At 50.8% G+C, this 476,582-nt stretch overlaps 13 protein-coding genes and 3 long non-coding RNA genes across 58 annotated transcripts; 7 read left to right on the top strand and 9 right to left on the bottom strand.

Annotated features, from left to right (window-relative positions):
• The first annotated feature begins 426 nt into the window (after window positions 1–426).
• On the top strand, window positions 427–10,648 carry CDK2AP1 (cyclin dependent kinase 2 associated protein 1). Of its 3 annotated transcripts, none has more exons than XM_004753120.3 (4): window positions 427–448; window positions 5,556–5,653; window positions 7,186–7,312; window positions 9,876–10,648. In XM_004753120.3, exons 2-4 carry the CDS (start codon window positions 5,585–5,587, stop codon window positions 9,941–9,943), a joined length of 264 nt encoding a protein of 87 aa, XP_004753177.1. In that variant the 5' UTR covers window positions 427–448; window positions 5,556–5,584; the 3' UTR covers window positions 9,944–10,648. The 3 variants fall into 3 exon arrangements, with proteins under 3 accessions (XP_004753177.1, XP_044929574.1, XP_004753176.1); XM_045073639.1 differs by lacking the exon at window positions 427–448 and adding an exon at window positions 733–1,087; XM_004753119.3 differs by lacking the exon at window positions 427–448 and adding an exon at window positions 4,578–4,692.
• Window positions 10,649–12,655: 2,007 nt separating this feature from the next.
• MTRFR (mitochondrial translation release factor in rescue) lies at window positions 12,656–26,063 on the bottom strand. The gene is made up of 3 exons (XM_013056441.2): window positions 25,948–26,063; window positions 15,484–15,795; window positions 12,656–13,679 (listed from the first exon to the last, which is right to left on the bottom strand). The coding sequence occupies exons 2-3, from the start codon at window positions 15,763–15,765 to the stop codon at window positions 13,461–13,463; spliced, it is 501 nt and encodes a 166-aa protein (XP_012911895.1). The 5' UTR covers window positions 15,766–15,795; window positions 25,948–26,063; the 3' UTR covers window positions 12,656–13,460.
• Window positions 26,064–26,240: 177 nt separating this feature from the next.
• MPHOSPH9 (M-phase phosphoprotein 9) lies at window positions 26,241–93,020 on the top strand. Of its 9 annotated transcripts, none has more exons than XR_006604760.1 (24): window positions 26,241–26,402; window positions 28,810–29,074; window positions 32,753–32,906; window positions 38,188–38,277; window positions 38,482–39,002; window positions 39,878–40,001; window positions 44,106–44,196; window positions 46,337–46,443; window positions 50,091–50,216; window positions 50,377–50,837; window positions 51,174–51,329; window positions 55,400–55,487; window positions 58,197–58,412; window positions 70,331–70,378; window positions 71,279–71,343; window positions 72,807–72,908; window positions 79,161–79,295; window positions 80,142–80,317; window positions 82,179–82,325; window positions 83,218–83,338; window positions 84,129–84,232; window positions 84,953–85,087; window positions 85,523–85,591; window positions 89,248–89,300. XR_006604760.1 is itself a non-coding variant. In XM_004753121.3 (24 exons), exons 2-24 carry the CDS (start codon window positions 28,968–28,970, stop codon window positions 89,347–89,349), a joined length of 3,558 nt encoding a protein of 1,185 aa, XP_004753178.1. In that variant the 5' UTR covers window positions 26,274–26,402; window positions 28,810–28,967; the 3' UTR covers window positions 89,350–93,020. The 9 variants fall into 9 exon arrangements, 8 of the variants coding, with proteins under 8 accessions (XP_004753181.1, XP_004753182.1, XP_004753186.1 ...); XM_004753121.3 differs by having other exon boundaries at window positions 26,274–26,402; window positions 84,953–85,200; window positions 89,248–93,020; XM_004753124.3 differs by lacking the exon at window positions 28,810–29,074 and having other exon boundaries at window positions 84,953–85,200; window positions 89,248–93,020.
• Window positions 93,021–94,349: 1,329 nt separating this feature from the next.
• PITPNM2 (phosphatidylinositol transfer protein membrane associated 2) lies at window positions 94,350–228,818 on the top strand. 16 transcript variants are annotated; one of them, XM_004753134.3, is made up of 28 exons: window positions 125,646–125,776; window positions 126,108–126,214; window positions 192,325–192,466; window positions 195,964–196,136; window positions 203,685–203,899; window positions 204,964–205,085; window positions 207,454–207,681; window positions 209,806–210,117; window positions 211,066–211,161; window positions 212,760–212,864; window positions 213,038–213,108; window positions 215,926–216,173; window positions 216,590–216,779; window positions 216,897–217,016; window positions 217,581–217,792; window positions 218,279–218,457; window positions 219,603–219,773; window positions 220,230–220,379; window positions 221,422–221,586; window positions 222,287–222,448; window positions 223,485–223,633; window positions 223,964–224,080; window positions 224,376–224,492; window positions 224,606–224,754; window positions 224,848–224,997; window positions 225,376–225,559; window positions 225,659–225,787; window positions 225,880–228,818. In XM_004753134.3, exons 4-28 carry the CDS (start codon window positions 196,059–196,061, stop codon window positions 226,201–226,203), a joined length of 4,143 nt encoding a protein of 1,380 aa, XP_004753191.1. In that variant the 5' UTR covers window positions 125,646–125,776; window positions 126,108–126,214; window positions 192,325–192,466; window positions 195,964–196,058; the 3' UTR covers window positions 226,204–228,818. The 16 variants fall into 16 exon arrangements, 15 of the variants coding, with proteins under 15 accessions (XP_044929448.1, XP_044929445.1, XP_012911897.1 ...); XM_045073510.1 differs by lacking the exons at window positions 125,646–125,776; window positions 192,325–192,466 and adding an exon at window positions 94,552–94,668; XM_004753133.3 differs by lacking the exons at window positions 125,646–125,776; window positions 192,325–192,466 and adding an exon at window positions 108,242–108,260.
• On the bottom strand, window positions 155,069–162,564 carry LOC123390138. The gene is made up of 3 exons (XR_006604757.1): window positions 162,459–162,564; window positions 157,169–157,409; window positions 155,069–156,986 (listed from the first exon to the last, which is right to left on the bottom strand). It is a non-coding gene; the product is annotated as an uncharacterized LOC123390138 (long non-coding RNA).
• Window positions 164,626–166,243, bottom strand: LOC106005840. The gene is made up of 3 exons (XR_001179522.2): window positions 165,951–166,243; window positions 165,651–165,765; window positions 164,626–165,270 (listed from the first exon to the last, which is right to left on the bottom strand). It is a non-coding gene; the product is annotated as an uncharacterized LOC106005840 (long non-coding RNA).
• A 606-nt stretch (window positions 228,819–229,424) lies between the features above and the next one.
• ARL6IP4 (ADP ribosylation factor like GTPase 6 interacting protein 4) lies at window positions 229,425–231,832 on the bottom strand. 2 transcript variants are annotated; one of them, XM_004753151.3, is made up of 6 exons: window positions 231,671–231,832; window positions 231,167–231,340; window positions 230,432–230,743; window positions 230,231–230,348; window positions 229,768–229,837; window positions 229,425–229,688 (listed from the first exon to the last, which is right to left on the bottom strand). In XM_004753151.3, the coding sequence occupies exons 2-6, from the start codon at window positions 231,327–231,329 to the stop codon at window positions 229,632–229,634; spliced, it is 720 nt and encodes a 239-aa protein (XP_004753208.2). In that variant the 5' UTR covers window positions 231,330–231,340; window positions 231,671–231,832; the 3' UTR covers window positions 229,425–229,631. The 2 variants fall into 2 exon arrangements, with proteins under 2 accessions (XP_004753208.2, XP_004753209.3); XM_004753152.3 differs by lacking the exon at window positions 231,671–231,832 and having other exon boundaries at window positions 230,432–230,719; window positions 231,167–231,434.
• Window positions 231,562–273,777, top strand: ABCB9 (ATP binding cassette subfamily B member 9). Of its 5 annotated transcripts, XM_004753145.3 has the most exons (15): window positions 231,562–231,639; window positions 233,843–233,895; window positions 242,510–242,644; window positions 242,755–242,836; window positions 250,884–251,568; window positions 255,995–256,109; window positions 256,667–256,797; window positions 257,651–257,856; window positions 260,424–260,621; window positions 261,832–261,960; window positions 264,310–264,498; window positions 264,977–265,150; window positions 267,476–267,635; window positions 270,254–270,390; window positions 272,508–273,777. In XM_004753145.3, exons 5-15 carry the CDS (start codon window positions 250,968–250,970, stop codon window positions 272,763–272,765), a joined length of 2,298 nt encoding a protein of 765 aa, XP_004753202.1. In that variant the 5' UTR covers window positions 231,562–231,639; window positions 233,843–233,895; window positions 242,510–242,644; window positions 242,755–242,836; window positions 250,884–250,967; the 3' UTR covers window positions 272,766–273,777. The 5 variants fall into 5 exon arrangements, with proteins under 5 accessions (XP_004753202.1, XP_004753203.1, XP_004753201.1 ...); XM_004753146.3 differs by lacking the exons at window positions 231,562–231,639; window positions 233,843–233,895 and adding an exon at window positions 239,966–240,126; XM_004753144.3 differs by lacking the exons at window positions 231,562–231,639; window positions 233,843–233,895; window positions 242,510–242,644; window positions 242,755–242,836 and adding an exon at window positions 245,542–245,751.
• Window positions 232,360–237,694, bottom strand: OGFOD2 (2-oxoglutarate and iron dependent oxygenase domain containing 2). 4 transcript variants are annotated; one of them, XM_004753147.3, is made up of 7 exons: window positions 236,951–237,694; window positions 236,533–236,589; window positions 235,706–235,819; window positions 235,517–235,616; window positions 233,935–234,062; window positions 233,448–233,705; window positions 232,360–233,373 (listed from the first exon to the last, which is right to left on the bottom strand). In XM_004753147.3, exons 1-7 carry the CDS (start codon window positions 237,080–237,082, stop codon window positions 233,110–233,112), a joined length of 1,053 nt encoding a protein of 350 aa, XP_004753204.1. In that variant the 5' UTR covers window positions 237,083–237,694; the 3' UTR covers window positions 232,360–233,109. The 4 variants fall into 4 exon arrangements, with proteins under 4 accessions (XP_004753204.1, XP_004753205.1, XP_012911907.1 ...); XM_004753148.3 differs by lacking the exon at window positions 235,706–235,819; XM_013056453.2 differs by lacking the exons at window positions 235,517–235,616; window positions 235,706–235,819; window positions 236,951–237,694 and having other exon boundaries at window positions 235,957–236,674.
• Window positions 273,093–286,887, bottom strand: LOC123390139. The gene is made up of 2 exons (XR_006604758.1): window positions 286,628–286,887; window positions 273,093–274,844 (listed from the first exon to the last, which is right to left on the bottom strand). It is a non-coding gene; the product is annotated as an uncharacterized LOC123390139 (long non-coding RNA).
• A 12,582-nt stretch (window positions 286,888–299,469) lies between these two features.
• VPS37B (VPS37B subunit of ESCRT-I) lies at window positions 299,470–325,576 on the top strand. The gene is made up of 4 exons (XM_004753153.3): window positions 299,470–299,651; window positions 321,255–321,426; window positions 322,776–322,858; window positions 323,702–325,576. Exons 1-4 carry the CDS (start codon window positions 299,541–299,543, stop codon window positions 324,203–324,205), a joined length of 870 nt encoding a protein of 289 aa, XP_004753210.1. The 5' UTR covers window positions 299,470–299,540; the 3' UTR covers window positions 324,206–325,576.
• Window positions 324,902–353,841, bottom strand: HIP1R (huntingtin interacting protein 1 related). 2 transcript variants are annotated; one of them, XM_045073515.1, is made up of 32 exons: window positions 353,626–353,841; window positions 340,603–340,666; window positions 339,968–340,110; window positions 339,681–339,737; window positions 338,478–338,558; window positions 338,012–338,088; window positions 337,711–337,772; window positions 335,824–335,964; window positions 335,130–335,187; window positions 334,957–335,032; window positions 334,653–334,793; window positions 334,492–334,553; window positions 334,345–334,417; window positions 334,079–334,262; window positions 333,906–333,994; window positions 333,697–333,813; window positions 333,506–333,607; window positions 333,106–333,300; window positions 332,179–332,326; window positions 331,951–332,037; window positions 331,489–331,596; window positions 331,237–331,373; window positions 330,907–331,017; window positions 330,522–330,580; window positions 330,248–330,278; window positions 330,102–330,164; window positions 329,635–329,735; window positions 329,409–329,514; window positions 329,185–329,308; window positions 329,040–329,101; window positions 328,742–328,948; window positions 324,902–328,493 (listed from the first exon to the last, which is right to left on the bottom strand). In XM_045073515.1, exons 1-32 carry the CDS (start codon window positions 353,716–353,718, stop codon window positions 328,464–328,466), a joined length of 3,189 nt encoding a protein of 1,062 aa, XP_044929450.1. In that variant the 5' UTR covers window positions 353,719–353,841; the 3' UTR covers window positions 324,902–328,463. The 2 variants fall into 2 exon arrangements, 1 of the variants encoding a protein (XP_044929450.1); XR_006604756.1 differs by lacking the exons at window positions 324,902–328,493; window positions 328,742–328,948 and having other exon boundaries at window positions 329,084–329,101; window positions 329,621–329,735.
• A 4,249-nt stretch (window positions 353,842–358,090) lies between these two features.
• CCDC62 (coiled-coil domain containing 62) lies at window positions 358,091–402,154 on the bottom strand. Of its 8 annotated transcripts, XM_045073624.1 has the most exons (14): window positions 401,926–402,152; window positions 401,248–401,407; window positions 399,264–399,522; window positions 396,350–396,516; window positions 393,841–393,942; window positions 390,947–391,118; window positions 387,396–387,497; window positions 381,897–381,985; window positions 381,447–381,562; window positions 379,000–379,722; window positions 376,616–376,772; window positions 371,664–371,789; window positions 359,614–359,707; window positions 358,091–358,150 (listed from the first exon to the last, which is right to left on the bottom strand). In XM_045073624.1, exons 3-13 carry the CDS (start codon window positions 399,418–399,420, stop codon window positions 359,654–359,656), a joined length of 1,965 nt encoding a protein of 654 aa, XP_044929559.1. In that variant the 5' UTR covers window positions 399,421–399,522; window positions 401,248–401,407; window positions 401,926–402,152; the 3' UTR covers window positions 358,091–358,150; window positions 359,614–359,653. The 8 variants fall into 8 exon arrangements, with proteins under 8 accessions (XP_044929559.1, XP_044929553.1, XP_044929551.1 ...); XM_045073618.1 differs by lacking the exon at window positions 401,248–401,407 and having other exon boundaries at window positions 381,897–381,982; window positions 401,926–402,153; XM_045073616.1 differs by lacking the exon at window positions 401,248–401,407 and having other exon boundaries at window positions 401,926–402,153.
• Window positions 402,155–405,170: 3,016 nt separating this feature from the next.
• Window positions 405,171–420,733, bottom strand: DENR (density regulated re-initiation and release factor). Of its 2 annotated transcripts, none has more exons than XM_004753159.3 (8): window positions 420,625–420,733; window positions 419,662–419,776; window positions 414,093–414,112; window positions 413,318–413,402; window positions 410,959–411,042; window positions 408,347–408,463; window positions 406,884–407,023; window positions 405,171–406,785 (listed from the first exon to the last, which is right to left on the bottom strand). In XM_004753159.3, the coding sequence occupies exons 2-8, from the start codon at window positions 419,765–419,767 to the stop codon at window positions 406,741–406,743; spliced, it is 597 nt and encodes a 198-aa protein (XP_004753216.1). In that variant the 5' UTR covers window positions 419,768–419,776; window positions 420,625–420,733; the 3' UTR covers window positions 405,171–406,740. The 2 variants fall into 2 exon arrangements, with proteins under 2 accessions (XP_004753216.1, XP_004753217.1); XM_004753160.3 differs by having other exon boundaries at window positions 420,581–420,733.
• An 18,925-nt stretch (window positions 420,734–439,658) lies between these two features.
• HCAR1 (hydroxycarboxylic acid receptor 1) lies at window positions 439,659–443,739 on the top strand. Its single transcript, XM_004828342.3, has one exon. It carries the CDS (start codon window positions 440,744–440,746, stop codon window positions 441,896–441,898), a length of 1,155 nt encoding a protein of 384 aa, XP_004828399.2. The 5' UTR covers window positions 439,659–440,743; the 3' UTR covers window positions 441,899–443,739.
• Window positions 443,740–454,313: 10,574 nt separating this feature from the next.
• HCAR2 (hydroxycarboxylic acid receptor 2) lies at window positions 454,314–456,427 on the top strand. The gene is given in 2 exon segments (XM_004828343.3): window positions 454,314–455,524; window positions 455,527–456,427. Coding segments are annotated over 2 exon segments (1,302 nt in total). The 5' UTR covers window positions 454,314–454,438; the 3' UTR covers window positions 455,743–456,427.
• The last annotated feature ends 20,155 nt before the right edge of the window (window positions 456,428–476,582 follow it).

Consider the following 476,582-nt stretch of genomic DNA (forward strand, 5'->3'; position numbering starts at 1 on the left):
CAATATACGCAATTGTTGCTACGTTTCGGTCAGACCTGAAGATGGGCTGGAGGGGTGGGGGTGGGAGGAGGGCGGAAAATTGTTACTCCAATAAAAAAATACTCCAGGAACGTAGAAATTTTGTCAAGTTCATTCTTGTATCCTCGGCGCCTGGACCGCTGCCAGGCACATAGTAGGCGCTTCTTAAACATCTGAAGGAGTTAAGATGTAGAGTTTATGTGGATGCAACAGTGAATTTTGCACGGAAGAGGCCTCTGGTTTTTATCAGTCTCCAAGGAGTCTCGTAGGCCCCCAGAAGGGTTAAAAACCACTTAATACTGACAGGGACACGACATTTATTTGAAATCAATGTCAAGAACTGGTTGTTCTTATTCTGGGGACTGGCCAGACTCCGGCGTCTGGAATGATCTCCGTGCTTAAAAATACCACTCGCCACCATTTTCTCCAGGTAATTTTCCATCCCTGCCCCCACATCCAAGGGGGGAAAAAGTAATTTTGAAATCCTACCTAGCTATTTAAAAAAAAAAAAAGGAAAAAAAAGAGGCGAAGCGGTAAAACAGCGAGTCTCCGGGCGCCGAGAGCCTCGCAGAAGAAAGGGACCCACGCGGGCCCCGGGCGCCGCCGGGACCCAGCCCCCCAAACTTTGCCAAGTTGCGGGCGCCCAGCGCGGCCGGAGGCGCGGGGCGCGGCCGCGGGCGGAGCCGCCCCCTGACGCCGGGCCGCGGCGCGCCGGGCCGCCCCCTCCCGGCCCGGGCCGGCCCCGCTGGCTCCGCTCAAAGTTTGCGGCCGCCCCTGCGCCCGCCCGCCCGATGTATGGGTGATATACTGCAGCGGGTGTCAGGGTGAGGGACGGCCATATTTGCCGGTGCGGCCCGAGCCGTCAACAACAAAAAGTGCGCGGGAGCTCGGCGGGCGCACGGACGGGCGCTCGGACGCCGGGCCCGCCTCGCCGCCGCCCGGCCTCGCCGCCGCCGCCGCCGCCCTCGCGGGCCTGGCCCCGCGGCGCCCCGGCGCGCCCCGCCGCTCGGGGGGATGTCTTACAAACCGAACTTGGCCGCGCACATGCCCGCCGCCTCCCTCAACGCCGGTGAGTGAGTGCGCCCCGCGGGCCGCGCGCGCCGCGCCCCAAGTGCCGCCAAGTTGGGGGCCGGCGCGCCCGGCCCCGGCCCCGGCTCCCGGGGGCCCGCGGTGGCCGGGGGCGCCGGGCACCGGGTCCCGGCCCGGGGCAGCGCGGCCGCCGCCGCCATGATTCCGGCGCCCGCGCCGCCAAAGTTCGCGGGGGCGCCCCGTGCCGCGGCGGGGCTCGGCCGGGGCCGGGGTCGGGGGCGCGGGCGGCCGCCGCGGTCCCCCCCACGCCGGCGGCCGAGGGATCGCGGGGAGCGCGGCGGGCGAGGGCGGGGGAGGCTTTTCTCTGCTCCTTTTTCCTCCGGCTTTTGGGCGGCTCGGCGAGGGCCCCTGCCGGCGGGAGTCGGGAGCGGCCGGGCCACGCCGGGAGCGGGGCGCGGGGCCCGGGTCGCCCTTGGGGAGCAGGGGGCGCGGGCCCGGGGCTGGGTGGGGAGCGGGCTGCAGGGGTGCAGGCGAGCCAGGCCAGGCCGTGCGTGGGCAGGGCGGGGGCGGCGAGCGTGCCCGGTGCGGGCTCCCCCTGAGCGCGCGGGGCCGCTGGGGTCACCGGCGGTGCGGGGGACTCGCTCCTCCGTGGGGGCTCGGTCCGGCGCGCCGGAGCTGGGGTGCCCGCAACGCGGCACGCCGGATGTCCCCTCAGCCGTGCGCGGAGTGACAGAAGTTGGAGAAGACCGGGGGCTTCTGAGTGCCTGCGGGCGGTGGGTGAGGGCGGCGTTCAGCCCAGACCCCCGCATCTCGGAGCCCCCAAGTCGGGGCTTCGAAGGCCCCTTCTGCGGAAGCCGGAGTGGAGGGGCGTCCTCCCCCTTCCCGGGGGCTGGAGCCCGGCGATCCCAGGAAACTCCTCCAGAAGTTGTCAGGCGGCTCCAGGCTGTGCCCCGGAGCTTGCCCCAGGGATCTAGGGAGGCCTGGGGTGAGGGAAGGAAGATGGTGAGGTTAGGGTGTGATCTGCTTTTCCCCTTGCTTGGGTCTTTCTCCTTTAGACACTTGGCAGCCGACTTCCAAAAAAGCAGGCGCGTTGGAGGGGGGAGGGGGCAGAGGCCTGGTGGGGGTGGGGATTGGCCTTGCTGGTCAGAAATGCCACGTTGGCAGTTGGCCGCGAGTTTTGGGCCTTGTCTCCAAACGGGTGACTCTGTAACTCCAAAAAGCTGAAGAGGGACCCAGGAAATCAGTCTGTCTGTCTATCTATCTATATGTATTTTAACTTACAGGACACAGATTTGGGGGTTGGAAAGGGTTAAGATTCAGGGTGCCAGTGGAGGCAAAGTTGAATTGGTTAAATTTGGGGTCTGCGTCCCAAGAGCCAACAGCCACTATTTTCTCAAATGTTCGCACCGCCTTTGGGGTCTGCAGACCTTACAGAGACAGGCTTTGTGGTCCAGATAGGATTTCTCTTTGCCTGCCTCATCTGTTTCTGGGGTATGCAGGCCGGAAGGTCTTGCTGCCAGCCTGGGCACCCTGGAAATCTCAGGCCTGGCCTCGGATACTTGAGGCAGGTGTCCTAAACTGACACCTTTGGGGATTGGGGTCCAGGGACAGGGGCATCCGCTCAGGACCCCTTCAGCCCTGTGCTGGGCTGGCTGGCACCTGTGCACAGGTTTTCCTCTGTGCTGATTGCCAGGAGGACTGCTGAGGTCCCCAGATATCTGGTGTTATGGTGGGGGGCTGTGCGCCTCCCCATGGACCCCTCAGAAAGCCCCAGCCTCCCCCTGCCATTTGCATCCAAGATGGACTCTCCGCTGCCGCTCCTCCGGCTTCCTTGTCATCATCCCTCACGCCCTCCAGCACTGCCTCCTGCTCGCGGGTTGCCAAGCCGCGGCCTGGCCGGCGGTGGCAGTGGCGGAGTTAGACAAAGCCCCCGCCTCCCCGCCGGAGAGCACATCCCACCCCCCCCCCCCAGGCGCCCCAAGTGGCGGGAAGGCCGCCAGCTCCCCAGGCCCAGGCCGCTCTTTGTCTGGCGTGGGGGCGGGGAGCTGCGCCTGGCCCCAGGAGCTGCTGGCCTCTGCCAATCCCTCCCTCAGCTCCGGGCCCTCCCTGGTCCCCGCACACTGCGTGCATTGTCTGTGATGCTCGGAGACTGCCGAGCTCACGCCCAGTCTGGTTTTCTCCCTGGCCTCCTGCAGCCCGCTGCACTGGCCCTCCCCGTGTCTGCCGGAAGGAGTGGGCATGAGTAGAACTCAGGGCCCTTCTGCCAACTCTCCCCAGGGCCTCACACAACCCCCCTCCTGTTCAGCAGAGTAAGAGACTGGCACTGACACACGATTGGGGTCACCTACCATATCACCTGGTGATGGGAAAGGCAAGCCCTCGGCTGTTGTCTGACCCCAGCCCCCCACCCAAACCAGGTGATTTCTCCTCCCTCTCTCTTAGCACCCACCCCCTCCACCTAACCCTAGACCCATGGAAGACTGGGGTTTTAGACATTCTGTTGGGAACCATTGCCTCAAACAGGTGGAGAAACTGAACCCCAGAGAGGGAAAGGTCTCTTCCAAGGTCACAGCCAGACCAAGTCCTGGTCCAGGCACTCGTCTGTAGGAAAGCGGATGGGACAGGAGACAGGGAGGTGAGAAACACGGGACCAGCAACAAGAGGTGAGGGCGGTCCAGGGAGTGAGCTCCCGAGTCTGGCTCATCTCCTGCCCACAACCCGGAATGTCCTGGATCCTGGGCTGCTCTGCAGGGGTGTGTACCCCCCCTGGGGTTGCACTTAGCGTCCTGGCCTTCCAGAGAGGTGTGATCTCTTGTGGCGGTCAGGGCTGGAACCCGGATCTGGGGTTGCAAAGACCACACTCACTGCCCACATCAGGAGGTTCGGGAAGTTGGCGTTTGCCTGCTGTGGTGAGGGGTCCTTGGGGGTGGGGGGGGCACCCACCCCGCCCTGTCCCTGTCTCCAGTCACTGCTCGTCTGTGGTTGCCTTGGATGGAGGTCGCAGTACTGCTGGTGGTTCGTCCCTTGTCTGGGCACTGTGGGCCCCGTAGCACAGGTGTCTCACCGTGCCTGCTTGAGAGGCGTGGCAGCTGGGGCCAGGACAGGCCCCGTGATGTGCCCTCTTACCAGCTGAGAGGCGGCAGGAACCATGTTCCCTGACTGGGCACCCCACATCCGAGCCTAAACCAGGGCCCCGGCTTGGGGTGGGAGAGGTAAAATCGGGGCAGGCCTGAGAGCGAGGAGGACATCTCGGGTGCAGAGCTGTTCCCAGCTCCTGGCCAGAAGGACCGAGGGACAGGGCTCGGGGTACCAGCCTGCCCTGTGGCGTGTGGCTCAGGAGAACGCCCACCCTCTCCGGACTGTGTGTCTCTTCCCGGTGCGGGCCTCCAGGGCTCCCCGAGGGCCCCTTGCACTCCGGCAGCCGGAGCTCCCGAGCGTCCTTCCTCCCTGTCCCCTCCCCTGCTCGCACCAGATGAGCAGCTGGTCGGTTGGGCCGGCCTGGCACCAGCTGTCCATCCCCGGGGCCAAGTCTGCGTAGTGCGCCGTGTGCTTGAGAGACCGTGTGGCTCTGGGGGCGGCAGGCAGAGGGGGAGCCGCTCCTCGGCTGGGCGTGGAGGCAGGCGGTCGGCTGCCGAGGAGGGCTAGGTAAATTCTCCATGGTTACCGCTGTTTGTAATTCTGCAGGACATCCTCTACCCGCTAATGGCCACTTGGCCGCCATTATGGGTCTGCACGCTTCCGGCTACCGAGCTGGAGCCGGAAAATTCCCCGCTGATGACTCCCCACCCCGCCCCCCCCCCAGCCCGGAGACTCCATTCCGAGCCGGGCCCTGTCCCCACGTGCTCCCTCGCGCCTGAGGGACGGGGTGTCTGAGGGCTGCCGTCCACAGACGGGGCCCTGTCCCTCCCCTCTTGCGGTGGGAGCCATCCAGCCGTGGGAGCGGACTGTCGCGGGTCCTGGCCCCTCTTTGGGGAGGGAACCACAGGGGCTCAGGCAGACGGAGGGCGACCGAGGACACGCACACCCACGGTGATAGGCTCCAGATTCCGGACCTGGGGTCCCCTGAGCCGGTCTCCCGCCTGGGGGAGGTCTCCGGCCCTCGGAGCCCTCCCTGTCTCCCTTAGCAGACGTGGGGGGGGGGGGGGTGGGCCGGGCACGCGCTGCGTGGACCAGCCCCAGTAGCAGGTGGGCCCCTGCGGCAGGGATTAGGGTTAGGGTAGCCGCCGATTTCATCTTCGCTTCCCATCCCGACCTGGCGGCCAGCAGCGAGCCCTGGTGGTTGGGGCGCGGCGGCCCCTGTGCTGGTGGGAATGAGGAGCGGCGACCTGCTCGCTGCATATTCTGTCGTCTGGGCTGAGCATCGGCCATCGTCGAACCAGGGGACGGGACGTCTGAGGACATAACACCGCTGTTTGGCATGGTCCTGGGGTAGGGGACTGTGGCAGGACCCAGAGTCTTTGCTTTGGGTACAGTTACACGATCGCTGACTCTTCTCTTGTCCCCCGTAGCTGGGAGCGTCCACCCGCCCTCCACCAGCATGGCGACATCCTCCCAGTACCGCCAGCTGCTGAGTGACTACGGGCCGCCGTCTCTCGGCTACACCCAGGTACGGCAGTGGGGGATGTGTGGCTGGCGGGAGGGGCCGTGGGGCTGGCCCGGGCACCCAGGGGACATGCTTCCCACCATCCGGGCAGGAGAGCGGCTGGGTCGGGAGGACGGGACATGACAGGATGGAATGGTCATCTGGACTTTCACCACGGCCCTGGCCCGCCTCCAGTCTCAAGCCTCGAGGCATCAGGGCGAGGGGTGGGATGTGTGTTTCACGGGGGTCCTGAGAGGTGGGCAGAGAGCCCGAGAAGGCCTGAGGGCAGCACACCCTGTTGGGGCCGCTGGCCACGTGTGTCCCTGTGGCAGGGGTCTCTGCACTGGAGTCCTGAGGAAGTGCGGCCTGACCTGGGCTCCGGATCTGCGCCTGGGCAGCAGAGAGCGGACCCTGTTCTCACTTCTCCCTTCAGGTCGTGGCCCCAGCAAAGAGGAGGGCGGGGCCCTGTCCTTCTGGAGCCCAGATGCGGATCATCGGGAATGGGGGTCCTTGAGCCGGGCCACGGGGGTTTCTCTGTGGTTCTGCCTGCTTGGCAGCCTTGTAGAGATCTGCTTCCTCACCGCCCAGCGGGGTCGATGCTGGCACTGGCCTCACTGGCTGTCGCTGGTGGACAGACCTGGCCAGGCCCCGCGCCTCGGTGCCCTTTGGCCATGGCTGCCGTCAGGTTCTCTGCCGTCACTGGAACGTGGCGGCATTCTAGGGTCGCCGCGGAGGCTGGCCCGGGGAGAGGGTGGCGGCTGGCCATGCCGCGCCAGGCCGTGTTGTCCCAGGAGCAGAGGCGGGACCCGGGCCGGGACCCCCTGAAAAAGCGGCGGAGGGAGGATGGCGGGGAGGACCGCCGGGCCAGGAGGCGATGCCCGGAGGGTGCTGGGGAGCTGAGCGAGGACGGGAGGAAGGCCCTGGAGGCAGGACACGGAGGCGGCAGAGGAGGAGGGAGGAGCAGACGAGGGCCTGGGCGGGCCCGCGGGGACCCCACCTCACTCATCGGGGTGCTTCCTGGGGCTGTGGGTGGGGTCTAGAGAAGAAGGGGTTTTGTGGGAGCGAACGAGTGAATGGAAACACGTTCTGTGTTCTGTCCGGATGGTCTTTGGCAATTCTTTGTAGTCCTGCTGACCCCAGGGTGTGGCCCCTGTCTCGCCCCATGCTCTGGACCGTCCTCTCCTGGGATGTACGTGCGCATCGACCTAGGTCCTGGGAAGTACCCATTGGTTGCGGAGACAAGCCGGTCCTTTTTTCTCATCTGAGATGTTAAAAGCCTTCTGGAGGCTGCTGGTGGTTTCATTCTCTCCAGGAGGACAGCAGAGAGGCCCAGCTCTCTCTGGTCTGCGGTTACCCCTCAGGGTGGACCAGTCTGGCCCCGGCACAGACGGCCGCTCCGGGAGACTAGGCCAGGCTACCCTGCCTCCAGGAGCCGCCTCAGGGCCAGGCCTCTCCCTGCCCTGTCCTCGCTGTGGCTGGCATATGGTGCAGTCCTGACTGTGGCCTTGGGGTGAGGTTAGGGTTCGGTCCATGTAAGCTCTTCCTTTTGATTCTAGGGAACAGGGAACAGCCAGGTACCCCAAAGCAAGTATGCTGAGCTGCTGGCCATCATCGAGGAGCTGGGGAAAGAGATCAGACCCACGTACGCCGGGAGTAAGAGTGCCATGGAGAGACTAAAACGGGGTAAGTAGTGGGACCCAGACTCCCCTGACGGGTGCCGTCTCCCTGTGGGGTGTGGGGAGGTCGCCTGTGCCCCAGGGGCTCTCAAATCATTAATCCGGTGTTGAAGCCTCCACAAGGCGGGGGTGGGCCGTGGGATGAAGGTGTTCTTGGGATCTGATGGGAAGGCCTCCTGTGCTTCCTGGGAGGGTCTGTATGCTTTAAAAAAGGAATCTTTATAGCCCAGATCCTGCTGTTTTGTCTGTTGCCTGGTCTGCCCATGGTGGCTGCTGCTGGGCCCAGGGAGCTGCAGGCGGCCAGATGTGCCAGGCTTCCTTCTCCAGGCGGGCCGGGGACACGGAGTGGTGAGGTCCTGGGTCCTGTGTTGCCCTCTGCTGTCCGCTCTTTGGAGCAGAGCCCGAGGGGGCGTCTGGGTCTGTGCTAGGCTGGCAGGGAGAGCAGGAACGCTCCGAAGTTCTTGGTGATTGCAGAGGGCGGGCAGGAGCATGATGTCACAGAAAACCGGTGACTCACGTGAAGACGTGACTGACCAGCTGATCGGAGCGGCTGGGAGGGGGCATGAAGTCGGCTGGCACCTCGCGAAGTCACCGGGGAGGAGGGGTGAAGAGCATTTCTGTTCTAGAAGGTGGCGGTGCAGAACAGCAGTGGCCTAGGTGCGAATTAATTTCGGGAGGGATCTGCTGTTTCTGAGGAGGGCTGCAGAGGCAAGTCTGGAGTGAATCTGGGGCATAAAGGGGGGCTTCTGCAGAGGCCAGGACTCCACAGTGGTGGGTGAGGCTGGCTGCGCACAGCAGTGGGCTTCCCTGCTGTTTATGAAGCCGTCGTGGACAGGGCTTGGGGGGGGGTGAACCCCGACCCACCCCAGGGGGCTGGGGCAGGTGAATATCACTCTGTGTCCAGAGGCAGGGGAGGCACTCTGTTTGGAGGCAGGGGAAGTAAGACAATTCTGACATCTGGAGTTCTGACCACCCGAGTGGAAATCCCTGGGAAGATGCTGGACCCCAGAGTCTTTTTTTTTTTTTTTTTTTTTTTGACAGAGATCACAAGTAGGCAGAGAGGCAGGCAGAGACAGAGAGAGAGGAAAGCAGGCTCCCCGCGGAGCAGAGAGCCCGATGCGGGGCTCGATCCCAGGACCCCGGGATCATGACCAGAGCCGAAGGCAGAGGCTTAACCCACTGAGCCACCCAGGCGCCCCTGGACCCCAGAGTCTTAATAGGTGGTGATCTGCAGTCACCCTAAAAAGCCAGCGGGTTTAGGCCAGGCGATGCATGTGCCTTGAGATGGCTCCAGGGCAAGTGCTGCGTGAACAGCTGGTCCCACGGTCACACCAGTAGCTGAGTCCAGGCTAGGCAGGTTCATGTCCGAGCAGGGTAAAGAAAGGTCATAAAGGGTATGGGGAAGTCGGGCGCACGGGTAGGTAGGTCAGCCAACTATAACCGATAGGCCAAGCATGTTAGTTTTTAATGGTGGGAGATGATTCTGTGGGGTGCCTGGGTGGCTCAGTCGTTAAGCGTCTGCCTTTGGCTCACGTCATGATCCCACAGTCCTTGGGTCGAGCCCCGTGTCCGCCTCCCTGCTAAGCAGGGGTCGTCTTCTCCCTCCCCCGCTCCCCCTGCTTGGGCTCGCTCCCTCACTGTGTCTCTGTCAAATAAATGACATCTTAAAAAAAAGAGAGAGAGATTCTGTGACACGTGAAACTGGTCTGCAGCTCAGAGTTCAGCGTTGGTAATAAAGGGTTATTGGAAGATGGCCACACCCATTGCTTCCCTAGTAGCTGCTTGAACGGTTGTGACAGAGCCTAGGTGGCCTGCAAAGCCCGAGATATTTACTCTTCTGGCCCTTTCTGGAAAAAGGTCTTCTGAAGCTCGGAGATAAGATACCTGCTGTGACTTGGGGCTGTCATTCACAATGCCCTCCGGCTGTCCCCTCTCTGAAGGAGTACATTCCTTGTGCCTTTTAAAACAAGATTAGTATCTCACCGTATTCACTAAAGGCAACGACAACAACAACAACAAAACCAACTCAACAACCAAATGGTAGCCAGCAAACCAGAGAGAGGAGACAGGCCGGAGAGTGATGGGGTGGAAGGTGTTCTTGGCACCCGGCGGGCAGCGTCACAGTGGACCAAGGTTGGACGTAGACGAGCCGTCTTGCATCCTAGCTGTGCAGGCTGGACACTGGACTAGGACTTAGAATATGAAGAAGCCAGAGAAAAATCACCATTGGAAGTCCTGGACTCTGCAGAGTGGGTCAGGCTTACTGAAAGCAGGTGGGGCCGCACCTTCTTCGGCACCGTCTTCGGCCCTCTGACGGCCTGACCTGCCAAGAGAGCTTGCTGGTTGTCTCCGGTGTGTGGGGAGGGATTGGTAGGAGTCATGAAGAGGAGTCGGGGCTAGGAGGGAAGGCCTTTGTGGTGGGGTGGTTCAAACCGCCAGAATTGCGGGGTGGTTTGGATGTGGGTCCCGAGGTCCCTTCCAGGGCGAGGGCTTTTCAGCTGGGTTGCACGGGGCCCTCTTCCTCTCCAGGAATGGGTTCTACTGGACCTCAGCCTCTGCTTCTCCTCCAGGCATCATTCACGCCAGAGGACTGGTTCGAGAGTGCTTGGCGGAAACGGAAAGGAATGCCCGATCCTAGCTGCCGATCAGTGCGGAAGGTTTTCCATCTTTGTCTAAGACCAGAAGTTACAGCTCATCTCCTATGTTCAGATGAAACTCTTGCTTTCAAAATGGTAACAGTTTGGTTTCTCCTTCCCATGTCCCTCCCATGGTTCACGAGGCTCTGAGATTGAGAAGTATTTTGCAGTGGACTAGGATTTACGTTTTCAATAGTTAGAAGTTACCCAGGGTTTTTTGTTTGTTTGTTTCTGTTTTTCTCCTAAGCATTGATTTAAAAGATGCACGTGAAAGATACCTATCTCACAGCAAAGCTCCCAGTTATGTTACCCAGATTGTTCTCTGTTCTTTTTCATAAGCTAATACAACTCTGAGGGTTTTTTTGGTTTGTTTTGTTTTTTGAGTGCATACGTTTGCCCCACGGTGTGTGTTCCGCTTAATATAACTTCTTTTGTGCTTAAGCATTTGCTTGCATGACTACGAGTGCTTTGAGGTCAATTTTAAAAAATGCACAAGTTATAAATACAGAAGAGAGAGCAACCCTACCGAACCTGACCTAACAAGAACCCCCTCACCCCCCCCAGTTTTCCTGCCAAGACTGTGTGTGAACGTCAGTTCTGCTTTTCCCATAAGGTGATCTAAACATCTGGAAGAAAAATGACTAAAACTGTTTGCATCTTTGTATGTATTTATTACTTGATGTAATAAAGCTTATTTTCATTAACAATTTGTATTAAGGTGTGGGTTCCTTGAATTCTTAAATGTTTTTGTGTGTATTTTCTTTTTTAAAGTGATATTTTAAAAAAATAGCTCCTTGGGGGCACCTGGCCGCCTCAGTCCCTAGAGGTGCAACTCTTGATCTGGGGCTTGTGAGTTTGAGCCCCACGTCGCGTGTGGCGGTGACTTAAAAATCTTTAAAACAAAACAAAACGATAAACAGCTCCTTCAATGAGAGAGAGATCCCTGCCCCAGAGGGTTTGCCCACCTGGTCCCAGAAACGTGTTGTGTGCTGATGGCCAAAACATCCTGGGCCGAGGAAGGCAGTTGTTTGCCTAAGTCCGAAGGTGGGGGTCAGGCAAAGCTGCATCCTGGTACATCGTGACTGCTGTGGACATGGGTGGCTGCCAGGGAAATGAGCAGGAACGTTAGTGGAGGGGGTCTTACTGACTCTCCCCACCGCCTGCCCACAGTGAGGCCGTTCTCAGCTTCCAGATGCTTGTCCTGTGAGCATTTCTGGGCTGCTCCAGGAGTCTAGTTCTCCTACAAGGTGGCCTCTGGACTCCCGTGAGCTTCCTCTGGTGGCCGGGGACAATCTGTCGCCCTGGTGCTCGGGAAGGCTGGCCTGCGCTGGTTGTGCTGAGACTGAGGGGTGAGCCCCAGCAGCACCCCCCAAAGGGATTTGGTGGTGATTTTTACTCCATTCCTGAGGTGCTAAGCCCCGGTCACCACCATCCGTGGTGTCCTGGAGACTGAGACAAAGGAGGGATGGGGTCAGTTTTGCAGGCAGGAGGGAAGGGCCCAGCCACAACGGGTCCAAAGGCAGGTAAAGGACTCAAGGGAGCGGGCATATCTATGTCTGTTTCATGCACAAATTCCAAAAGGTACAAGAGAGGAGACATTGAATCCTCTGTCTCTGCTGTCTCCACCTCCCAAATTTCTCTTTCTACTGTTACCGCTTGTCATGTACCCTTCCAGGCGCCTGGCTACCTTCTGAATGGAGGTCTGTATGGGGACGGGTCCTGGGTGCTGCGACCGGCCTCCAGAGCCTTCACACAATGCTTAAGCTTCCAGACCAGCTCGCTCTGAGGGGAGAAGAGCCGTACCCTCTCCCTTAAAGAATTTCTTTGGACACAGGTACTGGGCACGCGGTCTGTGCGAGCTGAATGGGCTGGTTTTGACTGCAGGTCCTGTCTGACGGTGGCCTTCTCCCGTCATGGTTTTTCCCCTACTTGTTTTTTTTTTTTTTTTTTTTAAGATTTTATTTATTTATTTGACAGAGATCACAAGTAGGCAGAGAGGCAGGTAGAGAGAGAGGAGGAAGCAGGCTCCCTGCTGAGCAGAGAGCCCGACGCGGGACTCGATCCCAGGACCCTGGGATCATGACCTGAGCCGAAGGCAGAGGCTTTAACCCACTGAGCCACCCAGGCACCCTCCCTTACTTGTTTTATGGGTGAACCCCAGATGTGTTCTGACAAGCCAAGCTATTACCTCTGCCTAAAAGACCCACATAATTGTGGGGTCAAATCCAGCTTGAGTGATGGCCTTGTGCAAATTCACAATCAGGTTTCTGGAAACTCCTCTCATAAATCCACTTGTAAACACATAGGGAATGTCATGTATTTTTTTTTTTTTTAAGAAAGCTCTACCCCCATTGTGGGTTTCAAACTCATGACCCTGAGATCAAAGAGTCCCATGCTCCAACAACTGAGCCAGCCAGGTGCCCCCAAAATGTCACTAATGTTTGACTCCCTTCCAGTTTTCCAAAAAAAAAAGGAACTTCCTGGGGGAGCCTGGGTGGCTCAGTCGTTAAGCATCTGCCTTTTGCCTTTGGCTTGGGTCAGGATCTCAGGGCCCTGGGATCGAGCCCTATATTAGGCTCCCTACTTAGCGGGGAGCCTGCTTCTCCCTCTCCAGCTCTCCTTGCTTGTGTTCCCTCTCTTGCTATCTGGGTCATAAATAAATAAAATCTTAAAAATAATTTTTTAATTAAAAGAATGGAACTTATTAATATTAATGCTTTTTTCAAAAAGTTTTATTTTTAACCTTTGATAATAAAACAAGACAATCACACAAATACGCAGTTTAAAAAAATACAGTGACATCTTTGTAACTACCCCCCCAAGGTCCAGAAAGAACTTTGTCAGCCATCCACAGCCCCTCTGGGTGTCCTATCATGATGACCCTTTCCGCCCCACAAAAAAAAATAGCCGCTGTCCTTTTACAGCAATGTCTTTTCTGTGTGTCTCTTTATAGTTTAACTCTCCAAATGTTGTGTCTTTATTTGTCACCGTTTAGTCCACCATTTAAAAAATTTTGATTTAAAAATATTAAGTGTGTCAGAAATACAGAAATCCTAGAGTAATGCTTGAGATGATGGATGGAACTCCCCACCATTATTCCTCAGAAACATCTGGCAGGTTCTTTTATTTTTTATTTTATTTTATTTTATTTTATTTAGTTTTTTAGAGAGACGGAGTGTGCAAGCATGAGCGGGGCGGGAGAGGGAGTGTGGGCACAGATGGAGACGGAGAGAGACTCTTAGCAGGTTCCCAGCCCAGCATGGAGCCCGATGCAGGGCTTGATCCCACGACCTTGAGATCATGACCTGAGCTTAGGTCAACAGTCGGATGCTTAAGTGATTGAGCAACCCAGATGCCCCCGCATCTGCAGGTTCTTTAGTTAGAATCTGTGATTTTTTTCAGGGGTACCTGAAGAGCGTGCGATTTGTTCTCGGGATCGGGGTTGTGAGTTCAAGTCCCACGCTGGATGGAAGTCTTAAGAACAAAAACAACCAACAGAAAAGCATCTTCGGTTCTTTCTCAGTGGACATTTCTACTTGCTTCCCAGAGTTCTTTCAGCAGCTTCTTTTTCTCTAGGGTTTCCTTTGCTCTTTTTTTCCTCTCTTGCTTTTTCCTCTCTGCCTCCTGTTTTTCCTTGTAAACAAGACTGTTTTCACCATTGTAGAAAATATCCAGTTTCTCTTGGAGGATTTTCCGAGCGAGCTTTCTGTTCTGATCGACCGATCTTGTCTGATGGCACTGTAAGAAATGATATTTTGTAATGTCAAAAAGTTTGTTCTGGGCGGGACCTCAGAAATTGTGGAATTCGACCTAGTCGCTCCACAGATGGGGATGGGCCCAAGAGGCAAGTCTACTCCGTCAAGAATCCCAGTGAGTCCATGGGCGCCTGGGTGGCTCAGTGGGTTAAAGCCTCTGCCTTCGGCTCAGGTCATGATCTCAGGGTCCTGGGACTGAGCCCTGCATCAGGCTCTCTGCTCAGCAGGGAGCCTGCTTCCTCCTCTCTCTCTCTCTGCCTGCCTGTCTGCCTGCTTGTGATCTTTCTCTATCAAATAAATAAAATCTTTAAAAAAATTAAAAAAAAAATCTCAGTGAGTCTGTGACAGAAGGAAGACCATACGCCTTCCTTCCTGCCTCTTCCTAGCCTTCACCTGTCCCGGCCGCTCAGCTGTATGTGACTTTCTTGGTGATGGTTTTATAATTAAGAGTGTTGCTTTGGGGCGCCTGGGTGGCTCAGTGGGTTAAGCCTCTGCCTTCCGCTCAGGTCATGATCTGAGGGTCCTGGGATTGAGCCCCGCATCGGGCTCTTTGCTCAGCAGGGAGCCTGCTTCCCCCCCTCTCTCTCTGCCTGCCTCTCTGCGTACTTGTGATCTCTGTCAAATAAATAAATAAAATCTTTAAAAAAAAAAAAAAAAGAAAAAAAGTGTTGATTTGGTCCAAAGCCGAGATAGCCTTCAGGTAACATAAAGTTCCCAGACAATTTTGAAAATATTAACTGATACGTCTAGCTTGTGGCCCAGGTAATAAGCCCTCTGCGCCATTTATAAACGTAAAATTCTGACTCAGGGAGGAAGACAGCATCTGTTATTAGTCAGCCATACTGTTGATCATGTCATCCCTGAGTTATTAAGGGCGAGTGCCTTTTGGAGAAAAGTACTGAAAGCAAATCTGCAGGGAGTTTATAAGAGTTACACAAAAATCCCATCAGGTTTCAGAATTCTCTGGGTTGCTCATGAATGACGCTTTTTCTCAAGGAGGAAGACAAAAGTGGTTGAGGTTTTAACTGATAGGCTCTTGGCTCAAAAAACTTGGCAGTGAAGAACAGTTGTCACGAGCACAGACTTTGGGCTTGGTCTGGGCTGAAGCCCGCAGCTGGAGGGTCTTGGGCAAGTGACTTAACCTCTCTGTGCCTGATTCCACAGCTGTACCTTGAGGAAGACAAGGCATGAGGGCTCAGGGAGGATGGCGACTGTGTGCGGAGCTGTGCCAACCACGGCCTACCCCGTCTCTGGTATGTGGAAAGCCCACCTTGCTGTCTCTTCTCGGGGCTCTCTGGCGACTCAGAACAGACTAGCAGTTAGTTGTACTGAGAGGCAGCGGGGGCCACTACTAATCAGGAGACGGGAGAGAGCATTCCAGTATTCCTAGGGGTCTGGGGTGTGTTGAGAGCTGGGTATACTCTGATCAGAGATTTTTTTTTTTTAAGATTTTATTTATTTATTTGACAGAGAGAGATCACAAGTAGGCAGAGAGGCAGGCAGAGAGAGAGGGGGAAGCAGACTCCCTGCTGAGCATAGTCTGATGCGGGGCTCGATCCCAGGACACTGAGACCAGACCTGGGCAAAAGGCAGAGGCTTAACCCACTGAGCCACCCATTTGCCCCTCAGAGATTGGTTTTGAGGTAAGGAAGGATGGCGCCTCCGGGCAGCCATGCGTCGCGTTTTTATCCTGAGGGCTGGACCTGCTCTGCCTGGGTTACCGCACTCCGGGAAGGACAGGAGTCATGGACGGTGACCAAAGAGGGGACCAAAGCGGGGATATCTACCTTGACGACGATGCCGGAGGGGACGTGCCTCAACACCACACAGTTGCTGGTTTTGTTGGTGGCCTGGCCCCCTGGGCCGTGCCCTTTCACGAACTGCTCTTCAAGGTCCCTCTCCTCCAGGGGAGGCAGAGCGGGGCGGTCCTTTTTGCCTGCCACCTGCACCACAGTGACTGCTGCTGTCGGCGCGAGCAGCGCCTGCTTCTCCCAAGGCCTGGGCCCCCCTGGCACTGGCCATATTCTGGCCAGGGCTGTGGCCCAGTGAAAGCAAGCCAAGGGCCTCATGCAGAGGGCTCTGCCTGCTCGCTGCCCGAGCTGGAGGAACAAAAACAGACAGCCTTTCAGGAAGATGCATTTGCTCCCAGGATTACCCTAAAGGTTCTAGGACAACCTTTCATCAACCAGCTCAAACGAGGACCACCCATCCATCCTGTGGGGTGTTTAGGAAGTTAGTGGAGATGGCAAGGCACAGCCTTCTGCAGCCTCGGACCATCTCCCGGGGTCCTCGCTGTATGTGCCCTCCCAGCTCATAAATTTTTTTTTTTTTTAAGATTTTATTATTTGACAGAAAGAGCACAAGCAGGGGGAGCAGCAGAGGGAGAGGGAGAAGCAGACTTCCTGCTGAGCAGGGAGCCTGACACAGGGACTCGATCCCAAGATCCCAGCATCGAGACCTGAGCCGAAGGCGGACCCTTAACTGACCGAGCCACCCGGGCGCCCCTGATAAATTTTTTCAAACTGAAAATATCTTGGAAGCCCCAGAGGCACTGCCTTCTCGGAAGGAGAGGTCTTGAGCGTGACATTCAAAAGAACGGGGATGTAATTCGATAAAGAAACACTGAACAGCGTATCAAGCAAGAATTAGGATCCAAGTTCAGCGACGTTATTTAGGCATTTGAGAATCTTTGAAATCCAAATGTAAAGACGACCGTATGCACGTCTGTCTTCTAGCTGAGCTGACGCGGTCTGACACAGTAAATATCACTATCAATCAATGTCATGATTGTTGTTTTCTCATGTTTCCAGTTTCGTGGATTTGAATGGGAACATCTGTTCCCTCCGACGCACTGCCAGTAACGTGATCCAAGTGGTACTCATCCCTGGAACGTTTGGATTTTTCAACTGATTTTTATGAGGGTGCCTGCGTGGTTCGACATGCCACGCGACACGAGTGACGCGAGGTGGGAGAGAGCGAGCCTCTGTCTTCATGGAGCTTAGAGTCTAGTCAGACAGAAGAGGCTAGAAGAGAAAGCAGGATTTAATCAGACTTAAACAGCGACTCCAGACGTAGCAGAAGGCTGGAATGTCTTCGCTGACAAGTGCATGGTGTAGAGAGTAATAGCTTCCAGGACACGGTGCATCCCATGGGCCTTTGCTTTCTTCCAGGGGAGGAAGGCAGAGCGGGCTGACAGGTGTGTTAGCTCTTTTCAAAGATGGGTCGCCTCCCCTTGCCAACAGGGACAAGTCACAGCGTGGGCCTGTCTTCTTACCGGGAAAATGGGTGAACAAGCCCTTTTCTGCCTGTCCTGCACAGGCTTAAGGATCAGAGGGGGGAAAAATAATCTGGAAAGAGCTTTTGTTGAATCCCTTTGAAGGCATAAGACTGATTTTTAGCAAATTCCTGTCGCTCGGGTGGACCACAGAATGAGGAACGTGCCACTTGCTTCCTGCTCCTTGATCCAGGATGATGCAGGCGCTAAAAACAGATGGACTGTCCTTTCTAACAAATGCTCCCTTTGAGGTTCTAAATAGCTGCTTTTACCATTTGAAACCTTGTAAGTTCTAGCTGAGGGCCAGGGGTCTCTAACCTAGGTAGGAAGTGGTGTATACCTGAGCCAGCGCCCTAAACCAAAAGTAGCTTAATCACACACCAAAGAATTTCAGCAGGTTTGCGCTAGGCTCATCCCTCCCGTCCCCCCGTCAGTTCTGGCTGCTAATGTCTGAGAGCCCATGCTGGTCTCTAACAAGGTTTGAGGATACTGACCGCAGACGCAGGCTAGTGGGCACTGCTGCCTTGTAAATATGTACATTTCTGTTATTTTATGGGTTATCTTTCCGAGTAATCAGTTCAGCTGGTCCTGAGAGGATCCTGGCCATCTTTAGAACGACAGTACCGTATTCTTAACCTCTCTCTATGGAAAATAAGTGTAATGAAATGTACTTTTCAAGCCTGATGCCAATACTAATTTTCAATCCTGTGACAAGGACGTGATGGTCTAAACTCGTAACTTCTCTCCGAAAAGTATGGCATTCAGGATGCGTGTCCGTCCTGGGGGTCAGGCAATTAATGTGGTGTCAGGAAGATGCTCGGCGGCGGCTGTGACGGGCTAGATTTTGAAACCGAGCATGCCAGGGAAAGGGGCACGTTAGAAAACTGGTTTTGTTTATTGTGTGAAGTCTTTCGGAAGTACGCTCAGGGAAAAGATAAATGATAAACACCAGCACTTTTCTGAAATCACTGCAACAAAGAATCCGCTCCCCTGTAAACGATTAAGTGAATGAGACCCGAGTCGATGTCCAAAATGTCCCTTCCCTTATTTCTGCTTTTCAATCCATACAACAAGATTTCTTTGTGTACCAGATAGCATCGAGTCCCTGGATCGGATTCATTATGGAACGCAAGCCGGGGGCCTCCCGTGGGGTTTCTCTTCCGCTAGTTAGTAAATCTGACCAGGCAGGACAGCACTGGAATAGAGTGCGGCCACAAAGAAAGGAAGTGAGTCTGAGACAGGCCAAACTCCCAGACAAAGGGCGGAGAGGAGAACGCTTTTATCAGCTGCTTTGTCCCTGGCCCGCTGTTTCAACTCTCTACCTTTCTGGCCTAGTTTGGGGCTGACACGCACCCTGGAAGGCCTCCCACCCAAATGGAGTTTAAGAAGGTCCCCGGTGTTCAGTTACTGGCTGCTTTGTTTAACAGCTAATTCCAACAGCCAATCGGGCGATTCGCTGTACTTTTTGTATCTCTGGGAGCTTTGGCTCTCCTCCAACGACTGCTAAAAATGACCAGCGCACCCATGGTTCCACTTCCCCAAAGCCCAGGGAACACAGACTGGGTTTCAGGTTTTGTGATACCCACAGAGCTAACTCAAAAGTCTTCGGGGGACAATAAAAGCAGCTCAAATCAGAGCTCATCGTGACATTAAAAAAAGAGCAACAGAAAAATGGTGGTAAGAGGTGCGGGTAAGGGGACACTGGGAGTCAAGACAGTGTGCCCCGTTTCCTGCCTGTTAAGCTTGCGCCTCGATTTGGTGCTGGCTCTGCACCCTCGCTTCCCCTCGGCCCTGCTTTTCCTCTGAGGACCCGTCTGTGCTCAACAGCCTGACTGCAGTTTGGCTTAAAACCTCTCATTGTCCCCCTTCCTTCCCATTGGGTCAAGTCAAAGATGATAGGGTGTTAGAATTTTCTAAAAGGGAATGCTGATTTGTTCAATCAGTATTTTCAACATCTGCTGTGTGCCAGGCCTGGGCCTCGGGGTGCCAAGGAGCCTGTGGCATAAAAATTAAAGATGACGCCAGGGGTGCCTGGGTGGCTCAGTGGGTTAAGCCTCTGTCTTCCGCTCAGGTCATGATCTCAGGGTCCTGGGATCAAGTCCCGCATCAGGCTCTCTGCTCAGCGGGGCACCTGCTTCCCGCTCTCTGCCTGCCTCTCTGCCTACTTGTGATCTTTGTCAAGTAAATAAAATCTTAAAGAAGAAAAAAAGATGCCCCCAAATATGTTCTATGCCAATAGCTGGGTTGGAGAACAGGCTACAGAGCAGTGGTTCTCCAACTTCCAAGGCCCCTAAGTCACTTGAAGGGCTCGTGCCCCCTTTCTGGAGTTGGAGCCAGCCACCACATGTTCCCTCCTCAGGCCCCCCGCCAGTCAGCCCATGCCTAGGAACACGCCTGGCTGCAGGGATCCCTGCATGCTGAGATCTGGAACGTGGCCCATGACTGCAGCAGACAGGTGTTAAAGTAGACCAGCAAGGTAAGGCTCCTTTCCCCAGCAGCTCTAACGCTCCCGAGATGGGGGAGGGGCTCAGTCATGGATCTCTGTGAGAGGGGAGGGTATCTCAATCTGTTTGCAGGAAGTCCTAGGATTTCAATCTCTGGACTCACCTTCTGGATGCCATGTGCCCCAAATTCACTGCTTAACTATTTTTTTTTTTTTTTTTTTGAGAAAGAGAGAGAGAGAGCTTCTCTGAGCCACTGCTTGCATGGTTAGCTCAGCCTTGTAGAAACTTCATCGAATCCCACCAAGGGAACAGATGTGGAGGTGAACTGAAATGGGGCTGCTTTAGGAAGATGGCTGGGGAAGCTCTCACTGAGCACATTTTCATGAGCAAACCCCCTGGGGGGCCCGTTCCAATGGGTGGGGCCGGAGACTCCGCATTCCTAACCGGCTCCTAGGTGAGGCTCCTGCCTCCAGGAGTGCCACAGCCAAAGGCTTTGAGCAAAAGGTGCTTGCCTCAATGGTGGCTCTTAGAACCACGGGACGACTGGATGGGAGCCCCTGAACAATGATGGCAAAGACGGAAGAAGGTGGGAAGAAAATTAATGGGAACAGCAAACATTCACAGGAAAGAATGGTACCAATACTGACCTGAGCTAACAGAAGGTGAAATGGTCACAAGGGGATTGAGAAATGAGGTCATCTGAAAAAAGAACACTGATAACGTTTCTGTTACATTAGTGTTCTAGAACAGCCCTGTCCGGTATGAACGTAATGTAGGCCATGTGTGAAATTCTAAATTTTCTAGCAGTCATCTTAAAAACAGTAAGAAGAGGGGTGGCTAGCTGGTTGGTGGAGCACGTGACTCTTGGATCTTGGGTGCAGATCAAGCCCCATGTGGGGTGCAGGGAAAAATAAAATCTTTAGGGGTGCGGGGTGGCTCAGTCGGTTAAATGTCTGACTCGATCTCAGCTCTGATCTTGATCTCAGGGTTGTGAGTTCAAGCCCAAGTTGGGCTCCACACTGGGTTTGGAAGGTACTTAAACAAAATTTAAAAATCTCTGAAAAATAAAACAGTAAAAAGAACCAATGATGGGGTGCCTGGGTGGCTCAGTTAGCTAAGCATCTGCCTTTGGCTCAGGTCATGATCCCAGGGTCCTGGGATCGAGTCTGGCATCAGGTTCTCTGCTCAGTGGGGAGCCCGCTTCTCCCTCTCCCCCTGCTGCTCCCCCTGCTTATGTTCTCTGTTAAGTGAATAAATAATCTTTAACAATAAATCAATAAATATTTAAAAATATTTTTAAGATTTTATTTATTTATTTGTCAGGGATAGAGGGAGAGAGAGCGAGCGAGCACAGGCAGACAGAGAGGAAGGCAGAGACAGAGGGAGAAGCAGGCTCCCTGCCGAGCAAGGAGCCCAATGTGGGACTCGATCCCACTGGGATCATGACCTGAGCCAAAGGCAGCTGCTTAACCAACTGAGACACACAGGCGTCCCTAAAAATATTTATTTTTAAATAAACTTATATAAATATATATTTATAAATAATAAAATATTCATTTTAATATATTAACCCAGTATATCCAAAATATTACTTCAACATGCATTTTATGAAAAGTATTGCATTTTATTTCTTACATGAAGTCTTCAAAATCTGGGGTGTCTTCAATGCTGCCGTATCAGACCATGTAGCCCCAGTATCTTGCTCCTCATTATGGTTCAGAGAGCAGCAGGAAGAGCCCCTCCTGGGAGCTCATGAGGAATGCACTCTCAGGCCTGACCCCAGACTGTCTACATGAGAGCCTGCCTTTTATGAGGATCCCCAAGTGACTCGGAGATGCATCCTGAAGTCTGAGAAACCTTGTCCTAGAATGTAGGAACTACTAGCAAGTTCTTCAGCTGCCGGGACAGACACTTTTAAAAGCTGTTGTTTCTTCTCTTTAAGGAGCTGAGGCCAGGGGCACCTGGGTGGCTCAGTCGGTTAAGCGTCTGCCTTCAGCTTAGGTCATGTCTCAGGGTCCTGGGATCGAGCCCCACATCGGGCTCCTCCTTTCCTTCTCCTTCGGCCTGCTGCTCTGATTACTTGTGCTCTCTCTCTGTTGAATAAATAAATAAAATCTTTAAAAAAAAAAAAAAAGAAGAAGCCGAGGCCAGAATTCTGGAGTGATTACCTGCTTGGTCTCGGTCCTGTTTTCCCTCCCACAATAGGAGAGAAAGGGACAGGTCTCAAAACAATGACCTCCTCAATGGGGCAGGACCAAACCCTGAACTCAAGACAGGCTGATGTGCACTGGTGCAGCTTGAAAAAAGACAAAATGGCCAGCTGATGGCACCAGAAGCTAAGTGGGAGAAAGATTTTCTGAGAAATGCTTAAGCATGATCCATATTTTTTTATTCATTTATTTTAAAATAAACACTTTTTTTAAAAAAGATTTTTTTTTAAATTTGAGAGTGAGTGAGCACATGCAGGGGGAGCAAGCTCCCTGCTGAAGAAGGAGCCTGATATGGGACTCGATCCCAGGACCCTGAGATGCTGACCTGAGCCGAAGGCAGATGCGTCACTGACCGACCCACCCAGATGCCCCCAGAATCCACGTTTCATAGTATGTTTTGGAGCTTGCCCCCTGCAAATTGGGAGTTAAGACAAAGCAGCCACTTCCTGGCTCCATGTAGCTCATCCTCCTGTTCTGGTTGGTCTGCAGTCCTCCTGGGGGCTCAAAGCACCCCTGAAAGGAACCCCCCAGGGGCTGTGGCTCAGGCCTGAAACTGACCAAGTGCCTTCCTGAGCATGGGGTTTTGCTCTGAAGATAAAGCACCTTTCACTCACAGGAACTTCTGGCAGAGAATTATTTCTCCGATCAGACAAACATCATAGATTGAGCAGGAAATGCCACACTGGAGACTGCTCTGGGTCTGCTCTCAATTTAACAGGCTCCCCGCTGCAGAGTTCAAGAGACAACTAATGAAGTAGATAAAGAAAAAAAGCTTTCTATTCATACAACACTAACACCCCATTCAGCGCTGCTTTTTTTTTTTTTTTAAATTCAGAAAACTCTGTACCCACAGAGAATTACACCTGTCCTATTTGTGTGCATTGCTGTGACTTTCTTCTATTTACGGCATCTAACAGGAACTTTATAATTTTATCAACTACACTGTTAAAATAAAACAGAAACACATAAAAAAGCAGCAGTAATAACAATCTACGTGTCCTTAACTTCTCGAATGCCTCTATTGTCATGAATGATACCTTACTTTTGTTTAGGACCCAAATGCTTCATATTTGACACAAATGAAGAAAAGGGATTATCTCAGGAAGTCTTGGAAGAATGTTAGATATTCTATTTTGGGGGGCCTGAGTTGCTCAGTGGGTTAAAGCCTCTGCCTTTGGTTCAGGTCATGATCTCAGGGTCCTGGGACCGAGAGCCCATCGGGCTCTCTGCTCTGCAGGGATCCTGCTTCCCCCTCTCTCTCTCTGCCTGCCTCTCTGCCTACTTGTGATCTCTGTCAAAAAAAAAAAAAAAAAAACAACAAAAAACTCGATACCTAGATATTCTATTTTTTATACTAACCTTATCCTTCTAGCTTTACCTTTCATAGTATCTCTAGATCTGTCCTTACCCACCTTCTTAAAAGTGTTAGCTCATTTTCCTCAACTTTCTCTTCTGGAATTTTTTTTTTTTTTTTTTTTGTCCCTGAAAGGCCACACTGCTCTGTAGTCACTGTCTTGGCTTCATGATGTATTCACTGTGCAACTCTGGCCACGTTTCCTCATCTGTAAAGTGGAGGTTAATACCACCCAGGGTGAGAAGAAAAACGTACATGTCTCCACAAACATAAAGCCCTGAGGGGAACTCTGAATCGCTAAACTATAAAGCTGAAGAGCCTTTGACTAACACACCACATAAATTGTGGCCTCATCCCATAAACATAATCTGAAACTGATTATGTCATAGGCTTTTAAATATATATATACATATTATTTTAAAAATTTTATTCATTTATTTGACACAGAGAAAGAGCACAAGTAGGCAGAGAGGCAGGCAGAGGGAGAGGGGGAAGCAGGCTCCCTGCTGAGCAGAGAGCCCGATGCAGGGCTGGATCCCAGGACCCTGGGACCACGAACTGAGCCAAAAGCGGAGGCTTAACCCACTGAGCCACCCAGACGCCCCAGGTAGGGTCCAATTTAAGAAGTACTTGAAAACCATGAAATTACCAAAGACGTGCTATTTGGTGAGGTCATAATTGTGGTCTATGAAATCAGGTCCCAAGGAGATAATTATGATGCCAAGAATACAGTTTGACTCTCCCAACAGGCTCACACCGAACAGTAAACCATGTCCAGGCAAGTCCTGTTTAAACATGGAGATCTTTAGGGTAAAGAATCTTTAAAGATCTTTAGAGTAAGAAAAATCATGAAGGACAAGAAAGATGACAATATTTATATTGTAATATACATCTGATGATTTCATGTTTAATGATTAAGCCATATATTTCAAGTTTTAGAGTTCCTGTTTTTTTTTTTTCCTCCCTGATGTGGAGAACTGGTCCCCCAAATGAAAAACAGTTCACCAAATGTGGCAAGCCATTATCAGTCATTATCACTGCCCCGTGTGGTCTTATTCCCATCAGTGTGAACGATCTCCACTCAAAAGTCAGTTTGAAGCCTTCAAGGTGAAAGAGATCTGTGAACAATTTAATTTATAATAAAGAAAACCATAGTAACCGTACCATCATAAAGACCATAAAATAGTGGTGTCAGTTTGCATACAAGTAGTGCAAAATCCCCAGGATGGAAGGTAGGTTTAGATTAGATGAACAGCTATTGTACTTAATACATTTACTGGAATTTCTGAAGCCTCCTACTTGTTTTCTATATTCAGAAATAACATCTATGGATTTTAAAAACTACCCTTTTAGCTGTTTATAAAGCTTTTTCTCTTTAGTCCAATGAGGCAAAGGCAATTTCCATTGATTTTTTTAAAATTATGACCCTTCCAAAGAGCTTAACCTAAGAAATAGGTAAGGTGTGAGCAACCTTACCAAAATACTTCACCACATCAGTTCATTAACAAGGTAACTTGGTTAGCCAGAATACCACTACTGAATACATTGGCTTATTAAGACATTAATAGATTAAAAAGTTCCCTAAAACCACACAAGAACAAAAACCCAGAAACCTACATGCTCAAACCGAACAGAACCCATCAGATTTTGTATGCAAAAGTGAACATCTTCTGCCAATTCCGTGGTTAGGAAATAATTGCTAGTACTCGATGTAGGGGATGTAGGGGTTAATATTCTTCTTGTAAGGAAACACAACTCTGTCTGCTTGACCATGTCTCAGTAATTCACACTTATCAGTTCTATGATGTCTCAAATAACAATTTTGTGACCAATTGAAATTAGTAATAAAAGTTTTTTTTTTTGTTGTTTTTTTTGTTTTTTTTTTGGTGGGCTTGAAACATGGTCAGTGAAATCAGAACCATGTACTTAAAATCTGTTTGATGTTGGTTAGGTATGAGCATACTACTGACTGATGGGACTCACACAATGGGGCGGGGTGTGGATTAAATTTAAGCTTGAAATCTTCCATACACAGATGAGGGTTTGGATATGGACTGAATTTTTACTGTTTGAGACCGAGTTGTTAGGAGGCTCAGAGGAGATGGAACGCCCCGCAGATCTGTCATTCTTGCCAATGTGGACCTGTCCACATGACAGGTCCAGTGAAATTCCTTTACTTTGAGCCCAGGACCCCTGGAGGGCAATCTAAGAGTTGGCTTTAAAGGTCAACTAGTCTTGGGGCGTCTGGGTGGCTCAGTGGGTTAAGGGTCTGCCTTCCGCTCAGGTCTTGATCCCAGAGTCCCGGGATAGAGCCCGGCATGGGGGCCAGGGGTGTGTGTGTGTGTGTCTGCTCAGCGGGGAGTCGGCTTCTCCCTCTGTCCCTCCCTCCCATCCTCTTTCTCACTCTCTCTCTCTAAGAAATAAATCTTTAAAAAAAGAAAGAAAAAGGTCAACTAGTCTTAAGAATGTGCAGCGAACCAACAGAATGAGATGGCCTGGGGCTCCCAGGGAGGGACACGAATTCTCTGCGGTCCTTCCAAAGGTCCGGCAAGAGCAGTGCTGACGCCTACCCTGTGCCGGCCTAAAACCGCCCGCTGCGTGCTGAGCGCTCCATAAAACTCTGCGGGAACAAAGTAAACGAAGATCGTCCATTTCTTCTTGGGACTCAGGGCAACTGGTTTCTCCAGGCCGCTGGGCTGTGCTCCGCACCCCCTCCCCCGCCCCATCCCAGTCCTTGAAGAACCCCAGGGCCGACCCCCAGCAGCCTAGGGTAAACCAGGCGCAGAGAAAACTTAGCCCGGCGTCTGGGCCGCTGCACCCCACCGCCCGCGGGCCATCAGGTCTATGGGCTGCACGGCTCAGGGTCGCAAGCTGGGATAGTCAGGCGTCCCAGCTCCCAGTCCTCTCTCCATAGTCTTTGACATCCGTGGGCAACCGCAGGGGCGACCGGCTTCTCCACGGACGCTTACCTGGCCTCAGGCTTGGCCTCCCACCCGCAGCGTTCTAGAGCAACCGAACCAAAGCAGAAGGTGGATCGCAGGCGCACTCTTAGGTTTGCGCACGCGCAGTACTCTCGTTGCGGCTTCCCTCTCCCGCCCCAGGCTCATTATTACCAACTGCGCATGCGATAAGCGGAGGCTTCTTTTCACGTGGCTTCTGTAGGATCCCAGAGAACCAATCAGACCAGAGGATTTGACAGAATCCCCGCCCCCTTCCAGTTCCCAGGCGTCTGACCTCCCTCTTTGGCGCGAGGGGCGGGTAGGAAAGGGGCGACCGAGGCGCGCGTCGGGGATCGGCCGTCTCCGCCCCCTTACAAACAGCCAATCGCGAGCAAGGTGCCGGGCGCGCGCACGCTCCCTCGAGTTTAACGGTCGCGAGAGGCCGCTCGTCCGACCCTGACATCGGCTGTGGGAGCAGCGGCCAGGTAAGCGGTCGCCCGCCTGCGGGGAGCCTTCGGCCGCGGGGGTATGGGTACGAGTTCTGAAAGACAAGGCCTTAGCAGAACCCCAAGTCTGGTGGTGGATTCAGGGCGGGGGAGGGCGACGACCAGACGACGCAACCCCCGCCGCGTCCCTCCGGTGTGTGGGGGCTTCGCCCGCGGCCGTGCGCCTTTTCTAGACTCAGTGCCCTTGAGTGACACCTGCGCGGCCCAATCGCAGAGCGCTTCTTCCCCAGGGGCGGGGGGCTTGTGGGCTTTTTCTTCTAATTCTCTCTCTTTTCTTTTCTTTTTTTTTTTTTTTGGAGATCTTCCTTACCTTCCTTGGTGTGCTTTGGGAATCGCGATGGTAGTTGCTGGAGTGGCGGGTTTTCTTTCCGCCTTTTGCTGCCTCCCGTTGCGGCGGCTGCGTTCGGTGGTTCTCCCTACCGGTCCCACTTTGACCCGAGAGCCGCCACCAGCAGCAGTTGAGGGCTGACTGCGAGGGCGAGGTGGTCGGGGTCTGGCCTCAAAACCTCGGGAATCCTCTCTTCCTTGCCCGCTCAGGCTCCCGGCAAAGCCCAGCGCCGGGTTAACTTTTATAGGATCAGCAGCCCCCGAGCTGGTCTTTTTTTTTTTTTTTCCCTTCCCCTCTTTCTTTTTTACTAGGGGTCTTGGGGACCAAGAGCGTGACATTTCGTTACCGGCAAATATAAACATGGCTCTGTGCTTATATCCATTGTCCTTCGAGTTTTGTTTTGTGTGTGTGTGTGTGTGTGTGTGTGTGTGTTTTATGTTTAATTTTGCATTCAGGTCGGGGGGTTCTCCCCGCCTTCCTTCATTCCCTCCCCTCACGCCCCCCCCCCCCCCCCCCGAGAAGCATCTTTGCATCCCAAGTGGTTTTTCATCTGCATCTTCTGCATCCGGGATTGCCTCGGCAGGCGGAGATACTGGATGGGGTTGCAGATCCCTATCCCTGGGGAGCTTGTATTTTCCCGGTAGAAGAGCAGGTGATTTGAATCCAGCTGTTTTCGTTGCCGGGTGGAAGGTGCAACCCCCGACTTTTTCAATACCCCGTTTGTGGTTGGCAATGGGCTGAGCCCCTGGGGAGAAATCCATTGAGGTAGTCCTGTTACCCTTGGCTTTCACATAACCTTTCTCCCGGTGGAAATGGTTCCTTTAAGAGCTGCTGTTTTTTCGGGTTCTGCTTTCTAAACCAGGCCTAGAAAGTGGGAACCTAGTGGAATCAATGGTAGATAATTTTCCTCCCTTTGCACTCCCTAGGCTTTCTGTCTTGTAAACAGCATAGATTTTTTTTTTTTTAAATTATTCTTCTCTTGCTCCTTCACTTAAAAAAAAAAAACCCCAAAAACAAAAACCGCACACAAGAACATGAATTCCCTAAGAAGGAAGCATGGTGTTTGATTCGTTATAGCTAATTTGTCTCTGGACACCTAGCATCGGTTAACCTGCATCACTTAAGCAGTTATTTTTAGTTGACCTGGCAAATAGTTTGTTTTTAAACAAGTAATAAATGCATAGAGTAGTAAAGGCTATGGTAGCTTAAAGTGCATTTCTACCACTCCTACCTTCTAGCCAGTGGAGAAACAACCATTGAATTGGCTGTGTTTAATCCCAAATTAAATACTAAGTACTTCCAATTTACCTGTTCAAAGTATAAATTAACAAGTATGGATCCTTTAGTAGAACTTATTAAACAAATGAACAAAGCATGTAAGTGTTCAATTGTTACATAGTAGAATTGTGTTTAGAATCTTATTAAACACATAAAATTCTGAAATACTACCTGCAAAAGAAGAATGCAACTTTTGCCAAATCACCCTTTTTTTGAGCGATAATTCACATAATATAAAATACATTCTTTTAAAGTGTACAAGTCACAGGTTTTTTGTATATTTACAGACAGGTTGTGCAACTATGTATTTCTGGAACTTTCCATCATTCCAAAAAGACACTCCATACCCATTTTTGGTCAGTACCATTGTCTCCTTCCCCCACCTTCTGGCAGTCATAAATCTACTTTCTGTCTCAAGAGATTTGCTCTTCTAGATTTTCCACATAAATGGAATCACCCACTAGGTGATCTTTTACTGAGCTTCTTTTACTTGAACCTAATACTTCAGTGTTTATCCACATTATAGTATGTATCAGTATTTTATACCTTTTTATGGCTGAGGAAGACTCCATTATGTGTATATATATATATATATATATATATAACATTTGTTTATTCATCAGTTGTTGGACACATCGGTCGTTTCTGCATTTTATTATAAATGCTGTTGCTGTTCTTAATGTAGACATGTATAAAAGGATCAAGGTTTCCAAAGTAGTGAAAAGACAGTTGCTAGGTTTAGTGGCTTTTTATAGTATTTTTTCCTCCATTCATTTTCAGACTCTCTTGGGAGCTTAGGATATTTCACAGTTCTGAATGTTAGCAACTGAAAATGCCTGTAGACGATGAAGCATCTGAAGATGACTCGGATTCAGTTTCTTCAAACACTGAAAGAACCTGCATTTTCAAATAAGAGAGTATAACGATTTCTGTACAATATGGAAGATTTTGATTTGGTGAAACCTTTACGAAAACCTTCATCTTCTGTAGAATCTGATATAAAAAGTTCTCCCCAGTCTTTTGGACTGAACTTAAATACTAATAGGTAAGAATGGGATAGATAGATTTAAAAAAAAAAAATGTAACAACAAATCAAAATAAGTTTATTTGCATAGTTTATCCAAGTAGTATCATATACTTATTTGTTCGCATTTAAATAACAATGACAGCCCTCTATCAGGAGCTGTTCAGGGATTAGTTAAGAATAGTTTCAGGGGGGCGCCTGGGTGGCTCAGTATCTTGATCAATTGTCTTCCTGAGTCAGGATCCTGGAGTGGCATCAGGCACCCTGCTCAGTGGGGTGTCTGCTTCTCCCTCTGAGCTTCCCCCTCTTATGCTCAACTCTCTCTCATTCTCTGTCAAATAAATAAACAAATAAAAACTTAAAAAAAATTTTATTTTTAAAAAAATTAAAAAAAATTTTTTTAAAAAGATTTTATTCATTTATTTGACGGAAGCAGAGTCACAAGTAGGCAGAAAGGCAGGCAGAGAGAGGAGGAAGCAGGCTCCCTGCTGAGCAGAGAGCCCTATGGGGGCTCGATCCCAGGACCCTGGGATCATGACCTGAGCCGAAGGCAGATGCTTTAACCCACTGAGCCACCCGGGCGCCCCAATAAATAAAATCTTTGAGAGGAAAAAGAAAAAAAAAGAATAGTTTCAGGGGCGTCTGGGTGGTTTAGTTGTTAAGTGTCTGCCTTCAGCTCAGGTCGGGATGGAGCTCTGCCTTGGGTTCCCTGCTCAGCTGGAAGCCTGCTTCTCCCTCTCCCACTCCCTCTGCTTGTGTTCCCTCTCCTGCTGTCTGTGTCAAATAAATAAATAAAATCTTTGGGGAAAAAAATAGTTTCAGCCCTCCCCTTTTATATCTTCCACAGATAATGTACTTTTGCATGGGGATCATTGTGGAAAAAATACTCGTTTTCCCTTTTTTGGGTAAGATTTTATTTATTAATTAGCGAGAGAGAAGGGTGCAAGCAGGGGGAGAGGGAGAAGCGGACTCTCTGCCAAGCAGGGGGCCCGATGTAGGGCTCTATACCAGGACCCTGAGATCATGAGCTGAAGGCAGACACTTAATGACTGAGCCACCCAGGTGCCCCAAAGCATAATTATTTTTATTTATTTGACTCAGAGAGAGAGATATCACAAGTAGGCAAAGCAGCAGGCAGAGAAAGGGGGAAGCAGGCTCCCCACCTAGCAGAGAGCCTGATACGGGGCTCGATCCCAGGACCCCGAGATCATGACCTGAGCCGAAGACAGAGGCTTAGCCCACTGAGCCACCCAGGCACCCCAAAGCATCATTTTTAAAAAAATATTTTATTTATTTATTTGACAGAGTATGAGCAGGGGGGAGGGGCAGAGGAAGAGGGGGAAGCAGGCTTCCCACCAAGCAGGGAGCCCTGTGCTGTATGTACTCAATCCCAGGACCCTGGGATCATGACCTGAGCTGAAGGTAGACACTTAATGACTGAGCCATCCAGGTGTCCCCTTTTACACTGTTTTAAAATTTCTGGTAGATTACAAGCATGTCTTTAAAATTTAGTTGCCTAAATATTGTTTTTCTACATTTTTAAAATAACAGTGCAAGTAATGTTTAATATTTCAGAACTACCTTACCAATCTGGGAAGTAGGAATTAAAATTGAATACTAGGAAGTAAGCAAAAAAAACAGACCCTGAGTGAGTGGACAAAAATAGATACTCTCCAACAATGCATTTCATGCATTTTCTTTTTAAACTTTCCAGTGTTTGGTTTGTTTTTAATCAGAGCCAGCTTGCTCTCATTTTGTAAATAATCTGACAAACGTGGTTATTTGATTTCTAAATTTCTAATAGCCTAAAAACAGCCAAGAGGCAAAGCCCACTAGAGAGGAGCCCAGCTATAACAAGCATGTACAATGAAGCAAAAACACGGCTATCTGGGGCCTATTGGTAAAGGGTCAAAGGTCTTCTAACACACGAGATCTTGAAGAGACTGTATAATAAATACACTAATTCTTTAAAAAGTTTGTTCATTCTCTGCCTTTCTTGGGAGGAATTTAAGGCAGCTTGTAAGAACATAGAAGATGAGAAAGCGAGGTGAAAGGCGGGGAATGTGTGTGGGAAATGGTCCGGGCAGATGGCTGTCTTCACAATTTGTACCCATGCACTGAAAGTTCGTTTCCTGCAGCACTTGGTGACCCCTAGGAAGAAATCCCTTTTAGAACATAATCTGCCTGGGGAAACCTACATGTGCCTTCCCCTTTCATTTTTTAAGATTTTATTTTAAAATTTTTTTTTTTAAAGATTTTATTTATTTATTTGACAGAGAGAAATCACAAGTAGTCGGAGAGGCAGGCAGAGAGAGAGAGAGAGGGAAGCAGGCTCCCTGCTGAGCAGAGAGCCCAATGCGGGACTCGATCCCAGGACCCTGAGATCATGACCTGAGCCGAAGGCAGCGGCCCAACCCACTGAGCCACCCAGGCGCCCCTATTTAAAATTTTTTAAAAAATGTTATCTCTACTCCCAACATGGGGCTCGAACTCACCACCCCAAGATCAAGAGTCACGTGCTCCACTGACAGAGCCAGCCCGGTACCCCCTAAATGTGCCCTTTTTTTTTTTTTTTTTAAGATTTTATTTATTTACTTAACAGAGATAGATCACAAGTAGGCAGAGAGGCAGGCAGAGAGAGAGAGGAGGAAGCAGGCTCCCCGCTGAGCAGAGAGCCTGATGCAGGGCTCGATCCCAGGACCCTGAGATCACGACCCGAGCCGAAGGCAGCGGCTTAGCCCACTGAGCCACCCAGGCGCCCCTAAATGTGCTCTTTTAATGAAGATTATGTAACTGACCTTGTCTCCCTTTTCATTATGACTAGCAGTTAAATCGGTCAAATTTAGACTTGATTACACAACCATGTAACCCCTTATGGACAACATGTATGTTCTTTCCCCGGAGTTTTTATTAGTCCTTGATTCTCCTTGTTACTGTTTTTCTGTTATTTTTGTCAGTGTTGTGGTGTGTGTGTGTGTTTTAATGAACTCTTTGTGAAACAATATAGGGTATCAATAAATAAATGAAAATGACCTCTTAGACTGGAATTTAAACATAGTTTATTGTCCTTAATTATGCTTTGTGTTTTTATAAAGCAAATCTGAAATAACTTCCTCTCAAGTTTGGGAAAGCAGTCCTCCTGGAAAGAATCAGTGGTATTTTACACAGTGAATAGGGCTAAATGAATGCTGAATATTTGCTGCTAATTTGCTTGGCACAACTTTTATTCAAAGATGGTGCAAAGATAAGCACCAGCTTATCACACCAAATTAGGGGGATCCAATTAACAAGACTTGACTGCAATTCTGGGCAGTGGAGAAAGAAACCCCACTACAGAAAAAGGGCTGTACTTACAGTAGAGGAAAATAATCCTCCGGAATGATTTAGATTGGAGAAAGCTGGACCTTTTTCTTATCGTACAGCAGAAACTTTTATTTTCTGCTGGTGCTTTGGAGTGTCCTCCCACTTCTGGAGATGGTCTTTCTGTTGGATTCTTTAAAAAAAAAAAAAAAAGTGCTTTCTCTTTACTGCTATTTTTCCTTTTGTGGACAAACGTGATCAGATTTTCAACAAACGAGGTGCCATTAAGAAGGATTAAATGTCAGTGGTTTTGTACTGCTCTGCTAAACTTGAACTGCTGAATTATTCAACACTTTGGTAGAATGAAGAAAACCATTTGAATTATTTATGTTTCAACAGAAGTAGTCCCCACCTTAGTACAAATGGGGTATCCTCTTTCTCAGGGAAGACCAGACCATCCGTAATTCAAGGTACAGTTGAAGTCCTAACCTCTTTAATGCAAGAGCTACAAAACACTGGAAGGACTGATTCGGAACTTTGGAAAAACTGTGAGGTATCTAGTTTTGTTTTATTTGTGGAATTTTAAAAAATATATTTGTAAATGTGCCTCTACTGAACTCTACATTATTAGAAATTTATATACTAAAGAGAGTGATTCTTACTGCTAGAGTGAAATGGTCAAATATAGGAATTGGGGAACAATATCAATCAATATGGAAAAGATGATCAAGAATATGTTTGAACAAATATTAGTGATTAGCCACACTAATTTATATTTTAAATGTCAGCTAAAATATTAGCTTTGTTCAGAGAAGTGAGAATTCCAAAATTATTACTATTGTTAATAATTCTAATGTTTTAAGTAAGTCATACAAAATTGTTACCATTTTGAAAAAAAAAGCCTAAATGCTCTTTGAAATATTTTGAATGCTCCACTCATAAATTAAGACTTCTTTTTAGTTATGCCTTATCACATTTAGTTGTGATATGTTGAATTATATTGATTTTTCAGAATTGATTGTTTCTTTGGCCCATAGGTTAAATTGTGATATGAAAATTTAGTTAAAAGAATACATATATATAAATTTTGTTTCACAGAATTATGCCCAGGTTAGATTTTTCACAGGCTGGATTTGGTAATGCTTTATAGAAATGTATAAAACATTTTTATTAAATTCTTTATTTAGGGAACAGTGGATTTTATTAAATGTATTTTTTATTAAATTTATTTAATTTTAAAAAATGTTTATCATACAAACTATTACTTGTGTTATTTTCAAAATGTATAATAAGTGGAATGAAAAAATACCTGGTTTAAGGATTCAGAAGCAGCCACCCTTAAGTAATTATTTGTATTCATTATCCATATTATAAAAATGACTATTATTGCAAACTTCAGGAAAAATTGAGCTTTAAGTTTTTGCAATTTTTGTTTTTTCCATATAATAGTCAGTATATGCTAATGCAAGAGACATGTAAAATGATACAATTAAAAAATGGAATATATTTTGAAATATTTACTTTAATATACTTATTCATTAGCTTATGAACCTGAGTTAACATGTTTTTTAAAAAAAATAAGGTATTGCTCTTCTGGCAAATTCATGTTTAACTAGAAATTATTACTTTTAATACTTTGAAATTGGCATCCTGGAATCAGAATGTATTTGTGAATTTAAGATACAGATTTTTATAAGGCAACATACCAACGTGCTACTTGACACCTTGGCATTTGAGCCAGTTTCTTTTCCTTTCCCCTTCATCTCTGATATAACATTATTTTATATTTAATATTAATTGGCTACTTAATTTTTATAATGTAGACATGTAATTGTTTAGTGAATCATTTCTTAAGATATTTCTTACTTTGGCAGAATATGAAGTATCCTTCTGGTCATTTCAGTAAAATCTCTCCAATTTATTAATGTGTTTTGTAGCATACAAAAACGCAATCCAGTGATATTTTAGTGTGTAGCATTTTAGGAAGAATGGGAGGGGTAAGGATTGTGCAAGTCTTATTCCTTATTCTTTCCCCTGAATTTCATATTTTCATCTTTTTTTGGAATAGTAACATTTGTCTGATTTCTACCATTGGTAAGGGATTCATCTATGTTATTAAAGCAAAACTTAAAACCTTCCATGGAGCTCAGAGCTCTGGAGGTCTAATTTCTTTAGAATTTCTTCCTAAAACCTCTTTTCTGGAATTCTGAGGTTTATCATTCCTTAAACTTGAGAAGATTATGTATTTTGATTAATGGAAAATAATGTTTAACACATTTACGTAGAATTACTTTAATATATTCTTAAATGCTTACTGTTGCTAATATTTCTCTGATGGTAAAATTTTAAAGCACATTATTAGCTAATTTGTCTTAAGTCATTATTTTTGCATTTTCACGATTTAGTGCTACTGATTATATATGTAAGAGTAATGGTTATATGATAATAGTTATTTTATTTTTTATTTTTTTTTTTAAAGATTTTATTTATTTGTCAGAGACAGAGGGAGAGAGAGCAAGTGAGCACAGGCAGACAGAGAGGCAGGCAGAGGCAGAGGGAGAAGCAGGATCCCTGCCGAGCAAGGATCCTGATGCGGGACTCGATCCCAGGACCCTGGGATCATGACCTGAGCCGAAGGCAGCTGCTTAACCAACTGAGCCACCCAGGCGTCCCTATGATAATAGTTATTTTAAGTACCATTTATTGAGTGTCTATTTGCCAAGCAGTATACTAGGTACCTTTTGTCCATAGCACTCAACCTTATTAGACCCAAAGCCCTTATTTTATAATTTTACCATTAATTTACTAGTTTACATTTTACATTTGACAGTTCACACTTGACAATTTTTAAAGTGACATCAACTTATATTATCCTGAAATGCATTTCACAGGTACATCTGCCTGTACCTACCGTAAAAACAGTCATCCTCTTAATCGTGATAAAGAGGAGGAATCAAAGTTACTTATAATTTGAAAACAGGTTTTTCAGTATGTAAGTGCCCAGCACACTCCCATCAGAAGATGTAGTGGAGCACAATCTGGGGTTGACACGTAGACTCACTGTGAAGCAGCAGTGATAGACACGGACTGATCCAACTGTGTTGTACTGATGACCCAGCACTTCATTTGGTGACATGATTTTCTTTTCTTTTTTTTTTTTTAAAGATTTTATTTATTTATTTGACAGAGAGAAATCACAAGTAGATGGAGAGGCAGGCAGAGAGAGAGAGGGAAGCAGGCTCCCTGCTGAGCAGAGAGCCTGATGCGGGACTCCATCCCAGGACCCTGAGATCATGACCTGAGCCGAAGGCAGCGGCTTAACCCACTGAGCCACCCAGGCGTCCCGGTGACATGATTTTCTGAAACGGTGACCAACTTCTGATCAAGTTCTGAAACGAACTTAACATCTTCATAGTGGCATTCCTGGACGATTTGTTGATTTGAGAGCTAAGCAAAATATTTGGTATTTTTATAATATAAAATGGACCCAGGACAGTTTTTCCTTGTTGGGGACCATCCTGTGATGTGTGTCCCTGGACCCACTGAGTGCTGGTAGCACCCTTACTATCTTTGTGACAGCCATGGCCTCACAGCTTTTCAAAATACAGTTCTTCCATTGAGATCACTGCTTCACATGCATCATATTTGAATTTAAAATTTAATTCTCCCAGCCACCTATGTGCTATTACTCTTCCCATTTTAGAAATTCATAAGAAGCACAAATGAAATTTACTTATTGAGGACCACTCAGGTTGTTAGTGGAGAGTTGGAAATTAGGCCTAGGATGTCAAAGTCATTGGGATATTTACAAGGCGAGACTATAGAAACCCCTTTCAGGCTAATAGCATCAAAAGCTTTGTGCAAGGGATAGTTTTAATTAGACGCCCATGTCCTCCAATGTGTGTAAAATGCAGGTCACATAAATAATTTTAGTTAGACATGAATCATAGTCCTAATAATATGTGAATAATATTATTTGCTGCATTTATAATGTTCTTAAATATGTTTATTGAAAATTTAAATATAAAATCTGACTAGGAAGAACAAAATCTCCACCAATTTATATCCTTAGTAAGCTCCATTCATTCATATCTTAAATAAGAAAATATTAATTAGGATGTGATTAACATTGTGTCACATAATATGAAGCCATTTTTTGTTTTTGTTTTTTTGTTATCGTTTTTATGTATGTAATTCTATCATTGTTGTAATTTAGTTCTGTGTGACTAATAACTTTGTCAGGTTAAAATAACTCCTGAAGTATTTAAGTTTGTATAACTTAATAAAAAAAGCTATTGCCTGATTTTTGTTTTGACTAAGATACTTCGTGTTGTAGATAAGTGGAGAAGATAAGGAACTGAATTTGATGTAACCTACCTTATCCTGAAGTTAGTTGATTTAGAATTAATACTTCCTATCAGTACCATTCTCTTTCTGTTCAAAAATTTCCTTTTCCAATCCTGCGAGTTTTTATTTCCTTTGCGTTAATACTGTTCTGTATCTTTCAATTTAATTCTGCTCTGTTGTGGTTACTGAACTGGCTTTAATCTGAAGGGCCTCTAGAATGTGTAGTCTGTAATACCAAAGAAAAATGAGCTTGAAATTCACATACATATTTTTTTTAAAGTAAACTCTACCCCAACGTGGGGCTCAAGCTCATGACTCTGAGATCAAGAGTTGCGTGTTCCACTGACTGAGCCAGCCAGGCGGCCCTGAAGTTCCCATTTTCATACACTCACTCAGACTGTATATCCGAGTGCCCACTCTTTCCTTGGCCCTGCGTCCTACGTGCTTAATGATGAGTTAACAGAGTGAACAGACGGGACGCTCTCTGTGCTAAAGGCTACGAAGGCAGTGCACAGGATGACATTTAGAAAGGAGCAACTCTGGGATGGTTTGGGCAACTGTCTTCGAGAAGTTAAGCTATAATTGCAAGAAGGGGCAGAAGCCGTGATAAGAGCTGGAGAGAGAGCTTTCCAGGTAGAGGGTGCAGTGAGGGCAAAGCTTTTGAGGTGGAAGACCGTTTTGGCAGGTTCAGGAAAAAGAGAGGCCAGTGAGGCTGGTAGGTACTGAGTGGGGGTAGAGAGGGGTGGGATGAAGTTGGGAGGTGCGCGGGGCCCGGATCTCTTGGCCCCGTAGGGAGTACAGCAAAGGAAAGATAATGGAATGGTTTGTAAGGGAAGCTCTTTTTCATGGTAGCTGCTTAGTGTGTATTATTGCCAAGAGTCTGTTACTGAAAGGATGCCAGCCTCGACACTGAATTTAGCCGCTGAACGTCTCCTTGCCCCCTTTCCTGCTTTTGCAATCTGGTTGTAAGAGCACTGACTCCTTGAGAGTCCGAGGGGTCAGGACCTGACAGTGACAGAAGGGAGGGCTAGGCCAGTTCTGTGGGTTTTCAGAGGGAGTTTCTCATTCCTCTCTCAGCTGTAGTGATGACACTTCAGTATCTGACTTGAAAAGCGTTCTTTTGTTTTTGTTTTACACTTAAATAACAAGTAAATTAGGGGTTTAAATCCCACTATACCAAATTATTTCTTGTCTTAAGGCGTGGGAATCAGAAATGAGAGCTGGTGACGTCAAATTAAGATGCCATGTGAAAAACAAGATTTACCCAGACCTTCAGATTTACCCAGACTGCAGGTTACATAAGAGAGGGGTGACCATGCCTGTGCCTTTCTATTTTTGCATTAAATCTAGCTTTATAGCTATTTAATCGAGCTTATACATTTTACATTAAAAATATATTTTAACAAGGTCCTTTCCCACTGGAAGAATTTTTCTGTGACTATTACATGAACAATTATTTTTAACTAAAATATTTTATAATTTAATAGACCAGGTGGTTACAGCTATTCAGTCTGGTGGAAAAACAATGCCAACAACAGATAGTTGCCCAGCAGGAACAGTTCCACAACCAAATTCAAGTAAGTTGTTATTTATATTGATTCTTTTTTTTTATATTGTAAGATTTGGAAGAGGAAGCAGTTAATACTTCTTACCAGTTTTGTTTTTTAACTAAAAGCAGATTCTCTTTAATATCTCTTATTTTTAAGCAATATTTTCAGAGTATTTACACAAAGGTAATGTTTAATATACTTTCTTACCCAGATCTATAATTTTATTTGCAGCGAATACAGGAGGAGATAAAAAACTTAGTCAAGTTACAGACCAGTAATTCTTCCTGGGCTTCCTCCGATAGTTTTTTAAGCAAACAATTCTCTTCAGAAAGTCAAATGGGTTTTTATTCTGAAAACAGTGAGAGAAATGAACCTATCATCAGTTATCCTAAGTCTACAGAACCCGAAATGCAGCAAGGAACAGCCACGTCCCAACCAGACGGCAGCATGGACAGTAGCTCAGTGAGCAGTGGGTATGGCACCTTTTGTGTGTCCGAATTAAATGCCTACAAATCTAAGGACCCGCCCGAGATCATGGAGCACCCAGAGGTTTCTGAAGGACAGTTTGGAGCGCCTTTGGGGCAGACGGAGTCACCTGTAGATGGTGTAAAAAACAAGAGTTTTCATATACATCCCACTGAAGAGTTCTGTGCATCTTTAAAGGAAGATAGTTCTATTTTTCCTGGTGAGTTTGAACACCACTTTCTTGGCGAAAATAAGATTTCAGAAGTATACAGTGGGAAAACAAATAGGTGAGTAGAATTTCTCCATCCTTTGAAGGGAGGTTTGCTTGTTTATTACATTTAGAATCTAGTAAAGCAAGCTCCTTTTTGAGTATAATAAAATGAGATGTCTTTGAACACTTAGGAGCTTTACCAAAGTCTTGTATTTATTGCCTGTGCCAAATGGAAATAAAGCATACGATATATTACCAATGTCTGACTTTCTTCCCGTTTGTGACTTTGTAAGACTACTGACCTCTTAGGTGGGAGCCTTGCTAGAATAATACCTTTTATATTTTCTGGTCACTGTAAACTTGCTGAAAATTAGAGTATGGAATTGTATCAACTGTGGAGTTTTGTCACATATGTGCCTGTAATTTGAAAGCAAACATCATACACAAGTATATTTAATGCTTTTTATATATAAGAGGAACTTTTGTAAGTTTAAGGACAACTGTGGCTGGATGTTTGTAAAGCAAATACTCATTTAAAATTACGTCATTTACAGTAAATGTTCAGTTTTATATCTCTAAAGTGTGTCCTCTAAGGTAAGTGTTCACCTATAACAACACAGATCTTGTGTACCTATTAGTAATCATTACTAGTCCTCGTAAATAAAGATTTTGCTTGAGAGAGACCTTGAGCACTTGAATGGGCCACTGTGATCGGTTTTGTTCTGTGGCTACAGCTATGTGTATTATTAATCACTGTTTGTTTGTTTTGTTCACTTTGCCTTTGGTAATAGAAAATTGTAAGAAGAAATTTAGGTGAATCAATAAAAATCCATCTGTTCCCTGCTATTAGAAAAACAACTCAAAACATTTTCCATTATCAACTAGTGTTTAGTTTTATGTGTGAAGGACAGCTTCTAAAGAGAATAACTTTGGTTTTCTTTTTTTGAATAGTAAATCGATAACATCATGGGCACAAAAGCTGAAGCAGAACCAACCAAAGAGAGCACTTACAGAAGAGGGGTGTTCAAAACCTATGCAAGGAAATGAGCTGGCCAAGAAGTCACCAATGGAGAAGGTGGGTGATAAGTCCCTTTACTCTGCCATGTTTCAGCCACTGATAATTAGGTGGAGTTTACTATATACTCATCAACATAAGTTTTCGGCCCTTTCTTCTATGGTATTAATTTGTACTATTGACCTATCTGCCTTCGGGTGTCTCAAAGGATTGGAAACAATAGTTTGCTCTAAGTACTGGTTCTTTAGTGGTCTGGAAATCAAAAATAAGGAGGGGTAAAGTACTATAAAAAGTGAGGGGAGCCTGGGTGGCTCAGTGGGTTAAAGCCTCTGCCTTCGGCTCAGGTCATGATCCCAGAGTCCTGGGATCGAGCCCTACATCGGGCTCTCTGCCCAGCAGGGAGCCTGCTTCCCCCTCTCTCTCTTTTTGCCTGCCTCTCTGCCTACTTGTAATCTCTCTTTCTGTCAAATAAAGAAAATCTTGAAAAAAAAAAAAGGGAAAATCATTTTGTAAGGGTCCTAATTTGCTTTGTACTGCAACTGTTTACATTTGGTCAGAGAGTGATCCACTTAACTTTTTTTTAAGCCCTCAAATAATTTGTATTACTATGAAGTTGTAAGAAGTAGTACTATGTGTGTGAATGCTTCAAGACAACTCTGAATTTATAACCCAAATTTTGAGAGATTACATGGTTAAATTCTGTGTGGCCGTTTTGCTAATCTAGCAGCTGTTTTTGTTGAAGAGTTACAGATATGAGTAAGTTTGAAGCCCTTTGAAGCCCTTTTGGCTTAAATTATCATAGAGTAACATTGTTTAGTATAACACATTGATATTGTAATATCTGATCTCTGCAAACTTGGTATCTTTAGAAATTGACCACTTCTTTTTTTTTTTTTAAAGATTTTATTTATTTATTTGACAGAGAGAAATCACAAGTAGATGGAGAGGCAGGCAGAGAGAGAGGGAGGGAAGCAGGCTCCCTGCTGAGCAGAGAGCCCAATGTGGGACTCGATCCCAGGACCCTGAGATCATGACCTGAGCCGAAGGCAGTGGCTTAACCCACTGAGCCACCCAGGCGCCCAAAATTGACCACTTCTTGATCATCATAAACATGGTCTTTGCATCATCCTGTGAAAAATAAGTAGAAGTCATAGGGAGACAGTCCCTCAGCCTTCCTAAGGCACTGTTCTTTTTTCTTTCAGTAAATTTTCATTTGCCAGCCAGTGATACTTAGGCTTCTTCATATCACAGTTCTTGAACGTATTCCGCTTTTGTGTTCAGGAGGGAAGTGAGGGTGCAGGAAGCTACAGGAGCTGCCGAGCCTCTGAGACCCGCCCTGTAGGACTGCCTTCATAGAACTGTTCTTTTGAACCCATGTGCCGTCAGCCATCAGGATGCTATATCCTTGTTTGGTGTGAGTGAGAGCATGATAGTATTTGGAGATGGGGGTGAAAGTTGCTTTTTTTTTTTTTTTTTTTTTTTTTTTTTTTTTTTTTTTTTTTTTTCAATAGTAAATCAGACTTTATTGGCATTTTTAAAAATCTACTGAAAAATAAACCATTATGAAAGGAAAAAAGCAAGCCATAGACTGAGACTAAATATCCAAAAAACATAACTGATCAAGTGTTGTCTGTGTCCAGAATATATTATGACCACCTGATTTTTTAAAAAATCAAGTAATGCATCTTTTTTTTTTTTTTAAAGATTTTATTCATTTATTTGACAGAGAGAGAGATCACAAGTAGGCAGAGAGGCAGGTAGAGAGAGAGAGAGGAGGAAGCAGGCTCCCTGCCGAGCAGAGAGCCCGACGCGGGACTCGATCCCAGGATCCTGAGATCATGACCTGAGCTGAAGGCAGCGGCTTAACCCACTGAGCCACCCAGGCTCCCAAGTAATGCATCTTTTAATATATGGGTGAAGGAGCTTTTTTTTTTTTTTATTTAATTTTATTTTTTTGACAGAGATCACAAGTAGGCAGAGAGAGAGAGAGAGAGGAGGAAGCAGGCTTCCTGCTGAGCGGAGAGCCCGATGCGGGGCTTGATCCCAGGACCCTGAGATCATGACCCGAGCTGAAGGCAGAGACTTAGCCCACTGAGCTGCCCAGGTGCCCCTGAAAGTTGCTTTTTTTATTGAATTAGGTTGGCAGAAAAAGACAACGTCTTCCTTCCTTCCTTCCTTCCTTCCTTCCTTCCTTCCTTCCTTCCTTCCCTTTTTTCTTTCTTGATTTAATTTATTTGAGAGAGAGAGAGCAGGGAGAGGGGAAGAAGCAGACTTCCTGCTGAGCAGGGAGCCCAGCATGGGGCTCTATCCTAGGACCCTGAGATCATGACTGGAGCTGAAGACTGATGCTTTTTCTTTTTTAAGATTTTATTTATTTATTTATTTGACAGAGACACAGCAAGAGAGGGGGAACACAAGCAGGGGGAGTGAGAGAGGGAGTAACAGGCTTCCCACCAAGCAGGGAGCCTGATGTGGGGCTCAATCCCAGGACCCTGGGATCTGACCTGAGCCGAAGGTAGACACTTAGCCTACTGAGCCACCTAGGTGCCATGAAGGCAGATGATTAACCAACTGAGTCACCCAGGCAACTCTCCCATTTATTATTTTAGAGAGCCAGAAAGAGCAAGTGCATGCACAGGCTCTTGAGCACTGGGGGAGGGGCGGGGGGAGAGGGAGAGAATCTCAAGAAGACTCTGCTCTTGAGTGTGGAGCCTGATGGGGAGCTTGATCCCAGGACTCTGAGATCTTGACCGCAGTCAAAACCAAGAGTCGGATACTCAACTGACTGAGCCACCCAGCTGCGCCTTCCGTTCCTTTTCTTTTTTTTAAAGATGAGTGGTATTTTTGGTAGGAAATCGTTATGGGAGATCAAGTTTCTTTTATTTGAGTTTTCGATGGCTTTCAGATACAGGTAGTTGATGAATCCGAGGTGCCACACCTGAAGTGAACACGTTTCTTACCCGCATAATCCTGAGTCAAATGTTGCGGATTTACCGCGTTGAAACTCTTTATTTCATCCTTCCTCTTCTCCTGTTTTTTCTAGTTTCAGTCTACGTCAGGGAATCCTTAGGGACAGAATCCTCTTGGCATCCAGTTTTCTCTTTCTACAATGGTAGTTTCTTTGGGTACTAGCTATTTTGAAGCCCATCTTGAAATAGCTGTTGTTTTAGCATAAGGAAGACACCCTCCTTGGTAGGCAGAGTGCTGTCACCTCTGTAGCCTTCTACTTTGGCTGTGGGTCCACACAAGATTGTGAGCAATACAACTTTAATACTTAACAAAAACAGGGGCGCCTGGGTGGCTCAGTGGGTTAAAGCCTCTGCCTTCAGCTCAGGTCATGATCCCAGGGTCCTGGGTTCGAGCCCCACATCAGGCTCTCTGTTCAGCGGGGAGCCTGCTTCCCCGCTCTCTCTGCCTGCCTCTCTGCCTGCTTGTGATCGCTGTCAAATAAATAAATAGAATCTTTAAGAAAAAAAAAAAAAGCTCCTTTCTAAAAAAATTAAAAAAAAATACTTCTTAACTAAAACTAAAAGTTCGATGATGGTGGAGCTGACGAGAAAAATACTGATAAAAATGCTCTTCTGTTAAATTTCTTGTGACAATGCCAGAGACACCGCAAGGAGTAGTTGGCTCAGTACTTTTATCAGAATCGGTGATAAGCAAGCATTTCGAGCCTTCTCTGTGGTTAGTAACCGGTTGCCTATACAAAGACATAGTTTACTACTTGAAGTTCATATAGATTACTGAAAGCAGTTTTTAGAGTTTGAATTATTGTACTTTTAATGATAAAAATGAATTATTAGGGCTTTCACATTAATTTTGACCCTAAATGACTTTAATTCCAGGCATTTTGAATTTGTTTTGGATGTTACTGGCAAATTATAAATACATTTTCTTCCTGAGCTCATTAAGTAGCTCCAATTGCCCGTGTTCTCCCAAATCAACTTTTGTAAACACACAGGAGAAGAAAATCCTTCACGGTTAGTTCCTATCATTGTGCATTTCTGTAATCGTGGGGAAACCCAGACTTTCCTCCTTCTTCGTGAACCCTCTGAGACTTTTCTCTAGGCCGGGGGTTGACACCTGGCTTTCATTTCTTGGGTCAGCAGTTTGTGCCTAATGATTTTCAGCTTTGAACTCACAGTTCTCTCTCTTGCCTTGTAGTCTAATTTCACTGCTGCTAAGCATCCTCATGCTTTTTACCTCAACAAACCAGATGAGAGTCCAAATTCTTGGATGTCTGATTCAGGAACAGGTATGAGAGTCATTTTTTTATAACAACTTCTAATAGGACGATGATGCTATACGGCGTAATGGAGCGGTTTCTGTAAATCTGTTCTATGTTGTGTTGTGCCTCTAAGTCTGACTTCCTTACTTGCATTGATTTGTGTTACACATTCTAGAAGGATAGAAGGAAAAAAATATTTTTACAGTTATTTAAACCCTTGCAGAAGGCATCTCAGCATTTTCCAGGTGCTCCAGAGTGAATTAAGAAATGCAAACCCTTGGGACGCCTGGGTGGCTCAGTGGGTTAAAGCCTCTGCCTTCGGCTCAGGTCATGATCTCAGGGTCCTGGGATCGAGTCCCGCATCGGGCTCTCTGCTCAGCAGGGAGCCTGCTTCCCTCTCTCTCTCTCTGCCTGCCTCTCCATCTACTTGTGATTTCTCTCTGTCAAATAAATAAATAAAATCTTAAAAAAAAAAAAAGAAATGCAAACCCTTTGTGAGCCGTTCCTTACTCTCCGTGGTAAGCTTATTTTAGCTTCAGTGATGTAACCTACTGATTTTCTCCCCCCCACAATCCCACATGCGGTTTGTCAGGATGAATTAGCCTTGCAGGATGAAAACTGCCGGAATTCAACCCCCGTCATGCTGCCCCCCCTCAGAGAGCTCCCATCACCTGTCCCCTGGGTTTCTGCCGCGTCCTGCCCAGCCTCCCTGCCCTCACCCTTGCACCCTTCCATCTGTGCAACAGCCTGTAGGGTCCTTCTTCTTCTTTTTTTTTTTTTTTAAAGAGAGAGAGTGAGACAAACCAAGAAACAGATTCTTTTTTTTTTTTTTTTAATTTTATTTACTTATTTGACAGAGATCGCAAGTAGACAGAGAGGCAGGCAGAGAGAGAGGAGGAAGCCGGCTCCCCGCTGAGCAGAGAGACCGATGCGGGGCTGGATCCCAGGACCCTGGGATCATGACCTGAGCTGAAGGCAGAGGCTTTAACCCACTGAGCCACCCAGGTGCCCCTGTAGGGTCCTTCTTAAAGAGGGGTCAGATCATGTGACTTCTCTGCTCAAAACCCCACTGTGCTCTTTCCCTCAGAAGAGCAGCCTGAGTCCTCGTCGGCACCCACAGGCCCCGCAAGGTCTAGCCTTGTTCTGTTTGACCTCATTTTCTGCGGCTCCTCCTCTCTGCTTCAGCAGCGAGGCTGTTGGCTTAAATGTGCCAGATATGGTCTCCTTTTAGGGTTTTGCTTTGCTGCTTCCTATATTTTAAATGTTCTCCCCACCTTTTACGTAGGGGACCTCCCTCAGGGCTAACATGCTTACTCTGTCTTGTTACCTTGCAAAGAGCCGACCCCGAGAACCCCTCCACACACACCCCACATATTTCCTTTTACCCGATTTTTAAATCTTAACCATTTGGGTGCTTACCGTCTTCTAACCTTCCGGGTATACCTTGTGACTTATTTACTGTTCATGTCTCACATTTCCTGCTCCCTGGCCTGGCATAGTAAACACTCTGAATGTGTATTTGAACCATTGAATTCTTTATATTGCATTTTCTGTACTGTTCCTAAAGAAATGGTCTTTTATGAAGTATATATATATTTTTTATTTTGTTTTATTTTTAAGATCTTATTTATTTATTTGACAGAGAGAGATCACAAGTAGGCAGAGAGGCAGGCAGAGAGAGAGGGGGAAGCAGGCTCCCCGCTGAGCAGAGAGTCCGATGCGGGGCTGGATCCCAGGACCCTGAGACCATGACCTGAGCCAAAGGCAGAGGCCACCCAGGTGCCCCAAAGTACATTTTAGATTGTACTAGTTTATCCTGACTTAAAAAAAAAAATTTTTTTTTTTTATAATCCTTGCACCCAACATGGGGCTTGAACTTACCACCCCGAGATCCAGAGTTATGTGCTCTCCTGCCTGAGCCAACCAGGTGCCCCATATTTTGCCTTGTAGTAGTACATTTCAGTTTTAAATATTTGGATCATTAAATTAGAACTCTTACATGGTAAGGCAATTAAGAGATTCTATGCCATCAAAATTCAACTTCCCATATAGCCTAAAACTAGTCACTCTCTGTATATAATTTTCTTTAAGTAGAAATAAGCTCTCCTAGAGAGCATTTTTATTCTCTTTCCTCAGTCTTCTATGTTGTCATATTTGTGTGCCATAGGACTGACTTACTGGAAGCTGGAGGAGAAGGACATGTATCACTCTTTGCCTGAAACTTTAGAGAAGACGTTTGCACCAGCCTCCTGCACAGATATGTCTCCCGGCCAGGTAATTTAAAAACACATTGTGGGTGGGTGTTCGCATTATACAGGTGTAGTTAAATATGCTGTTTCATTATAAATTTTGTGTTTTCCAATTTGATATATTAAAGAAAGCCTGGGCTGTAAATTATACCTGCTTTGAAATGGGGTCTCTCATTCATTGCCTTACGTGATCATAGGAAAGTTACTGAAGAGTAGAATTAGAAATGTCCAGTTACTGTGTTGTAAAATGAAATGAGATGATTTTGTGCCTACGATTCTAAATCCAGTAGGTCCGCAGGCAACTGCTTCTGCTGTTTCTACACCTGGCTTTGATTCTCCAACCTATTATGCCCTCCTTCTAATCCATTTGTACCATAATTTTGAGTATTTTAATTTGCCTAGTTAATTTTCTTTGAGAAATGTATTTTCTTCAGAATAATGAAATAAAACTATCCAGCTTGTGTATGTCCATGTTTTGGTCAGGTGGTGAGAAGGTAGTTTGGGAAAAGAAGGGATTACATTGAAGGTAACCAGGAGAGCTGTAAGCATGATTGACCAGCATTGGCGGGGCCGTGGGGGAACAACATACGTGTAGACATCAGAGTCCTACAATGGGGCGGAATCCAGCATCCCATCCTTCAGGAAAGGAGTGAAAAAGAGAGATAAACACAGAGGGAGGAAAGCTGAGGAATGAGACTGTGAGGGGCCGGAAGGCTCAGTGGGCTTTGTCATTGCAGGACTCACTGTGTGCATGATGTAATCTGCACCATCAGCAAATGGACACAGTATTTTGGTGATGCTAAGACACTGTTGCCTTTAAGACTTCCTGTTTTGTCTTCTCACTCCTCCCAAAATTACCAAGAGAGCACTGTTATAGTAGAATATGTATTTTATTCTTATTGAAAGAGCTTGTAGACCTAATTAAACATGGATTTTTATAAAAGAAATCTTAAACACACATAAAAAGGACAATATAAGTAATATAAGTTTGTTAAAACTTTTTCACCTATAGAGGCTTACACAGCTCTCTTCAACTCAGTGTGGGTTTCTGTTTTCCCATATACTGTTTTCCTTGAGCCATCGAGAGCTTTGAGGATGTAGCATTTCTTTAAAAAAGGAAGAAAGGTCTTGGTGCTGTTTTTATCTGGCTTTAGTGGTCATCTAGAACTGGCCTATGTTTGGCCCCCAGGTGGGGGAATATTGATAAACATACAGGATTCACCATCCCTCAAATACTGGTTCTCAGGGGTTCTGATGTAGTCTCTAGGATTTTCTTCCAGACTGCTGACACCTGTTTGGCCAATTTTGATGTCTTTGATACTTACTTTTGAGCAGGCAATGACAATTAGGTCGTGGTTGCTACTTGATCGCAAGCTGTGTAAGATGCCATTTATTACAAGAGGCATCCTCACTTCACAGATGTTAAAATATGAAAAGAAATCCTAGATGTGGAAAATGGTGAAAAATGGTTCTACTGTGAGCTCTCTATGGAGGAATTGCAACTGCTCACCCAAGCTCCTAGGGAGGGACTCCTCAGGCTCAAGGCCACAACCAGAGCACTGCTTGTTATAGGCTGAGAGTTTTGAAAGGGCCTTTGGGATGTTGGTATATAAAAAGTAAAATTCCAAAATAGCATTATGGAAATTATTAATTTTAAGGGTTTATAGTCAACAAATTAATTCCTTTAATGCACACTTAAAAAGATCTGTGTGTGTGTGTGTGTGTAAGATTTTTGTTTATTTGAGAGAGAGAGAGAGAGGGGCACGAGCAGGGGGAGGGACAGAGGGAGAGGGACAAGCAAACTCCCCGCTGAGCAGAGTCCCTGGGACTGTGGGGCTCCATCCCAGGACCCTGAGATCATGACCTGAGCTAAAGTCAGACCCTTCACTGACTGAGCCACCCAGGTGCCCCCATGCACATAAAAAATTAATCATCTTTGGGGCGCCTGGGTGGCTCAGTGGGTTAAAGCCTCTGACTTCGGCTCAGGTCATGATCTTGGGGTCCTGGGATCGAGCCCTGCATCGGGCTCTCTGCTCAGCGGGGAGCCTGCTTCTTTCTCTCTCTCTGCCTGCCTCTCTGCCTACTTGTGATCTCTCTGTCTGTCAAATAAATAAATAAAATCTAAAAAAAAAAAAAGAGGAACTCTGTCGTTCATTTAAAAAAAAATTAATCATCTTATTCACAAGCTAGTTAAAGGGCTTGTTTGAAAATATTAATTCAGGGGCTCCTGGGTGGCTTAGTGGGATAAAGCCTCCGCTTTTGGCTCAGGTCCTGATCCCAGTGTCCTGGCATCAAGACCCGTGTCTGCCTCTCTGCTCAGCGGGGAGCCTGCTTCCCCCTTTCTCTCTGCCTGCCTCTCTGCCTACTTGTGATCTCTGTCAAATAAATAAATAAAATATTAAAAAAAAAATAATTCATGGCATTCTGCAGGCTGTGTAGGGTCTGGAAATTGGACACAAACTTGAAGCCCCCTGTGAATGTATTCTTTCAATGCTTTCAGTGTACCTCTTGCTGAATCTGTAATCTCGTTTAAGAGAAAGTCCATGGTTTATATATGAGACCTGGGGTTAAATGATCCACTGCCACGCTCTGCAATAGCTCCCACCTGGAAATAATTTAAGGCTGAGATTTTAATGTTTGGAGCTTAGACCTCTTTGCACATTTCCAGCGTGGCAGAGCCCTGTCTTCAAGCTGTAATTAGGGTCATGCCTTCTTATTTTAAGAGTTTTTAAAAGGGTCTTATTTCCACTGGGTAACTTGTTTCTTAACACTTTTTTTTTTTTTTTGGTCTGCCAACTCTTAAAAATATAGGAAGGGGCTCCTGGGTAGCTCAGTCGGTTGAGCGTCCAACTTGTGATTTCCACTCAGGTTGTGATCTCAGGGTCCTGGGATTGAACCTGTGTGATGGGTGGGGCGGTCCTTCGCTCAGTGGGGAATCTGCTTGAGGATTCTGTCTTTCTCTCCCTCTCTTCCACTCCCCCTGCTTGTGTGTATGGGCTCAATCCTCTTCCTCCCTCTAAAATAAATCTTTAGGCATTGGGTGGCTCAGTGGGTTAAAACCTCTGCCTTCAGCTCAGGTCATGATCTCAGGGTCCTGGGATCGAGTCCTGCTTTGGGCTTTCTGCTTAGCAGGGAGCCTGCTCCCCCAACTCCCGCCTGCCTCTCTACCTACTTGTGATCTCTGTCAAATAAATAAATAAATAAAATCTTAAAAAAAAATCAATCTTTTAAAAAATAGGAAAATAACTATAAAGGTATCCCTATATCTGTCCCCTTGAGTCACATGATACTAATTTAGTCAGAACTCTTCTCATCCTGCTTTGGTTATGCATGATGAAGTCTTTTCTTACCTCAAAATTTGATTTTTTTATCTTGAGTCGGAGGGGCTACCAAAGTTTTTAATTCTTTAGAAGTATTCTTAGGCTACTAAAAAGTTGGGTTCAGATTACCACCTTAATATTTATTGTTAGGGGATATTAATTTTTTTCATTCTGAGGGAGACTCATAATTAACAGGTAATGACTTCTAAATTTGTTTTCTAAGTCCGATAGTATAGAGTCTCAGTTCATTTAAAATCTCTCCAGAATCTTTTTGTGGTGCTGATCTTGATACCAGTAAACTTTTTTCATCATTGATAATACCATTCAAATAATTTTGTTTCATATCTTTAAGTCTAATACTAGTAATGAGATGAAGCTACCATCACTGAAGGATATTTATCATAAAAAACAAAGGGAAAACAAGCAGTTACCTGAGAGGAATCTCACTTCTCCTTCCAACCCAAATCATCCACCAGAGGTAAATTGTCAACACTCTCTGACTGAAAATGAAAGCTGCTTCATGACTCTTAACTTTTATCTTAAGCTTTATTTTCCCTAGGAGATCTAAAGCCTACTCACTTAAAAACAAACACGGAGTACTGAGGGCAAAACCTTACTGTTGTCTGTCTTATTTCTAGGTACTAACTCTAGATCCGACGTTACACATGAAGCCAGATCAGCAGATTTCAGGGATTCAACCACAGGCCTTTTTGAATGCCCTTGATGACAGAATATCCTTTTCACCAGATGCTGTTCTAGAACCTACTATGTCTAGTCACTCTGACATAGACTCATTTTCACAAGCAAGTAATATTGCTTCTCAGTTATCTGGATTCCCAAAATATCCCTCAAATTCAAAAGCTTCACCAGTGGACTCTTGGAAAAATCATGGATTCCAAAATGAAAGTAGGACCAGTTCCACGTTTCCTTCAGTTTATACTGTTAATAGTAATGACATCTCGGTCAACACTGTAGATGAAGAAAACACTGTCATGGGAACCTCAGCCTCAGTCAGTCCGTCCCAGCTTCCAGGGACAGTCAGCAGTGTCCCAGAATGCGTTTCCTTGGCTTCCCTGGAAGATCCTGTGATACTGTCCAAGTATGTATTTCAGTGCATGGCTTCTAACGTTAGCCGATTTTGTATGACATCTGCTTGAATGATGGCAGCGGTTTTTATTGACTGTCCCTAACGTATAAAATCTTCGAGATACAGAATTTTTAAGGGAGAACATCTAAAGATTGATCCATGTGGTTGGTTTTTTTTTTTTGCTTAATTAGTTGTCAACATGTGTAATAATCTGTTATGTTTTCTGTGGGTGTGCAGAGGAAAAAGGCTGTACTTTTGATTACAAGAGATTGTGTTCTTGGTTTCTCTTATGGGATAGAGAGTGAGGAAATGCTCTCCTAAATTTTTTTTTTTTGCCCTCAACCACAGAATTAGGCAGAACCTGAAGGAAAAGCATGCCCGACACATAGCGGATCTTCGAGCTTATTATGAATCAGAAATAAATAGTTTGAAACAGAAACTGGAGGCAAAGGAAATTTCTGCAGTTGAAGATTGGAAGAAAACCAATCAAATTCTTGTAGACAGGTAAAATTTATAATTCAACTATAAAGTTACTGTTTCTCCAACTTGGAATATATTATTTTTTCTGCAGTATACTATATTGTGATGAAAGACTTTGAAAACATGTTTTAGATTTGAAAATTGTAACAGAGATAATATTTGCCGAAGTAATTGTTTTTATAGGTTTGAACCAACCTCATAAAGCAGAGTGGTAGCTGACATGAGGGCATTTGTTTCATATGGACAAAATACTGAAATATTTGAGCAGATTTTGTGTACTTAAAAGAATTTCATTTGTGGGGGATTAGTACTATGAAATCTAAGAAATCTCTGACTAACGTCCTCGAGCAGTTCTCAATCTTTTCTTTCTTTCTTTTTTTTTTAAAGATTTTATTTATTTATTTGACACAGATCACAAGTAGGGAGAAAGGGAGCCAGAGAGAGAGGGGGAAGCAGGCTCCCTGCTGAGCAGAGAGCCCGATTCGGGGCTTGATCCCAGGACCCTGAGATCATGACCTGAGCCATGGCTTAGGCATGAGGCATAACCCACTGAGGAAGAGTGCTTAACCCACTGAGCCATGCAGGCGCCCCCTCAATCTTTTCATAAACCCAGATTTCACATGCACCTGTGAAAGCCATTATCCTGTTCAAAAAAGAAACCAACATGACAACACAGGGGACGGTTATGTTAAGGATGGCCGGATACCTGTTTTAGAGAGAGAATCCTGAACAAAATTTGAAGCTCTAACTGGTATTAGTAACAGCATATTTACCACATATTTTACATTTAAATGGGACTTAAACAGATTGAAAACTGACGTTGATGTAGCAGCCAAGAATGGATCCTTAAGGCAGAAAAAAGACAAATCCCCTTGAAAAAAGATTAAGAAGGAGCTGAAATCATCTGGTGCAGTTAATAGTTTCACTTGCAGAATTCTAGGAAAACTAGCCTTGATACTAGCCTGTGGCTGCTGTGGTACCTGTTGTTTTATTCCCAAGAGTCACAGCAGCTTCCATTCTGCTTCTGGGGGTGGGGGTGGGGGTGAGGCCGGGACTGGGGGTGCAGTGGTCAAGAGCAGTAGTTTGACAAAAACCAGAACGAAACAAGCCAGGTTTAGGTTTTCTAGGATAAAAGGACAAGGGTAGATGGCAGGCTGGGGGAAGTTGGTTCTTGTTTTTTTGTTGTTTTCAAGAAGACAAAGAGGAGTAAAAAGAGGACTGTAGGTGCTTCCTGTGGAAAACGGAGGCATTACAGAGAGGCTGCTAGAGAAGGTGCCTAGTGAAGGATTGCTGAGTAAAGCACTATTTTTACCCCGAAGCTGCTAGAGCCATAGAGCGGTGAGGCGGTGTAGGTGGGCGGCCTAGAAGTTGGGGTTGAAGAAGTGGCTGTGGTAGAACTGCCACGGCCGCGGTGGGGGGCGCGGTAGGGAGGGGACAGAGAGCATGCAGGGGCACAGCAGTAGTCACTGTCACCTGGCACGAGAGAAAGGATTCGCCAGAAACAAAAACCAATTTTAAGTTGTCAGCATACACAGCAGGTTTTTTCTTTTTTCTTTTCTTTTGTTTTTAACTTCTTTTTTTAAAGATTTTATTTGTTTATTTGACAGAGATCACAAGTAGGCAGAGAGGCAGGCAGAGATATAGAGGAGGAAGCAGGCTCCCTGCTGAGCAGAAAGCCCGATGCCGGTTTCGATCCCAGGACCCTGAGACCATGACCTGAGCCGAAGGCAGAGGCTTTAACCCAGTGAGCCACCCAGGTGTCCCCACAGCAGTCTTTTTCAAACTTAAAATTGCAAGGGGGAGAACCCCTTCTGCCACTGCGAACGGGGCCCCTGACACATGGTGGGCCAGTCTGGTCTCCGATTGTTCTGTCACACAGTTTCCTACCACAGTCAGTGTGGTGGTTAAAATAGAAAAATAGAGTTAACATAACATAATTCCACTTGACTCCTTTGTGCTCTTTCCTTCATGTGTTGTTTTAGTTTCAAGATTTTATTTATTTATTTGACAGAGAGCGAGAGAGGGAACACAAGCAGGGGGAGTGGGAGAGGGAGAAGCAGGCTTCCCCCCAGAGCCGGATGCCCAGTGTGGGGCTCGATCCCAGGACCCAGAGATGATGACCTGATTGGAAGGCAGATGCTTAACAACTGAGCCACCCAGGCGCCCTCTTTCAAGAACAGTTTTATCCGTATTTGATTTCTGCACAGCATCAATACACAGTGGTTAGGAGTGTGAACCCCAGAGCCACACTGCCAGGTTTCAAATCCCAGTGATTGCTTTCAACCCAGAAGGAATGCAGCTTCTGTTTTCTCATCTGTAAAATGGTAATGATAGCAGTCCTCACTCATAGGATTGTGAGGGCGAACGTAAAGTGCTTAACATAGATTTGGCTTATAATCAGTGTCAAATAGATAATAGTTTTTATTCACAGTTCATTAACACCGAGTCAAAATGAAAATGGAATTCTTCTGTGTATTTTGTGATTTTGAGGTTCTGTGATGATTTACTTTAGGAAGGTCTTTAATTATAAGAATAATAGATCCAGGCTAATTTGGAAAAGTACAGAGGGATGTAACATGAGAGTTCTCCCTACCCAACCTCTACGGTTACATTCCAAAGTTAAGTTTTATATCCTAGAAATCATAGTGCACAGATCTATATATAGTTTTTTTTTTTTAAGATTTTATTTATTTGACAGAGAGAGAAAGATGCAGTGAGAAAGGCAACACAAGCATGGGGAGTGGGAGAGGGAGAAGCAGGCTTCCCACTGAGCAGGGAGCCCAGTGTACGGCTCCATCTTAGGATTCTGGGATCATGACCCGAGCTGAAGGCAGACGCTTATCAACTGAGCCACCTAGGAGCCCCTATAAGTTTTTTTCATAACAAAGATCAATTTTATGCATTCTTTATCCTGTATTTTTAAATATAATTTTTTAAAAGAATTGTATTTACTTATTTGACAGAGAATGGGCACAAGTAGGGGAAGTAGCAGCAGAGGGAGTGGGAGAAGCAGCTTCCCCCTGAGCAGGGAGCATGACGTGGGGCTTGATTCCAGGTCCCTGGGATCATGACCTGAGCCAAAGGCAGACGCCTGACTGTCACCCAGGCGGTGCACTAACTTTTTCATCTTGCAAACCTGACCCTGTCCCCATTAAGCAACACTCCTCCATTCCCTGCCCCCCAGCCTTTGGCACCCAGCATCCTACTTTTTTTTTTTTTTAAGATTTTATTTATTTATTTGACAGAGAGAGATCATAAGTAGGCAGAGAGGCAGGCAGAGAGAGAGGGGAAAGCAGGCTCCCTGATGAGCAGAGCGCCCGATGCGGGGCTTGATCCCAGAACCCTGAGATCCTGACCTGAGCCAAAGGCAGAGGCTTAACCCACTGAGCCACCCAGGCGCCCCAGCATCCTACTTTTTGTTTATGAATTTGACGCCTCATATGAGCTTGGGGACCTCGTATAAGTGGAATTGTACTTGTCCTTTTGCGTCTGGCCTATTTCACTTAGATAATGCCCTTAGGGTTCATCCATGTTATAGCAAGTGTTAGAATTTCCTTTTTTGTTTTTTTTTTAAAGAGGGAGAGAGAGAATCTCAAGCTGCCTCTGCGCCCAAGATAGTGCCCGATGAGAGGCTTGATCTCACCAACCTGAGATCATGACCTGAGCCGAAATTAAAAGTCTGATGCTTAACCAACTGAGCCACCCAGTCGCCCCTAGATTTTCATCCTTTTTAGGACTGAATACTACTCCATTGGATGGATAGACCACACTTTGTTTATCCATTCATCCTCTGGACACGTGGGTTGCTTCCATCTTCTGACTTGCGTGTGTTTTGCTGTTGTGAACATGGGTGTACAAATGTCTGTTCATATTTTGCTTTTTTCACTTAACTGTATTAGGGGTCTTTTCTGTTGTTACTTTCTTTGGAAAAGAGTATCATCAAATTTATTGGGATGTATTTATTAAAATGGCATCCTTAATGTTCACTATCATTGGAGAATTTATGTGGCATATTAGAGAATGAGATTCGTAGAATACTTTGAAGGGAAAGGATTTTATCTTGTAATTTTTTTGTTTCAATTTATGGTTTTTAGATGTGGCCATTTAGATAGTGCTCTGAATGAAGCTACCAGTCGTGTGAGAACACTTGAAAATAAGAATAACTTACTGGAAATAGAAGTCGTAAGTACTCTTTTGTTGTTTAGTGGCTTAATGTTAATGTTAAAAATGTTAATGTTAATGTTAAAAAGTTAAACTTAATGTTAAAAACTTAAACCTTTTTGTTAACTGAACGTTAGAGACAAATAGTTTTATGAAAACATTGGCTATGTGCTTTCTTTGTTGTTGTTAGGATGTCTTATTGTTTATATTTTGAATGCTGTTGGCGTCATATGATAGGATAAACTTTTACACTTTATTTATTTGTTTATTTTTTTTTAAAGATTTTATTTATTCATTTGAGAGAGAGCACAAGCAGGGGGAGCAGCAGCAGGCAGAGGGTGAGGAAGAAGCAGGATCCCCCCTGAGCTGGGAGCTTGACACAGGGCTCGATCCCAAGACTTGGAGATCATGACCTGAGCCAAAGGCAGAAGCTGAACTATTTGAGCCATCCAGGCGCCCCTACTTTGACACTTAAAAATTCTTTTTATTGGAATATTAATTTATATATCATAAAACTCTTCGGAAATGTGTAATTCTGTGGTTTTTAGTATATTTACAAACTTGCGCAACCATCCCCTACACTTCGTTTTAGAATATTTTCTCACTTAAGGAAACCCTGAACCCCTTAACCATCAGCCTTTCCCTCCTAACTCCAAAACTCCTTCTCCCCAACCCCTGGCAATCACTACTCTACTTTCTGTTCTTAGGATTTGCCTCTTCTGGACATTCATGTGAATGGAATCATATATATAACCTTTTGTGTCCGGCTTCTTTCACTTGGTGTGATTTTTCAAGGTTTATCCATGTTGTAGGATGAATCAGTATTTCACTATTTTTTGTGGCTAAGTAGCATTCTGTTGTGGGGATTGACTGTGTTTATCTATTCATCCGGGGATAGGTGTTTGGTTTTCATGTTCTGGGCATGATGAATGACAGTGCTATGAATGGTTATGTACAAGAGTTTATGTAGACTGCGTTTTTATTTTTTTATTTTCTGTTTTTTTACTTTTAAAGATTTAATTTATTTGACACAGAGACAGCGAAAGAGGGAACACAAGCAGGGGGAGTGAGAAGGGGAGAAGCAGGCTTCCCACCAAGCAGGGGGCCCAATCTGGGGCTCGGTCCCAGGATCCTGGGATCATGACTTGAGCTGAAGGCAGACGCTTAGCCACTGAACCACCCAGGCACCCCTGGACTTGGTTTTTTAATTTTCTTGGGTGTATAAATGGAATGATAAACTTAAAAAAATTTTTTTTTCGTGCATTACCAAGTTTTATTCTTCTGCATGTAACCTTATAAGTAACATTTTTGGAAGATGCCAGTTATGTTCTGTGCACTGTTTCTTTGCCTTCCTTTGATGTGTTTTTGGTTATCTTTGTCTCCTAACCTGAAAGCTTCTCGAGGTCGGGGACTTGTGTTTCTTGCTAATCTTATATTTCTGGCACTGTATTGCCCGACACCTAGTTTAATGTTTAAAATACTGAATGAGGGACGCCTGGGTGGCTCAGTTGGTTGGACGACTGCCTTCGGCTCAGGTCATGATCCTGGAGTCCCGGGATCAAGTCCCGCATCAGGCTCCCAGCTCCATGGGGAGTCTGCTTCTCTCTCTGACCTTCTCCTCATTAATGCTCTCTCTCACTGTCTCTCTCTCAAGTAAATAAATAAAATATTTTAAAAAAATTAAAATAAAAAAAAATAAAATACTGAATGAATACTAACATATCAGATGTATTTTGAATTTTCTCTTATATTTTCCTAGTAAGTGAGAGAATAGGGTAATAAAAGCTTTATTATTCTCTAAATATTAATGTGGGGCAACAGATTCTAGGTATGGTTTCAGAATCATTCTCCTGATAGCCATGGTCATTTTTTTCATTAAAGTGCCTATAGATGAGTCCAGCACCACAGTGTCTCAGACAGTGGTTTTGTGTCTATACTTGATGATAATGTCATGAAGCTGGTTTAAAAATGTGTATATATTGATTGATTGATTTGTTGTTATTTTTTTAGATTTTATTTATTTATTTGACAGAGAGTTAGCACAAGTAGGCAGAACAGCAGGTAGAGAGAGGGAGAAGCAGGCTCCCTGCTGAGCAAGGAGCCCTATGTGGGGCTCCATCCCAGAACCCTGGGATCATGACATGAGCTGAAGGCAGACACTTAACTGACTGAGCCACCCGGCACCCCTAAAAAACTTACTTATTTTAAAGATTTTATTTTTAAGTAAACTCTATACCCAGTGTGGGGCTCGAACATAAAACCCCAAGATCAAAAGTTGCATGCCTAGTGCCTGAGCCAGCCAGGAGCCCCTGAAGCTGTTATTTTAGTAGAGTAATCTTTTTCGTCTCCCATCGCAAGACATAGCAAAATATTAAATTTGTGGTTCCCATTTGTAGGTTTTATTGTATTTCTTTACTTATTTATTTTTAAAAAGATTTTATTTATTTATTTGTCAGAGAGAGGGTGCACAAGCAGGCAGAGAGGCAGGCAGAGGCAGAGAGAGCGGGCTCCCCACCGAGCAAGGAGCCTGATGCAGGACTTCATCCCAGGACCCTGGGATCATGACCTGAGCCGAAGGCAGTGGCTTAACTGACTGAGCCACCCAGGCATCCCTAGGTTTTATTTTATTATTATTTTTTTACAGTTTAATGCCCACAATTTGTTAAGTACTATTGAAACATATGTTTTTTTCTATTAAAATTTTTTGTTATTTTTGTTGTTATTTTGTAGAGTGATTTTAGAGAACGCTTCAATGCAGCCAGCAGTGCTTCCAAAGTTTTGCAGGAACGGATTGAGGAAATGAGAACAAGTAATAAAGAAAAAGACAATACCATCATTCGGCTAAAATCGCGTCTGCAGGATTTAGAAGAAGCATTTGAGAATGCTTACAAACTCTCAGATGATAAAGAAGCAAGACTGAAACAAGAAAACAAAATGTTTCAAGATGTAAGTGACAAATAATTGGAAACTAATGACAGGGGAGGCGAAAAGTAATTTTAGATGTTAGACTCTTACAGGCAATTTTGACTTTTTCCACCTTTATTTTTGTTTTATGTAACTTTGCTGTAGCTGCAAATACATACCCTCCTAACGAGTCAGTTGGGTCTTATCTTGAAGCAGGAAGTCAGCTTTTAGAGCTTGGTGTCACTCCCACGCCTTTCTGCCTCTAGCGGGTCAACTTTTGAGCTATCTTAAATCAACATCTGTGTGGCTGGATGGGTAAATTGAACCAGATTAGAATGGGTTTGATTGAACATTTTCACTTTGCCGTAATGTCATTTAAAATTTGGTTTTGTTATAATCTTGAGATGCATTGGGTTTGGGGTTGTGTATTTTTTCCTCAGGTTTTTCTTGATATCCTTCGTCATGCTGCATGAACAACTCTGAACGTATGTCAGCATTGAAGTTTCTTCCTGATAGCTTCAGATTATTGCTGCTTTGGTTTTTGTTGTTGTTTGATTTTTTTACATGTATTTCCATGAAGATAATACCTGTAAATGGTTTAAATAATCAAATTTCAAATGAAAAACCGCAGTCCTCTCCACCTTCACCCTACCTTTGGTGTCTCCTTACTGTCAGCTCTTACTGTCAGCTCTTTTAGCATTTTCTTCTAGCATTTTTCTCCTATGTTTCTATGGTAACAAATTTATATTGTTTTTTCTTTTTTTTCCCCATCAATTTCAGACATTATATATTGACCTCCTTCTGTGCAAGGAAGGTCACAGTTTCGGTTTTTTTTTTTAATGATTTTATTATTTATTTGACAGAGAGATCACAAGTAGGCAGAGAAGCAGGCAGAGAGAGAGAGGGAGGAGGAAGCAGGCTCCCTGCTGAGCAGAGAGCCCGATTCGGGACTTGATCCTAGGACCCTGAGATCAAGACCTGAGCCGAAGGCAGCGGCCCAACCCACTGAGCCACCCAGGCGCCCCACAGTTTAGTTTTTTTACACCATTTGCTCTCAATGCAAACACTTCTTTCTCTCTTTTCAGTGTGATTAATGTATTAAATTCATTCTAAGAAGCTAATCTTTTACATTTTAACAACTCTGAGAAATCGGTATACATCTTTACACCATGGTGTTATATTTTAATGGGTACATTTCTTTTCTCTTTTAGTAGTAAGTAATAGTAAATAAAGTCATGGTGTGATTTCTATTGAGTGAAGTCTTAGATTTGAAACAAGTTGGGTTATCATTTTCCGTTAAATCAGTTTTCAGTATTTCTTATTGTCTGTGTAGATATTCTTCAGAGCTAAGCTGCAGTGTCCAGTGACTATGTTTCCTTTCTCTAACAACTTAATATTTTTCCTGGAATTGATAATTGCCTTTTTTTATAACCTGCTTACTACTCTGCGTTTATTACTTCCTCTCACCTGCAAATACTTTTGCATCATTATGAGCTGGTTGCTCTTGAGGCCAGATACACAGATGTCTAGGACTTGACTTCACCATCATCCTGGGGATGGTCTTTGCTTGTTTCCTATATTGGATCTCTTTTTTATCATTTTTATTTATTTATTTTAGAGAGGGAGGCAGCGGGGGCAGGGGCAGAGAGAAGGACAAGCAGACTGTGCGCTGAGTTCAGAGCCTGAAGATGAGTGGTGTCATCCCAAGACTCTGAGATCATGACCTGAGTCAAAATGAAGAGCCGGGCACTCAGCCGACTGCACCACTCAGGCGCCCCATGGATCTCTTGTGTGCATCCTGTGTCTTCTTTCTTGGTTTAATTCTTTGTTTTGCTAGAGTATATCTCCTGAGAAAAAGAACACAAGGGAGATGAATTCCGAAGCCTTCCCTATCTGAAAACATTGGCATCACACTTTTAAAAAAGCACTTTATTTTTTAGAGCAGTTTTGGATTTACAGAAAAATTGAGAACATAGCACAGTGTTCCCACATACCCTGCACAGTCCACCTTTTGTTAATGTCTTATGTTAGGATGGCATGTTTGCAATAATTAATGAAGCAATATTGATATATAGTTACTAAATAAATTCTAGAGTTTATTTAGATTTCCTTTGCTTTTAACTAATGTCCTTCTGTTCCCGGATCCTGTATCCTTTAGGTATCTTGTCTCCTTAAGCCCTTTTTGGCTATGAAGAGTTTCTCACACTTTCCTTGTTTTTGATGACCTGGACAGATTTAAGGAGGACTGATCGGGGATTCTGCTGGATGTCCCTGGGATTTGTCTGTTGTTTTTCTCATGCTTAGACTGTAGTTACGGGATATTGGGAGGAAAGCCACAAATGTGAAGTATGGTTTTCAGCAAATCAGATCAACAAGACTTAATGGGTTTTTTTGTTCCTTACTGTCGTAAAGTCTCAGGAGACAGTGGGTAGAAATACTCTCTTCAGTATGTCATATTTGACTAGAAGTTCACCAGGTTTTCATTATTACTGTTCTCGTTCTCGTTCATGTGTACTAATAGTGTAGTTCTTGTGTGTGAATACCTGATGTAGTCTGATTTTTCAGACTTTTTTTTTTTTTTTAAGATTTTATGTATTTGAGAGAGAGTGAGTATGAGCAGGGTGAGGGACAGAGCAGACTTCCTGCAGAGCGAGGAGCCTGATGCCGGGCTCCATCCTAAGACCCTGAGATCATGACCTGAGGAGTCACATTCTTAACTGACTTTAACTGACTGAGCCACCCAGGAGCCCCTTGTATGTTTATTTTGACATAATACCAGAATTATAGAAAGTTGCGAAAATTATATAAAATTTTTCCATATACCTTTTTTTTTAAAATAAAGGTTTTATTTATTTGGCAGAGAGAGACACAGCGAGAGAGGGAACACAAGCAGGGGGAGTGGGAGAGGGAGAAGCAGGCTTCCTGCTGAGCAGGGAGCCTGATGTGGGGCTCAATCCCAGGACCCTACGATCGTGACCTGAGCAGAAGGCAGATGCTTAATGACTGAGCCAGCCAGGCACCGCCCCCCTTTTTTGTGTGTGAGATTTTATTTACTTATTTGAGACAGCAGAGTGAGAGAAGGAAAGAAAGCACAAACTGGGAGGAACAGCAGAGGGAGAGGGAGAAACATACTTTCTGTGCAGAGGACCGGATGTGGGACTTGATCCCCGGCCATGAGATCATGACCTGAGCCAAAGGCAGAGCCTTAATCAACTGAGCCATCCAGGTGCCCCATCATATACCTTTCATCTCAAGTCTTTAAGTGTTTTTCTTTCTTTCTTTCTTCTTCTTCTTCTTCTTTATTTTTTTTAAGATTTTATTTATTTGAGAGAGAGCATGAGTGGGGGGGAGAAGCAGAGGGAGAGGGACAGGCAGACTCCTGGCTAAGTGGGGAGGGAGCCTACTGCTGGGCTCTATCCCAGGACCCTGTGATCACGACCTGAGCCGAAGTTAGATGCTTAGCTGACTGAGCCACCCAGGCACCTCTTGATTCAAAGCCTTAACATTTAACAATATGTGCTTTATCGTTCTTTTGGTGGTTCCATGTGGTTGTGGCTGCCCTGCTGGGGAGTTAGGATAGAAAACTTCCAGTGTTGCAGAAGGTTCTGTTGGACAGCACTGCTATAGAATATTCTTCAGTTTGGGTTTGTGTTTTGCACAATTAGATTCAGGTTGTAGAACGAATGCGCAAGAATACTGCAAAAGGAAGCTGAACCCTTCTTATTTATTTGTTTATTTTTTAAAGAGATTTTATTTATTTATTTGACAGAGAGAGAGAGATCACAAGTAGGCAGAGAGAGGGGGGAAGCAGGTTCCCCGCTGAGCGGAGAGCCCGATGTGGAGCTCAATCCCAGGACCCTGAGATCATGACCTTAAGCCTAAGGCAGAGGTTCAACCCACTGAGCCACCCAGGCGCCCCAAGCTGAGCCCTTCTTAGCACATCTTATCAGGAGGCACATGTTAGTTTTGTGGTATTAATTGTGATCTCTTGGTTAAGGTGGTGTTTGCCAGGTATCTCCACTATAAAGTTCCATCTCCACATTTAGAATTAATAACTATTAAGGGGTGGAGATATATATATAAAACATATATATATTTAAACATTTTTTATTTTAAAGTAATTAGTATTTAAATGTCCACAATAGCTACACTATGGAAAGAGCCTAGATGTCCATTGGCAGATGAATGGATAAAGCGTATGTGGTGTGTGTGTGTGTGTGTGTGTGATGGAATACTATGCAGCCATCAGAATATGAAATCTTGCATTTGCAATGTCCTGGAACTAGAGGGTATTATGCTAAGCAAAATAACTCAACCAGAGAAAGACAATTATCATATGATCTCGCTGATCGGTGGAGTTTGAGAAACAAGGCAGAGGATCATGGGGGAAGAGAGGAGAAAATGTAAAGGGATGAAACCAGAGAGGGAGCCAGACTGTCAAGACTTTTAATCTCAGGAACCAAACTGAGGGTTGCAGGAGTGGAGGGGTGGGGAGGGGTGGGGTGGTTGTGTGATGGACATTGGGGAGGGTATGTGCTATAGTGAGCGATGTTAATTGTGTAAGACTGATGAATCACAGACCTGTACCCCTGAAACTAATAATACATTATATGTTAATAAAAATAAAGTAACAAAATTAGCATATAATGTATTATTGGTTTCAGAGGTATTTGTATATCATTTTTGGAGAAATGTCTGTTCAAGCCCTCTGTTCATTTTTTAATTGGGTTATTTGTTTATTTTTATTTTTTAATTTATATTTAATTGATTGACATAAAATGTATTACTGGTTTCAGAGGCAGAGGTCCGTGATTCATCAGCCTTCTATAACACCCAGTGCTTGTTATATCATGTGCTCTCCTTAATGTCCATCACCCAGTTACCCCATCCCCCTACCTGCTCCTCTCCAGCAACCCTCAGTTTGTTTCCTAGGATTAAGAGTCTCTTATGGTTTGTCTTCCTCTCTGGTTCTGTCTTGTTTTATTTTTTTCTCTCTTCCCCTATCAATCATCCTGTTTTGTTTCTTGAATTCCACATAGGAGTGAGATCATATGATAATTGTCTTTCTGTGATTGACTTATTTTGCTTAGCATAGTCCCCTCTAGTTCCATCTACGTCGTTGCGGATGGCAAGATTTTTTTTTTAAAGATTTTATTTATTTGGCAGACAGAGATGGCAAGAGAGGGAACACAAGCAGGGGAAGCGGGAGAGGGAGAAGCAGGCTTCCCACTGAGCAGGGAGCCCGATACAGGGCTCGATCCCAGGACCCTGGGAGCTGAAGGCAGACTCTTAACGAGTGAGCCATTCAGGTGCCTCAAGATTTCAGATTTTGATGACTGGGTAATATTCAATAGTGTGTGTGTGTGTGTGTGTGTGTGTGTCCGTGTGTGTGTGTGTGTGTCTACCACATCTTTATCCATTCATCTGCTGATGGACATCTGGGCTCTTTCCGTAGTTTGGCTGCTATGGACATTGGGGTGCAGGTGCCCCTTCGGATCACTACATTTGTATCTTTGGTGTAAATACCACTAGTGCAATTGCTGGGTCATAGGGTAGCTCTATTTTCAACCCTTTAAGGAACCTCCATGCTTTTCCATAGGGACTGCACCAGCTTGCATTCCTGCCAACTCTGTGGGAGGGCTCTATTAAGGGATATTTTAAGACTTTGTAAATCGGGCGCCTGGGTGGCTCAGTGGGTTAAAGCCTCTGCCTTCAGCTCAAGTTAGGATCTCAGGGTCCTGGGATCGAATCCCACATTGGGCTCTCTGCTCAGCGGGGAGCCTGCTTCCCCCTCTCTCTCTGCCTACCTCTCTGCCTATTTGTGATCTCTGTCTGTCAAATAAATAAAATCTTCAAAAATAAAATCTTTAAAATCTTTAAAAAAAATCTTTGTAAATCACCTTTTTCTCATCAAACTTTTACCCACTAGCTTTAGCATCCACTGAAGAGTCTTTCCTGAAACATGTAATTACTGTTGTGGTTGCCAAATGGTGGTTCCTCTGTTGTTACTCCTTCTGCATCTTACTGCGAGGAGGAGCTCTCTGCTCTCTGTTATTTATATTAGCGTGGACTGATGAATTCGTATTTTGTTCAGTGAATTACAGTTCTTTTTGTTGTTGTTACAGTTACCATTTTGATGCTTGCGTTGTCCTAGTTTTGGCCAGTAGGGTAAGTGTCAGGCGGGCTGACTCCTGTGTCCTTTGGACACGTTTGTGTCATCCTTCGACCCTCATCCAGTGAGATAGTCCAGGCTCATCTTGTACTTTCCCAGTCCCAGCCCTAAATCCATCATTTTCCCATGGAGCGCTGGTTTACTTAGGTGGAAAATGATATTTAGAAATGAAGATCTAGCACTAGGTACATTCCTTGCTAGTGGGATGCCATCATTTTTAATTATTTATAAGTTCACCGCAGTTATGTTGGAATAACAGGAAGCAGCACGGGATGGTTGGAATGTTGTTTTGAGCTGAAATTACATTAATGTTGCCAGTGATTACACAGTCCTCCTTTGCATTTATCATGTCAAGTATTTTAAGCATAGGGAAAAGAATACAGAGTAATATATAGAACATCCACATACCAGCTGTCTGTAAATACAACTGAAATACTTCTTTTCACCCTTTCTCTTCTAAACCTGCTCTGTTGAATATACCGTTGGTTTCCCCATGCATTTCTGCTTTTGCTCCACATACGTATTCTGTAAACAATATATAGTAAGGTTCGATGTGTCCTTAAACGAGATATGAATTGTGTTGTACCACATATACTTCCTGCAACCTGTTTTTTTTTTTCTTTTAAGTAGGTTCCACACCCAACATGGGGCTCAAACTCATGACCCCAAGATAAAGAGTCCCAGGCTCTAAGCAATGAGCCAGCAAGGTGCCCCTCCTGCAACCTGTTTTTTTGTAGCTTGGTGTTTGAGATTTACCATGTTGATACATGCAGCTTTTAATCATTTTTACTTAAACATATTTGAAGTTTTTTAGGTATATGAAAAGAATATTGCGTGTGGACCCACCACTCATCTTTAGATTTAAAATACAACAGATAATATAGTCGCAGTCCCCCTGCCGAGCCCCCGTGCACCCATTTCTGCTCACCCCGCCCTCCTGGGTGTGACTGGTCTGAACAGTGAATGTCTTCCCATGTCGGTGTCTCACACGTGCATGTGTGCATTAGTCAGTGTTGTTTGGCATATTGTAGAGCTTTTTACAATTGCTGTCACACTGTATTTACTAATCTTTTTTTTTTTTTTTAAGATTTATTTATTTATTTATTTATTTATTTATTTATTTATTTGACAGAGATCACAAATAGGCAGAGAGGCAGGCAGAGAGAGAGGGGGGAAGCAGGCTCCCTGCTGAGCAGAAAGCCAGATGCAGGGCTCGATCCCAGGACCCTGAGATCATGACCTGAGCCGAAGGCAGAGACTTTAACCCACTGAGCCACCCAGGGGCCCCTGTATTTACTAATCTTTTCTCGTCGCTAAGATTTGTTCAGGCAAATGCATTAGCACTAGCTCGTTTGTCCTCCGCTCACTCTAAATTTTCCACAATTACCTGTTTCCCTTTTGCCAGTTTCTTTTTCTTGCTCTTTAGAGCCTCAGGGCCATGAGCATTCCTAATCAGGTCTCCTTGCACAGACCTGTGCAACTGCCTCTCAAGTTAGGAACCAGAGTCTCAACACAGGTGACCCTGAACTGGATGTGGTCTGGGAACTTAGGCGGGCCATAGCGGGGACAGCTTGTTTCTGCTCTGCGACATCCAGGACTTCAGCTGGATTTTCAAAGCCTGGTGGCCGGTTGTTGATGATGGCCGTCAACTAAGGCTGCATCCCTCTACGTGGGCTGGTTGGGCTTCTCTGAAGCGTGACGACGGAATGCCACAGGCCAGCGTCCTGGAAGATTGCCCTGACAGCCAGTAGCCTTTTATGACCCAGCCCTGGAAATCCTTTGGCATCATTTCTGTCCCTTTCTATTTGTTAAATGACCGGAGCCGAAGGCAGACGCTTAACTGACTGCGCCACCCAGGCACCCCCAAGTTTTGTATTTTAGTGTCCAAAATACAGTCTTTTCATTTCTGGTTTGGAACTCTTTTTTATGTCTTGTTTACAAAATCTTTTCCTACTTAAGGATCGGAAAATTACTAACCTGTATATTGCCTTCTAAAATTATACAGCCTTTTGGGATGCCTGGGTGGCTCAGTTGGTTAAATGACTGCCTTTAGCTCAGGTCATGATCCCAGGGTCCTGGGATCGAGCCCCACATTGGGCTGCGTGCTCCGTGGGGAGCCTGCTTCTCCCTCTCCCTCTGCCTGGTGCTCTCCCTGCTGTGCTCTCTCTCTCTGTGTCAAATAAATAAATAAAATATTTAAAAATAAAATAAAATATAAAATTACATTAAATTAAGAGCCTTTCTTCATATATTTAGGCCTTTAATCTACACCAGATTGCCTCTTATATGTGGTGTGAGATAGGGATTGGACTTGATTGTTGTTTTCAAATGATTAACCGAGTATTACAGCACCATTTGTTCAGAAAGTTCATTTATTTTAAGCAATCTCTACGTCCAACAGGGAGCCTGAACTCATGACCCCAACATTGAGAGCCCACATGCTTCACTGATTGAGCCAGCAGCGCCCTTCATGGCACCATTTTTTAAGAGAATATCTTTTTCCTACTGACTTTTAATGCCACTTCTGTTGTATATTATGTTTCTTTCTTGGATGTGTCTGTTTTGAGGCTCCCTAGTCTGTTTCATTGGTTTATTTGTCCCTGGATGGAAACTACATCATCTTAATTACTAGCATTTTATAAGGAGCTTTGATTTTTGGTGTAATGCTTCCTTAACTTTCTTTTTTGTCTTCTAAAAATTATTTTTACCAGTTTTTCATCTTTTAAAAATTTTTTTAAATCAAAATAAATTTTTTATTGTGTTGTGTTATTCACCATACAATACATCATTAGTTCTTGATGCAGTGTTCCAAGGTTTATTGTTAGTTTTTTGCCATTTTGTTTCATGTGAATATTACTGTTGGCTTATCACATTAAAAACAAAACAAAAACTGTGTTTGGAGCTCCTGGCTGACTCAGTTGGTGGAGCACATGATTCTTGATCTTGGGGTCATGAGTTCAAGCCCCACCTTGGGTGAAAAGATTACATCGAAACAAAGCAGGGGTGCCTGGTTGTATGTTCTTCCAGCTGAGCCAGCCAGGTGCCCCTATATCTTGAATTTTTAACATTATCCGTAATTATCATGGATGAAGATTTAAGTCCTTCACATGTCATTTGGCTAAGAGTATAGAATTCTAGGGTATGTTTTCTTTCCGTCAGATTTTTAAGCATTTTGTTCCATTGTTTTTTGCTGCCTTGAGAATATACCTGATGATTGATTTCTCTTCCTCTCTTCCCCATCCCAGTCCTATGTCTTTTGTGTTTTCTCCTTTCCCCTCATCTTTCTTATTTTGAAAGCTTCAAGTCTACAGAAAAGTTGTACAGATGGTATGATGAAAACCTCTGTATATTCCTTGTCTAGTTCATCAGTTGTGAATATTTTATCACATTTGCTTTATGTCTTCACAGCATTATAGGCTTTTTTCCTTATGCTGAACAATTTGGGAGTCAATTACAGACACTGTGAGATTTCACTCCTGAATACTCCAACAGGTGTCTCCTGAGAATAAGGACATTCTCCTGCATAATCTCCACACAGTTCTCACACTCGGAGAATTTAATTTTGATGTAATGCTAGTTATCTAATATATAGTCTATATTCAACTTGACCCAGTTGTCTAAATAATGTCCTTTATAGATGTTTTGGATTTTGCTTTTTAGTTTACACTCCAATCAAGGACTGCACATTGTGTCTGTAAATGCGCTTCTCGTTCCTTATGACTGAGTTCAAAGCTCCTTCTGGAAGTGGTAGCATTTTTTTTTTTATCCTTGGTGTCCTTAAATTCCATAGCAGTGTGCCTTGAAACAGGTCTTTTCTCATTCATTGTCGGAGGCACAGATTCTTCCAATCTGGGAATGAATGTCCTTCAGTCCTATAGACTTGCTGATATTATTTCTCTCTTGATTTCCTTCCTGCCTTCTCTGTTCTCTTTCGCTGGAACTTTTGCCAGTAAATGTTGTATCGCATGGGTGGATTTTCTAAGATTCGTGGATCCTTTAGTTTCCATCATGGCCTCTCTGTTCTCTATCTCCTTGTCTTAGTATTACATTTATTTTCTCTCTCATTTTTAGTTTCTTTTTTTTTTTTTTTTTAAGATTTTATTTCTTTATTAGAGAGAGTGAGAGAGAACATGAGAAGGGGAAAAGGTCAGAGGGAGAAGCAGACTCCCCATGGAGCTGGGAGCCCGATGCAGGATTTGATCCTGGGACTCTGGGATCATACCTGAACCAAAGGCAGTTGCCCAACCAGCTGAGCCACCCAGGTGCCCCTCATTTTTAGTTTCTTTCTTTCTTTTTTTTAAAAAGATTTTATTTATTTATTTTACAGAGATCACAAGTAGGCGGAGAGGTAGGCAGAGAGAGAGAAGGAAGCAGGCTCTCTGCTGAGCCACCCGGCACCCCAAGAGCTGTTCTTGTTCTTCAGTTGCTAGTTTTTCATTGGTTTCTGGTCTTGTTTTATTATGAATAGAACACTGATTAAGATAGTACTAGCTTTCTTTTAATGCTTTCTTTAGTTTTGATTTATTACTTCTTTTGAGTTAAACTTTCATTTTGAAGTCTGCTTCATATTGAATATTTTTGCTTTTTTAAAAAAATGTTGGTTTTTATACTGTAGACTCACATTTAAGGGGGAGGCAGTCAGAAGCCATTAGGAGACTCTGCTGGCAGTAAGGAATGGGGAGCCAAGTTTTGTTTTAACTCTTCCTTGGTCATTATCTCCTTACCCTTTGCTTCCTCCATCTGTTAGGCTTGGCTTCTGGAATGCCATGTGTCTCTCATTCACATTTCCTGTGTCCTGTCGTCTGACTGGGCAGTCCACTGTGGTTCTAGGCTCTCGCCACTCAGTTTAAGGACTTTAAACCAGCTCCCTTTGGTCAGCCTGTGCTGGCACCCTGTCTGCTACTGAACCTGACATTCAGGTCCTGAGGCTCTCGGGATATGAAGACACTGGCCTGCTAACCGTTAGCGTCACATACACAGGCACTAAAGCTTATAGCCCGCTATGCCTTGTTACAGCCTCATTGAGATCTCTCCTTTGTTGCACTCACTCTTGATTTCTCTATAACTGCCACATTGTCACTTGAGTGGGCTCTTGGGATAAAAAGAAAATTCTTGGACTCTGTCTCACATAATACGTATTTTCAAAGAAATTACCTAATCGTATTAGACTTGGGATTGTGCCTTTACTCTGTGGAATTTATCCAAAAGAAGTATACAATTCAAAGAAGAAAGCAAATTTTAATCTTTTAAAATACTGCTTACCTGAAGGGTCTTGACTGATATTATATAATTTCTGTTTTTATTTTGAAACATTCAGATTAACAGAAAACTTGCAAGAATGTCCTGTTCCTTTTACTTAGGATCCCAGTTGTTAACAATTTGCTGTATTTGCTTTATCACCCCCCCATACGTACGTTTACATGCGCCTTTTTTTTCTTGAACCAATTGAGAGTAAGCGTAGATGTTATGCCCTTTTACCTCTCCCTTTTGATATGTATTTCATAAGAACAGGGATCTTCTGTACATAGTCACAGAACAAATCAAACTAATTAAATGTGCATTTGACATCTAAATTATTATTTTATGGCACTTTTGTCCCAGTTCAGGATCCAACCCTGAATCATACCTTATATTCACTCCTCTTATCTCTTTAGTCACCTTCAATCTGGAACAGAGTGTTAATTTTTCTATTCAAGACCATAGCATTTTTGAAGAGTACAGGGAGCTATTTTATAGACTATCTGAGTTGTTTAATTTTATGGTACGTTTGTTTGTTTTTTTCTTGTAGCTCTTAGGAGAGTACGAGTCCCTGGGAAAAGAACACGAACGAGTAAAGGTAATGGTTGGTGATTCATGTTCTGAGTTTGATGGGGGGCAGAAGTGCCGGGTTGGAAATGGAGAGGGCTGACCCTTTATCTCCCTCTGTTCTCCCCACCCTCCGCCCCCCTCTAGCTGCTTCAGGTAGGCCACTGACTTCATCTTCTCTGTCACTGTCCTTATTCTCAACTATTTGCCCACTTATGTCATAAAGGTTTGGATGTGTTAACAAATACTGAATGGCTGTCGCGTTTGAGATGAGATGGAATTTTTAGAAGTGTGTAAGGTATAATATAGATGTAAATAATTATTTCATAATATTAAATATTAAGTTTTTTAAAGCATTCACTTTTTATGGGGTTGTTTGAATTTATCAATGATGTTTGGTTTCTTAATGAAAGCTTTGGGAATGAGATATTTGAATTCCGTGAAATCCCACAGTGATACTCTAAGTGGGACCCCAAGCATTTCTGCTGCATGGACTACAGGATAGCGGCCATTCCAGGTTAGAGGAAGACAGGGAGGCATTCTGGAGGCTCAGGAGCCAGTCAGGACATCTGAAATCTCACCAGCACAGCTCTCTGTTTTGCCGTTTACTGAGGTTTTTAGGCAAGTTATGGCTAAAACATGTCCATTTTAACCTTGGATTGCTTGTAATCAAGCAGAGCATGATAAGCTGTACCTATTACTACATGGGCTATACGTATGGCTGTTGGTGTAAGCCAGTGTTTTGTTCTCTCAGTGTCTCCTTTGAATTACATGAACTGGCTCATGGTTGATGCTCCCTTTTTGCGGAGTATCCGCATGATTTTCTTTATAGCTCTCTGGCGTAGCCTTAGATTGGTTTTGTATTATGTATTTTAAAATAAAAACAATCTACCCTATTTCAGTTACTGAATTTTTTCCTTTATCTTCATAGGATACATTAAATACAACTGAGAACAAATTGCTGGATGCACACACTCAGATTTCTGATTTGAAAAGGTAAAATGTATTGTCTCACTAATAAGATAATTATGCCTCTGTTCTTTTAACATCTGACTATTAGTCTGTACTGAAAGCAGTGAAAGGAAGTTTTTCTTGAGGGTTCTTAGGCATTTTGAGATCAGGTTTTATCCTAATCTTCCCCTGACCTGGAAATACATTTGATTTTAGCCAAAGGAGATTTTTAAACTGTTAGAGTATATTGGTGGTTGGGCTTGAGGAGTGTATGTTTCCTGAACTATTATGTGTTTTGTCAGCATAGCAAAATCTAAATGATGCTAAACCTTTGGAAATCTGTCAAAAAAAAAAAAAAAAAAAAAGAAAAAGAAAAAGAAAAAATGAATTTTAACAAGCAGTCTAGTTCACTAAATATTATTTGTGTTCCCAAAAGAAAACAACATTCACCCCAACTTTATGAACATCCACTTTTTTTTTTTTTTTTTTTCTGAGCATCTACTTTCTTAAAAACCTGGTGTGGGGACTATATTCATGATCTGATTTGCCTAGTTAGGTAGAAACAGAGTCATAAATCGTCCCTATGCAAATGATTAGATATTTCTAATTGGCTTTGGAGCAGGTTTTTGTATTTGTATTTGGAGATGTGGCCCTTACTTGGAGATTTTACTGCTCTTCTCGGGACTTCCCACATGGGAGAATGTGAATGCTGTCTGGCCCTCTCATCTGCCCAGGTCTTTTCTGCGATGCATTCAGTTCTGCCAATAGCTTCCTTATCTCAGATTGCCATAAAGCGTCAGCCCGTTAGAGCTGTGCTTTCTCAAACCTTCCTTGCATCAGGGTAGGCAAGATTTCGAGCTTAAAAGATGAGACAAAGACATGCAAAGTTTAAAAGAACAGAAAGAATGCCAAGATAACCTCAAAACAATTAACTGGCCCGAGTCCTGACACTAACAGAAGTTAGTGAACTTGAAAATAGGCTTTTATTCTGAACATGGCACAGATGAGGTGAATTGCTTGTAGACAGAGAATTTGAGGGATTGTTTAGCCTCTGTATCTTTTAAAAACTAGGAAGTTCTTACTGGCTCTTTTATTGGATGTTAAACCTGCTTCCTTTTTCGTGAAAACATTATCTATCTATATTTTGTATGCGTGAATATATATGTTTAGAATTAAACATGTTAGAATTGCACTTTATTTGAGTACTTGAATTTATTTTATTTTTTAATTTAATTTATACCATGAGTTTTGATCTGTAGTCAGATTATAAATCTTTTTAACTTGTCTGTATAAAGTCCATTTGTGTTTCCATGTATAGTTTAATGTATTTGCCTTTCAGTTTTGCTCAGCTTTTTTAAGCTTATTGGTGACATTTTACTATGAAAACAGGCTTTAAGACCAGCAGTTCTTCTGTCACCATTTTTCTAGAAGTGTCTGTTAAATAAGTAATTTGTAGTTGAGCTATATTTTAAATGTGTACTTAATTTATCTTATTACTTTTGAATTAGAACAATTTCAAAACTTGAAGCTCAGGTCAAGCAAGTAGAGCATGAAAATATGTTAAGTCTTCGCCATAATTCGAAAACTCCCATGAGAGCCTCACGTGCCAAGTAAGTTATTTTGCTTAATCTCTGTAAAGCTAGAAATAGGTACACCCTCTTATTGAACCGAGAAGCTTATCTGTCTAAGTCATAAGGAAGTCAGAGTTCAATGTCATTATAGAACTTAGATGTGTAAAAACATCTAGTTACGGGGCACCTGGCTGGCTCAGTCAGTAGAGCATACGACTCGGGGTGGTGAGTTGGAGCTCCACATTGGACGCAGAGCTTGCTTAAAAAACAAAAAGGTAAAACCATCTAATTATTAGATATTATAAAACCTCTCATGTAGAGGCATGTGCCAAATGGAGAAAATAGAATCAGATTAGGTATAAAGAGACCTGGAATGTTTTGTTGACTCTTCCCAGCTGTGTGACCTTCAGCAAATCTCTTAGGTTTTTTTGGAGCTTGACTTCATTATCTCTGAAAACAAGGACATTGAGCTAGAACATCTCAAAAGGTCTTTTAACCCTAAAATTCCAGAAATTTTATTCCTATGTTAATGGGCAGACCTATGAAAATACATCTTCCTTAGGTTCTATGGATTTTTCTATTTAGTTTTTTTTAGTTATTCAAAATGAGCTTTGCTATAATCTCAGAGCATTATCTTCATGATACATTTACAGAGTAGTTTTTTTCATATGAGATTGGTTTTTATTATCATTTTGTAAAGAATATTAAATGAGTAGATCATAAGGTCGTGATATTGATGTGTATGAGAAAGATTGTTAAATTGTAAATTTTAACCTTTCTAAGTCATTGTCAAATGAGAAACTTTCTCTAGATCTTTGTTCATTGACCTTAAGTTAGAACATAGTGAATTATTTAAAGAAAATATTTTATAAGTTATTGAAATCGAACATTTGAGAGAGAATAAGAGTGGAATGAGAATTGGGGTCAAGGGAGGTCTTTCTGCGGAGGTGACCTTGTAAGCAGGGCGGTGAGGCCTGTGCTGAGTCGTTGGTGTGGGAGGCATGAGGGAGGGGCATGTTCACTCAGAGAAATGAGCTTTGCTACGTCTTGAGGTAGGAAAGAGCTTAACATGTTTAAAGAACCTGGATGAAGCTTGTGTGGCCTGAATATTGCTAGCGAGGGCTGGAGGAGGTGAAATCAGACTGTCACATGTCGCTTTCTAAGCCCTGGTCAAGAGTTTGGATTTTACTCTAAGTCTGTTGGGAAGACTTTGAGAGGTTTTATGTGGTAAAATTAGGTCATCTGATTTTTTTCCTCTTTTCTTTTCCATTTTCTTCTTTTCTTTTCTTTTCTCTCCTTCTCTCTTTCTCTCTTTCTTTTTTGAGAGAGCGAGCATGCCCAGGAAGGGGAGGGTGGAAGGGACAGAGGGAGAGGGGGAGAGAGAGAGAGAATCTTAAGCAGGATCCATGCTCGGTGTGGAGCCCATTGCGGGACACAGTCTCATGACCTGAACCAAAATCGAGTTGGACGCTTAACTGACTGAGCCATCCAAGTGCCCCTGATTTCTTTGTTTTTGTTTGTTTGTTTGTTTTTTAATAAAGATTTTATTTATTTGACAGAGGGACACATAGTGAGAGAGGGAACACAAGCAGGGGGAGTGGGAGAGGGAGAAGGAGGCTTCCTGCGGAGTAGGGAGCCCGAGGCAGGGCTTGATCCCAGGACCCCAGAATCATGACCTGAGCTGCAGGCCGCTGCCTTATGAGTGAACCACCCAGGGGCCCCCTGGTTTCCGTTTTTTTAATGCACCTGCCATGAGGAGAAGATGGAGAGGAAAAGTAGAAGCAGACACACTAATTAGGCAATTGTGGTATTAGGAGAGATGGTGTTCACTGGGTGGTGGCCATAGAAATGGACAGAAGAGAAGGGTCTGAGAGACCTAATGGAGGTAAAATCCACAGAACATGAGATGGCAAGGGGCGCCTGGGTGGCTCTGTTGCTAAGCATCTGCTTTCGGCTCAGGTCATGACCCTAATCTCCTGCGATTGAGCCCCGCATCAGGCTTCCTGCTCAGTGGGGAGCCTGCTTCTCCCTCTCCCACTCCCCCTGCTGTGTTCCCTTACTCGCTGTCTCACTCTGTCAAGTAAATAAATAAAAATATTTTTTTAAAAAAGAATGAGGAGACAAGAAAGGGAGGTGTCTGGTAACACCTTGGTTTCTGTCTGGAGCAACTCAGGTGCCACGTACTGCACTAGGGAAGAAATGGGAAGAGTAGACCATGGGGTCAGGATCAGAATTTCCATTTCAAATATTTTAGTTTGAGATTCATACGAATTCCAAGTGGGAATCCAGCAGGTGATTATAAATGTGCATTTGGAACTCTATAGAAATAAAGTCTTAGGCTAGAGATACAAATTTTAGAATTCGCATTCTGTAGTGCTTGATCCTGGGGTAGATGATGGGCGTGTGGTGGGGGTTTGGTGTAGGATGAAGCTCTGAGAAGCCCGATGTCTCGATGCTGGGGCCAGAGGAGTTGGCCCGAGAACCTGAGCACTGTCAGGGAGTTAGGGGGAACTCTGAAGTGGCCAGCGGTGTGGACGCCGCTTAGAGAGCATGTGAGGGGACTAGTGACCCTTAGGTGCGCCAGCCAGGCCTTGATGGCCTGGCGGGTGGTTGTGTGGAGGGACAGATGTGAACATCTGCTGGGCATGTTGTGCAGAGCGAGTGAAAGCAACCTGTATGTCTGACAGCTGGAACATTCATATACTGTGATATGCTTATGCAGGGGCTCTGCAGTGTGACGATGTGTACATTAGGTCAGTGACTGGCAAGCACAGCCCTCGCCCAAGTCCAGTCTGCTGCCCATGCTGGTAGGAATCATGAGCAAAGAGTGGCTTTTACGTTGTTAAATGTTTGAGAAGAAATCCAAAGAATAGTATTTCATACTTGTGAAAATGATATGAAATTCAAATTTCAGCATCCATAAATAAAGCTCATTCATTTACCTATTGTCTGGCTGCTTTACACGACAGTGGTAAATCTGAGTACTTGCAACAGAGACCATCTGGCCCATAAAACCTATTTATTAAAATGAAACAAAACAAAAACCTATTTATTCTCTGAGTCTCTGTAGGAAAAAATTTGCCAGCCACTTAAGTTGATTGCTAACATGGTTTAATCTTTTTTTTTTTTTTTTAAAGATTTATTTACTTATTGGAGAGAGAGGGGGAGAGAGCCCGAGTAGGAGGGGCAGAGGGAGGGAGAATCTCAGGCTGACTCCACGCTGAGTGTGGAGCCTGGTGCAGGGCTTGATCTCACAACCTTGAGATCACAACCTGAGCTGTAGCCAAGAGTTGGATGCTTAACTGACTGACTGCACCTCCCAGACACACCTAACATTGATTTAATTCTGAGAACATAATTTGGAACAACAAAAAACCAGTTGCAGAAGAAGTAGGGTACTATTTATATTGATTTGTCATTTACTACAACGTATCTTACAGGTTCATACAGAAGTAGTAAAAACATGATGTGTGTGGAATGTTGAATATGAATTTAGTGGAAGTGGTAGCCGAGCACTTACACTAAGGTTATGACATTGGAGGAACTATACTGGTGAGGTCCACAGGGGACTTGGGTCGTGTCTGTAGTGTTCCACGGTTCACACACATAGAGCAAACAGGGTTCGTAAGCAGATGGTTGTGCTGCAGGAGTATAATCTGTATGTCTGTGCACGCTTGAAATATTTTATATTTTAAGTGAACAGGAACCAATAAGAGATTAATATCTAGGATGTAAAGAACTATAAATCAATAAGAAAAATTCTCAGTGGAAAAATGATAAAAAAGTATGAACAGATGATTCACAGGAAAAAAAAAACCCTCTAAATGGCTGATAAAATTGAAAAGATGTTCATTTTGCTAGTAATCAGAAAAATGCAAATTAATAAATAAGTAGCATGGGCTACCCCTCACACCATCAGACAGGCCAGGCCAGACTCCAGGGCTAATCATTGCAAATTTTGCAAAGATGTGAAGGAACAGGAACTCTGCTGCTGCTGGTTAGACTGAAAATCGATAAGCTCGTCTGGAGTGTGATTTGACAATATCCAGTAAGACTGAAGATGTGTGCACCCCAGGTTCCACAGTTCTGGTTTTGGATATTTACCTCAGGAATTCCTACACGTGTTAATCACAGCATTGTGGAAAGATGATGCATCAGAAACTAAAATAACCACCGACAGGAGGAGGGATCTGTAAGGTGTGGTGTATTTGTACTGTAGGTAAATAGTTCAAATCACGCCCCTGTCTGTGTTAACATGGAGAAATCTGAAGCGTGTAGAGTAGAAACAGCAGCATCACAAGGACGTGTGCATTATGTGGACATTATTTAAAAAATATGTGGACATAATTTAAAAAATGACCTTTCATGCAGAATCTTCTGTCTTAATGTTGAAAACAAATATGTAAAGCATTTGTTAAAACTAAGTACAGGCGAGTGCTTACAGTAGTCTTTGTAATTTTCTAAGGACGTTTAGAATGTTTCTTAATTTAAAAATCGAGGGAAAGGGGTGCCTGGATGGCTCAGTGGGTTAAAGCCTCTGCCTTCGGCTCAGGTCGTGATCTCAGGGTCCTGGGATCGAGCCCCGCATCGGGATCTCTGCTCAGCAGGGAACCTGCTTCCCCCCTCTCTCTCTCTCTGCCTGTCTCTGCCTCCTTGTGATCTCTGTCAAATAAATAGATCTTAAAAAAAAAATAGAGGGAAAAAGGGAGTGACTGGGAGTTTAAATAAAAATGAGGAGGGAAGTTATAAGAGGTTTGGCTGTGGTAGGGAGCAGAGAGAGGAAGATACCTCTTGTCTCCTGGTTTCTTTTTTCCCTCCGAAGTGTGATGCGAGGCTATCAAGTGACTGGCAGGGCAGGGTGAGAGGTCGGAGGAGAGTGGAGAAGGTGTGAGGGAGAATCCTGGTGGGAGAATTGGAGCGCGCGGATTACGGAAAGGTATGTTGTCAGCCGTGTTGGGTGTCCATGAGATGGTAATAACCACTCTCTGGTGCTAGCCCAGGCCGTGCGGTTGGGTGGCTTGCTTTCCAGCAAAGCCTAAATGGAGGACTGTAGACACTCAGGAGCGAGACCACCGTGTTCCTCCAGGCTTAGGTCTCTGCTGCCAGTCGGGAGTGATGGAAGGGGAGTACAGAAAGGGGGTCAGAGCAGTGAGTAACCGTGCGCCCTGGAGTAGGTAGAGGGGAACTGGCGAAGCCAAGGGAGGGGTTGATCAGTTGAAAATGGTGAGGCCAGGGATCATAGGCCTTGGGGTCACAGAGCCTTGGTGATGCTTGAGCACCTTAGCCGGAAGAACCTTCAGAGTTGGGATTTTTTTTAAAAGATTTATTTATTTATTTATTTGACAGAGATCACAAGTAGGCAGAGAGGAAGGGAAGCAGGCTCCCCGCTGAGCAGAGAGGACCCTGGGATCATGACTTGAGCTGAAAGCAGAGGCTTTAACCCACTGAGCCCCGCAGGCGCTCCCAGAGTTGGGATTTCTCAAGGGAATGTGTTCTCTAGTGATAAAGAAGTCCAGTGAATGTTCTCCAGTGAGCGGAGGGGGACGAGTAAGCAGGAGTCCGAGTCTAGGCATTGCAGAGAGGTTCAGGCAGCTCCTCCTATGGACAGTGAAGCAGGAAGGCAGGAGCAGGTGTGGAGAAGGTGAGAGCGGTTCGGAAGTCTAGCTCAGGGCCGGTTAATGCACGATGGGTGAGCCTCCATTGGGTTAGGGTTTCCATAGGAGGGGAGGCCTGGCCCCCAGCTGCACGACTCAGTACAGTGGTGCTGGTCACCTTGTGTGGCTTGTTACATTTAAGGTCCTTAAGATGAAATAACATTTAAAGATTGGTTCTTCTCACGAGCCACGGGCTGCATGTGACTAGTGGCGGCTGTGCTGGGCTGTGCAGATAGAGGAGGTTTCTGTTTTCCCAGGTAATTCTTCCGGGCAGTGCTGGTCTGGGAGGAGCGTGAAGGGCCCTCTCACTCCACCTCCTGGGCCTGAGCTGTGGGTTGGGTGTGAAGCATAGAAAGTGTGGTAGGAAGTTGGTTGGTGTTCAGATCTGTGTGGACAGAATACCTTGACTGAGATGCAGAAATATTCCAAAGGAACAGAAACCTAAAATAAGACTTCGGTTGGCTCTGAAAACCATAAAATAAGAATTCGTGTATCTAAAATAAGGGGGCTTCTTGCAGTTTTGGAATTACTGTACAGATGTGTACGTACCATTTCAGAGCAGGGTGCTCTGTGTCTGTGTTCAGCGTGAACTGAAACATGAGCCCATCATGCCTCAGCTCGTTTCTCCCTGTCCTAGCACACTGGCCACCTCCGACGTCAGCAGGCGCAAGTGGCTGATCCCAGGGGCGGAGTACTCCATCTTTACCGGCCAGCCTTTGGACGCCCCGGATAACAGGATGGATGACCAGCTGGTGGAAACCTGTGCTTCTGGGTAGGTAGCTTTGTCAGAGGTCAGATTGAGGCTCGGTTACAGTTTCATAGATCTCAGTCGCCTTTAAATGTCTGGGAAGGTCTAAAAGAGCCTTCTCTTCGTGGCTTCAGTGTCTTACTTTTGAGGACCAGATTTTTATTTTACTTTGAAAAGCTAATGGATTTCAGATGCTTTCTGATCAAAGGGCGGGCAGAAGGTCCCCCACTGTGCCCCTGACAGGACAGTGTGCTGTGCACAGTCTCTCAGTTAGGCTAAGGTGTTCACCCTCTCACCTTTTGGACAGCGCATGCAACCAGATTACTCCAGGGCTCCACGAAAGTACCATACTTCTGTATGTGCCGGGGTGTGAAGAGGATTGGGAAGCACTGGTCTGTTACAGGTTCAGTTTCAGTGTATTTGTGTTGTAAAGCAGACATACTCTTTGTGGAGTGTAATTGTTAGCTCTCATGTCATTCCCCTAACAGGGCCAGGGACCTCTGTCTTAGCTCAGCCTGCTCTATGAAATCACCATAGACCCAGCAGCTTCAACAGGAAACACTTTTTCCTGCTGTTCTGGAGGCTGAGTCTGAGATTGGGGTGTCAGCGCAGTTGGGTTCATGGTGAGGGCCCTCTTCCAGGTTATTGGGTCTTGGTCTTTCCTCGCTGAATGTGTGCAGACATCTTTTTAGAAGGGCATTCATCCCAGCAAAGGACCCCCTGCTCTCATGATCTCATCCAAATCTAATCACCTCCCCAAGGCCTCATCTCCTAACACCATCCACTGAGGATTGGGGCTTCAATATACGAGTGTTTTGAGGCACAAATACTCCGTTCATAGCACTGTGTGTCTTACAATTATTATTTAAGGTACCATTCTCCTCCGGAAAAGGATTCTTCATCTGGAAGTTCACCAAGAAGCTTATCGATAACAAAACAAAGAGAGACTTCAGATACACCAGTCATGAAAGCTTTAAAAGAACTTGAGGAAGGAAAAATATTTAAAAATTGGGGCACACAGACAGAGAAAGAGGACACCTCGAATAGTAAGCATTTTTTCCTTGTTTGATATAGATAGATAATAGATTATAGATACCTTCCTCTTTGCCCGCAGTTGTATCACCTTCCTTAAATACTCTGGCTCCTAATTTATCACAGTCATGGCATAACTTGCTGCTTTTATACAAGGCAGACTACATGTTACACTTTTTTTTTTTAAGGATTTTATTTTATTTTTGTTTATTTTTTTAAAGATTTTATTTATTTATTTTTAAATATTTTGTTTATTTATTAGATCACAAGTAGGCAGAGAGGCAGGCAGAGAGAGAGGAAGGGAAGTAGGCTCCCTGCTGAGCAGAGAGCCCGATGTGGGGCTCAATCCCAAGACCCTGGGATCATGACCTGAGCCGAAGAGGCTTTAACCCACTGAGCCACCCAGGTGCCCCTTATTTTATTTTATTTTTTTGACAGAGACACAGCGAGAGAGGGAACAGAAGCAGGGGGAGTGGGAGAGGGAGAAGCAGGCCCCCTGCTGAGCAGGGAGCCCAACGCAGGGCTTGATCCCAGGACCCTGGGATCATGACCCGAGCTGAAGGCAGATGCCCAACGACCGAGCCACCCAGGTGCCCCAGATTTTATTTTTATTTTATTTGACAGAGCACAAGCAGGGGGAAAAACAGGCAAAGGGAGAGGGAGAAGCAGGCCTCCCTCTGAGCAGAGTGCCCAATGTGGGACTCGATCCCATGACCGTGGGATTATGACCGGAGCCAAAAGTAAACAAAGACTGAGCAACCCAGCGCCCTGTGTTCTAATTAGTAAAGATTTATGAACCATTCTTAAAGATATTTGGAAATTTTCTACATCAGTTTGTCATTGGAAAGTTATAATAGACATTTAGTATTCATAAAGTGAGGTGTAGTGTTTTTTACTCTCCCTTCTTGGTTACCGAGCATCTGTCAGGAAGACAAGAAGTGTGTTTTGTTTTGTTTTTTTAAGAATTTGTTTACTGGGGCGCCTGGGTGGCTCAGTGGGTTAAGCCGCTGCCTTCTGCTCAGGTCATGATCTCAGGTCCTGGGATCGAGCCCCGCATCGGGCTCTCTGCTCTGCGGGGAGCCTGCTTCCTCCTCTCTGCCTGCCTCTCTGCCTACTTGTGATCTCTGTCTGTCAATAAATAAAATCTTAAAAAAAAAAAAAAAGAATTTGTTTACTTATCTGACAGAGCGAGAGAGTACAAGCAGGGGGAACAGTAGAGGCAGAGGGAGAAGCAGGCTCTGTGCTGAGTAAGGAGCCCTATTGTGTGACTCAGTCCCAGGACTCCGGAATCATGACCAGAGCTGAAGGCAGACACTTACTTAACCATCTGAGCCCACCAGGTGCCTCCCCCACCTTTTCTAAGATAATTTTATTTTTTATTTTTAAGTAATCTCTACATCCGATGTGGGGTTCAAAATCACAACCCCAAGATCAAGAGTCACATGTTTTTCCAACTGAGCCCACCAACCACCCCAGGAAGTACCTTGCTCAACAGCTCACCAGTGCTTACATCTCTTTGTACTCACTCCAGTGCTTGCTTGATCGGGTCTGCTGATTCCATTGTCCAGTCTTGGGCATTGCATCTCCGAAGAAGTATCTGCTAGTAAATAAATCAGTAACTTCCTAAAAGTAATCTCTCTTGAAAAATCGCCGTGAATGGCAATTGTAAACAGGGAGCCAGAATGAATTCATTATAAACCCCCACATTTGTTCTTCATCAAGCATTTTTTAATCCTTACAATGTGTATTTGCAAATAATCATTCTAACCTGGATAGTGAGAATGGCTTGCTTGGCGTAATCATTTCTTAATAAAGGCACCGAACCGGCCCAGGTTTGTTTTGTTTGTTGACTTTTTAACAATTTGTCTGTTACAGAGTTAGCAAATCCTCGGCAAACGGAGACGTCAGTCAGTGCAGGTCGGTCCCCAGAGAAATGCGCCCAACAGAGACAGAAGAGATTTAACTCGGCTTCACAGAGATCGTCGTCTTTACCACCTTCAACTCGTAAATCAAGCACCCCAAGTAAGAGTTAGATGTAATATGTCTCCTGGGCTCAAAAGAGTGGCATCCGAGCTGTGCACACACGTCTGATGTTCTTTTTCCCTCCTGTTCTCTAGCACCTACTAGAATATTCTGAGAACAGAGTCCCTAAAAAGGGTCTTGCTCAGTAATACCATCTGACTGTATAGACACTGTGACGATAGGTGAAGAAATTATCACGGCATACTGTTTTGTGTGTGTCCAGCAGATTCCTTTTTGCAACTTAAGCCATTTCACAGTTTCTGAGAGCGTTGACAACTATCTAATTAAACATTAGTTCAAACAAATTAATTTAAACTAATTTAACCTGGAAAAGATGCTTCTTTGCATAAATAGTTACGTCTGGTTTCTTTAGTCAGTTACAGTTACGGTTCTAAAGGTTAGGCACTGGATTTCTGTTTTCTTGATTTTCATATTCAGAACAGCTAAAGATATTTCTGTGTCGTCCCCCCCCCACCCGTGTGATGGAGCGAGCGTGTGTGTCCCCATGTGATGGGAGCGGGAGCCAGCGTTTGTGTGTATCTGTGTGACTGGAGTGCACACCAGCGATTGTGTGTCCCCGTGTGATGGGAATGTGCACTGGGCACTGGTGTTTCCATCTTATTTCCAGTCGACTTCTAAAATCCTGAAAAACCAGTTTTGAGTCTGAGTGCTGACCCTGCAGTCGGATACACTAAAATGTTGACAGTGGTTCCCTCTAGGTGTTAGGATTATGAATTATTTTTAATTTTGTATGCTCTTACTTTCAGAAAGTTTTATAATAAAATTGTATTCCATTAAAGTTAGAAAAGAGTACTGAGAAAGGAAGTATGCTCTGCCAATATATGTATTGTATAGAAGGAAAAGTGAACTTCCTCTTCATTTTCTTCTGTAGCAAAAAGAGAGATTATGTTAACGCCAGTGACTGTGGCTTATAGTCCAAAGCGATCCCCAAAAGAAAATCTGTCCCCAGGATTTAGTCATCTACTGAGCAAAAATGAAAGCAGTCCAACTCGGTAAGTTCTCTAAAATAGTAGAATAAAATATTACTGATTTTTTTTTTTAAGTGTCAGCTTATAGCTATCACTAATTTTTCAGTTGCCAGTGGGAACCCTGTGGATTTAACTCACTTAAATGAATGTCATATTAAAAGTAAAAAAGTACTATAATCCGTGAAAACACTTTTTAACTATGGAAACTGGCTACTACTGAGTTTAAGTACTGCGTCAGAGTCCCTTCCAGCTTTTGGGTATAGAATGACAATTCTTTGTTTTCCTGAAAAGGTTTATGATACAGGGCAATTTTTGAACCATTTGTATAAGAGAGCAGGCTGTCCTGGGATGGCCCTGACATATGCGTAAGTTTCCCTGGGTGCTTGGGACAGTTGTCCTCTTTCTGAAGCAGCATGGCCACAGGGCGTGCTCCTGTGGGGAACTGTGGATCCCTACGCTGTAAGAGCTGGCCACCTGGCTCGGTCAGGCTCTTGAGAAATTCCTTAAGCACAGTGAACCTCAGTTTCCTCTTCTGTAAAACAGGAATAATAATACTTGGCCCGCATATATTAGAACTTGTTATAAAGATTGGAGGAGCTAATGTATGGGTAAATGCTTTAAGTCTCTAATACATGAATATAATTTTGTGTTAGAAAATATAAATTAAGCTTCAGTTTTAGAAAATTATATGACCAGCTTTCTTTTTAAAAAATACATGAATATGTGAGTTATCCGGACACCAGCTCAGCTTTCTAGTGGAGACAGGGAAAATCAATTAACATTTTTCTCACAAGTAACTTGCTTCATTCAATAGATTTGATATACTTTTGGATGATTTAGATACTGTTCCTGTGTCTGCTTTACAACGTACCAATCCAAGAAAACAACTCCAGTTTCTTCCTCTAGATGACTTGGAAGGTATCTTTTCCTAAAAAATTACTAGTTATGGTTTTAGTCATTCATTTTGTGAATTTCTGGTATCTTTTCAAGGTCCTAAATAGTGTAATATCCTGCACTTAAAAAATTTTTCTGCCCAAGGGCCTCTAAGAACATGCGTTGGTGCGGCTCATATAATGTGTCAGGGCTATTATCCTGATAGAAAAGTTGGGAAACTGAGGTACAGACATTGTTAATGCTTGCTTACTAGAGCCATACTGTTCCATTTCTCTTTTACATTCTGGCATTTCTGTGCAACTTGGGCGGCGGGTTATTTATTTTTTTCTTTTTTCTCATTTATCTTTGAAGTTTGGAATAAAGTACAAGATAATGCATATGAGTCACTTGGGCAGACCCGGTAAGATGCTGGCTCTGCACTGTTGGTTCGGGTTTGTGTCCGCTAAATGTGAGCTTAGCGCTTAACTTTTTTTTTTTTTTTTTGGCTTTAAGTTTTATTAAAGGTTCTTTTGAGCTCACAGAAAGTTTATATACCTTCTCTTAGGGACGTTGTACAGATTGTCCAACCGAGAGCAAAACTTTTAGAATTCTATGGAGGAAAAGCACTGACTAAATGTGATTATTGTGTTTCTTTTTGTTACTTTTTTTGGTATGTGGCAGCCTTTAGATAACATATATAGTTATGTATATGATCGATCAGGAAGATGGATATGAAATAAAAGAAAATCCCTTTCTCTCTGACAGAAAAAAAATACTCAGAAGCAGCCACCGACATCCATGCTAATCACAGCCCTTCTCCCGAACTGTTGCCAAATGAAGTGAAGAAAGTGTCTGTGAGATCAGCCTGGGAGAAGAATAAATCAGTTAGCTATGAACAGTGTAAGCCCGCGTCAGTAGCACCACATGGTAATGATTTTGAATATACAGCAAAAATTAGGACCCTAGCTGAAACGGAACGGTTTTTTGATGAACTTACAAAAGAAAAAGACCAGGTAAAAACAAACAAAAACTTTAAAACAAAAACAACAGAAAAAACCTTTTTCTGAACTTAATGCCTATGTCTGAGGAATAGTCAGAAGGGAGTTACGGAGTCAGACCGTGCCAGAAGCTTCTATGGCTTGCACAGCAAAGCCGCGCTGGGAGCCAGTTTGAGCTGAGCTGCCCTTGCTGACTGGGGCAGGGGGAGTGGCGGTGCAGGCCAGGCGGACAAGGAAGTACTAGGCCGAAGCCTGTCCTTTCCATTCTGTTACAGACGTCCCTGCCACTCATCAGAATTCTTCTGTTTTTATTTAAATTTTGTTTGTGTGTCAACAGATTGAGGCGGCACTAAGTCGAATGCCTTCTACTGGAGGACGAATCACTTTGCAGACAAGATTAAACCAGGTGAACCGTCTTAGCTTGAATCTGCATCAGCTGCGTGGTGCGGGCTGGTGCTCGTTTAGCCGAGAGGACGTGTTAGGCGTCCTGAAGCAACTGGGCCAGACTTATAGCCTTTTGGGAAGTGTTTGGTGATTATAGTATATTTTAGAACTGCACTGTGGTTTTCTGGAGTAAAAAGTGATTTTTCCTTTATACTTAATGAAAAAGATCTTCCTGCTACTATGCAATATGGCTTTGAACAGATCTTACATTAAGCGTCTCCCCTCAGCTCAGGTCATGATCCCGGGGGTCTTGGGATCCAGCACCCCCTGCTCAGCGGGAAGTCTGCTTCTCCCAGCTCTTGCTTGGGCTTGGGTGTACTCGCTCTCTCAAATAAATAAAATCGTCAAAAAAAAAAGAGAGATGTGATTCCATTATTGAGCAGGAGATGGTGCAGGCGAAGCAGCTCATGTGCATTTGTTTTAGCTGCTTTCCAGAGAGAAAAATGCATGAAGCCATGGGACGTTGAAAATCTCCTTTTTGTAACATTTTAAGCATAACAACAAGGATATGTCTCTTACATAACTGCATGTTTTGGCTTTTCAGTGCTTTAACTTCAGGAAAAAGTCATTTTCAGATTGATCTGTGATACCAGAAGGGAAAAAAGCAAAGAAAACAGCGGAGGTCTTTCCTTGGGCCTCTATGCCTAACTTCTCCTTAAGACTTTAAGTCTGTTACAGTTTTTGTTGGTCCCAAAGTCTTTAGTCAATAATTTATAAGACTCCACACATGAAACTCTTCTTCCTTGTTGGGAAGGCAGAAGGAAAACTTGTAGATACTCTTGATTCTAAACTTATCTGAAACATTTGTTTAATATATATATTTTTTAATTTATTTATTTGACAGAGATCACAAGTAGAGAGAGAGGCAGGCAGAGAGAGAGAGGAGGAAGCAGGCTCCCCGCTGAGCAGAGAGCCGGATGGATGTGAGGCTCCATCCCAGGACCTGGGATCCTGACCTGAGCTGAAGGCAGAGGCTTTAACCCACTGAGCCACTCAGGCGCCCCTAATATATTTTTATATAATGATTGTAAGCTTTTAAAGTAACTTAAAAGGGAGTAGATCCTGTTCATACATGTCAAAGCTGTTCGTCCAGTAAGGAGACCAGTGACAGTGAAAAGGGACTGAAGATGATTATATATGATTCGTAAATGAAAAGAGTAAAATTGGGCAAAAACAAAAAAAAATTCAGTCTCACCCATGAGTAAAAAACTACACATCTGAACAAAAGCTTTATTTTTTGAAAAGATTTTATTCATTAGAGAGACAGAAAGAGCGTAAGTTCAGGGAGAGGCAAAGGAAAAGGGAGAAAGAGACTCCCGCTGAGCAGGGCACCTGACGCGGGGCCTGTCCCAGGGCCACAGGATCATGACTTGAGCTGAAGGCAGATGCTTAACCAGCCATACAATTAACCAACTGAGCCATCCAGGTGCTCCAAAGCATAATTAAAAAAAAAAAAAATTATTTAGTTATTTTGAGAGAAAGTGTGCAGGCCCTGGTTAGAGGAGGGGCCAGAGGGAGAATCTCAAGCACACTCTCCCCATGATGCCTGGGGCCTGACACAGGCCTCGATCTCATGACCCATGAGATTATGACCTGAAACCAAGAGCCAGATGCTCCACCAAATAAGCCACCCAGGCAACCCAAAAAAGCATCATTTAAAAACAAAAACAAAAACCTTACATAGGCAGATATTTAAACATACCCCCTCCCTCCCCAAAAAAAAACCCAAAACAGTACACAGGGTCTAGAAAACCATGTTCTCATACATGGCAGGTAGAAGAGGAAATTGTCACAAACCTTTTGGAATTTAGTTTGACCTAGATCCAGAGCTTTAGATTTTTGTATTTTTTTCAGACCTAGCATTTTTCTCCTGGGAATGATTCCGAAGGCAATGCTTATAGATGTGTGCAAAGAAACCTTTTTAAGAATATTTATTGCAGGATTATTTAACATTAAAAGCAACCTAAATTTCTACTAAAAGATAGTTGGTTAGGGGCGCCTGGGTGGCTCAGTTGTTAAGCGTCTGCCTTCGACTCAAGGCATGATTCCCAGGGTCCTGGGATTGAGCCCTGCATCGGGCTCCCTGCTCAGTGGGAGGCCTGCTTCTCCCTCTCCCACTCCCCCTGCTTGTGTTCCCTCTCTAGTTGTGTCTCTCTGTCAAATCAATAAATAACATCTTTAAAAAAATAAAAGATTTTTGGTTAAATCTAATGGAATATTGCACACTAATTTAAAATGATATCATAGAAAGATATTTCATAACAAAAGTTCAGTTGAAAAATGTTTTGAAGTAGTGAATATGATTCTGTTTTTATTTTTCTTCTTAATGATGTGGGTATCTACACAAAAACCCCAGGAAAGAGGACCTGGTTATTTTTACTCCTCTGTCTTCTAAGTATTTTATCATGAATGTGTGATCCTTTTATTATTTTTTTATTTTAATTTTTTATAAAGATTTTATTTGAGAGCGAGCAGGCAAGAGAGAGCACAAGCCAGGGAGCCGATCTTGGGGCTCCATCCAGGCACCTGAGCTGAAGGCGGCCACTGAACTGACTGAGCCACCCAGGCTCCCCTCGGGTGATCCTTTTATTTTATTGTGAGAGATCACAAGTAGGCAGGGAGGCAGGCAGAGACAGAGGGGGAAGCAGGCTCCCTGCTGAGCAGAGACACCCCCCCCCCCCGCGATGTGGGGCTCCATCCCAGGACCCTGAGATCATGACCTGAGCTGAAGGCAGAGGTTTTAACCCACTGAGCCACCCAGGCACCCCGGGTGATCTTTTTATAATTAAAGTTGTTAAAGAGGAATTTTAAAGTTTTTATTTAAGGATACCATTGGAGTTAAGACTGAATAAAGTATCTAAAATGATAAATTTATATTCCAGGCGCTATTTATTTAATTGTAATACTGCTTATTTATTTATTTATTTGAAGATTTTATTTGACAGAGATCACAAGCAGGCAGGGGGGCTGGAAGCAGGGTCCCTGCTCAGCAGGGAGCCCAATGTAGGGCTCAATCCTAGGACCCGGAGATCATGACCTGAGCCAAAGGCAGAGACTTAACCCACTGAGCCCCCCAGGTGCCCCATGTACTGCTTATTTAAAAATAGCAGTTGTTACATTGATTCTTTGTGAAATCTCTGGTTTCTTGCAAGAAACTCCTCCAGTGTATTCCCTTCCTTTTTAACTTAGACATTCTTGTCAGAAGAAAGTTGCTTGACATACACCTAAGTGGGATAAGGCACCAACCCGTTTCTTCTGGTGACGCGTGTAAAGTGCCTCTGGGTTCCTCTTGGTCTGCTCTCAGTCCAGCAGAGGCTGAGAGTCGCCTTCTCCCGTCTGTCCTGTTGCCCTTGCTGAGATTTTCACACCCTGCAAGCAGCAGGGTACTGGGGCTGTTAGGGCACTGAGTGCAGCATTTATTCTGGATGGTTGAGACCCTGATTTGTGTTGTTTAAAGAGACGATATAAATAAGAGGAAGTGTGTAAAAAACACAACTCTGTAATTTGAATGTTTCTGCCTGCCCCTTTGCTAAAAGAAAGGTCAGTTTGGTGGTAATCAGAGAACCAGTGAACCTGATACAGAATTCTGACGCAACTTCTCCTGTGATTTCCCTTTAGGAAGCCTTGGAAGATCGTTTGGAAAGGATTAATCGAGAACTGGGCTCAGTTCGAATGACATTAAAGAAATTTCATGTGTTGCGCACCTCTGCAAATCTCTGAGATTTGTAGCCATTAAATTTTGAGACATTTTTGTTTGCACTAATGTATAATTATGCACTCAGAAAAGGCAAACTATTTTGTACTGTTTATAAGCCTTCAAATAGTAGTTTTACAATCATGCTATTCTTTACACTTGCTGTTTTATACTTCAAATGGCCACATATTTTCAAGATATTTTTGTTATGCTCAGGAATCTCTTGTATATTTTACTATTTAAAAAGTATTATTTTTAAATAGTATAAGTCTCCAGTTTATATCCATAGTAAGGAAATGTAAACAGGGGAGGCAGCTTGTTTCTAAACAAATAGTGTTAAACTTTTACAATTAACTTTGCACACTAATTTTATATACTTGTTCTACATTGTGAATATGATTCTTTTTTTAAAAAAATAAATGCTTAAGAGTAGCTTCCATAATAGACCAATACATGCTGAATCCAAAAAAAAAAAAAAAAGAATGCAGCATACCCTGAATTTTAGTTGTGTTGAGATTTTTTTTTTTCTTAATGGTAATGCAGTTCCTTTAGGAACAAGTCTTAGAGTGATTATTACAGTAGTAATAATGATGGAACTATTGGAAGTAATGGAATATTGGAAAGCTTTGGAAACTGTGAATAACTCATTTTGTTTCCCTTGAACTTTATTGTCTGTAAGGAAAGAGAAATGAGTGCTCTTATTCTCTAATGTTGTCACATATGTAGTACTTTCCAGAAAACGGTAAGCCGTTGGGGGAGCCGGGGCTTTCTGCCCAGCATTCCGAGTGAAACCATGTCCCTCCGGTGGCCATAAGGTGATGATGGATCAAGCTTTGATGAAAGACCACCACCACCCAGCAAGGGTTCAGAGTGGTCCTGGTTTCTGCCATCAGAGCCACCGAGCAGATGTTGTCAACCCCACTGCCTCCCACCACCCCCGCCAAAAAAAAAAACCCTCCAGCCATGGCAGGGGCTGTCAGGATGCTAGGTTTAGATTAGAGTCCCCTCCCCTTAATGTGCACAGGCAGGGAATGTGTGCGGATGGCGCGTGGGCCTTTCCTTGGGCCGTGCTGGGGACCTGCCGCTCATGGCCTTGGCAGCGGCACCCGGGCAGGAGGCTGTGCTCTGATCAGCAGCAACAGCAGGTGTATGTTCTGACCTCGGGTCAAGTCCGGGCTGCCCCACTGCCCATTTTTCGGGGGCTGGTTGGAATCCAGTGCCCACATATCTGTGTACATGTTCATAAATAGACTCATTCTAAACTTGCAGAATTGATTGCCACTGATGATGCTCAGGTTTTAAAGTTTGGTTTTCTTTTGAACTTTTTCTTCTTATGTGACTCTTAGCAGCTTGTAGTTATAATGAGCCAAGCCAAGCATCACTCCACTAGGGTCTGTGTATGCCTTTGAGCAGGGAATCTCAAACTGCACCCTTCACCAAAGCTTACCTGGCTGAGCTCTGGGCCCGTTGCCCCAGCGGGCTCCCTTCTCAGCTTCCTGGGTGGTCCTCCGTCAGGAGGGGCCATCTGACACCTGCCTCTTCTGTTCCTATTCGTGAATCGAACCTTTGCTCCCATCTCCTGCCAACAGTCGAAGACCTTGGGCTAATCACAATTATTCATCAACAGAATAAGTGCCTTTATTCATAGTACTTTTTTTTAACCTTTTTTTTTTTTAAGTCAACTAGTTAAAGAATATGTTAATTTTAATCAAGCTCCAGTACAGCTGTGTTAAGACCTAGTAAAGGGATCGACTTTACTGATGGTTATTAGTGTTCCTAGATGTGACATTAGAATATAACTTGAAAATTATTAGGATATTCCTTGTTGCTCCTTTTATCATCAAGTCCACTACCTTCTCAAGAATAGGAAATTGCCATTTCAGAAGTTTTATCTTGTGAACGAGTTACCTTCTTAGTAGTCTCTATTGGCTTATTCCAAGAAAGATCTGAAACCCCATCAAAACCTCTTCTGTGCCTATCAGAAAACATGTGCTTTGATTTTTTTAAATATATAATAAATTGTAAGTACCACTTATTTAAACATTTTTTTTAAAAAAAACCTTTTTCTTCATAGCTGTGAAGAGGAGAACCAAGGAAAATCCTTTCAGCCATCTTTCCCTTTTTCGTGCTTGATTTACAAACACAGAACACTCCACTTAAAAACAACTCAACCCCAGAAGTGGCGATGTTAGAAAGTTGTGGGTGTCCCTGGGAGGTGAATTGCTTGGCTCCTGGCTGGGGCTGAGCTGCTGGAGAGGAACAGCCTGAAAGCACCTTCCACTTCGGGGAAGTGCCTCTTTTAATGCAAGTAGAGTTTACTCTTTTGCCGGGGTTCTGTACTGGGAGAGCCAGGCAGACCTGGGTCACCACCTGGCTGGGCCTGCCCAGCTCAGCAGCAAGAGATAAGATGAAGCGATAAGCTTCCTTCCATTTTAAAGGAGATTAGGTAAAGTACCTGGTGCTTCCTAACTTTTCAACAAAAGTACACATTTCAGATTCATTTGGAGTTAATCAAGGCTTTGAAGTAGTGATTTAGGACGTTTTAAATAGGAAAGTAGGTTGTGCCCCCAGCAATTGATTTAAAAATTGCCTTGGGTTGGTTGACATTTCTGTTAGGTGGTCTAAGATGATCTCTCCACCTTTTTGCAAAAAACAAAACAAAACTCTTGGAATTCATATGATCTTCCTGGTGTGAGGTGTTTGTTTTTTGACTATTAAAACTGGTAACCTGTTGGGTTGAAGTTCAGAAGCATCTAAAATGGGGGATCTGGGGTTATTTGATGTAAACATAGGTTATTTTCCTTAAAAAAAAAAAAAAAAGGTTTTGTCCATGTAACCAAAATAATGGCTCCTTTGAATGTCCCATAATTAGAGGTCCAAGGTGGTGGCCTCTAAGGCAGGACCGCAGGAAGGCTGGTCTGCACTAGGCATCAGAAGGGCCATATGAACACGAGGGTTGTTTTTAGAGTTTGGTTCCCCTTCTTAACTCTGAAGACTCAGGCGCTTTGCTGAATGCTCTTTAAATTTGAATTCTGCCCTTACATATGTAGTAAAATTAGACATTTTTGTCATTTTAATTTTTATCTCAAGCAATTTTCATTACATTTTAATGTGTCACTAGTGCTGCGAGTCTTTAAGAAGCTTTAAAAAGTAAGTGCATACCTAGCACCCTTCATGAGTCCTACAGGTAAATCATGTTTACCCATCACGAGAGTGTGCGTGGTCATGAGATGTACAGGTCTGATTAAACCAATTATATTGCACACATTCTGCAGGAGATGATAATTTTTTGCCAAGAGTTCTGTGGCAGTATGATAATACGTTAAACTACACCAGTATCTTAGGACCTGTGTTGCAAAGCCTTCTTCTGACTTACATTTTATTTCAGTAGATGCCTCTCAAATAGGAGGAATCAAGCCATAAATTTGCATTTGCTGGACAGGACGTACCACGTCATCGCTGTGACTCCAGACTTCAAAGATAATCGCTTTATTCACAATTGCACTGTAACAGTGACCAAAACAATGTGAAACACTTGCTTCCTCCAGTGCTGCTGATGGTCAGGCAGAGACAAGTGCTTGCTGCAGTTTTTTTTTTAATCTAGGCAAGTACTGGAGTCATGGGATTGTAAGCTCTGTGAGAGCAGGGACCATCATGTCTTGCGTACAGGCACTCAATAAATACTTGTGGATATGAACTGCCTTGTGATATCAGTGTATTTATTCCTACCGGGTTATTGGGGGAGCTGCTTTTTGATGAAGGCCTCCCAAATTTTGAGTGCAATCATGGCAAGGTTGCAGTGGTATCGCCTAGGGGCTCAGCTCGGGGTGGCAGACAGGCAAAGAGCCTCCCTCTGGATATCTCTCTGCATGCGCCAGAAACCATTCTCAGTGGGACTTAAGGCACCTCTGGGTGGAGGGAAGAAGGTGAGGGTCTCGTATTTGTTGGGACACCTTCACTGGTCTCAGAGTGATCGCCCTAAGATGGTAAGACGGGTATTTTGAGAGATGTGTAATGATTGATGGCTTTCCTGGCCTCCTCTCCAATTCTAAGTCACCGCAGGGTCGAGTAGCCTCTGGTGGTTTTGCCCGGGCTTTATCGGAACAGTCTGGGGCTGCTTTAATTATAGCGCTTGCCCTTCCAGGGGAAAGCGCTCCTTTCGCCCACAGAAGGACAGGTAAGCTAGGTTTTAGGTGTGGCCCATTTGGTTCCATTACTTCAGCCCTTGGCAAAAAGGCCGTTCCGCTCAATCTAACTACATACTCAGCGATTCATTGTCAATTTTACCCTGTACCCTCTTGGCCGTCCTGTTCCTAACTGGAGAGTCCAGTCGGGAGGGAACATCAAGATGAATCTGTTTCTGATCCTCTTCCAGGTCCTTTTTGAGGTCGGGGACTAGAGCTTCACACATCCCTTCTGTTAACACCGCTCCCGCTACTTCTGATGACCAAGGGGCATTTTCATCTTTCGTGCCCAAAGCGAGCGTATTCGGTACTGGGGAGAGAACCCCCTGCCAGCCGCACACCTGGTCTCTGGCTTTTAGGTTTGGGCCTCATGAAGTCGTACGCGGTTTGTTCCCCTAGATCTGTCGGCTTACTCCCTAACTTCGTTTTTAAGAAAGCTACTTAAGTGACGATCGCCGCAAGCCTACTCGTCCCCTTCCGCGAGGGCACTTGGCGGCTCTAGCGCGGTTTCAAGGCCCGCGGGGTCCGAGGAGCCGAGCCCCCCGCCCCAACCGCCCCCCCCCCCCACGTCCCCCGGCCGGGGAAGCGCGAGCCCCGGCCGCGGAGGGGAGACAGCGAGCCGGCCCGAAGTTCGCCGGCGTTCTTCCGGCGGAGCCCAGCCCTCGGGGCGGGCGGGGGCGGCCCCTCGCCGGGACTCGCCGCCGCTCCCCGCGCGGCCTGACGGAGGCGCAGGCCCGCCGCCGAGTGGGGGAATGCGAGGCGGGCCCGGCGCGCACGGGCAGCAGCGGCCGCTGGGGCGCGCGGGGCACGGCGGCGGCGCGGCGTAGAGCTGTCCAGCCCGTCCGCGGGCGCGCCCGGCCCCGCGCCCCGCCGGCCGCCGCCTCCTCGTCCGCCTCGACCGCCGCGGCCCGGCGCGCAGCGCGCTCACCCGCGGGGCCGGCACGTGCGCGCCCGCCGCCCGCGCCGACGGCCGGGGAGCATGCCCGCGGGGGCCCGGCCGCTCGCCCGGGGCCAGCTGGCGGCGGCGGCGGCGGCGCGCGGAGCCGCGGGGCGCAGCCGGCCGGGTCGGGGCCGCGGGGCCCGCGCCTCCCCGGCGGCGTGAGGCGGCGGCGGCGGCCCAGCGCGGCCGAAGAGGACGGAGCCGCGGCCGCGCAGAGCGGGGTGAGTGTGTCCGCGGTCCCGGCCGGAAGGCGGCGCGGCCGGGACCCTCCCCGGGGCCGCCAGCGGACCCCGGAGAGCCGGGCGCGGGGCGGCGACCCCGGCCGGGCGGCGGCCTCGGAGGCCCCGGCTGCGCCGGCCCGCGCGCCCGGGAGGGAGGGAGGAAGGGCGGGGGGTGGGTGGGGGAAGTGGGAGCCCCGGGCCCGGCCGCCCCGCGCGGGGAGGAGGGTGTGGCGCGCGCCGGGACCCCCACCTCAGGAAGTCGCCCCGGAGCCCGCGCCCCCCGCCCCCGCGAGACCCACCGGCCCTCCGGAGTCGGGCCCCAAATGCTAATTTCCCAATTTCCGTCGGTGGCGGCCGGGGCGCGGAGGACTCCCCTCCCCCAGTGGCAAGTGTCACCGCGGTCAAGGGGCAGGTGTGTGTGCGGTGCCGGGCCTGTCCGGTCTGGCCCGCGCTCCGGAGGAAGGGCCCGGGAAGGGGCCGGGAGGAAGTGGTGGGCTCAGCCCTCTGTCCAGCCTTCTGCCGTTTCCCGCCTGCAGCCGGACATCCCTCTAGCTCTGGCCGTGGCTGGGTGGGTTGTCTGGGGCCTAAGCCTGGGGTGTGGCCCTCCGAGAGGGGCCAGAACTTAGAAGAAGGTGCTCCAGGTGCCCCTCGGGCTGGAGGAAAATCTGGCCCATCTCCATCCCGAGAGTCTCCCTTTGCTGTTGTAACCTGAGGCGCCGCTGTCTTAGGGCAGGCTGCTGCCCCTTCCCCCCTGCCCCTCATCCTTTCTTATCAGGGGCAGGGCTGATGGCTGTTTGGGGGCGAAGGGGGACACTTCCTCCTCCCCCATAATGTGCAAATACCATCCCCCCCAAGAAACCCCAAATCAACATTCTAAGTAAACAAGGTGCTTGCTAAGCAAATGTCATTTCAAGGCAAGTCCTCTGGCTTTGTCCCCTTTCAGCAGAGCTGCTGCCCCTATATAGAAATTCTAGATTCCTCATTCTACACTCTTCTCCCTACCTCTGACGCAGGGGCTGGGGCGCTTCTGCAAAGTCTCAGGCTTGCCCACGTCCCCCTCTCCAGAATCGGGATTCTCTAAAGGACACCTCGTTTGAGCATCTTTCTGGGTCCGCTACCAGCTCTCACCCCAGTCCTCATGTGGGAGTCACTGAAGCTGGTAGGACTGGGCCCTCCCCGTCCTTCCTCTGGACCTGAGCTAGCACCAAGGCCCCCAGTGCGACCGACTGTCTCTGCTCCAAAGTGTCACAGCACTTTAATGTCTCTCGTGTGGCTCTTACCGCTGTCTGCCTTATTTTACAGTTACTTTTTGTGCCTGCTTTTTATCTCCTCTGCTGGCTTGGGAGCTGCTGCAGGAGAGGCCTGGAGTTTAATTTGTCCCCAGTCCCCCGCCCTGGCTCAGCACCGTGGGCACAGTCCCCGGCTAGATGGAGTCAAAGCCCCCTCCCCAGCTTGCCTCTAGGGCCCCAGCTCCTCTGGCTCCTGGACTTTTGCAGTTAAATTGTCTTTCCTGTCTTCGGAGTCCGTGTGTCCTGATGGGAAGCGATTCCCCAGCCCTCTCGCTTTGGGTTAGGCAGCATTGTTTTTCTTGTAGGGAGTGACTTGCTAAATGACGAGGGCAGTGTATACTTTGCTGTTCTCCGGGTGCTGAGTGTGGAATGGCCCTTCTCTCTGACCTCCCACAGCTCTCGGTGTGTGGCAGGCAGCAGGGTAGAGAACTGGACTACCCAGGTGGAGGCTCCAGGCCTGGCTGCCCTTCCGTGTCTGCGTGCGCTTAACGAAGTCACTTGGTTTCTACTGGTCTGGGTTTGGTCCTTAATGAATCTGAGAGAAAATTCCTCTGCATGGTATAGGCCCCTCAGGATCTGGGCCCTGCCTCCTCTCCTCTCTTATCAACTTTCTATTATCAGAACCCAGGCTTGTCCCCACACGCCTTCCTCGAGAAGGTTGATCACCTTTACCCTTGTGCTACCCTAATGGGACGCACGCTGTGGAACAGCAGGCTCCTGTTTACAGGCGGCCCCCAGCCTCCTACTTAGGCTGGGCGTTGGGGGGAGTGGTGCTGGAGTGCTTTTCTCTGTATCCCCAAGGCCTGGCTCAGGGTGGGCTCTCAGGAGAATGTTGGGTGAATGGCGAGGGGTCAGCTCCGATGACGTCAAGGGTCCTCACCCCAAGTCGACTCTCGTACCTTCTCTCTCGGGGGATCCAACTTTCCTCCCTCTCTGAGGCCAATATTAAAACCAAGCAGACGTTCTCCTCGCCATGCCGTCTGGTTACGTCTTTCCAACTTGGTCTCTGAGAAGAACCAGTCATGGAGGATGTGCAGTGACACATAAAGATTAGAAGAGGAAACTTCTGGTCCTTCAAGATCGTTGCCTTGGTGCTTTTGAAAAAGATGTCGTGGGCCTTGTACTCTGGACGGAAGGACTCTGAGGATCTGGCTCCTGGGGCCTCCGTGCTGGGCAGGGGCCATGGTCAGAGTCTGCAGTCACGCGCTCGCTCGCCACTTCTCAGCCGTGCCAACAGGAGATGCGCTCCTTTGCAGACAGCCATTGGGAGGCCAGCTTCACCGGATCCCCTGCCGCCGGGCGCGGTCTTTGCGTCGCTTCTCCATAGCTCCTTCCCTTGATGTTGGTTCGGCTTTTACTGGGGACCCGGAGATGTTATTAAAGGGAGCTGTGGCCGATCTACGTTTGGTTTGCTCTGAAGCGGTTGCAGAGGGCATCACTCCCTCTGTTCAAGGCTTCCAACGGAGCGTCGCATGAAAAATTTCTCTTCCGGTTTAGGGCCAGGCATCCTTGGCCTTGCCTGCAGGAGACTAGGTCGCTGTACTTCCAACCATGAGAAGGAACAGGGAAAGAAAACCTGCACTGTGTGTCTACTCCGTGCACATGTTCTTCCCCTGTTTTCTCAGAGAAAGAAACTAAAACACAGGGAGATCCACGGATTTGCCCAAAGGCTCTCGATTTGTACCCCATTTTGCCCGAGTCTCCCCTTGCCGCTCGCACTTTCTGATTGATTATGGTTACCTTTTTTTTTTTTCCTAAAGATTTTATTTATTTATTTGACAGAGAGAAGCACAACAAGAGAGGGAACACAAGCAGGGGGAGTGGGAGAGGGAGACGCAGGCTTCCTACTGAGCAGAGAGCCTGATGGGCTGGATCCCAGGACCCTGAGATCATGACCCGAGCAGAAGGCAGACACTTAACGACTGAGCCTCCCAGGCGCCCCATGATTATGGTTACCTTTTCTTCTTGGCTTCTAGAATGCTTGATACACAATACAGTGTTCTGTTCAGTAACCATATTCACTGAGCCTTCTGGTCAGCATGTTTTTTTCCTATTTCCTTTGTGCGTGCTTTCGTGTGTGTGTGTGTGTGTGTGTGTGTGTGTGTGTGTAGATCCCTCTCTATTCTTTTTTTTAAAAATATTTATTTATTTTGTTTTAGAGAGATAGCATGCACAAATGATGGGAGTGTAGGAACGGAAGGAGAAGGGGAGAATCAATCTCAAGCCAGATGCGGGGCTCGATCTCATGACCCTGAGATCATGACCTGAGCTGAAACCAAGAGCTGGGCGCTTAACTGACTGAGCCACCCGAGTGCTCTTCTGTTTGTATTCTTTATAAGTCATCACAAAAGGCTTCTGGACATCAGGATAGATAAGTGAGTTAAATGCAATAAGTAACATTGTATGTAAAACTTAGGCCAGCTCACGGTGTGGTTAGGGAGAGGTACCTCCCAGTTAACACAGGTTGTGTGTGATAGGTGTCACCTAAACGGCAGGCACAGGGGCACCCGGCGGGCTCCTTCGGTATAGGATGCGACTCGATCTCACGGTTGTAGGTTTGAGGATCACGTTGGGTGTAGCGATTACTCAAAAATAAAATCTTAAAAAAAATTATTTAAGTGGCAGGCAGCATTCAGAGGAGGAGACGCCCTTTCTGGGTAAGGAAGTCAGGGCTGACTTCCTGGAAGAGGTGGAATTTGAACAGGCCTTGAAGAATGGGTTGAGTTTTAATGGCCACAGCACCTGTAAAGGTGTGTGGGGTTTATAGGGTCTAATCACAAAGGGCCCCACCAGAAAAGTTCTGGTGTGAAGGGAGGGGATTGGTCTGAAGGGGAAAGTGTGGGGTCTGATGATGCCTTTTCCCATTGTCTCCAGCCCTGGCAGAGTGCTTAAGAACATGGGAATTGGGAGGGTTGCACGGTGGTAAAGACTAGAAGCTGAGGCCTGTAGCAGAGAAGCGACTTGCCCAGGGCCCCGCTTTCAGCCTGGAAGCCAGGTCCCCGGTTACCAGTTCAGCGCTCGCTCTTGACGCCAGCAAGGAGAACCGCAGCAGCCTTGCGCGTCGGCCCGTTTCTCCCCTAAAACGGGTATAGGGGTACTGACTCCCTCACCCCCTTGCCCTGCAAACACCACGACAGACCCAGGCTCCAGCCTTATGGCCGACGATGTCAGGGGCGCTGTTGGAGAGGGGAGCTCGCGTGTGCTTTCATTACTCACATGAACAACTGCCCTTGCCAGAGGACGGCAAGAAAATGAACCAACAGGCTGGGTTCTGGCAACAGACACGTCAAAACCCCAAGCCATAGCCTCGGAGAGGAGCATAGAGAAAGCAATTTCCCATCTTCTCCTGCTGAAGTCCCTCACCCTTCGCAAAGCTTTCCTGTTGTGGGCAGGGGGTCAGGAGTCGGGGTGCAGGGGAGAGGCAGAGTCACCAAAACAGCAGCAGGGCTCGGGGGAGTCTCAGACCCTTGGGACAAGCAGGGTGTGGATGTGTCCCCTTGAGCCGTGGAGTGAGAGCCCTGCTGAGTAAAAGACCTCCAGGGAGGATATATGGTCCAGCACGTGCGCACACAGCCCAGGCTCCCTGGCCCCAGCCCTTCTGTCTCTGCAGTGCCACCAACACACCACATCAGCGAGCACAAAACCACCAGCCCAGGGGACGGACCGGCTCAGGTTCCTGCGCGCCTCTGCTCACACATTTGTTCCCCGATCAATACCTAACCCCGTTTTATGTTTCCGTTTGAAGATGCCATATTTCACAGATGCTGTTATCCATTAACACTGAACACAGCCGCCGCTGGCTGTCACTCACACCTGAACGAGGCTTATCTCGCTCAGGTATTTCCTCCAGGAGGCGCGGCACTGCTCAGAAACGGGAGCAAGCTCCGGCACTGGGCCTGGGGCCCCTTCCGAGGGTGAGGCGGCCGACACAAGAGGACAAACGTGGAAAATGCAGCATTGCACGGATCCCGAAAAGGATGCTTGTTTTTGGTCTGAGAGCTGAGAGCAGAAGGCAGAGCGTCTCCTTGTTCAGCCTCGATCACACGCGCTGGGGGGACTCAAAATTTGTCGCCACCCTGCACGTGTTGGCAAATGACCGCGTAAGCCCCATGAAGATTACTTGTAGCGAGTAAGGAGTTCGTAAATACGGAATCCACGGATAATGAGGACCAACTTGTATGGGCAAAGCATGTCCACGATGGCCTGTTTGAATGTGAGCGCCACGGCCTTCCTCAGAGATAAGGCCGGACTGTTGCCCAGATTTTACAGAGGGCAGAGTGGGGGGGCAGAGAGGTATCCTAACCCGCTCCTGCTTGCACAGGCCAAGGTTTGCACCCACCCCCACTTCGGCCCCCCGGCTTGGCTCTTCCTCATCTGTGGCTGTACTTGCAGTCAGATTCTTGTCCCCTCATGTCTCTCCCCATGCAGGGACCTCATGGGCTATCTCTATCATCGTGTCTGTCCCCGTGGTATCCCCGGCATTAGGACAGGGCCCCTCAGTGGTGTGCAGTACAGACAGGGGACTGGAAGCTGGGGCTGTGGAATCCGGGCTTTGCTGTCTCAGGTACCAGAGAAAGGAAGAGCCCTTGGCATCGGTCCCCTCCCTTGGCTCCCCTGTGCCCTCTTCCAGAAGGGCACCCACCTCACCTTGCCACAGCTCTGCTGGCCACACGCGTGTGCACACACACACACACACACACACAGAGGGGAGGTCAGCGAGCCCACGTGGGTCCCTATGACTGCTCTTTGCTGAGAGGAGCTGAGGGCAGTCCTTCACCCAAATGAACGACCCACTTAGGGAGGGGGTTCAGGCCAGCGTGGGGCTTCCTGTGGCCTCATATCCTGGCCTTCTTACTCCTGGCAACCTTTCCAAAAGCATTTTGCCCCGGTGCCCCGTGCAGAGCTGGAACGTAGGTAATTCAGATGCCCGCTCGTTCTCTCCGAGGCTCTGTTTCCCCTTGCAGAGGTGGTTCCTGGTGATGGACAGAATTTTCTCTTTTGGCAGCTGGGGTCCTTCCACTTCGGCCTCCGTAGGGTCTGGCTGACTCATCGGCGGGGCTGTGGAGCCCGGTGCCAGCTCTTTCCCCCACTGCTGGCCTGCCAGGACTGAGTCAGGCTCTGCAGCCTGCTGGCCTTACCTGGCCTCGTGCCGCCAAAGGATCCAGCCCCTGCTGGGGGGCTCACGGGGCAGCGGGGTGCTGTGTCAGGCCAGTGGAGGGGTGGAGGGCAGCTCTCTGGTCGGGGAGGGTACTCCCAGCTGTCCTCCCCGCCGGCCCCTGCTGTCTCTGCAGCCCTTTGAAACGCCATCTCTCACAGGGGGCATGCGGGTGGGAGTGTGTTGGCGCAGAATAAGGAGACCATTTTCCTTTTCGGTGGAGAACAGCTGCCCCCCGGGCACAGCCAAGAGGCGGGGCTTCCTGGCAGGTCTGAGAGCTCTGCTAAGGGCAGGTTAGCCCTAGAGAGTCCGGTCCCCTACTCTGTCCTACTGGAGGGCCCATTAATTGCTTTGCTTTTCTTGGCAATTTGTAAGAGCTGACTTTTCACTTGTGTTTTCATGAGAGGGGAAGGAAAAAAACACAACCCAAACATGTTCTGCAATGACAGTTTTTCCCTCTTGGGTAATCACAATGGAAAAAAGCATTTAAGGCCTTTGGAAACCACACATAAGTGCGGCTCAGCGAGGGAGGGGGTGGGGGGGCATTCATCAGGGACGGCCAGACATGGAGGCAATTCGGCGGCTCCCGTGTAGGGAAACCGTCGTTTCGCGTGTATTTTGGGTTCGCTGGCCACAGCATATTTCCATCAGTCCGCCAGTGTTGTGCATCTGACAGGCCAAACGTTTATTGTGGTTGAACCATCTGGGAGGTGGGAGGGCCGCAGCCTTCCCCAGTGGCAGCCCGTAACTACTCGTTTAAAGGAAATTTGTTTGATGTGTTCAAGAACCCACCGCTAAAACACCATTAATAACAGAAGCCTCAGGAGTTCTGAAAGCACACACGCTCCTTTAGCCATCCACCGGACGTGCCTCGCCCAAGACCTCATTTTTTCCTATGCGCGGGTGACATTTTCCAACACAGTGAAGCAAAGTTCTGAAGTGGCCCCTTTAATTGGTCCAGAGCCCGGTGTGTATGAACCCAGTGCGGAGAGGAGCTCATTAATTTGCAGCTGGACGCCGTGCCGCCTGTGTCTTTGCTGCGGGAGTAGCGTTGAACAGATCCCTGCATTAGTATGCAGCATGAGCGCCCGTCCTGCGCTGAGAGAGAGAACGCTAGCTTTATTTCAGTTTCCAGCCTTCGGTGACTCACTGTGGCATCGTGAGTCCGCGGGAACCACTGCTGACCCGCTCCGGCCGTCCTGCTCTGCGTGGGCACCACGGTTTACAGCCCGTTTTTCTTTCTTACCTCTGTGATTTCCCCTGGCTGAAGGTCTCTTTCCCAAGGAATGTTCTGCCTGACTCTCCAGCAGGGGGGAAACTAGGAATTCAGAATATTATGGATCGAGCCGGGCAAGCCGGAAAGAGCCCTGGAAAAAACCAAGTCCAAGGCTTTGACCTTTCCACGGGGAGGAATGACTTTCCATTTCCCTGAAACCTTAAGATCCTGGGGCTGGGCGTGGAGCACAGTAGAGACTCAAGGACACGGTGGTGAATGGAGTCTGGCTCATAAATTCTGGGCCATCCAGTTCCCTCACGTTTGTCCTGGCGATCTGGTTGCTGCAGGACTGGGGTTCAGAGGGTGTGGGCTAGTAACGGCACGTGTCTCATACCCAGCTCGGTTGGCCTTTCATTACAGGCTTTTCTAGATACCGAGATTCCTGCTCCAGGAGAAGGCGGCTCTTCCCTCTGGAAACCATAGGGGGAATCCCTGGTCTGGCCCAGCGGCTCCTCACGTGGAGGGATGGTGGCTTGTGTGCCTTCGAATCCCCAGTGCCCAGCACAGTGGCTGGTGATGACTCGGGGCCAGATGACCACGTTGGGAGAGGTCAGAGGTGAAGGGCCGTCTCTCATTTATCCACCTTTTTACAACACCCTCTGATACGCAGAGTGTTTCCGCCCGATGTGCTTCGTTTGATCTCTTGTAAATGCTGCTGTGCCCATTTTACAGGTGAGGAAACCGAGGCTCAGAAAGTCATGGTTTGGCACCCAGTGCTTTCTCCCGCCGTGTTTCGCACATGGGGTCACTGTAGCTCAGAGAGGTGGTGATTCGGGTCAACCGCAGAGGAAGCACCCTCTTGACCCTGCGTGGTCCTGACCCCTCACACTCGTGTTCAGTCCCGTCATCACATACCCGTGTGCTGGTGTTCTGTCCCATCGGCATTTCCTGATCCGGTTCAGGTTCAGCAGTGCTCGTATGATCCTTCTCAGTTTGGGTTTGTATGCATTTTTCTTGCTGCTTTTCTTTTTTTTTTTTCCTCCAGAGGGGAAAACAGAATTCCTTTCCTGTTGGTTCTGCAGCTTTTACTTTTCCAAGAGGCCAGAGGGCTCCCAAACTTAGAGCAGATTCCCCGAGACAGGGTTGTGTGCTCTGAGGTTGTGGCCATCTCTGGATGCGATGCTGCGGCCAGTTTCCGGCCCCGCTGTCCAGTCTGCCAGCTGTGCACCTGGGAGGCTCACGATCGGAGACACGAAGCGGGGCCTAGGGCCGCTGGCTGGGTCTGGGGCCTTTTATTCCCCCCTGAACTGGGTATAGCTTCCCTCCCAGTGGCGACTGATGGCCGGTCTGTCCCTGTGGGGAGGGAAGGGGGAAGGCAGCGTTCAGCCTGAGCCTCCAGAGCGAGCTGGTCCGGAACGGGGAGGCCTCGCTCGCCACCCACTCTGGGTTCTCATCTGGGGCTGGGTCTGCTTGGTCTGCAGCTGTCCCCTCCTCTGGCCTGACCTCCTTGGTGTCTCAGGGCTCCTGCGGGCAGGTGAGCTGAAGGCCTGTGGCCCTGGGCTGAGAGGAGCAGGTGGTGTAGGTGGGCCTCTGGCTCGGGTCAGGGTCCCTTCAGCAAGCGTTACAGGGTTGCTTTACCCAGAGGTCTAGAGGCGTATGTCCAGAGACGGGCTTGGGTCCTTGGTCCAGACAGAGATCCTCCCTGGAGCTCCTCACGCTGCATACGTCACCCCCTGGATGACTGTCACCGTGAGACGGCTCCCAGGCCAGGTGACGCAGCCACCAGTGGGGCTCTCAAGGGCAGGGACCAAGTCATCCCTCTTGGGCTTCCATAGAGTGCCTTTCCCTGTTGTGAACTTGGAGAAAGGGGTTCGCGAAACCTCTGAATGCAAGGAGACGTGGGGGAGGTGGCCGCTTGCCTGACTGTCCCGACTGGGGCTCGGGAGAACCCAGCAGGATTCCCAGCCTCTGGCTATGCTCAGGCCTGGCGCAGAGGGAGAAGGGGGGGTTCCAGCCTGTGCAGCCCCCGGGAGCCAGGGAGCAGGCGGGAAGAGCTGCTCGATGTCCTTCCCTTTCTGCAAATTGAAATGAAATTCACAGAACATAAAATGAACCGTTTTTGAAGTGGACAGTTCGGTATTGGATAATCCCTTCACAATGACATGTGAGCACCACCTCCGTCCACTTCCAGAACATTCTCATCACCCCAGAAGGAAACACCCGTCAGTAGCCACTCCCCACCCCTCCCCCAGCACCTGTCTGCCTCTCACCTACTTTCCGTCTCTATGGATTTTCCTATTCTGGGCGTCCCACAGAGAGGGAGTCGCACAACGTGCGGCCTTATACGTCCGGCTTCTTTCACAGAAACAGGACACTTTTGAGGTTCATCCACGCTGAAGCAGGGGTCCGGGCCTCATTCCTTTTTGTGTGGGCGGTGGCACACACACCATCAAATTCACCACCCGAGCCAGTTTTGAGTGTCCAGTTTGGTGGCGGGAAGCACTCACGCCGTCGTGTGACCCTGCCCCTGTCCGTCTCCGGAATGTGCTCAGCTCCTGCCAAGTGAGCCTCTGTCCCCATGAAACACGGACACCCTCTCCGCTGCCCCCAGCGCCCAGTGGCCACCCTGCCACTTCCCGTCTCTGTGAGCAGGGCTCTTCTGGGTGCCTCGTGTCCGTGGAATCCCAATGTTTGTCCTTCTGTGACCGACTGACTTCACTGAACATGATGCCCTAGAGGTCCAGCCCTGCTGTAGGTTGTAGTTTGTGACTGAACTGCATTGTGTTTTTTAAATTTATTCATTTGTGAGACAGAGAGAGACAGAGAACATGAGCAGAGGGAGGGGCAGAGGGAGAGGGAGAAGCAGGCTCCCCACCAAGCCGGCGGCCTGATGCGGGGCTCCATCCCAGGACCCCAGGATCATGACCTGAGCCGAGGGCAGACGCTTAACCCACTGAGCCACCCAGCAGCCCCTGCATTTTTTTTTTTTTCCCCTTTTGGCTGAATCCTACTCAGCTGTATGGTCGGGTTGTATTTTGCTTATCCATTCATCTGTCGATGGACGCTTGGGCTTTTTTTGGGCCAGTGAGTTGCTGACTGTGGATGGGACAGTGAAACAGCCAGGCTCAGAGGGCCTGGGGGTCCGGAGGCAGGAGCTGTACCCTTTCTGAGGGGCTTGGCCTTTGATGGTTGCCCCTTTCTGCGCATGGGTTGCTGTCTCCATCCAGTGGGGTGGAGGCGCTCCCGTGCAGAGAGGCTGTGGGGCTGCAGCGACTGGATGTGTATGTGTGTGTGTGGGGGGGGGTGGCACACTGAGTCGCCGTCTTCCGCCCAGGGATGTGAGGCCTGGTGGTACCTGGCCTTCTGCCCACCTGGGCTCCCCTGTGACACCCACTTGCTAGAAGTTTCTCTCCCTCATGAGGTTCCAATGCCAGCCCCAGGAGAAGGTGGTAGCCGTGTGTCCTGCCTCTTGGTGGCTTTCAGAGCACTTGTTGATGCCTGCTGATGGTAGTAGGAGACACACGGCCTCCTGAAGCACTGTCCCCTGGGTCCCTCCTTCAGTGCTCCAGGAAATCAAAGCCAGAGGGATGACATCGGCAGCCTCTTGGGGTGGCTGAGTCAGAGCAGAAAGCCAGCCTGGAATTCACTAAGTCACACTTGCCTTCATTAGGCTAATTAACTTTCGATGTGAATTAGCTTTATGAGCTGATTTCGGAAATGCATTACCATCCCGGGGCCAGCTTGGTGAGCAGAGGTGCCTCAGACGCTGTGCCGTACATTTCCATATCCACCAATTAGGCGTGCTTAATTATTAACCTAGGGCTGGGTGGCTAATGAGGGTTTGCAGTTCAGCATGCTTTGTTTGAGAATTCTAAGGCTTTTAAAAATTAACCATAATATAGTTAAAATCGTACTAGGAATCCTAGGTTGTGACCCAAGTTGCACATGACTTCGAATGTAAACTGAGGCAGGGGGTTGATTTGTGGAAGTTCATGTGGATGGAGAGTGGAGGGGGTGCGTTCCATGTGTACACTGCTGGCCGAGGGCTCATGGTGGGGGTTCACTGGCTAGGCCACCCACAGAATTACCGCCTCCCAGGTGCCCGGGTAACTGAGACCTCCAGGCACCTCTTCTGACAACCCTCGGCAGTTGGCCCCGCTGCACAGAGGAAAGCACAGGCCCAGAGGGGAACAGGACTGCCCCACGGACACGCAGCTCAGAGACTCAAAGCCGGGCGTTCTGGCCCTGAGACTCCGGGCTCAACTGCCCCTTGAGATGGTTTACCCCACCGCGGACATACTTGGGAGTTAAGTAGGCTTTTGAGAGTCCACCCGGGAGTCTAAGCGTTATGTAAACTTTCTTTTTTCTTTTTTTTTTTTTTTTTTTAAGTGGACGAGCTTGTCCCAGGGTGCACTTGCAGAAAAAACACTTCTGACTTCCCAGCCTTAAGTGGAACCTCCCAAGGCGGCGGTGGCAAGAGTCCTTGTTTGTGCCGGAACACTTGTGCCCGGGGGCGAGGCGCTCCTTGCTGGCCGGCTGGCTGGCTCTCAGCGCACGGAGCCCATGTGCCCGGGACCCTGTGGGTGACAGGCTTGGCCAGCTCTTCCAGGGGCATCTCGGACGGTGATCTGTGTCACCAGGGACCCGGCTCTGCTGTCCCCTGTCTTTACTGCCTTTCCTTGCTGCTTAGGTGTTGGTCACCGAGGGGCACCGAGCTTTGGCAGGCCCCCACGCAGCTGGAGCCAAACAGATGGGGGTTTCAGGAGGTGGAGGTTTTATTTTTAGCCCCACAGCCTCTGTCACTATGGAGATACCAAGCTGGGGACCCACGAGGCTTCATGCTTCTCCTGCCAGCGAGGGGAGAGGGTCCTTTAATCCTTCCTGGAACTTGGTTCCCTGGGCAGCCTCAGCTTCTCCAAGACCTCAGTCTGTGTGTGTATGTGTGTGCGCGCGCGCTTGTGTGTGTGTGTGTGTGTGTGTGTGTGTGTGTGAAAGAGACAGACAGACACGCAGACGCTGCTACTGCTGCTCAGGGAAGGATAAGAATGCGCTCTGGGGCCCACCCGGTGTGGGGGCCAGCGTCCACAGCCACCCGTGTTCGGGTGGATGGCAACAGGAGACCCGAGGCTCCACGTGCCCTGTGCTGTGTGACCTTGGGCAGGTTGCTCCCTCTCCCTGGGCTTTCTGCTTCCTCACCTGACAGGTTGGAAATCTGGTGACGTAATCGACTGGGGGCAAACTTTGTGGCTACAGTGAGGTTTGAATGCCATGAGTGTGTGAGTGTGTGTGTGAGCGTGTCCAGTCCGTGTGACGCCAAGGTCACCCTCCGTAGATCATCCAGCGTCTTTCCTGCTCCCTCATCTTGTTCCTTTTCCCTGTCCTTTGGCTTCTCCATTCGAAGGTGGAGAAAGAGGAGGTCGGAGGGAAAAAGCATTGGGTCCTTTCTGTACATTATCATAAAAGCTGTATCGAGGGAGCTTGAAACCTACCCCTCACCCACGAACGATGTGCCGTCCGCAGAGTTGATGAAAATACTCTCTTCTGTTCCGGGGCAAATATGCCGCCTTGCCTCCGGTGGAAAGGGGCACTTGTTGCCTTAGCTCCGTCGCTGTGGTGGTCGTAAGCGAGCCGCCGAGGGGCTGAAGCTTTTGTCCAGAGTCGCGCAGCGGGTGGCACTGGGGCTGAGACTAGTCTCTCTCGACTCTCCAAGTGGCACCCTCTCCGCGGCTCCACACGGGATCGCGGAGGTCAAGTGGGCACGTGCCCCGCTTTTCAGAATCCTCCTTCTCAGATCTCAGGCTTGGCTGTTATCCGAAAATCGGAAATTACGAGCGTGGATGAGGGTATGGGGAGATGCGAAGCCTTGTGCGCACTGGTCGGTGAGTGATGCGGGCAGCTGCTGCGGCCAACAGCCCCGGGGGTTCCTGAAACGGTGAGACAGTTGCCCCGGGACCCAGTGGTTCCAGCACTGAGGGCGGGGACCTGAGCAGGTGTTTGTACGCCATGTTCCTGGCCTCACTGTGCACAGCCAGAAGGTGGGAACACCCCAGCTGTCCATCAGCCGATGTGGGGACAAACGTGGATCTCCAGCCAGTGGAATGTCACTTGGCCATAAAAAAGGAGAGGAGGGTCCCCGGGGGGCTCAGTTGAGCAGCCACCTCCTGATTTCGGCTCAAGCCGTGATCTCAGGGTCGTGGGATCAGTCCCGCGTCGGCCTCCGCGCTCAGCCCAGAGTCTGTGTGAGATTCTCTCTCCCTCTGCTTTTTTGCTCTTTCAAGCAAATCAGTCTTTTAAAAAAAGATTTTATTTATTTGACAGAGAGAGGCACAGCAAGAGAGGGAACATAAGCAGGGGGAGTGGGAGAGGGAGAAGCAGGCTTTCCACTGAGCAGGGAGCCTGATGCGGGGCTCAATCCCAGGACCCTGGGATCATGACCTGAGCTGAAGGCAGACGCTTAACCGACTGAGCCACCCAGGCCCTCCTAAAGAGATCTTAAAAAAAAAAAAAAAAAGGAGGGTGTTTCTGACACACGGTACAATGTGGGTGAAGCTCAGAAGTATAAAGGTGGGTGAAAGGAACCCCACAAAAGAACAGTATTGTGTGGTTCTACTTGTACGCGGAGCCCAGAGTGGGAGCGTTTACAGAGACCGGAAGTCGAACGGTGGTGACCGGGGTCTAGAGGAGGAGCTAGTGTTCAGTGGTACAGAGCTTCTGTTTGTGGCGATGAAAATGTTCTGGAAATCGTGGTGGTGGTTACACACCACTGAATGTCCTGAGCGGCGCACTTAAAAATGATTAAAATGGCAGCGGGGGGAGAAAAAACCAAGAACAACCCTAATCAGGCTTGTCTTGGCATCTCAGGTGAGACTTGGGCTGGGTCCCACCTTGCTTTTACTTGCAGGGAGCACAGAGCTTCCCCCCAGCCGAGGCCTCCCAGCTCAGTGGCAAGACTGTGCACTGGTCCCCCTGCTCTCTGGGGAGGGTGTTCCTGGCAGTTAACGGCCAAGCCTGGTCCCCGTGTGTGCATGACATCCGTCTCTATGGAACACTTGTGCACCTGACGTCGGGCATGTCCTTTTATGGCTCTGCTTGCTCTCAATGTGAGTGGAAAGATAAATACCTTTTCAGAGAGCAGATGCCATCTGCCCAGGGTCCCTGGCGTCCACAGCTGCAGAGCGAGTGGGAGCCGGCTCTGCCGAGGGCAGGTGCAGCTGCAGCCCCCGGGGGAGTGAGGCGGGGGTGTGCGGAGGAATGGGGACCCCGCACAAGGCTGAGGCCCCGTGCAGACAGTGTGGGTGTGTGGCCCTGCCACGGACCTGCCGGGAGCACCAAGTGGGTCACCTGGTCTCACCCAGCTTCTGTTGGCTCACCTGCCTTTTGGGTGGTTGTGAGATTTCTAGGAGAATGTGTGCCTCGCACGGTGCCTGGTGCCTCAAGGAGCTTGGCGAGCCTGTGATTCACCCTTGCTGTGGCCTGCCGAGCTGCCGGGATCCTGGGTCTCTACCAGGGAGAGGTCACAGGCTTCCAGAGTTCGGGCGGCGCAGCAGAGGTGCGGCTGGCTGGGAGGGTGAGGCCTGTGCACTGGACAGAGGGCGATGTGCTTGGAGGCGGTCCAGGCCACACCAAGCTCCCCTTGTTCCTCTTGGAGCCTCCTGCTGTAGGCAAAGCCCAGGCTGCTTCTCTGTCGTTGTAGGTGATTCTTGGGGCTGCGTAAGGTGCACCGTGGGGCTTGAAACATGGAAACTTCTAGAGGTCAGAAGGCCACATGAAGGGTGTAGGCAGCATTGGCTCCTTCTGGAGGCCCTGGAGGAGAATCTGGTCCAGGCCTCGCTCCTAGCTGCTGGGGGTGGCCAGCCATCCTTGGTGTGGCTTGACTCGCAGACACATGACTCCCGTCTCCACCTCTGTCTCCATGTGGCTGTCCTCCCTCTCTGTGTGTATCTCTGGCTGTCTTCTTGTGAGGACACCAGGCATATTGGGTCAGGGCCCCCCTTGTCCAGTGTGACCTCATGTTAACTAAGGTATCTGTAAAGATCCGATTTCCAAATAAGGTCACATTTTGAGGTTCCAAGAAGAACATGAATTTTGGGGGGCACCCCTTCGGCCCAGGGTGTTCTCCATACCCGTTGAAGGAATGAGGAAATGACCAGGGACAGCCATTCAGGTGTGTCTGCTCAGGTGTGTTGGTCCAGAAGGTAGGGACATCCCTGTTGACCTGGGTGTGTGAGAGGGTGGCTCCAGGATCACCCCGTTCTCCCCAGCATACCCTCCGACCCTCTCCTCTACACCCTGAGTTGGGCACCCTGGCTGCCTCCTGACTCAGGCCCCCTCCTAGGTAGCAACAAGAAGAATGTTTATTATAGGGAAAGTCCTACACACCGGGGGTTCTCTGCTTTTTTCTGCCCAAGATCTCAAAGCTCGCTTTGTTTCTCTCCCCTCCCCTTGAAGCCAAGAAAGCCTGTAGGGGTGGCCTGTGGCCTTGGGCAAATCCGCTCACCTCTTTGAACCTGTTTCCCCCTGCAGTTGAAGGAGGCTGAGCTGGGTGGCTCTGAAGGGCTCTTGCGCTCTATGATCATTTCTGTTCTACTGCGGAGGAAATTCCGGGCTAGGAAGGCTCGCCTTTGGGCTCCCCAAGAGGCAGGACCCATTTGCAGATGTTCCTGAGTCTTCTCTGCCGCCTCCTGTAGGAAGCCCTCTGTGATTCATCCAATTCACATGTGGTTCCTGCAGTCCTCACTGTGCCCTGTGCGTGACACATGAAATCACAGACACTAGCTTGCTGTTCAGATGGTGTGCGTGCATATGCGCGTGTGTGTGTGCGTGTGTGCGCGTGTGCGTGCATATTATACTGGGTTATGGACCAGTCTCAGAAACGTAAGCTGAAGATTATTTACTAGGAAATGTGCTAAGAGCAGAAAGAGGGAAAGCCATACTATGTTGCTTTCAATAGAGTCCAGAAAAGCATTTGATAAAGTTCAACATCCCTTCCTCTTAATAACCTAGAGACTGAGGGGTAGACACGAGATCGCAGTGTGACAAAGGACATCTCCAATCCATAGCAACATACTCCTTAATAACGAAACACTGTGGCAGGATCTTGCAAAGTGTGTTCGAGGGGCACAGGACGCTATCGCAGACTGTGTCATGACAGTGTCTAGAAGCCGCCGCTGGGAGAGGCGTCCCTCTGAGACACGCTCACCCCCTGCCATCGGTATTGAATATCTCGGTAGACCGAAGCCAGGCCAACGGGCTGGGAAAAGGAAATGGAGCTCCTGGAACTCCTGGAAGGGAGCTTGGAGAATTAATGTTTTGAAATACATACAGTGTTCACCTTAAGTTTTCCATAGTGGACACACTGAAAGGAATTAGAAGTAGTGAGACAGCGTGGCGGCCAAGCCCCAGAGTAGGTGTGTAACTGCCATCACTTTCCTAGGTGCCAGAGGTCACAGATGGGAAGATTGATGGGAAGAAGCACTTTAGGCCCTGGCTTGGGTGTCCACACCCTGGTTAGAAAGACGAGTAACGGCCAGGCCGTCTCAGGCAGCTCCTGCCTCTGCTTTGCCTCCTTGGAGCCCAGAATCCCAGGGGGATTGTAGGGACAGTGATGCAGTGCAGAGCCTTCCAGATCCCTGCTGGGGTCAGGTCGAGGCTGTTCCATGGGGCTGAGCTTCCCATCCAGTGTTGGGGTGATGGAGGGTATGGCCTGGAGTCAGGACCCCGGGGTCCCAAGTCTGGTGTTCCCACTTTGTGCCTGGGGGGGGTTAGGCTGAGCTCCCTGGAGCTGAATTTCCCTGTTGGTGACAGAGGGACCCCAGCGCCATCCTCGCACACTTCTGGGGAATCTCTGAGAATGTCTTGAGCCCCTTTGCATGTCATCTGGCTCTTGTTACAAAGGCTAGAGGCCATTGTCTTAGGCTCAGCACTGATCCTGGGCTGGGGACGCAATGTGTGGAAAGAGGACCTCAATATGTTCTCAAAGATGGGCGCTTAGGGTCACCTGGTCACCTTGTCTCACATCCCCGCCTGGCCATCCCCAGGGTGGCTGGTGAGCAGAGTCTGGGTGCCGGAAGCCCTGTGAGAAGCCAGAGCACAGATGAGGCCACACGTGGTCATTCGGATGAGGTCACCTCATGAGCTTTGGGGCTGAGGTGGTCTTCCTATGGCCCGGTAATGCTCCTGCTCCTTCTCGAAGCCGCTTCTTGCCTCCCTTTGCTGAACGGGGGACATTAGGTATAATTCAGTCTCTGAGGGATGGCTGACTCGCTCTCAGGTCGGTCCCACGAGGATGCAGATGGAGCTTGGCCATAGGGGCAGGACTGCTCAGAGGGGTGGGCTGGGCCACGGCTCCCACCGGCTCCCACCAATTCCTTGTTAGGTAGCCTTCCCTTTTGCTGCCCTCTTTTCCTTTTCTCTCCTCGGTGTGGTTTTGCTGCTGTTAATTTTTTGCCTTAGTTTAGCCATGGTGGTTGTACGAGCCCCTGTGAGGCCAGTGTAACTTTCTAAGGACTGAAGTTCTTGGGTTCTGTGACAGCTTTGTCCTGGCAGCCCGGTGGCCTTGCGCTGCTGGTCAGCCAGCTTCTAAAAAAAAAAAAAGGGTCAAGGTTGCTGCCCGCTGGCAGACGGGGTCGTGGAGGTTAATAGGGCAAGAGCTCCCAAGCTGGGTTTGCACCAGTCCCTGGGGAGCTTTTAAAAAGTGTTATTGCCTCCCTGGAAACTGATGGCTTTTTGATCTACTTTCTGATTCTTTAATAGGAGTATGTGGTTCATGCAATTAAAAGGTAGACTGGAATATGGTCTTAAAAATATTTTTAAACCGTTTGGACCACCCGTTATTTTTTTTGCATTCTGCTATATCAAAAGAAATGATAAATGTTGGCTTTTAAAAAGATATATAGTTACTAAATTTTAAATTAAAAAAACTCTCATTTAATAAACTTCCCTTTAAAAACAAATTAGTTTAAGTCATCTCTACACAGTGTGGGGTTTGAACTCACAACCCTGAGATCAAGAGTCTCAAGCTCTTTCAAATGGGCCAGCCAGATGCCCCCCCCCTTTTTAAGATTTTATTTATTTATTCATGAGAGACAGGGAGAGAGAGAGAAACGGAGGTAGAGGGAGAAGCAGGATCTCTGCTGGGCGGGGAGTCCGCTGTAGGACTTGATCCCAGGACCCCAGGATTATGACCTGAGTTGAAGGCAGATGCTCCTGAGCCACCCAGGTGCCCATCAGATGCCCTCTTGTCCGGTAAACTTCTAACAGCAACTTAGCCGTGCTGTCCGTGGTGTGTATCTTCCTCTAATGAGTCTGCTTTTTCTACCAAGGTAATCAGTTATCAGCCATGGTGCCTCCACTCTCTTCCTTTCCTAACAACTCAAGACTCACAGCCTTCTAGTCTTCAAAGAACATTTATAATTTTTCAGATGCTTTTCTTCACTATTCTTTTACTTAATCATCTACTTATTTTTTCATTTATTAAAAAAATTACAAAACGCACACAAAAAATTGTATGTGACATTATGCCAGGCATTAGCCACGTTTTAAAAATAAATTGGGTAAGTTTTTGATTTATGAGAACTTAAAACTCATTGGTTATGGGGCGCCTGGGTGGCTCTGTGGGTCAAAGCCTCTGCCTTCAGCTCAGGTCATGATCTCAGGGTCCTGGGATCGAGCCCCGCATCGGGCTCTCTGCTCTGCAGGGAGCCTGCTTCTTCCTTTCTCTCTGCCTGCCTCTCTGCCTACTTGTGATCTCTGTCTGTCAAATAAATAAATAAAATCTTTAAAAAAAAAAACCCATTCATCGGTTACAATGAAATAGTAAAAGAGAGGACGGAACCGCTGGCCGGCTCAGTCAGTGAACTCAAGGTTGTGAGTTTGAGCCCCACATGGGGCGTGATGGTTAGTTAAAAATAAAAGTAAAACAAAATAGAGGATAAAGGCCATACTTGATATGAAAACCATTGTTTGGATTCACAAAGACCTTACACTTGGTACCAAGCTGACGTGTTTGTAGTCTGGTCCGCGATTTCCCTGTTCTGCTCCCCAGGGGTGACTCCCCTCGCTACGTCTTGTGCATGTGTGTACTCTTTTGGGAAGATTCTCTGCATAGACAAATATATGTTACTTCGGAAAAAGCCGCACACAGATGGCTGCCTACCGCTGGGCTCCTGCTGTTTGGACTTAACAATTGGTAAATCGTGGCGGTGGTCCTCTGTTGGCTCACTTAGCTTGCCCAGGCCTTTTTAACAATGGGCTTTGTGGAGGAATCGTGGTTAGTTACATCCGTTTCACGGAATTTTGTATTGTAATGGCAGGGGCGGCCGCAGCGAGTCTCCGAGCTGGTACGGAGGTATTCGCGCCAACACCCTCTCCTGTCCGTGCACCGCATTCCCAGAAGCCGAGCTGCGAGGTCGAGGAGTGTTTTCTTTGTTTCCCGTAGCTGCTGCTAGAGTGCTCTCCATAAGGGTGGCACCGATTTACACTCCCACTTACAGTGTGTAAGTGCGAGGCGGTGGTTTTTAACCTCAAAACCCCAGGCAAGGAAGAGCTTTTAAGTAAAATGAAAATCTGGAGAAAACCGTGTGAGAGCCTTTTCCACCGCAAAGGGCGGCTCCAGCAGAGTTCCTGGCACAGCCGGTTAAGGACGCCGGTTCCCATTAGGTGCCCACTTGTACACGGCAGGGGAGGGGGCCCTTGATTCCTCCGGGCAGGTGGGGCCTTCCCGGGGTGGGGGATCGCCCCCTCCTCTGTCAACTTGTCCATTACCAAGGATCTGAGAAGCACCAGATGCTTTAAAAATGACATGAGGGGGGTGCCTGGGTGGCTCAGTGGGTTAAAGCCTCTGCCTTCGGCTCAGGTCATGATCCCAGGGTCCTGGGATCGAGCCCCACATCGGGTTCTCTACTTCTCAGGGAGCCTGCTTCCCCTTCTCACTGTCTGCCTCTCTGCCTACTTGTGATCTCTGTCTGTCAAATAAATAAATAAAATCTTTAAAAAAGAAATGACACCAGAACCTGTAAAATTACAAAATAAGTAAGGACATTATTTTTTTTTTAAAAGATTTTATTTATTTATTTGACAGCGAAAGACACAGCGAGAGAGGGAACACAAGCAGGGGGAGTGGGAAGGGGAGAAGCAGGCTTCCCGCTGAGCAGGGAGCCTGATGCGGGGCTCGATCCCAGGACCCTGGGATTATGACTTGAGCCGAAGGCAGATGCTTAACGACTGGGCCACCCAGGTGCCACAGGACATTTTTAAAGAGCTATACGACCCACAGATGTTTTAAGGGGTACAGAGGATAACACATTTCTGCGAGGGATGGTGGTGATGTTTCCACAAATGGTTAAGATGTTAAATTTTGTGTCCTCTGTGATTAACCACATACACAGAAAAGCAAGCGTTCTATCTCGTGAAGAGGACACTAAAAAATAGGAAAGACCTAATCTAAGAATGAAAAGAGAATATATGGGACATTTTTAGGGGCGCCTGGGTGGCTCAGTGGGTTAAAGCCTCTGCCTTCAGCTCAGGTCATGATCCCCGGGTCCTGGGATCGAGCCCCGCATCGGGCTCTTTGCTCAGCAGGGAGCCTGCTTCCTCCTCTCTCTCTCTGCCTGCCTTTCTGCCTACTTGTGATCTCTGTCTGTCAAATAAATAAATAAAATCTTAAAAAAAAAATATATGGGGCTTTTTGAACAGTTTGCTTCATTAACCGTGTTCTCATGTCACCTTGAACTGGCAAGAGCTTGATGGTGGCCGGTGCTGACCTCCCACTGGGGTGTGAGAGCCAGTCTGGAGGGTGGGAGACAGAGACCTCGCTGGGGACAGAGCTCGGTGGGGCCCGTAAGGGCTCTGTGGTCCCTGAAAAGATCCCGTCTCTGACGTGAGGGCCTGAAGCTGATCTCCCCCATCTTGAGGTGAGGTGTTGTCTTGGAAATGATACAAGAAGCTTGTCCCTGGCCTGCTGCTGGGTGTTTTCTGAGCCTGGTATGAACGCCGCTGGCAAGCAGGGACTGGGTGCAATCTTTGTCACCATACTCTTGTGCCCCCAGTGGCTCCGATAACGTTTGCAAAAAGAGCATTGGCCTTGTCTCACCTAGAAGCTGGGGAGGGGAGTCGACGTCTGTCTGAGACCTCTTGGAGGCGCTGAGTAGGTGCTAGGGCTCCAGGGATCTGACCCGTGTGGAAGAGCATCCCGGAGAGGTCGCCTAGCTTTTTGCACTGTCCCCTTTTTGCACTGTCCCCAGCCTGAAGTGCTGGGGTGTGACCAGTCGAGCCTCTGCTATTAGAGGTTGTGCGCGAGCTGACTCATGCAGGCAACACTGCTTCGGTGGAAAATGGGCCTCGTGGTGTGTCTGGCGATGGCTCCTTGGTCCATGTGTGGGTCTCTGGTCCTCACCCTGCTTGCAGAGAGCGAAGCCCGCGTCCCAGGAAAGAGCAGGCCCCTGGGTTGGTTCTGAGACCACAGAGAGCCCCCTGATCGGGGCCAGCATGTCCTGGCCACCCTGGGACTGGGCGACCCATTCGCGGTCTTTTTGAGCCACAGTCTCAGCCACGTTGCACAGCTCAAACTCCGATTCCAGGAGGCGAGGAGGCTGCATGGCTATCCGGGCCCTGAACACCCTGTCTGGGGCGTTTTAAGTCTTAGAGGGTTAAAGAGCAGTGAAAGAGCCCAGAGCGCTGTGGGTTCATGGTTGACGGAAACACAGCCCCACCTTCTCTACAGTGCACCCATCTGAAAGCCTCTGTCACAGCTCGAAGCCACCACGGGAGGCCACCCAGACACCTGTGATGAGTTTCCATTTGACTCACGTTCGTCAGGAAGGTGACATGACCTCCAGATTCGCAGGCCACTGTGATCCCAGAGCTGACCCAGCTCCGCGGGTAGGCAGTGAGCGTACGCCTCCCGTCAAGAAAGTCGTTACTTCTGGGGCACCTGGGTGGCTCAGTGGGTTAGGCTGCTACCTTCAGCTCGGGTCATGATCTCAGGGTCCTGGGATCGAGCCCCGTATTGGGCTCTCTGCTCAGCGGGGAGCCTGCTTCCCTCTCTCTCTGCCTGCTTCTCCATCTACTTGTTATTTCTCTGTGTCGGATAAATAAATAAAATCTTTTAAAAAAAGAAAAAGAAAAAAGTCGTTACTTTTGAACTGACTCAAAACGTTACATTTTGCTTTTACTAAAATTGAGCCAATAATAATAAAACAGCCCACCTGATACCCTGTATTTCGTTGTTGTTTTTTTTTTTTTTTTAAGATTTTATTTGACACAGAGAGAGAGATCACAAGTAGGCAGAGAGGCAGGCAGAGAGAGAGAGAGGAGGAAGCAGGCTCTCTGCTGAGCAGAGAGTCCGATGTGGGGCTCCATCCCAGGACCCTGAGATCATGACCTGAGCCGAAGGCAGAGGCTTAACCAATGACCACCCAGGTGCCCCACCCCTGTATTTCTTTAAAAAAGGAAAACATTTAATGCCAACCCAGAAATTCAGCTTGGTATCACAATTCAGCAGAGCCCCATGGACAGAAGGAAGAAGTTCTCACTCAGGCAAGGTGCAGGCCACCATCCTCTGTCCTCCTGGAACCATGACCCCAGAGCCCTGTCCCTGTCCCACCACCCCTGAGGGTGACAAAGCTTCAGCAGAAGCAGCTTCAGACGCTGCTGCAGCCCCACGGGATCCTGGAGAAGCCCCCTCCTCCCCCACAAAAGTGGCTGCAGAGTTGAGTGGTCTTGCCGAGCGAAGTCTTGCCTGGAGCCCTCGAGGCCTGAAGGCATCCTTGATGAAGGGAAGGGAGACTTACTATCGGTGCTCAGTCCAGACACAGCAGAGTGTGGGAGTTTGAGAGCGCTGCGCCCAGCCTGCAGGGGCTGAGACTCGGGCTGTGGACCCCTCTCTTAGGTCCCCCCTTTGGTTGGGAGCGAGCCGGGCACGGGGCCGACGGATGAGCCTCCATCAGGACCAAGGCCGGGCACGTGTCTGACAATAGTTACTGCATCGCCTCAACAGCCCGTCGGTGGTAGGGTGGATAACTCGTTTCCACTGTCATCGTGTGCTGCTGTGGAGGAGGAATTACTCAGGAGCTCACCGCAACTGGGAGCCAGTGGGGCTACATCAGGAGGGGACGGCTCTCAGGGCAAGCTCGGCCTCCTCCTGCCTCCTCCTGCCCGAACACTGAGTCCTTTCCATGGAGACCGCCGGGAGCATTCCCTGAGAGCTCTTAGCAGGGAAACGCTGGTTTCTCAGCATGAGCCAGGATGTTTCTCACTGTTGGTGAGAGCTCCGGGGCCTGGTGGATTTCCCTCTTTGCTGTGCCTACCAGGAGGCACACAGCTGAAACTGTTACTCATTTGCTTATAGATTGTCCTCAGGAGTCTTAGGATAGGTTTTCTCCTTCCTTTTTGGCTTTTTTCTTTACTCGTCTAGTGCTGTGGGGAGGCGAACCTAGGTTGTAGGGTTGTTGGAAGCACGTGGTATGAGTGGAGCGTGGATCCTGAAGATGCCCTCATGGTGTGTGTTCTGCGCGTGATTGCTGGGTGCGGACCGGTGGGTATCTGACCTCTCTGAAATGCTAACTAGGTCGGTGACGCCGAGAGGGTCAAGATCAGGCCTGGGCCCGATTCTCTTGTGCGTCCTTCACGTGTTTGACCCATAGTAACGGTTTGGTGAATGTGTTAGTTAGCATAAGTAACGCTAGCTGCTATAACAAGCAGATATAATCATCTCAGGGGCTCATCCCAATAAAGGCTTGTTATCAGTCTTGCAGTTGACTTGAATGCTCTGGGGCATTTTAGGGGTCCATGCAGTGACTCGGGGGTCCAGCATCCTTTCCTGTGCTGTTTCTGCCACCCCCTGGGGTTCCCTTGGGGTCCTCCACTGGACCTGGCAGTCAGCTGGTGAGGGCATTGAGGATCACTTGGGCATTTTAGGGGTCTGGCTTGGAAGGAGTGTATGTTCCCCTACTCACAGAACTACTCTCCCAGTCCCAACTTGAATCTGGGGGCTATAGTTGTCATTTAGGTAGAGGAAAATGGACCAAGCCAGAGTGGCACAGGAAGCACTAGGGAAGGAATGAACCGTGAAGGACACAGAGCTGAGAGCAGGTTCTTGGGGCAGAGCTGGAGGAGTGTGTGTGCCTGCCTTGTCAATCTCAGTGTCGGCCCTCTGGCTTGTGTTCAGTGTTCTGGATTATGTTTCCACCCTCCCTCCTGCCAAAACTAGAAGGTTGCAGCATGTTGGGGCTGGATGGAGAAGCCCCTTAGAGGTCAGCCTCCTCACTGGACACATGATGAAAGGGATCCTGGAGGTGGGAACTGACCCAGCCAGAGTCATCCCAGCGAGAACTCTCAGCCCCACACCTGGGGTCACTCCCCCTGTGTGCACGCGGGGAGGTCTCTGTGCCCAGGGTACACACCCCTGCTCTGGACAGGACGGTCGAATCCATCAACAGAAGGCCTGGCTGCTCTGACAGATCGTTGGAGAGACCCCAGCCTTCACAGCCGCTGTTTGATTTCAGCATGTGTTCCGCTGGGATTGGGGAGGAGAAAAGGAGTCTCCTCCTGGGACTTACTCAGACGCTGTCTTGTCCTTGTGACCCACCTGTGAGCATGTGAAGGGCCTCCGTCCGTCTCACCTTAGGAACAGGCATTTCCTGCAAAGCCGTCAGAGATCCCGGCCACTGTGTCAGTCACCCCTCGCTGCGACACAGTGCCCCCCAACTTGGGGGCTTAAAATAGCAATCGTTTTATCTCCTTACCACATGGCAGTTTGGGCGGGGCTTGGTGGGGACAGCTCATCTCTGCTCCGCTGGTGTGAGCCCTGACAGCTTGCCTGGGGTGTGAGATCCACACCCGCGGTGCCCCCCCCACCCATGGCTCATCTGTCGGGGCTGCCACTTGGCTCTGCTGGCTGGAGCTCTTGGCTGGGTGGGCGGTTCCCCTCCTCATCACTGCTCCCCACGGCTGGCTTGGGCTCCTCACAGGGGATCTCCAGAGAGCTGGGCTTCCTCCATGGCGGCTGCTTCCCCCCCAGAGCACAAACGCAGATGTGCGCAGGCCTCTGCCGCCGCTGCCTCTTTTTAATTTAGTTTTTTTATTGTAGTAAAATACACGTAACGTAAAATTGACCACTGTAGCCACCTTTAAGTGTCCGATTGGTCCCATTAGGTGCCTTCGCCCACCCTACCCTGCCCCACCCTCGCCTCCAGAACTCAAAGTCTTGCAAGGCTGAGGCTCCTCTGTCCCTGCTGCACAACTCCTCGTCCCCCTCCTCCAGCCCCACCCACCCTTCCACTTTTTGTCCTTGCAAACGGGACTCCTCAGGGCACCTTAGGGAGGGGGAACCACGCAGTATTTATTCATCTGTGGCTGGCTTGTTTCCGCGCAGCGCAGTGTCCTCTGGGCTCATCCAGAAGGGCCTTCCTTTTGAAGACTGAGCACTACCCCACTGTGTAGGGAACACGCTTTGTTCCTCCATTCATCCGGGGATGCACCCTTTCTTGGGCTGTGCCCCCCATTTCCTACCGTGAACAGAGGTGTGCAGATATCTGTTGGAGCCTCTGTGCCTCCAGTTCTTAGCCAGCCCTTCCCCACCGCGTGGGCCCGAACCTGGCACCGCGCTACCTCCAGCCCGCTCTGTTGGTTGGAGCAGGTCTTGGGGCCAGATGAGGCTCAGGGGGCAGGGACTCTGCAAGGCAGCGGCTCCCTGGGGCCGGCGCGGTTACCACCCACCACAACGAGGCCCGGGACAGATCTCTGCAGCAGAGGCAGATGGGCCCGCCTGCACAGCCCCCTCAAGGCCCGGCTCCCCTCTACGACCCGTGGCCCAGGCGTGCAGAGGTGTGGTTCTGCTGGAGGAACTCCACGGCGGGAGGCGGTGGCAGCGGCGGGGACGCTCACTGTCTATTTTGTATCACTGATGGCTGGGCCTCCTATTATATAATCTGTTATTCTGCGCCGCACCAGGCCCTGGTTACTTGTCAGAAGTTTCTAGAAGCCAGCTGTATCAGCTCCAGGCAACTGGGGGTGCTGCCTGTCCCTCATAGTATTAGTCACTCTGTACTTAGCTAAATTTAACTTTTTATCATCCAAATGATATTTTTGTGGGCTTGGAATTTTACATAATGCTACCAACTGCTGCGGGCTAAGAATTTCTCCTTTTTGGTGTGTGTGTGTGTGTGTGTGCGCGTGCGCGTGCGCGCACGCTGGTTTTCTCCCCCGTGAACTTTTGCACGCCCAAGGAAGCATTGTTCCGTTTCTCCTCCCTGATCTGCCTTCCCAGGTCCGGGAAGATGCTTCCCTGGGCTCTGCTTTGCCTTTTGCCAGCTGGGAGGAAAATGGCTGCTAACAGGTTTCTGATGGGCCTGCTAAAGCCTCCTTCCTTGCTCGAAGGCTCTCAGCATTGAAGGCCCTTCAGGGTTTCCCTGCTGCCTCCACAGTCTGGGATTCAGAGAAGGGAGCTCAGCTCCGGAGTAGAGAGTCTGTTGAGAAAGCAGAGAGAAGGATCCGGAAGAAGGGTGTTGGGGGGTGGGGGAAGGGACAAGAAATAAGAAATCCAGTGACTGTGTCCGTCTCCCGGTGTGGGGTCCGAGAGGCCCGCACCTCCTTTGTGCCTGTGGGTGGGTGGGTGTGGGGAGCTCAGCTGCTCTCTCGCAGCCCGGGGAGAGGTCAGGGCCGCAGGCGTTGGAGCAGGGATATCTGGCATCTCCTCACACAGGGGCCTGGAGCCAGAGGCCAGGGCGCGGGGCCGCCGTGTAGGCAGCCTGACTTTCCTGAACGCCGGCCACTCTGAAATGGTAGCATGCTGGGGCCTTGCCCAGGGGTCTCGTGTGTTCCACACGGTATCTCTGCATAGGAGATGCCCACCCCCATTTCCCAGATGGGGAAACCGAGGATTGGGTCAGAGGAAGGAGCAGCAGTAGGAACACGGAGCACTTCCCGCAGGCCGGGCGCGGCGCCTAGTGCGGGTGCTCTGCCCGCTCCGCTGTTCTGTGATGTTGGTACCCATGTCTGCGCCCCTTTTACAGATAAGGAAGCTGAGTCCCAGGGAGGCTAAGCACACAGGTTAAGTTGCTTGAGGCCTCAGAGCTGAGAGAGGGCGGGGCCGCCACCCCCAGGCCTCCCCCCGGGCCCCCCCAGCCGCCTCAGCTCTTCTCTGCTTGGGGGGCCTCAGAGGGGATGTGCCCCGGCCCCGCTGCTCTTCCCAAAGTGTACGAGGCTGACTCCAGCCTCCCCTGGTTGCCTGTGTGCAACACACACCTGTGTGCATGTGCGTGCATGTGTGTGCGGGTGTGTGTGCTGCCTCTGGGGGAATCAACCCAGAATCCGTATCTCCTCTTGGGGAGAGGAGCTGGGACAAGAGGGACACTCAGGCTCACCTCGGACCCTTTCGTACCCGTATTGTTTGTCGTAGGTCGTTTTATGACTACGTTAGGAACCCCTGGGTGTAGACCCCAAAGAACCAAACACAGCTGCACGCAAAAGCTTGTCTGTGGAAGCTCACCGCCGCTCTGGCCCTGCAGCCCCACAGCGGGAGCAGCTCAGCGGCCGGGAGATCTTGTCTGGCGGGCTGTGATGTCGCCAGAGAAAGAAGGACATGCCGCCCTCTGCTGCGACACGGGGACCCTGGCAGACACCGTGCTCTGAAAGGAAGGCCGCGGGCACACGCCCGTTCCTATGGAATGCCCGGAGCAGGCGCACCCACAGACAGCAAAGCAGTTGGCCTTGGCCAGGGACGAGGGCGAGCGGGAGCGGAGAGTGTTGGTGCGGGTCTGCCTTTGGGGCCGAAGGAAGTGTCCTGGGGCCAGAGAGCGCGGGGCCGTCGCGTATCTTCACTAAACACACTGAATTATACACCTCGAAGGGGTGAACGTGGGGCCTATTGATTGTGTCTCAGTAAGACAGGAACCGAGGAGCAGTCCTCGGGATGGACGGAGAGGCTGCGGTGGCCCGGCCCCGGGCCGCCAGCCCACCCTCCGCATCTGTCCGTCTGTGCTCTCTCCTCTGCCACCTGCCTCCCCATCTCCATGTCAACGGGGGATGGAAGCCACAGTGTTTGACTTCAGTTATGCTACCCACTCGTTTGGAACTTCTGCTTTCAACCCGGGCCAGCCTGAGACATACAGACGTCTGGGCAAGCTAGTAATCTGGCACCCCATCAAACCGGTATTCTTTAAGTGTTTGTTTGACATTTATTTAGTGAGGATGAGAAGAGACCGATATCCTATTAATAGAAGTTGCACAGAGAAACAGATTCGCTTACTGATTCACGTCCACGGACTGCGACCAGTCAGGGATGCGCGAAGTTTTCAGGAAAGTGCTTCTGGCTCCTCTGAAAGGCGGGTTTTCTTTCTTTCTTTCTTTTTCTCCCCCTCCTCCCCCTGGCCGCCTTCCAGATGGTTCAAGAGGCGTGGTGAAGATTTAGGTTTGGAAAGGACCTGGCTAGGGTCAGGAGGCCGTACTGTGTCATCGAGATGCGTGTAGAGGATAGGACTCAAGTGTCCTCCCTCCTCCCCCGTCCCAAAAAGGGTGGCTCTGTGAGGTGACAGATGTGGTCGTCAAGGCGATGGTGGGAATCCTCCCCAGCGGGTCAAACATCACCGTTTCGTCGACTCTATCTCAATAAAACTGGGCGGTAAAACTTAAAGGCGTCACGTGTTTTCTTCTCATTCCTGATCATCAGCAACAAATGCAGCACCTCGCCTCAATGGGTTCCTGAACCCTCCACCCCCCACCCCCAGACCACAAGGACAGGTGCCTGCAGTAGCTCTCAGCCACGGCTTGTGTCTTACCGTGATTTCTCCCCTCCCCTAAGAGATGGGCTGATGGGCTTTTCGCCTCCCATGTGCGGGGTCCCAGGAGGAAACCTGCCTCACCTGGCAGTGTCTTCCAGTTTCATTCCAGCGACTTGTGCCCCACTCCCCACCCCCACCCTCCCCAGGCCCCTAGAGCGTCCCCCGGCAGCCTCCTCCCTCCTTGAGCGGAGCCTGCATTCCCTTTTCGGACTTGAAATGCTTTTTTTGGTCAGTAAAATGGTTTCCCCACGGTGCACCTCGCTGTAAGGAGTGCGCATTTTTCTCTCGCAGCCCCCGCCGATCTCATTCTGCTGGGCTGAGTCACAGTTGACCTTCTCACCCACCAGAGGCGTCACGGTGGAGTGGAGAGGGCCTGGCCTTCAGAAGCCAGCTTGCCGCTGACTGGCGTGTTACCATGGCGAACACCCTTCCTTCCCCGCGGGCTTCCTTACCTCTGAAACAGGGGGAGACGCACACTGACCTCACACTGGGTTTAGAGGTTTTGTGGTGGAAGCGAAGAAACAACGGAGAAACCACAGGGAGGGAGGCAGGGCAAGAGTGTGTGTGTGTGTGTGTGTGTGTGCGCGCGCGTATGTGTGTGTGTGTGTCAAGCTGGGGAATTCGCTGGACCATTGCGGGAGAGAAGCTGGAGTCCCCGTCTCCCCCCGCCTGCCCAGCTGGGGACCCGGGACCCCTGAGACATTTTGCACCGTTGCGGGGCCGAGCACGTATGTGGGGGTGCGGCGTGGACAGGAGGAGATGCAGCCTCCACTCCCGCAGGCCTGGCCTGAAGCGGACTTGGCAGAATCGGCCGTGGCTCCTCCGGGAGTGTGGGCCGGCACTGCGGAGGGTGGGCGTGTGAAAAGCTGGTCTCCACGGCTCGCAGCCACACCTCCCACTGCTGTGCCGTCCCCAGTTAGATTCTCTCCCTCCTCTGAACTCTCGCTCCCTGTGCCCTCATTCAGCACTTAACCAGTCGTGCTGTCCCAAGCCTGCACGGAATGCCCCTCGCTTTGCTTCTGCCTCTGTCAGGACGGCAGACAGCGACAGCCTTGCAGACCTGGGCGGGTGTCCCTGGAGCCGCCGGTGCCTGGCCTCAGCCCTTGGTGGGGGGTGGGGGGCTCTCTGGAGCTGAGAATTGGTTCCTAGAGAACCATGACTTCTACAGCCTCCGGTGCTGGCGGGGGGTGGGGTGGGGGTGGGGCTGCCTTCGGGTCACGGTCAGGGGAAAGCCTCCCCCCTTGCTGCTGCCAGCTACTTGGGCTCTGTGTGGGGTCAGGCAAGTGCGTCAGACAAATGAGAACTGTGTTGAGCTGCAGGTGTGGGCCCCGGTGGGAACCCCGGGTTGGGAGGCGGCTCCAGCCGTGCCTGTGAATTTGCTGATGTCTTGGAGGCTGATTGCACCCAGGACGCCCCAGAAATCCATTTCTCCACCTTTTCCGCCGTGTTGTGTTTGTCTCTGGCCTCCGGATATCTGGCAGAGGTGGGTCTCCAGTTACACGCCGCCCAGCTGCAGGGACTTGCATCGCCCCGTGACGCTGCTTATGTCCCCGCCCCGGGCATCAGGATGCTCCCGGCTGATGGCCAAGAGGTCTAGGCTGCTGTTCCCTGCTTCTCTTCCCTTGGCCACCCCCTCTGCAGCCTGGGGTCCTGCCGTCCCAGAGACTGATAGGTGAACAATACCGGGGTTGGGGCTGAGAGTTCTGGGCCGGGCAAGGTCCTGCACACTGGGGGTGTGGGTCCCGGTTCTCCTCTGAAGCAGAGGGAGCCCGGGGCAGCACTGGGTGCACCAGCCTCTGGGACCGCATTCTCGACCGGGTCCCTCTGCGGAGAGCGGACCCCTCCAGCCTCCCTGTCCTCCTCTCCCCTTGGCACAGCCAGATTTCTGGGTCTCTGGCATTGCTCAGGATGAAGCCAGGCCTTGTGGGTTTCCCGGCTGGGTTGCCCTGAGTGACTGGAGCAGCTGGTGTCTCACGTCCTCCTCCACCGGGTTCTCCCTGCAGGATGCTGGCACGTGTGTCCTGGTCGCCGACACCCTCCCGTGTGCCTAGCGAGTCATCCCTCCTGCTGCCACAGGACATCGAGGGAGCCTTCTCCCACGGACCCACAGGTAAGGACCGCCCACTGGCTTTGGGGTCTGGGGGTGCAGGGGCTCTCCTGCTGTTTCCTCTCCCTTAAGCATCTGACTTTATCTGATTAATGGGATAGATTGTACGAATCGATCCCCCTTCTTGCAAATATTGATTGTTCGTCACTAAGTTGGTAGGACCGATGTTCTGTCTGTGGTTCCTTTAGATTCCAGAAATGAAACACCCCATTTGGGAGGCCCTTGTGACTCTGCCGTACTGTGTGCCCTGAGGGACCTCTCTTCTCTTGGAGCCCCTGGCCCACCCTGGGGTCCCCACTCCTAGGAAACAGGGCTCCTAGGCCTTGGCCGAGGGCAGGGGCTGGGCACTGCCTCGCCGCCTTCCCCACAAGCGGTAGTCAGTGACACGGACTGGGTGAGAAACTGAGCAGCGGGCGGGCCGTGGAGTGTCTGAGGCCCTCCACGGAGTCAGCGGTGGCCTTGGCGGGTCTCCCAGTGCGAAGCTCTTCCCCTCCTGCCCGGGGTCCCTGTGTGCGTCCGTCCGTCCCATCCCATTCCCTGTCCCCGGGTTTCCGGCACAGGCCTCACCCTGTCCCCTTCTCGTCCTGCCAAGGCCTTTGGGGGGTAGAACAGGTAATGTGGTGTTGCCTTTTCTTGTTCTAAACCCCAAGGCACCCCCTCCCTGAGGGCTGATCAGCTAGTTGGAAATCTGGGGACAAGGAGAGCGGATGTCCCATCTGGAGAGACTAACCTGACAAGGTGAAGAGGCTTGGGGGGTAAAGCCAGTGTCCCTCCCTGAACACTGTGCGCACCCGCTCCACTAAGCCCACAGCATCCGTGAGGATCCCATGTCACACAAGGAAGCTGAGGCTCAGAGGTGGCAAGTGTCTGCTCCAAGGTCACACAGCTAGTCGGGGCGGACTTGGGACTGGACCCCAAGTCTAGACTCTAGAGCACACGGCATGGTTTTTCAAATGTGGCGGGGGTTCCCCGAAGGATGGGGTCCAGGCTCTACCCTTCCTCGCCTTCTGGCCCAGGTAAGCCCCCTCTGGGCCTCCCGTCCTTGCTGGGGAGCGGGGCACCGCAGACGAGGCCTCCGCCGAGCGCCCCCCTCGCTCCTGTGTTTCCATGTTGGCACCGTGGGCTGTGTGCGCTGTAATTGCTCATTCTTTTTAGCTGCTGTGAAAAGGCCTGCAAGTGCAAGAGGAGAGAGTCTTCTGTTGTCTTTGTGTTTTGTTGTCTTAATTCACTCTGGGAGAGTCTCAGAGCCTCAGCGGCTGGGGGTGGGGGGGGAGGGCTGGTGGGGACCGCAGGCCTGCTCCTGAGCCTCCCCGAGGGCGTCTGAGGGCAGCCTGGCCGAGGGGCCTCGTGAGCCCTGCTCTGCCCGCGACACCCAACTTCTGACGACAGCGCCTCGCTTCCTGTTTCCTCCCCCCCGAAGGCAGTTCTTTCCCTTCCGAGCAGCTGCATCCCCCAGTTCTGGGGCTTTAGAGATGGTGGCCTTGTGGCCATCTTCTCTGGGGGTCCCCTCTTCACCCCAAGTGTGCTCAGGAATTCCTCTGCTTTATTCATTTATCCCGCGAACATTTACCATGTCCTCAGGATAGGCCAGGTACTGTTTTGGGGTTCCAGGCATGCAGCTGAGAAAACAGACAGGACTCCCGCCCGCGTGACATCCTTCCCTGCCACGGTCTCCCCTCTGTGCTTGGCAGAGAGGAAGATTGCGGTTGCCCCCTATGTGCCTCTGAGCTCGCTGTGGGAGTCTATGGCTGTGCCAGGCCTCAGGACCCCCAGGCCCCGGCTGGGATGCGTTGGGAAGCGGGGAGGAGGCAGCCCCTCGCCAGCAGCTAAGAATATGAGGTCTCATCTCTGCAGGGGCAAAAGGAAGGAAAGGGCTTAAGGAGCAGGGTCTATTTTTGGAGGAGCTCCTTGCTGCAAAGCAACGGGAGCCCTTCCTTCCCGGAGGTGGGGGTGGGGTGGGCGCAGGCCAGGGGCCAGCCCGAGTGGTCTCGGTTCAGCCTGGCTGCGTTCCGCAGCGGCTTGGCCTGGACACAGGGCGGTCTGCAGAGCGGGTCTGCCTGACAGAGGGGTCCCGGCTGGGGAGCATCTGTGCCCTCCGACACCCACCCAGCCCGGGGAAGAAGACGAAGATGTTTGCCGTCCTGAGCTGGGGCTCAGAGCTTCTGCCATTTGATGTTTTCCTCTGTGGGGAGGGTCTGCGGGCCCAGGCCCTGGGTCATCACTTCCTTCCTGACTCCCCAGCTCTCGCAGGGAGGGGCGCTTCCTGCCATTGTCTCTGTGAGGCCTCAGCAAGGTCACTATCTCATAGAAGAGCGGATGCCTCCGACAGGACCTCAGCCCAGCAGCACCTACACACACTTCCGTCCCCCCACACTTGCTGGCCTCCCGGCCTCCCCGAAGCTCAGGACAGAGGCCCACGGCAGGGCAGAGGCTCCTCTCCTTCACCTGCAGAAGCTTCCTTAATCCTGCCCGCAGGTACCTGGGCCGCAGCAGCTCGGGGTTTAGGCCTGTGATGATCGGTGAATTCGGTGGCTGTAACCGGTGCGGGAGGCTGTGCCCACGTGCAGGGAGAGGCCGGAGCTTGCGGTCCGGAGCGGGTGCCTCCTGGACCCTGTGTTGTATCCTACACCCGGAATGCCGCTCGCTTCCTGCATTCTTTTGCTGTGGCCCTGCCGTGTTTGGGAGAGAGCTGGGTGCTCTCTGGGGGATGCGAGTTCCCCTCCCGTGCCCCGCCTGGCTTCCCTCGGCCATGTTTTTTTTTTCTCATGTGGGGCCCTTGCCACACGGCCAGTGCAGCCTGGGCCCAGGGCCAGCCCAGAGAGTGCCGTGGCCTCCCCGCCCGCGGACAGAACACCACACGGGATTCTGGCTCTCGGGCCTCTCTGTTCCTCTGCGTGCCAGGAGCCTCCAAGTGCCCACTCCCTGGCTTTGCCTCTTGACTCAGGTGCACTTTCCAAGCCCATACTTCCTTCTCACCCAGGTGGCAGGAGTGCACTCCTCTGGCTTTGTTTCTGGTCCTGGCTCCTGGTCACCTGTTGAAGTTTGCATAGGGACACCACGGCTCTCAGGGAGCTTGGCTTGAGTGCAGTCTGCTCACGCACTCCGGGATCGGCAGGGCCAGGGTGAGAAGATGCCTTAGTTTCCTTGAGGCCACGCGAGGCCAGTGGCTGCGTCTCACCCACCCTTATCCCAGCTGGGGCTCCGCCCAGGGGCACTGGCAGCCCCTCTCTAGCTGCCTCCTGCTCCCCCTTCCCCCACCTCGGCCTCCAGGCGCTGGAGTCTCTTGCACTTCCCCATGGCCGGGGGTGGTGGTGTGGGGTCCTGTGCCCTCACCGATGCCGTGTTGATAATCCCATCTTGCCTGGCAAGGAGGCACCTGGTGGCATTTCCTTATGAGCCGACCCTCAGCCCTCCCGGGACCAGGTCCGGACAGTGTTCTCTGGGTCATTTCCGTGCTTTGTTCCTGCACATGCTTCCTGAGCGGTAAACCTGCCTAGAGCAATCACTTTGATTCCTGGAGACAGTGTCCAGAGCTGGGGATTCTCAGGAACTCCTGAGATGATGCCATTCAAGCTGGAGGTTGTGTGGGCCCAGACTGTACGTTTTAGCAGCATGATCTGACCCGCAGGTGCTCAGAATGTGTTCATTCCCTGTATTGCAGTAAATGTATTCACTCAGCAGTTAGCAAGTACCCACTGTTCCGGGAGCTGGGTATAAAGGACTGATACAACACTGAAAATCCTGTCTCTCTTGGGTTCGTAGTCTAGTGTGGGTAGACACACAATAAACAAAGACTGTCAGATGGAGATTAATGCTAAATAAATAAGAAGGCCTCTCAAGTTGGGACACTTAAGCAAATGCCTGAAGGAAGCCAAGGAGAGAGCCAGGAGCTTATCCCGAGGAGTATTCAGGCAGGAGACAGCCTGTGCAAAGGCCCTGCAGCAGGAGCCTATCCAGGAAGTTCTAGAAACTGGAGGGAAGGAGGGAGAAGACGGGTAGCAGGGGAAGGGGCTGGAGAAGTAATGAAATCCCACACCCAGCAGGGCCCTGCAAGTCTTGTTGAGACTCTGACTTTGACCCCAGGTAGGAAGCGGTAATACGGGGGAGTTCAAGCAGAGGAGGGCCAGGATCCCACCGAGCTTTAGAAGGCTGGGTTCTGGCTACTATGCCGAGAATGGACTGGGTCGGGTGGAGGGAGGAAGCGGGGAGGCCAACGGGGAGGCCAACGGGGAGACCGTTGTCATGGCCTGAGGGGTTGGCCGCTGGGCCAGCGAGCGAGCGAAGCAGGCGGGGGCGGGGGGGAGGTGTGGGGTGTGGGGGAGTGAGGGAGGCGGGCTCCAGTCTTATAGGTCCTTTTTTTTAAAATTTTATTATTTTTTAAAGATTTTATTTTATTTTATTATTTTTTAAAGATTTTATTTATTTATTTGACAGACAGAGATCACAAGTCATCAGAGAGGCAGGCAGGGAGAGAGAGGAGGAAGCAGGCTCTCTGCAGAGCAGAGATCCCGATGTGGGGCTCGATCCCAGGACCCTGAGATCACGACCCGAGCCGAAGGCAGAGGCTTTAACCCACTGAGCCACCAAGGCTCCCCCAGTCTTATAGGTCTTAAACGTAGAGCCTAAAGGGATCGCTTAGGAACCAGGCGATCCCAGTTGTGTGGGCTTGTAGAGAACAGGTTCTCACAGACTTGGAAGGACTCAGGAGGTCAGCACTTTCACTTAACCTGTGGGAAGACTGAGCCCCGGTAAAGGAAGTAAGTTATTGTCCAAAGTCACACGGCAAATTCTTGTGACTCGGGCTTCCAGCCCCACGTCCAGTGTTTTGTAGCTGATCTGCCGGACGGCTCTGGGCAGGGGGCGTGCAGGCAAGAAGGGCTGGCCCAAGAGAGTACAGCTGAGTGCGGAGTCCTAGCAGACTCCACTGGTGGGCAGGAATTCGGGGCTTCCTAAGCGGATGGTTCTGGGCGCACTGAGCTACCTTCTGCGTTTTCTGGGCTGGCGTTTTGACTTCAGTTGGGCAGGGGTCTTGATGGCCTTGTTTGAGCTCTGGGGCAGGTCATCCAACGCTCCCATGCATTTTATTGAAGACCTTTTTGGGCTTTACCAAGTGCTAAACCAGAGCTAAAATGTCCTTCTCTTGAGGAGCTCATAGCTGGGGGGAGACAGACAAGTGGACCCAGAAGCCCCCGTGACGGTAGGGAGCTGTCCACGCACAGGGGATCCAAGGTCAGGCCCCGAGCAGCCTCTGCAACCTCCAAGATACCCTGGTGAACCCCAGCCAGAAGCCATCCGCACCCCATGGGGGTCTGGTTAAGTCCCCGATCCATCTCTTAGAACAAACGGGGCTGGGAGAGTGGGCGAGAGCTGGGATCTCATGGCCCACGGCTGTCACCTAGAACAGATTGTGCTTTAACTGTGAGGACCCAGCTGCACTTTGACCTTGGTTGTACTCACTGGGGGGCAACCTTGCACTTCATCACCGGGACTTCTGCGTGCGTGCTTCTTTGTGAGCAGGGAATGGGCTGCGAACCGTTTTTTTTTTTTTTTTAGTTTGCAATCCTGCTCTGATGACCAGCTTTAAGTCCCTTGTGACCTTCATGATACAGAAAAAGTCCTGTCAAGTTCCCAGCTCTGCATGGGACGATCTGGGTGTCATCTTTTTTTTTTTTTAATAAGATTTTATTTATTTATTAGGCAGAGAGAGAGCACAAGCACAGGCAGCCACAGAGGGAGAGGGAGAATCAGTCCCTCCGCCAAGCAGGGCGCCCGATGCGGGACTCCATCCCAGGACCCTGGGATTATGACCTGAGCCCAAGGCAGATGGTTATCGGACTGAGCCACCCAGGCACCCCTGGGTCTCGTCTTTAGATTCCTTAGCACAAAGGTTGCCTGGGGAAGGCGAAGAGAGATTTCCCTTTAGCTTTCTTTGGAGAATCTGAATCTATTAAGGCCTAAGAGGGGAGATCTAGTTCGATTTTTCTTTCCGCCTTTTCACTTGGCCTGTCCCCATCGTAATGAATCTACCAATGAGGAATGACAACTTGGAAATTGCTTCCTACAATTGATTTACGGCCGTCTCCAGCTACGGTTCTCACTGCCACAGGCTCCGGTCAGTGACCTGGGACCACAGATGACCGTGGGGCAGGGCTCACAAGAACACGGTGCCCAGAGGTGGGAGATCTGGCCGGACGCTGAAGAGAGGCACCAGGCCCCATGGGCTGGGTGTGCGGCAGCTTCTGTCCTTTTGGTGGCATCTTTCTTGGAGGCCAGAGGAGGGGCAGGACGGCGAGGAAACCCACGCACTTGCTCTCGAGTCCCTTCCTTCCCCGTCGTGGGCTGTGGCCCGACGTGGTATGCCAGGGGAGCTTCCCCGCAGTCCTGCTGTGCTTCCCACCATCGGACCCTTCTCCAGCACAGGTGGGGTTGGGTGCAGTTTCCACACATTGCTGGTGGGATTCAGGGTTCACGCCTCCTCTCTGGGCTCCGTCTCCCTGACGAAAGTGGGTTTGTTGGCCTGTTCTCACCCAGCAGCTTTCTAGGAGGTGGGTTCCCAGGTGGGAGGCGCAGCCTGAAGTTGGGCCATCACTTAACTAACATGTGTTAAGCACCTTCTGTATGCCTGAGCTGTGCTGTGCACCAGAGGTAAACATAAAGCCCCGTTGTGCTTCGAGGGGCTTGGAATGGCCACGCCTCCCCTCTTCCCCCCCCAGTGGGGCAGAGCCACCTTTGGGTCTCCTGCATGTTACAGATACTTTTGGGAGACACGGTACGCTCACTCCCCAGTCCTTTACTGTGAAGAGGCATATGGAAATGGAACCAAGCTGGGCATCTGAGCAGGAGGGACAGCTCTTCCATCGCAGGTCACCCCAGGGCCAGCCTGCCCCACGCTCCACTCCTGCCTCTAAGGGAATTCTGAGGTCAGGGGCAGGTTTTCTTTAACTACTAAGGCATCTCGCAGAGACGGCCTAGATGAGGGCGGACTGAGCAGAGGAGCGCAAGGGAGGAAGCCCGCGTGGAGCCTCTGGAGGTGCCTGGCACGCAGTAGGGGCCCAGGGAACGAGCACCCCTTGCCCAACCCAAGCAGTCAGAGCTGGCCACGGGTCCCAGGGCTTGTGGCTGCCTGGCAACAGCGGCTGGGCCCCATGGCGCCAGAGCTCTCTGAGCCACATCTGTGTCGGGCTCGGGGCTCGCCAGCGAATAGTTCCTTCTGTCTCTGAGGCCAGGAAAGGCTTCTGGAAGTGGGGACCCCGGAGCTATGGAGACAGAGTTTGAAGGGGAGTGTCTGAGGACGCACTTGTCCCAGGAGAGGTGGCCCGAGTCCTCCTCCTCCCTGGCCTGTGCTGTGCTGGCCCCCGAGTCCCATGTCTGACACAGTAAGCTGGGGACATGCCTTGCTTGGAGAAGTGGCCAGCTGGCGGAATGCCACTGCGTGGTGGACAGGGCTGCCCAGCCTGCCCCTCCCGTAGCCAGCCAGGACTCCCCCTGCTCCCTGTCCCCCAGTGCCCTGGGCTTGTACACCTCTGCTTTCGCCCAGCGTGCTGATTCTTTTTTTTTTTTTTTTAAAGATTTTATTTATTTATTTGACAGACAAGATCACGAGTAGGCAGAGAGGCAGGCAGAGAAAGAGAGAGAGGAGGAAGCAGGCTCCCTGCTGAGCAGAGAGCCCGATGCGGGGCTTGATCCCAGGACCCTGAGATCATGACCTGAGCTGAAGGCAGAGGCTTTAACCCACTGAGCCACCCCGGCACCCGCAGTGTGGTGATTCTTTAGCGACTGGTCTGACCCATAATTTATGTAGCGTACAACTCCCCCATTTGAAGTGTACAATTCAATGATACGTCCTGTCTTCCCAGACTTGTGCAACCGTCAGAAGACTTTAGAACATTTTTGTCCCTCCGAAAAGAAACCTATACCCCCTTTGCTGTCACTCCCCTCCCACACCTCCAGCAGCCCCTGACGTGCTTCCTGTCCCTGTGGATTCACCTGCTCTGGGTGTTTGCTGTCATGGGCTCAGACCCCGTGTGACCTTCAGTGACCGGCTGCTCCCACGCTGTCATGATTTTCGGGCTCGTGCAGGTTGGGGCCGGTGTCTGGGCTGTCACTGTTCTCTAGTGTCTGGATCAGCGTGTGTTGTTAGTTCACTCATCCGTCGAATAGACATCTAACTACTTTTCCTCCCACAGTTGGGGGTTTTTGGCGATCATGAATAAGGCCCCTGGGAACGTTCACGTACAGGTTTTTGTGTGGGCTTCTGTTTCATTCCTCCAGAGTATGTACCTACAAGTGGAATTGCTGGGTCCTAGGGTAAATCTTTCTGTCTCTAACATTTTGAGGAATTACCCGACTTTTCCAAAGTGGCTGTCCCATTTTACAGTGCACTTTTTTTTTTTTTTTTTTTTTTTTTTAAATAATGATAGACATGGAGAGTCGGGTAGTGTGGTGGTTAATGCAGACTCCAGAGTCAAAGGTTCAGCTCCCGGCTGGGAGACGGGGCAGGTCCCTTCACCTCTCTGAGACTCAGTTTTCCCATCTATAAGATGGGGACAGTATTAGGGCCCACTGCACGTGGCCATGGGAAGTTGACTAGTGACTTTGGTACAGTGCTCAGGAAGGGCTGTGTCTGTGTTAGCTGTTATTTTTCCCTAGATTGTGAGTGCTGGACACACAGTAGGTGCTGGGCACACAGTAGATGCTCTGTCTGGGATTTTTTAAAAGATATAGTATTTGCATTTCAGGGTACCTCCTTTTGTCTTCTGATCACCCCCTGGGGAAATCTCCCTTCGTCTGTCAGTGTCTTGTACCCTGGGGATCTTGTGTTTCTTCACCAGGAAAGGCTGGCATAGGACAGGTGGGCCCTGGAGGAGCTCCAGCTCCAAGAGGCATTCAGCCGTGGCACACAGGGAGCCCTTGGAGCCAGTACTGGAGATTCAGGAGTGCTTTGGGCAATTCAGAAGCTGCAGGGTTTGGGAGACTAGACTCAATCCCATGATGGTAGCCCTGCCCCGCTCTGCACCCTGTCTCCTGTTCTGTGATCAGCCACGAGGAAGGAGCCCAGATCTGCCCCAGGAGTCCCACAGAGAGCCAGCCCTATGCTTGGAGGCATCCTCAGAAACTTCCCCCGGCCCCCAGGCACAGAGACGGGTCTGCTCCCTCCCTTGGCTGGACCCTGGCAGGCAGAGTGGCGGCTCCCCAGCCTGGCAGCACCAGCCCAGCCCCTGCCCAGGCAGGAGGCAGAGTCAGAGACCACCTGGGCCTGTCTTGATTGCTTCAGGGAGTTCTGTTCTTTAGAAAGTTTTTTTGGGTGGTGGGGGGTGGGGGGGGAACAAAAGGGAACTAGGCCTTGCAGAAGTCCAGGCAGCCCAGAGTCAAGACAAAGCTTGGGTTTCAAGTCTGACTCTGTCACCAGCTGCGATGTTATCTTGAGCAGGGGCTTGGCTTCTGGGAGGCTTCATGTCCTCATCTGCGGAAGGGACAGCAGGTGACATCGACCTGGGCCACTGACAGCAGTTAAACGGACTCCTGTGTAGGGGCTCCAAGGAGAGCTCCTGGCTCTCTGGGATCACCCCACAAATGGAGTTTGTGGGAGGTGCTCCTGGGAAACGGGGCCCTGGGCTCCCCTGGAGAGACCAGAATGGGCCAGGGCTCCTGGGAAAGAGAGGAGGCAGTCAGACCGAAGTCAGAGCCAGGGGCTTAGGATCCAGCCAGGGAGGAGGTGTCCGGGACCGGCCGGTGTGTCTGCTGGAGGACACCCACTCAGGCCGCAGATAGAGCCAATGAGTGTGCTCAATCCCATGTGCTCGAAGGCTCTGCTCCTGAGATCTATGATGGGACCTAGCGCCCTGCTTGGCCTGACTCTATCTCACCACCCTGACCTTGCCCTCCTGTGCCTGGGACGTCTCGCCATTCCCCAGACATACCAGCACTTTGAGTACTAAAGCCGCTGGCTCTTGCTGTCCCCGTGTGCTAACATCTTTTCTCCTGGTAAACTCCTGAGCATCCTTCAAAGCTCAACCAAAATGCCCCCTCCTGTGAAATCCTCCCCGCCAGGCAGTCAGCTGCACCTTCTCTCTGCTCCAGCTGTACTCTGTGCCCTTCCTCTATTATGCCAGGTGCTCCAGTGAGTGCCTGTCCCCCATCCCATGGGGGACACTTCTTCCTAGACACTGAAGCTGAGGAGCAGGGGCGGCCCACCAGTTCCCCTCAGGTGCCCGCTTCTTCTTCCCCAATCAGCCAGATTGTCTTCAAGTCGTCCTCCCTTACAGGAGCGGGGCAGTTGGTCGGGCTTGTGGGAGACCCTGGGAGCCGTGCTCCAGTGTCCAAGTGAGGGTGGGGAGGGGAGGACCGGAAGGCGTGTCCTCGCAGCCTCCGTGTGTGGGTGACCTGCTTTTGGCAGCTTTTTGTGTCCAGGAACCAGCAGAGCCCACGGGCCCGCTCCCTTTGAGCCTCTGTTCTGTCTTGGAGCTGAGTAACGTGCTGACGTCCGTCAGGAGATCGCCTCACTTCTGGTCTCCCGGCAGCCCGGCAGCTGCGATGCCTTGCTTTGGACGTGTCTGTTGCACCGCGAGAGAGCGCCGGCCGGGAGCGAGGGCTGATGCCGTTCCCGGGAGCCTGGCTTCAGCTCCCTTGCCGGCCCATCCAGCTGTTCCCAGTTGCCCACTGCCAAGCAGCAGATGTGGGGGGCGAGGTCAGCCCGGGAGCTGGGGACCTGCCCGTCATCTTCACGTGAATGTCTTCGAGGCTATTTCTGGCCTCGCCATTATCCCAACGGCTCCGGGGGATAAATATAGCCACGGATTGAAAAGCCCCAGTGGCAGGCAGGCAGGCGGTGCATACTGGAGAGTGTGCGCACGGGGTGCTCGGCTATAAATAAGCCTGCTAGAACACCTCCCCAGCCACGCCGCCACCAGCCGTGCGTGGAACGGCAGGTTTCCTTGCCCACTCCCTCCCAGAGCCCACGTGTGCCTGGGGGCCCGGGCAGTAGGGGAGGGAGGGGGAGGGGTGCAGGGCTGTCCGGACGTTGCACAGAAGGGCTGGCTGCTGGAAGGAGCGAGCTCCTCGGTACCACTCCCTAGAGTAGCTTGTAAAGGGGAATGGCCAGTGGCCCCAGTGGGAATCCCGGGGACAGCCACACGGAGGGAGGGACTGTGTGCTGTGCTAAGAACCGTGGCCCAGTTCAACATCGTCAGCCCGCTCCATCTCCCTCCTCGAGGCCTGGTTCCCGTTGCAGAGCGGCCCTCGGATGAAGGCTGGGGCCCGGGCACCATGTGGCCTTCCCAAGCCTCATGCCTGCCTTCCCTTCTGCTTCCTCCCAGCCTGGATCCATCCTCCTGACCAGGGCACAGCTTGGTTTCTCCTCTGGTCCCCTGGTCCTCACCGCTCAGCGAAAGGAATGACGCTCCTCCAGGCTGGAGTTGCCCAGGGGGTGGGGGGCTGGGGAGTCCAGACGCTCCCTGTCCCCTTCCCGTCCGCGCTCCCACCTTCCCGCCCAGTTCCCAGAGCCTCCTCCTGCGCCAGGAGCAGGTCCCCGGGGCTGGCGTTGAGCGAGGAGCAGTCCTCGTGCTCAAGAGACACTTCTCATGGACAAGGATAGAATTGGGGAGGCTGGCAAGAGTCCTGTGAGCTCGCCGTGAATAAAATATTGTTTCTGTGCCGTCGCCAAGCCCAGGAAGCGGCTTCCTGGGAGCCCACTCTCTCCTGTGGCCTCGGTGAACAAAGGCCGAGAGCTGGAGCAGGCAGGGCCCACGCAGGGGGCGTACCCTTAGTGACACCGGGCTTGTCAATGCCACCCAGCGTGCATGCCGCCTGCAGATGAGCGGGCAGCTGCTGCGTGGGGGTGCTGCTGGTCCCGCGGCGGGGCGGGGGGTGGGCGGTGGCTGTGCCTCTGCCCCGTGGTTATTCTGGGGCGGGCGGCGGGCGGTTTGCGTGTGGATCCGTCTTGAACCCCGAGTGTGGGCTGGAGCGGAGACGAATCAAATCTGCACCCCCCCCCCCCCCGCCAGGAGCTCATCAGCTACTGCAGGGGACAGTCTGTGTGCGCTTGTGGTGTCCATGATACCTGCCTGTGGGGACAGCACGGGGAGACCAGGGAGGAAGGTCTCAGGGGCACTGGGACTTGAGTTCACCCACCAGCTGGGGCAGAATTGGCATCAGCAGGGAGGGTCTTCCCTGCAGAGGGAACAGCCTGCCGGAAGGCTTAGAGGCAGGAGGAGGCATCGTGGGTCCCACAGCGAGTTCAGTTGGCGGGGGCGGGCCAGGCGGCCCCCAGGCGGAGGGAAGGAGCAGGGTGCATGGGGGGCCGTGGACTGGCCGAGGAGCATGAATGTCCTCTTGAGAGCTGAGGGGAAGCACACAGCGGCTTCTGTCCCAGGAACGGCACGGCTCACTCTGGTATGGGGATTAGAAGAGCCTTCCTCAGGCTTCACGTGGATGACAGGTTGGAGGCGGGGGTGGGGGGCAGGCTTCTGGCAACGTCATGATGTCTTGCTGTGTCGAGTGCATACCTGAAAGATTGTGTGTGTGTGTGTGTGTGTGTATGTGTGTTTAACTGAGCCCTGAGAAACCAGGATCATGTGTGGGCGTGCATGCCCGAGAAAGTGGGATTTCTTGAGATGGCCCCGAGGAGTGACTTTGCAGCAGGCTTGGCCGCTGCCGGTAGCCTGGTCTGGAGCCAAGATGACAGACTCCCACAGGGGTCAGCGCATGACCTGGGGGTTCTCTCTGACCCCGAGTTGGCTGGCTGTGAGGAGAGGCTGGTGGGTGGCTCTCCGCACGCCCGCCCCCTGCCGGCGCCTCTTTCCTCCTCACCCTGGTGCGGGGGGAGTCCCAGCACCCCAAAAGAGAAGTGACTCTAAAAGTGTTGTTTGACAGAAAGATAAACATGTTTGCTTAAGGCGGCCACAGGCTCCAGACGTTAATCTGGGTGTGTAAATATTTTCATCTGTTTATGATTCTGCGGGTGTATATTGATAGAAGAAAGGAGAGGTTGCGAGGCCCTGATCTCACCTTTGGGGACAGGCTGTGATGTTTGCTACCAAGTGCGAGAGTCAGAATCCCCACGCTGCTCTGGCACCCCAGTGTCTGTGGGCCTGAGAAGATCAGAGCCAGGAGGCTCCCAAAGCCACTCAAGGCCCATTGTTCGTTTTTCTGACAGGGCATGGAAGGAACCTTCTCTACTCAGCAACACTTCTTCTTTTTTTAAAGATTTATTTATTTGAGAGAGAGAGAGAGACCGAGCCGTGGGAGGGGCAGGGGAGAGCGAATCTCCAGCAGGCTCCAAGCTGAGCGCAGGGCCCAATGCAGGGCTCTATCCCACAACCTGTGATCACAACCTGAGCCAAAACCAAGAGTCTGATGCCCAACCGACTGAGCCACCCAGGTGCCCTCAGCCACACTTCCGATACCACACGTGCGGGTTTTCTGCATCAAGCCATTCTCTGATTACCTGCGGACACCCATGGGTGTCCTGGATGTCCGTTTGGTTCTGACGCTCGCTGCCTGGAGCTGGCACAGACCCCACAGGGGAAGGGCTCAGTCCCATGACTGCCTTTCGTCTCAGGAGCTGTTCTCGAGGGCCAGGGGTTGGGTTCCCCAGGCTTCTGTCCAACACGGCTACGACGTTGGGGCTCCCACACATCCCTCCCCCTGCCTCGGGTTGGATCGATTTGCTAGAATGGTTTGCAGAACTCAGGAAGCGTTCGCTGGTGTTCGTTGGTTCATTGTTGTTATAATGGGCGCGATGAAGAATACAGAGGAACAGCCGGTGCAGAGGTGGGAGAGGTGAGGTCCGGAAGGTCCCCAAGTACAAGAGGGTCCGTCCCTGTGGGTGTTGGAGAGTGCCACCCTCCCGGATGCCTACGTCAGCCTGGAGGCTCTCTGAACCCTCCTGTTCAGGGTTCTTAATGCACAAATGATTAAATCATTGCCACTGAGACGAGTTCCACCTCCAGCCCCTTCTCCCCTCCTCTGCCTCTAGCTCATTAGCACCGAAGACACTCTTATCACTCAGGACATCACAAGGAGCTCTGTGCCTGGAAAAGGAAGCGAAGAGCAAATATGTATTTTTTAGGATATGGCAAGATGATGGGGAAACTGATCCCTGAGAAGGCTGGGGGAGGGGACATGGGTTCAGAGGCACCCAAGGACTCGGGCAGAGCCTGGTCTTCCCCAGGGCCACACCCAGATCTGCTGGGTCCCTTCTGGGGTCTGTCCTTCTAGAAAGTTGAGAGCACTTGCTTGGCCCTCAGGGATGCCCAAGGGTACTCCTGTACCCTCTCTGCCCTGCCTTGCCCCCGTCCTGCAGATGTCCAACCCTTGCTGGTGGACCTGGCTCAGCCTCTCTCCCTCACCTGCCTGCTGCTCCTCTGGCCTCCCGAGCCCAGCAGGACAGGCAGGCTGTGCCCGGCTTGCGTGGTCTGCAAGGCAGGCTGGTGCCAGGTGGAGGTCCTGAGCCCTAGAAGCAATGGACTTGGGTTCTGCCCAGTGCTGTCACCCTCTGAGCCTTGTGAGTCTGCCTCTGCAAAATGGGAATCATAAAGTGTCACCTCTTAGGGTTTGAGGGAGGATGAAATAAAATGAATGGAGGCTGGCCAGCTTACACATGTTATGGCCCTATGTGCCCCTTTCACTGCCCATCGAAGGAGATGCTGGCCATCCCTCCATGCCGATGCAGAAGCAAGGCTCGGGGACCCTGGGAGCGGCCTGACCAGCCCCTCTGTGCTCCTGGCCTCTACGTGCCCCTTCAGCTCCATTCTCCTGGCTGGTCACACGAGCCGAGGTTACCCCCTTGAAATGTATGGTCAGCCCAGTTGGCAAGGCCGAAATAAGACAAGAATTTCTAAAACTCCTGGCTGGGTAGAAAGCTTGCGACCCTATAATGCGGCAGAGGTGGCTGCCGGTGAGATCTGGCCTGACAGTTTCTGCTGTCCCCCTGACCCGACCTGACCTACACATCATCCCTGGGCCCCCTGAGGCCTTAGCCTCCAGCCTCTAGTGGCCTCCCGCTCTAGTCCCACGCTTTGTCCTCGACTTGCCGGGGTCCAGCTCGGCCTCTGCCCAATCCAGCTTCCTCACCGTGGACCCTGGTCTTTTCTGGCCACTGTCCCTGGGCTCATGGGATTCTTGAAACCCCAGTGCTGGCAGGGGTGGGGGCTGCTTGCCCAGGGTGCGTGGCCTCTGCCCAGAAGTAACACACAGTATTGGATGCTCTCGCATCAAGTGTTGTCATTGCTGTCCCGTGACTGCTCTTGTCTGAGCAGAGCTAAGAGCTTGAGGTGCCACCGTCTGTAGTCAGACCGTATCCAGCCACAAACCAGCTGGAAGTTGATGCGTTATTGCCTTTGGCCTGGGCTGGGTGCAGGCGATTGAGGATGTGGAGTAGCCCTTCTCTCCAGGGCCAACACCTGTCCTCTGGGTCCTAGGGGGTTGGGAAGAGCCGTGTTTTCCCTCCCAGCACTAGCCCTGGTGGGACCAGACCCTGAGCTATGGTTGCCCCCTGGAGGGGGCTGCAGAGTGGTGGACAGGGGGCCAGGCTCAGGGGCAGAGGGAGCCTCCCCTTCAGAGCCTTGACCGGTTGTTTACAAATAGTCTCACTTTGGGGGCGTCAAGGTGGCTCAGTCTGTTGAGTGTCTGACTCTTGACTTCAGTTCAATCATGATTTTGGGGTCGGGGGTTTGAGCCCCAGGTCGGGCTCTGAGCTCAGCAAGGGGTCTGCTTGAGATTCTCTCTCTCTCCCTTTGCCCCCTCCTCCCGCTCACGTGCTCTTTCTCAGATAAATAAATCTTAAAAAAAACAACAACACACACACACACACACACACACACACACACACACAAACCAGCAAAGCGTCTCATTCTTGCATAACAGCTTTATTGGGATTTCATTCCTATCCCATAGAGTTCATCCAGTCAAGTGTGAGACTCCGTGGTTTCCAGCACAGTTGGCCCTTGAACAACAGAGGTGTGAACTGTCCACTTATATGTCGATTTTTCTCATAAGTACAGGACAAGACTGTCCATGTACTTTTCTCTTTTGTTCTGATTTTCTTAATAATTTGTCTTTTCTCTGGCTTCCTTTATTGTAAGAATTCAGTATTTAATACATAGAACATGCCGAATGCCTGTTAATTGGCTTTCTGGTGCCGGTCAGGCTTCTGGCCCAGCCTGGCTGTTAGCAGTTACGTTTCTAGAGAGTCAAAAGTCACGCGTGGGTTTTTGACCTCTCCATGCGGGCAGCGCCCAGCTCTGTGGGTCAAGGGTCAAGTATATATTTGCAGGTATCTGTGACCTTTTCCCCCGTGAGTTTTATTTTATTTTAATTTTTTTAAAAAGATTTTATTTATTTGACAGACAGAGATCACAAGTAGGCAGAGAGGCAGGCAGAGAGAGGGGGAAGCAGGCTCCCTGCTGAGCAGAGAGCCCGATGTGGGGCTCGATCCCAGGACCCTGGGATCATGACCCGAGCCGAAGGCAGAGGCTTTAACCCACTGAGCCACTCAAGGCCCCTCCCCCGTGAGTTTTAGAACATTTTTGTCACTCCTAGACATCACTCCACGTTGGGGCTTACACCCCAGGCCCCGAAAATCACTCATCTGTCCTCTGTGTCCGCGGGTTTGCCCGTTCTGGATATTTCATATCGATGGACTCGTACACTTGTGTGGCCCCTTGTGACCAGCTTCTTTCACTCAGCACCATGTTTCCAAGTTCATTTACGTGGTGTTAGAGCTTCCTTCCTTCTTACAGCTGAATGATTAGCCATTGTGTGGATGGACCCCATTTTGTCCTTCCGCGCATCTGCTGGTGACGAGTGCGTGTTTGTTTCAGCTGGCTCCACGCCCAGCACGGAGCCCAACACGGGGCTTGAACTCACGACCCTGAGATCAAGACCTGAGCTGAGATCAAGAGTCAGACGCTCAGCTGACCGAGCCACCCAGGCTCCCCTGATGAGTGCATTTTTTTAAAAAGTGACATTTCTGATTCAAGCCCAGCTCTAGGCTGCTGAGGGGGTCAGGGGACAGTTGAGCAGAGAATGTGAACAGCATAAACCGTGGCTTCCGAGAGGGGCTTTGGAGGGCGAAGGGTGTTCTTTCTGGGAGCTGCTGCTGCGGAGGGAGAAGAAAGAGTTAGGAGACCAGGACGGGGAGGGTCCATGTCAGGTGTCCTGGCGATTTTTCTTTCCTCTTCATGTGAGACAGGGAGGTTCAAAGCCCGCCGTCGAGGAAGGCGCGGAGCCCCAGCCACGGCAGTGGTCTCTCTGAACGAGGCCTCGGTCCCGGGCGGGAGCTCTGCAGCGTGTATGTCCCGAGGCCCAGCTTTGAGGTGACATCTAAGGCCTCGGGGAGTCCCAAAGGAGCTCAGATGAGAGGCTGCCGGCCCGAGCACAACCCGGGGATGAGGGGAGGGCCCTTGAGCATGTGCTTAATCTCGCTCTAATTGTCTCTGCTTTTCAAACAGCCTGAGGAGTAACCCCCGGTAGGCTGTGGTGTGGCAGGGCTTTCTGGAGAGTCGAGTCCTGTGCTGACAGGCCGCACAGCTCCCAGCTCTCCGCAGGCCACACCTGAGCCGTGGCGGGTCCGTGGGTCCGGAGGGGGCAGGAGTGGGGGGATGTCGCGGGGAAGCTGCTGTGGCAGGTGCGGCCCGCCTCACCCGCCCCGGAGTGTGCGTGCAGGACCCCAGCCGGGGCATTTCTCCACCGAACCACTTCCCCGCAGGGACCCCGCAGGTTCCAGAATGGAGCAAGAGGGCACCAAGGCACAGAGAAACAGCTCCGCACCGGCTCCCAGTGGCACACGCCCCGCCGGAGGCTGGCACGCTTTATTTAATTTCACTCCCGTATCAGCCGTGCACGACAGGGGTGACAGATGAGGACCTGTCTCAGCGGGGAGGTCTCAGAGCTTGTGAGTGGAGGGCGGCCGCTGCTGCTCTCCAAGGCCAGAATCTTCCGTATACCCAGGGGGTGGGGGGCAGCCCCGGGAGGAGGCTGATCTCGCGGCGAGTTCAGAGAGTGGAGTTGGGGTCTCCAGGGCAGCACGGGGTGAGGCTTCCTGGGTTTGGTAGCCAGACTCCCGTAGGCTCTGCGTGACGGCCTGCCTGGGTGTGGTGATGTCACTGTCCTTGAAAATATGTCAGCAGAGCTGACCCTTGTCTGGTTTCGCAGTGGGCCTCAGACAGACGGTGACACTGGCTTCTGTCTCCCCCCTGCTGCCAGCTCACTCCCACCCAGGCCCGTGCAGGGGAAGGGGAACCAGTTTCGAGAACGATCGACCCCATGTGGAAAAGCTGGATTGACGGACGTAATAACTCCCCCCTGTTGGCAGTGGTGAGAACAAAACGGGCAGCACTTATCAGCCCCCGTCGGGTTTCACGGCAAGACAGAAGGTGGCTCTTGTGCTGTGTTTTTCACCTGTGTCCTCCCGGCCCCGGAGCGGCTGCTCCTGTGGTCACACCTCACGCAGGTGCTTCTGGAAGCCGGCCTCCTCCTGAAGTGGCTGCAGCAGGCAATCCTGCCGTGAAGTCAGGCACCTTGGAGCAGGCGAGGCGGCAGGACTGAGTGAGGAAACGCTCCTCGCTGTTTGTGCAAGGTGACCGGGGGCTGGTAGCCTGGCCCCCGTCCTCGAGGGGGTGACCGCGGGAGCAGCCCGGCCCTTTGCTGCTTCGATGAGCCTCCTCCCTCCTGGGTACCCACAGCCACATCCTTCGCGGCTAGTGGTCAGCCCGTCCTCCCCGCTCGGACGCGTGGGGCAGGTGTGCCTGCAGGAAGGTCGAGGCTGACCCAGGTTTGGTGACCTGTTAGAGCACACGCTGGCATTGACTGAGTGTGGCGGCCCCACCTGGGGGCCTATGCATGATGCTTCTCTCACATTATCTTATGTCCTCTTTGCAACACTCCCGTGAAGTCCGCACCGTTATTCGTCTCATTTCATAGACGCGGAAACACCGGGGGTGAGGGGCCGTGCCCAGGTGTCACCACCTGGCTTTGGACTTCCCTTTGGAGGTCACAGTGCCCAGCAAGGGCCGGCGGGGGTGTTGGGGTCTCTGGGCAAGACAGAGGGCCCGCCCGGGGTTCAGTTCTACATCTGTGGAATGAGGAAGGACTCACCAGCCTCCCATGCCTCCCTCTGCCGTTGAGGATAGAAGGAGCTGGGCTGGGACTCGGGTTTGGAGCCCCTGAGGTGGCCCCCACGCTCCTCCCTCCCGCAGTCACAGTCCCCGCGCCGCTCCCTCGGCCACACTCATGTCCCGGCAGGACTGACCTACGCGGCCCGTGGATGATGGGGAAGGGACGGAGTGTGATGGCCAGGACGCCACGTGGTTTATGCCGTTCTGTCTTGCGGGTCCCTCGCTCTGGGAAGCCAGCCGCTGTGTCACGAGGACTGGCCAGCGGCTCCCTAGAGAGGTCTGGAGACGTGGTGAAGAACGGAGCCCCTTGCCCCAACCAGCACTAACTTCTGGGTCCTGCAAGCGAGCTCCCTCAGAAGGGGCCTGATGTCACTGCAGCCCTGCTCAGCGTCGTGGCCGTGACCCTATGGGGGTCAGAGCCCCCCAGCTGAGCCTCTCAGATTCTTGATGCACAGACACGGGATGAAACTAGACACGTTTATTGTTTCGAACGGCGACGTTTGGGGGTAATCTGTTACACTCCATAGCCTAACACCGAGTGGCACCAAGGCTGTTTCCCTTCTGTCGTTCCTCTGAGTCATCTGTGTTCATGGGGCAGATCTCGTTGTCTTCCCCCGTTTGTTGGCTCTCCATCATAACTGCAGGTCTCCACGGCTGGCAGCAAGGCCTTTACCCAGAGCGCTATGGGTTGTCCCATCCAGAACCGAAAGGTCATGTCTGCTTTGGCGGAGGGTGGAGACTGCCATCTTTAGCCTGAGCTCGAGGGCGGGGAGGGAGGCGATGGCGAACTGGGAGGCGGAAGGACATGCAGCCTGGCCCATGCAGCAGTAGCTCATCCTGGGGTTTCTCTGGTTTTGTTTACATCGATGTTTTTGATGAGGGTGAGGCAGGGATGTTCCAGAACTTCTCTGTGTGAGGACAGGAAGAAAATGTGTGTCTTCTCTTTCTCCTCAACGATCTTTGTCTTTCTTCACGACCACCTGAGCCTAGAGGGACTCCCCTTTTCCTGGGTTGGTCTGCAGAGAGCAAGCGCTGGGCGCGATCGGAGAAATGAGGGCAGCCTCTGGTCTTCACAGGACAGGGCTTGGGACCGGCAGTGAGGATGGCCGAGGCTCCCTTAGGAAGCAGGCCAGGCACCGGCAGGCCAGGGCAAAGGCAGGGAAGGTGCAGACCAGGCCCGGGTGCAGTTGGTCTCCTTCACGGGAGCCAGACTGGCTGGCTGATCAGAAGAACTGCCCCCACCTGGTGGCAGCGTGCACTTAACAGCCTCTGTCAGTGATGTCCCCACTGCAGACACAGAAAACACACACACACTGACCTTGCCCGCCGGTTTCAACACAGTACGTTTCAGACCCATGACCTGATGTCTAGTGCCCCCAGGGGTGGGGTCGGTGGGAGTGGAGACAGTGTGACTACCTCGGGCCTGTCCAAGTTTGCACAAAGGGGGCCTCGCTGTTCCCTGCATGGTACCTCCCTGAAGTCCCGGTGACTGCCACATCTTGAAAGACTGTCCCTTACTTCTCAGTCTCCAGACTTTAGGTGGGACGAGGAGAGAGACCGCTGTGTTCAGCTTGCTTTGGTCTGCTCGGTCCTGCTGAGTCCGTATATGCCTTTAAGAAGCTCTTCTGCACACCTCTCATTGTCTAGTTAGTCCCCATCCATTCACTCAACAGAGCTTACTAAGGAGTGTAAAACTTTGTATTGAGGTGCAACAGACTTGCAGGAGAGGTACAGACACAAAGTAACAAAGCACACTGCAATGGCTCTCTACATTAGGCTCCTGAGCCAGGGATCAGGACATTCTCAGTGCCCGGATGCTCCTGCCACCTGTCCACCAGCCACCTTCGCTCCCAAAGTCATCAACAGTGATGGAGCTCCGCTCACATGCGGGGCATCGTGCTCAATACTGTTGATTCAGGGTGAACCCAGTGACATCCCTTCTTATGATATACTGTTCCTAACAACAACAACAAAAAGATACACTGTTTCTTGGTGCTCAGTGCCAGGAAGGGAAATTAAGGGACTAGAATAGAGAGAGAGGCTGAGGTGGTAGGGGTTTTAGATCGCATGATCAGAGAGGACCTTTAAACTTAGGAAACATGTCCTGTAATATCTTTTTTTTTTTTTTTTAAAGATTTTATTTATTTATTTGACAGAGAGAAATCACAAGTAGACGGAGAGGCAGGCAGAGAGAGAGAGGGAAGCAGGCTCCCTGCTGAGCAAAGAGCCCAATGCGGGACTCGATCCCAGGACCCTGAGATCATGACCTGAGCCGAAGGCAGCGGCTTAACCCACTGAGCCACCCAGGCGCCCCATGTCCTGTAATATCTGCGGAAGAGGGAATGACAGGTGCAAAGGCCCTGAGGTATAAGTGTGCCTGGCAAGTTTGAGGAACAATGGGGAAGCGAGGGGGACTGGAACTGAAGGAGAGAGAGGAGGTGCTAGGGGATAGAGAATCAGGGGCCCCGTCTTGGGGGACTTGGAGGTCATGGCAGAGACTCTGGTCTTGGTTTATAAGTGCAAAGGGAGTCATTGGAGGGTTTGAGGCAGAAGAGTGACCTATTCTTTTTACACTTTCCCGTTCTCGCTTTGGCTGCCCTGTGGAGCCCGGAGCAGCAGCGGGGAGACCAAATAGCAATTCAGTACTGCAGTCGCCTGGCCCAGCGGTCACTTGAGGTCTGCAGATAACACTTTCTTTTAGAAAGTGATGTAGGGATGGGGCACGTGGATGGCTTAGTCAGTTAAGCTCAGTCAGTTAATCTCAGCTCAGGTCTTATCTCAGGGTCGTGAGTTCAAGCTCTGCTTTGGGCTCCATGCCCAGGACCCCACTTAAAAAAAAAGAAAAGAAAAGAAAAGAGAGTGGTGTGGAGGGAAGTGACTCTCCCTTGAGAAGGAGCTGGAGACACCTCGCCCGTTAGCTGTGTGCAGGGCAGCCCCCACCACGGTGTGGGGGGTGGCGGGGGGCAGGTCCCTCTGGAAGGGCGAGGGCCTTCAGGCGTCCTGTGGGTCTCTGAGCTGCCTGGAGGCGTGGAGATATCCCTTTCCTCTCACTCCCCAGCCTGGGTCCGGAGGAAGTTACTGCATACTCGGGTGCTGACCAGCACAGCTGGCTGAGTAGAGCTAAGTATTCAGACCTTGGGCTTGACACAGAAGACCTTCGGGAGAAACCAGGCCGGTAACAGCCCTGCTGTGGGCTTCCCCCAGGGACCTGCTCTGAGAAATTTAGCGCCAGCTTCCAGGGACTCACGTGCGATCTGGATGTCAGAGCTGCGGAGCCCGGGGGAAGGGGGGATGGTTCTGCCGCTGTTTGCTTGAGGCTCCTCCCTGGGTCTCTTCTTCCCTCCTCTCCTCCCCCCCCCCTTCCCTGCTTCCTTTCTCGCCTCCTTCCTTCCATCCATTTCCAGAAACCTTTTCCTTCCCCAAACAGGAATTCTGTCCTCATTAAGCACTAACTCCCCATTCTCCCTGCCCCCACCACCGCCGTTCTACTTTCTTTCTCCACGAATCTGCCAATTCTAGGCATCTCCTATAAGCGGAATCATAAAGAGTTTGTCCTTTTGTGTCTGCCTACTTTCACTTAGCATAACGCTTTCAAGGTTCGCCCATGCTGTTGGGGGTGGCCTTTTTAGAAACAAGTGGGGTGTTAGCTCGGCATGCCTGCCCCTGTCCCAGGAACCGCAGAGGCACGATGGGGAAGAGCATCGTGGGTCCCAGATAAAGTGACTCGCGTGGCCACTATGCCCGAAGGCTGGGGCTCCTCGTCTCCTGGCTTCACCTGTCCGTGCCTTCCAGGTGGGCTCACCTTGCAACCAAGGCCCTCGTCGCACCTCTCGTCCTCCGTGGCGCCTGTGACAACTTGAGGTGCACCTTCGCCCCTGGGCTCTGTGCTCAGGTGCGTTCCATCTCCGGCTCGTTTCTCTCCCGCCTACTGATGGGTCTTGTGCCCTGACTCTCAAGTCACATTTGACACGATTCAGCTGGCTTCCCACAGCCCTGCCTGCACCTGACCCCGGCCTGGCGGGCTGACTAGGGGAAGGAGGAGGCGGCGGCTTGGTTCTTAGACTATGGCTTTTTTATTTATTAAAAATTAATTAAGGGACTTTGATGTATCAGGACTTAAGAGGGGTTGACAGGTCACATGGTTTCTGAAAGCACTGGGCTGGTAATCCACTTAAAAAAACATTTTCTTCTTCTTCTTTTTAATTTAATGGAGGAAATCATTAGCTGGGAAATTGGTAGAACTGATTTATTCCTGTTTTGGGGAGGGGGAATGGAAGAGAAAATCTGCTCTAATTGCCGCTTGTTCTAGAAATATGTCAGCGGAATATTCCCATTGGCTGGGCCTGGCCTGGGTGAGGGCAGAGCCTTGAGCTTTCTTCCCTTCCTTCAGATCCTACTCTAAGCAGGGCAGGGGGCCGCGTGGACCCGGGTGGGTGTCTGTGATGTCCGCGGTGACACATCTAAGAAGTCCCCACAGACCTGCCTTGGCCCTTGGGGCTAATCCTGCTGGGGGCCCTGTTGCTTGCGAGCCCTCATTCCCAGGGACACAGGACTAGGACCCCCGTCTGGGAAAAAGGACTACGTGCTTCTTGGGCTCCATCCGGTTCCAAGGGGAGGCAACTGGGTTCACCCTAAAAATAACCAAACATGCAAAGAGCTTCAACATGCAAATGTTTTTCATATCTGTGGGCCAAATAATTTAAAGGTACAGCTGTTTTTCCACTGTCCTGATCTGTTTGTTTTCCCTGAGTGGGGAGGAGCTCTGACATGGTCTGGGGCTCTTCTGGGGTCACTGTCTTCCAGCACAGTGACCTGGCTAGACCTGGCTGAGGTCTAGCGGGCGCTGAGGCCTGGCCGTGGGCCCCAGCAGCTGCCCTCTCCCAGACACCTCCCGCGCTGGGGCAGACCGAGTGTAGCAAGGGGTGTGCACCGCTCCCTGCGCCGTCCGTCACCCCTTCGGGCTTGCCGGTGCGTGGAGGGGTCCGCCTGGCTTCCATCCTGGCCCAGGATGTGGGTAAATGAGTTCTCAGAGAGTACGAGGCTATAAATAGGCAGGCAGGAGGCGGAGAAGGTGAAAGGCGAGGGACCGCCAAGGTGGTGAGCCCCAGGTGGACTCTAGGTCTCCCAGATCCCCGCCAGAGAGCTGCCCTGCTGGGTGCCGGCCCCCCTAGTCCGGCAGCACGGGGCGCCCCGGGTCCTTGCTCACCCCTGTCTGTCCCCACCACCGCCCATGGCGCTCGCCTCAGTGCACACTGCCAGAGCAAATCGTCATGTCTGCGGCAGGGCACTCTTTCTGTCCCTGTAATAATCCTCCTGTGGACGTGCTGTGTCCAGGGAAAAGGCCCATCGAGTGGGGGCGTCACCCCTAGGAAGGCTTGAGACTGCAGGGCGGGGGCGGGGGGGCCGCGCTCCCTGGGAGTTGGTCTGCAGGGTTGGGAGGGGCAGGCCCAGACTTGTGGGCGACCGCCCTCTGCAAAGTCCCCGTGCTTGCACGCATTCCTTCAGTGCCTGCGTCGTGCAGGGTGCTCTTAGAGATGCTGGGGGGACAGCATTGAGTACAACCAACCCCAGTGCCTGTCCTCACGCGGCCTCCACTCCAGGGCGAGAGACTGTCGTTTCTCTAGAAGCATGTGCTGCTGGACCATGCATGGGCTCGGAAGACGCAGCGAGTTAACGAAGCCGGGCTCGCAGGAATAGATACCGCGCACGTCCGTGCATATGAGACGCCCCAAGGAGGCACTGGGTGCCTGGGGAGGGGGCGTGCGAAGGTAGTGGTAGAAGGGGGCAGAGCCTCCGTCCTGCCCGATGAAAGAGTTCTGGAAGTGGACGGTGGTGAAGGCCGCACGAGAGCTTAAGTGCGCTTCGTGCCATGGAACCGGACACTTAAACGTGGTTAAGATGGGTGATTTGATGTTCCATATTTCAACACAATTTTAAAAATAAAAATAAAAAGAAGAAAGAAAGGTAGGTAGTGTCTTCCATAAGGATTAAAGCTGTGAGGTAAGTGAGAAAGGCCGGGGCGGGTTGGGGTGAAGGCGGAGGATGGCCTTAGTGTGAAGGGGAGGCAGCTCTGGGCGAAGGGAAGGCCGCCGTTGCCGGACAGCGTGGGGCTTAGGTTCGAAGGGGATCCCTCTGGCCATTCTGGTCGGGGAGGCCGGGGGCTCTTGGGAAGTGAGAGACTTTGCTGGGGTGGGGACAGGCTGGGGCTTCCTGTCATCAGTTCATGAGCTCATACCAGGAGCTGTGGTTCTCTGTGGCAGATTTTTCTGGAGTCCTCCCTGTCGGTCCCCAGATGTCACTTCTCCCTTCCCAGTGTGGGCGGGTTGGAGCAGGTCAGGGGCAGGAGTGGGCCAGCTTGGCCAGACTCTGGCTCCTCCTCTTCAAGCTTTGAAGCTGCACAACTCCTTGGAGCCGCACTGCCATCTCTGGGCCCCGGACCTGCCCCGGTGTGGGACCCCTCCCCTGCAGGACATTCCGGGGTTGCTCTAAGGAGGCCCGTGCAGACCAGGCAGTGCTGGGGGCTGGGCTGGAGCCCCCAGCTCTTCCTGCCTTGCCCATCCTCCTCCAGCTGAGTCTGGGTGTCTGCTTCTGCAGAGTGAGGAGGTCGGATGTGTTCTGGTCTGGATTCCAGTCCAGACTCTGTGCTGGCAGACGGAATCTTCGAAAGCTTCTGGATGCACGTGGGAGGGTCCCCCTGGGTGCCCAGCCCCACAGCCCAGCCTGGGACTGAGGACCTTCTGTGCATCTCCGCAGGGGTCCCTGCTGCCACTTTAGGGATGGGGGAGGGTCTGTTCCAATCCTGTAGCTCTGGCCCAGACATTCCAGGGATGACCTCAGGAGTTGCTGGGGGAAACGGCAGGAGATGGGGTTCTAGAATAGGGGTCTGGGGCCAGTAGGGACAGGAAGAGAGGTCAGTGGTTCGAAGATCCACGTCATTATGGAACCCACCGAGCCCACTCCCCAGCTGGTGCCTGCTTTGTTCCCTGAGAGCCCAACCCCCTGCCCTCTGTCCTTTTAGAGGGGCCCGGAGGGCCGGGCTGCAGACGGAAGTCTGCTCTACCACCAGACGGTGTGGGGTAAGTGGTGAGAGGGAGGACTGAAGGAGCAGGGCTGTGAGCTGGGTGCTGGGTCTGGGCACGTGTCCTGCCGTCCCGTCTCAGCAAGTCCTTGGGGCTGTCCAGGGCAGTCACCATGAGCTCCAAGCGACGACTCGATTTTCATTTTACGTTAAAGTGAGATAAAATCTAAAATTTCCTTTCCTGGTCACAGGAGCCCTACTCCAGGTGCTCACTAGCCACGCGTGGCTGGTGGTGGCCGTACCGGACAGTCTAGACGCAGAACGCTTCCATCGAGGAAAGTTCTTTGGGGCAGGGCCTGTCTCGTTCCTAGCATAACCCCACAATGGAGACTGTTGCCCCCATTTTATGGATGAAAAAGCTGAGGCTTAAAGCAGGGACTGACTTCCTGGTTGTGTAGCCCGTGGGCGCCAGAGAGTGCTCGAGCCCGGGGCCGGTGGGCCTCAGTGCGTGGGGGTGGGGCCGGTGTGCTCCCGTGTCCGTGTCCGGCTGCCCAGCTCGCTGGGGCCCACGGAGGTTGAGGATCATCTTCGGGCCACACACAGGCCCTGGGACCCCGCCTCCTGGCTCTGTTACCTGGTGGGGCGTAGTCTTCAACAAAAAGGCATATCAGGGTTTCTTATGCAGTTTGGAACCTCCTCAGCCTGATCCCTTCAGACCAAACCCCTCGGGAGGGGTTTCAGGAGGTGTTGCCGAGAAACTCTTCTTTAAAGTGAGAGGACCCTAGCCAAAACCCAGCTGCCCCCCAGAGCACGAGTGCATCTGGCTCTTCCTCCAGCGGGACTGTGATGCAGCCTCCGACGGGGAGGAAGTGCGGACACCTGCAACGGCCTGGGTGAGCCTTGCCAACGTGTTTCTGTGAAAAAAGCCGGACACTAGAAGCCACATAGTGTGTGGTTCCCCTGACAGGAGACGTCCAGAAGAGGTAAATCTTAGAGTTGGAGAGTAGACTGGTGCGTGCCAGGGGCTAGGAAGAGGGGGATGGGAAAGCGAGAGGCCGTCTGGTTTGGGGGACAATGAGAATGTTCTGGAACGGAAGAAGGTGGTTGCACGGTGAATGTGGCACAGGCCCCCGAGTCGTGTACTTCAGCGCGGTGGAAGTGGTCAGTTATGGGTTGTACGTGTTTTGCCGCACTGAGGAAGTGAGGCACAACGGCGGGATCTAGATGGCGCGGGTGTGGGTTTGCTGCGTAAAGGGTTTTGGACTTTACCATATGTTTGAGCATCTTCATGATAAAAGGGGGAGGGGAAAAGGCGAGAACAAGACTGTGGAGGAAGGGGTGTCTGGCTGGCTCAGGGTCCCGAGTTCAAGCCCCGTGTTGGGCCTACTTCCATACGTACATAAAAACTTTTAAAAATTAATAAATGAAAAAGATTGTAAAAGGAGAACGTTTGTAAGGCTGCGGCCTTCGGGCTGGACTCCCGTGTGGGCCGTCCTTGGGTCTGTCTGTGTTAGAGCTGCGAGCTGAGGTCTCTGTGACGGCTTCAGGCTGTGGAGAGCCTTCACCCCATTCGATCTCGGGGAGCAAGGAGAGGTGGGGTGTGGGGTGCTGTGCCTGCTATGGAGACGGGGTTCCCCAAGGTGGTGTGTTTTCTGGTGCCTGTGCCCCCTCACTGTTCCCAGCCATTTGGGTGTCCCAGGGCCTGGGGGTACAGACTCGGAGTGGGGGGCTTATCCTGCTTTGTCATGAGGAATGTTGGCCCAGAGACATGGCTGGGCCTGCCCCGTCACGTGATCTCCATGAGGAGATTCAGAGACCCCAAGCCAGGCCTCCCGGCTCTCTCCCCAGCCCCATTTCTGCTGCTCCAAGTGTGACTGAGCCAGTGGCAAAGGCCGCCCTGGAGCTGGGCTCTGTATGGAACTAGTGGGGCCACAGAGGGCAGGCAGGAGCAGGTGTCCTACAGGGTCCGCCGCCCTGCCCCCCACCCCCACCTTGCCCCTCCGCATGGATGGCTCTGGGCAAAGGAGTCCTCTGCTGGGGACACACTTGTTCCTGATGGTGGGAGATGTGGCTGACACTCATGAGGCCTGTGACTGGGGGTCCGGCCACTCTAATTTTTAGAAATGGGAAGGTGGGTGGAGGTCTCCAGTGCCTCCCCGGACACCAGGGCCCCAGGCTTTGCCCAGGCCGTCGGAGGGGCTCTGGTTCCAGCCCCTGTGGTTCCTGTGGTCTGGCCGGCAGCGCAACCTGAGATGAGGGCACAGCTCTGGGGGTGGGGGGGTGGGGGGGGAGCAAGGAGCCGGGTGAGGCCGTTTCTCCCACTGCCACCCGTGCAGAGCGGCTCCTTGCCCCAGGGGGCCGCCGCCGTGGGCCCGGCTTGGGCTGGGGGAGGCTGCGCGGGGAGAAGGTGGGGATTGGCTCTCCGCTGACGCCTTCCCGCTGGCATATGGCTCCTCCGCCCGCTGCAGGCTCTGCCAGCGGCTCCCCCTTCTCCATGGCAACTTAGCTCAGTGGTCCCAGTGGAGGAGAGAGAACCAATTCTCCCTCTTCCCTCCCTCCCTCCCTCTCCCCACCTCTTCCTCCTGCGTCCCTGCCGCCCCGGGCTCCTGCGTGTTGGCCGGCCGTCTGTCTGTCCGTCCCGGAACCTCCGCGCTCGGGGGCACCCCCCGGTCCAGGCCTGGGTTGCCAGCGGAGCTGCGAGCCGGGGGCGGCTCCCTGAGGCCGGCAGCATGGGGAGCCGGGCGGACCTCCGCAGACACGGGGGGGCTGCGGGACGAGCCCCGGCCCGGGGCGCTCCGGCTCTCACACTCTGTCCCCCCTCTTCCCCTTCCTTATATTTTCTTCCTGAAAGGTAATTTTCTGCGAAAACTGTCACAGCCTTAGGAGGGGTTTATTAGCAAGGAAGGCTCATTCTGGTCACGTGGGCTGCTGGTTTTCTCTGAGTAGCTGGGATGGAGGGAGCTGGGGAGGGAGAGGCATGGCCTTCTCGCCGGCTGGGAGGGGGCTTGGCGGCACTGGGGGGCGTGGGGTCCCCTGGGCGGCTCTGAGCAGCCTGGCTCCTGGCCCCTGCCCTTGGGCCCGCTGCTGTCTGTTACACTCCTGCTTTCCCATGTAATTGCCACACAGCATGGACAGTCTGCTTTCCTGGACCTGGTCTGGCCGGGGGAAGGGATGTGGCGAAGCACACACGTGCACCCCACATGGGGCAGGGCTCCCAGTGGCCCTCGCGTGTCTCTGCCTGGTTCACTCTCACCTGGAAATGGAGCGTGGTGGGGGAATGTGCTGTCCCTGTAACCAAGGATCTCCGGGAGGATAGAGGAAGCGAGGAGCAGCTGCTGGCTGGTTCCTGGCAGCTTGGCCATCTGTTTGGGACAGTCCCTCAGCAGAGTTTGGTTCAGACAGGACTTTAAGACCGCTGCCCAGTGGGTCGAATCCTATCTTGTCTTCCCCACTTCCGGCCGGCCGTGGGGCTCGGGATGGCTTTCCTGGTGGGAGCTGAAAGCATTCCTACAGGAAAAGCTGTAGGCTTTCCTGGTGGGCACTGTAGGTCCCGGGGCATTCTCCAGCTGTGCGCCCTGTTGGGGGGAGTGTGGGGGGTGGGCAGCCCCCCCCCCCCCCCCCGCACCTCCTGCGCAGCGGGGGGGGCGAGCCTCCCGTGGTCAGCTAGAACCTCTCTTATGTCGATGGAAAGTGAGGTGCAAAGGGGAGGGATTTAGCATCTCGTCCTTAGAAGCCCCGGGCTGAATGGTGTCTAAGAAGCCGTCTGTGATCTTTAAATAGAAAGCCAGCGAGCGCCAAGTGGCCCGTCTGACTCACAGGGAAGCTTCAAAGTTTGGTGCAGGTATGCGGGGAGACAGCTCAAGACTGAAGGGGGCGCCCGACGCCCCGGTGTGGGGGCGCCTGAAATGGCAGCTGTGTGTCCTGGAGTCAGGCTCCCGGGCTCTGGGGGGATTATATATTGTTTCGGGGTCTTCTCTGACAGATGCTCTAACAACAAATCAGCCTCGAAAGGCGGCCCGAGACAGGGCTCCCCGTCTGGTTCTGGGGTCGGGCCTCTCCCAGCTACATTTGCACATCCCCCAAAGCCCTGTTTCTCCCAAGCTGCACTCCACTCTGAGTTCCGGGTGCTTCCCCTTGATAATCAGGCGGGTTCCTGTCGGGCTGGACGGGAAGAATGCTTCTGTGTCTGCAGACGTCTGTGCTGTCCTGCTTTCCCTTCGCTTTGAGCCTGGAGTCTGTCACGGAGACCCTCCTGGCATCTGGGTGCTGTGCAGGCTTCTTAACGACATTACCCGCATCTGGACTCTCCTTGGTTTGCTGTAAATTCTGATAAGTTTACGAGTTGAATGACGGTTGGGGGGGCGGTGTGCTGGTTTTGTTCGGTTTGCTTTTGGCTTGCTGGCTCAAGGCGTTATCTGATGTGACCCGAAAGAGGTCTGCCCCATTGCGTGGCAGCAATCCGTGGATTGTGTGGCGGCAATCCGCTCCCATGTTTGCTGTCACCCTCCATGGGAAGCTGGCCCGCGGGCTGCAGCTAGGGTGACTCTGCCCCCACCCTCCGCCCGGGGTCTTTCCTGTGCATCTGGGGTGGGGGGTTGCTTTGGTGATGATACACGTGTGTGTTCAGTCATCCCAGCAAGCCCTAAAGTCAGAAGGACGGCAGAGCGCGGCTGGTGTTGGAGGAGGGAAGCTGTGCTCCAGCAACCCGCCTGCTTTCATCCGAAGTGAATCCCAAGTGCTCTGTGCCAGCCCCCCCACCCCGGGGCCCCCAGCACCAGGAGCCAGCCTCCTCCCTTAGTGTAATTTCACGTCGCAGTGACTTACTTGAAAGCTTCTGTAAAGAGCTAGAGAGGGTGTGAGAGCAGGTCGGAGAGGTGGGGGCCCGGGCTGCCGATGGCTCCAGCCGGAGAAAGTGTGGAAAGCTCATTCCAGGAAAAGTGGAATAATCACCCGTTGGCTGGCGTTCAGGCGGTGAGTGACTCTCTCCTCTTTAACTCCACGGGAGCACTGGGATCCAGGGAAGGGCTCGGTGGGAAGCCCGGTGGTTCGGGCAGCTCTCACGAGGCTGTGGGAGAGAGATCTGTTTTACTTTTTCCCCCGAGCGCTGGTGTCCAGCACCCAGGCTGTCCCAGGCGGGACGGCAGCGCTGCCTCTGCGTCCGGGATTCTGGGACTCGGGACTGTGTCCGCCCGGGAAGCCGAGCCGATGCCCTGGCCCAGCCCCGGGCCCAGCCTGCAGAAAGTCTGCTGGTGGTGGCTGCCGCTCTTTGTGCCACACACACGGCTTTAGAAAGTGAGCAGGAGAAAAGAAGCTCACGAGTGTTCGTAATCCCAAGCTGTCTTGTGATGTCCCTCTCTCACACACGTGCGTGCACACACCCACACACGCACGTGTGCAGTTACACGTGTGTTCACACCCTACACTCACACACACCCCTACTCTCTGCACACACATGCGGTCCCACATGCACACACACACTCTCACACATGCATGCACACCCGTACACACACTTACACACATGCACACTTGTACACACAGGTCCGTCGTCCCCTTCTGTCATCAGGGCGGCCCGGACCCCTGGGCATTCAGCTGTTGGCGGCATGATCTCCTATGCATGGCCCCTGGTGTTGGTGAGGTTGTGCGGCTCCCCTCTCATGCGCCGCTTTCCGGCCTGTGTCTCGTGTGTGAGACAGACCGTTCCCACCCCACTTCTCCCAGCGCCCCCTTTCCCGTGCCCCCAGGGCTGTGCTGTCGGATGCAACACAGACAGTGGCGTGCTGGTGTGTGCAGGGAAAGCCCCCAGTTGCCGGCTTTGCATCCCGGGCCCCTGAGCGTCTCAGGCCAAAAGGAAGGAGGTTGTCAGACTGCCGGACGGCAGATGCGCGCACGCGCACCCGCGCTCCGGAGTTTTCATGGTCAGGCTTGCTTGGCTTTGCATCCCGTGTTCTCCCCAGTTCTGGTTCGTTTCTCAGAGCACAGTCGCGGCAGACTCTGCACCCTGCCCCCTTGCCGGCACACATCTCAACCAAGCTAACCATCTGCAGACGCGTTAGAGAAGTGTTCGGTGTGGTCCCATTCTACAGAGGAGCACACTGAGTCTCAGAGGGCTTGAGTAACCCGCCTGGGGAAGTCAGAGCATGAACTCAGATCTCAGATTCAAATTCATTCATTCACTGGGCGCTGTGCCACTGGGCTTCGGGAGGGAGAGGAGTCCATCTGTCCCACTTGTCTGAGGAAGAACAGGGTCAAGTGGGGAGCAGGCTCTGAAGGAGGCCACAGCCCAGGGCCTGAGTGGAGACCCCCTCACTGCCTGCCTCCCAGCCCCCCACTCCTGCCTGAAACTTGGGAGCCAACACTGCCCCATCGGGAACCTCCGTCACCGGGTCTGGACCCGTTCTTCTGCTTTCTTTTAAAAATGTTTCTGGCATCATCCCTTCATGGGGAAGACAGTCTGCAGAGAGGGGTCTGTCTGCTTTATGCTGAGAGCTTGTGTGTGGTGGCTCAATGTAGTAGGAGGGGCACTGCACATCAGGAGACCGAGCCTCAGTTTCCCCGTCTTTCACATGCCTCAGCATAAAGGAGGGGCTGCGAGGGTGCCCGGCAGGGGGGATTGTGATCAGGCCCTAGGACTTCACAAAAGCATATGCCTGGACGGTTCCAAACAGACTGTAGGCGCGTTGATTGTGTGCAGAGACACACAGAGAGAGGGCTCACACGGTAATGCACTTGGATTAAACAGTTGTGCCGGTGAGAAAGTATATGAAAATTCTCACATTGTATTTGCAACTTCTCTGTACGTTAAAAATTACATGAAAGAAAAAAAGGACTTAGGCAATTTGAGGGCTTTCCCCAAAGATGGGCAGAATCAGGACTTAACCGAGGAGGGTTCGTACCTCAGAGACCCTCACAAGAAGCCACATGGATAAGCCCGATGGCCGTGGGGAGAGGTGGCCACTGGGGTGAGATTTTTTAGGCCACGGCAGTCTCTCCAGAGGCAGTGGTCCTGGGTGCAAGGGCTTCCGAGGTCAGGTTCCTCCCTGGGCTCCCTGACGGGGCACCAGGCTGGGATGCCTTCCCCACAACCACTGCCTGGTGGCCTGAGTCTTCTTCTGTAGGACCCAGCCTGCTGCCTGCCCCAGGCCCAGAGAATATTGTTTGTAACTCCTGATGGTTTCTTGCTGGGGTGCTGGTTTGTCCTGTGGTTGCGAATGCACGCATTAGGTCAGCCTTGTGGCCCCTGGCCGCCTGGGCTCCTGAGAGCTCCTCCAGGTGAATGGCCACCCTCCAGTCCTCAAGGCAGTCGCGGGGAGGGAACGCCAGACCAGTCCTGTCCCTGTTCCTTGCAACTTCCCCTGCCTCCATTATCCCCCTGACAAAGCCCTGCTTGCTGGAAGTGAATGAACCAGGCATCTGACATGCTCTGATCCGTTCCACCGAGCAGCAGCTGCCCAGCGTGTGCCTCAGTTTCCCTACCTTGTTGCCCTAGCTGGAGGCGCTGTCCTCCCCAGGTCCCTATCACTTCTCTGCAGGCAGCCCAGAGGGGAGCAGGGAGGACAGGAGGAGACACCCCGTAGGAGCGCTGGGGTGCTGGGCCACCTCTAGCCTGTCTCCCAGCCTCCAGTGCCCACCCAGCACTAGGGGAGAGCAGAGGGTAGAAGCGGGTCAGAAAACCCTGGAGAATTCCCTTGGCCTCTCCGAGCCTCGGTCCCTTGGTCTGTATAACAGAGTTCATGGCAGGTGCCCACTGGAGACCAGGAAGGACAAGAGGACGGCGTGTCGGGGGGCCACTCTTGGCTGCACCGGTGCCCTCACTTGGCCTATCGTTCTGAGCCCTTGTGTAAGCACTTCACAGCTTCCTAGGTGTGGGTACACATTATCGAGGCCTGTGGCTGTGACCGGGCTCCGGCAGGGCTGTGGCAGACTGCGCAGACAGGGACCTGGGGCACAGGCCACTCTAAGCTGCTCTTACCGCCTGGCTTCATTTGCCCGCCGGACCCCTGCTCACCTGCTTGGCTGAGGCCTTCCTGAGACTCTGGGCTCCCGGCATGGGCAGACCAGGAGGTAGGGGCAGACGTGGGGTGGCAGGAAAAGCAAGGCTCATCGGCCATGAGCTAGAGGGTGAGTCCTGGCTCTGTGACCTCCAGAAGCTCCAATCCTGGGAACCTTAGCTTCCCCCCATGCAGAACAGGGGTGCTGGGTGAGAACGTGAGACTGTGCTTGCCTGGCCTACAGGAGTAGGGTGACAGGGTGACCGTTTTATAGGGCTCTCCTCCAGTGCAGGACTTAAAAATGGATTGCTTTCAAACGGCCACTCCGTATCAAAGCCCATCCTCTTAGGATCAAGGCCAGGCCAGCTGCTGTTTTTCGTGCTCTCCAATGTTGGGCGGGCCGGGGCTGCTGGCAGCCAGGGGGACCTTCTGTCGGGAGGCGTGGTCACTGAGCTGCCCGGGGGCCTGGAAGATGAAGCCTGGGCTCTGCCAGTCCCCTGAGCACACATGGCACATGGGATTGCTGATGGGGAAACCTCGGTTTCCCCATCAGCTGGGTGTGTCCCAGCCGGAGCTGCTTGTGGCTCTAGTGCCCACAAAGAGAGCCAGGGCCAGAACTGATGCTCAGATCACCGCCTAGCTGTCTGCCTTCCCAGGCAGGGGTCGGCACACACACTGGGCTTCTGGGTCAGGCAGGGCCGATGGGGAGACCAGCAGAGACACAGAGCTTTCCCGAGTGACCCAGCCATGCTGGGTGGCTCCTGGAGGCAGGACAGAATCAAACCTCCCCCCTTCTCCTTCTGGCCCGTGCCCCACTGCTCCCCTTTTACAGCTGTGGGGGGGCCATGCTAGGGACATGGTGATGGCCCTTCTGAGCAGTGCTGGCCCAGCTCTTACTCTACCATCCACCCAGGTCAGGCTGATGCGTAAGGGGGTGTGTGGGTGCCGGGCTCTTAGGAGGGTCCCCTCCAACCCCTTGCAACTACCCCAGGCCAGGCTGAAGAACCAGGTGGTCCCTGTGAGGTCCGAGTGGCAGCCTTGCCTACAGCTTGAGGAAGAGGCTCTGCCTTGTGCCTTGGAGCAGAACCTTCCATCTGACAGGCAGCCCCACTCTGTGACCGCTTGGAGGTCGTGGGAACCACGAGTGGCAGCCAGCGGGAGGGGCTCCTGTCTCGGCCTGGCAAGTGTCATGTTCATCTGAGCTGCCCTGCCCGGGCGCTCCAGGAGCCTGTTTGTGAAGAGAGGGCTCTTGGGGAACAACCATCGAGCGCCTGCCAGTGGCGGGGGGGGGGGTCCCCCAGGGCACAGAGCCACTGCCACCGTGGGCCTCAGGCCCTTGGAAACGGTCTAGCTCAAGCCTTCCTTGCCCCTGGGAAACAGACCTGCAAACGCCAGGGTCCTCCCACAGCCCCAGAGGGTATGACCAGGGTAGGACTTATGCCCCCAAGAGCGGTGGACTGTGCTGGGGGGCAGGCAGGAAGCTGGCCGAGCCTCGGGGCTCCACCTGCCTGTCTCAGTGCGGCCCCTGGGCCCTCTCTGGCTTTCCTGTCCCCCTGTAGCATCTCCTGGCTGGCCTTGCTGCCCAGGGCTGCCCACTCCTCTCTAGTCGGTGGAAACGTGGTGGCCGTGTTACTGCTGGTGTGCAGGGCTCATGCTGGGACGCAGCTTCGCAGTTCCCAAAGCGTGTTGCCTCCAGGTTTATTCTTGAGGCTCACCGTGGCCTTGTGAAATGGTCAAGGCAGGGGACCAGAGTCTTTTCTATGGAGGGACAGAGAGGTAGAGGGAACTACCCAAGGTCAGCCAGCTGCTCTGGGGCAGAATTTGGACTCCATGTCATTTACCTAACAAATATTGGCTGGGCACCTGTTTTGGTCAAGAACTGCTCTGGCCAGGCCCCGGGAAGGCCACTGTGAGCGAGACACGGCCTGAGCTTGAAGGCAGAGCAGGCAGGGACATTGAAGTCTCAGAAGGGCCAAGCGGAGAGTCAGCACCAGGAGCCTGGGCAGCCAATGAGCCCTCAGGGATCCCTTACCTGAAAAAAGGGCTCTTTGAGCCTGAATCAGAGGGCTCAGTCATCTGACTGCAGACGCAGAGGGACACCTGGAACCTAGGCCACGTGTTCTCACCTCCGGTAGGCTTCCTGATGTCACTGGGGAAGGTGCGTTGAATGCAGGGTCTTGGTCTTCTCCTCCAGAGGTTCTGATTCTCGGGGGGAGGGCTGGCCATCTGCGTTTTGAACAAGCTCCCTCAGTGTTTCTAAAGCAGCTCATCCCTGTCTGTGATCTGAGAAATGCTGGGCTGGGCTTCTCAGAGCCCCTCGAGCTGGGATGGTCCTAACTTGTCCCTAGGCACAGTAGCAGCCACAGAGCTGCTGGCCTGCTGGGGCTTTCTAGATGCTGAATTGTCAGGGAAGCCTTGGCCGGCTTCTTACTGCAGTGAGAGGTTCCTCCAGGATAGAGACCAGTAGGAGATGCTGAGCCAAGATCAGGGTGGGGGTGGGGCACTTCTAGTCAGAGAAACCTGCAGTCCCTGGATTGGGGCCTCACCTGGGGTGGGGGGTGCTTCTGGCTGCTTGCTTAGGGTTGGTGCCCCTAGGGGCCTAGAAAAGGCTGTCCAGGTGCAGTATGGGGAAGCAGGGAAGAGAGAGGCCGGTTGGCTGCATGTCCAGTGGCCGCTTCCCCTGCGTGTCTGTATTGTGGATGCAGAAGGGCAGTATGGGGAAGCAGGGAAGAGAGAGGCCGGTTGGCTGCATGTCCAGTGGCCGCTTCCCCTGCGTGTCTGTATTGTGGATGCAGAAGGGTTACTCACTGGCCTTCAAGTACCCTTAGCTAGTTGGCTGCAGACCTGGTGGCAGCACAGTCACAGGCTTACTCCCTCCTGCCTGAGTGCTGGTGTGGCCTCCCCACCAGGACATCATGGGTTCTTCTCCTGCACATGTGCAAAGCAGGGGGACACTGGCTAACATCTGTGCGGTCGGTTTGGGCAGTGTCCTGCTTCCCAATGCCATAGATCCTGTGTCCCGTCCCCTGGGGCTGCCAGCACACCGGACTGCAGGCTGAGCTGAGAGCAACTGAACTTGATCATCTCATACTTCTGGAGGTCAGAAAGCTGAACTCCAGGTGTCTGCAGGCCCGTGTGCCCTCCAAAGGCTCTAGGGGTGAATCCTCCCTTCTTCCAGGTTCTGGTGGCCCCTGGTGTCCCTTGCCTTTTGACTGCATCACTCTGATTCTGCCTTGGTGCACCCATGGCCAGCCCCTCTGTCTCTCTTCCTCTTCTCCAGGGACCCCTGTCATTGGATTGGGGGCTCACCTTAAATCCGAGATGATCTCATCTCAAGATCCTTAACTAATCATACATGCAAAGACCCTGATTCCTTCTAAGGTCACAGTCTGAGATTCCAGCTAGACAGCAATTTTCACTCAGTAGCAGCGGGCTGGCAGCTGATCCCAGAAACTAGATCTAGGGCTTCTAGCAGTCTCTGGCTCTGTGGTCAGCTAGGGCAGCTTTGCCTCTGTTAGGGGACTCAGAGAGTCCAGAACAGGGGAGGTGGTGGCCGAGGGGTGTGCCATTTGGACACTTATTTTAAGGTGTCCTGGAGAAGAAAAGCAGAATGTAGACCTGAAGAGCCAACCAGGACCCTAGGTTGAGTCCCCAGGAGGCCAACTGCACAGCATAGGGACTTCCTGGCAGGACCTTGTAGGCAGTGAACAGCCGGTCCTGGGAGGTGGTCTAGCAGCCCTCCAGGGTAGGCATTGCCAAGAGCAGCCCTATCCCCGAGAGCTCTGAGCCTGTGCTTGTCTTGGGGATGGATGGCCCCATCCAAAAGCTCAGGGACCTCCCCAAGGGCAGCCAAGGTGATGTGGCAGAGCCAGCCCCAGACCCCCAGACCCTCTCTCTGGCTGGCTGGTGGGTTTGCAGGGTGGGGGCAAAGGGTACCCCCCAGGACCCAGGCCATCAGGCCCCTCCTGCTGTCCCCATAAAGCCCTCCACCTCTGCAGCTGGGTCGCCCCTCCCCTTCCTCTGTCTTCTGGCTCAGCATCCTGCTGGCCTCCCCCAGGAGCCTCCCCCAGAGTGCCTTTCCGGGGGAGCTACCTGGCTTACACCCAGGGGCTTTAAAGTTTTGTTTTGTTTGTAAGTTTCATATAACATAAATTAACCCTTTTATTTTTATATATTTTTTAAGATTTTATTTATTTATTTGGCAGAGAGAGAGAGAATGAGAACAGGAATGTGAGCAGGGGGAGAGGGTGAGGGAAGCAGGCTTTCTGCCGAGCAGGGAGCCTGATGAGGGGATCCATCCCAGGACCCTGAGATCATGTCCTGAGGCAAAGGTAGACGCTTAACGACTAAGCCACCCAGGCGCCCAAAATTCACTCTTAAAGTGAGCAATTCAGTAACATTTAGTACATTCACGATGGTGAGCAAGTAGCACCTCTGTGTAGTTCCAGAACATTTTCATCACCCTGAAAGGAGACCCTGTACCCAACTCTAGAGTTCCCCCCCACAACTGCAGTAAAATACGTGTAACAGAGTTTACCACCCTAACTACCTGTAAGTGTCCAGTTAAGTGGCCTCAGGCACGTTCCCCTTGGGCAGCTGTCCCCACCGTCATCTCTGCTTCTTGTTGCTGTCTCCACACTGACGCTCCGTCCCCATGAAACACTGACCCCTCCCTCCCCCAGCCCCTGGCGCCCCTGTGAACGTGCCTTGCGTATGTGTGTGGCGTCCCGCAGCACCTGTCCCTCCCGACTGGGTACTGTCACTCAGCACAGTGTCTTCCACGCGCATCCACGGTGCAGCAGGAAGCAGAGGCTCCTTCCCTGTGCAGGAGGAGTAACGTTCCGGCCCGTGGAGGGATCACATTCGCGTACTGGTTCATCTGTCAGCGCACGCTTGGCTCGCTTCCGCCTTCTGGCTATTGTGACTCCAACCTTGGGACTTTTAGAGAGTCGAGTGAGAACAAGTGCAGGGCCAGGAGTCAGACTGGGCTCGTCATATCTCCGGTACACATACCCCACCCCCTTAACCCGTAATCAGCTCGGGCCCCAAGGAAAGATTCCAGAATCCGCCCCCCCCCACACCTGTGTATTCCTCTCCGAGCCACACTCCTTTGCTGCCCATCAGCTCCCGTTTTTTTTCCTCCCGAAAGACCTGGTCACAGCATGCTGCAAACCTCAGCCCTCACTGGAGGCTGCTGGCCTCCTGAAATTCTGACTTTCCAGGTGACCTCGGGCATGTCTGTCCTCTGAGCCCTTGTGTCTCATCTGCAGGTGATCTGCGTGAAGGGACTCACATGGTGACTTGGGTCAGCTACTCACGAGGTGCTGGGCTCCTCAGAAATGCTGCCAGATGACTGTTCCCCTCCTTGGTCCTGCTGTCTCTACGGCCAGCCCCGCCCCTGGTGTACCCCATCCACAGGTGTTTGCTGAGCACCTGTTGTGGACAGAACGGGGGGCATGGGGGGCTGCCCAGCACAGGTGGCTTTAAGTAGCCCAGAGGGATGACCGGACATGTCAGGGAGGAGGGCAGGTGTCACCCTTCGTATACACATCCAGGGTCGCAGCGTTGTCTCGTGGGCGATCGGGTAACCTGAGGCCTGAAGGGGTCGAACGACTTACGTGAAGACGACGCTTGAACTGGAACTTAGGTCTGTCTGGTTCCGGAACTGGTCTCTCCCACTGCACCTTGCGGCTTCCAACTTGCCTCGTTTGCTTCCTGCCGCCGCCCCCGCCCCCAGGGTGGGAGGACTTTGCCCGTCCCCGCCCCCAGGGTGGGAGGCAAGCCCCCGCCGTCCTCCACCTCCTCCTCCCCCAGGCCTGCTGTTCCGCTCCGGGCTGTTCAGCGCCTCCTCACTTACCACCCTGTTGACACGGGCTGTTGCTGGGTTGGTTTTGTTTTTGACCTAGTCAGCCTGGCAGGGAAGTGGCGGGCTGTGTGCAGAGCTTCCCGAAATAGCCGCAGGCTCCCTGCCAGTGATAGAAGAGCCAGACTGTGTGCGGTCTTGGGCCAGTAGAGGCTGACTCCGTTTCCTTACCCAGCCACCCCGCCTTCTTCTTGGGCTCCCCTGCCTCGTGCCTCCCCCAGCCCAGGTCACTGAAGGCCACTTCCCACACTCCACCCCAGAGTGCCCGGAGGTCAGGTGTGGTTGGGATAGCCTGGGGCCTGGGATCAGGGACTCTCATTTCCTCCCCATGACTGACTTGCCTGATGACCTTGACCAAGTCCTGGGTACTCCCTTGGCTTTAGTCCTCCCTTTGGAGGCGGCGGGGAGGCACATCTGTACACCCCCCCTGGCCTTAACATGGGGGTGAGTGAGAGAGTGGGGGCAGGGCGCCCAAACAGGCAGTGGGAAGGTTTGTAATAACGATCTCAGTGAGTCACTTCTGAGCCCAACTGTTTGGAGCGTGAGGACACAGTTCAAAGGGAAGCGTTCCGTTAGCAGGTGGTTCCAAGGTGGTGTCGCGCCACAGCAATCACGGCAGCCGGGACCCTGTCTTGAGTGTTGGGTGCTGGGCATTTTATGTTTCACTGTCCCTTAGTCTGTGAGGGACAGACTCTCACTGTACCTCAACTGAGCGTACATGGCACCAGACCTGGTTTTATAAGCATGAGAACTAAGCGTCAGAGGGATGCCTTGGGGACACAGTCGGTTGAGTGTACAACTCATGGTTTTGGCTCAGGTCGTGATCGAAGGGTCATGAGATCGAGCCCTTCGTCAGGGTCTGGGCTCAGTGGGGAGTCTGCCTGAGGTTCTCTCTCTCCTTCTCTCTCTCTGCCCCCACTTCTAAAAATAAACAAGTCTTTAAAATGAAAAACAAAACAAAACAAACCTGAGAGGCAGAGTAACTTGCTAAGACCAGGTAAATGGGGAGCTGTGATAAGAGCCCTGTCCCGGCTTCAGAACCCATGTTCCATCCGATGTCATGCCCCCTCTTTCAGGGTAAACTTGTCCCTGCTCTAGGCTCTTCTCTCCTGACCCTGAGCCCTGTCCTGTGGGGATCCCCTCGGCAGCCAGAGCAGCCAGAAGGTTCTGTGTATATTTATATGGAAAACCTGATGCAGGGCAGAAATCCACAAGGGACTTACCTCAGAAGAGAGCCCTGGGGACATGGGGGCATCTCTGGGACTGAAAAGCTGCCCAGTTAGAGCAGCTCTTTTTATACTGGACATTGAGGCAACAGAAGAGTCACCAAGCATTTTGCAATCATGCACCATCATGCACCAAGCCCTTGGGGGCACCTGCATGTGCCCTCCAAAACCTGGGGAGGCCCCATTATTTAGACTTGGCAGATGAAGAAATGCAGCTCAGTGAGGAGGTCTGGCCACCCCTCTGAGGCCGCCAGCTCCCATGGCAGGACCAGGACTAGACCCCAGTCTGTCTGGTGCTGTCACTGCCCCTGCCGAATCCAGAGAATAGGAAGCCTGTGGCTCCTCCCCCTTGCCCCGTCCTCCTCTGGTCCAGGTGCAGGTCTGGACACACATGTGGCTCAGCAGTGTGGGCAGGGATTGGCCCGAGCAGGTGTCCCTGGCTGCCCAGGGCTGGGTTCCATCCCCAGAGTAGGGCTCCCGGCCCTGTTTGCTGGTGCGATTGTATTTACACACATTTCTCTGTGTGTTTATGTGTGAGCGCAAAGCTGTCTTTGGTTTGTGACTAATCCTGCACTGCGTGCCCCAGGGTCAGGGCCTGGCAAGTTTGGGGGGGCAGGGTGTCTGTGATGCGCATCGTCTGGACTGCATCGGCTGTGGGATGAACCAGGCCCAACACACAGTTGTTTCCTGGGGAAGAGACGCCGAAATGCAGAGCCATAATTCCCTAGCCTCGATTCCAGAATCCCGCAAGCTCAGAAAACCAATGCTTTTTCATAACTCATTTGGCAGCAAAATCCCGCCGGAACCGAGGTGAGGCTATTTATAGTCCAAGTGAGGCTATTTATAACCTCGGCGCAGTCTACGTCCACGAAGTCCCCTGCAGAAATGTCAGTGTATCTGATTATCGGGTCCCGCTGAGCGAAGCAGCGTCACCCATCGAAATGCGGGGAGCCCTGAATTCTGAACTACATCAGGCCCCGAGGGTAACCCCTCTCCTTTTAGCCTTCCGCAGATAGCCTCTGCTCCCAGGCGCTTCCCCTGGGATTCCTGGACCTGAGGGAGGGTGTCGCCCCAAGTGCCTGCAAGACCCCCGTAGCCCCCAGCCCCGCAGCCCCCGCCACGGGCCGCATCCAGCAGCTTGGTGCTCCTGGTATCGCCGTGAGGGACGGATTACATCTTCAACTGCCAGGCACAGCGTGGCGCGCCCTCCACACTGACGTCTGACTCCCTTGCTGGAGGTATTGCCCCCTCTCTTCACGGAGGAGCCCAGGGAGGCTCAGTCCTAAGTGTCACGTCTAAGGTCAGAGGTGAGGAGGGCAGGTGCGGGGCCTCCGTCTTGTCCTTCCACCCGGCTGCCTCTCCGCGAGGGAGTCTAGGCACGAACAGCGACATGTCTCCCTGGATTTGCAGCCAAAGCATGTTGAAATGGGGAGGGAGGAAGCAGATGGGGACCCAGGTGCCCGCGCAGGGTGGGTAGGCAGATGCGAGTCAGGCCCCCCCTTTGGTAGGGAGGAGGGCGGGGGAGAAGCGGGAGCCCCTCTGCTGCTGCAGGGCCTCCCACGGCCCCCCCCCGCCCACCTTCCGCTGTAATTCCTGCTTCTCAGACAGTCCCCTTTGTAAGAACACCTGTGCCGCCTCCCCACCTTGTCTGTTGCCGACAGCTGGCCACCGATGGCGCTGGGTCTGCTGCCACCCCTGGGTCTTGTCTGTAGTGCTCACAGAAACCCCGGGCACTCAGAGAGGGGGGTCACTTTGCCTAAATCCCTTCTGCCCACTGTTCTTGGGACCACCTCCCCCACAACTTTCAGGGACTCCCTTGTATCTGGTCTTTGGCGGGCTCTGAAGTCCCAAGGGGCCTGGCTTCCTGGCACGCAAGCTCTTTCCCGCTCGTCTCCTGTCAGTCATCCTGTGATGACCCAGGGCCCCCTAGCCACCTGCCGTGGAGTCCTGCCTCAGAGTCTTTGCTCCGCCTCTCAGCCACCGGAGTGCCTCCCCGGCTCCCACGGGAGGCACCCCTGCCTGCAGGGCCATGCTGCCGTGAGAGAGCACTGCTGATGGTCACAGGGCCCCACGAGGGCTGCAGTTTCCACATCGACAGTGAACAGGCCTTATTAGGGCAGGGGCCTGGTGTGGCCCTGCCAGTAGGGGCTTTCTTGCTGGCCTTTTCCCTTGCTGGCCGTTTCCCAGAGCTGCCATGGGCTTAAAAAAGACAGCTGAGGCTCACTGTAGAGACCTTTGGCTGGAGAGGACCAGGACTCTCCGCTCCAATTCCGGCTTTGCCCTCAGTCCCCGGAGGGAGGGGAGGGATGGATGGGTCCCTGGGTGCGCAGATGGACACGTGGATGCACGTGTGGACAGACGGATGCGTGGGTGTTGCATGGTCTCGGGCATGCGTGTGTGTACGCGTGGGTGCGTGGGCGGACAGAGGTGCTGGTGGATAGGTGCATGGACGGATAGATCAGTTCCATCGGTCCTGGCCTTCATTTCTCATCTGTTCGATGCTAACGTTGGGTTACAAGTTCTCCTTCAGTTTCTGGGTTCTGCAATTCGGTCTGCATCAGCCTAGCACCCTTAAGAACCCTGTTCCACCCCGGGCACCTCTAAAGAACTCCATACCTATGCCCGCGGACTTTGGAACCCTTTCTCAGCTGTGCTTTCTGCTTGCCCTGGGCGTTCCCTGGGCCTCGCAGCCCTAGCCTTCAACCTCTGCCCGTTGTGTGCTGTCTGGACACTGTGTCCACACAGCTCTCCAGCTGCAGGTGCGGCCGGGCTTTCCCCGACCTCTGGTTTTGACAGAGCCGTTTGTTTATCTGTGGGAGGGCTGGGTGTCTATTCGGAAGGAGCCCCCAAGGGACCGGGGCTTGGAAATGTGCTCCTTGTGGAAGGGAAGAGCGCCCCCTGAAGTTGGGCAGCCCTGTGGTGGCAGCAGGCCCTGGGGTCCACAGCAGACACGCAGCCCCGTCCCTCCAAGAGCTTGCAGCTTTGTGGGGTAACAGTGTGCACAGTAACACACCCCCTCCATGCACAGAGAGCCTGGCGGACAGGAGGGCAGCTGTGGCCAAGGAGGCTGTGGGCCAGGGACAGCTTTATCAACAAGGCAGATGTGGTTGGGGCTCGGCTCCCTAAGCAGAGTGTCCCTGCGGAGGTGGGGACCCAGATAGTGGCAGCAAGCACAGGCACCGAGACTGGCCAAGGAGCTCGATGCACGCAGTCGCCCGCCCTTCAGTTCCTGCAGGAGCTTCAGCTTCTGGATAAGGAGCCTGGGGGTTCTTTGGTGCATAAAGTTGAATTCTTGAAGGTCTTTAAGCAGAAAAGGGACCAGTCAGTTCTCCTTTCTTACAGTCTGTAAAGAAACAAAGGCTGAGTCAGAAAACTCCCCGACTGGCATGCTGGGCCCTCATGGCCTCGTGGTTGGGATAAGGAGCTGGCATGCCGGCTCACTGAAAAAGGGGCGGCTGCCAGGACACACTGGACAAAGAAGGGAAACTGATTAACTTGAAGTTTCGCCTGACTTTTCTTTTTTTTCCTGGGAAAAACATTTTTTTTTTTTTGAGATGTAATTCATATAACATAAAACTGTGTTAACAGTTCTGCCACATTTAGTTCATGCACAGTATATTAGACTGTGGTCATGTGACTGCCCCCTCTGTCTATTCCAGAACATTCTCCTCACCCCAAAAGAAACCCTGAAACCATTAGCAGTCACTCCCCATCTCCCCACGCCCAGGCCCTGGCGGGCGCCGATATTTCTTTCTCCGTGGATATGCCGGTTCCACATCATCACATCACGGGAGTCACACACCCCAAATGCCAGGGGCCTTTTGGGCTGACTTTGGTTCTGCTTTGCCCTCCCCCGACCCCATCCCTAAGCTCACCTGTACTTCGTGCTGTGCGGCCCCCAGGCCAGCCTGGTGTCCATACTGGCTGGAGCGCCTAGCCTTGCACCAGCCCGTGAGGGAAGCCCAGGCAGGTTCCATCAAGCCAGTCAGCAGGAAGCTGGAGAAGCAGGTCTTCTGCCCTCACGGGGCATGGATTCCATGGAGGGCTGTGATGCTGGGAGAGTAACCCCTACCCCCACCCGACCCAGCAGAGAGCACAGACCCAGCTCCGGAAGCCGCAGTGCTGCAGGTCACAGCCGGGACCCAGGCAGCTTCCCTCCTGGCCTGATCTGTGCCTACCACTCTGTCTGGTAGACCCTCTTCCAGGACTCAGGCTCAGTGGCCACCATGTAATGAACCACAGGGTAGGTGGCTCATTGACTGACCACACCCCCAGGACTGGTCCTTGGAAGATCCCCCAGAAATGACCCAAAGTACCTTCTCTCTGACCATTCGGAAACACCGGGGTTCTTTGTGCCCTGCCACGCACCTTGGCTGGTCTTCTCCCTCCCAGAATCCCTGACCCCCGCTTGCCAAGGGTTTCTAGAGGTCTACAGAGTGCCTCGTGGTATGTGTGCCCAGCACTGAGAGAGCAGAACGTGGGCCCTGCCCTTGTGCCTTGCGGTTTGGGCCCGGACAGTGGGAATGGTGTGGGAACAGAAGGTGAGGTGCTTGTCAGGGAAACCTTGGGCGCCCAGCTTCTCCTGGAGTGGTCGGGGGGCTCACAGAGCGGGAGCTGATTTGGCAAAGTCTTTCAGGACATTTTGGGGGGTTGCCACATAGACCAGGTGGGGAAGGGCTATTTTGACAGAAGGAGCAGCAAGTGTGAATCACAGCGAATGCTTTAGGTGACAGTGAGGGATCCCCCGCTGCACGCCAGACACTAGGGACCGGGTAGGAGATGTGAGCACTGCCCTTGAGGGCTTCAAAGCTGGGGTGCTGAGGCGTGCGGCGTGGAAGCTGCCTGTGACATGGCTTTCGGGAAGACAGGGAGAAGGGCAGATGGAGCTGGAGAGTCAGGCCGGCCAGGTGGGAGGGCCAGAGAGGTCATGGGCAGAGTACAAGGGCCTTGAGGGAGGTTCTGGGAGCAGGACCCCGGAGGGAGCTGTCAGATGTGGTCGGATACACTCTGACAGCTTCTAGGAGGATTTGGGGGGACCCAAAATGGAAGAGTGGGCAGCAGCTGGGCAGCTGTTCTGCCACCAAGGAGAACCAACAGGGTCGGAACGAAGGCCAAGGTAGAACAGGGACGGTGGGTGGGGTAGAGGGAGTCCCTGGTTCTGCGCGGTGACGTGAGACCCACGGGGAGGGCCCCAGGTGGTTCCTGGGGACCCGGTGCACTGCCGGCCTGGTCCTCAGCGGCTGTGAGGCCTTGGCTGAACGGCCTGATGTTGCCCAGCCCCGGTTCGGTCTTCTGCAAAATGCCCCAGAGGAGGGGACGGGGAGCTTCGGATCACTACTATAAAGAGAGCCAGCCAGGGAATGAGGCTGGATTGGGCTGTGCTTCCCGGACAGGAGGCCCCCCTGGGCTCAAGGCCCTGCTCCTGCGAACTCGGGATCCCCCGGGTCTAGTGCAAGGGTCCCAGTCCCCCTTCCCAATACTGGTTCCCACCTGGGCCCCCCGCATTGCCCACCCTCCTCCCCCAGTTAATAGTTCAGGACAAGCAGATGGCTCTGTTTTCTTTTCCTCCTGCTCTTGAACAGCCTCGCTCTGGGGGGACGTGGGGTGGGGGGAGCCCGGGGTCTCTCACTGCCAGTGACCACGGCCTCGATGGGCCCCCATGGGCCTCAGGGTGCCCCAGCTTCAGATCTGCCGGCCCCCAGCCCATGGAGGTGGGGAAGAGCCTTAGACCTGCTGGTCCCACCTTCCAGCCGCCCCTGACTTCATGTGGGGCCTGTCCAGGGCACGTGGCCGATAGTCACAGGATGAAGGGGCCAGTGGTGCCGCTTTCCCTGCGAGGAAGGGACTCACACACATGCTTCCCACTTTGGGGATCTGAGGCTTCAGAGCGCCTCAGCTGACCCAAGGCCAGCGTGCCTTCCGTCCGCACCTGCCGGCTCTCCGCTAAGGCCAAGGGCTGGACCTCAGGGGACAAGGACCTCCCTGCTGGCAAAGCCCTGCAGGGGAAGCTTTAGCACATGCTCCCCTCTCTGGTTGTTGGCCTCCTTCTTAATGAAATCCTGGGGGTGCAGCCAAGTGCATGTGACCCCCTAATTGGGCTGAATGTGGAGAGAGCCAGATCTCGAGGCCTACGTAGCAGGTGATTACCCTAGCTCCTGGCCTGAGGCCGAGGAGGGCTGGGACAAGGTCGAGGGCCCCACAGGATTGGGAGAGGGCGGAAGGACTTCCAGCTTTTGTCTGCTAATCCAGGAGGACTTGCTGGAAGAGGGGAGCAGGTCAGTTCAGTTCTTTCATGCTTGGCGTCTGGCAGGAGGCAGCAGCACCAAGAAGCCAACCAGGCCCCTCCAGGGCTCGGGGCCTCTGTGGCACAGTCCCTACGTCTATCGTCATGTGAAGCCTTCCCGGTGAGTAGTGGGCACAGAATGGTCCGGAGCAGCTCTGAATCGAGAGCTGGTCTCCCAGGCAATGTGAACGTGAGCCATCAGCCTGCACCCTCCACCTGCGCCCCCAGCACTGCCCGAGAGCTCCGGCAGAGTTCGGGTGCTAGCTCTCCTTCGCAGATGAGTCAGCCCAGGCCATATATAAGCGGCTGTGACATATACAAGCGGCGGAGCTCAGCCGGATACTCTTTCCTTTGAGGCTCAAGGACCGCCCAGACCTGAGGGCCAGGGCCAAGGTCAGTCCTCAGGGCCCCTCAGAGCTGACTCAAGGAAGTTTGATGGGGGTTGGGCTGACCAGTGGTGTTCCAGGAGCCAGGTGGACTTGGGGACAGAGGTGGCGGGAGCTTAACTCCGTAGGACAGAGCCCCTGGGGAACATGGGGGCCCCCACAATGGCTGGCGGAGGCCCCTTCCATGACTGACTTCTCTTCAACCCTTTCCTTCCTTCTCTCGTCCTGCTCTCTTGGACACCTCACAAGCGTGTTCGTTCAGATCTATCTTAAGATTGTCTTATTAGCGTATGCAGACACCATAGACAGGGCTTGTGGGGAGCTCCCCCTGCCCTGTGTGCCCCTGCAGGGGAGGGGAGAAAGGTGAGGGTGGCCCTCAGGGGTCGGGCAAGAAGGAGATTTTTCCATCTAGGATCTGTTGAAATGATGGGTCTGGCTTTGGGGATGATCAGAAGGTCCCGTAGCCTGATCTCCCCTCCAAGTGGTCCAGAAACATGTGGCTCCAAGCAAAGCCTACTGATGTGTGATTAATTTACAAATAGGCGTGCAGAGTGGGACATTGTGTACACAGGAGCCCGCTGTTCCTGCAAAGCTGTGTCAAGATGTCACCAAGCTTGGTTTTATTTTAGTACCAAGTTATTGTATCTGTTTAGCACCAAACCTGCGCACGCGCTAGGAGGCCGGGCTGGCGGCAATGTCTCCTCCGGAGGAGACAGACCTTTGAGGTCGTTCCAGGCCCCATGCAGGTAGGGGGCCCAGATTCGTGAGAAGCCCAGAGCAACTTCCCAGTTGCACAGAGAGTATCCATGTTTCGTGGATAAAGTCTCCCCACACAGAAGATCGGCGCACGCTGGGGACACTGGACGTCATGTCCTCCTACGTCCTCCCGCGCCTGCCCTCCACCCCAGCCAGCCGCGGCCGTCCCCTAACCAGATGACCTCCCCACGACTCACGTGGACTCAGAAGACAGAATGAGAGGTTTCAGAATGACCATACAAAGAAAAACACTTTAGCCGATCTGAAATTTTTAATCATTGTTTATTTTGACCTTGGGGTGAAATTTATCATAATGCCCTTTTGGAGGAGGAGGTTAACTCAGCAAGTGAGTAACTGTGCAGAAGGTCAAAGAGGCTGCATCACCCTCCGATTAGTCAGGACTTTTCTGGTGGTAAATAACAGAAGTCCAGTCTGCGTGAGCTCCAGCCACAGGGGGCCCTGCTGGGGATGCTCACATCCCTGGGGAGGGAAGACAGGGCGGCCCACAGTGGCAGCTGCATCCAGGTGCAGCCAGGGCTTGCACTCACGCCTAGCTCCACTGAGGCCCATGTGCCTGGTCCGTTGTCCTAGGCCGGCTGCACGGAGAGCTTGTACCTGCTGACACCTTCCTTCCTCTGCCACCAGGGAAAGGGCCAGCTCATGTTCTCTTTGACCCCAGGCTGAAAAATAGGTCCCTGGCATTTTAAGCAGAGGCAAGGTCACCATCTGCAGGTTGAGGGCATGCTGCTGCCTTCTCCTCCTGCTCCCCAAAGCCCATGATGTGATAGAACAAATATTATTAAATATCCATGTGGACAAAGAGATGCCTTTAGCGCATAAGAAACCACGAGGACTTAGCAAAAGATGGGGTGAAAATGGAATGAGACCGAGGAAGGAAACAATGGTCGAATCGTACTCAGGAGGGAGAGAGGATTCTAGGTGTGCTCCAAGCCTAGATGTGACATATGAGGGCCAGGAAGGGGTTCTCGGGTGACCTACATAGTTTGGTGCATAAATGAGGAAGTAGAATCAAGTTTCTTCTCTTGTTGGGGAAGGAGAGGTAGACCCTTATTAAATCTGGGCACTCTGGAGAAGTATATGTTTAGTGTGTGCATTTAAATATTTGAAGAGGACCCCTAGAGTGGGAGTCAGCAGACTGTGACCTGCAGGTCAGATCTGGCCCATGCTCCATTTGTGTAAATAAAGTTTTATTGGAACACAGCCACACCCATTTGTTAGTATATGTTTCTATGGCTGATTTCCTGCTATAGTGGCAGAGCTGAGAAGTTGTAACAGAGACTGCATAGCCCACAAAGCCTAAAATAATTACTATATGGCCCTTAATGGAAAAAGTTTGCAGATCCTGCTCTAGAAAAATAAAAATAACACAAAACGTCCAATGCAATATAGAAAAAAATATATATCTAAGAAAAAAAAAGAATCCAAAAAAAAAGCAAAGAAGATTGAAAGGAAATACATATTGTAAACAGAAAATGGCAAGAATTAGTCTAAATGTCAGTAACCACAATGATTGAGAACAGAGACATTCTCTCAATAAAGCTAAAAAAACTGTTTTGAAATGAGACCGAAAAGAGAAAAAGAAACCTAAGAAATCTGAAAATAAAAGGATGAGGAAAGAAATCCTTCTTATACAGAGCATAGAAAGCAAATGAGCCATGTTAATGTCAGCGAAAGAGAAGTAAAATGAGCATAGTTTAGGGATTGAGGAATTGCTTAATGCGGTAAAAGGAATATTCTGCTGGGAAGTCGAAGTTAAAATACACGAACTTTCTGTACTTGACCATGTAGCTTCAAATACAGTAAATAAAAAGTGATCTTATGAGGGAAGAAGAAGGACAAATATAGAGTAACAGTGTTGAGCTTCGAAAGTCTCCAAGACATCTACGTGGGTGGACACAGATGATAAAATTGTGTGGGGACGTAACACACACACACACACACACACAGCACACAGGCATGTAAGTACAAGGAGAACTGGGAAAATGTGATGAAAACCTGTAGATTTTCTTAGTGTCGGTGTCCTGCTTGTGATGTTATCACTCTGTAAAATGTTTCCTTGGCGGGAGACTGGAGAGCGTGCTCGCCATCTCCCTGCATTATTTCTTACAACTGCATGCGAGTTGACGAGGAAAGTCCTCCAGAGGAACACATCGGGTACAGAAAACTGAGTAACTCTTAGGTCAGATGAGGGAGTCGAGATGAAAATTTCAGACTGCAGGGTTTTTTTTTTTTTTTTTGAAGATTTTATCTATTTATTTGAGATGGAGTGAGAGCAAGCAGGGGAACACCGGTGGGCAGAGCAGCAGAGGGAGAGGGAGAAGCAGGCTCCTCGCTGAGCAGGGATGTGGGGCTGGATCCCAGGACCCTGAGATCATGACCTGAGCCAATGGCAGAGGCTTCACCAGCTGAGTCATCCTGGGGCCTCTGAACTCCGGGATTTTAAATGAAGAACAGTAAGAGCCCTGAATATACAAACCCACAGCATGAAGCCAAATCTATACTCAAAGGACAGGCTATAGCCCTACATCCATTTATTAAAAGGCAGATAAGACCCCAAATCATAAAAATTACTGAAGTCCGCTTTCAATTCAAGAAGTTAGAGAAATACATTCAGAGAAGGCGAAAAGATACTGTTACAAGTGCAGTCAGAAAATGGAGTAGATGTTATCAATAGTTCTAAGTGTATTCTTTGAAAGGGCTGGTCTGATTTCAAAATAAAAAGTGGAAGACACAAACAAAAAGAATATAACTACGGAGATTTTACTATTATATGTACCTTTATGCCAATTAATTAGAAAACGTAAGTGAAATGTAGAACTTTCTGAGAAAATAAATGCTTCCAAAATTGGCTTCTCAAGAAAATAAATTTGTCCCTTAAAATGGGGACAAAACTTCCTAAGCCTTCAAGAAATAGATTATCCTCACGTTACAGGAGCTGTTTCGGGACAGGAAAAGGCGTTCTGGGACAGGAAAAGGCGTTCTGGGTCCTCTTCCAAGGAGCTCTCTCTGGTATCAGAATCAGAGGGTAACTCAGCCAAACTGCCGGCCGGTGTCACTTCTGAACAGAAACCTACAATCTTCTGGGAGGGAAAAAAAAAAGCAAGTTTAATTCCGCCAGATATGGAAAGAATAATGCAAGCATGACCTAGTAGGATTTATCCCAAGAATGGAAGGAACATTTAATATTTAAAAAAAAAAAAAAAAAAAAGGTTTTCATCTAATTTATTATATTGACTGCTTGCTTTTTTTTTTTTAAGTAAGTTGTTCAAAATTAGGACTGTTCTCGTCATAGAACAGACCAAGGCATGCCTTCAGCTTGCTTTTGAGGGAATCCTGGGAGAACTCTGTCACACTGTCCTTTCTTGTATCCTGTCCCTGGGGAGCACAGGTGAGGCTGCAGGAGACCAGGTCATCCTTCTCAGGGTGACGGAAGGAAGGCAGTGTGCTGTAGTGAACAGAGCAAAAATTCTAAAGTCAGGCCAGGCTGAGAAGAAAATGGAGAGATTATACGATCTAAGCTGCTCCGAGAGGTTGCATACGGCCTGGAGTAAAGAGGTGTGGTTTGAATCGTGTCCCTGTCCCCGGCCCCACTGGTGGATCTGTGACCTTATGTAATCAAGGTAAGGTCCTACTGGAGTAGGGTGGGCATTATTATAAGAAGGCCACGTGAAGGGGCGCCTGGGTGGCTCAGTGGGTTAAGCCTCTGCCTTCAGCTCAGGTCATGATCCCAGGGTCCTGGGATCGAGCCCGGCATCGGACTCTCTGCTCAGCAAGGAGCCTGCTTCCTCCTCTCTCTGTCTGCCTCTCTGCCTACTTGTGATCTCTGTCTGTCAAATAAATAAATAAAATCTTTAAAAAGAAGGCCACGTGAAGACACAGGGACCCAGAGACACACAGAGAATTCCACGTGGCCTTGGACAGAGCCCCAAGCCAATGAATGCCAAGGATTGCTGGCAAATTCCAGAAGCTAAGAGAAAGCCATGGAGGAAGGGACCAACCTGACACCTTGATTTCAGACTCCTAGCCTCCAGAACCACGAGCAAGTCAGCGACTTCTTTAAAGTCACCCAGTTTGCAGTGTTTTGTGACAGCAGCCCCAGGAAACAAAGACACCTAGCCTGGAGGAGGAACAGAGCCAAAGGGCGACCAGACTGTGCCCAGACCTGTGGCTGGTTCAGCCCCGACTGTGCTCCGCTGTGGTGGAGGGTTCTGTCCCCAGGGCAGTAACGCAAGCGTTTGCTGAAGCAAACATCAGTTCTGTCTGAGAGCACAGACCCTCATCCCGAGTCTCAGAGGCTTTCTACACATAACTTCCACAGAAAATGAGCAGTTCAGAGTCAAAAATAACCAAGCCTAAGAAGAGAGAAGGCACTCTGAGCCAGAGCCAGAGCCAGCAGGAGCAAGTTACAGCAGAAACAGACCCTCAGGACCTTGGATCCTGCAGCATTTAGGCAGAGACAGGAAAATAACTATGTTCGATGCGTTTAAATAAATAGAAGGCACGGCTGAAACGCCGTGCAGGGAATACAGAGCCGTAAAAAAATGATGAAGCAGGTTTGGAAAAGAACCAAATAGAACTTTACCAGGAGAGTCATCATAGCTGAAGAAAGGGTTTCTAACTGGAAGCCAGACGTGAAGAAACCACCCGGAACACTAGAAGGAGGAAGGTGTAGGGAAGATAAGACACATGGAGCGGAGAAGGACACCTGACTTCCATCTAATTAGAGTTCCACAGAGAGAAGAGAAAAATAAGCTAGAGGCCACGTCTGGAGAGCTCATTGCTGAGAATTTTCCAGAACTGCTGAAAGACAGAGGTAGGAATGGGGAGTGCTTTGGCGAAAGGAAGGAGAATGCTGTAGAAGTCAGTGAGATTCAGCTCATAAAAGATGGCTAATTCTTCTCTCAAGTCCTGGGCTCGGAGCTAGTTCCAGCCCAGCCCCCAGAATGACTCGGCAGATGCCAGACCCTTCACCCTTCCTCCTCTCCAATCTAGATCAGTTCTTCTTACCCACTAGTTACTGAGGGGCAGCTCCTGAGAACTGAAAGGTCCTTGTGCTAGGACAAGGTGTCAGTGAGGAGTGAGCCTTGAGACTCTTGAAAACTTGGCCCCAAATCAAGCAGAGTCCTTTCCCGGGACTGCCAACTCGGGGGACTGCCAATCTTGTAGTCCATAAGAATGTCACTTAGAGTTGGGCAGTGCACAGCCCGTGCAGCTGAACTAGGCCACCCACCCTCCTCTGATGCCTTCTTTTCCCAAGTTATGTGCCCATGGGGTTTTCCAAGTTTAACCAGAGGCTTTTTTCCCCCTTTGTTTTCTTTCCTCCCTCCCTCCCATGATAGGATGGCATCCATCATTGCCGGGAGGATTTTATGAGGCAATGAAGGGAAGCTAATAGCTCTGCAAAGAAGAGCAGGGAAATTTTCCAGGCATATAGTGTTCCCTGGCAGCCCTGAGAAACTTGGCTGTAAAGGCCACACTACTTACTCAGTGAGACAGAGCAAGGCCTGGGCAGAGCTGTACAGACACGTGAATTTGCGTGTACACACATGCACGACTCCCCCTGGGAACACTGGCTGGGCCTTCTGGGCCAGGCTCCAACCAGGCCTGCTTGCTCCCTACTGAGTTGAGCATTTGGACCCAACTGTTGGTGGCCTAAGCTGCCCGGACCCATGCTTGCACAAGGGCACCGTAGATCAAGCCTGGATCACAGGCCAGGAGATACGGATTCGTCCGTCCTGCCCTTGACTCTCTGTGTGGCCCCATGAAATGACTCAGCCCCTCTGGGCTTTCCTCTTCCCACCTTTCCCTGGCGACTCACAAGCATCGACTTTCTAACGAGAACATGGCGGTCTTGGGTGATACCCTGTAGCCCTGGGCCCATCTGGGAGCGAAGGTGACTGGGGCCACCCAGTGTTGCCGGATCCCCCTCAGGGCCAAACACCCGCCTCCCCCACGGGAAGGGGGCTAAGATGGCTCCTGAGGCCCCCCATTCCCTCCGTGGAGAACAGCGTCCAGCCCTCTGTCTGTCTGAGGCTTCTGCCCCTGCACACAGCACTCTCTTGGGGGGAGGCAAGTCTGGCTCTGGGAACAGTCTGAGTCACAGACGCCGTCAAGAAACTGGGTTTGTTATTCCAGGGACGTGGCAGGGAATCGTGCGCTATTCTTGGAGGATCTTGTAGTCGCTCTGAGAACAGCTAACAGAGCAGTTTGTAATTAGCACTTTGGCTGCTTAGTGGCACTATCTGCCTGACGAGGGGTTTGGGGGAACATTCGCCGAGCGAACCTTCTTTGGTACCTGCTAGGTGCCAGACCCCCTGCTCCCCAGGATCAGAGACCGAAAAGGGGGAGTAGCACAGATGTGCTGTCATTTCTTCCGGCCGCGAGGGATGCAGGCGAGGTCCCTGGTGTGGGGTTGTCCGTGCTATCAAGGAGGGGGGCAGTGTACGAGTGAGTCCCCTCGCTCAGGAGTGTGGTGAGCCGTGGGGGTCCTCCACAGAGGGGGCGCGGCCTCTGGCCCAAGGCCCAGATCACCGCAGGGAGCCAGCCGGGCCAAGGCTGGGGTACAGGGGTTTAACAGGCAGGGCCGAGGCCGGAATCAGGAACTCGCTGGCTTATTCTAAGAGAAGGAAGCATGCTGGGTTCCTACAGTGGGAATCTCCTTCCTTTTTAAGGATGAGTAATATTCCCCAGCAGGTCTTCGATGACTCAGGGAGGTCTGTCTCCTCGTGTGGCCAAGAGGCTCCTCAGGGGTTCTGTCTTAGTCCCCTGGACCCCTAGCTCCTGGTATGGAGCCTGACATCGGGCCCCGGTCTAAGATCTCTTGCTGAGAGGGGATGCTGGAGGGTTTGTTGAGACAAGAATTTAAGGACCCTGTCTACCAGATGATGAGGTTGAGAATTTAACCTCAATAAATGGTCCAAATGGCCCTCCCTTGGCAATGCAGTGATTTGGGCTGGAACCAAGGAGTCTGTATTTTGAAAGAAATAGCAATCTTTATTTCCGAGATCAGTCAGAAACATTAAATTAAAACCAAGTAAATACTCTTGCATGGAGTTTACGTGGGTTTTCCCTTGGCTCCAAGGTTTGAATTTACTACAAAGTAACCCGAAAGAGAGAAAAAAAGTATTTTTCTAAATCATGCATCTTTGAGGGGCATGTGGGTGGCTCAGTCAGTGAAGCATCCGGCTCAGGTCGTGATCTCAGGGTCCTGGGATAGAGCCCCACGTCGCGGGTCTGCCTGGGCTTCTCTTCTCCGTCTGCCTCGCCCCCCCCCACCCGCTCCTGTTCTGTCTCTCAATAAGTAAATAAATAAAATCTTAAAAAAATAAAAACATGACATCTTTGTAAAAATGTATCAAAGCTGTCCTGTTTGCTCACATTGTATCCAGATTCTGACCACCAGGAATGCATCAATAATTACTTCTGACCTCGAACATAGCACTTACCCGTTTGGGTCCTTGCAAACATAGAGCATACCTGTGTGTTCCACCTTGTAGGGTTAATTTGAAAAAGCAAGAGCATGAAGCGAAAGCTTTTGTAAACCATAAAATGCTATTATTCATGCCAAGGGTATATATGTATGTACGCTGATGTCCCTTTCGATGACGGTTGTTCAATTCTTAGCTGTTTCTGTCTTGGCTGCACAGAGAGATGGACCGGACTCCAATACTTACTGAGTCACGGTGGAGACAAGGTCCCTTGATGACACGCAGCCTTGGCTTCCTCAGCTATAAAAATGGGGGTAATAGCCATGGAGTAGAATATCATTCTGGCCTAAGAAGGCAGGAGGTACTGCTCCGTGCCACGGTGTGGATGAACCTTGAAAACGTGATGCAAAGTGGAAGAAAGGCAGACACAAAAGGCCGCACGGGGCGCGAATCCATTTACGTGATGCGTCCAGAAAGGCAAGTCCGTGGAAACAGAAAGCGGACGAATGAGAGGCAGGAAGTTGGTGGGGGTGGGGGCAGAGGGCGAGGGCTCACGGGACCCAGGCTTCCTTTTGGGGTGAGGAAACGTTCTGGAGCCAGGTAGTGGTGATGCTACAGTCTGTAAATACACTCATCACCACCGAATCGGACACTTTGAAAAGCTGTATATCGTATGTGAATTACATCTCACTAAAACAGGGCACCCGGGTGGCTCAGTTGATTGGGCGACTGCCTTCGGCACAGGTCATGATCCTGGAGTCCTGGAATCAAGTCCCGCATCCAGCCCCCTGCTCAGCCGGGGGTCTGCTTCTCCCTCTGCCCCTCCTCCCCTCTCATGCTCTCTCTCTCTCTCTCAGATGAATAAATAGAAGTCTTTAAAGAAAAGAAATAAAACAGATAAGTGGGGGCAGTCCATCTGGTGTGAGGCAAGCGGGAGGGTTCCGTGACTCCTAATTTACTTGGGTTGCCAGACTGTGTGAATGGTCGGAGGGGTCTGTAAGCCAGGGAACCAATCAGAAGGTCTGGTTTGCTGTGCCCCGGAGTGTGGGTTGTGACGCGACCCTGGTAGGGCCTCCAGGAGCATTAGCGTTGGACAGACTGGACGTCCCCTACAGCGTCCTCCTCACGCTCTGTATGTGGGACTGCCCTGCAGGGAGGCACGGTGGGGTGGGGGGCTCAGGCTCTGACAACCCCCCACCCTTGCTCCTCAGTTGTATCTCTAAAGCACACTCCGTGTGGTCTCTAGGATCTGGCAAGTTTGGAAGCTGTGGTTGCGGGCAGTGCGGGGAGCCGTGGAGTGTCGGGATGTGGTGGGCTGAAGCGGGCAGGACTGGGGACACCGGCTCCTACACTCCAGCATGGGGCGTGCGCCCCTCCAGATGGGAGGTCAGCCCCACCCGGCTACTTGCAGCCTGCACGAGACCAGCTGTGTTTCTTTTGGAACAAAAAGCACATCATAATTTGCTGATGGCTGTTTTGCTTGGGGCCCCTGGAATGGTGCACAGAGGCGGCTCCGAGCAGAGGTTCATCGGTGGGTGTGTCAGCTGAGCAGAGAGAACCTCGTCCGGGCAGAAACCGAGGCAAGGGCAGTGCTCCCTGCCAGCCCCCGGCTTGTGCTCCATCACTGGGTGTTAAATGCAGGCGTTAGCGAAGGTCTGGAGGCGATGAGGACTGGCTCAGCCCCTCAGGGACCCCTGGCTCAGGTCAATGGCGGGCTGACCGGCACAGTTGCCGTGGGGTGGTGGGTTGGGAAAGAGCCTGGGAAGATGGAAATCCCAAGCACAGCTAAGCGTAGGAGGATTTTGCCAGAAGGGAGGAGTAGAGAGGGGGGTGGTACCAAGAAAGTGGGGTTGTGGGCCGTGGGATTTGGTTTTTGCAAACCTGGGAGCCGTTCCTTGCATGCTTGTGTGCTGACGGGGGCGGGGGTCCAGGAGAGCGACAGACTGACGGCAGGTGGGAATTGGAGGAGAGAGAGACGGGGATCAGAGAGAAGGTGCAGGATGGCCAGTGGGAGGCACAAGAGCTTGCCAGGCGGTGCCCCCCCCCACCCCCATCGAGGTGTCCGGTCAAAACCCGAGCCCAGGATGGCCCGGGAAGTAAGCCCCCAGCCCTGGTAGCTGCGATAGTCACTGATGTTCCACGAAAGTTGTTATCACACTGTCATCATGACAAGCGGTCGTCACCAGTGGTAGTGAAAATCCCAGCTCTGCCTCTGGGCACGCTGGGTGCCCCACAGCTTCTTTCCCCTGGCAGCAGGATTCGCGGAGGCCCTCCGGGGCAGCATCCACAGGGCACCCAATACCTGCCAATGCGCCAAGCTCCGTGCTGGACACTAGGGTCACCGAGCCTTACCCGCCCGGAGGTGCCCCCCACCTGCAAATATCTGGGGGTCCCCCCTTCTTCCCACCCCATAGCTTGGGGTTTCTTCCCTAGAGGGGAGCTCCTCTCCAAGGCCAGCATGCTCCAGATGCAGGACCTTAGGTGAGTGACGTGTTCTGGTGACATGGAATGATCTGGATGTTGCTGCTGCAGTGATAGCCTCTGGCAGAGGTGACGGAGCGGGGTGGGGGGCAGGAGGCCCGGGAGCACGCCCCAGAGGATGGGCTCGGCCCCCAGCCAGGCTGTCGGGTAGGGTCCCTCTGCGGTTGTTTCCCTTGTCACATCTCGGCCCCGGTGGCGTGCAGGCTTGTTTGAGCTGGCCTCTGTGCTCGCTATGGGGAGCACCCCCTGGAGGCCAGCGTGGTGATGGTCACAGCTACAGTGACCAGCAGAGCAGGGTCCCTGGAGCACGATGAGGAGAGATTAGGAGGGGAGCGCTGGCCGGGGGAGCTGGTCTCGGTTTTGACTTCCTCACCTGTAAATCTCCTCTCCCCTTTTCCCGAAAAGCGGGGGGTTTTGCAGGCCTGGCAGGAGGGTGGGAGACAGGAATTTGGAGTGCCAATCGCCCTTCTCTTGTGGCTGTCCCTGAGTGGGGCAGCCTACCTTCTCTGGACCTGCTTTGCTGTCTCCAGCACAGCGATGGAAAGCTCTCCGACTGATCTCACGGCTGCCTTTCAGGCTGGGGTGTTACAGAAGAAAAGCTACACTACCTTCCTTCAAGGATCTTCTAAGGGTTCCTAGCCCTGCAGAGCAGTGTGTGTCCTGCGGTGCCCGCTCTCTGTCCCGTGGCTTTGACAGTCCAGCCCTGCAGTGGCTTGGCCGCATTCCCCAGCCCGGCGCTCTGGGCACACAGCGATGATATTTACGGCCTTTCCCCGAAATATTGGTGCCTGCATGGGGGCCCAGGGCTTTGGGGGCTCCATGAGTCCTTGTTTCATTGCTCCGGCCAGGGCAGGGGGTAACGCTGGGTCTTCCAACCCACCACGCTTGCAAAATCCAGGTCTCAGTCTCACTTATAAGGTGACGGTTGGACTGGAGTGGGGGGTCTTTACCGTTGCCTCCAGAGAAGTCTTGGTGGAAGCCCCCCATCTCCAGCTACAGTTGGAGACTCTGGGGGCAGGGATGCGACCCGCTCCTCCCCCAGCTCCTTCCAGCTCACACTTTCCTGGGGGATGTGCCTGCCCCTGCTCTGACCCCCCAGGGGGCAGAGAGGCAGCTGTGGATGCAGACGTCGTGCACACACTCCCCCATCCCCGGAGGGGCTGGTCCCAGGCACACAAGGAATTGCTCCTTTCTTCTGCGCACCCCATTCATCTGGAGCCAACCATCCCTGGATGCAGAGGGTAGGGGCAGAGCTGCCCATGTGGGGGCAGGTGAAGTTCTGTTACCCGCTTCAGCCTCCGATGAGGGAGGGGCCCGCAGACCTGGGAAGCCGAGAGCAGAGGAAGGGGGCTTTCCTGGAGGATGTGGAAGAGAGACCCAAGAGAACCAGAGGGGATGTTACAGACACATCCCCTGGAGGCTGCCTCGGCCCCCGTCTCTCCCGCCAGCCACCCTCCACGCTGTCACAGATGTCTAGGCAGGCTCCGAGGGCCTGGCTCGAGTCGCTTCCAGACCTAATGGCCAGAATGCAGCCGAATTGCGTTTGGACGGATTCCATCCTCCGCTGTGTCTGCACAGCCACGCTCCTAAATTCCATCTGTGACGTCAAACCACAGCTAATCATGGAAAAGCAGATTAGGTTCAATAAACTCAATTTTCTTCTTCCCTTCCCAGTCCGGCGTCTCCCCACGGCCTTCGCTCAAAGAGGGGTCTTGCCCACCTGCTCGGTCACGCACCCTTTTGAGCCCAACCCCAGTGACCCGCCAGGCTCTACTAAAGTCCCTCCAGCCTGGCCACCCCAGCCCCTTCAGGGATGCCAGGGGGATCCCTGAAGCCTGGGGAGGCCCTAAGACATGTCCTGACCTTGACCCCTCAGGCAGAACCAGGGGTTCCTGGTCACCCACAGGCTCCTTTTGTCTTCCTCGTATGGGTCCTGATGGGACAGGCTGCCGGAGAGGAAGGGGATGACACCCTTCCTGCCAGGCCTCGTGCCTTGTCCAGGGCTGGGCTCAGCCCCGATGGCCTCCCTGATTACCACGCCAGCTGGCTCGGACTCTGACCTCTGGCCTCTCTGCTTCCTCTAACACACTGATGACCATGGGGGCCGGGGTCCTTCCTGAGGTCGTGAATTCAGGGCTTCCAGAAAGCCAGGGGCCCTATCAGAGGCCCATGGGAAGGTCTGTCCTGTCCCCCTGGAGAAAGCCTGGGGGGTTGTGCAGACAGGTGTGTCTTGGGCACGGCGGTCACTCGGACTCCTCGCCCAGCCTCCCTCGCAGAAGGGCCTCGGGAGACGCGTGCTTTTCTTCTTCCCTCTCACCGCACCAGGCACTGGGAGCGGCCCTGTTGTGAGTAGTAAAATATGATTCTGTCTAACCCATCACGACTCCTGCAGGGACAGAGATGAAATGTGTGTCTCGCACGCACCGAGGCAGCCGGAGTGGATGTAATGAGATTGCGAGTTCAGCTGCTGGCTGAAGGGGGCTCAGGGCACAGGCAGACACACCAGTCACACTACCTTCTCTCCTGAGCGGCCTGGGGTCCGCCTGCACACTCTTGCTTCAGGCTTAACCAGGGAGAAAGCAAGGGGACCCTGCCGTGCCTGTGTCTATGTCTATGTCTATGCGTGTGTCTATGAAATCAACCAGGCACCTGCCAAAAGGTCACCTGTCCTTTGGACGTCTGTGCCCTGGGTGCTAGGCTGTCCTTCCCTGATGGCGGTGGGCTTAGGGGCTGCACCTTAGGTAAGCAGCTCAGCCAGAAAGCTATCCGGGCTCAGGCACCAGCCTTCCTACCATGCTGAGCTCAGAAACACCACCTAACTGCACACTGAGTACTGGGTGGAAGTGGGTTAAGCATTTGATGTGCATTATGTCATTTAATGCTCAAGACAGTCCAATGGGGCAGGTGCTGTTCTCAACTACTATTTTGCTATTTTGTAGAAGATAAAATGAAAGATCAAAGACTTTAAGCAATTTGCCCATGATCACCGCTGGGAGGTAGCAGAAGGTCTGGCTGACTCAAAGTACATGGTTTTTAACAGCTACCTTGACTGTCCTTCTTTGGCTGGTACTCAGACTCCTGCTCAAATTCTGCTTGCTGCTGCCTTGTAAAAAGTCAACTAATAAAAGTACAAGGAAAAGTTGCACCCAATTCCGCTGATTTGAGATAACCCTCACCAGCCTTCAGCGAGCATCATTTCAAACTTTCCCACAAACAGACACATACAGAGTAGTGATGACAACAGCAACAAAATGGGTTTTAGCCATTTTTAGCAGTTTTAAAATGAAAAATCGAGTTTAATTTTCTTAAATTTAACTGAAGACAAATCCGTTTGCGTGTATTTGAAATGAAATGGGAGGAAATTGCTAAACTTCAGAACCACACTTCTTCCTCTTCAAGTGATAGTAGTTCCTAAAAGTTCCTTCAAGTTAATGTAGAGAAGAGAGAAAAAAATTTTCAAGGGAAAAACTTTTTTAAAAAAAGATTTTATTTATTTATTTGACAGAGATCCCAAGTAGGCAGAGAGAGAGGAGGAAGCAGCCTCCCTGCTGAGCAGAGAGCCCAATGCCGGGCTCGATCCCAGGACCCTGGAATCATGACCTGAGCCGGAGGCAAAGGCTTTAACCCACTGAGCCACCCAGGCGCCCCGAGAAAAACTTTATAAACAGCTTTATTGAGATATAATTCACATACCAGACAATTAATTCATTTCAAATGCACAACTCAGTGGGTTTTTGTATACTACATTTTTACTTTTGAAAAATTGTGGTAAATATATGACATAAGATTTGCCCTTGTAAACATGGTAAGTGTACGGTCCCGTGGCATTTAAGTACATTTATAATACTGTACCTCTACCTACCTTACTATTTCCTAAATGTTTTCATTCCCCAAATAGAAACTCTACAGTCAATGAATAATGCCACCCCAATTCCTACTTTCCCTAGCCTCTGGAAAGCTTTAGTCTACTTTCTGCAAGAAAAACTTTGAAGAGATTGGAATCATTTTTTTTAATGAACAAATTTTACTTTTCAAAGCCGTTTTAGGTTCACAGCAAAACTGAGAGCATAGTACAGAAAGTTCCCCTGTAGCCCTCTGCCCCACACATGCACAGCCACTCCCACTACCAACATCCCCCACCAGTGTGGGACATTTGTGACAATTGATAAACCTGTATTGGTACATCATTATCACTCAAAGCCCATGTTTGCATTAGGCTCACTCCTTGTGTTGCATGTTCTCTGAGTTTTGACAAACATACGACAATGTGTATCATCCAGGATAGTTCCACTTTCCTAAAAGTCCCTGTCCTCCAACTGTTCTTCCCTCAATTTTTTAATCTATATAATGAACCAGCATTCATGCCATCCACCTCTGTTTTCCCCACTTTCAATTTTAGTGGAAAATTTTAGTTATATTATTATTTGTGTCCATTGTCAAGGTTTTTATATTCTATTCAATAATGGCAAGTGCCGCAATCTCAAAAATACTCATTCAGTATTCACCGGGGTGTCTCCATTGATGAACTTATCTTCAGTTATTGGTTGGATTTTGGCATCAAGCAATTCTTTTATGACCGTGTTGATGTCTAAGCCTCTGAACTTGTGTTACAGAATGTCCATTAACTTTATACTCAAAGGACAGTTTTGCTGGGTATAAAATTCTGTGTCACAACTGCAGATAATGCTTCACTGGTTCTGAAATTGGGTTGCTGTGGAGAATTCTGAATCTCCTCAAATCACCTCCCTGGTGCCCTATTTATATGGTTCTTTCTTTATCCTTAAAGATCAGGAACCTTTTTATTTTATTTTTTATTTTTTTAAATTTATTTATTTGACAGACAAAGATCACAAGTAGGCAGAGAGGCAGGCAGAGAGAGAGAGGAAGGGAAGCAGGCTCCCTGCTGAGCAGAGAGGCTGATGTGGGGCTCGATCCCAGGACCCTGGGATCATGACCTGAGCCGAAGGCAGAGGCTTTAACCCAGTGAGCCACCCAGGCGCCCAATCAGTAACTTTTTTAAAGGTGTATTGTTTATTTAAGAGAGAGAGCATGTGCTGGCAGGAGGGAGGGCAGAGGGAGAGAGAGAAAGAGAATCTTAAGCAGGCTCCACTCTGAGTGCAGAGCCTTATGTGGGGCTCAACTTCGTGATCCTGAGATCAGAATCTGAGCCAAAACCATGAGTTAAGCGCTTAACTGACTTCACTATCCAGGCACTTCAAGATCAGTAACCTTTTAAGGATGTCTTGGTGTTAATCACACCATCAAGTTTTCCTGGGCCACAGAATGGCAGTTCATTTTTTGGTTTGTTTGTTGGTTGGTTGGTTGGTTGTTTTTTTAAATATTTTTATTTATTTATTTGACAGAGAGAGACAGAGAGAGAGGGAACACAAGCAGGGGGAGGGGGAGAGGGAGAAGCAAACTTCCTGCCGAGCAGGGAGCCTGATGTGGGGCTCGATCCCAGGACCCTGGGACCATGACCTGAGCCAAAGGCAGAGGCCTAACCACTGAGCCACCCAGGCGCCCCATGGCAGTTCATTTGTAGCCTCAATTTTGTTTTTGTTTTTTAAGTTCAGGGGATTTTTCCATTATATATTTGAATACTCTCCCCCTGTTCCGTTATTGTATTTTCTTCACCAATTATGTATGTGTTTGCTTTTCTTTTCCCTCCCATGTCTGTCATTGTTGTCTTATTGGTCTTCTCCACTTAATCTCGTATGATCTCTTGCAGCCGACCTTCAACACCTCTGGTCGTTCATGCTCTGCTTTGTCATTTTTTCATTGCTTATAATAGGGTTTTTAAACAATAGGTGATATATTCGTCTTTCTTTCTCATTTTCTCATGAACTCTGTTAACTCACTTTTCAGCCTTCATCTCTTTCTGCTCTCAAATAATTTCTTTTTAAAACTTCGGTGTCTCGTCTCTTATACCCATCTGCCCCTACCAGTTAAGCGAGTCTATCTGTAGTTTCTCTGGGTCTGTGACTCGTTTTTTTTCTGAAGTCTTTCTGTATTTCTCTGGATGATTCCTCATGCTGTGTTCTTCGTCTGCCCCCCATCCCGGCCATAATGCATAAGACCCATGCGAGTTCCTTTGGGATTATTACTCTTCAGCTACCTTCTAAACAGCAGCCTGTGAAAATGTGGAAAGTGGTCTGGAGTAGTCTGCAGCTCCATTACGGGCTGACTTACTATCCGGAAGGCTCTCTCTTCTCCCTGAGAGGTTATTCATCCTCTGCCTAGGGATTCTGTCTCTCTCAGGTTTCAGGGTTCATACATCATGATGGTTCTCGGCAAAGCTCTTTGCATCACTGGCTGGCTGTGTTCTGACCAGCCCCTCGCTGCCCCCTCTCTCTCCCCACCCTCACTTCATTCCCAGCCACACCCTTAAGGGAATGCAAGGTTCTGTTGTAGAACTGGCATGTGGGTGTGATTTCCCATCAGCTCCCACCCCATTTCCATTCCGCAGTGTAACATCCCCTCTCTGCGCGGACCCGGCTGTTCACAGCCGCTCTCCTCCCATGAGCCCCAGATTGGACATTACCCAAATGCCCATCAACAATGGAGGGGTTGATTCGATTACAGTACATCCACCCAATGAAAGACATAGTAGACAGCAGTGAGGACAAACAGTCTATAGTCACATGCAGTAATTTGGATGAATTCCGTGAACATGATGTCGGTCAAAAGAAGCCAAAATCGAAAGAGCACAAACAGTATGCTTCCATACAAAATCGCTCAAAGACAGTTGGGTGTTGGCAATCCATTGGCTTCAGTCTCTCTTAAAGTACAAATCAGGCAAATGGCGGGACAGTGGTTATCCATAGTTGAGGAGACGTGACTAGAAGGGGACACACGGGGGACTTCTGGGGCTGTTAATTTCCCGTTTCTTGATCCTTGCAGGATATGTGTCCTTGCAGGATACTTCCAATATGTGCCCTCCTTTGTATATGTGTAATACTTCAACTCAGAATTTTTCTTTGGACAAACCGAAGACAGGGGGGATGCCTCTCCCCACCTGGGGTGGTATCCACAGCCCAGGTTCCTCATTGCAGCAGGAGGATCATGGCCATGACTTTCAGGAAGTGATACTGACTTGGGGGCAGTCTAAGGAGGAGGTCCCCATAAGCTCTCAGCATGTTGCTTTCTTCAGTTCTGCCTTCATGGTGTCTGTGGTTTGGGGGTGTAGCAATTTCCTTGCTTCATCAGCTGCGGTGACTTCCCTGTGTCTCTTGTTGGTGTTTTCGAGGAAGGGCCATAGAACGGAAATGATCCTGAACTCCTCCATCTTCAACAGGAAGTTGAGTTGGATTCCTGAACCCACTGGCGTGGGTGTTGTCATAAAGAAACAGGCCTGACTCTCTTAGCTAAGGAAAACGCTGGTACTTGTTGAGACCCCTTTGGAGTGATCGTCTTGAAAGACAACACCCCAAGCGGCCAGGGCTCAGAGATCAATGGCCATCCCCCGTGTTTTGCTCCTCTCGGTGGAAATGCCTGATGTTTACAGTTTATGGTCAAGCCTCGTCTGAGGAGGGCGTCTCTTCTCCCCCAGAAGGAGAGCACTCCTGGAAGCAAGTGACAGCCTCTTGTCACCCTGCTCCTGCCGCACCCTGAACTTCATGGCTGCTCCGCTGCAGGGAACGGCCACATCTCAGCCTTGAACAGCATCCTCTCCCAGGACCAGTGGCTGCAAGGTACGGCCTCGGTGTGTTCACACCAGCCCAAACCCAGAATGCAGCACAACAGCACAGGAGGCCCACCAGGGGGAGGTCACCTTGATGGCGTGGCATATCAGTGCCTCAGGGCCTTTGCTTGGCTTGTACTGTTCCTTCTCCTGGAGCACAGTCTCCTTTCCTCTGCTCTTCCAGAGGTTCCAGGAAGCCCCGCTCACGTCCCTTTGAAGCTCCACCTTCCCTCAAGCCTTTCCTCCGTCCCCTCCGTACTGACAGAATGCCACCCCTGGCTGGTCCACTTTTCTCATCTCGGTGACACTGGTAACCCTGGAAAGCAGGCGGTCTCATCCCCATCCTCCGCACAGCGAGAGCCAGGCGCAGCAGGCCCAGCCACGTGTCTTGGGAGGCACACGGCTCACAAAGGCTTTGTTAGGTTTTGAAATCCGATTCTGGAGTGGAGCTCCCCCATGACGTCCCGTCATATGTGGTCACTCGTGGAGCTCTGGTTCCTCCCTCCTCGCCTAAGTCGCCATGCACAGAGCTCTAACTGTGCAGCACTCTGTTCTTTCCTTCTGTCTGTCTATCTGCTACCGTTGTAGCTCTCTGGTGACTTGCGGGCAGAAACACCGTCTCTCAACCCATGACAGATGGAGCTGCGTCCAGAGCGGGGTCTGAGTCTCGCGGCCACCATGGGGCTGGCGCTCTTGGCTTTGCCCCCGCTTCGCCTGGACACTTGGTCAGACTTGTGTGCAGGCGAGCGTGGGCAGGTCATGTTCCCGGGGGCCATTAAGACAGTGGAGGGCGGATTACTGAGACTCCTAGAGTTTCTCAGGAACTTTTAGGGATTGCATCTGACTTCTTTGTCATTGAGTCACCGAGGTGGCGATGGGACTTGGCCCAGGTCCCGGCGTTTCTCCTGCGCAGCAGAGGAGAACTCCTGAGGCCCCTGCAGACGTGGATGTGCCTGCTGCCCTGTCGTGCAGGGCGTGCTGCTTGACACGGCGCACCGGCTTCCTCTTCTGTGACAGGCCTCTGGGACCCTCCCGGCAGGGTGACCCTGAGGCTTCAGTGAGGACCACGCAGAAAAGCTTCAGAGGCACGACCTTCATGGAACCTGGTCCTTCCGTCTGTCTCCAGCACTCACTTCACCCCGCTCCCCCCAAGCCTGTGGTTCTCTCTTCTTTGCGGCAGGACGTTCCCTAAGCCCAGTGCCTGCCCGACCCTCTCTGGCCAGTGGGAAGCTCACCCCCATGGCAGTTCGGATGTCTTGCTGCCTGGCCGATCCTGGTGTCTCGTGGGAGGAGGCGATGCAGTCGGGGCTCTGGGCCATCTCCTCCGATCTGCTTCCAGCCAGGCTTGGGTGTCGGCCTGTGGGCCTCGGGCAGGCGGGTCTCAGAGCCGGGAGGGAGCAGCCCGAAGCCCCCGCTCTCTCCCGGGGCCCGAACCCACACGCCCTGTCAGCTGTGAGCTGGACCCACCTGCCTTGAGCGAGGGTTAGGGATGGTCTCTTGGCACTTGGGCTTGGCCTCTGGAGAGTTCAGCCCCTCCCCTTTGTGGAGAATTCAGAGGTTCGGGGTGACCAGAGAAGACACAGGACCAGGAGGGGCAGTAAGTGTTTGGTGGCATTGGAACAGCTCGCTGGTGAGGGAAAGTCCCTCCCGGCAAGGGGCCTTCGGTGATGTGCGACCACCACCCAAAAGGGGAGGGAGAGTCACATGGGGGCTTGCGTGAGTAGTGACATCACTCAGAAGCCTGATGGGCAGACTTGGGGTCTCAGAACTCTCTCATTTGGGGTCTCAGAACTTCCTCATTTGGGGTCTTCCTGTCACAGAAGAGGAAGCCGGTGCCCCGTGTCTCAGCTGTGGCTAGCCAATGTGGGGTTCAGGTTCATGGGTGATGTAAAGTAGATGAACACTAATTAGCTAATAAGGTGTTTACTTGGTGGGGGCGGTTCCTGGGGGGGGGTGCAATCGCTTGAGCATCCAACTTTTCATTTGGGCTCAGGTCATGATCTCGGGGTGTTGAGATGGAGCTCCACGTGGGGCTCCCTGCTCAGTGGGGCGTCTGCTGTGTCCCTTACCCTCTGCCCCCGTCCCCACTCAGGCACACTCTCTCTCCTGAAAATAAATCAATAAACCTTTAAAAAAATAAAAAAGAGATGTTTATTTGGATTGCATTTACAGCAACTGGATGTGTGAGAGCTTGAGTTTGGTGCTGGGGCATCAGGCTAACAGTCCTACCTGCTGTGCCGACATGAATAACACGGGAGTTGCTTGAGGCTGGTACCACGGCCCGTCTCTGGCTTATGCATATAGTATCCCCCAGCCCCCTGTCACTCTCCCTGGCTGGCTTATTAAAGAATTTCTTTCAGCCCTACATGGCCATTGTCCCAGAGTTTCGGTGTGTTCTTCTCCCTCAATCTCGTTAGATAGCCTTAGTGCCAGAGTGATGCCCAGACCTCAGACAGAAGGTGCCCCGGGGACGCCACCTGCCTGGCCGGACCCTCATTCTTACCACTTAGCCAGTGTCACCATGAATCTTCATTGACTGCTGTTCCCAGCGTGGTCTTTCTAAAATGCTATCCTAATTCTGCCACTGCCTATCTCGGAAGACTTCACTCACCTTCCAGTTAGCAGCATGGAGCCTCTCTGCGGGGAACCACGTATATTTACGGCAAAGCCCCCACCATCCGGGAGATGGGATTATGCTGGGTAATTCCATTTTCCAGATCACCGAGAGTATGTCTCCTTTGAGCCTTGCTTGCTTGTTTTTAAATCTGATTGCTTTCGGTGCAAATCTTCGTCCAATATATTCTTAGTCATCTTAAGTAGAAGCTTCTGTGAGTACATTGTGTATTTCCTCAGGGGCCATATTGAGATACAGTTCACGCTCTCTGCAGCCCGCCCACTGATCTTGTGTCTTCTACCCCCAAGACCGAGCCCAGTGTCACCAGCAGAGCAGGCGTTACAGATAGCTGCTGGATTGAGCTGGAGCCCCCGTACAGATCACCTCTCTTGGAGAAGTCAGGGTCTTCTGCCCAGAAGCAGTGGGGCCCCTCTGGGCCCGGTGACATGCCCGGGACCGATTGTCCCAGCACTGGAGGGTCCCAGGCTGCTGGTGTTTAATTTCTCACGTGGGTTTTTTGGACTTTTGTCGGTCCTCCCTTCCTTCCTGGGGCCAGCTGCGGTCACTGCAGCTGCCTCCAGCGATGCCAGAGCCCCAGGGGCCTGCCGCTGCGGCTTGCTGGAATGGCATAGAAACGAGTGCTGTGCTCTTTACTCTCAGGGATGGGATACCCTCCCATTCCTCTCTTTCCCTGTGGCCGATCAGGGTTCACATGGCTTCTATGAGATCGCGGAGCAAGCAGGGACAGTGAAGGCTGGGGATGTGAGAGACTTGTTCAAGGTCACGCCATGGGCTCGTGGCCGAGTCGAGACCAGGCCCTTCCTCTGTGCTGTTGTGCCCACCGGCCTCTCCGGAAGTGACTCTCCTGCCCTCTCTCTCTCTGTGTCTCTCAGGGGTCCTCAGTGAATTTTGTCATGGTTATTTAAGGAACCTCGCCTAGAAGTCCCCACACGCATTTCCCCATCGACGGGAAGGCTCGGACTCCAAGATGATTATAAAGGAATATCGGATTCCTCTGCCCATGACCGTGGAGGAGTACCGCATCGCCCAGCTGTACATGATCCAGGTGGGTCGTGGGGCGGGGTGGGACACGCGGAGCACACAGATGGCTCTCAGCACACTTGGCGGGGGGCAGGAGGCGGTGGGGAGCATCGCAGCCTTGACAGCACAGTGTCGGCCCAGTTGGCTCCTGACACACGTGTGAACTGCATGGCCTTCTGGCTTCCCGGCACGACGCTGGGAGCACAGCGGAGCGCTGGGGATATCCGTGGCATCGGGAGGTCTTGCCGAGGTCTCATTCACAGCGCTGACGGCACTAACACTGCGTCTAATACCTGACCTCTCACCAACGCAGATACTCTCCGTGTGTTTGGGCAGCATGAGCGGCTATAACAAGCAGCACACACTGGGGGCTTGGACAGGAGACGTTTATTTCTCTGAAGCTGGAAGTCCAAGGTGAAGGTGCTGACAGACTGGTGTCTGGTGCGGGCCCTCCTCCTGGCTTGCCCGGACGGCCACCTTCTCGCTGGGTTCTCGATGGCGGAAGGGGCGAGGGAGCTCTCTGGGGTTGCTTCTGGGAGGGCGCCGGTCCCGTGACCTCTTCATCTCCCAAAGCTTGACCTAGTGCCGTGACATGGAAGGTTGGGGGCTTTAACCTGTGAATTTGGAGGGACACATTAATTCAGGCCATTTGACAGATAGGAAGGCGGGAGCCAAGGACAGCAACCGACTTGCCTGGGAGCACCTGGCCTACTTTCCGGTTCCCGAAGATGCCTGCAAGACAGCGGGGTCCGCTGGGTGGCTGATTTAAAGTCACAGATGAGTCTGAGGATGACCGATTCCTGTGACAAGCCAGAGAATAGCATGCGTCTCCTCTCCATCGGCCACCGGTCTGGCCCTCCCGCCCAGACGCTGGGGGCCTCCCTGTTCAGAGCCTGGCCAACCCGGAGCACAGAGTGGGAAGACCTGAGATCGGGTTGCTCGTGGCCCAGATGTGACCATACTCCTATTAGCTGGGGTCCTGCCCCTGAGTGGGGGTCCCCCTCCCAGCTGCCCTGCCAGCACGGTGCTCGTCCTCAGAGCCCCCCTGGCCCGGCCCGGCAGCTTTCCTCCCAGTGGGGAGTCTGATTACGAGCCTGCTCTCACCTGGTGCTGCTCTTCTGGGCATACGGATGGCTCGGCGCGGCCCCGAGACCATGGTGTCACATGGGGCCCTCGGTGCAGGGAGAGCCCCGGCCGGAAGGGCTCTACCTCCACCCCTGGAACTGTTTGGTGGGTGCTCACCCACCGGCCCGGGTCTAGAGAGTGAGTAATGAGCTCCCTGCAGAGCCCAGTCCCCCAGTCCCTTCTGGAAGGAGCCCTGTGAAGCTCCGGGAGTTTGAACACCACCCCCTTCCACCCGGCACGAGAAGCTTGACTAAGAGGAGAGCGGAAAGTGAGCCAGACTCTCTGGGGAGCTGTTGGCTCTGAGCGCCTCAGAAGTGCCACTCAGTTCCCTCTTGAACCACTCACCCCGTGATTATTCCTGGAGAGTGGGGAGAAGAGAAGGGACTTACCTCGGCCCCCTAGCTCTGAGCTCTCTGGAAATCACTCCCCTTATTCAAGGACACTCTTCATCCTGTGGCTCCCCAAGTCCCACCCGAGCCAGGGTGCCCAGACCATGGCGGGCTTCCCGCCATGCCCTTGGGGGGGCATCAGGATCCAGGGACTCACTTTTCACTCCTAGGCTATCCCACGGCTTTTTGGAGCACGTGGTCACCTCTGACTGGGCTCCCCAGAAGCACCGCCATCCTCACCCCCTTTTTCTAGGGTATTTTGTTCTTTTCAGAATATCTATCCTTATGCTTCCAATTAATGTTCAATATCCCATAGTCCCCTACATAGTCACTCCTGTGGCCCGGGGCTGCCTGTGTGTGTTTGCTCATCCGAGCCCCACTGACACCTGTCTGTCACTCAGGGCCACCTCCCTCTGCTCCTGCTATGTCACCGTCTTACCTCCCGCTGGTCCCCGAGCTCCTGGGGGCTCCATCCACCGTGGTGGGTGACGGTTGAGTGTATTATTCCACTGTGTGACAGTTTCACGGGTGCAAACACGCGTCCAAGCTCACCAGCTGTATTTGTACATGTATGTGGTTGGTTGTGTGCCCATCGTATCTCAGTAAAGCTGTTAAAACACTGAGTCGAATGCACACTGTTCTGGGCCCAGCCAGGGCTGAGGGCCGAGTTACAGAGAAGAATGGAAAGGGTTTGCCGCTCTCCAAGGGGTGGTTGCATGTGCAGCTCACTGAATGTAGGTCGGGAGACAGCGTGGATGTTCTCGTGGGCCTCGGGCCAGTGCCCCCGGAGCACCTCTGCTGTGTGCTGCGCCTCACGCGGTAGACAGGCCTTCCGGGAGAGCAGCTGTGTTTCTGCGGAAAGAAGAGCGAGTGTGTTTCCATTGCTCTGGACCCCACTTACCAGCTGGGGTGGCAGCCAGCCGCGGGACTGCCTTCTGAACCCGCCGTCTCCTCCACGGGGCCGTGAGCCAGGTGGGGCGAGCTCGTGTGTCGAACTGCTTCGCGCCGTGCTGACCGACACTCGATATACGTGCTGCTCAAGACAACAACAGCAACCAAAAAAAAAGAAAGAATGAAAAAAGAAAACAAAGAAATTGGTCTAGCTGGGAGCCTCCCATCCCATCACCTGTAGAAGTGGAGGGAGTGACCGGAGGTGGCTTGGCCAGGACCCTGGACAGCTCTGAGACTGGAGCCCTTGGTGGGGCTGGGGGCATTCTTGCTCTTTGAGTCCTTCATGCCCACCCCTCATAGGGTCCCTACTTTTTCTATGCCAGGCCCTCGGTGCTCAGGCCCCTCCCTTGCAACCCCCAGATCCCACAGGATCAGCCTGTGTGGACAAGGGTCACGGGGCAGCCCCCTGGGCCCCGCACGTGTGTGCCCCTGGGGAGCTGGGCTTGTCTCTGCCCGCCTTCCGCAGTCTCCCCGGGAGGCTCCGCGGCGCAGCTTGGGAAATGGTTGGCAAGGCGGGGGTGGCTTCTGGTGTGGGCCGAGAAGGTCAGCACGGTTCAAGGAGGGCTTACTCCTGTGTGGCATGACCTAGAGCCTCAGTTGTGCAGGGGACGGGGCACTTCCGGAAGCTGTTGCCAGAGGAGATCTGAGGGTCAGCGCTTTGGGGCGTTAGCTCTATGGTTGGGGGAGGTGCCGGACTGGGAAGGCACCGGTGATGGTTGAAACCAGGATCCACTTGTTTGTTCAGCTCCTCTTTACTGTGGGGCGAACACAGTGCCCCGCAGGGAGTACGGACGCTCTCCCAGTCTGGGTCCCCGGGGCTGTGCCACTGCTAACTGTGGCCCCTGTGCCCCCGGACGGCCCTTGGCATCCGTTCCCCATGAGTGACTGTAAGCACTTTCTCAGCCGCTTGACTCGTGTCCCCAGAATCCATGTCCATCCAGAACCTTAGGCTGTGACCTTGTTTAGAAGCAGGGTCTTTACAGATGTAGTTAGTTAGGGATCTTGGGATGAGATCATCTGGGGTGGAGAGTGGGCCCTAAATCCAACGGCTGTTGTCCCCATAAGAAGAAGGGAAGACAGGGAGAGACCCGGCGAAGGTCATGTGGCGGTGGAGGCAGAGAGAGCAGAGTGATGTGGCCACAAGCCCAGGAACGCCAAGGGCCCCTGGAATCTGGGGGAGGCAAAGCAGGATCCTCCCCTCGAGCCTCAGGAGGGAGCTTCTGGGATGGACAGGCCGGCCGTTTCGGGCGAGGAGTCTGAGGACGACTGAGGCTCAGGTCACCCGAATGGCAGAGGCTTATGTGTAGCCCACAGAGGCCCAGGGGACCCTCCCCACCCCTGCTCCCTGGTTCCCATCTCTTCTGTGTTGGCTCCCCGGCAGGCCGGGCACCCCCCTACAGCCCTTGGAGACCCCAGGCACCCCTCGCTCCTCTGACCTGCATGTCCCCTTCTCACTGAGCCACCCTGAACCCCAGATATGTTTGTTTTCTGGGGCCGCCATAGTAAAGCATCCCAGACCGGAGGGCTTCAGGCCACAGAAATGTGCTCGCTAACGACAGTTCGTAAGGCCAGAAGTCCCAAACCAAGGTGTTCAGTGGGGCCGTGCTGCTCCCGCTGAAGGCTCTAGGGGGGGATCCTACGCTGCCTCTTCCAGCCTCTGGGGGCTGCCGGCTTCCTTGGCTGGCGGCTGCGTCCCTCCCGTCGGCGCTTCTGTCCCCACTTCTTCTAAAGACACAGCAGGACGCGGACTGGACGTAGGACCATAGATCGGATGTTGAATTTTGGAAACTGACACCAGAGAGAAGTGACTCCTCCAGGACAAGAGGGAGCCCCTTCAGCTCTGTTAGCCCGGGCCCTACCCACCTGCACCCCGGGACGGCAGCATACTGCACTTTCTCAAGGGGCTGCTGCCGTCACGAAAGAGAAAGTACGTGCAAAGAAAACACGTGGCGCAACCAGAAAGAACAAAGCTACCGCGAGAGGCAGGAGCTTCCAAAGTGTCGGGGGCACGGTCGCTGCTTTCATGATGGAATCTGGGCCACGTTCCAGGGGCTCTTTTAAAGTGTGCGTCCCCGCGGACTCCGTCTGTGACCTCCACAGGGGTCTTTCCTACTTTTTTTTTTTTTTTCTGACAGGGACTCAGGTGCTCTGGGCCACGGACATAGAGCATGTCTTTGTGCCCCAGGGGTAAGGCCATGCTCTCGGGAGTCCCTGTGTGTGTGTGCGCGTGGGCGAGTACACTTACGAGTGTGTGTGTGTGTGTGTGTGTGCGCGTGCACGCATGCGCACGCACGCACCTGCTGTTCAGGAAGCTGACCGAAGATGGCCTCGGCGATGCCGTCACGTCACTATGGAAACAGATGCTGGGCTTAAAGTCACCAGGACCTTGACCAAGAGGCTTCCTGCATAAGCAGAAACCTGAGCTTTTGGGCACTGGGAAGAACATCTGGGGCAGAGAGACACTTGGAGGTGACCCGGGCATCGTGTCTCCCAGGCAGCGGCACCGAGGCCCCTTCCTGCATTCCATGTTTGATCTCTCTGAGACCCTAATGAGTACAGACACAGGACTGGTTTCCTTGTGTTTGTTTTGTTTTATACCAGCTGGATGGAGATGTCAGTGGCGCCCCACAGAATTCACACATTTAAAGTGTACGGTTTAGGGGCTAAACTCACAGCTGTCAAACCGTCACCACGACTTCAGAGCACTGTCGTCACCCCAAGGAGAAGTCACTCTCCACCCCCCCACCACCCGCAGGCAGCCAGGAGTCTGCTTTCTGTCTCTTTAGGCTGGTCCGTTCTGGGGATTTCTTACCAGCGGGAATGCACGTGAGGTGGCCTTTTTACACGTTCTTACACGTGTTCCTAATGGGCTTCTGACACGTTGCTTTCACGGCTCATCCACATCGTGGCAGGTAGCCACGTGTCCCTCCTTTATGGCTGAATCCTCGTTCCTTGTGTGGGTACAACTCGTTCTCCTGTTCTTCAGATCACGGACGTTTGGGTTGTTTCCACTGCTCGGCTCCTGCGAATAGAGCCGCCGTGGACATTCGCGTACAGATTTCTGTGTGCACGTGGTTTCCTTTTCCTGGGTGTACACCTAGCACCAGCATTCCTGGGTCCTCTGGCAATTGTGTGTGGAGCTTTTCTGAAGAACCACCCAACTCTTTAACGCAGCGGCTGCACCGTTGCACGTCGCCACGAGCCGTGCCAGGCTGTGCCAGTTTCTCCACATCCTCGCCAGCACTCGGCATCCTTTGCTCTTTCAGCCGTCCTGCCGGCTCTGGACTGGTACCTTGTCGTAGTGTTGATGTTGAGCCTCTTTTCGGGTCCCTGTCGACCATTTATACACTTTGATGAAATGTCTGTTCGAGTCCTTCGGTGTTGGAATTGGGTTGTTTCTTTGTTGTTGAGTTGTAGTAGTTCTTAATATTTTAGAGTCATTATTATCACATACTACCAGATACTTACACGCATCTTATCCCATTCTGTGAGTTGTCCTTTTGCCTCGCTCCGTACCATCCTTTGATGCACAAAAAGTTTAAAACTTTTTATGATGTCCAACTTACCTGTTTTCACTTTGGTCACTCATACTTTGGGTACTGTATTTTAAAAAGCCATTGTCAAATCCAACATTGTGAAGATTTACTGCTATGTTTTCTTCTAGAAGTTGTAGAGTTTAAGCTCTTACATTTAGGTCTTTGATCCATTCTGGGTCCGGCTCTGTGTATGAAGTGAGGGAGGGGTCCAACCTCCCTGTTTTGCATGTGGATAGACTGGGACATGTTTAAAAGACTCCTTCCCCACATTGGATGATCTCAGCACTCTGGCTGGAAAATTTGGGTATATAGTATATAGATATGGGGGTTTATTTCTAGACTCTCGACCCTTTTCTTTGGATCTATCCTATGCCAGTACTACATTGTTTTGATCACTGTAATTTTGTAGCAAGATGTCACGTAGGATAGTGTAATTGCTCCAACTGTCCCTTGTTTTGTTTTCAAGATTGTTTTGGCTCTTTGAGTTCCTGCACTAATCCTTCCTGATTTTAGGATCAGTATCAGTTTTTCCATTTCTATCAAAAAGGCCCCTAGGAATTTTGACAGGGATTGCACTGGATCTGTAGATGGCTTTGAATGTTGGGGATTTGGGGAATATCGACATCTTCACAGTATTAAATCTTCCAGCTCATGAACTTGGATGTCTTTCCATTTATTTAGATCCTGATTTTCTTTTAGGGACGTTATATGATTCTAGCATGGAAGTGTTTCACCACCTTGTTAAATTTCCCCCTGGTATTTTGTTCTGTTGGATGCTCTTGTCCGTGGAAATGGTTTCTTTGTTTCCTTTCTGCACTGGTTACTTCTGTGTGTGGATTTTGTATCCTGCAGCTTCGCTGAATGCATTTACTAGGTCTGACCCGTTTGGGGGAATCCTTCAGGATTTCCCATATATGAGATGATGTCATTGGCAAATTGAGATGGTTTTAGTTATTCCTTTCCAATATGAGTGCCTCCTCATTTCTTTTTCTTGACTGATTTCTTTTTTTTTTTTAAGATTTTATTTATTTATTTGACAGAGAGAAATCATAAGTAGGCAGAGAGGCAGCCAGAGAGAGGGGGAAGCAGGCTCCCTGCTGAGCAGAGAGCCCAATGCAGGGCTCGATCCCAGGACTCTGGGATCATGACCTGAGCTGAAGGCAGAGGCTTTAACCCACTGAGCCACCCAGGCGCCCCTCTTGACTGATGGCTTGGGCTAGAACCTGCAGTACCATGAGGACTAGAAGGAAGAAAGGGGGCTTGGCTTCCTCACGTGTGTCTAATCTTGAGAACACGGTCAGTGCTGGGACCGGCAGGAGTCACGAGAGAGCACTGTGCCCGAGCAGTGCTGGTGCAGGAGGGAAACCACGGCCTGCTCGGTCTCCTGCAAGAGTGTCAGGGCATGTGGAGTCTGGGTCTGGATTTGGGGGTCCAGAAGTGACACCAGAGAAGTCAGCCCAGTTGGCCAGAGCCTCTCCTCCTCCCAGCACTCCTGGGTCTGGCCTGCTCAGCCCCTTCCCTTCTGCAGAGTGTTCTGTCCCCAGCCCCTCACAAGTGCTTCTGTTCCCGCAGAAGAAGAGCCGGAACGAGACATATGGCGAAGGCAGCGGCGTGGAGATCTTGGAGAACCGGCCGTACACGGACGGCCCTGGCGGCTCGGGGCAGTACACACACAAGGTGTACCACGTCGGCATGCACATCCCCAGCTGGTTCCGCTCCATCCTCCCCAAGGCAGCCCTCAGGGTGGTCGAGGAGTCCTGGAATGCCTACCCCTACACCCGAACCAGGTGGGGCTTTCCCCACACCCTGAGCTGTGGGGCAGGGAAGGAACCCTGGGCACGACCCCCTAGGCAGGCTCACCCTCCACACTCCGGGGAGCCCAGGCCCTGGGGGAGCTGAGCCTCTGTTCCTGGAGCCTCTGTCCTCAAGGATCGGCAGGAGAGGGGAGTGTCCACCGAGATACCTCACCCCCTGCCCCAGGGAGGCTGGGAAGGCGTGAGGCAAGCGAGGGCCACCCGAGACCCCATTGGCACCTGGGAGGGCTCAGGGAGTACAAACCCCTTCAGTGATCTCCTGACGGTGCGGGACGCTGACCAACCAGCTGGGAAGAACCAAGGGTAGACCAGATGGCCCATCCGGTCCCTCCCACCCTGTGGCCTCCAGCACCCGTGACACTGTTTGATCAGATTCTACTCTGAACGGGGCTTTCTCGGCTTCCCAGAGAAAGGAGGGTCTTCACTCCGTGCCCCATCCTCTCCCGCCCATGTAGCTGAGTAGAACAGATGGGGCTGCTCCAGCCCACAGCTCTGTAGGTGGGGGCCCCTGTGCGTCCCCTCAGGCTTCGTCTCCCCCCGCCTCCACCGCCACCGCCAGGTGAGGAGCTGGGGCTTGTCAGAGGATCTGCTGAGGTTAGTTCTCTTCCCAGAGGCACTTTCCTCCTCTGAGCTCATCTCCAGCCGACCGGGCTTGTCACCTTGTTGCCGGACCTGGTAGCTTGGGGGTGGGGACTTGGGCCTCGGCATGTCACAGAGTGCTGGGCTGGATCCACACCCACACTTGGGGCGTGTCTGTGTGTGCCTCTGTCCCTGCTGTGCCTTACACGTGGGATGATGGCTTCAGGGCTTCTGGCACCTTCCTGTGATGTCTCCCTCTTCCCCCTAAACACATCCCCACCCCTACAGCCTGGCCTTGGCGGTTCTGGGGACAATGGAAAGGTTCCCGAGGTGGACAGGACAGGCACATCTCAGCCACCCTTCCAGCCCCTTCTCCCTCTCCGGCCCAGTGACCCAGCCCTCCCACAGCCACCCCTGCAAGCTGCCACTCCTGACGTCGGCTTTCCGTCCACACGCAGGTTCACTTGCCCCTTTGTGGAGAAATTCTCCATCGACATCGAAACCTTTTATAAAACGGACGCTGGAGAAAACCCAAACGTGTTCAGCCTATCTGCTGTGGAGAAGAACCAGCTGACGATCGGTAACTACCCGAATTGCCCTCCCGGCCCCGGGGAGGACCTGAGCCCAGTAGGGCCACTTCCCAGCTCTTCCTGCCTGCGTGACCCTTTAGTTCTGCCCCTGGTCTCCAGGCCTGGCCAGCTGCAGACTGGCCCCTGTCCTGGGCGGGAGGTCAGAGTCCAGGCAGGCATGAGGGCACCGGGAGGGGGCCAGGACTAGCCTCCTTGGCCCCACGTTCCTGACGCACACCCCGAGGCTGGGGGCCTTTCCCACTCAAGCCCGTCCCCTCCGTCCCTCCAGGGGGGCATCTCGGGCTGAACGCCGAGCGTGAGTGCCGTGGGCACTGTGGGGGCTGTGTCCCCTCGATGGTAGACAGCCCCGTGTGTTCAGCCTTCTTTAAGAGAGGCCAGAAATCAGGATTTGCCTGTGAAATCTTCCAGTTCCGATATAAACGTATGCAGGCGGCACAAACCACACCTGTGGGCCCCCCGGCAGCTCCATAGCTGCTGCGTCCCAGAGAGTGAGCCCAGGGGGTGGGGGAGGGAATGCAGGCAGGTGCGGGACCCTCATGGGAAAGGTGGCTGCCAGCGCCCCAGGACCATGCTCTCAGACAGCCTCTGATGGGCACGAAGGCTTTTCCTGGGGAGCCCTCACTCCACCCCCTCCCCCCTGCTGGAGTTTTCGGGTTTGAGAGCTATAGGATTCTGCCTGGGCTGCTGCAACCAAGGACCAGACTGGGGACAGAACCCAGAAGCTCACGGTCTCACAGTCTGGAGGCCGGAAGTAGCAGCAGGGTGTCAGCAGCCTTGTCTCCTTCTGGGGTCACTGAGGCAGACTGTTCCGGGCCCTGCCCCTAGCTTCTGGCGGCTGCTGGCGATCTCTGGCGTTCCTTGCCTTGGAAACTCATCACCCCGATCTCTCCCTCATCTTCACGTGCAGTTCCCCCTGTGTGTGCTTGTCTAGGTCCGAAATTCCCATTTTTACAAGCACGTTAGTCATGGTAGAGGATGGCCTCCTACCCTAATGACCTCATTTTAATTTGATTACATCTTTAAAGGCTTTATCTCCAAATAAGGTCACAGTCTGAGGGACTGGGGGGTCAGGACTCCAACATATGTGTTGGGGGGGCAGGTGGGACCCATTCTACGCACAACAGGAGGGATGGACCCAGCATGACACAGGCCCTCCGCCAGCCCTGGTCCAGCCAGCCTCAGACACGGCCTGAGCTCCGTGGGCTCCCTCCAGAGCCCATCTGCCCTGGCTACTAAGTCTCTGAGATATGACTCATTCACACCCAGCTCTCCCCTTGGTGGCCTTTGCCTGCCCACACTGGCCGTGCATGTGATCTGCTCCTAGAAGGATCTCTGACCACCCCCCAAATGCTGCTGCCCTTGGGGGCGCTCTTGAGCCCTTGCTGGTTTCAGTAGAGCCCTCCTCTGTGTCTGCAAACCACCGCATAGATCCCAAGTGGGGGAGACGAGACAGCCAGAGCCTGGCCAGGGCCCGGCCCCCCAGGTGCCATCATCCCCACCCATCCGGGAAAGGGGCTTTCCAAGCCACAAACTCTGTGCTGGGATCTGTGTGCCCCAAGTATGTACCCAGCCCTGAGTAACCCACACACACCTTGGGAGGGACACAGCAGGAGGAAGAAGCATGTGACAAGAGGTGGCCCAGGTCCGTCCCAGAGTTGCTGCTGCTCCTCTGGGCCCCACACCCCACACCCAGCCAGGTTCCACGGGCCCCAAGTCCTCTTTCCCCAGCACCCAGCCCTGTGCTCTCCACTCCCTACTCAGAACCAGCTGAGGTCCGACACCTCTTTCTGACTGAAGAGCAGGGCAGCCTGCCTTAAGCCACGACGGAAATACAAGTTGAATATGGTGCCCCTTCCCCCCTCAGGGCGCAGTGGGGTGCCTGGCCTGGTGAGAGCAGCTTGCATCCCTGTCCCCCACCCCCGCACGCACACACACTCCGGCGGCTCCCCAGACTCTCCCATCCCGCGCTGTGGGGCCTCCCTGGCTTCTCTGCTCCGCTCCTGGAGCCGAAGTGCCACCTTTTCTGAGAAGCTCTTCCTGGCTTCCTTCACGTTTGCTGCCCCCCCCCACCGCGGTCCTAGCCCGTATCCCCTGCGGAGATTCATCTGTCCGTGCCTCCTCAGCTCATCGCCCGATTTATCTATGTAGAGGCAGAGGAGGACGCAGGCCCCGAGGTCAGGAGAGCCCAAGGTCCGAGTGGCCCGGAGCAGCAGCCCCCATCCCACGTCCGGCCCTACGGCATATGAGGCCCAAGGGCCTGGGAGGCTTTGGGGGAGGCAGGGACACAGGGAGGGGACCGAGCAGGGAGGGGTGGGTGGAGGAGGGGCAGAAGAGGCCACTGGCAGGCTCTCCCCACAGATTTCATCGACATCGTCAAGGACCCCGTCCCCCCCAACGAGTATAAGACGGAAGAGGACCCCAAGCTGTTCCACTCGATCAAGACGCAGCGGGGGCCCCTCTCCGACAACTGGATCGAGGAATACAAGCAGCAGGTGCTCCCCATCATGTGCGCCTACAAGCTCTGCAAGGTGGAGTTCCGCTACTGGGGCATGCAGTCCAAGATCGAGAGGTTCATCCACGACACCGGTGAGCCCGCCCGCGCCCTCCGCCCTTCGCGACTGGCCATGACTCGACGTTCCCCTCTTACTCCCGAAAGATGACCCAAAGCCCACGTGCAGCTTCCCTTGAGGTTTACATGGCCACCTGCCGAGTGCCTAGAGGTGACAGGCAGTGTACGTCGGTTGTCCCCTTAAGAAACCCCTAGGACCACCCCCCAGACGCTCTGGATAGGCTTGTGTTTGTGGCATCTAGTGCCAACCCCCTGGGCGGGGAGACCGGCTCCCTGATGCTGACCCGCCTACCCCGTGGGCTGGATGTCACAGGGGGACACCCAGGTGCCCTCACACCATGGAGCCGGGCCTGGAGCCGGGCCAGGGAACAGGTGGACCACTGGGCCCAACCTGGGCCTCCTCTCTCCCCAGTACCCTCAGCTCCCTACGTGCCCCCCGCCCCCTAGTCATGGCATGAGGTCCGTGCCAAGGGCCCAGCCCCCCCTAAGCCTCGTGAACTAGAAGTGGCATCTGGGCAGATACATTTTGACTACCAGAACCAGGGTTTTGGTTTCGATGTGAGGAAAGCCACACCCCTGAGAGTACGTGTCACGTGTGTCCTGTCAGCTCACAATGACTGGTGACGATAGTCCCGTAAGCCCTGCTGGCAGAGGAGGAAGCAGAGAAGCAGAGAGCCCCCTCACCCCCCCACCCCCGCTCCTGCAGCAGGGGGCAGGGGCGTGTCCTCAGATGGTCTCTTCCATGTGGGACCCACGGGTGCCATGCCTGAGGCCTTGGCCCAGGACTTGGGGGTCCGAGACAGTCCGGGCTGAAAGAGGGCGCCCTCCAGGGAGCACAGGGTGGAGGGATTTAGGAAGGACTGTGGGGGAGGCAGAGTGGCCTGAGCCAGGAGGAGGGTCACAGAGACCCTTGGAAAGCTGCTCCGCTTTCTCTAGGAAAGTGGAAGATCCATGCCCCGAGACCTGGTGACATCCCTCCCAGGTTTGCCCCCAAGAGAAACTCTTGTACACGTTCCAGAATGTTCAGAGCAGCAGATCTGTAAAAGCTAAAGTGGACAGACAGTGAAAGTGAGCCAAAGGCCCAAGGACAAAAGAAGGAATAAGCAAAATGGTGTTGCAAACAAGTAAATACCAGACAGCAGCAAACCTGAAACCCACCCAGAGAGAGCCCCACAGGTGTTAGGAAAAGACACGGCCACGTGACATGTCCACGTAAACATCAGCAACACTCACGACAGCCCAAAGTGCCATGTGGAAAATCACGTGTGGGCTGCAGGAGAGGAAAGTCAGTGACACACAGAAGTGAGGCTGGGTGGGGCGGGAGGCGAGGGCATCCAGGAGGGCCGTCCCAGGGCTCCCTGCCGCTGCTGGCGGCTGTTCCCTCCCGGGTCGGCGTGGGTAGGGATGATGCTCTTTTTCTTCTTAATGTTTTCCTAGCGAGCTTTATCGAGGCCTAATTTTGCATTACCATGCACTTCACCCCTTGCAAGAGGACAGTTCTTTAAGTGGCAGTGTATTCAGAGTCGTGCACACGGTTCTAGAACATTCCGTCCTCCCCAGTCTTTTGTTCATGTTCACAGTCACCCCCACGCCCACCCCCAGCCCCAGGCAACCCCCCTCTGCCTTCTGTCCCCAAAGTTCTTTTATTATCTTTTATACCTTGAAAGCAGTTTCATTTTCGTTATTTGGCTTGCCTGGCATAGTCTTCTATGTCTTACTTTGTCTTATTTTGTATCTTATTTTATATGTATATATGCTCTATTTGAGAGAAGAGACCAACCCAGTTTGCACTGGAACTTGATTTCCATGTGAAAATTCGATAGCAAAAGTGTACTAGACACTGACAGGAGACAGTGAGGGGGTCTTCCCTCCAGCGCCCCCGGGGCAGGAATCCCTCCAAAATTCATCTTGGCTTTTGAGCAGCCACATTCCCTCACGAGGCCCCTTTGCTCCAATTGTAGAACCTCATGAGGCCATCTGTGAGCCAGACCCCTCAGTGGCAGATGGGGAAACTGAGGCACAGGGCGGGGGACAGTGATTTGCCCACAATCCCACGCCCAGCCCTAGGACCTAACGCTGCCCCTCTCTCCTGTCCCTCCTGTCTCCCTACCCCCCGCCCCCCAACCGCCGCCTGGGGGCAGGCCTGCGGAAGGTGATGGTGAGGGCCCACAGGCAGGCCTGGTGCTGGCAGGACGAGTGGTACGGGCTGAACATGGAGAACATCCGGGAGCTGGAGAAGGAGGCGCAGCTCATGCTGTCCCGCAAGATGGCCCAGTTCAGCGAAGATGGCGAGGAGGCTGCAGAGCTGGCCGAGGACGAGGCCGGCCAGGCCCAGCTGCCCGGGGATGCCGCCCAGCCCAGCAGTGGCAGTGGCGGGGAGCCCCTGGCGGGCCGGGGCCTCAAGAAACAGTGGTCCACGTCCTCCAAGTCCTCACGGTCCTCCAAGCGGGGAGGTGAGCGCCCGGGGGCACATAGCGCCGCCTTTCTCCAGGCTGGGGGGGTGGGTCTCTCTGCCTTCCCCCAGTGTACCCCAGGGACAGCCCTCACCCCCGTCCGCGGCAGCCGGTTGCTGCCACTGCCAGGTAATTCTGACTCCGGACAGGGACTCTTGCTTCCCAACCTGTGGGCCACACCGGTGGGGAGTCAGAACCATTCCCTGCCCGCAGCGCCGCAGCTCAGAGTGCGCCCAGGCTGCCTCCCCCCCGCAGCAGGTGCCTCCAGACGCCCCTACAAGGGCTGCAAGGACTGACTGCAGCTCTGAGCAGCCGGTGTCCCCAGCAGGAGAGGGAGTCTGGGTGGGTTCCCCCAGCATGCCCAGGAGGGGTCTCTGCTCCTGGGGCAGCAGCCAGGCTGGAGAAGCCAAAAGAACCTTTAGAGCCTGAGAAAGACCTTTCCCGGGAGAACTTCGGCCGAAGTGCAGTGGCGGTTTGGAAAAACCAGGGTATCCTGTTTATAGCCAGGAGTCTCCACTCAAACCCAGCGTCCCCACACCGGGCTGGCCTGTGTGTGTGCCGAGGGGCTCTGTGGATGTCCCTACCATACCTTTTATGTCCCTCACCTCCTGGAGTGCCCCACAGCCTTACCGGCTCTGCTGCAGGAGGATTTCAGGGGCTCCCCCGCCCCGTGCAGAGGGCTGTTGAGAGCACGGGAGTGGCCCCAGGCCTGTGTGCCTGCAGGTCCCAGCCTTAACCCCAGTACACTCCCAGTTCCTGGTCCTCCCTGGGACATAACTGCTTTGTGCCAGGCGGGCTGGGAGGGACCTTCTTGAAAGTTCCAGGAGCTTCCCCCGCTCCCTTCTCCCTTCTCCCCTGAGCCCTCCTGGCCCTGCTCTGCCACCGGCTCCTCTGTCCCCCGCCCCCATTCGGCTGGCTGGCCGGTCAGCCTGCGGTTTTGCCTTCCAGCCAGCCCCTCCCGCCACAGCATCTCCGAGTGGAGAATGCAGAGTATTGCCCGGGACTCCGACGAGAGCTCAGACGACGAGTATTTCGACGCTCATGGTAGGTGGCTCTTCCCCGGGGGACCGGAGGGAAGAGCTGAGAGGGTCTGGGCAGAGGGAGAGAGGAAGCCGCCAGGAGGCGGGGCCACTGCCAGGCTGTAGGATGGACTGACGCAGACGGGGCTTTGTGCCACCTGTGAGTTTCTTTCCAGAAGCACGGCCTCTTAAGAGTTCCTAAATCTCTGTAACGACCTTGTTTTCTTCTTGGGTTAATGGACGTCCAGCTCCCGTAGAAACCTTATTAGCAAATGCAAACCAGCAGGAAATAGGCGAAATGGCCCATTTTCCCACCAATCCCCAAATAAACACGGTGACACACAGCCTCCTGAATCACCCACCTTTGCTGGGGAGACGGGGGTCCCATTGGCCCTCGAACAACACGGGTTTGCACACGGCACGGGTCCACATACACGTGGATTTTTTTTGGATAAGTACCATACCGTAAATGTATTTTCCTTTATGATTTTCTGAATGACGTTGTGTTTTCTCTAGCTTGTTTTGTTGTAAGAATACGGTGTATCACATACATGACATACAAAATCTGTGTTAATTGGCTCTTTATGTTATCGGTTCTGCTTCTGGTCAACATAGGCTATAAATAGTTAAGTTTCTGGGGAATCAAGTTTGATGTGGATTTTTGACTGGGGGCGGGGGCCGGGGCTAAGGGGCTAGCGCCCCAGCCCCTGTGTTGTTCAAGGGTCAACTTCACTAAAACACTCACTTGCTTCCCACCCTGGCCCTTCCTCTCCACTGGCAGACCGGTCTGTGGAGGAGACAGGTTTCCAGCTTGTCGTTTACAAAGCAAGACACAGGCTCGGAGGGGACAGGGACTTGTCCACAGACACTAAGCAGGACCGAGGCAGGCTGCAGGGCTGGGGGAGGGGGCCGGTGCCCACCGGGACAGCCACCTCCCACCCAGCAGTCCTCAGAGAAGCAGAAACAAGGCCGTCTGTGTAGATGTTGAAACAGTCAGGAATGTTAGCTGATGAGCGGCGAGACAAAACGCGGTCCGTCCTTGTAGGGAAATAGGATTCAGCCGTAGAACGGACTGAGCCACGGACCCCTGCCAGTCCGGGCAATATGGCAGTAAGAGCACGCGGGGAAAGAAGCCAAACACAAAAGACCCCACGTTGTATGATTCCCTTCTGTGGGATGTCCAGGACCGGCCCATCCTTAGAGACTGGAAGTGGCTCCGTGGTCACCAGCACCTGGGGAGGGGGACAGGGAGCGACTGCTGACGGGGGCAAGGTTTCCATTTGGGGAGCTGGAGATGCTCCGGAACCAGGCAGAGGTGGTGGTTGTACAGCACTGGGAACGAACGGAAGGCTGCCTTCAAGTGGTTAAGTGGTGAATTTTATGTTACGGGAACATTATCGCAGTTTTTAGAAAAGGTCAGGCCGAAGCCCCATGGGTGTCGGTCAGCTGTTCGTCCTGCTAAGGAAGGGGGGTGGAAGCGAGCTCGGAGGCATCCACAGGCCAGAGAGCCGCGGGAACGCCCGGAGTGGCCCCACGAGGCCCCGCACCTCCCAGCCAGGCCTCCTCGCGCCCCTCGGGCCCTGCCCTCCGGTGGGTGCCGAAGCCCTGCTCTCTCCTCCCCAGAGGACCTGTCCGACTCAGAGGAGATATTCCCCAAGGACATCACCAAGTGGAACTCCAATGATCTCATGGACAAGATCGAAAGCCCTGAGCCAGAGGATTCACAGGGTACCCGAGTGGGGGGCGGTGGGGTGCTTCAGTATCTGGGGAGCGGGCTGCGGGGACCAGGCCCCTCCTCTCCGACCCAGCTGCTGTGCGGTGCTGGGCATCCGAGGGTCCCGCTTGTCTGGGTCGCTGCATCTGTCCCGTGGGCTCACGGCTCCCCTACTTCCGTGTTGCAGATGGTCTCTACCGCCAGAGCGCCCCTGAATTCAGGGTGGCCTCCAGCGTGGAGCAGCTGAACATCATCGAGGTGGGTGCCTGGGCAGGGGCAGAGGTCCGGGGGGCTATGCTGCCCATGGCCCCCCGGGCTGCAGGGGGCGGGGGCTGAGCTCAAAGGACAGGTCCCATGGGGTGCAGAGGCAGACCTCGGCGCCCACCGCCTCACGTCCTCGTTGGCCTAGGCGCCATCACAGAGAGGCCTGGGGGCCCCTTTACTCCCTGCCCCGACGTCCCTGAGAACCAAGAAGGACTGCAGACAGCCCCCAAAGAAGGCCTTGACCCAGCTCCACCCATGGAGAGTGAAAGGAGAAACTGGCAAATTCCAGACCAAAAAAAAGATGTTCACCTTGTACCCAGCCTTTCTGCATTTGCTGAAGAATATAAGATGGAAGTGGGGCATGCAAAAGCCGTCTAGGCAGAACTGAGCGGCAGCCGCCCCGCAGGGGCCTCGGGGGGCCCTCAGCGTCCAATAAAGCTATCTTGGCAGAGCGCCTGTGTCCGCTTCGGGGGTTCTTTGCACAGGGCTCGGGCCCCTTCTCCTCCTCCAGCTGTGGGCGGTCAGAGCTGTTTGCACTGGGGCTGTCATGCTGTGGTCACCGCATGGCTCTCGCCCCACGCTGCCCAAGGTGGAAACAGCACCTCCAGGAACTCGGGACCCCTGGGGAGCTCGGACCAACTGCCAGGGAGGAGAAGTAGCGTCCACACCACCCTCCCCAACTTGGGGTTTTCTACTCTGGGGTCCAGGGTCAACGTGGGCTTTTCTAGAAGGCAAAGTGGGACGAGGGGAGTTGATTTCCAGTGGCCGGTTAATGGCAACATAAAGCATACTGAGCCCCCTCCCCACCTAGGGCGCACACAGCTCTGACGGCCCTCCGGAGGGGCAGAAGGGGCCTTGGGCTCTAGGTCTGGCTCGGGACGTGCGTGGGAACCCAGCACCGGTTCTGGGCACGGCCATCCAGAGTCAGATCCCTTTGCTTGCAATAGCCCCCAAACCGGAGCCTCCCCTACCCAGCCTTGGTGGGGGGGGGGTACGGCTTTATGGAGACACTGACGGGGACCCCCTGGCTCTCCAGAGCTGGCCCCGTGGCTCCCACGCCCACTGCTGCATTGTACCTCCCCCAGGGTCTGTTCCTACAGGGTTTGAGTCGAGTCTTGGGTGGGGTGTGCCCTAGGGTTAGGCACGTATGGGAGCAGAGCCGTGTCTCTAGTTGGCCTCCGGGAGTCCCCAAACAGTCCCAGCCTCCAGTGCTGGGTCGCAGGAGACAGGCACCGGCCTCTCACTGCCCACCCCTTGCCCGTCTTGGGTTTCTGAAGACCGCTGGACTCCACCTCCCTAAGTGGGTGATGGTGAGGCTGCCCTGAGACATTCCTTCCTTGAGCCCCTGGCCTGGCCTGTTGATAAGCCCTTGAGGCAATGTGGCAGCTCCTCCCGCGCTCCTCCCGGCCGCTGGTCCAGGGAGCTGGGGGCCCCACCCTGCCCTGCCCGGGCTGTGAATTCATTCCTGCCCAGGCCGGCCAGCCATGGTCAGCCTTCCTGTGCGGACAGGAATCATCGCCAGGCTCGGCCAGGTCTGTGATCCTGCCCAAACTCCCGTTGCCCACAACTGGCCAATGACTGGCCTCATCCCAATCTTGCCTTGGCTCCAGACCCTGTACTGCCCACCAGCCTCTCTCGTTCGCTGTTCCGTGGCTCCTGGACCGGCCCCGTTCCCTTGTGTTTCCCGGCAGCCTCACCAGCCCCTGGGTCCAGACCCCGTTCTGCCCACCCCCCACCTAAGCTCTGTGTTGGCACTTGGGGCTCATTGCTGCCCCTGCCTACACGCCATCCTATGGCCCAGTTCAGGGCCATTTGTCCTCACATGGACCTTCCAGATGGTTTTGGTCCCCTGCTTGTCCCCCACACGCCTGGACATAATAGGGACATGGCACATACTCTCCAGTGGCCTCTCCTGGGCCCTGGTCCTAGCTCCCGCAGGCACACAATGTAAGTTAAGGTGGAGAAAGGCCCCTGGGGATGCAGCTACAGCTGGGGTTGGCAGGATAACACTGAATCGGTGGCAGAAACTCTGGGTTCCGGGGCAGCTTGGCACTGATGTGCTGCGTGACATTGGACAAGTCTCTCAGTCTCTCTGGGCCACACCCACCTCAGCTGTAGATAGAATAGTTCCAACCCCGTGCAAATGTGTACAAGTCTCGGGTCTCACTGTGACCTCACATGCAGGCCTGACCAGCAGGAGGTAGGGTCCTTAACCCCTCCTGAATTAGGGTGGTTCAGGCAGGTGCACCTACATCCCCTCCCTGCTCTAAGATGCTTGGAGACCTTGGTCTTAGAGTCCGGGAATGGCAGCACCGGGAACAGAAGGGAAGCCCGGTATAGATGAGGGGTGAGCTCAGAGCTGCAGGCCCTGTGCCCAACATCACGGCCGGCCCAGGCTGAGGCTGCCCTGGGGCGCAGACACATGGAGGGCAGGCAGGCTCCAGAGCCTCACATAGAGCACCCCTGAATTCAGGGTGGCATCCGGTGGGAAACTGAACATCACCAAGGTGGGTGCTCAGGCGGGCAGAGGGCCCCTCGCCAAGGCTGGAAACTGCCACCTGGCCCCTGATGGAAAGTGGAAACTGAGGGGGGGTGGGCAGAGCTGCTCGTGGAGAGGGAGAGGAACCATCTTGGCCTCCCCAGGGGAAGGGGTTGAGGCTGCCCACACCAGGCCCTGTAGCTGAGGAACTGAACTGGGACTTCAGAGAGGGAGCATTGGGCCAGATCACCGCCCCCCCCCCGCCCCGGGGTGACACGGGCCCAGCAAGGAGCTGAGTCCCCGTGGAGTTGACGCCCTGCCAACCCGTGCAGGACGAGGTCAGCCCACCCCTGGCCGCGCCGGCCTCCAAGATCCACGTGCTGCTGCTGGTGCTGCACGGAGGCACTATCCTGGACACGGGCGCTGGGGACCCCAGCTCCAAGCAGGGCGACACCAACACCATCGCCACCGTGTTCGACACCGTCATGCGCGTGCACTACCCCAGCGCCCTGGGCCGCCTTGCCATCCGCCTGGTGCCCTGCCCACCCATCTGCTCAGATGCCTTTGCCCTCGTCTCCAAGTGAGTGCCTGGGACCCAGACCACCCATCCCAAAGCACCTGGCCCCTAGGGTCAGGCTGCTCCCCTAGCCTCAGGACCCCCATCTAGGTGTCCACACTTACCATCCAGCCCATTCTGTCCAGAGGCAACAAAACCTATGCAGATGGTTGGGCTTACAGAGGAGGGGCCCCAGGCCCAAGGCTGAGCCTCAGTTTCCCTATCTGAGGTGTGGGGCTGTTGACCTGCCCCTGAGATGCAAGGCTTTACTCCCCAGCTCTGTTACCCAGCCTTCCAGGGCCTGGCCCAGAAGCGACCCCATGAGGTTGGCCCTGTCACAGCTGAGGCTCTCCAGTGGCAGGCCTGCTGCCCTGTCAGGGAGGGGCCCCTGAGGCTAAGCTGAGCCACCTGCTCTCTCCTGACCGGGCCCCCTCCCCCAGCCTTAGCCCCTACAGCCACGATGAAGGCTGTCTGTCCAGTAGCCAGGACCACATCCCCCTGGCTGCCCTGCCCCTGCTGGCCACCTCCTCACCCCAGTACCAGGAGGCGATCGCCGCAGTGATCCAGCGGGCCAACCTTGCCTATGGGGACTTCATCAAGTCCCAGGAGGGCATGACCTTCAATGGGCAGGTGAGTGGTGGGGCGGGAGAAGGGCAGACGAGCCCCACGGGGTGGGGGGGATACCCCCCCAGTTGGGCCCCAGCAAGCGGGGCAGGCACTCAGCCTCCAGAGCCTCTCCGCCTCCAGGTCTGCTTGATTGGGGACTGCGTCGGGGGCATCTTGGCGTTCGACGCCTTGTGCCAGGGCAACCAGCCGGTGTCCGAGAGTCAGAGCAGCAGCCGCCGGGGCAGCGTGGCCAGTGTGCAGGTACCATGCCCATTGCCCCCAGAGTGGGGGCATCTTCAGCACCAACCTGCTAGCCCCACACCTCCCCCAGGCAAGGGAAAGGAAGGGCGGAGGTTGTCAGCGCAGGTACCCAGAGCCGACGGGGCGGGTGCACGGGGCCGGTGAGCTGCTACGGTGGGACCGAGCCTGGAGCCCATGAGGCTTCAGCGGGCGGTGGAGGAGGGTCTGCACCGTAGGGAGCAAGGATCTAGCCCTAAGAGGTGCAGCGGGCAGCCCCTCTGAGCGTCCCAGCAGGAGGGGATCTGAGATCCCTCTGCTGCCCAGCAGCACATGGCCTGGGGTCAGGGGGCTGTGCAAGACTGCGAGGTCGCTGAGAGGTCCCAAAGACTCGGGCGGCCCATTCAGGCAGGAATGGAGGCTGTTGGGACTCAGCCAGCGGGCTGGGGGGACAGGGCTTCCCCTCCCTGGCGTGGGTGAGAGGCCAGCTGGGCAGGGGGCAGTGGCCTTGGAGTCGGGAAGGAGAAGACCGAAGCCAAGCCCAGGTCGGTGGCCACCGGGCAGTGAACCCCCATGGGGCTGTTCCAGGACACTGACCTGCTGTCCCCCGGGACCCTGGCCAATGCGGCCCAGGGCGGCAGCGGCAGCCTGGAGAGCAGTCGGCACCTTAGCCGCAGCAACGTGGATCTCCCCCGAAGCAATGGTGTCGAAGACCCCAAGAGGCAGCTGCCCCGAAAGAGGAGCGACTCGTCCACCTACGAGCTGGACACCATCCAGCAGCACCAGGCCTTCCTGTCCAGGTGCTTGGGGCAAGCGGGGCCCCCAGGTCCGACCCTGAGGCCCATGGCCAGGGGACGGGGGAACCTTAAGAGAGAGGGATGCCTCAGAATTGGGAACATAAACCTCGAGGGCTGACGTGAGGGTAGTGGGATGCCCGGGCTGGGCCCACGGCTCTTTGGTCAGGAGAAGGTGGCCTGTTGGGTGCCGCTAGGATCTTGTACACACCGAGGGCCATCTTGAGCCCAAGGGAACAGCTGGTCCAGGATGGGGCAGAGTTGGGGGGCAGAACCCATCGGGGACATCTATTCTAAAGGCAGTGGCACCCCGAGAGAGGTTGGGACTGGCTGTCACCAGAGGTGTCCCAGCAGGTACTGGGCAGCCACATCTGCAGGACAGCTCAGGGGCTGAGCCTCGTGTGGGCCTGATGACCCCCGGGGGATGCTTCCTTTGGGAGGCTGAGAGCTAGCCAGGGGTATGGTGTGACCTCACGAGGCCCCCATCCGCAGCCTCCATGCCAGTGTGCTGAGGAACGAGCCCAGCTCCCGCCGTTCGAGCAGCTCCACCATGCTGGACGGCACAGGGGCTGTGGGGAAGTTCGACTTTGAGATTGCAGACCTTTTCCTCTTCGGGTGCCCGCTGGGGCTCGTCCTGGCCTTGAGGAAGACCGTCATCCCTGCCCTGGATGGTGAGAGCTCTGCGGGGGCAGGACAGGGCAGGGGGTATATGAACCGGGTAGAGGGTCTCAGTGGACCCTGACCACAAGGCCGTGGCCACATCCCAGGCCCCTTCCTGCATCAGCCTCACTTCTGCCCTCCCCAGACGGGCCCGCTGCTCTCTTTTGCTCCTATTCCCGCAGCTCAGACTGTGGCCCCGATCTCTGGGCTCCTGTTCTTCCGTTTCATCTTCCAAGCACCTCTGGGTGCTGAGGTCCAGAAGGGAAGGGCTGCTCTGGTATCAGACGGACATAGACCCAGTCTCCCGGGCCCGAAGTCTTCCCATAAGGAAGAGATGGAAGCCAGACACCCCCAAATCCTCCCAGGTGCCTGGCTTCCCAGTCCCAGAAGGGCTGTGGTCACGCTGCCTCAGAGACCCTCATCAAGGCCACAGGGACAGGGGGGTGTGACATGTCGCTGAGCAGCCTGTCAGAGCAGCAGTCCCTGCAAGGTGCCTCCCCAGATCAGCCAGTGTGGCCCAGAGAGCCCCAGTGTCCTTACAGGGGCCGTGCAGGGCCCATGTTACATCCCCAGGTTACAGAGCGAGAAACTAAGGCTTAGATTGGTGTGGACACTTGCCCAAGAGCAAGTCAGAGGTGGCTTGTACAGAAGCAGAGACTTAGGGACCGTGCTGTTTGGCAACATCATCTGTAATCATGAGACACCAGAACCGCTGTCAGCAGTCCGCAGAGAGCCGCTGGCTGGCTAAATCCCGGCCCGGCCCACCACGGAGGACACCCAGGGCCCAAGATGGGTCCGTGGGACTTGCAGGGCTGAAATGAAGGACACCCACATTTTTGTGTTCTTGGGGGAGGAGGGGAGATTCAGAAGTATGGCACCTGTTCCTACATGTGTGTTTAAAGGTGAGACATCTACTACTCCTCCTTACGCTTAGGGTCCCTGGTCCCCCAGCAACTGTGACCCGCTCAGAGAGCAGCCCCATCGCACAGCCTACGGCCCCACCCTGCTTGGTTTAAAACAAATTTGGTTAATAAAAAGACATATACCAAACCAGAGAGAGGAGCTTTCGGAGCCCCCCCTCCGCCCCCCCGCCCCATAGACCCGGCCTCCTCAGGGCTCTGCCATGCCCCTCCCTGCCCCCCGCCCCCACCCCCAGTCTTCCAGCTGCGGCCAGCCTGCCAGCAAGTCTACAACCTCTTCCACCCCGCCGACCCGTCCGCCTCCCGCCTGGAGCCGCTGCTGGAGCGGAGATTCCACGCCCTGCCCCCTTCCAGCATCCCTCGCTACCAGCGCTACCCGCTGGGGGACGGCTGCTCCACGCTGCTGGGTGAGAGGCCCTGGGGTGGGGCGCAGGGTTGGGGGGTGGCCTAGGGCCCCGGCCGGGCTGGAAGGGGCAGCCTGCACTGAGCTCCTCTGGGAAGCTGGGTGCCTGGTGTGGGTCCGGGATGCATCAGCCAAGGGGGTCAGGGCCTCACCCCAGGTGCGGGAGTGGGGGACAGACCGGGATGAGGACCCCCTCCCCGCTGTGAGGACCCATCACGACAGTGGGTGGCGACGGGGTTCAGAGCAGGGAACTTGTGTGGGGGCTGCTGCCCATCGCCCACTCTTGGCCCTTCCCGGGAAGCCCCCATCCACACCCCTGTCCTCGAGTGTGTCCTGGAGTCCTGTCACGTCCTGGTCCTCAAGGAACCCCCCCCCCACCGTGTCCGTGTCGGAGGAACGTGTCTGGACTGCCCATGCGAGTGTCTGTTCTTGTCCTCTGTTCTCTCCCGTCTGCCTCCAGTCGAGACAGTGCAGAGAAACCCCGAGCTGGTCCTGGAGGGTGGGCCCCTGGCCCCTCTCCCCGCAGGGGACGGCTTCCTGGAAACCAGTATCCCCGTTCCCGCGCTCACCTGGCAAGACGGGCCCCGTCCGAGCCCGGGCTGTGCTGAGTGTGTGTAACACCCCCGTTCGTGGTGGCGTCTGCTTCGCTGGCTGACCGCTGGTCCTCAGGGACTTCCCATGCCCTCCTTGGCCACTTGGAGTCTGTGGGACAGCGGTGTCCCATGGAGACCAGACAGGACAAGTCCTAGGGATCGGGCCTTCCGCACCTCCTCTCTGTGCACCGAGAGCCTGGGAGCTCAGAGGGCAGAGCGGCTGTCCTGGGGTCACCTAGCACGGGTGTGAGTCCAAAGGCTCTGTCTCCCATTTGTGAGGCTGGAGGGGACGGCTAGGAGAGGGGTGAGGCCCCAACCATCATCCCACCTGCTCTGCTAGAGAAGCTTCCAGTCCCGGTGAGGGGGTCATCCAGAGTCCCACTCCTTCCCTGCCTGAGGGGGTCCAGGCCCCTCATGTACCCACCAGCACGGGGTCCTGGAGCCGAGCCCCCACTCTCCCTGCTCTGCCCTGGCCCAGTCACACCCTCGGCACCTGCTTTGTCCCCAGACGCCCATTCGAAGCTGGTTCGGTATGGCCCGTGTGAGGGACAGGCAGGGAGGGGCTTGCCTCGCTCTTAGCATCCCCCAGAGACCGCTGCAGGCCCTCCTGTTAGCACCCCCAAACCCAGCTACAACGCCCTGCGGGTCAGGCCTGCTAGGCGGAGCCCAGGAGGCTGGGGGGGCTAGGAGATCAGGAGCTGTGAGCTGGGTCAGATGGGTGGCCAGGGGGGGCGTGAGCCTGGCCGCCTTGCCTCCCTGCCTACTGTGTCTGTGTTGGTCTGTCTGTCCGGCCCTGCCCCAGCCCTCCCTTCTCTCCCACCTCAGCTCCGTGCCCTGCCCTCTCGGCCCTGAGCAGGCAGACCCCGGGCATGCTTGGTCCCCCCCTCACTGCCAGCTGTGCTCCGATGCCACCGCTCGCCTGCAGGTGGAGGGGTCGGCCACGGCTCCAGCCCACCCTGCCCAGGGCACGCTGGGCCCTACCTCCTGCTGCTCAGGGGGCCGCGGGGCTGGGCTGGGGGCCTGCTCTTACCCAGGTCTCCGGTTCCTGTCCACCTGCAGCAGACGCACTCCAGACCCACAACACAGTCTTTCAAGAGCACGCGGCCCCCTCCTCGCCAGGCGCAGCACCCGCCCCCCGAGGCTTCCGCCGAGCCAGTGAGATCAGCATTGCCAGCCAGGTGTCGGGCATGGCCGAGAGCTACACAGCGTCCAGCATTGCCCAGAGTGAGTGCTGCGGTGGCCTGCCTGTCTGTCGTCGCAGGGGGTCTGCACTATGCACTACCCTCTCCGCCCCTCCCCCAGCCCTGCCAGCTTCCGGGGTGGTTGGCGGTGTCTGGAGACAGCTGGGGAAGGCATTACTGGCAAGAGGTGGCTAGTGACCGGGGTCTCCTCGACACCCACAACGGCTCCAAATGTCCAGAGAGGACCCTGGAGGGAGGGAGTGTTCGAAGGGGTGGCCCAGCAGGGCCAAGTCCAGGCAGGAGGCGATGGGCCTGGGAGGAGGGGTCCTAGCCCCCGCTCAGGGAAGGGGGGGGTAGTGGGGACATTCCCCCTGAGGAGGAAGCCGTGGGCTGTTTCTGGACAAGCAGCCCGACCCCGATGAGCCGGAGAGCAGCTGAGGGGAGCCAGGGAGGCAAGACCTCAGCATGGCCTCCGTCGCTGCTTGGCTTCTCCGAAGCTTCTCAGCAGCTACAAGCAGAGCCCAGGTCAGCCCCTTGCCGGGGCCCAGGGCCAGCTGCCCCCTCCGTCCTCCCAGACCACGTGACCGGCTGCCTCTGGCTGCACCTGAGCTGAGGCGGGCATGAGTATCCTTCCGTGGGGAAGGCCGGGGCGCCTGGCCCTCTCCCCAGCGCCCTTCCTGGCCTGTGGTGGCACGCCGGTGGTCCCAGCACGGCTGACCCCGCCCCGTTGTTTCGCTTCTCAGAGGCCCCGGTGTCGCTCAGCCATACCCCCAGCGTCCGGCGCCTGTCGCAGCTCGCCCTGCCCCACCCACCCCCCACTACCCCGGGGCCCCCCCTACAGGCCGGGCAGGCGAGCCCCAGCCTGGAGCGGGCGCCTCGCCTTCCTGACTTGGACACCAGAGAAGGTACCGGGTGTCACACGGCCTCCGTCCACACACGCTGTCCTCCCGTAATGAGGGTCCCTCACCATTTCCAGGCACATCTCACCATCACGCCCTGCCCGCTGAAGCCTAACCAGGGAGCTAGAGACTCGGGCTGGGAGGGTGCAGACCCGGGGAGGCGGCGGACAGGGTGGAGTTGGCTGGAGGTTGAGGACCACGGGATTGTGCAAGCAGGCCTTGGGCAGAAGCGGGGAGAGCCCTGGCCCCCACCAGACATCACTCAGAGCAGCTCCCGCGTGCGGCCATCAGAAAGGCACATTTTTTTTTTAAGATTTCTTATTTATTTATTTGACCGAGAGAGAGATCACAGGTGGGCAAAGAGGCAGGCAGAGAGAGAGGGGGAAGCAGACTCCTCGCTGAGCAGAGAGCCTGATGCGGGGCTTGATCCCAGGACCCTGGGATCATGACCTGAACCAAAGGCAGAGGCTTAACCCACTGAGCCACCCAGGCACCCCAGAAAGGCACTTTTGAACCCTTACCTGGAGCTAGGGTGGTTTCCCAGCCTGGAGTGGGAGCCTGGATTTGCACCCAGGCCTTGACACTTGGCCTGCAGGTGCTAAGGGGCCTTGCCTTGGGGTTCACCCCGACATAACCTGTCACCAGCCTGAGGCCTGCAGGGCAGATGGGGGGCAGGAGAGGTCTGGAGAGGATGTGACAGGGCTCAGGGCAGGGGATCAGGATCTGCCACAGAACCAGGGAGAAGCCTGCCTTCCAACAGGGATCGTGCCCTCTCCCTAACCACACCCTCCTTCCTCACAGCCTGCATGCTCTCCAGAGCCTCCCCACCCTCATCCCCAGGCCTGCTGGCTGCTTGCTCGCTCTCCTGGGGTCCTGGGCCTTCCCTGCTCCCTCCTGTCACCCGGCCAGGGAGGAGGCCTGCTTTGGCTGCAGCCCCTGTCCCCTGGTCAGAGGAGGGTCTAGCCTTTCGGCTGAGCAGAGCCTGAGGGGCCTGGTGCCCTCCGAGGGGCAGCTGGTCAAGCCCCCGCACCCACCCCGGCAGTTGCAGCAAAGTGGTGGGGCCAGAAGCGGATCGACTACGCCCTGTACTGCCCCGACGCGCTGACAGCCTTCCCCACGGTGGCTCTGCCGCACCTCTTCCACGCCAGCTACTGGGAGTCAACAGACGTGGTCTCCTTCCTGCTGAGACAGGTACCCAGGGGCCCACCACCCGCTGCCCCCAGGCCCCCACAGGGACCAGGTGATGACACTGCTGACAGGGCCCCTTTCGTAGCGAGGAGGGCAGTGGGGGTTCCCAGAGGGAGCAGCATGGGGGAGCCCGGGCAGTTGGGGGCAAATGCGCACATTCACGAGACATGTGACTTTGGGGGGGACCAGCGGGGGGGACCACAGTGGGTTGAAGAGTGTCCCCCGACCCCTCACAGGCTCCCGTTTCTGGCTCTGAGGGCCGCTGGCTTCCCCTTCCTAGCACAAGCAGCCCCAGGCTTGAGATGGCCCGTGACCCGCTTCTTGCCCTCACAGGTCATGAGGCACGACAATTCGAGCATCTTGGAGCTGGATGGCAAGGAGGTTTCGGTGTTCACCCCCTCCAAGCCAAGAGAGAAGTGGCAGCGCAAGAGGACCCATGTGAAACTGCGGGTGAGGGGGCCCCACAGCCACTGTCCTGCTGAGCCCTCACAAGACACCCTGCCACAGCCGAGGAGACCGAGTCACAGAGACACATGCTGTCTTACTCAACCCTCGGGCTGTGGGGTTGGAGCTAGTTCCCCTTCTCTAGACTGCGCGGGGCACCAAGGCCGGGTAGGTCACGTGGCTGAGCCGAACTTGAGCCTACGCCTTCCGACATCAAGCCTGTGCTCACCCACCAGGCCCAGGAGATCCTAGCTGTCCTTCCCTCCCCTCCCCTGACCCGCCTCGCTCCTCCTGTCCCCAGAACGTGACCGCCAACCACCGGATCAATGACGCAGTCGCCAACGAGGATGGCCCGCAGGTTCTCACGGGCCGGTTCATGTACGGGCCCCTGGACATGGTCACTCTGACGGGGGAGAAGGTGAGGACCCGGGGAGGTTGCAGAAGCCCCTGCCTGGCCTCCCACTGGCTGGGGAGTGCAGGCTCAGGAGGCCAGGGGCCCGCCCCTTCCTGACCAGCCCGCCTGGCTCCCAGGTGGACGTGCACATCATGACGCAGCCGCCCTCGGGCGAGTGGCTGTACCTGGACACTCTGGTGACCAACAGCAGCGGGCGGGTGTCCTACACCATCCCTGAGTCCCACCGGCTGGGTGTGGGCGTCTACCCCATCAAGATGGTGGTCAGGTGAGCGCCTCTGGGGAGGGAGCGGGCCAGGCCGGCCACCTCTAGAGTGGGAAGGAGTTGATCTGGTGGGTTCTAACACGCTCGCCTTCCCAGGGGAGACCACACGTTTGCGGACAGCTACATCACCGTGCTGCCCAAGGGCACGGAGTTCGTGGTCTTCAGTATTGACGGCTCCTTTGCTGCCAGTGTGTCCATCATGGGCAGCGACCCCAAAGTGCGGGCCGGGGCCGTGGATGTGGTGCGGTGAGTGACCCCGAAGGGCACGCTGGGCGGGCGTGGGGGTGGGAAGCTCCTGGGGACGGCTTTGGGACACTTGGCAGAGGCCCACGGAGTCAGCACTGCCACGAACTCACAGTATGACCCCTTGATGCGGATGCCTCTGCTCCTCACCCGAGCAGCGAGGCTCCTGAGGAGGCCGGTGACCGCTGCTGCAGAGGGCACCCACGGGGACCTGGCGGCCTGGCTGGCTGTCCTCACAGTGGCTGCTGCTTCTGCTGAGCCCAATCGGAGACACGCTCTCCGACGGCCCAAGTAGAAAGTGGCGGGGTTGGACAACGGGTGGCTCAGGAGAGAGGCCGGGGCGGCAGTGGGACAACCCAGGCCTCCCCCCCTCTCCCCCAGGCACTGGCAGGACCTGGGCTACCTCATCATCTATGTGACGGGCCGGCCTGACATGCAGAAGCAGCGGGTGGTGGCGTGGCTGGCCCAACACAACTTCCCCCATGGCGTGGTGTCCTTCTGCGACGGTCTGGTGCACGACCCACTGCGGCACAAGGCCAACTTCCTGAAGCTGCTTATCTCCGAGGTAGGTCCCCGGTGGGAGGGGGCAGGGCCGCGGGGCGGGGGTGGGGGCGGGCTGGGGGTGGGAGGGCCGTGCCCGTGCCCACGCCAGTCTCCCCCACAGCTGCACCTGCGCGTGCATGCAGCCTACGGCTCCACCAAGGACGTGGCGGTCTACAGCTCCATCAGCCTGTCCCCCATGCAGATCTACATCGTGGGCCGGCCCACCAAGAAGCTGCAGCAGCAGTGCCAGGTGAGCGGGCCGGGTGGGCCAGGCGGGGGCTGGGCGGGCGGCCCTGGAGCCACGGCCGTGACCGCCCCCTCCCTCCCCGCCCTGCCCCGCAGTTCATCACGGACGGCTACGCGGCTCACCTGGCCCAGCTCAAGTACAACCACCGGGCGCGGCCGGCCCGCAACGCCGCCACCCGCATGGCGCTGCGGAAGGGCAGCTTCGGCCTGCCGGGCCAGGGCGATTTCCTGCGCTCCCGGAACCACCTGCTCCGCACCATCTCGGCCCAGCCCAGCGGGCCCGGCCACCGGCACGATCGGACGCAGAGCCAGGCGGACAGCGAGCAGCGGGGCCAGCGCAGCATGAGCGTGGCGGCAGGCTGCTGGGGCCGCACCATGGCCGGCCGGCCGGAGCCCGGGGCTGCCGCGGGCCCCAAGTAGGACCCCGTGGGTGAGGCGCTGTGGTCTCCATGGTGCTAGGCCAGGGCGGCCGGCCCCGCCAGGAGGCCTGATGGGCACACAGTGTCGGCTGGAGACAAGCTTGTCCCAGGGCCTGGCGGAGGACATAGGCCGTGCCACACAGACCTCCCAGCCCTGCCTCATGTCCTAGGATCTGAGGGGTTCCAGCTTGCAGGAAGACCTGTCCCAGGATGACAGAGGGACCAGGACTCCCCACGCGGACTGGCCCGGAAGACACTCCTAGACACTCGTCCTGCATTGACCTCCCAGCATCCCGACGCCAGGCCTGGGCCCGGGCCCAGCCCGCCACCTCCCATCCACTAGCTCACCCTGACACCCAGGTCCTCTCCCACTCGGTCGCAGCTCCAGCGGGGGACAGCCTGCTTCTTGTTAACTCGAGTTACTCAACTGTTCAACCTCACTGGTTTTGCACTGGTTTTTGAGAGTGGAGATCCATTCCCATCTCCTGTGGCTACAGACATGCATGAAAAGCCAACCTTCGCCGGTCTGGGACCTGCTGCCACACAGAAGGCTCCAGGGCGGCAAACGCTTGTGCAAGCAGGAGAGAAAGGCCATATCTTCATTTCCGCAGCTCCGCCTGGCCCGCCAGCGCTGTGGCAGCCCCCGACCCCCGCCTACCTGTCCACCTGCCCCACCTGGAACCCAGTGCGCGCGAGGCTGCTGAGGCCCAGAGCCGGCTCCCCGGAAGCCACGCCTTGGGCTCCTGGGCCCGGCCGGACCAGCCTCCTCTTCCACACCTCGCCTGCCGTCGGTCAAGGCCGCGGCCTTGCTCTCCTGCGTTTCTACACCTTTCTACTTCTCCAATCTGATTTCTATGAGGTTTTTTTAAACGAGCAATCCTTGGCTGCTTCCTTTTCTTAACTCTTTCAGTACCAAGCGCAGCCCCTCCACGTGAGAACACCCAGCACTGTGACAGAGTCCAGCCTGGTTCTGGGTCCCGGGGCCCTGGCCCCCCGCCCACGCAGCTGGGCGTGGGGTCCCCGCCTCACCCAACCCCCATTAATTCCACTGAATTTCTACTCTGGGGTGAGTGGGGCACACACTTAGGTTTTTTTAATGCCAATTCCGTTTTGATGCCGAATCTAAGAAGCCACAACTTGCTTCGTTAGCTTAAGGGCAGGCAGCCACGACGCCATTCCCCACCTGGTAAGGACCGCGCTGTCCTGCAGGCCCGGGGCCGAGCATCGGCCCTTCCTCCCCAGAAGCGACCGCGATCTCGGCCGTGGCGCTCGGCCCCAGGCGGCCCTTCTGCGGCTTCCCTCCACCTTCTCTGTAAGGTGGGGGAGCCTGGCCAGGCCCCGACTCTGAGAAGCTGCTGCTGACCTGGATACAGCCTCGGCCTCATGGGCTGGGGCAGGGAGGCCCACGGATGGATGCTGACATTCTCCCGTGTGTAGATATGTACAGCCAAAGGGTCATGTAAATGTTCCGCGAAAGTGGGTCTACACAGAGTGAAAGCTATTTATTTTGTGCAGAGAAAAACTTCTGGAGGGTTAGGACCTTCAGGGTTTGTTCATATTTAAGATGTAGCTTTTTGTTTTTGTTCCAGGCGTTATGTATAAAGCAGCGATTATTTTATGGACCAAGTTTTAATGTAAGTGTTGCCATGGAAGTACAATACCTGACCCCCGTGCCCCCGGCGGGAAACCGCTCGGCCCGACAATCACAGCCCGGCGAGGGGCCCCTGCGGCCAGTGCCTCCTCCTCTGTCGGTCCCACCTCGCCCCATCTTGCCTACCGCCTCGGGGACCAGCCATCCGGAGACGCACCTGGAAGAGTCTCGGGCCCGCCTGCAATAAAGGCTGGGAGGCCTCCTGGCCCGGGGAGGCTGCGAGGGCAGTGGGCTCGGCCTCTCCCAGCCGGCAGCTGCCCCGAGCTCCGCGCTCCCCGCCCGCCTGCCCAGCTGCCAGCCATGCCAAGGACAACAGCAATAGTCCCCTGGGCCTCTCCCAGCGGCTCTCAGCCATAGATGGTGAGATGGGCAGCCCACCCTCCCCACTGACGTCTCTCTTCTATATCCAGGTCTGCTTCCTGCCTCCCTTAAGATTCCTTTTGGCACATTCTCTTCTTAAGGAAGCACCAGTTTTTCAGAAACTAAGAGAGGGAGGGCAGAGTCCTTTAAAAATACCAAAAATGTTTACAGTGTTGGGTGCTGAGCCGCAGGGCTCAGGCCTGACCAGTCGTAACCAAAGGGTGAGGCAGGCCTTGCTGACTGCCACCCCCACCCCAGGCCTGTTGGAGGAGAAGCCTTAGTCCCACTCCCAACCCCAGCCCCAGGACTGAGCCTCAGCCCACCACCCCACATCCAAGCACCTGCCTTCTCTTTGATTTCTAAAGAGGGATTCAGCAGAGACCCCACGCCCAAGTTTCCCAGCTCCGTCTGAGCTGCCCATCTGCCCGCCCGCCCGCCCTGTCGCCGTCGTCACGTCTCGGCCCCCTCCTGTCTCTGTCTGGGCCACGTGTGAGCAGCGTCCTGACTCGCCCCATCCGCCCTTGCTACCCCTGCACCTTCGGGCCTCAGTGTGCTCTGTATAGTGTCATTGTCTGTTACACCGATTAAAGAAGCAGGAAGGCTTCCTTCCGGGTCTCTTTACTGCACCAGCAAACACAGAACACCGGCTGGGGATGGGGATCCAAGACAGGGGCATAGCCTGTGCTGGAGCTAAAGCTGTGGCAGCGAGAGTACGTCTTTCCCAGTAAACAAGGCCCACTACGCTTGCCTTCATACAGACACGCTCACACAAGCCTCACCCTGCCCCGGGCCTCCTTCCAGCCCCTTCCTAGACACAAACTCCCGTTCATCCTCACAGCGACCAGTGAGGTGGGTGCGGAAAGCCTCTCTGCTTCACAGAGGCCGCAGCTTTTCACCTGGGCCAGGACCCCCACCCCGGCCGCCCGACCCCAGCACCAGCACCCTGAACAGGTGGCATCTGCAGGATAAAGGGCACAGGACGCAGTCTGCCCCCGAGTCCGAGGGCATCGGGCTCAAGAGCCAAGTCTGGGTTTAGGATGCAGCTGGGGCGAGTGCAGCGTCTGGTCGAGGCAGGCTAAGCTGGGGATGAGCAAGGCAAAGGTGGCCGGCGCGAGGGCACATCCCGCCTTTCCCCAAAAACCCCTGGAGCCCTTGTTTTACTTCTGGAGGCTGGAGGCCTCCCTTCAGCACAAAAACCAACATTAACAAAGTTTCCAGCCAGGGAACATTTAATATTTGGGAAGTTATGCTCTTTCGGGAGATGGGGGAACTGATTAGGCCAGTGACCCTGTCTTCTACCCCCGGGTCTGAGAGGAGGCCGGGCCAGAGGCCGGTCCACAGGAGGAAAGACAAGCACCCTGGTGCCCGCTCTGAAGCCAGCCTCCAGGCCAGGCCATCAAAATGAGCCAGCAGGGCCCTCAGGGTAGCAGCCCAGCTCGCATCTGGAAGGCCAGGCCATCCCCTCGGGTGGCTTGCTAGAGAAGAAAGCGCACAGAAGGGGACACATCAGAAACAGAGCTGGGCATGGACCCCGGGGAAAGGGGCGACACCAACCTTGTTGATCTCTCTGTGTCGTTCCTTCGTCACGATTTCCTCTAAGACCTCACCATCTCCCTTAATGAGCCTGGGGGAGGAGGGGAGAGGGGGCTGAGCCTCCAAGGCCAGAGCAACAGAACCAGACCCACCTGGCAAAGAGATGCCAGGCCTCAGGCCCCCACTCCCTTGAGCAGGGGGAACCTAGGCGCTCCCACTCCTCCCCATCTCCCGCCCTTGGGGCAGTGACAAAGGCAGCTGGGTAGGCTCTGCCATCAGACCGGCCAACCGGCTCTTTGAAGACACCGCTCATGGCCCTTGCAAACCCCGCAGTTGCTTGCTCTGGACGATAAAGAACAGCCTAGGGAGTCCCATAAATGAGTAACTACTCTTCTCTGGTCTCTGGCTTTTGAGCACAGCAGCCATCGGCCCTCCTCCTGAGTGTGCAGAGCGTGTGGGGCTGAGCTGCGCCAAGACTCCCCACCTGGTGCGTCCTGTCTCTGGGTCCACCACCTTCCGGATAATGCTCTGCCGGGCATCCCACTCCTCCTTGGTCATGGGCTTCATGGCCTGGATGCGGGACTTCTGTTCATCCGTCAGGACTGCAAGGAGAGATGGCAGGGAGTGGGCGGTTGGGTCTCGGGGAGGGGACCCTTCCCCTCCTGCACGCCGGACAGCAGCGTACCTGGCCCATCCTCTTCCTCCTCAGCCGATCTGTGCCACTGGTCGAGCGAGGGTCCCGGCAGAGCCTCGCCCTGCTGCAGCTTTACCTCCTCCTTGCTTTTCTTCTTCAACTTCTTCTTCCTTTTCTTCTTCTTCTTCTTCCTCTTCTTGTCCTTGTGCTTCCCCCGCTTCTTCCGGCCATCACTGGAGGAAGAGGAGGAGGACGAAGAGGAAGAAGAGCTAGAAGAACTGGAAGAAGAGGAGGAGGAGCTGGACCGTGGTCTCCTCCGGGCCTTGTGCTTGCTTCTCTCTGTGATGCAGGGAGAAGGTGAGGCTGGAAGGCCAGGAGGGGAAGAAGTAAACCTTTACCCCCTGGCTCTGGCCTGTGGCAGGCTTAGAGGGACGACGGAGGGTTGAGACCCTCCAGGGGTCTCTGCCTTCCAGAGCAGGGATCAGCACTCTCTGGAGAGGCGCCTTCTGGGCATCACCCAGCCACCCAGGAGCAGGGCAGCCAGCCCCCAGATCTCAGCTCCAGCTGCACAAAAAGCATCATTACGTGCTCCCTTCAATCCATACCCAAAGAGCCGGACCAGCCTCTGGAATCTGAGCGTCTTTCCCAGACATCCAGGTCCTGCGCTCTGCAAACCTCTACGGCTCACTGCGATGTCCCCACAGCCATCCCGGGAAGCCCGCCCAGCTGCCTGCGGCTTCCTCCCTCAAGTTCCCACACCCCTTTCCCGTTCCCTCCGGTCCTCACCCTCCACCCCAGAGGAGGTGTTGCTGGCCTTGTGGTCTTGGGATCTAGAAGCCGAGCAGCTCCGAGCAGCGTCCTTACTGCTCTTCTTCCTTCTCTTTTCCGACCCGCGGCCCCGGGACCGGCTTCGGCTCTTGGAGCGCTTGCGAGAGCTGACGTGAGCCATAGCGCCGCGGGCTGGAGACGGGGAGACACGCTCGAACTGGGGCTCACACAGCCGGCCCCCAGACTGCGCTCGGAGGGCGGCTCTTCTCGGGGGCCCAGTGCCCATCACCACCCAGGGCAGGGACCGAGGGGGTCCGCGGCCACCGCACGATCCGCCCCCAGCCCCGGGGACCCCAGACCCTGCGCAGACACCCGGGGCCTCGGCCCCTTTAAGGACCCGCCCCCGCCCGGCCGCTCCACGCCTGCGCACGGCCGCCCCAAGCCTGGACGCTCGGGCGCCCCTAGGAGCTGCCGCGGTCCTCAGCCGCCGGGTGCGTCCCGAGTCCTTCCCCGCGCTCCTACCCTCCACCCCCGCGCTCTCCGCGGCCTCGCCGCCCTAGGGAAGGTCCCCGCAGCCGCTCTGTCCCCTCCTCAACCGCCCATCTGGCGGGACCGTCGGGCCCGCACCACGCCTTCGCGTGAGGAAGCGGCGGCGAGGGGACTTCCGGCCGGGGCCGTGCTCGGAGAGGCCGTCCGGCTGGGAAGCGAGGCGCTGCCGCCTTTAGTCCTGAGGCCCCGGGTTCCGTTTCCAGGGCAGCCCGAGAAACGGAGGCTGGCTCTCCGACCTCCCGAAGAGGAGGCGCGTGCGAGGCGGCGCGTACTCCCCGGCCTCTGCCGCTGCCCTGTCCCGGTCTCCGACCGCCCTCCCTCGCGGCCGCAGCACCTGGGGGGCCTGCCCACCTGCCCCCCCCAGCGGGCTGCGAGCGCCCTGGTCCTTGCCGCGTTCCCACCTAGGGACAGAGCCAGGGCGGGACCCCTGCAGCCTGTGTCCCGAGTGGGCAGCTGACGCTCTGCTGCTGATTTTGCCCGTGTGGAACGGGGCCTGGTGTTCCACATCCTCCCTCCCCCCCAGGAAAGCCAGAGCTCTGATTTACAAACGAAACCCCCGGTGTGCAAACGTACAACCCGAACCGGGCACGGCTGCACTCTTCACCCAGGTTGGGGGCTGCCCGGTCGCAAATGTCTCATCAGTAATGACAGCAGACACGGAGGGCTGTTACAGAGGACTTTATGAACGTTAACTCATTTGACTCTCACAGTAGCTTTGGGCGAGAGGTTCTTTCCAGGGGAGGAAACTGAGGCACAAAGAGGTCACGTGGCTGTCCCACGTCACACCGTTGGAAGCGGCAGAATCAGAATTTGAGCCCAGGCAGGCTGGCTCGAGCACCTGCTCCTGACACCCCTCTGTGCTAAGCCCTCAGCACCAACTACAAGTTGCTGCTGGTGATTCTCCCAAATCCCCTTCAGAGCCAGATGTGCTCCACCCCCACTGTGGTGTCTGCGGATTCACATCTGTGCTCTTCTCTGGGAGGTTCCCTTGGCCACTGGGCGCCACCTTGCCGTGGAGATGGATGCCGCTTCCCCACCCGCCCAGCCCATCCTCCCCTAACTGATGCAGGCCGCCGGCTGCTAGTGTCAGGCTCCAGAGCACTCCGTGGGATTGGGCCGAGGCTGGATGCCCTTGGAAACCACCTCCTGGCCCAGCTCCTTCCTGCCCTGTCCTTCCCTCACGCCCTTCTCCTGAAGGTACTCAACAAACCACCCGCCCAGGAATCCCCACCTCAGGCGCTGGCTCTGACAGACCTGACCCAAGCCAGCCTGTCTGCTGAAAGAATGACGCAGAAGCTGGTGTGTCCTTTCCAACCAAGAAGGGCCTGAGGGAGGCAGGGAGTTTATTCTTGTCCCGCCCAACCCATGGAGGCAGAGCCCTCGCTGGCCGTGCTACCCCACCGCGGCCCCGCTCAAGTCAGCGCGCACACATCCACGGTGGTGGGCTCCTCGCGGGTGAAGCCGTCGCCGAAGCCCTCGTCGTCCACCAGGTCGGGTTTGCGGCAGCACATGGGGCACAGGCGGTTGCGCACAGCGGAGGCCCGGAGCCAGACGACAAGGTTCCAGCGCTCGCCCGTGCCCAGTGGCCGGGCCCCGTGCAGCTGGCCGCCCCGGTGCAGGATGCCCTGGCCCACCATGTGCTCCACCTCCAGGGGTCTGGTCAGGGCTGACGGTGCCTGCAGAAAGCGGGGCTCAGGCCTGGGCACTTCTGGCTGCCCCAGGCCCTGCCCCATGGGTCACACACACTCACCTGGAAGAGGCCCCCAAAGTACAAGGCGCCCCCTGTAAAGGCCTTGCCAAGGGCCACGTTGAGGGTGAGCTCCGCGTTATCATAGTGGCAGCCGAGCTCCCGGTCCTGGCCCGGGGCGTATTTGACCACGAAGGCCCGGTGGCTGTCGAGCCAGCCCCCGCCACAGTCTGGGTACAGCAGGGCCATCAGCGGCTGCAGGAAACGCTCCCGCAGTGGCGTCACCAGCGGCTCATCCAGGCCTAGCTCGTGCAGCAGCACCTGGGAGGGGGACCCCTCGGGTCAGCGGGGAAAGGGACGGGGCCTCACCTGGGGTCCCTGGGGGAGTCTCTTACCAAGGACAGTGTTATTTGCAGATATCAGCTCCATAATAATCCTACCATGATCTCATTTTCCAGATGGGGAGACCAAGACCCTACCAGGGCCCAACAGCTCTTCTCCAGCACCGCAGGTACGGCCCCCCAGCGCCCACTGTCCCGGCCTCACCCACCCCATAATTGTTCATGGTGTTGGGTCTTCCCTTGGGCATGTCTGACTGCTCGAAGTGCTCCAGCTCCTCCAGCAGGGCCTGGCAGAACGCCGCTGTGAACACCGGCACCCGGTAGATGCGCTTCTCCCCTGCGAAGGGAGGGACGTGGTTGGCTGGGAGCTCCAGTGTGGCTCTGCGTTCTCTGGAGCTGTGTGAGCCTGTGCATGCCTGGTCACCTCCCTCGGCCTCAGTTTCCTCACCTGTACAATGGGGAGGACGCGGGTACTCACCTCTCAGGGCTGTTGTGACCACTACAGACCTACTGTGTGGGCGGCAGGGAGGCCTCTTCCTGGGCCCCCTCATTGGTCCTGGAGCCTCTCCTCCTGCTTCCACAGACACCCACACATCTAGTCTCTAGACTCTGATGAGGCCCAGAGATGGGAAGAGATTAGCCCGGTGACCCCCCGCGGGCCAGTGATGGAGCCAAGCGGGGATCACAGAGCCGCCTCGGGCTTTCTCTGCATAGCCACCAACATTTGCACCCCAACTGAAGTGCCTTTTGGAGCCTCTGTTCCCCACACAGGAGGGGTGAGGGGGCCTGCTTCTTCTTGCTGGGCTCTGTTATGGAGAGGCCAAGCTGAGAACAGAAATACAAATATTTCTGGGCAGATGGACCAGTCCCCTGGGGTGCCGTGTTCGTATGGCCCGCACTTTCAGCCAGCTCACAGCCCAGCCCCCCACCCCAGACAACCCGCGCAGTCTTCACTGTCGGGATTCAATGGCAATGAGGAGGGTCCCTCCAGTCTAGGAGGGATGGCTTCATTCACATTCCAGCCTGTGCTTCACAAGAGAGTACAAGCATCATAAAGGGAGCAACACTGCACACCTATCTCCCCAGGGTACTCCCAGACCTAGGAATAACAGTAACCTTAAGATAAGGAAAACTTTCCTGAGCACCGTGCCCCCATCCGGCCATTCAGCACATTACCTCGCTTATTCACACTTAGGAGATGGGTATTACTAGCGTTCCCCATTTCACAGATGATGACACTGAGGCAGAGGGATTCAAGGAACTTGGAAGGGCTGGCACTTCCTGCTGGGTTTAGCCAGAGATCCCAGCAGGAGATCCAAAGCATTTTTGACGTTGGTTTGGCTTTGTGCCTCTGCTCAAGGTCACAGCAGTTACCTGGCCGCCCGTCTCCCACAACTCCAGGTCATGCAGGTTCAAGAAATTTCATTCTCGCCCACTTCTCCAGGTCTAGGGATAGAACTGTCTGCCTCCCAGACTGCTGTTAGCCCTGGGCTGGGGGGTTTGGGGTGGGTGCTTCACTGTCAGGCACACCTGTCTTGGTTGTCCCTTTGTGAAGTTCCTCAGTCCCCACCCCTCAAACCGAGTATGCCAACTGACTCACACCTGACACGGGCACTGAGTGTGTGCTGCACAAGTACGTAAGTGAATACTGACGCCCGGTCCCTGGCAGGTCAGTCCCACCAGCCCTTCTAGCTCTTGCTGGTTTGGATTTTGGAGGCAGACATGGTGGAGGAACCCCAGTGTCCCACCCCCCAGTCCTACTCCTACTAGGTGATGGGGCCAAGACCTCACCAGACACCGTCTCCAGCCGCTGGAGAAGGCCTTCAAAGTCTGCACCTGGTGATCTGCTGTACTCGGCTGCGGCCAAAAACTCGGGGGCCAGAGCCTCATCCTGGGGGCAGAGCACACTAGCTGTGAGGCAGACGGGCCCCAGGCCGGGACGCCTCCACCTCCTTCCAGTGACCTGGCCCTGCCGGGTACCTGCAGCGTGTTGTAGACATCAGGCCTCACTGGGAGGTAGGATTTCGAAATGAGGGCTTTCCTGGCAGCCGACTCCTGCCCCAGCCGCTGCCGGCGCTCCACCTCCTGCTCAAGCTGGGTGGCACAGGGCCCAGTTACCAAGATGGGGCCTCCCATCACCCCCCACCCCCAGGTCATTATACAGAGGAGGAAACTGAGGCTCAGGAAGGCCAGAGCAGGGCCTGGGTTGAGACCCAAGTCTGTCTACACACCTGACTCTCTCAGGGTAAACTGCAGGTGCCAAGCTGTTAGCTGAAGGCAGCTCCTTCTGGAAGGGGCCCATCCCGCTCTGGGCGGCACAGTTCAGAGCCTGACTGGGATGGGAACCCCTCGACATGCTCAACCAGCTGGGCTGCCGAGGGAGAGGAACGCAATCCCAGCCAGGTGGTGTGTTCCAGAGGCTGCAGGGGGCCTGCCCAGGAGGCTTCCCCTTACCCCCAGGCGAGGAAGGAGACAGAAGATGCCAGCAGCTCTGGCACCCACCAAAGTAGGGGTGGGTGAAGAGAGGAGGAGGCCGGAGCCCGGAGCCCGGCTGCCCTGGTGGGATCTCAGCTCCTCCTGCTGTGAAACCCTGGGCAAGTGTCTCAAGAGGGTGTGAGGCAGACAACTCGGCATTTCCCACTTTCTCTTTTTCTGGTGCCAGGCCCCAGGCGCTGCAGTGAGGGGGCACAGGAAGAGGGCAAGCCGAGGTCTAAGGAGCCCTTCAGGGACCTAGGCCCTCGAACTGCTGGCCCAGTCTGAAGAGGAAGGGCAGGGCTCGCTGTGGAGGGGCAGAGGCGGGCAGTTACCTCTCCTACGAGCTGCTGGAAGTCCTTGGGGCTGACACACCCGCGGCTGCGCAGGATCTGAGAGCAGAAAGTCCAGTGAGCAAGTCTCCTAACGTCTCTGGGCCTCAGTTTCCCCTCGTGGAGGTGGAGAGGAGCGCCCCGACCCGACGGGGTCATAGTGAGGAGGACAGTCGAGGAGCTCGCTCAGCGGACCGCGGGGCTCCCAGCTGCAGTTAGGAACCGCGCCGAGGGCCCCCCGCGCCGGCCCCTGCCCGAAGCACTTTACAAGGACGCTCAGTCATTCGTTGCTCACGACAGCCTCAGCGGGCGATACTGCTCTCCCCGCTGAAGGGGGAAACCGAGGCACCCAGATCGGAGCTCCCGAGCCCAGCGAACGCCTGCCGTCCGCTTCTCCGCAGAGCCAGTGCAAGCCACTCACCGGGCCGTAGTCCCGGCGCAGCTGCTGCTCGCCCCGGAAGCGCACGTGGAGCCCGTAGCGCGCCACGTACAGGTTCTCGGAGCAGAAGCAGGCGCAGCGGCAGAAGCGCCGCGGGGCCCCAGCCGTCGCCATGGCGAAGAGGCGCGCCCCGCCCCGCCGGCTTCCGTAGGAGCACTTCCGGCGCGCCCCCGGCGGGGCGGGGCGGGGCGGGGCGGCAAGACAGCGGCAAGGGTGCGTTCCAAGTTCCCAAGTGCAGAAAAGAACGAAGACGCCGCCGCAGGAAAGGGGTGCGGCGGACAGAGATGCTCCCAGGCCGGGGTGCGGCGGACGGACTCGGCTGCGAGCGCGTGGTCTTCTCGTGCCGCCTCACAGCTTCCCCATCCACAGGGAAGGGACTGGCCTCCCCACTCTACAGATAGGCAAACCGAGTCACACCTCCACGGGTCGGGGGCAAGTTGGGACTTGGAACCCCTCAAGGCCTTTGTTAAATGCCGCTTCCCTCTTCTGCTCGGACTTGGGAGGAGGCAGCCAACGGCAGGAGGGGAGTTAGCCCATGCCTGGGGTCCGAGCGCTCCTACGAGCCACTAGCCCGTTCTGTGCGTCTGAGCCTGGGTTTAGCAGCCTGCCCGGGCCCCTGTCCGGCGCTCCCCGAGCCTTCGCCGCGGTGTCGGGATTCGCCGCCGAGGCCCCGGGCCGCGTCCCCGCGAAGACGTTCCGTCCGGCGTGACTTCCGGTGGCGGGGCCGGAGGATTGGGGTGTGGGCGGGGAGCTGGGTGTGGTCTGTAGGCGGCCACGCCCCGCACCGCGCGGTCGGAGTTCTGCACAGCCGCAGTGTGAGAGGAGTGTGTTGCTTGTGGAGCGTGCACCCCTAGCTCAGGGGGACCCATCGTAGCTCCTAAGTCTCTTGCCCCGGGGATCCCCACCTTGGTCCGCCGTGCACCCTGCAGGCCCGGGTCTGCAAAGCCCCGGGAGGAAGCTTGGACCTCAGCCCTGTTGCTAAGATGGGGAAACTAAGGCTCGGAATAGGGGATGAAGCCCCTTTCTCGACCCTAGAGTTCCGTCCCTGTTCAGCTTGGTGCGAGGATGGGGGTGGGGAGGAAGACTCCAGCTCTTAGCCCGGGTGCACAGGTGACCACGAATGGTAACTCCTGTTGGCTGATCTCCCACCGTCTCTCCTTGCATCCGCACAGCAAAGCTTTGAGCGAGGTACTGTTACGTCACCCATGTTACAGATGGGCAAACAGAGGCTCAGAGAGGGGTGGCGATGCCTCAGCGTTCACAATAGGGTTTCTCAGAATGGTTGGATTATGAGGGCTTTCGGATTTCCTCTCTGTGCTTGTTGGGGTTTCTTTTCTTTTTTTTTTTTTTTTTTTTTTAAGATTTTATTTATTTATTTGACAGAGAGAAATCACAAGTAGATGGAGAGGCAGGCAGAGAGAGAGAGAGGGAAGCAGGCTCTCCGCTGAGCAGAGAGCCCGATGCGGGCCTCGATCCCAGGACTCTGAGATCATGACCTGAGCCGAAGGCAGCGGCTTAACCCACTGAGCCACCCAGGCGCCCTGGGGTTTATTTTCTTGATGCTTTCCTTTCCCCCCGGATGTATGCACAGGTTTACACTCACATCCGCAGTGAGACACTTAACACACTCAGACACACCCTTAATGTGCTCACACGCATTCACACACCATCACACCTGTGCTCATGCCATTGACACACTCACACCTAGTCATACACAGCACTTCACATACATAGCCGCACACTCATTCACACATGCGACACACTCATGCACACCGTCACACACCTATCACCCACACTCACACATCCAGCACAGCCCCTGGTTCCTCCCAGCTCTGTGGCAAATTGGGCCCCGAGGCTAAGGTCCCAGGGCCCCAAAGGGAGATGGGAGACCCTCACATCCTGTGCGACCAGGCCAGGCCGTCCTCTCCAGTTCATGGAGACATCCACGAACATGTCTGGGGGTCCAGATCTCCCGCCAGCACCTTGAGGGGCTGGGAGAAGGCCGATTTCTGCTCTCAGGGCAAAACCTTCACCAACAGCCTGATTGGTTTTCACCCTGGCTGGCCAAGGGCATCCTGAGTGTGGGAGGTGAGCATGTGGAAGTGCGTTTTGAGTGACAGATAAGCTCCCTGCGCTTCTAGTGCTCAGTCAAGGTGGGGAGACAGGAGTAAGCAAAGTACAAGGAGAAACAAGTAGACGATCAAGTTATTTTCATGCAGTCGTAAGTGCTGGGAAGACAAGCTAAGTGATGGGGTGGTGAGTGCCTGGAGGTGGCCACTTTAGACCGATGGCCAGAGAAAGCCTCCCAAAGAGTGACATTTCAGCCACGCTCCAACCGCTGCAGCAAAATCTGGCAGGAGAGGGTTCTAGGCAGGGGAGTTAAAAGTGCAAGCTAGGCATGCTTGAAGAACAGCAAGGCATACGAGAGGACAAGTCCTAGGGAATGAGGCCAGGGTGGTATTCCGGCCAAACCACTGGGCTTAGGAGACCACTGTTAACATTTTGGATTTTACTCTACACATGAAGGGAAGCTGCCTAATCCTCACAACAAACTGTATGAGGTAGGAATTATCCCCATTTTACAGAGGTGGAAAATGAAGGTCAGAGAGGTTGAATAGCCCACCCAGAGTCAGATGCCTCACAAGTAGTAGAGTCTGGAATAGAACAGGAGTCTGAGCCACGGGGATCCTGAGGCCCAGCCCAAGCCTCCTAAAGGTACCAGGCTTCCCCCAAGGGAGAGAATGACCCTCAGGGGCCGCTTCCTTCTCAAGGACCCAGCTCCTCAGCCCAAAACTGTGTGGTCTGAGAACGTGTTTAAATTTTCATGGGTGTCTTGATTGCCCAATGATAGTGAAGGGCCCTGCTCTCCAGGAAGGATCCATTTCCCCAGTTCTGTGTGCATTACCCCCATAACTGCTTTCCGCCCTCAGAGGCCCAGGGCAGGCCTGGCACATGCCTCCCCCCATCCCACCCCCCCACCCCCCGCCGGTGCATACTGTTTCTCCCTTTGCAGTAGTTAGCAAGATAAGCAGGTTCTGCTTATCTGTTTAGACGGGTTCTCCCAGTGGCCCCCTTCTCCTTGGAATCAGTGTCTCCACCCCTACCCCGCCCCAGTCTGGGTTCAATCACCAAACGGAACAACAGCAAGAATATTAATAGTAAGTACTGGGTCCATGTGTTCTCAACCAGCACTTATGTGTTTTTGTTGTGTGTGGGGGGAGGGTATTATAGATTTTTTGAGATTTTTTTTTAAGTAATCTCAATACTCAATGTGGGACTCGAACTCACAGCCTCGAGATCCAGGAGTTGCATGTTGTACGAACTGAGCCAGTCAGGCGGCGCCCCTGTGTGAGGTATTATTAAACCTATTTTACAGATGAGGCTCCGTGAAGTATAGGGGCCTGTCTAGGGTCATAAACCTAGTGAGTGGCAGGACCAGAATTACAGCACACACCCTTCTATCTGATTCCAGAGTGTATTGGTGGGGGAGGGGTATGCATGTATATGTACGGGAGTATATGGGTGTTGCATGTGTAAATATTTCTATATATGTATCTGTATACAGACGATTTTATATAGAGCACACTATTAAAAAAGGGCACGTCCCAGGAATAAAGCTGGTGAATCTTTACAAACGACACACCATGTAACTAGCATCCAGATCCCCCAAACAGAACATTCCAGCCCTCACCGCGTCCCTGCTCAGCCACTACCCACCTCCCAAGGCTAATCACTACCCGGACTCCTAAGAGCCAAGATTAGTCTTGCCTGTTGTTGAATTTGATACAGATAAAATCAGATACTATGTATTATTTTGCATACTGCTTCTTTCACTCAGCATTCTGTTGCTGAGATTCATGGCTGTTGTCCTGTGTAGTGGCAGCACTGTGCTTTTTTGTGGCTGCCTAGTGTTCCACCAGATGACCACTCCATCCCCTGAGCCATTCTGCTGATGAAGGCCACTTGTATTGTTTCCAGTTTGGAGAAGTCATGAATGAGCTGCTGGGAACACTGTAATTTATTTACCGCAATAAAATACACATAACATAAATCCATTTTAACCATTTTAAAAACAGACTTAACTTTTTTTTTTTTAAGATTTTACTTATTTATTTGACACAGAGAGAGCGATCACAAGTAGGCATAGGCAAAGAGGCAGACAGAGAGAGAGAGGGAGAAACAGGCTCCCCGCTGAACACAGAGCCCCATGCGGGGCTCGATCCCAGGACCCTGAGATCTTGACCTGAGCTGAAGGCAGAGGCTTAACCCACTGAGCCACTCAGGTGCCCCCAGACTTAACTTTGTTTAAAGATTTTATTTATTTGGGGGCACCTGGGTGGCTCAGTCATTGGGTGTCTGCCTTCAGCTCGGGTCATGGTCCCAGTGTCCTGGGATCAAGTCCCATATCAGCTCCCTGCTCAGCAAGGAACCTGCTTCTCCCTCTCCAACTCCCTCTGCTTGTGTTCCCTCTCTCACTCCCTCTGTCATAAATAAATAAAATATTTTTTAAAAATTTTATTGGGGTTCCTGGGTGGCTCAGTGGGTTAAAGCCTCTGCCTTCAGCTCAGGTCATGATCCCAGGGTCCCAGGATCAAGCTGAGCATCAGGACTTCTGCTCAGCAGGGAACCTGCTTCCCGCCACCACCCTCCCCCCAATGCCTGCCTCTCTGCCTTCTTGTGATCTCTGTCTGTCAAATTAATATAAATAATCTTTTTTTTAACAATTTTTATTCATTTGCTAGGGAGAGAGAGGGCACAAGCAGGGGGAGCAGCAGGCAGAGGGAGCAGCAGAAGCAGGCTTCCCCACTGAACAAGGAGCCTAATGCGGGGCTCAATCCCAGGACCCTGGGATCATGACCTGAGCCGAAGACAGACACCTAACTGAGCCACCCAGGTGCCCCTAGACTTTACTGCTTAGAGCAGTTTAAGGTTCACAGCAAAACTGAGTGGAAAGTACAAAGATTGATCATATGCCTCACCCCCACCCCCACTGTCCACATCCCTTCCCAGAGTGGTACATCTGTTACAACCCATTCCTTCACATCCACACATTATTACCCAGTGTACACTAGGCTTCCCTTTTGGAGTTGTATATTCTGTGGTTTTTTACAACGTAGAATGACACATCCCTACCATCACGGTCTCATACAGAATACAGAATAGTTTCACTGCCCTCAAAATCCTCTGCGCCCTCTCTTCATCCCTCCCCCATCCCTAACCCCGGCAACCATGGACCCTTTTACCACCTTCATGGTTTGTCTTTTCCAGATGTCATATAATCAGAATCATCCCATAGCCTTTTCAGATTGGCTTTTTTCACTTAGTAATTGACATTTATGTTTCGTCCATGTCTTTCAGTGGCTTGATCACTGAATAATAGTATATTGTCTGGATGGACCACATATAAGTAAGTGGCACTTACCACTACATGAAATGATTTTATGTATTTACCTGTTGGTTTCCTGTCTCCCCTACTCTGCAAAGGATGGGGTTTTTCTTTTTCTTTTTTTTTTTTTAATATTTTATGTATTTATTTGACAGAGATCAACTACAGTGGATCCATCCACCTACTAAAGGGCTTCTTGCCTGCTTCCAAGGTCCAGCAATTATGAAGAAAGCTTCGATAAACATCCGCTTGCAGGCTTTTATGTGGACATCAGTTTTCAGCTCATTTGGGTAAATAACCTAGGGGTGTGATTGCTGACTCATACAGTAAAAGTATGTTTAGTTTTATAAGAAACCACCAAATCCTCCAAAAGTAACTGTACTGTTTGCACTCCTACCAGCAGTGCATGAGAGTTCCTGTGGCTCCACGTCTTCCCCAGCATTTGGTGCTGTCGGTGTTTTGGATCTTAGCAATTCTATGAGGTTGGTAATGGTATCAGGTTGTTTTCATTTGCAATTTCCTAATAACGTGGCATGGAGCATCACTTCATATGTTTATTCATCACCTGTATATCTCGTTTGGTGAGGTGTCTGTTCAGGTCTTTGCCTCTTTTTAAAATTTGGCTGTTTTTTATTTTTTTATTGTTGAGTTTTGCATATTTTAGATAACAGACTTTATCAGATACAGGTTTTTGTGGATATTTTCATCCAGTCTGTGGTTTGTCGTCTCATTCTCTTGACCATATATTTGCAGAGCAGTTTTTTTTTTAAAGATTTTATTTATTTATTTGACAGAGAGAGATCACAAGTAGGCAGAGAGGCAGGCAGAGTGGAGCAGGGAGCAGGCTCCCTGCTGAGCAGAAAGCCCGATGTGGGACTCAATCCCAGGACCCTGAGATCACGACCTGAGCCAAAGGCAGGGGCTTAATCCACTGAGCCACCCAGGAGTCCCTGCAGAGCAGTTTTTAATTGTCATGAAGTTCAGCTTATCAGTTCTTTCATGAATCGTGCCTTTGATGTTGCCCCCAAAATCGTCTTCATATAGGGCGCCTGGGTGGCTCAGTGGGTTAAAGCCTCTGCCTTCGGCTCAGGTCATGATCTCAGTCAGGGTCCTGGATGGAGCCCTGTGTTGGGCTCTCTGCTTGGCAGGGAGCCTGCCCCCCCCCACCTACTTGTGATCTGTCTCTCTGTCAAATAAATAAATAAAATCTTTTTAAAAAAAAAATCGTCTTCATAGCCAAGAAAAATCCAGATTTTTTTTCCCTATCCTCTTAGAGTTTTATAGTTTTGCATTTTATATTTAGGTCTGTGGTCCATTTTATGTTAATTTTTGTGGAAGGTGTGAGGTCTGAGTCTAGATTTTTTTTTTTTAACATATGGATGTCCAGCTTTTCCAATACCATTTGTTGAAAAGATTGTGTTTGTTCCTTTGTACTGCCTTTGCTCCTCTGTCAGAGATCAGTTGACTGTATTTACATGGGTCTATTTCTGGACTCTCTATACTGTTCCATTGATCTGTGTGTCTATTCTTTCATCAAAACCACACTGACTTGATTACTGTAGCTTCATAGTAAGTCTGAAAGTCAGGCAGTGTCAGTCCTACAACATTGTTTTCCTCCTTCAATACTGTGTCGGCTGTTTTCACTCAGCAAAAATGACGGAGCCTGGATCTGGACCCAGCTCTGAGGCACTCTGACTTTTGGATAGCCCATCCAGGATACTTTCTTCACATACAATCATATATTTGCTTTTTGTGTTTGCATGAATGTTAGCCTGCTCCAACTTTATTCTGTCCCTTGGTTTTACCCAATCCATTTAGGAGGTCATTCCATACCTATACATAGCTTCTGTATGCAGACACATACAAACATACGTTGCTTTTTTTCCCTGCCGCACTTTTCTGTTGAGCCCCGCTCTGTAATGATTTGGCCAGTTCCCTATGGAAGGGTATTAAGGGTATTTTCAGAGTTTTGCTACTACAGTAACTATCTGCAAACTAGGATCTTTGCTCCCCTCGACCAGTCTTATCTATAGAAGAAAATCCTACTGGGCCAAAAAAAAAATGCTTTTTAAAATCTGAACTTTGCCAAATTCTCCTTGAAGGAGGCTGTCCCGTGTGAGTGGCAGAGGCTGTTTTAAATTCGGGGTGCTTTAAGCCTTTGACTGAAGGATAGAGGGGTGAGGGGATATGTTGCCCCACCTGCCACCGCCTCTGAGCCTTGACCTACTGTCCCAGGTTCTTGGTTCAGGCCGCACTGTTTGCCCAGAAGCCTGCTCACCTTGCACCTTTCCCAGAGACCCCTTCCCAGCTTGAGTGGCCCTGTGTTACTTTCCATGGCCGCACCCAGTTTTATTCCTTTATGGCACTTACCACTAAATGAAATGATCTCACGTACTTACCTGTTGGTTTCCTGTCTCCCCTACTCTGCAAAGGATGGGGTTTTTCCTTTTTTCTTTTTTAAAAGATTTTATTTACTTATTTGACAGAGAGAGAGACACAGGGAGGGAGGGAACACAAGCAGGCTTCCCCCCTGAGCAGGGAGCCCGACACAGGGCTTGATCCCAGGACCCTGAGCAGAAGGCAGACACCCAGGCGCCCCCGGGGGTCTTCCTTTTTTCACACTCAGCTGTATTCCTAGCACGCTGCCCCTAGCAGTCACTCAGTGGGTATTGCTGCTCCCCTCTCTCAATCCCTACAGTCCTGCCCTCCATTTCTCTCTAAAATATCTTCCCTTCCAACCAGATGTAATTGACTTATGCATCGTAGGTTTTGCCTGCCTCCCTCACTGGAGTGCCGGCTCCAGCAGGGCCCGGATTCTGTTTCTTCACTGTTGCCTCTCAACAGATTAGAATGACAGATGGCACATAGTAGGTGCTGCACAAATATTTGTTGGAAGAAAGAAAAGAGAGAACGACAAAGAGGAAGGAAGGAAGAAGGAAGGGGGGAAATGAAGGAAGGAAAAAGCAAAGATCGTAACTCCCACAGGGGCTGGCGGCTTGTCCCTCCAGAGGAAAAGACCCAGTAAAGAGCTAGCGCCCCCACCAGGTTGGGCCTGGGGCCTCCAGACCTGGAGCACAGAGCAGGAGGGCCGGGCTAGGCGGGAGGGGGCGGGGCCCGTCTCAGGTGGGGGGAGGGCTAGCTCTGGCCCCGCCCCAGATGCCCCGCCCCGTCCGGGCGCCCCGCCCCACCCGTCAGCTGGCCCGGGCGCCCGCCCCGCTCGGCTCCGACCTTGCCGCGGCGCAGCCCGGGTGGGAGGAGGGGAGGAGCGGCGGGAGGAGCGGAGCGAGTGCAGTGCCGGGCGCAGTTTCCAATGAGCCGCGCGGAACCTGCGCCCCTGACGACCCGAGCCCCCTGCGCCCTTTCCCTACGGCTCACCTGGTGCCAGGTAAGGTAACAGGTAAGAGCGCGGCGCCCGGGCCCACCGAACACGTCGTTCTCAGGCCGAGGTGCCAAGCCGGACACAGGCTGGGGGCGTCTGGGGCCCCCCTGCCTCCGAGGTGGAGTAGGCGGCAGCGTTGGAGGTGGCAGCCTTCCGGGAGCCTTCTCGCCCCCGCTCCTGTCCCCAGGCGTCCTCAGCTGCAGGTCCCAGCCCCCCATCCCTGCAGCAGCATCCTTTCCGCGCCCGCAGGACGAATGTTGCTTTTTTTTTTTTAACTCCTCACGCGCCGCTGCCTCTTGGAAAATGGTGGGGGTGGCTTTGGGGGAGGATCCTGCGATGGCTTTTCTCCCCCCGGGATCGGAATGGTGCGACTTCCCGTGGCTCCCCACGTTCTACAGCGGGCGCCTGCCCACGGGTCCTGAGCACCCTGGCTGTGGCAGAAGCCTGGGGGGCCCGACCTGGGCCTGCCTTAGCCCTCAGTTTCCCTCGCTGGTCAGTGGGCTGACGTTCCACACGCATCCACCCTGGCAGTAGGCCTGTGGGTTCCCAGGGGCTCCTCCCTTATTTCTGGATCTGTGTTAAAATAGGATGCCCCCTTCCCCCACCTGATGTCATTGAAAACAGCTTTAAGCTGGTCTGACAGGATTCACTGTCCTGCCCTCTGCCCCACCCCCTGGAGACAGGCTGGCCTCCATCCCTGCTTCAGAGGGCAGGTGGCAGGTGATCAGGGGAGGGTTGTAGAAGGGCCACCGTAGCTCCCCAGCCATGAGTTACCCGAAACAACTTTCCCAAGTCTCTGAGAGAGGGCAAGTCCCAGCATCAGATGCGGTGGCTTGAGTAAGGCTGGAGTCAGGATGGCACAAAGTGGACCCAGCCCCATCTGGCACTGCATCCAGAACACCCGCCTCCCTGGGACACAACCCTCTGTTAGCCAGTGTGCTGAGCAGTGAATGGGCCTTTCCGCTGCTGTGTGATGGGGTGAAAAGTTAGGAATGGACCAAGCTGCTTGGACCACCTAGGTCCGTGAGTAGCCTGGGCACGTGCCGTCCAGAAAGTCCAGCGTTGGGTTTCAGTCCTGCCTTTGCTTGTTCTCTGCATGCCACCTATCTTCTCCAGGACTCTGTTTCCCCATCTCTAAAGTGGGGGTGATCATACGAGGACCTCCCACAGTAGTGGCAAGGATGAACTCGAATGGGAGATGCTGGGCACTTAGCCCATTGTTAGGCAGTGAGTAGCACACCGTAAACAGTGGCTGTTACGGTTGTAATATTAGTTGTCATTTATTATTTCCTATGTGTTGCACTTTCCTTCTGTGCATCTGACAGTGGTAGGTGCCCTGACCACCATTTCTACTGAGACAAAGCCTTTGGCAGGACCCCCTATGGGGAGGGGTCAGTTGCTAACCCTGTGCCATTCCTTAGCTTCTGGGGGCAAGCCAAGACAGTTGCCCCTGTCTTCCCCAGGCTTTGTCACATCCTGGGCAGTGCCTGCTCTGGCCTCTGGCCACCACCTTGTCCTTGTCCCTCGGGCCACTCTCGTCACCCATGTGCTCACACTTAGCCCTCCAGCTCCACCTGGCTGAGCTCAGCTGCATCCTCCAGACAACGGAAGCTGGAGAGCGGGACTGGGCCTCCAAGCAGCCCGATGGTCCTCATCCTCCCCTCCTCACAGTCTTGCCTGGTGGTCTTGTCCCTTTCATCCTCCTGCTCAGTAACTTTAAAAATAACAGAGTAGCCTGTCCCCACTGAGGTCTGTAACCCGACCCGAGTTGGATTCTGCTCCATCAGAGCCTGGACTACAAGGACTCAGCACTTGGGAGTATGAGGCCTTGGTGCTATAGCTGCTCTGTGCTCAGCCTGCCGGGTGACCCTAGACAGCCTTCACCCCCTGCTTCCCTGTGCCTCAGTTTCCCCATCCATACGATGTGATTCAGATAGTCTGTGATGCTGGAGTGTGAAACTTTGCTTATTTTGGTGAAGGTAGACAGCTGGGGTGTTGGTGGCTGTCAAATGGGGTTGACGTCACCCTAAGTGGAGGGGTGTTGGGAAGGAACTCCCCCAGGGACTGGGAGTGGGAGCAGGAAGAGTGGGCCAAGTCCCTCAGCTGGTCTCGGGCAGATCTGCCTCCTCATCTGCTTCTGAACCCCAGCTCCCTTCCAGGGCCAAAGGACTCCTTGTGCCCACCAAGAGGTGAGCAACAGCCAAGGTGGCTGGCAGGGCCTGGGTAGCAGGCGGTGGCTTGGCCCGGAGGCCTGGTGCGGCACTGGGCCAGGATCATCCCTCCCTGGGCTCCGACTCACGCTCACCCACTCACTGGCTTCCCAAGGCCTCTGCATTGCAGCAGACGGAAGCCTTTGCTGGCAGCCCAGCTGGGGCTCGGGGTGGAGCAGGGAACTGGGCAGGGGGTATCTGTTCCCACCAGCCCTTGCCCTGCTCCCTCCCTTGCCCCTGGCCCCATTCAGTCCTGGCTTTCCTTGGAGCCCCAGATGCTGACAGGGGATCCTTCTCTAGCACTGACTTGAGTCTACCTGGAAATGCTAGGCTCTAGACGGGGCCCAGGCTCAGGGGCTGTTTCGCCCCTGGGTCCTTTCTACATCTCAGACTGCACCTCTCCCAGCATCATTAGGGGTCTTGCCTACCCCTGGAGAGGCTGTTTGAAGCATTAGGGCTTTGGAGCTGAGAGCACAGACTTCTGAACTCCACCGCCTGATTCACATCCCAGCTCTGCCACTTCCTAGCTGTGTGATCTAGGACAGCTCAATTAACCTCTCTGTGCCTCAGTCTTCTTGACTGTAAAATGGAGATAATAGATTCTATCTCACAGGGTTCTTGTGAAGATTCATGTATTCAAATCACATTCATGCATTCAAATCCTTAGACAAACACTCCCTATCAGCACTTGAATTGACAAGTGTTTTAGCTTCATAGTTTAGAGCCCAGATTCTGGAGCCAGATAGCTCCGGGTTCAAATCCCGCTCTGCTGCTCACCAGCTGTGTGATCTTGTACAAGTTCATAACTTCTCTGGGCTTCAATTTCTCCATCTGCTAAATGGGGTTGAGGATAGTACAAACCTCACAAGTTGTTTCAAGGGTTAAATAAGCAAACACATATAGTGCATGGCCTGTATAAAAGGCTGGGCCTGGGGCTTCTGGCTGGCTTACTCAGTAGAGCATGTGAGTCTTGATCTCAGGGTCATGAGTTCAAGTCCCATATTGGGCATGGAGCCTACTTAAAATATAAGATAAAGTTAAATGCTATTTAGAAAAAAAAAATTTTAATTCTATAAGGGACACCTGGGTGGCTCAGTCGGTTAAGCTGCTGCCTTCAGCTCAGGTCATGATCCCAGGGTCCTGGGACCGAGTCCCCCATCAGGCTCCTTTTCTAGCAGGGAGCCTGCTTCTGTCTCTGCCTCTGCCTGCCACTCTGCTTGCTTATGCTCTCTCTCTGACAAATAAATAAATAAAATCTTTAAAAAGTAAATAAATAAAAATAAAAATTCTATAAAAGACCAGGACCAGAGGAAGGGCTGTGTTACATAACTGTTTGCTTATACTTACTAGGCATCCGCTCTGCTGTACAGAGTTTGAGAGTTAGGTGCTGGGATGCTTTACATACTAGCCCAAGTCCTGCTGTGGGCCTCTGTTGGCAGAGTGATATGGGGCAAATGCTTTTGCCTCTCTGTGCCTCAGTTTCCCCCAACTACATATGGGAATGTGGAAGCAACTGCCTCATAGGGTTTGTGGGGTTTCTGTCACTCCAGAATGTGAGCCACTAGCCTTTGAGCACCAGAGCTGTAGGGGAAGGGGTCTCTCTAGCTGACCCCCATCCCAGTCACTACTCAGAGTGACCCCTGCTGGCGTTCCATGCCTTTCCTTTCTACGTGGGGACTCCAGAACTTTGCCCATTTTGCAGATCAGATGACAAATACCCCAGGAAGAAAACGGATGGACCCAAGTCAAGAGGTAGCATTCAGAGGCACACCCCTAGCCCAGTCCCCATCCTGCCCTGGATAGGTCTCACTTCCAAACACTGCCATCAGGCCTGCATCCTGCCATGTCCCCGCAGCTCCTCGGGTCTCCTAGGCACTTGGCTCAGCCCCAAAGGGCCCAGTGTTGGGGGGGTTGCTTTGGCCAAAGCAGACATCAAACTCCAGAAAGCCAATAGGGTCTAGGTGAGGGGGTAAAGGGCAACCTGGGCTGAAGGAAAATATTCTGGAAACTTCCAGACAGATGTGAAAGTCCCTGGGTTGCTCTAGGCCCTGTGGCCAACCACCCCATCCCCCGACTTCTTGGTCTAAGGCTGGAGTTGGGGAGAACAGGAAACAAACATTTACTGTGCACGCACTGTATACAGTGGTAACAATCAGCAGCAATGGGTATGTGCCAGGCACTGTGCCCAGAGCAGATGTTCATGCACCGAACCTCATGCTGTTTTAAAAATGAGGAAATGGGTTCAGAGAAGTTAGTAGTAGTGCAGTAGTAGTAATGTATAGTATTACTAGTAATGTCCTAGTAATGTATAATAGTACTAGTACTCCTACTAGTTACTACTAGTAAAAACAGCACTCTTTGCTTATCTCACTTGCATCCAGGTGCCGTCACCCTCACCTCCCTGACCCTGTGGGATCCCTCAAGCACGTCGGCACCCTCCTACCTCAGGGCCTTGGCACTGTCTGTCCTACCCGCAGATCCTTCCCCCAGATATCCGCGTGTCGGGCTCCCTAACCTCTTTTTAGTCTTGCTCGAGTGTGACCTTCACAGTAAGGTCTTCCCTGGAACCCTATTTACGACTGTTCTCCCCTCCCGATCGCCCCCCCATCCCCTGCGCCCCGTTCCCCCCCCCCCAGCTCTTAGCTCTTACCACACTGTATCATTTAGTTATTGTGTTGGTCTGTCTCTGACGTGGGTGTGTCATCTCCACAAAATCAGGGATCTTTGTGTGTGTTCATTGTTAAATCCTAACACACAGAACAGAGTCTGGCCCACCCAGTACCCACTGGTTCTCAGGAAGCACTCCTTGAATGAATGGGATGTTCCCACCAGTCCTATGACTTCGGTGCTCCCGTCACTGCCCTCCCACAGATGGGGGACACCGAGGCGCACAACCACCAAGGTGCAAACCTGAACCCCTTGCCCTGTTGCCCCCGGTAGGTCTGGCCTCGCCCCACGGACCATGGCCTTGCCCCCATGAGCTAGAGCCTGTTCCTCGGCACGCACCCACCGCCAGCCAGCAGGATGCAGCTGTGGAAGGCGGTGGTGGTGACCCTGGCCTTCATGAGCATGGACGTCGGCATGACCACGGCCATCTACATCCTCAGCCACCTGGACCGCAGCCTGCTGGAGGACATCCGCCATTTCAACATCTTTGACTCGGTGCTGGACCTCTGGGCGGCCTGCCTCTACCGCAGCTGCCTGCTGCTGGGAGCCACCATCGGTGTGGCCAAGAACAGTGCCCTGGGGCCCCGGCGGCTTCGGGCCTCCTGGACGGTCATCGCCCTCGTGTGCCTCTTTGTGGGCATCTACACCATGGTGAAGCTGCTGCTCTTCTCCGAGGTCCGCAAGCCGGTCCGGGACCCGTGGTTCTGGGCCCTCTTCGTGTGGACTTATATCTCGCTCGCCGCTTCCTTCATGCTCTGGTGGCTGCTGTCCACGGTGCGGCCGGACGCCAAGGCCCTGGAGCCCGGGGCTGAGGCCGAGGCTGACGGCTTCCCCGGGGAGCCCCGACCCCCTCGTGAGCAGGCATCGGGGGCCACGCTGCAAAAGCTGCTGTCCTACACCAAGCCTGACGTGGCCTTCCTCGTGGCGGCCTCCTTCTTCCTCATTGTGGCAGCTCTGGGTAAGTGAGGAGCCCGGGGGCCTGGCAGGCACCCCGGAAAGCAATTTGTGTGGGGGGAGTTATATAACCGCTGCGTCCTTCCTCTTAAATCTTTTGACATTTTGTTCACATGGTTCAACATCAAATTGATGTGAAGAGGTGAATACTGAGAGTTCCATTCCCAGTTCTGCCTCTGACGGCCCTGATCTCCCTGCCGAGGGCTAACTACCGGAAATGTTCTGGAAGCTTCCAAGTGGGTGCGAAACCACTTTTATTCATTTCTTGTATACATTCTCCCAGTGTTTCCTGATGAAAGCCAAACAAGCAAAAACGGACCTGTTACTCTCACCACCTCTCACACGTTACTTCGCGTCTTGCTTTTACCACTTAATGACATATTTTAGAAATTTCCAGTCAGTACCTCATTCCTTTATTTGGCTGCATAATAGTCCCCTGTGAGGCCAGTCCAGAGATCATTTAGTTGGTCTCCTTTTCTTGGCCCTTCGAGTTGTTTCGAGTCTTTTCTCTTACAGTAAATAACTTTGTTTGTATACATTCCATATAAATGTGGGTGTATTTGTAGGCTAAATTCCCAGAAGTGGGATCACTGGGTCAAACAAAGCATTTTTTGTAACAGAGCAGGCTATACTAGAGACCGTCAGAACACGGTGTCTGTGGTTAGCGTCAGTACTGTGTGGTGAAACTTTTATTTTAGGTACATGTGCCTGCGTGTGAAGTGAGTGTGTCCGGGTTTGTCGTGTAATATGTATTTGTTACTATTGGTTCTGGCCCAGTGTGAAAGCGCTTCTTCAGATAAGGCAGGTGGGAATGTGACATCTTAAGGTCAAAATTCCATGGGTTCTGAGAGCCACTCTGAGTTGTTACTAGTTGTCTAGCCGTTCTGAGTTGTTACACGTTTAACAGCATCTGGGAGTGGCCCCAAACCCAGACTGTTCTCAGAGAGGACAGGTAGGCCCAGAGCTGACCCCTGTCCTCTCACTATTGACCTTCTGCCTTCTCAGTCCCAAACCCTCTGCTGCTCTGTGATTTTATGCAAGTTACTTAACCTCTCTGGGTCTCGGTCTCCTCATCTGTTAAATGGGCATAATAGCAGTACCAGTCGTGATCGGGCTTATGAGGTTCAGCAAGCTAATATGGATAAGACACTGCGAACAGCTCCCGGAACCTAGAAGGCTCCCACTATATTTTAGTGCCTGTGAGTGTTGGGCTGACCCTTTTCCATTTAATCAGAGAGTTTTCCCTGCTCATGTCTCAAGGTCCCAATATCCCCTCCTCCAAGAAGCCTTCTTGGATTACAGTGACTGCGATTCTTTATCTGCACCTCAGCTGTAGCACTAGTGACATGAAAATCATGAGTCCACTGTCCTGCTTCCCCTACCAGGCTTTGAGCCCCTTTGGGCCGTTTTGGCCAGATCTGACTCACCCCGGGTCGTCCCCACCCCACCCCAGCCCACAACCCGGTACAGAGGCCGGCTCATGGAATGAATGAACACATAACCGCCCCGCTTGTGTAGCCAGATGTCACCCATGACCTCGTTTCCGCCCCCTGCTGGGGCCCTGTTGTCAGCTGCTATGTGCTCGGGGAATACAGATGTCCTAAAATACCGTGGAGCAGTCTGCCAGCCTGCAGGACTGAGTGGAGGTTAAGGGCTTGGACTCGAGACCAGGCCCCCAACTGCACTGGTCACCTGAGTCAAGGTTACAGAACCTGGCCAAGCCTCAGCTTCTCATCCCAAAAGTAGGGTTTTGCTGGGCTCTTATGAAAGTTGGGTAAGCTGGAACACGGTGCTGGCAAAAGTGAGTACTTCCCACAAGGTAGGGACTGTGACTACTGATAATTCTCAGTCAGCCAATGGAGCATCTCCTAGTACATGACAATTCTTTTCCAACCCAACTAGAAAACCTTGGGCAAATACCTTTGCCGTGATTTCCTCATCTGTAAAATGGGAAGAATCGTGATGCCACACCTATGAGATTATTGGGGGGCATATGGGATTTGAAAGAGATTTGGAAGCAGATATCCAGGGCAACAATGCTCTACACAGAGGAAACAGCCCGTGCAAAGGTCCTGAAGCAGGAAGGTGCCTGGCTGTGAAAGGAAAAGCGGAGGTCAGCGCAGCTGGGGTGGTGTGGGAAGGTAGACAGAAGGAGAGCAGAAGATGAAGTCAGGGCAGTAGCAGGGGCCTGGTCCTGTAGGGCACCACTGGCCACTGTCAGGGCTTTGATGTTTACCCTGAATGAGTTGGAAGCCTGAGGAGTGGCCAGGTCTGACTGGGTTTCCTAGGGCCCCACTGTGTACTTCGTGGAGAACAGGCTGCTGGGGACAAGGGTGGCAGCGGGAGAACCAGGAGATGGCTGAGAAAGTCCAGGTGAGGTCGGAGACTTGAACCCAGGTGGGAGCAGTAGGGGCAGTGGAAGAGGTTGGATCTGGAGGTACTGTTGACCTTGAACATGTGGGGCTGCTTGAAAACGCTGGTATGACTTTTGACTCCCCAAGAGTTTAACTACTAATAGCCTGCTGTTGCCCAGAAGCCTTGCTGGTCACATAAACAGGAGATTAGCACATCTGTTGTATGTCCTATGTATCATACACTGTATTCTTACAATCAAGTGAGCTATAGGAAAGACAGCATTGCTAAGAAAAGTCACAAGGAGGGGCGCCTGGGTGGCTCAGTGGGTTAAGCCTTTGCCTTCAGTTCAGGTCATGATCTCAGGGTCTTGGGATCGAGCCCCGCATTGGGCTCTCTGCTCAACGGGGAGCCTGCATCTCTCTCTCCTCTTGCTCCTGTTCTCTCTCTCTCTCTCTCTCTCTAAAAGAAAAAAAAAAAGAAGAAAGAAAAGTCATAAGGAAAATACATTTATAGTCCTGTACCGCGTTTATGGAAAAAACCTGTGTGTAAGCAGACCTGCACAACCTGTGTTGTTCAAGGGTCAGCTGTATTTTGAAGGTGGAGCCCCAGGATATGCCAGTGGATTGGAGAGTTTTGTGCGATGCTTGCACGGATTTTTTTTTTTTTAAGATTTTATTTATTTATTTGACAGAGCGAGATCACAAGCAGGCAGAGAAGCAGGCAGAGAGAGAGAGAGGGAAGCAGGCTCCCTGCTGAGCAGGGAGCCCGATGCGGGGCTTTATCGCGGGACCCTGAGGTCATGACTTGAGCCGAAGGCAGAGGCTTAACCCACTGAGCCACTCAGGTGCCCCATTCTTGTGTGGATTTAACAAGAGTTTGCGCACATGCTTGACGCAGTGCCTGCTACCCAGGAAGGGCCCCCAAGTGTCTGTTGTGCTTAATATTATGATTGGTGTTTGCTGGAGCTGCCCTTGGAGCTCGCTGATGCCCTTGTCTTCCCCTCGGGTGAACTGAGGCCGGACTTCAGCTCAGGTGGGCTCCACAGTGGTGGTGAGGGACCCCATCTAGCAGAGGACCATGGGGACCAAGGCCCTCAAGGCTGCCACCTTGTGGTCTCTATGCCAAGACCAGCAGAGGGCAGCAGAACCCCACAGAAGGCCTCCCTGTCTCCCACAGAGCTGGCCAAGTCTCCTTGGAGGACCCTTACTGAGCTTCTGCTGTATGCCGGGCTGCGCCCGTGGGAGGAGCAGTAGTGGCAGTGAGGACACGGCCTGGTCTGACCACCTGCAGTTCCGTGTCCGTCGTCCCCACAAGCTGAGAGCGGGCTTTCCGGGTTATTGGGAGGGAAGGGGCTAGGGAGGAGCCCCTCGATGGGAGGCCCGCTTGCATCTGAGTCCTGGCCTTTCCTCTTACCTGCCCTGTGCCGTGTGACCTCTGGTGTCCCAGGCAGAGCACTCCGCCTCTGAGTCTCCTCCCATTCACCTCTGTGAAATGGGGGTGAGTCCCGCTCGCCCCCTCTCCCCACCCCACCCGGCACGCTCTGAAGATACAGGAGGACAACGGGTGGGAAGTCCTGGCACAAGGCAAAGCGCTCCACCCAAAGGCGCTGGTGGTGGTTCCGGCAGTGCCCCGAACCAGGGTAGCCACGGCTTCTGACGTTCTAGAATGTGGACTCTGGGCCGTCCGCCAGCGAGAAGAAGGAAGTGAACTTTGGCCGTGTGGCCCAGTGGGCCTCATCTCATCTTTCAGCTCCACTGCCCTCGTCTGCAACACGCAGTGATAACAGGCCCGGCTGCCGTGTCTGTGCAGAGGGGCCGAAGTCCCATGGCTCCGCACGCTCAGGCCTGGTGGCTGTTATTAACAAGATCGCCCCCGTCTATATCTGTTCAATAACCCGTGTTTCCTGCTCTGAAAAGAGGGGGGCCTGAAGCTGTACGGGCCCTCACCCCACCTCCTGCCATGGCAAGAAGCAGGAGTTCTCCAGGACAGAGTACCTGGTCAGTGGAGCGAGTGGAGGCAGGGTACGGGCTCCCCTGGCTATAGACGCCCCCTGAGCCCACCTTGTCTCCTGGCAGGAGAGACCTTCCTTCCCTACTACACTGGCCGGGCCATTGATGGCATCGTCATCCAGAAGAGCATGGAGCAGTTCAGCACGGCCGTCATTGTCATGTGCCTGCTGGCCATCGGCAGGTAGCCTGCTCACGCCCCCACACCCCACCTCTCCAGGCCCACGGCGGCGGGGGGAGGGAGGTCGGGGAGCCCCTGGAGAGGGCCCTGGAGAGCCTGTCCCTCAGCCCTTCATCATGGTAACCAACAACCAAACAGGCTCAGAACCCGTATCCACAGATTGATCACTGCCCTTGAATCACACCCTCTTGTCCCTAAAATTGGCTTCAGGCCTCAAGGTTCCCCTTTCACCCTCCCTGGCTACTCTCCAAGCGGGAAACCAGGGACAGCCTCGTCTGTGCTGTTCTGGAAGGAAGAGGGGTCTGGCTGGCAGCCTGGGGTCCCTTGTCCCCAGTAAACACAGTCCCCTATCTACCCTCATCATGGGGACCCCAGCTGGGGAGCAAGGGAGGCTGCATGATGGTGCCAGCCCTGGAAGGGGGCCCAAGGTTGGGTCCCTCCCCGTGTCTGACCCGTGAGGGGCCCACACCCGCCAGCACCGGGAGGGGGCAGCCGGGGTGATGGCTGTGGGTTGCCACAAGGACGTCGTGCTCTGTGTAACATCTCTTATCTGCAATTAGCTCATTTGCCGCAGGTGTTCGGGGCGGCATTTTTACCCTCATATTTGCCAGACTGAACATTCGCCTTCGGAACCGTCTCTTCCGCTCACTGGTGTCCCAGGAGATGAGCTTCTTCGACGAGAATCGCACAGGTTGGTCCTCCAGCAGCCCAGCGTGGCCTCTGGCGGGGGGGGCGCGTCTCACGCTGGGGGTTTCCATGGCTGGCTTTTCCCGAGATCCTGTTTAGGATAGAGACACCCTAGGAGGCCCTGCTGGAGGCCTTCGGGAAGCTGGCCTGCTGGCTGAGGTTTGGGTATGAGCTGTGGCCACTGTAGCAGGACCTTGGCCAGGCCACCCGAGGTCCCTGCAGGAGCCAAGAACTTGCTTTCCACTGTTCTTTGGGAACCACAAAGGCCAGAACTGTCCAAGCCTGGGGCCGGAGAGGCTTAGCTCAAAGCGGGGGTGAGGGGTGGGGCTCAGGGCACTACAGTATCCGGCCAGGATCCCAGGCTCTCAGACAGACTGGCCCTGGTTCCAACACTCGCTAACTTAGCCCCTCTGAGCCTCTGTTTTCTCATCTTGAAAATGGGAACGATAGTAGGAGGCAAGTGCTGAAAGTTTCTCCTCCCCCCCAGCCCAGATGATTGCTTCTCCCTGAGGGCACAGGGGGTCACCCCCTCTGCCAGTGACAGGAAGGAGAGATGAGTTTGGTTCCGGCTCGGTCAGGGACAGGCCGTGTGGCAGCAGCTGAACCTTCCCTTGCTGATCCTCGGCTGCCTCCCCCATACCGTGGGATGTGACCTCGGAAGATGCTAGTGCCGAGGGCCAGGCTCAGAGCACCCCTCAAGGGGTGTCTGCTCTTCTCTCCCCTGCTCCCCTCCCCGCCCAGAAAGGAGGGGAGGCCCGAGCTCCCTGCTGCCTATCTCAGAAGCCCCTTCTTGTCTCCTTGCCCCCAGCCACGGTGGCCCCGTTGCCACAGTGGGAACTGAGCTGCCTGTGTTCCAGGGGACCTCATCTCCCGCCTCACCTCGGACACCACCATGGTCAGCGACTTGGTCTCCCAGAATATCAACATCTTCCTGCGGAACACGGTCAAGGTCACGGGCGTGGTGGTCTTCATGTTCAGCCTCTCGTGGCAGCTGTCATTGGTCACCTTCATGGGTTTCCCCATCATCATGATGGTGTCCGACATCTACGGCAAGTACTACAAGGTAGGCCCCCCAGGGTCCCTGCTGGGGTCTGCACGGGGCTCCGGAGTGAGGGAGGAGCCTCACGAGGGGTTCTGGGGCGGCCCTGGGGGCTACGGAAGGGCTCGTCCGCCCACCTGTGCGTTCCGTCATTCAGGGGATCCTTAAGAATCGTGTCCTAATCCCAGGCACCAGGATCCATCGGTGGAACAGAAAAGCTTCTGCCCTCAAGGGGCTCCTGTGCTAGTGCCAGAGGCAGACGGTAATTGACAGCAGGAATAGCAACAGCACAGAATGGGACGGAAGGCGGTGGGTGCTAGGGAGGAAAATACAGTGGGGCGGGGGGCATGGCAGGTGGCACCTGGGAAGGTGACATTTGAGCAAAGAGGGGGACATCTCCAGGGAAGCGTGTTCCAGGCGGAGGGTGGAACCAGTGCCAGGGCCTTGAGGTGGGAACGTGCCTGGTGTGTTTGAGGAGCCTCCGAGAGGCCAGTGGGGCTGGAGCGTGCGTGAGGGCGCGCGATAGGGATTGAGGGCCTGAAGGTGGCGAGGTCAGGCTGTAGGCCTTTGTGAGAACTTTGGTTTACACCGGGTGCAGAGCTCGCGGTCTTTCTGGAGAGTGTCGACGTGGGGGTGGCTCAGGCCCCAGGAGCGAGGCCCTCACCCATGAAGCAGCTAGGGGCAGGCTTCAGGCCCGTCTAGCTGCTCCTTGATGCTGCCTCTGCCAGGGAGGCGAGCCTGATGAGCGAGACCCCTGCCGCAGCCTCCTCCTGCTCCCCACCTTGGTGGGTGGTCCTGAGCCGCAAGTGACTGAGGCTGGGTTTAGACAGGTGCAGGCGGCTCCTTCCCCAGGGACCAGGCCTGAGGGGACAGGGTCCTCCTGGGCAGGAGTGACCCGCTCACTTAGAATCTTTGGTGCCCATGGCATGAGGCCAGCCCCCAAGTGCATCCATACCCCACAACCACTGTGGCGCCTTCTGGCAGAGCCCCGCACCCAGCAGGGCCCTCTCTCCCGTGATTCCGGGTCGCGGGCCTCTGTTTTCCTCCCTGAGTAGAAAATATATGAGTTGGAGCCATTTCCCTTCCTCTGCTCCCCATCCCCGCCCTTCCTGCCTTCCGGCGGCCCGAGGACAGGGCAGGAAACCCTAGAGCTTCCCCCCATTTACCCCGCCCTACACACCTCAGTCCCCGCCTTCAAGTTCAGTTGGGCGGGGCCTCAGCGAAGCTCTGGAGCTCTCCTGCCGGGACCTGCATGAATACAGCCACCAGCCCCCGAGTCATCGCCACAAGCCCCACACACACTGCCCTCGGCCAGACATGACTCAGGACACAGAATGGCTCCACCCGAGATGCCAGGACACGCTGCATGTTTCCGATGGCCTCAGCGAGCCTTGAAGGTCATGGGACGCGCCCTTGCATGATCCTGGCCTGGCCTCTCTGGCAACCTTCATCAAAGGTTTGAGAATCTGAGGATGTTAACTATTGCAAGGCCTGAACAGCTCTGCCCAGGGACCGCTTCAAGAGCTGTGGTGGGTGGCAGCCTTGTGGTCCGACACCTGGGACCATCTCTCAGCCATCTATACCCAGTCATACACACACAGTGCAGCCAGATTTCACAGCCCTCCACCACCATCTAGAATTGGCTAGGAGTTCTGGAATCTCTGTGCCAGTCTTCAGGCACTACCATAATTTAATATATATTGATAATGTCAATGGCACCCCCTTAATACTTAGTGTTTATTGTATTGTGTACAACCTGAACAACCATCCAGGGCATCATCCCCCTTTTTTTTAATTAACTTATAATGTATTATTAACCCCAGGGGTACAGGTCTGTGAATCGCCAGGTTTACACACTTTGCAGCACTCATCATGGCACATACCTTCCCCAGTGTCCATAACCCAACCACCCTCTCCCTACTCCCCTTCCCCGACAACCCTCAAGTTTGTTTTGTGAGATTAAGAGTCTCTTATGGTTTGTCTCCCTCCCAATCCCATCATGTTTCAATTTTTCCTTCCCTGCCCCCCAGGCTCCCCACTTTGCCTCTCCACTTCCTCATATCAGAAGATCATATGATAATTGTCTTTCTCTGATTGACTTATTTCACTCAGCCTAATACCCTCTAGTTCTATCCATGTCGTCGCAAATGGCAAAATTTCATTTCTTTTGATGGCTGCATAGTATTCCACTGTGTGTATATACCACATCTTCTTCAGGTCATCCCTGTCTTATACCAGCACAGGATCAGATGTCAAGTCTCCTTTTCTGAGAGAGTTACCAAAAGCTGTGTGTTTGTGAATAACCACCTTTAAGTACTGGAGAGGACTTCATGTTCAGTCCCCCATCCCTCAGGACCTGGGACCTCAGGAGCTCACCCAAAAACCCAGCTAGAGCCTATTCTCTGAGTCTGTCCCGTGAAGCTAGAAGGTGATGGGGGGCGTGGGGGGTGGTCTTATCCTTTTGTCCTTGGACTCTGTGCACAGAGAGCTGGCGCTAACTGAGGGTAGAAAAACCCAGAGAGACTGAGGGGCCATTGGATAGTGAGACTGTTTTGGGGTTTCCTCCCTCTTGTCCCTGCCCCTGGCCACAGAGGCTCTCCAAAGAGGTCCAGAATGCCCTGGCAAGGGCCAGCAGCACAGCCGAGGAGACCATCAGTGCCATGAAGACCGTGCGGAGCTTTGCCAACGAGGAGGAAGAGGCAGAGGTGTATTCCCGGAAGCTCCAGCAGGTGTACAAGCTGAACAGGAAGGAGGCTGCGGCCTACACCTACTACGTCTGGGGCAGCGGGGTATGTGCTCCTGGCCTGGGCAGGTCTGTTGGGGTCAGGACACAAAGATGGAGGGATACCCTGACCAGGACGTAAGCCTTGGTCCCTCCTGTCGGTGTCAGCCTGGTCACACTTGACCTTACTCTGCCCCTCTTTCTGCTTTTCAACGGGGGAATCTTTCTGGAAGGACTGCACTCTCCCAGTGAATGTCCTCGTGGGGCACCTCCTCTTTCCCTCTTACCTGGGCATGGGGTAGCCGGGGAAGCATCTCAGCTGGGGAAATGTCCTTGCCCCGGAAGGGAGTCACCCCAAGGCCAGCGAGACTCAACCTAGGCCGCCGTCTGGCAGGCCCTATGTCAAACCACACCCCCCCCATTAGAGTGTCTAGCTCACTCCCTGGGGGTGAGTCACAGCCCCTCCCTGGAGAACGGGGAGCGATTGGAGCCTGCTGCTGTCTGTTGGCCACATCTGGGAGGTGGGCACATCGGGCATAGCTGGGGTAGGTATGAGAAGGGTTAGTTTAGGAGGAGGAAAGAGTGGTGATCTACCAGGGGGCCAGGGGACAGGGCAAGCTGCCCCTCAAGAGGACCCAGCCAGAGAGGAGAAGGGGCCCGAAACCCAGCTCAGCTAGCCAAGCCTCTCAGCGGTCTGCCCACCTGCATGGGGACCTTTTGTCCCTGGCACAAAAGCACCACAGTCTAACCATCGACCTGGGTCTAACCCAGCCAGGAGAGGCAGTGGGAGGCAAAGGTGCCCTGGACACAGCCCCTCCTTCAGGGAACCCGGTGGGGACAAGAAGCAGACCCCATCGTCCCGCCCTGCCTGGCTTGCTGTGTGACCTTAGCCCAGGGACTGAACCTCCCTGAGCCTTGCTCTTTCCAGTGAGGAGGAAGACTAACAGCTCCCGCCTGGCCTGGCTGAGTGCTGGGGGCTGTGTGTTGTGTGTGCCAGGGCCTCACAAAGAAAGCCTTGTTCTCCGCCAGGCCCGTGGCTCCCTCCAGCTAGGGGCCTTTGTGGGGAGGAAGTCCAGGGCCGGGGAGCGGGCGGGCAGGAGTGACAGCCAGGCAGCAGCATGTGGAAGGACACCCCTGCCTGGCTGGCGTTCAGTCTGCGACGGAGAGCACAGCCCACAGCTGCTCGCACACCGGCCTGCAGCCTGGGGCCGGGGGAGGGATGGCAGGCTCAGGCCAAGGCCTCTGTGACCCCGGTGCCCGCTTCCCTCTGCCCTCAGCTCACGCTGCTGGTCGTCCAGGTCAGTATCCTCTACTACGGGGGCCACCTCGTCATCTCAGGGCAGATGACCAGCGGCAACCTCATCTCCTTCATTATCTACGAGTTTGTCCTGGGAGACTGTATGGAGGTGAGCGGCCGGCTGGGGGAGGGGGTCTCGGGGGGCTGGAGGGATGGAAAAGTGGGGGATGCTCCAGGGTGATGGAGGGCGTGTTTCTTTCTAGGTAGGTGGGGGGGAGAACATAGAACCACCGATGACAGTAGTATTACCAAGTGGCTGTCACAGCTCCCTTTACTAAGTCGAGTGACAGGGACAAGGGTGTTTCAGGACACGCTCCGAACAACACCGTGAGAGGGGTCTTAGTCCTGTTCCACCTCCCATTTCTCGGGAAAAGCAGCTGAGTCTCAGGCCAAGGGACTTGCCTGCCACGTTGGTGGGGGAACCCAGTTCAAAACCAGATGAGTCTGAATTTATTTTAACCCACTTAGATTTTTTAAATATAGTTTTAAAAGATTTTACTTATTTGACACAGAGAGAGACAGCGAGCGAGGAAACACAAGTTGGGGGAGGCTGTGGGAGAGGGAGAAGCAGGCTCCCTGCTGAGCAGCAAGCCCAATGCGGGCTCGATCCCAGGACCTTGGGATCATGATCTGAGCCGAAGGCAGAGGCTTAACCCACTGAGCCACCCAGGCACCCCTATTTTAACACAACTGTTTTTTTTTTTTTTTAAGATTTTTATTTATTTATTTATTGGACAGAGAGAGAGAACACAATTAGGGGGAGCGGCAGGCAGAGGGAGAAGCAGGCTCCCCACTGAGCAGGGAGCCCAATGCAGGGTTCAATCCCAGGAACCTGGGATCACGACCCAAGCCGAAGGCGGACACTTAACCAACTGAGCCACCCAGGTTCCCCTTTAACACAACTTTAAAGAGTTTAAAACCCCACAGGAAAAACAGGGGTTGTTTTATATTGCCTTCATTCGGGCTCCCCTAGGAGCAGACCCGGAGACAGGGAGCTGGGGCGTTTCCGCCCGAGCCCTCAGCTGCTGCTTGAGGATGCCCTGAGTGGGGGCATTTACTCCCGGGCACAGAGGTCGGGCCTCTGTGTCCTCCAGGGAGAAAGCTGGGGCTGTCTGGGGAGAGGGCCATTAGGGTCCGCTACAGATGGCTAGACCTCTACTTTGGCTAGTGACACCTGCCTGTCACTTGATGTCCGCAGTCCTGCCTCTAGGAACCGGGGCGCAGAGACACCCACACTGGTGGGCAGAGGCGTATTGCTTTCCAGAGTGGAAAGTCGAAGTGTCCTCCAGTGCCCACCAGTCAGGGATTGGGCCCACATGGCCCATCCGTGTTCCAGAAGCAGGGCGTCTCAGCCATAGATACGAGGCAGATCTAGGGGTCCCAGCGTGCAAGGGACCCTGAGACACACCATGAAGGAATGGGAAGAGTGTGATCCCACTGGCATGGTTTCTAAGTCTCAGACTTATTTACGGATGCACCTGTGGAAGGAGGCCCAAGGGCACTGCTCCGTGGTGCTCGGATCTTAACATGAGTGATAATAGCTTGATGTTAATAACAGTCCTCGGTGCTGGGTTCCCCAGCCAGGCCCCTGTGGTCGTAGCACACAAGGGCCTAAACTCAGGAGCCAGTCGTCCTTGGGTTCAAGGCCTGGCTCTGCCACTTCCCAGCTGTGTGACCTGGGGGAAGGGATGGGGGCTCTCTGTGCCTCAGTTTTCTCATCGGCAAAAATGAGATGACGCTAAAAGCCACCCCCGTAACGTATGCAGAGTGCTCAGCAAAGTGAGTCTTCCTCATCGCTCGCATTTGTTGTGTGTGTTTTTACGCAAGGAGTGTGGATAGTGTGAATTAAGAGCAGTTTTTAAAACCGAAATTTAAAAAATGCTTTGGCAGCCGAGGGAGGAATTCTGTTGAGAATTCCTGTTCTGCCACATTCTGGCGGGTTATTTAACTTCCCTGCCCTTCCGTTTCCTCCGCTGGGGGGTGAGAACACCCACCCCGCAGGACGGCGGTGAGGTTTAGCCGTAATGGCGGCAAGGCTCTCCTTCCTGTGTGTTCTCACCAGCGGCTCCGTATCTGTTGTCATTGCTCTCATAGTTTGCTTGTTTGTTTTTAAGATTTTATTTATTTATTTGAGAGAGAGCACGAGCAGAGTGAGTGGGGGAGGGAGAAACAGACTCCCCGCTGAGCAGGGAGCCCGATGCGGGGCTTAATCCCAGGACCCTGGGACCATGACCTGAGCCAGAGGCAGATTCTTAACCACTGAGCCACCCAGCCGCCCCTTGCTGCCCTTGTTTTGTTAGTGTTGTCATTCCCTGCTGTACTGCTGGGGGGCTCCTGCCCCCCCCCGAATGGCTGCTGGGTCCCTGCTCTCTCTGCACCCCTTCCTTGCTCCGGCACCCCGGGGGTCCCAGCGCTGGGGTGTCCCTGCAACAGGAACATGTGTCTCCTCCCCCCGCAGTCCGTGGGCTCCGTCTATAGTGGCCTGATGCAGGGAGTGGGGGCCGCCGAGAAGGTGTTCGAGTTCATTGACCGGCAACCAACCATGGTGCATGATGGGAACTTGGCCCCCGACCGCCTGGAGGGCCGGGTGGACTTTGAGAACGTGACCTTCACCTACCGCACTCGGCCCCACACCCAAGTTCTGCAGGTGAGAGGGGTGCCCGGGGCCCGCCCACATCATCCCTTCCCTGGTCCTGTCTCTCGCCTGCATGCCAGGCCTCGCAGTATAGCCAGGACCACGTAAGACAGAGTCCTGGTCCTCGTGGAGTTCGGGCTGGAGTCAGGGAAGGCAGATCATTAACAGAACGTTCTAGATAATAAGTGCCAGCAAGGCAGTAAGTCGGGGTGGCATGATAGGGGTAGCTCACAGGGATGGCGTTAACAGTCCAGGAGGGCTTCTCAGAGGAGAGGACATTGGAGGTGGTCCTGAACAAGGGGAGGAGGCACCCAGGCTGTGGAAGTGCACATCAAGATCCTGCCAAATCCTAGAAAAGAGAATATTCAGGGGCTGGCAGTGCCCAACCGCGGCAAAGGAGCATGGGTGGGGTGGGAAGGGCGCCCGCCTGTGTTCAAGGTCAGGGCATCTGAGCCAGTAGCTCCACATGGTGTCCGCCTGTTCCTTGCAGAATGTCTCCTTCAGCCTGTCCCCAGGAAAGGTGACCGCGCTCGTGGGGCCCTCGGGCAGTGGGAAGAGTTCCTGTGTCAACATCCTAGAGAACTTCTACCCGCTGGAGGGGGGCTGCGTGCTGCTGGACGGAAAGCCCATCAGCGCCTATGACCACAAGTACCTGCACCGCGTGGTACGTGAATGGCCCTTTGTTGTCCTGGGCACTTTGTCCGACCTTCACCCTGAGAGCAGTCACACAGGTGCCAAGAAGTGACAGAGGTAAACACAGGCTCGGAGAGCTTCACCTGCGCACCAGCACCCGGGTCAAGAAACAGAACATTCCAGGACTCTCCCACGCCGTGTGTCCCTTCTCTTTCCCCCAGAGGCCGCATCTCCCTGACTTTATCATCTTCTCCTTCTTTACTTCAGTTTTACCATTGCTTTGTGCCTCCCCGAGCAACAGAGCTGTGTTTTGCCTAGTCTTGACCTTCATCTGGCTGGGATCATAGAACATATGTTCGGCTGGGTCTTGCTTCTTCCGCTCAGCGTTATTTGTGAGACATCCAGGTTGAGGCTGTGGTTGTCATTCATTCGTTTTCATTGCTGGATGATAATCTACGGTGTAAACATGTCACCATCTAGTTGGGCATTCTACTCTTAATGAGGACTTGGATTGTTTCCTGTTTTTACTGTTACCAATACTGACATAGGCAATTTTGTCCACACTTTCTAGTGCGCATAGGTACGTATGTTCTCCCAGAGTGAATGCACATCCCTGACTCTAGTAGCTACTGTCACTAGGGTGTTCATACCACTTTACATTCCCACTAGCAGTGGATAAGAGTTCCAGTGGCTCCGCATTTAAGTCATCTCTAGTATGTAAAGGAGGCTTACTCATGACAATACAGGTTTTGGTAATCATTTCAGAAAGGGATCCTCAACTCCTGATCCTGTGCTAGTCTAAGAACAGGGATGCCCTGGATGGTTGTTCAGGTTGTACACAATACAAGAAAAACCCAACTACCAAGAAGGCACCATTTCCATCATCAACATACATTAAATTATAGGAGAGCCTGAGGACTGGCACAGAGATTCCAGAACTCCTAGCCAAGTTCTAGATGGTGGCAGAGGCCACACATTGTGATATCTGCCTACCCACCTGCATATAACCAGGTATAGATGGCTGAGCAGTGGTCCCAGGTATGTGATGACAAGGCTGCTACCTATCAGAGTTCTGGAAATGGCCCTCAGGCAGAGCTATTCAGGCTTTGTACTAGCTAATATGCTCAGACATGTAATATTCTTAGATAGTCAATATTGTCAGTGCCGATCTTTCTGCCAGCTGGTGAGGACATACATAGAGGTAGTTCACGGCGGTCTTTTGCATTTTCCTGATGACCAGACATACCAAGTACTTAAACATATGGTTTCCTCTTTTGTGAATACCTGCTCTTTAGTTCAAATTAAAAATTTTAATTTTCATAAGCCCCAAGGAGTAAACTACAACAGTCCAACCACATTCCCATATATTCAGAAGAATTTTGTAAATTAAGACATGAGAGTTCCCCTCCACCTCACCTTTTAAATTCCACTCCTTGGAGGTTAACTGCTGTTAGCAGTTTAGTAAATATCCATTCCAACCTGTTTCCTATCTTTATATAAACATATGGATAAGAAAAGGCCCATATATAAGTTTTTAACTTTTTTGTTTTTTTAAAGAGAGAGAGATAGGCAGAGGGAGAGAGGGGGAGAGAGGATCCCAAGCAGGCTCCACACCCAGCACAGAGCCTGATGCAGGGCTCGATCTCACGACCCTGAGATCATAACCTGAGTTGAGTGGGATGCTCAACCGACTGAGCCACCCAGGCGCCCCTTCATATATCATTTTTTTAAACAAAAACAGAATCATGAGGTGTGTGTGTGATATTTGATTTAATGGCTACACTGTGATTATGAGCCAATCTCCAATTTATGAAACTGATTTTTCTTTCTACTTACCATGTTGCAGTGATATCCTCCATACGATCATTTTTGTCGGCTACATTCCTGAAACTGGAATCACGGGATAAGTTCTTTAAATTATTCTCTCCAATGGAAGGAGACACCAGGGAGGCCTTTATGGCCTGGGGGCTGCTATGGCCTCTCGTCTCCCGGCATGGACAGACTCACATTCCACATTCTCTTTCTCTCGCCTCCCTGGCCTTCCCCGCCCCACGCAGGACAGGGGCCGACAGAGAGCTCTCTTCGAGAACTCTCTTCGGGAACTTGGCTCAGGCCAGAGCAGCCCGCTTAACAGGCCCCAGATTTTTGGTCGGGGAAAGCTGAAGGCTTGTGCAGAAAGTGGACTCTTGTTTTTGAGGGAAAGAGGCAGCTGATGCTAACAGCCGGGCTCCGGCTCTGCTCAGATTTCAGACCCAAGACCCCTGGCGTCAGGCAGGCCTGGCGCTGGCGAGGTTCCGGGGGACAGCTGGACGGATGCGTGCCTGGCCTGTCATGCCCCATCCTTTCTCCTGCACAGATCTCCCTCGTGAGCCAGGAGCCGGTGCTGTTCGCCCGCTCCATCACAGACAACATCTCCTACGGCCTGCCCACCGTGCCCTTCGAGATGGTAGTGGAGGCCGCACAGAAAGCAAATGCCCACGGCTTCATCATGGAGCTCCAGGACGGCTACAATACAGGTACGCAGCCCAGGAGCATCCTCTCCACTCTGCCTGAAGGTCCACGCTCAGGGATGCGACCCTCCGGGTGAAGCTTTGCTCTCGGCCGGCTGCTCTTTATTTCATGTGAAATTCACTCGACATTTAATACCTTTACAGTACTATGCAAGCAACCACCTCTATTTATTTTTAAACATTATTATTATCTATGACTTATATTTTAGAAAGAGAGACAGCAGGAGCATGGGGGGAAGGGCTGAGGGAGAGGGAGAAGCAGGCTCGCCCTGAGCAGGGAGCTGTGCGGGGAGCCCGATGCAGGACTCGATCCCAGGACCCTGGAATCATGATCTGAGCTGAAGGCAGATGCTTAACTGACTGAGCCACCCAGGTGCCCCAAAACATTATGATTTTCAAATAATATATGTATCAGATTAATGATAGTTGCTTAATTTTGTATTAAGTCAATATTTTAATATAATAAATTTAACAGTATACTGATTTATAACATATATTTTGTTATACTTAATATACTTTAAAATTTTAACTCTGAGGGGTACCTGGGTGGCTCAGTGGGTTAAGCCTCTGCCTTCATTTCAGATCATGATCCCAGGGTCCTGGGATCGAGTCCCGCATCGCATCGGGCTCTCTGCTCAGCAGGGAGCCTGCTTCCTCCTCTCTCCACCTGTCTCTCTGCCTGCTTGTGATCTCTCTCTGTCAAATGAATAAATAAGTTCTTTAAAAAATAAATAAAATGTTAACTTTTGAGAAGGGGCTATTTACATGGTTCAAAACTAAAAATGTGGGGCGCCTGGGTGGCTCAGTGGGTTAAGCCGCTGCCTTCGGCTCAGGTCATGATCTCAGGGTCCTGGGATCGAGTCCCGCATTGGGCTCTCTGCTCAGCAGGGAGCCTGCTTCCTTCTCTCTCTCTCTGCCTGCCTCTCAGTGTACTTGTGATTTCTCTCTGTCAAATAAACAAATAAAATCTTAAAAAAAAAAATAAATTAAAAAAAAAACCAAAAAACTAAAAATGTGTATGAAATGATAGACAATGTGGGGTTTTACTCCATCGCTTTCTCTACCCCTGTTTCCTCCTGGCCCACCCAAACGTCTTTTGTTACCTTCCTACATGTCCTCTGGGAGCTGCTTCATGCAAATGTGAAGGAATATATATATATATATATGTAATTTTTTTTTTAAGATTTATTTATTTGACAGACAGAGATTATATGTAGGCAGAGGGGAGAGGGGAGCAGGCTCCCCACTGAGCAGAGAGCCTGATGTGGGACTCGATCCCAGGACCCTGAGATCATGACCTGAGCTGAAGGCAGAGGCTTAACCCACTGAGCCACCCAGGTGCCCCAGTGAATGTATATCTTTATTTCCTCCTAACCTTTTAGACAAGTTTTGTTTTGTTTTGTTTTTTAAGATTTTATTTATTTGTTAGAGAGAGAGACATAGCACAGGCACAGGCAGACAGAGTGGCAGGCTAGAGGCAGAGGGAGAAGCAGGCTCCCTACCGAGCAAGGAGCCCAATGTGGGACTCGATCCCAGGACGCTGGGATCATGACCTGAGCTGAAGGCAGCCGCTTAACCCACTGAGCCACCCAGGCGCCCTCCTCCTAACCTTTTAAAGAAAAAAAAAAAAAACAAAAAACCAGCACCTTATATTCTGCACCTGGCTTTTTTTTTTTTTTTTTTGACTTAACATGGCATCTTAGTGATGTTCCATGTTGTCACTTAGACCTCCCTTGCTCCGTTTTTAAGCAGTGGCATAGTATTCCAGGGTATCAGGCTTTATGATAATTAGTTTAAAAAATTCATTCAGTTTCCTGCTGATGGACGTTCGAGTAGATCTTTTATTTTTTTTATTTTTTTTTTTTTTTAAAGATTTTATTTATTTATTTATTTGACAGAGAGAAATCACAAGTAGATGGAGAGGCAGGCAGAGAGAGACAGAGGGAAGCGGGCTCCCCGCTGAGCAGAGAGCCCGATGCGGGACTCGATCCCAGCACCCTGAGATCATGACCTGAGCCGAAGGCAGCGGCGCAACCCACTGAGCCACCCAGGCGCCCTAGATCTTTTATTTTGATTTGCAGTGTTAGTCCTGTGAGTTGTGCGTAACACAAGCCTTGGCCACCGTGCTTGGGAAAGTCACTTGTAGGGATAATCCACAGAGGTGGGGATGCAGGTGCCAGGGTCATACACTTGAACTTGTGATCCGTAGACTTGCACAGTGCAGGGTGATAGACACGGGGGTGTATGCACTGTGGCCGGAGGGATCACCCCGACTGTGCTTGCCCCAGAAGGATAGGGGAGTGCCTGTCTCCCCACAGCAACACCAGGACAGTGTATTATCAGACGTCGGGATGTTTTCCAGATTAATAGGGAAACATTGGTATCTTAGTACCAATCGAATGTCGTCATGATTCGCATGAACAGGGAGGGAGAGCGTCTTTCCAACTTTCCATGGGTTTGGGAGCTGTTGGTTGTCCCAGCCCGTGGCGCTCTGGACCACGCCTTTTCCTAGAGAGCACAGCTCCTGCGGCAGCGAGGAAGGGAAGAGAGGGTCCTCTCTGTCTTCCCTAGGGCTGCCCTGGCCTCACCCTCTGCTCATTTGCCCCTGTCCCTTTGTCATGCAGAGACTGGGGAGAAGGGCGCCCAGCTGTCGGGTGGCCAGAAGCAGCGGGTGGCCATGGCTCGGGCTCTGGTGCGGAACCCACCTGTCCTCATCTTGGACGAAGCCACCAGCGCTCTGGATGCGGAGAGCGAGTACCTGGTGAGTGGCGGGGTGGCGGGGTGATGCTGGAGAAAAGAGCGGGCGCCACGAAGGGCTTGGAGATGCCCTGGGGGCTCTCCCAGGCTGTCAGCTTCCTGGACTGGGGTGTTCGGGGCTGAAGGTCCATCTAGCTGGCTCTTGGCAGAGCTCAAAATACATGACACGGGTTTGGAGTCGAGGCCCTGCCCTCAGCTCATCCGAGCCCGTGTCTTCCGCTCCCTGAGCCCCCTTTCCAATGGTAAAGAGCGTCCCAATGGTATATCTGTCAGTGACCAGGTGGGTGCCGTGGCCCCTCCCTGGTCGGATCTTGGATTACACAGGACTCACTGAGCTCTGGGCCACCAAGCACCGTCCCAGCCGCCGAGGTTGCCGTGACGGGCTGACTAGACAGACAAAGGCCTGCCCCTGCGGCTTTTCCAGTCCCGGGGGAGACGAGCATGAATTCAACCTGTGGCCCATGGCACACAGAAAACAAGACCATCTGAGAGAGAAATTGAGACAGGTCACCCTGCCAGAGAGGGACACAGCCAGACATTGATGCTGGAAAAACAGATTTTCTGCAGTAGCGACTGACAGTAAGGGAAAGAGCAGGGCTCCATTCTGATTTGTGCAGAGGGGACAGCGGCGAAAGGCGTTGAAGAGAATGAAGGCATAAGGAGCAGCAGGCTTGCGGGGCAGCCGGGAGTTGGTCAGTGTGGATGTGATTAGGCAGCGGTGTCTGCTGACTGCCAGCTGTGGGCAGGAATTCTGTCCTCCCATAGAGACTGGGAGACCCAGGCCTGTCCTTCCTGATGATTACATTTCAAAGGAATGGCCTTTAGGTCCTTGAGAAAGACAGTCCTGACTGTAGGAGACTCATATAGAAGTATCGAAGGGACAGAGAAAGGATTTGCAATTATAAGCCCTTTTTATTAAACACTTTAAGAAAGGGAGGTCAGGGGCGTTCTGTCAGGTGTTGGCTAGAACAGTCAGTTCCCCTGGCAGTACTGAGCATTTAGGGGGCTGGGTCATCCCTGAGACACGGCCTGACACTCCCGAAGCCCTGCTGGAGTGTGACCATCTCCCCAATGCATGTGGGGTCTTCAGGTGCCATTTGAGCTGAGACCCAGGAGAAGAGGCAGCTGAGCATCCAAGAAGGAAAAAAGCAGCATGTGCAAAGGCCCAGAGCAAGTTCACAGGCAAGCGCAAAGGTCAGCATGTCAGGCTGGTGGGAGTCTGACAAGGTAAGGTGAGGACAGAGTCATAGGGATACACAGGATCCTTGGACCCTAGTCATAGAGTTTGGATTTTTTTTTTTTTTTGAAGAAAAGTTTCAGGTTTAAAGAAAATTCAGCAAAAAGTGCAGAGAGTTCCCCTATATCTCCTTTTCACCCCATAGACAGTTTCTCCTGTGATCAGCATCTTGTCACGGTGCGTTTGTTTCAGTCGATGAGCAGGTTTTAATGCATTGTTGCTAATCAGGTCCCTGGTTTACGTCAGGAGTCCCTCTTGGTGTCGCGAAGTCTCGTCTGCGACAAGTGCAGAATGGCAGGCAGAGGCTGGATTTTATTCTTGTTTGGGACATGAAGCTGTTGGAGGACCTCGGAGCAGGAATTCAGCAAGAACCAATCAAAACATTAAATCCACGAGGCCGAGGAAGGGGACGGGGAGGGCAGGTTGCAGGCATCTGGGCAAGAAGTAACCGGGGTAGCCGTGGGAGGTGGGAAAGAGCCAGAGGAACTGGGAGAGATGCCCCCAGAAGGATTCGCCCAGGCCTTGGGTTTGGCCAAGGATGGGGAATTGAGGGCCGCGGTCTCGTGGGCTTCAGCTTTGAGGCTGATGGTGAGACCATGAGCCAAGGCAAAGGTCGCAAAGAGCAGGAAGAGCAGAGAGGCGACCGGGTTAGGGTTCAGCTGTCGCTCGCCAGGCGCCTCCCCTGCACAGGGCCCTGAGCTCCATCCCCTGTGCCCCAAACCCCAGGGAGCCAGTGGGGTGGGTGGGGGAGCGAGCCCTGGCTTCCCTAAGGAGGCACTGAGGCTCAGCTACAGGGTGGGTGTGGGAGCCGAGCAGCTCCGGGCGTGGTTGGGGGGGGCGGGCGGGGCAGCGCCCCCACGAGCCAGTGCCCTCCGTCTCCCCAGATCCAGCAGGCCATCCACGGCAACCTGCAGAAGCACACCGTGCTCATCATCGCGCACCGCCTGAGCACGGTGGAGCGCGCGCACCTCATCGTGGTGCTGGACAAGGGCCGCGTGGTGCAGCAGGGCACGCACCAGCAGCTGCTGGCCCAGGGCGGCCTCTACGCCAAGCTGGTGCAGCGGCAGATGCTGGGGCTCGAGCCCGCCGCGGACTACTCAGCTGGCCACAAGGACCCACCGGGCGGCGGCCACAAGGCCTGACCGCAGGCCCCGCCTCGCACGGTGGGGCCGAGGTCCCGGTGCCTGCCGGGCAGATGTACCCATGGGGGCCCCCCATCCCCTCTGCCCTCTGAGCCGAGGCCCACCGTGCCGGAGGACAGCCTGCCATGTCCCATGTGTCACTGCTTCCTGCATCGCGCCCCCCTATCCATCCACCTGCCCCCACCCCCACCCCGCCCTTCCCCGCTGGGCAGCAGAGACCCCGCTGGTCTCTCCATCCGGTCTCCCAGGGCTTCTAAGAGAAGGTAGAGCTACCTTTTTAAACCAAGATCTCACTTGAAGAACCAAGGTATTTTACTGCTTGGTTCGATGGGCCCCAGTCAACTCCCAGATTTCAAAAACTTTTTTTTTTTTTTTTAAATGGGGAGTAATGATGGGCAAGGTCACTGAGATGTTCTAGAAACTTCTGAGCCAGGAGTGAACGATCCTTCCTAATAGCCTGGGGGATGCCAGGGGAGAATTAGGCCTCTGCCCTCTGCCCCTCGAGAGAAGGGGCTTTCCTGTCCCCAAAGAGGGACGCAGAGGAGGGGACTTCCTCTCTCACTTCGCAGCTTCGTGAGTCAGGCCAGGGGTCGGCGGGAAGAGTGGGAAGGGCCTGTCTGCCCGTGGCCCTTGCCGTCCTGCCAAATCTAAGCCAGTCTCACTGTGAACCACTACTAACCTTAACTGGGGGAGTGAGGGGCTGGCCAGGCCCGCAGAGCCTCAGGGTGGCCCCAGCCTCACCCCGGCGTGAGCCCCTCCGGCCCGCCTCATCCCTTGCTCCATCTCCCCCCTCCAGCCGGCAGCCCCTCCCCCACATGCACCCCTGCTCCGCTCCTCGCTCTGCTCTTGGGAGGGGAGGCCCTTCAGTGCCAGATGTCTGAGAGATGCGTTCTCTTCCCTGTCTGGTGGACAGAACGGCGGCAAAGCTCAGGCTCTGGTTTTGCAGGGTGGGGGTGGGTGGGTGTTTGCAAGATGTTGGAAGATCCCGGTCAATAAAGTGTACTACCTCTGACCCCTGACCTCTGACCTCTTCCTGGGCCCTCTGCCCCGTCCCCTGGTTAGATTTTTCCATCAGACATAGCCTGAGAGATTTGGCTAAAGGGCCTCCCCCACAGGGTCTGGGAGCCCCCCTTCTGTGCTCTTCATGTCCCCAGGAACTCTAACACCGAAGAATTTATTCTGTCTGTCTATCTCCACGGGGCTTGTGCAGGGTCACGGAGGCCTGTCTCCTTGACATCTGGGGGACTTCTGTGCAAATGCCACCTGCTCTTTTCCATCAGGGACCGGGCCCCCCATGCCCACTTCACCCCACGGAGCCAGGAGGTCTTACCTAACAGCTCCATCAGAAGGGAGGTGAGACTGGGCACAGGAAAAACCTCTGGGGCGGTTATTCTTGTGGGGCTGTGATGAAGTCCAGGGTCCTGGGAGGGGGCCGGGGGGCAGTGGCTGTTTACCAACTAGTGGAGAAATATTTCAGTACAGTAACTACTAGTGTGGCCACGTACCCATTTTCCTGCCCGGTAAGCTGACCTAGACTGCCACCAGCCGAGTCTCCTGCTTCACCTCAGGGGCTTAAGGAAACCGAGTCCCAGGGAGGTTAAGCTGCTTGCTCAGGACCACCAGCTAGTGAGGGCTAGAGCCAGGATTCACACCCAAGAAGCGCGTGTGTGTGCCTGACCGGAACCACGGAAGGCCTGAGAGTGCAGCTCTAAGGGGAGACTTGACTGACCCTGCGGCAGAGGCTGTACGGATCCAACGTCAGACCTGAGTTCTCAAATAGAAGTGCTTCTGGGAGCCAGGTAAGTACTGCAAGTGTGTGCAGTCGGCCAGGAATAAGAGAAAGGAGACAACCCTCTTGGTTTCTGTTCCATTTTTCCACTTTCGCGATGGCGCAGAGAAATCTTTCCCGTTCTACTAGAAAGAGAACACGGTGCCAGCCTGGGAATGAATGGTGACCGAGGCCTCAGACTTGTGCTGCGGCGGTGGGGGGTTGGGGGGGCTGGGTTTCGGCTGCAGTCCCTTGAGGCCACGCAGGAAGGTAACCTTGAGTCAGCAGATCCACAGAGATTTTCGGAGAAGCTGGAAATTGGAGTTTTAATGTGAGATTGACTGCTTTTTATAGATTGGCTCAAATTAGTTTACAAAACCCAGGGTCAATAAACACAGCTCGAGGCAGTCTGCCGCCTGTGGGTCACCCCTTGGTAACCTCTATCCTCAACATCCTTTTCCTCTGAAGTCTTTGGAGCCTCCCCTTCAGGGTGAGTTTTTCCCTGCCAAGGGGCAGGGGTTGGGGGCCCGCAGCCCAACCCCATTCCAGCCCAGGCTCCTCCCTCACCCCTCCCCACCCCCACCCCCACCCTCCAACAACCCTAGGCTGGGCTCCGCAGATTCACCACACGTTCCCATGCCGGTGTCCGCTACAGCTCCCCGGTTCGTAAACCTGAACCCAAAAGCAGACCCTAGCCAGACAAAAGAACCTTTCAGAGACCGAGCTAGCTGCTTTTTAGAAGGCAGATAGGATTTTTAACTTTAATTTTAATTTAATTTTTAACTTTAATTTATTTTATTTTTTTTAAGATTTTATTTATTTATTTGACACAGAGATCACAAGCAGGCAGAGAGGCAGACGGGGGGGGGGGGGGGGGGCAGGAAGCAGGCTCCCTGCAGAGCAGAGAGCCTGATGCACGGGCTCAATCCCAGGACCCTGGGATCATGACCCGAGCCGAAGGCAGAGGCTTTACCCCACTGAGCCACCCAGGCACCCCGAGATACGATTTTTTAAATAAATGTTTTACTTTGGGATAATTTTAGTATTTTTTTTTAAAGATTTTATTTATATGAGAGAGACCACAAGTGGGTGGAGTAGGGGAGGGGGCAGAGAAAGAAGCCAACTCCCCACTAAGCAGGGAGCCTAACGTGGGGCTCGATCCCAGAACCCTGAGATCATGACCTGAGCCAAAGGCAGACGCTTAACTGACTGAGCCCCCCAGGCGTCCCAGGATAATTTTAGTGTTACAGAAAAGTTGCAATGAAACAGAAGCATTTCCTATATAGCCCTTAGTGAGCTTTCCTCCTGTTCCCATCACGTGTGATCGTGGAGCACTTATCATACCAAAACAACAACACTGGTCTCTCACTGTCCATGAAACTCCAGGCTTTTTTTCTATTTCACCAATTTTCCAATAATGTGGGGTTGTTTTTCTTTTTTGTTTTTTTTTTTAACAAATTTTTTTTTAAGATTTTATTTATTTATTTGACAGACAGAGATCAGAAGCAGGCAAAGAAGCAGAGAGAGAGAGAGGAGGAAGCAGGCTCCCTGCTGAGCAGAGAGCCCAATGCGGGGCTTGATCCCAGGACCCTGGGATCATCCTGAGCCGAAGGCAGAGGCTTTAACCCACTGAGCCACCCAGGCACCCTGGCTTTGTTTTTTGTTCTAGGATCCAATTCAGGGCACCACACTGCTTTTAATTTTTTTTTTTTTTAACTGTAGTAAAATCATACAGGTTGTAACAGGTGTCCACGCTTCCTGCTTCGTGGCTGAATAGGATTCCATTGTGTGGATAGACCACGTTTTGGTTATCCCGTGATCCCTTAGTAGACTCTTGGGTTGTCTCAACCTTTTGGCTGTTATGAATAGCGCTTCTGTGAACATTCATGTCTTTGTGCGGATCTAAGTTTTCATATCTCTTGGGTACACACCCAGCACCGGAATGCTGAGTCTTTTTTTTTTTTTTTTTAAGATTTTATTTATTTATTTGACAGACAGAGATCACAAGCAGGCAGAGAGGCAGGCAGAGAGAGAGGAGGAAGCAGGCTCCCTGCTGAGCAGAGAGCCCAATGCAATATGGGGCTCGATCCCAGGACCCTGAGATCATGACCTGAGCTGAAGGCAAAGGCTTAACCCACTGAGCCACCCAGGCGCCCCGAATGCTGAGTCTTAACAGTCGCTCTCCGTTCTGCATTTTGAGGACCCACCAAACTGTCCCCGCGGTGGCTGCCCCATTATACGTTCTAAAGCGTTAGGGTTCCGATTTCTGTACAGCCTCACCAAATGCTTCTTATTTTCTGTTTTTCTTTATTTATAATTTTAAATTACAGTCATCCTGGTGGGTCTGAAGTGGAGAGCCTTGATTTTTAAAGTAGACTTTTTCTCCCTGGTAATTAATTGAGCAAATGGGGCTACCCTCTTCTGTCCCAGGTCCTGTGGGAGGCGATCTGGGGCAACCATGGCAGCCGAGCCCCCCGGGGGGAATGCACCATCCTCTGGGGAGATAGCCAAGGAAGTAAGTGAGGATGAGACAGGATGGTGACGGGCGCGGGGACGCTGGGGACCCAGAGCGGGCTTCGTCCTTAATCCTGGTGTAAAGACCCAAGGGCCAGGGGGAGGACAGAGGCAGGGCTGTCTTTGCACAGACTTGCCACCTACGTTGAAGCTATTGAACACGGGGCCCCGCATTTTCATTTTGCACCAGGCCCTGCCAATTCTGTAGCTTGTCGTGGGTGGTTGTCCCAGCTGGGGGCAGGGGTCGGGGGGGGGGGCTCTCCCACAGCGTCATCTTTGGCATCCAGAGGATGGGGCTTTTTTTTTTTTTTTTTTTTTGGACCCGGGCTTTTCTCACCTGTCAAGCCCCTGCCGCAGGTCATCCCTCCCCTCTCGCTGCCCCCTCTCTCGCGCGTGCTGCTCCCTGAAGCTGAATGAGTACATTAGGCAGCAGATGGGTTTTTCCAAATGGCTGGCCTCAGCAGACTCGGATCCAGAGTCTGTCTGTTGGGAGGAAGCTGTTCATCTGATTTGGGGTCGCCGTCACAGCTGACAGCTCCGGATAGAGAACCCAGCACCTTGAGGTGCTCTCTGTCGCCGCAGAGCTGGAGAGGATGCTCAAGGTGGGCTCTTTGGGGTCAAGCAGCCTCACCTGGGTAGTAGGAACGCCAGCCCCTCGACAGTATGTTCCGTCCGTTGCCCAATGGCTGTGCCAGAGCTCTGACCCCGCCTCAGGAAGCTGTCATAACTAATGCGCTCAGAAATCCACCTGTCTTCCTCCTCTTTCTCTCTCTCTCTTTTTTAAGATTTATGGGCAGTCCTGCCTAGCTCAGTCAGTAGAGCATGTGCCTCTTGATCTCAGGGTCCTGAGTTCAAGCCCCGTGACAGAGGGCTGGCTTTACAAATAATAATAGTGATAATAATAAACTTTTTTTTAATGGAGATTTTGTTAATTTGAGAGACAGAAACCATGAGCAGGGCGGAAGGGACAATGGAGGGTGAGGGCAGAGGCAGAGGGAGAGGGAGAATCAGACATCCCGCTAAGCAGGGAACCAGACACAACATGGGGCTCCATCCCAGGACCCCGAAATCATGACCTGAGCCCACGGCAGACGCTTAGCCCACTGAGCCACCCACGTGCCCCCTGATTATTTTTTTCTCTCTGGTACCAGGTGTCAGTGTGGGTTTGGGGAGAGAGAAGTTCTCATTCACTGTCTTGAGAGTGCAGATGGGGACAACCACTTTGGAAAGCGATTTTCCCACATGTGGTTAAAAAAAAAGGTTGAGATGAGCAAACCGTACAACCCACAATTCTGCCCTTCCTGTGCCTGAGAGGAGGGGCTTTAACATTTTTTTCTTCATTGAGGTAAAGTTCACAGAACATAAAATTCGCCATTGACACCATTTTCTAAAGCACAGAATTCAGTGGCTTTTAGTAAATTCACAATGTTGTGAAACTATCATTGCGATCTAATTCCAGAACATTCTCGGAAAGGAAATCCGTACCCATTAAGCCATCAGTCCCCACTTCCCCTCCCCCCCACCGCCAGACCCTGGCAACCACTAATCTGCTTTCCATCTCTATGGATTTGCTTGTTCTGGGCGCTTCATGGAAATGCAGTCCTACAGTATGAGATCTTTTGAGCCTGGCCTTTTTCACTCAGCATCATGTTTTCAAGGTTCATCCATGTTGGAACATGTATCCGTACTTTATTTTTTATTACGGTGGAGCAGGATTTGACTGCATATGGGAGGACCCCCTCTGTCTGTTTATCTGTTCATCTGTTGGTGAATATGCGGGTTGGTTCCGCCTTCCCCTGTTGTGAAGAGAGCTGCCGTGAACATTTGCGTACACGTTTTCACGTGGACGTACATTTTCAATTCTTTTGGGTGGAATCGCTGGGGGGAGGAATATTTTGTAAACCTTGTTTTGGGGGCATCTGGGTGGCTCAGTTGGGGAAGCATCTGCCTTCGGGTCAGATCATGATCTCAGGGTGCTGAGATCGAGTCCTCCCTTGGGCTCCCTGCTCGGTGGGGAGCCTGCTTCTACCTCTTTCCCAGCTCGTGCTTTCTCTCCTATCTCTGTCACTATCTCTGTCTCTCTCTCTCAAATAAATAATAAAATCTAAAAAAAAAAATTAAATAAACCTTGTTTTCACTGCAATCCTTAGTAAGAAAAACACTTCCCCTCCCTACCAAGAACACACACACATACACACCCACCAAAAGCTTCACCAAAGAATAGTAAAGTACTTATTACAAATGATTCTGACCTATGTCATTTAAGAAAAAAAAAAATGGATTTTCTGACTCATTCATGCCTCGGGCAGTGTGAAAACCACTGCTTTGGGTTTTTTTTTTTTTTAACTTTTTGTTAAAAATTAAATTCAATTAATTAACATATAATATATTATTAGTTCCAGTTGTAGAGGTCAGTGATTCATCAGGCTTACATAATACCCAGTGCGTATCACATCACGTGCCCTCCGTAATGCCCATCACCCGGTTACCCCCCCACCCCCCACCCCACCCCCGCCGGAAGAACACTGCTTTGGAGTAATCAGCTCAAGGATGTTTGTAGCAGCCTGGTTTGCATTTGCAAATATTAGAAACAACTTCCCTGTCTTTAATTTGGTTTTAAAAAGTGTGCTGTAGGACAAAGGGTGAAATATTCATGCAGGAGGAAAAGGCATAAATTAGAGCTATGCATGTTAACTTGGATAGATCTCAAAAACATAAAAATGAGCCAGAAAGCACACTGCAGAATAACCTATTAGGTAGAGTTAATTTATTTATGTTCATTAATATACATAGAAACAGTACCCGCTGTATTTTTGGCATATATAAATATGTGTGTAAAGTTTGAAGTTTTTATTTTAATTCCAATTAGTTATAATGCCAGCGCTATATTGGTTTCGGATGTACAATATAGTGATTCAGAGCTAACATACATCTCCTGGTGACCTCACGTGACCTCACAAGTGTGCTCCTTAATCCCCATCCCCTATTTCTCCCCTCCCCCACCCCCGCCATGTGTGTCAAGTTTAAAAATAGGCTGAGGGACTCCTGGCTGGCTCAGTTGATCTCGGAGTTGTGAGTTGGGTGTAGAGATTACTTAAATAAAATCTTAAAAATAAATACATAAATAAATAAAAGTAGGCTGAGAGGCTATACACTTCATTTGTGTTGGAGGTTCTCTCGTGATTAGAGGGACATCAACATAAATACACTTTTGGTGAGAATTAATGTCCATTCCAAGCAAATAGAAGAAATGTTAACGTTCAGTTCTGAGCATCAGGCACATGTGTGAGTGTTATATTGTTCCATGTACATTTCTTTTTCTTTTCTTTTCTTTTCTTTTTTAGATTTTATTTATTTATTTGATGGAGAGAGAGATCACGAGTAGGCAGAGCGGCAGGCAGAGCGAGAGGGGGAAGCAGGCTCCGGGCTGAGCAGAGAGCCCAAAGCGGAACTTGATCCCAGGACCTTGAGACCATGACCTAAGCCAAAGGCAGAGGCTTAACCCATTGAGCCACCCAGGCACCCCTCTTTTTCTTTTTTTTAAAAAGATTTTATTTTTAAGTATCGCCACACCCAAGGTGGGGCTAGAACCCACAACCCCGGGATCAAGAGTGGCACGTTCCACTGACTGAGCCAGCGAGGCGCCCTCCCATACGTTTCTGAATATTACAGTTTTCCCCAGGGATGGGGATACACGGAACACTCAAAACAAAGTAAACCAACCCTGGTGTGCCAAGCACTGATGAGTCCCACCCACACTTCCTGGAACAAGATGGAAGGCAGCTGTTAGGATTTCTGTTTACTAAGAACAGAAGTTGTTGAAAGCTCAACAGCCAGCTAGCCCATCTAGACTTCTCTGTTGGACCTGAGGGGCCACGGTGGGGATCTTCACCCTCCTCCCTCCCTGAGAACCTTCACCCCAATCCTGCACTTCTCCAGGCCCTGAGATTCTAGAAAGTTCCACAGAGCAGAGACTCTGGGATCCAGCACCCAAACACCCATTACAGCTGAGGTTGGTGACTTCTGGCCCCAGGTAGGAGAGCTATTATATTTCAAATAATAATACAGAAAAGTTTTTTAACTTTTGGGGAGGTGTTGGGTGGAGGGAGAGTCACAAAGAGGCTGTTTAATTGTTTAATCTTTGCCTTTTTTATTGTGGTAAAATACACATAGCATAAAATTGACCATTTTAAACTGTGCCACCCAGAGGCCTTAAGTACGTTCACAATTTTCCTTTACCTTTTAATTTTTATTTTAATTTTTAAAATTTATTTAATCTCTACACCCAGCATGGGGCTCGATCTCATGACCCTAAGATCAAGAGTCACATGCTCTCTCCAGGAGCCCCTCCTTTTACTTTTTAAAAACACGTTTGTTGGGCGCTTACGTGGCTCAGGTCACGATCTCAGGGTCCTGGAATCAAGTCAGGCTCAGCGGGGAGTCTGCGTCTCCCTCTCCCTCTACCCCCTCATTGGCACTCACTCGCTGTCTCATGCATTCTCTCTCTCTCTCTCAAATAAGTAAATCTTTAAAAAACAAAAACAAAAAACAAAACACATTTATTATCTCCTTTCATCTGAATGGCCAACCTGCAGAGACCAGGACAGAGACAGGCAGGTGAGGACAGTGATGGTGGCGACTGTTCCATACGAAACATTTCAACGCACCAATGCCACACTGAGCATCTTGTATGATAGTCATTCCCTGACTCCTCTCAACAAGCCTGTGACGGAGCTCGTACTATAAACCGTGGTTTTTCAAGCAAGAGAAATGAGATTAAATAACATAGAATAGAGCTAAGTGACAAAGCTGGGACTTGACCCAGGCATTTTGAACACCTGAACCCCAAGCCAGAGCCCTTAACCAGCCTACCAGGCTGATCACAGCCTCATTCATCTAACCAATTCCCCACCCGAATTCCTTTCCGTCTTCGTGGTTTGTTTGTTTGTTTTTTTAATGTTTGCAATAAGTCATTAGGAGTTACTTGTTCTGGCCCAAGGACTGGGAATTGGTGAAGAGAGGTCTGTGCTGAGTCACTAACAGGAAAGAATGAAGAAACAGAACCTAACCAGTATTTGCTTTCTTAGGGCAGGAGGAAGTAGTCCATTTAAATAGCTGAGTCACTCCTGGGCGGTCCCAGCAGCAATTTCCAATGACAAAGATGCACCTCACATTGTTGCTGCTCCTTTCCTTTGACAACCTGAGATGGGTCATTCAGCAGTGATTATTATGAATTGAGTGCCTACTGTGTACCAGGCACTGTGCTAGGCTGTGGGTCACCACGGAACATAAGAAGTATGAGGCCGCCTATGTTCTGATGGATCATGAACCCCACATGGTGAAAAGACAAGAGGGTGATCTGGAAGCGGGTGCCCTTTGCGTTGGGGTCATCTGAGGAGGTGATGATGTCCGAGCTGAGTGAGGCGAGGGGCCAGCCACAGGGATCTGGGGGAAACAATGAGCCAACAACAACCTGGTGGGTCCTGAGAACGTTGAACACGGAGGAATCATAGGACCCAGCAATTCCGCTCCTAGGTAGAGACCCACAAGAAATGAAGACATGTCCAGGCAGAAACTTGTACATAGATATTCGTAACACCTCTATTCACAATAGCCAAAAGGGGGAAACAGCCAGATTGTGCGTGAAGTAACAAATGGGTAAACAAATGGGGTACGCAGACAGTCCGGTACGACTCCACTGTAGAAAGCGAACAACGTTCTGACACCTGCTACCACGTGGGTGAGCCCTGGAAGCATCACGCTACTGAAATCAGCCATCACAAAAGCCACATAGTGTATGATTCCCTTTGTATGACATATTCAGAATAGGCAAATCGATGTCAGAAAGCAGGTTAGAGGTTACCGGGGCATGGGAGTGGGGGTGGGGGATGGGCAGTGACTGCTTTAATGGGAATGAGGTGTCTTTATCGGTTAATGAGAAAGTTTTGAAGCGTCAGAGACCTGGAGGTTGCATAGCACTGGAAATACACTAATCCGAGAGCATTCGCACACTTGAGAATGGTTAATTGCGTGTTATGGGAATTTCACACACACACACCCCCAAAAAAGGGTGGGTGGAAAAAGATTGATCTGGGCAAAGGAGTGGCAAGTTTGAAGATCACGCGACAGGAAGAAGCCCGGAATTTGTAGAGCAGGAAATGGGCAGTGACAGGGACCCACGGACAAGGTAAGGGAGGAAAGCAGGACAGGACTTGACCCAGCAGCTTCTGGGAGCTGGTTGACATACCCTGCCAAGAGTGGAGATTGTTGGAGGGTTTTAATCAGGCTGAGGAAGACGTGCTGGACTGGACGGGGCCCAAGAGAGGCAGCAGGCACCCCCAACTCCCCACCCCAAGCAGCCAGGCCTGAGCTCAGCCTGCTCTGTAGCCTTGGAGAGGGACCCTCACTCAGGACAGCCTGGGGGTACTATGCTAAGTGAAGTAAGCTGGTTGGAGAAAGACAATTATCATGTGATCTCACTGATGTGTGGAATTTAAGAAACAAAACAGAAGATCATACAGGAAGAGAGGAGAAAAATAAAACAAGACGAAATCAGAGAGGGAGAAAAACCATGAGACTCTTAAGCATGGGAAACAGACTGAGGGTTGCTGGAGGGGTGGTGGGTTGGGGGGGTGGGGTAACTGGGTGCTGGGCATTAAGGCGGGCACGTGATGTGATGAGTGCTGGGTGTCCTGTGCCACTGAGGAATCCGTGACCTCTTCCTCTGAAGCCAATAATACATTATATGTTAATTGAATTTTTTAAAAAGATTTTATTTATTTTGCACAGAGAGAGAGAGATCACAAGTAGGCAGAGAGGCAGGGAGAGGGAGAAGCAGGATCCCAGGACCCTGAGATCATGACCTGAGCCGAAGGTAGAGGCTTAACCCACTGAGCCACCCAGGCACCCCTGTTAACTGAATTTAAACAAAAAATTAAAAAAAAAAAAATTTCTACTCCCTATTCGACCAAAAAAAAAAGGTATCAGTTATCAGCTAGGGCCCTGGGGTAGATACACAATAGAAGCCCTTCACCTTTCCTGGCCCCAGAGCAATACAGCACACGCCCAGAGGCAATTAGAGTGTCCAGGACACCTCCCCCCTCCCCCCTCACCAAGGCTCTTGGCAGTTATGTAAGCCCTGCCCTTCACAGGCCTGGTCAGGTGCCAGACTCTGAATTCCTTGACCTCTGACCCTCAATTATCTAGCGATTTTGGCTATCAGCCTAGAGAAAGGGAAGGCTTTTTCCAAAGGGGAGACTGGCTGGAGGCCTGGACGGATGTGTGCGGGCTCCAGTGAAGGACAGACTTTTCCAGAGCAGGGAGAGATGCCTGACATCTGCTGTGCCCTTCGGCCTGTGGGCAGTCTCTCTGATTCTCCACCACCCCAGCTGGTCTGCTGGGGTGCTCACAGATTTGACTTGTCAAGGCTTCCCTGGCATGTTGCTAGCTCTCTGAACATACTAGAAGTTTCTTAAAGCCTTTTCACCCCTGGGATCTCCACCCAGTAGGTGTGCTCCTTGCTCATACATAGGTGCTCCAACTCTCACTGCGGGACAGACTCCTGCAATTCCCCTGCCTACTCGAGCTCTCCTCTCTTGATGTCCCAAAGGTCCCTTGGACTCACCGCCCCTGCAGAAATGCAGCCTCAGGCTTTCCTCCCTAACCTATTTTTCTCATAGTCAACTCTGTCTTAATGACACCATCTTCCAGGTGCTCAAGTTCAAGTACCTGGGCCTTGTACTGGACTCTTTCCTTCCTGTCTCCCCTATAGTTATCACGTGGGGAGGCCTGCCGGACTGTCAGGGGCTCAGATCTCTTGAGTTGCACTCTCTGCCTCTCCCACTGAGACCCAAGCCACAACCCACATGCAGGGCCGTGCGGTGATCTCACTTCCCCGCTCCCCACATGCCCGACCCGTGCAAGCCATCCTCCGCAGTCACCAGCCAGACCTAACGTTTTTATTAGCAGACTTTGTTTTTCAGAACCGTTTTAGATTAACAGAAAAATCGCAACAATAGTACACAGAGTCCCTATAACTCACTCACCAGTTTCCCATTATTATTAATAGCTTACATTGGTAAAATGCATTTGGCCCAATTAGCCAATATGGATATGCTGTTATTAACTAAAGACCATAGTTTATTTAGATTTCCTTCGATTTTCCCCTAACGTCTGTCTTCAGTCCTGGAACCTGTCCCGGGACACCATGTTCTTTTTTTTTCTTTTCTTTTCTTTTTTTAAGATTTTATTTATTTGACAGAGAGAGACAGTGAGAGAGGGAACACAAGCAGGGGGAGTGGGAGAGGGAGAAGCAGGCTCCCTGCTGACCAAGGAACCCGATGTGGGGCTCATGACCTGAGCTGAAGGCAGAGGCTTAACCCACTGAGCCACCCAGGCGCCCCAATTGCTGACTCTTGACGTTGACTTTGGTCAGTCGCCTGAAGAGGTAGCATTTTGTCAGTTTTCTCCACTGTGAAGGGGCTCTTCCCCACCTTTTCCATACTGTACTCGTTGGTTTTTTGTTTGTTTTTAAGATTTTTTTTTTTTTTTTTTAAAGATTTTATTTATTTATTTGACAGAGAGAAATCACAAGTAGGCAGAGAGGCAGGCAGAGAGAGAGAGAGAGGAGGAAGCAGGCTCCCCGCTGAGCAGAGAGCCCGATGCGGGACTCGATCCCAGGACCCTGAGATCATGACCTGAGCCGAAGGCAGCGGCTTAACCACTGAGCCACCCAGGCGCCCCTAAGATTTTATTTTTAATTAATCTCTACACCCACCATGAGGTTCAAACCCACAACCCTAAGATCAAGAGTCACACGCTCTACCACCCGAACCAGCAGGGCGCCCTCACACTGTGCTCTTTGGCAGGAAATCGCCAGGGACAGCCCACACCTACAGACTGGGAGTCATCGAGATCATTAAAACTATAGATCTAGGGGCGCCTGGGTGGCTCAGTGGGTCAAGCCTCGGCTCAGGTCATGATCTCAGGGTCCTGGGATCGAGCCCCGAATTTGGCTCTCTGCTCAGTGGGGAGCCTGCTTCCCCCTCTCTCTCTCTGCCTACTTGTGATCTCTCTCTCTCTCTCTCTGTTAAATAAATTAATAAAATCTTTAAAAAAATAAAGAAACTATAAATCTATCCTCTTACTCCTCTGGTTCAAACCTTGGCCCTGGGTACCCTGGGCCTGCCCCATCCCAGCGCACCTCTGCCACCACCCCAACTTGCCAGGCCAGACATGCTGTCCCCTTTCTTTCCTCAAAGTGCCAACCCTGTCCCTACCTCTGGCCTGTGTGAGACTCTTCCTCTGTCTTCATCCCCTTCCCTCCAGTGCTCTCTTGGCTCCTCCTCATTCAGGTTTCTGTCAGCTCCAATGTTACCTCCCTGGGGGGATCCAGGCAAAGTCCCAGAGTCCACGGTCATGACTTCACACCAGCTGCTTGCGACCCACCACGGTGGGCGTATTCACACCGGAGGAAGCGGTCAGGGCTACAGATCAGGGTTTTTTTTTTATTCTGACTACTAAACATTTATCCAAACACCGCGGCCACTCCCAACACAGATCCCAGAACTGTTATGCTTACCCCAAGCTTGAAGGCTCTGAAAAGTGGCGTAGCAGATCTGATGAAGGACAAGACAGAACTAGAGATACTAAAAACTAATAACGAACTCAACTGCATTGGACAGAAGATCGGACACCGCAGAAGGATTAACGAGGTATCAGAAGAAGTCATCCAGGGCCGCCTGGGTGGCTCAGTGGGTTAAGCCTCTGCCTTCGGCTCAGGTCGTGGTCTCAGGGTCCTGGGATCGAGCCCCCGCATCGGGCTCTCTTCTCAGCAGGGAGCCTGCTTCCCTCTCTCTCTCTCTCTGCCTGCCTCTCTGTCTACTTGTGATCTCTGTCTGTCCAATAAATAAAATCTTTTAAAAAAGAAGAAATCATCCAGAAAGCCACACAGCGACCAAAAAGCCTGATAGTACCAGAGGGGGAACACGAGAATGTGAGGGTTCTGGGAGATGTCGTTGTCATGCGTTTATCTGGAGTTTCACCCGGAAGCAGGAGAGGACGGGTGGAGGAAGCTCTAGAAGAGATAATGGCTGGGAATTATCCAGGAGGGATGAAAACCTGTCAACCTGCGGATCTGAAGAGGCCACATATTTGCTGAATGAAGGAGCCAACGTCTTTCCCTTGATCTTAGCCAAAAGAACGAGAAGCGATGAGCCAACGTCTTTCAATAAGAATAAAAGATTCCTTGGTGAGCTGTGCCCTGCCCCTCCTGCCCCTTCCAGTGTGAGCGGCCATGGGTGGAAAGCCCCCGCGCTCTTCCCCCAAACTTTGCACACAGCAGGAGCCAATCCACGGAACCGCAAGTCTGTCAGCCTGCTGCCAGCTCTCCCAGCCAGATGTCCTTCCCCCACTGTTCCGCCTTTGTTGTCTTGCCTCGCCTGCCTAGTTATCTGTGTGGTTTAAAATAGACAGGCAGGGAGAGGAATGTTGCCCAGCTACTGAGCTGAGACAAGCCCAGCTTGCAGCGAGCCTCCAAAACTCTCCCCTCGGGGAAGAGGAGCATCTCAACCTGCTTAGCAATCATTTTTTTTTTTCTCTTGGAACAAAGAAAAAAATTGTTTTTCTGAACCCAGAAAAACAATCGGAGTAGCCCTCCAGCTGAGGGCTGGGGGCTGGTAAAGGGTAAGGGTGAGACCAGGTTTTCGGGGTTGTCATTCTCTCTGCTGAGCCCCAAATCCGGGGAACTGTACCCCATCTGCACCAGGCTGCCCCGGGGGGCTGATAGGCCAAGGCAGCATCATGGGCCCCATGCATGCTTTCCTAATGCCTTGTTCTAGTGGCGAAGGAGCTGAGACAGGAATCAGCCCATTTTCCAGAAGGGAAAACTGAGGTCCAAGAAGCGAAGCGGTCCGCTCGTCTTTTCAATGGCCAGTTTCTCTGGTGGGCCAGGCCAGGCTGTTTCTTCTCGTTGAAAATAAACATCAGTATCTGTGACCATGAATCAAATTCTCATCATGTCCTGAGCAGGCCCCTGGACTCTGTAGGGGACCGCCGTCTGACTTTCCCGATTGTAGGGAATTGGATCAGTTCATTGGCAAGGCCGGATCCAGTGCAGGTGGAAAAGGCTCCAGCCCGTTTACAAAAGAGAAGGCAAACATGAGCAGGTCGATGGAGCGCAAACGGAGAGTGTGCGGCGTTGCCAAATGGGGGGCAGGTAACACGGGGCGGCGTGGAGGAACCCTGAAAAATTATGCAAAGTTGAGGAGGCTAGATACAAAAGCACAAATAGGGGCGCCTGGGTGGCTCGGTGGGTTAGGTCAGAGAGAGAGAGAGAGAGAGAGGGAAGCAGGCCTCCTGCGGAGCAGGGAGCCCGATGCGGGGCTCGATCCCAGGACCCTGAGATCATGACCCGAGCCGAAGGCAGCAGCCCAAACCACTGAGCCACCCAGGCGCCCCATAAATAAAAATTCTTAAAAAAAAAAAAAAATTCTGCGGCGGCGGAGGGAGGGGACCCGGGTGGCTCAGTCAGTTAAGCTCTAACTCTTGATTTTGGCTCAGGTCTTGGTCTCAGGGTCTTGAAATTGAGACCTGCATTGGGCTCTAGGCTTCGCCAGGAGTCTGCTGGAGACTTTCTCTTTCTTCCCTTAAAAAAAGGGCGCCTGGGTGGCTCAGTGGGTTAAAGCCTCTGCCTTCGGCTCAGGTCATGATCCCAGGGTCCTGGGATCAAGTTCCACAATGGGCTCTCTGCTCCTCGGGGAGCCTGCTTCCTCCTCTCTCTCTGCCTGCCTCTCTGCCTACTTGTGATCTTTGTCTGTCAAGTAAATAAGTAAAATCTAAAAAAAAAAATGTGGTTGCACAAGAATAGGAATGTACTTAATGGTACCACACGGCAGATTTAATGGTTAAGATGGCAAATTTTATCTTAGGTATAGTTTGCATGATACGCAAATATTTTTTTTAAAGATTTTATTTATTTATTTGACAGACAGAGATCAGAAGTAGGCAGAGAGGCAGGCAGAGAGAGAGGAAGGGAAGCAGACTCCCTGCTGAGCAGAGAGCCCGACGTGGGGCTCGATCCCAGGACCCTGAGATCATGACCTGAGCCGAAGGCAGAGGCCTTCACCCACTGAGCCACCCAGGCGCCCCAACGCAAATATTTTTTAAAGGTTGCAGCTGAACATATTCTGTATGTATCAATAGAGGTGGCTTCCTTAGAACAGAGAAAAGAAGCATGTCACCTAATACGATGTCATTTAGGTTTTAGGGTTTTGTTTGTTTACAAAAACTCCACCAAACCAATACTAAATAAATACGCTATGTATTCGTACGTACATATGTTAAAGCATAAGAATGGTCTGGGGGCGCCTGGGTGTCTCAGTGGGTTAAAGCCTCTGCCTTCACCTCGGGTCATGATCCCAGGGTCCTAGGATCGAGCCCCGCAACAGGCTCTGGAGAGTAAAGCTAGTCGTCAAAGGTTCTAATTTAATTGTTTTTAAAGGAGGAAGGCATGGCGGGCTGAATACCACTCCTACCCCCGCTCCCCCCAGCAAATCCACACCCGAATCCCCAGCACCTGTCAGTGTTGCCTTCTGTGGCTAACGGGGCTTGGCAGGTGCGATTCAGGCAGAGCTTGCGGGGTGGGCGAGCCAGGTGGCCCATGTAACCGGGGGTACTTATAAGAGGCCGGCAGGAGGGTCAGAGTCAGAGAGGAGACTCGAGAGCAGGGGCGGAGTTTCCCGCCATGCGCCTTGGAGGACAAACGCAGCCTCCAGTTGAGGGGTGCAGGGGGGTGTCTAGAAGCTTCGAGAGAGGCAAAGAAGCAGTTTGCGTCCTCCCAGCCTCCGGAAGGAACCTGCTCAGCCGACACCTTTCGCTTCGGGACGTCTTGGCTGCTAAGCTTCAGAACCGTAAGAGGAAAAAAATCTGTGTGTATTGGCGGCAGTCTGTTAACGAGGCGATGTAACTGAGCCGGCTGGGTTCAGCATTACGTGTGCAGGTAAACATTGCAGAAGGTTTAGAAATAAAGGATGAGAGCCAGCAGGAGGAGTGAGCAGATCTAGGGCAGGTCAAGAAAGGCAGCTTCTCCCAAGAGCAGAGTGAATTTGGGGGTCAGGGGCGGGCAGCTTCTGGAACAGGGGAGGAGTTGAAGGGAGACGGGCCTGAAGTGGGGGGTGTCCTGAGGCGATTGGCATGTCACCGCCGCCTGGAGGACGTCAAGGTGTTCACGAAATAAGCTCCCGTCTTCGCACATCCTTCTGCCTAAGATTAGACCTGCAAGCTTTCACCGCGTTCAGAGCAGCCCTGATTTAGTGTCTGATTTAACACCTCCTGCCGAGAAGAATCTTCACTTAAAACATGCATAGAATTAAAAGAACATAAAGGACTCCCACTATTTCAGCACCGACCGAGGCAAAAATGGGAACTTGGGCCGTGTCTCTTGAGGGAGCCTCACCGGCTTCTGGAACTCTCCGAGGGGTGGAGTCGCATCTAATCCTCTGTAGGGACGTGATTTCAAAATGACAAGTTCCATGGAAGCTGAATATAATTTCCCTTTAAAGGGGGGGGGTGGTGGGGGGCGGGGTGGAGATGAGCAAAGGTGCTTGAATATGCACTGAGAAATTTGGACGCCTGGGTGGCTCAGTAGGTTAAGCGTCCAACTCTTGGTTTCGGCTCATGTCATGATCTCAAGGTCGTGAGATCGAGCCCCAAATGGGGCTCTGTGCTGCGAATGGCGTCTACTTAAGATTCTCTCCCTCTGTGCACCATCCTTACCCCCTTTAAAAAAAAATGGGAGGAACCACAAAAGGCTGTTAACAATAGTGTTCTACACCCTTCTCTACCATTTTAATCTTAGACCATTTTATGACTTTTTAAAAAAATTTTTTGAGAGCGAGAAGACGACTCCCCACTGAGCAGAGAGCCCGATGTGGGGCTCGATCCCAGGACCCTGGGATCATGACCTGTCTCAACCCACCGGGCCCCTCAGGTGCACCTCCAATTTATGACTTAAAAATTAGAAAGTGAGGACCATGATTGCCTGCTCCTTATGTGGGGCAGTGCTGAGTGACTTCCTTCAAAAGGGCACAGTGTGGGTAAGGGCTGGTCGGGGAGAGTCCTTGCACAGCTGAGAATCTCTGCAGGTGATCGAGTCTAACATCAATGGGCTCGAGTTTGATGGATATTCGTGACCTGATGACCGTGGCATGTCTCTGCGTCTTCCTCCTCAAAACCCATAATCACAGTCCAGTCATGAGGAAAACCTCAGACAAATCTCTGTGGAGGACCACCCGTTGTGCAGGACTGTGCAGGTCATCGAAAACAGGGAAAGCCTGAGCCGTTGCCACGGCCAAAAGGAGCCTGAGGAGACATGAGGAGTCAGTGTGATTCAGTGTCCTGGAGGGGTTCCCAGGACAGAAAAAAGACATTAAGGGAAAAACCAAGGAAATCTAAGGGTATGGACTTTATTTTTTAAAAAGGATTTTATTTATTTACTTGACAGAGAGAAATCACAAGTAGATGGAGAGGCAGAGAGAGAGAGAGAGGGAGGGAAGCAGGCTCCCCACTGAGCAGAGAGCCTGATGCGGGGCTCGATCCCAGGACCCTGAGATCATGACCTGAGCCGAAGGCAGAGGCTTAACCCCCTGAGCCGCGCAGGCGCCCATCACAGTATGGACTTTATTACTAACTGAAGTATCAACATCGGTTCACTAACTGGGGCATCCGTATGATATTAATGTAAAATATTAACAGGGACAACTGGATGAGGGGTAAATGGGAACTTCCTGAGCTACTTGATTTTTCTGTAAATCTAAAAACCATTCTAAAAAACAAAGTTTTGGGGCACCTTGGTGGCTCAGTGGGTTAAAGCCTCTGCCCTTCGGTTCAGGGTCCTGGGATCGAGCCCCACATCGGGCTCTCTGCTCAACAGGGGGTCTGCTCCCCCCACCTCCCCCTGTCTGCCTCTCTGCCTACTCGTGATCTCTGTCAAATAAATAAAATATTAAAAATAAATAAATAACAAAGTTTAGGGGCATCTGGGTGTCTCGGTTGGTTAAGCGTCTGCTTTTGGCTCAGGTCATGATTCCAGGTTCCTGGGATCCAGCCCCATATCGGGCTCCCTGCTTGGCGGGGAGTCTGCTTGTCCCTCCCCATTGTTCATGATCTCACTCTCTCAAAAATCGATTTAAAAATTAAGTGGTTCAATTCAATTTCTAGGAAATTGTCCTAGGGATATGCTCACAGATACACCAAGATGTGTACACACGGGTGCTTGCTACATTGTACTGTGTGGACAAGAAGGAACCTAGATGCCCAAAGTAGGCACTCTGGAAAATTCTACAGCAGTTAGAGATCGTGATCGGGCTAAAATGACTTGCCAGTTGCTGAATAGTGAGATCCCACTTCTGCTCAATGAAAAGTTACAGATGGGCCTGTTTTTCTACACTTAGAAAAATTCTAGGCAGAGTCACACACAGCTGTTGGTGGTCGTTACCTCTGGGATAGGAGATCAGTTGGAGTTGTTGCACTTTACCTCTCTCGTGTTTGGACAGTTTTTACAATGAACAAATACTTAAGCATTGGTTAATTTGTATGTATTCTTAGGAAATATTATAGATTGGCCCAAAGCGATAGAGAATATTAAGCCCATCATCCAGCTGAGAAATGAAAGATGCAAATTACTTTTATGACTAAAAACAAAACTCCAAACCCTATAAAGTTTCCTAATTTAAATATCACCTTGAAAGAGTTTCAGTTTCTCCCTAGAGAGAGTTTGCAAGCCCAGTGCCTGGAAATCCTATCTCTCTCGGTTCTCTTAAGTGTGGAGCAACTCGAGGGTCCTACCCACTTCCCGTGTGTTGTGCTTTTCAGATCTCGTCAGGGCTCCGAGTGAAATTTAGAGCTGAATTTCCTGGTGTGTGAACCTGATATTTTCGAGGTAGTCGGGCTTCTTGGAGTGAATGCATGTGACCGACAGGCTGGTTTATGGTCTCTGTGGTTACATGGCAGCATCAAGGCAAAACAGGCCAAAATATTGAAGGATCATTTTCTAGAGGCTATTTTGGTGAGGAAAACAAAATTTGGGCATATGAAAACATTTGAAGTCCTCTCCAGGGATGACCTGTGAATTGTTCGTCCGGGAAGCAAAAGTTCAGTCCTAAGGATGATCTCTGCTGTGAAATGAGGTTGACTGAGCAATGGAGGAGGTAAAAATAGCCTTTTACCTCCTTTTTATTTCTTTAAAATAAAAATTTTTTTTTTTTAACGTGACCGAGAGAGAGCTCACAAGTACGCAGAAAGAGAGGGGGAAGCAGGCTCCCCGCTGAGCAGAGAGCCCAATGTGGGGCTCAATCCCAGGACCGAGATCATGACCTGAGCCAAAGACAAGAGGCTTAACCCACTGAGCCAGCCAGGCACCCCACCTCCTTTTTATTTCTTATGTACTGTTATTTCAAATGTTTTTGGTGAGCTACAAAAAGCAAATCAAACATCTAAACTATCAGGACCCCTCTTTGTTATAATTTTTTTGTTTGTTTGTTTTGAATTCGATTCCCTTAAGTCCATCAACAACTTAAAGACTTCGTTTCCATGTTCCTAGGCAAACCTGACTTGTTCACGGTCACCATCACCGCCTTGGCATACATTTGCATTTTGCTTTTGTACCTCAGTATGAATTCATACTGGAGTCTCCGTATTGCTTCATACTCTTACTTGAGTGACTGGAAGATATACCATGAATCGGATTTACCATGATTTCGTTCACCATCCCTTGGTCATTTAAATTATCTTTTTGTTCCTGTTTAAGATTTTATTTATTTGGCAGAGAGGGAAAGAGAGCACAAGCAAGGGGAGCAGCAGGGAGAGGGAGAGGAAGGCTCCCGGCCAAGGAGGGAGCCTGACGCGGGGCTCGATCCCTGGGCCTGAGCGGAACGCAGATGCTTAACTGACTGAGCCACCCACACACCCCATTTAAGTTATCTTAATAGGGGTGCCTGGGTGGCTCAGTGGGTTAAAGCCTCTGCCTTCAGCTCAGGTCATGATCCCAAGGTCCTGGGATCGAGCCCCACATCGGGCTCTCTGCTCAGCAGGGAGCCTGCTTCCTCCTCTCTCTCTGCCTGCCTCTCTGCCTACTTGTGATCTGTCAAATAAATACATAAAATCTTAAAAAAAAAGTTATCCTAATAATGGCCACTTATCCTTCTTTTATGGCCATGGTATAGGTGGTGCATTAGTCACCTGTTGCTGTGTAACCGAAACTTAGCAGTTTAACAAACATGTATTATCCCGTAGTGTTTGGGTGTCAGGAGTACAGGAGCAGCTTAGCTCAGTGGTTCTGGCTGTTAGGAGGTCTCAGTCAAGCTGTCGGCCGGGACTGAGGTCACCTGAGACTTGACTGGGGATGGCTCCCTTTATGTGCCCTTCTGCGTCAGCTGCCTAAATGTCTGCATGATAGGACCACCACATTCCGCCCCAGAGCTGGTCACGTGGGAAGGAGAGGGAACCGTGGAAACCTCCCCTTAGAAGTGCATTGTCTGTGGATGAGGCAGACCAACCGTGGTGTGATCTAAGAAAGGGCTACTCAGAGGGTGGCTGTCCCAGGTGCCCTCTGATGTTCTAGCCATCTGCTTCCCATTCCTTCTGCTGGGTCTTAATCTAAGAAGACCTTTGTTGCAGGCACAATTAGTCACTCGTTTATATATAGAAACAGTCTATTTTCTGCACATCCCAGACTCTATCTTCCTGGGTTGTAGGAATAAAGAAAGGTAAGTTCTTATAGATAATCAGTACTGGTTTCTGGAACTTTTCATACCTCTTGCCGTTGACCTGTACAGAGGACAAAATGAAGCGATGCTCATCCTTTTGGCAGAAGAAACCCTCGTTAACAGCAATGGCAACAAAACCCAACCCAGGATGGCTAGTACCCACCTACTTCCACCCCCCTCAAAAAAACCACAAGTTTGGTGTGGATATGAAGAAAAAGGAATCATTTTGCGTGGCTGCTGGAAATGTAAAATAGAGTAATCACCAAAGACAGCCTGGCGGTTCCTCAAAGTTAAAAAATCCTACATAACCCAGCAATTTCACTTCTGAATATATACCCAAAAGGACTGAAAGCGAGGACTCCACCAGCCACTCTCACGTACACCAGTGTTCCCGGCAGCATTGCTCACAACAGCCAATGGTGGGAAGAGCCCAGGCAGTCAACAGATGAGTGGATAAACAGAATGGTATGTGCGTACAACGCAAGACTCCGCTTCTAAAAGGAATAACATTGAGACCTGCTAGGACATGGGTGAACCTTGAAGACTCATCAGTTGCGCGAAATAAACCAGTCACAAAAGGACTGAACATATGTGAGGCACCTAGTGTCGTCGAGCTCCTAGAGCTGGGAGGAAGGACAGTGGCCACCAGGGGCTAGTGGGAGACAGGAAGTGCTTGAGGAGTTCAGAGTTTTCAGTTCTGGGGATGGGTGGTGGTGATAGTTTCATCACGTGAGTGTACTTAACTCTGTACTCAAATATGGTTAGAACGATACATTTTATATTACATGTATTTTATCACACACAAAAACTTTTGGAACAACGGCTTTGGAGAACAATCTGGCAATATCCAGTTAAAAGTGAAGATGTGAATATTTTATGACCACACCCCCTTCCAGAGAAAAAGGATTTCATAAATTGTCATAAATGTACATAATGGGATGCCATATGCAGTGGAAAAAAAATGTTTCAAGCTATATAAACTAGCAAGGATCCATCTCCAACTGAATGTTGACTTTAAAATAGTAGCAGGTGCCTGGGTGGCTCAGTGGGTTAAGCCTCTACCTTCAGCTCAGGTCATGATCTCAGGGTCCTGGGATGGAGCCCCACATCAGGCTCTCTGCTCGGCGGGGAGCCTGCTTCCCTTCCGCCCACCCCCGCCTGCCTCTCTGCCTACTTGTGATCTGTCTCTGTCCAATAAATAATCTTTAAAAAAATAGTAGCAGAAAGGTACCTGTACATATGTACCTTTTTTTATTAAGTTCGTGGATCAATACATACAAGGTGAAGTAACAGGCTAGTACTTACCCTCTGGCAAAGCAGATAAAGAAATAGGATCGAGGTGAAAAGATACACAGCGGTTTCAGTTGTGTCTGGGATGTCTCTTCCTTAACCTGGTCATTATGAATGTTCATTTTATTTTCATTCTCCCTCACTCTCTCCCCTTTTCTCTCTTACTGCGTGCCCGAAATAGTTTATTAAACTCCACAAGGGAGCAAAAAATAAGAGCGGGGAAGGAAAATAAAAAACCAGAAGAGCCAAAGCTCCCATCAAAATAACCAACCTCTTTCCACCCTCCACCTTTATAACACACAAAAATATCAACCTTTAAAAATAACTTTAAAAATACTGCTAATACCTTTAGATCTCTCACCAAAGCAGGGGCTGTGTCTGGGGTGATTTTTTTTTTTTTTTCTCGTTGACTGGTGCTGAGGTCACGTTGGGCACTTAGTACATCATGGTGATGTCCTGCCGCTTCACCTGTTGCCTTGGGGGATAATTCTTCCCCTGCTCACACACAGCTGCCCAGAATATGCTATGTATGCCCTCATCAGGTCAGCGCGTCTTTCTCCAGCCCTTCCAAATGAAAATACGTAGAAGTCTATTAACCTGTGTTGAAGAGAAAACATTCTCATCTCAAGGCTAGACGATTCTAAGGTCCAGCTATGTGAAGGTTACTTTAACTCTGCTTTCCAGATGACTCCTGATGTTGTGAAACAGGAGATTCATTTCTCTGGCAGTAACAATGCTCCCATTGAGAGCGCGGTGCTGGCACACGCATACATTGCTCTTGGTTTCCTAGAACAAAATCGTAGTTAACCCACAAATACTGTAGGCAGACGTAGGTGTGTAAAGAAACCCAAGTATCAGTCTGCCAAAAGGAGGAAAATGGGCAAGTCCACCCACACACTAAATGGACAGGTTTGACGGTGATGTAAGGATTTTCTGATGTTCCTTTTCTCCTTTCAGCCATTTTTAAAAGTGACAAGAAGTTTTTAGAGCAGCAGGAAACCAGATGTTTGTATGGTTTGCCCTCTTTGGCAAAGGAAATCCTCTTTGACTCAAATAGGTCTGTGGCAGAAAACCGGTTTGAAAAGAGTTATAAAAGAACCTGAGAAGGGGCGCCGGGGTGGCTCAGTCGGTTAAAGGTTTGACTCTTGATTTGGGTCAGGTCATGATTTCAGGGTCGTGAGACTGAGCCCCGTGTCAGGTTCCAGGCCCGGCAAGGAGCCTGCTTAAGATTCACTCTCCCCCTCCCTTTGACCGTCCCCAGGCCCCTACCCACAGGTGCATGCTCTCTCTAAACCTTCAACAAACAGAAAACACTGAGATTTCACATCTGAGACGTGAATGTTTCAGCTGACACAGTGGTCACTGTATAAAAAAGTGACATTCAGAAGTTGATGTGTTCTCGGTGTATTTTTTTCTTTAAAGATTTTATTTATTTGACAGAGACACAGCAAAAGGGACAACACAAGCAGGGGGCAGTGGGAGAGGGAGAAGCAGGCTTCCTGCTGAGCAGGGATCCCCATGCAGGGCTCAATCCCAGGACCCTGGGATCGCCACACAAGCTGAAGGCAGATGGTTAAAAACTGAGCCACCCAGGCGCCGCTTGGTGTATGTTCTTGATGGAATCCCTTTATCCCTCTATATTCTGGAGGCTTCTGTTGCCTAACCTTATTCTCTCCTTCTGTGAGGATTGTGAGAAATTTCTGGGTAACCTCTTAACCCTCGTGGGTGAGAATTTCCTGGAAATAGAACAGTTATTGCCAACTTGACAGGTCCACTCTTTTTTCCTGGAGAGAAAAGAAAAAACACTGAGCTAATATCCTGACCCTAACTTGACTTTTAACATTCCCTTCCTCTTTACTGTGGACTTCCCTCCTCAAGGCCACGTTTTGGAACCAAGTATAACAAGCTCAAAAGAAGAAAACTATCGAGTGCTCCTCTTGAACTCAGTAAAACCTTTTGCTTACAGATAATATGAAATACTTCTAACTTTTCTACAAGGGTGTGCCCTGTGTCGCTAGGGGCTGGAGAGGCTGTGAGAATAGGATCAGTGGAGTCCAGCCTAGTGTATGGGCGGACAACTCAGACCTTATGTTCTACAGATGTTAGAGCAGAGGCATCATCTTCATACACAAAGCTCATTAGTTGGCCAATAAGCATTTACTGAATGCCTCAACTGTGTTCAGTACTGAGTTATGCGTGAGGTCAATGGGGTGTGATGCCAGCCTCGTGAATGCCAGACTGGGATCCAGGAGGCCTGCCAATCACTGGATTTGGGGAAAACCCAAAAATGTTCTACTCCCAAGACCTCAGTTTCTTAATGTGTAAAATTAGGAGGCTGTAGTGGTTAACCTCAGCCTTTAGGTTTCTTCCAACTAGAAGGGTCACAGAGATTACAGGAGGATAATGAGTTCACAGGCTCCTGGATCTCAAGAGACTTCTAGATAGCTAGGGAGACTGAACAATTGTACCCCAAATTGTGTTGTTTCTGAAAGCGCACAGCTTAGCCCATCTCGGTGCCTAGGTGTCTTCCTCAGACTTGGTGCAAGGGGTCACGTGAACAGATTTCTGCTCATGATGCTCTGGTCCTACTGCTTTTCTGAGGATTCCTTCCTTGTGTGTACTAAGCTAGTCCCGACAGGGCCTTTGCACATGCTTCTCTTGCCGCATTGGACTTCCTACAGGAATGGTGGCTGGTTCCTCCTTTCTCATCCTGTAGGTCTCCTTGGCTCTCCCCTTCTGAGTGCGCCGTGTTTTACTATCTCTAAGGTTCTTCCCTATTTTCTTTACTCAGCATCCATGTCCTCCCTCGCACTCTCCCACTTGGTAGCCCTTTGACTTGTTTTCCGTTTGCTTCCCTGGTCAGGCTGTTGGCTCCACGGGGCAGGGGTGTTTCTTGTTTTGTTCAGAACTGTACGCCCAAAGCTTAATCCACGTAAAAGGTCTCAGTCTTTGCTCAAGAAATGACGTGGCAGCTCCACAGTTCTGAGGAACCGAAGGCATCTAAAGTTGCTTCCCCATAAAAATGCCCTTTTGGGATTCCCCAAGGCAGGCCAGGCTTAGGCTGCAGTAACTTCTTTCCCGTTGCCTGCTTTCTTTGGATCTAGACAGTTCTTTTCCTTGAGGAAAAAGGCTCTATGTCATCACTACGCCTTCTCCTGCGCCGCCGTGACATCATTACTGCTTCTCGCGGCGTCACAAATCCACCCACAGCTCCTTTCTCCCCCTCTAGAAACCCCCAACCTTTCTGGGCTCAGCCCAGCGTTGCGTCTCGCCCCGGGCCCCGCCTTCTACGTCACGTCCGCCCGCCCGCGCGGTGATGACGTCATGATCCCGAGCTGGCGTCACGTGCCCCCCCCCGCCGCCGGGGGCGGGCCTTGAGGGCGGTGCTTCCGGTCGGCGGAGCCTGGCGGCCGGAGCTGCGGCGGCGGCTGAGACGCGGGGATGGCGGGCGCTGGGAGCGAAGCCCGGTTTGCCGGGCTGTCGCTGATGCAGCTCAACGAGCTGCTGGAGGACGAGGGACAGCTGACGGAGATGGTGCAGAAGATGGAGGAGGTGAGCTGGGCAGGGGCGCGCGGCGGCGGCGGCGCCCCCCGGAGGGGCGTGCGGGGTCGGGGGCCCGCGGCGGGCTGGAGGTGGCCCGAGGCGGGGGCGACCGCGGTGCCTCGAGTTGGGTCGAAGGGACTGCGACGAGGAATGGGAGGGCTGGAGACGGGGTCGGAGCTGGGGCCGAGCGGGGTGGGGGGAGCGCCCTGAGACGGGGCTCGAGGGCTGACCGGGTTCGGGGCGAGGCTTTGAGGCGCCGAGGCTGGAACGGGCATTAGGGCACTCGGGGGGCCGTGGCCGAGTCCGGTGGGACGAGGAGGGAATTAGGGGGATGAGACTGGGTGATAGAAGGTGGAGGGGACTGTCGTGGAGGACTAAGGGGTGACTGGGACCGGAGGGAGGGGGCCGAGGACTTGGTCTGGGGAGGGGTTCGGGGGCTTCACGAGAGGCTTGAGAGGTGCAGGCGGACTGCAGCAGGAACTGGGGTCTGCGAATAGGTTTTCAGGGGGTGAGCGGACTAGCCGGCTTGCCATTTCCAGGATGGGGTTGGGGGGGGCGGTGAGGCTCTGCAGCCGAGTCTGGACGGTAGTTCTGAGATGGACTTTAGGATTGGGCAGGGTCTCTGAGGTTGTGGGAGGCTCGAGGCCGTGGTCTTAGCCAGGTTAAGATTTGAGGGGTCCCGGTATCTAAGAGCTCCCGAGTGTTGGAGGGTTCGTAGGGGGTCCGCCTTCGTTTGGAAGTGGCCCTAGCAGAGCCGCCCGAGGGGGTTCTCCTTGGTCTGGTGGGTGGGAGCAGAAATCCCTTGCTCCACAAAGTTGCCCCTTCCTGTGAAAGAAGGGAATATGGGAATCTAGTGTGGTGGCTTTGCCCCAGTGTCTTACCCTGCTGGGGCCCGTGAGTGTTCCTGGAGCTATTTTTTGGGGGGAGAAGATAAACCCGGGGTTGGGGGGCTGACGGCCAATCCCCGCCTCTTCAGTAGTCGAGGTCCTTCCCAGCCTCCAAAAGGCATATGTCACCCTGTTTCTGGTTATCTCACTGCATCTCTTGGCGGCGTGGTTTGCTCTCCAGGGCAACTGGCTTCACGCTTGGATTTGCACTGTGTGTCTCTCCTTTTCCCAGCCTTTTTGGACTCTTTCTCAGAATGTCCCATCCTGTGGGTCTGGGTCTCGTCCAGGCAGGTGGACACAGGCTGATCCCAGCTCTCCCCAGCCTATTTACCACCCCTCCTTCTTTGTCTACAAAGTCTGAGCCTTCCCACGCCTACAGGGCTGAGCCTCTCACCCAGAAGCCCGAGTGGGGGCTTTTGGCTTTCTTTCCGAAGAGGGATTGTTCAGCACTGAGCCAGCTTCCTTAAAAGGGGGCTTGTGTGGAGGTTGCACATTCAAAATCACTGGAAAACCCTCAACAGATTATTGTCCTGAGCTACAGAGAGGCCACTGTAGTAAGATGGTATCAGTCTCTCCATTAATACACCCCTTGTATTCACGGGCTTTGTAACTTGGCACATAGAACGTTGCTCCGAGATGTGGTTTCCCTCATTTATGGTCTCCATGTGGCACTTTCCATTTTAGAGAATAATAAGTGACAAAATCCATCTTTCTTGACTGAAAGAGTTTCATGTCTCTAAAGAAGTAAAGTCTTTGCCTAGTTTCTCTGCTCTTCAGTTGCTGGGAGACCTTTTGTTGTATGTCAGCAGGCATCTTTCTAGTTTAATAATAAAACGGCAGGTATGTTTTTGTAATGTGTAATACCACCTACAAGTTGTTTTGCTGTGGGACTCTTCTGTTTCAGTAAGAACAGAATACTGTATTTATATTGGTGTAGTTAGATTGATTATATTTTACCGTAATAGAAATAAACGGCCTTGTAGCGGAGGGAAGATTGTGGAGAGAGTCGAGTAATTCTCCTGACTCTGAGGCTGTTAGGGAGAGCATCTCTTGTTTCCTCTACTCAAGAAACTGGAGATTATTACGTAAAGAGAAAGGCAAATTAATCCAGCAGAACATTTTTGATGGGCTTTTTTTTTTTTCTTAAGTAGAGGTAACCATCCTTCCAGAATATCCTATATAAATAACTGCACTTGATCAGACCTCATAATCACATAGTTCAAGTTAACTTACTCAGCAGCAGTTTTTCTTCGGGGTGTAGTGCTTTTAAAACAAGGAAACTGATCCAGAAGATCAAACGTGAGCCAAGCAGCTCACCTAGCTATAGTCACACTTAGCAAATCCTGTTCCTGTGGTCACATGTGGCATGTTTCTGTAAGGAACAGGTATAACATGAAGAACTAAAATTTTGGCCATGGTACTTTGACTCAGGAATTAGTGTTATGCATCGGCTTATTGGCTTTTATTCGGGGTGGTTGTGAGACACAGAAGAAAATACTCTGTGAACTGTCCTCTCCTGACCAAAGGGAATTTACAGACTTTGGAATCAAATATTCTAGGCTGGATGTGGCCACTTCCCAGCTGTGTGATTTCAGGCAAGTTAATCCACCTCTCTGAGCATCTGTTGGGAGAGGACTAGTAGAGTTGACGGGATTATGGGAGATAGTGCACGTTAACACAGCATGTAGTTAGTGCTCAATAAAGAGTAATTGCAGTCACTAATAATCAGCTAATTCATTGTTTTAGAAAGGTGCTGACGGCCATTAATATAACAGATCATTCTGACAAGTTAATAGGGTCTTAGTTCAAGAATGTTAAGTAAATTTTTATTTGCCAGTAGCTTAAGAAACGTCTTACCTTTCTGTCATCAAAACGATTATGTATCCCAGTAGGTCTAGGAAGAGACCGTGAATGGAAAAGGCCTTTTTCAAGCGTAGAATCTCTTAACCTGAACCAAAGGCTTTTTTTTTTTTTTTTTTTTTTTTTAATTGGCAGAAGGAAGTGTTTTAAATTGTAGAGTAAGACTTCTTCAAGCCTGAGGGGATATTTTGTGGCGACTGGCAAGCGTGGCTCGGTTTCGAAGGCATTCACGGTTAGGTCTGAGCACAGCTGGGCATTATACTTCCCTTACATTGTTTTAATTGGGGTGTGTGCACTTTAGCACAGCTCAAGACATTAAAATCATGTCGGAGCTCTAGACGGTCTCCTTTCCAGTGTCCCTGTGTTTCTTTTCCTGTTCCTCCTGCCCGTTCTGCAGTTCCCTGAATGTCATGCCATCCCCAGTGATCTCTGCTCTTTCCTTTCCTGTGGGCTGACGTTTCATACGCACACATTTTATTTTTATTTAAAGTTATTTTTACATGGCAGTGGAATGTGCCTTTCTCTCTCCGTCCACATTAACCCTGTTGGACTTACAGGGCACTCCCTTAAAAGGAACTGTCGCTTAGGGGATTAGGCAGCTAAACCGCACCTCTTTGGGTCACTCAGTGTACTTCTGAGGAAATGTTGATTGGTTGGCGTTAACTAATAATTCCACCTAACTAAGGTTCAAAACCAGGATCTGTGTTCCTTTGGCAAGTGAACATGCCACATGCAGAAACGCTGAGAGGCTGAAAAACAGATTGTTTTGTGGAAAGAGTCTGGTCTGGGAGAAGCTGTTTCCCTAAGGCGTGTTCTGGTGTGATTTGTGTGGGGTTGCAAAGCTCCTGCGTGAATCATAATGGCTCATTGAAAAGTACTGACCTTGCTTTAAACCCAGGGACTGTTTCCTCAACACGCCGAGCGCTGGTGGGACTGGTTTTTGGAAGTTAAGATTTAAACTCTTGGAGTATCTGCTACTAGAGTTTCTGTTCACGTTGTGCAGTCATTGTGTCGAAAGGCTGCAGCTTTTACATTGGAGTCTTCTCTTCCATTGACTTATTATGTTCACTCTTGAGTAAAAAATTACTGTGCCTGAGATTGTTTTCTGAAATTCAGTGTTTTTGAAGGAGGCATTACGATTTTGTGGAGGGGCTCTTGGGTGTCTGCCTGCAGCTCAGGTTGTGATCCCAGCGTCCCCAGGAAGCCTGCTTCTCCCTCTCTCTCTGCCCCTCCCCTCCACTTGGGTGCACTCTCCCTCTCAAATAAACAAAGTCTTAAAAAAAAAAAAGGTTTTATGGAAAGAGCATAGCTGAGAGTTGTGTGATGACCTTCTCTCAGTTACTTAAATTCTCTGTGCTTGGTTCCTCCACTGTCAAGTGAGGGTAGTAACTATGTGGGTGTTGTGAGGCCCCGTGGAATGGCAGGTGAAGGTTGTACTTGGCACAGAGGGGGCATCTGTAAAGGCCAGCCCTCTTGAGAGAGATTCAGGAGGTGCCTGGCTGGCTCAGTCGTTAAGTGTCTGCCTTCGGCTCAGGTCATGATCCCCGGGTCCTGGGATTGAGCCCCAAATCAGGCTCCCTGCTGGGCGGGAGGCCTGCTTCTCCCTCTCCCACTCCCCCTGCTTGTGTTCCCTCTCTCTGTGTGTCTCTCTCTGTCAAATAAATAAATAACATCTTTTAAAAAAATAATAAAAAATTAAAAAAAAAACAAAAAAGATTCAGAATTCTTAGGCTGGCTGGCTTAGGTGAAATCACTTACATAATTGCTCTGTCCTACCTGTGCCTCGATTGAAAGGGCAGTGGGTGTGGTATAGAGCAGGACTGACTTTTGATACTAGCTGCGGACCTTGGGCAGGGACTGTCTTCCCAAGTGGAGTTTGCAAATAAAAGGGATGGCAGCAGTGACCTGCTTCATTGGGCTGATTGGGTGCATGAGATGAGTGTTTAAGACGCTTAGTATGGCACCAAGCACAGTGAGTGCTCGGGAAGCTGTTATCAGCCGTTACTGCTAAAACGAAAAGGCTTCATATTCTTGCTGCCATTTCAAGAAGATCGCACTTCAGTTCCTCAGCTGTGGGGCACTTACTGCATGCGAGGCATTTTAAAGATGGAAACGTGAGTAGGGCATCATAATCCCCATATTATAATTTGGGGAAGAAACCGAGTACACAGATACAGCGCAAGAGAGAATGAGCGGTGGGGAGTTTGAGTTCCAGAAGATGAGCACGATGACGATGGACAGTGATGGTGGCAGCCCAGCAGCGTGGACATACCGAAAAGCGGCACTTGAAAATGGCTAAAATGGAATATTTTATATTTTATCACAATTTTTTTAAAAGCCTAAGAAGAAGGGTCCCGTGAGAATTGTAGATGATATTGAAGGGCGAGTGAAGAGGTCCTCTGGCCCCAGTAGTTAGCTCCCTAGTGCCAGAGATGGATTTCGATAGGTGGGTAAGATTTAAGAAGGTAAACGATCAGATCCAGTAACACCTCTGCGCGGGCGTAGAATAACACAGGGGGCAGCTCTGTCTCTGTCTCCCAGCCGGTGCAGGGAGTCCGCGCTGTCAGCCCGGTGGAAGCCCCCTCTGTGCTCCATCCCGGGCAGCCCTGTCCACCCCCGCCAGGGTCTTGAGTTAGGTATTTACTTCTTTAAGTCGGGTTCTGAGGGAGAAATACGGGGCATCAGGAGGAAGTGACAGCCGGAAAGCATGGGACAGGCTTCCTGAGCGGTGAGTTGCATCTCCTCTGCCAGATGAGGTCTCCCAACATCAGGGAGATGGTAGGGGCGTGGGCCGGCGGGGGGGAGTGGGAGGCCTGTAGTGTGGTAGCAGTGAGTTTCCATGACTTTGCGGAGCCCAAGGGCACGGTGATCAGACGTGCACTTCAGGGGGCTAACTTGGCAGCAGAGTACTGGCGGGGTGAGTGCAGGAAGGTTCAGGAAAGGCCGCTTGGAAGTGGAAATTCAGGAAAGAAGCATCCAGGGTTGGAGCTGGGGCTCTGGAAGGCAGGATTCCCGCCTCACCAGCTTTGCCCCCCACATGCTCCCCTGCCTCCTCAGTTACAGATGCACGGCACCGTCTCTTCGCTCCTTCGTATGCCTCTTCCATGGTGCTTGTCACACATTTTGTCTCATTGACTTTCTTGTGTCCCTGGCTAGTCTGGGGGCTCCATTTCATCCTGTGTGTCTTTGTGTCCTTGGCATGTAGGTGCTGCCAGGTGAGTGGAGCTGACTGGCCGCAGGTGGACATGAGTAAGGGGGTCAGGGGCGGGGCTTCCTAAGACCCTGCGGCCCGAGAGTGCGGGGCACGAGCACTGGGTCGTGGCGCCTCTGGCGGCAGCTGGAAATACAGCTCTAGAGCTTAGGAGCGGTCGGTGGACATATAGGTTTGGGGCCCACTTCCTCCGGGAAGAATCTAAAAGTTTGAAAGTCCACCAGGAGTAACTTTCGGGCTGGGAGAAGCCCAGGAAGAAACGAGGCTGGTGTTTTATGGGCAGGCCGACATCCTGGTACAGTGTTTGTGCCGACCGTAGCAGACGAGTCGAAAGAGGAACCTGGAAGCAGACGGAACGGTTTGAGCCTCATCTGTCAAGCAGAACTGATGTGCTCTCGAGCTAAGTCACTGCTGTTGTTTGTACACAACCCTGCCTCGCGCTGGTTCAGCCTGGCAACTGTTGGACTTGACGAGGGTGTGAAAGTGATATGCATTCGGTAGGAAGCATATTGGAATTTTTTAAAAAGATTTTATTTATTTGACAGACAGAGATCACAAGTAGGCAGAGAGGCAGGCAGAGAGAGAGAGGGGAAGCAGGCTCCCCACAGCAGAGAGCCCGATGCGGGGCTCGAACCCAGGACACTGAGATCATGACCTGAGCCGAAGGCAGAGGCTCAACCCCCTGAGCCACCCAGGCACGCCCGTACTTGTAATTTTGAGTTTGTTTTGTTGCTGGCTCACGAGCCATGGTCCCATCCTCTCCTGTGATGCTGGGTAGTGGCTGCCGCCCCCCACCCCCCATCAGCTACCTCATCACGAGGGTCCACTACCAGTACACTGACCGCCACCTGCGTGGCCCTTCTGTTTGTCCCTCTCAGTGCAGTAGTCAGGAAGTTAAATGGGATTGTCAACATTTCCTTATAAAACAGGCTCATGTTTGGGCGCCTCTTTGGGTCAGTCCATAGAGCATGCGACTCTTAGTCTCAGGGTTGTGAGGTCAAGCCCCATGTTGGGCATGGAGCTTAGTTAAATTTAAAAAGTAATAAATAAAATCTTAAAAAGGCTATGTCATAGGTGGTTTTGCTCACGTCAGTGTTCTGAGCACAATTAAGGTGGTCTAGGGTAAGTATGGTGTATTTGCTAGGTTAGTCATATTAAATACATTTTTGACTTCGTGATATGTTTTAAAAATTTTTTTTATTAACATATAATGTATTATTTGCCCCAGGGATACCGGTCTGTGAATCGCCAGGTTTACACACTTCACAGCACTCATCATAGCACATACCCTTCCGATTGTCCATAACGCAACCACCCTCTCCCTACCCGCCACTGACAGAGAAACCATATGACCAAATGTGTTCCTGTTTGAAGGAGGTACAAAACAGGACTCCCAGGGCCTCCGAGGAGCCTGGTGGAGCCCGAGTCGGTGATTTTGGCTGTCGCGGAGCTCTGTTATCAACCAGCTTGCAGCCTTCCGGCTGATCTCCGTGCTTTCGGGTCTTCTCCCCTCAAATCCACCCCCGCCTCCACCATCAGGGCTGCTGGAACCATCCATTTAAGTCCCAACTATGACTCCCGTGGCTCCCTCTGCCAAGAGGATCCAGCCGCCTGGTCTCAAAGGTGACTTGATCCTCTCTGGTCTCTTCCCTGCCCTGCCCTGCCCTGACCTTCCAGCGCACCCCGCTCCAGGGTTGTTTTGTGACATTGAGAGTCTCTTAAGATTTGTCTCCTTCCCAATCCCATCTTGTTTCATTTATTCTTTTCCTGCCCCCCAAGTCCCCCACGTTGCCTCTCAACTTCCTCATATCAGGGAGAGCATGTGATAAATGTCTTTCTCTGATTGACTTATTTCGCTCAGTATAATACCCTCTAGTTCCATCCACATCATTGCAAATGGCAAGATTTCATTTCTTTTGATGGCTGCAAAGTATTCCAGTGTGTGTATCCACATCTTCTCTATGTAGTATCCACATCTTCTTCATCCACTCCTCTGTTGATGGACATCTAGGTTCTTTCCATAGTTTGGCTGTTGTGGACATTGCTGCTATAAACATTTGGGTGCACATGCCCCTTTGGATGACTTAATGATATTTTTTATGATAGGTTTATCAGGATGTAACTCTATTGTCAATGAGGGAAGATCTGTATTTGGCTTTTTCACAGTATTTGTAGCAGAATGTTGCTGTGGGGATTATGCCCAATGTGTAGTGCAGGGTTTTCTGTAAACGCCCTGTGTGTCAGCCGCTGTTCACGTATGTGATCACTGACTCTGAACGTGCCGAGACAAGAGTTGGTTTGTTATCCCTCTGCTGTGTGGGTTTTTCAGATTCCGTCATTATTAGGGAAAACTGCCTTACCTAGGAGTAAAAGGCAGGAGAGTTGTTCCTAGAGTTGGTTCCTAGGGAAAGGATGAAAGCAGGGAGGCGGATGGGGCTGTGTTGTCACAGATTGTGTTGCAGTATGTCAAGAGAAAGCTTTTGAAAGCATTTCTTAAAAAAAAAAAGAAAAGAAAGAAAAAGCATTTCTCACAGAATTATGAGGAATATTGTTCATTACTCTGCCAAGGAGTTGGTGTGAAAAGCAGATATTTGACTAGCTTGTTGCCGTACAAACAGTGTCCTAGTTTCCTTCAAATCTGATCCTTCATTATCACCAAAGCTGGTGCCACCAAGAGTGGCATCTCGAGGTTCTATTCCTGTCCGTTGCCCGGTGCCTGGGGTGGCAGAGGGACAGAGGGAGCGCTGATCACCGCAGCTGTCATTCGCGTGAGCGCAGCTGCGGCCCAGCCGGTTCATTCATTACTCAGCCTTTACGGAGCACCTTGGGGATGGGAAGCCACGAAGGCACTTCACTTTCCTCTTTTAGGATTGCGCAGTGTGCAAAAGTCAGTCTTCCCAGACATTGGGTGGGTGAAACCGTGCTGATGGGACCCCAGTGGGAGGGGACCCAGCGGGCCTTTGTGGGGGTGGGGGAGCTCCGTAGAGAATGTTTCCTGGAGGAGGTGACTCGTGAGCTGTGACTCAACGGGAGAGTTAACAGTTAATGAGGGAGAAGGCCTTCCAGGCATGGGGGGAGACACCTGGAACAGACGGAGGAAAAGCCTGGAGCGGGGTGCGCTGGAAGGTCAGGGCAGGGCAGGGCAGGGAAGAGACCAGAGAGGATCAAGTCACCTTTGAGACCAGGCGGCTGGATCCTCTTGGCAGAGGGAGCCACGGGAGTCATAGTTGGGACTTAAATGGATGGTTCCAGCAGCCCTGATGGTGGAGGCGGGGGTGGATTTGAGGGGAGAAGACCCGAAAGCACGGAGATCAGCCGGAAGGCTGCAAGCTGGTTGATAACAGAGCTCCGCGACAGCCAAAATCACCGACTCGGGCTCCACCAGGCTCCTCGGAGGCCCTGGGAGTCCTGTTTTGTACCTCCTTCAAACAGGAACACATTTGGTCATATGGTTTCTCTGTCAGTGGCGGATTTTTGAAGGGTATAGGGAAAAACTAACAGAGCTGGTAACACCATCCGGAAATAAATGATAAGGAGGAGGCAAACGTTATAAAAAGCCTCATGAAAAATATAAGGTCGGTTCTTAAGCGTATTGGCTCAAGATGGGATTTGGGTTGCTAGGAAACCCTGGGCCCCGTTACCCTTCCTAAATGTCCAGCAGGAGGATTAACCACGAGCCAGCTGCTCAGCCCAGGGCCCCGCGGCCGTTTTCATAAGGTGCGGTGCAGCGGCTGTTGGCTTCGGGGCGGCACTTCCCTTGGCCATCCTCGGGCGCTAATTCTGGGCACGTCGTGCTGGTCGCATGGAGAGGAGTTCCATGGTGAATCAGGAGTTCCCAGTTTGGAAAACCAGGGCTAAGAGGTTTCGGTTTTGCTTTGCTTTGTTTGGTCCCTACTGCCTGGGTGTGTGGTAAAGCCAGAGGGCCAGACCACGCAGCGTTTCCCAGACTTGCTCGTGGAACTTCGTGGGGCTGCTTCCCTGGGGCTCGCCTTGGCAAGTGCTTCTGTAGGGGATAAATGTGCCATCTGCTCCCAGTGCCCACGGGTACTGCCGCTTCACACACGGAGCTGGGGTTGCTTGGTATTCCCAGCACCGGCTCTGTGTCTCCGGGCGGGCCTGCTTTCACACACTGCGCCGGAGAGCGCAGGGAGCGTGCGGTAGACGGGAGCTTCTTTTCGTTTTCTTGAGTAGGTAGTCGTTCAGGTTTCTGCTTCCAGGTGATCAAATCTTTAAAAATGGGTTTTGTGTTTATTATAGAAAAATTTAAAAATGCAGAAAATTATAAGGAGGAAAAACATAATCACGTGTAATACCACCCAGAGAGAAATACTGTTGACATTTTATATGGTTTTGTTTTGTTTTGTTTTGTTTCCTACTTTTCTCCCACTGGGATTATTCTGTATAGAGAGTTTTTTGTTTGGGGTGTGTGTGTGTTTTAACCTGAAGTTATACTCTGGGCATTTTCTTATTTTTATGTCCTTTTTTCTTTTTCATCATTTTTTTAAGTACCCAGTGTAGGGCTTGAACTCATGACCCTGAGGTCAAGACTTACGTGCTCCACCAACTGAGACAGCCAGGGGCCTCATTTTCTTATTTTTTATCAGAATATTATATGACTGTTTTTTTTTGCTGTTGTTGTTTTGTTTTGCTTCGTTTTTAGCATTTTAATTGAGCGGGAGCACATGCAATCCCGGGACCCTGAGATCATGGCCAGAGCCGAAGGTAGACACTTAACTGACTGAGCCACCCAGGTCCCCATGACCGTGTGTTTAATGGCTGCTTGATACTTGATCATGTGGATATGTCCTAATTTATGTGACTATTCCCTTATTGGATATTAGGTGCTTTTTCTTTCTTTCTTTTCTTTTTTTTTTTGTAATCCTACTTTATATTGTGATTAACCTCTTTGAACATAAATCTGTTGATCATTTTTTCTTTATTTTTTTTTTTAAGATTTTTATTTATTTATTTGACAGAGATCACAAGTAGGCAGAGAGGCAGGTAGAGAGAGAGGAGGAAGCAGGCTCCCCACAGAGAGCCTGATGTGGGGCTCAATCCCAGGACCCTGGGATCATGACCTGAGCTGAAGGCAGAGGCTTTAACCCACTGAGCCACCTAGGCACCCCAATCATTTTTTTAAGTTGATATTTTAAGTCTTAAGTAGGCAGTTTTGGTTTTTGTTTGCTTTTTTGTTTTTGTTTTTAGTTAGAACATCAAGTTCCCTATAGGAGATAACATTGCTGGTCTTTTTTTGTTATGAAATTTAAGTAGAATAATTTCAGAGTAACTGATTCTTCTTCTTTTTTAAAATTTTTATTTATTTATTTATTTTAAAAGATTTTATTTATTTATTTGACAGAGATCACAAGTAGGCTGAGAGGCAGGCAGAGAGGGAGAGAGGAGGAAGCAGGCTCCCCGCTGAGCAGACAGTCCGATGTGGGACTCGATCCCAGGACCTTGGGATCATGACCGGAGCCGAAGGCAGAGGCTTTAACCCACTGAGCCACCCAGGTGCCCCAACTGATTCTTATTTGATCCCTTTCTCTTCTACCCCTGGACTAAAAAGAAAAAAAAAAAATCCCACTATTAATATAGTATTTTCTCATACTGAAGAGAAGATGAATAATTTTAGTCACGTGAGAGTAAGTTTTATCCACTAAACTGAATTCTTGACTCAGGTGTTGGAAAGTTTATATCATGATGTATTTTAAGTGTTAAAGCAAAAATCGTACTACTTGTGATCTCTGCCTGTCAAATAAATAAATAAAATCTTTTTAAAAAAATAAAATAATAAAATAAAATTACAGTAGAAGCCATTAATTGACCTCCCTTCACTTAACCAGAGCGTCCCCGTTATGGCGTTCCCCTCCATCCGACATAGTGGTTGATGCCCCCCCCCCCCCCATGATCATGATCATCTGTCTGGACATCTCTGCTCCCACACTGCGGTTATGTACTTATTGAGAGTTGAGGACCTTTCTATTCTGGTTTTCTTTTCTTTCCTTTTTTTTTTTTTTTTTTTTTAAAGATTTTATTTATTTGACAGATCACAAGTAGGCAGAGAGGCAGGCAGAGAGAGAGAGGAGGAAGCAGGCTCCCCGCTGAGCAGAGAGCCCGATGCGGGGCTTGATCCCAGGACCCTGAGATCATGACCTGAGCCGAAGGCAGCGGCTTAACCCACTGAGCCACCCAGGCACCCCTCTATTCTGGTTTTCTTACAGTAATTAACTTAATTTCATTAAATACTGCGGTAACTGATGAGCCATAGATGAAAAGGTGAGGAGAGAAGGTGGAGTTGAGGGCTTTGAAGAGTTAACTGAGCGGGGCCCTAGTGACTTAGGACGGACCAGGCTGCACGGAATTCCAGGATTCTGCCCTTGTCTCCCATGGCCAGTGCTTAAACCCTCCACATCAAAGGGTGTGGTCTGGATGAAAAAGAACTTCTGGAACTGGAGCTAGAAGACCCTTTCTCTAGGAAAAGAGTTTTGCCTTGAATGAAGAAGTGGACAGATATATATCTTTAAAATTTTGTGTGTTTACTGATTTACGGCTTTAACCAAACCGCTCAGCTGACCAACAGCTAATTGGTTCTGATAATATGGACTGAGGTGCCTGGGGGGCTCAGTGGGTTAAAGCCTCTGCCTTCGGCTCAGGTCATGATCTCAGGGCCCTGGAATGGAGCCCTGTATTGGGCTGTCCACTCAGCAGGGAGCCTGCTTCCCTTTCTCTCTGCCTACTTGTGATCTCTCTCTGTCAAATAAATAAATACAATCTTGGGAAAGGAAATACGGACTGAGGGCTTCTCGATGGCTTCCCTGGCTCCCTAGCCGACATTGATTCGGTAGGACCAAGTGTGACAAGCCCCTTGCCTTTAGGAGACAGGGACAAAGGCAGTCAACATGTTGATTGGTTTGGGTGTTCCTGTCCTGCCTCTGTTCCTCCTTCTCCCCAGAGTACTCGGGAATTACAAGGTCACGATCCTAAGAAAGTAACATATTCTCACAGGTGACAAGTTATCAGAACTGGTCACACCTATTATATTTTTTTCTTGTTGACATCATTATCTATGTAAGTCCAGGAAGTAGGGAGGTCCCGAACCCCTGTGAATGTTAGGAAGTAAGTCTTCTAGGAAAACAAAAGCACCCTGGTATGTTGAACCTGCCAGAACTAGAAAGCTAATTCTTCTCTGGGACTAGTCCATTTATTTTCAGACCTAGCCTTTTGCATTTCTATGGTTAGTTGCACTCGAAGGCAGTGACATTCTAATTTTAAAGATGAGAGCCAGGTCCATATGGAAGGGATCATTCCTGTCTCTGTCTGGTTGCCTGCTACTTTCTGAGGGCAGCAAGTTTCATCTTATGGATTTTGATACCTTCAATCAAAAATAGCAACCTTTATTAATCTAGCACGCTTACTGTGTTGAGCAGGTTGTTTTGGTGGAACATTAGATAAGCAGCCAGTAAATTTTCTCTCCCAAGTAGGCTGTAGCCTTGGAGATGGTTTCACACAACCCACGAGGTGGTTGTATTTTAGGGAAGTTTCATAATGTTCTATAGTCCTTCCACTGTATTTTTGAGTTTTCAGATCTTTAATTTTGTTAACGTGTTAAATAGTCCAGCTCTCAGCTGTTAGGTTTTCTCATTTAATTTCGGATTGAATTAAGCTACATTTGCAGCACAGCTCTGAGGTCCTGTGGGCTTGGATTACGAGATCAAAAGCCTGAATGTACTTGGAAGACTGGAGAGCGAGGGCTTTGTCACTGGCAAGGGCTTCACTGAATGAACGGAAGATGAAGTTGGGCTTTCTAATAACCTAAGCTCTAACAGTAAAGCCTACACTCAAATTGCGTGTGATCTTGGTGATTTTACCCTGAGATTAATTGGTGAGCTAGATCAAGTTTAGTACAATAAAAGGAGAGATTAACCTGGCTGAGTACATGCCAGCCTTTTGGTCATCTGATCCATAAGCTTGCTGTGCGTAGTCTTTTTTTTTTAAAGATTTTATTTATTTATTTGACAGGGATCACAAGTAGGCAGAGATGCAGGTGGAGAGAGAGGGGGAAGCAGGGTCCCCACTGAGCAGAGAGCTCGATGTGGGGCCCGATCCCAGGACCCCGGGACCATGACCTGAGCTGAAGGCAGAGGCTTTAACCCACTGAGCCACCCGGGCGCCCCTGTGTGTCGTCTTAATGCAACTGAACGTTTTCTATTGGCAGGAAGTACAAAAGCTAAGTTTTGTTTTTCCCCTCATCTTTATATTATGGATAGCTTTCAATTTAATTTTATCTGGAGAGGAAAATACAAAAATGAAAATGAATTTCCCACCATTTCTTTGAGAGGGGCTGGTCCAGACTGGGGGTAGCACATGTACACACAGGTCTGAGAGCCCTTGTTCTACTCGAGAGCAGGGCAGCTGTCCAGCCGCTGGGGACCCAGCTGAGTGTCTCCCACCGGTAGTGCAGTTCGAGCGTCAGGAGGATCACTGGCTGCAATTAACTGAAACCTGTAAAATATACAAACCTATTACTTAATAAAGGTGCTCCCCAGAAAGCTTATTATTATTATCAGAGGTTACTTCATCGTTAACTCAGGCTTCTCAAAGTTGCTTTCAGGCTGGGGGGAGGTTGCAGTGGAAATAAGCAGTCGTCCTGCTTTTCCTGTGTAAACGATTTCAGGTCAGCCGGACGAGGCAGAAGCTCCTTAGATGAGGGCTCGAAGCAGCACATGCAGAAGTTGAGATCAGAGAGTTATTGTTAACTTCTGTGTGATTATGGCAGTATTGTTATAAAGTCCTTCCGTATTAAAGATACACACTGAAGTTAGGGTGAAATGATAAGATGCCTGAAATTTGCTTTAAAATACTTGAGGAGGGACGGCTGGGTGGCTCAGTTGGTTAAGCAGCTGCCTTCGGCTCAGGTCATGATCCCAGGGTTCTGGGATCGAGTCCCGCATCGGGCTCCTTGCTCGGCAGGGAGCCTGCTTCTCCCTCTGCCTCTGCCTGCCTCTGTTTGCCTGTGCTCGCTCGCTCTCTCTCCCTCTGTCTCTGACAAATAAATAAATAAAATCTTTAAAAAATAAAGAAATAAAATAAAATACTTGAGGAAAAAAGTAGTGGGGTGCCTGGTGGCTCAGGTCATGATCCCGGGGTCCTAGGATCGAGTTCCCCATCGGGCTCCTTGCTCAGCGGGGAGCCCTGCTTCTCCCTCTCCCTCTGCTGCTCTCCCTACTTGTGCTGTCTCTCTCTGGCAAATAAGTAAATAAAATCTTTAAAAAAGGGGGGGCGCCTGGGTGGCTCAGTGGGTTAAGCCTCTGCCTTCGACTCAGGTCATGATCCCAGGGTTCAGGGATCAAGCCCTGCATCGGGCTCTCTGCTCAGCAGGAAGCCTGCTTACTCCTCTCTCTGCCTGCCTCTCTGCCTACTCGTGATCTCTGTCAAATAAATAAATAAAATCTTTATTAAAAAAAAAAAAGTGGGGAGTACCTCAATGAAGCAGGGCGGGCACCTGTCAGTAACTGTCAAACCCGGGACGAGGTACAGAGATTCGTTAACAGTCCTCTCTCTACTTTCCCTTCGTGTTTGAAAATATCCTCAATAAAAAGGTAAGTAAAAGATAGAAATTCAGATGAGTGAACCCTAGAACTTGAAAGTAGGGAAATGCGAGTAGATCTGCTCTGTGCGTGGCTGGTAGACGCGGTCCAGAATCCGCAGAAAAGGTCCCTGGGGGAGTGCCCGACACTGCACCTCGTGACTCTGCTTACTCACCGGCATGCCAGACTCTGCCGCTCTCTCAAACCTCCCTGAGACTGTATTTCTTTCCTGGGTAAAATGGGGGCAGATCGGCCTCTCCTTCACTGAGGGGCTTACATGCATGAAGAGAAGGTGGCAGAATGCCAGGCATGCAGTAGGTGCTCAATAAATGTTAGCAAACGCTGTTGAAACATGAAGTTTTCACATCACCAGTAACATAAGTCTTTGAGTTCGTATCTATTTGGACTTTTGTTGTTGTTCTTTTCTCTTTTGAGCCATTTATTTGAAGAGTAAATGCAGTCCGTGTTCAGGGCGGCAGTGCGCGAGTCTGGCGCCCCCTGGAGGTGGGCAGCATGATGCTCAGGGCCCGCCTGCACTCAGGGTCAGGACAGACTGTTCTGGTTACTGGCTCCCCAGAACCCGCAGCAGGTGCTTCATTGGTATTTCCTGATGAATGAACGCATGAGCCCACACACCCCACGCACCACTATGCTGGAGCGTCTTGTGGCTGTTACAAGCCGTACCTGAGGTCCTGAAACTTGCGAGCGTTTTAAAACTACAGTCCTGTGGTGCCCTCGCCCGCCCGTTCCCACCTGCTTTCCTGGCTGGGGAGGACTGAGTTTCCACTGTGGAGGCTGGCGCTGTGTGAAGCCGGCTGCCGGCTGAGGTGTCCCTGCGTGTGTTCCGTGTCGCCGGTTTCTCTGCAGTGATGGGCAGTCATGCTTCAGAGCAGTCGCCGTCATCCTGAGTCTACAGTTCACTGCCAAACCACGGTACACTGTGGAAGCGTCTGGTTTGGGAAACCTCCACAGATCTCAGACTCCCGACCCAGCGCCAGCTGGCAGGGCACAGGCTGCTTCTGTCCCTGTGCCTCGCATCGGTGACCGATGCGCGTGTCACCCAGAGGGCAGTTGATAAGGTCTCTTCCACACCAGCTTTATTTCTGACTACACTTCCCCAGCCCAGATTCGGACAGAACGGCATGCGTGTGAGGTAGCACGTGTGGGATGCGAGACCTTCCTGGATCCACGTGAGCATCTCCAGAGACAAAGGGGTCTTCACGTTTCTGCCTGGACGAGCATGTCTAAATTACCTCGTTTTCTTTTTCTTTCTTTCTTTTTTCTTAAAGATTTTATTTATGTATTTGACAGAGAGAGACACAGAGAGAGAGGGAACACAAGCAGGGGGAGTGGGAGAGGGAGAGGCAGGCTTTCCACCGACCACCGAGCAGGGAGCCCGATGCAGGACTCGATCCCAGGACACTGGGATCACGACCTGAGCCGAAGGCAGCTGCCTAATGACTGAGTCACCAGGTGTCCTGTTTTCTTTTTCTGAAATGTGTGTGTGTGTGTGCGCGCATGTGTGTGTGTGTGCGTGGTCGATGGTCCTTTGTTGCTGAAGCACCGCTGCCCTGTAACGTCGTCAGTTTCAGGCGGGCCGCGTGTGCAGATGGTTCAGCCACCAGGATCAGCGTGGTCCCCAGCTGTCCCCTTCCCCCGTTGTTACAGTATCACTGTGTTCCCTCTGCTGTACTCTCCGCCTCCAACACAAATGTGGAACTCAGGTTTGTATCTCTTAATCCCCTTCACCTGTGTCACCTTTTTTTTTTTTTTTTTAATTTGAAATAGCTTATTTTTCTAGAGCCTCTGCTCTTCTGGTTCTAGTACTAACAGGTTGTTTTTAAAAAACAACTTTCTTCCTGTAAACTCATGCATGCTTGTAGTGAATTAGGTACCATGTACAAGGAAAACTAGGAAAGTTTAAAAGAAAATCGTTGGGAGGTTGCTGTTGTTAACTTGGCGTGAACATCGGTGCAGACCGCTCGTGGAGGGAGAGGCAGGAAGGAGAGAACTGGGGTGCTGCCCCGCAGGCTACTGTTTTGCATCTCGTTTTTCTGGGATTAGGAGCAGAAAAAGAAACTGAAGTGGAGTCCGTGATTAAAACCGTGTCCTTACCACAGCGGGGCTGCTTCCTGAAAGGGTTTCTCTGTGGTTGAGAAAAAGGCTCATGAGAACCATGGAGAGGTCGGCGGCACGGTTTTCTGTCCCCGGGGTCTGGTGGCCCTGTGACCGGCCTCCTGCACCGTGGTGACCCCTGCAGGCGTTCTCTGGGTCATGGCCCGGATCCAGTCAGGCGCCCAGGCTGGGCTCTTATGGGAAGTGCGGGGCTGGGCTGGGTGTCGCTCACAGTGGCTGTCTGGCTGTCGCTGGGCCTTGCTGAGTGTGCTTGCGCCTCCCCACGGAGAGGTCGCCTTTGCTTTGCAAATGATGGAACAAGACTGGCTGTTTCCTCCCCATTTCTAATCTGAGCAGCAGAAAGGAGTGTTACAGAGGAAAGAGTGTTTCTGCATGAATGCAGTGTCCCGGGCGTGTTCTGAGGCTCTCGGGGCTGGGCTGGCTTTAGCGGAGGCTTCTAAGCTGTCCTGGCCTTGTCCCTTGGAGAGAGCCATGGGTGTGCTCTGAGTGGCCACTCAGAACTTAATGGTATTTACTGACGTAAAAATATCTGAACACCCAAAGGCTATAAACAAATGACGGCCTGTGACGGGTGTCACTTGTCCTTTGATTTGGCCCTTGCTGGCTGGCGGCTTACACCAGCCTTTATGCGTCCTGTGCAAGCAGAGCGCCCTTCGATCCTAGCCACGCAGCTTTGGGCTGCTATCTTCTAGGACTTGCTAACACACGGGAGATGTGCTTTTGGCCTGTTCTAAGACACTGCGAGAATAAGATTTCTTTGTAGCTGTGTTATACACGGAGACCAGAGCAGTGTGTGTAGCTGGACCCAGGCCTGGGCCTTCTGGAGGATTCGGCTGACTGGGAGTGGGTCTGAGCCAGCCAGCACCCCTTCCCCTCCGGTGGTTCTCAGGCCCGGCCGCCACGGGGGAGCACTGCGCAAGAGCAGTCCTTTACTGTGTGCTGGAGGCAGGCGCTTTGGGATGCCAGCGCCTTTCCATGGTCCCTGCAGAGATCTTTGCTCACAGCCATGCCTCTGCTGAAGATGGAAACCCTGCTTCCAGAATTCACCTCAGATCCAGAGTGAGAACCGCCCCCCCAGCCTCGGTCTCAAGGACTTGACCGGGGGGGCCTGTCTGCATCAAGGGTTTGGGGCATTGGGTGCTTGTCCTACACAGCTTTGTGCCCCCTTCTACGGGATCTGATCCATCTTATTTGCGGGACCTGGCCTCCAGTGATCGGCTTCGGGGGTAGGGAAGGATCTCAGTCAGCAGAGCTCTACAGTGGGACTCCTGGGAGGTGCTTGGCACACCGAGCCCCTGCCTGTGTTAGCATTCGGTGGGGGGAGACCGTGAGCGGGGACACACATTTCCTGTTTGCTGATTGTCGCCAGGGGCAGTGACGACATGGGCGCGGGGCCCCGTGAGAAGGAGCCCGTGGGACGAGCAGACCTGAGCTCCGGAGGCGGTGGAGGGAAGGGCTGGTGGGCAGGTGGGGACCAGGTCCCCCGCACCCCAGCGGTGAGGGCGTGCCAAGGTCCGTTCCGTTTAACCGGGCTGAGGTCGCTGAGGTCCGTTCCGGTTGTGACGACGGAGTCCCTGGGCCTGTAGGAGCGGCGTCTTCCTCTCAGCGCTCTGCGCCTCCTTCGGCTTGGCGAGTAGCCGTTGCCCAGCCAGCGTTTATTGAACGAAGGCTGAAGATCAAGTCCGAATGCCCAGTGCCGGCGGCTGGGGCCTGGCTGGGGCCCTGAAGACTTGTCTCTTCTCAGCCGTCAGACGAGTCTGGCGTGCCGGCGCGGCCGTGGGGGGTGGCCTGTAGAGAGACGCAGCGGCTTCTTGATTTATAATTTAAATTTTGAGGTAGTTGTAGATTCACAAGCGATTGTAAGGAACTACAGTGATCCCGTGTGTCACAGCCTCACAGCCGTGGCATTGACTCTGTCCGGATCCAGGAGGGCGGATCCCGTGCCCGTGAGCCTTCTTCCTGAGGTCCTTGCCCGACCACTCAGCTGTCTCCATTCCTGCCGCTGCCCCTTCAGGAGTGTGGTGGACACCGGCTCCTCGAGCGTGTGAGCCCCGGGCTGGCTTTCTGCCCTCAGCCTGGTTCCCTGGAGTGTCCTGCAGGTTGCCACGTGTGTCAGGCTTCCTTCTTTAGGACTGAGCGGTGTTCTGTGGCGTGGATGGGGCGCGCTTGGTTCGGCCGGCCGGCCCCTGGTGGATGATGGCTGCGTGGCTTCGGGGTTTGGGCTGTCACAAATGAAGCTTTGTTGAACATTTGCGCACAGGGTTTTGTGTAAACACAAGTTTTCATTTCCCCAGGGGTAAATGCCCAGGAGTACAGTTTCTGGATCGCATGGTAGTTACATGTTTAGTTGTTTTTTTTTTTTTTTTTAAAGATTTTATTTAATTGACAGAGAGAGGTGGGGATGCAGGCTCCCTGCTTAGCAGAGAGCCCGATACGGGGCTTGATCCCAGGACCCTGAGATCATGACCTGAGCTGAAGGCAGAGGCTTAACCCACTGAGCCACCCAGGCACCCCTTCATGTTTAGTTTTAAAAGCAGTTGCTGAGCTGTGCTCTTGAGTGGACTAGACAAAGGTTTATGTTTGTTTGTTCTTTCAGCTGGCTACAATAGAAGGAAAGCCTCTCGTGCAGCGGCTCCCAGAACTCTGCACTACACGAGGGCCCCAGACTCTCCCTGCCGGCTAGAAGCAGCAGGAGAGGGTGTTTCTGCTGCACTCACGTTGTAGCGTTGAGCTAGAGGCTCAAGTTTCTGTGGGAATTTAAATCCCGTTTTAAGGCAAGCCGAATTTTTAGGGCCCTGGCCCAGCTCGTGGGTGTGGAAGGTACCCCGTGTCTGCTGTGCGGACCGGGGGCCAGGGTGCGCGTGCAATGGGTGCGCGGGGGCAGACCGCTTCGGGAGCAGGGCTGGCCCCCTGGGTGGGCTTGGCCGGAGCAGGAGGCCGCGCAGTGGGAAATCTGCACCCAGACTGTCCGGAGGAAGGAAGTCGGCGAAAACAGCCTGGGTGCGGCGGCAGCAGATCTCCAGGGGGAAACGAGGTGGCGGCTTCGGGCTGCTGGGAAGCTCCGAGCACAGCGCGCAGGACGGTACCCCGTGGAGACCTCAGACCCGCGTGGTACGGCTGCCAGGGCAGGCCGTGGTGGCGGAGGCTGGTCGCCAGCCAGCACGGGTGGCGGCCCCTGTGTTTGGGGTTTTCTTTAAGCATAGCTTTGCTGAGTTTTATTAGGAATGCTTCACCTTGTCTCAGACCCGTCCGCTTCCCCTCACCCTTGTGGTCTGGGGCGCCACGGCTTCCTCCCAAGTCACACGGGACAGGCAGATCAGCCCCAGCCTTGGATCTGGAGCCGGGAGGACTCCCGCTGTCCTCCGAGTCGAGGAGGAGCCAGAGGTGGGCGTGGGAGAGCGAGCAGGGTCCCTGTAAGCGGAATTCATTCCTGGGGGCGTCAGGCTTTCGTGTTTGATCTCTAAGCCTGATGACTGAGCCTGGATTGACATCATGCCAGCTGGTTCTCCGCTGTTAAACGTGATTCCCTAACTTCCCGTGGAGCCGCAGAAACGGGTTTGGAACCGATCTAGCCCTGAATGCGCACAGCTGTTGAGCTCTGCTAGCGCAGGGAGGAGGAAGGCGTCCCAGCCCCCGCGCGCTAGTGAAGCAGAGAGCCTGTGCAGGTCACACGGCCGCCCGTCCGCAAGCTGTCGGAACGGAAGTGGCTTTGCACTGGAGAACAGGGAGCTGGGTCCACCCTGGAAACCCAGAGGGGCTGGAGTCTGGGCCGGGAGTGGCCTGCATATGGTCTCAGGGTCTCGGCCGGGGACGAGGCCAAGGGAGGCAGATGTGGCAGCTGTGTGGGGGGTGGGGGTGGGTGTCAGGAGCCCCGGAGGACGCGTCAGTGAGCTGACACTCGTTGGTTCTCATCGTGCCGTGTTCCTTGCAGACGCAGAATGTTCAGCTCAACAAAGAAATGACGCTCGCCAGCAACCGGAGCCTGGCAGAAGGAAACCTCCTGTACCAGCCCCAGCTCGACGCCCTGAAAGCACGTTTGACCCAAAAATACCAGGAACTCCAGGTTCTCTTTGAAGCCTATCAGATAAAGAAGACCAAATTAGGTAACTTTTCCAGGGTGATCCTTGCAAGAATAAAGAGTGGAGGGAAAGGCACGTTTGCAAGCTGTTGGGCTGCCGGGAGGGCGGCGCTCCTGTGGGAAAGTTTCAGACGGAGACCCTGGCTCGTGCCACAGAGAAAGCGGACTTACAGAATCATTCTGCCTGTTTAGAGAAGAGACTGAGCCACTCTTCAGACAGAATTTCACCTTGTCCAAACAGCCCAGAGAAGTCATGTTCTGAATCATGCTGTTTACCAGATGTCTCTCCTGTGGGCCAGGCCCTCAGGGTTAGTGTTCAGATGTGCTCCTCGTGGGGACATTTCATCTTAATGTCACACTTAGATTTACGGTCATCACGGAGCTGTAGGAACAGAGTATGGGGTCGTGCGTGCTCTGCATGGCTTTCCGGGACGCGGCAGGAAGGGAGGGGTACAAGCCCGCCCTTCAGGGAGGCGGACGGGAGGCCTGGGACCGGGTCGCCCTCAGTGTCTGTGCCACCCCAGTGCAAGCTCGGAGGCAGGCCCGACAGAGGGGTTCTTTCCTGGCTCGGAGGACGTACGTTGTGATGTAATTGGTAAAAAGCACCTTGGGAAAAGTTGTTTGGCAGAACCTACCTGAAGGAACCCTGTGCTCACTCTGACCCAGCCAGTCAGGCCCGGGTGTGCCGCCGGCAGAGACGGACGGGCCCAAGGGTGCTCCTGGTAACTTTGCTGGTAAAGCTGAGTGTGGAAAGCGCCTACATGTCCGTGTGCAGAAGGCTGGGTCTGTGAGTTCTGGTCTCCTCACAGTGGACACTGAAGGAGGCGAGGGGGTCTCAGGTCTACGGTGTGGGGGGGAAGGAGCCAGCACAGAGCTCGCCCTGCGATGTGTTCCCGTGAGCCTCCCAGCCAGGCAGGACCGGGCGTCGGGGCTGCCTCGGGGGCAGTCTCTGCGAGCCGGCCTGGGGAGCCTTTGTGCGTGTTCTGTATCCTGACCTGGGTGGTGGTGCTTGGGGTTTATACTGTCAAGAAAACTGAGGTCCTGGGCTTAAATTCCTCCTGCTCGATATAAGTTACCACTCAGAAATGATTACAGCCAAGATCTGTGTGGGGCGGTTCCTGTCCCCTCACATGTTGGGTGACAAGCCTCTGTAGGGCCAGTGACATGGGGTGTGGGATGCGTGGCGCAGCCCCGAGTCTGTCCCGTTTTGTCCTGTGTGCTCCTTCCTCCTGGATTTTAAGGCCTTGCTTCCTAGAAAGCCGGCTGCTACCTTCCCAGTTAAAGCGCGCCCCTCTTTGAGAGGAGGGGGGCGCGGAGTCTGGGGGCTGCGGCCCGGCCACCCCCTCCTCTCATCATGCCTCTTGCTTCTTCCAGACCAGCAGTCTAGCCGCGCTTCCCTGGAGACGCTGCTGGCGCTCCTGCAGGCCGAAGGGGCCAAGATTGAGGAAGACACCGAGGTAAAGCCGCCAGCGTGGGCGGGGGGGGGGGGACGGGGGGGACGGGGGGGGGCGCCCAGAGCACAGTTGCCAGGGTCTGGGCCACTTTGGGAGCTTATGGGCGGCCCGTTGCTCCGCAGCAAGGGGGCGGTAGTGGGTCCGGTGCGCCAGCGGCGGGTGCACACCGTCCTGTGAGTCCCGCTGGCCGGGCCGGTGGCCAAGGACCGTGGGCTCCGATCCGCGGGTGCGGCCGTGGAGCACTCAAGGTTAGAGCCTCACTAAGGGATACGGCCTGAGTCAGGGTCAAACGTTGCACAATCCTAGCAAGCTGAGGTGGGCGGCACGTTGCCAGGTTCGGCCGCGTGGTCGAGTTCACCGCTGGGCTTGGGTGGGGGCCCTGGTGGGCACGAGCCTGCCTTGGGTCCCCTGAGCCTGTAGGGGCCGTGTCTGTGAGGCTGCAGCCGGCGGGAGGAAGGAACCGGCTCCGGCTGGCTCGGTGAGAGCGTGGGAAGCGGGTAGGCTGGTTTCCTGTGCGCCTCGAAGCCCAGCAGCTCGGGGCTGAGCCCGCTTCCTCTAAGGCTGGCTCCCCCTCGGGCCTGCCGCCGTGTGCAGCTCGTGGGGCGAGGCCGGTGGCCTGGACCAGCCGCCTCTTTCCCCTTCTCTCTTCAGGGGGCTGGGGGCCGCCTCTGAGGCCCGGGGTCTGCGGCGGGGAGCGCGCGGCGGGTGGGACCCGTGGGCGGCCGGGTGGGACCCGTGGGCGGCCCGGGTGGGAGGAGCTGGGGCCGCCTCTGCCCGGGCCGTGAAGGGAGCCTCCTTCCCTGGGGGCCGACCTATCCCTGTAATCCGTTCTCCTGCCGCTCTCAGAACATGGCGGAGAAGTTTCTGGACGGAGAGCTTCCTCTGGACTCCTTCATCGATGTCTATCAGAGCCAGCGGAAACTGGCCCACACGCGGAGAGTGAAAATCGAGAAGCTCCAGGAGCTGGTGCTGAAGGGGCAGAGACTTCCGCAGGCCTCTGTGCCGGCCCCGCTGCTGCCCAGGGTGCCGGTGCCGGAGCCGGTGCCCGCCGCCCCCCTGCCCTACCCTACCTCAGAGGCCAGCGGGCCTCCCTCCATGCTACCTCGGCGCATCCCCCCGCCTCCGCCTCCGGTGCCTGCAGGACGCTTGGCCACGCCATTTACCGCCGCCATGGGCTCAGGACAGGCGCTCCCGTACCCGGGGTCCCCGTGCCCGCCCCTGCCCCCCCGTGTGGGCCTGCCCCCCCAGCAAGGATTCTCCGCGCAGTTCGTGTCTCCGTACCCGCCCGCTCTCCCCCAGAGACCCCCACCGCGGCTGCCGCCACACCAGCCCGGCTTCATCCTCCAGTGAGCCTCCCCCGTCCTGCCTGGGAGGCCGCACCTGCCGCCGGGCCTCTGCACGCACAGGCGGTGAGGACTAGGGTGCCGGTGCCCTGGGCCAGCGCACCCCTTTGATTCTAGAACTAGTAGGTCAGCGGTAAGTAGCCATAGGACCTGGTTTGGTACCGGAGGTGGTGTGTGCAGGGCGTCCCCCGCGGTCGCGTGGGTTTGTTTTCGGTATGATTTCTAAGTCTCGAGCGTTGATGGACTTTGGGGAAGAGCGCTCTCCCTCCCCACCTGGAACCGGGTCCTCCCCTCGTGGGTTCATTTAATGAGCATGTTCCATCGTTTCTGCTTCGTTTGCGAAAAGACTGGGCCACGCGGGCTCGCCCACCGCACGCTGCTGTCCCTGGTCAGGGTGGGCCAGGTGGGCCGCCCGGAAGGTGCTTACTGAATCTGGGGGGCAGGGGTGGCCAGTCCCCCCTCCCCCAAACCCGGATGCTTTGAAGCCCCGTGCGGCGTCGGCGCTGGGCCCACAGCCAGGGCGACTGGCAGCCGGGCCGGAGTTGAAGGGTCTGAGCTGGGCCTTGCACAGCGATGAGCCCTGCTCCCCTCTCCTCCGCCGCGGCCCCCCCTGACTGTTTCTACAGAGAAATACCCCCCCAGTATTTTTACTTTGTCTAATTTTCCTGTTTTATATTGGCAAAGAAAACTTTTTGGACACAAGACCATTCAGGGAAACTTTATAAAAATGCACATATTCTTTTGAGCAGAGTGAAGTACAGAAGTGAATGCCATTTCCTTTTTTTACAAGCAGTGTATGGTCTCCTGTGGGTGCCTGTGCTGTGCCTTAGTTTCCCCCTGGTGCCAGTGAGGGGCCGGCTCGGCTCCCCTGCAGGCCCCCAGCTGGGCGGGTGGAGGGGCAGCTCCCACGAGCGACTTTGTTCCCCGAGAGGCTTGGTCGGGGTGCTGCTGGCAGAAGCGGCCTGCCCCACCGTGGACCAGGATCCTCGTAGCCGGTCTCTTCCTCGGCGGGGGCCTCCGGGCAGGAGGGGGGACAGAGGGACCCCAGCAGCTCTCCGCTGCGCCCAGATCATCGGATGGTGCCAACAGACTCACGCTCTGCCACACCCCGCGCTCTTCCCGGCCCTTTGGGGTCTCACCGGCCCAGGTAGCGGAACGGCGGCAGAGCTCCACAGGGTCTGTCCCAGCAGGCCGGGGGTGAGGCCACCACGCTTTGGCTTCAGTGCCCCTGGGCAGGGACACCCCTGTACTGTTGCTGAAATGCCCCAGGGGCTGGCTTACTGCCCTGCCAAGTGAGCTCGGTGTGGATGTGGGGACAGCGCTGCCAGGGCCGGGGCTGTAAAGCTGGAGGAGCCTTCGTAATAAACGGAATGAGCTATGGGCTTGTCCTGTATTTGGTTCTAGACGCTCCGTGATCAGTTGCGAGAGGGAGGTGGACTTGCGTCAAAGTGTCTGCCTGGACTGGGGGCCCTAGCACTCGTGGAGCGTTTTGTGCTGCTGCCCGCTCCCCCCAGCCCGGAGTAAAGGGCAGAATGGGGGGAGAGCGGGTCCACAGGGTCCCCACTCTGCCCTGGGCCTCTGGGCTCAGTCTCTCAGGCCCTGTCCTGCGGATCACCAGCACAGACGGCACTGCTCAGGGAGACTCAGGCCCTTGACTGCTTGTTTCAAATGACAGAATTGAATGGGGGACCTTTTGTTCTGGAGCCCAGAGCCCCCCGCAAGGTCCCAGATGGAGGTAGGTGCTGCTTCCCTCTTGAGGCTGGGAGGGGGACCCTGCCTCCAGGGCTACACCCCGCCAGCCCCTCAGTGCCCCCCCCCCCCCCGTCCCCCTGGGAGGGACTTTCCTCACTGCGTGCCCCGGAACAGGAGCGCCAGGCTCAGCTTCCCTGCCGCCGCCGCCGCCTCCAGGGGGGGCTGCCAGCCCCTGCCCCTCTGTGCTCCAGGAGGACATGCGAGGGACACCGCTGGGGTGGTCCTGGGAGGAAGAAGGCGGCTCTGCCTGAGGAATCTGTTTGCTCTTTTGAGTATTTGGGTCTGACAGTTGCTCTTTCCCTGGTGGCTGCTTAGGAAGCTTCGAGCTCGATTTGTAGCCTTCTGCGGGGGGCACTCGCTAGGTGGGACCGTGCGCTCCGTGGCTTCTCACCAGCCCAGCGTTGTCTGATCCTGGCCTCCCCACTCCGGGCCGCTGTGTTTGGGAGGAGGGGGGGGCACGGTGGGGAGCTGCAGCGTGCAGAGGCCTGGCCCCAGGGCTTCCAGTGGCAGGTTCGCTTTGAGTCGGGCTAGCAGTTCTCCGGATTGAGCGAGTGTAGTCCACGCGGGGCTGTTTGCGCGGTGTGTATGTGGCGGAGCCGGGCCTCTTGCATTGACGTCGTTCTGAAGCACTTTTCCCTTACAAATGAGAACCAGGCTCCGGCCCCATCGTTCTGTTCAGGGAGTTGCAGAGCACTTCGACAGCCCCACCCCGACCTCCCAACCAGCCTGGAGCGAGGCAGGGTCCCACTTCACCCCATGGGAAAGCCAGGCCCAGGGAGTGGGGCTCTTGTCTCTCTAGCCTGCATGGTGGCGCTTCCACAAGTGCTGGGGCCCGCGGGGCAAGGGGGCGCTCGCTGTGCGGGCAGCGCACCGAGGCCGGGAGCCGTCAGCAGCCCCAGGGACAGCGCGGCCGCACAGCCAGCTGTGCTCTTGGGAGCCCGGAGGCCGGGGAGGTTCTCGGAGGGGAGGCTGGGTGTGGCTGCACCAGTCAAGCCTGACCGATGAGGAGTCGGGGTCACCGCCACTGCCCCAGCCGGGGGACATTCTTAACTGCTGGGACCCCGTGGTCACTCCTCCCCTTCACAAAACAGCATGGTTGCGGAGCGGGCTGGCGGAGCGGGGAGGCCGGGGCGGAAAGCCCCGAGCCAACGACTCACCACACTGGCGTCCGTCCCAGGACCTCAAGTCCCAAACCTCCCAGGACGCAGGCCAGGGCACTTCTTGGCAGAACCAGAAGCAGCTCTTCCGTGGTTCCAAGCGCTCTGTCCCCTGCAGAAGCTAAGTGGTCTCCCAACCCGTGTCCCACGTTCTGGCTCCGGAGAAACGCACAGCCCAGGCGCGGCCCCTCACTGGAGGGCGGTGGCAGCGGTCCACGTGCGTTTTACTGCCCATCGGCCTCTTCCAACAAGGAAATACTAAAGGCAAAGCAGAAAAGCTGGGCCTTGTGCCCCCCTCCAGAACATGGCTGGGATTGGACCGCCGGGAGGCAGGGGGACAGGGAAGCTTCTGGGGCCCACGGTGCTGGTCCTTTTCTCTCAGCACTTCCCTGGAGTCGGGGTGGGGACTCAAAGAACACACGTTACAAATCCTCCAAGTGGGACTGCCACTAGGCGGCTGGGAGCGGGCGCTGGGGGGTGGGGAGGCTTCCTGGGGGCACAACGTGCCTCTGGCTTCGAGAATGGCCCGCAGGCGTCCTAGTTCCCAGACTTCTGGTGTCTGAGCTGGGGAGGCCTTTAGGAGGGTGGGCTAGACTGAGCGGAGGGGAGCGGTGAGGAGGGGGTGGGCGACGGGCAACCCGCAGAACAGGGCCTCAAGGGCAGAAGAAGGGGCATGAAAACCAGGAATAGGACGGTCACCACAGCTGGGAGAAGAGATTCCGGGAGTGACAGCAGCACAGCACCTGTGCCGGGCCGCACCGCCCGGCCTGCCACCCCCCATAAGGGCCATACTCTGTGCTCCGCCCCCGATGCTTTGCAGGGAGGCGCCCTGAACCAGGGCTGTTTTGTCCAAGACCACCCTGGGCCCATCGGCAAGGACTCTGTGCCCCAGGAAGGCTACAGATAGGGGACATCTTGCCCAGGTCCCTGGCAGCCAACAGGGATTTGTTATTCATTAGTAACCTCAGACCTTGAGTTCAAAAGGCAGGGGAGGTCCTGCCCAGACACCCTCTCCAGGGGCCCTGCTCCCCAGGGTGAATCCAAACTCATGAAGGAAAGCTCTAACTCCGGAAATTACAAATGTTCCATATATTTCCTGAAGGCCCATGGCTCAGGCCTGCTCGGTTCTGGCTGGTCCCACGAGTGCCCGCTGCAGAAAGACTCACGTCCCGGAGAACTGCCGAGATCTCTGATCCTTTGGGTTCAGCCAGGGCTGGGGGCCTCAGGGACACTGAACTTGGCCATGGGGCAGGGGGCTGCACCCCCTGGAGGCTCTTGAGCCAATTCGGGGTGGCCACACAAGGCCCAGGCCTGCCCGCTAGCCTCCCCACTGGGATCCTTCGGGAGCCTAGTAGTTTACGAGCTGAGCCGGGAGTAGTTGTCGAGCTGCGGGAGTCAAGAGGTGAGGGGCTCAGTGGGCGTGGCCAGGCCCCCCCAAACCCTCCCTCCCCTTCGCCCCTGCGTCTGTCCCTTGAACCAGCCTCCCAGCCCCCCTCTTCCCCTTGCCGCCCTCCTCCCCATGTTACTGGCGGTTCCCAACTTCCCCAAGGCCCTGTGCCCTGCAGACTGGGGAGCAGAGAGACAGACCACACACAGCCCAGGACCCTTCCCTGCCCGGGCGCTGACGCCGGCACCTGGTGGTCCTGCCGGGGGGCCACGCTGGGCTTCTGGGCCAGGGGTGGCTTCTTGGAGGCCCCGCTGCGGGGGGCAGCACTGGGTCGGCCGGGATCCCCGTCACTGGGCGTCCCCACGGCCCCAGCCAGCACGTAGTGCTGCTTCCGCAGCTCCCCCAGCCTCATGCGCTCGGCCTCCAGCGTCTTCTCCAGCTCCAGGACGCGGACCTGCAGCCCCGCAAGCCCGCTCAGGATGGCCTCACGGCCTGTGCCACCCGCCTGCCCAGAGCTCAGCCCCCAAACAGGAGCAGACACTCACCTGGGTCTCCATCTCCTGCTTCTTAAGCTTGATGAGAGACAGGCCAGAGAAGTCCATGGTGTCTGTGGTCAGAGCGGGGCGGGGGGCAGGGGTGAGTGTCTGTGCGCCTGCCCCCACCCCAGCTACTACCAGGGCCCACCCGCACCTCTCTCTTCGATCTGCTCCTGGCCGGACTTGCTGGAGGCCACCACGTTGGCGGCCATCTCGTTGACGGCGCGGGAGCACTCCTGGAGGCGGCTCAGGTGGGGGCTGTGCTTGTCTGCCTTCACCTGGGGGAGTGGGGGGCGGGTCATGCTCAGGCGCCCGCACGGGGACACGTTGGCCACAGCCCAGACCAAAGGCGAGAGGCCGCCACGCACTGAGCCTCACCTTGGAAGCTGCCACGAGCTGGGCCGTGCTGGCCGCGATCTCGTGGGAGCAGACGATGAGCTCTTCATACTTGCCCGTGTGGAGCACCACCCTGTCCGCCGACTCCCTGTGGACAGAGCCGGGCAGGCCTGGGTCTCCGACCCTGCAGCCACCGGGCCACCGCCACACTCCCTCCCCAGACCCTGAGCACCACACGCCCTGCTGCCCCCCACCTGGGGCGACATACACCAGCTGCGTGGCTCCCCAGCCCACGGCCTTGGAGGCGGAGATGAGGCCTTCCGTCCACCTAGAGTTCTTGGCATAAAACTCCTGCTGCGTGGCTGCCCCCTAGTGGCAACAGGAAGGCGGGGCAGAGGGGCCAGTCAGTGACATCACCAGTGGCCATGGATCTCCACCGCTGCTCTGCCTTCACCTCCACCACAAGAGGACGTCCGGGGGCCATGGGGGGGGTGGGTGTGGGGTTGTGAATCCGGGGCACACTGTGTGCCTTCTGGGGGGGGTGTTTCATCACTGCACAGGTCCAGGAGCTCCTGCCCAAAGGAGCCCAGAGACCCCCTGAAGCCAAGAGGGTTGTGGCCTGGGATGAAGAGGGCTCAGAGGTCATGGTCCTTTCAGGAATCTGGCCTGACAGGGAAGGGCCCCACCTGGCCCAGCCAGGGATGCACGGGCCGACCAGAGGGGGGCCTCACTCACCCGGCCGCTCTCCACAATTTCCTTCTGCAGGCTGGTGGATGTGGTCACCAAGAGCCGGATGGCCTGCCAAGCCCAGAACACAGCTCAGGGCTGGGCGGACTTTCCCAGGCGCACAGTCCAGCCTGGGGGCCCGGCCAGACACTCACCTTCATCAGGTCTGTGCAGGAATTGAGGATCCTGAGGGGAACAAATGTGGGGGAGAGAAGAATCTTCAGTGTGACGCCAGGGAGTCGGCCCTCCGGTGAACGACTCCCGGGCCCTGACACGGGAGCTCAGCTCGGGGGGCGGGGGGGGGGGGCAGGGAGGGCTCCCACGGCAGGGGGATGTGCCTGCTTGTTCCCAGGCCTTTCTAGAGAGCCGAGCAGGCTGGACAGCACACCCGGGAACCCGGGGGACTGTGGGGGCATGAGCAGGGCTCACCTTTCATTCACCTCCAGCTTCACCCCGGAGCTGGCGTGGCGGGCCTGGTTCATCATGTCCTACACCAGTGACGGAGCTGTGAGCGCGCCGGGAGGAGGGCGCGGGAGGCAGGGGGATGCCGCGCCGGACAAGCTGACCCCCTCATCCCCACCCCCGCCAAAAAGCCACTGAGCAGGAGAGGAGGCCGCAGGGAGACAGGGCAAGGGGTACAGGGGTGGGGGTGGAGGGCAGGGTGCGGGTCGAGGCAGGAAAGTGGGGTGACCTCCCCACCCTCCCAGCTGTGAGCTGCAGAGGCCACCTGCCCCTTGCAGAGCCTGCGTTCAGCCCAGCCCAGTCCCCAAGGCTCCTGCAGAACCCAGAGGAGCCCCTGCACCCCAGACGTTACCTCAATCCTCCGCACAGCATCTTCGATGGCCGTGGCCGTGGCCGCCATCTCCTTGTCCACCATGGCCCCAAGCTCCTCCTGACGCACATCCAGGCTCTTGGGCTTCAGCTCCTGGGGAAGAGAGCGCAGAGGAGTCGAGGGGGCAGGCCCCGCGGAGGAGTCCGGGAGAGGCTGGGGCAGCAGCGGGCTGGGAGGCGGGGACGCTGTCCATGCCCGGTGTCCTCCAGCTGCCGGCTCTGCATAGGACCACCCGTTCAGCCCAAACTAAAGGGAAGTGCAGGGAAATCGGGGACCCCAGCCCACGCCCAGGGCCACGGCTACAGCCCTCACCTGGCCCAGCTGCAGGATGCCCTGCAGGGGGCGTCGCACCAGGCTCGGCTGGGCCTGGTGCAGAGTCTGCTGCTCCTGCAGCTGCCCCAGGAGCTCCAGAGCGCGGGCCCCGCACTCCCTGCACGTGTCCACCAGGCCTGCAGAGAGAGGTCCGTCAGGGGCCCGCACTGGGGAGCCCTGGAAGCAGCCCCTGCGCTGGGTCTGACGCCAGGACCCCCGGGAAGGCCCCCATGTCCCGGGGGGACCACTTACGGTCTGCAGGGTCAGTAGGGGCCAGGTGGGAGGTGGCACTGCCGTTGACAATGGTGTCCGCAGCCAGGTAGGAGAACTGGGTCAGGGCTGCCACCAGCGCAGAGGCGTCTGGGGGAAGGAGAGACAAAACGCTAATGCCACAAAACCGCCATGGAGCGAAGCCTGGACTGGACCCTATGGTGGGCTGCTCGGGACTTCTGCCCCAAAGCCCAGCAGGCGCCAGGGCTCCCTGTTTATGCATGTGACGAGGCAGGCTCAGAGGGACCAAGGTCAAGCAGCTAGACAGCAGCCACAGCTGAGTGACCCCCAGGCCAGCAGAGCGGGCAGGACAGGCTCCCGGCGGGCGTGGTGGGGGCACAGCTCTGGGAAACTCCCCAGTGGCAGGGGGCGGCTGCGGCCAGCAGACTGGGCACCCTGGGCTAGCAGCCTCTGCCCACCTCTGTCCTCTACCACCACGCTTACCTGACCTGGAGACCAGGTACTGGGCATGGCCCTTCTCTAGGGCGCTCACGGCATCCAGGGCGGCCTGGGCCCTGCTCACCAGGTAGTCTGCAAGCAGAGGAGAAGCGGTGAGGGGCGGAGCCTGCCTGGGGCCCCCACTGCCCTGCTGCTCTGCCTCTCGCCTCTCAGGGTCGCAGAGCACCCTTCCAGGCAAGGGAGGCGGCCCCAAGGGCGGCCCCGCAGCCCCACCTGGTGAGCTGGTGCAGCGCAGGTGCAGAGGGTCGTCCAGCTGGGCCACAGCGTCCTGCAGGATCCGTTCGGCCTCCGCGGCAGTGCCCCGCAGCACCGCAAACTGCTCGTCCAGGAGCCTCCGCTGCAGTTCCTGCTCCTGACTTTCCTGGAGCCAGAGGGGGAGGCCGCTCAGAGCCCCTGCTCCAGGGTGGGCGGTGTGTGGCAGGCAGGGTACGGGCGGACGGCCTGGGGAGGGAGCCCTGCGGAGAGCCAACGCTCGGCCCCGCGCTGGGGCGGCTCCTGCAGGAGCTGGGCGGACAGCTCAGCAGTAGACGGACAGACACCCCAATTAAAAAAGAAGCAAAGGGTCTGAACAAACCGTTCTCCCAAGATACACAAAAGGCAACGAACACAGCAAAGATATTCACTGTTACTGAGCCTTAGGGACAGCACGAGGGCCACCAAAGCCAAGACCAGAGCACCGCGTGCTGCAACGGACACAGGGAAATGGAAAACCGGGAACAGTACAGCCGCTTTCGTGTCTGGTGGCATCACCAACAGCCAAAGAGCAGAAACAAGCCAGATACTCAATGGATGGACAGACAGGATGCGGTCTGTCCCCGGGGTGGATGTTACTGCACCACGACTCTCGGGGGAACCTGGCAAACAGCGCTCAGCGCAAGGGTCCCGTCCCACTGGGGGGGCCCATCTGTGCGCGAGGTCTGGGATGGGTCGTTCTGGAGACAGAGCAGGGCAGCGCGCACCCGGGTAGGGCTGGCGCAGGCGGGTGCGGACTAACTGCTTCCGGGCACGAGTTTCCTTGTGGAGCAGTCAGAGCCTTCTGCACCGGCGGACCCGCGCCCTGCCCTGCTGGAGGGGCGGGACAGGAGCCAGCGGAGGAGCCAGCGGAGGGGCCACAGCCCCGCCGTTCGGGGGCACCGTTACCTTGTCCGCCAGCTGTCCCCGCAGCTGAGCCGTCTCCTGCGCGCTGCGCTGCTGCTCCCGGCTCAGCGCCGCCTCCTTCTCGCGCGCCAGGCCCTGGGCCGCCTGCAGGTCCGCGTCCCGCTGCCGCACGGCGCTGCTCAGCGCCGCCTTCTCCGCGCTCAGCGCGTCCAGCCTCGAGCTCAGCTCCGACCCGCTCTGTGAGCACCGGCACGTGGGCGGGGCTCTGGGGCGCCCCTGCCCCGCATCCCCACAGACGGCTCTCCGCCGCGGAGAACTCCTGCGCGCCCCCGGGGCTGGGTCGGAGCTGCACCCCACGCCTGCCAAGGGCCCCGTTCACGGGAAGGAGGACCCTAACCCCGTCCTGCCGGCTCCCTCCAGGCCACCCCGCCAGCCGCCGTACCTGCTCCGTGCGGGTCAGCGCCTCCTGCGCGCGCACCAGCTCTCCGGCCTTGGCCTCCAGCTCCTCCTTCAGCTTCTCCAGCAGGTCACTCTGCTCCTCCAGCTGGGACAGGACAGCAGGTCACGGGGGGGCAGGGGGGCGCGTGGGGGCGGGGGCGGGGGCAGGGGGCGCCTGCGCACACTGGCGCACACCTTCATCTCTGACTCGCGTTTCACTTGCTCCATCTGGAAAGCCAGCTGCTCCTTCACCCGCGCCACCTCCTCCTGGCTCTGCTGCGTCACCGTCAGCTGCTTGGCCGTGTCTGCGTTCTGCAGGGGCAGGGGACAGACGCCTGCTCGGGCACCGCTGGGGGCCGTAGGCAGTCCTGACCGTGACCCGCCCCGCCCACGCCCCCACCGACCTTCCTGAGCAGCTCGGCGTGCGTGCCGATGAGCTCGCTGTGCTTCTCCTTGAGCTTGTGGTAGCGCGCCTCGATGGCGCTGGCCTTCTCTGGAGGGGACACGAGAGGCTGTGGTCCTCGGAACGCACCCCCCCACCCGACGGCCGCCCCCCAGCCCCGCGCCGCTCACGCACTCTCGGCCTCCTCGCGCAGGCCCTGGTTGCGCTCGCCTTCCCGCTGGGCGGCCCGCAGCTGGGCCAGCTCGTGGCGGAGCTGCTCGTTGTCCACCAGCGCCTTCTGCTTCTGCTTCCGCTGCTCCTCCAGCTCGGCCTCCAGCGCGTTCACCTGGCCCTTCAGCTGCGAGACGTAGCGCTGGGCCTGCACAGCAGAGGGCCGGCCTCGTGGGGGCGCTGCCGGCGGGGGCAGGGACAGGGGGGCACACCGCCAGCCACGCCCTCACCTCCAGTTTGATCTTCTCCAGCTCCCCTCGGAGCATCTCCACCTCCCTCTTCAGGCTCTCGATCTGCACATCCCTGGGGACAGATGGCCTTCAAGCTCAGCCCTGACCCCGCCGGGCCCCCACCACAGGCGGCGCCCGGGCCCTCACCGATCGTCCTTCAAGGAGCCATTGGGGGGTCCAAATGTCTGGTCGAAGAGGTCAGCCACCACCTGCCACACAAACACGGTGACGCACTGCCAGCCCCTGAGGCCCGCCAGGCCAGGGGAGGGCAGGGGCAGAGGGCGTTAGACAGTTAGAGGGGGCCTCACCGCAGGCTCCCCAGCCGAGGGCCCTGTGCTGATCTCGATGAGATTCTCCGGCTCCTCGTCCTCGGGGGCCTCCTCGGGGATCACCACCACCGGCTTGATGTGCTCAGCCAGGGCCGAAGCCCGCAGGAAGTTGGGCGGTCCCTGGTGGAGGGGGGGTGGCCATGTGCGGGAGCTGCTCGCGGCACCCCCCCTGCAGGAAGCCCCCTCGGTTGTCCCCGGAGCCCACAGGGCCCCACCAGGTACCCGGGGTCCTCTGAGCACCCAGCGAGGGAACAAGGCTGCAGCCTGGGGGAGCTGCGGGTACCTCGGGCAGCCGCGGGATCTGGATGAGCCGCTTGAAGTAGAGCATGTCTGAGGCTCTGCGGAAGAAGTTTCGGAGGCTGCGAGGGCAGGGGAGGGGAGGTCACGGTGGAGCCAGGTCTGGCCAGGCAGCCCCGGCTCCTCAGGCCCCAGAGCCTCCCCCTGCCCGGGCTGTACCTGTGAAACTGCTCGTGGAACCGGTCCCTGTGGCCTTGCAGGGTGTCAGCCGGGAGACCTGAGGGCAGTGATGTTTGATGGGACCTCCCCTCGGCCCCCTGCTCCTGTGCCCACCCTGTTCCGCCACCTTCTAGAACCCGGCAGAGAGGAGCGTGAACTCTGACAGAGGGAAGGGGCGCGTGACCGTCGGCATCCTGACCGGGCTGGCCGGCGGGCGCGCCACGGGGATCGCTTGGGGACTCGAGTCTGGGTGGAGAGCACGCCGAGAGCTCACAGCCCCAGGGCCGGGGGTTCCGAGTGGGATGTGGGGACCGAGACCGCCTCGGAGGGTCCACCAGGGCCAAGCCCCTATGAACATGAAGCGGGAGACACGGGCCCCCTTGGACCTGCCACACCAGCCCGCAGAGGATGTGCGGCACCACTCGTGGCCGCCCCTGCGGAGACACGCGCCCCTCTCTGCGCTAAATCCTTGTGCTGGAAAACAGCGATTTTCTGTCACAGCTGTGCTGTTCTGTTCACAGAGAATGAATGCATTATTGCTACACTTAATTAGCAAATATGTCTAACGTGTCTTGATTTTCGTCTCTGCTGCAATATACGTCCCCTGCCTAAGCCGCCCAAGCGAGCCCTGTGTGCCCCTGGCTGAACCTGGGGGGCGGGGGAGGCTCCCGGTTGGCTGCTGGGGGGGACTCACAGGCGTGCAGCTTGAACATGAGCTTCACGGTGTAGTGGTAGAGGTGGCTGCAGTCCTGGATGACCTGGATGAGGGGCGCCAGGCGGCACTGGCCCGAGGACATCTGGGACACAGCAATGGCCGTGTTGAGCTGCCGGAACACTGCCAACAGAGGTGGAGGGAGGAGCGTGCGCGTGAGGAGCCGTGCACACTCGGGGACCGCCACGGTGGGGACGGCGGCAGAGTGCGGGCCGCACGCCATCCTCCCCGGGCATCGTCAGAACCACCCGGGGGGCGGCAGCCCGGGTCCCTGCCGCGCCAGTCCCGGCTGGGCAGGACGACTCTGCCCGGGGTCCCTGGACACCAAAATGCTCTCCACTGCTAGTAGGGGAGCCCCTGGTGCTGTGGCCGCCCCAGAGGGAGCCCCAGAGCCCCCACTGCCTAGGGCAACAGCAGCTTTGGGCTAACAACACAGCGTGGCTGGCGTGTCCTCGACAGCGTTGACATAGCATATCCAAGCCAAGGGGCTTGGGTGACAGGGGGACTCAGGTGATCATGTGCCCATGGGCCAGGCGGCTGAAGGCTGTTCCGCCAAGTGCCTCCTCTTAACGGTTGTCGAGAGAGAGGTCAGTTCCACAAACCCCAAGTGACCCCGAAACCTCACTTGCACCCGGGGTCGGTCTCCCCTGCCCCGGACAATCAAGCCTTTCATCGCATCAGCCAAGTGGGAGGAAAGGGACAAACGCGAAGCTGCCCCCACCGCGCCCGGCCTCTTCGCCAGAGCCCGGAGAGAAACAACAATGGAGAGACCACGCGCCAGGGAGGCCCACGCACGACACGGACGCCAGGACTCTGTTCCAGAACGCTGGGCCCCAAGCTCTGGGGTCCTCTGCCCACCCGGCCTAGAGTGGGCCCATTTGCAAACCTCCAGTGACCCAGGAACGCCGGGAGGGAAGTCAGGAGGACGGAGCCGGCGACGGACAGCCGTCCTTCCTAGACCACGCGCCACGCCACATACGTGTTCCCGCAAACACCCAGACACACACGAAATACTATTTCGGGTTCGTATAAGGACAAAGCCATCCATTTCTCCACTGAGGAGCATTCGGGATGGTTCCGTTAAAACGGCATGGTGGGGAACGCCCTGGCACCCTTTCCTGCGGGACGCGCGGCCGGTGGACTACTAGGGGTCCCCCTTTCCTTGGTGCTTCCTCAAGACGTCAGTGTCCCCAGGGATGGGGCACCTGCCTGGGGGTTTTCTCTACCTTCCCTCGTGGGGACAGCTGTGAGAGGCACGGCCCATCTCTGCCGCTCACGGCTGGCAGCCGGGCTCCCCGGCAGGACCTGGGCTCCCCTGGGTGCAGCTCTGAGCCCAGACCCAAATCTAAGTCCCGATTTTCCCTTAAAAAGGCATTTGCTCCTCCTTCTCCTACAAAGAGCCCTGAGTCACCCAACAGACCATCCTGACGCTGCCGCCCAGAACAACTGCGTTGGCAGCCCTGAGACGGGGAGCCCTTGAAGGTTTCCTGTCCGGCGGCGGCCGGGTCCCTGGGCTGGGAAGTCTGACATGACTCACAGCCCTTTTATAGCAGGAAACAAGCAAGATGACCCAAAGCAGCTCTCTCCTGGGCGGGTTCTGCAGATGCCCGAGGCCAGGCGAAGCAGGGAGCCGAGCTCAGGAACTGTGACGTGACCCAGACACACCCCCGGGGCCTCGCACCCTGCAGGGGCACTGACTGCCTCTCCCCGTGTCCTGGGGGCTCCTGGGGGCCCCGTTACACACTCCTGCCAGGGGCGCGGGCAGCCAAGGGCACAGCTAGTTGGCGGGGCTCAGTTCTCATCCGGCTGTGGGCCCTGAGCGAGCACACTGGACCTGGGCGGGCTGGGCGTGCCCCCCGCCCGGCGTACCGGATTCAGAAAGCCGCAGCTCGCAGTCCATGTAGTCGAACATCTCCACGGTGAGCTGGAAGCTACAAACGGGAAAGTGAGGGCCTGAACGGAGGGGCTGGGGACTCGCCCCATGAACCCCCCCCCCAGGTGGGAGGAGGGAGCACAGTTCACCCACGCACCTCTACAGAGGACAGCCATCCCTCAGCCCAGGATGCCCGATTCCAAGGAAACCCCAGGCCTCTGGTTCAGCCTCAGAGCTCCAAGGCTCGGGACCCCTGCCCCAGCTGCCCACTGCGGAGCACCCACCCGTGGGACTCACATGTTGTTGACGTCAGTCCCAGCTGTCTTCTCCAGCACCTCGTCTGTCACCTCCAGGCCTGCGGGAAACTGGGGGTGCTACAAAGAGGACACCCCCCACTCAGGTGAGGCCCAGGCTGAGCCCAGCTCAGAGCTGGTTCTGGCCTCCCAGGACAGGAGGCCGGAGAGGTCCCCATCTGCCCTGGGAACTGGCTGAGGGGGGCCGTGGGTGACTGGGGAGACCAGGAAGGGAAGCAGGGGCCGTCCAGCCAGGGCAGGAGACTGTCCAGAGCCCAGGGCAAGGCTGACACCACAACCAGCATGGGCGGGAAATGCCCCAAGGTGTGCAGACTCTCACGGCACCCTGGGCACCCCATGTTTCTCCTCAGGTCAGGATCGGGACATAGGGGATCCTGCTTGCAGGGACATCTCAGAGATCAAAGCCCCAGGGTGCCCCCCTCCAGCCCCACAACCCCCAAGGAAACTACCTTCAGGTGGAAGGAAATTTTGGTCAGCAGGAGTTTGGTGTAAACATTCACCAGCTGCCCGTAGCGATCGTGCAAATGTCCCTGCGGAGGGAGGAAGCCAGGGTGAGGCCCTGTTGCCCCCAGAACCTGCCCCCCAAATCCGACAGGACCTGGACACGCTTTGGGGCAAGCGAGACTGCGGAGGCGGGCAGGGAAAGGGAGCCGGCTTGGTGGGCTTCCTCCACCCGCCGCGCAGACGGACATGCCCGCGCGGGTATGGCCCGCCCCGCCGAGGGACCTCCACCGACCCTCCTCTTTGTCTCCGCTCTTTGTTTAATTTTTTTAGAAATCTTACTCCTAGTCCTTCTTGCCAAAGAAACTCTCGTTGAGAAGAGGGCTCTCTGTCCAGGGCAGCAGGCCAGCACCGAGCTGGGACACTTCATTAAAATGCCGGTGGCGGTCAGGGAGGCCCACTCTGCGGGGCCGTGCACATATCCTGCCGGCTGCCGCCCCGTCCCCTCCCACACCGTGTCCCCTGTGTTCACACCGGCCGGGCCCGTGTCTGCAAACAGCACCACAGACACTGTTTTCTTTACCTCAAGGGACATCATGGAACACGGCCATTCACGCCCTGTCCCGCTCGGGCCTTCCTCCGGCCCCACCCCCGGCCCAGCCCACAGGGCCCCAGCAGTCCTCCCAGAGGACAAAGAAGGCCAGAGGCCCGACGCCTAACCCCCCCCCCCCGATTTCCTCAGGCTCTGGGAGTGGATCTTAGGGTGCGAGCTCCTGGGCTCTCAGTTACTGTGGGTAGGACTCTCCTGGTGGTTTTGCTGAACCACCTGAGACTCTAACACAGCCAGTCTTGGCAGGGGACAAGGAGTCTGCACCCCCCGCACTGGCCATAACCGCCAGTCAGACACCCAGACTCCGGCGTCGCCACATTTCCCAGCTCCGGGGCGGGCCGCAGGGCTGGTGAGTGCATGCGGCAGGAGGGCCTGGCAGGTAGGCACGGCTCCCCCTATGACACTTCCCTCCCACACGGTCACCCCAGGTGGCACCGTAACTGCCGCTCAAGGGACAGGAGGGAAGGACGCCCATCTGTGGGGAGCATCCATTCGCTCGGCCCCATGTGCGGGGAACAGAACCCCAAGCAGGACGGAGGCCGGACTCTCTGGATGGTGCCCCCGGGAAGGTGCTCAGGCCATCCCGCGCTCCCCCACCTACCCACAGGTCGCCGATCTCCCGAATGTTGCTCCTGTGGCGCTGGCAGTCCTGCAGCACCTGTGGCACGAGGAAGGAGGCGGCCAGTCCAGCACGGGTGGGGTCCCCACAGAGGCACCCCCCCTCCCATGCTAGCTGGCCCTCCAAGAGCGGGGAAGGACGGGCCTTCAAAGGGACACGACTCTGCCTCCCTGGAGCGCGGGCCTGTTCAGGCAGCAGCAGGTGGAGGGCCCAGGAGACCTGAGCCCCGCCCCCCACCGCCCCAGGACCAGCGGGCAGTGGCTACTCACGTTCGGGTGTCCGTCTCGGAGCACCTTGTGGAGGACATGGCAGAACTTCCAGCTGAGGATGGCGCTACTGGGGAGCGGCAGACCAATGGCGTAGGACCAGAAGGTGAAGGCCCCCTTCTCATGGTGAGTGCCCAGAATGATGCCTGCCAGGGTTAAGGTCAAGTGCAGGAGGTAGAGACTCAAGTGTGCGGAAGGCTGGCGGGGGCACCGGCGAGCTCGGTGACGCAGGGGGCAGGCTAGCCCCTCACCCACAGCCCCTCAGCAACTTCTCCCCACATCTGTCTCTTTGCGTGTCTGCCAGAGTTCACTGAAAGCTATGGTTTTCTACCAAGGTCTAGAAAATGAGCAAGGTCAAGCCTCAGGAATTTAACCAGGCCCAACAGCCCACGATAAATGGTGTTTCCCAGATGGGATTCAGAATGTGCAGGAAGCAGAGCAAGTGTGGTCCAGGCCTCTGTCTCCACGAGGGCACACCTGACAGAGCTCTGGGGGCCGGCCACCTGCAGCGTCCCCTGCCCCCAACTCACTTCCCACCAAGTCCAGAGACCATGCAGGGTGGACCCACGTCCGCCTCACACTGTCCACCCCCAGCCCCGGCCAGAGGGACAACGGCCGCTGGAGGCAGGGAAGGATACGCCGGGCATGCTTCTCCTTCACGGGGGCCTCCTGGGTGTTGATGGCTTTGCTGATGCTGATGGCCTGGGAGGGGACAGAGGAGGCAGAGGTCAGAGACCCACCAGGACGACTTCCCCAGAAGGCACACAGGACAGATTCTTCGGCCAGTGGAAGGCAGAGCAAATGGCCATTCTCTCAACCTAAGGTAACCAGAGCTCAGAAGACTTATTTTTGAGAATTTATGTATTTACTGAGAAAGAATGAGTATGAGCAGGAGGAGGGGCAGAGGGAGAGGGAGAAGCAGGCTCCCCGCCGAGCAGGGAGCACAGACTCGATCCCAGGACCCCGGGATCATGACCTGAGCTGAAGGTGGACATTTAACCGACTGAGCCACCCAGGCTCCCCGGAAGACTTTCTTTCACTTGTTATGTGCAGCTCAAAGGGAGCCAAGAGGTGGTGCCAAAAAGCCATTAGGAGCCTCCCGGGGGGCTGGGAAGCCAGGACAGAAGCCAGCCGGTAGCCGCAAGAGGCTAACTCTGGAAGGGCACCTGCGTGTGTTTAGCTCATCCCAGAAGGTCGGGTCTCCCACCCCTCGGGGCCCCAGGGCAGCACCCAGTCACCCCAACATGGCAGCCTCCACCCGGTCCCTCCCAGCCCTTAGGACACTCTATGAAGACAGGTGTCAGACTCCCACTCCCCACATTACCGGGGGTCAAGGCCACATAACCACCCCATGGAGAACCACGCCAAACCCAAGTCCTGCGGCCCGTCTGCCACACAGGCCACCTCCCTCCTGGATGAGGACTCAGCATGCGCCGCCGACGACAGAGGCCCGACTGGGGGAAGCGGGGGGATCCACCTACCATACTTACAGGCCCCACTTGGGCCCTGAGCAAGCAGCCAACTCATTCCCAGCAGAGGTCCTCACCCAGCTCCACCTGCCCGTCTCCTCCCCCTCAGCTAAATGGCTTCTTGGACGGGGCTGCTCCCTCACCAAAGGTCCCCGGTGCCCACTGCCCTCTCCGGCCCGACTCACCCAGGAACCAGAGCCGAGCCTGGGCTGGCTGTAGGCAAGCAGATAAGCCTCTGGGCACCTGCCCGGCTTGGGGCAGGGACACGGGCCTGTGTGGATGGAGGGGAGCTGCCCAGGCCACTGGTGGAAGGTAGAGAAGGTTCTTGGCAAAGGCAGACGCAACTCCAGCCCAGCCGGCACTCCCATCTCCCCCACGGGTCCTATCACTGGGGCCCACCCCAGCCTGCCCCCCGGCCATGCTAGGACCTGCCACAGGCTGAGCAAGGGTCAGGGGTGCCGTGTGCACCCACCCTGCAGCCCAGGACCCCAGCCTACAGGTCAGGGCCTGGTCAACAGCACATATGTGTATGGTGGCCCGACTGGGGCAGGAGTGGGGAGGGGGCAGGGCAGAGGGAGCCCCAAGGAGCAGCCCTGATGCTCTCTTCTTAGCCTGGAAGCCATCATGCAATCCACCCCCAGCACCTACACAGTCTAACTGCCCAGCCTGGCGAGGAGGCAATGTCACTCTCAAACAGATCTACTATGAGCGGACTTTGGGGCCACTTGGCAAGGCTGGGAGACTTCCTGCGTCAGTAAGAAAGCAGTCCTCTCTGAGCAGACGTGCGGCTTTGGAACCCGCACCGCGCCCGCCCCCCCCCACCCGCCCCCACTCCAGCCCACAGTAGCCCCGTCGCAGGGATACAGGGCTGCAGCAGACCCCACAGCGGACCCCCTGGGGGCCACTCTTGCCATCCCATCCCACGGTCCACAGAGAACCCCAGACAGGCTCTGCCTTCTTTATTCCCAAAGGCTCGGCAAGCCAGACCCGGGAGGCTCCCTTGGCAATGTTTGCCAACCCCTCTGCCAGCGCAGCCTCCCTGAGCAGCCTCGGGAGAGGGGCGGAGCTCAGACCTCACTTGTCCCCGCCCCCTGTAATAACCACGCCCCGCGCCGGCAGAGCTCATCCCCAACAGCAGTGATGACAGTGACGATCCCCAACTGTCATTTCCTGGGTGATTACCCCGTGCCAGGCACAGGCAATACGCCTCCAGCAGCAGCCCTAGGAAGTAACCACAAGCCCACTCTCCTGAGGAGAAAACCGAGGTACAGCAAGGTTAGGTGTCTTGTCCCAGCAGCTCCTAAGGGCTAAGCCAGGTCTGGCGGACTGCTGTCGTTAGCGAGTCTGCCGGCAGCGCCCCAGGCAACTCCCTCCCCTGCAGGCACAGCGCTGGGAGGGGCAGGCAGAGGGGGCCAGGCCTCCCCCAGCAGCAAGCAGCTGCCGGCTGCCAGGAGCGGACTGTCTCTGGGGGGATGTAACTCCATCCCCCAGCTGCCCTGACACCTGAGCTGGCTCTTCTGATGACTGCCACCTGGTCCAGCCTGATCCGGAAGATTCCGGGCGAGAGAAGAGCCCAAGCTACCCGTGCAGAACAGGATGGGGAGGCCCATGCGATGTCTTCTGCCTGAGTCCTGCAGTGGACCCCAGCAAGGGGCTTTGGTATTTACTGCTCTGCCTCCTGGAGGCCCCCCTTTCTCCTGGGGGGGGCCGTCGCTGGAGAGCAGACGCACAGACACACCCTGAAGGAATGGGCTGGCTAGGGCCCAGCAAGGGAGGGGAGTGGCGGGGAAGATGCCTTTTCCTCTGAGCAGGCAGGAGGCCATAAGCAGCCCTGGCGGCAGGAGCCAAGAGCGTGTGGCCGAGCTGAAGGTGGGCTGCCTGGGTGAGGCCACCCGCCTCCAGCCTTCCCTGTAGGTCACTAAACACAGCCTCCACTTCATCGCTGATCCGAACGCAGAGAAGCACCGGCCCCTCCCGGCCCCCCTCCCGGTCTCTACTCCTCGGCCCCTCCCTGCTACCTCCCTAGAGCAGTCTCCCCTGATTAAAGCTTCTCCGTGGACTTGGCAACTTGGCAGTCCCTGTTCGGTCGTCCACCCTACCCCGAAGGTCAACGATGTGGGGGAAGGGCCCTGGCGACTCCGGTCGCTGCTGTGCCCCGAAGCCCCTAAATGGTGCCTGGCACGTGGAGGGCGGGCTCCGGGGCCCCAGTGAGATGTGGGGACTTGGGTCCATGGCAGGGTCTGAGCATCAGCTCCTCCCTCCCCGTGCTGGCTGCAGGAACAGGGTCCCCCCTGGGGCGGGAACACGGCCCCCTTGTGTGCAGGGCTGCAGATGTGTGGGTCGGGAAGCCTCACAAGGAGGCACAGTGTTCACACACAGGGCGTCTGTGCACACTCCACAGGGCCCTGCTCTTCCTACCAGGCTCGGCAGCCAAGCCTCGTCCCAGGAGGGGATGTCAGGCCCCGGGGACGCCCTAGCTTGTCCTGAGTGGGCTGCAGGAGTGGGGAGAGAGTCAACGTCCTTCTCCTTGGTGCTGGGATGAACCTATGCTGGCCGGCTAGGACACAGCTCGGCACGGAGAGTGGACAGTCTCGAGGCAGCTCTGATGATCAGCAACACGGACTGGGTCCACACTGCATGGTGTCCTTACAACAGGCCGACAGGTGGCTGGGGGGGGCAGGGGTGTTACTGAAGGATAAGGGGGAGTCAGAGGGGAGCCCAGTACCGCCATCAGGGTGCTTTCCAGCCTGCTGGACTGAAAAAAGGCTTCTTTCTGCCCTGGGACAGCCCCCCAGGCCAGAACTACCCCAGCAGCTCTGACAACAGCCCATTAATCCCTCCCCGCTGGCGGGCTCAGTGGCCAGGGAGAGAGGCAGCTCTGAGTGGAATGGGCTGATGACGGGCCTCGGTGTCTGGGCAGAAAACCCAGAGCTGGAGAGAAGGGTCCTGGGTGGATGGAAGGACAGGGGCGACCAGTCTGCGGCTCCTGGGGAAGAGGGGAGGCAGTCCCACTGGACCTTCCCATGGTCAGGATGGGGGGCGCGGGGGGGACAGCTCCCCCCGCTGCAGGAGAACAGGACAAGAACAACGATGGGGAGTGCCAGGGCAGCTGTGAGACCCCAGAAATGCCCAGGGGGACTTCGGTGTGAGCCTGAGGGTCTGCAGAGACAGGTCTCTTACACGGCGAGCGTGAGACAGTAAACCCTATCACGGCATTCAGGCCACTGCCGCCCCTTCTGCACTGGAAAAAGCCAACAAGGCCACACCCCAGGCCCTGGGCAGCCACCTCCCGGCCTCCAAGAGCCTGCACTTTGTTCCACCCGGTGTCCGGATGGGGAGCGGCCTGACTCTGAAGGACAGAGGTGGGAAAGGCCCTGGGGTTGGCCAGAGGCCAAGGGATGGAAGGCTCCAGCAGGGGCTGCAGGCACCATCTGAATTGGAGGCATCGGAATTGGAAGCTTCGAGCCACAACTGCGGCAAACGGGGCTCCATAACCTGATCATAAAAGGATTTCTATCAAGTTCAGCCTCGGTCAAGCAGCACGTCAAACACTCCATCACTATTAGCTCATTTAATCCCCGAAGTCTCCCTAGGGGGAGGCAGATGAGGAAATGGAGGCTTCGGGAAGGGACTCACTCGCCCAAGGTCATGATGATGAAACGCTGACCAAGGCCTTGCTCCCTCAGACACCCGTCTAAGTGCTTTGCATATTGACTCGACCCTCCCCCAAGCACAAGGACAGGGAGGCGGCCCTGCTCGGGACGCCATCCTCTCTGCCACCCCGGGAGCCAGGAGGAGGGAGGCTGGGCCTCCTCCTTTGCCTGCCACGGGAACCCACCAGCCCCACGGCCACCCCCGCTCCGGGAGGACCTGGCCCGACTCCAGGTCAGGAAGCACACTGTGTATCAGGGATTCGTTCCGACCTCAGGTAAAGAACAGCATCAGGGCAGCGCAGCAAAGCTCATGGGCCTCAGCATGGCTGCCCATTCCCCCGAACAAGGGCATCCAACTCTGGACTCTGACCTTCATCTCCACTTACCCTGGCTCTCTCCCAGGGCAGCTTCTGTCCTGCAGCCAGGAAAAGTGAAGCATGAGACCATCCAAGGACCAGGCTGGCTAGACCCACCAATGGTACCAGTCCCCGGAGGAGCAACTGGCAGGGACACACTCCCAGAGGCATCCCAGCAGGTGCCGATGTGGGCAAGAGGAGGCCCATGGGGCAGCCGGGCCCAGCTGGAGCCACAGGCTGGGTGCCCAATGCGGACTGCAGAAGCAGGGCCTCGGCGCGCAGGCCTGGTCAGCGAAGCCGGACGACCAAGTCTGGAAGTTGCCATTGGCAGCTGCTCACTGCAACACAGTGCCTGCCCCGGCGGCCGTGGGCCTCCGCAGAGAGCAAAGGGGGCCCTGGGAAGTTTGGGAAGAGCCCCATAGTCAGGCAGGGCAGGGGGGAGGAGACGGTCACAGAGGACAGAGCGAAAGTGTGGGCATCTCACGGAGCCACTGGTTCTCGGCACAATGCTCACCAACACCCGGTACATGGTTCCGGAAACCCACAGCCTTTGGCCAGGAGCTAAGTGAGTGGCTGTCCTCTGGGAGACCAGACATTCGAAAGACCCTCTGCTAGGAGTCCCTGCACTGGGGCACAAGGACAGGTCTTCTCACCCATCTCCCATCAGCGAGGTTCCAGCACCCACGCCAGCCTGCGGACACCAGGCGCCTCGTCCCGGATCACGGGCAGCCTCAGCTGCAGAAACTTCCCCCTTCCAGACAGAGGCTTCCCCGTGTGGGAAGCAAGAATGAAAAACCCCTGGGTCCTCCAGAACGCACACATGCACGCCGCGTGTCCAAAACACCTCGCTGGGTTCCAGCCACATGTTCCTCCCTTTCCTTCCTCAAGGGGCAAGTCAGGTCCCACCTCCCGGCACCTCTCCCATCACCCAGCTCTGAACTGAAACGTTCCCTCCAGGAGGGTCTTCCCACCCGCCCAGGAGGGCAGACAGCATCCTCTGTTCACTCCTCCAGGACGTTTAGGATCCAAAACCATCTGTTTGCCACTTACTCTCGGCTTCTACCTTTGACCCCCAAACAGATGTGCACAGTACAAGGGACCCGCTGCATCTCCAGTCCCCAAACCGTGCCTGGCAGTCAATAAATCTTTATTGGATGAGTCAGAGTGAACACTTGAATGAACAAAAGCTCTTTCACACATACGTTTGGTTAAATTCAAGGCTGTGAGTGTCTTTTTTCCCAGCTAATAATTTAACCACTAGTTACCTAGTAAAAGCAACTATAAAACATTTTTTTATTCTGAAAATCCTGAAGTGAATCAGACTTAAACTTCCTTGTGCCGTTATCAGGACACTTAACAGAGGCACCCAACGGGGACAAAAATGTCCTTCAAAGAGCCGAGGCACAGCGACGGGTAGCGTTTCCAAAGCGATGTGTGAAGGACAGAGAGACCTCGCTCAAAAGCGGCTGCCATCTCGCCAGGCCCTGCTGGAAGCAAACACAGGATTTCTGCAGCTGAGGAGGCGCTGGGATGCGGTCACATGCAAAGCAGGGAGGTGCCCTGCAGCTCCAGGATTCCGCAGACGGGAAGTCAGAGGAGCAGGGCTGGTCCTACCCCGATTCCTTCCACAGCCGTCTGTCCCCATGCGTGTGCCCCAGTCCACACTCAGCCTGGGCTCCGCCACCATCCTGTTTATGACACTGGGGGGACTAGTCGGCGCCTACACCCCGTCCAGTGGCAGGACAGGCGGGAGCCAGGGAAGGATCCCACTTTTCCCCAGGATGTAGCTAACGCATGGCAGCCGGACCCAAAGCCACTTCTCCCTGGGGCTCTGCAGGTGACACACAGAGACAAAGATGACGCACTCCTGAGTCCCGCCTCCACAGGCTGCTTCTGGACAGACAGGGAGGGAGCCAGCCGGGCCCTGGTGATATCACAGACAGACCTGTCTGTCCCACAAGCCAGGGGGCTGAGTCACCCCCGGGCAGGCGGACCTACTGCTGCCTGAGGATTGTGATTATTTCAAAAAGAGAAACAAACCAATCCTGCCGGGCCTAAACTTCTGTTCACGAGCTCAGTCTTCTCTGCAGTGGGTGCTGGGGGGGTCTCCCAGGCCTCACCAGGTGGCTGTGTCCAAGAAGGGAGAGCCGTGAGCCCCAAGGCATCCACAAAGTGTGTCCCCCGAGCCATGTGCTCCAAGGGGCTAGGGCACCAGAAGGACCAACAAGATCCTGCCTGAGAATCTCGGGGTTCAGGGAGTAGGACTTTGGGACTCAGAGCGGGAAGCAATGCCACCCCGTCCCCATGCGCAAGCACACAGCGGGCCACGTCTAATGGACCAGCTGCCGTGTACGGGGTGGGGGGGGGATGACGGCTTCACAAACGAGGTGATACCTGAGTCCACCTGGAAGTCAAGTGGAGGGGAAGGGCACCGCCAACAGTGAGGCCCGGCTGGCAGAGGCATCTCTACTCTTTGGGCCAAGTGTCTCAGGTTAGCAGACTGGGTTTCCCGGAGCCTCGGCCAGCAGGCCTGGACTGCAGAGTTTCCACAGCGAGCTGTGGGAAGGAGCACATGAGCGCCCAGTTGGGTTTCATTCACAATTGGACCCGCCTGGGGCTGGCTGGGACGCTGGACTGGGCGCAAGGAAGTGACCTGCTGGCTTCCCCCCAACCTCCCTAGGGTGTCCCTGGAAGCAGGGGCCTGCAGGCCCAGCGAAGGGGGAGTGCTTGGAGAGCATGAGCTCCCGTGGGCTCCTCCTCCCTGGAAGAAGCTGCCCCCACTTTCCTGCTTCTCTTCAGACCGCCTTCGCTCCCCTTTACAGACGGCTAAACTAGGCGCACAGGACAGAATCCAACAGGGACAGGATTTCGAGTTCTTTCAGTCCAACCTGCTTTTCTGTACACAAGGCAACAGCTAACAACACCCAGTGTTTCCTCTGCACCAGGCAGTCCCGCAAAACCTCACAGCCCCTCCCCGGGAGTCTGGCTCTGACTTCCTCGGCCACAGCACCCCTGGCCCCCTCACCCCCCTCTCATCTCCTTCGTGGAGATGGAAACTCCTGGAGAGGACAGAGTGGTCTCTACCTTCCTGTGGCACAGCCCAAAGCACCAGACCAGCCATGCAGCCAACGGTCCTCAGGAACGGGCCGGGGGTGGGGGCAAGCGCACGCCACCGATGGGAAGGGCAGGACTGGCAGCCCCGGCCCCACCCCAACCTGGGCGAACGGGTCACCTGACACCCAGAGAGCAGAGGGAGATTCTGGGGGATTCTGGTGGCTGGGGGAGTTAGGAAGTCAGCCGCCTGCTTGGGCATCACCAAGTGGAGGGTGTCTGGAGCCCTGGTGGGAAACGGCGGAGACCACGGTGCAAGGGCACAGCTCACCACCCAGGACCCACCCCAGCTGACTCGGGCCTTGGCTCACCTCTGTTCTTCAGCCAACCGGTCTGTACCAGGTGCCAGGTACCCTGCCTGAATGTGGGGACCTCATGCCCTCCCACACGACCATGGGGGGACCCAATGGGGTTGCGGGGTGGGGCGTGCCCTCTGCCCACCACATGGTTTCAGTCTCTTCCCAAACTCGGAGGCCAGGGGAAATTTTTTTGGTAAACATTTGCAGGAGGCCCAGAAAGGGGTCGGTGACTTGGGGAGTGTTAGAACACCACGGCGTTTATAGGGAATAATGAAGACACAGAGGCGGGCGTAGGTAAGTCTGGTCAGAGACTCTGTGGAAGGGGTGACGGGCGCCCGCGGGACGGGAAGTCGGGGTAGAAGGGCCAGCACGTCACATATGGTTGTCGGAAGGAATACTGCATTTGGGGGAATGGTTCTCAAACCCAAACTCAAGGTCCCAAACACACATTTGTGTTCTGTGGGGTGCCTTCAAGGAGATTCCTTGGTTAGGGGACTCAAACAACAAAACAAACAAAAAACCACTGCGTGGGGTTTATCTGGGCACAATCACGCCTAATCTCCAGCACCTTCACTCGGACACGTTAAAGACACCCCCCAGGTGACTCTACCACCAGGCGGGCCACGGGGCTCCTCACACCTGATGCGTGAGCCCAGACAGACGCACGCTGTCAAACACACGACACATATGGAAGACTCGGGAGGAAAAGAACGTAGAAGATCCCATTCCTAATTTTTACAGCGATTACATACTGAAAGGGTTAGAATTTGGGAACGCTGGGGTCAGCAAAATATAGTTAGGCTGACCCCCACCTGTGTCTGCGTTTTTGCCCTGTGGCTACAAGGAAATCTCGAATTACACAGGAGCCGTGTGTTCCGTTTCTACGGGCCAGTGTCGCTCTAATGTGAGCCAGCGCCGACAAGTCCCGAACGTCAAAAAACATTACTCTTCACAAGATTTCAATTCCCCGGACGGTGCTGAAGGGATGGGTCACCAACCGGGAAAACGGGCCCTGTGAACTGTTTTCAACCTGCTCTGCCCTCCTCACCCCTGCACGGGGGGGGGGTCCTCCTCAATGGAAAACCCCTAACACCTGGGTAGTCTGGCCTCTCTAATGGGCGCCCACCCACTGGGCTTGGATCCCGGAGCAGCGCGCGGGGTCGGGGGGGGGGGGGGGGGCCTCTCTGTCCTGGCCTGAAAAAAAAAAGCTTTCGGGCTCGAGGTCTCTATCTTGCAGAGGAAACCGAGCCAGAGAAGCACAAATACTCCTAGATAAGGAAAAAGCAAGTCTGACATTCAGCACCTCCACGACTCCTATCTGCTGAGTCCTCATCCGTGAGATGCCTCAAAGGTGGGTCTCTGCTCTAGCTGAAGTTCTGGAAAGAGCTCTCAGATGGTAAAGCTGGTGGGGGGGGGGGGAAGGGAAAGCTACGGCCGGCGACGTGCGGAGCACCGAGCCCCGGACCGCGCGATTTGCACTCTGGGTGTAGCAGCCGCCTGGGGACCGCTGTAACAGCTCACCCCAAACCAAGCACCTTCAAACAACACACACTGCGATCATCTTACGGTTCTGGAGATCAGAAGCCCAAGACCGGTCTTCCGGAGGTGCCAGCTGTGCATCATTTCCTTCTAGAGGCTCCACGGACAACGCCATTCCTTGCCTTCTCCACCGTCTACGGGACGTCCCCCTTCTTTGCTGAAGGGCCCCTTTTCCCACCTCAAAGCCAGCAACGGCCAGTTCCTCCGTGCAGACCACTCCTCTGACCTCACCGCCGTTAAAGGCCCTAGGAACACACTGGGCCCACCTGACAAACCCAGGAGAATCGGCCTATTTTAAGGTCAGCCGACTGGCATTTTCTTACCAAGTATGATAAAGTATTCACAGGTTCCAGGAATTAGGATGGGGCCATCTTTGAGGGCCCGCCTGTCACACAGTGTTTCTCTGTACCTCAGAGCAGCCATTGGGGGTGGGTGGAATTAATCTGTTTTTACAGGTGAGGAAACAGACTCAGGAGTTAAGCAACTTGCCCAAGGGCACAGGCTAGCAGCACTCAGGTCCACCTGCCTGTAAGCAACTCCCCTGACGTACCATCTTGTTTTTTAACGGTATGGCTAGTTTGGGGTTCAAAATGCAAATATACTGTATTCTACGGCATTCTGTACTCAGAATGTTACAACAATGAAAAGTTAACACTATTGTGTCATCTCCATTTTGAAAAGGGGTTTTATCACCAAAAGGACCAAAGTCGTGGGGAAGAATAGACCCACTTTCCAGAGGCTCCCTCTGGGATTACACAAACACTCACACCATACAACCACCCCAAGGACCAGTTACAAAAGGGAAGCGTGACTGCTCTCCCTTAACGCTCCTGACTGGGGTAGGGAACGGACCTTTGCAAAATGGGGTGTGGCCTGCCGAGAAAACTAATGTGGAAGTATTTTTCACACACACACACACACACACACACATACACACACACCCGCTCCCCCAGCTCTGGATCCAGGAGCCGAAGGAGAAAGGCGAGGCTGAATGACGCCAAGGACAAGTTCTAAAGCAAGCCAAAGTGCTCTCCTCACAACACAGGGCACGGTAGTCAACGTGAAGACAGGACAGAAGCAGTGTATTCCGAAGGGAAGATGGGTCCGAGAATTGGATGTGCTATTTTCTGTAAGTAGCAACCTCAGCTCTCTGGGTCCTTTCCACCAATGGGACCTCACTGGCAGCTCACTAGATATTTCTGGGAGCGAGCTAATTAAATATTAACGATGTACAAAATCTTTATCCTCTATCCCTCAATAAGTCACTCTGAAGACAAGCAAATCTAGACGCTGAACCCAAACTCCATCTCTCCAGCAAAAAAAAGGGGGGGGAGCGGTTAGGGATGGTAAATCCTATGAGATTCACCTGTTACAAAGTTATTCATTCTCAAGTAACCCTCTCAGCCCTGTAGAAAAACCCAACTAGAAAAACAAAAACAAGCAGAAAACAAACAAAAAACCCCCACACCTGTTTGTTTACCAAACCAACCACTAAAATGTATGGATCTAGATCAGAGAGACTCTGTCTTTCACATTAAAGAAGGTCGCCCTTGATTTATAATAAAAGTAAGATTAGTGGAACAGGCCCTTTAAACTGCATCTCTATGTAGCAATCAGACCTCTTGATACCTCCTCAAAAGCGGAGGGGGCTTAAAAACAGAGAATAAAGCTCCAACAACAGCCAGATTCTCTCTACCAATTAAATTTTCCTCTCCATCCTTGCACAAACTCCTACCACAATTAATGATGTATTAATGCCTTTAAATTAAATGCCACATTTGTTTTGATGATGGGCTATCCAGGCTGAAAACAGGCCAGATGAGGAGCATCAAGAGGACAAATTAATAATTTTCAGGTGGGTTGGTTCCAACCCTTGGCTTTCATAAAGCCTCGGTGTTGCAAAATTTCATTATCGTTTTCACTGCTAATGGTAAGCACAAAGGTTAGGAGGTCCCCCTGAGTTTTTTCCTTATTTCAAAATGAAAGCTGTTGTAGACAGCGGCGCCGATAACTCGGTTTGAAAGCAACCGCGGAAGTCACTGCTATGGGCAGGGACAGGTGGGAAGGACCTTGCTACAGCAAGCCGCCCCAAATGTCCCCATTCGGCTTCAGACAGGAGGGGTCCTTTCGGCTTCCTTTATTTCTAAAGTAAAACTGTTCTGCTATTTCGGTCTTGGGTGACTTGCTCTGGCAAACAACCGAGCGCGCTCTCCCCTCCCCCGAGGCCGCCGGACACCTTAATGTTTGTAAAATAAAAAGGAACAGAAAACTAGAGGCAGAGCCGCGACCGCGATCTGTGTTCCCGGCAGGAACACAAGGCACCAACACACACCCGCGCCATTGCTGAATTTTCAAAATAACCTTCCCAGGATAGGCGCGTGGGATGCGCAGGAAGGGAGCCCGAGGAAGTTTCTGTCTGTCAGGCGCCCGTGTTTAATAAGGGGGTGTGAACCTATTTATACGTGGGCCAGCGCTCGGGCAAACAAGTCTGGCTGCGTACGTGAAACTTCGCGCCCGGCGTATAATAAGATACTGGGCGGCCCTGGAAAACAGCTCCGGCGAAGAGGAAACTGGGAGTTTCCTTCAAGGAAACGCTCTGCTTCCCCGAGGTGGGAGCGTGCTTCGCACCGCCTGGGAGGTGGTGGCAGGAGCCCGGCTGCTGGGGCCGGGGAGGGTCGGCGCGGCCGGGGCAGAGGAACCCAGGCAGGCCCCGCCGGGAGGCGCTCCTAGGCCCGGGCACACCGGACCCCACCTGGCTCATCGCTGCCTCCTCCCCCGCCCCGCACCTGGGTCGCCCGCCACCTCGCTCCCGGGCCACCTCGGTCCCCTCCGCCTGGGTCGCTCGCCACCTCGCCCCCTCCCGGCGACCTCGGCCCCCTCCTCCTGGGGTCGCCTTCCACCTCGGCCTCCCGGCCACCTTCGCTCCCCCTCCACCTCGCTCCCGGGTCACCTCGGTCCCCTCCACCTGGGTCGCCCGTCGCCTCGTTCCCAAGCCACCCGCCTCCCCCGCCCCCCACACCGCGGCACCCCGCCACCTCCGTCCCCCGGCGGCCTCTCTCGGCCCCGTCACCCGCGCGCGCGCTTCCGGTTCACCTGCGTGCGGGGCGGCTCGGGGGGCGGCGGCCCGGGCGCAAGGTGGCCGGTGGCGGCCGGAGCCCGGGAGCCGAGGAGGCGCGCGCCGGCCAGGCCCCGAGGGGCGCCCCCCGCCCGCCCGCCCGCGGCCCCGCCGCTCGCCTGGGTCTTGTCGAACTGCTCGCGCTCGGCCTCCAGGCTGTGGCCCGGCCTGCGGCTCAGCACCCGCGCCGGCACGCTCTTGATGCTGTTCATCCTGCCGCCGCCGCCGCTCGCGCTCCCGGCCCGGCTCCGCGCGACTGAGCGTCACGGCTGCCCGCCCCAGCCTAGGCACCGCGAGGCCGCCGCACGGCGCCCGGCCGCCCCGCCCCTGCGCGCGCGGGCGGGGGGCACCTCCCCCTCGGCCGCCCCGCCCCCGCCCCGGGCCCGCCCCTCGCTGGGCGGAGCCCCGGCCGAGGTCCCCAGCCCCTCCACACCTCTGCCTTACCTCCCCGGGCCAAGTCTCTTGCCCACCTCCACACCGCGGACGCACGAAGTCCTGTCTACACCAGAGGAGGATCTGGCTAACTGGAGAAAACTTGGCCTCAATGAATCTGAACAATGGAATCACAACTAGACTTCTTTTTTTTTCCTTTTTAGTCTTAATTTATGTGTGAAAATGCATACAAGTAAGCCGTCCCCTTTGCGCATCTCTAACCCAGCAGCAGCTCACTTCCACGGCCGTGGGATGAATCTTCGGAGGCTGCAGGCTCCGCATGCGGACACCTTGCCAGAGCCGAGGCACTGCGAGGGGAAGAGGACAGGCCGGGCCCGGCCAACCTGCAGACCGAGCTGAACACAACACAGGGCTGGGCCATCAAAGCGTATCGTTAACGACGCCGCAGGAGGTCGTGGGAGTCTTTAAAAAACATTGTTATTATTGGTTTCCTTTTTAAATTATCCGTCACAGGACTGAAGTAAAAGAAAAGAATACATGTTTTATATATTGTTTATATTTATATATTTTTATATTTTATATATAATATATATTTATATACATATATTTTTATATATTTATATATATATATATATAATCAATTACAGTTCTCCCAAATGTATGCTATCAAATAATTTTTTTTGCTGTGCTCAGTTTTTCTCTCAAAATATAGGTGTGAAATTGCCCAATACATGTACTAAAGCCCCCCCCTTGAAGAGGAAGTGTGATGCCTGAAGATGGTCTCCCCTTCTGTAACTTCATGGATTAATCTCGTCTTGCCCCCAGATGGACACTGGATACTTGAAAAGCTGTATCTGACCGGGTTCTTTTGACTCTACCAAAAAGAAATGAACCATGCTATATCTAATTCCAATCCCTGAAAGATCTCTCTACCAGAATAACAATGGCTAATGTTTATCGATTGCTTATTATTTGCCAGACACTGAGCTAAGTCCTTCATATGTACTGTTTCATTTTTAATCCCCAGCTCCCAGGTCAAGAGCTGTGGCTTGGTGGCTCCAGACCAGCTGTTTCTCAGACTCTTTTTCCACACTGAACAAAACCAAGTTATCCCGTGAACTTCATACTTAACACAGCACCTTCTTTCAAACCAGGCAACGACCTCTCTGGGTTGAGAACATCTGCCCTGGTGACTTAACATTAGCAACCAACTACCTCTCTTTTTAATAATAGTTGATTACTGGGGTCCAAGAGCACTTGGCTAAAATATCTCTAGTGACTTTTAATGCATCTGCTTGTATGGAAGCTTTTGAGCCCCCGGAGGCAAGGACCACACCATCTTACTCCATTTTATGATCTCCGTGCCTAGCAGAGTGCCTGGCACATGAGCAATGTTCAATAAATGTGTGAAATGCAAGGCTGAAAAAGTGAGTAAATAGCCTGCTATAATTTAGTCCACTTCAACACATGGCTTAGTTTTATAAAACGAGCAGCCGGGACACGAGGATGTAAGCTTCCCCACTCTGAATTTGTCCAGGTTCATTGCTGGTACCGCCTCCGGGCAGGAGACCCAGTTCTAGCACTGGCTCTGTCACTGGTGGGCTGAGATTCTCCATGTCATCAGAATCAGGGTACCATTTTGGTCTATCTCCAGAGCTGTTTCATGCTTCCCAAAGGCTATTACAAAGGCAGAGGATTTGGGTTATGAACACCTCATTTAAAGGAAAACCCAAGAAAGATGAACAGTATTTACATCACTGGGTTAACTAGATGGTGGAGCTGCAATCCCCACACTGCCTCGCTGACATGTATCACTGGCCCCAACCTCTCTGTCCAGCTTCCTCTTGCGCCATCCTCATCCATCAGGTCTGAAAATGCATCATGCTCCTTTCCACCTTTCCAATGCTGTTACCATTCTGAGGAATGCTCTTCCTCTTCCTGTTTGCTGGTTAGCATCTACTTATCTTTCAGCTTTTAGTTCAGGGAAGCCTTCCCTGAAGCCTCCGCCTTTGACCTATGCCCCTGATGTATGTTGTCACAGTAGCTCCGAGCTTTATTTCATAGCACTTAACCAGTTTTTCATGACCTATTTGTGATTATTTAAGGTCTGTCTCCTTCACTGTAAACAAGGACTCAGTCTGCTTTGCTCACTGTTGTGTCTCCAATGGCCAGCAAAGCAGTACTTACTATGGGTTCAAATTATTTTGTTTTTTTGTTAGACGTCCTAAGTGTGCACTTGGCTGAGAACCCAGAAATCATCCTTTATGGGACTGATTGAAGTGCCCTCCTCATCTGATAAACTCCTCTCAAAGACCACTCTGGTTCTTAACCTACCTTGTCTGCTGTGGTCCTGATTAATGTGTCTGGTTTCTTCATCTGAACCAACATTACCCCACTAAGCTTCTGAATACCAGGCTTTTCTACTACAACTTTTTAGGTAAAACTGTTGTCAGTGTTTACATATGGATTCAGAATTTCTTTCTTTGGGGGTATTTCTGTTTCTCTTTATAAGATCTGTCTACAAATTCTGAAAGCACCCTTACACCAGTCTTTTCTGATGGCTGAGATAATTTCTGGCGGGGGAGTGACAGTACCATTCTTCTTAAGACAGAAGAATGCTGATGACAAAATATAGCAGCTCAGTTTTATCTCACGACTCTCCTCAGACAGACTGAGGGCTGACTCTTCCTAACAGAAACTGCTCACATATTTAAGTAACTTTCGGATGAGACAGATAAGCTGCTAATAATATTAAGATTCACCATTTTTTTAGTTATATGTGCTGTAATTCAAAATAACGTGGTGGGGTGAGATGGGTACTATAGATACAATAATCCTATGAGCTGAAATAATTTTACCCACAAAATAATTTTTGACCTTTTTCATTCTTTGGTTTCCTGAAATTTTCCTACTTATTAGCATCTCATCAGTGTTCTACTTCTCTTTTCCCTGGGCAAGCTGGCATGCAGCCACGAGCCCAGCATAAAGAGAAGGAGAAATTTTCATATTTTGTATCTCAGACTGGAAATGAGCCTCTCCGGGGACATTTTAGGTTTCCAACAGCTCAGAATCAACTGCACCTTTCTCAGACTTCCTCTGCCCAAACCGGCCGTGCCTGAGGGAGAAAGCAAGCATTTATAAAGAACACAGCCAAGCCTCACCCCATTTCCCTTTTCAGCACCCTAATTAAAAAGGCTAAATGGGGTGGCTCCTCCACTCTCTTGAAAATCATCTCTGAAGTACCACTGAAACCTTTCAACAAAGGGGCATTTATACAGCACAATAGAACCTTGATATCTGCGATGCTTAGGAAAAAAAATACATTCCCATTCCCGAGGAAATTAACTTGCCAGGTTCGGTTTCAAGCGACTAACCTTCCTTATTTTGATCCTGTATAATAAAAAGAAACCCGAGAAAATTCTTCTTCTTTATTATTAAAAATATATTTTATTGAATGAAGCTGATCAATTCTCTTACAAGGGACAGAAATGCACACAGTATATTCTTTAAAAAAAATTATAAGTTAAAAGGGAAGTGTTTTAGTCTCTAATGATAAAAAAAAAATGCATATAAAACCTGATCTTCCAACAAGCTTTTGTTTGTGTAAGTAGATGGTACTTACTACAGACCCAGATGAGATGGGGCTCTGTTCAGCTTTGGGACAGAAGGACCTCCATTGTCAGTAAGTGAGGAGATACTTTCCAGTTAAAAATATTTTGTATCATATATCATTTTATGTCTATTCTACACAGCAAAATCCAGGGGTAAAGCCACCAGTGAAGAGAATACTACTTCTCATAGATTTGCAGCTGACTCTGATAAGCTGTCAGTTATAATTTAAATGTATGCACAGGTTTTTTAAAAAAAGCAGATAGTTAAAACAGCATTTTACATGCAGGGGTTCTCTATTTGATGACCACACTTTTAAAGAGCTTCTCCGGTATTTAACCGTAGTCTGCATCTTTACAGAGAAGTCCTTTTCTCTTTGAGCAGAATTCCACGTTTGTATATAGAGAATACACAGTAAGGTCTAATTTCTTACACATTAAAAAAAAAAAAAATGTCCTCAACATGAAAACAGTCAACTTGAAAACAAACAAAATATAGATGTTAAAAAATTAGCTTTCAGTTTCTGCTTCCCTTTGGTATTAAATGTTGTTTACAAAGGACTACAATCCCCTTTTTGTTTTCAAGGTTAAGTATTAGGTATTGATGTCTGCTTCCTGCCTTCCAAAGATGAGAAATCGGCTTCTGCAGGAAGGAAACACAAGAGTTAATAAAATCGAGTCAAACAGAGCAGTGGGTAGTGTGCTCTAAGTTCCGAATCTCTATGAAATAAACTATACATCCAGATTTTTATCTACATAAGGTCACGTAAAATACCATAAATATGAAAACTTCTCAGCAAAGAGAGGAAAAGCCCAGGAGAGGAAGAGGGCTCTCTACACTTCATGCTTTCACAGTGTTCTTGAGATGTTCTCTGCTTACAATGAAAGCATCTGAAATGATTACACTTTTTAACTTACCAAACTGGATTCTCAAGGAATTTTACATTTGAAATGCAGGTTTGATAGAAAGAAACACAAATCAAGAAAGTGCTTACTACATCAATGAACCTTTCTTTCTTTTTTAAGTTTTTATTTTTATTTTTTAATAATAATAACTTTTTAAAAAATATTTTATTTATTTATTTGACAGACAGAGATCACAAGTAGGCAGAGAGGCCAGCAGAGAGAGAGGAGGAAGCAGGCTCCCTGCTGAGCAAAGAGCCTGATGCGGGGATCGATCCCAGGACCCCGGGATCATGACCTGAGCCCAAGGCAGAGGCCTCAACCCACTGAGCCACCCAGGTGCCCCTTAAGTTTTTATTTTTAAGTAATGCCTACACCCAACGCGGGACTCAAACTCACAACCCTGTGACCAAGCGTCCCATGCTCCATGGACTGAGCTAGCCAGGCGCCCCAGTCAATGAAACTTTTTATAAAACCTGAAACCCCATGAAAACACTTCTTTCCAGACAGCCCACTGAAATGCTTCAATGTTCATTTTAAGAGAGAAGCAGGAGGGAGCGGCACAGAGAGAGAGAGAGAGGAAGGTTCCACACCCAGCGTGGAGCCCAATGCAAGGCTGGATCTCACCACCCTGAGATCACGACCTGAGCCAAAATCAAGAGTTGGATGCCTAACCAACTGAGCCCAACTGCTCAGCCAAGCACCCCTGAAATGTTAATTTAGATTCTGATTTTGAAAGCTGTCTATAGCTGTGCCTGGGTGGCTCAGTTGGTTAAGCATCTGTCTTTGGCTCAGGTCATGATCCCAGGGTCCTGGGATGGAGCTGTCAGGCTCCCTGCTCAGTGGGGAGCCTGTTTCTCCCTCTCCCTCCGCTGCTCTCCCTGCTTGTGCTCTCTCTGGCCTGCTCTCTGTCAAATAAATAAATAAAATATTTTAAAAAATGAAAAAAGAAAGCTGTCTGTACTCACTTCCTTATGTTTAAAATTCTGGGCACTGAGATCAAGAACTTTTTGATTTGCATTTCTCATACAAATAATTGACATTTTACTGATTAAATTTAGAAGGAATGTATAAATAGGTCAAACAAGAGAAAGGATTACAGATCAAACAAATGCATGGCCTTGACTCTACATTATCAATGTTCCCAAGTTACTTATTAAATATTAAGGGAGACAGAAGGGGAGACACACAAAGGTGACTTACCTATGACCACAATGAACAGTGAAGTTGACTTTTGTGTTCTTCAATTACTAAGAAAGGTATTTTTCTGAGCTGACTCTTCTGTGACTTCTAAGTTCTATAATATAACTTCAAAATTAGTACCCAGGAAAGAAAAACTGGATAATACTTCAGACAATACACAAATATAGTAGAAATGCCTTTAGAACACCTTAAGGAATTAATGAAATACAAAGAAGTCATTTCATACAGCTACCATCCACCCAGCAAAGAGGTACTAATTTCCTATTCGTGTGTGGGGCCCTTTTGGGTCTAACTGCCTACTGGTGAGGTTGTGTTTGCTTTTCCATGTATGCAATGCCTTCAGCTACGGCAATCAGCTAATGCCCAAATATAACTGGCTCTTTGTCAGCATTAATATGGACTATGTCATGAGCCCTTGATAGAGACAGTGGTCACCAACAGGAATGAACAACTCTAAGTACCCCTGTTAATTAAAGTACCTACTAAAGGCTTGGTTAGCATTGCCAGTTGTTTCAGGAGAGGTATTTTTAAAAAGAAGCAGCAAAAAAAGCAAAGAGGAGGAAGATACCTGGAAAGACATGGGTAGACGCGGGTGGTAAACTTTACCACCGGGTAAGCCCCCCTTCTCAGCCCCTTTCTCCTCCCCGTGGGGCCTGCATTTGAGCTAGGCTAGGGTTATACTCTGGGCTTTCAGTCATGCTGCTTCCTCTCTGCTCAAACAGCCTTCTTATGTATTTTATAACCTGATGTATTTTATTTTATTCATTTAGAAACATTATTATAATGGAAGAAGATATTTGCAAATGACCTAGTGCATAAAGGGCCAGCATCCAGAATCTTTAAGGAATTCAACAAAATCAGTATCCCCAAATTAAGTAATCCAGCTAAGAAATGGGCAGAACCCATGAACAGATATTTCTCCAAAGAAGACATCCAAATGGCCAACAGACACATGGAAAAATGCTCAGCATCACTTATCATCAGGGAAATACAAATCACAACCATGGTATCATCTCACCCCTGTCAGAGTGGCTAAAATTAACCACGCAGGAAACAACAGGTGTTGGTGAGGATGTAGAGAAAGAGGAGCCTTTTGCACTGTTGGTCGGAATGTGAACTGGTACAGCCACTCCGGAGAAGAGTATGGTGATTCCTCTGAAGTTAAACATGGAGATCCCCTACAACCCAGGAACTGCAGTAGTAGGTATTTATCCAAAGGACAGAAAAATGCTGACTCAAAGGGTTACATACAACTGATGTTTACGGCAGCACTATCAACGATAGCCCAGTTATGGAAAGAGCCCAAATGTCCATTGACTGATGAACGGATAAAGATGTGCTATATGTAGACAACGGAATGTGACTCAGCCATCAGAAAGAATGAAATCTTGCCATTTGCAGCAACATAGATGGAACTAGAGTGTATTATGCTGAGCGAACGAAGAGAAAGACAAATACCATATGGTTTCACTCAAATCTGGAATTGAAGAAACAAAATAGATGAACATAGGGGAAGGGGAGGACAATTAAAATAAGATAAAAACAGAGAAGGAGACAACCATAAAAGGCTCTTAACTAGAGAGAACTGAGGGTTGCCGGAGGGGAGGTAGGTGGGTGGGGGGGCTGAATGGGTGACGGGTGTGGAGGAGGATACGCTGGGATGCGTACTGGGTGTTACGCGTAAGTGATGAATCACTGAATTCTAGTCCTGAAACCAATACTACACTACATGTTAACTAACGTGGATTTTTTAAAAAAAGAATACATATCAAAGCAAATAAATATCATTCTAAAGGGGATCTGTAGGGTTTATCAGCCTGTGATTAAAATTAAAAAAAAAAAAAAAAAGGTTAAGAGCCCTAAGAGCTTCGATCCCAGGTTTCGGCACCAAAAAAAAAAAAAAAAAAGAGAGAGAGAGAGAGCCCCAAGAGCCCTGGCGGACGACACCTACAGTTTCAAACCAGCAATGAGGGCGTCCAGTCCCGTGTACTTGTCAAAAGTCCAAATTCAGATTCCAGCGGAATTTCTCCCCCTCCCCACCTCTCAGGTGAGTAGGAAGCCTGCTGTAGGGGAAGGTGATGTAGTCAGCTGTGCAGTGTTTTATTTTCTTTCTTTCCTTTGTTCCTCTTTTTAAATTATCGGGGGCTCTTGTTAAATAGCTAATACGCTGACATAAAATAAACAAACATATTTTCTTCTCCCCGTCCCCTTTGTGCACGTGAAGGATACCACAGAGACCCTTCAATATCTCGCTTCCATTCACTTATTAATAAATCCCAGGAGTATTTCCACGTCCTAGGTCTTCCTTATTCTGGTTAACGGCTCCGTAATGTTCCACTGTGTGGACGTACCATCATGACTCCCTCAGTTCCTTTTTGCTGGACACCTGATTGCTTCCGAACTTTCGCTACTACAAAGCAATCCTGCAACAAAAAACTTGTACCCGGGCCACTTTATACACATGTGGGTGTACTTGTAGGAGAGAGCCCCAGAGTGACATTGCTGTGTCAAAGGATCAGGTCCGCAATTTTTAGGAAACAGTGCTAAGTTCCCTACCAGAAGGTTTGGATCACTATTTGCACCTCCAGCGATGTCTAAGAATGCGCTGCAGAAAAAGGCTTTGAAATAAGACCCTTGTTTTCAGCACCAGATGGCAAAAAAGGGTGAGGCAGAAAGGCCTCTCAGAACCTTATCGTGTTTCCCTGTCGCAAAAATTAAGGATTTTTAACAAATTATTTGCTTTTTCCTGTAACTAGCTACACCCAACTCACAGGACCAAAGGGAAGGAGTTGTAAAATATGTCGCCAAGTAGATTTCTTTGTTTTGTTTTTTGAAAGATTTTATTTATTTGAGAGACAGAGAATGTTCTGAGCATGAGCAGGGGGAGGGGCAGAAGGAGGAGGGGAAGTAAACTCCTCGCCAGGCAGGGAGCCTGACCCAGGGTTCTATCCCAGGACCCTGGGATCATGACCTCAGGCAAAGGCAGAGAGACACTTAACCAACTGAGCGCCCAGACACTTTTAGATTTCTGTTAATTGAATTGTTTTTGCAACATTTCCAGAATTAGTTAATAATCTTCTGGAAGGGGTGCCTGGGTGGCTCAGTGGGTTAAAGCCTCTGCCTTCGGCTCAGGTCATGATTCCAGGGTCCTGGGATTGAGCCCCGCATTGGGCTCTCTGCTCGGCAGGGAGTCTGCTTTCCTTCCTCTCTCTGCCTACTTGTGATCTCTGTCTGTCAAATAAATAAATAAAATCTTTAAAAAATAATAATAATCTTCTGGAAAATTTGTTACATCTGCAGCCAATATTTTTTCCAACTAATTCCAGATGATTATCTGATTCCGGTTGGGATGTTAAGTAAGAGATTTCATCACTCTTCCTCACCCATAAGATGAAAGGTTGAGATTGTGTACTTTTTCTGGGTCTTTCTAGCTCAAAAATTCTCTTAAACCAAGTTATCATCAACGTCAACAGCTTGCGCATGTTTTCAGTCTATAGCTGAGGTTACTGTTTTGTCTTTTTCCTGTTCTTCTTGTTCACGTCCATGGCAGGTGTTTATTGGGCAATCTCCGGACCAGGTACAGTGTGTGCTACAACTAGGGGGGGCCGGGGTGAGGAAGAGGGGCTCCTGAAGGGGCTCACAGAGCAGAGGGAGACAAGCATGCAACCTATCACGCACTGTGACCCGCACGCTCACGGAGACACACACGCAGAAACACACAGCCCTGTCGGGAGGACAGAAGTGAAGGAGATCTCCGATTTTATCTCAGATAGGAATTTAACATAAAATCCCACGGAAGAGGGTAAGAGCCTGAGGCCGTGAGAATGAATAGGAGTCTGTCCAGTAGATCATGCTGAAGGACAGTCAGTTCTGCTGGAACACTTGTTCTGAAAATATAAAGTTGTTCTGACACAGCCAATATATTACAGAACTAGTTGGGCATAATGTGAAGTTTGCATTTATTTATGTGCAACTTTGTCCATGAGAAACACTAGGTAACCCGTACCCAGCTGGACCGAGCCACGGCACGCAGGAATACATACATCCACCCGCACCCCTCAAACATGCGCTGGCCTCGCTGGTGTGCTATAAGCCACCTCCATTCACATCGGCGTCCAGTTACCTTCCCACCACTTCCCAGTGAATCATAAGCTGCCACTTCCCGGACACCTAAAATGCCATATTTATTGCAATATTTATGTATTTCTTAACCACCTAGCAGGTATAAAACTCCTATGATTTTGATTACATTCCTATCCTTTAAAAAAAAAATGTATCACTGGCAAAGTGTTCGAGTGTTACGCTTCTAATCCCATTTTTCCTGTAAGCCTGTGAGGTTTTTATTACAGAATTTTGCATTGTGTGGTCCTATTTAGGAATCCGTAAGTTGTATTACAGAGGTAATGTGGTTATCAAAGTATGAAACAAGGCTGTGATATAATAATATGCACTTTTTACAAAGTTTAAGTAATCTCTATACCCCATGAGGGGCTCAAACTCACAACCTCAAGATCAAGAGTCACACACTCCACAGACTAAGCCAACCTTTGCACTCTCCCCCTACCTTTTTTTAAAAAAATATTTTATTTATTTATTTGAAAGAGAGAGAGAGAGAGTGACAGAGAACACGAGCAGGGAGGAGAGGGAGAAGCAGGCTCCCCGCTGAGCAGGGACCCGGACGCCGGACTTGATCTCGAGACCCCGGGATCATGACCCCAGCCAAAGGCAGACAGATGCTTAACTGAGCCACCCAGGCACCCCATACTTTTTTCTTCTTTTTTTAAGAGATGTTATTTATTTCTTTGCAAGACAGAGACAAAGAGAGTGAGCAGGAGCTGGGGGAGCAGCAGAAGGGGAAGCAGGCTCCCGCCAAGCAGGGAGCCTGACACCGGGCTCGATCCCAGGATCCTGAGATCATGACTTGAGCTGAAGGCAGATGCTTAACCGACTGAGCGACCCAGGCATCCCTGTACTCTTCTTTATTAAAGCATTAAATAATAAGATCTGCAGCAGGCCTACTGTTCTATAATTCTGAGGTCGTGGTTAAGTTCTAAAGGGTATTTCAAGGTATCTGCAATAACTATAATGTGATATAAAACCATGTGTGATCTCTACTGGGGACAAAGTCATAGGTTTTATATACTCTTATGGCTTGTTTTCTATATTTATAATTAAAGGAAATGCTAAATTTCAAATAGAGGTTAATTAAAATAAGCTTATATGTGATTTCTATTCCCATCAAAGTTTATGGATCCCCTGAATTCTATTCAATAAACTGATGAAAAATGTCAGCCCAACAAATCCAAAGAGAAAAAAAGTAGATTAATAGTCGCCAGGGGCTAAGAGAGAGGGAAAGGAGAGGAACTACTAATAGGTACAGGGTTTGTTTCGGGATGATGAAAATGTTCTAAAATTGGATTAGGGTGACAGTTACACAATTCTGTAAATATGCTAAAACCACTGGATTGTACACTTCACATGGAAGAACATTACATTATGTATATTATATCTCAATGAAGCTGTTTTTAAAAAAAAACCCTTATGAATACTGAAAAGCACTTTCTTTCCCAAAGTAAATAAATTGCTTCACTAATGCTTTCTGTCAAAAGAAAATCTTCCCAGAAAACACCACGAAGTCCATCAGGGCTTCCACTCTGAAAAGCTCACATGGCATAAGTGGCATATTTACTTCAAAAGTCACTATTTTGGGGGCCCAAATTAGTCTTTGAGGTAATCTTTGAAACTACATTGAAGGTCATGGCCATGAGTGTGTTGATTCTAGGATGGTTAATGTTCTTGGGGAGCCTGGCTGCCTCAGTTGGAGTGTGCAACTCTTGATCTCAAAAGTTGTGAGTTTGAGCCCTACACTGGGTATAGAGATAAAAATAAAATAAAATAAATTAAAAATAAAATAAAATAAAAATAAATAAAAGTAAAAAATAAAATCTTCAAAAAAATAATAAAACGATTAATGTTCTAGTTTCATATCTGTGTCACAAGGAAACAGCTTCATGGAACTCTGAATTTAATAAAATACCAGTATGATAGAAAGCTAAGCAAGCAATGCCATCAGAGAGCATTTCATTGAACAAGACAAGGATGTCCACTTTCAGCACTGATATGCGGGTCTTAGCCAGAGCAATAAGGTAAGAAAAAGACATACCCTAAAGATTATAAAAAGAAATTATTTACGAATGACATGACTGTCTATGTAGAAAATGCTAAGAATCTACAGAAAACCTACTAGAATAGGTGAATTTAGTTAAGAACAATTTACAAAAGTCAACTGCAGTCCTCTATACCATCAAAGACAAGGAGAGAGTGAAATTTAAAGTACCATGTATAATAGAATCAATAAACAAAATAATAGGAAGAAAAGTAACAAAAGATGTACAAGACCCCTATGAACGCTACAAAATATGGTTAAGAGAAATGAAAGAAAACCTAAATAAATGGAGATATACTCTGTCCACAAATGTCAATTCTTGGGCACCTGGGTGGTGCAGTTGTTAAGTGTCTGCCTTCAGCTAAGGTCACGATCTCAGGGTCCTGGGATCGAGTCCCGCATCGGGCTCCCTGCTCAGTGGGGAGTTTGCCCCTCCCTCTGCCACTCCCCTGCTTGTGCTTTCTCCCTCTCAAATAAGTGAATAAAATCTTTAAAATGATGTCAATTCTTCCTAAAGTTATCTATAAATTCAATGAAATCAGAATATCAGAGTGTATTTTTATAAAAATTGACAAGTTGGTTCTAAAACGGCTATGGAACCGCCAAAGATCTCAGATAGACAAAGGAATTTTGCAAAAAATAAGAACAAAGTAGATCACACATACTACTTGATTTTAGGACCTTATTTTTTTTTCTTTTCAGATTGTTAGCTAATTTTTTTTTTTTAAAGATTTTATTTATTTATTTGTCAGAGAGAGAGTGAATGAGAGCGAGCACAGGCAGACAGAGTGGAAGGAAGAGTCAGAGGGAGAAGCAGGCTCCCTGCGGAGCAAGGAGCCCGATGTGGGACTCGATCCCAGGATGCTGGGATCATGACCTGAGCCGAAGGCAGCCGCTTAACCAACTGAGCCACCCAGGCGTCCCTGTTAGCTAATTTTTTAAAAAAGATTTTTATTTACTTATTTGAGATAGAATGAGAGAAAGAGCACAAGCATGGGGAGCAGCAGCCAGAAGGAGAAGCAGTCTCCCTGCCAAGCAGGGAGCAGGATGTGGGGCTTGATCCCAGGACTCTGGGATCATGACCTGAGCCAAAGGCAGAGGCTCAACTGACTGAGCCACTCAGGCACCCCTGATTTTAGGACTTTCTACAGAGTTTACATAATCAATACAGTGTGGTCTAAGGAGAACAACCAGATCAATAGGACTGATCAGAGTCTAAAATTAGACCCTTGCACATACAGGCAACTGATTTTCAACAAAGTTGTCAAAAGTAATTCAACAAAAACAGGACAGTCTTTTCAATAAATGGTGCTGGAACTGGATATCTATGTGAAGCAAAATGAGCCTGATCCTTACTTCGTATCATCTGCATAAATTAAACTGATATGAGCCAAAAACCTAACAGAACTTTAAAACTTTCAGGAGGAGAAAATATTCACACCCTTGGGGTAGATTCCTCAGGATACAAAGAGCACCATCTGAAAAAAATTGGTAAATGGACTTCGTCAAGATTTTGCCTTTCTGGGGCACCTTGGGTGGCTCAGTGGGTTAAAGCCACTGCCTTTGGCTCAGGTCATGATTCCAGGGTTCTGGGATAGAGCCTCGCATCGGGCTCTCGGCTCAGCGGGGAGCTTGCTTCCTCCTCTCTCTCTGCCTGCCTCTCTGCCTACTTTTGATCTTTGTCTGTCAAATAAATAAATAAAATCTTTTTTTTTTAAGATTTTATTTATTTATTTGACAAGGATCACAAGTAGGCAGAGAGAGAGAGAGAGGAGGAAGCAGGGAAGCAGGCTCCCTGTGGAGCAGAGAGCCAGATGCGGGGCTTGATCCCAGAACCCTGGAATCATGACCTGAGCCGAAGGCAGAGGCTTTAACCCACTGAGCCACCCAGGCGCCTCTAAATAAATAAAATCTTAAAAAAAAAAAAAAAGATTTTGCCTTTCTGCTCTTCAAAAGACACTTAAGAAAATATAAAGGCAAACCACAAACCGGGAGAAAATATTCACAATATATCTGACAAAAGACAAAGGCCTGTGTGCAGACTATGTTAAGAACTCTTATAATTCAGTAACAGAGGACGCAATTAAAATTTTAAATGGCAGAAGGCTTGAACAGACACCTCACAAGAGAAGATATGTGAAGAGTCAATAAGCACGTGAAGAAAAGATGCACATCGTCGGATTATCAGGAAAACACAAGTGAAGGGGCAACCAAATGCCACTTCCCATTTACTAAGACCGCTAAAATCAAGCGGACCGACAAAAGCAAGTGCTGACGAGGATGCGGAGCCCCTGGAAAGCGCATACACTGCTGGTAGGGACGCGAAGCGTCCAACTACCTTGAAAACAAGTGTGGCAGTTCATTAAAAAGTTAAACACACGACTCTCCTGTAACTAGTGATTCTACTTCTAGGTATTCTCCTCAGAGCAATAAAAACATATGTACATTAAAAAGGGCTCATATAGGGCACCAGGGTGGCTCAGTCAGTGAAGCATCTGCCTTCGGCTCAGGTCATGATCCCAGGGTCCTGGGATCGATCCCCCGTCAGGCTCCTTGCTCAGTGGGAATCTGCTTCTCCCTCTCCCTCTGCCCCTCCCTCTCCCCAAGAGCGTGGATGCTCTCTCTCTCTCTCAAATAAATAAAATCTTAAAAAAAAAAAAAAAGACTTATGTAAAAACATTCATAGCAACTTTATTTGTAATAGTCCCAAACTGGAAACAACCCAAATGTCCAATCAACAGGTGAAGAGACAAACCATGGTCTATTCATACAACGGAACACTAACCCGCAATAAAAAGGAGTGAAGCACCAACACTTAAGACAAGGACACACTCAAATAATTCTACTGAAAGAAGCTAGACAAAGAGCACATATTGTATGAGTGCATTTATATTACGTTCTAGAATAGGCAAAACTCTTCTCTCATGATAAAAATCAGATTGGTTGTTTCCTGGGGTGGGTATAATTCCAAAATTATATGAAACCAAGGGTTTCTTTCTTTTTTTTTTTTTTTAAAGATTTTATTTATTTATTTGACAGAGAGAGATCACAGTAGGAGAGAGGAAGGGAAGAGATCACAGAGAGAGGAAGGGAAGCAGGCCCCCCGCCGAGCAGAGAGCCCGATGTGGGACTTGATCCCAGGACCCTGAGATCATGACCCAAGCCGAAGGCAGCAGCTTTAACCCACTGAGCCACCCAGGCGCCCCTGAAACCCAGGGTTTCATTCCAAAAATCATGGAGGAACTTTCCTGGAGTGATAGAAATGTTCTATATCTTGACTGGGATATTGGTTATGTGAGCATGTATACCTTTGCCTAAACTCACGGAACTAGTGATCTGTACTAGTTTTTCCTTCTTTCCATCCTTTTTTCTTTCTTTCTCTCTCTCCAAGAGGGAAAGAGAGAACTCAAGCTGGGAGGAGGGGCTCCCCACTGAGCAGGGAGCCAGATGTGGGGCGCAATCCCAGGACCCTGAGATCATGACCTGAACTGAAGGCAGACACTTAACTGAGCCACCCAGGCACCCCATGGACTAGTTTTCATTAAAGAATGAGCATATACACATTAAAGTCTACAGAGAGTTGATTTTAAAAGAAGCATTCCAGGTTCTTACAGACCTTTTTTTACTGCAGTTTTTTAGTCAGGGATACAAAAAAGTTTAATTTGATGGCTTTCAAGTTATCTTGACGCACACAGCACACCCAACTAATGTACCTGGTCTCTTAAATTTAAAGCATCAATTCCAAGCTCTTACTTTACAGTTTAGGAAAATGGAGCCCAAGTATCCTGATTTCAAGTTCAACGTTATTTTCCTATTTACGTTTCGGGTATAAAATCCACAAAGCAACTTATACCCCTGCTATTGAAATGTTACTATGCTTAGAAAAACCAATCAAAATTAACATGTAAAACACTCCCTGAAGGACTGACAGATTTAGAATGACTATTTTGCAATTCCTAGTGAAATAATAGATCTAGAGATATCTGGGTGGTTCAGTTGGTTAAGAATCTGCCTTCAAAAAAAAAAAAAAGAATCTGCCTTCAGCTTAGGTGATGATCTCAGGCTCCTGGAACCAAGCCCCATATCAGGCTCCCTGCTCAACAGGGAGCCTGCTTCTCCCTCTCCCCTGCCCCTCCTCCCTGCTCTTGCTCTATCTCAAATAAATAAAAATCTTTTAAAAATTAAAAAAAAGAAATAATATATCTAAGTAATAATAATATAAGAATGCTAAAATCATTATGTGAACTTTATGATAATAGAAGTTCAGGCTGACCAATTTTTGATCACGCTTTACATCCACAAGTCGCACAACCAGATATTAGGATCCTCCTGATATGAAGGAATCGGCAGCAGGCGGCATCACCAGTGAAAGAGCGATGCCAAAGCAAAGAAAAACCCCAACCTGATCCCAAGTCTAATCAAGTCACTAGATCTAAATACCAGTTCCTAGGAGTCATGCAGGATAGAGGAATGTGTTAAGTAACAGTGAGGACAGTTAGCAAGACCCAGAATGTGGGAAATTCTACAGGACAAATGACCCAATGTTTCTTCCACAAATAAATGGCATTAAAAAATGAAGAAGGATGTGCTCGCTTCGGCAGCACATATACTAAAAAAAATGAAGAAGGTGGGGCGCCTGGGTGGCTCAGTGGGTTAAAGCCTCTGCCTTCGGCTCAGGTCATGATCCCAGGGTCCTGGGATACAGCCCCGCATCGGGCTCTCTGCTCAGCAGGGAGCCTGCTTCCTCCTCTCTCTCTGCCTGCCTCTCTGCCTACTTGTGATCTCTGTCTGTCAAATAAATAAATAAAATCTTAAAAAAAAAAAAATGAAGGAGAGGTACCTGGGTGGCTCAGTAGGTTAAGCGTCTGCCTTCAGCTCAGGTCATGATCCCAGGGTCCTGGGATCGAGCCCCGCATCAGGCTCCCTGCTCAGCGATGAGCCTGCTTCTCCCTCTCCCTCTCCCTGCTGCTCTAATTGTGCTATCTCTCTGTCAAATAAATAAATAAAATCTTTAAAAAAAAATAAAAAATAAAAAATGAAGAAGGATTAGAAGAAAGAGGAAGAGGTAAGAAGAAAGATGGGGAAGGACCTGTCAGTGATTAAAAGAGACTTTATTATTTTTTTTCAAGTTTATTTATTTATTTTTTTACTAATCTCTACACCCAATGTGGGGCTCAAACTCACAACCCTGAGATCAAGAGTTATATGCTCTCTGACTGAGCCAGCCAGGTGCTCCTTAAGAGACACTTTATTGGGTACCTGGGTGGCTCAGTGGGTTAAAGCCTCTGCCTTCAGCTCAGGTCATGATTTCAGGGTCCTGGGATCCAGCCCCGCATTGGGCTCCCTGCTGAGCAGAGAGCCTACTTCCCCTCCTCTCTCTGCCTGCCTCTCTGCCTACTTGTGATCTCTGTCTGTCAAATAAATAAATAAAATCTTTAAAAAAAAAGATACTTTTTTTAAAAAAAGATTTTACTTATTTATTTGAGAGAGAGAGTGAGAGAGCAAAGGCTGGGGGTGGGGGCAGGGCAGAGGAGAGGGAGAAGCAGGCTCCCCAGCAGATGCCCAACCAACTGAGCCACTAGGTGCCCCGTAATATTCTACTTCCGTATTTGACATTTTCTATAGTAAAATGTATACTTTTTATAGCCCCAAGAATTTGTATTCATGTACCCAGGCGATCAGAAAGAGGAAGTCTGAGTGCAGTGACATTTGAGTGTGATTCTGCACTCATCTTTGAAACCAGCGTGCTACCTCTCTGCCTCAGAGACACAAAGGAACTTCTCCTTTATGGGATGGATGGGATCCTGACCCGTGATGTATGCCGATGAGTACTCAGTGGAATATTGAGATACGTAAATGGGTGAAAAGAAAAATAAACACATACGTTTCTGGCACTGCTGCTGAGATTCTCGGAGCTGATGGGGAGCAGAGTACTCAGCTCCAGGTCCGTAACCATCTGGCGAGACTCTGCCAGCAAACGCTGAAGCTTGCTTGTGGGAGAAAAGTCATCCTGGGAAGACAACCCAACGTAAGCATTCAAGGAATCAGGAAGCATTTTTAAATGTTTATGGTTAGAAGCACAATCTTATAAACACAAATGTTAACTCCCCATAAATACTTCTCTGACTTGAGGCATTGCATGTCAAAGCAGGACATTAAGTACTAGAACAGCCAAATTCCATTTATTTCTTAGAACCTACTTAGCTAGGGGCACGTGGGTGGCTCAGTCGGTTAACCTTCTGACTCTTGGTTTTGGCTCAGGTCCTGATCTCAAGGTCATGAGATCGAGCCCCAGGTCTGGCTCTCCACTCAGTGTGGGGTCTGCTTCAGTCTCTCTCTTCCTCTCTCAGTTGAGAGGACTCTCTTTCTAACAAATAAATCTTTAAAAAAAAAAAAAAAAAGTAAAAAAGAAAAAGGACCTACTTGGCTAAATAATTTGACTTCAACAGAACTTACAACTAATTAAATAATATCTATGTGATGAAAAGAATTGTAGGCTAGGGCACCCGGCTGCCTCAGTAGGTTAGACCATTTGACTCTTGATCTGGGGTTGTGAGTTTGAACTCCACACTGGGTATAAAGATTAAAGATAAAAAAATCTTTAAAAAAAAAAAAAAGAATCCTAGGCATTGTTTAGCTCTCTTAAATCAATTTTCTTTTCTTTTCTTTTTTTTTAAGATTTTGTTTATTTATTTGACAGAGATCATAAGTAGGCAGAGAGGCAGGCAGAGAGAGAAGAGGAAGCAGGCTCCCTGCTAAGCAGGGAGTCTGATGTGGGGCTCTCTGAGCCCCTGAGCTGAAGGCAGAGGCTTTAACCCACTGAGCCACCCAGGCACCCCCTTACATCAATTTTCTAAAGCCATAATTAGCTTGCTAATTCGTGTTAGCCAAAAACACTGGCAAAATGTAGCTTTGACACTAAAAGCTTGTAAGCTTTTTAAAATAAGTGGATATGTGCCTTAGTTTGTTCTTGTTTAATTTTCAACTTTGGTATATGAAGTTTTAGCATGACAACCACACTCCAAGATACCTAGACTAATTTTTTTCACTAAGGAAAGTTGATTCTGGGCACCTGGGTGGCTCAGTTGGTTAAACATCTGCCTTCGGCTCAGGTCACGATTCTGGAGTCTGGGATCAAGCCCCAAGTTGGGCTCCCTGCTCAGCAGGGAATCTGCTTCCCCCTCACCCTCTGCTCCTTCTCTTTCTTACACACTCTCTCTCAAATAAATAAATAAAATCTTAAAAAAAAAAAAAACTTAAGGAAAGTTAACTCTAGGGGTTCCTGGGTAGCTTAGTCAGTTAAGCATCTGACTCTTGATCTTGGCTCAGGTTTTGATTTGGGAGTTGTGAGTTTAAGCCCCACATCAGGCTTCACGCTGGGTATGGAGTCTAATTTAAAAAAGAAAAAGTTAATTCTAATTTTCCAGGAACAAAGATGATCACTACTGACCTGGCTCTAGACGATATCTGTGTGCACACACGTGTATACACACACACCTAAATATATATGTATATATGGATAATGTAAGCATGCGATGTCATATACTTCCTCAGAAAAATAGGTACAAACATTGAAAAAAGGGTCTCATAAGAGCTAAAAAAGATAGTAGCAAATACCTGAAACCATACCCACAATGAAAGGGATTCTATTCATCAAAGCCTATGCTCCTTTGGAATTCTGGCCTCTGAGTCCCTCCTCTCATTCCCAGGCAACACTGATCTGTTTTCTGTCACCAGAGACTAGTTTGCATTTTCTGGAATTTTATATAAATGCATTCATCCTTTCGTCTGTCTGGCATCTTTCACTCAGCATGATTATCTTGAGATTCACCCATGTTACGCACGCATTAAGTAGTTTATTCTTTTTTGCTCCTGAGAAGTACTCCATCGCATGGATATACCACAGTTTGTCTCTTTAACTAATGATGTGTATTTGGGTGGCTTCTGTTTGTTTTTTTAAGATTTTATTTATTTATTTGACAGAGAAAGATGGAGCACAAGCAGGGAAAGTGGGAGAGGGAGGAGCAGGCTTCCCACTGAGCAGAGAGCCCAATGCTGGGCTCGATCCCAGGACCCTGGGATCATGACCTAAGCCGAAGGCAGATGCCTAACCAACTGAGCCACCCAGAAACCCCTTGTTTCCAGTTTTTTTAGCTAATACAAATAAAGCTGCTTAAATATTCACATGCCAGTCCCCATGTGGCCATGTTTCCATTCCTCTAGCAGTGGAACAGCTGGGTCATACAGCAGGTGTATATTTAACTTTTTAAGCAATTACCAAAGTGTTTCCCCAAATGAATTTCCCTCCCACCAGTGAATGAAAGTCTGTGTTGCTCCAGATTCTAGGTAACACTTGGTAGAATCGATTTTTAACAAAAAGAACACTCATCAGATACCTGTTAGGGACCAGGCCCTGGAGTCACATTTAGACCAAGCAACTGTAACGTTATTATTGCATACCGCATGTAAGAAACTGAGGCTCAAAGAAAGTAAATAATTTTACTCAGGTCATTGAGCTAAGACAAAGCAAGACAAGGATTTGATCTCAGATTAGTTTCAAAGCACATCATCCTCCCTCAAATAACATCAAAAGTAATTAAGTTCACTTGAACTTCTTTTCTCTGTGAAAGGGCTGCAGTGAAGGTCCCATTTATGGTGAAGACCCTGACTGGCTCACCCGTGACAGTGACAGATCATAACAACCTCACTGACCCTCAGGAGGGGTGTGCACAGGCTGGTTTATTCAGCTCAATGGACTACACGTCAGTCAACAATCAAAATGAAGAGACTAAGCCTTTGAGTGTTGGCATGGATCAATATCACAAAATAGTCACAAAGTTGGAAGAAATCACATTGCAAAAGGATAGAAACGGTATTTTACCATTTATGTATTTTATTTTATTTTAAAGATTTTACTTATTTATTTGACAGATCACAAGTAGGCAGAGAGGCAGGCAGAGAGAGAGGGGGAAGCAGGCTCCGGGCTGACCAGAGTGCCTGATGCAGGGCTCGATCTCAGGACCCCGGGATCATGACCTGAGCTAAGGACAGAAGCTTTAACCCACTGAACCACTCAGGTGCCCCCATTTTATTTTATTTTAAAGATTTTATTTATTTGACAGAGAGCACGAGAGAGCATAAGCAGGGGGAACAGCAGAGGGAGAGGGAGAGGCAGCTCCTCAGTGAGCAGGGAGGCTGACGATGCAGGACTCAATCCCAGAACCCTGAGATCGTGACGTGAGCCCGAGGCAGACGCTTAACCAACTGAGCCGCCCAGGTGCCCTTATTTTAATTTATTTAGTTAAGAGAGAGCACACACGTGAGTGTTCAAGAGCAGGGGCAGGGGCAGAAGGAAAGAATCTCAAGCAGACCCCCCCGCTGAGTGTGGGGCTCAGTCTCAGGACACCAAGATCATGATCTGAGCCGAAATCAAGAGCTGGAGACTTAATCAAACAAGCCACCCAGGTGCCCCCATCTGTGTACATTTTATTTTATTTTATTTTAAAGATTTTATTTATTTATTTGTCAGAGAGAGAGGAGCGAGAGTGAGCACAGGCAGACAGAGTGGCAGGCAGAGGCAGAGGGAGAAGCAGGCTCCCTGCCAAGCAAGGAGCCCGATGTGGGACTCGATCCCAGGACGCTGGGATCATGACCTGAGCTGAAGGCAGCTGCTTAACCAACTGAGCCACCCAGGCATCCCTGTGCACATTTTAAACACAAAACAACATTATGTAGTGCTTAAATATGTTTTTATGTAGTAAAAGTGTAAGAACAAGCATAAATGCAACTTTAGGATAGCGATTAACTGGCGGGGGAAGGGGGCAGGGGACTCACACTTTATCTACGTTTTATTTCTCAAACAAGAAAAATTAAGCAAATATGGCAAAATGTAAACATGTTAAATCTGAATGTAGGTGTATATTGCTTGTTATAGCCTTCCTTTTTTTTTTTTTAAGATTTTATTTATTTATTTGCCATAGAGAGAGATCACAAGTAGGCAGAGAGAGGGAGAAGCAGGCTCCCCGCTGAGCAGAGAGCCCCATGTGGGGCTCGATCCCAGGACCCTGAAACGATGACCTGAGCCGAAGACAGAGGCTAAACCCACTGAGCCACCCAAGTGCCCCTAGCCTTCCTTTTTTGTTATGTTTAAAATATATGTGTGTGGGATGCCTGGGTGGCTCAGTCAAGTTAAACCTCTGCCTTTGGCTCAAGTGATGATCCCAGGGTCCTGGAATCGAGCCCCACATTGGGCTCCCTGCTCAGTGGGAGCCTGCTTCCCCCCTGTCCACCACTCCCCCTGTTTGTTCTCTCTCTCTCTGAAACAAATCTTAAAAATATATATATAACATAAAATAAAGTACAATAAAATACATGTGTGTGTGTGTATATATGTATCTACCAATCACCTGGACGGCCTGAGGGACATTTTAACTAGACTTGTAATCTATAGGATAATATTTTAAGGGAACTCTGACTTGGGTTAAATGATATCATTAAAATTCCATAATTAAAAAACAACAACAATAAAACTGAAGAATGACCAAAATTAAGCACACTAAAAAACAGTACTACAGAAGAATTAAAAGTCTGTTGAGGAGGAGTTTTGCTTGAATAAGCCGGGTAATTTTTTTTTTAAGATTTTATTTACTTGACAGAGAGAGATATCAGAAGTAGGCAGAGAGAGAGTGGGGATGCAGGCTCCCCGCCGAGCAGAGAGCCCAATGCGGGGCTCGATCCAGGACCCTGAGATCATGACCTGAGCCGAAGGCTGAGGCTTTAACCCACTGAGCCACCCAGATGCCCCGTAAGCTGGGTATTTCTAAGCAAAATACAAACCTTGTCACTGGACGATGGTGCCTCTTTGTTGAATAACAAAATCTTAGGTGAGTTCTTTGCATCTGAAGAGGGCTCTGTCTCTATCAATTTCTCATCTTCTCTAGGAGCAGATTTTGAAGAACCCGAACAGTGGGAATGCTGGATGGCAATTAGCTCACTATGAATAATAAAACCAAACAGAAGCAGACATCTTAATATCAGACATATGTCACCAATACTCTTATACTTAAAAGTATCAAGAGGACCAAAAAAAAAAGTTTTTTTCTTTTTAATGAAGAAGCTCAAGTCTGAGTAGAACATTATAGATTTGAATAGAACACTTGAGTAGAATGGTATACATTAAAGCATACGCTGTGCAGTAAGAATTAAATCAGAGTTCTTTTTTAATTTTTAATTTAATAATTTTTTTAAAGATTTTTAAAATCTATTTGACACACAGAGAGAGATCACAAGTAGGCAGAGAGGCAGGCAGAGAGAGAGGGGAAAGCAGGCTCTCCGCTGAGCAGAGAGCCCGATGCGGTGCTCGATCCCAGGACCCTGAGATCATGACCTGAGCCAAAGGCAGAGGCTTTAACCCACTGAGCCACTCCGCTGCCCCAACACCTGTTAAACTTGTAAAAATTGGGGGGTTTTGGTTTGCGAAGTTGATTTTTATTAATGCTTTGAAAAAGTCCTTTTGTCAAAGTAGAACAGCTACTAATTCTCTGATGGGCCCTCAGTAGTAGAGAACAGACACATGCAGCCAAGCTTCTGGGTGTGTTCTTCAAAGGTGGGCTCAGAGCACAGTGACCTATGAAAGCTGTTCTGGAACAGAAGCACTGGAGCTGCTTCCTCCCATGTTCCCTGGAACCGAAGGAGAACAGGCTGCCGCTGCTTCTCCCTCTACAGCTAAACCCCTATCTGTCCAACAGAATGGTGGTCTGATAATAGAGCAGGTACACAATAAGTTCTTATAATCTAAGGAAAACTAGGAAAACACAATTATCTTTTCTATTTAATCACGTATTTGGCATGTGATGTCTTGGCATGTGCCTTGGCTGGCAGCACAGGTGGCTTGGACTATTTTAAGCCAGGGAGGTCCAAAGGGTCTTGAAACAAAACTCCAAATTAAAATTTGAATTTGTTTCACATGTTAAATTTAATATATGTCCACTAGTCTTTTAAAACTACCATAAACTGTTCCCTTACTATATGTGTGTTCAGTAGTGAACAATGTGCAGTTGTGCCCTATTCCTATTCTAATTGTTTAAAAATATCTTTAAAAAACAAATATGAACAGATAACATTTAGTGGGACAGAGGTGCCTGAGTGGCTCAGTGGGTTAAAGCCTCTGCCTTCAGCTCAGGTCATGATCCCAGGGTCCTAGGATCCAGCCCCACATCAGGCTCTCTGCTCAGCAGGGAGCCTGCTTCCTCCTCTGTCTGCCTCTCTGCTTACTTGTGATCACTGTCTGTCAAATAAAAACAAAAAACAAAAAAAAAATTAGTGGGATAACTTTTTTTTTAACTTAACAACTGACAGAATAACTATCTGCATGATTTTTAAATGACTCAGGCTTTTCAAAGGGCCAAAGAAAAATCCAAACGATGAAAATATCAGGAAGAAATTTTCATCATCAAGTCCTAGGACAGTCGGCGTGAGGATTAAAATAGGTCCCGATATAGCAACTTTGTCCTTTCTGTAATTGAAGATCGAAGAGCTAGGTTTTATTTAAAAATAGCAGACATTATTACAGTGCCCTCCACCACAAGATTCAGCAATTCTAAGAGTAAGATGAGTTAGAATAACACAGCCTACCCTAATAGCTAATCCACTTTCTTCTCTTAAAAAAACTACTAACTTTTACAACTTGTTACATACAAATATTCTTTTTCTTGCATGATTTTAAAAAATAATAAAATTTGGGAATCTTAAAGGGAACAGGAAGGCAGAAGCAGTTGGACATTTAAATGTGCAGTTGGGGGGGGGGTGCTGGGGAGGCTGTGGGCAAAGTTCTTATCTGGGCCCTAGGGACTGTGATCTCTGCACGGAACGCTTATCAATTCACACCGGATCCAGGGCTGAGGAATGCCCCAGAGCAGCATTCTACTCTGTAAAGTAATCCCTCTGTTAGTTTTTTGTTTTTTTTTAAACAACATATTTACTCAACTCATAACAACCGGCTTTGTTTTCAAACAAAACCTTTGCCTCAGAAGCTGTTCTAGGTACAAACTCTTCACAATGGAAAACTCAACAGCCTCCGTGCTGATGAAGACAGTAACGGGTCCCTCCTACACGACTTGGGTCTGCAAATGCTGCTCTCCGTTGAGCAGTGAGCAGGCAGCCCGACTGGAGCCCCCTCTACAGCCCAGCAGGGGCGGTGCCCAGCACAAAACGTCACTAACCTGGTGGCGGAGTTGTACTTCCTCCCGCCGGCACTTTCCGAACAAGTACACACAGATTTGTGGCGAACAATCCTTTGCACTTTAGAAGGCTTGAAAATGCTCATCCACTCCATGTCAGACATGGGGCCTGGGGCTTCAATGATGAAGTTACTCGGGTGGCAGCACTTGGATTCATACATGTCACTCTCCCCCAGACAGGTCTCATTTTTATGGCAACAGGTGACTCCAGACCTTTCTATGTCATCTTGACTTTCAACATCCGGCTTTTCTGGTTGTCTGGAACCGGAGCAGCTGGCGAGGCCCAGGTACACATTGACATCATGCCACTGTCTCTCATCAGATGACGTGGATGTGTCGGAGAGTTGTTTCTCTTCATTCTGAATCCCGATCCCATTATCTTTTGGTGACTTGGTGTGGATCTTGCACAATCTACTTTGGTTTTCCGGTTCCATCTGCATTTTTCCTCCCAGAGACCAAGACTTTTGCTTCTCCAGTAAGTCTTTTGTCAACAGAGATGAGATAGCAAATACACTTTTTTCCCCAAATGAAGGATTACCCTGTCGCCTCTTCTCTTTGCACACATCACAGGGCCCCCTGTCTGACCGATTCTGCAGGAACGTGGTCTCAAATTTTGCATCTTTAACCAATGACCTCTGATTTTTCTCCCTCTTGATGTCGACTTTCGGGCGGTGATTCTCAAGGTCTGACAAACACATGTCTCTGCTATGGTGGCGTTGCAAAAAAAGGAAGTTGTAAGATACACTTGATACTGTCACGCCAGACACTTCACCCAAACCTCATTCACTGAGCTAAATCCTATCAAGACCCATTTGTCTGAAATGAAAACACAAGGGAGAATGTGGATTCTTTCTGCAGAGCCTGATGTCAGCCCAGCTTCCAGGAAGTCTCTCCGACCACAAGCCCACACGCTCACTTGGCCCTCCCTGGCCTCAACTCCCACCACGCTTACTGTCCACACCACGGTCCTCGTATTACTGTGTGTATCATCTACTTAATCACGTAGCGAACTTCCTATCATAACTACATCGTTGGCTAACTTTCATGCATATGTCCTGTCTTTTCAACAGACGACTAGGTTTCTTAATATGTAGAGGCATTTGTATCCTCCTGGCACTTTAGGATAGCCTTTCACAAATATTAAGTGTTCTGTAAAGCCGGGACTGAAAGGGGACACAGATTCAAGGGACCGAGACACAGTGGAAAGTGCCAATCATGTCTACCATACAGCACTCACAACCATCCCAGGTACCTGCTAGATATTTACATGGCGACATACTGAAAACTGGTTTAAAGTAAGAATGACAGGTGTGCATAAAACGAAAATTAAGAATATATACAAACGTGATAAACCTTTTCATAAACTGTCTTCATGTCCCATGTATTCTGTATTCAGGCATTCAAATCTGGAGAGTTCTGAGCCCTCGAAAACTCAACCCCCCCCCTCCTGAAAGGGCACAGGTCATTTTACACTCTTAAAGAACAACCTCGATTGTCTAGCCCAAGGGCCTCTCAGGGGCAACAAAGTATAGTACAGTATGGTAGAGGCTTTTGCCTATGAGGGGACTCTGGGTCTGTGCGGTATGTTCCCGCAGCAGCAGCAGCAGCCGGGACACAAAGCTAGAGTGTCAACACCCCCCACAGCCAAAGGCCTGGAAAGAAAAGGAAGTCCGGTACAGCGGTCACACTGCCTGCCTTCCAACAGCTCTTACAACTACCACCAGGCAAAGGAGCTGCGGGCAGCCAGCCTTCGTGGTTACATGGTCACACCTAGTGGCCGAGAACTTCCCTAATTCCTGCTCCATTCAGGACTTCTTGTCATACTTCTGCTTGGAAAAGTAGACTAAATTTAACTGTGGGACAGTTATATGCCTATTAAATTATGTTTATATTATAACTTTACAGAAACCAATTGAGTTCACACACCGCTTATTATAAGCAAAAAAAGGTGTCTCCTATTTATAAGGAAAACGGGAAAATCCAGCTAAAAGCAGAGATCACCCTCGGCTAGCTAAATTCCTACAGCTATTTATACCATCTGTCAGTGCTCTCTCTTTTAGGCAAGGACCATGTCCTCTGTATCTTTATTTTCCCCACTCCCAGCTTAGTTCTCAACACTAAACTCGGAGTCCTCATGAAGGAGGAAGTGAGTCACCTCTGGTTTCTGCTTGAGCTAAAGCCTGTACACAACAGACATACAAATAAGGCTAATGCATTTCTTTTATCAAGAGGCTACAATCAGGATCAGGCCTAAAATTCTAAGGTCAGGTCTCATTACAACCCGGAATCATAATGACATAATAGCTCATATGTGTGGATTTCCTACCACATAAGGAATAATAGTAGATACCGGCCCATAGTAAGTACTTAATAGATTGAATGATAAAGTAAAATACAAGATCATACTAATAGCATCTCGCTAAGATTACCTGGACTCCAGAACCTTTGATTCCTCCATCTTTGAGTCATATATCTGTATTAATTCCTGAGAATTTTCCACATTAAAATTAAGAAACTGCAGATCACTCTGTTGTTTTACATAAATCTGCCGTAGATATTGATAAATCAATAAGATGTGACAACAAAACTATATTGAGCCAACATTCAAATGCTAAAACAGATCAGTGATAGAGAAATATGCAAAATATGTTTGCTTTTATTTTTCCTATGTTAGCATTCAGATTTGTTAGTGTCACTAGTTTCCAAACCTTTCATTTCCGAAAGCAAGACCCTATCAGCTATGCTAAATATGACACACCTTTAACGTAGTTAGGGTTCCAAAAGCACGACAAACAAAAACTGACACATACTTTTCCTTATTTGTTTGTTTATAAAAGCCTCACAAATAGTAAGAACAGTGTAATTGGGGACGTACATACCTGTCTCAGATTATGGAGTTCTGCGTTTGTGCGCTCTTGCTTTGACTTTGCAATATCAAGTAACTCATCTTTCCTTTTTTCTCTCTCTGCTATTTAAGAACAAATATTATTAAAATATTTTTCATCAGCCATATCAACTCAAACCTCTTCATTTCCAAAAGTTTAATGTTCCAGTAACTTGTTTTCCCCTTGTTCCTCAAGTTAAAATCTGCAAAATGCGTGGCTGGGAAGAGCTTTAATCTGTGATTCTGACTAGATCTTTCACCAAATTTGAACATTTTCATAAAAGAATTCATGCTGAGTCAAAAAAGGATTCAGAATTGTATCAAATGTATGTTTTGTATACACAAACACACAAGAAAAGTCTGAGAGCAAATACACCTAAGTATTTAAAGAAGCTTTTTTTGGATGGGAGGATTAATGACAATTATTTTCCTCTCTTTTTTTAAGGGGGGCATGATAAAATACATATTATTTTAATTTTTTTCATATTACATGAGTAACTTACTAATGCATTTTGATTGTAAAACCCAAACAACATGTTACCTCTAACAACAGAAAAAAATGAACATTACAAGGGACAAAAAACCAAAATCATGATTTTTACCAGTATGCAAGCCAGTCTGATGTAATCTTATAATCAGGCCCTTCCTATATATTGTCATTGACCAAAGACCAAAAACAATTGTGTCCATGAAGTGCCCGCACAGCAGATAAGTTTGCCCAGCACTCCTTCAAAGACTTCCTATTTCTTGAAAACGCTTCACCTGATAGGTAAGATTCTGAGTTCTCTTGAATACACAGTTTTACACTCAATTTTTCTCAGTGCAAAGAGAAGGCAAAGAGAATTAAAAAAAAAAATCTTCGTTATTGGGGCGCTTGAAGTGGCTCAGTCAAGCATCTGCCTTCTGCTCAGGTCATGATCCCAGGGACCCAGCCCCGCATCGGGCTCCCTGGCTTGGTGGGAAGCGCGTTTCCCTCTCCCTCTCCCTCTGCCCCTGCTTGTGTTCCCTCTCTTGTTGTGTCTCTCTCGGTCATTTTTTTTTTTTTAAATCTTCATTCTTTTACAAAGACCAACAACACTTCGCTGAAACACGGACACTCCACTAACTGCAGCTCCGGCATGAGAAAGCTATATTCTAAAAACGAATTCAGAACTTGGTAAATGAGGGACACCTGGGTGCCTCAGTCAGTTAAGCATCTGCCCTCGGCTTAGGTCCTGATTCTGGGGTCCTGGGATCAAGCCTTTTTCTCCCTCTCCCTCTGCTGTCCCCCTGCCTGTGCTCTCTTGCTACCTCTTTATCAAATATTTTAAATAAATAAAATCTTAAAAAATAACCCTCTACATGAATAAATTTTAAGTAAATCTGATTCAATTATAAATAAAAATTTATAACTTATATCTATGGTTCTTTCATAAAACGCTTTACATGTCCTTTTTCTCATGGATGAAAAAGCATAAACATTTTTATTATCACTTCACATCTGGACATCGCATAAAACCTTTAAGGACAAAGGCATGCACTTTGCAACTCCACTAGACTGCTGTTCTGTTGGCCTGTGGTCAGGGGACCAGGCAGAGGAAACTGATGGGGTCTGTGCACAGCACCTCCTCTCCCCAAAGTGGTTCATGTCCAGCCCTTCCAATGGGGGTCTGTAGTATCACCTTGCTTCCAAAGGTAATCCTTGTGCACAAAACCGAAAACGTGAAGAGAAGCCTGGTGAAAGCCCTGTGGCCAGGTTTAAACTACTCCGTCTTTTCTATTCAATTCTGAATTTATTTCTTGGCATTACGTGAGTCAATGCCATAATGAAAGCACATAAATGTAACGGATTTGCATTATTTATGCAGAGCTGCATTTAGTTTACGAATTCAATCATAAGCACAAAGAAAACAATTTAAAAAAGGAACCACAGCTACTTTAATAGTAGAAGCAATGCCCACAAGGCATCTGTGACTCTCTCCTGGTCTAGTTTCTACCTCCCTCTTGTACTAACAGCACTGTGACACGCTGGGTGTAATTCCTAGTGTTTAGAGATACTTGTTTCGAATATAGTATGGCCCCTAAACAAAAGCCAACTACTTTATTTGGAGCTCAAGGATAATTTTATTTACTTATTAAAGATTTTATTTTTAAGTAATCTCTACACCCAATGTGGGGTTCAAACTCATGACTCTGAGATCAAGGGTTGTATGCTCCACCCACCAAGCCAGCCAAGCACCCCTCAAGGGTAATTTTATTTATTTGTTTACTTATTTATTTAAAGATTTCATTTATCCATTTATCAGAGAGAGAAAAAGCACAAGCAGGGGTAATAGCAGGCAAAGGGAGAAGCAGGCTCCCCACTAAGTAGGAAGCCCGATGTGGGACTCGATCCATGGACCCTGGGACCGTGATCTGAGCCGAAGGCAGAGGCTTAACCATCTGAGCCACCCAGGCGCAGCTCAATTTTAAACATATCTGAGTTTTGCCTTAATCTGACTTTAGAATAATCTATTACTGCATAAGAGGCAACTCCACTGTAAATATAAATGTTCTCCTAGATGAGATACTTTTCTGCATGTCTGGGTTTAGCTGAGAGATCCAAGTGAGTGGGGCTGCCTATTTTCACAAAGCGGTCACAGAAAACAAAGAGGTATTGTACACCCGGGATGGAGGTCTGAGCAAGCAGCCTGAATAAGACAGCGCAGGGGAAAGGGGCCTGCACGTCTGCAGCTGCCACATTCCGGCCAAGGCTCTACCTTTTACTGCCTGGGAGAACGGAGGCTATCACTCGATCCCATGGGGCCCTACTTACAGGACTGTCAGGGCCCCAGAAATGTGAACTGGTTTCCTCGCTTTATTTGCAAACTTCTTATAAGCAGTTATGTACAAACAAATGAAAATGTCTCTGAGCTTATTTACGTGAAGAGCTTCATCTTCAATGAGAGGGTAAAAAGTTTTGAACTTAACAGAAAAGTGTATTTTTTTTTCAGAAAAGTGTATTTTTAAGACATCTTCCAGCTTCAAATAAAATACACGCTATTTTAGCCGGAGCACCTGACAGCACATTATCATGTTAAGCCTTCTCAAATTATTTTTAGGCTTGGGATGCCTGGGTGGCTCAGTCAGTTAAGCATCTGCTTTGGGTTCAGGCCATGATCCCAGGGTCCCGGGATAGGGTCCCACATCAGGCTCCTTGCTCAGCAGGGAGTCTGCTTCTCCCTCTGCCTGCCACTGCTCTTGCTTATACTCGCTCTCTCTCTTACACACAAATAAATAAGTAAAATCTTTAAAAAAATAAGGTTTAAAATCTTTAAAAAAAAATTGTTTTTTGGCATGAATAGAAAAAGTATTTTAATTCGCTTTTATAAGCCGCTTTAAACATCATGATCTCGGGTCCTGGGATCGAAATCGGGCTCTTTTGAGCCTGCTTCCTCCTCTCTCTCTGCCTGCCTCTCTGGCTATGAATAGTCAAATAAAAAAGTATTTAAGAAATCAGCTTGGGAGTGCCTGGGTGGCTTAGTTGGTTAAATGTTCAAATCTTGGTTTCTTGAAGATTCTCTCCCTCTGCCCCTCCCGATTGATGTGCTTGCTTGCTCTCTCTAATAAATAATAATAAATCTTTAAAAAAAAAAGAAGTCAGGGGTGCCTGGGTGGCTCACTGGGTTAAAGCCTCTGCCTTTGGCTCGGGTCGAGGTCTCAAGGGTCCTGGGATCAATCGAGCTCTCTGCTCAATCAATGAGCTCTCTGCTCAGCGGGGAGCCTGCTTCCCCCCCCCCCTCTCTCTGCCTGCCTCTCAACCTACTTGTGATCTCTCTCTCTGTCAAATAAATAAAATCTTTAAAAAAAAAAAAAAGGCATCAGCTTAGGAAATGATAAAAAATTATTATTTCACAAAATGGATTTTTTTTAAAAAATTTTATTTCTTTGAGGGGTACCTGGGTGACTCAGTTTTTAAGTGTCTGCCTTCAGCTCAGGTCATGATCCCTAGATCCTGGAATAGAGCCCCGCATCAGGCTCCCTGCTCAGCGGGAAGTCTGCTTCTCCCTCTCCCACTCCCCCTGCTTGTGTTCCCTCTCTTGCTGTGTGTTTTTCTCTGTCAAATAAATAAATGAAATCTTTTTGAAAAAAAAGATTTTATTGGGGGGGTGGGAGGTTGGGGTACCAGGTGGTGGGTATTATAGAGGGCAGAGATTGCATAGAGCACTGGGTGTGGTGCAAAAATAATGAATACTGCTATGCTGAAAAAAAATAAAGAAAAAACAAAAGATTTTATTTATTTGACAGGGAGAGGGAGAAGCAGTCTCCCTGCTGTGCAGGGAGCCTGATGTGAAGTTCAATCCCACTGGCAGACACTTAACCGACTGAACCACTCAGATGCCCCACAAAATGGATTTTCTGTGAGCCTAGGAGTTTCTTAGCAACTAACTGAGTTCCCGGCACCAAAAGTTGATCCAAAGTTTTTTGTAAATCAACTGTTAAGTTGTAAATATACATATATATCTTAATATATATTTAAATATGTGTTTTTAGTAATAGAGTAACTTTGAGAGAACATTCTAGAAATAACAGAAATAGTGACCCCTAATGGTAGAAAACTGCATTTTCCCCCATCCTTATCACATGACATGAAAATTAAGAATTCTATTTATGTGAAAAAAATGTTAATAATGCATTTTGCCGTTTAGCTTATAGAAATGCACTCTCCTCCTAGAAGGAAGGACATTGAGGGTATATATAACTAGACCCCCAAAATATCAATTTAATTAATTCTGTTTGGAACTTCACCTCCAAATCTACGATTTTCCTCATGCTAAAAAACAAAGCCTAATAAAATTTGGCTAGCGGGGACAGAGATAAGATCTATAAATCAGTGATTCTCAACTGGGAGCAGCCAGGGAGAGGTCTGAACTAGCAGAAACTAATGGGGTGTGTGAGGGACAGTACGGGAGAATGTGGCTGGGGAGATAGAATGTGATTTTTATGTTTATCTGGAAGGGGCCCAAGGCAAACTATTGATACATTTGCGATTTTTAATCATTAAAAAAAATTCATCCTTAACATTACTACTTCAGGTTCATGCTGATAAAACAAAACACATCTGCATTTCTGCAACTGTAATCACAGGTGATCTATTTGCAAAACTGGAAAATTGAATTCCCAGTTTTTACCTAGTATTTGCAAAAGTACAAACATCCTTTCTTCTTCAAATCATAAGCTCCTTCATTAACGGATTTTTAAGCGCACATACTACATTTTCAGTGAGAAGTGCAGTCACGCATCATGCTAGAAGAGAGGGAAGGTAGCTCCTTATTTTATATAAGAGGAAACAGGGTTAACTGGGAGGCTTGCTAACAACTTTAATATTCCCTGCCCGGTCCCGCCTGGTCCCTCCAAGTAGATTTAAAAAGTTACTATTTTGAGAGAGGTGTAATTCCTTTATAGTTGTGCCATAGAACGTTTAGGCTACAATCATAGAACTATTCAATCACTTAAATTAATGATCTAGTTTTACCAGTAAAAACCAGTTCATCATGCAGGCAACTTTTCTCTTGCTTGAGGCGAATGATCTCTTCCCGCTGTTCATTATTTTCTGTTGTCTTTTCATTTAGATCCTCTTCACAAATAGAAGAAAACAGAAGTCCTTTAATAGATACTACTTGCTAGAGGAATATAAACTGTGAGGCCCTCTCAAGCCCTTGGCACCCCCATGTGAAGTCCCTTTGGAGCGGCAGCCGACCTATGTCTCGTATCCAAACCTCGCAGCATCCCTGGCAATGACCTTGTCAGGCTTCCCTACCCCTCACTGGTCTCTCTGCTCAAACCATGCCTCTCCTCTTACCGCCTATTGCCCACCGAGCAATCAGGGCTTTTTTTTTTTTTTTTTTTTTTGAAGTAAACTCAACCCCCAGTGTGGAGCTCAAACTCACAACCCCAAGATCAAGAGTCACGTGTTCTTCCAACTCAGCCAGCCAGGCACCCCAGGGCAATCTTTTAAAAGTAAAAAACCTGTGGGATGTCTGGGAGGCTCAGTCTTAAGTTAAGCGGCTACTTTCAGCTCAGGTCATGATCCCAGGGTACTAGGATCAACCCCTGCATCGAGCTCCTTGCTCAGCAGGGACCCTCCTTCTCCTGCCTGCTTCTCCCTCTGCTTATCCTGACAAATATATTTAAAAATCTTAAAAAAAAAAAAAAAGGAAAAGATCTCCTCATGTCACTTCTCTCCTAAGAGCCCTTCTAACACTCTTAGGATGAAATCCAAATTACCCCTAAGCCCCCAGTGGCCTGGTTTGGCCTGTCACTCTCCCCCTTCTTTTGTTCTGTTTGTTGAACATGGCCCAACCTCAAAACCCACCCAGGGCTTTTGCATTTGCTGTTCCTTCTGCCTGGAAGGCTCTGGGCGCAGATATTCACATGGCTACTTCTGCCTGCCCTCCAAGCTTCTCCTCAAATGTTCTCCTCAAAGTCACCTTCCCAGTCCACCCAAACTGAGTGGATTCCCCTCACTCTCTAGTTCACTGTCCATTACCTTGTTGTCCTTTAAAGAGATAACAGAGTCTGTCCCTGCTGTCAAGGGGTGTATAGTGTGATTATGGTTTTAGATGAAGCTACAAACATAGACAGAACGTATAATTTGCCACAAGTCAGGGCATCATAAGATTTTAGAAGGCTGAGTCTTCTAAATTGACCGTAATAAACTTTGGCAATTTCAATAGCAACTTGCTGGCTCAGGGTGTAGGAGTGCTGAAAATCTCGACTGCATCCTGGTCATGTCTGTGCAACGACCTCCCTCACGCCTACGTGCCCTGAACAGAATTGGGGAAGGCTTATTCTGATCCTCCCCGCAGTGCACGGATGGCACCACTTTAGATCACCACCCTCTGACCTCAGCACCACGCCCCCCGTTCTATAAAAGCTGTGGATTAAGGTCTGGACTTGGCGGAGAGTGGCACCAGGATCATGGTCTGTCTGGTCCCCCCATCAGTAAGTTACCCTGAATAAAACTCCATGTAAACAGCATGGAGTGGCCTCCTCTGCTTTTCAGTCTCAACGTGCCTTCTAGGTCTGCAGGGTCCTTAACTGTTCCCCACCCCCAACCTCCTAACAATGAGGCGCCCCACTATGGTCAGAGGCGAGAGCAACTTCCACCAAAACATGACTTTGTCGTTCTAAGGTTGCTTGTTGCACAGTAGGAATCTGTCTCCGCGTCTCACACGATGACCACTGACTCTGCCCCATGTGTGGGGAAAGGCCAGAGAAAAGTCGACCTACCTCCATGCCCTCTGCAGGCAAGTGCAAGCTCTTACTGCACCACCTATATCCACGTTCACATGAACAGGACTAACCTATTTGGTAAACCTAGCCTCCCCTTCTTTATAAAATTTCAAGTAACATTACGTAGAAGGAAATGAATCATGGAGTTACTCTGAGAACAAAAATAGAAAAGGAAAATGCAAAAGGAATTTTCAAAAATAGAACATGTGCCAAAAACCACCCTGGCAGACTGTTAGTGGCGGTCCCTCATCCGTCCCTGCATTCCTCCCAGAGGGACAAATATTTCTCCACTGCCTGACTTGGGGTTTAGCCACATGATGCTTTAGCCAACAGAGGGAGGATATGTTGGGTCCTTACATGTTTCTGCTTCTCTCTCTTTTTTAAAATCTATCTATCCAGGGGCACCTGGGTGGCTCAGTGGGTTAGAGCCTCTGCCTTTGGCTCAGGTCATGATCCCAGGGTCCTGGGATTGAGCCCCGCATCGGGCTCTCTGCTCAGCGGGGAGCCTGCTTCCTCCTCTGCCTGCTTCTCTGCCTACCTGTGATCTCTGTCTGTCAAATAAATAAATAAAATCTTAAAAAAAAAAATCTATCCATCCATCCAATTTTAAGTAAGCCCCACAATCTTTTTTTTTTTTTAAAGATTTTATTTATTTATTTCACAGAGAGAGAGATCACAAGTAGGCAGAGAGGCAGGCAGAGAGAGAGGGAGAAACAGGCTCCCCGCCGAGCAGAGAGCCCGATGCGGGGCTCGATCCCAGGACCCTGAGATCAAGACCCGAGCCGAAGGCAGAGGCTTAACCCACTGAGCCACCCAGGTGCCCATCCCCACAATCTTTTTTTTTTAATCTATCTATCTATCCATCCATCCATCCATCTAATTTTAAGTAAGCCCCACATTTGAGGGTGGGCTCCAACTCAACGACCCCGAGATCAAAAGTTGCCCTGCTCTCCCACCTGAGCCAGCCAGGTGCCCCTGCTTCTGCCTTTTGCGGGGCGCTTGGGTGACTTCAGCTCAGGTCACAATCCCAGGGTCTGGGATCAAGCCGGGTGTTGGGCTCCCTGCTCAGTGAAGAGTCTGCTTCTCCCTCTCCCTGTAGGTCCCCCTGCTGGGCTCAATCTCTCTCTCAAATGAATAAAATCTTTTTAAAAAAGATTTTAAAAAGGGGCACGTGGGTGGCTCAGTGGGTTAAGCCTCTGCATTCGGCTTGGGTCGTGATCCCAGGGTCCTGAGATGGAGCCCTGCACCTGGCTCTCTGCTCAGCGGGGAGCCTGCTTCCCTTCTTCTCTCTGCCTGCCTCTCTGCCTCCTTGTGATCTCTGTCTGTGAGGTAAATAAATAAAATCTTAAAATAATTTTCTGCTTTTACCACGGGGGAAAAGTGCCCAGACCAGCCAACTAGCAAGAAGTGAGACACGGGATGCAGAATTGCCCCAGAGCAGCAACTTGGCCAGCCCAAGCGGGATAAGCCAATTCCCCCTGGGCTGATACCTACGCTTATCAGATGCTTCTGGCTGACATGGCACCAAGATGTTGATGCTGACTGTTATGAAGCATAAATTAACAAGAGCTAACTGGTACAGCCAAGGAAGCTTATTTTAAAAATATAACCCATTGCACACTTGCCCCAAGTCTGTTATTTACCTCTTATGACATGAAAACTGCAGCATTATTCTGTACAAATGAAATGAACATTTCATGGTAGGATCTAAGGCCAGCAACAGGCCTCTTAATCACAAGATGAAGAAATACGCGCCCAAGACGAAATGCTGCATTGCTATCTCTTCCTTACCTTTCAGTTTATTGACTTCAACTTTAAGTGTCTTCAGTTTCTGCTTGTAATCTTGCTTTTCTTTCACGATACACGTCTCCACCATCTTCGCATCACGCAAGGCATGCTCTAACAGTTTAAATTTTCCCGAGCAGTCTGCAATGTGGTTGACGGCCTCGATAATATCTTTGTCCTAAGAACCAAATTTGAAGACTGTTCTGTAAGGTTTTTAAGTTTCAACGAATCAGTGTAAGAAGATCTCACTTGTTAAGTCCCCCCATGTGCCAGGTTTTGTTCTAGACACCTTATTGTCGTTACCTAACGGGACCTCATGGGAACTCTCTGAGACGGTATCACCATTCTCCCCGGGTGACGGATGAGTCAAGAGTAAAAGGTCCACGGTTCCGCAAGTAGGTAGGGACGGGGCGCCGATTCGCCCCGAGCGAGCTGGTCCCGCTCACCATGCGTAAACCACCACAGCTTACTGTTTCAGAAAGTTGATAACCACAATGTGATTGCTTAAGAGACTGTAATTGCAGGGGCACCTGGGTGGCTCAGAGGGTTAAGCCTCTGCCTTCGGCTCAGGTCATGATCCCAGGGTCCTGGGATCGAGTCCCGCATCGGGCTCTCTGCTCAGCAGTGAGCCTGCTTCCTCCTCTCTCTCTGCCTGCCTATCTGCCTGCTTGTGATCTCTGTCTGTCAAATAAATAAATAAAATCTTTATAAAAAAAAAAAAGAAAGAGAGAAACTGTAATTGCAGTACGACAGCTGGTGGCCCTCGGAGGGGACCTGCACTACAGGTAAACCCACGGGCCTCTTTTCCACCCCTTTATTCCAGCTTGTTAAAATGGCAGACGCCAAGAACGGATTCCCAAACTACCCAAATCAGAACCCTTTTATTGTTGAGGGGATTGTTTTAATGACAAAAAAGGCATCTGCTTGTGGAAAATTCAAACAACACCTAGAAATATAAACATACTAAATAAAGGTTCCCTCCCTCCCCCACTCACATGGAATGACTATTATTATAATAACTGTAATACAGAACAGTTCTCAGAAGCAGGTGTCACCCCTGCTTAAGGACAGCCATTTCTCCTATAGCACCATATATGCATTCCTAGGGATGCTCATCTCACACCATTTCAATTTACAGGAAAAACAGGGTTGGCAGACCAACAGAACTTCGTGATTAGACTGGTAGCTAAAAAACCCAGGTCCATTAAGTATGCAAACCTGATGAGTCTTTTCCAGCATTTTCATTAGCACTCACAGCCTCACCAGGAGTTTGCCGCAATGGAAACCAGAGTAGTTGGTAAAGCCACTAAATCGGTCACTACTTGACTAAAGACAATTCTGTAGAATTTAGTATTTTCTCTTCAATTTTAAGAAAGCTTGCCCATGACCACTTTAAAACATTAAAATGCAGGGGGAAAATCACATAGGAACTGGCATGAGGGTCCCATTATGCCTAAACCATTCCCTATTCACCAGCTGCCAAACACATGTGATAGCAGAAGAGACTGTCAGTCAGTCACTCATCATGGCACGTTAGTGGCTCTATCGACTGCCAGATTGCTAAAAGTTCCTCTCCCCATTAAAAAACAAAGAAACACTAACAAGCAGTCTGATTGTCAATGACTTTATGAGAACTAACACTGGATACCTTGGAAGAAAACAAGTTAATTCAGACATGCTAAACCATGGAGTAAGCCTTGGAGATGAGACCAAAAGTGAAGTCCTGTCTCCTCCTTCGGTGTCTTGAGGACATCATTTTAAACTTGTTTCCCTCATTTCTAAAATGTATCTTACTTTAAAAATTCATTTACTTATTTGAGAAAAAAAGTGTATGTGTGCGTGTGTGTGCAAGTGGGGGGAGGGGCAGAGGGAGAGACCCTTCGAGCAGTCTTCCCACTGACCCTGGAGCCCGACGTGGGGCTCAATCCCACAACCCACGAGATCATGACCTGAGCCAAAATCAAGTATCAGACGCTCAACTGACTGAGCCACCCAGACACCCCTAATTTTTTAAGTTTTTAAGTAATCTTCATATTCGGTATGGGGCTCAAACCCACAACCCTAAGATCAAGAGTCACATGCTCTACTACTCTAGCCAGTTACCCCTAAAGTGAGAATTTTATTTTGCTTTATTTTATTTTATTTTTAAAGATTCTGTTTGAGGGACGCCTGGGTGGCTCAGAGGGTTAAGCCTCTGCCTTCAGCTCAGATCATGGTCTCAGGGTCCTGGGATCGAGTCCCGCATCAGGCTCTCTGCTCAACAGGAGTCTGCTTCTTTCTTTCCCTCTGCCTGTCATTTCCTCTGTTTGTGCTCTTTCTGGGAAATACATAAATAAAATCTTAAAAAAAAAAAAAAAAAGATTCTGTTTGAGAGTGAGTGAAATCACGTGAGAGAGATTACAAAGGGAGGGAGAAGCGGACTTGCTGCTGAGCAGGGAGCCCGATGTGGGACCCAATCCCAAGACCCTGGGATCATGAGCTGAGCCGAAGGCAGACGCCCAACCGACAGAGTCACCCAGGCGCCCCCAACTAAAATAAGAATTTTATTTTATTTTATTTATTTTTTTTTAAGATTTTATTTATTTGACAGAGAGATCACAGTAGGAGAGAGGAAGGGAAGAGATCACAGAGAGAGAGGAAGGGAAGCAGGCCCCCTGCTGAGCAGAGAGCCCGATGTGGGACTCGATCCCAGGACCCTGAGATCATGACCTGAGCCGAAGGCAGCGGCTTAACCCACTGAGCCACCCAGGCGCCCCTAAAATAAGAATTTTAAAAGAGACAGTAACGTTGGTAGCGCTACCATCTGATTTGCAAACGGACTTGAGGAAGATAATGTACGTGACTACACTTATAAAGTACAAAGTGCCCTGGCAAATGAAGGGATCATTATTTTGAATTACCTTTAGCTTTATCATTGTAGTGAGAGCCTGTTCTCGAGCTTGTAATTGTCCTACCTGGGCAGAAAGTTCCACTAATGTGTTGCTGAGGTTTTCGTTTCTAGCCTACAAGGGAACAACACATAAAACACTAACTGAGTCATTTAAAAGCTTTCATTACTATCATTACTTTCATTAGTATCATTTCATTTCATTTAAAAGCTTTCATTATTTCATTACTTTCATTACTACCATTAGCCACAGTCTGTGCACATTCTGTTTTGTTTTAACGTTCATTTAGTGACAAAGTGGGCCAAGTAAGCAGTCATCAAAAAGAAATACAAATATCTCTCTCCATTACCTCTGGCATCCTCTCCAAGCTTATGTTTGCCCTACTGAATCATATTGGTTATGCTTACAAATGTCTATTTCCCAATCTCTTTTATGTTTAACTCTAGGTTGGCAAAAAGGAAATGAACAAAAATTGGATTAGTAAGAAATTTACTTTACTGAAATAAAGTGAACATCTATGTGCGCGCGCACGTGTGTATACATAAAGTGTTTACTCTATGTTGAAAGACCTTCACTTCATACTGGGGTATTCCCATGTATCAGGTTTTTTGCAGGTTTTTCTGTTTTGTTTTGTTTTTTTTTTAAAGATTTTATTTATTTATTTGACAGACAGAGATCACAAGTAGGCAGAGAGGCAGGCAGAGAGAGAGAGAGAGGGAAGCAGGCTTCCTGCGGAGCAGGGAGCCTGATGCGGGGCTCGATCCCAGGACCCTGAGATCATGACCCGAGCCGAAGGCAGCAGCCCAAACCACTGAGCCACCCAGGCGCCCCTGTTTTGTTTTGTTTTAACCACAGAACTACGTAAGATATTTACTGGTTGGAAAAATAAGAATAATGAGGCTTTTAAGATCGTATCTTCGTGAAGGAAATTTAAATACATGTTACTAAGTAAAAGAAGCCAATCTGAAAAATCTGTATTCCATATGACTCCAACTATATGACATTCTGAAAAGACGGAACTAAAAAGGTGACCGGTTCCAGGGGTTGGGAGAGACAAGGATGGAACACAGGATTCTCAGGGGAGTGAAATTACTCTGCACAATACTACAATGGTGGGCACATGTGATTACCCATTTGTCAAAACCCACAGAATATACAAACCAAGAGTGACCCCTAATGTTAAACTATGACTTTGGGTGACAATGATGTGCTAACAGATTCACTAACTATAACAGATCTACTCCCACGGTGCACAATGTGCATGGTTGGGGGGAGACTGTGTTTGGTGGTGGAGGCGGGGGGTAGAGAAGAAATGTATGCATTCCACTCTGTTTTGCTGTGAATATAAAGCTGCTCTAAGAAATAAAGTTTACTAATTTAAAAAAATAATAAAAATAATAAAAAAATGTTCTTGCTAGGAACTGAATTGCATCCCCCACAAAACGCGTATGTTGAAATCCGAACCCTCAATATGGTGTTATTTGGAGATGCTCCTTTGAGAGAGAGTTAGGTGCGAAAGAGGTCATGATGTGATTAGTATCCTTATAAGAAAAGACACCAGAGATCTTGCTCATTCTCTCTCTCATACATTTCCTTTTTTTTTTTTTTCAAAGGTAAGCTCTATGTCCAATGTGGGGCTTGAACTCACGACCTCAAGAACAAAAGTCACATGCTCCACTGACTGAGTCAGGCAAGTGGCCCCTACATTTCCATTTTTTTTTTAAGATTTTATTTATTTATTTGACAGAGAGAGATCACAAGTAGGCAGAGAGGCAGGCAGAGAGAGAGAGAGGAGGAAGCAGGCTCCCCGCTGAGCAGAGAGTCCGATGCAGGGCTCGATCCCAGGACCCCGAGATCATGACCTGAGCTGAAGGCAGAAGCTTTAACCCACTGAGCCACCCAGGTGCCCCTACATTTCCAGTTTTTAATTCAACATACAAATAGTTTACTTATTTTATAGCTAGAAACTGTCTAGAATAATAGTCTGAAAAAATAAAAAAGGCATTTTATGAAACCAGCATAATATGAAGGCTAGAACAACAAAAATATGGCTCTGTGCCGCTCATAAAACATGAGTTCAAAAAACACCTGATGACCAGTTAGAAATGAGAAGTGAAAAATTCAGTCTTACAGATTTTATTCCCAATATGCCACTCAAATGATGTAGATACTGTTTATCGTATCAGAGAAGGCACGTTTAGAAAGCATCACGTGAAGCTACCAAAACCCGATGCTATTCGTCTGACTTTGAGAAAGGCTTTCTAAAATAACCCGTTGTTCATAAAGTCATGGATGCTCCTAGTCCAAATGGGCTGACTGTCACAAGAGGTAGTAATGAAGGTCATTTCTCAGACAACACAGCCCTGCGCAGCCAAAGCCGTACAGTCAACACAAACCTTGTGTTCAGATGGATGGATTGACTTACACACACACACACTTCAACGGAAACATTTAAATCTAATTTCTTGATAACCTGTAACAGAATTTGGGCTAGCGAAGCTTATCACAAAATAAAACCAACCTCGAGGTCTTCAGAGAGGAGAGAGGAATGGGTTGCCTTTTGAGCCATTTCCTGAAGCTGTAGCTGAGTCTTCTGAAGAACCGCCTGGCATTCAATTTGATTCGATTCAAGGATTTTTACCTTCTTTGTGAGTGACCTGATTATTTCAGTTCTTTTATGTAGTTCACCTGAGGGAAATGTCATCGATGACTACCTTTTGATCAGACTGGAAGCTAAAATGCATTTTCAAACACACAATTAAAAGGTTAAGTGTGCTAAATAATTTTTTAAAGGATAATTCTTTCTTAAGAATGTATTATGGAATGCACCATACTGGACCCTAGCCAAGAAACAGAAGAGTCAGCAACCCTGCCCCTGGATGTCACTTCCTAAGCACGATGTCTCCAATTCTCACCTTCCCAACCACCGTCTGCTAATCATTTGCCTGCTTTTTAATTACAGTGTTGCCACCTATGACCACATCCCTTAAAAGTTCGATTTTAGCCATATATAATTGGGACCATACTCTATGAGTTCTTCCATTGATTCACTCACATTGTTGTACGTGACTGGTATTTGTGCACTGATGTTACTACATGATACCCCATTATAGGACTACGCCAAAATGTATTTACTACCACTGGTGGTCACTTGGGTTGTTTCCACTTTGCAGCTGTTATGAACAACACTGCTCTGAATATTCTTATACGTGTATCTTGGTGCATGTTTGCAAGTTTCTCTAGAGGCTTGCTACTCCAATGGGGTCCTTGACCCAGCAGCATTGACATTACCTGGTTAATCTGTCAGAAAAGCAGACTCAGGCCCCAGACCTGTTGTATCAGAATCTACATAGTAAGATCCTTAGGTCAATCACATGTACTCTGAACTGTGCATATATTCCTAGAAGTGGAAATCCTGGGCCATGACTAGGTGTAACTTTAACTTTACAGGATACTGTCAAATGATTTTCCAAAGTAGCTGTACCAACTGACACTCCCACCAGCAGGGAGAGTCTTCCCTTGGCTCTACAACACCCGCTACCTTTACATATACCTGGTAATTTTTGCCAGTGTGAAGCGTAAATGGTAGCTCATTGTGGTTTTAATTTGCATTTCCCCACTTATAATGAGAATGAGAATCTTTTTTCTAAGTAGGCTCCATGCTGGGCTTGGAGCTCCAACACAGGGCTTGAACTCATGACCCTGGCATCAAGACCTGAGGTGAAATGAAGAGTCAGATATTGGGGCGCCTGGGTGGCTCAGTGGGTAAGCCGCTGCCTTCGGCTCAGGTCATGATCTCAGGGTCCTGGGATTGAGTCCCGCATTGGGCTCTCTGCTCAGCAGGGAGCCTGCTTCCCTCTCTCTCTGCCTGCCTCTCCATCTACTTGTGATTTCTCTCTGTCAAATAAATAAATAAAATCTAAAAAAAAAAAAAAAAGTCAGATGTTTAACCAACTCAGCCACCCAGGCGCCCCTCAAGTTTCTTATTTTAAAACCAGATACTGTTGGCTATGTGCAATGTGATCTTCATTCTTAAACACATTTGTATAAGGTATTACATCTAATGCGACCGAATCAAATATGATGTGAATATGTGTGTGGCTGGGTATGGTCAGAGGAAAATCAAATGATCATCAAAGAAATGGAAAACTATGCATATTTAGATGGTCACGTTTACCTAGATGTCCAACAACAGATGAATGGATAAACAAGATATGGCAGACAGTCAGGTTTATAGAATCCTTTGGGTAACAGAAGATAATAAAGGAGGTGCAATGTAGTTATCTATTAAACAGATCTAAAGTTTCCCCTTCTGATACTTATGTCTGGTATTGATGTAGTATCACTAGAACATTCAGACCTTAGGGCAAAACTGATGGGATGACAAAATTAAAATATGGTACAAAGAAGATTTTTGTAAACCATTTTTAAGACTGCTATATTTTTAAGACTATTTTAGATACTTAAGATCAAGTTCAATACCAAAAATTTAAAATCTTTCTATCAGTTCAACAGAAATGGATAGTCCCATGGCATCTTTATTCATATTCTAGCTCAAAACTAATTTATTTTTCTTTTAAAAAGATTATTTTTTAAAAAGATTATTTATTTATTTGAGAGAGAGAGCATGAGAGGGGAGAAGTCAGGGAGAGACAGACTCCCTGCTGAGCAGGGAGCCCCATGTGGGACTTAATCCTACAACTCCGGGATTATGACCTGAGCTGAAGGCAGCTGCTTATCAACTGAGCCACACAGGTGCCCTCAAAACTAATTTCGTTCAGATTCACTCTTTTTTTTTTTTTAAAGATTTATTTATTTTACAGAGAGAGAGAGAGAGAGATCACAAGCAGGCAGAGACAGAGGGGGAAGCAGGCTCCCTGCTGCGCAGAGAGCTCCATGTGGGGCTCGATCCCAGGACCCTGGGATCATGACCTGAGCTGAAGGCAGATGCTTAACCCACTGAGCCACCCAGGCGCACCTCAGATTCACTCTTGAGCTCACTCCATACCCTTTCTACATTTAAGCTGTCTGCCCAACTTTAATTCACATTGTGTTTGTTCAACTCTGAGTGTTCATAAAGGCCTCCTACCTTCAATTAAACTAAACTCTAGGGCAGCAGGGACTGTGTTGAGATATTCTTTCTTTCTCTTATCTTTCCTGTGAGCCCCCTTTTTTCCCCTAACATATTTAATATTTAAGTACATTTGTGTCTTGGGTGCCAGGGTGGCAGTTGGTTGAGCATCTGACTCTTGATTTCGGCTCAGGTCATAATCCTGGGGTCCTGAGACTGAGCCCCATGTCGGGCTCCCTGCTCAGTAAGGAGTCTGCCTAAGGATTCTCTCCCTCTCCCTCTGCCCCCTCCCTGCTCGTATGTGTGCTCACTCACTTTCTCAAATAAAAATATTTATTGTAAAATAAATACATTTGTGTCTAACCCATGAGTCCTTTGAATTGGCTGGCATATAGAAGTGTGTAACAGATACTGCTTATATATTTCTGACCCTCTAATTTGCTGCAACGTTCTTCCAAAGTCAACACTTTCTGCCGATCCTCTTCCCATGAAAGAAGTTGTCTCTGATGTACTGTAACCATATCATTGAGCTCTTTATCACGATCTTTTAATTCTCCAATAAGCAGCTGCAGCTCTTTCCGTTGTTTCTCGATAGTGGAAATCTCAACTTCTGACCCGATGTTCTAAGCAAAGAAAGTGGTTTTACATCAAAATAAAACTAATCAATAACATAAGTCAACTGAGGCATTTTTTCCAAATAATTTTATCTTCTTTTGCTGCCAATTCAAGGCAGTTAAATTATTTTTTATTCACTGATTATAACATGGCATCAAAATTGCGTAGATTTAAAACAAGTTCTTGCCTACTGTGCACTCTGCCTCTATAATTTCCTGTCATACCACACATGCCATTCTTAAAAAGTGGGACCGTTTGTAAAACCTTAGCTTATCACAAATAAACTCATTTTGGCATTTTGGTCTTTGCTGTCAACCCATTCCTTGTATTAACAATATTACCCCACACTTTGCCCCAGCAATTCCGGATCAATCAAGTAAAGGAAAACATGAAATAATTACTGTTTGAACATAAATAAGTCTCATAACATCTAACACATAATCAATCTACCAAGAACAATGTAATACTGTGATCAGTCCAAACTCAACACACCCATTTATATAGGAAAATTTTCAAACCTACACAGAAGACAAGGGAACTATACAATAAACTCTCTTATGTTCAGTACCTTAGTTCTACCATTATCAAGATTCTGTCACGTTTCAATTTTTCCTTTCTCTTTTTGTTGTTAAAAAGAACTCTCACATATTTTGGCATACATCTCTAAAAATGAACACTTTTTATATCACCATGATGCCATTTCACACCTAATAAAAGTATCTACAGTGATTCCCTTTATGCATATGTCATTTTTAGTCTTTATTTATTTTTAAAGATTTTATTCATTTATTTGACAGACAGCGATCACAAGTAGGCAGAGAGGCAGGCAGAGAGACAGAGGAGGAAGCAGCCTCCCTGCTAAGCAGAGAGCCTGATGCAGGGCTGGATCCCCGGACCCTGGGATCATGACCTGAGCTGAAGGGAGAGGTTTAACCCACTGAGCCACCCAGGCGCCCAGCATGTCATTTTAACTAGATCGTGAAGTTGGTCTGACCTCAGTGTGAATCCAGAATTTACCACTTTAGCGGCTCTATAACATTGCACAAGTTACTTAAGCTCTCTAAGCCTTGGTTTCCTCACCTTTAAAATGGTAATAACGACACTTGATCTTCTTAGTTGTGTGGATTAAGCAAGATAAATTGTGTAAAGCACTCCACATTACCTGGCACAGCGTAAGCACTCAACAAACATTAGCTATCTTTTTTTTTAAGGAAATGTAAGGAAATATAAGGAAAATAAGGAAACATACCATTATATTTTTTAAGGAAAAATTTTAGATAACAACTTAAACACGTGAAGGGATACATAGTTTTTCCAAATAGCTATTATTAAGATTGTGAAGCACATTTTGAAATATGGTACTGCTCCTTAGCCAAGAAACAAAGAACTGAAAGTGTTACTTGAAGAATTTTATCTTAAAAATAGTAGTTAAAAGGAGCACCTGGGTGGCTTAGTGGGTTAAGCCTCTGCCTTCAACTGGGGTCATGATCTCAGGGTCCTGGGACTGGCTGGAATGGGCTCAAAACTGGGTGGGGAGCCTGCTTCTCCCTCTCTCTGCCTGCCTCTCTGCCTACTTGTGATTTCTCTCTGTGTAATAAGTACATAAAATCTTAAAAAAAATAAATAAATAAAATAGTAGTTAAAAGTTCACCAGAGGCCCAGGTATATCATTACTACTTTCTGGAAAATAGGATTTGAAAATAAATAATGACAAATGAATCACAGTTACTCACTAGTAAGCACAAAAAACGGAATTTGGGTCAAGTGATATCAAATCGCAAGATTTAAATTCTGGTCTTTGATAAACCATTCATTAATTCACTGGACAAATCCTTGCTGAGCGCCAAGTGGTTGGGGATGCAGTAATGAGCGGGGGGGCAAAGAGCACAAGTTCTGGCATAGGAAAACCGGCAACACGTCCAACGTGCAAAAAAAAAAAAAAAAAAAGAGAGAGAGAAATTTAAAAAAAAGTGCATTTCACCGTATTGATGAATGCCAAGCTCACTTTTCATCGTACACTCATAAATGCAAAGCTCGTTTTCAACCCTTTTTGGGAAAACGGAGTCACGAGCGTGCTCCGCCCCTGGCAGGTTACTATGGAGGAAATTCAGGCCCGGAGCGAGGCGGCGCCGAGAAAAGCCCCCTCCAAACGCCCGGGAGTCGTTACCAAGGGAGCACCTAGTTACTCGCCGCCCGTCTCGGCGCCTGGGCCGAACGTCGCTCCTGCTAAGGGCAGGGTGCAGACGCTCCGTTTCTCCTCTTCGCACAGTGTATCGTTTTCCATTTTAAGGAGAAACCGTTCCTTAAAAACCACCCGGGTTCGGCCAGAGTGCTCCCCGTCCCACGAGGCTCGCTGTCCGCTCGCTCCCGGACGCGCCGGCGGAGACGCGGAGCCCGCGGCGGCCGCTCACCTGGCGCCCGGCGAGGAAGGTCGCCGAAGGGTTCATGGGTGCTTCCTCCGCCCTCGGAGAAAGTCGGTGAGCGCAGGGTCACCTTACAAACGCCATAGGCGCTCCTGCCCGGAGCGGGGGGCGAGCCCCGAACCCCGGAGCCCCGCGCCCTCGGCCAGTCGGAGCAAGCACCCAAACCGCCCGCCCAGAGGAACGCGCCCGCCGGCCCCGCTACGGCGTCGCCGAGGGGCCAACCCCGGCTCTCGCGAGACCTCAGGTGCGCCGTCCTGGCCCTCGCGCGGGCCGGTCCGGGGGCTGCAGGCTCTGGGAAGGTGTATCTGCGGTAGCGAGGTCCACCAGCCACGGTCAGCAAAGAAACGGTTCTTCACCGCTACCCAGCGAACCGGGGCTTAAATTAAAGGCCGCTCCTGCCCGTCACCCCAGTTTATGACGGCTGACCTGCTCACTTCTCTCCCGGTCTCGTCGGCGGGCACTGAGAACGGTGCCTGGCCATTCACACGAACGCCTGGACGGACGCAGACGCCAGCCCCGGGAGTCAGATGCTGGCCAGCCAGCAGACAGCTCGAAACGAACCAACAGATGGCCGGGAGAGGGCGATTTTTTAAAATTTAATTTTATTTTTTGATTTTTTTTTTTTTTGGGCTTTTGATGAATCTTTTGAATAGCAATGGGCACTTAGACACTTGGTCGTGACAAAATCCACCACATTCTGGGGTGAATCTTTTTTCTCGTGTTATCTCATAGTCACCCTTCTTCCTTTCACTTGTTATACAGGAACTCGACTAAAAAAATGAAACTTAACTACATTCAACCCCTGATTGCCCACCCCCTACCATTTAACCCATAACCTGGCATTAGTGGCAAGACAGATTACCAAATACGGTGTGATAGTGTTTCACCTTTACTTTGATTATGAATGAGCAAAGCATGTCCTTGTGTTCATAAAGGACAATCTCAAAAAAGGAAAAACATGTTTTGAGGCTTTACTGATTTGAGTGGCATTTGCCTACTTAGGATAGGACTCTTGAGAACCAAGACAATGTCTAAGATCTAAAATCAGGAAATTCAATCCTGACTAGTTAAAGGCATCCTATCAGTTAATGACTGTACAGTTAAGTCTTGGTGGAATGAGAAAGTTAAAAAGGAATGTGGTTGAATATCAACTTTCCAGTTAAGGCGCATTTCAATTCAGGTTTCCCAAATTCCACCATTGTTAAAATGTGGTCTTTTTCTACCAGGCAACCACATGCCTAAAACTCTCTAAAAATATGTATACAGGGGTGCCTGGCAAACTGGGTGATCTCAGCGCCTATTCTTGATCTCAGGGTCCTGAGTTCAAGTCCCACATCAGGTGTAGAGATTACTTAAAGATATAATCTAAGGGGTGCCTGGGTGGCTTAGTTAAGAGCCTGACTTTGGGCCATGATCTCAGGTTCCTGGGACAGAGCTCCCTGCTCATCCGGGAGTCCACTTGTTCCTCTGCCTCTCCCTCACACTACCCCATGCACTTTCAAATAAATAAAATATTTCAAATACATAATCTTAAGAAGTACGTGTACAGACAAAGTAGTAAGAAATGAGGCTCATTTTATGGGATTATCGTCGGTGAGTAAATAGAATGTGGTGAGAATACAGTGACTAGTTGCATATCAAAAACCTCAGTATTTTAAGTTCACTCACTCCCACAGGTTTTCTTTAAAACAGAAAAGAGGGACTCCTGGGTGGCCTAATCAGCTGAGCATCCCACTCCTGATTTTGGCTCAGGTCATTTTCTCAGGGTCATGAGATCCAGACCCACCTACGGCTGTGCACTGGCAATGGAACCTGCTTTTAGGATTCTCTCTTCCTCTGCCGCTCCCCTCCTCAAAAAAGTAAATAAGTAAATAAATAAATAAATAAAACAGAAATGACCTTTGAAGTTTTCTTTTAAAAATACATAAAATGTTTTACAAAATCTCCAAGAAGGGATACCTGGGTGGCTCAGTTAGGAGTCTGCCTTTGGCTAAGGTCATGATTCCAGGGTCCTGGATTCATGCCCCACATTGGGCTCAACCTCAACGGAGGGCGTGCTTCTCCCTCTCCCCCTTCTGCTGTTAAGCGCTGACACTGTCAAATATATCAATCTTAAAAAGAAAAAAAAAAAAAACTCCAAGCATTATACTGCTTCTGAATTTACACTTGGTCTGATGAACTAAACAGACTCATTCCTATCTTCCTACTTATTTCCTAAGTAATTTAAAAAATAACAAAACCAGGATATAAATGATAGACTTCATCTTTAAAATTGCAATTTATCAGTTTTTTAACTAAGAGCAAGAAAGCTATCGAGGTTTTGTTGTTGTTGTTTTTGTTTTTTAAGATTTATTTATGGGGTGCCTGAGTGGCACAGTCAGGTAACCATCTGACTCTTGGTTTTGGCTCAGGTAAAATCTGAGGTCAGATCTGACCCCAGTTCAGGATCCTGAGATGGAGCCCTTTAACAGGATATGCACTCAGCACAGAGTCAGCTTGGTACTCTCTAAAATAAACAGATTTAGAGAGAGAGCAGGAGTAGGAGGGACAGAAGAGCAGAGGGCAGGGAGAGAAATCAAGCCAACTTGGCGCTGAACGCAGAGACTGATGTGGGGCTGGATCTAAGGACCCTGAGATCATGACCTGAGCCAAAACCAAGCACCTTTACCATATATTTTATCTTTTTTTTTTTTTAAAGATTTTATTGATTTATTTGACAGAGATCACAAGTAGGCAGAGAGGCAAGCAGAGAGAAAGGGGCGGGGAGCAGGCTGCCTGCCGAGCAGAGAGCCCCATGTGGGGCTCAATCCCAGGACCCTGATATCATGACCTGAGCCAAAGGCAGAGGCTTAACCCACTGAGCCACCCAGGCGCCCCTCATGTATTTTATCTTAAGCAACAGCTGATTTACTGAGGCGTCTATGTAGTAACTAAAATGGAATGTAAAATCACTTGTCAGTATCTATTTTTTTAAGGGAAAATACTGCATATCAAAGCTGGGTTTGCATTTAAGTTGCCAGCTTAACTGCGGCAAATCGTTTACAACTATGACATAAGGCTGTTTTAAAGGTTTATACTCTTTTTGCTAAAAATACTAGACTGCAAAAACATTTACGTAATACATAAAGAGAATGTATGAATTAAAGTCAATCCTTGAATTTAGCACATTTTCATCAGGGATTAAACTAATGTTCCATTTTAAATTTCAGGTCGAAGAAAAAGATTCACACATGTTATACACAAGGACAATTTTAATCCTCCATTATCCTGCAGTAACATCCACTGCTGGCTTTATATGGATTAAAACTGCATTTGCCAAGAACTGTGAACATTGAGAATCTTTACATGAAGTCACATGGTTGATACAGGCACAGACATCTTCCAGCACCAACAGAATACATACACAACACATACCAAATGGTCTTGATGGATAAATTTGCTTCATCAGATACTCCTACTATTTAGTAAAATTCACAGTTAATGCAGAATTTCGTTTTCTTAATTTGCATCTTTATTACACATTTTTTCCTAAGATTTTAATTATTTAAAAAAACCACTCATTCATTCGAGGTTGTAATTTGCATGGCAATAAACAATGGGTTCTGAATTTCTTAAAGGTGTCTTTTAGTGATTTAAAATACCAGGGGTTTTCTTTTTAATTTGCAAAGCCTAACTTAAGACCTTTATAAAAACAAAGTTTAAATTCATTCAGTGCATTCATTCAAACTTACTGTCACTGTTTCTCTTCTGAGGAAGACTCATTTCAATTGCTATTTCCCAGATTTCATAAATATATTGAGTATCGGTGTATATTCTTTTCAACTGGCTAGCAGAATTTCACTCCCAGAATGGATAGCCAGAACAAGAACTCGGTGGAATCTCTTTATGACCTTCCACTCAAAACAACAGTAATAGCAACGTATAAAATGAATTTGGGGTCTGCCCCCCCCCACATTTAAAATCACCAAACAGGTTTCCGAAGTATTTCTGGAAAATATTAAAAATATATGCGTAATATTTTACCATATGGTGCACCATCATTCTTTAACCATTTCCCAATTGTTCATTTGTATCAGTTGCAATTTTTTTTGTATTTATGAGGAACACTGCGATGACCACCCTCACCCACAGTTTTAAGCAAGAACAATTCTATCTTTAGGATAATGTCAACTAAGTGGCTTACTGGGTCAGATTGCAGATGGGTTTTAAGGCTTTAATATACTTTACCAAATAATCTCCAGAAGAGTGTGAACAAGGCCTACCAACATTAAGTTAATGTGACCACAAAGTGGACTTGGTTGGTAACAATGAAGCAAATTCAACCACAAATCTATCAGATGCCCAAGCATCTCAAAACTATCACACCAAAGAAGCAAGGAGACAATTATTAATGGTGATGAAGCCAAAATTCAAATTCTTTAAAATATTACTCAGCTTTAAATCATGATTTCACTAAATCATGATTGCTTTAAGATAATAAACAGAAAAGTTTTGCACAAAAAAATCTAGTGTTTTTCCAAAAATAAAAAGTTAATAAGAGAAAGAGAAAAGTCAGTACCAAATGACCAAAAATTTTTATTTGACTAAATTCTATTTCATGCATAAGCATGACAGTCTCCCCTGTTTATTAGACTTTGGCAATAAAAAAAAGAAGCAGCCTTATACAGAACAGTGAAAATGCCAAGGGTGAGGGTAATCTACAGTTTTACTGTAGGATAAATATATATATTTTTAAAAGGCCTCTCTCCCTTTGGCCATATCAACTCTCAGTTCAGATCATTAAATAGAGACAAATTTTCAAAATCACTTCTTTACTTCTCCAAGATCTTCAATGCTATCATCATCCACCTATAAAACACAAATAATTACATCACATGAACTGTGGTATCAGATAAGCAACTTGTTTTAAAAACATATCCACAGGTGCACATGTTCTACCTACTCACCTCTGGCCATTTTTCCTGAATGACATCAATTATGTCATCTGTAAAGTCTCCCTGAATGATGATTTCATCCTCTCCTGTTACTGAGGCACCACAGGAGAATTTTTGAGCAAAAAATCTTTGTGCTTCTTTAAGATCAATTTCTGTTATTTAAAAAAAAAGAACAAGTTTATAATTAGAATTATATATCAAAAGTATTTTTCAAGTTTGAAATTTTAAAGATTTTATTTATTTATTTGACAGAGAGATAGAAGAGCACATGTAAGCAGAGCGGCAGGCAGAGGGAGAGGGGGAAGCAGGCTCTCCATGGAGCAGGGAGCCCGATGTGAGGCCCCATCCCAGGACCCTCGGATCATGACCTGAGCCGAAGGCAGACACACTTACCCAACTGAGCCACCCAGGCGCCCCCCATTTTAAAATTTAATCTGTATCTTAATTTCATAAAACAGAATGTCTTAACGGGTTTTATATTCCTCTCATGGTAATTACAAACTACCACAGGCAGTGGTCTTCTTAACTAATCAACTTGTATTTTCAAGGTCAAATAAAGCTTCGGTACATAAAAATAGCATTATTTGGGGGGATGGAGTAACCGGGTATGATGGGCATTAAGGAGGGGACGTGACATAATGAGCACTGGCTGTTATATGCAATTGATGAATCACTGAACTCTGCCTCTGAAACTAATAATACACTATATGTTAATTAATTGAAGTAAAAATTAAAAAGAAAAAAAAGATGCATTCTATCTCTCTCACACTGATACACACACACAAACATTATTCATACCATTCTTAACTCATATAGTAAGACCAAAGTAAATCCAGGAACACATTAATTCCAGGCATTAATATATACATTTCCAAGTACAATGCAGTTCTTCTGTTTATCCCTCCTTACAAGAGCAATAGTTAGAGCAGGGAACAAATCTATTACCTAATGACTGTTTTTCAACTGTGTTGTCACAGGAAGGGACCTTGGTTTACAATTTCACTGTTCATTCAAGGCCTCCAGAAGGAGCTCTGAAGCAGGACATTCTGCTGATATCCACCTTCCCTCACCCTCTGCTACTGTTCTCAGAGGGCACAAGCCATTCTGAAGCCTTTTGCCATCTAGCCTGCAGGGACAGAGGAGCAGGACTGCTGGGCCTCAAAAGGAATCCTACCTAACACTCCTCATTCCACATTAAAATATGCTCAAGCAGGTCCTCTGTAAAGGAAAAAGTTAAACTAGTTCCCTTTGCTAAACATTTTTAAATTTCTTCAAAATCTGATTTTGAAGCTATACTTAGACATGCAAAATCTCATTTTGTGTCTTCTTAGCAAAAAATAGACCTGTAAAATTTTCATGATGCCAGATTAAAAAAGAGACAGAAAGAGCAAGACAGAGAGAGAGGGAGGGAGGGAGGCAGGGAGCAACAGAGACTATAGTTCACACATTTTAAACATACTTAAACTTGAACTCACCGAAAGTTGCAAGGCCACATACTCTTGTTACATATTTCTTCTTTGCTCTAGGAATTTTGGCTATCGTAACTTTTTGTGGTACAGTCTTCTTTTTTTGCTTTATTTGACCCCTTCCACCTTTATTTATTAAAAAAAGAGTTCCGCGTCAATTGTTTTGGTCATAAAGAATACCGTCTTAAGCTTATTAATTTTCAAAAAATACCAAATATTAATTTCTAAAGTTTCTTCTTCTAACACAAAACTAATAAACATATGCGTGAGTATTCATTCAATAAATATTTATTAAGTAATATGTACCAAGCACTGCACCAAGGGCTGAGGACACAAAGATGAACAGAAGAAAACATAGTCCCTGCCCTCCAGGGACTCTCAGTCTAGTGAAAGAGACAAAAAAAGTTTAATAATTACTACAACTGATAAATACTTTAACAGGAATTATGAATACTGCACACCACCATGGCTTTGCAGAAGAATGGCTTATTCAGCTTCTGGAGAACAGAAAAGCTTTCCCAGAAGAAATGGCATCTAAGTTCTTATAGAAGAACTGGAGAGATACAGTTAAGAAAGGCTATCCCAGGAGAAGAAAATAGTACAGAAATAAGAGAAGGCATTATACTTGAGAACTACAATTGTCTCGATGAAGGATGTTTATGGATATGTTGGAGATAAAGCCAGAAAAGTGAACAATTACCTACCAGTCAAAGAACCAGCAAGACAAGCTTTGTTATTTGATTTTTTTTTTTTTTTAAAGATTTTATTTATTTATTTGACAGAGAGAGATCACAAGTAGGCAGAGAGGCAGGCAGAGAGAGAGAGGGGAGGAAGCAGGCTCCCCGCTGAGCAGAGAGCCCGATGCGGGACTCGATCCCAGGACCCTGAGATCATGACCTGAGCCGAAGGCAGCGGCTTAACCCACTGAGCCACCCAGGCGCCCCTTGTTATTTGATTTTTTATTGAGGCAGAAGAAAAGCCACTGAATGAATGAAGGAGTTGGGGAAAAAAAAAAAAAAGATTTAGATTTTAGGAGATCACTCTATAGCACGGAGGGTGAGCCTTTGAGGATTAAGGCCAGCAGAGAGCTATTGCAGGCTCCTACATTAGTTTAGGTGGAAATTAATCAAAATCTAACAAAGCAGTCGTAAAGGTAGTATCGACTAGGCACAGGACAGACTAAGGAGAAGAAATAACAGAATTTAGAACTCAATGAAAAGAATTAATACTCAATAAATTAAGGAAGATGACTAAAAAAACCAAAACAAACAAACAAAAAACTGATTAAGAGGACCAAAGAAGGGAGGTCTGGGTGATTCATTCAGTTAAGCAGCTGCCTTCGGTTCAGGTCATGATCCCAGGGTCTGAGGATCTAGCCCTTGCTCAGCAGGAAGCCTGCTTCTCCCTCTGCCTGACACTCCCACTGCTCGTAATCTCGCTCTCTCTGACAAACAAAATCTTTAAAAAATAAAAAAATTTAAAAAGGAGCAAAGAAAGAGAACCCTAGGCAAGTGTCAGGTTCTGGCTCAGATGAATGGATAAAGTATGCTGTCAATAGCCAAAAGACATAGATTTGGGACTTAGTAAGTTTGGTTTTCTTGCAAATACTGCATTTGAGGTGCCTGTGGGAGATAAGGCCAGGACCAGAGGTACAGATTTAGGAATTTCAAGCGGGTAGAGTGGTGTCAGAAGTCAGGGATGTGAAAGAATCACTCAGGGAACAAACTGCAGAACGAGGTAAGAGGGCTGAGCAGCGGATCCTGGGAAATACATCTTCTTAGGGACAGAAGGGAGAAGAGGAGCCTGCACGGAAGACCAGAGGAGAGAGCGGCAGGGAGGATGAAGACTGTTGCAAAAACCAAGGAAGTACATGGCATTTCAAAGGGCGTGCTCGAATGCTCTTATTGCTGGGCAATTATTGAACCACTGAGGACCCTTACGAGAGGAATTTCAGTGGTGTGACAGTCAGCTCAGGGTGGAGGGAGGCATAACAATGAAAGACAGAAGAGCCAGGACAGTGAGTCTAGTCTTACTACAAAAGTCTGGCTAAGAAGGGCAGGGCAAGGGATAAGGTAAACAATGGGCTCTTGGGGGAATTTTTCTTGAAAGACGCATAGTCCTTATTTATAAGCTAATTTTAGTCATAGGGGAGAATAATTAAGGCAGAAGGAGAAGGCAGGGACAGGATCCAGAGAATAGGAATTCATTTTAGAAGCAGGTAAAGAGGTATTTAAAAAAAAAATTTAACCAAGCTGACAACATGAGAGAAGAAAATCTTTTATCCATGTCCTCAACGCTAACTAAATAAATAAGGTAACAAGGTAACAAATAAGGTAATAAACAAGGTAACAAAGTTTTCATGTCATAAACAAGTTGGATGCTTGCTTTTTGCATATGAACACAGCAAATCAAGTATGTTTTCTTAGGTCCAATTTACTGTAAAAGTCCAAATCATACGACATCCAGTCATCCTGAGAACACGAGTCTGTGTGCACAGGGTACACATATGGAACTACGGCAGCAAGGAGACATTACTGGCTTTGGGACTGTCCTCACTATGAATTTCCTCTGACAGAGAGAAGGTGTGTTTATATAAATGAAATCACGGATTTAGGCCTTACCTCTCTTCTGCTTTTTCTTCTCTTCCTCTTCCCCTGCTGTGCCTTGACCCTCCGTAATTCCAGCTTCTTGCTTCGGTGAATTTTCTAGATATTAACAATGAAATCCAAAAGCATTAACATTACTTCAAAATAACCTTAAAAAAAAATCACCTTTGAGCAACTTCATACACAAATAAGGCATCTTGCCAACAACTGAGCATGCTGTTTCTAAAGCAAATGATTACATTGCTAAATTCCTATCTACTCTAATTCTGGTCATTATGATTAAGTGCATGATGATATAGGAAGGTTAGGATCCTTTCAGCACAAAAAAGGAGGACAAAACACTCAGACTCTGCAGGCATGTTTACATCTAGACGTACTAACCTAGGTAACAGAAGTCTGGGCCTAAGAAGACTCCTTCCTCGGGTCTTATCACATCCTAGGCAGGTCACTCCTCGGCTGACCATGACCACACAGACTATAACGCCCAACTTTAGGGTTCTTATCCAACCACAGAAATGACTGTAGCTACTATCCAAAAAGACCTTCTATGAAGTTTCAGGGGTTGTGACTCTTAGAAACAATCTGACAAAGCAGCAAAATAGCAGAATAACATCAGGGACATCTGATAGGCCTGTTTTCAGCCCAGGCTCTCCCTTCTTCCTGCTTCTGCCTTCATTTCCACCCATCTTGTAAGAGAAGCCAACAGTTTTAACAAAAGGAAGAAATCTGGTCTCTGCAGTCTTCCTTTCCTCTGGCAACAGCAACTCCATTCTTCTAGTTGCCAAAACCCTAGATGCCTCCTTTTCTCACATCCCACATGCAGTACATCAGAAAGTCCTGTCAGCTCTACCTTCAAAACAAATTGCGAATCTGCCTACATTCCCTGCCTCCACTGCTACCACTCTAGCAGGTCACCAACATCTCCTGATGTGATTACGGCCCAGCCTCTCATCTGCTCTACCTTCAAAACACATGGAGATGGGGCGCCTGGGTGGCTCAGTGGGTTAAATCCTCTGCCTTCGGCTCAATCATGATCCCAGGGTCCTGGGATCGAGCCCCGCATGGGGCTTTCTGCTCAGCAGGGAGTCTGCTTCTCCCTCTCTCTCTCTGCCTACTTGTGAACTCTATCAAATAAATAAGTAAAATCTTTGAAAAAAGAAAACACATGGAGAATCTGCCTACATTCCTCGCCTCCACTGCTACCATTCTAGCAGGTCACTGTCAGATTGGTCACCTGACTTGATTATGGCCGTAGCCTCTAATCTGCTCTCCCTATATTGCCTGTGCCCTCTTCAGTCTATTCTTTTTTTTTTTTTTTAAAGATTTTATTTATTTATTTGTCAGAGAGAGAGCGAGCGAGAGCGAGCACAGGCAGACAGAGTGGAAGGCAGAGTCAGAGGGAGAAGCAGGCTCCCCGCGGAGCAAGGCGCCCGATGTGGGACTCGATCCCACTCCCGAAGGCAGCTGCTTAACCAACTGAGCCACCCAGGCGGCCCTCTTCAGTCTATTCTTTAGCACAGTGGCCAAAAGAGATGCTGTTGAAACAGAAGTCAGACCTTATTGCTCTTCTGTTCAAACCTCTTCTGATAGCTCCACATCTCATTCTGAGTAAAAGCCAAGACTAGGCCTTTAAGGTGTGGTCCTCCATTAGCTCTCTGACTTCATCTCTGACCCTTCCCCACCCCCTCGATAAGCTCTAGACACGAAGGCTTCCTTGGTGTTTCCTGAATGACAGGTAAGCTTTTACCTTAGGGCCTTTGTACTTGCCCCACACCTGGAATATTCGTCCAGATATCCAAATGACTCACTCCCTCACTTCCTTTAGGTCTTTGTTCAAATGCAGTCTTTTCAGCAAAATCTTTCCTGCCACTACCTAAAATTTCAAATTCTTTCCCCAGTAAGTCTTATCTCCCCATTCCCTGCTTATCACTATTTAACATACTTATTTTATTTCTTATTTTATTTTGTCTCCCCTTTCTGATATAATTTCCAAAGAGCAGATCTTTTGCTTACTGCTTTATCCCCAGCATCTAAAACAAAGTGTACATATAGTATGCTCACAAGGAGTAATTTGTTAAATGAATGAATGAAAACACATTTGCTCCTAAACCTTTTTCTAAACTTCTCATAAGAAGTTATTCTAAACTGTGTCAGAGAGGTTAAGACACACAAAGCAGTGTATGACTCTATATAAGGAATTTTAACCCAAGAAAGTAAAATGGTTTTGAAGCTAATTGGTATAAATACAATTCTGTAATTGTATTTATACAATTTAGTGCTACTAAAGGAGCACGTTCATATCTTTAAAATAATGCCTTATGTGCATTTGTTTCAGATGTACAAACATTCAGATGAAAGAAAAAAATGTTCATACCTACAGTAAGTTTTGCAAACTCATTTGGAAAATTCTTCTCTAACCACTGTCGACATTTAGCAACATCAGGCATATATTCACAGTACTGGGGGAGTGGGGGCGGGGAGAACAAATTGAGTCACAACAGAACATTTTCAATCAACCAGTACATCTTAATTCATGACCTATTATTTGCTATATTAAGAATGATAAAACCAACTACTCCCACCCTACATTTTATCCACAGGAATTCTGTATTCCAACAGGAAATGCCCCATAAGAAATTGGGATTTTTAAAAGGATTAAGCAGCTCCTCACTGTAGTAATCAAAACAGAAGAGCCATTAGAACAAGGAGCAAAGAGAATAAAACGAGCATGTTCACTTCTTGCTTTGGGCACACAGGTGTCTCACTATTTTTGTGACTTGCCCACAGATCCTGACTCAAAAGCTTATTTACCCAAATCTTATACATAATTTTAACTTATACTTTCCTCTGCTTAGACATTAGATTTTGGCTTTAAGGCTAATCTAGTTTTCTTAGGTAACTATTTGTAAGTTCCAAGCAAAAGTCCAAACTGTATAGCCAAGTACAAAAGATGTACACATATGATACAAAGACTAAAGAAAACAATGTGTAAGACCATAAAATTATTCTAATCCAAAGCTCTCTATAAAAAGTTGAAACTCAACTATTGAATGACAGAACATGAAAAATAAAGTTCTCAGGCTAGCTCTAAAAATCAATGACCTCAAATGAAGAAGGTAAAAAAAGAGAAGAACTTTAAAAGGACTTACCTCTGTTGGTAATGAACAGACTGGGGAAATGGGAGAGAAAAAAGATTAGAAAATTTTAATATATAAACACACATGGTTCATCTCAACTTTTATTTTAAATTTGACAAAATGCTTCATTTGTATTTTTTCCCATAATTCTGTATCACTTTTCAAACACCACCCATCTTTTTTTTTTTGGAGGTAAAAGCCACATGGTTCATAGAGATATTCTTTTTTTTTTGTTTGTTTGTTTTTAATCTAAAGACCATAACCTTCAGTTGGTGGGACACCAAACTGTACTATCCTGCATATCTTAAGGTTTTACCATAACCACTTCAATGGGTCTGAAGTTAAGCTGAAAACAATTCCCAACACAACAAAGCTTGAAAGGAAATGGTTATTTCCTTCGATAGTTTTACCAAAACAGCCACCAGTTTTTATTCATACTAACACATTCATAGACTTCAGTAGCACTTTTGCTACTATTTCTTTGCAATATACGTTTCCTTTTCTTTTTCATATTGTGCTACGTAAGATAATGCAACTGTAAAGCTAGTGCGAACACGGGTCCAATCCTGTCCTCGTATAGGCTACATGGGCTAAGAACTAGAAGAACTCAAAAGGTTTCCCAATTTTAAACAGAACTGTTACTGGGTCAACCATTTTGTTTTTATTTTTAAGGTCGAAGAATCGAATAGCTCAGTGTGCCCAATATCCTGAGATTTGTGATGGAGAAGAGGGCCGGTACAGCATTACTCATCACAGCAATTATCGTTACATGCATGATTATGTGTCACCACCACCACCACCCTGTACGTAAGAATCACATCTGCATTACCGATAGGTAAGTAACCTGCTGCATTTGGTTAGTAGAACAGGATTTAAACCCTGGTCAGTTTCTGAAGCCCTTAACCATGAAATCAGATTACATGACACACACAGAGTGTAGCTGTGTGCCAGCCACGTGACTGTGGTATGCCTTCTCCTCATCCCACCATCACATTTTTTTACATTTGAAGCTCTAAAAAGGGTTCATAGCTCAACCAAGGACTAAGGTGGTAGGTACGTGGCAGAAGAAATTTAGCACCTTTTTATTTCTTCTTGTTGTTGTTTTCTATTTATTTATTTAATTTTTTACTATTAGCATATGACATATTATTTGCCCCAGGGGTAGAGGTCTGTGAATCATCAGGCTTACACATTTCACAGTGCTCATCATAGCACATGCCCTCCCTGCTATCCATAACCCCGCCACCCCATCCCTCCTCCCACCCCCCAGCAACCCTCAGTTTGTTTTGAGAGATAAGAGTCTCTTATGGTTTGTCTCCCTCCCAATCCCATCTTGTTTCATTTTTTCCCTCCAAACCCCTCACGACTCCCAGCCCTGCCTCTCAAATTCTTCGTATCAGAGAGATCCTACGGTAATTGTCCTTTTCTGACTGACTTATTTTGCTTAGCATAATACCCTCTAGTTCTACCCACGTCGCTGCAAATGGCAAGATTTCCTTTCTTTTGATAGCTGCATAGTACTCCATTGCCTGCATGCGTGTGTGTGTGTGTGTGTGTGTGTGCGCGTGCGCGCCTGCTCACGCACAACCCCCCCATCTTCTTTATCCATTCATCTGTTGAAGGACGTCTAGGTTCCTTCCATATTTTGGCTATTGTGGACATTGCTGCTATAAAGATTCAGGTAGCATCTTTTGATTTCAAGCATGGAGATCTTTCCCTAGTTAACTAGACCTCTACAATCCTCACAGTTCAAGTTCAAATACCAGTAGGTGCAGATATTCAGCCACACTTTCAGGATACAATTATAGGTTAAATACCATTATAGCAAATACTAAAGCTATAAAACTTTGTACGCCACTTCAAAGAATATTCAGTTCAACAAAATTCTAATACAACCAAAACATCTGGACAGTTCACTGTTACTTTTTTTTTTTTTTTTAAGGTTTTATTTATTTGACAGAGACATAGTGAGAGAGGGAACACAGGCAGGGGAAGTAGGAGAGGGAGAAGCAGGCTTCCTGCTGAGCAGGGAGCCTGATGCAGGGCTCCATCCCAAGACCCTGGGATCATGACTGGAGCCGAAGGAAGACGCTTAAGGACTGAGCTACACAGGCACCCCTGTTACTTGCTTTTAAAGTCAAATTCCTGGGACGCCTAGGTGGCTCAGTTGGTTAAGTGTCTGCCTTTGGCTCCGGTCAGACGCTTTGGCTCCCAGGACCCTGAGATCAAGTCCCTTATCGGGCTTGCTGCTCAGCGAGAAGCCTACTTCTCCTTTCCCTCTGCTGCTGTTCCCCCTACTTGTGTGCTCGATCTCCCTCTCTCAAATAAATACAATCTTTAGTAAATAAATAAATAAAGTCAATTAATTTCCCTTTCTGTAAACCACTCCTTTTCGACATGCCGATCTAGCAGTTACCATCAAACTCGGCATCACTCATAGTGCAATTCCCTGACATTATGTACTTGCTGATGTGATGCAACATGAAGAACAAGTCATCATCAGCCATGAAACTTTCTGCTATGGTCTGAATGTTTGTGTCCCCTCAAAATTACCATGTTGAAATCCTATAATCCAGTGTGATGGCATTAGAAGGTGGAGCCTTTGGGTGTATTATTCATTCTTCCCTACAGCCTTCTGACGTAGGCTCTTTTTTCTTCTTCTTCTTTTTTTTAAAGGTTTTATTATTTATTTGACAGGGAGAGAGAGATCACAAGTAGGCAGAGAGACAGGCAGAGAGAGAAGGGGAAGCAGGCTCCCCGCTGAGCAGAGAGCTGGATGCGGGGCTCGATCCCAGGACCCTGAGATCATGACCTGAGCTGAAGGCAAAGGCTTAACCCACAGAGCCACCCAGGCGCCCCTGAAGTAGGCTCTTTAACAGATGAGGGAACTGGATGAGGTCACACAAGTAAATGGCTGGGGTAGGATTCAAATTCAGAATGAGTCTGAAGTCACAATCCTGAAGACAAAATGTTTCCCCAGAAAGGACACCATCCTACCTACCTGTTTCTCACTCCACTCCAACCAGCACTGCTACAATCAGCCCCTCTTCTCCCTCTCTCCTGAGGACACCACATTAAATCTTACCACCAAACTGTTCTTGTGAATTCCTTCCCCCTTCCTCGCAAATTCCACCCTGTATTTAAGGCTTCTCATTTCCTTGGAAATTTCCCTACTTCCCTCTGAACAAAGATCCCTGCTCTTCCTCAACTCCTAATTCATAGCTACACTCAGTACTGTTTAATGTAGCATTTAATATTCAGAGCTTCTCCTACAACTAGACCATAAACTCCTTGAGGAAGTACCCTGTGTCCAGCTTAGTGCCTGGGACATCAATATAAACTAGGAGGGAAATGAAAATAAACCCTTCTTGAAAAGGTTAGGGACCTCTGGTTAACACAAATTATCACAGGGGGGCTCATATTTTTTGCAGTTGTTCAAAAGTCACCTTAGGAGTCACCTAAGCAATTTAACAAGGTTTTCACATACCATATTTCATCAATGCTAAATTTTTTTTTTAAGATTTTTTTTTTTAAAGATTTTATTTATTTATTTGACAGACAGAGATCACAAGTAGGAGAAAAGCAGGCAGAGAAAGAGGAGGAAGCAGGCTCTCTGCTGAAAAGAGAGCCCGATGCAGGGCTCGATCCCAGGACGCTGGGATCATGACCCGAGCCGAAGGCAGAAGCTTTAACCCACTGAGCCACCCAAGCGCCCCCTTTTTTAAAGATTTTATTTATTTATTTGACACACAGAGAGAGATCACAAGTAGGCAGAGAGGCAGGCAGAGAGAGAGATAGGGAAGCAGGCACTCTGTTGAGCAGACAGCCTAATGTGGGGCTCGATCCCAGGACCGAGATCATAACCTGAGCCAGAGGCAGAGGCTTAGCCCACTGAGCCACCCAGGCGCCCCAATCAATGCTAAATTTTTTATAGGAATTATTTTATAATTATGGCATGTTAATATGACAATTTTCTTTCTTAGTAGAACATAAAATAGTGGTGAATCTTATAAAACATGGAGTCTTAGATTAGATGAAATAGAGTACAAAAATCAATAGCTCTTTACCAGTTGACAAAGATAAATACACCATACTAAACTAGTAGAGTTCTCTAATAATAAAACTTACTGTACTATGTTCTTGTGTTAGTTGCTATATCAGAAGCTTTACACAAATCACCTTAGGACATAATCATCATTTCATTATACAGACCTTAAGAAACACACCTTTAATCCTTAACTGAATTAGGTAACTTGCCCAAGGTCACATAGCTGGTAATGCTGGAGTCAGGATGCAGACACTAGTCTGTGACTCCAAAGGCAAACAAGATGACCAAGTAAGACTAGTATCGTAACAAAACTCAATCAACCCTATAAAAAGTTTCCCTGCCTTATTCTCACTGAGGTATTTTATAATTTTTACTCTTGAAGATATCCGACAAATACCAAGTTGACAACATTTTTTTAACTCAGCGGTATCCCCTCTCCTTCAGTAGTAAACTAAACTCCAGATGATGTCTCTTATTATACTTAAAAAATGTAAAGTCTCCAAACACAAGGACCTTTCCTGACTTATCCAATCACTACTCAGTCCCTGGCACCTAAAACACTGTGAGGCACCAAGTTAGTGGTCAAAAATATTTCCTGAGAAAAATTAGTATTTCCTTGCCCCCTCTGCTATCCTGTCCCTTCAGATTTTTCTGAAACTTTGCAAAATGCTAATAAAATTAGGACCATTTCCAATTCACAAATATTTCTGCATTGAAAATGAGGAAAATGGGGCCCCTGGGTGGCTCAGTGGGTTGAGCCTCTGCCTTCAGCTCGGGTCGTGATCTCAGAATCCTGGGATCGGGCCCGCATCAGGCTCTCTGCTTGGCAAGAGACCTGCTTCTCCCTCACCCTCTCCCTGTGCTTGTGTTCCCTCTCTTTGTGTGTCTCTGTCAGGTAAATAAATAAAACCTTAAAAAAAAGAGAGAGAAAATGAGGGAAAACACTCTAAGAAAAAAAGAATCTAGATTCAATCTAACAGATATATTAGTGATGAAACCAAGAAGACTTTCCCAAGACTGTCCTATGACCCACTGTTCCAACCTCATCAACTGCCATTCCTCACTGAACGGAGGAACCCTATCCTATATCCACACTATACTAACCCAAAGCTGCTCACTTCTCCGCAGATATGAATCAAGTCCTTTCTTGCATACCTGCTCACTTCATCGGGGATGCCCTTCCCCACGTCCTCACCCGGTCCTTGTCATCCCTTCAGACTCCGTATCTTCCAAGAACAACTCCTCTAATAGCCAGGCTAGCAAGTAACGTTAGATTGAAATCATCCATTTCCAAATCTCTATTTCTGACTGTAAGCGTCTCCAGGCCAAGGAGCAAGACACAAGTCATACACGTCAGGGGAAAAACAAGTTAACCCATGCCTCCCCTTCACCAACACCCCTCCAGCCCCCAACTGAGGATTTCCCCGATAACAAAGACAGATGAGAAGAGGATTAACAGGACCAAATGTGATACTACTATCACAATGCATAAAAATAGCATAAAAGAGCCATTTTCTGCTTTGTAACACTTGCCTCCACAGTAAAGGACTCGAAGTGGGTAGTCTGCATCTATCTTGGTATTGCCCCTCGGGTCTCCTTTGCAATCATGCCCACCGGATTCAGAAATATCAGCAGCCATCTCCCAAACCTGTAAGCAAGGAAAATAACACGTTTTCACTCTTTTGGACCAAGACCCCAAAAAGGCACTGTTCAGATGTAGCCTCACCCCCTCGCACTAGCAATACCTCACCCCTAAATCTCTTTCGATTCTGTTCTTAAGTGAAGGATACAAGCTACATTAAGATTCATAAAATACAAGCAATTCTGGGCACACCACTACCAGCTCCACAGGTCTACAGGGAAGCAAGTGACAGCAGCAAAAAGACCGTGAAGAATTGGGGTGGGAGGGGGGGTGGGGGTGGGGAGAGCACTAGGGGAAAGAGGAAGCAACGGGTTAATAGGATGGGGAGGATGATCCCTAGTGACGGGACAAAAGGTCTGGGGGTGACCTGGGAGGGATGCAAACTGCAGCAAAAAAAAGGCCACAAAGCAGCTGGAGGAAAAGAGGCTTAAAAAGCCTACGAAGAAGGGGTGGGTGACTAGGGGTGCCCTGGGTACAGGGTGTGGGGGCAGCTCAACGCCGAGGGACGGACACAGGAATCAGGGAAGGGGATGGAAGTGGGAGGGGGCGGGGAGACCAGAATCTGAAGAGAGAAAATGGGGGCAGAAGGATCAGCAAGGGTCAGAATGTAAGAGCACTGGGGCGACAAGGGCGGCCAGGACTTGGGGGAGGATCTGAGGCAAAGGGGCAATCCCGGGGACAGCAGAGGGGCCCATGTGGGCGGGGGTGTGGAGACGCCCGGCCCGGCCCCCTTCCGCCGGGCAGCACCTCGGCTTCCCCCACGCTCTCTACGAGCTTCTCGGAAGAGCGAAAGGCACAAGGGGTCGTTACCCGGGCGGTCGCACAACCCCCGCCGCCTCCGCTCCCGCCACTACCGCCAGCTGAAGCGACACATGCAACTCCTCTTCCCCGGCCAGGGCCGCCTGAAAGCCCGTCTGCCAGCCGCGGTCCCGCGAGACAATAAGCCTTTATCGCGAGACTCAGGCCGCCGCTGGGCGGCTGTCGCGAGAAGCCTGGAGGCGGAGGCGGAGGGGCCTTGAGGAGCATGCGCGTCTCGTTCGAGGGCGGGGCCAAGCCTCCGAACGGCTGACAGCCAGTAGGCGGTGCTCGTTACCCGCGGGAGAGAATGGGCGGTGGGCGTGCGGCGCGTGGAAGCGGGCGCGGATGCGGTGGGGACGTGCGCCGTAGTCATCAGTGACTCCCTATTAATGAGCTGGGGAATGTTGCCCCGCGTCTGGGGTGCATCCGGGAGTCCTGACCAACCTCCAGCCTGTTGGATAAGTCACTCCTCCGCGGGGAGATGGCAGCTGGAAAAGGCGTTTGGTTTCAACACCTCTCCTTGCACGGGCTGAATTATTCTGGAGACGATCATGTCGGCGCTCCTTAGATTGTTCTCATCGCCCATAACCCCCCCACCCTAACAGCTGTTTTCATCGCCTTCCTCGTATTTACCTATCCTTACATGGGTTGCAAATTGGAATTAATCTCTCGGGTCCCCGGCTTTCAGCAGCCAGAAGCCGAGTGGACAGACAGAACCACACGCGGGCGGGGGGGTGGGGTGGGGTGGGGGTGGTCTCAGCTCTGCTTCCGTCCGGTTGTTTTCCTTCGGGAAAATCCCTTCCTCACCGAGCTCCGCCTGAGTCCCATTTGTGAGATGGGAACAACAGGACAGTGCTTGCAGATCGCAGAGGGTTGGGAAAATGATGACCAAAATGTGCTTCGTAGCCGGTGGAGGTCGTTCTTTTTGTATTTTGTTTTGTCCTCCACCTGTTTGCTTCCTTCCCTGCCAATTTCTTTTGCCGCCGCCACCACCACCACCCTTAAATTTTCTGCTCAAGATTTACTTCGTGTGCACAAAGCCATCTGGCACAATCTTTTCCACCAAAGACTGTGGCCTCCACTTTGACATCTTTCTTAAAAGAGGAGTCCCTCCTTTCCCCCATAGAAGAGTCCATTCTCTTTAACCAGTGAAAGAAGATCTTATTCCCAAACGTGGTTGAGTCCAAAATTAATAGCTTTCTGTTCAATAATAACTTCCATTTACTGACACCCAGCTGCCACTATGTGCCAATAACCTGCTCATTTGGGAATATAGAGTCCGGGGGATTCACTCTACAAAATTACCTGTGTTCCTATTATGCGCCAAGCACTGTGCTAGGCACTGGGGATACACTGAACAAGAGACAAGTGTCTACTCTTGTTAAACTTAACCATCCTAAAAGTGATAGCTGATTTGATCCTTACAATAACCCCCACCCCAAGTATTGTCTTTGATTTCCAGATGGTAAAATTGTAGCTCAAAGGTGGAATGAATTAAGTTGACATGTGCCTAAAATCACACAGCTAGGGGCGCCTGGGTGGCTCTGTGGATTAAAGCCTCTGCCTTCAGCTCAGGTGTGATTCCAGGGTCCTGAGATCTAGATCTAGCTTCCAGGGTCCTAGATCTCTGCTCAGCAGGGAGCCTGCTTCCTTCCTCTCTCTCTGCCTGCCTCTCTGCCTACTTGTGATCTCTGTCTGTCAAATAAATAAATAAAATCTTTTTAAAAAATCACACAGCTAATAGCATATTTTATTGATTTTAAGATGCATATTTTCCACATTTTAATATCTCATACCAAGACCCATTGCAATGGATGAAGTTTTAGCATCGTGTCATAGTTTAATTGGCAGCTCTTTTCTTTCTTAGGGTTGCATAAAATAATGGCATCCCATAATCAATGGCATCTTAGATGTGATGAGATGTGGCTAAGTGGCCAGTCCTGCGTAGTAGACTCAATGGCTTCAGTTCCCTTCCTCACCCTTTTCCTGTTCTGCTTTGTAAAGAAGGGGGTGCTGGACCCCCAGAGACTACATTCCCTGGCTTTCTTGTTCCTGAGTTTCCAGCTGGGTTCAGCCAACAGGAGGCAGCAATAGGAACAGTCACCTTCTCAGCCATCCCACCCCACCCGGGTGAATAGCATCCCTGACTTCAACTGGTTAACCCATTGTATTGTTAGGGGATCCCTGACCCTGGGCACCTGTACCCTGGATTTCTTCCTGGATCTAATCTGTAGCCTGGCAGTGTGATTGTCGGCTTCTTGCTGCCACTAGTCTCTGAATTGCTTCAACCACCTCTGTTTATCTTTTCAACTCTTCTATTTTTTTTTTTAAGAATTTTTTTTTTTTTTTTAATTTGACAGAGAGATCACAAGTAGGCAGAGAGGCAGGTGGCGGTGAGGGGGATGCAAGCCCCCCACCAAGCAGAGAGCCCAATGTGGGGCTCAATTCCAGAACCCTGGGATTACGACCTGAGCCAAAGGCAGAGGCTTAAACCCACTGAGCCATCCAGGCGCCCCCTATCTTTTCAACTCTTTATTCCCCATGTAACTAATGCCCCGAATGAACCCCCCCACACACACACTTAAATACTTAGTTGGGGTTATTTTCTGGGCAGACTGTACCCGAATACCACTGGCATTCCAACCTAGACTTGAACTTCCTAGCATATACTACAGCCTAACTTCCTAGCATATACTACAGCCTATCAGCTCTCAAGTTCTAAAAGCAGGAGCCACATACTAAATAAACTTCCCAGAGGTTTCTTACCAGGAAGCCACAGACTCTTTGAGGAGCAGTGGAATTATGACAAAGAATATAGGAATCAATTTGTGCACCAACCATTGTCAGGAAATTGACTAAACATCTTTTAGACTTAAATTTTACTTTTTTTTTTTTTTTTTTTTTGGACAGAGAGACAGCAAGACCTGGAACATAAACAGGGGGATTGGGAGAGAGAGAAGCAGGCTCCCCACTGAGCAGGAAGCCTGATGTGGGCTTGATCCCAGGACCCTGAGATCATGACCTGAGCTGAAGGCAGAGGCTAAACGACTGAACCTCCCAGATGCCCCAAATATTACTATTTTCTACCGTAAATCATGCTTTCGTTCCTGTGAAAGTTCAAAGATTGAATCTAGGGGCGCCTGGGTGGCTCAGAGGGTTAAGGCCTCTGCCTTCGGCTCAGGTCATGATCTCAGGGTCCTGAGATCAAGCCCTGCATCGGGCTCTCCGCTCAGCAGGGAGCCTGCTTCCCTTCCTCTCTCTCTGCCTGCCTCTCTGCCTACTTGTGATCTCTGTCTGTCAAATAAATAAATAAAATCTTTAAAAAAAAAAAAAAAGATTGAATCTAATTGGCCTGCCTCCAGCTGCATCTGGTCTAAAATCCATCCCCATAACTGAACAAGCCGGGAGTCACGTGTCCACCTTTGGAGCTGGGTGTAGAGGGCGGAGACAGGTACAGCCCAAAGGAAATAGGAGGTTCTCTGAACAGGAGGGGAATGATGTCAGTGTATCAAAACAATAGATGTCAACTGAATTCATCTTCATACATGTGCTAAAAATTATGAAATAATCTCGTGCACTTACATCAAGTGGATATATAGGTGAGGCAGACTTCCTTACTAACCGAATCCTGCTTCACTTGAGCGAGCCGTGTGTCCAGCTAGACGCTTGATTTCCCAGCCTCCCTTGCAACGAAGGTGACTATGTGACATAGCCCTGGTGCATGAGATATAGGTAGACGGTGAGTGGGGGGCATCCCTTCTGTTGGGAAACATTGCGCCAGCTTTCCAAATGGACAAATACATGGTGTCGTAGTCCTCTTTGGTATCATCTCCATCTTTCACTATCTTTGAGCTATTTTATAATTTTGTAAATTGTGGAAAACCGAGAAATGCAATTGGCTCTTGTCCAGAGAAATGCACATGAATTCTGTCTGGTAGAGCTGCATTGATCGTTTCTCTGTTGACTAGTTTTCCATCCCTCTGTAAATTCACTGTAGCATTCCCAATGGCCTGTGCATGTGTATATGATTGCCTATGTGTGAGTGTTTTCAAGAATTCTCCTCTGAATTGGTTTCAACATCTTACTGATTTCCTTATTAATTAATAAGTGAAATAAAATATTTGACACTTGTTTATTTTATGAGGTAAGAGTCATGCTTTTATTCTTTTAGAGATTCATCATTTGATACTTCTCCAATAAAAAGGCTTCACGTTAAAAAAACCAAAAACCTTGACCTTTCTTCTTTCTGACTAGAACCTGAACATAAACCATCTTCAACCGTGAGGGTCTAGCCAGACCATGAGGGTACCTATGCCAAGGATTTGGGATTGGAAATTTATAAATAAGTTTTTTTTTTAAAGATTATTTATTTATTTATTTGAGAGAGAGCATGAGCGAGGAGAAGGTCAGAGGGAGAAGCAGACTCCCCGTGGAGTTGGGAGCCCGATGCGGGACTCGATCCCGGGACTCCGGGATCATGACCTGAGCCGAAAGCAGTCGTCCAACCAACTGAGCCACCCAGACGTCCCTGGATTGGAAATTTATAAAAAGCCTGTGTTCCTGATAGCATTATTGAGTTACCCTATCTGTTCTTGACTGCCTTCCTTCCAAGGCTTTCTATTGTGAAAATTCCCTGCTCTTCCCCAGCCCCCATCAGTTTAAACCAATGCAGTAGGCTTTTCTCTTATACTACCGAATGCATTCCTAAATTATACTATCAAAGAGCCAGAGAAAGAAAGCAAGAAAGCAAGCTAGACATTTCCTTTTTTTTTTTTTTTAATGGGCTCCACATGGAGCCTAATGTGGGAGTTTGAACTCAAAACCCTGAGATCAAGACCTGAGCTGAGATCAAGAGTCAGACCCTTAGTTGACTAAACTACCCAGGCGCCCCTAGATGTTTCCTTTAGCACAAGAGGGAAACCTGTGATCAAGCAAAACATGGCTGAAAAAAAGGAACAAAGGTGAGCCTTTGCTAAAGGATGATGGGGAAATAATGTTGCAAGACCAGTCATTCAGATGAAGCATGGACGAAGGGGCATTCCGACCCTTGCTTTCTGAGAAGTCTTCTAGCAAAGAGAATGAAAGAGTTTGCCCATGGCTTCTTGGATTAGGAGTGACTTCTTACCACAGGTGACACCTTGTCATAAGATCATCTATTTTTTCAGGAAGTCATGGGTTTTATTTTTCCACTGTTGGGGCTAGACTGGCCCTTAGCCAGATATTTTCTACTACCTGGTTCCTTCTGGGCATTTTCAAGATGATCACTTGGGGTGGACTGGATATTTGTTGATTGCCTTTCTAGCGTCTACTCTCTGTACCAGGCCCATTGTAGTTTGAAAGGGTTTTCTCTCTCCTCCATACTATACCCATGTGGTCCAATCGGACCTTCACAAACCCCCAACCAGAGGCAGAGCATGTGACCCAGGTCCAAGGCAATCAGCACGTGGTATCCTGGTAGTAACCGTGATTAAGTAATTCAAGGGAAGATCAATCACAGCGAATGCCAGCACATCTTCGAGGGAGCGTCTAGAAAAGAAGTTCTCTCCTCCTTACTGGACTGTGTCTCAGAAGACAAGCGATAGAGTTGTTGGCAGCCATCTTGCCACCATGTGGCCTGCGAACAAAGTCAGAATTAAGGAGGGCAGAAGTGAGACAGGGAGAACGTTGACCTCTGATTCCAGCCACACTCAAAGTCAGCTCTAACCCTTGGCCCTTTGGTTGTAAGTCAACAGATTCCCATTTTTGCTTAAGCCAGATTGCATAGGAGTGTCACTTTCAAATTAGTTCCCTCTTTTTTCTTTTTTTTTTTTTAAGGTTGTATTTAGTTTTTTGAGAGAGAGAGAGCATGAGCGGGGAGAGAGTATGAGGGAGAAGCAGACTCCCCACTGAGCAGGGAGCCCGATGTGGGACTCGATCCTGGGACTCCAGGATCATGACCTGAGCTGAAGGTTGTCACTTAACCAACTGAGCCACCCAAGTGCCCCTCAGATTTGTTCTGATGAACACATAGGTTTAGGGCTAGGAAAGCCTTTATAAGGATTTATGAAGATCTGTTCCAGGCTAATGTTTCCCAATATTTTTCACCCACTGTAACACATACAATGGATATTATGCTCTTGCAGAGCACAATCTCATTTTTAAAAAGTCTAAAATGAACCGTCAAAATGACTGCTAAGATGAAAAGTACTAATACAATTTATAACTTTCAGGATGCCTAGATGGCTCAGTTGGAAGAACAACTTTTTTTTTAAGATTTTACTCATTCATTTGATGGAGAGAGAGCACAAGAAGGGGGAGCAGCAGAGGAAGAGGGAGAAGCAGGCTTTCCGCTGAGCAGGGGGCCCGATGTGGGCCTCGATCCCAAAATCCTGGGATCATGACCTGAGCCGAAGGCAGAGGCTTTAACCCACTGAGCCACCCAGGTGCCCTGAACTACCTTTAAAACTAACACATTCTTCATCTGTTAGCCCAGGTCTGAACTGAAAAAGGATTCTTTTTTTTTTTTTTTCCTGAAAAGAGAGTTTCTGTCAGGTTTCACTCTTGAAGGATGGGTATCCTTTAAGAATTGTTCTCTCAAGGGCGCCTGGGTGGCTCAGTGGGTTAAGCCGCTGCCTTCGGCTCAGGTCATGATCTCAGGGTCCTGGGATCGAGTCCCACATGGGGCTCTCTGCTCAGCAGGGAGCCTGCTTCCCCCTCTCTCTCTGCCTGCCTCTCAGTCTACTTGTGATTTCTCTCTGTCAAATAAATAAATAAAATCTTAAAAAAAAAAAAAAAAAAAAAGAATTGTTCTCTCAAGAGCAATTGGGTCTTTTTTTTTTTTTTTTAAGATTTTATTTATTTGACAGAGAGAGACACAGAGAGAGGGAACACAAGCAGGGGGAGTGGGAGAGGGAGAAGCAGGCTTCCCGCTGAGCAAGGAGCCCAAAGTGGGGCTCCAACCCAGCATAATGGGATCATGGCCCCACCTGAAGGCAGATGCTTAATGACTGAGCCACCCAGGTGCCCCTGGGGTCTTTGATATGCAAACTGATTTAAAATAGAGAAGCAGATTCCAGTTTCAAGCATGGCTGGATCCTAGAGATGAAATAGCATACTCAAGACTCTATCTTAGGGTGCCTGGGTGGCTCAGTCAGTTAAGCCTCTGACTTTGTTTCAGCCTAGGTCGTGATCTTGAGATCGAGCCCCACGTGAGGCCCCCCTGCTCAGCGAGGAGATTAAGCCTCTTTCTCCCTCTCCCTCTGCTCTTCTCTCTCTTAAGTAAATAAATAAATCTTTTAAAAAAGAATCTCTCTCTCTCTCAGAGAACAATAAAGCAAATGTGAAAATGTTTATGCTCAGTAGTTCTGGGTAAATGTATAGGACTGACTTTGTACTGGACTTGCAGCTCTTATGCAAGCTTAAAATGATTTCAAATTTAAATGTTTATTTTTTAAGGTTTTATATGTTTATTTGACAGAGAGCATAAGCAAGGGGAGCAGCAGGCAGAGGGGGAAGCAGTATCCCTGCTGAGCAGCTCCCAGGACCCTGAGATCACGATCTGAGTGAAGGGAGATGCTTAACTGACTGAGCCGTCCAGGTGCCCCTTAAATGTTTTTTTAAAAAGGAAACCGTTTCTTTTCATCTCTTGGCTCATTCCCTTATGCTTTCTTCACATTCCCTAAATACTTAGGTTAGTTTCTACTAGTTTAGCGATTCCCCCAAAAAAGAGAGATTATCTTTTCCAATAGTTCTAGCAAACAACTCAAGCTAGTATCTGCCGTACACTGAATGTTTGTGTCCTCCAAAAATTCATCTGTTGAAATCCTAACAGCTGATGGTAGTAGGAGGCAGGCCATTTGGGAGGTGATTAGGTCATGTGGATGGAGCCCTTATGATGGGATTAGTGCTCTTAGAAAAGAGACCCCAGGGGCATCTGGGTGGCTCAGTAGGTTATAAGCCTCTTCCTTCAGCTCAGGTCATGGTCTTAGGGTCCTCGGATCGAGCCCCACATCGGGCTCTCTGCTCAGCAGGGAGCGTGCTTCCTCCTCTCTCTCTGCCTGCCTCTCTGCCTACTTGTGATCTCTGTCAAATAAAAATCTTAAAAAAAAAGAAAAGAGACCCCAGAGCATTCCTTTCCTCGTTCTGCCGTGCGAGGGCGCAGAGGGACGCTGTCGCTCCAGGAAGCAGACCCTCACCTTGACCTTGGACTTCCCAGTCACCAGAACTGTGGGAAATAAATTTCTATCGTTCATAAGCCATTCAGTTGATGGTATTTTGCTACAGCAGCCCAAAGGGACTAAGATGGTGAATCATTAGCCTTTCAAATCCAGTGCCCAACCCTGAGCCAATCACCTGTGGAGTGGGAATGAAATGATCTGATTTGCCAGGCTGGGTGGATGGAACGGAATCCTCCCAAACCTCAGACATGGTCCAACCTCAGGGATGGATGGATCACCAAAGGAAGTCAGGGTGTTAATGCCAAAGGAGGGCACATGGATGCTTGGAAGGCAAAAACAGCATCTAAGGCAAAAACAGCACCCCATCGTATGAGCTCTTGGTCCCAGAAGCTCTGCTCAAAGGGAGAGAGGGCAGGGGACTGAAGTAATAGGCAGGGGTCAGTCATGACAGAGGCTAATGGAGACCAACCTGTTCTGCTTCTCCAAAAAGCAGATGTTTAATAAGGCCATTTGCTCTTCTTGCAATGCAGGACTGACGAGGGACACAACCTGTTCTGCCACAAGAGGCCCATAAATATTCAACATAGAGGAAGACTCATTTGCAAAGACGATACAGTTTTATCATGATGGGCATTGCTCTAAGTTTGCAGTGAAACCAGTCTTTGCTTAGTCTACCCGAAGACCTCCCTACTCCCTCCTGTAAAGGGCCCAAAGCTTCTTGACATTTGTGTTACAATATGTTTAGAGTCATGTTACAATACATTTATATATATATATTTTTTAAATTAAAAAATATTACTGGGGCACCTGGGTGACTCAGGGGTCATTTCAGTTCGGGTCATGATCTCAGGGTAGTGAGATCAAGCCCCATGGTGGGCTAAAAAATTCTTAAACAATATAGAAATCTGTATAGTAAAAAAATGAAAGTTTCCCCCTTTCCAAAATGCTCTTAACAGTTTGGTACAGGGGGGCACCTGGCTGGCTTAGTGGGTAGAGCATGACTCTTGATCTCAGAGTTTTAAGTTTGAATCCTACATTGGGTATAGAGATTATTTAAAAACAAAATGTTAGGGACACCTGGATGGCTCAGTGGGTTAAGCCTCTGCCTTCGGCTCAGGTCATGATCTCAGGGTCCTGGGATCGAGCCCCACATCGGGCTCTCTGCTCAGCAGGGAGCCTGCTTCCCTCTCTCTCTCTGCCTGCCTCTCTGCCTACTTGTGATCTTTCTCTCTCTGTGTCAAATAAATAAATAAAATCTTCTAAAAAAAATAAAATAAAATCTTTAAAAAATAGCTTTTTGCATATAATGATAATAATAATAGATATATTAGTTAGACCATATATAGCGTCCACACTGTGTTATGCACTGTTCCAAGCACTTTACCTAGATTAACTCACCTTAATTTCACCTTCCTAGTAGAATGATGTGAGTAACCTTGTTTCCATTCCACACAAGGAATAGAGAAATTAAGTAGCTTGTAAGATCTCACAGTCTAGGGGTGCCTGGGTGGCTCAGTGGGTTAAGCCGCTGCCTTCGGCTCAGGTCATGATTTCAGTCAGGGTGCTGGGATCGAGTCCCACATCGGGCTCTCTGCTCAGCGGGGAGCCTGCTTCCTCCTCTCTCCTGCCTGCCTCTCTGCCTACTTGTGATCTCTCTCTGTCAAATAAATAAATAAAATCTTAAAAAAAAAAAAGATCTCACAGCCTAAAAGTGGGAGAATTAACTTTAAACCCAAGCATTCTAACTCCAGAGTATGTACTATTCCACATTTTTCAACTGTGTGTGCATATTTTTTGAGTTGCAATTCACATAAAATTAACCATTTAAAGTGTACAGGTCAGTGGCATTTCATACCTTGTTGTGTAAACATCACTTCTATCTAGTCCAAAACATTTTCATCACCACCACCTTTAATAATAAATAATCTCTATACCCAATGTAGGATTCAAACTTACAACTCTGTAAACCCTCTGTACCCATTAGTCGGTCAATCTGCATTTTACCCCATATTCAGTTCCTGATCACCACTAATCTACTTTTTGTCTTTATGATTTGTCTAATCTGGATGTTTCACATGAGTGGAATCATACAATATGTTACTTTTTGTGTCTTTAGGGTGGAATGATGTTCCTTTGTATTCATTCATCCACCACAATTTGTCTATCACCCATCCGCTGATGAACATCTGGGTTGTTTCCACCTGCATTAGTCATGGTTCTTCGGAGAAACAGAACAAAGAGGATGTGTATGTATAGGAGAGAGATTTATGTTAAGAAATTGGCTTATGCAACTGTGAAGACTGGCAAGTTCAGAATCGTCAGGAGAAGCTGCAGGTTGGACACCCCAGGAAGAGCCAATGTTGCAGTCAAGTCTGAGGGCCATCTGCTGGAAGAATTCCTTCTTGCTCAGGAAGGTCAGACTCTGACCTGGTAAAGCTTTCAACTGATTGGGTGAGGCCCACCTGTGTCACAGAAGGCAGTCTGCTTTAAAAGTTCACCAGTTTAGGGGCACCTGGATGACTCCGTTGGTTGAGCATCTGACTCTTGGTTTGGGCTCAGGTCATGATCTTGGAATCGTGAGATGGAGAGATCCAGCGCCACACCAGGCTCCACATGCAGCAGGAAGCCTGCCTGAGATTCTCTCCCTCTCCCTCTGCCCCTCCTCCTGCTCATGTGCACAAACACGCTCTCTCTCCCTCTCTAAATAGATAAATAAAAAATATTTTTATTTATTTATTTATTTGGCACAGAGAGATCACAAGCAGGCAGAGAGGAGGGGGGGTGGGGAGCAGGCTCCCTGCCAAGCAGAGAGCCCGATGCGGAACTCCATCCCAGAACCCAGAGACCATGACCTGAGCCAAAGGCAGAGGCTTAACCCACTGGGCCACCCAGGCTCCCTAAAATATATATTTTTTAAACTTCACCAATTTAAACGTTAAACTCATCCAAAAGACATCCTTACAGGAACGTCTTAAATATTTGACCAAATATGAGGGTAGAGCCAAGTTGACATGTGACAGAAACCATCACACACCTTTTGGCTCCTGTGGTTAGTGCTGCCGTAAGCGTTCATGAACGAGCATTTGTCTGAGTCCTGTTTCCAGTTCTCTGGAGTACACAGCCAAGAGAGGAATTGTGGGGGTCATATGGTAGCCCCACGTTTAACTTTTTCCCCCAACTTTTAATTAATTAATTAATTAATTTGACAGACAGAGATCACAAGTAGGCAGAGAGACAGGCAGAGAGAGAGGAGGAAGCACGCTCCCCGCCGAGCAGAGAGCCCAATGCGGGGCCTGATCCCAGCACCCTGGGATCATGACCTGAACCGAAGGCAGAGGCTTTAACCCACTGAGCCACCCAGGCACCCCTCCCATGTTTAGCTTTTTGAGGAAACTCTGAATTGTTTTTCACAGCAGCCGAACTACTTTATGTTCCTTTCAGCCATATACAAGGGCCTATCTATGATATTTTAACTTCCAAAAAATGGTATTATGCTACACAAATTCAGGGGCATTTTTGGTGTTTTGTTTTTGTTTTACACTTAACAATCTGTCTTGGACATCTTTCTGGGTCAATTCTTATAATTCGATCTCATTCTGTATGGATAGTAGAGGTGCTTAGAACAGGGCCCGGCCCAAGGGATTGTTATACAAATGAATTCTGTGGTTTTTTGGGTTTTTTTTTTTTAAGTAAATACACAAGTTCAGGGTGCCTGGATGGCTCAGTCATTTAAGCATCTGCCTTTGGCTCTGGTCATGATCACAGGGTCCTGGGATCAAGCCCTGCATCAGGCTCCCTGCTCAGCGAGGAGCCTGCTTCTCTGTGTGCCCCTCCCTCCACAGCCTGTGCTCTCTTTCTCACTCACTCACTCTCAAATAAATAAAATCTTTTTTCTTTTTTAAGTAAGTACACCCAAAGAAGAAATAATCCAATCAAGAAATGGGCAGAGGACATGAACAGACATTCCTGCAAAGAAAACATCCAGATGGACAACAGACACATGAGAAAGAGCTCCACATCACTCGGCATCAGGGAAATACAAATCAAAACCGCAGTGAGATACCACCTCACACCAGTCAGAATGACTAAAATTAACAAGTCAGGAAACGACAGATGTTGGCGAGAATGCAGAGAAAGGGGAACCCTCCTGCACTGTTGGTGGTGCAACACCACCACTGTTGGTGGTGCAACCACCACCACTGTTGGAATGCAAGCTGGTGCAGCCACTCTGGAAAACAGCATGGAGATCCCTCAGAAAGTTGAAAATAGAGCCACCTTATAACCCAGCAATTGCATTACTGGGTATTTACCCCAAAGATACAACTATAGTGATCTGAAGGGGCACCAGCCCCCAATGTTTATAGCAGCAATATCCACAATAGCCAAGCTATGGAAAGAGCCCAGATGTTCATTGACAGGTGAATGGATAAAGAAGATGTGATATATATATATATATATGCATGCACAATGGAGTACTATGCAGCCATCAAAAATGAAATCTTGCCATTTATAATGACATGGATGGAACTATAGGGTATTTTGCTAAGTGAAATAAGTCAATCAGAGGGAGATAATGATCATAGGACCTCTCTTATTTGAGGGATTTGAGAAATAAGACAGAGGATCATAGGGGAAGGGAAGGGAAAATGAAACAAGATGAAACCAGAGAGGGAGACAAACTGTAAGAGACTTTAAATGGCAGGAAACAAACTGAGGGTTGCTGGAGTGGAGGGGGGTGGGAGGGATGGGGTGGCTGGGTGATGGGCATTGGGGAGGGCATGTGCTATGGTGAACACTGTTAATTGTGTAAGACTGATGATTCACAGAGCTGTACCTCTGAAACAAATAATACATTATATATTAATTTAAAACGAAGTAAGTAAACTGTATTTTATTGAATGAAGTCACCATAATTTATCTTACTCCCCACTGATAAAGTTGTTTCCAATTTTTTTTACCTTTTATTTATTTTTTTTAAAGATTTTTATTTATTTATTTGACAGAGAGAGATCATAAGTAAGCAGAGAGGCAGGCAGAGAGAGAAGGGGAAGCAGGCTTCCCACTGAGCAGAGCCCAATGTGGGGCTCGATCCCAGGACCCTGAGACCATGACCTGAGCTGAAGGCAGAGGCTTAAACCACTGAGCCACCCAGGCAGCCCCCTTTTTGTTTTTCTACATTTTATTATGGAAAATGCCGACAAACAGGGAGAACATGTAATGAATGTCTGCGTCCCCACGATCCAGCTATGACGATCAAAAACGCATACCCTCTCCTTTCTTACTTCTGCTCCCCTCCTGTTGGACTCCTTTGAACCACATCCCAAATATCATACCATTTGGCCCTCACATATTTCAGTATTTCTAAAAGATAAGGAGCTATTTGTTTAAACATAACCAAAATACTATTATCCTATTGACGATAATTTAGCGATCGTCCCCTAACAAGCCCATCAGTGTTCAGATTTCCCCAAGTGTCTCACACTTAACGGCTGGACTAGATCCAGGTGACAAACAGTTGGTTAATATGTCTCTTGAAGCTCTTGAATCTGTAGTTTCTCCCTCTCTCTTTAATTTCTTTTACACTTGGGGCTCCTGGGTGGCTCAGTCATTGGGCGTCTGCCTTCAGCTCAGGTCACGGTCCCGGGGTTCTGGGATGGAGCCCTGCATCGGGTCTCCCCGCTCTGCTTCTCCCTCTCCCACTCCCCCTGCTTGTGTTCCCTCTCTCCCCCCTGCTTATAGCTCTCTGTCAAATGAATAAAATCTTTAAAAAAAAGAAAAGAAAAGAAAAGAAAAAATTTCTCTTACACTGTATATGTGGACAAAACCCACCATTTTTAAGACCCAGCTTTCTCTGGGGCTAGAGCCCCGCAGAGCAGCACCCACGAAACATATGGTAATTCATTCAGTCCTTAAATTCATTCAGTGATTCCTCTTCCCCCCCAGAGAGGACGTTTTGATATAGTTGGGTAGAGAAAAAATTCAAGGACGCAGACGTCGGCGCTGGAAAGGTCAGTGGGTTGCCATGGGTTGGGCAGTGGTGGGCTGTGGTTGTGGGTCGTAAGGTCGCCACCAAAGATAGGTCTATGTCCTCGCCCCTGAAAACCGTGTATAGGGCTTGATTTGGAAAAAGGGTTTTGCAGGTGTAATTAAGTTAATGATCCTACGTTGAGATCATTTTGGATTACCTGGGCCCTAAATCCAGTGGCAAGTGTCCTTCTAAGAGGCACGCAGAGAGGGCCATGTGACCCTGGAGGCAGAGACAGGGGTGATGCGGTCACAGGTGTACAGACAGCCACCGGAAGCTGGAAGAGGCAAGATGCAAGGGCTTTTCCAGAAACTTTGGTGGGAATATTGCCTAGCTGACACCTTCATTTCAGACTTCTGGTCTTCCCAAATGGGAGAGAATACATCTCTTGCTGTTTTAAGTGCCCCCCAGCTGATAATAATTTGTTAGAGCAACCCCAGGAAGCTAATTCAGTCACATCCTAAGGGCCCAAGCTGGGAAAGGCATTTTGGGGAAGCGGGACCCTTAGATTTCTGTGAAACAATGAGACATATGTATATTGTTCTCTGCCCTTGGTTCCTGACCCAAAGCTCCTAAATCTCTTGGCATTTCCTGGAGCGTCTTTTGTCCTAATGAGGTGATTCCTGGTGAGCTCCTAGATGGAGGCTGGTCCCCAGAAAGACCAAGCTATGATTAAAAGCTTGGAATTTTCAACCCCATGCCCCTCACCCACCCATCCCCTAGAAAGGGGAAAAGGGCTGGAAATGGGCTGGAAATCTATCCTGTCTATACAATGAAGCCTCCATAAAAATCCCAGGGGAATGGGGTTTGAGGGCCTCTGGGCCGATGAACCTCCATGAACCCTGCCCTTGGGATGCTTCCAGACCTCACCCCATGTACCTCTGTATGTGGCTGTTCTTTTTCCTTTATCACATCCTTTATTATATCATAAACTGGTTAACAAGTGTTTCCCTGACTTCTATTAGCTGCTTTAGCCTATGATCGAATCCAAAGAGACGGGTCATGGGAACCTCAAGTCATAGCCAGGTCGGACAGAAATTGCGGGTAATCCAGGAAACTATAACTTGTACTTGGAGTCTGAAGTGGGGACAGTCCCATGAAGGGGAGCCTGTAACCTGCAGGGTCTATACTAACTGCAGTTAGTGTCCCAACGGGGCTGAACTGTGAGACACCCAGTTGAGGGCACAGAGCCCTGCTTGACGTGGGAGCAAAACCGCACACATGCCCCGTCAGAGGTGTGCAGAGCATGGCAGTAGCAGGGAGGGGAGGAGGTCTTCCCAACACCCCTCCCCACGGATGGCTCCTCCTCCTCACACCTGCCAGGCGGCCCCCACTAGATTATCCACTTCCGGTCTGGCCTCTGTCACATCTAGCGTGAGAGGTTGTCTCAGAAAACACCGGAGGTGGGGCGTCCAGGTGGCTCAGTGGGTTAAAGCCTCTGCCTTCGGCTCAGGTCTTGATCCCAGGGTCCTGGGATCGAGCCCCGCATCAGGCTCTCTGCTCCGCGGGGAGCCTGCTTCCTCCTCTCTCTCTCTGTCTGCCTCTCTGCCTACTACTTGTGATCTCTGTCAAATAAATAAATAAAATCTTAAAATAATAATAATAATAATGTGTAGTTAAGTGTATGAATGCTGAGAAGAGGGCCTAACCCAGACCGGAGAGGGAGCTTCACAGACGCTTGGCCCTTGTAGGAAGTGGGCTAGCCACAAACCACATATGGCTTTTAAACTTTAATTAAATATTGAAAATTCAGGTTCCACGAGCCCCCTTTCAAGGGCTCAGTAGCTACATGTGTATTACAGAGCATTTCCATCATCGTAGAAGTTCTATTGGCAGATGCTGGTCTAGGTTGAGGGTGACAAAAGGGAGTTATCCAGGATTGGGGGGCACAAAGAATGTCCCCAGAAGTCCCCTGTATGTACAGAACAGCCTTCAGATACTGAACATAGCACAGCTGCTGTGGGAAGTGTCCAGGCCAGTTCTTGCTGTGCCTTGTCGGTCATCACGAGTGCCCTGCTAAGGACAACGGGGTGGGGGGGGTTGGGGGAAGCTGCAGGAGCTTTCAGCCAGATGAGAAGCATCATCAGGTGTGAGTTTTAGACCATGGGTCGGAGGAGGACCCATCTAGGAGACAGTCCCGTTCCTCCAGAATCCTGGACCAGCCAAAGTGGTAGCGACGTGGGTGAAGAGAGATTTAGGGCTTATGGGGGACGGACTGGGGATTGTTGTTCGTGAGGAAGAAGAGGGAGCCAAGCTTAGGGCTTGTGTTCTGTGGTTGGTGCTAACAGTTCCCTTCGTCTGGTGTGGAATCTGAGGAAGAGGATGAGAAACTGGTTTTTTGTTTTTTTTTTTCCCAGTGTTGGTACTTAAATGAGTGGGCTTCAATGATCCGGAGGCCCTCGTTCCTCAATAGTACCCACTCTGTGGCTCACCACAGACCACACTAGAGGGAACACGAGGGCTTTGAGCCTAGGGGATTCCTGGGGGCCACCGTGGGCAGCTCTGTGGCTCCAGAGCGGGCGGGAGAAGGGGGGGTGACAAAAGCCTGTTGGTCCCCTTTCTCTCTTTTTCAACCATTCCTCCGATTGTTCACACTGTCCCTCACTCTGGAATGGCTCCCCGCTCCCACTGAGGTCAAAGTGCCCCATAAAACAGCTCCACTCAACATGGCCTGTTTGTTTGAGATGTCTGTTCCTTCTGCTTCTGCTCCCACAATAAAAAAAATTTATTTATTTATTTATTTGACAGAGAGAGAGAGAGAGAGAGATATCACAAGTAGGCAGAGAGGCAGGCAGAGAGAGAGGAGGAAGCAGGCTCCCAGCTGAGTGGAGAGCCCGATGTGGGGCTCAATCCCAGGACCGTGAGATCATGACCTGAGCTGAAGGCAGAGGCTTTAACCCACTGAGCCACCCAGGCGCCCCTGCTCTCCCCTCATTCACAAAACTCAGGTGGACCATTTCTATTTTCTTTTTCAAAACACATTTTTAAAAAATTGTAGCTACAAAGTCAAAATATATGTGTATATTACACTGGCTTATCCACAATAACCTCACATATCATTTGCGGTGTGTCTACTACGTTTTGAAAAATACTACCTCAACCTGCTTATTCAATGTGCTTTTTAAAATTGTTATTTATGTAGCTGTCTTATTTTCCCTAGTAAACACCAACCTCCAGACAGCAAATAATATCATCCTCACTTGGGGGATCCTAAAACATCTAGCAAAAACATCTTCCAGATTTGCTGAATATGCATTCTTGAATCAGTAAAGCCTCAGTCTGCATTCAGGCACTGTGGTCAAGAGCTGGGAGTTAAAATAAGATCAGTAATAAAATTGGGGTTTGAATTTTTTAAGACTATTTTCTTTTTCAAAGATTTTATTTATTTATTTGACAGAGAGAGAGAGAGAGAGAGAGAGAACAAGCAGGGGGAGCAGCAAAGACAGAAGCAGGCTGCCCTCTGAGCAGGAGCCCGATGCAGGACTCGATCCCAGGACCCTGAGATCATAACCTGAACCAAATGCAGATGCTTAACCCACTGAGCCACCCAGGCACCCCAGACTACTACTACTTCTTCTTCTTCTTCTTCTTTTTTTTTTTTTATATATATAGAAGTTTTAGGCTCACAGCACAATTGAGGGGAAGGTACAGAGAGTCCCCATATACTCCTTGCCCCACACATGCACAGCCTCCCCTATTATCAATAGCAGATTTTCAGGGAAATGGAAACCTTTCTTCTTTAAGCCTCTGCCTTCCAGAGAATTCTGTAGTCAAAGAGAAAGAGAAGGTGATTTGGCAAGAAGGGGGAAAAGGAAAGCACGTGTTAGTCATTTGAGAAGAGGGAAGCACTTGTGTTTACACGAATCTTGACAGCGTCTGCTCACACAGAATGAGGAATATTTTCCATTGGTTGAAAAATCCAGCCTGACCATATTAAGGAATTCACCAAGAACATAGTCTTTGTCTCCCAAGGACTTCTTGGATTAATGGGGGAGTTAAATGGACATGTTCAATGGACACATTTGCAGTGGGGGAACCATCTGTGAAGGACCTTGCACACCAGTCTGAGGAATGTGACCTTCAGCCTAGAGCAGAGGCGGCAAACTTAAAATCCCACAGAGATCAGGTACGAAAATGAGTGAAGCCCAGCAGGTAATAGGGAGTGGTGGGGATTGGGGCAAAATGGAGAATGCTTACCCTGTCTCAGGGGAACAGCTACTCTCAGCTCCAGCGGATTGTTATTGTGTGGGGTTGTTGGCCCAGAACAGCCAGATCTTCCAATTAAAAAAAAAAAAAAAAAAAAAAAGTCTGGGAACCCAGGTTTTTATAGGACAGTCCTAAGTTTTTAAAACATGTGGCCCAAATCCAACTGGCGTTAGAACGCAGAATGGCTTACAGGCCATTTAGAACGCAGAATGGCTTACGGGCCATATAGCGATCACTGCAGCAGTAGCTTACAAGGAGTGAATGGAGGGTTTTGTTTGTTTGTTTGCTTTTTAAAGGATATGATCCCGTCTGTGCTTTAGAAAAATCACATGGTGATGTGGGAGAGGAATTAAAGGGAATAGATTAGAGGAAAGGAAACCAGCCGGGAAACTCTCTCAATAGTTTCCACAGGTGGGAGGTGGCAGCAGTCATGGCGGGGTGGGGGGAATGTCGTTGGGCTGATTTGGAGTCCAGGATTCAGTGGGAAGACCTTTGCTTTAATCAGCATCTGAAAAGGGGCTCCTGGGTACCTCAGTCCATTAAGAATCTGCCTTCAGTTCAGGTCATCATCTCGAGGTCCTGGGATCCAGTCCTGCGTTGGGCTCCTTTCTCAGTAGGGAGCCTGCTTCTCCCTCTCCCTCTGCCACTCCCCCTGCTTGTGCTCTCTCTCTCTCTCTGTCAAATAAATAAATAAAATCTTTAAAAAAAAAATGGTCATCTGAACCCCTTTCCTAAGCTGGGAGCTGAAAGACCCAGGGTAGACAGATCACCTCCAAAGCCCGAGGAGAGGAAGTTTTAGCAAAGGCTCTGCTCTTGGGTGCAGTCTAATTTTACCCGTGATTATTTTAGAGATAGGCTCCTTGACTAACCTCTCAACCCTCACTCACTCCCCCAATAGGCTCTGCACGTAGTTAAAACTAAAAAGCGTATCTATCATTTGGTATTTGGCTTTTTTGAACAGCCAGGGGGAAACTCAGAGCCAAATCCTCTTCTGCAAACAGCAGAGAGAGGAACTGGGTCCCCAAGAGGCAGTTGCTTGGAGGTAGACACGGGAGAGGTGACTTCGGATCCATTGCATGGTCTTGCTGGTTGAGCAACCCTGTCGCTTGGACCCAGGGAAGGATGCAAAAGGCAGGAGGCATGAATGGAGGGCAGGAAAGCAGATGCATTTCACAGAATTTTTCTAACACCCAACAAATGCTGTTTTCAGAGCTTTTTTTTTTTTTCCCCCTCCACAGACCCTTCTGAGTGTGGAGTGCCGTATTTTTGGGTGTAGGCAAAGGAAATGGCCCTGAGGAGCTGCGTGCGGACGGCGCAGAGCCTCCCCCCTCGGGCACCACCGGGGGGGGGGGGAGAGCCCCATGGGATAGGGAGAGGACGGGGCAGTCAGGCAAAAGGTTAGGGGAGGAAAGCAAAGGCAGAGGCCCAGAACGGCTCCAGGAAATGTTTGTATTTCTCCGCCGGGAGGGCGGACAAACAAGCTTTACTCGTGCCTTCTGGGCAGCTTTGCACGCTCCCCAGCACAGGAGTCTGCACAGCCGGAGTGGAGCTGGAAAGAAAAACCGTCCTGGGGCTGGACCCAGCGCCCGCTCTAAGGCATGAATCTCCCCAGACCCACCGGCCGCTCCCCAGAAATGACCACTTGCCTGTCAAAGCCCGGCCGTGCTCCGTGCTTCACTTGCAGGGGAGACAGGTAGCGTGGGACAGCCTGCCCAGAAGGGGCCTCCGGGAGTCTCTCATCTCCTGGCTGAAGTCCAAGGTCGCCTAGTGGTGGCTGCGTCCACCCACATGTGCAGTCGGGACCCGCGGCAGCCGGGGGTGAAGGAGTCAGAAAACCAGCGGCCGGGTGAGTGGGTGGCACTCAGGGGGGCATCTGTGTCTTTGCTGGGGGGAGGCTCCCGGGGCCACCCGGCCCGTCCTCTGTCCACCATGGACAACGGGTCGTGCTGCCTCATCGAGGGGAACCCCATCTCTCAGGTGATGCCGCCACTGCTGATTCTGGCCTTCGTGCTCGGCGCGCTGGGCAACGGTGTCGCCCTGTGTGGTTTCTGCTTTCACATGAAGACCTGGAAGCCGAGCACCATTTACCTTTTCAACTTGGCCGTGGCCGACTTCCTTCTCATGATCTGCCTGCCCTTCCGGACGGACTACTACTGGAGACACAGACAGTGGGCCTTCGAGGACATCCCGTGTCGGGTGGCCCTCTTCATGCTGGCCATGAACAGGGCGGGGAGCATCCTCTTCCTCACGGTGGTGGCCGTGGACAGGTACTTCAAAGTGGTCCACCCCCACCACGCGGTGAACGCCATCTCCAACCGGACCGCAGCTGGCATCGTCTGTGCCCTTTGGACTATGGTCATCCTGGGGACTGTCCATCTTTTGATGGAGAACCATCTGTGCGTGGACGAGAAGACCATATCCTGCGAGAGCTTCATCATGGAGTCGGCCAACGGCTGGCACGACATCATGTTCCAGCTGGAGTTTTTCCTGCCCCTCGCCATCATCCTGTTTTGCTCCTTCAAGATCGTTTGGAGCCTGAGGCAGAGGCGGCAGCTGGCCAGGCAGACCCGGATGAAGAAGGCCACCCGGTTCATCATGGTGGTGGCCGTTGTGTTCGTCACGTGTTACCTGCCCAGCGTGTCGGCCAGACTCTACTTCCTCTGGACGGTGACCTCGAGCGCCTGTGACCCCTCGGTCCATGTAGCCCTCCACGTCACCCTCAGCTTCACCTACATGAACAGCATGCTGGACCCCCTGGTGTATTATTTTTCGAGTCCCTCGTTCCCCAAATTCTACACCAAGCTCAAAATCCGCAGCTTGAGACCCAAGAGGCCAGGACGCTCCGAGACCCAGAGCCCGGAAGAGATGCCAATTTCAAGCCTCTGTCGCAAGAGTTGTGTCAGCGTGGCCAACAGCGTCCAGAGCCAATCCAACGGGCAGTAAGATCTCCAAATGTGCGGGCTGGTCCTGAAACAGGCAGACAGACAAAACAAGGGAGGGCAGACCGATGACCTAGAAAGAGTTTGTGCTAAGGGGCTGAGGAGGCTTTTGAAAATACCGCCCGCCCTTAGCTGTAGCCTCTCGCTCTGTCTGGAAACGGAATGCAGGTTACTATGCCTTTTTGGAAGGTTCCAACTGAGGAGTGAGTCAGTTGCCTTTCTATGACCCGACTGCGATGATGGGACAAGATGGGCTTGAAATGGGGCATGTGTGTACCGGGTGGGGTGATGGGAAGAGCTGGGCTCCTGTGTGGTTTGAAACGGCCGAGTAAACGGCATCAGCGTGGAAACCAGTCATGTTCTCTCTAGGGGAGTCGGGGAACTTAATGACTTAGCGGTATTTCCTATCCTCTGACCTTATGTCGTTACTCGTTTTAGAAAGCAGACGCCAGAGTAAGTCAATATTTCAGGCTGAGTGAGGCTCATTAGAGGGGACTGTCATCCTCACAGGGGCCCTGGGTAGGGTTCTGATTTCTGGGTAGCCCGGGAAGATCTGCTTTGACCTTCTCAGAGCTCCACATTTTTCTGCAAGTCTTTGCATTTCAAAGAAGGTCCTGGGGGCTGTGTTTATCTGCCCTCATTTTTCCGGTGGGGGGTGGGTGGGTGGGTAGCTGAGTGCTTGGAAAAAGTCCCGTTGGCCTTTGGGAAGTGCTGAGTTCAGTGTGATTGTTTTGGCCACTTGTGACACAACTGTGAGTTGAGATTACTTATTCATTCATTCTCCAAGTGTCTGCTGAACGCACATTCTGTGCTGAGCACCTGCTCGTATCCCTTTTACCTGGGGGGTCCTTAGTCAATTTCTGTGTGACCCCTAAGTATTCGGGGGGAGGGCAGTAATACAGTTTCTAGACCATGTTCGTGGCAAACATGGGTGTATTCCTCTTGATGATTCTATGGACTGACAAGCTGCCTCTACCCTGTATTAGGGGGAGGACGTCCAAACCAACCCTTGCTTTGTTCTCAAGCCACGAGAGTGCTGAAAATCGCTCTTGGCTCTTTGGTTTACATTTCTCAGATTTCCAGAGTACTCTCTGCAGCAGATGACCTTCCCAGCTTTTAGTTCTCTGGGCCTCAAAACACTCCTTTCGGCTGTCTTTTTAATTTTGTTTTGCAGAGGAACCTCATAGCCCAGCGAGGAAAAGTATGGGCTCTGGAAAGTCCGACAAAGCTAAATTTGAACCCCAGCTCGATTGCTGACTAGGTGTGTGATCTGGGGGAAGGTTTTATTTCAACACTCAGCTTCCATTTCCTCTTAAGTCAAACAGAAGGAACAAAAGAGTACGGATTCCAAGAGGTTGGTGGGCAGATTCCAGGAATGTGAGCTCCCGAAGCGTTAGGGGTTCTGTTCACTGTTCCGTCTTCCCCAGGTCCTAGAAAGCGTGCCCGCGCATAGTAGGTGCTCCATAAATATCTGAATGAATAATCAGGGGTAGGTAGAGCATGAAACTTTGTGCCTGGCAGGAGACAATGTGATGACTTCTGATATCCACGCAGTATGGATACAAAATTGCTAAGGCAAGAAGCCTGTTTCCCTTGGGGTTCAGAGTCCCCGATTACTTGCTCTGTCATCATTACCCGAATTGCCCCGCTCCCCAGATGCCTGGGGAGGAGGGAAAGCAGGATTCTTATACGCTCATATTCTTATATGCTTATATTCATATATGCTCCTGAAAGAAATCTGTGGAAGTCCACACTATTGCTTTGGGTCCTGAACCTGCTCATGATTCTTTCCCGGACGGCTCCTCCTTTTTTGCTTCATGTGAATAAAACCAGTTTCCAAAACAAGGCCTTGTTCTTGCTCTCTGTGATTCCGAAGACTTTACCCTTCCAGGAAAAGAAGTATAAAAAAATCCAGAAGCTCCGGGCAGGCAGAGGTTCTCACGAAAAAAACAGCAAGAACAAACAAAAAAAAGGGGGGGGAAATGAAAAACCCAAACACCAGCTTAGGCTCTGCTTTCACCTCCCTTTTTAAATTCACAGAATGTGATGAAAGAAAATCTTGTCGAGGGTTCTTCAGAAACTGAAGAACTTCCAGTGATGACACGGTAGGAGCGGGAAGAGGTTAATATTTTATCCCTTGAAAAAGATTCATTCGTTTATTCATTCCATCTTTCAAGGAACATATAATGGGCACCTGCTCTGTGCCAGGCACAGTAGAAACACAAATGGAAAACACGGCCCCTGATTGTGGTTTCTATTGTAGAAACCAAGGGAAAAATCCCATCACCTTTCAGAGTAGCCGGATGAAAGTGGTTAAGCCTAGATGCTGGCTTCGGGTTGGGGAGGGCTTCTCAAAGGAAGTGACTCCTGAACTTACCCCCGAAAACCTTCAGGCAACCAGATGACTCAGTGGGGAAGGGTATCCCAATGAGAGAGGGTGTGGTGAGTAAGGTCACTTGGGAGCTGCAGGAAGGTTAATAGGAAAAGAATGAGAAGTCCTGGGGGGCCCCAAGGCAATCTGGGAAGGGGTGAAGCTGTGAGATCCACTGGGGCGAGAAGGTCTGTTCACAATTCTTTTTTTTTTTTTTTTTTTTTTAAAGAGAGGGATTGAGGGAGGGGCCGTGGGAGAGGGAGAGAGAAATTCAAGGAGACTCCCTGCTGAGTGTGAAGCCCACGTGGGGCTCGATCTCACAACCTGAGATCACAACCTGAGCTGAAACCAACCGAGCCACCCAGGAGCCCCTCACAACTTTTCTTGCTGGAAGATTCATGACTAGCCTTTCAGATTTGTTGCTTTTCAAAAAAGAATGAAATTTCTTTAATTATCAAAGGCAGATTATGTTTTTGACCAGAATTAAAAGAATATACAGGGGGCACCTGGGTGGCTCAGTGGGTTAAAGCTTCTGCCTTCGGCTCAGGTCATGATCCCAGACTCCTGGGATCGAGCCCCACACTGGGATCTCTGCTCAGCACATCTCTCTGCCTACTTGTGATCTCTCTCTCTCTCTGTGTCAAATAAATAAATAAAATCTTAAAAAAAAAAAAAGAATATGCAAATACATAAAGAAGTTAAAAAAGTCTTCCTTCCATTCCCCTTAATCTCATTGGCTAGAGCTGATGACACTTGCAACAAATGATAGATCTCTTTGGGGGTATACACAGAGATTGCACAGAGATGATGAATCTCGTTTTGTTCTGCTGAAGCTGGAGAGATAGACAGTTTTGCAAAGTATTTTCATCATGAATAGCTTCCTACAGCAGAACAGAGATCAAACTCATGGTTTTTAACTTTATTTCATTGTATAAACAAACCACATATGGTTTACTTAACCAAGGGCCATTTATTTATTCATTCATTCATTTATTTAAAGGTTTATTTATTTATTTGAGAGAGGAAGAGAGAGAGTGCAGGGGGAGGGCAGAAGGAGAGAAAGAGAGAGAAGCCTAAGCCGGCTCCCTGCTGAGCGTGGAGCCCGACTTGGGGCTGGATTCAGGACCCTGAGATCACCACCTGGGCAGAAACCAAGAGTCAGAAGCACAAGTGACAGAGCTGGGCTGAGAGCATAGACCCTGGAGACCGAACATCTGGGTTCAAATCCTATCTCCTTTACTTACTAGCTGTGTGGCCTCAGGCAAGTTACTCAACCTCTCAATGCTTTACTTTCCTTGTCTATAAAATGGGGACAAGAATAGTACCTGCCCATAGGGTTGTCAGTACTAAATGAATGACATAAATAAAGCACCTAGAATAGTCTGGACTGAGCCCAGAGTCCCCTCCCTGGTCAGCTGGGAGCCTGTTTCTCCCTATCCCCGCTACCTTCTGCCCACTCTCACTCTCTCTCTCTCTCAAATAAATAAATACATAAATAAATAATTTTTTAAATATTTTATTTATTTATTTGACAGACAGAGATCACAAGTAGGCAGAGAGGCAGGCAGAGAGAGAGAGAGGGAAGCAGGCTCCCTGCTGAGCAGGGTCTGGGGGAGGAGACTCTGGGCTCTATGACTCTTTTTAACGCACAGAATGTGCTGAAAGTGAGGTTTCCCAGCCCAGGCAGTAAGAAGTTTTGCCTGTCTGGGAAGCCTCGTGAGAAGTCCAGTGTACCCTGTAGAAAGAACACTCGAGGAGGCCCCATCGGCAGATACAAGACTACAGGGAATGGAGAGAAGGCCAGGTGTCCCAGTGTCCTGCTGGAATCTAGCTGCCCCCAGACAAGAGCTGGCCAGCTGAGCCCAGTCAGCTCACAGGATCAGGAAAGATAATAAAACCGTGGTTGTTTCAAGCCACTGAATTTTGTGGTGGTTTGTTACATGGCACTGGATAACTAAAACAGAAATCCCAGCTAAGTCCAAACACAAAGAGTCAATTACTTAACCTCAACCTTGGTTTTCTAATCTGTAAAATGGAGATAATGGCGAGGAAAATCATAGAATATCACTCACAGGGTTTTGGTGAGGATTAAATGAGATCATGTATGCAAATCTCTTAGCACAATACCTGGCACAAAGCAGACAGTTGATAAATGATAGCATTTTTTTCTTAAGATTTTATTTTTAAGTCATCTCTACACCCAGCGTGGGGCTCGAACTCACAACCTGGAGATCAAGAGTCTCAGGTTCCACCAACTGAGCCAGCCAGGGGCACCTCGCTATTATCATTTAAAAAAAAGATTTTATTTATTTATTTGACAGAGATCACAAGTAGGCAGAGAGGCAGGCAGAGACAGAGGGAGAAGCAAGCTCCCTGCGGAGCGGAGAGCCTGATGCGGAACTCGATCCCAGGACCCTGGGATCATGACCTGAGCCGAAGGCAGAGGCTTATCCCACTGAGCACCCACTATTATCATTTTTAATTTAAAAAAATTTTTGTTCAGTCCAGTTCAGTGGCACACATCCAAGCTGTGAGAAGACAATGAGGCATGAAGATTCAAGTTAATGGTCAAAGTCATAGATTCTAAGTGGACTTTCCACAAAACCCAGTGGGATCACTCACTGTCTTAGCTGTTGAAGTGATTCATTACAAGTTTCTGTACAACTCATGCGCCAGTAAGAAAAAAAATCACAAATACATACAAGAAGGACACAGACAAGACCAAACCTGCCCACGGCACAGCAGGAAGACCGGAAATTCCACAACAGGCACCGGAATCCGGGGAGGCTGCAATTTATATTCGGTCTGAATGGTAGTGAACTTTTGATTAGAATCATAGAATGAGCTAGAAGGTTATCTTATCCCTCAATTTATTTATTTATTTTTTCAAAGATTCTGTTTTCTTGATTTGAGAGAGAGACAGAACACGAGCAGGGTGGAAGGGGCAGAGGGAGAGGAAGAAGCAGGCTCCCCGCTGAGCAGGGACCCGGATGTGGAGCTGACCCCAGGACCTTGAGATCGTGACTTGAGCCGAAGGCAGGTGCTTAACCTACTGAGCCACCCAGCCACGATCCGTAATTCCTCAATTTATACATGAAGAAGGTCAGGGGCTCAGAGGGTTCACGGTAGTTGATGACAGCCCTAGACCAAGTGTCTAGGCCTCCAGTTTTTCTCTTAACAATATTTGTGTTTTCTCCTAATTTTACCGATGACTGTTGTTCTTATTTTAATTTTTTAAAAAAATTTTTTAAAGATTTTATTTATTTATTTGACAGACAGAGATCACAAGTAGGCAGAGAGGCAGGCAGAGAGAGAGAGAGGAGAAAGCAGGCTCTCCGCGGAGCAGAGAGCCGGATGCGGGGCTCGATCCCAGAACCCTGGGATCGTGACCTGAGCCGAAGGCAGAGGCTTTAACCCACTGAGCCACCCAGGCGCCCCCTTATTTTAATTTTAATTTATTTTTTTAAGTAGGTTCCATGCCCAACGTGGGGCTTGAACTCATGTCCCTGATATCAACAAAACAGAAGTTCTACCAACTGAGCCAGCTAGGTGTCCTAATGACTTGTTTCAAACGCACACACACCAATATCCTAAAACTGTAAAACTTAGAAAGGGAGGGTACCTTGCACATTCCAGCTCCCAGAAATAAATATTGTTAATAGTCGGTTTTTCTGACTCTTAGTTAATAAAGTTAATAAAGGTCCTTAGGTATGCATATCACTGACAAATCTATATTTGTCCAAGAGGGAAACAGGACATTCACAGGGAGCAAGGACAGGAAACAAATACCAGCCATTTCACCAGAGCCTTAATACACCCACATAAAATGACCTCAATCCAGTGCAGCCTTAACGAACGAAACAATCATATAATAGGAGTCTATGCAGTTTCATGGTTAGGGACCCGGGCTTTGAAGCCTGGGCCAGATTCAAACCCAAAGCTCTCTCTTATTGGCTAGGGTGGCCCTGAATCTCACCAACCTTTCTGAGCTTCGCTTCCCGAATCTTTTTTTTTTTTTTTTTTTAAGATTTTATTTATTTATTTGACAGACAGAGATCACAAGTAGGCAGAGAGGCAGGCAGAGAAAGAGAGGAGGAGGCAGGCTCCCTGCCGAGCAGAGAGCCCGACATGGGGCTCGATCCCAGGATTCTGGGATCATGACCCGAGCCCAAGGCAGAGGATTTAACCCACTGAGCCACCCAGGTGCCCCTTTCTTCCCAAATCTTAAAATCAGAATCAGTAATGAGCCCTACTTTGTGGGTTGCAGTCAGGGTAAAACATGATCGTGTATTTAAAGCATTTGCACACAGAATGCCTGGGTGGCTCTATTGGTTATGAACCATCTGCCTTTGGCTCAGATCATGAACTCAGGGTCCTGGGATTGAGCCCCGTGTTGGGTTTTCCTGCTCTTCTCCCCCTGCCTGCTGCTCCCCCTGCTTGTGCTCTCTCTCCGGCAAATAAAGTCTTTAAAATAAAATAAAATAAAATAAAATAAAACATTTATGCATGGGGTCTGTAATCCTGGAAGCTCTCTATAACTATGTGTCAATATCAGCTTAACCTTTTTTTTTTTAAATTGAGGAATAATTGACCTACAACATTATATTGGTTTCTAGTACAACATAAAGTTTTGATACTTGTGTGTAATGCAAAGTGATCGCTGTAATGAATCTAGTTCGTTCTATCATTGTACATTGTTACAGAATTTTTTTTCTTGTGCTGAGACGTTTAAGAGTTACTCTCTTTGCAACTTTCAAATATGCAATGCAGTATTATTAGCTATAGTCACCATGGTGTACATTACGTGCCCAGGACTTATTTATTTTATAACTGGAGGTTTGTACCTTTGGACTCCCTTCGTCTTTTTTGCCCACCCCCCACCCTCTGCCTCTAGCAACCATCAATCTGTTCTCTCTATCTATGAGCTTTTTCTGATGATTCCATATATAAGAGAGATCGTAGGGCATTTACCTTTTTCTGTCTGACTTATTTCCCTTAGCATAATACTCTCATAGTCCATCTATGTTGTCATGAATGACTAGATTGCATTCTTTTTTATGGTTCAATAATTTCATTCTTTTTTATAATTCAATAATATTCCATATGTATGTATATATACTTTTTTTTTTATCTGTTCATCTGCCTATGGACACTTAGGTTTTTTCCATTTCTTAGACATTGTGAATAATGCTGCAAGGATGGGGTGCCTGGGTGGCTCAGTGGGTTAAGCCTCTGCCTTCAGCTCAGGTCATGATCTCAGGGTCCTGGGCTAGAGCCCCACATCGGGCTCTCTGCTCAGCAGGGAGCCTGCTACCCACCCCCCTTCTGCCGGCCTCTCTGCCTGCTTGTGATCTCTCTCTCTCTGTCAAATAAATAAAATCTTAAAGAAAAATAATGTTGCAAGGAACATGGGCATGCAGATATCTTTCCAAGTTAGTGTTTTCGTTTTCTTCAGATAAAAACACAGAAATGGGATTGCTGGATGGTATGGTATTTCTTTTTAAAATTTTTTGAGAAACCTCCATACTCTTTCCCATAGTGGCTGCACAAATTTCCATTCCCACCAACAGTGCAAGAGAGTTCTCTTTTCTCCACATCCTCGCCAACACCTTTTATCTCTTGTCTTCTGGATAATAGCCATTCTAACAGATGTGAGGTGGTATTTCATCCTGGTATGGATTTACAGTTCCCTGATAATTAGTGAGGTTGAGCATTTTTCATGTACCTGTTTGTCACTCATATGTTTTATTTAGAAAAATGTCTATTCAGATTCTCTGTCCATTTTTTTTAAAAGATTTTATTTATTTATTTGACAGACGGAGATCACAAGTAGGCAGAGAGGCAGACAGAGAGAGAGAGAAAGGAGTTAGCAGGCTCCCCGCAGAGCAGAGAGCCCATGCGGAGTTCCATCCCAGGACCCTGGGATCACGACCCGAGCCGAAAGCAGAGACTTTAACCCTCTGAGCCACCCAGGTGCCCCTCTCTGTCCATTTTTAATCAAATTATTTTGCTATTAACTTCTATGATTTCTTTATATATTTTGGATATTAACCCCTTGTTAGGTATATAATGTGCAAATATTTTCTCCCATTCAGTGCGTTGCTTTTTCTTTTTACTAATGGTTTCCACTGCTATACAGAAGCTTTTTAGTTTGACGTAGTCCCACTTGTTCTTTTTTGTCTTTGCCTTTGGTGTCAAATCCAAAAAATCATTACCAAGGTCAAGGTCAAGGAGCTTAATGCCTATGTATTCTTCTAGGAGTTTCATGGTTCCAGGTCACATGTTCAAGTCTTTAATCTATTTTAAGTTAAATTTCTATCTTTTTAAAATTTATTTATTTATTTATTTTTAAAGATTTTATTTATTTATTTATTTGACAGAGAGAAATCACAAGTAGATGGAGAGGCAGGCAGAGAGAGACAGAGGGAAGCAGGCTCCCCGCTGTGCCCTAAGTTAAATTTTTTAAAAAGATTTATTTATTTTAAAGAGAGAGTGCTTGCCTGCCTGTGCATGTACACGTGAGTGAGGGGAGGAACACAGGAGAGAATTCAAGCAGACTCCCCTCTGAGCAGGGACCCTGACGCAGGGCTGAATCCCACAACCTGTAAGATCATGACCTGCACAGAAATCAAGAGTCGGACACCTAACCAAGTGACCCACCCAGGTGCCCCCCCCCTTTTTTAAAGTTAAAAATTCCTTAATTTTTTATTCCTGGTACCACTACCACAATTTACAGGGCAATACACCTGACGTAATGAAAAGAAAAAGAAAAAGACAAAGCTACAACAGATAAAAGACCTCAGGAATATACATCTAATTGACACTACATTGCATTAATCAATAGCTGCATGTTTTGCAAACTGTGGCTATGACAGTCCTGAACAAGAAGGGTTTCCTGTTTAAGCTGCAGTAACTTTCCTGACTATGGATCAGCGTTCCTTCTGTGGCAGATTTTTACAGTTCCTCTAATACATTTGGGATGGCTGTCTCAAAGTAACCTGCAGCTTTCCTGACAACTCCTCACTCTCTCTCCTGCTAAGAACTGTAGCCCTGGGGCACCTGGGTGGCTCAGTGGGTTAAGCCGCTGCCTTCGGCTTAGGTCCTGATCTCAGGGTGCTGGGATCGAGTCCTGCATCGGGCTCTCTGCTCAGCGGGGAGCCTGCTTCCCTCTGTCTCTCTCTGCCTGCCTCTCCATCTACTTGTGATTTCTCTCTGTCAAATAAATAAATAAAATCTTAAAAAAAAAAAAAAAAAGAACTGTAGCCCTTTTCTTCTTCTAAAAATTTTTTAGAACCTTCTCCTACCATATCCACCACTTCCACCACCAGAGCCATAACCACCACCATAGGGACTGCCCAAGCTTCTTCCACCAAAACTGCCCCCCTTCATGGGTCCACAATTTGATTGCTGTTGTCCACTATCATTTCCAAAATCATGTTAGTTCCCACCAGCACCATAGTTACCTCCAAAATTTCCTCCTTCATTGTAACCATCATATCCTCCACTACCACCTCCGTATCCACCTCCTTGGTTTCCATATCCTGGTCCACCACCAACATAGCCTCCTCTATTACTGTAACCAGGACCACCACCATAGTTGCCCAGAAGTGGGATTAATTAATTTTAAAATTAATTTTTGTGTACAGAACGAAGGAGGGAGGGAAAAAAGTTAATTTTTGTGTATAATGTAAGATAGTGGCCCAGTTTCATTCTTTTGCGTGTGGCTGCCCGGTTTTCCCAACATCATCTGTTGAAGAGGCTAACCCTTCCTCAGTATATATCTTGGTTCCCTTGTCTTAAATTAATTGACCGTATTTTCATGGGCTTATTTCTGGGCTCTCTGTTCTATCCCATTGATTTATGTGTCTGTTTTTATGCCAGCGCCATACTGTTTTGATTACTATAGCTTTGGGATACAGTTTGAAATCAGGAGTGTGATGACCTCAGCTATGTTCTTCTTTTCCAAGATTGCTTTGGCTACTCAGGATCTTTTGTGGTCCTGTACACAAAATTATTTTATTTCTGTTGAATTATGTGTTCTATTCTACAAAAAATGCTACTGGAATTTTTGTTTGTTCTATTTCTACAAAACATAAATTATTGCTCTACTTCTATAGAAAATGCTATTGCAATTTTGATAGAGATCACACTGAATATGAAGATTTCTTTGGGTAGTACAGACATTTTAATAATATTTGTTCTTCCAAGCCATTAGCATGGAATGTATCTTTCCATTTCTTTCGGTCTTCTTCAATGTCTTTCATCAATATCTTATGGTTTCAGTGTACAGGTGTCTCACCTCCTTGGTTAAATTAATTCCTGTGTATCATACTCTTTTCTTAAAAGATTTTATTTACCTATTTGGCAGAGAGAGAGAGAGAGAGAGAGAGAGAGAGAGCGCACAAGCAGGTGGAGCAGCCGCAGAGGGAGAGGGAGAAGCAGACTCCCCAAGCAGGGAGCCCAATGCGAGGCTCAATCCCAGGACCTCGGGATTACAATGTGAGCCCAAGGCAGACGCTTAACTGGCTATGCCAGGCAGGTGCCCCAAATTTCCTATTTTTAACTCAAAGTGGAAGCAACACATTTTAGAACCTCTTGCTTAGCAAGGATCATAGTCAAAATACTAAAAGGTAGAAATGTTCTATGGGGTTACACCCAATTATACTAAAAAGCAAAGAAATGATGTGTGAAATGGTGATCGGACGTGAGGCAGACTTCAAAGTCCCCAAAGCTCCCATCCCTCTAAGTTTAATTTTCTGAAAACAGAGGATTTTAAAATATCGTGTGTATACACTTAGTGGGGTGAGGCGGGGGGCGGGGAACAGACGGCTACAGAAACTCTCTGTACTTTCTGCTCAATTTTGCCATGAATCTAAAACTCTAGAAAAATAATGTGTATTGATTTTTAAAAATATTTTATTTATTTATTTGATAGACAGAGATTACAAGTTGTCAGAGAGGCAGGCAGGGAAAGGGGAGGAAGCAGGCTCCTCGGGGAGCAAAGGGCCTGATGCGGGGCTTGATCCCAGGACCCTGAGATTATGACCTGAGCCCAAGGCAGAGGCTTTCACCCACTGAGCCACCCAGGTGCCCCAATGAGTATTGATTTTTAAAAATCACATACTTCAGGGGTACCTGGGAGGTGCAGTTGGTTGGGCGTCTGACTCTTGGTTTCAGCTTGGGCTGAGACCCCAGGGTCATGAGATCGGGCCCCACTTCGGGCTCTGTGCTTAGTACAGAGTTTGCTTGAGATTCTCTCTCTCTCTCTGCCTCTGCCCCTTCCACTTGTGCACACGCTCTCTCTCTCTCTCTCTGAAATAAATAAATAAATATTAAAAAAAAATAAAGATCTCATACTTCAAAATAAATTGCTTACTTGAGCACTTGAGCACAGAAGCCTATCAAAGTCTAACACAAACAAACGAAAACCCCAGTTTATTGTAACATACCGCTGGCAATCCAAACTGGGTTCAAGTTTTCAAACATCTTATGAAATTGTATGCTATTCTCTTCTCCTTTCTCCTAACTACAGCTTAGCTGCAAAGTTCTGGTGTGGAAAAGCAATCCGGGTCTGTACAGAGACTACGGCAGGGAAGCCTCAAATGCGACCCGTCTGTCCTCATAAAATGTCTTCTTGGTGTTTCGGAGGAAATCAGGTACCTCCTACTGTTTCTTAAGTTATAGGCATATAATACTTCACAGTTGTTCTTAACGTTTCTAGAAAACCATGCTGTTTAGCACGGGACATTATTATTGCTTCTGTCGTTTTGTCTATGTTATAAGCCAGCCACACAACAGTGAATTAATTCTCGCACGCTAAGCGCTCGGGATGCCAGCACCCAGCCTTCCAGAGGGAAGTCGTCTGCATCGCCGTAATTCACAAATGACAGTCGGCTTGCCGAAACTTATCCTTTACATTTAGGAACCTTTGTGGGTTCCTGTCTTCCCCAGGGGATTTTTATTACTTGTTTATGCAAACAGCAGATTGCATAAGAGCCTTGCTGGCTTCTTCTTTTTTTTTTTTCTAAGGGATTTCGTAGTTTCCTGGTAAGCAGTCAGTCACCAATTTCATCACCCCGACGTGACATAAAGGCGGGAGCTGAACCTCGGCATTCGCCACTCAGACACACACCTCTTTCCTGGAGCACTCGCTAGGACCGACTCGTTCCACTCATGAACCTGCCCAAGCAGCAGGATCATTTTCTGGAAATAAACAAGAAGAACTGCTGCGTGTTCCGGGATGACTTCATCGCCAACGTGCTGCCCCCAGTGCTGGGGCTGGAGTTTGTGTTCGGGCTCCTGGGCAATGGCCTTGCGCTGTGGATTTTCTGCTTTCACCTCAAGTCCTGGAAATCCAGCCGGATTTTCCTGTTCAACTTGGCTGTGGCTGACTTTCTCTTGATCATCTGTCTGCCATTCCTGACGGACAACTACGTGCGGAAATGGGACTGGAGGTTCGGGGACGTCGCTTGCCGGCTGATGCTGTTCATGCTGGCCATGAACCGCCAAGGCAGCATCATCTTCCTCACGGTGGTGGCCGTGGACAGGTACTTCCGGGTGGTTCACCCTCACCACGCTCTCAACAAGATCTCGAATCGGACGGCGGCCATCATCTCCTGCCTCTTGTGGGGTGTCACCATCGGGCTGACGGGTCACCTCCTGTACAAGAAGATGCTGATCAGGAACCGAGACGCCAATCTGTGCAGCAGCTTCAGCATCTGCCATACCTTCCGGTGGCATGATGCCATGTTCCTCCTGGAGTTCGTCCTGCCCCTGGCCATCATCCTGTTCTGCTCGGCCAGAATCATCTGGAGTCTGCGCCAGCGGCAGATGGACAGACACGCCAAGATCAAGAGGGCCATCAACTTCATCATGGTGGTGGCCGTCGTCTTCATCATCTGTTTCCTGCCCAGCGTAGCCGTGCGCATCCGCATCTTCTGGCTCTTGCACACCACGGGCACGAGGAACTGTGACATCTATCGCTCCGTGGACCTGGCGTTTTTCCTCACCCTGAGCTTCACCTACATGAACAGCATGCTGGACCCTTTGGTGTACTACTTCTCCAGCCCATCTTTCCCCAACTTCTTCTCCACCCTGATCAACCGCTACCTGCGGAAAAAGGCGCCCCAAGAAGCAGATAATATCCAGAGCACAAGCATGGAGCTCACTGCAGATCTGAGCACCACCAGGAGCGTGCCAGACAATTTAGTGGCCCACATTGGTGAGCCGTGGAACCCGTCTTATCTGCCCCCAGCTTCCCGCTAAATCACCGAGCCAAGAAGGGAGATTGTCACCAAGAACCAGGGTCTCTGGGGATAGGGTCTGGCTGGGTGCACAGAGACCATCGTGAGATGGGGCCCGTGGTTTCCCGGGGCTTCCAGATTCAGAGAATCGGATTTAGAGAAGAGGTGTGGCAGAGTGGGCTGCCTGGTCGTGGAGCGTCCCCAGAGGACTCTTGCAGGGGGAACAGAGAGTAAAGCTCCTGTAACTTCTTCCCAACCTCTCTGACACTCACAAAACCGAAGACAGCAGAACTGTCCACACTTGTGCCGAGCGGAGCTGGAGGCAGGGAGACGCCCACGAGCACCTGTGATTCACTGTCCTTTCCGTCACCTGCCTGAGGTGGGCATGGTTCTCCGCTCCCGGGGCGAATTCCCAGTCTGTTGGTGGGCTCTTGCTGGGATAAGGAAAGCTTACGTGGTTGGAAGGGCGTTATGGCCCCTCGGGGGAGGCCAGGAATCATTCAAGAAACCAGTAGGTCACCCACATTCCATGGGACCAACTCATCTTTCGTCCAAGCTTTAGCAGAAAAGCAGTAGGTAGGGAGAGGCACAAGCTTTGGTTAATATCGGAGTTTCCGGTAGCGTAAGAGAGGGATTAGCCAGGGTGAGACTGAGCGGAACAGTCTCACTTAGAGAAAGGAACGACATCTGGGCAGCAACTTGCGGCTAATCCGTTCCTCTCCTTTGACACTAATTGGAAGTCTGAGCGGTTTGGTTAGAGGCTTCAGAGAAGACCGCTGCTGCCCACTTCCGTTTGGTTTTATCATTAAAAGGGAAATGCTGCCCAGTGGTTAGAGGGAGACGGTTCCTCCTGGTTCGTTTGCTTGTGTTTCTGTCCTTATAAGAAATCTACCACTTCAATAAATTTTGATATAAGACACACAGTCTGGTGTTGCATGCGTCTGGGTGATGGGTCACAGAAAGGGACTTCTTACTTAAGCGGAGACCTTTATGGGCTGTTAACTGTGTCCTGATAGAAAATACCAAACCCTGTCGAGTAAGGAAAGGAGGCAGACACTGAGCTGCATCAAGAGAGAGTTAAGTAAAAATGATACATGCGTTAGGATGAGGATGAGGAAGGGCTGGGAATAAGTATGAATAATTTAATTTGGAAGGGGGGGCGCAAACAGGGCTTCAGGGGCCTGGTGCAGTCTATTTAGAGTCTGATGAATATTGCTATGACTATTAGCATATTAAAAAAGGAATCAGGACAGACTGGGGTGTTTGCATAGGAGGGAGAGAGAAGAAAAAATTTCCTAGGGAAGAGTTTCAGTTCCCAGTTCTGGGATGGAAAGGAGATGTACTGGTTTGAGCCTGCGATCAGTCCAAGTTTCTGTTACGCTTTCATCCCTAGCCTGTCACTCCTTGATTCTTTAGCAAGACGAGACTTGCTTTGCCATCCTGACTCAGACACAGATAAGAAAGGTAGATACTCCAGACTCTAAGCCATAGCTCGAATGGCAGTGACTGAGGAACCACAGACAGACCTTCTCACGTTGAAGGGTTTTCAGAGCACTTTGCTTGTTGGTTCTCCCATTGATTCTTAGAAGTAGGAAGTTAAAGCAGAGATCACCTTCCTAAAGAGGAAGACACGGCAGAGGGGAGCTCCGAAAAAAGGATTAGTTCCCCCAGCCTCAAAGGCATGAGTCAGCAGGGAGCCCGGCTCTCAAGCTCTGTTGGGAACTAACTCACCTTGTTCGTTTGCTCAGGAGGTCCATCAGCTTTTATATATTTATTTGTTTGTTTTTAAAGCAGGCTCTACGTCCAATGTGGGGCTTGCATCCTGACACTGAGATCAAGAGTTGTATGTTCTACTGACTGAACCAGGCAGGCGTCCTTCCCTCAGCTTTTAGGTATTAAGCACCAAAGATGTACCAGATTGAATAAGGCACAAGGGACCTGAGACCCTCTTCTTATATAATTCACATTCACGGGCGCCTGGCGGGGCTCCGTCAGTGAAGTCAAATCATGACTTTGGCCCAGGTCATGATCTCAGGGTTCTGGGTTGGAACCCAGCCTGGGGCCCCCTGCTCAGTGGCGAGTCTAATTCTCCCTCTCCCCCTCTGTGCTCATTCTTTCTCTCTCTCTCAAAAATAAGTAAAATCTTAAAACAAAACAAAACAAAAAAAAACCTTGCTTTTAAAAAATTAATTAATTAATTAATTAACTTTAATGGGAGCAAGTAATGTTATTCTGGACTAAACCACTGGTGTGGTACAAACATGTATGTACCTGTCTATATATTGGAAGAGGCAGTTGTTTATTTATTTATTTATTTATTTATTTTTAAAGATTTTTATTTATTTATTTGACAGAGAGAGAGATCACAAGTAGGCAAAGAGAGAGGGGGAAGCAGGCTCCCTGCTAAGCGGACAGCCCGATGTGGGGCTCGACCCCAGGACCCTGAGATCATGATCTGAGCCAAAGGCAGAGGCTTAACCCACTGAGCCACCCAGGTGCCCCACAGTTATTTATTTTTAAGACTTTAATTTTTTTTTTTTAAGATTTTATTTATTTATTTGACAGACAGAGATCACAAGTAGGCAGAGAGGCAGGCAGAGAGAGAGAGGAGGAAGCAGGCTCCCTGCTGAGCAGAGAGCCCGATGTGGGACTCGATCCCAGGACCCTGAGATCATGACCTGAGCCGAAGGCAGCGGCTTAACCCACTGAGCCACCCAGGCGCCCTAAGACTTTAATTTTTTTTTAAAGTAACCTCAACACCTGATATGGGCGTCAAACTTACAACCTTGAGATCAAGAGTCACATGCTCTACCCAATGAACCAACCAGCCACCCATGGAAGGGGCAGTTATAATCATATATGCATTATTTTTCATTATTTTCCCTTTATTTTGGAGGGTGCCAGTTTGGAAGCCGTAAGTTCTGTGAGTTAATTACATAAAAAGTAGGGCCTCATTTTAACTGTCTCCAAACAATTTCTTCCAAACTTGAAGAGATTACCCCTAAATCTAGCGCCATAAAATGATTTGATGAACTCCCTTACCTCTCCAAATGTATTAGTCCATCTGACCCACAGTGCCTTGCCTGAAGACAGGGCTCTAACTCACACCCAGGATTCTGGTCCTTAATACACGTTGTGGTTTCATTTTCAACATATTTCCTGATTATGATCTGTCGCTCTGTTGGCCGTCCTTACAACAAGCGGCTATCTTTCCAGATGGTCCTGACAGCTTTCTTCCCCCACTTTGCTTCGGTAATCAGAATTCTGCTGAGAAACTGGTTATCCGTGGTACCTTGGCCTGTGGTGGCACTTGGTGGGCTCACTAACTACCAGAAATGGATCATTTACCAACCAAACTGGGCCATGGGTGATCTCCTACTCCCCCCATCTTTTGGTTTTAGTTGGGAACTTCTTCAAAGCAGAACTGGAATTTTGATGAACTTCTTTGATGATTGAGGCTGGGCTGTTGGTGTTACCAGCCAAGTTCCTGAGAAGGAAATTCCTTTCCTTTCCTCATTGTGGTAAGAAGATGCCTTCTTACAATTGTTTAACTCGGAGGCCTCTACATCTCATAAATGCAAGAATCTGAAGCACACTTTCAATGAGCTTAAGCAAAAAATGGAAAATCAGAAGAGAGGAAACATTCTGGCGTATCTCCCAGAAACTGAGAGAGTTACAGCAGGGTCAGGCAATGCCAGGGGACCAACTCACAGCCCTTTGGTCCAGCTCTTTGCCATGAACCTGACTTAACCGCTCCACACCTGTGTCTTTCCAGACTGTCACATGAGAGAATCCAGTCCCAAACCACTTGCTACAGAAGAGTGATGAAGTCATGAAGAGCCGCCTGACAGGGGTGCAAAGGGTATTTTAAAATTACTGTTTGGGTAAAGACATGCTCTCTGCCAGGTGTTCCTCAGGGAACATTCCAGATCACTTTCCATGCCACTCATATACAGCATGTTTGGACTTCCAGTGGATCTCAATTCTTTTGCTGCCACCATGTTGCAAGATGGCGGTCCCAAGAATGGAAAAGTAATCAGTTGACCTTTGGAAGCCACACAGTTCATGTGGCCCAAACCCATTTGGATGTGGACCTCCGGATATGAGTTCTAGAACCCTACAGAAGAGCTTCCCGGAAAATTAAAGTCTTTGTGATTTTATATATTGATTTATAAACTGGGGGCAAAGAAATACTCATTGGCAGGCTTAGTTGCAGGAAATACCTGGCCATGAAGTTCTGTTCACTAAGTTTTGTGTTTTCTACAACAAATGAAACATAACTATATTGCAACTGGTATTGTTGCTATTCTCTTGGAGCTCAAATTTAAGATTTGACCACCTTGTCTCTTTAGGGAGAAGGGGTTTGCCTGTGGTATTACAAACGTCAACCTTGACCTATAGTCCACAATCCCACACCCCTGGTAAATGACAAGCAAGCACTTCTAGGCTCTTAACAAATATTGATATACTCAGTGTTCCGGCCACACCCACAGAGGGATTTACAACCATCAACAGGTATTGGGAACAGGGCATGATGGTCCCTATACAATCGAAAAGAAGAAAAAGTGAATTGACCTCCTGATGTCATCAGGTTGAAAAACTGGGTTTCTTTTCGACCTGTTTACAAAATATCCCTCCTCTTGATTGTGATACTCTAGTGGGAAAATAGAACTGATGATCAGCTTTTTTTTTAATTAAAAAAAATTTTAAGTAATCTCTTACACCCATCATGTGGCTCAAACTCACAACCCTGAGATCAAGAGTCGCAACCTCTTCTTTTGGTTTTCATAAAGCAATATGAGGCAAAGACAGACCTGCAATAAGAGAGACATTGCTTTCATCAGTATCATTATTTGTTTGTCACCAAGTGTATCTAAGATTTACTCACCTGTCAGACACTGAGCTATGAATTTCATGTAGGTGATCTCACTTCATTCTCCCAATAACTTCACAGCGGAGGTGCTATTTCCATTTTGCAGATAAGGGAACCGAGGCTCAGAGAGTTTGAATAGTTTGCCTGATGTCCCTCCATGAGTGAGGGACCAAGAGAACAGAGGCCAACGGTCTGACTCCAGGGTCTTTGCCTTTAAAGTTCTGGAAAAAAAAAAAAAAAAAAAAAGCAAAACACGAGATGAACAATGTGAACTGGAAAAGGTGGGGTGAACACCTTGACACATTTGGGGTCACTATTCCCAGAACTTTCCAGGATGCCCAACAACTTAGGCACCCAGGCACCTCCCCGGTCCAGGCTGGGGTCACGTACTTAAGCTGCCTCGCATAGTGCCTCGCACATGGCGGGTGCTCTAGACAGTAGTCTCCCTTCTCCAAAGCGAACTGGCGATTGGCCCCTTCCTTCATTTTTGAAGGTCCTTCTTGTCTTTCTAAAGAAGCTAACGTTTCATAAGAAACAGATCAGGGATAGTCACTGTAACGTCATTTGTAATAGGGAAAAAGAGAAAACAACCTAGGTGTCCATCAGTAAGGAAAGAGACACATAGGGATACAGGCTCCCAGTGGACTACTAAATGGCAGGGGGCCAAAAAAAAAAAAGAACCAGAAGTACTTGTATCAGTAGGACTGATTCTTGAGCATAATACCTCGAGCCAAAACCAAGTTGTCAAAAGATACATTCAGGCGTGCCTGGGTGTATCAGCTCAGGTCATGATCTCAAGGGTCCTGGGATCGAGCCCAGCATCGGGCTCCCTGTTTTTCTCTCTCCCTCTTCCCCTCCCCCTGCACCTGCTCGCTCTCTCTCTCTCTCAAATAAAATCTTAAAAAAAAGATATGTTCAATATGATAACATGTATGTAAATGTTTAAAACATGCTAAACCAAATAACATGGTTTTCAGAAGCATCAATATATGAGAAAACAAAAATCTCAGTTGGGAAATATACACAGTAACAAGAGGATATAGATTACCTCGTGGATGGAGGGAGGTCTCACCTCTATCTGCAATGCTTTTACTTCATTTTAAAGATTTCATTTATTTGAGAAAAGAAGAGAGAGGACATGTGTGAGTGGGGGGAGGGGCAGAGGGAGAGAGAGAATCTTAAGCAGACTCTGCATTGCAGGCCAAGACCAGTATCGGGGCTCGATCTCACAACCCTGAGATCATGACCTGAGTTGAAATCAATAGCTAGACACTTAACTGACTGAGCCATCCAGGCACCCTGCTTTTTCTTCATTTTAAAAGAAGGATTTGGGGGCGCCTGGGTGGCTCAGTCAGTTAAGTGTCTGCCTACAGCCTGCAAAGGTCATGATCCTGGAGTCCTGGGATCGAGTCCCACTCACATCAGTCTCCCTCTCTCCCCACCCCTCACCACTCCCCCTGCTTAAATGTGCATGCTCTCTCTCTCTCTGTGTTCGTGCCCTCTGTCTCTCTCAAATAAATAAATGTTTTGTTTTTTTTTAAATCTGGGTGGTAGGAACATGAGTGTTTCATGAATTTTTATTCTTTCTTTTTTTTTTAAGATTTTATTTATCTGAGAGAGAGAGAGCACAAGCAGGGGGAGAAGCAGAGGGAGAGGGAGAAGCAGGCTCCCCACTGAGCAGGGATCCTGACATGAGGCTTGATCCCAGGACCCTGAGATCATGACCTGAACTGAAGGCAGAAGATCAACTGACTACGCCACCCAGGCTCCCCTGAATTTTCATTTTTATTCTTTATGAGCGTTAAGGTATATGTACACACACGTGCACATGCTTAGGCCAGCTGACAGGACTGTAGGGGACACTATCACCCATTGTATTGATGAGAACCCCATCTGACCAGATTCAGCTTATCCTCCGCCTTCTTTAGTACCCCTGCCCCCAGACGCCCTTTATGTTTTAAAGATTTTATGGCTAGCCACTTGGGAAAAGATAAAAGGTAACCAAAAATAAGCTTGTTTGTAAAAAACTAACAAGAGTAAAAATTCCTGCAAAATCACCATGGGAAACCTAACGCTGACTGGAAAAAGCTGGACACAAAAGGCTCACATAGTGTATGATTCCACTTATATGAAATGTCCAGAACAGGTAAATCCATCCAGACAGAAGGTAGATTGGTGGCGGCTGCCGGGGCTGGGGGAGGGGAGAATGGGGAGTGACTGCTAACAGGGGCACAGTCTCCTTTTGTGGTGATGAAAATGTTTGGGAACCAGACAGAGGTATCGCGAATGTCCTAAATGCCACTGCATGGTTCATGTCAAAGTGGTTCATGTTATGTTATGTGAATTTCACCTGATTGAAACAAACAAAAAATGCTTGGGAGCAGAATCTAGAGAGTAACGGTCCCTGCCTCTAGCTCATCCCCACTCCCATCCCCCACTTTTCCATCTGTCCCTGGCTCTGTCCTCTGTCCAGCAAGACCTTTGCCCCAGAGACGCTGAAGGGGGAGTTAGGTCAGGATATTAAGTGTGAGCCAGCGTCTATTGTTGTTGCTGGTATTAGATTAGGTGATTCTCATATAAATGTTTTCCTTACTCTTAAAACCCCTCGGAGCACAACACAGAACCAGAGGATCTGACTGAATTGCTTTGTTGAAATCTTACCCCCAGGGGCCTTCCGATGGGACAGTGTTTGGAGATTGGTCCTCTGGGGCGCCTGGGTGGCTCATTTGGTTAAGCAACTGCCTTTGGCTCAGGTGATGATTCCGGGCTCCTGGAATCAGACCCCACATTGGGCTCCCTGCTCCTCGGGGAGTCTGCTTCTCCCTCTCCCTCTGCCTGCTACTCCCTCTGCTTGTGCTCTCTCTCTCTCTCTGTGTCAAATTCATAAAAATCTTTTTAAAAATGGAGATAGGTTCTTTAAAGAGGTAATAAAGTTAAAATGAGGTCATTAGGATGGTCTGCATCCTACAGGGCTGGTGTCTGTATAAGAAAAGGAGATTAGGACACAGACACACACAGAGGGAAGTCCATGCGAGGACACAGAGAGAAGACAGCCAACTGCAAACCAAGGAGAGAGGTCTCTGAGGAAACAATACCCTCCAATGTGTTGACCTTGGACTTGTGGCCTCCAGGACTGTGAGAACTAAATTCTTGTTTAAGCTCCCAGTCTGGGGGGCGTTTGTCGCGGTGGCCCTCACGGACTCACGGGGTCTGATCATCTTTCTTCTATGACTCAGTCAGCCAGTGGATCCAGAGCTCAGCTGGAACGCCCTATGTGTTTATCTAAAACCCCTTATCATCTATAAATCTGAAGAGAATTTGACATAAGGCCGGCTGTGCTACACAGCAGAGAAATTCAACTTCGGAAAAAGGAGACCAACACTAAGGACAGTTGACTTTTCATAGGCAAACATTGCCCAACTGCTTCCCTCTCTTCCTCCACCTTTTGTTTGATGATGGAAACCAATCTCAGGATTTACAGAAGTGCATATTTCAAAAAATGGAATGAGAGAAAAGAGTCACACGGCTCTCTAGAGTTTCTGTGGAGGCTGAGAGTTCAGTCATGATTTTAAAAATACGTATCTTGGGGGCACCTGGTGGCTCAGTGGGTTAAAACCTCTGCCTTTGGCTGGGGTCATGATCCCAGGGTCCTGGGATTGAGTCCCACACCAGGCTCTCTGCTCAGCGGGGAGTCTGCTTCCCTTCCTCTCTCTCTGCCTACTTGTGATCTCTGTCTGTCAAATAAATAAATAAAATCTTTAAAAAAATACATATCTTGGAGGATGCCTGGGTAGCTCAGTTGGTAGAGTATGGGACTCGATCTCGGGGTCATGAGTTCAAGTGCTGTGTTAGGTGTAGACATGGGACTTGATCTCAGGGTAATGACTTGGGTGCCATGCTGGGTGCAGAGCTTACATTTGTCTATACATATAAAAATGTATAAATATATGTATTTATCAGGGCGCCTGGGCGGCTCAGTGGGTTAAGCTGCTGCCTTCAGCTCAGGTCATGATCTCAGGGTCCTGGGATCGAGTCCCGCATCGGGCTCTCTGCTCAGCAGGGAGCCTGCTTTCTCCTCTCTCTCTCTGCCTGCCTCTCTGCCTACTTGTGATCTCTCTCTGTCAAATAAATAAATAAAATCTTTAAAAATATATATATGTATTTATTAAATATATAAAATATAAATAACAAAAGTACTAAAATTATTACTATGATAGCCAATCGAAAAAAAAAAAAGCCTTCCTCAATTTTCTTTTATTTTAAATGTTTTAAAAAGATATTTATTTATTTATTTGACAGACAGAGATCACAAGTAGGCAGAGCAGCAGGCAGGAAGAGGAAGGGAAGCAGGCTCCCTGCTGAGCAGAGAGCCCGATGTGACCTGAGCCAAAGGCAGAGGCTTAACCCACTGAGCCACCCAGGTGCCCCAACCTTCCTCAATATTCTTCTTTTTTTTTTTTTTAAAGATTTTATTTATTTATTCAACAGAGATCACAAGTAGTCAGAGAGGCAGGCTCTCTCTTGCTCTCTCTTAAATAAATAGATAGATAGATAAATAAATAAAATCTTTTTTTAAAAAATGAAGAAATGCTGGGGCACTTGGTTGGCTCAGTGTGTGGAGCGTGCAACTCTTTGATTTTGGGGTTGTTTGAGTCCCACATTGAGTGTAGAGCTTACTTAAAAATAATGGAAAAGTGCCATAACAAGGTAAAAAAAATTGGGGGAGGAGGATTTATTTATTTATTTTAAGATTTTATTTATTTATTTATTTATTTGATAGGCAGAGAGGTAAGCAGAGAGAGAGGGGCCAGGAAGCAGGCTCCTGCTGAGCAGAGAGCCCGATGTGGGGCTCGATCCCAGGACCCTGAGACCATGACCTGAGCCAAAGGCAGAGGCTTAACCTACTGAGCCACCCAAGTGCCCCGAGGAGGAAAATGTCTTAATCCAGTCTTCCACCTCAAAATCAAATCTTGGTTTACATGCTTGTTTTGGGATTGGGTCCAATGGGTTTAAATGAGGCCTTGCTTGGGCTCTGTTAGGGTATCTGTGGGGGAACTCAAGAGGTGCTTTCTCTCCTATCCATGTGCTGGCCAGGAGATCAGAAAATGGCACTTAGCCTAGATATGAAGACCAGCGTGGTGGTTAAAATATGTCCACAAATGTTTTGACACTGGTCCCTTCAAAAGATGGAGTCTAGTGGTGCCTGGGTGGCTCAGTGGGTTAAAGCCTCTGCCTTCGGCTCAGGTCATGATCTCAGGGTCCTGGGATCAAGCCCCTCGTCGGGCTCTTTGCTCAGCAGGGAGCCAGCCTGCTTCCTCCTCTCTCTCTCTGCCTGCTTCTCTGTGATCTCCATCTGTCAAATAAATAAATAAAATCTTAAAAAAAAAGATGGAGTCTAACTTACCTCTGCTTCAATGTTAGTCAGACTTTGTGACTTTCTTTTAATAAATTGAATGGGGTAGAAGTGATGCTATGTGACTTCCAAAGCTAGGTATTAAAAGCTTCTATCTCCCTCTTTTCCTCTCTCTTTCTGTGGGGTATACCATATTGGGAGGAAGCAGAGGCCATATGGAGAGGCCATGTGGGACTGCTCTGGCTGATTTTTCCCACTAGACTCTGAGCTGACAGCCAGCATCACAGCCAGCCGCGCCACCTTCATGAGAATGTGACCTGGGCTCAGGGCTTCATGGTAAGAAAGGCCCAGGATTTGTTCTAAAGCTCCACCATCAGCACCTTGAAGTTCCTTTAAGTAATCTCTACGCCCAACGTGGGGCTCAAACTCATGACCCTGAAATCAAGAATTGCATGCTCTAACGACTGTGCCAGCCCGGCACCTGAGTACCTTACAATTCTTAATACTTTAAAACAGTTTATTGAGATGTAATTCATATAATAGGAAATTCACCCGCTGGAAGTGTACAGTCCAGGGGCACCTGTCTGAATTCCTGGCTCATGGAAACCAGCAGAGATAATAAATTATTATTGTTGCTTTAAGCCGCTAGGTTTTGGGGTTGTTACAGAGTAACAGACAGGTAAAGCAGGCAGAAGATAGTGGATTCTGGTAGGAGCCTCCAGGTCTATGGGTTCTCCAGGAGGAAGTTGCCGTTGTCTCCAAATGAGCATTCTGGGTCCTCTCGACTTCCCAGCGCTGAAGTTGAATGAGCTAATCGCTCTCAGGGCATGTGACAATGGTACCAGTATTCAATGGCAGAGCAGACAGCACCATTGTCATTTTCCTCTCTCAGGGTGACCTAGTGGAGAGTCCAAACCCACTGGGGCTTCAACTAGTGGGTGTATCATCTCATACTTCCCCAGTGTTTGTATTGGTTTTCCATAGGCTTCATTATCTAGGTGTTTCAGTGTAAACTCTTTCAATGACACTGGAGAGGGACCTGGTGGTCTGTGAGTCTGAGAAACTATTATCTTTAAGGAACAATTTCTCCTGAAGTGGCCTGGGTATAATATATGTATAAATATGTCTGTATGATACATTATTTTTTTTAATTCAATTGGGCGCCTGGGTGGCTCAGTTGTTAAGCATCTGCCTTCGGCTCAGGTCATGATCTCAGGGTCCTGGGATCGAGCCCCACATTGGGTTCCTGCTCAGGGGAGTCTGCTTCTCCCTCTCCCACTCCCTCTGCTGTGCTCTCTCACTCTCTCTGTCAAATAAATAAGTAAAATCTTTGGGAAAAAGAAAGAAAGAAAGAAACAGACAAACAAACAAAGTCTCTGGAGAAAGATCAAGTTGGAGGAGAGCTCTTGAAGAGTGAATACACAGTAGGAGTTTCCAAATGGGAGTTTCCAAAATGAGAAGACTGGCAAGATAAACCCAGTAGGAGTTTCAAGAGGTAGGAGTAGGAGTTTCCAAAATGAGAAGATGTGCCAGATAAACAAATACTAGAAGAAAAGTTCCCTTAAAGTAATAAAGACCAAAGATTACAGATTGAAGAGGTCCCTGAGTTCCGGGCAGGGTTCCGATGAGAGATTCATATGAAAGCCTGAAGCTTATTCCTTAACAATCTTACAAGTGGCAAGTGAAAAGCAGAAAATATTCACAAAGAAAAAGATGATCAGACTGGAATCAGATTTTTTTTATTGATGGTAGTGAACAATGGCAGGGAACAGTATCTACAGGGAAGCGAGAAGGGAGTGCAACCCAAGACTCTGTCCAGTTGTCAAAATATTTGCATCTATTGAGGTGAAAGGAAGACAGTTGAGGAGACCCAAGAATTCAGAGAACATAATCCCCAGGACTCCGTCTGAGGAAACAACCTGAGAAAAGCCTCGCCAAACCATAAGCAAACCTGCAAAGAAAACTGAAGGAGGAGGAATAAGAAAGAGAAAGAAAACAGTGTTAAGAATGTACACATGCAGGGCGCCTGGGTGGTTCTGTGGGTTGGGCGTCTGCCTTTGGCTCAGGTCATGATTTCAGGGTCCTGGGATGGAGCCCCGAATTGGGCTCCTTGCTCGGCAGGGAGCCTGCTTCTTCTCCCTCTGCCCGCTGCTCCCCCTGCTTTTGCTCTCTCTCTGTCCAATAAATAAGTAAAGCGTTTTTTAAAAAAATGTACACCTATTGCATTTTAAATCTAAATGGAGCAGGATAGACTAGGATTTGTGGAACAGGGAAGGACTTGTGAAACCAAGCGAAGATCCTCCAAGGGAATTCTAACAAACAGTAGATTATCTCGGCCAAACCTCAGAGAGCAAGCGGGGCGTAGAAAGCGCCATGGGTCTCAGCAGGAGACACAAGGAAGGCAAGATGAGGAAGTGAATGAAAACGCTCTAAAGGTCTCATCCTACTGGGTGCGGGAGGAGGGGAGGAAACAGATGAAGGAAATGGTTCGCTATGTGCCTCTGATCATGGGAGCAGGGAAATTCATCATGGAAGGGATGGGGGATCTTAACCAAGCCAGGGAACTCAGAAGCCAGGCAAGGAAAGATGGATATATTTGACTATATAAACATTAAAATGTTTTGTGTGACAAAGGATACCATAAATACAGCAAGTTCAAGTGATGGAGCTGGAAAAGTATCTGTAATAGAAATAACTGCCAGCAATCGGAATTGACTTATTACGTGCCTGGCACCATTCTGTTGACTCTACGTGTATTAACTCATCTGTGTCTAGAGCCATGCTGTGAGGCAGGAATGATGATGATGGTGATGATCACTGCCTTTTTTTCCCCCCCTTTGGGGAGGGGCAGGGACAGAAGGAGAGAGGGACTCCCAAGCAGGCTCCACGCCCAGCATAGAGCCAACGTGCAGGGCTCGATCTCAGGACCCTGAGATCATGACTTAAGCAGAAATCAAGAGTCCGATGCTCAACCGACTGGAGCCACCCAGACACCCCGAAGATCACTACTTTATTGATGGGTAAACTGAGGCCTCACAAAGTTAAACAACTTGCCAAGAGTCACATGGCCTGTCAGGGCCTGAATTCTGATGCGACCCTTGGCAGCCCTACCCAGGAAACAATGGCCAAATGGACGCTATATAAAGAGCTTTACAAATTGACCTGAACAAGACAAACAACCACTACAGGAACAGACATAGAGTATAAATAGACTGTTTACAAAGGAGTGAAATGAAATGGCTAGCAAACATATAAAAACACCCTCAATTTCAACAGTGGCCAGGAACATGCAAACTAAAGAAGCAACGAGACATCAGACTGACACACATGGAGAAGACAGCTTGTCAAGTGCCGGGAAGAATGTGGAGGAAAGGGCGCTCTCCTACATGCGGAGCTTGCAGTCATCTGGGAATGCTATCTGGCAGTGTCTGTTAAAATTAAAACTAACATACCCTTTCACCCATTAATCCCACTCCTGGGAATCTGGCCCAAGGAAATAAAAACACTAATGCTTAAGGACAAGGATGTTTATCGGAGCATTGGTTTTTGTGGCAGAAGACCTGTCACAAAGTGAGTCCCCGTTAAAAGCATGAGTTATGTTACAACCACTCTATACATATTGCAATAAAATAAAATCCATCAGGGTGCCCAGGTGTCTCAATCGGTTAAGCGTCTGTCTTGGGCTCAGGTCATGAGTCCTGGAATCAAGTCCTGCTTCGGGATACTTGCTCAGTGGAAATCTGTTTCTCCCTCTGCCTCTTCCCCTGGCTTGTGCTCTTTCTTGCCCACTCAATCTCTCCCTCTCAAGTAATAAGTAAATTCTTTTAAAAAATAAAGTGTACAATTCAATGTTTAAAAAATAATAATGAAATAAAATCAATCAGGGTCTGCGACATGGCAGCCCACCAGCCCAAAGGGCTGGCGAATGTGCTTTTCGTGAGCCAGCGGTGTTTTTTAATAAATTTCTGCAGGCTTCTGAGTCTGTGACCCCCTGTACACATTTCCATTAGACACAGAGCCTGTCCTCCATAGGGCCATGGTACATAAACAAATACAAAACGTATATGGGGTATTAGCATTTTGTGGTGGTTGGGGGAGGTTGGCAAGGAGGTAGAGGTATCAGAACTCTGCTATGTTGCTGGTGGAATGTACAGTGGTGCAGCCACTGTGAAAAACAGTTTGGGAATTCCTCAATAGGTGAAACGTAGCGGTACCACATAACCCAGCACCGTCACTCCTGAGAACATATCCAAAAGAATTGAAAATAAGCATTCAAACAAAAACCTGAAGACAATAGTCACACCAACACTGTTCACAACAGCCGAATGGTGAAAATAACCCAAATACCCATCGAGGATAGATGGATCAATAGATACGGTCCATCTGTGCAGTGTGATACAATTCAGCCACAAAAAGGAGTGAAGCACTGATGCCTGGCACCATGTGGCTGCACCTGGAAGACGTGATGCTGAGTGGAAGAGGCCAGACACAGAAGGTCCCATATTGTATGGGTCCATTTATAGGAAATCTCCTGAACAGGCAAACCATAAAGACAGAAAGCCAATTAGGGGTCACTAAGGGCTGGGGGAGGGCACAGGGGTGGAGGGGGGGGATGACTATTCAGTGGGTATGGAGTTTCTGTTAGGGGTGACGAAAATGTTTTGGAACTAGACACGGTGAAGTGGCTGCACAACATGGTGAATGTACTTAATGCCACTTAAAAGTGGCTAAAATTTATGGGGCACCTGGGTGGCTCAGTGGGTTAAAGCCTCTGCCTTTGGCTTAGGTCGTGATCCCGGGGTCCTGGGATCGGGCCCCACATCAGGCTCTCTGCTTGGTGGGGAGTCTGCTTCCTCCTCCCTCTCTCTCTACCTGCCTCTCTGCCTACTTGTGATCTCTGTCTGACAAATAAATAAATAAAATCTTTTAAAAAAATAATAAAATAAAATGGTTATAATTTTATGTTGTGTATATTTTATCACAATAAGAAAACATTCATGGAGGGAGACAATTAGGAAAAAAGTGTCTAAAGGGCAAGTTAGGGAGGGGTGATAATGGGGAAAATGGTAGGGAAACACTGGTATGAAAACTATGTTAAGAATTGTTATCCTTGGGGCTCCTGGGTGGCTCAGTGGGTTAAGGGTCTGCCTTAGGCTCACATCATGATCCCTGGGTCCTGGGATTGAGCCCTGTGTCTGGCTCTCTGCTCAGCGGAGAGCCTGCTTCTCCTTCTCCCTCTGCTTCTCCCGACTTGTTCTCTCTCTCAAATAAATCTTTAAAAAAATGCTATCCTTGGGGCGCCTGGGTGGCTCAGTGGGTTAAAGCCTCTGCCTTCGGCTCAGGTCATGACACACAGGGTCCTGGGATCAAGCCCCATATCGGGCTCTCTGTTCAGTGGGGAGCCTGCTTCCCCCTCTCTCTCTGCGTGCCTCTCTGCCTACTTGTGATCTCTGTCAAATAAATAAATAAAAACTTTTTTTAAAAATGCTATCCTTAAAGCAAATACTTTATTTATTTATGTTTATTTATTCATTTCAATTTTTTATTTTCTTTAAAGAAAGGCAGACTACCACAGGCAGTGCCTCCTTTGGATGTTTCTGAAGTCTCAGAAGCTTGACTACCTTATGCTCTCCAGCAAGTGGACGTTGAGAGCTTGTCTGAAGGCTCTAGCAGGAGGTATCATTGGGTATAATAGTTATTAATCCAATAACGGTAGGTTGAATGGTGACCCCAGCATAGCACAGAGAGAGCAGCATGAGACATTCCAATTCCGTTTTTAAAATTGCCCTGCTCTGGAATTTATGGGTATAAAACAATCATTCATCTTCAAACTTAGTTTGACTTTTCTCATGAACGTTAAGCTGAAAATAAATAGACCCTCATTGTGCTCCACATCGTTTCCCTGGAGCCTGCCCTTGGCCTTGCTGGCCTATTAAGGGACTTCCATGACCTTTCCTCGCTGTAACCACTTTCCCGGAGCCACCACATTAGGGGGGCGAAAGGGTCTGATCAGAATCTGTCCTCTCTTCTGTATTTTCATGGGACCCTGGGCTTTTTCTTCTTCATAGCATTTATCATAATAATCTGTACAACTACTTGTTTAGCTTCAATCTTGTCCACCACACTGTAACCTCCGTGAGGGCCTCTGGCTTGCTATCATTTCCACTGTGCCTTGCACCATGCCTGACACACAGCAGGCACATGATACACATTTGTGGAAGAGATGAGTAAGAGACTTCCATACAACAGTAGTGGAAGCAAGGCAAATCTGGGTACACAAAACAAAATCTAGAAGACAAGTAAATCACCGAGACACATGCCCATTTGAAGCACAGACCAGGGTCTCTCTGCAAGGGGGCAATAGGCAAGGCACACTCTAGATCCTAGATCTAGGTCCTTCCTCTAGGATTTTTTAAGGGCTTCCACTTTGCATGGCCTTGATCCTCTGGAATGCTGTTTGTTATGACTCTAGTTCCCACACTTCGGTATGCAGACAACTGTTTATAGAACAGACAATCCCTAAAGGAAAGGTTGTTTGGCAACTAGAACAGAGAAGTTCACACACTTGACCAGGATTCAGATTGCTCTAATGGGATGGTGGACAGAGACCTTGCTCACCTGCCTCATGGTGTGCGTCCGCACGGTCACCACCTTCTGCAAATGGACCTCTTCCCAGTTTCCGCATCCTTCAAAGGTGACTGGGTTCAAATCCAACTACGGGGTGTGAATCTTGTGAGGTTAAGCCAATCATGGTGGTCTTCCTCTCCTTGCCAAGACATTGCCGTGGGCGTGGAGCTGTGACACGGTTCTGACTAGTACTACAACTCTGGCGGGGGTGGGGGTGGTGTCTCCTAGGGACATGTCTCAGAAAATTTTCCAGCAATTGCTAGATATATGCCCCAAAGAACTGAAAATCAGTTACTCAAACAAATACACGTACAAGCATGTTCGTGGCAACATTATTCACGATAGCCCAAAGGTAGAAACAGCGCAATGGTCGGTCAACAGTTGGATGGATATACAAAGGGCTGTGGTTCTGTACAAAAGAACGTCATCAAAAGGAAGGACGTGCTGTTACAAGCCACGCCGTGGATGAACCATAGGAACATTAAACCAAGTGAAAAAGCCACACAGAAGGTCTCATGTTGTAGGATTCCAGCTTCATGAAATATCTAGAAGAAGCACATCCTTGGAGACAGAAAGTAGATTAGTGGTTGCCCCGGAATCGGGGAGAGAGGTGTGGGGAGGGACTGTTTAGTGGGAATGGGGATCTCTTTTCGGGGAGATGAATATATTTTGGAACTCGAGAGAGGTGGTGGTCGCACAGCATTGTGAATGTACCAAATGTCACCGAATCGTTCACCTTGAAGAAGGTTAATTTTATGTCGTGTGAATTCGACATCAATTTAAAAAGAGGTTTTTTGAAAATTCTCGCCTAGGGATGTAATGCTTGGAACAGCTGAGCCCTTACACATTGTGAGGAGACAAACTAAGGACAAGCCAGCACAGTAGAGGATGGCCAAGTGAAAAAATGGAAAGAATCTGGTCCCTTGATTACGTCATTGGCGAGTTGGGGGAACTTGGTCTCCAGACTTCTGATTATGCAAGATATAAACGCCCTCTTTGCCTCCAGCCCCATCTAGTTGGGTTTTCTATGATTTGCAGCCAAAGTCAGTGTAGACTTCAAGGTTCAGAAAAAGCAAGGCAAAGGCATTCATTTTATCCAAACGGGAGCAAGAATCACAAGACTAACAGTGGCCACCTTCACACACTTTATGCGTCTCTCACGGGAGGGAGAAGATGACATAACGCATTGGTATGGCCAATGTGAAAGAAACACACCTCTTCAGCTTGTAGGTAAATAGCAGATGATGACAAGTTCTTGAGAGCTGTTAATCCTTGGGGTTAGACAAGGAGTGTGTATGTGTGCGCGTGCCCCGTTTCTCAGGATGAACCCAGATCTCATTCTCCCTGTTGTCTCTAGCCAGTCTTAGGATTTCAAAAACAGGACAGACCAGCTTCAGGTGCAATCTTGAAATAATTACAGAGTTGTCATCTCTGAGCACTACAGGCAAGTTGGAATCACTGGCCACGCCAGTGGGTTTGTGTGGCTTCTCTTGGGATTTGAGAGCTTAGTATCTAAGTCTGACATGGGACCGAGCATTATGGAAAACTCAGGCTGTCTCCTTCCAATCTATGTGGCGAAGGTGAACGCTTTCCTTCTCAAAGACAGGTTGAGTTTTCGGCATCAGTAGGCTGGAGCCCGGAAAAGCAGAGAGAGATCAGTAGTCCTCTCTCCCCTGCCTCTCCCTCACTTTCCCATGGTTCTACAAACTCCCGGCATTGCCATGCTAGAAGGTTCCTGCGGGGCTCCACACATAGAAAGCTTTCAGGAAATGGATAAATGCAGCTGGGTAGGCTTTTATAAGGGCATTTAAGGGCTAATATTAGGGATCAGCTCTTGCAATGTTGTTGGATTTGATCTCTCTCCTCTATAGCTCTTGGCATCTAGTCCTAAGTCATTGTGTAATGTGTAAACAACAAAAATAAATGACTTAAGTTGCCTATCATAAAAAACCTGTTTCACAGCTAATAGATTAAAGGAAATAGGTCCTTTGCCTGGGCTGACTGAGGGGCACCATCTGTCTATAAAGGTGGCAGGCAAATAGCCATGATGAAAAACGAATTAAGTTTAATCCCTCGGAGAATATTCCACAGGGATGTGGCATTACCTTCCGTCCTGTTTTCATACCATGGTTTTTTTTTTAATTCAGCTAGGAATTCAGATCGTCAATGGATCTTGTCTATAAAGAGGTGAGTTGTTGATTCAAGAAGTCTGGAATCGCCTGGAATGTGAGGTATTTACAAAACAATGGGTAAGTGTGCTAAAATAAAAGGAAACCAAACACAAAATCTTGCTGACCTTCAGAGGGCTGCCTGTAGGAGGTCACTAAGTTCCTGGAGTAAGATCTAAACCATTGTGATGTCCTGGGGGTTTAGCCTGGGAGCCAGCTTCAGAAAAAGGAAAGGGGATAGAGAATTAAGAGTGTTCTCTGAGAATTGTCCTTCTGGTTACTCTTACCCACTTTTGAAATCTGTTGATTCCTTAGCTTTCCCATGGATTGAGTAGTGGGGTAATTAACATGCACATGATAAGGGCACCTGCCTGGGTGGCTTAAGCGTCTGGTCTGCCTTCATCTCAGGTCATGATCTCAGGGTCCTGGGATGGAGCCCCACATGGGTCTCCCTGCTCAGTGGGGAGTCTGCTTCTCTTCCTCTCCCTCTGCCCCCGCCTCGTGTGTGTGCTCTTGTGTGTTTGAGCACACGCACTCTCTCTTTCTCTCTCAAATAATAAGTCTTTTTTTAAAAAAAGAATATGGTTCCTGACGTGAGGAACAAAGGCAAAAACCTGCAGCCCATTGACAAATACTTGAGGCAGGCAGAGGAGGACATTCCTCCAGGAATTCCCAACTATCTTGATGCCTTGTTCGAGGGAAAAGAACCTTAGCTTGACCATAGCTGGTCCTCCAGGATCCTGTGAGTCTTCTTTAACATATGAAAGTCCTTCTGGAAACTTCCCTCGGTCTTGACCTCCACCAACTCCAAAGTATAGGAACGGTTGCTCCTCACAAGCCTAGCGCAGCCCTTTTTGCCCACGGGTCCTGTTCCCGGGCTTTCATAAAAAACATCTCAAGGATTCTTTCTTGGCTATTGGCTCAGGGCCCCAGCATTTCACATCAGTTCCTGTATTGTTCAGCCCTAAGGAGGAAGGAGACTCTGACCCTGGCTACAACATGGAAGACGTTGTGCTGAGGGAAGTCAGCCAGTCACAAAAGGACGCCTACTGCCTGACTTCTCACAGAAGTCCCTCGTGGAGTCGATTCATGGAGAGAGAAAGTAGAATGATAGTCCCTGATGTGAAATGTTGGGGTTCGGGAGTGAATGGTCAAGAAAGAATTCCCGAGATGTCTTCCTGTGCCAAAACGGTGGTTTCATTAAAGCAGCCCGGGGATAGGACCTGTGGGCAGGAAGAGTTGCACCGGGAGTGTGAAGGGGTGATTGATGATACACTTTTAAGTTAGTGGGGGTTAGGGAGAGCCCAAGTCTCTAAGGAATTTGGAAGCAAGGTTTCCAGGACCTTGAGGGGTCATTTATTGTCTAGTGAAACCAACCATGGTCAGGAGACCCTTCAGATCTATATCGGTGGCCATATGCTTTGGGGATGATTGCCAACATAGATCTTGGGAGGTTGGGATAATGGGAGTTTCCAGACAGATTTTTTCTATGTTAAAGAAGATTTACAGGATCCTGAAGTGAAGCTAATGCCCAACTGAGGTTGCTTTTTGCCCTTAACGAAGTATTAACTTTGAGGCAGCTGAACTCCTAGAGGATGGTCGCTCTGTCTGTCCAAGTACCTGTCGATGGGCTCTAAGTTATAAGTGATGTGGTTTTGGAATCTAGGTGAGGTTTGCTGTGCGGGGTGGGGGTGGGGGGGTGGGTGTCCAGAGCCTAGGGCCAAGAAAGAATTCTTGAGACATCTTTTGTGCAAAAAGATGGTTTTCTTCAAGCCCCGGGATAGGACCCCTGGACTGAAAGAGCTGGTGAGGTGTGGCTGAATCTGTATTTGGGAGTTGGACCAAGGTCAGGAAGAGGAAGGTTTTCAAAAGAACTTTCATATGCTAACGAGGACCTACAGGATACCCTAGGCATCTCCATTGGCAAGCTAAGGTTGTTTTTCCCTCTAGCAAGGCATTAAGATTTTGGAGCTTCCTGGAAGAATGTCCCAGGATGGGGCCAGGGTGTGGGCTTGTACTTTTTCTTCCGCTCTGTTATCATAAGGAAGCTTAA

This window comes from Mustela putorius, unplaced genomic scaffold, assembly GCF_011764305.1.
Source record: "Mustela putorius furo isolate JIRA1106 unplaced genomic scaffold, ASM1176430v1.1 tig00537248_pilon_pilon_pilon, whole genome shotgun sequence".
NCBI classification, from domain to species: domain Eukaryota; kingdom Metazoa; phylum Chordata; class Mammalia; order Carnivora; family Mustelidae; genus Mustela; species Mustela putorius.

Bases quoted from the DNA above. Each gene is read 5' to 3' on its own strand.
- PITPNM2 (XM_004753141.3), top strand. From the start codon at position 109,120: ATGATTAAAATGGCAGCGGGGGGAGAAAAAACCAAGAACAACCCTAAT. The intron at 216,780-216,896 runs GTGAGTGGTGGG...CTCCGCCTCCAG, and splicing joins GCATGACCTTCAATGGGCAG to GTCTGCTTGATTGGGGACTG. The intron at 224,998-225,375 runs GTGAGTGACCCC...CCTCTCCCCCAG, and splicing joins GGGGCCGTGGATGTGGTGCG to GCACTGGCAGGACCTGGGCT.
- HCAR1 (XM_004828342.3), top strand. From the start codon at position 440,744: ATGTGCAGTCGGGACCCGCGGCAGCCGGGGGTGAAGGAGTCAGAAAAC.
- OGFOD2 (XM_004753147.3), bottom strand. From the start codon at position 237,082: ATGGCGACGGCTGGGGCCCCGCGGCGCTTCTGCCGCTGCGCCTGCTTC. The intron at 235,617-235,705 runs GTACCCGGCAGG...CTCTGCCCCCAG, and splicing joins ATGTCTACAACACGCTGCAG to GATGAGGCTCTGGCCCCCGA. The intron at 234,063-235,516 runs GTGAGGTCTTGG...CTCCCTTCGCAG, and splicing joins GCGGCTGGAGACGGTGTCTG to GGGAGAAGCGCATCTACCGG.
- DENR (XM_004753159.3), bottom strand. From the start codon at position 419,767: ATGGCTGCTGATATTTCTGAATCCGGTGGGCATGATTGCAAAGGAGAC. The intron at 413,403-414,092 runs GTAAGTCCTTTT...CCACTCCCCCAG, and splicing joins TCTGTTCATTACCAACAGAG to TACTGTGAATATATGCCTGA. The intron at 406,786-406,883 runs GTGAGTAGGTAG...TGTGTTTTATAG, and splicing joins TTCAGGAAAAATGGCCAGAG to GTGGATGATGATAGCATTGA.
- ARL6IP4 (XM_004753152.3), bottom strand. From the start codon at position 231,434: ATGGGCACTGGGCCCCCGAGAAGAGCCGCCCTCCGAGCGCAGTCTGGG. The intron at 229,838-230,230 runs GTGGGGAGTCTT...CTCCTCCCCCAG, and splicing joins CCAGAGACAGGACGCACCAG to GCTCATTAAGGGAGATGGTG. The intron at 229,689-229,767 runs GTTGGTGTCGCC...TTTCTTCTCTAG, and splicing joins GACACAGAGAGATCAACAAG to CAAGCCACCCGAGGGGATGG.
- VPS37B (XM_004753153.3), top strand. From the start codon at position 299,541: ATGGCGGGCGCTGGGAGCGAAGCCCGGTTTGCCGGGCTGTCGCTGATG. The intron at 299,652-321,254 runs GTGAGCTGGGCA...TGTTCCTTGCAG, and splicing joins TGGTGCAGAAGATGGAGGAG to ACGCAGAATGTTCAGCTCAA. The intron at 321,427-322,775 runs GTAACTTTTCCA...TGCTTCTTCCAG, and splicing joins GATAAAGAAGACCAAATTAG to ACCAGCAGTCTAGCCGCGCT.
- CDK2AP1 (XM_045073639.1), top strand. From the start codon at position 1,033: ATGTCTTACAAACCGAACTTGGCCGCGCACATGCCCGCCGCCTCCCTC. The intron at 1,088-5,555 runs GTGAGTGAGTGC...TGTCCCCCGTAG, and splicing joins CGCCGCCTCCCTCAACGCCG to CTGGGAGCGTCCACCCGCCC. The intron at 7,313-9,875 runs GTAAGTAGTGGG...CTTCTCCTCCAG, and splicing joins CATGGAGAGACTAAAACGGG to GCATCATTCACGCCAGAGGA.
- CCDC62 (XM_045073616.1), bottom strand. From the start codon at position 401,961: ATGAACCCTTCGGCGACCTTCCTCGCCGGGCGCCAG. The intron at 371,790-376,615 runs GTTTGTATTTTG...TTGTCTTCCCAG, and splicing joins CACCATCGTCCAGTGACAAG to GATGACTTTTCTCCCACAAG. The intron at 359,708-371,663 runs GTATGTGTTTAT...GTTATATTATAG, and splicing joins TCAGCAGCAGTGCCAGAAAC to AACTTAGAAGTCACAGAAGA.
- HIP1R (XM_045073515.1), bottom strand. From the start codon at position 353,718: ATGAACAGCATCAAGAGCGTGCCGGCGCGGGTGCTGAGCCGCAGGCCG. The intron at 340,111-340,602 runs GTATCCTTCCCT...TAACCCTGGCAG, and splicing joins GAAGGAGAAGCATGCCCGGC to GCATCATTCTGGGCACTCAC. The intron at 333,301-333,505 runs GTACGGCGGCTG...CGGTGCTCACAG, and splicing joins CGCTGACCCGCACGGAGCAG to AGCGGGTCGGAGCTGAGCTC.
- MTRFR (XM_013056441.2), bottom strand. From the start codon at position 15,765: ATGAGGCCCTTGGCTTGCTTTCACTGGGCCACAGCCCTGGCCAGAATA. The intron at 13,680-15,483 runs GTAGATATCCCC...CATTTCTTACAG, and splicing joins CCTCCGGCATCGTCGTCAAG to TGCCATCAGACAAGATCGGT.
- ABCB9 (XM_004753145.3), top strand. From the start codon at position 250,968: ATGCAGCTGTGGAAGGCGGTGGTGGTGACCCTGGCCTTCATGAGCATG. The intron at 265,151-267,475 runs GTACGTGAATGG...TCTCCTGCACAG, and splicing joins ACAAGTACCTGCACCGCGTG to ATCTCCCTCGTGAGCCAGGA. The intron at 267,636-270,253 runs GTACGCAGCCCA...TTTGTCATGCAG, and splicing joins CCAGGACGGCTACAATACAG to AGACTGGGGAGAAGGGCGCC.
- MPHOSPH9 (XM_004753121.3), top strand. From the start codon at position 28,968: ATGGAAGATTTTGATTTGGTGAAACCTTTACGAAAACCTTCATCTTCT. The intron at 32,907-38,187 runs GTATCTAGTTTT...ATAATTTAATAG, and splicing joins AACTTTGGAAAAACTGTGAG to ACCAGGTGGTTACAGCTATT. The intron at 71,344-72,806 runs GTAAAATGTATT...CTTTTGAATTAG, and splicing joins CAGATTTCTGATTTGAAAAG to AACAATTTCAAAACTTGAAG.